The 576,716-nt window shown below is 36.8% G+C and overlaps 3 protein-coding genes and 1 long non-coding RNA gene across 19 annotated transcripts; 3 read left to right on the forward strand and 1 right to left on the reverse strand.

Annotated features, from left to right (window-relative positions):
• Nucleotides 1–265: 265 nt before the first annotated feature.
• Nucleotides 266–36,296, forward strand: ALKAL1 (ALK and LTK ligand 1). 2 transcript variants are annotated; one of them, XM_064653275.1, is made up of 6 exons: nucleotides 268–683; nucleotides 1,521–1,864; nucleotides 26,854–26,907; nucleotides 30,369–30,449; nucleotides 32,715–32,791; nucleotides 35,643–36,296. In XM_064653275.1, exons 2-5 carry the CDS (start codon nucleotides 1,531–1,533, stop codon nucleotides 32,777–32,779), a joined length of 534 nt encoding a protein of 177 aa, XP_064509345.1. In that variant the 5' UTR covers nucleotides 268–683; nucleotides 1,521–1,530; the 3' UTR covers nucleotides 32,780–32,791; nucleotides 35,643–36,296. The 2 variants fall into 2 exon arrangements, with proteins under 2 accessions (XP_064509352.1, XP_064509345.1); XM_064653282.1 differs by lacking the exon at nucleotides 32,715–32,791 and having other exon boundaries at nucleotides 266–683.
• A 28,017-nt stretch (nucleotides 36,297–64,313) lies between these two features.
• ST18 (ST18 C2H2C-type zinc finger transcription factor) lies at nucleotides 64,314–296,718 on the forward strand. 5 transcript variants are annotated; one of them, XM_064653296.1, is made up of 25 exons: nucleotides 64,314–64,682; nucleotides 114,789–114,879; nucleotides 115,854–115,976; nucleotides 127,911–128,037; nucleotides 222,621–222,727; nucleotides 229,202–229,256; nucleotides 231,103–231,133; nucleotides 246,094–246,284; nucleotides 250,549–251,346; nucleotides 254,102–254,236; nucleotides 255,911–256,001; nucleotides 257,517–257,621; nucleotides 258,757–258,962; nucleotides 262,086–262,297; nucleotides 270,598–270,843; nucleotides 276,534–276,649; nucleotides 279,936–279,998; nucleotides 280,802–280,870; nucleotides 285,815–285,877; nucleotides 285,964–286,044; nucleotides 287,079–287,300; nucleotides 289,337–289,425; nucleotides 290,881–290,984; nucleotides 293,233–293,376; nucleotides 294,168–296,718. In XM_064653296.1, exons 2-25 carry the CDS (start codon nucleotides 114,856–114,858, stop codon nucleotides 294,306–294,308), a joined length of 3,543 nt encoding a protein of 1,180 aa, XP_064509366.1. In that variant the 5' UTR covers nucleotides 64,314–64,682; nucleotides 114,789–114,855; the 3' UTR covers nucleotides 294,309–296,718. The 5 variants fall into 5 exon arrangements, with proteins under 5 accessions (XP_064509366.1, XP_064509375.1, XP_064509385.1 ...); XM_064653305.1 differs by having other exon boundaries at nucleotides 64,314–64,677; XM_064653315.1 differs by lacking the exons at nucleotides 64,314–64,682; nucleotides 114,789–114,879; nucleotides 115,854–115,976 and adding an exon at nucleotides 127,438–127,614.
• A 27,388-nt stretch (nucleotides 296,719–324,106) lies between these two features.
• Nucleotides 324,107–358,160, reverse strand: LOC135413531 (uncharacterized). Of its 7 annotated transcripts, XR_010430279.1 has the most exons (12): nucleotides 357,865–358,160; nucleotides 355,885–357,226; nucleotides 355,095–355,252; nucleotides 353,402–353,889; nucleotides 349,052–349,170; nucleotides 345,393–345,544; nucleotides 341,274–341,432; nucleotides 333,375–333,549; nucleotides 329,388–331,984; nucleotides 327,235–327,331; nucleotides 325,486–325,579; nucleotides 324,107–324,595 (listed from the first exon to the last, which is right to left on the reverse strand). It is a non-coding gene; the product is annotated as an uncharacterized LOC135413531 (long non-coding RNA). The 7 variants fall into 7 exon arrangements; XR_010430278.1 differs by lacking the exon at nucleotides 355,885–357,226 and having other exon boundaries at nucleotides 355,095–355,249; XR_010430271.1 differs by lacking the exon at nucleotides 355,885–357,226 and having other exon boundaries at nucleotides 327,235–327,326.
• A 192-nt stretch (nucleotides 358,161–358,352) lies between these two features.
• Nucleotides 358,353–400,361, forward strand: PCMTD1 (protein-L-isoaspartate (D-aspartate) O-methyltransferase domain containing 1). 5 transcript variants are annotated; one of them, XM_064653345.1, is made up of 6 exons: nucleotides 358,353–358,493; nucleotides 376,932–377,358; nucleotides 381,290–381,392; nucleotides 392,601–392,772; nucleotides 394,367–394,490; nucleotides 397,685–400,361. In XM_064653345.1, exons 2-6 carry the CDS (start codon nucleotides 377,052–377,054, stop codon nucleotides 398,053–398,055), a joined length of 1,077 nt encoding a protein of 358 aa, XP_064509415.1. In that variant the 5' UTR covers nucleotides 358,353–358,493; nucleotides 376,932–377,051; the 3' UTR covers nucleotides 398,056–400,361. The 5 variants fall into 5 exon arrangements, with proteins under 5 accessions (XP_064509415.1, XP_064509444.1, XP_064509425.1 ...); XM_064653374.1 differs by lacking the exon at nucleotides 358,353–358,493 and adding an exon at nucleotides 358,748–359,009; XM_064653355.1 differs by lacking the exon at nucleotides 358,353–358,493 and adding an exon at nucleotides 360,432–360,551.
• The last annotated feature ends 176,355 nt before the right edge of the window (nucleotides 400,362–576,716 follow it).

Genomic DNA, 576,716 nt, shown 5'->3' on the forward strand with positions numbered 1-576,716 from the left:
CAAAAACTAAAAAAGCTGTTTTAGAGACACAAGCTTTTACAAGGCCCCCAGTTTGTGAATTTACTCATCAAATTCTACCACTACCCATCAAAGTCTACCACTGGCAGACTTCACAAAGTCTACCACTTTCCTTGCCATCAAAACAGAAACAAATTTATACACACTTCAGACTCTGCTCATGGCTTCTTGGTTCAATAAGAAAACAGGGGAATAAAATAGTTCCCCTGTACTCCCAAGGGAATCCTGCTAAGTTAAAGCACATTTTAATCTCTTGAGCCGGCAGCTTTATTAGTAAGCGTTTCCCAATCTTCAGGGAAATCTAATTTCACAAATAGATCAGAGTCACTTCAAACGCAGCTTTCAGTTGCCATCCACCGGGGGCCAAACGGGGAGGAGGAAGTTTGTCAGAAAAGACCTTCTCTGAGCCCAAGAGTGATTACCAGAGGTTTCTCCATCGACCGCCACCCACCTAAAGTCGATACTACTCAAATGAGTACGCCGGTGCGCACTATATAAGAGAAGCGCATGGCCCTGGAGGGCGCATCCCCCATCTCCGGGCGCAGCACCGAGCGCCCCGCTCCGCGCTCGGCGGAGCCTCCGCGGGGACAGGGGCTCACCGACGGCGGCACGGCACCTCGCCGCTCAGCCCGCACGCACTCAGCCGGACTCGCCTCCGCCTGAAGGTAAGCAGCCGCCTATCGGCTCTCCGGAGGGCACTTCGGCGTGGCGAGTCGCTGCCTTTGCAGCGAAACCCTGGTCGTTCCCCGGATTACTCCCCGGGTTTGCCGTGCGCCCCGGCGGCGGCGAAGGGAGGGAGAGCCCGGAGCCGTCGGGGAGAGCCGTCTCCCTTGCGGCTCCGATTAACTTCTTCGCCCAAGAGGATTTGCACGGGAGGCCAAGTATAAAACAGTTTGTAAATAACAGAATTTCCCTCCCTCCCCCTTAATCCTACCCGTTTTCTATAATTAGAATAGCTTACTTAGGGGCATTAAGCGCCGCTCTCGAAGACCCTGCCTGTTGTAATTGTTTTTGCCCTTTACACCCTGATTTGCATTAGTTCCGATGTAACTCGCCCCTCACTGAACTCCGTCCAGTTGCCCGTCCGTGCGCTCTCCCTCGAACACCACCGTGTGGCACAACCCGGGGGCGGCGGGCGGGTGGGAAGGCTGACCCGCCGGCGGAGCAAGGAGGCATCCACAGGGGCTCTGGGGGCAAAGGGAGCCCAGCAAATGCCCTGCAAAACCCTGTCCCGCGAATATGTGCGGCGGGATTAATACCCTTCCCTTAATCCGTGTCTATAAACGCACCCTCTGGGGAGCCGGGCGAGCGTGGCGGGACTGCCGGGGGCTGCCGGGGCCGGGCGATGTCGGTCCGTCGGGTCCCCGCACCGGGAGGGCTGAGCCTGGCCCAGCGTGCGGGAGCGGCGGGCGGGGGTGCCCCCGGGCGCGGCATGGGGGGCGGGCGGGCAGGGTGCGGGCCGGGCCCGGCGCTGACCGCCTTCGCTCTCTGCCTCCTCCCAGCGCCGCAGAGATGCGAGGGGCGAAGAAGCGCCAGGCGCTGCCCGCCATCGTGCTCCTGCTGCTGGCCTCGGCCCCGCCGCCCCCGGGCGCCGAGGGCAGGACCGTGCCCGCCGCCGGAGCTGAGCGGGGGGCGCTCCTCGACATCCTCCTCCAAGCCCTGGGCGACGACGGCCGCCCGCTGCCGCCCCGCCCGCCGCGGAGGGACCGGGTGATCTCCCGGCGCTACAGCGGCGGCGGCGCCCCGCAGACAGAGCCCCGCGCCGCCGCCGCCGCCCCTCGGCCACCCCTCGCCAACGCCGCCGCCCCGCCGCCCCCGCGGCTCTTCGTCGCCGCCCGGCACGGAGGTAAGAGCCGCCGCGCTGCCCCGCGCAGGGAGCTCCGGGGTACAGCCCCCTGCAGATCCCGTCTCTGCCACCTCTTCCAGCGGCCCAGCCCGACGGCTCCTTCTGCGGCGCAGCCCGCTGCAGGAGGGGGCGGGCGAGTGGAAAGTAGGGTGTGGGGATGTGCGCTCCTATGGCCCCGGGACAGCCACGACGGGGTTCGAGCCCCGTTGAGGGCAGCGCAGCTCAGCTGGGTTCGAGCTTTTGCTGGGTTCGAGCCCCGTTGAGGGCAGCGCAGCTCAACCCCACTCCCCGGCTGGAGCTGTGCGGGGTATCCGAGACGTAAGGGAGGAGAAGGTAACTGGGGGTTCAGCATCTTCTGCCGGCAGGTCAGCTGCGGCCACCGTTGATCTACAAACCCTCAGAGCAAGCCTTCCAACTTCCCTACACTGCAACGCAGCACTGAGGGAGTCCCGTTTCTCCTCAAATTTAGTACCATTCCTCTGATTTGCACAAAAGAGGAAAACCGACTAATCTGAGAGATAGCTGTCTGGACTTACTCCTTTAAACTTCCTCTTCAACTTTACTCGTTCCCGTGTGATGCTTTTTTCTAGTTTTGCAGGGCAGGTGCTGAAGATCCAAGGGCATGGTGGCTTGTTTCACCTTTTGGAGGATGCTCAGACTGGGTCAGGGAGCCCCAGCACTGGCACAGGCCAGGCTGGGCTGTGACAGCAGGGAGAGTTCAGGGCCAAGCACAGCTGCCTAGTGATACTCAGATTGTCCTTGGCCAGGGGACTGCCACAGCTAGGTTGGATGCAGAGCCATGCAAAAGCCTTTCCTACTGGAATGGAGCTGCCTGAGGAGGTTGTGTAGGTTAGGATTGTGCAGTTCAGCAAAAAGGAGATTATAGTGACTGTCCTTGGCTGTAGCCAAATGTTTTATTCTTGTTGTCTGCCAGAGACTCTACTGGAGAGAAACCAAACTGAGGGAACCCGGGGAAGTTCATTTTTTTAGGGATTTGTGTCCCTGGAGAGCACCCCTCTGGCTGATGACTGGTAATGGGTGAAGTTGAGATGCAGCCCTCCACAAGTCTCGCTGGTAGACTTGCTCTTTTCTGTTCAGTAGTCTGTTTTAAAGGAAATCGAACCCCATTTTGGAAAAACTTGAAGTTGGATGACAAGTTCAGAAGTTAATAGGTGAATAGCTGATTGTTAGTGCAGGCATTAGTGCAGGGAGATTGCTGCTCATTGTATGGAAACTGGGCTAAAAAAAGATTTTATCAATCAAAAAGTAATCACTACTCTGGCCATGGAAGCTTCTCAGTGTGATCTGCCCCAGGTACACGGCGTACATCGGTAAGGGGTTGTAGTGTCCCAGTGAACTTCAAGATATTCTTGCTTTTTTCAGACTGTTAAGTCTCTGGTAGTTATGGAAAACCAACCCAAACCAGATTGCCACAGATTTGTGTGCTGATTGGAAAAGGTGCTGCTGGTTATCCGTGTGACTGGTCATAAGTGTTTACTTACTGGGCTTGAATTTTATATTTGCTGTGGACAAAACCTCAGTCCAGGAAAAAAAAAGTAAAATGGTCTTTACAAGGCAGAATATATGAAGGCTTACCTGTGTCTTCTTTTCAAGTGAGTGAAAGATAGAAAAGTATGAATTTGAGAATTGCTCTCATACCTATACTTTGCAATACTTATTGCAATAATTACTAGTATCAGGTGGCTTGAGGAAAAAGTTTGGTTTGGACAACAGTGTCTCCCATTTGAGATGTTTGCTTTTAACTAAATAAATTTTTTTAGCTATAGAAAGTGTAAATATTTCATAATATTTATATAACTTTGAAGGGGAATTTTCTTGAATCCATCAGTGCTATACATTGTAAGGTTTTGTTTTCTATTAATTGTTACTTTTAGTAACTATGTTACTTAATACTAATCCTCTTCCTAAACAAAAGGAACAGCTGAACATCCTTAGAGAAATTCTCCAGTTGTCCCTGGCATGGGTGTAGTGTCCTATGAGCACCCACAAAGGTACCTTTCTCTTCAGCTTAGAAAGGGCAGATCTACAGTTTAAATAATAGTCACATTTTCTTATTCATTCAATTTTTAACAAGCAGCAAGGATACCAATTAGTACCTATCATGACAATGTGTGCTTGTTTTTTTGGGGGATAGAGAACTGTGACAAGGCTTTTCTTACAGGTCATTAATTCTTTTCTTATAACTCTTGTCACCAACACATTAGTGGCAGCTTTTTACTCCAGCTGGTAGTACCTGATCATCAACTGAGAAGAATGGCTTATCTTCCTCTCAGTCAGGAAAGTTGTTGCATTCGGTTGAGTACTCAGCCAAGCATTGAAAACTGGAGTTATATATTTAGACTGTCTGTAGTTGCTGAAAATCAATCCCAAGCATCTGATTTAAAAGGCAGTTGAGCAGCTCAATTGTTTCTTCTCTTTGAAACAGAAAGCATCTGGAGCAGTGCTGTGCACAGAACACAGAATGCAAGGCTAATAACTTCTGTGTGTTTCCTCTTTTCTTTTCTGAGAGTGCTACTCTGTATTATCAATCAGTTGAATAGCAGGAGGACTGAAATATGCTTCCCCTCCTCTTCTCTCATTCCCTCATGCTAAAGACTCACTTGAGCATTAGTCTAGCCACATCATGAGCTAACTCAACCCACTGAGCCACATCTCCACACAAATCTTTCTTTCATTTCATTTGGGGGCTTGGCTAATTATTTGTATAGTGAGAGAGCTGGCCTAGAGTGCCACCGGATGAATTCTAGGAGCAGCACAAGGCAAGTGATTAGAGCACATGACCAGGGGTGAGGTTTGAGAGTGGGTGGGACCTCTTCCTTGAACTTAGCTCAGGCCATAATGGAAAAGCACAGCAATGTTTCCAATTAGGCAGGAAAAATAAGAGCAAAACACTAACTGTCAGACATCGTACATGTACCTCTCATTTATAGATACATAAATAGGATATGAAAGCAAGAGTGTTTGGTCTGTGATGCCCCATCTGGATGTGGCTTGCAGGTGGTTCAAGGGCAAGTCCTGGGCTAGAAGTATGTCATGGGAATAACAGTTATGCTCTTATTCATGTGGTTTTGTTGCAGGGTAAAGGGGCATAACTGAAATAGGATGGACACTCAAACCTGCCCTGCCATGTTGGGGCATTGAGCTGCTGTGACCTGCCTGGAAATGACTCTTTAGGTCTTTCTTCCCCCTTAATAATCAGGGATATATTCTGTGTTGTGTGCTTAACCATAAGAAAATTTGTGTCATAGTTCTTATAGGACCCAGGAGGACACCCATATATGCAATACAGATACCAGTTTCACCATCACTTTAGCTGTCTTAACTTCTTATCTCTTTTATCCCTACATGTTCAAAAGTCTTACCTCACACAGATCTGTCCCTGCTTTTCTTAGTGACCTGAATAATGAGAGTGAGGACTTATCTGAAGAGTACACTTAGAAGAAATTCCAACTAACCAAAAAGCAATCTTTATCTTTTGCTAGGATTTCTGGTAGGATGTCACTAAAAATACAAGTTGTTCCTTTGAATTATTGTATCTAGTGGGATTAAATTTTCTTTCATAACATCCTTTACTTGCCCAATTTCCATGAAGTTTCTACATTTGAGTGTGATTTTTTTTTTCACTAGGAAGTGCCTCAGAGTTTTTAAGCTTAGTGATGAAAGCTCCTCAATGTGCAATCTTTTTTTAACTATCTCTTGCTTCTGGTATATAACTGTGGTCAGGTTTTTATGAAGAAGATGCTATTTTCACAAGGAGAAGATTTGACATCAGGTTATTTTTGGATGTCACGCCAGGGAAACTAGAATAGTTTGTCATTCTTCTTCTCAGATTTTTCTTTGTTACCTTTGTCCAAACACTTTCCATAGAACCAGAATAGCTTCCATGTAATTTGACTTAAAGAAATCTCAAGAAATAAAAGTCTACATTAACTGTTTTTTCCATACATATTCCCCATCACAATGGAGAAAGGAGCTATCTAAGCTTACAAGGGTTAGGGGCCTGAAATTTCTCGTTATGCTAGGAGACCAGCACATTTTAAAACATTCATTTCACAACATTTTGAGTGGTTAATTTTCAAGCATGAAGGAATGAAGATAAATAGTGCTCTCAATTTACTAGTATGTTCAAATTAGCCTCCTGAGCATATCTACTTCAGATTCAGAATAACATGTCCTAGAAGAGAATTTGTCTCTCAAAGTATTTAAACTTTGAGGTTACACTTGAATTCAGTTTTATGTTAAAATTTCTTACACTTCATCAGCAGAAAACTGTAAGTTGTCCCATGACATGGTGCTAGTTTAACAATTATTCATAATGAACTAGATTTGAAAGATATGTTTGAGGTTTATTTTAGTTTACAGTTGAATCAAAGCAATGTATCTGTATGTAAGGCATGAGAAATGTTTTGTTCTTTTTGCTCACTTGAAAAATCTCCTGTAAGTGTAGTGATAGTTACAGCTGGAAGTCCCTAATTCTGGAAGACCTGTTGTGCCTAATACCAAACTACTTCTGTGAATATAATTACAGATCTGGAATAAAAAAAGGGTGGAACGTAAACCTCTTCTCTAGGAAATTAAAAAGTATGGCATAACGTAACACAGAGTTCTTTATAATACTTATGTCTTGTACAATTATTATTCCTATTAATAAAACAGCTTTTTGTTTATTTATTTATTTTAGTATATTTTGTTAATAGGAATTGCTGGAATTTCAGGCGACTTAAAAGTAGACGAGAGTTAATAAAAATTGCTTTCTCCAAAATCACCTTTTACCAATACAGACATTACTTCAGAAATTAGCAAAATAGTAGATGAAATTGATTTAAAAGAATAACTGTTGCATTAAAAAATCCAAGTCAATTCTGTTGAATTGTAGTAATCGCTACTGATTCTACAACTAGTTTTTGAATAAATTATTTTTACAGTGAAGTTAGTGGGTAGGCTTTTCTGAAACAGAACCAGGAAAACCTATTCTGCTTTTGGATGCTAAATATAATCCATATTCCAAATGTTTTTCTTTATTTTTATTGAGACACACAGGGCATGCAAATAAGTTCTGAATCTATATATTCAAGATCTAGTGATTAAAAGAAAATATATCCTCATAAATTAACAAATGGAATGAATTGTACTGGAAGCAGTGAAGATGCCATAGGGCAATATAGTTCCCAGGCCAGTGGTTACTGAGGAAGGATTAGAGGGGCTCTGAGTATCTCAACACATCACGAGGTAGAAATATAAACAGTCCCAATGAATTCAGTGGAAATAACCATTATCTCTGCTTGCACCAAGATTAGGTGTCAACCCTACCCAAAAAATACAAGTGGGCAGGATAGATTTTTGTTACATAGTGTTTCATTTGGGTGAGGGGAAAGAATCACTTTTCATTAAGTATCTTGGTAGTATTTTGATCTCAAGCCATCCTCAAATTTTCCTTGATAAATTCTCCTAAACAAGTTGATACTGTCCACTTTTATTGACCAATTACTTACTGCTTCCTGTAATAAATACATAGTTTCACACATCTGTAAGTTTACTTCTGACGTGCATATTTGCAATTGTATTTGTATTCATAAGAAAATTTTGTCTTTTGCATAATTTTTGTAGTTTTTAATAGAATGAGCCTTGATTTTGCTGTCTTTCATTCAGATCAGCTGTTCTTTTTCATCTGCATTTCCTTCCAGAAGGTGTTACCTTTGTACTAGTTCCTCGACCTGTAAGATGTCCATCATCTCAGTGCCTCTAGTTTGCATGCTGACTTTTTTAATTTCTAATTTATTTAAGTCTCAAAAGTTGCAGAGATTTTATATTCCTTTATATTCAATTCTACACAAGTGTTTGGATCTATCATCATGGTTCCTTCATGGTTATGATGCTTTTATGACCTGTCACACCGCTGCTATGTTTCTTTCCTTGACTGCTTGGGGTTTTAGGTGTATTGTGCATTATGCCTTTTAATAGCAATACTCCATGTCTGGCAAACATAGTTGCGAGATAGTAGAGCCAGGCCATTGAGAAAAGGCATCTGAAATCTAGGATAAGCCAGAAGTCTTCCATTTCATGGTGGAGAATATCAAGCCTATGGACCAACCCTGACAGCTGATGGGGGAGCGAACAAATATAAAACATTTGTTACATACATGGAGGCTTAAAATACATTGAAGTCCATCAGAGTAGTCCATCAAATGAAATGATGACACTGGCTCTGCAAGGGACTTTGCTCTCATTCCCACTAATTAAAGTGATGGGAGCTCGATATCTGAGAGTATTGACCTGACATTGTGCTGTCATGGTACAAGAAGGGAGAAGCCTCACGGAACTGCAATGTGCCGAGCAGCAAACATTTCAGATGGCAGTGTGCCATTCCAGGAGCAAGATAGTATGTCAACGTGTGGAAGGGCTGTTTAGCTGAGCTATTCCGTTAGTCAATATGAGGAGATCTTCTGGGTTTTGTTTTAATCCTATTTAATATTCTTATAAAAATTGTATTTAGCGTGACAAGAGACACAGTTACTAATGCATACAGCTCTGGCCTCAGAAAAGTGAATGTCAGAATTTTCACTGTATTACATCAGGACTGGGCCTGAAGTACCTGAAGTACACCCAAGGACTTCTCCAATATGCAGGGAAGTGAATAACAAAGAAGACAGAAGTTTTGTTTCAAAGTAGTTCTGAGTGCCTAACTGTCTGTAATTCAGGAACAGTATGCATTTTGATTTAGTCTAGTTCAGCCCTGAGCTTGTGAGCAAACTGAAGAGTTGATTGATATGTTTTGGGGGTGGGGAGTTTCTGTACTTTAGGCACAATTTGATTTTTCAATCAAGAAAGAATGGTGGATCTCTGTGTTTTACTGGTTTATGTTTTCAGGTGTTAGTCTGCCATGGAAAGCCTCTGAGAGATACAATAATGGTAGTGCACAGGTGTAAGGCTTTGTAATGCATTTATTGTTTCATAGATAGCCTTTAGCCTCAAAAATACACTATTTCTTGTCTGGAGATGTTGATTATTAAATATACATGTATACAGGGAGAGAGATTTAAAAAGATTAAAGGTTTAACTATACATACATCCATATAGGCACACACATTCCTCTTTTAATTAATAGGGTTTGAGGGCAATCTGAGCAATAATGAGGCAGTGTTTCAGACCACATGTGATTTGAAAGTTACAAAAGTGCCTTATAAAGGTAAATTATATTTTCCAAAGTGCTTAACACCACATAAAAATAATCGCATAGCAGTAGTCACTGTGCAAAGCTATAAGAAAAACCTCATAATCAATGAGAGACACGAGAAAGGTGCACCATCTACGAAAACAACTACTGGAAGGCTGCAGAGAGAAAGGGGAGAGTGGTTCCATGTCTGAAGTACATGTAGTGCCACTGTCCTCATTGAGATCATTTTATTCCTAAAGAAGATCTCTCCATGTGACCTGAAAATAGTTTGTAGGAGGGGGAAAATATCCCCCTTAATAACACTTACTTGTTTTCTAGAGAACTAAAATTTTCTGTGGTGCTTGTCTAGTACTTTTCACTAAAGTAAAAAAAAACACAAACCTTAAATGTGACCATATCTTGTGTTAATTATTTGTAAGACTTGTTTTAAAACGAATCAAATAAGTATGCTATAATAGCCGTGGTAAATATCTTCTTTTTCAGTACTCGCATTTGGCTGATATTGTACTGGCAAATAAATTTTGATAATTTGTTTCTTACATCTGGTTTTGGTGATGAGAGAGAATAATAGAGTAGATTGCTAAAAAGGAATATAGTGGTTTCTGAATGTATGCACACAAGAGCAGTGTTACATGGGACGAGATATATGCTTTTAGTTGGAAAAGCACGTGTTCTTGGGACATTTTTTTCTTTTGTTTTGACACCTAAGCAATTACATGTAGTCCTTGCCCATGAGGCCATGACTGAAACTTAACTCTGGTGATGAACGTGGGTCAAAATGAAACTTGCAAAATGACTGGAAATCTCGTGAAGATACATGATAGCATTTTGCTATAAAAAGTGCAGCTTGTCTCCTGTGACAGCCTCAGTTGATGGTTAGGTTTTCTATTCAATTTAAGGATGAATGCTTCATTTTGTCACTTGCGAATTAGGGGTTATTATTTCTGCGGAAATCCCACAGGCTATTTATTCCTGTTTTTAATGTCGGTCAATTGGAAAACAGTTGCTCCAGTGAGGGAATTGATTAACTATTGATTACATACTGAGGGCACAATTCCTTATCTCTAGGTTATAAACAAGATTTTACACATGAAGGATGTAAGCATTTGATTGATTAGTGGCCATTTTTATATTATCCTATATTTTATTGTGTCTGCTGTGCCAAAAATCATTGATGTGCAGTGGTCCACTGATTTTACTAAAACAGTGCAAAAAAACCCGTGTTTGTGTACTACAGGCTTTAACAGCAGTGGAAAATGCTATTCAGAGTTAAAAACTGGCTACTTTTTGATTCTAATACTTTGTTTTTAAACACTGAGTTAAAATGTAGGTAGTCAAGCAAAAACTACTCATGGTAAAGGCACAATTTTGCATACTAAGAATATTTAAACTTTCTTTATAAGTTTTTTTTTTTGTTTGTTTCTTTAAGTCTATTAGGTCATTCTTTGCCAACTTAAGTAAATTGCTTAGATTGCATTTTAGTACACATTATCTTACTACATGATTTGAAATCTGTCTTTTGTTTAAAGAAAACAATTTAATGCAAATTAAATTTGCATCAGCAAAGCAATTGTTATGTTCCTTGCATGTTTTAGGCAGCTTTCAGAGTGACATAGCACAAATCTAATTAATTACGTTCTTTTCACTTAAGCCTCTAAAATAAAGGTGAAAAGCAGATTAAAACTCTACTGGAAAACAGTCAGAAACCTTTTTTCCCTTAACCTTTACTGTTTATGATGTGTTTCAGCAGAAGGAACCTTTGAAATGAAGTGTTAGGAAATGCATCCTTGTCAGTATATGTGGTGGTACTGGATATGTGCACTGGATTAGTAAAACCCTTAAATCCCATTGGATTAAAATAACTAAGGAGATAGCTGTGGTGTTATTACTCTAATCATGATAGAGTAATTACTTCTTTGTCTCTTAATGACATAGCATGCCTAACACGTGAGAGACTTCTCTGCTATCATTGAAATTTCAGTTTAGGAAATGGAAGGAAAAAGATATTCGAACTTGTCTTTTACAAAGTAGAAAAAGACTTATGACCAAAACATACTAATATGAGGATTTCTTGTAGTCTCCAGAGTAATCTTCTGGGGCAGAAGACAATCTAGAGCAGGCTAATTGCTTGCATTTGATTCTGTGGGCCTAAAATTTGAATGGACCTATTGGTTGGTACTAATTTAGCAAGATACCCCAATTTCTGCTTCCCATTGTTACGTGATCAAATTCCAAGTTTGCATGTAAAGTTAATATCTACAGATTTGCCCCTTTATTCAGCAACAAATCACTTTTCAGGATATCTGGCAATTTTCTTACTTTTGGAAGTGGGATAACTACAAAATAAATAATTCACGTGGATAAGACCTGCAGAGTCTTATTTGCAGCAAATTTGCAACCGTATGTACTTCTCATGAACAGGGTGACTCTACATCACCTGCATGGTGGAGTCACTCCATGTGTATATATGTGATTCAGCTGCATGGGATCATGAAGGATCCCTTATCTAGGCTGCAGTCAGGGCTTTCAAAATCCTTGAAACAGATCCAAACTACATATTATGCTGAAGTCCACTGACCCAGAATTGAGCAGCACCTCCAGAAAAGCCCTGCTTCTCCTTCTTTACCTTTGGATGGGATAGCTTATTCCTTCCCTGTCAGAGTAAGGAGTGAAAAAAAGAGAAAATCTATATATTAAGTTGTGTATATTACAAGCAAGAGAAGTGTTATCTTAGAATAAATAGAAAACCTCTCGAATAGTAACACTTTCTCTGTAGTTACACTTCATCTCAGAATATTATAACAATGACAGTGGTATTAGAAAATCAGAGAAATGTTACACTTGCTCAGTCCCAGGATATGGAAAGGTTTCTGGTATTTTAATTTAAGATTTTTTATTAAGCTTATTCTGAATAGTGCCTTTTGGCCCACTGAAATATATGTTTGCATGTATTTCACACCTGCTTATGATCTTTAAAGATAAAACCTCCAATATTAGTATGCCTAAGTAGCTCTGTAATAAATGTATCCTCATGTAACTATGAAAGGGTAAAATGACCTTAGCCTGAGTATAAACCTGGCACATGATCACTGGGAACACCTTTAAAATAGTAGTTTAGCATGAAAGACTTATAAGAGGGAAACCATGGATTATTAATCTATTGTGATAGTTCTGTATCTAGTCTAATTTGGAAAGAAACAGAAACATTTCTAAAATAAGCACAGGAAATGTAAAGTACAGTTAAACATTACCATTTGCACAGCAATCAACCTGGAGCCTATTCATATTTCAAAAAAGAGCAGGGTCTAATTGAGCTCTGGCAAACTCAATTCTATTTTCTTTCACACCAACAGAGTTTGCCTATATTTGTCAGTGCTGAGTTTGGCTTGTGTGCAGTTAAGCATATGTCATCAGCTTTCATTCAATTGATTCCACTAGTTCATATATTGCTTTTGATGTATTGCAGCTGTTCGTGTGTTTAATTTATGCAAATATTCCAGAATCTACATTTATTAGCAACCATGATAGCTAAAACAGAGTACTTTGCATAGAGTCCTGTAGAATTGCAAGATATGAATTTCCTCTTCATATTTATCAATGTGTAGTGTCTGTATCTCATTCTAAGAGTGGTTCTGCCTTCAGTCAGGACCCTCCAATAACTTTCCAGGCATAATTTGGAGTATCTGGATTCATCTCAAATATCTCCCTTGATAATTTAGTGATTTCAAGTAGCTGAATAAATGGAAAGTGTTATCTGTTACAGAAAAAAAAAAAATCAATAGGAAAAGACAGCTTCAGTAAATAATGCCTTGAGTAGTTTTGCCAGTCTTACCTATATGTCTCATTATTTTCAGTGAATTATCCTTTCAGCGAATTAGTGTTGTAATACATCTTTCCTTTTGGAAACAGAGAAGTACATATTCACAGCTTAGCATTCAAAATAGCTAGGGTTTCATAATACCCTACATTTTCTCATTTGAGTTGATGGATATGCTATCATGTTTATTAGACTCTCTTTAAAAAATAAAGAGAGTTCTTCTGCATAAACTCATACCTCATATCTGTAATTTTTTTGAGATTTTTTCATTAACTTCTCAAAATAAATATATATTTCAGTGTTTTCCCTGTTCACATCTCTGATGGAGGAGAAAAGAAAAAAATGCTTTTAAATTATGCACATAGTGCTTATCTGTATGTATGTTCCAGACTCTCATAATGCAAAGCATAGTTGGTAAGTAATTTTTTACATTTCAAATGAAAGCTTGACAGAATATGATAATCTAGATCTTTATCCATTCTAACTCTAACTATTTTCTAGAGTGATCCCTAACAATATTAGCAGAAAAGTAATCATGTACACTATGTTTAGCTTATTTCTTGATCCTACAGAATTTTCTGATGGAAACAAGGATTTACAGAGAGGAAAAGAAAAGGAAATCCATGCTTCTTAATGTTCTTTTGCCAAACAAATATAAAGGTCTCCACAGGCAAGGATTAACTAATACAAATATGCTTTTTGAGCAGCTATTGAAGAATTACTAATAAATATAATTATAGCCGAGTTCAAGATATTCAACCTTGTAAATGTATCCTGTTATAATGTCATTACAGTTGGTTGAAGCCCTAGGAGAAGCCAATGTTTCAATCTCTTTGTTCACGTCTCAATGAATTATTGGAAAGTGGCTGATTAGAAAGCATTGAATCAGAAGGGGCTGCTGCATTCTGAATGTTGCTCTCTTTGATGTTGTTTACCTCCCAAGTTGATTCATTTCCTTGGCCAACAATCTTGGTATGTGAAGCCGTGGGCCTTCTTTGTTGGACCATTATATTCCAGCGCATGTCTGGAAGACAAAGTGGTGTGGTAGGTAACTATCTAGCGAATGTTGTGTTTGTTGGAACTCACACCTTAGAATGGAATTCTCCCCAGATATGAGGTACGACTATATTGTAGCTAAAGGGGATACAATGAAATAAATATGCTTGGATGCCCAAGCAGACTTTCAGTTTCTTTTTAGACTAACCACACTTTCCACACTTACTACTCTTTTTTTCTTTTAATTTGATGAATCTTCTTGCTACCTGCTTCCAGTTGCTTCTGAAATCAATGCCTCTTCAGCTGTCCAAGGCAGAGTCTATAATGCAAAAATACCTGTTTGTGACACTGAGACCACTGTGAGCCACTGGGTAAGAGTTGTGGCCTACACTATGTACCAGCACATACTTCTGGAGAGCTCCAGATTTTAGGTAATCAAAGAAGAACACAGGCATAAGGGATTACGATGTGAGTGCATCTCGAGGCTGGAGTCAAATCCTTGAGTAATTCCTTGACAATGTGAATGTATTCAAAGATGTGGATGAAGTTTGAGTAACATGCTGCCTTCACAATGGCTTAGTATTGTTACATTGCTTCCCACAGCAGTTGCTCACATTCGCCAGCAGATCAGTTCCACATTGTGTCATTACTTAAATTGAACTCTAAGAGCAGTGTTAAACTACATACTGATTTTCTTCATCTCCATTAAACTAATCTCACTTGAAGATCTTTTCACTGGATGCTTCACCTACAAAAATGTAGAAAGAGCAGCCATTAACCATAGGGTTCCCTACTCAGGCAATGGTTGACAAACTATTCAGATTGTGTGGCTTTTTTCAGTCAAACCTGTCTTCAGGCTACCCTTTCACACAACCTCTGCTCTCTTGGGGTGGAGATGAGGTTTAAAAAGTTGGTATGCTTGGATTGAGGGTCTTTCCTTTAAGAATGACCTTGCACTATGGTTAAATTATTAAGCATGGCCTGCCCAGAGAGGAGTGACCCAGATTTCAAGGGTTCAGAGCTTCTGAGATGTCTCATTGGTAACATACCTTGGACAGATCCTCATTTATATGTCACCTGAAATACCACAGAAGGAGCATCATAACATACTATGGTTTTACTTAAGTTACAATAGTCTAAGAATTATTTAAAATTAACCTGCTAGCTTTAATTTGAAGAGGCAAGTATGCAGGCTAAGAATATTCGGAGCATGGTAACGAGAGATGTAGCCAGGCCTCTTACTCTTTCACGTAAGAAGATGGTGAAGACTCAGAGTGTGCAATGGAGGAAGAAATAACATGAAACCTGGTTTTGCCAGACAGGTAAAGACTTATTCACGCTGGGAGAATCTCCAGCTGGGAAAATCCACAGTTGTTATAGCCTTTGTGCCACCAGAATAGAAAAAAGGGTTGGCTCAGAGAAGAGAATCTGGCTCAAAGAACTTAAAATAAATATCAGATGTCAGAGCTGTGACTTAATTGTTTAGCTAAGTAGATCATGTGAATTACACACAGATTGAGGACCTGGTTTTGCTCCCATTGAAATCAAGGAGAACAGAATCAGGGCATACTCTCCTTCTAGTGTTTTTCAGCCCTCAAAATGTGTTATTTGAGAGTACACCAGTTCCTAGAATAATTCCTTGTACCAGTTGGGAATCCAGAGACAGTGTTACCTGAAAACTTGAAAGGAATTTTTAGTTACAATCAAAATTAAGTGGAGCTGACTGGCAACCTTACACTCAGGAAGAAGGGGATGGTTTTGGGAGAAGGCTTCACATGTGTACATTTTGAAGTACATTTCCATTGCCTGGCTAAGATCTTTCACATAGTTCTGGTGACAAGGTGAAATATTGGTAGATAGGTGACAGAAAGAAAATTGTTTCTAATGCTAAAATATCTAAAGCCAATTTACAGACTGACATATATTTTTACAAATTCTGACTGGATGATGAATAACTTTATTCAGCATGTAACTGATGACATTATAAAGGAACAGAGCATAGAAAAATTATTTGGTATCATATTTCTGGACATACTCAGAAGATACTTTAGGAAATATTCTGATTTAGATAAGACAGTTTTTAGGTGCTGATTTCTGCATTTGTACCACGTCTAGGGCTCAGCTTTCCAAGCTCATGATGATAATAATACCATAACAGAAATTTTTTAACCAGCAGTGAGGTGTGATTTCTTTTTCTGAGAAATGAAAATACAGTGTCTAAGCACTTAGTGAGTAATTACGTTTCCTTCACAAAAATCAAAGTTTGAGGGGAAGAGGAGGAACATAATATTCCCAGTGTTGTAAAACATGAATAATTCACAGTAGACAAAACTATCCTCCCCATCCCCTGTCCACCTATCCTGACACTTCAGACATGATTAAATGTTTCTTCTGTAGCTCGAGTGAATTACCTCCCTCCAGCCTCAGGTTATGTCCTTCCCACAGTTCAGTGCCCAGGCTTGGAGGAGCCAACTCTAGGTATAATCTCTTGCCCTTAAGAGGAGGTTGATCGAGAGGCTGGCAACCCCTTTCAGGCCGTAAATAGTCATTGCTCTGCTGAGGTGGGAAGGCCTCCCTGGAATTACTGTTCATGCCGTTAGTTGTCTTCATAGCAACGATTGCTAACTATTCCTGTCACTCTCTGTTCCCTCTCGCAGCTCAGCAGAGACCAGACAAGGCGAGGAGGCCAAGCAGAGCACAAGGGAGGGGAGAAGGCAAGAGTAGGGCATGGGCAGGAAAGAGTGGGTCCTTCCCATGGATGTGAACAGATCTTTATCATCCTCCCCTGATTGCAAGTAAACCTTTTCTGCTGCTAAGACTACTGGAGGGACTGAGTTCAAAATTAGTTTTCCTCCATAGCTTCTGAAGACTTGACCTAAGTATGGGTAAGGATGGGAATGATAAATAGGTGTCCTTCTCCTCTGCCTTGTATCCTTTGTAGAGGCTCCAAGAAATACAAGAGGAACACCACAATGATCCTATGCTTGTTTCTCTTACTTTTGTTCTCTTACCTCTGGATGCATTTTCCAGCCTCCTCCCTTGTACTGTCACAGGTGCTTTCACTTTTGTAAAATATGGTAATGTGGATCACAGAGAGTGGGAAACTGAGACAAGTTGAGTTGTTGTGGTGTCTCAAAGATGGTCCTTTAAGTTCAAGTCAGAAAGCTGGGTTAAAAAGGAAAGAGATTCTGTTTCCTTCCCAGGTAGCAACATAATAAAATGAAAAAGAGCAAAGTCAAGTGAAATCATTATGTTTGTTTTGTTTGCTCTTACTGATTTGATTTTGTGAAAGTTTCTGTTTAAAAACTGAACTGAAGCATAAAAAAATCTGGAGACAAAAGTTTGTCTCAGAGGATTTTGTGTCACTTCATCTACCTCTTCTTGCATGAAAGAAGGCAGGTTTCCCGCGGGTTGTGCTTGAGATGGACTGTGTTGGCAAGAGTGTCATAATACTAGAGCATTAGCACAGGATCTTTGTCCAGGGCACTCTGCTCTCAATATGTCCTGTGAGGTCTAACAAAGATGCACAAGGATTACAGAACTAAAGGTCTTCTTTCTTAAAAAAAGAGGACAAACTTCACTTTCATTCATTTTGTATGACAGATGAATGGAGAGAAAACTGCAGCAGTGAGGAAAATTTAGAATACAAATGAGCACAAATTTAGAGTATAAATTTAGAATACAAGTGAGCACATAACGCCTTCTCAGACAGCAGCACAATTGTAGCTCTGGTGCTTCAGAAAGAAAAGCTTGAAAAAAATGGACTGCTTTAAAAGTTATCTGTCTCATGATGTACACCAAAGTTCAATTGATTTTCATAAAAACATTGGTGTTTTACAATCAAAAGAACCCAAAAAGGGGCTATATAATGGACATTTTTTTCATAAGAACTAGCTGAATCAGTAGGTTGTTACTTATGGATTTACCCCGTGCCAGAAATGTGACAAGGAGCTTGAGACATTTAATTTCTAATGCCATGTACTCCTTTGTAATGTAGTAGTAAGTAAATTGAATTAATTCAGAAACTGTCTTCATTTAATGTTTTGCAGTAAACAAGGAATGGGGAAGTTAGGAACAAAACACTATAGCAAATAGATATATTTCTTCTAAAGTTAAAAGAAGATGTTTTGTATGGGTCACCATAATGTGTTTACAAGCTTGGCTTGCTTTTAGATAAGATGTGTCATTTAATCAGAAGGACTCCATGTGAGCAGTAATAGTAGGGATTAAAGGAGAAATTCCTCCCTCATAGGCTATGACCCAATGGGGATGATAGCACGTAAAACGTAACTGAGATAGTGATTTGTTGAAACTGGTATTTCACAATTAGAATCATTTGGTTGAAACCTACTGGAATTATTAAATCCATCCATCTTCTATTTCAGGCAACACATCCAAGAATCTTGTTTATAACCTTTTTCAAAGAACTGGAATGTACCTAGTTAATGTAAGACTTGTCTTGTCTGTTTATCAGTTAGTAGAGATAAATAAATATCCCTCTATTCTTGAAGAAAAGTCCAAGTCACATTAGCTTTTTGTGTTACTATTTATATTTTATTATAGTATGTACAGCATCTTCCATACTATTTATAACAGAGTGTTGCTAAAGTTTACTGCCCCATCGCTCAAATAAAGTTATAAATCCAACTGAAATTAAGCGTTTCTAGTTTGTCATCTATTTCCTTAATACCCACCTGAAGGTCTCCATAATTACAATACAGCTGAAAAATATTTGGGTGCAAAATGCCTTCCATAATTCCCTTGCAATTACATTAATGGGGTGTTGATAAGTGAAGGGGACTATACAGCCATTGTGAGAGTGGAATTTGACCCTGGTCACTATAAAAACACAGCACTTCAAACTAAATTTTAAGATTATTTTTAGAAATCCTAAAGAAATAATGCATTTTCCATTCTAAGCAAAAGGTGAGTACTGAGAAATTTGAAATACTTCAAATCTATTCACATCTGTATTGTGCAGAATGTCAATCCATCAAACAAATGTTATGAGGACATATAAACCTACAGATAGAAACTAGGAATGATGAATTAGGAAAGCAGTATGGCTTTGCTCTTTATATGTTCTTAATGTGATAATTTTCTTATTTTACTACCATTTGTAGGAGGTGTCCTTATCTGTTTTTACTGTCAGTTTTAGAAATACCTTTGTACAAAACTTTGTGCATTTTTAACAATGTTCAGTATTTGCAATACTGCAATTTTGGTAGAACCAAACAGATTGCAGTTATGCCCCTGTGAATGCCCTGTGGATATTAATCCCTCTGGGTTTAAGGGAGCAAGTGATTTAGATAAGGCTTACAGAGGTGAGTAAGAGAGATAGGACATAGTTGAGTAGACTTTCTGGGATAAGAATGAGTGGTTGGCACTACAAGTGATGATTGTCAGAGCAAAGAGGACAAAAATAGAAATTGTGACTAAATACCAGACTGAGATTTTGGAAGATAGTATTTCCTTTTATGCCCATCTTTAGCACATTCAGGAGTAACACTGACTTCTTTACTGTAATGCTCTTGCCAGTGCTGACTGACATGGTAAACTTTATCAACCATTATGAAAGAAGACTCTGTTAAGCTTTCTCTTTGGGGTCATACCATGCACTTTTACACTGCCTGATGTCACAGCCCACTTCATTACTCAAGTTCCTGGTGAATGTTACAGAATAATAATTTAAATTTTATATATAAAACACCAGATATTGTATTCGTAACTAAAACTGTGAGAATTTGAAGATATATCAGTTTATCAGCATTTAAAAAGAGTATTATTTGCCATGCTCACATCTGAAAAATATTATTGGAATGAATACCAGGGAAAGTAAACGTTAAGTCATTAGTTTAAGTATCCTTAGAAGCACTGTTTCAAATCTGGACAAATAATTAAACAGGGAAGCATTTGTTTGACACGTGAGTAGAACTAGCATTTTAGGACTTGACTAATGAGGTACAATCATATATCACAATGTACATTCCAAATATTCTCTATAAATAAAGTTGTAATGCCAAACGAAAACTTTATGGACAGCAAATAAATCCAAAGAGACTTGAATACTGTTTATGTCTACTCTTTGAGAAGATAAATGGACCAAATCATTCATTATGAATTCTTAATTGCCCTCCATTTGTAACCCTTAAGCTCTAGAGTACACTTTGTATTGTGGGAACTGAAAGGGCTCCCATAAGAGAGAGTAAATGGCAAGCCTAGTAAACTCTCAGGTCTCAGAGCTGGAAGGTATGCATGAGTACATTCAACATATTCTACATTCAGTAGATGGCAGTGGTATGCAGCTGTAGATTAATTCAGGATTTTCTCTTGAGCAGACACTCTCAACTCTGTGAATCCAAGCAGTGTTGATTTGGGGGTTTATTTGAGGCCTTTTATTCCCCAGAAAACATTGAGATACCAGATAATTCTTCACCTGCCAGAGCAGACCGATAGAAAATGAAAAAAATTACTATATTGTAATCTTCACTACACAGCACTTGGAGAAATCTGGTAAGTTTTGAATTTCAAACAGTAATATTACACACAGAAAGGAATGTGTCTGTCTGGAGCACTGACTCATTTTCCATCTATGCTTATTATGTACACATCAAAGTCTCAAAACAAAAGTATTCAGTAAGTGGGAACTGTGTGTGTATTACTTAACAGGAGTAGTAACACAGTGACTTCTTGGAATACTTCACACAGAAATAGATATTTTCCCTTGCCTAAAGGAATGAATTGCAGATCTATTGGGGGAAGCATGGGGGCGGGGGGAGGGTGCATGTAAGCAAAAATAATTACTAGGAAAGAAATAATTATAAAGCTTTTAATTGTGAAAAAACTGGAAGAAAAAGAACAACAACAAAAAAGAAATACAGTTTATTTCTGTGGTAGAAATCACAGATGAGTAGTCTAAGAGTAGTCTAATTAATTACACCATTTAAGCAGATATTTTCTCATATGGCAGTTATTTCTAACACAAATAATAGAAAATGTTTAATGATTTATGACTGTTAATGATGGAAGGAGTTTCTCTTTGTTGCAGAAAACAATGTTTTTTCTTGCCTCCCTATGGGAGGCTGCAATAGGGAAGTCATTAAATACATTAATCTGTGAGCAGTTGTAATACAACCCGAACTTCATCATAAGGATTTTGAACACTTACAGACCCCAGAATCAATTGGTGGTCCCTTAGTAGGGAATGCAAGTGTCACACATTTTCAACAAAGAAGTGCATACTCTGTTTCTCTGCTGTTTCAGACACTCCAGGGGGATCCAGAGAAACATTTCAATCCATATTAATATGGCTGTTGTATGCAGAACAAAAAATAATACCATTCTGGTAGAAATGGAATAGCAGCATAGAAAAAATAGCATTTCCAGCCGAGCCAAAGCTGCTGGAAGTCCTCAGTTTTTCAGGTAATAAAACTTTATCCAGCCATGGGCCCAGAAGTAAGAGTTTTGTGCAATCTGGTCACAGCCAAAGTATAATAGTGAAAGTAGGAAATTAAGACCTTATTTGGTTGGGGTACTGAAGAAAGAAGTGTATGTTAATTGATTCAACTATATTTAGTGTCATCTGTTGCTGAGGGCTGTATTAGGAGCAGTTCTCCCAGGTGCTGTGTAACCACAGTGTAGAAAGTGTCCCAGACAGGGATTGAGATCAACTCCCTCAGACAGCTGCCCACATGTTTCTGTCTACCTCTGGCAGGAATACCCGTGTCAGATCTGTAATCACATGCTTGATTCTCTATTTATTCACAGGGTATTTTATCATCTGATTCCCACGTATACCACTGTAGTCAAACACCTGTGCTTTACTCCACCCTACACCAAACTCTTATCAAATGAACATTAACTTTTTTTTCTCCACTAGGATGCCTTATTTTACTGTTTGCTATTTTAATTTTTGATTTGGGGCAAAACTCTTTTTTTTTAACTGAGAAAGTACATCTCTTCCTAAAATTTGTAGGAATAATTACATATGTAGATGAAATCATACAGAGAAAGGAAGGTTTCTGAATATCTTTTTTATTGCTGTGTTTTTTTAAGCATTGATTTTGTAGGATTTCATGTGTATTTAGGACAATCATGCTGAGGATAATTTCATCCTGGCTTTGCAACGTCATTCCTTTCGTCCATCTTCCATATCATTTTACTTGGGTATTATTCTCATGTTCCGGTCGAGTTTCATCTCTGTTGCTTAAATTCTTTGGAGAGTTTATCAATTTCTTTATGAATTAATATTTGAAAGATTTTACTATCTTTTTTTTTATCAACAAGCATTTTATTTTTGTGCAAACTAAACCATCTTGACATTGCTGAAAGTGTGCCTCCTCTTACTAGTGTTTCACCTTGTGGTACAGTCACAGTAAACAAGGGTTGCCACCTTTAGGCATTGTGGAGAATTTGTTGTAAAGAGAAGCTCCATCTAAATCAATGTGACTTGTCTATGTAAGTATGCAAGACAGTTTTGATGGCAATGTTCCAATATTTGTGGAAGGTTGATATTTCAACCACTGCAAGATTTATTCATGTACTGTGAACAAATACAGCCTTTGTATAATTTGAAACTTTGGAGAGTCTTGTCCTTTAAAAGGTTACTTTTGTCTAAAACTCTAGTAATACATATTGTGTTTTAAGCAGTTTCATGCATGAAATGATCTAAAAAAAAATTGAAATTAAAAACCTCCACATGCTATTTTCATGCTAAAACATTTTGGAAACCTGCATCTGGATTTATAATAGAAGAATCAGCTGCATCTTACTGCTGAAAGTTTTCTTCTGCTATTTGACAGATAGAAAGAAGAAAATACTTAGCATTTATTTTCTAAATGCTGTAGTTATAAAAACAAAATTAAAGAAAACATGTGGGAATTAAGATTTTTGTAGGATTGTATGTGTGATCATTGTGCAAAATTTAGATAAATCTACTTAAGACTAGAAAAAATTTCTTATTAGTTTGGTAATGCAAGACCTGTTAAAATTTATTGCTTTGTATTAAAATTAATTTGACTTAAGAGGATATAAAGTAAGAGACAGTGTAAGTAGGCAAGAAGAGCAAAAAGTAAACAAAGAAGAGTAATTCTAAAACATTGTTCTTGCTGATGAATAGACAGTTACATTAATTCAAAATGGCTTTACTTGAGTGAATAAAAACCAAATCAGATCATATAATCATTTTAATAAATGATAAGATACATTATCATTACTATTGACTATCTCAGAGGAAGCATTATAAATAAATTTCTGCAAGATTAAATTCATTCAAACCACCTAACTGTTAAGTAACATCTTGAAGTGCAGAAAAACATAAAACCAAAAAAACATCTGTTATTCCATCCTGTGTCATGTCATTTCAAGGAATGTTGTACAACTTAACAGTGGATATTCTGAATCTACTATGAATATTCTGGAAAATAGATAATTATTAAAACTGGTAAAAAATGTTAAGTTTTGAATACTGTAGTTGAAGTGTGTTGTGGAGAGCACTTAGCACCTACATGCCAATCTGACAAATGTAATTCAGGAGGCAGACAAAGGTACAGTGATAACTGATGTAATTTCTGGGTTTATGTTCTGTTGGACACACATACACCTCTGAAACATTTACCTGCCATGGAGAAGTTTTCCATGAATACTTCATAAGCTGATTTTTTTTCTTCTTTTATTTTCTAGGGAATTAGCTTTACAACAGTGGTTTAAATCAACTTCAGAAAGTTTACAACAAACTGTGAGAATGGGGAGATGGAGCAGCCGTTGCTCACTGATTCTTAGCTCAGACCTTGCTAGCTCTTCCCATCATCCCATTTATTCCAGCATAGGGAAAAACTCAGGCAGATCCAATCGCCTCTTACCTGAAGCTGTGAGACCTTCTGTGAAGTGTCATCTTGATAAAATTAATAATATGGATGGTTTAGAATCAACTTTGCAGTATAAACTTAACCATTCTGTCTGTGAAGCAGAGCTGGAAAAACCTCAAAATTTGTCTTGTCCCTAGATTTATCCTTAAATATTCCTACTATTTTAGGGAGAAGATCCAGTAGGCAGATCTGTCCTTGCACAATTTAACAGTCATCCATTACTGTCTGTGGAAGGGGTGAGGCGTTGGCAACATTTTGCCCCAGATGAGTAATTATCTAGGGATACACAGAGGTGCTAATATCAATAAGAAATAAATCCTTGAACTAAGGTTATATTTATGGTTATAAACTGAGATTATGCCCAGAATTATGCAGAGGGTCAATAGCACAAGTGCCTTTTAACTTAGATATACTCTCTTTGGTGAGCAGAGCAGATTTTGTAAGCCTGGGCACAAGAATGCCACAGTCTAAATATTCACCCAGCTGATTAAGAACAATGTTCCTATATCCCATGGGGTATATACTGGCTGTATTTTACTAGTTTGTGTAATATGGTCTTGAGGAAAGAATGGATTGGGTAAACTCTCTCCACTCAATACTTCCTGTTCATGTGGATTTCACACTTAAAACATTTTATTCTTTCATTTCCCTGTTTCTTTTGTAGTTTTACCAATCTTTCTTATTATATTAATGTTTCTGCTTTTGTTTTGTAAAATTAATATGTTAAAGGAATTTTACTTGCATTGTGAGGATGTGAGCATTCATTGTGAGAATAGATATTAAGCTACCTGCCTTAGTAGATGATAGATAACACATGAAATATGACTGGAGTAAGTAAGAGCTTGTTATAAGCCAGGAAAAACTAGGTCGGGGGCTTTCTCATGATGCTTTATAAAAGCATCCTGTATGGACTTGATATCTTACTTCTGGCTGCAATGTGATCAGGAGTCAGTGATACATATTCTATTGAAAGAAGATGTTCATTAGTTTGATTGAGACCTCAGCCTCACAGTTGTGTACAGACAGACTTTGTCTACATTGCTGGAAGATGGAAGAAAATGACTGTGCTTGTGTTGGGTAATTCATAGTTCAGGGGCTTCAGTCCTCTGCCATTAGAGCCAGCAGACAGAAGTGTTCCAGTAACCTGCACTACCCGTGATTCTTGTACAAATGAGCTTAGGTTGTTTTTGTGCAGGGGTGGGGGCTTACTGGTTGTGTTTGATCAGCAAATGCACTGTATTATTAAGAAAATGAGCACTTGAAGAAAGCTGAAACATGGGCATACATTGAAAAGCTAATTGCTGCCCGGAGGGACAGCAGCCACAGCAGGGGAGCAGCAGGCACGCAAGCAGTATCACTCAGCTACTTTTCAACACAAAACTGACCTAGTTTTCCCCTTTGGGAAGGCAAAGCTGGGCTGGTGTGAACCTTGGGCCAGTGTGGGTTACTTGTGGAAAGGAGACTCTACAATGTTCCTTCTCAGGCTTACCAACACGGCTACAACTGCAATTTTATGCTCGCAATGCCAGAGCATCAAATCAATTCCCCCGTTTTACCTTCTAGGCATTAAAGGGTGGGGGTTTGACTGTATACAAATTTTTCCTAAAGAATCGTATGGGGCAAAAGGCAGCTACTGTTCTCATAGCGAATTCTATGGACTTTGAAAGGGCCTGTGTCTAAATGTTCTTTGTCAGAGCAAGAACGGCCAGTTCCTAGCCCGACCTTCACCAAGCTGCAGTTATTCGTCAGAACTTGTCTGCTTGAGGCATCTCATTCAAAGTTCACGCAGGTTGTTTCCCCATTTTGCCTATTCCGTGTCATTTTAAGCTACCTGACATTTTATGTCAGTAAAATTTTAAGTTTAATGGAGAAGGGATGGCATTTCTTCTGTAATAAGGAATCAAGTTAGTTAAAACTGATATTTTTGAAGAATCTGAAGAAAAGTAGGTCTCCTAACATTGCTGAGTTGCAATAAGGCTTGGGCATTTTAGCTTAAAATCCCAGCCTAAAAATACACTCATTTGACCTCTGAGAAACTGCCTAAAGCCAGTGGTAAGAATTTATCTTGGCAGATGACCAACATCTTCCTATACTATGAATGAAAACTTGCAGTCTTCTGATCTAAATGTTAATTCAGATGGTGAAATGAAAAGAAGTAGGAGAATAAAAAGATTTAAAATTAAATGTAAGGAAATATTTTTAGTGAATAAATATGTTTAACTGCAGATCCTAATGCTGTGAAGTTAATCACGTTCCCTGTAATATCGCTTAGAATGGTATTTCTTTTGAATTTGACATAAAATGCAGCTGTTATATACAGTAACTGTCTGCAGCAATAATTACAGTTACCCAAGAATTTTTAATAGTTTTTCAGTTGAGAATTTATGTGGCTGGAGGGATATGTGTTCTAAGAATGTTTACTTGCATTGAAATTTTCTGCTATAAGCCGGAGGCAGCATCCTATTGAAAAAAAAGAAAAAGTGACTTTAGTTTTTGTATTACCTCTAGTTTGTATTCTTCGTGGTTCCTTTGGCTGTTCTGAGGCTTTTACTGTCTTGCACTTTTAGGAAAAGATTGCCATAAATGGAAAGGGAGCAATGTTAAAATTCTCAGCAGTGTTCACAGGAGAAGAGCCATTTTTTGACTACTAGTGCAACAAAAATATGCATGGCCCATGTGATCTTTAGTAGACTTTTCTCTTCAGGTACTTGTTATTTCAAACCCCAGCAAATGGTATTTAATGTGTGTTTATATTTTTACATGATTTGATAAGGGATTTATGTATTTGTCATAATATGGTAATATATTTGTATTATTTGTGGTCTTTCAAAACTTATAGCCCCAATCAGAACTAAGATGAGCAGAAATTACTGTCAGAAAATCTGATAGTGCACTTTAGGATGACCATTTGGTATTTATCTGTGAATTACCTGAAATACTTCACAATGTTGTTTACACGTCCACCAACCCACCCACAACTATGAAAATTAATTTCATAGTCAGTTTGGGAAGCTATTTGGTCTCTTTACATCAGACATCTTGGCACAATATGCTTTCAGGGCTTTTATTGTAATTTCTATGCTACATAAATGCATCTTTTTTCTTCTCTTCTCAGAAATTTTTCCAAGAGATTCCAGTCTAAAAGACAAGTTCATAAAACACTTTACAGGTAAGGCAGATGACTGCTCATAATTTTCCTACATGTGCTTTTTCTAAGTAGCCACAAGAGTCACACCATTATTTTTTTTTTTGAGGCTCGGCACGAAGTCAAACATTTTTGAAGTTAAATATGCATATATTGGGACTAGAAATTTTTGAAAAACTCTAGTTGACTAATTAACTGAATTATCTAGCATCAAATAACTTTCAAAACATGCTAAGTTAAAACATTGTTTAAAAACTTTTGTTTAATTTTTATCATCCTATTGATGCTTTCCATTATTTTTTCACATTCAGTAATTTTAGAACTTCTCATTGGACTGCACATATTTTTTAGAAACAGAACTGTATGGCCAAGCAAGTTTTCACCACATCTGGGAAGCTATTTTGCATCTGTCTCATAATGTATACATGCAGGTGCTTATTTTAACAATGGAAACAAATAGAAAAAGGAAGGATTAAATCAGAGTAAATAGAAAAGAAAGATAACTTGTTGTTTCAAATACAAAAGTTTATGATGACTACATTTAAGGACTTGAAAACTAAGGTGGAGTTGTATAATGCACCTACCTTTGGGACTTTCTTTGTAGCTACTGGAAAAAATATTGTACCCTATGAATATATGCAATAAGAGTTGCCAATGGCAAGGTGCTTCCACTGATACTTTACTCTCCAGTTCCAACTGTTCTGTAATTCCGGAAAATGAAGGTCTCAAAATATGACACTGGATATCTGTTGGTGATTTTCAAGTTTATTAGTAAAAATAAAAGATAGAGAAATAGTTGGCAGCTGGAGCATGAAAAAGAGAATTGGAAATAATTATGCATTTCCTCTTTGCTGGAAATTTCAGGCAGTCTTGACAAGAAAGGAAGGAATTTGTAGTCTCTTTTGCATGGGGGAAGTGTACTTAAATCTTTGGGATAAGCAAAACTTTAAGGATTTTTTTGCCAATGACTAACTGTAACCTAAGAGCAATTACAGGAAATGTGCCAGAGCCAGTAAACAAGAGAATTATGAACCTGCCCGTTTTCAGTCCATATGAGAAAAAAATTTTCTTAGAGGTTCAAACTATGCTATGCTGTGTAGTGAATATTCCTCTCCTGGGGAGGACAGACAAGAAAGATTTGTTTATGTTAGTACATAATCCATTTCCTTTTAATTTTTAACTTTAGAAACTCCTCAGCTACCATAAAAAGCTCAGCATAAGAATCTGGGGAAGCTAAATAATGATTACGGAATGAGTTTCATTACTCAAAATCAGTGAAAAACAACCATGAGTTTTACCAAATATATTTTGAGAGTACTAAATCATAGAAAAGAGAAAAAAATAATTGAAGGCCTGTCTCTGTAGCCATTCATTAAATTAATAATCCTTTTCTGCATGAGTAGTTGCCATCAAAATTGCTGAAATTATTTGACTAACATTAGCTGGAATGAATAAGGAAAGCAGGATCATTCTAAAATACTGAAGGTTTATTTGGTGGCTCAGAATTTCTGCCTACACCTCCAATCATAATCCTTCTTCTAGCAACTTTCTTTAATTAAACTGTTCAATATAGTCCTTCCTAGGTCAACAGTTAGGACATCCTAGACTAATGAAGTTGTGAATAAAAGGACAGAAGCTGAAATCAACATTATCTTTACAGTCCATTATCTTTACAGTTTCAGAGTTAAGAAAATTATTGTATACCTCTTGTATGCCAAGAATAGTAGACACATTTTAAAGCCAAACAAGAAGCATATGTAAGAGTCCTTGACTTTAGGAAAAATCATAAATAATCTTGTGAGTCATAAAGCAATCTATCAATTTAGCTTGAAAAACCAGCTGACACAGAGTGCTCTGTAAGGCACAAATAAAATCAACAGCCTATTTTTGATGACAGGGAAGAAAGCTAGAAAACCATATGTTGTCTGAAGGGACATAGAATTTCTTTAGTGACAAAAGCCAGTGTTGTCTCAACATAGTCTGGGTAATTTCAAACTACATACTTTTTCTTGAGCCTAATTACTCAGACAAAAAATGGCAACAATATTACAGTTCGAAGTTGCAAAGGCTACTTTTTCAGTTTATTGAAAACCTTATTTGTGGTTGAAAAAATCTAATGAAGTCCATGTACTTCTGTAAAATATATGTAATCTTCAAGTGTGTTCACTGTCATAGAGAGGAATCTTCTCTTGAGCTCATGGCAGTTTGGCTTCACTATACAGAGAGAATTAGCTTGGTATATTTTACCAGGCTAATAAACCACCTTTCAAGCTATGAAATAAGTAAATTTTTGCCCAGAAATGCTTGCTATTTCCTCTGACAGGAAAGTTAGATGACACAGTGTGCTTCCTGTAGATCTTTTTGCAGCATTGCCTGAAACAGGCTATTCTTGTTCAGGGTTCCTATTTGTGCTGAATTTAGATTTAAATTTAGTCTTAGTTAATATCAATATGTCAGTGTTTTCTGTCCAGATCACAGGATGCTCATCCCCAGCTGTCAGTGATAGTCTTGCTAAGCAGGTTACAGGATGCAAGTATTACATTTTTGCTCTCTGCAACTTCAATGTCATCAGTAATGCTTTCCAGGGCCATCAGCAATTATGGAAGGGCTCTTTGGCAAGTTGATAACTTTGACATTCTATAATGTTTTTATAGAATCAGAGAACCATAGAATGGTTTGGGTTGTAAGGGATCTTAAAGGTCATCTAGTTTCAACCCCCTTGCCGTGAGCAGGGACACCTTTCTTATCAAATATTAGTGTAAGCAGATGACACTGTATACCCAGAGGAGGGAGCAGCACATTATATCCTGGGCACATAGGGATTTACCTAATCCAAAAAATGAAACACATCTTGCCCACTGCACATCTGCATCCTTTCTTACTAGGATTATTTTAACAGATCAGGTTCCTAGATGTTATTCAGCTGTCATGTTTTTTTCCTCAACACCCACACTGTATATTAAGAACTTCAAAAACCATCTATGTGCAAATTAGAAGCATTAGTACATGACAGTACTTCATTTTTCCAGGGATTAGAAACTCATATTTGCTTAAAACGTTGCTTTTATTTATTTTTAGAAGTAATATCTGCATTCCAGATGCATTGTTACTTTTTAAATAAGACTACTGACAGCTACTGAGTCAACTAAATTCTATTGTAGTTGCACCTTTCTATTTTTCACCATATAAGAAATTTTACTGCTACTTTTTAATTACTAGAATTTCAAGGCTAAGCCAGCCCATCATTTCCACGGGTCATTCTTCTGTTTCTTATATCGTGACCATAAATGCATTGCAATAATATTTCTTTCTGTTACTTCAGTAACATTATTATACCTGTTGCATCATAGTTGCTTAAGGTATAGTAAAAGACTAAATGCAATTTTAGTCAAGAGAAAAGAATTCTGTGTGTTGTTGTCATTCATTGAAACTGCAGAGCAATGACACCAAGAGCTTGTGGTTAATTCCTGATTACTTTCAAACAGGGCCAGTCACATTTTCATCAGAGTGTAGCAAGCACTTTCATCGACTGTATCACAACACAAGGGACTGCTCAACGCCAACCTGTAAGTAGCAAAGTACCTGCTAATGCTAGCTGTGATACTTGTTTAAAAGCAGCCAACTTTTTCTACTGTTTGGTGTCCTGGTCCTTTTGTAACAGTTGCTGTTTAGCACTATGCTACAAAACATGCCCAAGGTCCTCTAATATACAAAGATTTTCTGTTAATACACTTGCCTTCAGCTGAATATCATGGAATTCCTTCAAAGTGAGACTGAAATAAATGAAAGGAAAACTACACTCTGAAAAAAACATAGGGTATGCTTAGGCAGAGGGCAGATATGAAGCCATATTTCCTTCCTGCTTCCTTTAGCTTTACTTATTAACTTGTACAATAAGATAAAACTGAACCATTCTTTACCTCCTCTTAATGCTCGATAGTATGGTTATATTTTGGGGTTTTAGCATATTTTAACTTGTGAGGATAATTTTCTATTACATACCCATTTTTAAACAACATAAAATCAATTGATGTGTCATTTCTGTTATTGATACTTTCAGTTCTTACCAAACAACATTCTCCTATGAGATCTACAAGAAGCTTTGCTTTAACACAGCCTGAATGTAATTTTGTCAGAAGGACTGAAAAATAAGTTTTCCAAGATGTTATTGAATGGATAAAACAAACAAAACCAAACAAAAACCCCAAAACAAAATGTAAACCCCTTAAATAGAAATTGCTTACACATTCTCTAGTGCAATGGACAATTCAAAGAAAGTGAGCGAAAAATACACAATATTTAGAAATATTTAGAAAATGTGAGTCTCATTAGTGATTTGTAAGCACAAACTATGGACCAGGGTGCTTTAGAAGCTTTTCAGGATTTAACATGAAAGAACAATGACACTTTTTGACTGCATCACTTAGAAGCAGTGTTTGTGAGCAGCTACAATGCTCTCTCATCATAGCTCAGCACCTCAGAGGATCCAGCCTTTGAAAGGGGATGGAGCAGCCCTCATCTCCATCTACCTTTACACTTATCAGAAGCTGGAATGTCCATGGCTGATCCTCAAAAGTATACATATAACTTTCTAAGGAGGCATGAGTAGGCTAGGCATATATCTATTACATGATGCATAACAAAAATAACAAAAATATGATGCAAGTTGCATGTTGTATGCTTTGATACATGGATCCAGAGTATGTGGATATTATTTGGATTCCTGTGTATTGCCTGAGTGCTTCACTTTATTTGTAAAGAAACACAATCATATTATTTCTCTTCTAATTAAATAGCTTTTTTTTAAAAAAAAATAAATTTACAAACAAGACTATGATTAGACTAGTGTGAAGAACTTATGTTTAATTTATCAAAACAAAACAAAATGCAAAATAAAAAAACAAATCAGAGTGTTTTTCTCCCTTATATTCACAAAACCCAAGGCAGACACTGAGTTACATTCAACCTGAAATCTTCTGTAGTTCTAAAAGGGAGAGCTAAATCTTCAGAATTGTCTTCACCTTTTCCAGCACTCAGGTTTTAGAGTTGCTACCAAGGTTGATCATAGCCCAGGTCATTTTTTATCTCTTTAGGGAGGCTTGTTATTTTCTTTCAGAAACACCTCAAACACCATAGGTTGTTTGAGGGTGAGTTACTTCCTCTCCTCCTGACATGGTTACATGTAAAAATACATGTTACATGGTTACATGTTAAAATGTAAAAATATTCCTGAGGAACTGAAACTGGGTTAGCATTCAGTTTCTTGTTGTTTGGCATAGTTTATATTAAGTTTTATTAAAATATCTATCAAGTATGATAATAAAATAGTGCCTAAGTATTTCTTGTTACCACAATCAGAAAGGATGGAAGTGACTTAGGGTCCACTTGAACTAAGAGGTGGTTTGAACCAAGGGCGCAAGAGGGAGGGATTGGAAGATTGGAAGTGAGAGACTAGTATCTCCAGTCTGATGATTAAGAGATGTATGGATTTCCATTAGGGTTAATACTAAGTTAAACAGCCTGACTTCCTACTGTGTCATAGACTGCTAGTTAGAATAGCCTCCCAGTTAATGAGTTAAATTTCTTCACATAAAATTGGGAGTTGAACCTGATCTTCCACATCCTTGAAGGAAACCACCTGGTAGAAATTTACCTCCCACCATCACTCACATTCTCTAGAGCCTTGGCTGGGACGAGGTACAATCTAATATTGCATCTTGCACACATAATTTCACAAATTCCCATCAGATAACAGTTTCACTGTGTAGAGCATCTGAAATTCTGTCTGACAACAGAGATTCATTATTACTGTGGGTAATTTTGTTTTATAGATTACAAAAGGTGTGCAAGGTTGCTAACAAGATTAGCAATGAGCCCTTTGTGTACACAGTCCTAGGATGTTTGCTATGTAAGTATCATTTTCCCCACTCATTTTTTTATTTGTGGAATGGTCTAGTGGTTCACTTCACACTTGTAACATATGTGCATACAAAAATGTGGTATTAAGAGAGTGCTTTGGCATTGCAGGACTCACTGGTTCCTTGTGGGAATACATAGAAGCACAGATACTCTGAAAGGCCCCACTGTACTTTCCTATAAGTCACTTGTGACACCACAGTCCATAATTATGCATTGGGTGGCCTCTTCCTGTTCAAAATTTCAAGAAGGAATCTGGTTGGTGAAAGAAAAATGCTGAAGACTTCATCTGCACATTTATTTAAGGCCATTCTGCAGAGGGCTTTTTTGTTAAATCATAGAAGAAACAGAATGTCTTTGTCTCAGGTCTACCAGTGCAATTTTCATAGATAAGGGGTCACTTCATTAATCTTCAGGACCCCTTTTCATTCCCAAGTGGTCTCCTGAGAATTTCTGTAAAGTTAATGCCACTTCATGGTGAAGCAAAGAAATTGCACATAAAGATGTGACAAAGCTAAAGGCTTCACTTAACAGTCTGTGGAAGAACCCAGTCCATTCTTGATTATGAATAGCATGTTAAGTGTGTTATTTAAACAGCATTGTCACTGGCATAAGGAACATCTTCAAGTGAACTGTTTTCTCCTATTGTTTGAATATCAATAAGATCGTTACACTTTCAAAGGTTAATTTGAAAAACAACACTATTATTTTTCACCAATAAAATGTATAAAATCAATGTATTTCATTTATTTAAATTTCTTTAAAGATTGTTTCTTTTCACCACCTCCGCCTCACAAATACTGCAAGCTTGGAGTTTGGGGGAGTTGTGTATGTCATTTCTTCCTGCATTAAGACTTCAATTCATGTTAATCAAGAATAAGAAAGGAAGAGTAGGATATGAGTCACTGTTAGCTGAAATGATTTCCAAGTGGAGGTGGGATTCATTTTGGTGGCTGTGAGAAAATGCTTTAAAGAATAGGACAGTATTTCAGTGCTGAGAAATAAATGACATAATTTCTTTCTCTTCCTCTTTTCTTAACTATTTTCAATCTGTTTGGGCTCTTGCCTTCCATGTCTTGCAGATGCTTATGAATATATCAAGGGCACTGAAGTGGAGATTGACTAGGGATCTCATTACTTTGCCTGGATCTCCTTTTCATGACTAAAGGCAGGAATCCTTTTCCAAATTCCCTATTAAAAAAAAAAAAGCCTAAATTCATATTTGTTTATTAGTGTTCTCTTTCAAAACTCAGCTTTCTCCAACATCCTAGCACACTTTTCTTTTCTCCACTTTTACCTATTTAGTCTGCGTTTTTCCCTCATCTGTATCTGTTTACACCTCTGGATTCATGTATCAGGGCTTTCAGAAAGATTTCTGGGTGTTCTAATGCTTTTTTTCTTTTTCTTTCAAGAGGATGAGTCAAAGATCTACCTACATATCCGCACTACAGAAGCATCTATCTCATTCTATTTCCATCTTTAAAATACAAAAGGATCAAAAGTTGCTAGGATTTTCAAAGCCAGGTGTTTTAATTTGCCTGCCAAAAATACACTCAAAGACATGACAAATGGGGAGGGGAGGTTTTAAATGGTAAGCATTGCTAGCAGATCGTGTGGACTGTGTTCACTTAAACTTGTATCTAGGCTGGCTTTCTCTCTACTTTGTTAAAAATAGAGAAAAAATTAAAGGAGAAGTAGAGCTATGATCTGAGTGTTTCCCAGCTGTCTCTGTGCTCCCTCACCATGTTCCTCCACCAAGCAGAGTGGATAGTTTTCACTATAAATAAAACAGCCTCAGATCTTCATGTTTACTCATATCCAATACTTCTTGGAATGGAAAGATTTTCCTGAGAAGGATGAAGGGTAGCAGGAGTTGCTCTCTCTTCCCTCCAAACAGAGAGTGAAGCAAAGGAGTTACACATGCTCATCCCTCGATAACACAAAATTTCTAGCATGATTCTGTGATTGCTTCTACTCCATCTTTTGGCATGGGGAATCTGTTTTTCTTACCACCCTCACACTAGCTTAGAGAGGACAGGGTCATAGATCCTGTTACCTGTAGGGGAATTTGCCTTCACTTTAACATCTGAGAGAGACTTGGATATTCTTGGTTGCCTTGCAAAAGGTAGCTCTCTCTCGAAGAACTGACAGCTATTTTCAAGCATTTCTCCTGCCAGTACTAAAATAGACTGCCTTTTCCTCATAAAAATGAATTGCAGTGCTATTATGCAAATCTTTTCCTTCCTCGCTTTGAATGGCCAGGTACACAAAGGAGACATGGTCTTTTTCTCTTCCTAATGAAGTTTTACTTGGGGAAAGCCCATCATCTTCCCATGGGATCTGGTAGCGCAGGCTGCGGCGCGATGTTTCAGCACCATGGACAGGCCCGGCGGGGGGGCGCGGTTCCCGGCCCCGGGCATCCTCTGGGATGGCTCCCGGGCCGGGGTACCAGGCATATGCTGCGGCACCTTTCTGCCCTTATGGCTTTTGGAGGTTTGGGTAGATTTGATTATTTTTTTTTTCCTAATTCAGATCTTTGCAAATGGAAGTAAAGCCTTTGATAAAACCCAGAATATGGAAATGCACGTGACTATGTGCATGGGAAATATCCCTGCAAGATGGAGCAGCACAGACCATTATCTGTTAAACCTCTTGGCATGGACACTGAGGATTTGTCACGGCAAAACCCATTAGTGTTCAGGGAGGGCAAGACTCACTGGCATTCTGGAGTTAAGATTTATGCAATCTGCAGGAAACTGTGATTTATGAACAGAAATAAACTAAGCGTTCTGCCTCTCTGGTTTGAAATTAGATATAAAATGGCATGTCCTTTTCTCTTGCAGACTTTCTACCACGGAGAGAATTCTGATTTGCCAAGAAAGTGCCTTGAAATCTTCAAAAATGGAGAAGACGTCTTTTACCTTTTTGATTTACAACATTTTGTTACTAGATGCATTTTATTTTCATATATTTGTTGGACATTCCATATTTGTGTGAAACATTATTTTATTTTGTAAATTTGTTGCCTGTAGTTCAGACAAGCCAATTATTTAAATACATTGTATATAAGGAATACTAATGATATACTGATTAAATGTTATAACCATATGCAGGGAGCTGGTAAAATTTTGCTGTTTCTCTTGTTCCATTGTATTTACATTGTTCTGCTCAGGCTCTTACTCTCATTATTTGCACTAACTTGAAATGCAGAAGTCTATGTAACTGAAATCTGAATAAGCTGTAAGTGGGGAAGTTTTACTTGCCATGGAAGATATTTTATATTATGAAGCTTTGTTAATATATACATATATATTATTGCACATCGGAAAAAATTTGCTCAGAAATGCACCTTGCTTTCAGGAACATTTGTATGACTATTCTGGATTTTCATCGGTTACATTTGTACTGGCACTTATGGAAAGAGTTGCAAATAATGTAAATATAAAGACTGGAAAACTGCAATGCAGTTTTGGTGGAATAAAGAACATAAAAATAAACTATTTTACAAGAGGTTTTATTTATTTATTAAGAGGTCACTTATTTAATATATAATTTTAATCTGTCTGGTGAACTTCAAATAATTTTCCACCGAGAAATTCAAACTTGTGGGTTTAGTATTTTACAGCATTTAATTTTCAAGTAGTAAACTTTATTCAGCCATTTATTCTGCAGCTGAATGAGGTGCAAACAAAAATGCATCATGCTCCCACAGTGTGAACAATAGAAACCATCGGTGAGGATGAAAAGAGGGTAATAAAATAGTCCAATAGAAGAGAAAATGCTTTAAAGAATAATATCATAATGCCAAGGGGTATAATGGATGAATTTGGCAGGTGACACATCAATCTTAACTATTTGGGAAGAATCCAAACCACAACTGCTGCATATTTTTTATTTAAAATCGAATTGCGTTGGTAACATTTACTATCCATTTGTCTCATCTCTTTTATTGTAAGATTATATGATTGCTTTATAAAGAACTAAGTATGAAGTGAGGTTTTTATGGTCAGGCCCAGAGTAATTGACAACACACATTGATTACCGTGCTCAAATCACAGTTCTTGAGATTTATTGACCGTTCAAAATAATCCCTTCAGATTAGATGTTATCTCTATCCTTTCTCTCACTGTGGCCAACTTCTATGGCCAACACTTTTCTGTGTACAGAATAGTAGGAAAATTCTGCCCTGGGATTTCGAGTCAAATAACAAACAGCTGTCTTATTATCCAAAGGGATTTTCCTTCATGTTTCTATTTTACTCAGTGTGTTTCAACACCAAAGTTGTGCAGTGTCCTCTGACGCACTAGGCCGTCCAACCCACAACTCTTGCAGGTACTGTTATGTTCTGTTTGGGCAAGAATTTGTTACAGCACCTGTTTCTAACCAACTCCTTAGTTACAGCCATTGAAATAGTTACTCCCTTTGTAGTCCCAGCTAGAAGGTTGTCCTGTGCTATTTTTATTTGTGATTAATTGGGTTGGTTTTCAACCTTTCTGACATCATGTTCTTTTGGTAAGAGCAACGTTTTCAAGTCTCCTTCTAATCCATGTTGGAGGCATTATTCATGCTGAAGGTACAGTAGCATATGGGAAATCCTAGTGGTTAAATAGTGAGATGGATATTCCTGTTTGTGAGTAAAATACTACATAGAAGGATTATCAGCCAAAACACTTTAGCTAGAGAAAAAAGGATAAGGTTTAGAACAGACAATCAGAAATTCCAAGAAAGGCATTTGTCTTTACTCTTGCTTTTATGTTTCTCCTCTGGTGTACTTGCTTCCCAATTTTTAAAAAAGTTTCTTCATTCTCTCCTCAAGAGACTAAAAATAATGAAAGTTGAAGCAGAGAAACTGTTGGGGGTTTTTTGGTTGTTGTTTTTGTTTTTTGGGTTAGTTGGTTGTTGTCAGAATCACCTTCGACACAGGGACTGGTCACCTACTGAGAAGACTACTAAAAGTGATGGCAGAGTAACATGAATGTAAAACAACAACACGAAAAAGTGCTCAGATTTTATCTAAAACATTTTATAAATGGCTATATTGGTTTTCAGCTGTGGGAGAAAATGGGTGAAGTTGAAATTTGTTGACCAGACAGACAAATACAACGGGCACAGGAGATATAGGAATCCTGATTATTTCAACCTAGCCTAAGAAATAAGCACATCACAGACATTCCTTTAATCCCACCTGATCCTCCTTCTCCACCGTGGGATCTCTAATTCACCTGGGTCAGAAGCTTGCATTGGTCAGCAGAAACAGAGATGCTGCTCACAGACGTGTCACAACTACCCAGCACAAGGTCGTTTGGCACGAGAGACTCCGAGCTGTGACAACTAGTTGGTGCAGAAGACTAGGATCAGTGCCGGCCATGCTGGGAAAGAAAGTATCTGCCTAACATATGTCCCACTGCTCTCATCATCCCATAGTCAGGGGCTACCTGCTCTGGATCTGAGCTGGGAAAGATGTTTAGAAATAAAGGAGAGGTACAAATAAAGAGTGAGGGTAGGCAACACTTAATACTATGGAGCATGGGATTAAATTCCCTATGCTGATAATTGCTGCTAGCCTAATTTAATTTCTTTCCTCCTCCAACCATATAATAGCTGAACTTACCACCAAGTCTCTGATACAACCTCCTCACTGTCTCCATGATTATGAAAGCCTTATCATCTGCTCACAGAGAGGTATTAAAAAAAAATCAGATATAAACCATTTTTAAAAATGTACCAGAGAAAGAACAGAGTGTAACTTCACTGTAAGACAATAATTCTTAAATAATTTGACAGACAAGTTTATACCATTTGATAACATGCACTTTGCTTTTTGACCCAAGGATGTGTATTTTTTTCAACCATATCAGTGTCACTTTACCATTCATATAGAGTTTTATTAATGTAAGTACATTACATAATGTAATGAGTGTAACTAATTTAACTTTGGTGCTCATTTGTCCTTGTCACTCCCATAATTCTATGAAAGTGCGATAATTTTGCCCTTTGCTTTAGTAGCTGATTGAGTACTTGCAATATCAGAAAATTTTTGTGCCCTCTTATTAAAGACATTTCTTCTGAAAAAAATAGTCCTGTCATTAAAACTGCTGTCCAGTTTTACATTGAATATGGTAATTTTTGCATTTTATAGATGAAGCAATGAGTTCAAGGAATGATTACTAACTCATTTATTACAAATAAAACTGGTATCTTTATTTGAAATATTCTCTGATGGTAATACACTCTTACTTATGAAGCACATTTTGCTGTAGTCTTCTGTTCTCTGCAGTATGAACTCCATTTATCACATTTGACTCTGTTTGAACACATTTTCTAAATAGCACATAAAATAAATGTTTCCAATTTATGTAAATGATATTTCTTTTCTACTAACATTCACTTTAATTACGGCTGAACAATGAACTTATGTTTTCATGGAAATATCTCACTTTGAGATCTTAGAAAATGTTGGCTCAAAGCCCATCATTAAATCTGTGCACAAGATATGACTTTTTTCATATGTATTGCTTTATGATCATCCAGATTGAATTTATTATTTTCATCATTGCCCTGTCACTCATCTTAAGGTCTATTGGCAAACTTCTACAAGTCAACTTTTATCTTTGATACCCTGACTTATCATCAACAACAATATTTAAGATTGATAAATTTTTGATCTTGCTTCATAAGAGGGGACTGTATTTTGCATTTGGTCATAAGAGAGCGCTAAGAAAGTGAACAAACATTTCGAAGCCTGGTTCTCCCAGTAAATATACCTCTGCCTTACAATGTCCTCCCTGCTTCAACTAGAAGATATCAGAAGCTATATAACTCATGCATTTTCTGCACAGCACCTTGAATGCTTAGGTATAAATCTTGAACATATTCTCCATAGCAACTTTGCACATTATTCAGATGAAGGAATAGGAACATATGTATTTATTCCCTCCCAACATGTTTTTGGTTATATAAGACAAGCTGATGTTTTCCCCCACAAATTTCCTGAGCTCATGGGGCCAACACCCAAACTGCTGCTTTTGCTATTTGCCTTCATTCGGTTCCCGGATAGGACTGTATCAACATTTAAAAATTGGAGTGTGGAGATAAGCTGTGACAACTGCTTGCATCTGACTGCACAAGGAACTCAACAGGATATATACCAGTTCTGTCTACACTACCGATAGAGCTCCTTCATGCCACCTGCCTCAGTGCTACAACATTCCTTCTGTCAGGGAGCCTGGACCTTGCTATTTCTATGTGGTTAGCTTCCTGGGAATGTGGTAGAACTGGTACTCAGTGCTCTTTGGTAATTTTCCTGACACCTGGAGTGAGACAGTACAAGAAAAAAGCCATAGATCCTCTCCTTTAGGATGTATGGCAATCAGGAACTGGCAGGGTTTAACATGGCTGTTGGTTTGGAGAAAATAGCTTGCATGGGAAATTCCTGTGAGAAGATCAAAACTGCTGCTAAAAATGGCATGACGTTAATGTATAGTATGTGCAGGGGGGATACTATAGAGCACAGAATAAGAAACAAGGTGCTAAAAGAGACACAGGCACTGAGCATTTGGATTCCACACCCTACTGGCTTATGTATGGTGTATCTTATACTTTATTCTGCTGATCTATTGAAACCATAACCTGTACCTTTACCTTTTTAATACATATACTGATATAATTATTGCCTCTTATGTTGTAAGTTCATTTGAAGGTTTTATTAGCTATTGTTTTCCAACTAGCACCCAGTATAGCTATATCTTTAATGATCTTCTCGTCTTTCATTGGACACAATAAACTTATGTCAATTATGTGTTAAATCTTAGTGGGTGGTGCAAGTAAATGTGCTATGTGGAAATGCTACTGAAAGGTTTTGTATCTTTAAACTTCTGTGAACTTGAGCTATTTAGCACCTTCAATGGGAATAATTTGTCCTCACATGATCTCCATATCTTTACTGCCATTCCCATACAGTGCAAATCATTAACTCCTCGTCATTATTCACTGTCTGAAAAATCTATATGATAACGTATTCTACAGGAGTTGACTGGGGGACAAACTTCAGGATGATGTTTTGAAATGTTCTAAACCCCTAATTAAATTAACTGTCAAATTCTGAAACAGTTTTCTAATTGAAGTTTTTAACAATTTTATTATGGGACTCAATTATATTTATTAAATTTTGTTATTTAAAGGATTATAAGATGCCTTCCTATAATAGCTTAATTCTGCATATTACAAGGTCTCTCACATTCCTATACCACAAAGAAAGGCAGTAAATGACACTACTGACATCAGAGGCTGAAGTTTTCAATATGGGAGAGAAGGGTCTTAAATTTCGCCTGCTCTTAAAGAGTTCCTTCTTGTACCTCTCTTACATGAATTGTACAGCTGCCAGTGCAGATTAAACAGGCACATAGCGTATTTACAGGTGATAACCAAGCACAAAGTATAAAAACACTGGTTCTGAACACTAGAGGTTGAACATGCCCAGTCACATCCAAACCCAGGGTACACAGCAGACTGACACAGCACTTAAGTCACTGGTTTATATTTAGTTTTCACCTGAAAAGTAACAATGTGTTTTTAATTTTATATGGGACTGAATTGTTCCTACTGAGACTGGATTTTTTCAGTTTATGGAGTTATATTGCATTTTCCCCCAAAAAATAATTGTGTCCATGATACTGCTTGAATTTTTGCAGTTAAACCATATGCAGGCTCACGGCTGATGAGTGACACCAAGCTGAGTTCCCAGACTGAGGGAACTACCTTGTTCTCCACTGGGATAGCAGTTCCTCTGGCCCAACGCAAGTTTAACGGAGAGTATCAGAGTCCTTGTGACTGCTTTGCTCAAAGGTGGCTTTGGATTGAAAGGTTTTTCTAGTAATTTTTCATTAAGGCTTGAAAGCATCAGTGATAGTGACAAACTGAGAGAATATTCTTTTCAGTTTTAATAATCACTCACTTTGAATAATAATAAGAAGCACTGATTGAGTCACACTCAGTCTTTTCATTACAATACTGATTTTTGGAGAAGAATCAAGATGCTCGGAGATTTAGTGGCAAGATACAAAGCAGCTTATTTCAGACATGGCTTCTAGTTTATTAGAGTAGAACTGCACTAGAACATTGCTAGACTCAAAGAGATCCTGGAGACCTCACAGTACAGTGAAGACTAATGTGCTTTGAAAGAGAAGTAATCTTTGTTTTCACGTGTATAAATTATTATTGGAAAGAATAGAGATGAATTCCAGACTGGCTTAAGTTTGAAAGGAAGGAAAGATGGTTAGAGCTCCCAAAATTAATTTATATGCCTTTAAATTTGTAAACAGAAATGAAATGTAGATACCAATGGAAAAACTTCTCTGAATGAGTCAGGGAGGAGGAAAGAAACCGATGTTCTTGACAGAATGAGTGATCATGGAAATGCCAATAGTTCCTGGAGACGACTAAAATGTAAAATCCAAATAGAAGCCATTCTAGAACTCTGGAGGGAGAAATATAGGGCAAATTATGGAGTCCAAAATAGCACGAATGAGTGACACAATATATCATGAATACAAATAGAAAATTTAGAGTGTACTTCTCTTTTCATAATTTAAAACCCCAAAAACAAACAACACTGTAAAAGCTTTTCCAGATATGCAAGACAATGGCAAGTTCTCACATGGGAACTGTCAGAAAGCTGTTGTCTCAGGTGTAGGCTCAGTAACATGCATCCTCTATCCTCTTTTGGTAAATAAAACACAATTATTTAATTTGTTTTAATTTTTCCTTTTCCATCATAAAAAAAATGAACTATGTTATTATTTAATATTAGTAATATGTGTGGTGCAAGGACAGGGAAGAGCAGAGAAAAAGGTATATGATGTTTTCAGTAGACTCTCTAGTGGACTAGGGAGTGCATATTCCAAGGTTTCTTTCCAGTTGGTGCTCTGCCCAGAATAGAAAACCCTAAACCAGAACCACAGTATGTGAGGCTGCTTCAATAAATCTGGCTTACACAAGTGTTTAAGTTTATTAAGACTTCACTGCCTGAAAGCTGCTTGGAATTATTGCTACAGCTGGATTATAACATTCTCTCATTGGTCCAGTATTCTTTCCTCTATGGAAATCTCATAACTTATGTCTACTTCATCATGATGATTGCTAGCTTTAAGCTAGGGGAGGCACATGTATGATAATATTTTTGTCATGTGGAATTTTTATTTTTAAATTAACATGAAGTCTAATAATAACTTGCAACATGATATTTGCAAAATATCTCAAAGAAGATAAAATAAAAACTTCCACTAAAAGAAGCTGTCTGTACACTATATCTGTCGTTCCTAAATAATATTCCTGTCACTTGTTAACTAAAGGATATGCAATGGTAAGAAAATGACTGGGAGATGACCCTGACTCACTCTGAGATTTAGCACTTCTCCTCACTGATTAAAGTTAGATTAATTTGTTTTATGTTTTGACATCTAATTATACGGAAGAAGGGACCTTTGAAATGGGGAGAAAATGAAGAGACTTGCACAGGCATTTCAAAATAAGTAACAGCACAGGTTTTAACTAAGATATTCTGATCCCCCACATCTTGGAAAGTGAATTCTGGTTTTAGGTTTCATGGTGTTTCTGTGGCTGTAGACTTTGTTAAAAATTATATACTCTCTACCTTTTTACCAGAGCAAACTCGGGTATGTAAATAAGCAGAGAAGTTCAGTTTGTTTTAACAGGCTGAGAGTCTGGAAAAACATATTAGAAGTGGGAGTAGAGCAGGTCTATTCACTTCATTGCTTCACAGTCTATGAAATCCTAACTGACAATGACTGTATTAGGGGCCGAATGTGAAATAAAGACTCTGATTTGGTTTCCCCCTCCCACCTCCCCAAATTCTAGACATTCATCCATCTGAGTTTTATGTGCTACATTGGGTGAATTCAATCAGCTCTTTTTGAAGAAGGCGCTATGTGCTCTTTTCTCATTTTAATAAACTTTATTTTTTCCACAATCTCACATATTTTGCTTTCTATGTTCTGTATAATCTGCATTTTGTCTTTTTAGACAGATTGCAAATAGCTAACAGACTGATCTGAAAGGAACTGCCAACAACAACTCATTATTAATTGGGAGAGTTGTTGAAAAGGAGCTACACATCAACTAATGCTTTTAAAGCTTATTAAATATTTTTGATTTATTATTTGGAAGTATGAAGTTATTGCTGGTAACATCAAGTTAAGTAATCACAAAAATGTAATCATATGGATTATTTGATGTCCAGACTGATTTATAAAACAGGTCTGCTTTAATATTGCATTAATATGAGCAAAACTAAAGCTACACACAAAGAAATATGGAATACAGACCATATATACAGAATGAGGAATTACTTCCTGAAAACTCTGGGAAGAGTTCTATGTTCATATTAGGGGCACTAAGAAGTTTTTCACTGAGAGAAAAAAGTACTGCTACCTTTGTGATATGTTGCATCACAGTGTTTAACTTATCTTTATGCCTCCATACCTGTATCTCATCTGTATAGCTCCATGATATGTAGATTTGTTACATAAGTGGAGAGAGAGCAGAGAAGGAATACAAATGTCTGGAAGTTGGAAAGTGTATGTTAGAATGACAGAATTAAAGGGCTCGGTCTGCCTAGTTGATTTTTAAAGGCTACCAAGTAATGAATAGATTTCCATGTTTAATTACTTTCCCAAGGGTAAGGCACAAAACCACTTCATAAATTTGTATGGAAAGGTACAATAAAGACCAAAAGCTGGAAGCTGATGCTATGCAGATTCAAATTTGGAATGGCCCTAGATCACTAATGATCTGTGAAAAAAGTTAATCTATCGAGGTATGCTCGATTCTCTGGAAGTAAGTAGCTAAACAAAGACCCAACACATAAAAAGTTGGATAATCTAACGATCCTTTCTGGCTTTAAAGCCTATGCCTGTCACTCTGCCTGTTTCTCTCTAAATAAGACTTTCAGAGACTGGCAATGGCTATACTCTATAATTAGGTAGTCCTGTAAAACATTATAGGCTCAGTTGTTTACAGCGTAGTGCTAATAAAGCCAAGGTTGTGGGTTTGATCCCCAAATGGGCCATTCATTTTAAGAGTTGGACTCAGTGGTCCTTGTTGGCCCCTTTCAACTCAGAATATTCTGTGATTTGCACAGATAGGTAAGTATGTCTGTGATTTTGTACCCCTTTCTGTAAGAAAATGCAATTTTATTGATGCTGTACTTATAGCATACAAATAATCTTGTTATTCCAGGATAAAGAATAAAAGCTATTTTGAATTACTCTTTTCCTCCCCTATTGCCCAAACTATTACAATTAAGGTTGTTTCTTGACAGCTTTTTTCTAGGCACAGGACAGTCACAAACAAGCCAACATCCCTGCTATATGACTGAGTTAGTAGCTTATGACATACCACATAGTTTTGGCTTTCCCTCTTAGTGGCTGTGTATGTGACAGGAGATCTGATAGAGGAAACAACTGTTTTGTGTAACTTTACTTTTTCTGAAGTTGACAGAACACAATGGATTTCTTTTTTTATTTAAAAATATTTAAAACACTTCCATGTTTTCCCAACATTATTCTAATGTTACACTTGATATGTGTGTTTTGTGACTAACTGTGAACAGCTATGTGAGTCCTGTATAATTACTATGGAGAGAGAAATAGAAAAGACAAGGTCTCTCCAGTGTGATCTAAATTACAAATCACCCTGGAATGCTTGCTGTACCATGACATTAAATTATTTGAGGATTAAAATCAGGCTATGACTAAAGAGTCCAATTCAGTAATTCTGTAAAAAATAAAGTTTTCTGATATTTGTTTTTTCTAAGCATGCTTTTCCTTAATGTGATATATCTAAAAAACAAATGTACAACAATTTTTGGGCTAACTGGTCACTACAGGAGAGGATCACCAGCAGCATTAAAATATTGCCAATAAATAGGAATGAAGGTAGTATTTTGTGCACTGAATTTATATCTATCACCATCGCATTGACAAATGTTTCTGGTGTCTAGTACAAAAATAGAGAAATAAGGGAGTCATGCTAACACTATTTACTTTGGCTGACATGAAATAGGCTATGCATCTTCTTCCATGCTGAAAAACTTCTACATAAAGGTCTGCTAATGTCTAGAACAGTTCCCACAGTCTTGGCTTGTGATGAAAGTAACCTTCTCTCTGTGTCCTGCATGGCTTGCTTCCCATTTGGCCAAATTTGAGTCCCTGAATGCCAGAGATCTGCACCATATGTCCTTTGTATATCTGAATCATGACAAGGATCAGCTGATATAAAACATGAGGAAAGACATGAAGGCCATGTTTGCAAAAACCTGGTGACTGCAGGGGGCAGATTTGCACTAATTCACATCAGTGGTGTGTGTCTTCAAAGAATGTGAAGCTACAGTTATATACAGAAGAAGAGCCTTACATTAGTATTATGTTTATGCCAACTGGCACTCAGCAGCACTTGCCCACAATGTTCACTGTGCCAGACCTGTTCTGCAGTAGTAACACATGTACTGTGACACTTCGATCTTATGGATGATTGAATAGATCCTGATTTGAGAAAATGTGTTATTCTGTAGCACAGATGTGATTTGAAAACCAGTTACTCCAGTTACAGAAATCCAGTGGTCTGGAGCATCAGTGTTGACTTCAGTGTCTAATGAAGAATATTCTGACATGTTAGAACACTGCAAGAACAAGGAGACAGTCAAAAACAATAGCATAGGGTAGATCTTAGCTTACCATTAAGCAACCTTACATGTAGTATATGAGTTGTTCCATATGTGTCTTTTAGTAAGCTGTGTGGAACTTGTGCTTCTCTGTTGTACACGTCTGGTTGTGTGCCAGAGTAACCAGAATTGTCTGAGGACACCGCACAGTGACACTCTCATGTAAGAATCACAACTGGCTTTTTGCTATCCACAGTTCATGTGGTGTAAATTCTTTATTTCCTCAGAATACACCAATGAAATTCTAGTGAGCTGCTAGAAAGAATATATAGTACGTTAATTGAAGTCTTGTATTTCCTTAGCTATTTCCCATTATTTTCTTTTTAGTGTGGCTAGGCAATGCTAAATATTCTAGCTGCTATTTCCAAATAAAATTCTGTTGTCAGATACCACTTGTGTAATCTGGATATATCTGGGCAGTGCAGGGTACTTTTCTGTTATATATTAGCAGAGATGAAAATATTAGAATCTACTTTAAAGATGGCAAGGAATTTTAGGAAATTAACTTGTACAATAGACAGAACTTATCACCCTGAGTCTTTGTCGCCAGGTATCTTTAATCAAGTATAGGAAAGCCAAGTCCTATATCTATGTAGAAGAGTTACTGTTAAGTATCAAAATGGTACCTGAACATGGTCCAAAAATTTCTTTAATCTGACAGTGTATCTAGAAATTATTGCCAGTGTAGTGGGTGCTCAAAAGGAAGCCAGTTCTCTCGTAACTGATTTTCTGGAAAATCCTTTGTGTTCTTGTGAAAAAGAAGTAGTAGCATTTGGGTTTTGTATTTATAATAATCTGTTTCCCTTATTTTATCTGTTTGATAGTTCTCTAGCTATAGACAATCTTTGAAAACACAACTTATTTTTTCTGTGCTCCAGATTGCGGAAAGAAAGAATATTATGCAATTTGAGTGCTTTTTCTTGTCCTCTTTGTGTTACTTGTTTAACAATTCATTATGATTTGTAAGACAGTAAAATTACTATTTCCAAAGTCTCTAGATAGTTTAGCTTAAACTTTCAGTAGCGTCACCTAACTTGTACATTCTGACACCACTTAGTTACTTTTGTCACTGGCTGCTTTGCCCAAAATCAACTAGCAAGGCTGGAAAAATAATTTGAGAAGTGCTTCTTTTGTTTATATTTCTAACCCCAAAAGCAATGCTTCAAATTCTATACACCGAGATACTCGTAAACATATTCTAAGTAGCAGCTTCGCTGGAGTTGTTGAGTTTGCTCCTGGAATTTGGTCATGTATTTAGGGCTGAATGCACCTCAGCTTAATTAAGAATAAATTTGTCTGATTTCCCTTCACAGTAAAAAAAGGCATAAAGTTGGAGACATTCCATAAGTCTACATAAAACTAGAATCTACGTTATGACTCTAACTGGAAGAGCTTGTTCTTTCTGTTGATGTGTAGGGAGTTTATAAAGAAAACTGTATTCTGTCAAACTGATGAACTTGGATAGCTAAATCCTGATGTGCACATGTAAAAAGAGATATCAGTGGTATCACAAGGATGATTAAGAAGAAAGAAGGAGGGCATAGAGTTTTATGGATTGCCGTGAGAGTGTTTTCTCCTAAGTGAAAGAAGTAGGGAACAATATCAAATGTTGTAAAATATGGAGCAATGGAGAAAATATTTTACATTTCTAAGGAGAAGATTATGTTAATGCCACCATTTAATACACTGGATGTAGCATAGGGCACGTTCCATTTTGGTATTCATGGGATTTCTTTGGGGTTTGTTTGGTTTGGTTTTTTTCTGTTTATTTCCTAAGTAAAAGAGCAGCTTTAAGCAGGTGAGGAAAGAATGAATGTGTCAAAACATCCACTGCCAGTGGGGTGAGAACTGGAGCAAGCAAAAAGTCTTTGGGACAGGAGTGAGAGACACTAGGGTATAGTGCAAGGAGGAGGAAAGAGGAGTAGAGGACCATGGCCATGGAACTTCCTGAGCCCACCTAAGACAGAAGATAGTTTCATTATTTATGATAAAGAGGTACTCTCAATGTATACTTTTGGGTGAATAATTCAGAAAATTAATCACTAGCTGAACCCAGGCAAAATTCTTACCTGTTAAGTGAAAAATTCATGACTGACACATCATGGATATTGACAAAATACAACACTTTTTGCGAGAATAGAGTTTGTGTTACCATAATCAATGTGGTCTATGTCAGCTGGTAAAATGGAAATAAATGATAGTGGATATCTGCTTAGACTAAATGGGTAAGTAAAACATAAAGAACTACACAGAATTTTATTATTTCCAGCAGCCAAGCAAAGTTACATGGCACATTTTGATGTCATTTTGGCATGGAGTCTTAAAGACCAGGTGGTGTGTGCAAATGTGCTCAAGCCACAAGGTTAATTGTACCTTAAAATAAATACTGTTTGTAGTTTTTATTCCCATTTTTACCACCAGAAGATATAAATGTAATTGTTGTGGCTGTCTGAAATTGAGTATTTCTTTCTGTCATACTAATCATCAGTCTCCACCTTTTTTTGTTATAACTTAACAAATAAACAAAAACAAAAGCAAGCAAAGATAAGAAGGTTGATTTTGGCTTCCTCAACCAAACAATTGACTTTACTGTCTCCTGAGGGCAAGCACCTGGGTCTTCTAACTTTCAAGAGTTTGAAGGGAGCACACTGCAGACAGGAGTTGAAATTGTGACAGCCTGCTTTGACTAGTTTGTGTAAAAGTTTCTGGGATCTCTTCCAACTAGCAGAACATCCCTACATCCTCTTTCAGCCCCTCTAGGGCTGCAGGGCAGTGGCTACGTTGCTAGAAGAGAAGGCAATCGAACAGGACGTGAGAAACTACCGGCTGTGACAGAGAAGGTAAGAGGCTGGGAAAAGCTGCTGGAAATGCCATGAGGGAGGCCCAGTTTTCACAGGTCATGAGGGGAGTGATGTGAGAGCCATCTGACAGACATCGACAGACAAAGGAAGGGGAGTGCTGGGGACCTGCTGGCTACAGCAGTCCATCCTGTCCCACCGCCCCAGCCCATCTCAGCCTATGATGAGACTGCAGAAATGTCCCTCCATGGCACAGAGTGATGTTCCCCCTGGCCAGGCCATTTTCCACATGAGAGCTGCATGGAAAATAGCTGAAAAAACAGTCATGACATCTCACTGCAGCAACAGCCTTCCAGATTACCTTGGCCTACAGGTTTACTTTGTATCCTTAGCATCCCTCATATCCTACTCCATTCTCCTCTGCTTTTCTGCATACTTATTCTTCAGTAATCTTGCAGATATACATAGAAATGTATGTACATATATATACACGTCTCTATGGTCTTGATCTGACCTCTGTATTTCCAGACCTGATTTAATGTTGACAATAGCTCAGCTCTGAGAGACTGGTCTAGAACTTCAGAAGTTCCTTCCAGTTAATACCTCTGTGATTTTACATTGTCTTATGTACACCTCTATATTCAGTTTTCATCTTCCAGGTATTCCCTTGTACAGTATTTTTTGGTGGAAAATCCAGCTGCTCACAGAGAAATAGCGGTAAATTTTTTTCACGTGAACATTTTTCCTTAAGATGCTTATTCATTACAGTAATAAAGATTATTATTTGGTGAGAGGACCATTTTCTCTGAAATTACATGTGTACACCAGAATCTCAAATACCAGCTTTGGAATAGTCTCTGGGGAAGGAAGAAGTTTTATGCTGGGTTGACACTTTTCCAGAACTTGTGGAAAAAATCAGAGCTTTCCAAAAAGCCATGTGAAAGTTTGTTTTAGCCAGGTCAGGGAGGACCAGATCAGATAGACCTTAACTAGCTACTGAGGACATGAAAAATTGCAACTGAAAAGCTGTTTAAGTTTGTGAAACATCAGTTAAAATTTCAGTCCTGAAAGGATGTATAAAAGTTGGGGGTTTTTAACTTTGAGGATAAATGGTTTTGAATCAGGTTCCATAGCTTTCAAAGTGAAACTGAAGAATAAGAAAATAATATATGAATACACAAATTTAAATTTTGTACAGAGGAAAGCAACTTTGATTCAAAATAGAATGTATCTCTTAAGGTTGATTTGAACCACAAGTCACTGATTGTCTTCTCTTTGAATTCAGGCATGGAAACTAAGCTTTGAATTAATATTATTATAATTAGTGGCAAAGATATAAATCTAAAATCTGCCTAAGTGCTGTAGGCTTTACTTTTTTCTCAGGGGTTTAATTATACTACAATAAAAAATTGAGCTTTGAATAAATTAGTAAGATGAACATAGGAAAACAGCAATATTTCAAATATAATAAAACCAAGCTTTTCAATTACTTCAGGGGAAAAGGTACTCCTTTATGTCCTTTTAAAGCATTAAAAGGAGATAAAATATCTTTCAAAACAGATACAGTAAGCCTGAGCAAACCATCAAACATACAAGGCAATGGTCTATCTTTCATTTTCCATCTCTCCTATGGGTATTTATCCATTAGTGCTTTTCTTCATTTGTTGTCTTTAAAATACTAACTGTGAAGAACAGCAGAATACAGGCCAGCAGCTTTGGTAGTGTTCTTTGTAGAATAAGCTCTGTTTTCTACTAAAGGCAAACCTAGGGACTGGGGAAGACAGATGAAATTGGAATCTTAGCAGTTAAACGGAGTATTACTTGGAAAGACAGGAGAGAATTGCACTGACTTTGCTTTTCCTTTTCTGTTTTTATGTCTTTTTGCTTACACTATCATGGAGATGATAAATTGCCATATAAGGTGAAACACACACACTTGCTTCACTGTCAATAAGGAGGATGCAACATGTGTGTTTTTCCATAGGGAGTGAATATAAATATTTGGGTACATTCTGCTAAGGCCAGTCTTCCTTCTGGCCTTTATTTCAGTCTTTTTTCAGCTTCCCAGCTTCTCTGCTTGTTCTGTATCCTTTCTTTAGGATACCTTTGTTTCTCCTGTCTTATGCAAATGTGTATATCCCTACGAATGTATTGCACAGGAAATATTACCATGTCAGAAGCAGACTTTCTAGGAAGAGTCATGTGCTAAATCTGGCCCTAGAAGTATTGACAGGAAGGTATAAAGAGGCCATGAATATTTTCTCTGGCATTTTTCAGCCTCTTATTTTTCTTGCTTTGCTTCCTTCTGCAGAAGAGGAGTTTGAGCTACAGAAGATGGTGAAGTGTTTTAGAAACAAAATATTGTTAAAACCATTGAGTTATTCATCCACCTGCTAATATTTTTAGAATTTGTATGAGCATCTTTTGTTTCGAAAGGGGGTAATGAGGTAAAACATAAAACCTAAAGGAAACTCATGAGCCGAATATACTAATTTTCATTTTGTAGAGATTTCTGCAGAATAATCTCCCAGTGAATATAGTGGAAGTCTTACTGCTTGAATATTTAAGTGCTAATTCAAGAAATATTTAGAAAAAAATATATATTGTAAGGAACACTCCTGCTATCAAAAAATGGATACCATGACTTAAAAGCCAGTGCTTCTGAATTAGACTTTGTTCTCAGAAGAATCTACTCTCACCAACAAAATCTTGCAGATCTTATCTCTGTTTGCTGCACCTGGTTTGTGCAGTGGACTTGAGCTGGATATGAGCCTGTGATCTGAGAGTTATTCAAAATAGTGGGCTATCAATACAATATATTATGTACAAAAATGTCTGTATGTGAGTTTAGAAAGGGTCCAATGAGCTGTACTTTAATTTCATTTAAAAGACTTTATTTTCTGTATAATAATCCAACAACAGTAGCTGCTGAGTGGGTGGTGTGCAATGTCAAAAAATAATCAAAGATAACACAGAGATCAGCAAGTCTAGGTGATTAGAACCAGAAAGAATAAATCCTATTAGTGTATTTATGATTTAAAGACAGATGGTGCACAGCTGAGCCGAGTAAGATTAGAAAAACACTATTGGCAAGCAATGTCTCTCTATATTTTGGTTAATAAGACATTCAAGATTGCACATGCTATTATATAAGAAATTTAGAAGATAGATAAGGTTACAAGCAGTAATTGTACACACTGGGTGGAAATAAACTAGTTTTTGTTTTGTCTAAAAGTTTTACATCTTCTCTAAATTTTCATAATTATTATCCTAATTAGGCTGAGCAGAATACACTGGTTTATACACTGTATAAACAGAATATTTAGTCTAAATTCTATTCAAGGTTATAACACATTAATATGCCTTTAAGGTTTTTCAGCTGCTTCACAAGACTCTGGATGAGAGGTACAAAGATGCTCTTGTCCTAAGCACTTACCTGACACCCCAAACCTTTCCTTTGCCTGGGGAAGACTAAATTTCTCAAGGTGTTAGAGTTTACAGAAGAAAATTCCCAGGGGTGTGGGCCCATCTATTGCTTGGCATGTGCAGCACTCTTGAAATCTTGACAGAATTGGTGAACTCCATTAGCTTAAACAGCTGAGGGACTGCAAACAGAGGTGTCTCACACAGACAAGGGATCTCATCCTGCCCATACTGCAATGGGCCATGCTTGCCTGTTGCATTCCAGAAGCTATCTAGGCATTAACATAGCTCTGTTGAGGCAAGATGTTTTAGTTTGGGCACAAAGCCATGCTGAATTGGATCTATAGCTTCCAGGCCACAGCTGGCTTGTGTCTGTGAGCTCAGAGGGCTGGCAGAGGAACTCTGTGATGTCTTCAGCTAATGTGTCGGGTAGATTTATGTTTCTTGGGACCCCATGGGGAAGAGAGGCATTCTGTTAGATAAGCATATAATGCTATTCCCAAATAAAGCACAGCAGGAGAGAAAAATATAGCCTATTAGGTCAGTTCTGATCATTCTAAGGTCCAGTCTGAAATCCTTCTATTTCTTGGGACGATTCATACTCATTGCCAAATTCATACTTCTCATTGCCAAGTTAGAGGGCAAAGTTGTATGTGAACAGGGTTTCCCAGGTCTTTTGATCGAAACTGTTCGATTTAGATGTGGACTGACTGCACAGAGAAAATCCAAGCTTGTTCAGTGATGTAACATCCAGAGTTGCTGGTGTGGTGTGCTAGGTGTTTTACACCAAGTGGGAGAGCTTCACTTAGAGATTATGAATAAGCTCCAACCCGGAATACCTTGTAGTTTTTAATAGACTGCACATTACTTCATACAATATGGCAGACTTGCAAAACAAATTTAAAAGAAAAAGGTGCTAGAAACCCGCTTGTAATTTCCTCTGTTAACATACAGGATATCCAGCATTCTTTTCATTTTAATGAAATAAAGTACTGCCTTTGATATTCGGAAAAATATTAAGAAGAAGAGAAGCTCAGCAGTTATTTCCCTGCAACAGGTTTCTATAGCTGAGTGGTAAATCTGTTTCTTTCCACCATGCCAACTCTAGTTAATCACCCAGGGATAAATTCTACAACAGATGTTTTAACTTATATCAACTTAGCATATTGCCGCAAGGCTTTCATGCAAATTGTCAGTGTTTTGAGAACATTACAGTCCTTGACTAAAAGCTCAATGTGGTCTTTATTAAACAATTTAATAGCAAATACTGACAAGATTGTTTGCCTTAAAACAGTTCAATGCAAATAGCTCTGTAGCAACCAAAATGACAGGCCCGGTTCTTTGAAGTCTTTAAACCAGTAACCATGTGATTCCTATTGCCTTTCCTAACGTGAGGACAGCACCGTCAACTCCTTTGTGAAATTGTCCGTGAATATAAAGTACCTGACACTTCTGACATGCTCAGACTCTCCTATGGAGCTTAACACCCTGCAGCACCACTTAAATCTTGAGAGTTCTCATTCTTTGAAACGCTTTCCCACCATCAGGAAACTGTCCTTCACATGGTAGCATGGCTAATTCACAGGTTTCAAATGCAGCTTTGAAACACATAGCAGATTGGACCTAAATAGAACAGTGAACATTGAAGGTAGTTGGAGTAAAATAAATATAGCTTTTTATTTTAGTGTTGAAAAAGAAAAAAGAGAACCACAAGTTCACATGCAAAATGCTTTCATGTGCCATTTGATCACAGACTTAAGGTACTCTTGGAAAGTGATGTAGAAGTATCCCAGACAAAATGATTTATCTCCCTTTAGTTGCACACTTAACACCTAAAGGAAGGGGAACTGTTATTAAAACAAAAAATTATATAGCTTGATGTTATGTTGCTTGACTCAAAACTCTTTCACCGCTGGCATGAATCCATGCCGTCCTTTCCTCCCGTGACATGCATTTATAGCTTTTTAGACATGAGACAGTCATCTATGTATGCTAAGCAGACATGACTCTGCAAAACCACCTTGCAATGTTTATGCAATGTTTTGGGAATCAAGCATACATTAAAGCAGGATATCTGCAAGAAGAACTTGAAGAATCCTTGTCAGAAGAAAGGGAGTTTTTCTGTTCTTTCATAGTGTGTGATGGCTGTCTGTTTTTGAAGGATCACAGAGATTCAGCCAGCACATTGCAATAAACAGATTTTTGAAAAATGCATTAATTCCTGGAAGCCCAAAAAGCTACATTCTAAACTTCTTGTAAGGCAACAGCTGGAATGAAGTCTGTCTGGTAAGTTTAATAGATGACCAAAGAAAAATAAAAGTGGGTGGATCAAGCATGATGTCTGCAGCCCTCAGTAACACAACTGGCATTAAGGGGCAATCCAGTCACCTATAGAAACAAAGACCTCATATTTCTTTACATAGACTTGAGCTGTGTATTCTTGACATGGGGTATGAGTAAATACTGTGTTTCAGTGCTGCAGTTTATAATTGTCTTTCATAAAAGGCTAAGGGTGTGATTCAGGGGAAATGGATGTGCATACAGGTGAAATTGGCACAATATTCCCAGATAGTACAGTCACACTATGAATCGCTAAAGTAAAATTTTAGACAGGTGTTCAGATTTAGAAAGAATAAGCAGTTAACAAATGGATTATTAATGGCAGGAAAAAAATCCAGAATATGTACTATACAGTATAAAAATATTCTTTTAGTATTTACTCAAAGGGTGAAGCTGTATGTAATTTTGGACAATTTTTTTTATAAGCCTACAATTTGGCTGCACAATTGTTACATAGGAAAGATAAGATTACTATACTCTAGGAGGAAAAGAGCCCATGCTTCATACTGTGAAAAATTTTTGTCAAAGTGTCAAGTATAACTTGTTTGCAAATTCCATCTATAGAGGAAATGTGTAATTGCATTTTCCTAGGGTTAGAACAGTAAGCTGGTTTGATTCAGTTATAATCCACCTTTGATTTTCTGTTTCCTCAGGCAAACAAACTGGACAGGAGATGTAAGTGTCCATAGGGAAATTTAGGACAATCTGCATATCCATAAATGAAAAAAGCCAGCCCTTGTTGGGTTCAGTGTCATTCAAACAAGATGCTTGCCTGAGTTGTTATATTCAGAAATCTGTTTTCAGCTGCTTCTGTGTTACAGATGTAACACATGGACTTGTTAACTATGTCATTTTTCCATATTTTAAAGTTTAGTAAGATTACCATAAGCACAGTTTTTCAAGGTGCAAAATATATTGATGTTTTCAGGGTACCCGAAGTTAGAAGGTAACTTTGGGGTCATGTAGTCTAACTCATGGTTATTCTTTAACTAGTTATGGAGGCAGCAGACAATAAGGAACAAATAATCGAAGTTAAGCAAACAGAATAGGAAAATTAGGAAAGCTGGGGAGTGGAAGCAGAGTTTGAAGGCTTGAAAAGCTCGGCTGTCTGCCCCTCATATGGGTTGGATACTAGGGAAAAGAAAATCCACCTCTTAATACCAGGAAGAGGAAGTAGTCAGCTCTCAAACCTTTTTTGTGTCATAAGAGAAGCCAGAAGAGAGGAAAGGTTAAATGGTCGACCTCACTTTTAGCCAAAACGATGAGGCTCTTTAAATAGCCATGAATTGTTAAATATAGTCTGGAATTATGTTTCCTTATCTCGTGTTTTTCTTTTCTAATTGTTTCCATTACAGGAAACGCATTACAGTCCAAACTTCAGCAGAGGTGAACTCTCTTATCCTACACATCAATGAATATTAAAATCAACTTGGTAACCTTGGTAACCTGACAACATACAGTGCCATAGGTAGGGTGACAGTTAACTCAGGTCTAGGAGATCAGACAACCCAAGACCCCTTCTCCACAAAGTTGTTAAAATCTGTCTTTCAGCTCTTGAATTGATCATGCCAGTGCTGTGTAGCGAAAAATCTCCCTTAGTCAAAGGGACTGTTCAGTTAGAAGAAAGCAAAGTGATTTTTTGAAGGTAAGGGCAGTAGGAGATATTTTTTTCCTGTTCCTGTGAGAGCCACCTCCAAAACAATGATTTTATTGTCATATTTTCTTGAAACTGTGCAACCATTGCTGGTATTTGAAGTATTCCGATGCGGTGTGATATGAGAACATATGACATGCGTTTAGAATTTTTCTATATTTTAAGTATATTACCCATATGCCTGCCTTCTTTTGACTGTTTGTGTATGAACTTTCCTGTATTTATTTCTATGGCTTTGGTTTAGATAATTAGGCTCATCAGATCTACTTGGCAAATATTTTTGTTTCTCAGTCATATCTAACTCTGTAGCTAATACTCTTCATTCCATTGAAATTGTATTATCAGTTTGATATTATATTTCTTAAAGGTTTTAAAAGCTTTTGAATTTCATGTCTTGATGTATTTTCTAAATACATGCAATTTTTTTATTATTAAAAAACATGTATAGTTCACAAATGTGAGAGATTTCTTCTCTCTAAATAACCTAATTTATCCTTGAAGTCATATTTCATTTCTATATAAGCTATATATTTCTCAGATTTTAGAGTCACTGATTGTTCAAAACCAGAGCTACTTTCTGTCTACCTTTCTGAACTCCATTGAGTTGCATTCAGCATTTTCCAGACTTCAAATCTTCCTCAGTTATTCCTTCCTTCCTCTTGGTAGTATAACATCAAGTAATCTCCCAGAGTGAGCTGCTTAACATACATGACTAAAATGTATTGTGGTCGACTGCCTCCTGTGATTTCTTCAGAGAGGCAAAAACTACTCTTCTCAACAAGTCATTTTCCTCATCCACACACAAAACCAAGGAGACCTAATTTTGGGAGCTTTCTCTTCATTGCGTAACTGGTCTTTGCCAGCAGAGAGAGAAAAGCAGAAGTGGACCACAAAAATGGATACATGAAAAATTATTGCAGGATAATCTCCTTTTATTTCTTCTACATATAGGAAACTGTTATCAAAATAATTTGATTTTTCAAGGCAGAGGATGCAGAAATTAGGTTTAAAAATGGTGCTTGATATAGAAGAAGATGACATATTGAGACTACAAATGATGTCTGAAGAAACTTACTCATAAGGTTTTGCAATTGTATGAACTCTTGGTGGGAATACCACTCATAGCCCCTATTGGTCAACTCTTTAGAACAGTTTACAGATAGCAAAAATATAGTTGCTCAAAGAAGAAAAGGTTTCAACTTTAGACCAACTGCTGACATACAGTTTTCATTTGAAACAAATGAATACTAGAGGTTCTAATTTAAAAATTGGTGAGTAATTACATTTTGTTATCATCAGAAAATAAATTCTCTCAAAATTCTGGAAGATCCGGTAGGAAAGATGCTAATATTGGAAGGCAATAGTCTTTTTCAAATGATGAGGAATTATTTAGATTTCTGAGATAAAAATGTGTATCAGTCTGCAAATTAACATTTGACCGTATAACAAATCTTTAACTCATTTTCAATTAGTAGTTTAAAGGACATATAAAATAATCAATAAAATAATTTATACATAAATTTTAATCTTTAAGGTATTTATTTTTCTAATCTGTGTGCTAGGTGGAATATGTTGTGCTCCCATTTTAAGGAGTGATGCTGACAAAATCACCAAGGTCAGCTCAATTTGATGAGGAAAATGGCACTAATCTGGATGATGTTGCTTGAAGAGACTGCAAAGAGCTCACAAAGTCCCTTCCAGCAGTACATTGATGCAGCAGAGAAGGGTTGGGAGATGGGTGAAGAGCAGCAACAAACATCTGGGAATGTGCATTATCCCAACAATAGAACTGGACCTGGGAGAGGGAACAAGCGCACAGTGAGCTGGCTGGATCTGTGTGTGGCACATCCAGCAACAGCTGCAAAAGATGCAACTACTGCCAGCTGACACCACAGTCTGAGGAAATTGAATGTGTGGGCTAGGGGAATTACTGCAGAAGGGAAGCAAAACCGAGCAGCAGGAGAGTGGCTGTCTCTATACCCTGTTCCAGGAATAAATATTATTTTTAATGAGCTCATTCCTATATCCCTATTCCACGGAATTAAGTGCTAATCCACCAACTATTGACCCTTCAACTGCACAATACTTTTGTAGGACTTTTTTTGAGTATTTTGATACATCCTTGGAGGGAGTTAGAATCAAGACATGGTTGAGTGCCACTTGCTGCCTCTCCATGCTGACTGCTTGCTGACCAGATATGTTTTTGTTAGCTTGATTCTATAATGGATAGATTAGGCAGATAAAGACAGCCCGAATGGACCACCCCAAACCCTGATGGCCAGTGGCTGATTTATATGGGAGCATGTAAAAGACTAGTTAATTCGCTTCCATGGTTTTGCAGATGTTATAAGGGCTTCAGTTGAGTTCTGAATATCATTCCACGACTTTTCTATTTTTTAAAATAAAATCATGTTGTTCCTAATTTAGTTCATGAAGCAAGGACTGTACTTTGAGTCATTCAAGCTGCAAAATCCAATGACTGACAGAACATTATGTACTTGCCCATGAGAGATTGTCATATATGCAGTTTATGGTCTGACTGAAAAAGAAGCCATGTTTCACAAGGGGTACCATAAAGTTCACTTGGCAGGCCTGTTTTCAGCACATTCCCTTCATTAAATGCAATTTCCAATCACAACTGTTCTCTTCAGAAGAGAATTAGAACCTAACCACTACTGGAAAGTGAGGGAAATCAAAAGTCTGACTCTTTACATCCATGAGTAAAGACTAATAAGCACTGATTTTCCAGACAAAGTAATCACTGAAATGAGAAATCAATAATAAACAGCTATGAATGTTACTGTCTTATTCGTTGATGCCAATTCTGAGTCTTTTGAGATATTTGTATGAATAAGCCATGAAAATAGTATCACACTTGTCAATGCATTCTAACACCTGTAGGCCTTAGAAGGGACTCTGTTATATTGAGAAATTTTTTGGTAATTCTGGAAATGTTTTTGCACTTCCCAGTAAAATTTGATATGAAAAAAGTATTTGGTAGTTGCTGGCCTACAGCATAGAACCATCTGTTAGTAATTGAAAGGTAGAATCAGTAAAGCTCATAAAGATAGAAATAGCAAGGATAAATGGATTTGGGTTTTGTGTTAGAATTTATAACAATGAAAATTTTGGATCTGCTGCAGTGAACAGCAAGAATAAGAGTAACAAGAGAGTGACTAAAGGGGAATATCTTAGAAATAGGAATAAGCAGATTTTTTTCTCAGACTGTAAGTTTTCAGAACACTGCAAATTCGGCAGAATGTATCTCCGAAGAAACAGTTTCTTCAGCAGACATTACTGTCACCTTATGGCTTCAATTGTTCTCCATGTTTTAATTTATTCTGATAACACTGTGGTTGTTGTACAGGGTATTTTTCTATTTACTGTTTGACATGTAAGCCTTATAAACAAGAAGTCATAGATATTAAAATACCTTTAATTAATTTTCTGGATATTATTAATAATACAGATATGGATGATGGTTTGTCATGGACTGTGAACAGGAGAACAACATCTTGCACTTACATTCAAAAAGCAGCTTTAGAAGTCCTGTGGTTAGAAGATCACTGAAAAAACACCAGGATGGAGAGAGCACCTCTGAGTGGTGGGGTCCCACAACCATTGATAGCATCAAGTTATAGTTGCATTTGGAAAGGATTTTTTATCTTTGATGATACTAGAGTAGGAACCATAGTAGCCACATAGCAGAGCCAGGTAATGCTAACTCTAATTTTGTATTTTCAGTTTTAACTTGCTCATACAGTAGGCTGGAATAGAATGAGTAGAATTTTGGTGTGGGTTTTTTTGAGCTAAATATCTCTCTCAGGATAGCTAAGTCTTTGCATGTAGCTTAATAGGAATAAAAGACAGAGAGCAGTTCCTTTGCTGATTCTCTCACTTTCTCAAAAATAATTTCTTTTGTCTTGCAAACAGAAATGCTAAGCTAACATTAGCAGAGATGTAGAAAAATGCACTAGTGGTCAATTTTGGACTTAATGAACCAATGGAAAAAGTTAAGTTTTTAAAGTCAGTTAGTATCTTATTAATGAAGATCCCTGATATTATCATGACAGACATATAAATTCTTAAATAGAATAGGAATTCAAATCAATCTGGTTTGATTGTATCACAACACTTAATCAAGTAAGTACTGACATAAAGTAGACCAGCATCAGATAACATATATACTTCTGGAGCATCCCTGTACATTTCCCTGTGTTTTGAAGACAAAATATTAACAAAAAGAAAAGTTTCAAGAGTCAACTGAAAGATGACATCAGAGATTAGATTCTTAAACTGAATAGCTCATTATTTCTTCTGCATTTTTCACTTGATCAGTTTGCACAGGGTTAACAAGAGTGGTTTAGTACACTGGAGTTCTTTTGGGGGTAAATTTGCCTTATACTTTCAGACTGTACCCAAATGGTGACATATTCAAATGACAGTCCTTTGCTCTTTGATTTGCCCCTGTAAGTAGCAAACTGCTTTCCAGTATCACTAATTCTTAACTGCAGTGCTTTATCCTCCTGTCCTCTGCACCAGGCTCTATCACATATTCACAAAATCACTTTATCCCTTTCTTTTGTCGCTTCTTTGAAGCACATTGATATGGTCATCTCCAGCACCTTGAAACAGGAGTTCATAAATCAACTTATTTTAAGGAATATTTGCCTGTGCTCCTACAGACCATTGCAACATGGTAAATTCCATAGCTAATCAAAGGCACACCTCAGTGTGAAAATCAATGCACAAGTTCAATCCTTCCTCCACACGAGTCTCATCACAAAAGTGCGGTACACCAACACAGCTTTAGCCAAAGTTCTGAGCCCAGCTCAGAAGAGTTGCCAATGGCAACTCTTGTGGTAGAGTTGCCAATATTCATTCTTCCTGTAGTTCCACATATCCAGCACATTCTCCAAAACAGATGATTAGTATTAGCAAATTGTTACTGAAATTGATGAGATTGTAAGGCCAGCTTCCAAGCTAAGAATGCTACATGATATAGACTCTATGTAACAGTCCAGTTTAGCACCTCTAGTAAATTTGAGGATTATTACATTTCTGCTTGTCAGATGAGCCATACCAACTAACCGAGAGTGCAGGCCTCACCAAAATGACTAGGTACCATTTGTCAACTTCAGTCCAGGAGGACTATAGAAAACTTCCAAGTTGATGACTTTCTCTCTTCTTTTCCCATGGGCTATATGCGTATGCATCATTTACCATGTCTTGGACAATGCACAAGAAGATGCATCTTGGTCTTGAAGCTGCTGTTGTCAATTTCAGTATCTAGTGGGAGTGCAAAAGCTGAAATTTTGGGGTATTTTTTTGTTTTATTTGCAAAGCGAGTTTTCTAGTGCTGCTTCATAGCAAAATTCACGTCCCTGAAGTACTCAATGCTAGACTATGTTTGTCTAATCTCCTGATTTTTAGCCAGCCAAAATGAGGTATGTTTATAACTACTAATATTCAGGAGTATACCTCATAATACACTTCTTCCTTCAGGTATAACTACTTCAAACAAAAAGACCAGTCTTTTTGGGCATGTTGTTAAAATACGATCATTCCCCCAGAGGAATGCTTTGAAGTCAAGTGTTTATGCTTAGTTAGATTTACAAATGTCTAACACAAATATATCAGTTCCCAAGATGTATATTATGCTTCAACAAAATGATTAGTTATGAAATTGTGCATTAATAAAAACAGTTGGTTCTCTTTGTAGCTCAACTCCCTTTGCCCTGACTCTATATACAATAATGTCAAATAGCTCTCTGCAGTACTTTTGAATGACTATAGCTACACTATAACCATAATATGTGAATTTATATTATGCATGAAAGGTCATGACCTATGAGGAAGTCAGTTTCTTTTCACACATGTACTCCTTAAGAGCTGGAACTTATGGAAGGGAGGCAAAAAGAAAAAAAAAAAAAAACAACAAAAAAACAGGCACTGCAAGAAGTGTGATCTAAAACCTTGATCCTGTAAAAAAAGGCACATATATAACAGGATATTTGGTGAATAATGGAAAACATGCACAAAAGATTCCCAATAGATCAGGGAAAATATGCATTTCAGTATCAAATAGAGGCCTGGACCTTGTAACCCAAATGAAAAAGAAAATTATATCATACCTCTATGAGATTATCCATGTCAGACAGCAGAATTTATTAGTAACTAATTAATTACTGGTGTAAGAGATGAAAAGTTTTACATTTTCATCTCTTATTCAAAATACTGTAATATCAGAACACCATCAACTTGTAAGGAAATAGCAGATATAGACTGGACAGTAATTTAAAGATTCTGGTGTGATTCAAGCAGCATGATTTTAAGAGAAGTATTACTCCTCTTGATCTGGGATGTCAACTAAAAATTTTGTACCATGGATATTTCCAGTTTAGAAAAGGAGGTGATCATTGAATAAATGCGAAGTGATAGTGTTGTTTATTTATTAACAATAAATTAAAAACTATTCTTGACTTCATCAAGCAGTGAATGAATAAAAAAAAGGAGATAAAATTCCTATTCACAGATGGAGAAATTAAATTTAGTCAGTTTATCAGGGTCAGGTCCCCAAGGGTTGCTCTTATTGCCTGATGCTTCCTAACAGTATGCTTCCCTTTTTGTCATTCACAAGCCTTTGTGAAATAGCTGTGGGAAACCCTGGATCAAAATGGCACTTTCATTTACCTTTATTTCAGCAGTGACATGAGCCTGCACTTGGAACAGGGCCTAGTACTATTTTAAAAATAATTTGAATTCTTTTTTATAATTGTTTTATATTTACAGGGCAGCAGTCACATTCTAATGCGTAATTACCAGTAACCCTTTATCCTACTTACAACAGCTTCCTTCCCACTTTAAATAGCTACAAGTTTTACAGACCTTATTGAATTAAATGCATGCTTTCATGTCATCCAGTACTGTTGATGCCCCACCCCTGGAAACATTCAAGGTCAGGTTGGACAGGGCTCTGAGCGATCTGATCTAGTTGAAGGTGTCTCTACTCATTGTAGAGGGGCTGGATGAGATGATCTTTAGAGGACTAGTCCAACCCAAACCATTCTGTGATTCTTCACAAATCAGGAGGAAACTTTGCCAGAAGAAAACCGGAGATGAGAAGAGCCATGATAGACTTCACCAAGGACAGGGTTTAGGGGGAATTTAGTGTGGAGTAGTATCTCCTTTCCCCTGCCAATTTCTCTGCCCCTGTAGGGCTCAGGACTTTCATATTTTTCTTGCTCAAACCGTCTACAAGCCCTCTCATCTCCTCTAACTGTGGTCTTCTGTGGCAGGCACGGACCCACCAGACTGCATGCAAGCTGCAAATTGTTTATTAATGGTCAAGCACACGTTTTTATACTCCTCGATTACATAAGAGGTTACATAATTATTAGCACGTGTTATTTCCCAAACGATCATTCTCGAATCCTTCCAGTGGGCATGTGCAGACGAGCACTGTCTTCGGGGGGCCTGCTGAAGAGACTACATTTCCCATCTTTCCTTGGGATAATCTTCCTGTAAGGTGTTAACCCTTTCCCACAATCTGCCTTTTTCACTACTGCCCAGTTTTTACTGTTCTTGCTCAACAGGCCCCACAAACTCTTCCAGATTGCAGCTGCAGAGCTAGGGAGGCAAAAGACTTGCACTGGGCCTGTCCTTGCAGAGAAAGAAACACAATAAGGTTCGTATTATCTGACTAGTCAGATCCTGCTCTTCCTTTGTCTTCACGCTGCGTAGGCAGGAGTTAGACTGCAGAACCACCCCGAGTATCACTCTTGGTACCACCTGGAGAAGTAAATGCCCTGCCTACCCAGACAGCCACCTACTTCACCCATGCCTGCATCTGATCCTGTTGCTAATTGTTTTCATGAACTCTGCAGTGCTCTGCCCTACTATGACTATGAATTCACAATATCAAAGTAAGGTAAACTTTGTTCATTTGTTTTCTATGATATAAAGATTTTATTTTAGTTGATACTAGTGTCTTTTGTACAGTAATCTTACCAGCACAATGCATTTTATTCTCTAAAATACAAATATATTTTGTAAACTATCAGGGTAGGAATACATACACTTACAGCTAAGGAAGAGTTCTTTTCCAATTATATAAAAATACCTGCCTTCTTGACATTTGAATCTCTAGGTCACAGAGTTTTTGTTTCAAGCAATAACTTCTCTGGCACTTGCATTAATGTTTTAACCAAAACCAATAAAGTCAGGAAATAAATAAATGAAGGAAGGAAGCAATCATATTTTTACAGGCAAACATGCATAGGTGCCAACTCCACAAAAATTAACTAGCAGATTTTGGGTCTCCCTGTGACTGGAAATGTGCCAGATCGTTTGGCAGATAATGTGTAGTAGCAACACATCCTGCTAAGGAAGAGGTGAGTGATATTCATCAGCCAAAGAACAGAAAATTCAGATTGTAGGTAGTATAAAATCTTACAAGAAAAAACATTTTTACAATCATTTAGTTTTCAAAAGCTCACATTTAAATGCATACATGGATAATACATGAATGAATGAATAGCTATTCTACCATAGTTGAAAATTTCTTTCACTTTTTATCCTTAGATAAGCAAATATGGCAGTTTTAAAATTATGTTTCAGATAAACTTTGAATGTTCTTCCATTTGAAACTTTATGAAAAGTAGCACAGAGCAGTTACTGAATTAAAATGTTATCTATATAATACAGCTGCTGAATTCAACCGTAGTTATTCTTTTAGGAAAGGTGCGCATATATGTGGTATAACATTATTCATGATCACATTTTGTCAAAGATTCCCCAAAAAATTATCATTACAATAAATACTAGGAAGCAGTATAATAATTATTTTTAGTAATAAACAAACATGGGTAATGTATTCTTTTGGAAAAACCCTGCAGATACTCTAATTATTTACTATTACTCAACACTTTGCCATCTTGTTTCAATTTTATCCTTAGCTGTCATTCATCATTATTCCAGAAAACATTTTCTTTCCTCTAATGAAAATTCTTTAACCTAATTCTTTACTCTTTACTTTTTTGGTTACAGCAATTTCTCTTCTGAAACACAGAAGTAATGTTCATTTCTTAAATTTCTGGTTAAAATTCAAATTACGTTTTCGAATTTTTCATTATTTTTTACTATAATTGAACATCATGGAACTGAGAAATGACTTCCCAAGAGATTCACAGGAGACTGAAAACAGGTGAGTTCTGCAGTTCCACAGGTCTTCCTTCTTGTCCTTCTTCAGGACAGATGCAATGTCTGCATTTTTCAATCATACGCCAGAAATCTCTATTGCCCTTTCAGCAGAAAGTGTTTTTAATCATTCATGAGCACCAGGACATGTGACTGCGAGGTTTTCTCTGTCTGCTGAAAAAAGGCTTCATCTGGCTGGTCTTCTTGACCAGATACGTAGCAGACACCTGACATCCGCACTGGTCTGTCCTGTATTCCTTGCCCACAACCTCTCAACTTCTCTGCCACTTGACACAACAGAAAGCTCCATGCATTGAAGCCACCTCTCTACAAAGAGTGCAACCCTTCCTCCATGCCCACCCACCTATCTTTCTGAAAGAGCCCACATTCCTCCTTTAACTCCAATTATGAGTTAAACCCCCATGTCTGCATAATCTCAGCGAGGTAAAACTTCTGTAGCCATCCACAGACCCGTGATTCCTCCTGGTCATTCCCCAGGATATATGCATTGATATTCAGACATCTGAAACAACCCCTAAAGCCATTCTACTTTTACACTTGCTTTGCATGGCTTAGGCTTTTATCTTTGCAGATTTTCTACAAAAATGCTGTCAATCCCTTCACTTTCCCTGCACAGCCTGCTCATCTCTCCCTGCAGCTCCTCCGGCTGGTGACCAGAATGCAATTCCATTGGAAAGGCAAATCTGTGGAGAGGACTCAAGCCTTCCCTTCAGCACCAGAGCTAGGCAGCAATCATCCTAGCAGGACTCAGCCGTGCTGACTGATGTAATAGCAGCTACATCTCTCTCTACTGTTCCCCATAAGTCTGAATCTCCCATCAAGGGTTCAGAACCTGGATTTGAAGCTAATGGAAACCTCCACATGGAGCCAGAGCAGATCTCTGTAGATATTTTATTATTACTTTACATAAACCGTTACTGATCACCCTAATCTATGAAGAAGTTAGAAACTTTTTTAGGTTCAGTACAAAGTCTTCTGTCTGCCTTTTAAACATTACTTTTAATTTTATGTCTGGGGGAAATATAACCCTTGACCCATAAATCCGTTCTTATACTTTTTTGAACTCGGCCTAAAATTTCTTACAAAACCACTGTTAATGTCATTATCCATTAAAACCACAGCAAATAAACCCAAACTTATATGATTATTTTACAAGGTAACATTATAGTCATTAATCTTCAATAAGAATATGGTAGGACTTCAAACAACATAAGCGCTTAGTGCTGGTCAGTGCAGTGCGTGGACTGAGGTTTCCTTTTTTATCAATTAGAAAGGTAAGATTTATTAAAAATTCTAAGTTTTTCCTTTTGGCAAAGTTAAAATATCCCAATAAGTCAATGTTATGATGTTTGTTGCTGAGTCTGATGAGAAAAGAATGAGTTATCATGAAATAGTAACATCACTAATAAATGAATGAACTGTAAGAGAGTCAGTGAGGCCTAATCTTATCCTCTTTCAGTTTTCTATTCTTTCCAGAATCATCACAGACAATAACTTTGAGATACCCAAGAGTTACAGTGTAGTTAGTATGTATTCTTTTAAGTCTTACATGTATTTTCTTGATAAAGCTCCTGATATTAAAAAAATAAAGCAAAATTTTTTGCCCATGCAAATATTCATTCAGGATTCTGATATCATAACTCATATTTGAACCCTATCAAATAAGAATTAAGGTCTTCATAGCTTCTGCTTGCTTATTTGGTGTTCCTTCCTAGAAGTGAGCACTCAGTAAAATGATTTACTGCACTAGGAGGACTCATGTGCAATTAGTAGTGCCCTGTATTTTCAATCAAATCACCCAGGTTACAACCACAAGGGGCACAGCCTATGGCTATGGAAATATCCCTCATAAAACATTTGATCTAGTGTTGCCAAGTTATCCTGGCTATTCTGTCATTTCTTTGGGAAGTCTCATACATGGAAGGTAGGTCAGAATTCATGCTGCTTTCATTTAATTTCCTTGCAAGAGACTGTCTTGCAAAACTGAGGAGAACAGGACTTTGTTAAAGTTTTTAAACATGGCTCTTCTTTGTATTAACACACAAGCAAAGACAATTATTGACAAACAGGGTTATTTGCTGTTCATTCTTCTCTTAAGAGGTTCACCCCTCATTTTGGAAAGTGATGTATAATCAGCTAGTCACCATGAAGCTGAGAAGTGAAAAAAAGAGGTGATCTTCAAGCAGCTATAAATCATTAAGAGTAATTAAAAACTGTGCTTATTCACAAACCCCATAATATATCTGCAAGAAACTAAGCTACATTCCTGAAACATTGCATTTAAAACAAACAAACTAAAAATCTCACACATCTTCACGTGTAACTGCTTCTGTGGAACATAAAATTGAATAAAGCATATAGTAGGTTTCACACTTGTTCTTTAGTTCCTCTTCAACCTCAGCATGCTAGGTAGAACTGTGTATTGTTGTTTTCTTTGGATGCTTAGGAACAGTAGGTCAAACTAACTCCGTAAGCTATTCCAAGAGTTTATAGTACTCAACCAGAGAAAGCCAGAAGTGAGACCAAATCTTACATCCTCCTTTCAGAAAGCATTTGGCTGGCACCTCAGCTAGCTAAACAACTCTGAACTCCTACAGTTTAACATCTCTTTTGAGCCAGGTTCCAAATGACCTTCCCTTTCTCCAATCACCAGAGTGAAGATTAACAAAAAAAGTCCATTGAATCACAGCTCGTCCTTGTGAACACCTCCCTAAATTAATTCCAACAATGATTAGGCTTCCAAGACATAAAGGCTGGATGTGTAGAGCAAAGCTGTGCTTCCATCTTAAAGAGAACCATGAAATAAATATCTGTAACTCTATGAGTATGATAAAATCATGCAGCAAAACCAATTTCAGTGGACAGTATGCTCTAAATAAACCACTGGAGTGGTGAGATACAGCCTTTTAGATGATCTTGTAGTGAATTAATTTGGTAAAACTTTTTGTACTTTGGAAAATGATGACCAAAGACGTTCTTCAAAATGCATATAAGAATTAAAAGAATACATATCCAAGAGTTAAGTTTATTATAGGGACATCAGCTCTTTATACGATGAGCTAAGAAAGTAAAAAAAAAAGGCTACACAAAAAATGTAACATATATTATTTATTTTAAGTGAATGCTAATATTCTGTAGCACTTAAAAATAGTTTTAGACTCCTTTGAAGAATAACTATGGTGCATCAGTTTGTCTGCAATCTGATTAAGTATTGCTAGATGTGTATGAAACTTACTCTTTCAGTATATAAAGAATAGCACAGATGTTTAGGATTCCTGATTTTCTGAGGAAAGGAAGTTTGTGATCTGGAATGAACTGGGATATCTGCTGTTTTACTTTTGAACTATAATTTTTTCACTTTAATTCCAGTTCAGTCACTGCAGAATTTATCTTTAGTGCCTGACTCATTATCTTATGTCAGTTTTTCACTTCATCTTCTTGTATTCAGTTCATAATCTAAGACAGCCAAACAAAGGTCTCTTGTGCTTCCAATAAATTCTGCACATTGAAGATAAAGATTTCCTGTGAGGCAACAGCTGTAAATAGTGCAAAAGGTACTAGAAATTTAGAGATATCACCAGGAAAGAAAATAACCTTTATAGATATAGACTACTAAATTTTCCACTGATCAATAAAAATTATAAATTATAATACAGCAGCACTTTGGATTGTCTGCAATAATAAAGGTATCATCTGCTGCAAAGTTTTCATTCAAACAAGACTTACTGTTCAGTTAGTGACATTAAGGCGTTATCTCTTTTGACATCTCCATCTGTCACTGTGTTCTTGAGTAACCTCTTTTTGCTCTCTAGGTTTTTGAAACTATATAACAGCAACTTGGACCTATTTTAAACCTTAGTAGAGGCACAGAGTATAAAAATCTTCTTTGATTTTTATTCCTGGTTATCTTTTTTTTCCTTCATTATCTCCTATCACTGCTCAGTATTTTTTAATTTCCAAGCAGAGGACCAATCAAATCTGATGTGTCTTGTTTCCTTAATTTAATCTCTTTATTTTCAGATGAGAATTACTTCTCCTGCTTTCTGAAAGCACTTTTTGCTAAACTTCTTGTTACTCAGCACTTTCAATTCTAATTCTTTCAGTTATGAAATCTTTTCCCATCCTTTTATGGAGCTCCCGCCACCACTAGCTCATCACTATTCCTTTTTTCACTCTGAAAAAAGAGTTCCTTTTTTCACTCTGACCTCCTTTAATAGACCAGTCTTCATCAGTACTTAACAGTCATTTTCTCCTATAGTTAATCAACAAATCTGCTGCTCTTAACTCCCTCTTCATTATAAGTCATCTGGCCAAAGCCGTTACAAATTCACCTCTCATAACTACCTTCTGTCCTTGTTTCTCTTAACTTTGTGGAAAACTCAAATTAGGTGATCTTGCTTTGTCTATTCTTAAATGCACTGCCAAATTCCAAGCCTAAATCCCTATTTATCCTCAATATGCTTTGCTCTTTCATGAAGTAGAGGCAGGACACGAAGAAAATTTGAAAAATGTATGTGTTTTTCTCTTTGCAGAAGACCTAAGCATCTTTTAAGAGAAAACTGATAAAATGTTAAGTAATTTTCCTCTTCCCTATGTCTTGCCTTCCCTCTCCTCATCACTGATGCTAATCTGGTATCCTCCTAATCCAATCTCATGCCTCACTGATTTTAGCCTTCCACCTGATCTCTCTCATGACCATTATCTCTACTATCCCTTTCTCAGCCTTTCTCTCTCTTCTTTGCCCCAAAATAAAAGCATTTTTAACCTCTTGTTATATATATGTTATATATATATGTTTATATAATAACAAACTGTCCCAGTTCAGGTGCAGCTACCAGTTTCTCTTTCTTTTATAAGCTTATAAAAAAAATCTTATGTGGAATACAACTGGCATGCAAATGGTTCAGACCCTCTTCAGTCTCCTGACTCCACTGAATCTTAACCAGTGCCTTGATTCTGACTAACCACAGACTTCAGAGACCTTCGTTAGAACCACTTGAGTTTTTACCCTGTTGAACTCACCCTTGAAATATTGTCCTCCCTTTACTTCTCTTTTCTTTTCTTTTTTCGTTTAGTTCATCTATCCACTGTCTCAACCACCAAAAATAGATAAGTATAGTAATTAAGAAGGCAAGGAGACCTGATAAATCATTTTGATCTAGCAAATAACCATGCGAAAGGTGCCTTTATGTACATAAGATGACTAGTCCTAGGAATGAACAGGTAAAGTAAGTGGTTTTGACCTAGAATTTGGGATTATACCATTTCTTCTTCTGACATCACGATAAGGTGTGACTTAAACTTTACAGTAGTAGTAAAGTTTGGCTTGGCTCACCTACTGGTATTTCTGTCATAAGTGGTTGGAGTTCACGGCCCATCAGACTGAGGTGGTTGAAAAGGTGAAAAGTAAGTATGGTAAAAAAACATGAAGAAAATTTCCATTTGGTGTGCCAACATTCTCCATCTGTCTTTGACTCTGCAACATTAATGGGCAAGAAAAAGGAAATTACCTCTTCTTGAATGGTGAGGTGTATAAAATTATCTTTTTATTTTCTTTTCCCTTACAAGCTTTAAAAATGTGTTATAATGGGGCAACTGTTTCTACATGATCTAGAGATGATGCAAGTAGTTAAGGAGGCTTGTTAATATCTTGTAACTTCTTTATACTACATAGAATTATGGGATAAATGGTCTGATTTATTTTTTTTCTTTACAATGTTCACAGACTATCTAGTCAAGAATTCAAGTCAAAGAGGTTTGATTTTTTTGGAAAATGTGTCAGTGACACCCATATTTGATGGCTTGTGCATGGCACAGATACGAGTTGTTGGTGATGGGTTGTTGTTGAATTTTCTACTGTAGCATCTGCTTTTCACAGCTTGAATATCTTACTTGCCTGTTAGGCTGGGATGAGGATCTCATGCTCAAGCAGTCCTGTTTTGTGTATGAGCTCATTGCGTGGTATTAAACACCAACCTGGTACTGTTGATTGCAGTCATACAAATGGTACAAGTACAGTTATTTTTGTTCTTAGTTTTGCTTTTCTCACTCTCAACAGTTCCTAAAGTTTTCATTTTGTGAAGGGAATCTATACACAGTGATAGTCATAAATATATATATATCTAAAAATCTTATTCTCAATTAATATAATGTATTACTAAGCAGTTTTGTGTTTGTGATGCATGTTTTTCTGAGAAAACCTTGTGTTAATTAATATGTGTCATCATTGGGTGAGGTGCTCAAATGAGATACAGCATGGCTTCCTAAAAACATCTTAAATTCTGGAACCAACTAATTAAAACATTTACTTTCAAGTTGTGCAGCCATGTTTTTCATAATTGAACATTTTAGATAATGAGATTGACTTTCAAAGAAGTTTTCACTTCAAAACAATTCTACTTTGTGGTTTGTTTGGTGGGTTTGCTTTTTGATGCTGCAAGAAGCAGTCAGACCTTAGTTAACATTTTTTTGTTTCAAGAGGGACCACATTGCTAAAGCCTTGTTCATTACATATTTTAAGTATGCTAGAAACTTGAGAAACCAGTACTACGTATACTTAAATGCCTGTATTGGTGAGTGTTGTGTCTTTTGGTTGACACTGATCAACAGTTTTACAGGTCTGGTGGCCACGCAGTCTTCTAGCATCTGAGGACCACAGGGCTTCTTTCTTGAAGTCTTTTTGATACAGTTCAATCAAATATAAATATCTTAGCTTGAGTTTCATTACATATAGTTTCCACTTCATGTTATGTGTGAGATCCTATTCTCTTCAGTTCTTCTCTCTACTTGCTTTTCTAGTGATCTTGCTTTTATCCTTATTATGGCTTACTTTGTATTGTATTTAACAGTCCAGACACAAAATCATCAATTCTCCTATGTCAGAGGAACTTGTAGCAGAAGAACCAGAATCACAGAGTGGTTGAGGTGTGGGCAGAACTTCTGGAGACAAACCCATCTATTCAAAAGTCAGCTAGAGAAGGTATCCCAAGACTGAGTCCAGTTTGATTTTGAATGTCTCCAAAGATGGAGAATTTACAGGCTCCTTGGACAACCTGTTCCTGTGTTTGACCATTTTCACAATAAAAATTTTTTTCTTACCTTTAAATGACATTTGCTGCCTATAAATTTGTACCTGCTGTTTCTTGTCCTTTCACCACATACTGATAATAACCTTGTCAGTTGTACCTTCAGCTCCATCTTCTTTACCCTTCCCATCAGGTACAATTCCACCTTAGCCTTCCATTCTCCAGGATAAACAAGGATAATTCCAATTCTCTCAGTCTTTTCTTGTTATAACAGGTGCTGTAATCCCTTCATTATCCTAATTTTCCTTCACTGGCCGTGCTCCAGTATGTCCATTTCTTTCTTGTCCTGGGGAGTTCAGGACTGGACACAAAACTGCAGGTATATATCCATTTAAAGAGGACAGTAATAATTTCTGGTAATGCTCTGGAAGAGTTGACACCACTCTCCCTAATGCAGACCAAGATGTTATGGCCTTATATTATTCAAGAACACACTGTTGTCTCATGCTCAAGTTCTTGTCCACCAGAACATGTAGGTCGTTTTCTGAAAAGATGCTTTATTTCTGGTAGGCCCCAAGTCTAACTGGTGTATGGGGTGTAGTCCTCCCCATGTGCAGTTCCATTTGTTGAACTTCTAGATATACCTGTCAGCCCATTTCTCCAGCTGGTTGAGATCCCTCTGAATAACAGCACATCTAACTGGTTTATCAACCACTTCTCCCAGTTTTGTATCATCTGCAAACTTGCTGAGGATGAACTCTGTCCTATCACCCCTGTCATTAACGGAGATGTCAAATTGTGGTTTGGATCCCATTTCGACCCCTGTGGAACACTACTGTTGGTTTGTCTCCAGCTGAATTTTGGGCTGTTTATCACAACCCTTTGAGCCTGGAAGTTTTCAGTCCACCTCGCTGTCTGCTTATCTAGTCTGTACTTCCTTAATTTGTTTGTCTGTGAGGATGCCGTGAGAAATAGTGTTGAAAGGCTTACTAAAATTGAAATAAGCAACTAACTCTGCTTTCTCCTCACTTACAAAGCCAGTAATCTTATTTTAGAAAGCAGAAAGTGTTTTGGGACAACTGGCTGTGGGAGTGAAATAGCAGATTAAAAATTGTCAGTTATATGGTTTTTAGTGTTCTTTTCGAAAATATGTGTCAAGAAGACAAGATATTTGTGAATGGTAAGAATTATTGGCTGAATTCAACAAAAGAATGCAAATTATTCTATTTTTAAACTGGCTTTAAGTCTCCATACTGAGCTCTGGTTTTATATTCTTAGAAGCTCTTGCTGTTCGCTGTTGAAAAATTACCTACTGACTACTTTTAGTCTTTTCCACCAGAGCATGCTAGAATGTTTCTCTCCAAGCCTTTATAAATAGGGAAGGAGGAGAAAAATATAATCTTGGGTTATTTTCTTTTTTTCTCCTATGTGGCCTCTGATGCAGTAGCACAACATTTACAAAGAGATTCTACTGCTTACCCATACCTTTGGTTTCCTGTGCTTTAATTTACTCTCTGAGAAAAGCACTTTTAGAATGTTTTCCTCCTGTGCTTGTCCACAAAGAGATATTATAATGCTTCTAGAGAGCGTATGGTTCCAAGAGGCAGGAAATGTGAATTCCTTAATGCTCAAAGGGAAAAACTGGATTCCACTGAAGTCACTGGCTGAAAAAGGCATTTTTGAATGTTGTTTGCCAGCTAAAACTAGATCACTTAGAAAAACATTAAAAGGAGAGAGTGATTAAACAAATTGAAAACAACAAAATGTCATATCTGAGAAGATTTGCCCATCTACCATTTATCTATCAACATTAAATATGCACAAGTCAAATGGGAGAGCTAAAGATTTTTACTTATCAACCCTGACTAATGCTAGGAGCACTGCAAATACTTTCCTGCCCATTCCTTCCTACTCTCTTCTTTTTCAGACTAGAGTACAGGGTTGAATCTATCAGAGCATATCAGGTTTTTTGACAGGTGGCTAGCCAGTTTGCAGTTGCTGAGTGTCAGTGTTTTGGCAGCAGTAGTCTGGTCAGGAATGAATGAGACAAAAATATATGTTGATAAAAAGTTGCCCTGCAAGCCATATATGGTATAAGACTGTCTGTTTTCATTAAGAAATCAAACCCGGTTAAAAAACCTGATATCACTAGCTTTCTTCCTTTCTGAATCTGTTCAGAGTTGTGTACTCTCGAAGCATGATAAAAGACCTCATTTTTAGGTATGGTATTTTATTGAATGCCCTTGGAATTGGGTACATAAACTTCTACTTTCAGATCATTATTCTATCCCTTAAAAGCTGCAGGAGGATTCTCTGCATGTGGCAAGAAATCTGTAGGAGCACAGATTGCTTTATTGGTCTGTGATACATATGATACAGAAACAGGATCCAGATACAGTCTTATCTTCCTGTAAAGTTAAAGTTTCCTACTTTTTTAATTTAAAAATATTTTTATATATCTACTGATAGTTTATCAGAGTTCCTTGTTCTAGTGTAAAAGTGTTTAATGGAACCTTTATAGAGAAAAATATCTCAGAATTATATGTGACATATTCACCAGAAAATGCAAAACAACTAGATAAACATTAGGGAGATATATCTGCAAATATGTTTGCAGACTTAACAGTTATTTAAGATTAAGTGTGGGAGAAAAACTTCTTGGAACTTTGAACGGTAAACTTAAAGATATGCAGACCCTTTATTTCTGTCAGCAGAATCACATGTGTAAAATATGAGATTTGCTGTTGATATTGTGCTGCTCTTCTAGAGTGAAGATAATGAAGCTAGTGACCAACATTATGAAATAGTTGAGCAGTCCCACTTAAGTCTAGTCTTAGTAGAAAATGGCTTTCTATAAGTAAAACTTAGTTTTCTGTTTATAGTTGTAGCAAATGGAGAAGCAGGACGGGTCATACAGACATAGGACACATGGGAAGCAAGTAGCACAAGCTACTTTAATATTATTTATGCTACATTAGCATCTTGCAACACCATTTTCCAGCTTATACCTTAGAGTTATACTTGGTGTATATTCGCACTACAAATACTTTACTGAATCACTGGGTTCCCAAAGCAATCTAGGTGTAAGTATAAAACATAAGTCTATGCCTAGATAAGGACTGACGGAAAATTTGAGATGATAATATTTGTCAGTGTAATGGACAGTTGTTTTCACATTTAAATCAGCAGAAGTGAATATTGAGAACAGTAACTTTCAGGGAGATGGTCCCACCATTTGATTAAGTTATTGACATTTGCATATCGAAGAGTAAGAAAGAAGAAAATACAGTCTGTGCCCCCAGAAAATGATAAAGACATTTTTCCAATTTCAGATGCAAAATGTTGAAGTTTTGTAATGATTTGAGTCTGTAGTGAGATCTAGGGTGAAATAATGCAGATACTCTTATACATGTGAAAAAGAGAAGTGTTACTTGTGGCAGGAGCTATAGAACTGCAGAATTTAAGTTGTAAGTGTGATGGAAGGATGGCATTCATGTCTGTCCTAACACAACTACAGCTGTGGTGAAGATGAGTATGCCTGAGCACACACCCTCTACACTGAGGTTGTCAATTCCCAGGACCTCCTCTTCTAACCATCATGTAGGTGAGACAATAGACTGACTTGAGACAAAGTGATTGACTGAATTTATAACCACTTTTGCAAGAAATACTTGAGTAACTTTTACTGGAATGCTCCAAGTGGGAATTTTGTGCAGTCCTGAAGATTCACACAGGCTGCCCCTGATAGACCTTCCTTTATTCTTAAATGTGTTGAATTACACTCTGGCAGCCCCAGCAACACCCTCAGGTGATTCCTCCTCATCGAACTAGACTCGTAAATAGTCAGTAGAACTGTTCCTGCAGATGTAGAGATGGTCATGCAGGACAGTCTTCCATACATAGGTAAGGAAGTTAAAAGATTTCTCATACATAGATTAAGATAAGCAGTAGGGACAGATCATAAAGTCATGGAGGACCATGGGTCAGCTGGTTTTAATAATTGAGCAGAACAGCAGTTTGGAGAGTCTAATCCAGTCCAATCTAGTCAGCTGAGAAGACTCTTGCAACAGAAGTTTTTCCAAAAACAATCATTTACTATTTAGCCATCTCTGGTGGTGATTCTTAAAGAATCAACGTGATTATACAAAATAATATAATGATCATTAAAACATCCTGTGCTGTTGTGAAGTATCTTCCAAAAGAGTAATAATTTGGTAATCTAGTTTTTAATCAAATGAGCAAATCCTCCAGTATTTACAGGCAGATATGGGTCCCAAAATCATACAAAATGAATCAGTAAGTACCTACACATTACTGATTAGGCTGCTAAAGCACTTCTTTTTAGACAGTGTCTAAAGCTTCCTTAACATTTGCCACCTTTAAGGACCTTACAATTAGAGATATCTAATGGATAGCATAACTGAAGAGACACCTTCTCTCATCTGTAATTTAGTTACTTCCCTGAACCTTACTTCTAAAAAGAGCTGAACTTCCAGATAGTAGCTGCTATTCCAGTATCCTGCTGATGATATTAGAAGTTATCTTTATTGGCTTTCCTAAAGAACCATATTCCAGTCTTTGAGAAAGCACCACGAGTCGTTCAGGGTTCAAATTAGCAGTAATGTTCAGTGAAATACCTTTGTTTTTATTTATGTGACAGATTTATTCTACTTGCACATTATCTTTTTCATCATGTCTTCCTCCTCTTTAATATAAGTGGCTCTTCAACAACTTAACGATCTCCAATCCTTTGAACAAGTAAAAGATATGAAACAGTTTGCTCTCTGAGCAGTAAGAAATACTTGCAGATCTGTCACTTTTCTCAAGTTGGAAAACTGATCTTCTACTTAATTTGCTTCATAGTTACACTATCAAATGCCCTTTAGTCATAATACTATGTCCTCTTTGTAGACAATCCACTGTAGAATTAATTCTAGTATATATTTCTTAAACTCCTGATCTGTCAGCAATCTTCAGTAGTCAGCCTGACTAACTGCAAAAGAACTGAAACAGCTCCGTGTGTGCTGTGTGTATATCCTTGGAGACAAAACTATCTCTGGGAAATCTTGACGTGCAAACCGTATGTTCAAAACTTTTATATGTACCTTTCTACAGAAATAATAATTAAAAAGATAATTAGAGAAAGCTAACCAGTATTTGTGGAAATGTTTTAAAGATTCAGCTGCCACACAGACCCATCTAACCCTTCATACTGTCGCCCAAACTGTCCAGTTTTTGATTCACAAATGATTTGGGCTGGCTATAGAACTACATTCTTCTTGATTTTCAGGGATGAAGTATATTTCTTATTACATAGGTACAGCTGCTATTTGAAGTCTGTCAGTGAGGTTCCTGAAAAGAACATGGTGAGCTATATCTTTGCTCATCTGCTTTAGCTCAATCATATGTGAATCATTTTGCATCCACATTGCTAGTCATACACTAATTAAGAGATTCATGTTATACCTCTGTTTAAAGTTATATCCCTGTCTCATTGATCCAAGTCTCTGAATTTCTGCACTCCCTAAGGGCAGTCCATTGATGTGAATACATTGATAAGAATACATATTATATATTAATTTACAAAATAATTGAGAGTGTACCCTATACCAAGGCAGCCATCCAGCCTTGTCGGAATCAACTCTAGTCATGGCATTGATGATGTAGGTATTAAAATAAATTCTCTAAGCTGTCACACTACAATCTTTTGTGTCTTAGAAATAAAATAAAAATTATTTTATAAATATCAAATCTAGAAGTCCTTAGATGAACTGATTAGTGGAAGCATTCATTAGATGAATAATTGAGTTTTAATAAGCTACAGATCAAATGTGATGCATGAAGGAAACCTGTAGACTTTTGGAATGCGTTTACACCTCCAGCTTCCAAAACTGTATCTGATTTTTTACCTGGATGCAGATGTGCTGTGATAAATATGTCAGTACCAACCCAGAACAATCAGAACAAAGTAATTTTAAATTGCAATGAAAGTAGAAGTACAGATTTTGATGATAGCATTTAAATGTAATATTTAAAGGTAAAAAGATAAGCTTTTACTGAGGGGTTGTAACTGTCTTTGTGCAGCTTGTGTGCTATGATCTTTTAAAGGTCACAGTTCACATTATGTTGTGCTGAGGCTAAATGCAAATAAATTCATTTAACTACTCACATAATAGGTCCTTTAGTCAGTTTCCATATATGCTAAACTTCCAAGGAACCAACTTTTAATCTAGCCCTAACTCTGTCTATACATTTTATATACACATTTGACTCAGAAAACTTACTTTTATTCAGGTTTGTGATGCTAAATTTTATATAGTATACCTCTGTACGAATTTGCCCAACTAGGATTTTTCAAATCTGGAAAAACAACACTTACAACTACTTCAGCCTGACAATGAAGGCCACCCTCAGAGGAGGATTTAAACAGTTGGCCGGATCCGCAGTTGGAATTAACAGCAGTACTGCTCCTCTCAGAGGAAAAGAATTGTAGTCTTTGGAAAACAGGGATTCTATTTTCACCTGATATATGTTCAAACCAAACTCACTAGCTGTATCTGAACTTAAGTAAGTTACTCCACAGTCTTGATTCCTAATTTGGTAGGAACTCAAGTGCAGTATAGACTGAGATGTGCACCTTTGGATTTCATTCTGATGTGCACTCAAGATGCAATTCAATTGTCAGTCTAGGCTTTAGACTCTAACAAGTTCTCCTTAGTCCCTCGCTTAAACATTGCATAAACTTTTAGGGGAAATGCTTTGCAGTGCTTCCCAATCACCACTGGAGTACCTAAGCACCAGAACAAAAGATAAAGCTGTACACTGCACTGAAATTTCTGTCAAATGTAGTATTTGTGTTTCTCGTATATTAGGTTGATGTGCTTCCTGTTTCTTTTCCTGAAATGCTTGTCTGTAACAGAAACAGCATTATAGATATCAAAATGTTTAAACATGCATCGAACTTTTTATTTAGACAAAACATTACTGTTTCTAAAGATTCTTTCACCATTTCTGCCGCGGATTTTGAGTGTCTTGATGGTTTTGGGATGTTTTAGGATTTCCTACATATGAAACCATATGAGGTAATGAGAGCACAGGTTGCAAAGGCAGAAGTCACTTCCTCAGCAGACTCCAGTGTGCTTCTAACTCTGCAGTCTGCAGAGCTGCAAAGGTATGTGGGAAACTTCAGACTACATGCGTCCGGTGGCAGAGCAGTAGAACAGTCCCTCCTGTCCTGTATGTTTCCAAGCAAGTAAGAGGCATTCCCAGAGTAAGGAGAACAGAGGTAATCTCTCTCCACAGACTGTACATAGGGTAGAATACTTTGTAGCTGTACCTGAAAAGAGTTTTTAGTTTAAATGCTTGATGTCTGCTTTAGCTGCGCATGCCAACAGCATATCTCAAAGCAACCCCTGCTTCTCATAAGTAGATTTCCCATCTTTAACCTAGCTTGTGGAAGTTCAGCTGTATTTCAGACACGTTTATGGAGCAGATTTTCTCACGTATTGAATGTAGCCTTACTTGGGACAACTGGATGGGACGATGCTACTTACACTTCCAGTATTTACCACAAATGACTAATCCTAACTCTAGCTTCTGTAATTGTTATCAAAATGAATTCCAAACATGAAACTTATTCCTTCTGCAGACAATCAGCTGTAATGAGTACTAGTGTATAGGACTGTTTGGCATCTCCATATGCCATTAATTTCCATAACTTTTATCCTAACATCCGTGTTCCATATTTTAACATCTTTCAGGTGCTAGTCTCTTTCCAAGAATAATATCCGTATTAAGTAAAAGAAATTTGTTGTCAGCACTTAGGTTGGATGCTAAAATTTTTTTTCTGACCTGACAGGATGAAAATGTTTGAATTGATTAATAGTTCTGAATTGTACATTGCACATTTTTGTTCAAAATATGTATCTTTTAACTTTTAGATGATATTTTAATGTTAATAAAAGACATGTAATATTTATTTAGTGTCTATATAGGACTGTAGCGAATCTTTAGAATTCTATTAGATACCCTTTTTTCCCTTTCAACTGAAATTAATATAAATGTTTTCTGGTGAAAAGAGAGGAAATGGTCATGTAAGACACATCACCTAATGTTTTCATATGTGTTGCAAATGTGGATTTTTCTGTTGTATATGTATGCATTATCTATCCCAGCTACTTATAGAGGACAGAAGTCAGTTAAGTTTAATGTTCTCTTGAATAAACTGTAAAACTGACTTTTGTTTAAATAAACACTTCGTAGGCTATTTATGATTTATACACACAGGTTCTGACAGGGAGTGGATGGAATTAGACTTACAGCATCTTTTTTCTTTCTAAAGGAGGTCCCTTTATGTCTATAGTTGCTTTGTTTATAAGATAAGCTATATGGATATTTTCTGCAGTTTTATTATGTAGTATTGCAGAATAAAGGCTGTCCTTTAGCTTTAAAGAGCTCCACTTCTAAGTGTATACTAAAGAACTCTGCTGTGTCAGTAGCTATATACCATATATTTATGTGAATAAGACATAAAATATACTACAAATGGAGAAATCTCTTCATATTTAAGACTAGCAAGCATTAAAAAGACCTCTCCAGACTATACAGAGCCTCTCCAACTTTTCTGAGCAGTTAAAACTGTTTCTAATTTTTTAACCAAATTTTTAATGCAACTATGAGAATGTTCTCTCTAAAATAAATTGTATCATATTTAATCCTTCTTGACTGATTGTCGTTTGCCTTAATGTTATGAATTTTTGCAGTACTGTTTTTAGTATTCTGAATCAGTCCAAAACTTCAATTTACTCTTGAAAATACTTTTGAACCTTCTCCAAACCAGGAATCCTGTTATTTAGCTAGCTCTAGTTGGAGATCTGTCCTTAATATCAAACTATAATTCCTTTGTTGCAAATTTTGTAAATTATTGCTTGCACTGTCCTTGATGAACATAGACAACAGCTGATCATTGTCCTCTATAGAAAGGGCATTATACATATTTGAAGACTGTGATCATGTCCCAGTTCAGTCTTTACTCTTCTAGACTAAACAAGCTCCATTATTTCAACCTTTCCTCATAGGTCATTTTCTGCACCTCTTATAACTTTTATTACTCTGGACTCTATCCAGTTTGTTTACATCTTTTGTAATGACTCAGGCTGGGTCTGCGTCTGCTAACAGTAAGTACCACATTCTTCCTAAAGTATTTAATACTTGGTTTTAAAACAAACAATTAAGACTAAATGGTTTGATCATCAAGTGACTCAGGTGTAAAACATGTTTGTGTGAGACCTATCTCTTCCTTACGAGGCCTAAAATAAAGCTTTCACAATTTTGTTAATCAAGAAACAAAAAAAGGTATGGTTTGTAACATATGGGAGTGATTAAAACTAATTTGGGAAAAATCCTGAGTTTCCTTCTGTCATTTATGACTTCTTCTGTCAAACAGGAGATGTCTACATGATTTTACTTCTTTTCTCTTTTTTTTTTTCCATGAAAAATGATTATTATGGTACTACTGATCTACTTTAATGCTTAGACTCTGCATTTTAAAGGGAGACAGAAACAGTCATTGTCCAATTGCTATAGCAATTGCTTTCATTGTAGTTCTAGAATGTTATGTTTTTTTTAAAAAAAATAGAAATAAAATTCTATTATAAATATTTTAAAACAATTGTCAATTGGAAATTTAGAGCAAAACTGTAGACTTCACAGTCATGAAAAGTTAAACATTGCCTTTGCCCTGATAAGCAAATGAAATAATACAACATGATATGGCATTTGATATCTGTTCAGAAGAATGAAATAATGAATTAAGGAAAATTGTGTCTAGAAAACAAGTCTAATGAGGAATGTCTGAGGGAACTGGAGTTGTTTAACCTGGAGAAAAGGAGTCTGAAGGAACTTATTGCTCTCTAAACTATCTAATAGAAAGTTGAAATGAGGTGGGGAGTCAATCTCTTCTCCCAGGTAACAAGCGACAGGACAAGAGGAAATGGCCTCAAGTTGTACCAGGGAGATTTAGATTGGATATTAGGAAAAATCTATTTATGGAAAAGGTTGTCAGGCATTGGAACAGGTTGCCCAGGGAAGTGGTTGATTCACTGTCCCTGTCAGTATTTAAAAGGTATGCAGATGCAGCTCTTGGGGACATGGTTTAGTGGTAGAGTTGGCAGTGCTGGGTTAACAGTTAGACTTGATACTCAAGAATATACAATTTGGGTTTTTTCTCTGAAATCAGAAAGTGTCCTTCAACTTAAGTGCTATGTTGTGCAGATTAATTTTGTTCTTCTTTCGTGGAATTCAGTTTTAGATGGAGGGATGTTTTTCCCTTGGTGTTATCCTTTTAGTTTATGGTTTCTTACAGAAACTGTAAGATCATATTTTTTAATGCCTGGCACTTAAAGCTTTTCTACATTAAGCCTGTCTCCATCAGTAAACTAACTGTGCAGAACTCCAAAGAATTCCAAGATTTCAGCTTACCAGAAGTGAACATACTCTATACAGATATGTAGTAGATAACACCTGGGTACTGCAAAGTACAACTGCTTGTGAACAAGAAGCTACTTTGGTTTAGTTGTGCTGCTGCAATGTTGTGTGCTGTTCCATCCTGGTGATTGGAACAGCTAACTGTCAAAAATGTATTTGCCTGCTTTCCTTTCTGGTGACTGCTTAGTAAGAGCTCCGGGTAACAGCTGTTGACAGATAGCGAATTTTTATCTAGGAAATACACGTTGGATTGAGAAATAGTTATTAGTCAGTCATCTCTCTTTCCCTCCCCACATTCCCTACATCCTAACTTCTCCTCTTCTCTGTATTCATATCCCACTGTTGCTTTCCCAAATAATTCAGCTACAGACTGCATACTGCTCATCTACTAATATCCAATATACACCCCTTTCAAATTTCTTTTGAAATCTATTTCTGAAATGGCAATATAGGTTCAGATCCACATAGTGTACAGAAGACATATAGCAGACCACTAGGAATAACAACAGAATTACAACAGAAATTATGTGATGTTCTTTACAACTTGCAGCCAGCAGAGTGGCTTAATCAAGTTCAATGGTCAGTGCAAACTGCATCCAGGAGCTGGGGAGAGGGACAGAAGGGATAACTGACTAGCAAAAAAATAAGAATCATAGGAAAACAAGGAAGGGAAGAAAACTGGAGATTGAACTGCATTTTGTTATATTTTTTAAAATAATTCTGTTCACTACTTAGTTAATATTTTTGGCTTTTATCATGTAACTAATGCCTAAGTCATTACCATTGCTTTTTATATGGCAAGTGTTCAGCCTTCAGCTGCCTACTAGTAGTAAATACGTATAAGCAATGGGACATGATTTTTTTGACTTTCTTCCTTAAGCAATCACTTGAGAATTAGAATACATGGCAGGGGCAGGTGATCAAAGGGATTTTATAACATTCTAGTTTTGCAAATATTTGAGAAAGACTAGTTTTACCCCACTTCTTTGAAGTTCAGCTTTTGACCCTGTGAGGCTGGTAGATTCCACTGAAGGCTGGATTTAGTGTTTTACGTCATCATTTGTAGCTCTCTTTATGTTCATACTTGTTTGTGCCAGGCTTAATATGCAGTGTGGGTCAAATTCAACTGAGTACAATTACTTTGGTAGCATGTTCTTGAAAAGAAAACCTTTTTTGGTTTTTTTTCTTTAATAATTGTACCTAGCTTTGATAATGTACTTTATTAGTCTGGTGATTTTTTGGTTGTCTTTAGTCTACGTGTCTGCAAAAATGGTATAGCACAGACAGACACTTAACAAGTTACACAACATCCTTTTGTCTGTGTCCAGTATAGCGTGGGAATCAGCTCGAGACTGACAGCTGAATTTAGCTTTCTAAAGCCTGATATCTGCCTGGGCTTCTGGTATTGTAAAGATGGAGTCACTATCAATGAGGTCTTAATCTTGGGCTGAATAATATTAATCTAATATTATTCTGTTACTCCCTCAATATTATACTCTTTTTGAAAGATTTTCTATATGCTTCCTGAGACTTTAACTTGAAAGTAATTCTTAAGCTGATAAATCTTTTCTCTAGAAAAAAGAAAATTAAACTGATGAAGAGAGTGCTTTGTAATTTCCCTTCATTTACACTAGGGACACAGAGGTTATACACCCAGCCAAAACTTCCACCTCTCTCAAATCCATAAAATTAGAATAGGAAACTCCTTCTGAGTTCTAGAGAATTTTGGCATTTCCCTGCTCCATCAAAGCTCTAAAGGTAAGTTCAAGTATGAAGGAAAAGTCTAAAGACAGTATTTTTTTCATCCACCTTGATGAAGTATGGTATGTTTCACAATTTCAGTGGCATGTATCCATTAATGAAACTTGGTTTTTACAGCATCACCTAAATAATGATGGTGGTTGCTTTTTGTTGGTTCTGTACTTCTGTAAAGTACAGCTTCCTTTCCCTTTCCTTGTCCACATTCACACTTCACAATCACTTGCTGTTTGGAATGGTGTGTGGCATATTCTTACATATGAAGAGCTATAAGGTGGCCTGAAACAAAAGGAATAGATTTGAACATGCTGTGTGCAAAATGAAAAAGCAACAAAGGAATCTAAGAGCAAAAAAGCATTTTGCTTAAAACTGTTGGCCTCAGTTCCCATGGGGGAAAAAAAAAAGATTATATACATTTCATACAGTTCAAATTTTCTGTCAGCTCCTAACTCTGTGCTGTCTTGTTATTTGAAATAATGCACCAGGTTTTCCTTGAATATGTCAGTCAGGAAAGAATTAAAAGAAGTATATAAGGGGATGTATTCAAATGTAGTCAGGAGCTTAATGATCAGACAGATTTTTTCCATTACTGTTAATCAGGAGGTAGTGATGTGGGCCAGTGATATGACCAGGCAAGCTCACATGCCTTGTACGAAAGCTTTTAGTCACGCTCTAAATCTTAAAATAATCCCGAATGCTCTCCATTTTTAGAAATGAGGAGGAAAAAAACGCTCAACCTTTTCAATATTGTCTGTCCATTCCATTCTTCATTCCTTGGAGGTTTGGAAAAAGAGACCTACCACCTGCCTGCCAGGCAACATGTCAAGGGATCCTTATCCTTTTTTCTGCCTGCCAGAAACTGGGTTAAGAAAAAAAAGTAGGTTGAAGATGGGAATGAGCCAGTCTTGGAAGCCTGCCCCTTGCCAGGAAGGTGCTGAGCGACCAAAGGCATTCCCCTATCCTGAGCCCTGCACATTGCAATCACGGGGCTCAGTGCCTGTATATTAAATAGGTTTTGCCTGTGTACCTCCTTTCTCACAAGCTTATCGTCTGCAATGTTTCTCATCCATAAATAGATGACAGCTGTGTATATGACCCAGTCAGCTTCAAAAGAAATAGGCACTCCATGTACTAGTTTACTTGATGTGAGTAATATTTAAGTTAAGAACAGTGAGTCCTTTCGTAATACTACCAGCAGTCCACAAGATGTCATACTATGACAAAAATGGTAATTTCTGTGTACCTGGAAAGTACTGTAATACTAACCTTCCAGAAATGGCACAGTCCCTTCAGGCAGCCTCAGCTTAAGGTGTTCAGCCAAGCAGAAGGCCACCCTTGAGGAAGAATGTTCTGAGATCTATTGTAATCTCTTGATGAGCTCTGAGTTGCCAATTTGATTTCATCTCTAAATTATTAAAAGAACATGAGAACAAATGCACCCTCAAACTCTAACTCATAGCTCTATACAAGTTGAAGACTCAGTGGAAAGGAAAGGAATTGTACCAGGTTGTCCAAACAGAAGCTTTGTTCTGTTGTCTGTTTTGAGTATACTATACAGTTAGCAAGAATGGATCATAAATGTACAAAACCCAAGAAAGTTTATAGCTACTCCCAAACCTCTCACTTTATGCAATGAGTACTTCTTTGAATACATCTAGAAGTTGCTTACTTTTCTTTTTCTTACTTACTTTGCTGCTGCACAGTTTACTCCTCAGAGCAAAATTAATTACTTCAACTTTAAAAAGGTCATGATGTTTTCCCTTTAGTTTTGTTTGTGTCCTGTGTTGAGTTTTTCTGCCCTTCATACATTTATAAACTTTAAAGTAATTTCTAAGAGTTTTATTTGTCATTTGCAAGAAAACATCTCTAGACTCAAAATATAAATACTATGTGGAACCACCCTTTCTCTGGTGTTTGTGAAGAGATGAGGAAAATTTCAAAGTGGCATTGTGGACACTCAGGTCTGAGAAGTGCCAAAGAAAGCATTTTGTGCTCATTAAGTAGCAGGTCTAAATGGACCGTGAAAAGGAAAAAAAAACCCTCTGACATAGTCATCACAATAGCTGTGAGCAAACATTTGCATGTTTGTCCATGCAAACACTACTTTTCAGAAAAGCAGGTGTTTCAAACAGCAAGAACCACCACGCACCAGGGCCAGAGGCTTTAGGTGAGATTCCAGGTACACCCAGTAAATTGTAAGTGAGATTGTAAAGATAGGAAAGCAAATGAAGGCAGAACCAGTGGCATGAGATTATAAGAAAATTCCAGTATCTTAGAGTCCGTATATAACAGTTTGGGTGAAAACTTGAGTAAATGGTAGCTATAGGCTAGTATGAAATGAATGCACTAATGTGCATTTAGATACCTGGATGTAAAGTAACTATCTTTAGACCACTAGCAAACTTTGCAAAATTTGTAACATTCTGTAGATTCCTGGGGTTTCATTCAGCAATTTCTTAAAGTTTAGAATGAAGAACATGAAAAAATAAATGTGTAAGGAAATAAATTAAGTAACATCTGGATTCTGTGTTGGGATAACATGTTTTACAGGCTTATTAAGAATTTTTTTTAATAAAGAAATATTTAATGTAATTGTGTTTGAACAAAACTAGATACCAACAAAGAAAAGTAAATGTGAATTAACATAATTCATCCTTTCTATTGGAAAAAACATTTTCACTGAAAAATTCCTTCTTTGGATGAAGCTAGCAACTACATTTCCTTTGTCAACAGTGCAAGAATCACCAGTCATTTGGCAATAGTCTGGAACAGAGCTGTGGAAATATCAGCTGAGTTTTGGCATTCTCTAGAAAAAAAATCAGGCATAGTTTACTGCTGTTACTGTAATTTTGGATCCATTGCAGTAATCATTGTAACATTTGTTTGTAAAAAACTCACAACACTTGCAACATCAATATATATTATTAAAATTGTAATTACCTTCCACCAAATCCAGACTGAAAGACTCCTTACCTCCTCACTAAGCTTCAGTATTTGTTACCAAGTTATAGATGATTTTCAAGGTCACTATCATCTTTTTTTCCAAATTGTAAGCAGAAGCACTGCTGTTAAAGGGTGTTAATACATAGTGGGGCAAGGGTTTAGCCTATCTCTATTATGGTAACTTAGCCATGAACTGTAATGGACTTACCATGGATCTCAGCTTCATTGAAGATTTCAACTGTAGAGTTTTTTGAGCCATTGATGGTGTGATTGTTTGAGATTTATAAACATCTCTCTCAGGATTTATTTTCGAATTTAACTTATTTTAAAATTTTAACTTATGTTAAAATTTGTTAGATTTTACAAAGTAGTTGGAAATAGAAATGTACTTCTGAAATGTGAGCACCAGACAGTGAAGAAAAACAAGGAAACAAAATAATAAAATCATAGAATGGTTTGGTTTGGAAGAGTCATTAAAAATCATTTAGTTTCAACTTCTACTATGGACAGGGACTCTTTCCGCTAGACCATGTAGCTCAGACCCCCATCCAGTCTGACCTTGAACACTACCAGGGATGGGACATCTACAACTGCTTTAGGCAACCAATTTCAGTACCTACTGCCAATTCAGTAAAGAATTTCTCCCTAATACTTAATCTAAACCTACTCTCAGTTTGAAACCATTCCTGCTTGTCCCATCACTACATGCTCTTATAAATAGACCCCCTCTATCTTGTAAGCTCCCTTCAGGTGGAGGCTACAATTAGGTCACCTCAGACCCTTCTCTTCTCCAGGCTGAACAACCCCAGCTCTCGCAGCTTGTCTTTGTTGGAGATGTACTCTAGCCTGAAACTTGGTTAAGACCTGTTTAGATCTGTTTAGAATAGTGTTTCTGTATGCACATGACTGCAAATGAAAATAACATTTTCTCCTACAGACTGTCTCTCTTTAAAAACAAACAAAAAGAAACCAACCTATAGAGCAGGTAATTTGCTTCTTCCTTCAATCCTTAACCTACCCAGTAGTCAAAGGAATGTAGGAATTGATTATGAAGGAAAAAATGGGTTATGCAGTGCAAAGCACGATAAGTCTTTCTTCCTATCCTGATCTCTGTTTCCTTTCCCCCTCACTCTTTGACCAAAAGTAGCCTATCTTTGAAAGACCTATGATTTTCAAATACTGTTCATAGGTTTATTTCACACTGGAGAAATAATGTGCAGTGCAGGACAGAATGGACCTGATTAGAAAGGGATAATGAATAACAAGGCCTGTTGAAATAATTTATATTGCAACATTTATGTATTTCTAACCACATACTCATTAAGAGAAATTAGAGAAGTAACTGATACTTTGAAGTATAGTTCTCTCCTTCTAATGAAAACAATTAAGTTGAAAATTGAAAACCAAATTATTTGGTTCACCTTTACATTTTTATGTCAAGGGCAGTGTTTATTGTTTTTTCAATAAATGTTAACAATTTTACATACACAAATTATAGGAGTACAATAGTTTTACTAGTCTGATTTACACTAAGGAAGGTACTCTTTGTATGGAGAAGTGTAACATGTAATGTTCTAGTAAACACACTGTTTATTTGGTGAATTTTGGGACACCAAAAGCCTACCCCTTGAGTAATGAGAAAAGAAGATTCTTTGGTGTCTTCCTGCATGTTGCAATGTTTGTGTGTTTCCCCTTATGCCCATGCTCAGGTGACCTGACTGAGTAAGAAATATTAACTTTCCCTAAACCCTTCTCTCATTACATTTTTAAGCTGCTATTGCCAAAACTTCACTCTGTTATGAGAAATGACCAGTTAGGACAGGAATATTAGATTCTTGATAGTAACATGGTTTAGGAACCAGCTAATAAGGCGAGGAAAGCTGTCAGTACTGAAAGATAAGTGTTGATTGCAAGAAAAGGTATTATTAAAAAGAATCCTCATGGAGTTTAACTCTGCTATTTTCACTTACTAGGTGTGCCAGGGAATTTGCTGAGGATGCAGGTCTAGGAGGTGTGATCAATATAAAGGACATGTGAGATCTCAAAAATAACTAATATCTAGATGATGTTGAAGCCTCAAGGAATACAATCAGAATAAAAGTGATTAGTATAAAATGTAATATTTAAGCTGAAACGTTACTAAGAACAGATGTAAAGTAGGCGCATTTTGGCTTTCAACAGCTGGAGAGAAGGACATGAAGTAGTGACTCAGTTATCTTGTGATCATGAGTCACATTATAGTGCCACGAGATGGTAAATTTAATTCCTGTTTACCTCAGCAGAGGTAGGCACATCTAGCATCATTGTAGAAAGGACAGATATGAGTTCCCCTGAACTGATTTGCAAGATTATGGCCACCGACACTCAGGAAGGATGAACTCAGCTTGGAGTAAGTGTGAGAAAGGGTACAAGTGTGAAGCAGGGAAGAGATCTGAATGTTCTTCTTTGTCCATATCCTTATCAGATTTCATTTTTTCTCATCACTCTCTAAAAATGCATTAGTGCAAGAAGGTACAAAAGGCACAAGAGGTGTGTGAAAACTTATCAGAAGTTACTTCAGCCTGAAAACTAGACAACTCTCTAGTGCTATCACAACAGTGAGGGTCCCAAACAATCTAATAAGAATAATAAGGACAGAGATACAGTGTTTTGTAAAAATAGGACTTAGTGAGCAATATTGTTATAGGCAGTAAGCAGCAAGTCAGTCTGACAATCTCAGAGGGACCTTGCTTATTCAGCGGAGTGGTTTTACCAAAGGTGGACATAGTGTTCAACATTCTTTTGGATTATGCACACATGCTCAAGCTTCTCCAAATTAATATTTTAAGAACTTTAAATTTAGAGTTTTTCAGCATTGCAGATTCTATAAGGAGTGTCCTGTGCAGAACACTAAACACAACATTAATAGTAGCAAGCTTTCCTTCTATCCAGATAACCTGGAATAGTAGAATTTGGGAAGAGACTGACTTCAATGGAGAAATGGCATTCTTCCAAGTCACAAGGAAATAGAGTGTGTGATTCATAATTTGCAGTTTACTATACAATGACAAGGATTATGAGAACAATGGCTACAGTTCATTTCACTGGCATGTATAAATTCCCAAGATTTTATTTTTCTGCCTTTTAGACTTTCAGGTTCCATATATGTATCCAAGAACCTGTCAGCCAGCAAGAAATAAATTCTTTGGCATCCTGTGCACTTAGTCAGACAGAACACCTCTAAAATAGTAGAGATGTTAATTGGGTGACCTGGTCACTTTAAAAATATTTCAGAATTTACTGGCAAAGGTCTTAAGTTTCCTACCTGCTTGGCTGAATTTTTTTTTATCTTGCTTGATGTTTTTACTTATAAATATTAACATCCTTGTGTGAGGGTAGAAGATCATGATTGAGATCCCTGGCCTGAATAATGAAAGTGCTTGATTTAAACTCCAGTTTATTGTCTCTCAATTGAGAATCCAAAATCTGAAGAACCATTGAAGATCCTCCATTAATTTCTGCTGTTAGGGTTATTCCACAGTATACTCTTTGGAGTTTTATGCATAGTTTTATATATTTAAATATAAGTTTAATTATAAAAACCTGGAACAGAGTTAGTAGCAGCACCTGAAAGAACTCAGCTGTTCTGTCTGATGAACGGGGATTTCCTGTTGGATTAGTATGCATCATCTAACAGATGCAGAACTCTGAGCTCCTGTGTTCTGTGGTTGTCTTTATCAGAAAGATATAGGGTGAGATGTAAAGAGAATCCTACTCCCTAGACTAAACCATGAACATTTTGCCCTTTGTTTCTTATAAAAAATGTCCAAAAAAACCACCAAAAAATAAAATCACATAAAAACAACAAATACATGAACTTTCTAGAGCTTTAAATTAAGCTGAACTTGTTTATTCCATTAATTATTTTGACTCTGTAAATTTTGTCATAATATCTATTTGAAATAGTCTTAGAATATGTTAAAGAGACCTCTGAGGAAGCAATGAAGTTGCTTTACTGAATTGGCTTCCTCAGCCCAATGCATGATACAAATGCAACTAGATAATTTAGCAGGTCTTTTCTGCATTTGTTTTCAACACTGTTTTATCACTCCCATAAAAATGAAATTTCAAAGGGTGTTGATGTATATTTAAACACAAAACACAATATATATATTTAAACACATTAAAGAAGGGGATTCTATTTTTTTCATCTTGTGTAAAATTACATTATGAATCATTGGTTTGTTACCATATCTCACATGGTGTTAAAAAAACCCCCAACAACCAACTCTTCTACTGAAAGAAAGGTACTGTAGAGGAAAATTACTTAACGTTCTTTGATACTGAATCAGTAAGACAGTGTATTTTCCATTAGTCACCTTATTTTTTTAAAACACATTGTATATTAAGTCTACCTTTTATAATCTTTTTTACCAATGCAGAAACTTCGCAAACTGGTATTTATATACCAAACCTCATATCACTTTTGCGATGGAAAATGTCAGGCCAGGTTCCTTTTGCATCATGAAAATAAGAAGAAATCTTTAAATAATGTTTGTTTGGCTAGATTTTATGTTTGTGCTTTAAAGTTTTGCTTAGAAAAATTGACAATCAAATAATAAATGATTCTTCATTACTGAAAGCAATGCTGTTAGCAAAGAAGGTATTATTTTATATTTTTAGATGTTTTATGTCTCAATAACTGTGATAGCCTGACTGGTGGTGAAACTGCCCTGAGAGCTTTTCCCCCAATCTATTCAATAGTTATTAATTTTATTGCCAAAGTACAATGTAGTTACTATTTTTTATGGATCAGGAACAGATAGAAATAATTCCTTTAACCTGCCTGCAGGTGAAAAAAACCTCTGGAATATTTAATTCCAGTCTGTCATTCCTTCTTCCTAATTATTTTATTGTTTACTACCTGCCAGTTTCTGAATGATGATTAAATGGAAGAATTGCCCTCTCCCATTTTATTTTTTTTTTAAGAAAACAAATGAGCCAAAACTTCAGTATTATAGGGAAGTCCCAAACCATAAAGCTGTCAGAAGAAAGATTTTTGAAGCAAGCTCTCCGTCTTTAGAAGTGTGATGGTGAATATAAGAAAACAACAGACAGTTCAAAGGAAGCTTCCATTTTAAAAATAAAACAGATTTCACATTACTCATCATTTCTACAAAGAACTGGCAACAATAGGGGGATTGGCTGAAAAGCTGTTGAATTTGTTATGGAGACTGGAAATTTGAATAAAATTAAAATAAAAATTTTGGAGCAGAGAATATTCTTCCAAACTGCTGGTAAATGTCCCATAAAATAAATACTATGGAAGGGCATGCCATGGTGTATTTTGTATTATGAAGATTTTTCTTTTTATAAGAATTCCCAGAGTAAAGTCCTGTTCTTTATAATATTTATTCTTTTGTAATTCTGTATATTTTATTTTTGAGGCATTGGCTGAGGAGACCAATCTAGCTCGTATGTTTAAACAAAGGTTGCTGTGACTTTCTTTGGTTCTAAAATGACATCACATGGAATTAAAAAACTGTAGTTGAACATGGCAACATTTGTAAGTGATTTGTTCTTGCAAATCTTTAAATCACCATGGGATGAAATGGTAGTAGCATATGTGCAATGGTACACACACAGTACTTTCAGCACGAGGGAGCTCAGCCTATATAAAGTTTTACCTCCCGTGTGCTCACTGTCACGAAGCTCTGCAGTAAGCCATGACTGAAAACCTTTTGCTAGAACATGAGTAGGTCAGAAAAGTCTGTGCAGAAGTTCCTTTTGCCAGCAACTCTTGCCAGGCATGCATCAGTTTTTACTCTAATGTAATAACTCTTACATGACATGTACCAGGTAATGTTAACCACCTACTGAAAAATTTCTAAGAGCCACTTAGTTCCCTCTCCATGTCTTTTCCCACTCCCCAGTACTACTGCTCTGTAGACCCTTTGACTTTTGTAATAATCTTCTGAACTGTTTTAAATGTTCTGCTGCTGCTTATTCTATCTGTTCCTTGCTGACAGATGTCTGACCCCCTCTGTTCGCCGTATCGGCAATGGTGAAACTAATGTCAAAAATGGCAAAAACATGTTACCTTGTTCTCCTGCTGAGCTGTTTATCTTTCCCTTGTTTATCATTCTTTAAATTAGTTAGTGAAATCCTTGCTCCATATGCAGCCAAATCCATCACTGATCCTACTAATAATGGGGAAAAAAAAGTAATAAGGGTGATATTTCAGTAAACATGGATTGTGGTAGTGCTTTCCAAACCTATTTTGGAGTCCATTCAGCAAAAAGGGTTTAATTTTCCCAAGGGTTGATATCACAGTAGTACAGAAGTATAACACACAAATAACATAAATAAAACATGAAATTTCAAAGGCATATAAATACTATCAGCTCTTGCTTTTGTGAAGTAAGATCACAGAAGGCACAATCAAAATCCCCTGAAACAATAGTAATATGAGTAGAGAATTGTTCTGACTAGTCTTGGGTTTTCATAGGAAGGAGACACAAATACACCATTTTGCTTTGGATCAGCTTTAGATTAACATTTCTGCCAGTTTAAGACTAAATCATACAAGATTATGATTTGGCTTTGGCTGAGACAAAAATCTCCTGAGCTCTTTTCAGGAGATTTTGGCCATCTTGAGTAATCAAAATGAAAAAGAGAAAACCATTTACCTTCCAAAATTCTTAAATGTCATCATTCTTGGGAAATAAAGCATAAAAGAAAAAAACATTTTTATTATTTTATAGTGTATTTCAGCCTATATAAAGCAAGGAATTCCACAATAATTATGTCTGTAAATATAAAAATCAAAGAAGAAAATATAGTTAAACCCCATTCTTCTACCAGGAAAGCTTTTTAGAATATTATGCTAAAATATGATTCTTGATGTTAAAAATGGCTTACAGAGAATGAATGATGAGCTGACATACTCTGTTATTCTTAAAATAGTTTTTTGAAAGAACAAACTTGAAAAGCATGAAAAAATGTGCAAGTTAGGAAGCAAGTTTATGTGTTGTTTTTTTTTCTCAGAAGAGGTTCTAGACAACTCACAGGTTGAACAGAAACAGCAGAAATATATGTTGGCTTTTGGGGGCTTCAGCAGGAATTTGTCGTGGCATGGCTTATTTATTTGGTTTGGATTGAGTTTTTGTATGTGTCTTTCACCCACGATTGAGAACACTGTGGAGGTCAAAAAAGCTAAGTCGATCCAAGGTGGAGGCAAGAAACTAGAATCGTTTATTCATACAAAAACAGGTATTTTATGGGTCTGTGGTACTACATATTCATGGCGGGTTTCCATATTCATCAGGGGATCAGCCTATTACAACTGGGGGTTTTACAGAGATGAGGTAAAGGGGAAAACCCGGGTTTACAAATTTTGGGGTCTTAACACGTACACCATAGGGGAAAACCCACTTTATCTTAGTGGAATTACATGGGGGGAACAGGTAACACAAAAGGAGGGATAAAACGCAATAGGTCTTCTGCAGATGCTTGATAACATCAGGATATGGTCTCTCTGGCTTGGGCAGGACACTCCACACCAGTGATGTCCCATTTGCTTCTTAAACTGAGGTTTTTTCCCCAGCTCTCATAGCCCACGGACTTTTGCTGAAACCACTCAAATTCCTTTCTGCAGATATATGAATTTGGGATCCAACAGAACACTTTTAAGTGTGTAAGGCGAGTACATATAATTAGCAAGTAAATATAATTTTAACTCTAGGTATCAAAAAATCCACAACTTCTCATCACTCCTTCCTGAACTGTGGGACAGCTTCCTGGTACTCTTGGTGCTGTGAACTTCTCAGTGACCTTAAGAAGAGTCAGTGGGTGTTTAATCATTTTCTCTTCATTAGGAATTGTAATATTTTTTCCTCTGCTGCTGAATTTCCACCAATATAAAAAGTTTTTCCTTCATTCAATTGTTCCAATCCCAAATTCTTGCTTCCCATGACACTCAAGTTTCAACTGTTCCCTAAGATCAGTTGCTGATTGCTATGGTTTTCACTGTCAGGGTAGGACTATTCCCCTTTACCACCAGCTTTTGACCTGCAAAATAATAGGAAGAGGTCTTCTTCAGGCATATACCTGAAGGAAATGCTAAAGGGATTTGCCTGCCAGTGATCTTTTCCTCTGATCAGGCAGCAAACAGATTTTCAAAACAGAGATAAAAGCACTGGTGGGTATAGGAAAATAATAAATTAGAGAATAATTGCTTCATCTAATTAATAATCACTTATCTTGATGGGATCATGGTATTTTCAAAACAACCATGCTAGAAATAAGAGGAATGTTCAACTTAATGTCAGTTCCGAGGACAATGTGTGTTGGAAAAAATCATTGTTGGGCACCTAGGAAATAAAACTATGAACCTGTCACAAACTAGCTAAACTAAAGTAGCTTTCTTCCAAAACAAATAAGTCCTCTGCATAGAGGAGAAGCACTTACAACAAAATCTGACTGTGAGAAGTATTTTGACACAGTTGCTGAATAGACTGTCATAAGCACTGAATACCTGATAACTCCAATGCAAGTGCATAAATTGAGAGGGAAGCAAATGCTTTTAAAATTACCCACTGCATTTGACTCTCAAAGAGTCCCTTCTACTTCTATTGTTGGCCCATACTTTCCATTGACTTGGAGATGGAATTGGAAGTAATTACTTAATATGGAGTTATCACTGCAGTAGAAAATCAAACTCCTTTTAAGAATAAAGGAACATTTGGATGACCTTTCCTGTAGTGAACAGGTTTTTAAATGCTTTTTTTATTTAAGCTGCAAGTCTAATTAGGCAAATGTACAGAAGCACAGCCAGGTCACAATAATCAGTTGTGCATATAAAGGTTTCTGACTGAATTTGGAGATGTGCAGTTTCAGAAAGGTGCTGATCACCGAGAGAATGTGAGAAGCAATGAGAATAATTGCGGTGTGGAAACGGTCATGTGTAGAGACCAGTTGCAGGAACTAGAATTATTTACACAGGAGAACACTGAGGGGAGATCAGATGATACCCTTAAAAACTTTAAAAGTTACTAACCAAGAGAGAGAAACACAAAATCTTCTCCACAGAAACTGGAATAGAGAGGTATCTTGAGCTTAAATAGTTCTGAGGAATGTTTAGGTTAACAGGAAGAAAACACCTTTACATCTCAGAGGAATATTAAAATATTAAATAGGCTCCTTTGCTCACCAAACCAGTGATGTTGTATCCAGAAACTCCAGTCATCACTGCTGGGCTTCTTAGGAGCAGATCAATAGATACTTGCCAAGAATGCAATAAATGAACTGGTCTTGCTTGCAGTGGTTGGAAACTAAACTTAAAGTCCCTCCACTTTTATTTCAATCATTATCCTAAAAGTTTATATAGTCTAGTTTACAAGCATATCTGTAGAATTTTTAAATTGGGGTTGTCACTGTCTGGTACAGAAGGGGTTTGGATTTTTGCCCCCACCTACCTCATCCAGCCACTGGTACCATTGAGCAGCACGTAGTTTGATATTGCTGATAAATATGGTCGGCTCTCCCTCTAGTGGCATTGCTCAGTTGGGATTTATTTAGTGGAAAGAAGTTTTTCTCCTCTGGCCAGTGAAGCCTGATACCCACAGGCACGGGGAATCCAGGGGCAGATGTGCTGTAACCTCACAGGATGTTTAGCATTTCCCATCAGATTTCACATTATTCCTTTTACTGGTGCCATGATCCCACTTAGTCACCCATCTGTGACTCCTGGTTGAAGCAGGCGGTGTAAAGGGAGCATCTTTATGGGGAAGGTTTCCTAATTCCAAGTTCACATTAGCCCTGATTGCAAAAAGTACTATCTCACATTTTCTACCCAAGTCTTTTTAATTTTAAATAAGCAATGTATCTAAATCTTCAGTAGATTTCTAAGGAGTAGGTACAGATTTTAAAGTGGAGGTAGACTGGCTTTTCGAAAGTCAAGCAGCAAAATGGCAATGTTGATCAGAATAAGGGAGATTACAGATGATTTACAAAACTTAAAGTTAGTTTGCAAAGTAATACCAGGGACCAAAATGTTTTGACAAGCTACTCAACCCAGCTTTTCAGGCACACTTGCAGTGGCAATCTCAGATGCTTTGCCAGCTTCCTGTTCCTCTTGGCACCCAAACTCGGAGGGAGGCAGTGGATCTTGTTACTCTGAGGGACTCTAATGTTGTGTGTACTGATGGAGTTAGGCTCACCATACATACATACACACAGCTTTCAGCTTCTCAGTTTGTTCCTATTGAGAGAGAGGAGACATCTAGTTATCTCTGCAGAGGCTTTTATACCTTGTTTTTCATTGTTCTTTGTTCACTGGGTTGCAAGAGCAGGGAGTTTCACAGTTTTGCTCTTATTGTGGCATTATACTTTTAAATTTTGTGCAGTATTGTACACTAAAGGAATTGCCTCCAGTACATAGGCTTTGATCAGGATGTCTTAGACAAGGCACTTACCTGTGTCTGACTGGTGGTACTGATTCAACATTTGTCTTGCTGTAGTTTGCTTTGTACTTCTGACAATTTCATACAGATTTGGAGGAGGGAAAAAACCAAACTGAGCCAAACAATATAAGGAACTTAATCACATTTATGCAGTGTTTTCTCTTGTAACAAGTTATAGAGAAATTAATCCATGGAAACATTGTACCCTCATGGAGAACTGTGCAGTTCAAAAAGTCTACTACCAAGTTATTTTTTTATGTGGAAATGTAAATTTTTTCCTGAAAATTTATTTGCTATATTGCTCCACAGTTGTCTTTTCTCTCCTTACAGCAAAATTGCTCTATTTTAAAAAATTTTTTGTTTTTTTCTGTCTCTATTTGGCAATAGCAAGTAAACCTAAACTTGGAGTGAAAAGAAGTTCAAGATGGAAGATGGAGGGTTTATAAATTGGATGATTGTTTAGCTCAGAAACTACCAAATTATTACTGAACTTCTCAAGGAAGTTGAGGATTTCAACTTTTCTACTTTGCAAAGTTTTCAAGAAGAATATTACTCATCTTTAGTAAGGGTTTATGCTTTTACTGTTCATTATTATACTTTATAAGGAAGACAGATGATACTTTCACATATAAAGTCAAAGTTTGAAATATGTATATATTTATATATAACTTAAAAGCAAGGGTATTGTATCTTAATACAAATCTTTTAGATAAGGAATCACAACAAAACAATGTAAATGTTTTCATTATTTTGCATTCTATGAATTTCAAACTTGAATTTGAACTCTGTTAAGGCCATGACAACAACCAGAGTAGTGTTTTCTGGATGCTGAACCCAGTATTTTTTGGTTTGCATTTCTGTAAGCACAGATTTTCCTTTCAGAATTCAGCTTCTAGACTGGGATTCAACAGAGTTTGAGTATTATTATGTATCAAATTCTGTTTACATTGTATTTCCAAGTGATACAAAATGAAACTGTCACAGCCCACATGTTTTTTGATGGACCTTTTACATCATAAATAATAATTAAAAATCATAACTTAGAGAATAATGTTCAGAGGATGACACAAAAATACCTGTTTTGTAAACTCTGAAATTTTGTTTTCTATAGGAAGGTTATTTTTGATTAAAGTAGTTGATAATTATAAATAATATTGCAAATGAATGCTGAATGTGAGAAGATATAAAATGTTTACTTCTTGTGTTCAATTGTATTAGTCATGCAGACTATAAATTACTGATGATTAATGTGCACCTGTTCTGAATAAAATAGAACAGAATTTTATCAACACTTGCTACAATCTTCTATTAGAAATGTGGAAATATCCTTCTTCATTCTCCAAATATACTTTTAACATACTTCAAGTTCTTCAATTTTAAAACATTCTTAACAGCTCCACAATGATATAGTATCATTCAGTAATTACAGTGAAATATGCTTAATAAATGAGGATTTAATAACACTGTCTGCAGTATGTCAACACAATAAATCTGTATCTCAGAAGGTGGCAGTTTGATACATACTTTGTTTGCATTATAAATTGATGAGGATGTTGTACATGCAAGGCAAATTACAGATCTATTGAAAAAGGGCAAAATGTCATAACTGTGTGTAGGTTTTTAATTAGTGAATTTAGCAATGAAAAATGCCTTAATTCATAAGTAGAGGGAGAAGATATGGTGGAGTATTATGTCTATATTTTGCTACGTTTATTATCTATAATTTAACAATGTCTTTTAGTTCTGTATTTCTTATTTAAAAATGCATTTTCAGCAATAGCAAGAAGGACTCAGATATCGATATCTAGACTACATGATTGCAGGATTAAGTCTTAAAACATGACCTAAAGGTTCAAAAGATGAAGAACAAAAACACTGAAACTTTTTTCCTAGTTCCATAACTGTGGCTTTTATGAGATGGGAATTCTGCTAACCTCAGTTACCCTAACGTGTCTAACAGTAGTGTGTCTAGGCTATATATCATGTACTTATGGTCTGCAGTACTAGAGAAATATTTACCTCCAGAGAATTTAAATTTATATTATGATGGAATAAATAAAACATAAATCTAATTCAAGCTTATATTGGTAGCAAATTCTAATAACTGAATTTAAGTACACTAGGACACAGCTTGAAGAGTGCCTGAGACACTCTCCCTGTGACACTCAGGTCATTCTGATGAAGGTGAGGGAGCTTTCGGTGTCACTAAGAGCCACTAGAAGACACTTTTGCTTTCCTTGACCCTCGTGGATCCCGCCCATCACTTGGTCTTTGCCTGGCTTGCACAGGGAGTGCTGTTCGATGGAGTGGAGAGCACTCGTGCACAGGCCTGCATGAAAAATTATCCACAGCCTTGGGTGAAGGATATGCTTTGTTTTCTAATTTGAAAAATGGTGCTTTGTCCAAGCCAGGTTAAAGTCTAAATACCTATAGAAGTACTTATTTGCAATAGGTAAAAGGGACAACACATTTACAAATGTTTGTAACTTTGCAAGGTGAGGAAGGTGGATAGACAGAAGAAAATCCGTGTTTAATTTGTTTGTACCAAAAAAACCCAATTTTTTCCCCCTCATCCATTTCTTTGCCTTTCGGTCCAAAAACTCTCAGGATAACTGCATTCATCCCTTCTCTTGGAGGAAATCTTAGCTTTTACACCCAGTCTCCCTTTCAAGCCTTCTAGGCAGTGTTGCTGCTGATTCCTGTAGCTTGCATAGGAAGTAAGTATTTTTTTGCTGCAGTAAGAACCATAATATTTTCCTACTTAGCAAATATGATTTTGCTTCTCTTTTTTATTAGGTAAGTATTTGGTATTTCTCACAGAAGACAGCACTTTTTGCTGAACTTTTTATAATAATATCACTGTGTATGTTAAAAACATACATAACAAAACCAGTTATATAGTTTGGAATACCCTGTTCTTTTCTAATCAGATAAACTTTAAGAAAAAGTTAGGAAAAATTGTTATTTGCAGTTTGTTCGAAACATATTCTTTATTAGTGTGTTCTATGGTGGCTTACAACCTTGCTTTTCTCCATTTTTAGCATGCAAAATAGTAACAGCTAACAAAAGAGCCTTCACTAAACACTTTCCATGTCTTTTTCATGTACACTTTGACCTGCGTAAACATATACACAACTTGTAGGAAAATGTAGTATCTGCCTACACTCACCATCAAAGAATGACTCTCAAGAAAAATGGACCAACATTATAAAACAAACTATATATTTCCCATTAATAAGAATAGAGATGTCATGTTTAATAGCAGAACTGCACCCTCGTTGAGTTTGCAGATATTATGAAAATTATTCATGGCAGACAGTAGCCAGATGCTTGATGACTGTTGGTTTTGGCTCTTAAACAGCAGGTGGACATGCAAAAGCAGTGAAAGGATGAGCCCTCAGGTTTTGCATATAGGCAAAATCAAAACATTTTCATGAAGAGGAACCCTATGTGCCAGAGTTAAATGACCTGTGGAGCTACATGTTAAATACTCTTATTACGCTTTCAACTGTAAAACATTTGTAAATTTTGATTTACTCTTATGGCAAAAAGTGCATCTAAGAGAGCTTTCAGATAAATTTCATTTAGAAGAAAATTATAGCCATGTGCACTTGCAAGGCAAACCAACAAATTGGATTAAAAAAAAGCAGTTTCCTGGAAAAAAAAAATAATCCTGAGTTTATGTGAAAGTTATGATATGTGTTCTCCCCCCCCTTGTCTCCTCGTGAGAATCCTGATAGGTAACTTTGTGGCTGAGGTGTACTTTGAGTGACTCAAAGAAGCAAATAATCAGATAATGGAAATGCTGTTTTCAGTTATTCATTCACAGCAGATCAACACATGAAGATGAATTTTTACCATCAGTTCAAGTTTTGCACTAACTCTAGTATTTTCCTCATAGTACGATTTGCTGATCCACACCACATATCATATTGAAAATCAAAGAAAAGAACATTAGCAAAAAAAAATTTTTTGCAATTTTTCTTATTTTTTTGTTTCACTTTCATTTGAAAATTAGGAAGTGAAATCCTGCTTTCTCAAACATCTATTCCTTTAATATTAGTTATGAATTATGCTTATGTACAAAATAATCTGAAAATCTCATGGCAAATATTACAGAGTCACCATAATCTAATAAAAAGCCTCTTCACATGTGTTTGCAACTACAAATTAATACTGGATTTTCTCCTTAGAAATAATTAAAATTAAATTCAGTTCTTGTGACTTCCTTCCACTCAAATTGTTTCTGCCATCAATGGAAATACTTTTACGTTTATTTGAAAGGGATGAGCACACAAAGCACTCTGCTGAGAACAATTTACATCCATAAAGGTTATATGTTCTCTCCTAACTTGGATACTTTGTATGAAGAGATTTTAAGTGTTGTGACGCATAGTCTCCAATAATAGTACACCGCACTAATTTCCTAGACAGGGAAATATGAATTAGCAATCTGTTGAAGGCCTACCAGTAGTTCATGGAAATCACGACAGTTCTATTCAGACAAGGCTTCTTATGTTTAATGTCTTAGTTTCTCCTTTCTTATTACTTGTAGTCTCTGTATAAAGAATGTGTTCATTGTATCTTCAGTGGTGCTTGTATTCCCTGCAATATTTTGATTTATTACTGTGGGAACAGTTAGGTCACAAGCATGCAATTATGATTTCAAAAAGTAATAATTCACCTCATTAAAAAAATTGAAATTCATATCTGATGGTATGCATATAGAAAAAAGGCAATAGCAGAATAAAAGCAAATCTGCCTTTACTTTTAAATATCATATTTTGCAAAATATATCTATATATTATACAGATACAAGATTCTTCATCCTGACGTTCTGTTACAGTATGGAGACTACCCAATGTACCATTGGGTACTGCAATTAGCTTCTTAAGCAAAAGCTGGGACAAAGCAGGCAGTTATCCTCGGAAGGAGCTAACCCACTAAAGGATATAATTGTGGGCATTATCAGTCAGTTTTAGATTACTGGAACAGAAATGAAACACTGGGAATGAAAAACCTGCAGAGTTTTTATGATTAATTATAACTCACACTTATTTTTGATCATTTAAAAAGATACTTTTCCATAGGTCTCTGTGTTGTGACCAGGAGAATTCCTGTGTTATGAAATATTCTATGAAATATTCAATTTCTGTGCTGAAGCTCTTAATTTTTAGAAGATTTAACAAGATTAATGTCACTTACAAAAGAAGTATTTAATTGTTAAGAATGAAGATAAGTTTTAAATTTTATGGATAAAAACATAGAGTTCAGAACTTTTGTATATATGTTATTATTTTGTCTTTGAAACAGAGCTGGGTCATCAATGTGTTGACTTAGAAGACAATGTTGCAAATCTTCTCAACCTGAACAGGCAATCGAACCTTGGTCTAACCAAGAGCTTAACTTAATGACTTAACCAAATGTTAAGTCATTTTTACATGGTTCAGTATAAATGGGTAAGAAAGCGCTACTGCTTTATGTAGTCATTTTACTCAGGAGCATTACATTTTTACGTTCCATGATACTTCCACTGCTTCAAGAGAAACCATTACCTTCCCACCTGTATACTTCAAGTACTTCACCTTTTCATGAAGCCCATTAAAATGAATGATATAATTTTAGGAGATGTCAGAGTAAAAAAATAACCTTCACTTAGAAACTATTACTTTAAGCTTCTTCTACTTTCGATTTGAGAAAGTTTTTCTACAGTTGTACCATTTTTTGTCCCTTTGCACAAGGGGTCATATGGAGGTCATATTTGAGAATATTAACTCAAAGTGCATACATAAAAAGAAGGAGGTGTACAGACACTTTTCCCTTTTACATGTTTGAGTAAGTCTGACAACAGAGCAAGACTGCTGCAGCATTGTTGTCAGATAGGTAAGCAAAAGGATGAATCTCTCCGTCCTCCTTGTAAAGTAGTAATAATGACTGACTGTGAAGAAGGTTTTGTGTTAATTTTAGCCACAGGAAATAGAATCTTTTATCTCCTCTAGTAAATTTTATTTTTAATTTAATAATTTTAATGGACTAAATTGGATTTTTAATGTCTAATTAATTTATCTAATTAGTATTTTGGAAGGCTAGATAAATTAAATTGGAGATAAAGAAAATCTTGTCATTTATTTGACCTTTCCATTACTCTATTTCCATGAGTTATTGGCAGCTCCCCCCCAAAGAAAACAATGTGCCTGTAAGAAATGGTTAATGCTACCAAAGTGTTCTGTGGTGCTTCAGTTAGAAAATGTAATAATGCATGTTTAATTACAACTATGATTCTGGTTCTGTAATTCTGGGATACCATTTTGAAACCAAGACTCTGTGTTCAAATTCATTCAGTTATCAGTGGTTCTGTTTTCTGGGCTATATGGGGTATTTTCTCATCAGCAAGAAAGGGGATTTATACCAATGTATTTTCTCCTATTCTCTTCTCTCTTCAAGTTAATGACTTGACAGTTCCTGCTTCTGATCTCTGACACTTATATTCTTTTGCAGAATCTGAAAGACTTTTTTCTGAATAACTCTGATGATGTTGTACTTCTTGTCCTACAATCCTAGGGTATCTTTTTTTTTAAGCTAATGTAGCTTGCTACTTTTTTTTAAAAGACTTGAAAGAATGATCATATTTCATCCCTCACTTATCACAAATGACTTTTGGGACTTTTGACAGGGAGCTCTAGAGTAGCTGTAACAGGCTGGAGAATCTGTCCCGATTTTTTTATGACTGTGCAGAGGTAGTGAGGGTAAGAAGGCAATCTGCTTCCGAAAAAGAGCCACTTCCTCCTAGAATAGCATTTCACTTCCTTCTCTCTCCAATGCCCACAAAATGCTTAGACATCTCAGGAGCTGTCTTTACTGTAAAGTTACTTTTACAGAAATGCTTTAGTTCACCACAACAAAAAATCTACAAGAACATCAGAGAACAGAAAAAATTAAGCAGGCAGGCCTTTTTGTTTATCTCACGGCTTTAAAATATGAGCTCTTCCTAAACAAATTTATGGGTGATTTTAATGGAATTTGTATATGTGTGGTTTATTTTGATCAGCAAATTCACTTTTGAATCCAAAGCTTAATCTTTGCAGCTTGTATTCATCTTCATATTAACATGCACCTCAGTTGCACAGTATTACTAGTAATCATTTATTGTGCTTTACCTTAAAAAAGCATTATGAGAACAAGCTGCCTACTTTACAAAAAAACCCCAAATTCTCTTTAATTCCATTTCAAGAGATGTGTGCCATTTATAAACAAAGACCTGGGGTTTAAATTTTAATCTCCTGGCAGTTCTTGGTTTCTCCAATATCCTTTCTGAAAGAAAAATCCACAATTGATTCACATTTATTCTTGTTTCATCATTTTTATCTTTCACTACTGTATGAACATGTTTTTAATTCACTACAATACTTTCTCCTCTTCTTGTTTCTCACTCTTCCATTTTACTCATTTATGATTGCTTGGTGTTTTCTTTTCATCTATTTCTAAAGATGCTATAACTTATTTTGAAGTGTCCCTTAAGGAACTTTGACTTAATACAAAGTTCAAAGTTCTACCCTCTCTTTTCTGTGACTTCTAACACCCTAATTATGTGGTTATCAGTACACTGTGATCATTACACAATGAGACAGGTTACTCTTGTTCCTGTTTATCACTTCAGGACAGTCATTACTGCATGTGACATAGGGCAATCAGAGTGATCTATGCCAAAACTAATACCCACAGTATAAATCTAAAGAGAGCTGGGAATTTTGATGGGTGAAGGTTGGAAGACATATTATCTGACTAGTTCCCTTCTGCCAATAAAGTGGATATGTCTTATTCTGTCAGTCTTTCCCAGTAGCATTACTCAGAACATGGAGTTTCCACCCTCCCCCCCAAGTTATTTCCACTGAATGTTGTGTCAGTGATCGTTTGCTCATAGCCAGCAGTACACTGGGACTTTAATAATGATTTTTTAACAAGCTTTGGGGAAGCAAACACTGAACACTTAATCCCGATCAATGCAAAACTCTTCATGCAAATAGCCTAGAAAGCAAATGAATGTTTCACCTGTTATATAAAGGAGTATTTCCTCATTCCTGATTGTCATAAATTTCATTGTATATGTAATCTGTTTTCCAGATCTACCAAGTGAATGGATCTCAGTACGTTCATTATACACTGGCCCACTCTGGTCGTGATGTCCAGGCTTCCAAAATGTTCCTCTCTTTATCCTATAGGTTCATCTTCCATTCAAAGAGCCCCAGTGCTGAAAACTGGAAAGTTTGTTTGACCAGTATTCTCCTCCCAGTTGCATTCAAGACTATGCTTTTGACAGAAATTTGCTCCATTAATGAAGTGTGCTGTTTCTTGGGCCAGTTTTCTCCCCCCAGTTTTAATTATAGGCCCCTCCCTTCCCCCACTACTGTAGACATTAAATCCCTTTTAATACTTTCCTGCCTGTGACAAAATTAGAAAATTTCAGATTAAAAGTCTTTTCCAGCCTTTGATATTTCTCATTAGCTGAAACATTTGTCGCATTTCTCTGTTTATTGAGAGAATTATTGTGGTACCAGGGCACATATTTATGCTAAGTTTTGCTTGTGCTTATGGTTTTGTTGAGGATGCTGTGTAAAGCCTCTAATCTATCTCCTAACTTGTGACATCTTTTATTTATGCTTGAGGTAAGCAAACACATAGATGCTTGCCTGAGGTAACACCAAGCTCTAAATTGCTGGTAGCCTAGAGCTTTTACCAAAACAGGGGAAGCTATAATTTATTTTTCTTAATTGTGTTATTGCTTACTTTACATTTCATTAAAAATACACTCAGAATATCTGGTGGGGGTTATGCTTGGCCATGCAGGATCACCTAAATATTTGAGATTCTGCAATAATTTTAGAGATTAAAGATTACTTCCTATATTTTACCTGTAAGGAAACACTATAAATGAAAACATTTGAGAGTGGGAATGAGGGAGAGTGCAAAACATTTTAAATTTACTGTCTTTGTTTGAGATTTGTTCCAACATTCCACCCACTAAAATAATAATGACGTTTTGATGCTCTCTTTATGTGTAAAATATATGGATTGAGGAGAAGGTAATACAGAATTTAAGACATTACTCTTCCAGTTCTGCTCTTTCATAGATGTCACTCTCATGAAAGTAAATGTTATTTTAATTCTATGACAAATTTGCATTATTTTTATAAGGAGAGTGCCTAAGATTCACGAAGTCAAGGTGCTGAAACTTGTTCCTGCACACTTTCGACATAGAAGTGAAGCTCTCTTGTTAGGGAAAGTGAAAGTCATCCCACACTCAATCATCCAGACCACTTGAGACTTTAACCACCAGAGCTCTGTAGTCCCACCATGGTGGGTGGCTCCACTGAACTGACAGGTGCCCCGTGTTGACTTCAGACACATACACTAGTGCAGATGTTTTCCCTTCTGGCTTGACCCTGGGTTTCCCTGAGCAGTGCCTCAGGCAGAACTTAACTAATTAATTTGTGACAAAATGCATCTCCGAGCAGGATGCCTCCAGAGAGGGACTCAGAACAAAGAAATGTGGCATTTGTACGCTCACAGTCTAAGTTTCGTGCCCCTCACATGACAGTTCACCCCAATAATTATATTAGGCTCAGTAGTCTTCATGTTCTTTGTTGGATCTCTTCATTGCCTCTATGCAGGCTGTTTATTCTCTTATCTCTCAGGTGTCAGCTTCGACCTTCCTTGTTTCCTTATTTTCCGGTGTAAACCAGATTTGGAGCTGCCTTAAGTAGGTAAAAGTTCAGCATATCTGGGTGAAAGTTCACAGCTGGTGGCCCAAGGCTTCAGCAGGTCTAGCTACTGGTGCTGTATTATGCAAAGTGACTAATTTCCTTTATTTTTTTACATTTCTGAAAAGGGAAACTCTTCATATGGAGCCTTTTCCAGCATTATCAGTGGAGAAATTCCTATTTACATAGATTTGATGTTAAACTATAAGAGCTAAGTCACTTCTAAATCCTTCTGAGCATTTGTAGATATTAGAGAAATTATTTTTGGTCTTATTTGTTAAATTCAATTTTATATTAGACTAGTTTTAGTCATGGCTTAATTAAAAAAAAAATGATGAAGGCAATTCTAGTTAATGTTATATGAATTAGAATGTGTGAATGTATCTTTTTTCTCCATCTAGTTATGTTACTGTATACTCATATGATGTGCTGCACTGTTGTTTAAGTTCTGGTGTAGACCAGTTTGGACATAAACAAAGTTCCCCAAAACAGAATGTGTGAGACAGGAATTTTGTGCTAATTGACAAACAGACATGGACACTGAAACCAGGCAGCTGAAAGCAGACCATAGTTCTATGCCTTAAAAAAATGCATTCAATATATGCAAAATAGCATTTTAGATTCACAGTTCATTAACCCTTTCCTCTGAAGAGTATAAAATAATCAAGATGGGCTTGACAAAAAAAGACAGTGTGAGGAAGTTCTGAGGAACATAAACCAAGAGGGTTTTCTGAAAGATTTCTATCTTACGAAAATCAAGTATAAAATCAAGTATTAACTGAACTGTTAAGATGTTAATTTCTAAACCATATTTCATATTGAATTTAAAATAATATCAAGGAGACATTTACATTTAATATTCAGATTTCAAAGTCCAGTTTTAAAGCAGTTTACAAGGATATGATCCCAAGAAGATGTCATAAATTTTATTTTCTATTTTCCCTGGAATATTTTAATAAAATCATAAATTAAAAATCATTTAGCTTGGAAAAGACCCTTAAGATCATTGAGTTGAATAGAAAACCAATTTTTAATTAAGTAATATAAGTTTAGTAGTACTGTGTCTACTTTCTGAAGATGTTTTCTCCAAAAGGCAACAGTTATTTGGGAGAAAATTCTCAGTAAGGAGTGAACTGCATTGAGGTATATAAGTTTTTGCAGAACTGGAAGACTGGAAGTAAATAATAAAGATCACAAAGAGGAAGTAAATGCAAAGTAACCTGCAGGCAGTAAGTAAATCTGTGTACATTGGGGTGGAAGTTTTGAATATGAGTACATGAGAAAAGAAGAAGCTGCTGCTGAGGATAAAGTTGGTCACATGAGCTCAAAGTTTGTGGAAACTTGTGTGTCTGTGTAAGGGTCAGGTTTTAAGATCAGAGTTCTTCAAAAGTTTGTCACTATAAGCTTCCCCCTTGCATAGTATCACCGTGCCCTTGGAGCTGTTTTTCTAACTTCTAACAAGTAAGAGATTTTTTTCTTTTCTTTTTAAAGGAAAATAAATTTAGTGTGAAATGATGCTATTGTAGGTGTTTAAAAGAAGGTGGGAGCCAGGGGAAAATGCTAAAGACAGAAAGGGAAAAGTTAATATGAAACATAGCAACCTGGTGATTTTGTAATTATAAGACAGAAACTTTAACACTGTCTTTGAGTTTTGTAGGTAATTGTAACTAAAAGCTGTTATGTAGATCCAGACAGGAAATTTTATGTTTACAGAATGAATGAGATCTGGTTTTTATTAGATAATAAAACATGAGCACATGACCTATGGTGCTGGAGTGGAAACTTCCTCTTTGGCTATAAATGAAAGAAAGCTGTACTTGTTTTCATTTTTAAGTTTGGTGGGAGGTAGTGATTCAGACAGTGTGAACTGAAATACAAAAGGATTTTCAAAAATGAAATTAATGACTTTACTTTTGTCAATATGCTGCAGTCCCACATGAAAATTTGTGAATACCTGAGGTGGGCAAGTTGCCTCCTAGTCTCCATTTCTTTCAAATGGTTTGAGAAATTAAAAAGATTTTTCTCACACTCAAGGTACAACTTTCATTTGTGGATACCTTCAGAAAAATGTCCAGAATGTCTCCCAGAGAAAACTATACCATTGTCAAATCCTTTGTCATAAAGAGTATTTGTAGATTGTGCTCTCCTAATATTTTAATCAACCTTCAGTAGAGTTATCAAATTTTTTTTTAAATATATCATAGCAGGCAAATGATTGGAGCTATTGAGGAGCTCATTCTTATTATCACATGTCCAAAATATGAGGATGATGAATTTTCTTAGGAATTACTTATATGTGTCCAAAACACTTGTGAGTTCATGACTAGTTGAAGATGTCTGTTCTGGCAATTCTTAGGCTGCATGGCTACTGAGAATCATAAAGAAGCAGATGTGATTTATATTCAATTTTCTTCAATTTTGTGCAGAGGACAGTTCAGTTGCACAGGAGAGTCCAAAACTTCAAGTCCAAATAAAACTAGAACAGAGATATCTGGTGTGGAGTTGGCATGGCAGCAATGTTTTGCAAAACAAATTATGCCTTGGGTTTTTTTCTTATTCGTTGCTTTTTTCTTTCAGGGTTTGTTTTGTTTGGGTTTTTTTTTATTTGCTTTGGTTTTGTTTGTTTGTTTTTTTCTCCCCAATCAATTCTGAGTTATTGACTCTCCTCCTTGGACTATAACCATGGATAAAACTATGTTCATTACATTGGCAAAGTCTGCTTTACAGATTTTTACATCATTATAAAAAACCCCAACTGTAACACCGTTAGACACATGTTCAGTATTTTTCCTTTTCTGCTGTTCAAGCTGCTTTTACAGGAATAGTCTAGGTGTTAATTTGTGTGCCCAGAGAGATAGTATTTTGATTAAATAAAGTAAGAGGCTAAGGAGAAACTACTGGTCCTACAGAGATGGAAATTTGTCTGTCATTTTTATTTATTAACACTTTGCCTTGGAATATATTCCTCATCATATCATTCAGAATCTCAAAAAATTTTGATTTTACCTTCAGATTAAAAATTCTTCAGGAGCCTTGAAGGGGAACAGTGGGCACTGCTTTATGATTTAAAAATAGCAATACTAATTATTCTAATGTAAGCATGTCTCTACTCCCTCTCCAGACAGATCCATGAGATATTCTTTTTATTACTTTACTTTTGGTAGAGAATAAAATTAAAAGCTAAAATAAAAGCACCTTCTCTATCCATTCTACTAGTGTTCAAGAAGTGGGGGAATTACTGTCTTTGTAATTATATAGCCTTAGATAAATTTTTCAACTCTCTTATCATCTCTCTCATGACATGACCCCACTCATGTGGGGATCTTCTATCTGCTTCACATTCCATTATTGCTTTTTCTCTCTAAATGACCATGCCAACAGAATGTTAATGGACAGAATGTATGCTAAGTAATAATAAGCTACCTAATGTCAGAGTTTAAAATCAGCACCTCTAGAAAGTTTAGCTTCTCTAAATAACCCCATAAACCACGGAAATTTGCAAAAATAGCACGTGTACTATTCTATTTGCGGAGCTATTAATAAGGAGTTTCTTGTAGATGTTCTCTTTCTAAAGAGAACCCATTCTGCTGAGAGAACTATCTTCTACTGACTGTTAAGTGGAGTTGAGTCAGTTGGAATCACTGCCATCCTACAAGACTTCACCACCCTGTTCAGGGTTATACAGTTTTGAGACAGCAGCCTCCCATGTTATGGGTAGATCTGCCTCCTCCATCTGAGGCCAAATCCCAAAACCCCAAGTGTTGATTTAAAAATGCCATTTTTCTTAGCGGGTATTTGAAGGGAACATTCAGGAAATTCAGTTTTCTCTGACATCTGACAGCAGCAGGATGAGGTAGGTATTTGCATGTAAAACTCAGGAATGTCTAAAAACTGAACAAGTAAACTAGGTTGCCTGGGTTAAAATGGTTGTTCATCTCCCTGCAACGACTGGAAGGGAATATTTCGCTGTGCCCTTAAAAAAAGGTTGCTGCTTTCTTCGCCATTCTCTTCCTGAACATTTGAATTCCTTTATTTTCCTCTGCTAGTTCTGAGTAGGCTTAGCAGAGGCAAAGTAACAGTAAAGGATTTTCTTAAATAAAATAAAGCAAAACTCTATATTTCCATACCAGACTTTGCTTGTTATTCTTCCTTCATGACAACTTCTTCCTTCATGACAACTAAGAGAGATGATCAGAAGGACAGGAACAAGTAAAACAGAATCACATGAGATGTAAATCTCTCTAGCTTATCTTGGCAGAGCACAAATATCTATAGTCTTCTGAATATAACCAGGTTTTTTGTGTTCTGTATGCCATCAACTGAAATTTGGCAAAGTTCCTTTTTTTGGGGGGAGGCCCTTTCGTGACCTGCATCTTTTTCTTTAGAGACATCTCTTGTTCACTCAGTTTTAAGTTCTGTCTGAGAACGTAAAAGACATTGGTTTCTTTTCAGTGTTTTACTGTGAACGAAAGCAGTCTTAATGCATGTCCAGACAATATGTAGTATCACTAATCTTAGGCATGCAATAGGCCTTATCATTACTTCTTGCTCTCTAAATTCAGTGAGACTTAAACAGAAACTTTTTGTATTTCCTTAATATTTGGTTTTAATGTATATCACATATGTTTTATATAATACATCATTGTAACAAGACCAATCTATAACAGTAATTTTGAGATAGCTGTCTAAGGAATAGTAAATTTCTGAAAGCTTGTGTATGTGAAGGGAAATGCATCTACATATTTGTATGTGCTTTTGCTACTAGACTGAACTAAAGCCTCTCACTCACAAGAGTCAGTTTTTCAAGGTGATGTTCTTTGGGGTCTGAACATTACTTTTGAAGAAAATCTACTACCGCATGCCCTGAACATCCATGGTTCTGAACGATTTAGCTGTATGCTTTCAAAAATCATTTTTGCATACACTGGAGTTTTATCTTGATACAACGAACTCAGTACTGGCAGATCTGATATGCCAGTTGCTTTCAACAAGCCTGCTTAGCTGTAATAGAGAATATAAGATTTGAGATCTCGGGTGACAGGAAAAAAAATCACTGATATTCTGCTTTAAGCAATAGAACTTGACCTGAAAAGTAGTAACTAAACTGTTGTCACATAGAAATGCATATAAGGTTTCTGGCAAAGGCTAAGTCTTTTGAGTCTTTAAAGGATTGATTCTACCTGAGCAAGTAATCTAATTTTCACAAGAAAACCAAAGTCCAGAAATGCAGGAAAAAATAAGAAAACTATCCTGAGGTACTACAGTATCTGGGGACTTAGTGCTGTTAGTTACTTGTGTTGTGTGTGTGTCTGTGTATAAATATGCCAAAGAAAATATCCTGCATATTTATAAACTACTGGACATAATAGCGTATTAAACCAACACAGTGTGTTTTCTATATCTCTTTATGTATTCTCACTGGCAGAAGGGCTTTTACTACCTGTCCATATTAATGTAAAAGGTCTTTGTAGTGTCTCAACTTCAAAGAAGTCTATCATAAGAAAAGAAAGCAGTAACAACTGTCATGAAACCCAGAAATCATTGCTAAGTCCTTTGAGGGTGAAATTTGAAGTGGTTACATTTGGCACTTGATTTTGTTTTAAAGGATGTCATTTGTCTTGAGTTGCAATTGGGGGTAATGATAAAAAAGATGCTAATTCCCTCCCTCAGCTGTTATTCTTTACTTCAGCCCTAACCCCTTTCAAAGAATTTCATTACTCACTGACAGTAGTTTGTTTATTGGGAGTTATTACTAAGGCTCTAGTCACTGTCACAACCTGTCAGCTCAAAATTAAATTGACTCAGAGCTTCTGCATTAGCAGATACATATGGTAGATTCAACAGTCAATTTTGAAATTGTTATAACAGATTTATTAGTATCTATTAGTAGACTGGCTGACCATGATCAATAGTAAAGAGGTAAGACAGCTTTTCTCCCTCCACCCCCAAAGGGCACTAGAATCCTGCATTTTTATTTTGCTACTAAGACTGTAAGTCTGAGGGTTTTCACTTCTCTGTTGCGGAATGTGGGAGGTGTGTGGACATGAATTCAGTTGATTCTTTGGAGTACTTCTTCAGAAATAAAAGTAATACTAGTCACCACGCAAGAGGAAGGAGTATCCACATCAGTTATAGAGTCTGCTCTACCCTACAGCTTTTTTTCTAACTCAAATAGGTTTTCCATATATGGATTATGTATTCATTTTAGATTTTAAATTTGTATACACATACACTTACTGGCCCTGAATATCTGAGAGATGATTTTTAAAACACTTGTAGTGTCTGATGGCATTTATTAGTAGAAAATACCCTTTCATTTTTTTTCTCCCTCTCCCCCCACACTGTTCTATCATTGGGTTATGCTTTAGTTCTTGTTACCTGTTTTCTTTTTTTCAATATTTTTCAGGGCTATGAGGGCAAAGGGTTGAGAGTTTTGCTGTGTGTTTTGAAGATGGCAAATTTCTGCTGAGTGAATGTTCAGAACTGACAGTCTTCTGGTAAGAAATTAAAACAGAGCAAGAGATCTGTAGTCAAGGTCAAGATCAGGTTTTATACTTGACCTTGGCAAGGAATGCAACATCTTCTATCTTCACATCAAAAGACAAGATTGTCAAAGAGAACTGAGACAGAAGGTGGCCAAGGAGCCTGAAATTTCTGGGCAAGTCTGTTCAAGGTCTAAGATTTTGTGCTGACCACAGAAATATAGACAAATGCTGCAGCATTTCCATTTCTAGTCTTTTGACTCAGCCTGGCATCATCCGTCCCACAGTGTCAGGTCCCTTAACATTGTTGTCTTTTAACTAAATCAGTTTAGGTATGTGCATGGAGCAGCTGAATCACATGTGAATCATTTAATATGTGGATCTTGTCCAGAAATTCCATTCAGTTTCTTCTCTTCACATAGGAAGTTATTATATAAAATTATCAACTCATGTGGTTTAAATCAAATCAGGATTTAAACATTTTCTGATAAATTAATGACATACAATTAACTGGAAATCAATTGACTAATTCCAGCCTAATGCCAGCAGTACAGCAGACATGCCTCACTCCATACTTACAAAACGTTAATGAATACTTACAAAGTTCTAAATACCCTTTTTAAAAGTAATGCCAAAAAATTTTCATCTTGCACATATTTCTTTCTCCCCTGTGTGTAAGCCTTATATGAATCGTTACTGGCATGCTCACTATTTTTGGGTTCCCCTATTTGGCTGCCCTGGTGGAGATGAGTTTGCTCCAGCTTTCTGCAGCTCCCAACAATCTGGGGTCTGTGCACTGATGAGATAACAGCCCATGAGCTCATGAGTCCACGAGATAAAGACAGTGAGATCCCTTACCTATTACTGTCATGAGCAAAACAGACATAACTTAGGAAAACTTTTAATTAATGAGTCTGTGATGATTAATTAATCAGTCCGCACTGAAAGAAAGCATTATAAATGTTTCATTCTTCTTTGTGTTCTCTCAGATCCAGATTTTGAAGAGACACTTTTTGAGGAGGCCTCTGAAATTTTTTTTCAAGCTCAGTGGAAGAGGAAGGAAGCCAATGGCAGCTACAGCAGAAACCTGGAATCCACAGTCTAAAATACAGGTACAGTTGGGTAACAATTAAATTTACAAAAGCTATGATAAACCTGCTAGCTAACCCTTCAAAACTGTGCTTTTGTCATGCCTTTTTTTCAGTATTCAATGTGTTTCTATTTTTTCAGTCCGTTTCTTCTATTCAGATGAGCATATGTACTTGGTAGCTTCTTGGCAATAATGTTATATTTGGTTCCACTTGTGCTAATGATATGCTAAGGAAACCTTATGTATTATCAGCTCCTAATTGTAGATTGAAGGACTTCTACCTTAGTGCTTCTGCAGGTGAGGAAAGGCTCAGAGATTTTGTGTAGAATAAAGCTGATGTAGGTTGGAAGGAAGTTGGAAAGGAATATGAAGTGACTCTTTCTACTGAAATGAACCACCGACAAATTTAAGGGTGACCTATGGATTTGGAACTATATTATGGAAACAAAGCTAAACATACTGTGGAAAACATAGCCAAACCCAACATATTTAGGTTCTTCATAAAGAAATAAGAGGGATTTCTAGGATCAGTAGGGGATTAATGTTATACAAAAGGGCTAATATCTATTTCATGAAACTTCTCTTTCAAGAAAAATGCTGTGTTTTTATTTATTCACAGTTCTTTCCTTCATTCTGTCACATCTTAGAGAGGTTGTGTTTGACACTTGCAGTAAGTGTCAATACTCTATGGCAGTAAAACAGTAAGAAAAAATATTGAAATGAATGGAACAGTCATTAGGGATTATGGATATAATTTGTCTGTAATATCTATTTATTGACCTCAAAAACACATTTAAATTTACTGCTTTTCTCAGATTATAATGTTCTATTTTTTTTCCTTTTTAGAGGCAGTATACATTTGTGAAACTCACACTCAAATTTAAGTTATGCAGAACCTTAGGCTTTTGGTCATAACCCATCTTTCCTCTCTCTTTTAGTCTGAAATAAATTCTGCATTCTTTGTAATTACCCTTGTAACATCCACCTTGTAGTGTTTTCACTGCATTGCTTACACTACTTTAAACACTAGAAGTAATTTCTACACTACAAGTGTAGTGTTTAGAAAGTGAAATCTTTTTACAAAACTTTCAGAAATATCTTATTGTTTGTATTTCAGGGCTTCACCTTATTTGTCAGATTCTCTAACACAATAACATAGTAAGTATATGCCTGCAAAAGCATTGTAGAGCTAGTCTGAAACAATTTTTGTCATCACATCAGTATTTCAAGTTTATAATGTAAAAAAATCTTCATTACAAATAGAGATATTGAAAACTTATATATTAAATGAAGTAATTTTCCCTGTACTCTTTACCATTACTGACTTCAGTTTCAAAATGAAGTGTTTCAGTGGTTTCAAAACCAATCACTCCCATTAAACAAAAGCTGTTCCTGGTGGGGCTCCATTGTGTTGTTTTCTTTCTCCCCTTCCTCTTAATGGATTTCTGTCAAGACAAAACATTATCATATTCAGCCCTCTGAGTAACTTAAAATCAGCTTTGAACAATTATTGGTTGCTTCAAAATGCATTGCAAAAATACTACATATCCTGGTGTGTAAATATCTCAACATTCTGCAAGGATTTCTTTCAAGAGGCAAATTTATTTGTCTGTTAACAAATGTTTTTGCAAGGCAGAGAGACATATTATGTTAAAGGCCTCTGAGAACAAGTTGAACAACTCCAGAGTTTTTGTCCCCTCTTAAAGAAACACAGATCTATTCCATTTGACCTATAAAATTAAAAGGGGTTTCTGTATTGAAATAATATGCAAGACAAAGTGATTTTTGTTATGTCTTCAAATATAAAATTATTGACCATTTTCCAGTGTTATCTGTGTACTGATTTTTATAGAGAGCTTCATTGTCTTGAAGAATTGGAGAATATAAAATAATTTTTAGATTGTTAAGCTCAACGTGGTGACTACAGGGAAGTTTCTGAATAATTCAAATCCACAGTACTTGTTTTACTTTTTATCTTTTCTGCTTTCTGTCTTGCATTCTTCTTTCTTTCCTGTATTGTTCAGTTTAGGTTATTAGAAATTACACAGATATTAGTTTCAACAGCAGCCAGAGCAAGCACGATCTCTGGTTCACCCTTGTCAAGTGTCAATGCTGAATTAATTGTTCGAGTTCATGTGTTGCTGTCAACACAGCTGTCCAACACTCCAGTGTCTCCTTACCTTAGTTTATATATTATTGATACTGGTTTGCAAATGTTTGCAAAGATGTAGTGCATCTTTTAGTCCATTCTGTGAAGTATTTAACCAAACTGAGCTATACTGCAGTGCCGGAGAACAAATAATGCTAAAGTTTATTTGACTTTCGGCTCAGAGCAGCTGCAAAAGTGGTGGAGAAATGAATTTTGAGGCATTGCTCTGAGCCAACCCAAATTTAGAAATATCCACACATCAAGTGGATGTTCTTTATTCTTGAACATTGTAAGTTGTTCTGTTAACAGAAGTTTATGTACAAATGACTAATTATGAAATTTGATATCTGTACTAACACGAAACACTGTCATCCTTCTAGCTGATTTTCTTTCATTTTAAAGTTCTAGAAGCATTCTTTCTTATCGTGGCAGCTAAAAATACCTTCCCTTAAATAAAATGCTGGTCCCATAACTAACCTAATTTATACAACAGCAAGATTAATTTAGTGGGAACTAAATCATCTTTTCCACTTCTAATTTCCTAGGACAGACTCTTCTTCTCAGAGAAAAGCTTAGAAGTTCAGCATTTGTATTATCTCCTTGGAAGGTTACTTAGGATTTTCTTGCATATTTTCTTCCTTCTACATCAATGAAAGCCTAATATCCCTGAATTTTAACCCTTTTTTCTATAATGTGGTGTGGAGTAGAAACTCCTCTATGCCAGCCTGCTCATTTCCAGAACTAGTATTATATACATGAGAGAGCAAATGGGCTCTTCTTCCTGAGATAAGTAATTTACAGGATGTTAAGTCTTTTGCTTCATTTTAAATGAAGAAATTATGTGCCTGTGTCTCCCCCTTGTGGCATGAAGATACTTTGACCAGAAATTGTTAATCATAACAGAACCATTGGAAAAGAGCACAGCATTTCATGGTTTCAGATTTTTCCATTGCTATAAATTTTCTTATGTTCCATTTGTGTGCTCTTTTAATTGAACTGTTAAGAATTCTCCTTGAGGTGCAGTGAAAGTTTTAAGTTAAAATTTTGGCCAGATTTCTTAAGAAATCACTGCTACGTAGCTGACTATAAAGAGTGCCCAAAAGTAATAAAATGTTTGCAAGCGCAAAGTTAATTGAGCTGTCATGCAACAGAAATTATAGTTCAGAGACAAGCTAAGACACAGACTTGTCATTCAAGCATGAGGCTGGTAAGCATGAACAGAACTTATCAGCAGCAAACTCTTATAGCCTTATATTCTTATATTCTGTAACCTGACACAGGAAGGATGCTCCTGGGAACCTCTTCTGACTTTGAGGCATTGTGTTTTGGTTTTTTTTCAACTACATGAGATAAGCGGCAACCCCTGAAAAAGGAAAGATGGGCTTCAAAACACCTTATTACAACAGAAACAAGAGTTTGAAGTTTCTGTGTCCCAGGTGAATGCCTTAACCACACAGCTTTAAAGTAGACAAATGTCATCTTGTCATTATCATAAATAGGATAGCTTTTAACAGGAGAGGCTACTAATGAGCAAGTACAGGATTTCTAGTCTGGTAGTTGAGGGGATTTCAGAAATCTAAGCAACGCTTTCTCTAAGTCAGATTAAGTACAGGTTTGAAAACAAGAGTAAAGGCTTCAAGGAAAATGATCTTATTTGCAGTCATACATAAAGGATTTGCACACCTGTCAGACAAAGAGGGGAAAAAAATTTCCAAATTTCCAGAAACTTTCTGTAAAATCTGACATACCTGGTCAGAGAACTGGGATTACTGTGATTTGGCAGTGTAGGTGTGAGAGACAGAATAATATCTAAATTAGCATGAGGCCATGGAGTAGTTGTGACTTACGCTGTGAGCAGTTTAGGTGTTTTGGGATCAGAACTCTCCGCTTTTGAGAATACTATACCCATCTCAGTGCTTTTGCAAGCCTGAATACTCAACAGCTATTATAAGCATTCTTATGATAGCTTATAATCTTTTTTCTCATCTATAAAATATGTGAAAAAATATTTTTGTTATGAGAGGTCAGAATCTAAATCAAAGTAAGCATTTTTAATACTTTTTGTGAGAAAAAGTTTTCAATATTATTGGTTTTTTCCCCATTCACAGAGAGATTAGTTTATTTATTTTGTCTCTGATAAGTTCCACTTTCTGATTCTTGTATACAAGAAGGATGTTTGAAATACTATTTGAAATGCTTAAAAATAAAACCAGTCAGAAAGTGGGCTTATGCTAATTCTTGGAGCATAGCAAAATACCAGATTGGAGTTAATAGAGAAAAAAATTATATAGCACCTATATAAGTCAGTGTACCTGTTGAACTGTGACTAATTTTTGTTTCATATCATTCTAACATTTCTTTCATATCTGTCCTGACAAGGTCAGATTTAGATGTTTTAAAGGAATTTCCTCTGTTCTTGCTGTATATTTCTATAGTACATATTTTGCTAGTAAAATTACATTACAATGATCCCACCTGTGTAAAAGCCATATATTACGTCATAAATAGCAATAAGAATGCCAAATAAAATGTAGAATAAAAATTATATTATGGCTGAAAAATAATATAAAAAGTATTTTGCATAATTTCTTTAGGAAGTTTACTCAACAATCAATTTGTGCCCTACAGAAACTACTACTGCAGATATGCAAGGCAAAATTTCAGTCTGTCTCTAAGATTCTAGGCTGGCATTTAGAAAAGTCATGTTTGAACTTCTAGATGGAATATATTGATCCAGAATAACTGGTGGGCACTAAGAAATAACATCATTAAGGTGTTCCTTTTTCTACTATTGGAGAGCTAGAGAGCTGACTATCCTACTGTGACTGGGAAGCTAAATCAGTACAAAATTTGTACCTGTCTCCACTGGGTGGCAGCCCAAGCTCTTCTCAGACCCGAAAGGGAGGGATTTCTCTTTAGCTGAAAAAACCAGCATCAGTCAGCACTTGGTAAAATTCATGAGACTTTTCTGTACATCTAGTGGGTCAGGTATTGGGCCCTTCATCTTCAGGGAGTCTCCAATTACTTCATAGCAAGATGGTCTCTCTTCTGCTAATGGCACTTCTAAAGGCAGTTTCTATATTGTATTTAATTAGATTGTGATTAGTTCACACAAACTGTTTATTTAAAACGACGATTCTGAAATTAACATCTTCACCTTGAACACTCACAGAATTCACTGGAGATATCTAATGGATTTAAGTAGCCTGTCTGAAAATTATGGGGAAAACCATGCACTGTGTTCTCCACACAGCCTTATACTTTAAAGCATACTGAAGCACCACTGAACAAAGTGAATCTTTACAGTGTTGAGAGATAGCACCTTTGATCCTCTATTCTAAGAGGCTCATGGTCGTGATTGCAGTCATTACTGTTGTCTGTTCAGCTGTAGTCTTTCTAAGTCTCTCCAGTGGTGTTCCTCTCCTGCTCTGCCTCCTGTGACACTGGTGAGAGATGCATTGCTAGGATTCCTTCCTTCCAGCTGGCAAGAAACAAAGGTCACAACAGCTTCAGGTGACAAGGATCACATTGCCTTTTCAGGATGGTGAAAAGAAATTGCAGTGTCCTGGCCATGCTTTATAAAATGTAAATTTCCTTTAGGGACTGGAAGTTGTTATTTATTTTCTGCTGGATGCAGTTTCATTTTTCTCTCTTTTCACTAATTTTAATGGATTTTAAAAAGAGTTTCTTGGCCTCACACCATATATCACAATTTAGTCAGTCTTTCACAAAAAAACAGCATAGTATAAGAAAGAAAATTTTACATGACTCTGGTGTACAAACCATATTCTTTTAAATAGGTTAGTTTAACCTTGGATTATTTCAGACACTTTCAAAGATTCCTTTAGGAAAGATTACACTGTTTGCCTCCAGTGTACATATAAGGTAATGGATCCTTTTTTTTCTATGGACAATCCCAGTAAACTGTGTTTCACTGAAATAAGACACCAGCTTTGGAGTTTGTCCTGGTTTTATCTCAGAACTGAGATCTGTGCTAACAGCTTCAGAGCTGTGTCAAGCAAAAAGATGCATTGTACACCACTTTTCAAAGTCTTTTGCTTCTCCTGTATTGAAACACAGGACCTGAGAGATTTACAAAATCAAATCTAGGCAAAAATAACCTGTTAACAAAAAGAATAATCTCTGAAGAATTTATCTGCACCCTAATCTATAGGATTTACGTTACAAGTTAGTGCCTCGGTTTGAGAACCTAAGAGTTCTTGTAAATGTGTTCAGCAGAGTTTATTTGGAAATTCTTACTGAAATGAGTGTTTCATACCAGAAAACATATGAAGGACAATTAAAGCTATTTTTAGTTTCACAGGATGAAATTTCAGTTCTGAAACAGAGGTGTTTCTGATAAACCTGTCCTTGGGAGTTGGATTTGACTTTTTTTGTTGCTTCCAAGCTACAATGAAAACATCCTCTTGCATTAGTTTCTTTCTTGCTCTTAACAGATGGGAAGTTGTGATGCAGGCTGCCTTAGAGCCCAATGGCTCTGATAGTGCAACCTGATGCAGCTGATTGTAACCCACCAGAGAAGGTTAAGCTCTTCACCCTCGTTCCTTAACTGCACAGGAATTTCTCATAGCCAAAACAGAGATACATCATTCTTAATTTCCAGGAGTGGCTTCATGAGCTGTGGAAAAAATCCAGTCAGAACAAACTACAGACCATCCTCTAGCACCAGAGGTCACCATGGACATGCCACCAGTGGCAACTGTACTGAGCCCCTACTGTGAATGCAGAAGCTCATTTTGCAGCTTTTACTCAGATTTGCATGAGTTACCTGGGGGTTTTGTGATCACATCTGTGATCACATGCTGACAGCATTTTGAGAGAACAGGCTTTCAAACAATAGCAGTTTTTGGAGGAATGTTTTTAAGAGTGAGACCTGGACTGTAATATTTGCTTCTAAGAAAAAGGAGAGTGAACGAGGACCTCAGCTTTATCTCCAGATGTTTTGACTGCACTTGACATATCTTCCACCCAGACAAATTACTTAATGCCTACAATGAAATAATGCATCATACCAAGAGGCAGACTAACCTTTCTGTGCCTGTTGCTTTGCAACATGGTATGCTGCCAAAGAGTCTTCTGGTCTTCTGGAAACAACCTGGTCTCTGCCTGCATGTAAGTCAGTCTGTGTGTCTCACCTACCTCATGAAAGAGGGCTTTCACAGTTAATTTCTGTGAAGTGCTTCACAATTACTATCTGACAGATGCCTAAATACAGACCATGGTTAGTATGATAGAGTAACTAAAACGACCTTTACAAAACCATTTTTGCTTTAAAAACCTCTCCTCTCTCCCAGTGCTCTCTATTTTAATGTTACCTCATCTTCTTTCCATTTAATTCTCATCTCATACCTTTTGTTTCTTTTCACTGACCCTTCTGGACAACTGTTTTTGGGAAAGCCTTTTTATATATCTCTCTTTCCCTTCTCTCTCTAATAGATACCATCATCTTTTAAAGAGCAAGCACTCCCTCCCTCAGCTAAGTACTATCTTGGCAGGCAACTGTGGAGGAGGAGTCTTCTTTAAAAGGCTCTGAAATTGTGTTGTTAAAAAAATATATAAATAAAGCAACAAACCTTTTAATAGGGCTTTGAACAATCATCCCTTTCATTCCCTTATGGCCTATTGTGCTTCTGGCTTTTTTATTATTTAGTGTGCTTCAAAAAAAAAAAAATCTAAATGTTTTATGTTAAGCCATTAAGAGTTTATTTGGGTTGAAAATAAATAAATAAATGTGATGCTAGCAGTTGGGACCGTAAGCACATAAACAGTTGCCTGGCAAAGGCAACCTATAGGAGGCACATCAGAAGGCCAGAATAAGCTTTAGTAAAAGACCAGAACAAAAGCATCACCAGCATTTGTTTCTGGTAAAGTACTTTTGCATGAACCTGACTACTGGAGTGGCTTACCCAGCTTTTATCTTTTTCAAATTCACCTCACTTCCCCCACCCCTCTCTACAGCATCACTCCAAACTGTAACTCATGGTAATTATGTGGAAAAGAAGGAAACATGGGATTTTTTTGAATCTTCTTTTGTTTTATTTTTTTTAAACCACCTGATGGAAGCATGTGACTGGTTGGTATCCAACATTGCTCCTGGAGTTATTGTTCACCTAACTAAATGTTTTTTCCATGACCTGCCTGAATTTCTTTCTTTTGTGTATTTTAATTTATTTTTTAAAATGTTGGGTGTATGTTGCAAATAGCCAGAAAAAGTGTTTTGTTCCCTTCTTTCTTTATAACCCCTTCCATTTTTGTTTGCTTGTGATCCCCAGAGAATTCTTTATCAGACTGGTGACTGCAGCTAGGTCTCCTCTGTGTGCATAATTGGTATCTTGCTTCATCTCAGTTCCCTAGTGGAGCTGTTGGGGAGAGAGAGAAGAGTCTTTGCCATTAAATGCATTATTAGGTTCACATTTTAGCTCCCATGTGACCTACATTTGGCAAATCAACATCACAACTTAAACTTTCTAACCCTCTTTCTCCATGAGATTGAACTATATAGTAGTTTTTGAAAAGCACACATATAGACTGCAGCTGATTTCATTAAATTAGTAGATTGCAAGAGGTAGATAGAAGGAACTTCTGAGAATCTGAGCCTGATTTTGCTGTCTTATTTTTGAGACTCATAAATAAAACGATCTGATACTCCTTGTGAAGTTGAATGGAGTCACTAACAGTCCAGATCTTAAAAATTAAGAGCACAGGTGTCTGTCACTAGTCAGGCTCCAAAGGAAAGACAATGCCTTCAATTAGTGCCATTTTATGTGTGGGACATAGAATGTCAGGTTGCAAATGACAAAAAGAGTTTCTAGCACACATAACCTCAGGTGCATCAAAGAGCAGAAATCCACAGCACAGAACAAGAGAACATGAAACTGTCTTTATAATACAGTGACATTTTCATTTTTTCCTCTCTTGTAACAGTATTGCTGATTTTTATAGAATCATAGAATATTCTGAGTTGAAAAGGACCCACAAGGATCATCAAAGTAAAAAAAAAAAGTTCTCTTGTAATAATAGGAAATAAGGAGAGTGATCTGAACACGATTTTAATTGCTAAATTCCTTTGACTCACATAGTTTGGTAGATTTCCCTATAAAAGCAAGGTGTTCCTTTCAAAATTTTGTTACAGGATCAATAACAGAGAAGAAAAAGTCAGTCAGATATTTGGACTTGTGAGGCTTAGTGTTTTATAGACCTGGCTCTTGTGTACAGTCTTCTGTACACAAGACCTTGTGTACATTTGACCTATTCAAAAATAGGTACCAGGGCTCAGAAAATGCTTAAGAGGAAGACCTAACTCAGGTTTTCCCAGTACATAAACAGGGATTATAAACTTTCTGACCTCATAGTCATACTGTGAAAATAATCAACCTACTGTATACTGCAGTATTTCAGTAGGCAGAGTATGTGTTCCTGAGATACAGATAATTAAGTGGAAAAATGAGGTTATTGGGAAAAAGGAAGAATATGTATACTGTTCTATAATGTACTACTAATTTTAATGAGATGAGAAGAACTTGTAAGATAAACTTGGGCTAAAAATTTAAAAAATATATACAAAAATCAGTGGAAAACTTCCTATTGGTTTCAGTGTTATTTGAAGTCTACATTAAAAAGTAATAGCAACTGGTGTGGTATGTGATTGCTTTTGAAGAATGGTAATGCTTGACAAAGCACAACAGCAGCCTCTGACCAAAGACTGGTTGTTTGTTGGCTGTTGAGAAACAATCATATTTGTTTTAAAAATCCTGTGTTAGACGATTTTTCTTGCAAGTTCACTCACTATTCCCATTTTAAAGGCATTGTTTTCAACTATTGATAAAAGAAATGTAGCTAAGTGTTTTAAGGTTTTGTGTATTTTTAGAAAACTTTTACATTTTAAAAGTTGTACTTTTGCCATCCAGTTATTGATCATGAACCATTCAGCTGTTGAAGTATATCAGCAGTTGATTGTGCTTTATGTCATACCTGGAATGATCCCTATTCCTGCAATATAGGTTTGGAAGAATCTACATCACAAACCTGTGAAAGCTTATAAAGGTGCAGATCCAGACCACACAAAAGGAAATGCAGACTCATGTTTATTTTACAACATAATGGCACCATGTCTAGTATTTTCTTCTCACAAACATACACCACAGGTGTTTTATAACACCCATCTTTTAGAACTTTGAAAACATAAGAAAAACTATTTACTAGGGAATTGTTAAGGGAAAAAAAATCAAGCATGGGAGGGGCTGCCTTGTAGATAAGAAGTGGGGATGGTTTGGATTGTGTGACAGAAAGAGGATTCCGATGATGGTCTGACAGTTAAAGAATGAAATTACAAGGAGAATAACAAGAGCAATTCTTATCTTTGCAAACCTGGAAAGAGTTGTTTGTGATTTGTTGTGAGTATAAAGAAAAGCACTGGAGTGGCTTACTGTGAGTAGAGGCCAGTGATCAGTACTGGGAGTGCTGGGTCTGTACAGTGATTGTTTTCCCATAGGGACCTGAAAAAGACATCTACTTCTCTGACAAGGTGTGGCTTTGTAACTAGTGGGATAAGAGATTATAAGGAATAGACAAGTTTAAAATAATGAAAGTGGGTGTAGGGGGTTTATGATTTTGGGAACACTTGAAATTACCAAACTGAAATAGTGAAGTTCCTCTCATATTTAGAGCAATCCCAAATTGGTTTAAGAATTTGGTTGTTCAATGAAGCAAAGTAATAAAGTTGAGTCAGAATTCCCACTTTGAGTTATAGGAATACTGAACACTTGAATCTTGTGTATGGCTTTTATAACTGAGAATTATTTCTTTACAAATTAATGCAAAGGGTGTGACACGTGTTTTGAAATTTGTTGGACATGAAGTAGAGTAAGTCATGGATTTTCTCTCTGTTTCTTTGATGAGTCTGGAAGAGTCTGAACTAGCTTCTGCTGCTTAACCTTGCTGCAGGTTTCCAAATCTGGATCCTGCACAGATTCCATGTGTTCGTTTTAGATCCCTTCTAGAAGAATATAAATGTTATAGTGAGGGAAATCTTGTGCAAGGACTATAGAAAATACACCCAGTAGACTAAGCAAGACTGAAGTTCTGCTTCAACATGATAAAGCTAATAAAGCATAATGTTAAGACAGAGAAAAAGTAACACCCGCCGCCTCCTCCTCCTCCTCCTCTGCACACACACAACTTGTTTACAAAAGTGCCTTGTAGTGACTGCTGGTGGTGTCACTCTGTCCCATGCCCCAGAGCTATCACCGGGCCTCATGGGAGATGTGACTACAGCATCGGACATGAGACTGTTTGTTCACTCACTTTCTGTGAAGAGAGTTTTGAACTGTGTTTTGAATAGACAGCATTTTCTTTGTGTGGTTGGTAAATAACACTGAGCAAAGTTAGTCAGCAAGTTGCATAGCTTCTGCATTCTGATTCTTTGGAGCCCTTTTGTACCAAGCTTGACAGGATGTTTTTAACAGAATGTGACCTCACTGGGATACCAGAGGTAAGGAAAAAAGTTATTGGGGTTGTTGTGGAATATTTTGCACAGAGCTGACTGAAAGCACTGCTTTAAAATGTGTCTTGGAAAGAAGATGGTTTCATGATGATCCAGTCAACACCTTGTTCAGTGAAAGTGTCTTTCACTACTTTGTAAGTTATAGGAAGTCTTAGCAAGATTTTCTATTTCCCACTTACGGAAAAAGATGCTGATTTGCAGATCTCAGACATATATGTATTTGCTCATTGAGCAAAGGCCCAGTTCTAGCGACAGAACATCAAAATGTTTTCTTTCTAACACAGAACAAAATAAGCAGATCAGATCCAGTTGTTCATCCAAGTCCTAGAAGCAGCAGTGTGAGAGTCGGAGCAGTGGCAAGACCAGGCGACAGCAACCTTGTGGACACCCATCCTCAATCACTGGGTGAAGGTAAGAAGTAAAAAAGACAAAAAGCAGTATCATTGCGCTTTCTGGGTAGGAGCAGGTGTGGGTTTTCATCACAGACATTGAAGCTGAGGCTGCTGCTTGTCGTTGTGCTTGGAGGTAGAGCAGAGGGGGCTGCGGTGCCCTGGGGGATGCGGGGTGGTTCGGGCACCCCCTCTCCTCCCTCTGCTGGCCAGCGCCGGGGAGGAGCGGGGCGGGCGCGGGGGGACCGGCTCCTCTCTGCCGCGGCTGCCTGGGGGGAGCCCTGAGCGACAGGGGCTCTCCAGGGCTTCCCTGCTATGCACTGACAGACTTAGGATGGAGTGATGCGAGGTTCAGCTGCGGTAAAAGAAAGGAGAGATATATGAGTGTTCCACAAGTCAGAAAAGATGATTTAAAAAAAAAAATAAAATAAAATGTCAGATTCAGATATTTATTTATAAAGTATAAAATATTATAGATTCATGCTGAATATCTCAGTAATTTTTTTTATATTCAGGATCTAAAGAGGTTTTCATGAAAAAAAGAAAGAAAAATGCATTATTACACAAAATAGCTTAATGAATAATAGACATCTTGCTATTCTGAAGTTGAATTAACAATATGTGATCTCCTTTACTATCTATACCAACAGATTCATTGTTTTTGTGGTCAACAATCATTGTTTTTTTCCAGCCGGTACAGATGACTTTAAAAAAAAATTAAAAAATTTGTTGGAGTGCAGTGAGAGGAAATGAAATTCTCATGATATGTAAAACTGTTATTCATACTTAAAGACTTGCATAACAAAGAAATCTAAAAATATGCTTTTAAAATTGGAAAGTTTTGGGTATTGCTGACAACGAAAGTTCTTTGGTAAAGGAGGATGGAAAAGTTTGCTCATTTACTTCTGACTAACTAGAGTTGCTTTTTACTGTAAGGCACATAAAGAACTGGTTTTTATTGTGATCAACTAGAAAATGGATGGTTTGAACTGCATTTAGTGGTATAAAACATGTGATGAGTGCATCACTGATCTCAGCAAGACAGGGTAATGACTTTGGTTTGACAAAACATTTACAGTGATACTTTCATAATGTCAAACTTGCTACTGTATTTGATTCACTGGTGTGGGGTAAAAAGCTGCAAGCTCTGTCCTAATTAAAGCAAATATTTCTGAAGAACCTTCTAGAGAGAAGTGTGTTCTGTGAAGCAGAAGTCTGTCAAATGGGGATGATTGAATATGGTAAAATCATATTCACAGCTTTGGTATTTGTGTTGCACTAATACTTCTGCTCAGATGCTTGGTGTTGTACAATACATAACAAGATTTTATAAAGCACACATCTAATGTGACATGAAACATAAGACAGCAGTTGAATAAAAAAATGAGACACATTAGTCATAATAAGAAATGTGTTGAGAGTTTTCTGATTTTAATATCTTTCTACAGCTGTATATGTATTGTTAGGTGGGTTTTTTTAACAGATTATTTTTCATAGTGTCTAGTCCACTACAGATAAACTGCCACCAATAGCTAGAAGCTTGCCTGTTTTTTGGCCTCCAGTCAGACAGAAGTTAGCAGGGTTGTATACAGTTTACTTTATCCCTGAATTTGAAGATAAGAGTGCAAAAGTTTAATAAAAATGGGTTGTTTAATATTTATGAAAGTTACAATAGAGAAACCAGTAGAGGTCAGTGCAGAGTGCTGAAATGGAAGCAGAGTGCCAAAGCTTTGTGTATTTATGCTCTGTACTTTTGATCTTTAACTTTTCCTTTAAAATGGGGTAAAAGCTCACGGTGTCTTACAGCCAATATTCCTGTCTTCTTGAAAGATAGATTAAACATACTTGTGATAATATGATAATGTTACACTGCTTAAACAGAGCAATTGAAGCAACAACATACATTTCATTGCATGTTATGGCTTGCAGAGATATTGGAAACCTTATTTTGTGGAATCATTATTGAAACCCATATGTAATACTTATTACATATATTTCAGTGGTAAATACATCTACCTGATGGCTATTTAACAAAAAAAATCATAGAAGAAAGGATAATTTTTAGGAAACAGGTTTTCAGATACTTAAAGTAACAACCAATTTTTTGTCCTTTTTACTAACAACTTTGGCTAATTATCAGTATGTGTTGTTTTAAAAGTATTTTCTTTGTGTTATACACATACATGCAGGGTAGGGAGGCAAACAAACTCTGTATATAAAGTTGAATTATCTTTTGTTTCACTTTTTAAAGCCATTGTTTGCTCGTGGTTTCCTTTTGTGATTTAAAGCAAGGAAAAGAATCACCCTGTATAGTCTGCACATGAAAAGATCCTCCAACATATATTAGCTGCAAAAGCTCTCTGAAAAGCTTCTGTTCAAGCTACTTTCTATGGATCTAGAAAGAGCCTGTCCCCATTCTGTTTCTTTGCACTTTAACTAAGTACTTTGAAAAGTAGCTTGCTATTAAATTGTGATTGTCGAATATTAAGGAATTAAAAAAAAATATCACCAGATAGAAGGGATCATGTTCTATTTTGATTCTAGTACTAACTTACATCCGCTGTCTATGAGTTTAGGGAGAAGTTTCCCATACCTTTAGAGAGAATAGAGTTATACAGATAGTAAATATGATTGAAAGTCCTCTTCACTTGTTCTCCTTACCTTTCGTGTACTTCTTTAAATTGATTATAGAGGGATTGGAGAGAATTCATCACCTCTGGAAATCATACTTCCTTTCCATTTCCTTTATCATGCTCTTAAAAGTGACAAGAACTAGACAGAGACTCTGCAACCCTTTCTCCCAGGCACTTGTTCTGTGGAGTCACTAGAGTCAGATGGGTAAGTGTGAAGGAAGCTCCAAGGGCTTTAAAGGGAGGATTCCTGCAGGGGGGGAATTCCCCAATAACTGTAGCAACTAACAGCAGTATAAATTCAGGAGGGAAGGAGACAGAGATGTTATAAACTGCTGTTACATATCTGACCCATCGTGCATTTTTGCTTCGCTTCTGTCTCTGTGATACCACACATACATCTTCCAATGCAGTACAGCCAGATTTTCATGCAAATAGCTCCCCTTATACATGTAGCATAAAGCCCTGAATTTGGTGAAGCCAATGAAGTCCTGATGTTTGAATCAGTGGTGAGATGAGGAGCTCTACAAGCTTGTTTCAACATTTTTTTTCCCTAGGGCAAAAGAAACTTAGAAATAATCTCATTTGTTTCATAACACAAGATTCAATCTAATAATGTGGCATACAAGTGATGGCATGTTAAATGGCAATTTCCATTATGAGTCCAAATTTTTACCAAAAGCTTGGACTCAATTCCATTCAGTTTAGTTTGGTTCTTCATTTAAATTGGAGAAACAAGACTCAGTACTGATTTCACCACCAGCTTTGATTGTGTTTTGAAAAATAGGCTTGAATTCAAAACTAAAATCTGCTTTCTTTCCCCATGTAAACTTCTGTTGTCCATATTATTTTGTCATGCAATATTTTCCAATTCCCTTTTACATATTGTTCTCATTTTTTGTTGGTTAAAAAGGATGTGAGAAGTTGTGTTTAGCTGAGCCACAGTGGAAGTGCTCATTTACTGTAACTGATTTTCTTCATTAGCTGGTGTTGGGAGGGAGCCCTCCTCCTCAAATGCTTTTCCTGAAAAGTAGTGTAAAGTTAGAAGTTAAGGTGCTTTTATAATACTCAGTGCTCTGGTTTTAGCCAGTCAATATTGAAGTACACAAGTCAAAGCATTTCTCTTGCTTCAATTAAGTTTGCTTGCGTGTTAAACTCCACTAACATCTGGTCTGCTTTTTTTTTTCTTTTGCTTTTCCGTCCCCAGTAATGTGTGAAATACAAACCTCCAAAATTCAGAGACCAAAATAATATTGCTGGAAATGTGTAGTTTAGTCAAGTATAAAGCTACGCTAGAAGTTTGCTCTTCTTATCTGTATCCTGACCAAAGACACAAGATTGTAGCAGAGCTGTTCATGACTAAGAAGCAGAGGGCATATCTTATCACTGAAGTTCTCGATCTCTCATAGATTAATGTTTGATATTTCCTTGACTGTGGTATTACATTCATACACACCGGTATAGTAACATTATGTTCTCATTTTGTCCTTTGGATGTTTTTGATAACTTTTTTTTTTTTTGCTGGTTTATAAAAATTATTCCCTACAAAGTAGAGTTTGTTAAATTATCCTGCCACTATATAGCTATATTTTTTGTTTGTTTAATTCGGGGATAATTTTTTTCATTTTTAGTGTATATATGTGCAGGGGTGATTTCCAATATTTTTATGTTACCTGATATGAAGGTGTATGTCATTTGTCTATAAAGCTGTGTATTCTGTTTAAGCAGGGATCAAAAATTGTAAGCTTGTGTCCAGATGGGAACAGTACTGCTTCAGTCAGTGGTGATCAATGATCAGTGACTGAGATAGCAGCACTAGTGAAAATCTCTTCATATAAACAGTGAAACTGTGGCATTTTTATCAGCAATTAAACAAATTCAGACTCCTTGCCAGCTATCAATCTGTAGATAATTATGTTATCAATCTATAGATTGCAAAATAAACTTAAATAAATTAGAATCAATAAATTAGAATGATAAATGTAGACAAATAAGTTGTAATTTCAATCATTCAATAGATACAAAAAATACAGATTTCTTCACCCATTTTGGTAATTAAGGGGTCTAAGGAATTCGTATAATTCTGGAAATTTTGGACATACATCACAAGAAAACATCAATGTAACAGTTTCGGTTTTGGTGGTTCTATCATTTTACTGAAACATATCTACGGAGGCAATTTTACTTCTCATGTGCTTTAGGGATCAGAAATGGTGATTTTCCCTGACTGTATTAGATTGGACAATACAGATGGGTTTGGGTGTTTTTCACTTTTTTCTGGAGTTCTGTTGGGAGTTTGCTACCTGTCCTTTTCACTGTGTAGCTCAAGTCAACACAAGGCTCTTTTTCGTTTTCTTACTTGTTCATATGTCAAGAGTAAACTTTATACTCCAATTCCTTCTTGATAGTCTTTGCCTCCCACTGACATCAATAGGGTGCTGATACAAGTCTTGAGTGTCTTACATATCCTGGGAACAGAAAAAAATACAACCAATATGGCTAAAGCTGAGGAACTGTAGCCTTAATGATGTCAACATTAAATCTGAGGTATATGTGGTGTTAAGGCTTTCTAGAAACTCTGAAAATCACTCCTTTTTCCTAGAAAATGTCTCAGTTTTCTCCTCTGACACCTATGTTTTTCTAAGAGGTAAATATTCACATTAACAACTGTAAATGAAATAAATGTGTATTCAGTTTTTACAGTGCATATTCATCTCTATGTTTACAAGCAAAGTCACTTCAGAATATCTTTATGTTTTTAACAAGTCTCTTCTAAAATTAAATCTTACATTTGACTTTACTGTACAGAATAACTCTTCTATGAACACTTTGTAACACATCAAGATCTTCTGTAGTATACATTTATCATCAATCAACATAGTGCAAGGGGTTATTAGGAATAGACTTCACAGAATATAAAATATTGAACAAGTAAAAAGTTTTACTTTTTCCTTTTTTACTTTAAGGGCACATCTCAGTTTCAACTGTAAATTGTAAAAATAAAATGAATAGCAATGCTATTTGAATACATTATTTGACCATTCTTTGGGGCTTTTATGTTGGTCCAGAAAAAAAAAAAGTGCTTTTCTGAAATCTTTTTATCTATTTTTATACACATTGTATTTTTATTGACACCCTCATATTTTATATCTATATATGTATATGAATTTTACAGAACATTATGAAATTTCTGCATAAAAAATTATTAAGAGCTCATTAATAAATTTTATGATCTCAACAAGTTAATGTGGTCATTAATTTTTCCCAGGAATTAAGATGTTAAACTTCAGAAAATATTTAATTAAAATTAGATGAAATATAGATAAAAGTCTGAAAAAAATACTAACTGCAGCTTTAAATGGCACAAAACTGAAACACATTACCCATGAACCTGACTCACAGAAATATTTCATCTATTTTTCTCAGTAATAATTTTATTAACACTGCTTCTATAGAAGTGTTAATCATGTGATTGCATGTGTCAAAATATTCCATTTTGCTAGCAGATTTATGCTACTTCAGAGAAAATATATGAGTAAAGATTTTCTGGTAGCTTAATGTTTGTGGTAAAGATGACCACAGAGAATATGAATGCTTTTACCTGGTATGCTTATACGAAATTCTCTTACAAAAAAGTGATCTGGAGTAGCATGGATTTTAATTCTTTACCAACGTGGTAACATTCTACAATGAGATGACTGGGTTGACTGGATTCATACATGTTTAAAGGGAGCAGGGGATGTCATCTGCTTTGACTTAAGCAAGTTTTTCATCACAGTCTCCCACAACATCCTCATATTGATGCAGTGTACTTCTGGACTAGATGGATAGACTGGTACATGAGTAGAAAACTGGATGGATCATCAGACTTCAGGGGTAGTGGCTAGACGTTCATACTCTGCCTTGTCTGATTTCCTTAGTGGACTGTCCAGAAACCGGTCCTGTTCAATAACTTCCCGTGTGTCTTGGTGGACCATGGGTTAAACAGTGTATGCTGACAGTGACAAAGAGTAACAAAGCACTGGGCTGTGTCCACAGTGCACTAGTAGTAGATCAAAGAAAGCTGTGATTTTTTTTTTTACTTGGTACTAATTAGGCCACATCTAGAAAATTCCAGTTCTGGTTACCTCCACACAAGTAGATGTTGATCAACTGGAGCAAGTTCAGCAGAGAGCTCGGAGGCAGGAGCATATGCCCTGTGAAGAAATTCTGAGAAATCAGGCCTTGATTAATTTGGTGAAGAGATGCTTGCAGGTAAAAAATATTTTTTAGACAGAGCAATCCTGAGAAAATAATAGCATTGCAACTTCTAAAGTAACATTTTCCTTGTAAATGAATAGTGCCTCCTGCTTCCTAAGGAAGATCACCCATCCATATGCATCAGATGAGCTTAGGTTAAGGAGCTCTAATGAATCCCTAAATATTGCAAGAGATTTCTTTGAAGTTAGGCAGTAGATGTAGTGCTTTACTACTTTGTAAGGGCAAAGTATTGTTTTCATATGAGTAATAATGAAAATTATAAAGAGTTGGCATTCTAGATTTAATCTATGGGCTTACCCAGGTCTCTAAACCTCCTAGGTCTGCTGGAAGGATTCCTCCTGCAGAGTAGTTCTTGCTGTTGCTTCTGGAATGTTGGAAATTTACTGAGCACAGGTGTTTGGCCAGGGTGGTGAATGCTGTTGCTAGGGAAGCGATGGCCTATGGATTCTGAATGGTGCCTTGGTTTGATTTAATTCTGCTTATGTCCTGTTTTTGTTATTTCCCCCTGATATTTGATGAGAATATTTTTGCTTAAGAAGAAAGAACTGTGTCATGCCAAATGCATAAGAAATCTGATGCATTTTGCTTGAAAGTGAAAATAGTACAGCAAAGGGAGTGATTAACAGATATTTGTAAGTCTACCTTTTCCTAATACCAAATCAACATGACCAATAGTGAGGACTGGGAGCTAAAAGTAAAAGGAAAGGAACCACAAGCTCTCTTGGGTCATTGGTAGAAAACACTCTACATAGGACTGTAGAATACATTGTAATCAGTCTTTTACTGTATGGATATCTGTATGGATATCTGAAAGATATTAGGAAGCGCTTGGTAAGATACCAAAGTAATCAGTTCTGGAGTTGTGCCATTATGTTCGATCTGCCCCATCCAGATGTTCTCTTGTTAGACCAGGGAAAATACCTCTGCCCCACTTGGTTCCTCCTTATTGCAGAAGGAAGTTTGATATGTGCATTGCATGTTTACAAGTTTGCTTTGTAGTCCTGACTCACGCTGGGCTGATCAAATGCAGGACTACCCAGCAGGCAGCACTGCTCACAGGACTTGTATGAATTCTCATAATTTTTTCTATTTCTTATCTTTTTCCCCTTCTGTTTTTGGATGTTCCTTTTCACCTCTCTGGTTAACTGTTTCCGGCTTCAGTCTCCTCCCAAAAAAAAACCTGCCCCAACTTCTTTCTCCCCACTGATTCCAGGTTTGCTAGATCACTTTGCCAGTTCAGTATTTCTCAAACCATTGCTAATTCCACAGCCTTGCATGGAATTTCTTCTTCAGTTCCCTGGTCACTGTTGGCCTTGCATGACTGCACTCACCAGAAGGTCCCCAGTGGCCCCCTTCACCCCTCTGTGGAGTCTGGCCAATGATCACATAAATTCACTACTGCCTGTGAAATCCAGCCATTCTTCACTGCCCTATCTATACAGTTTATTAGCTCCTCACCTTGTTATCTCTCAATAGTTTCTTATTTTCTGTTCATGTTTACATGGATGGTTGCAGTATGTCCTGTTCAGTTAGTTTAACTCCAGGTGAGGCCCAGGCAGAAGCCTAATTGCTTTCCTGAGCCCTAACACCAAGAGAATGCTCTTGGTGTTGCCATTGGTGCACAGTAGCACAAAAGGAGATCAGGAAATAAGGGCATGGGCAATAATGGCTAGTGATGGATGGTCGAAACATCTTTAGGTTCATTCCATACATCTTGGCACAGGAACACATCTGTCAGGGCTACTTGGGAGTTACAGTGCGTGAATGGAAATAGGAGCAAACTCTGCCTAATTTCTGAGCTAATAGGAAATGAGTAATTTAATACTCTGTGTATCACCACAGTGACCATGATAAGTAAGCCTTGTTGGAAGGCTGGGTATGGTGTCACATTTATTTATTTCCATGGTGGCTGTACGAGACTTGGCTGGCTTGATATATGGCAGAGCAAGGTCTCATCTGCTCACAGTTGCACCAGCAGACCTTGTCAATGAGAGAGGAACTTTCTTCTTGTCATTGCTGGTCACTGAGGACAGGGGGAAGCAGAGCAGGTAGGAGCAGCTGTAGTCAAAGCTGTCAATGCAGCATTAGTGTGGGAATAAACACTTAGAAACTGGATGCTGTAAAAGTCTCTAGTTCTAATTCATGGCTAACCCAGACAACTTCAGACAGTCAGCTGTTAATCAAATGGGAATGTGCTCTGAGACTCTGGACCCCACCACAGCTGGAAGGCAAAACCCAGAACTGAAATAGTATAATCATCTGGTATTTGGTAAAGAAACAGATTTTAAAAGTCACTGTTTACACTTTTTGATCTTAAAAAACAAACAAACAAATAAACAAAAAAACCAACAAAAAATACCAAAACAAAAAAACCCCTTTTCTGAACTGTTTTAATTTGAGACTTTAGGAAAATGACCTTGATACTGTCCATTGTTATCTCTTGCAGATATCATAGCCAATACTTGTTTAGTGAGTATGTACCTCTTAAATCTGTACAACTCAGGATTTTTTTTTTAATGATTATTTGATATTTTGGAAATAACAATCAGTTGACTCATTTCTGTATTATTAGATCTTTACAGTACTTGGCTGCAAGTACAACAAAGAAACAGCGTACGTAATCATTTCTGTGATCATAGCGTCTGCTGCCCACTTACAAAAACTCTGTCCAGAAGAAAGAGAAAATGCAGCACAGCCTATTCACCTGCTTGTACAACTTTATAGCTAGTGCTATTGCAAAGGCATCAGGGTTTGTTTTCATTGATTCTGGAGGTCAGATTTCATGAGCAAAGTGAACGAGGCACAATGGACAATGCTGACTAGGATGGGAAGATAACACTTATTCTTGTGGCAAGGAAAAGTTCAGGAGATTTTAGTATCGACAAAAGTACTTGTGTTTTTGAAACAAATGAGTTGCCAAGAATTTCAATGGCATTAAACAGTTGGAATATGATAATATTCTTGGACGGGTATTGTTTCTTTATTAAACACTAACCAACAGCCCATCAAAGATACAAGCATTTGGTCATGGTTTTAGAACTCTTTTGTACGTGCTGCTGAAGAATTGGCATCCTTCCTTTAATCATCTAACAACTTGAGAAGTGCTTGTACAAGTTTTACAGCATCATGACTGGGCTTCGCAAACGAAGATTTGGGAAAGGCTCTAACCACATTTGTTACAAGCACACTGGTGGCTAATAAGGCCAATACAAGTTTTACAGCTGCATCAAAGAATGGCTGAAAAGAACAAACTTGAAATTATGACTTCCATAGGTTTGAGATACAGTTGATTTGATAGCTAAAGACAAATTCCTGAAGTGCCGGTGTTTAGTGCTTATTTCGCGTGGATAGGCTGTTCTTAGAACCCTTTTTTGTTGTTCTGTTCCCATTTAGCCCCAGATATTTGATTACTAGCCTGCGGTAATTGTGAAAGAAGAAAACGATGAAAAGTTAAACTCTACTATAAGGTGTGTTCTGTGGTGTGTAGCCACTATTATGCACATAATCTACAGAGTAGTGAATGTATTAAAAATACTTCAATATGGTTTTCAGAACTTCACAATATGTAACTTTCCTTTTGGTTTTTCTGGACTATGAGAGAGGGTAGCACACTGTCCTGCTTTTTGTTATGCTTTTTAGTATGGGAACATTCCTCAAACAGGATATACCTGAAGCCTAACATTCCATCTCCAAAGGGAAAACACATTCTATTCTCAACACACTAGAATGAAGAACTGAATCTTGCTTTAAACTATTTCCCTTTTTGCCAAAATAACTGGTAGATCTATTTAACTGAATAAAAAAATGAACCTGAATGCTCAAAGTATTTCTGTGAAATAAAATGTATGTACAACGACAGCGGGAAAGGAGGAAGCAGAGATTGCCAAGGACATTCTGAGAACATTTATTGATTGGAAAAAAAAATCATTGGATTTTTTTGTTTTGTTTTGTTTTGTTTTGCTGGATTGTTTTTTTCTTCTCCATATTATATGAAGTGGTCTCTGTCTGGGTGTAATTTTTACTTTTTAGTGCCATCTGCACCTGTGGCCTTTGGACTTAATGTTTATGACAGATGGACTGGACTGTGTTTGCACCATTTAGTGTATAATCCTTCTGTACGTATCTATGCCATGCTAGGCAGTGGCACTGGCCCAATGGGCATATTTATTAGTGCAGACTTCCTGTCTGCTTCCATTGTTCTGTTGCAGTGTCCTTTGAGCCTAATGGACCTTGCTTTGTGCTGGGCCCACCTACAAAATATTGTTTCTGATTCATGCCAGATTATCTGTTGCAGACTCTGATTTCTTTTTTTTTCCCTAACACATTTGCCAGATAGAATGCTTAAAATGGATCAATTCCATATTGTAAATGTTCTTCCTCTTCTTTCAGCCTGTAAGCTTCATTTTGGAACAAGCTTGCTAGCTTTGTTTGCTAGTATCAACATACTTGATAAAAAAGGAGAACCATTTCCACTGAAAAATATCACATCTCTCACTCCCTGAGCTCCTGTTCTTCCTTCTAGAAGTAGAAGTTGTTCCCAGTAAAGCAATGACCCCTGTAAAACAGGATGCAATAAACATAGCCTTAGCCACAGAAGGCTAATGGCTGGCCCATAGCCTGCAGCCTGGAGCTGGGTGGCACATCCCATTCCTGCTGACTTCATCGGCTTTGTGTGATGTCGGAAAAAGGACAGACTACTGTTGAAAAAGAAATTTTGCCTTCTGTATCAACAGGGCAGCAAAACAAATGCAACATTAGGGCACTTGCAATATTTTAAGTCCTCTGAACATTTGTGGACCTAACAATCCACAGATGTGATATCATGAAAACAAAGAACAATTCAGGATTCATCATTTATCTCATGAAATCATGAGATTGCCTCTCTCAAACTTGTGGGCCTGCTACAGAAAACCATGAAATGAACCTCACAGTTTAGTTGTAGTCACATCAAACAGACATTTGAGAATCAAACCCACCTTTTTCTGAAAATATATCTTTTTTCGACATATATAATCCTAACAGTTTAAAAGCATGTTTTTAAGTATTTTTGTAGAAAGTAATCATGCCCTTGTAAACCCTCTATGGAAAAATAGATCACCTATATTACTTATCACATAGCAAGAGTATGCAGTCTGTGTTCATATTATCATGATCATGAAAAAAGGAAACATATTCTGCATCAGACACCTGGGATAACAGGGATAGATAGTTTCCAGCATCGATATACTTGCCAATCAGATTTCTGTAAGATGAGAATGAAGGTCTGGGAGGGAGAATTTATCATTTCATAAATAAAAAAGAAATTATCAGCAACAGTTTCATGACTAGAAAAGGCTTCTTTATAATACTGAAGTAAATCTGTATAGTAAAAAAGAAAAGAAATTATGATGGTATATTCATGATTGAGAAGTAAGCAGAATTTTATTTTTTGATTCAGCCACTTTAAAGCTGGCATTTCTGGTTTGCTGTAAAAATGCAAACTATAAAATATACATATATTAGTTGTGAGTTTGGGTTTGAGAAGAAAGTATGTAGAAGTCTAATAACAAATACTGATGTGTGGTTTGTATATCCGCCTTTTTTTTTGTATATCACCTTTAATTCTGTTGAATACTTACCACTTTTGAAGATCAAGTACCCAAATTGCTATGGTGAAACTCCGTATAGGCATTTGAGAAGGAATGTATTTATTTTCAACTCTGAATTTAACACTAAAACACGATTGAAATTTGAAAATCTCATGGCAGCGTGTTTTGCAATCATCTTTCACACCCCAAGCAACTTATATTTCTTTCTTTTTGTGATATTGGGAAGAGTTTCATCAATTTAGCCTTGTAGTTGCATATCTTGAAAGAATATTTTCAAGAATGCAGTGTAAAAAATGTGCAAGCTAGTTGTGGGCAAATCCTGTTTAATACCCTTCAATTTGAATTAGCTGTGTGACAGTTCTGAATGTTTTCCCTCCATTTGCTGTAGCAGTATCACAATTTGTTGCTAATAGATTATTGCTCACCTACCCTATGAAAAAGCAGGTTTTTTAGCTGCTCTTCACTGCTGCCAGTCATTGTGATGATGAAGTATCTTCTCAAAACTACCATAAAAGCTTTAGTATCTCTTTATTTGTAAAAGACTCTTTATAAATTTTAAGGTGAGAACAGAAACTGGTGCAGAGGATAGTACAGAGGTATATCAAAGAGGAGATAGGATATTATTAAGTACTTATTTTTTATTTTTTTTTTGTTTTTTTTTCTTTTGCTTTATGGAGTTCATAGACAAAGTTCAAGACAATAATAGAGATATTATCCAAGTTTTCCAGAACAGAGAAGTAATCTTCTCCCACTAAAGTCTGTTCGTTACATGATAAGATTAGCTTTAAGGTTATCACAATATTTGAGTTTCTGATTGGAGCCCTCTGCAAATAATGACCTGAGGGGCTGTGTCATCATGTAGACAAGCTACATGACCATTCAGCTGTGATTATCCTAACTTCAGTGCCAGTAATGTACAGTGCCCCAGAACTGCGGAGCTAGGTATCATGTCCTGCAAATGGAATTATTCAGTTAATCACGGAAGAGCCTGGGGACTGAGCTGATGGAAGCACATAATAGCAAGGTTATGCCTATCAAGGATATGCAGCCTAAATCTCTCGACTGTGAGGCATGGTAGAGACAAGTGTTATGTGACGGCCCTCCCTTGTGGATCATCATCATATCCCTTCCCTAGACAGTACCTGATTACTAGCCAAGCCAATACACCAAACTGTCATCATCTACCCTGGCATCTGCAGGGTTGCATCTGAAATGTGCACAACCAAGGGGATTTTTCATTACCCTGAACATTACAGTCAGCCTTAGCTGGCCTTGACTGAATTCACAGTTCTGCTGGAGGTACTGCAAGCCTGAAAAGCTTTGCAGAACTTTCAAACTGGGCAATAACTACCTACATGTCTCTGGGGACATGAGGCAGGAGATTGTGATCATGTGCAGGAAGATAAACTGGTTTTCCTTATCCATGACTTTTCAGGATCTGACCAATGAAATTAGCCACTAACTTCCTGATGTCTCTAAGCATGTTTGACTTTGATCTTTAGGAAGACCAATCCCATGACCCCCTAACCCGCTGGGGGATTCCACCGATGTCATTCATTGTTAAGATCCCGCAGGAAAAAGACCCTTCAGATTACTGTGAGTCACACCTGGTGTCTCCTGGAGTGATCCTGAGCACTGAGTGATGGGTGAACTGCAGCTTTCTGCTTCTCCACCAGTTTTCTTTTCTAGTATATCTACACATATTATTTAATGCCATTACATTGTTCTGTCTTTGCAAGTTATTTTTATTGTTAATGCATTTCTGATGCTTTATACCTAGATGTTGAAATGACTTGGTCTCCTTTGTGTTGCAATTGAATCAGTCTTCATATCTGCTCCTTACAAAATCAAAGAATTTCTCCAATGTTGAACAGTAAAAAAAAGGATATGGTGATAAATTCATAAAATGAGGTAGGCACAATACAGCTGAAATGGATTTTTTACAAATATAAAGTAGTGCTGCAGTTGCTTTATTTCAAAAGTTAATCTGTTTGTGCACTCAGGAAGCATACTTAAATTCTGAAAAACAGTTCCTAGTTGAAATAGAAATTAAAAATTGTATTTCATTTATGAGTAAACAGTGTAAGACAAAGTCATTTGTGCCCCTTTTTACTTTTTTTGGAAAAATTATATTTTTGTTTTCTCTGTTTTATTCTTTTTCCTTATAGACTGGTTTACACAGATGACAATATATATAAAAAATATTCAAATTATAATGAAATCGTTTGAAAAATTAGAGAAGCAAATATCAAAAACCTGCAAATATTGGACTAAAAAATGTTAAGAGAGTAAAATTAATGTATTTATAGAAAGCTTTTGTTAGAGATTTGCTTAATGTTATTTTGTTTTTTTTAAAGGTCTTTCTATTTAAAGACCTCAAGTTTTCATTGGTTCTGTTTCTCATTTTGTTAAATATCATCAGGTTCTGCCTAAAAAGAAACCAACCCTCTGCACATACAAATCTCCCATGTTTACATTCTTTCCTTACAAACAGTGACGACCTCAAGCATTGAATAACGTGGAGGGGGAGCCTATGAACTAGTTGGAATCACTCGTTTCTCTTTACTGGGGTTTCGTAGGCAGAGTTTGATTAGTTTCTTTAGCCAAACCAACCCAGTAAGAAGTCCAACAACTTCTTTTAAAATCTGTTCTTGTGGTAGTCTTCAGTGCTAGGAAAAGCAGTTTTTCATGTATTTGACAGTCTCATGTGAACCTTACAGCACAGCTTTTGCATGTGACTCAGATCAGTATGGCCAGCAATGGACTCGGTGTGGGATTATTTCATTTGTCCCCCTCACTGCTCTGAATCTTTTCCTTCTGTCATTTGTATTCCCATTCCACCAGTTAATACTACAATCAGTGAGAATGAGAGAGTAATTCACCCTTTGTACAGGTCCTACGTCTTTCTCCCATCTACCTACATGTTTTCTCTAAACCCTGTGATTCCTCTGGAACTAGCAACAGAGACAGATGGAGGTTGTCACACCTACATGCAAATGATGAAGAGATGATGGCTGTTGGCCATTGACTTGCAGTGACAGACGCATCTTTAACTTGTACATCAAAGGAGCCCTTTCTAAGGATAATCTCACTATCACCAGTTGCTGAAAATGGAAAAACAGATCCTCAGCTGTCATCTACTCTTCCATCGATTCACTGTGTTACAACAGCAAGACATTTACACAACAAAACTATTGCTAAGCCGAGAAAAACGTGTGAGACTAGGGAGGTGCTTAGTACATATTGAAAGTGTCTTGTGACATCTAATACTAATATAGAAATCTGAAATAAAACATACATTTCAAGTGAGGTAAATTTTAAGGCATTCATTGCTATATATTTGTATTACTTAAAATCTGACTTTGGGAATAAATGACTGCCTAATGTTTCCTTAACTGAGGCTGATATGAAAGTCAAACTCTTTGTAACATTACTGACAAATTTTATGAGGATCTAGATAATTCAGTGAAGATGTCTTCACAAAATGATAGGCTAAACTTGTAGATAAAGATGTAGCTGTATTTGTGTAACATAAAAAACCACAGCTGATCTGGTCGCTGCAAGGACTAACAGACCAAAGCATTAATGAAAGGTCCAGAATTGACTGCTCGTATTTATGTTAAGTAGTATCTTCATAGATTAATAGTTACTTCCATTTAAAATGTTAGCTGTATTATGTTTTCACTTCATTAATGTAAAAAAAAAAGGTGTACTTGGGGGAAAGGGAGGGAAGGGACCATCTAAGACTTAGAATTTCCTTTAATTAATCAACTTCATTATAGAAAAATAATGGGTGAAATAGCATGCAAAATAAGATTTGTGTGTATGTGTGTGAAATAAATGCAAATGTATTAAAAGACTGATTAATGCTAAGTTCACAGTGGTTAATACTACTCTCTCTCTTTGGTACTATGATATTTGAGTTTATAGAACATACATTCTCTTCCTTCTGACTACTCTGTAGTAATTTCTGTTAATTATCATCTGAAAGACTATGTAGTCCACTTCTTAGTGACATAAAAATGCAGTAACTCTCAGAAATTGTCCCACTGATGCCTATGAAGCTATTTACAAAAGAAACTGCTGGCCAGAAAAAGCAAGGGCTCCATTAAGAGGTTCAAATGGAAGATAAATTTTTGTTTACTTGATATATTCTCATTCTCTAACATTCATTTTGTTTAAATCCTTATTTCTTCTTCTACTTATATTTCTAACTCCGAACTCTTTCTCTGTTTCTTCCTTTTTCTTTTTCCTCTTTCCTCCTCCTAATATTCCATTTTAACAAGATTTTGTGAGTCACACTGATTCCAGGCAAACAAGCTGCTGTACTGTAAAATAAATAGCCTTGAAATGCTACAAAGTAAATCACTTGCCTTCAAGATTAAGCTTAAATGTTTGCTTCAGCTTCATGTCAGAACATCCTTCCACTTAACCAGATGATAGCAGACTTTTTGCCAACAAAACATATCTTTACTAAACCAGGGCCATCTTTCAATAAGAGCAGAGCAGTATGATGCCCTCTGCCATCAAAACATGCCTCTAGCCCTATTTATTTATGAGGAGCTTTGTACTGGATACAAACTGATCATGAATGTTATCCAGCTTTATATAAGACATCACATGGTATTGGTAATCTGATACAGGGTTTTAAATGGATAGCTACACTGCCAGTTTTAAGTGCCAGCATTTTTTTCCCTTTTGCTATCAAATGCATGTACTGCTAAGAAATAGTCAAGCTTTCTCTAAGTTTATGTTTCCTGTAGGAAAATTGCTACATCTTTATTTTGCCTTTTATTCTTCTAAATGAAATAAACTATTAAGTATTCTCCATAGAGCATTATGGAAATATATTGTTTTAGAAAGAATAATCTATGTTTTACTCCTTGCACTCAGATGCATTTTTCACAAGCTTGTGTTTTAGCATCTGTTTGCTGTATGTTTATTAACATAGTTATATTTTACTGTTACAGATCTGAGAGTCTTAAGAAACAGATACGGTTTCAGACAAGAAATGTTGACTTTTCTTGGTGTTTATTCTCATAGAATTCTATTTGATCACATATACTTGTTATTGCAAATCTAGAGAATCAGCTTTATATGTGGATTAGGTATATAATTGACATTCGCTCCATGCAGGCATGGAAAAATCTAACCTGGTGTGAGAAACCTGAAGTGTGACTAACATCCTGAATTTTTGCTTTGCAACATAATCTAGAGAATGGATGAGCATTAACATGGAAAATCTAGGCTTTTCTTCCCAGAGGGCACCTTTGCATTATTGTAGCTGAAATGCTTTGTGTACTGTATCACTTTGATCTGAAAGCAAAAATCTGATAAACAGTTGTTTTAGTGTTTTAAGACTAAAGTTAGTAGCTTTGATCAGTCCCTTGAATCCCTAGTTTAAATAATTTTAAGACAATTTAAAGTAAGATTCTGGAGCTGGTCTGTGCATGCTTAAGGGAAGGAAAATTTGCTAATTTGCACTTGACTTACTAGAAAACAGGTATGGGAAAGAATATGGCAGAGGAAACATCTAAAAAGGTGAAGAGAACCTAATTGAAAATTATGTAAGCAATTAGATGGTAGTATAGATAAAGGTGTCTCAAGCTGGCATTTCAGTACCCAATTATTTAGCAAATATTCATTTGCAATTGAAATAGCTTAAGTAGAGATGTGACTGGGGGTGGGGGGTGGAACCTGTAAGGAGAATTGCATGCTTACTATTTGTACATATGCTTCTTCTACCATGAGAGAAAGACCTGTAGTTTTGTATGCTTCCCTAAGTTTGCGCATTAGAGAAACTGAAAAGCATGACTGAGTTTAAAAGGGGTGACATTAATGTGAAGTCTAAGGATTCTTTATGTGCATAAAACCATGATGGTTCGCTCCATTAACAGCTGCTAGCCAATAAGCCCTTTAAAAAGCCTTTTGGAGGCGACACTGAAAACCAAGAGCTCACACTCTCACTGCAGGATTTGTACACTGAATTTTCAAAAATAGGGCATCTCCAAATACATGTTAAAGGGTAATCTAAATGCCTCTTTGGGACCTAATAGGATATTAATTGTATATCCAACTGATGTAGTTTAACCCCAGCCAGCAACTTAGCCCCACATGACCACTTACTCTCTCCCCTCGACTGGCACTGGGGAGAGAATCAGAACAGTAAAATTGAGAAAACTCATTGGTTGAGTTGAAGACAATGTAACAGATAAAGTAAAAGCCACACATGCAAGCAAAGGAAAACAAAGAATTAATTCACCACTTCCTATTGGCAGGCAGATGTTGAGCCATTCCCAGGAAAGCTGGGCTCCATCATGTGTAACAGTGACCTGGGAACGCAAATGCCAACACTCAAGTATCCTCTCCTTTCCTCCTTCTTCTCCCAACTCTACAAGCTGAGCATGACACCATGTGGTATGGAATATCCATGTAGTCAATTGGGGTCGCCTGTCCCAGCTGTTTCCCCTCCCAACTGCCTGTGCAACCCCAGCCTACTCGCTGGTGGGGTGGGTTGAGAAGCCGAAAAGGCCTTGACACTGTGCAAGCCCTGTTCAGCAATAACAAAAACATCCCTGTGGTATCAACACTGTTTTCAGTGTAAATCCAAAACCTAGCCCCATACCAGATACTGTGAAGAAAATTAACACCCTCCCAGCCCAAACCAGCACACCAACATACCTTTGAAATTACATCTTTACTCAGTACCTAATAGAGAAGTTGTACAGTTTTAAATGTATTTAAACATAATTAAAGGTCTTTGAAACTTCTTTGAGTTGATCATTTAATCATCCAAATTTACATCTGAGTGAACCTATTAATTTTTTTATTCTAGACTTTGTGCAGGCTGCAGAACTATCACTATTTCAGCAAGCACAGAATGATGCATGTAATCGCTGAAGCCCACTAGCAAAGCTATGTTAAAGCTTCTACCAAAAATCTTCCACTGAGCTATTTATGTTGAGGTTATGCTGTAAGTGTTTTGGGGGAGACTCTTCATTTATACTCAACCTGCACAGTGGTTCTGATTAGTCATTAGAGCTATGCTATAAAAATTAAATAATAAAATTTATTGATTTGCTTGTACTTTGGGCAATTGCTGAAGATTCCCCAGTAGCACTTCTTTTCTCCACTGAGAGAAGCTTAGATATTAAAAATGTGGTCATGATAATCCAGAGGAAAACAGATACAGCCTATTTATAATGTGTATAACTCCAGAAATACAGAATAGAAAAATGAAAGTAAAATGTTAAAAAGCTTCCTCTTCTCTTTCTCTGTTGCAAAATTTTCTAGGAGCTAAAGGATGGGAGTGCTAGTTCCAAACCACCGCAAGTGTTGAATGGTGGTAGAACTGTCCATAGAAAGGCTCATTACATTTGAGGGTTTCTGACCTTGTACATTCAACACTGAAGATTAAGAAGAATATATATTAATTAAGAGTTTAATTATGGAGAGATGAGTGAAAGCTGGCAAAGCTGCTACAGCCACATGACCATTGTACAAATATAAACATAATCAACATTTATCTATATCTAAGCAATATATTTCAAAATGTGTTTCATTTTTTATTAAGTTAAATCTATTTAAATTGTAGGGGTTGTGGGACTGGTGTCCTACATGTCCTGAGCAATGTATGGGAAGAAAAATTATATTTCACTTTAATGAAATTATAAAACATTTCCTTGAGATCTGATCCTGTTGCTTAATAACATTGTCTCATTTCATGGACAACTTAGCTAATGGTGTAATCAGAGATGGCTGTTGTAGCATGAGTTGGAAATACATCATTAAGAATGCAACAGCTGCAACTTTTGTTTAAAGTTTAAAAAAGAATAGAAAAAAAGTTTGTTAAAAGTTTAAAAGAGAATAGAAACTTTAGCTAAGTGACTTTCACCACTGAAATAGAATTAATAATGGTGCATATACAACTTCGATTGAACTGACAGACTCTGTTATACAAACAGCTTTGTGCTGCACATTAGAAATTTGTCCCATTGAGTCTGATGACTACAGTTATCAAGGCAGGAGAGAAGATCTTTAATCACAGACTTAAAATATATTTTGTGTTTCCTTTTGCATACTTGATTTGGCTCTTGTATGCAAATATATTTGTTCCATATTTGAAAATGTGTCTTATTAATCTGCATCGATCTTATTTTCTTTAGCAGATTGTCTAACTTGCTTTGTGCAAGTTACACTGTAAGGACAGTTTTAATAGCTGAATTAGTGGGTCTGTTCACTTTTTACAGTACATTTTATTAGACTAAATGTACGATAGGCTTAAAACCAATACCTACAGGTATCTTTTCAGCAGAGTGCTCAGGAAATTAACCATGGAGCTCTCATTAGCATTAATGGGTGCTTAGTGGTTAATTTACTGTGCATCACTCTAAAAACATACCCCCTAGGGTGCTTACCAGGCTGTGTGGGAGATTTCTCCATGCTGATGGTACTGTAATTGTATTTTATTAGATCAAGTTGCAAATGAAAGATTTTGATTTCTATTACATCTATGGCTGACTCTGATTCAAAGGCAAAACACACACACACCTGTCTTCACTATGAGCCAGCTCTGACAACAAGATAATCCCTCAAGGAGTTCTTGAAGTAACATACAGTAGAAAAAAAAATGTACTATCAGTGCTACCAATTTCTTGTAAACAAGGAAAGTTACAGCTAATATCTTAATTTTATGACAGATATTAAACATTAGAAGTGTAAACTTTCTAAATAACTATTCGGAAATTTGGAGCGGCTCTTGAAATTTTAGCTTAGCCCTATTACAAAGGGAAAACTTAAAGAAATTAAGATAAATCAACTGAAATCAAGAGTTTAGGAACTTACGTCTCTAAGAAGTCAAATGGTGCAAAAACTCCCTGGATTTCACTCTCCAGTTCAAAACAAAAAACTGTTGGGGATGCTCCCAAATTCTATTCTGGATAATGAATTTTAAAAGAGCAGTAAGCTTAAGCAGAAAACTATAAGAAATGGGAGGAAGAGAAAACCAAAAAGAATCCTGTGCTTCAGTGGGATAAAGCAAGACTTGAAATCAACCTGTGTCTTTGCTCTAGAAAGAAGATTCTTCATTTCTTAACAGAACACAAAAAAGGCAGATGGTTGCCATGTGTTTGAAATTATCTTTTACCCAGAACAGATTCAAAATTATATATGTTTCACTTATTAATGGGACTAATCCTGAGTACAAAAGCAAAGGCAGGCCTCCTAAAACAGATCTCACTAATCTTAATGTATGTTGTATGCAGGAGAGGGGGAGAGAAAAAGATTACGTCCTTCCCAAAATATTGTTACATAAAATCTCAATCACACAAAAGGTGTTAAGAAATATGACTGGCAAAATAAAATTGTGGAGTAATATAAATGCTAACAATATTTAAGACAAGAAAGAAAATAGGTAACAGATTAATAAGGATTTTTAAGTGTGACTCAGTCAGGAGAAAAGTTAGAAAATATTGGCAATACAAAAGAAATGAAAGCAAACAGCATAAAACAAAGGGCTCATAGATCATGTCAGATCAATCTCAGGTAAGAAAATTAATTTTTTTGTTAAGAGAACTAAAAGTCAATCTAATTTATCTGGACTTCAGAGAAGTACTGGTTACATTGAGAAAACTGGGGATTTGCAAGGAACCCTAGAGTGAGTAAGGAATAGTCTAGAAAAGAGATTAATAGATTTTGCTTTAATAGTAATACATTGCTTTTTTATTGCTGCCTGTCTGAAAATATAGATTTATAAATGTTATTTATCTCACAGCTAATTGGCCACTGGTTTTTTTTTTAAGATCTTTTTTTTTACCATTGTCTATAGTGCTGAACTAAAGAGCACCTGCTACATTGTTTGCCCCTTAAACTTATGTCATGAGTGTCACAGATTCTCATGATTCATAATAGTAGTATCATTCTTGTACAATACAGGCTTTAGCATCACTAGTCTGTGATACCCAACTGTTATTACTTTTTTTACAGTAACCGTCTTGCTCATTATTGCACAGATACGTTACCAGTGTTAAGTGACCTGTTTATTCCCTGTGTCAGCCTTACATCAAAAAGGTACATAAAAAACATTCAGGACAGTGCTTTGCATTCTAATAGCTTCTAGGAAAGTTATGAGTAAAACTGAGCTTAGGTAGCCTTTTTAAGACAGGGAAAGTGGTTGCCTCCAGAAAAAAAGGTCTTTCATTTGTTTCACATATGTTTACAGAATATCTTTGTAAACTGTGAAATTATATTTAAAGTGGATATCTGCCCCAGGATAACTAATAGATATATTACATTCCCCAGTTGTGGGTGAACAGCAAAAAATGCAATGAAGTGAGTGGTGCAGGAAAAGCACAGGATAAAATATGATATATCACAGTTGGAAGGCTAATGTTTTTTCTTTTCATGAAAGAAAAAGTAGTTCACATGTTCATGCATGTAGTAGTTCACAGCAAGAAAGGTAAACATGGTTTCACTTGAAAAGGGTGATTCCAAACCATCTTTTCTGGGCTGGGAATAAATCAGTTCTAGTGATATAGAAAACTGAAGGTCTTGCCTACCTTTCCCTCCCCTAATGTAACATTTGTTGCTGTGGTGTAGGTGATCACAGTCATCTTTCAAAATTTTTCAAAAGAAAATGATACAGTGTAACTATCCACTGTATTTTATGCTTGCTCTAAAAATGCTGAGAAAGAAACTTCTACCTCTTATTTTCAGAAGTGTCTGTTATTTAAACGCTGCCAACCTATCAATGAATGTTGCTTTGCAGAACTGAGCCAAACTTTTGCACAGGGAAAAATTATGACAAAATATATTAACTATTTTAGAAGGTTTGTGCTTGTGCTACTCGGTCAAGAATTTAGTTTCCATCTCTGTATTCTTCAGTATTAGCAGTTTTTAAAATTTATTTCTTTTTATCTTGAGGGAAGATTGAAAAGCTTTGTGAGTGAGTGAGACCTTAAGCAAATAGCACCTTTAGGAAAGGTTAGCAGGAAACAGCCTGTTCTTAAACAGCACAGGAGGAAATAAAAAGTGCTACATTCACCACTATTATAAAAGACCTGAAAAGAATAGACTATCAAGAGAGGCTCCAAAAATTGCAAAATAGTTTCATTATATCCGAAAAGACATATGTATGGCAAGATGACTAAAACTGTTTTCCAGGAGGGAGGCAATTCTGGAGTAGACTCTGTACAAAGGGGCATCTATAGCTCCTGGAATATGTCCTTCCTTGTTCTCACTAGATGAACAGGTCCTGTCCTTTACCAGATGTAAAAATCAAGTTCTATGAAAGCCCATAGGAAGGCTTAGATGCTTCTGGAAAAAATAATAATTCCAAAAGTCCATAGGGAAAAAATCCCAATCCCACTGAAGGATATGGAAACCTAACCACTGGCAGCTGTAAAGTCTGCAAAAAATCAACTGAAAATACAGATAGGACTTGATTCACTTCTTGAGAAAGACCTAGTTGTTTTCAGCTTTTAAAGAAAGTGAAGACTGCCCTGTTTGCCATAAAAATCAATCCTTAACTATGCAAGGTGTTGGACATGAGATGATACAACTAATGATATACAGAAGGGTGTAGTATGAGTCAGCATAGTTTTTACATTCACTTTGATGATGAGGAATCCTAAGGATCAAAAAAACATTTAATGAACCTAGCATTGTTATACTTAATAATTATAAATACAACTCTGTGATATACTTTCATCTTTTACCGAGATACAATAGTTCTGATGAGTTTAGAATCTATTAGAAAAAAAATTCAAATATTTTTCCAGCAGAAGCTGCTCATTTAGTGAAATTGAGGCATATTGTGGGGATGGACAGATACATACCAACTAAGTTTCTCTAATTCAAGATATTGAATTGCACCTACACAGTATTTTTTTTCCAAATTGCTAGATAGTACTTCACAAAAAAAAACAACAAAACAAAATAGTTAATTGTAATGAAAAAGTCTATTTTCATATTTTTTACATTTTCCGGATATTATTGGTTTTGACTTTGCCTCCTCTTTCTCTTTTAGTTTCTTCTAATTAGATTTCTGTTGTTCCTGGCTGTGTTGACTTAAAAGGAAACTACCAGTTTTCTGATAACTCAGTTTCTGAGTCTTAAGAGTTCTCAGTGTCTCTCTTAGAAGACTGTATTGAACCTACTTTCTGTGAATGCAGGCATTCATCTTTGATTTAATTCGTGGACCTTCAGCTAGAACATAAGATTGAGTAAACTTTGTGGTTTTGACCTAGGGTGTGCCCTTGTTGTACCGCAACTGCTACAAATTGTTTTCCAGTTTCCTAACAATTGCATTTTTTTATCTTCAGTGATAACCTGAAGAAGAATTCTTTGCCTGATCTCATCAGTGCCTGATATATCTAGAATATAGAGGTTGTTGCTTGGGAGACATGCATGATAATGGGCCGGCTTCTGTACTGGAAACACCCATAAATGTTCAGTGGGCCCCTTAATCCTTTTTTAAAATGCCTTCATGACATGCTGCTATCCTACATGAAACTGCCAAAACTTTCTCATAATAGAATCTGGACTGAATATGAGCTGCCCTATACGTGTGTGACTGATGACTGCTGATAGCTGTGTTCATGTTTTTTCATGTACCTGCTGGTTACACCCTCATTTACAGTTTCCATATCTAACTCAGGCACATCGGTGAACTGTAAAATATGTGTAAGTTCATACTGCAGCAGGTTCCTGTACCAATTGCCAGCACACAGATGCCTACGTCTCAAATGCTTCTGCACCTTGGAGCACCTTGACTCAGGTGATAGTTTTCAGATGTCCCTGAAAAGTCTCTGTAACTTAAAGACTATTGCAGTCAGGCAACATAAACCTATACAAAGTTTCCTCTTTATTCTTGCTCCCCTTTAGCCCTCTCTGCACCACAAAATGGATAGTAGGTGCTATCTTACAGCAGTCAAAAGGAAAAGGCAGGCAATATCATGCCCGTATATCTTATGTGTAGTATATGGGCTATATAGTCTCTTAAAATTTTCTAGTCTAATTTTCTGCATAAAGCTGTGCATCTTTTACACATAACCATAGATTTGTGGTATTCTTTCCAATGAACATGTGAATAGTGTTTTTTCTACTTATATAATCTAAGTGATGCTGTAGCTGCATGGTATGACACAAATGTATCTCTTGCATATTTACAGGAATACAGTCTAGTTTAATTATGCAAAAATATTTATCTCTCCCTTATTACCATATCTGAAAAGTGTATTTCCCACTCCCACAGTTAAATGTATCCTCATATCAATTTCTCATATGTACTGCTTAGCACAGTGCTTTACATTTTCAAAGTGCTTTAGAAACATTAACTAATTAACTAATGCATGTCATTATAGGCCTGTGAATCTTGGATGTCAAAAGGCAAAAGACAAGGCAACCAGAGTGAATTAAATAAAACACAGATTAAATTGCCGGCATAGCATCCCCCAACATGGCAAATTTCTCTACCCTGTGCAAAACTCTCTGACCTGCACTGCTGTTTCTTGCTTCTTTCTTCTGGTGTGAGATAGCAGATAATCCTTCCCTTCAGTTTAGGTCCCATAATTCATGGGGTCAGTCTCAACCACATGGCACTTGTCTGTTCCTGCTTTAATACATATAAGCATAAAATTTTACTGTCCTTGAGATATGGTTAAGATAACGTTTTTTCCAAGACATGCTCGCTGCACAGTCTTAGAATAGAAGTTAATATAAATGCAGCAATCTTGTCTTCTAATTCATAAAAAAATCCCATTTATCAAATTCATAAAAAAATCCCATTTACGTAGAGTCACAGTCTGAAAGTAAGACCTAAATATGCAACAATGATAGGGGATATTTATGTCCTTTGATACAGCTCTGATATCTAAAATATTGTCTGTATGGAAATTCTGTTTCTTGGGAGAATGTCCCTCCTATTCTGAATACAGGCCACTAGAAAATAAAAAATTCATTTGTCTCACAGCTTATTAATCATCATTCTCTTTCCTTGGATCTCTTCAGATAGGGACAGAGAGTCAATTGTTGTCTAGATGAACCTTTATGTCTGTTTGCTTCTGGCCTCCTTTTTCCAAAGTTCTTTATGCCTTCCCCTACACATGAATATAGGGTATGTTCCTCATGTGACCCAGCTACATGCTCTTTATTCAAAGAAGAGTTCCTGATGTGTAGTGGTTCTGTGTTGTCATGACTGGAACCATGTTATTCCATATGCAACTAAATGCAACCTTCATTTGACCAAAACACAGACCCTTTTTACAGTGTCACTGGACATACTCTCTTTCAGTAATAACACTGAGTAACAACATTTTGTCCAAAGATTGATGAATTCATATTCATATGACAGGTGAAAAGCTTGAGCATTCAGTGCCTTCATAGGAGACAGTGGAGCCATTCTGCTTCAGGAGATAGGTGGATTGTTCAGCACGATTCCACAACATTGTGTTCCTCCTCTACAAGAAGCATAAAACATCAGGTCTTACATGGTAAACTGATTCCAGAAAATCAGTTTGTATATTGTTCATTAGATTTCACTTACCAGTATAAAAGACCCTAAGACATCCAGTAAAGGAGAGAGGTGCAAAGGGAGAAGGAAAAATAGCAGAACAGTGCAGAGAATAGGTGTAGCCACCAGGACAATCACAGGAGTCCTCTCTGTCTTTGGTAAGGACTAGACAGGCAGGTTTGCTGAACTGATGTGAGTTTGTAATACAAAAGGGTTGAGAATTACTTGCTGTAGTTATTCTTACATTTTCTGGAAAATTAGAATTTACTTCACTGGTTTTATCATCTTTCATTCAATATCCTCAAGCCTAACTTTTCAGTACTCTTAGGGGGCAAATAAAAGTTGTAGGTAAAAGGCATCTTAATAACTGCTGGATAATAACAAAATCTGACAATTTAAATTGATTTTGTACCTCAGTATTAATAACTGCACAGCCATTATACAGCTATTAATGATGATACAGCTATTATAATTACAACTATTGTAATAAATGAGGAAATGATTTCACTGGCTTAAGCAGAAACATTATAGTATAATCTATATGAAATGGCAGTTTTCCCCCTTCTGCAGATACTTCATTAGCACAATCATACTTCTCTAGTAGTAGCACCTAAGAGTCCCTTATTGGTATGAAAGAATTCCTGATGGCAGTGCCAAGTTGCCTTACAGTTAATGCGAAGAGGCCTGAACTATAAATATTTTCGTGACCTTTATGAATGCAACCAGATTGCTAATTTTAAATGATAAGTATTTAAGCAGTTTGGAAAAGCTGGACTGTACTGCTGAAAATTTGCTATTAACACTTTTTTTCCCCAGAAATGTATGTTCAAATGATTAATTACTTCATGTTACACTTGTCATGAATCTCCCTGGTGCACAGTGCTCCCCCATCTGTCTGTCTCATCGCCACAATATCTCTTGCTCTAGGTGTAAGTGTAGTTCCATCTTCCCCAGATATGCAGTTAGATAGTGCAGTGGGTTGACCCTGGCTGGATGCCAGGTACTCACTAAAGCCACTCTCTCACTCCCCTCTGGAACTGGACAGAGAGAGAGGATATAACGATGGATTAATGAGTTGAGATAAGGACCAGGAGAGACCACTTACTGATCACCATCCCAGGCAAAAAGACTCCAAGTGGGGATATTAATTAAATTTATTACTAACAGAATCAGAACGAGAAAATGAGAAGTAAAATAAATCTTAGAAACTTTAAAAACACCTTCCCTCCACCCCTCCCTTCTTCCAAGTTCTACCTCCTTGCCCCAAGTTGCGCAGGGAGGCCTGGAATGAGGATTAAGGTCAGTTCATCAAAGGTTGTTTCTGCCGCTGGTCAGAGAAAGGAGTCCTTCCCCTGCTGCAGCGTGGGGTCCTTCCCACGGGAGACAGCCCTCCATGAACTTCTCCAGTGTTAGTCCATCCCACAGGAAACAATTCCTCACAAACTGCTGTCCCATGGGTCACTTTTCCACAGGATGCAGTCCTTCAGGCACAGGCTGCTCCAGTGTGGGTCCCCCACGGGGCCACAAGTCCTACCAGGGAAACCTGCTCTAGTGTGGGCTCCCCTCCCCACAGGTCAGCAGGTCTCTGCCAGGACCCTACTCCATCATGGGCCTTCCACGGGGTCACAGCCTTCTTCAGGCCTCCACCTGCACCAGTGTAGGTCTCCTCCACCAGGCTGTGGGTGGATCTCTGCACTCCCATGGTCCTCCATGGGCTGCAGGGACACAGCTGCCTCACCATGGTCTGTACCACAGGCTGCTGTGGAACCTCAGCTCTGGTGCCTGGAGCACCTCTTTCCCCTCCTTCTCCACTGACCTTGATATCTTCAGAGTTGTTCACATGTTCTCACTCCGCTCTTCTCTGGCAGCAGTTTTCATCTATACAATAACTTTTTTATCATTCTTAAATATGTTATCATGGAGATATTACTATCATTCCTGATTGTCTTGGCCTTGGCCAGCAGCAGGTCCATCATGGAGCCGGCTGGCATTGGCTCTGCTGGACATGGGGGAAGCTTCCAGCAGCTTCTCACAGAAGCCACCCTTGTAGCCCCCCCACTATTTAACCTGACCACAGAAACCCAATACAGATAGGCATCCAGAAAGACTTCATAGAAAACAGAGAGAAAATCTTCATCAGAGTACAATGTGGTGTCGATGGGGTTGTTACACAACAAACTTTTAGTGACAGGGATTGTCTTCTAATGGTGTGCACAGTGCCTCATTAAATGAGCTTCGCTCAGACTCATCACCCACAGTGAGTTCTCTAATCTCTACCACAGTCGAAAAATAACTGTATTCAGTTGCTGGTTTTAATATGTCTAATAACAGTTGATAGATCAAATCTGCCCTTTACATTATGGTTAATAAATAGTGTCCTAGTGCAGAGGTACTAAATAAGTTATTTTGGCTGCTAAGGTGGAGACACTTTCTCTAGAGCTAATGAAACTTTTATTAAGCTGGATTGGTCCCTGTCTATCAGATCTTGGGGGAGAATTTTATAAAGTCTTAACTATATAAATGTCTGTGGTTGGTACATTCAAGGACATCTTTCGCAGCTTTGTGAATAAAAGATATTATCACCTCGTATAAAGTAGGAAAGAGAGATGATGTGCATGGACCTGAACTATCCATCTGGGGCTAGTTTAAGCCATGGTGCTCTGTAAAACATGATAGTAAAACTAGACTTCCCTAAAGCTTTATTTGGCAGTTTAAAAGAAAAAAGGTTGTTTCACTTCTTCATGTAATATATCCACATCTAGTATGTATCCCTAGGCCAATGCTAGATGGAGGGACTTAATTAAGTGGAAACAGTTTGAGATTCTTACAATAACTTTTATCTTAGAAGCACATGGGTAGATGTACTATTAAGCAGATACCTACTTATTAAAAAACAAGCACCATGTTGTACTCCTACTGCAAGCAACTAGTGCCTTCACAGTGCCTTAAGCTCTTAAATTCATAGCTAAGCAGTGATTTTGTCTTTTTGGTCTTGTACAGATCAGCAAAACTAGATTTTTCAACTAGTGCATGCTTGAGTATACAAACACTTCCTGCATACTGCTTGAAAATGAGGGCTCTTTCTCATGGTTCATGTCATAATTCTCTGGCAGCCACTATTTTTCTGTTCCTCTCCTAAAAAAAACACACACACACACAGAAAAAAAACAAACAAACAACGCACAAAACCAAGAAAAACCCAGAAAAAAAACAAAAAAAATCTGTGGTACAGTCTGAAGAGGGAAATCATTTGCAATAATGGCAACATACACACAAAGATCTATGTTTCCCGTGTTATATTTCTACTTTGTTCCATTTAAGTGAGCATGAAACATATATTTTTTTCCATTTTCTCCCTAGAAATAGTCATTCTTATTTAACTATACAGTACATATTGAAATGAAATACGCATAAATAAGTCTTAATGAAAGCTCTTCATAAAAAGATTAAAATGGGATACCAAATGTTTAGTAAATTGTTAGTCTCTTTCATTAGATTCAGCAGATCAATAGGTTGTTATTTTCCTGAATTAATATAATTCTGACAGTTTCCTGTTTGCTTATAGTGTATGTTGCTTGCATTTATATTGTAATTTGCAATATAATCTTAAGGAAACATCAAATGTTTCCGTGATATATAAGGTCCCCTACAGTTAGATTTTCAAAAGTCAAACTCAAATAAACCATTTGGATTTAAGCAAAGCAAGGAAATTAATAAAAGGAACTTTTTTAAGGAACTTCATAACTTTGAGAAGAAAATCTTTGAAGTCTGTGTTGAACACACCCACAGCTCAATATAACATCCCTCATAATTATGGTTTTGACAACTGACTATGTAGCATTTAAAACAAGGAATTCTGTCATTGACTATATTGGGGCAAGGTCAACAACTGACTCCACTGGGTCTTCACGTGAATCACGATCTCTCACCACAAAGTTCATTGAACATTAGCAGGACCATACCTTGACACCATCAGGACTTCTCAAGAATGCATTAACTGGCAGACAGGGGTTTGATGTTACCAAAATTTCTGCTGTGAGGAAAAATTATAAATACCTTTGTCAGAAATGGAAAGTGGCAATGCAGCAGATACTCCACCTGAAATACCTAACATCCCCCAAATTAACAAGTTCCTTATGAGTGTGTAGTACCAGGTTTAGGCTGCCCTTTTGACCAATTTTGACTGGGGACTGGAACATGGGTAGTTCTGTGTTTCAAACATGTTATTGACAGGGAATTATAGTATACCTATGTAAAAAGGTATAAAAGATGAGAGCTCCTCTGCTTGTTTGCTAATGTATGAGTGAAGATATAATCATTCTAGCTCTATAGAGAGCTATGATAGTACTGAAATTCCTAAGACAGACATTTGTCTGCATATATTGGTGTAGAAATGTCCTGTATGCCTGTGTCAGAAATATCTACTCTGCCACCCTCCCACCCATCACCACCAAGCTAGAGTTATAAATGTGATAAAAATAGTTAAATATCCAGTCACTCAGAGAGAAGCCTTCTAGGAAGTGTGCTTAATGCCTGACCTGTAAAAGACATAGTTTCAATTTGTTGGCCCAAATCAGATAGAAGTTTCAGGTTTCCCAAAATATCTTCCTGTTTTCTCTGTCTGTCTTCTTTCCAAATCTTTTTTTCTTCTTTGATTCTTTGTCTGGTTGAAAATAATAACATAATATCATTAGATACTAAAGATAATTTTGATTTTCCAGGTAGACAATACCAAATATAGTCTTCATACTACATTATGCAAGGCATAAGAACTGCTTCAAGTCACCTTCCAGTCTGACCACTCTTCAGTAGTTGCTTGGGGAAGGGCAACTCTATTTTGAAGTTCAGAGGTTAAATGTGAATACCTTCCTACCACAAAGTGTAAGAGATGAACAGTGAGCTGCTATAGGACAATAGGATGGCCTACAATGTAGGCTGAGCTAAAGCAGGAACACAAAATCAGAAGAAAGAAAGACAGCACTACATATGAAGCACCGTGATTTTAGAGAGGCTTGAACAAAATCCAGGTAGCATCCAAGAACACTGCAGGAAAAATAAAGAGCTGGAACTCCTGGGATATTTCCGTGTACATTTGCTGTTTGAGGAGCTTTTGCTTTTGGAATTTTACAAATTATTAAATGCATTATTTTTGCTTTATGTTTTCCATAGCAGGAGCATGTGTTGGATGTCTGCCTACTTGTAGCTCCTTTCAGACAGCCATTTCCCTCCTATTTACCGGCTTTTTATCATTTTAATTACATGACAAATGCTACAGATTACAGATTTTTTTCCTGATTAATGTTGCTACTGAGACATTCACTCTTGGAATACAGTTACAAGAAAAATATGTATTTATTCAATCCTTAGGATTGTTTAAATAATAAAAAAAACTTGTCACTTTGTAAATCTCCTCGAAAAACATTTTTTTTGCCAGATCTTATGTTTCATACAGACGGCATGCACCATGCTAACAGTCAAAATACAGTATTACTGTAATATCAATATTTTATACACAATCATTTCATAAGCAATAACCTTGCAACTTAAAACAATGATTCTCTGTCATAATAAAGATAATTAGGGATGAGCATCCCCATTCTGTTCATTTTTGATCTCCTCCTAATCTCTGTAAGTAAGAATATTAAACTCCAGTAATCCATAGATAATATGGTGGGAGTGACCCACCACAGTTGTGTACTGTGATCAAATTAGTTACCTCAGAGGCATTTCTTTTCCTACAAATGAGAAAGACAATCCAGAAAAGGAAAATAAAATATCTGCTTTGTTTCCCCTCCGGGCCCCCACAGTCTTTTTGAAAAACAGCTATTTGTAACAAAAAAAAAAGTGCAGTTCTGAATTTTATTTGGGCATTTAAATTAATTCCATCACAAAGGAGAAATCAATAGATTGTACAATTTTGATGAGTCAAAAGCAAAATCAAAAACTACTTGGGCACTTTTATTATCATCTATTGAGTACCTAAGTGGGATTTTTTTTGGTGGACCTCATACAATATATAGAGAAGGGTTTAGGAGATATGCCATGTAACCTCGTAGCTATGAACCTACACATCAAAGACCTGCACTGAAGCTCTGAGGGTATTTTCTCACATAATGCCTGTAAAACTCCATGAAACAACCTGCGTTCTCTGAAATTTCTCACTTGTCAAGATAAGCAAACTCAGTTTCTTCAGTCTTTATTTCTAAATCTTGTTTTCTAAACCTAATTCGTTGCTGTTCCTTTCCTCTGGACTGTTTCCAGTTGATTCACATCTTCCTGCCAAAAACTCCATGTGATACAGCCAGAACCAAGTAGAGTGGAAGGATGACTTCACGAATCTAACATGACACTCCTATTTGTACACTGTCTCTCCATTGTTGTATTTATATATCACGGTATGATGTTCGCTTTTTTCTTCACGCTATTGAGGTGCTTTTAAAAACCTGTTCATCTCTTACACTCCCAACACTTACTCACATGCTTAAATTGACTTGAGTTTAAGGGGGCAATTAAGGTGTTTAAAGCAATGCATATATTTAAGCATTTTAAGGGTCGAGGCCAGATATTCCTGTCAAGGAGTTATTATAAAACAAATTGAAGAGCTGACTTGAGTCAAACACACACACTAAGCCAATAGAAAAGTTCTTTAATGTAATTAAATCTTTTCTGATCTGCACTTATATGGAATCCCATTGTACCATGGTACGAAGAAGTAAAAACTGTAATAATAATATTCTGCATCCCAGATCTGCTGTTAATTCATGGAAAGGAGGAGGAATTATCTCATTTCTAATCCAGATGCAGTTTACTTTTTAAGTAACTGGAATATATTTTGATTCACTGGCTTGTAAGGTTTTATTAAGATAGTAGCCAGAGTGAAAACAGTCTACCAATTAAAAAATTTACAGAAATGCTTCTCATATTTTTTAATAGATTAAGCAACAATGGATTGTTCAAATAAAATATGTTTATTTCAAATATGTTTCAGAAAAAAAGTCAAAATAATATCTGGTGATCAGTTTACTTTGATTTTGTCACAATGCAATTCAGTAGGTAATTGAAACTTTAATACTAGTTGTTCATTTCATCATTCATGCTATCTCAGATGTTGCTTCTTTTTTCTTAATAAATATCGTGTTATCATTTTTATAAACACTGTCAAGAAGATTTTCTTTTCATCACTGATTTGCTGAATATTTAATTCAAAATGTCTTTTAAAACGATATTGATTTTGTTAAAAAATTATTTGTACATTTTTACCTATGTGATTATGTAAATAAACATTTAGTTAAAGATACCATTATTGAACTGCTTTTAAGGATGTTCGGTACACAACAGCTGACCCATCATGATGTGATTACTCATGTTGCCTTCATTTTCATTTCAACCAGAATGCAGGGTTTTCTTGGTCCTATTGTAAGAGCAGAAAAACAATTATTTTATGCATGACTGATGATAGTGATGGAGACTCTATATGGGACACAGCAGGAAGCTGAGAACTGCTTGATGCTTCAAAATACTGTGTACTTACAGCACGTTCAGATGTTGTGAACCATAAGTATTCAGCTTAATTTTATTTTTAACTTTAGAATTTCTAATCCTCTGTATATATATATATTTAATTCTAATGGCGTGCTGAAAAAATTTTACTTTTCAAAAAATGTATAATGCTTCAGTTTTAAAGCATAAATGAGTTCTGACTAAGTGGATGCTTTACCAGGCAAACTGGTGTTAGAAGTTAATTGGGTTTGACTAGCAAGTCCAGTTATTGGCACAATTTATAAGCTTTTGCAGAATTGTGACCATTCTGCTATCATACAGTAATATGCACAATGTGAGACCTGACAGTAAGTGCTTGCTGTCTGACAGTAAATAATGAATACAAGTAAAAAATATCCTTATAAAATAGACCTCCTTTTGAAATGAAATGTAGTACAACACTATTTTTCAGGATGCTTAAACATTTATTACATTGGCATATAATTAACTTTTCATTGTGTTTGTGTTCTGTGCCAAATCTGTTACAGGAATGGTCAGTTGTTGCTTCTTGGTGGAGCAAAAAGCTTCCTGGTGAAGAAAAGATTTTTTAGAAAATATTATTTTATAACTGTAATAATCATTCTGTAATTGGGGAGACTTCTTTGTTCTTTTTGAAACACAGTGCTCTAACTTTAAATCCTAAAGTAGCATTTCATAAATCCTACAGATCTCTTGCAATATAATATTTTTGCTGAAATTTTTGCAAATGTTTAGACATGAAACTGATTTAATCACTTCAGTAGTTCCTTTAGCATCTATCATAAATTTGAAATCACTGAAGAAAACCATTCATATGCAAAGTCCTGTGTGATACATTTTGGTTTTATTTAGTATTGAACTAATCTGAAGAAGAATTTAACCACTGTAGATGTAAACATGACCATGAAGTGCATAAAGTTGTGCAATTAAATGCAGTTTTGTCTAGGAGAAAAATCACTTAATTTGCCACTACCTATGTGATGACAACGTTTTTAATTTTGCCTGGGCATTGTGACTATTAGAGGTTGGTAATATATCTATCTCCCACTATTTTTCCTTCAATTATCTGAAGCCTGGAAAAACCTATCTCCCCTGAGAGCTTAACTGTTGTTAAAATCCCTGCTTTCCTGCAGGATAACCAACTCCTGGCAATTGCCCTGGAGCCCAGAGTTTGCCTTTGCAGGCTCATGCGTGCACATCACACCACCCGTCTCTTCCCCTGACTGCCAATTCCATCCCAATGAGCTGGCAGGGTGCTCAAATTCACATCAATTCTGTTCCATGATATTTTCATCAAATTGCCAAGCCTTAATTGCATAAGTGGGCTACATGGTTTTTTTTGTGCTTGCACACCATTGTAAATAGGGCTAGCTACATGGAGCCGTCAGTAGGATATTTTACATTTCCAGGTTCTCATTTTTTTTCTGCGGTATCACTTTCTGTTCACTCCTTCTTAGGATGCTTTTCTAGGTTTCTCCCTCATATTTCACCCAGGGTGTTTAGTTTGTGCTTGATATTACACCTCAGATAGCTATTTTGTTACTTTATCAGAGGGTTCAGACGATTCTCAGGAAATCTGCAGAAGTTCTATTACTTTACTGTGTTATTTCACTGGCACCAAATGCTCTTCTAGAATGGTCCTGATTCACTATTTGCAGGTGTACCTGGAATTGTGGTCTGACATCTCTTTTCCTGTATGTACTCAAGCCTGGAATCAGCTGCTAAGGTGATGCCAACAGCAGTTTTGGTACCACTTCAAGGCAAACCCAAAAGGTTTGAGAAGGAGGAGGGGGCTGGGACATGTCTGTGTGTGCTAACTGCTTAATGGGAGAGACTTAAGAACTAGGAATATATCTTTTTCTGTTTGGCCTCTTAGTTCCAACTCTGTTGTTATGAAGTTTGTACTGAGATTTTTCTTCGGCTCAACATTTCTAAAGCAGTAAGGCTAATAACCATGTTGCTGTTACAGTTTATGTGAAGACAAAATTAGACCTGCAAATTCTGATATTGATGTTGAAGGTGAATTCAAAGACAGAGTTTGCATTTATTTTAATGCTTATAATAAACATTTAATAGAACTTCAGTGTAAAGTTCTGAAGTAGAATTATGTGTAGCCGTCTTTAGAAAAGTACAGGCAGAGGTGACTCTTTCCATGTTACACACAACTGTAATAAAATGGTGGAGGATTTATTTGGATGCTGATCTAATAGCAAGAATTCAAGAGAGTAGCTTATATAAAGCTTAAACACAAGGCTTGTTTGTTCAAAAATTTTCTGATTCCATTATCCTGAAAATATATCACTACAGGCCTGTCAGACCTTGGCGCCAGGGAAGGTCATGGAGCAAATCATCTTGAGTGCCATCACACGGCCTGTGCAGGAAAACCAGGAGATCAGGCCCAGACAACATAAGTTTATGGGTCCTGCTTGACCAACCTGATCTTCTGCTATGACACGGTGACCTGACTAGCGAATGAGGGAAAAAGCTGTGGATGTTGTCTACCTGGCCTTAGTAAAACCTTTGACACCACTTCCCGCAGCATTCTCCTGGAGAAAATAGTTGTTCATGTCTTGGACAGGTACACTTCTCATGAGGTAAAAAAACTGACTGGCCCAGAAAGTGGTGGTGAAAGGAGTTAATCCAATTGGCAGACAGTCACTAGTGGTGTTCCCCAGGGCTCAGTACTGGGGCCAGTCCTGTTTAATATCTTTATTGACAATATGGATGAGGGGATCAAGTTCAACTTCAGTCAGTTCGCAAAGGGACCAAATTGGGTGGGAATGTTGAACTGCTGGAGGGCAGGAAGGCTCTGCAGAAGGATTTGGACAGGCTGAATCGATGGGCTGAGGCCAGTTGTATGGGGTTCAACAAGGTAAAGTGCCAGGTCCTGCACTCAGGTCACAATAATCCCATGCAGTGCTACAGGCTTCAGGATGAGTGGCTGGAAACCTGCCCAACAGAAAAGGACCTGGGGCTAGTGGTCAACAGTTGACTGAACATGAGCCATCAGCGTGCCCAGGTGGCCAGGAAGGCCAATGGCATCCTGGCCTGTGTCAGAAAGGGTGTGGCCAGCAGGACCAGGGCAGGGATCATCCCCCTGTACTCAGCATTAGTGAGGTTGCACATGGAATCCTGTGTTCGGGCCCCTCACTACAGGAAAAATAGCTGATGGAGTGTGTCCAGAGAAGGGCAACGAAACTGGGGAAGAGTCTGGAGCACAAGAGTTATGAGGAGCAGCTGAGGGAGATGGGGTTCTTTAGCCTGGAGAAAACGAGGCTCAGGGGGTATCTTAGCACTCTCTACAACTACCTGCACTGAGGTTGTAGCGAGGTGGAGATTGTTCTCTTCTCCCAAGTAACAAGTGCTAGGACAAGAGGAAATGGCCTCAAGTTGTACCACAAGAGGCTTAGATTAAATATCAGGAAAAATTTCTTCATAGAAAGGGTTGTGAAGTATTGGAACAGTCTGCCCAGGGAAGTGGTGGAGTCACTATCCTTGAAGGTATTTAAAGACGTGGATATGGTAGTTAGGGATATGCTTTAGTGGTGGATTTGGCACTGCTGGGTTAATGGTTGGACTCAATGATCTTAGAGGTTTTTTCCGATCTAAGCAATTCCATGATTCTATGATTCTGAATAGATAAAATCTAGCTATTATCCACTGCCTGCAGCTGTCTGCAGGCGAAGAAGCTACTGCTGCCCTGTTATCTCTGGTTGCCTATCACTAGCTTTGTAGGTGAATATTGTTACAGCACCTCAAATGAAATATTGACTTATTAGCAATAGGAAGTTAAATTGAATGAATTGTTGAGCTGAAACATATGCTCTTATGCTGTGTATTGATTTTTAGCTGCAAGAAATTGTTAGTCTGTTTCCACAGCAATATGCAATAGCAACTGATAACTTTTCAGTGTTTAGTAACTGTTTTCCTTTGTATTTCTACATTTCCCCGAAGATTTAACTGCTGTACACAGTTTCCAGTCCATTCATCACTGGGTAGTTTACAAGCCCTAAGACCAGGCAACTGGCTCGTTTAGACAGTAGTACTAAACACCTCATGAGAAGACCATCTCTCCCAAGATACTCCAGGACTGTAAAGAAACACTCAGTGACTTCAAGAAGTCTAAAAAATACCATTCATTTCACTTTCTGCTTTCATTCACTCCTTAACAAATACTTTATGAACCACATTCAAAGGCAACACTATCCTTAAAAAAAAATCCAAAATATTGATCTCACAAATATATAGCCAGTTTATTTTCTTCTTATAATTCCCATCTTTGCTCTTGGAGATGTATTTTGAAAACTTACTATATGGAAATTTTTAGCATTATATTCTGAGTCCTGCATAGACAACTCAGTGTCTCTGGAAATCTGAATGTGTTCAGAAAATCAAGTGTGTTAAAAGGACAAGACAAAGAAATTAGACTGAGGAACACAACTTGACAGGGTAATTCTTTTTTCCTTTGCAGTCACTGAGAAAACAAGGCGTTATGCAAACCAGGAAATGCTCTCTTTACTTGGTCATGTTTTAAAACAATTATTGACTTTTGTCATGCTGATGTTTAGGTGGGGACTATATTTTCTGTACTGTGTGGTACTGTGTTTCTATGGTGCAGAAGTCCTTTTCATGAAAAATCAACTGTTAACCTCTGCAGTGTTGTGAAGATAGAAGCCCATCCTAGCAGTGGCAACAGCTTTGAATAAATAGTTCATTCATTTGGATGGAATATCAAAATGTACAGTAACCTATACATCCACCTGCATCAGTCAAATACATTTCACATGCCCATCGGGTATATCATATAGCACTGAAATGATCAGAGAGACAACCACTGCCTTTATCACTTGTACTACCATCACATGAACATACTCAGATTATTCAATAATTTAGTTTGGGGGTTCAGATAGCATATAATAGTATATACTCATGCTATAGAAGGTGTGTACTAAAAGGTATTATTATACCCCTTTGAGGTAGTGTTGTTAGTGTAATGAACTACGGCTCTGAGTCAAGTAAAAATGTCAGCAGCAGCCACAGTTCAAACCTTAAGTAAACTCTATGTTGTCTTAGTGTTTTATCATGAATTTCATGGGTGGCAGTAGTACTAAATGTTTATGTGATTCTTGCGTAACTAGTCAGGGAGCAGCATTTAGGATTTTTTCAGGAGTGAAGTCCTGGCTGGCTGCCCAGCCTTCTCTCTCTTTTCCTGGGGGTTGGAACTGTCAGGGGATTCCCCAATAACAATCAATGACCTGCTGGCTCTTCTGGCAGCATGCCACCAAGTTGTGAAACTGCTGAGAATTACATGTCCTGATTCACCCTCACATATGCCAGGGAGCTTCCAGCCAGGAGATATTCTAACCTGTTAAACAAAGATAATGCACATATTCTACCTCTAGTTAACCATTTTTCCCCCTTTTTAACACAGAGAAAAATACATGTTTTGTCTGTTGGACTCTTGTGCAGGCATATCCTGAGGTCTCCTTTCATGTTAGTTTTTACTGATTCAATAGGGGTTTTATGTAATATCGTTCACACCATTTTTTTTCTTTAATTTTCATGTGAATACCAGGACAATCTAAATTCATGCTCCAGGTTTTTGTGTTTGTGTTAATGCTAAACAGTTCTTATCAGATTTTAATCAAAGGTGATCATAATAGTTGCATCTATTTTACCTCATCCTTCATTTCTCTCTTTACCTATTACCTTCAACTGTCAGGCTACAAATGCCAACTTGCTCACTCTGTATACAGCACTTCTTTGCACTTAATTTTTAGGCTATTTTTTCAGTGGAATATTGGGTCAAATTATGACCATCTTGTACTTATCTAGCCTTTTTTTGAAGAAATTTAATTCATGTAAGGGTTGTAGGATTATCATTTATGGAAATGAGAGTGTAATGAAATGTTTTCAGAAACATGGAAATTTAAGGAACAGGAGAACCCACCTGAAAAACATGTGGCCTAAAGGCTGGTGTCATTGGTGGAATTTCGGCTTTTCCTACTGGAAGATAGGAAGACTGCAGAGGGATCTGGACAGGCTGGATTGATGGGCTAAGACCAGTGGTATGAGCTTCAACAAGGCCGAGTCCTGCACTTGGGTCGCAACAACCACAGGTGATGCTACAGACTTGGAGATGAGTGGCTGGAAAGAAGCCCTGCAGAAAAGGACCTTGGAATGTTGTTTGTCAGCCAGCTGAACATGTCAGAAGTGTGACCGATTGGCAAAGAAGTCCAAGGGCATCCTGGCTTGTAGGAAGAATCATGTGACCAGCAGGACCAGGGAATGAGTGTCCCCCTGTACTCAGCACTGGTGAGGCCGCGCCTTGAATTCTGTGTTCAGTTCTGGACCTCTCACTTCAAAAAAGACATTGAGATGATGGAGCATGTCCAGAGAAGGGCAGCAAAGCTGGTGGAAGGTCTGGAGCACAGGTCTTATGAGAAGCAGGTGAGGGAGCTGGGGTTGTTAAGCCTGGAGTAAAGGAGGCTCAAAGTGGGGAGGACCTTTTCACTGTCTACCACTATGTAAAAGGAGGTCAGTCTCTTCTCTGAGGCAGCCAGGAGGGCCAACTGTGTCCTGGGGGGCATCAGGCAAAGCATTGCCAGCTGGTCGAGGGAGGCAATTGTCCTGCTCTGATCTGCACTGGTGCGGCCTCACCTTGAATATTGTGTGCAGTTGTGGGTGCCACAATCTAAAAAAAATATTAAGCTATTAGAGAGCACCCAAAGGAGGGCTACAAAGATGATGAAGGACCTTGAGGGGGAGCCATATGAGGAGCAGGCGAGGTCCCTTGGTTTGTTCAGCTGGAGCAGACTGAGAGGAAACCTCATTTCAGCATACCCCTTCTTCATGAGAGGAAGCAAAGGAGCAGACATGGATCTCTTCTCCCTAGTGATCGATTAAAGGACCTGAGGGAATGGTATGTAGCTGTGTCAGGGGAAGTTTAGATTAGAAAATTTATTACGAAATATTATTACGAATATTACAAAAATTTTTTCATACAGAGGGTGGTTGGGCACTGGAACGGGCTCCCCACAGAAGCGGTCACAGCACCAAACTTGACAGAGTTAAATAAGCATTTGAACAGTGCTCTCAGGCACATGGTGTGATTCTTAGGGCTGTCCTGTGCAGGTCAGGAGTTGGACTTCAATGATCCTGATGAGTCCCTTTCAACTCAGGATATTCTATGATTCTATGATTCTATGAATTAGCAACAGGACAAGAGGAAATGGCCTCATGCTGTGCCAAAGGAGGTTGCAGCTGGATATCAGGAAGAATTATTTCACTGAAAGGGTGTTCAAGCATTAGAATGTGCTGCCCAGGTAGGTGATGGAGTCACCATGAAATGACTGGACATGGCACTTTGTGTTGTGGTTTAGTTGGCAGGGTGGTATTGAGTCAAAGGTTGGACTCAATGATCTTGGAGGTCTTTTCTAACCTTAATGATTCTATGATTTTATGATTCTGTGGTTTTACTGGAACTAGGACTATGATTCCTCTAAAACCCGGTGTGAAACTCTATGTGGCATATGTTCTGTGAAAGAGGTCTAAGAGAATACTGAGTTGTTCTCAGAGATTTAATGACACTTTTTGCTGTGGAAGTTAATGTAGTAGCTTGGAGTTAATAGTTTCTTATCCTTTAGTTTCTTTAGCTTTAGGTACTTCATGAGGGTTCGAAAAGATTTTCCTCATTTTTTTTTCTTACATCTTCCAGAAGAAAAATTATAGAAATCTTTGAGCCCTTTTATGTGACCCTAGAGGTCACAAATAAAACAGGGTGTCATATATCGGTAGATCAATACTTTAGTCTCATACAATCAGTTACACATATCTTGTGCTATTTTTGGTTTTTTAGAACAAATGATTCTGCACAGAATTGCATTTAACCCTGCCAAATAATTCCTTGAAAAATCCCTTAGAATGAAAATTCTTCACATATTTTATTATGGTTTCATTTCTGGTATAATTTTGTGTTTTAATGTACAGGTTAAAATTTTTATGGCTTTTTAAATTAATGCCAACTGAAAAAAAACCTTCAAAAATCACATGTAAAGCAGTTACCACCTGCTTAAAAATCATTGTACCAGAATTTATAATGTACAATTTAAAACTCATCTAGCAGCAAGTAACAGGTGATCTTACACTTTTGGTGTATAAAAGATGATTCACTTTGAAATTAATTTGAGCCTCTCTGAAGGTGAAGCTACCTAAAGGTGGGTGAACAAGACATATGTGTAACCACGTTTCCTTCTAAACCAGCAGAACGATTAATTTCCCCTTTAAAAAGAGAGAAGATACTAAAGGAAGTATTTGTTCAAAGTAATTCAAAAGCTTTCAAGACACTTAAGTGATTTTACTAGTCTTTCAGGGTTGTTGTTTGATTTTTTTCTGTAAATATGTATTTTAAAAGTGTGTTTTGCCTTTTTATGAGTGAAGAAAACTGTAATTCATACTTTTAAGGAAATCAAGGTAGCTCTAATCAAAGTGACCACTTTTATTATTCTAACCTATCCACAAATCCTTATGAAAAATCTATAAAAAACACAGATTAAAATGTTGAAACCCCACAAGCTGTGTTTCTAAGTGGTGATAAAAAATATGGATGTGGACTCTGCAAGGAGTTTTCTTCAAAACCTTACAGTCTCATTATGCTAGATTTTGGCCAGTCATATAGTGAAAATATAGGTTTGTAAAATCCAAAGCTCTTCTAACTTCCTGATTCATGTTGCAGATATCAGACTGTGTCTTGAACACAGGAGGAAGAGCAAATAGTGTACTCTGCACCATATGTTTTCCCACTGGCCTACACTTTATTCCACCACGAGGTGTTTACCTGTGAGTACTGAGGTCTGTGACTGCATTCTTCTCCATATGGCAGAGTTGATCAGAATTATACAGCAACAGGCCTTTACAAGTTGCCAGCCTTTTTTGTCCCCATACATGCATGGCTGGGCAGGGAATTGTGACTCCTTTGAGTCATACCTCCTTTCTGGTGCTGTTCCTCACATCCAGATTTGCCTGAGATGATCTCATATTGGAAAATTCACTGGAGAAATGTTCTTAAAGATACCTCTTAGTTAAAGCAGGAAAGCAAGTGGCGTCTACTTTTTTTTTCTTTTATTATTATTCTGGCAAATATTCTCACACACAAATGAAATTCACATTTGAATTGAGATTTCATGTATCTGCTTTGGGAACAAAGCAAATGATTAAGATCACCTTGCAACACACTGAAAAGAGAAAACTTAATGAAAATCCTGAACTACTCTAATGTACTGTGACACACACTACATTGGAATAATTGGGTGTGTGAACAAACTGAATGCAACTGTATTGCTGTTTTACTGTCAGTAACAAAGATGGCATTAAATACCTTGGCAGCTTTACACATCTTATCTCTGTTACTAATACTAATGATATCTAGACGGCAGTCCAGAAGCATAATTACTTTACCATCACCACTCCCATTATACTATATGAAAGAAAAATGAGGCCCTAGCTTTTCTACTTTCCAGGCATCACAATACCATGAACATGAAGCATAACTGTAGAACTGAGAAAACATATTGAACGGAATACAAATCAAGAGCTCAATGACATAAACACATCTCCTTCATGTGCCGACGAGGATGTCCTTTGTGGTGACTTGCACACGATCTGAGAAAAACACACTTTTATTTTCCAACTCACTTTGCCCAGCAACACAGATGTGAATGGGACTGACTGTGATAATCTGCAGGTATGTGATATTTAGTGATGTATCATAGATATTGCCCATCTAGCTTGGAAAAAAATTTAACATTTTTGAAATATCTACCCTTGTACATTTACTAACTCTGTCATATTACTCTGAAAAAATATGCTATTACCTATTTCAAAAGCACATGCATGCCTAGTGACTAACATCCCAAATCACACAGCAAGGCTGCCTAGCAGTTATAATGCTAGGGCACACACTTTGTTGTTTACATTCAGATGCATAATTTCTCTTGACCTCGCTGGGCATTCTGTATGCATGACACTTGATGTAACTTTTTCTGCCATTGTAAAAGATCATATTTGCTGCTCAGTAATAATACCTTTGCACTTTGTATTTGTGTGTGTGAGTGTGAAACACAATCTGCCTCAAAAATTCAACTGAGAGTTTCTTTTTCTGCACAGGAGATAGTATAGGTGCAATACAACATAATACAGCATAGAGCATAGCATGCTGATCATAGTAGAATTAGATATCAGCCATTTTAGAAGTCAATGATAATTAAGCAAGTTGATCATATCTGCAGTTAACTACTGTAAATGCTCAAAAAAAACCCACCAAGAAAGCATTTTATTCCCCCCTCCACTTTTTTTTTTTTTTTTAAGTAAAGAATAAATGATATTTCTGGTCCAGATACCGCAGTGACAAGGACTGTCGAGCTGCATTTCTTCAGTTATCACGAGCCCAGGTGTTAAACATGGCACATGACACCGGTGGGCACCATGCAGTGAGGCAGGGGCACTGTATGCTGACAGAGAATCAATAATGAAGTGGAAAAGACAATGACACTCTATGGCATTGTCTCTCTTCCTGACAGATCTGTTCAGCCCCAAAAGTATTAATTCAATTGCTTCAGTAGCATCAGACTCTTTGATTTCATTCAGAAGTCAGCACTCATGGGGATATTGAGAGCAGCCTTTATCATGCATAAATATGTTTCATGGTTCTTTCTTTGTGAATACTTAGTTATCTAAATTGCTGTTACAACTTTTGAAGCTACAGTGTATTCCAGTCTTCTCAATTATAACCTTTTCTGCAGCAGAAATACAATTTTAAGTCAGAAATCCCCTTGGCTTGACTCCATACTTGGGTATTTTAGGGAGAATCTAGTGACAAATATAGTTAAAATTTAATGAATTCAGTTTAGACAAAAGAACTGTGTAACTAATAGCTATATAACAACAAAGTAAGTTGCATTTGTTCATTTTTCTCTTTATTCTCTCTATTGACTGTAATGACCACTGGGAATGTACAATGCTTTCTAATTTTTGTTTAACACTACAAATACAGTCACACTCAATATTAGTAGACTTCCATGTCCTTGTTTCTCACAAAATGACAGACAGCATCCATGTATGGAGAAGTCTCAATCATCAAACCCAAAGCAGGGAAGAGCTGAGTAATATGCTAGTAAAACACATCTGAAGCATACAGGCTGCAAAACTTAGGCAACTTCTTTAATCTACAGATAAACAGAGAACTTGATTGTACTATTTTTTGCCTGCACAACTTTCACAAATTGTTGTTAATTACTGAAGTTTTATGTCAAAGTACCTAAATTATATTTAATTTTCATTCATTGAATTTTAGTTATTTGTAATGGGCATTGAATGCTTTTAGCATTTTTTTTTCCAAATTAAGCTATTCACACAGATTACTTGATCTTTACTTGTGTGTCTGGCATTTAAGGGTTATTCTCTGAATATTTAGGCCTCTATTTTTGTGTAGGTATGGACAGAGAAATGAGAATGGTGAATTTAGACTACTTCTGTATCATCAGATCTGGTAGTGCTTGTGTAATCACAGTGGGCTTCAGATCTACCATGCATCTTCATGGTTCAGTTTTTATAGAAGGCCATACCAGAGTCAGATATTGTTGCTTCAACATTAGAAAGTAAAAAAAGTATTAGTATTAGGATTGTATCTTTGGATGCATACTCACACAGAAACTTCTAGAAATAATCTGGAATATAAATGCAATTTGTGAAGCGTACAGGGCATTCATATTCTTCGCTTGAGGTTTTGTTTTTCGTTTATCTAAATTCTGAAAGCCAAAGTTGATGAAAAGGTGTACAAAACCAGCATACCCATCATTACAAAATAAATCTGAAAAATGTACTTGAATCAACATCTGCTGAAGAGTTTAGGGAGGGAATATGAGTTTCAGCCAGTCATAGTAACCTTATTCAAAAGTTAAAAGGACACACTAGGGTTCTATAGGCAACTTAAGATCCTGTCTAATTGCTGCTTAAATTTTAGTTGAGTATACTTTTTACTGAAAATATATCCTAACGTGGAAAGAGAATGTCCACAGAGGGATCTGGTTGGAAATAGTATTTCCATTAAAGTTATTATTGGATGTTTCTCTGAGTGAAACTGTCTTAATGAAGCCTTATTATGTAAGAATTCAGAGCTCTTAAAACCTATAATTCTTTCTCTTGCTAAATCAGGAACTCTACAAGATGTGCTAAAGTAAGAAACCACTTTGAAACCTGACTGAGCATGAGAGGTGGATGTTTCTATAATTTTGTGAGCGTGACTCTATTTAATAGAGGAAACCCAGATCACTTTTCACATCAGTAACTCCTTTTTTAAAAATCATTTTGCCTTTATTCACTTTAAAAAGAATCTCAAAAAATGCCCGCAGCATGACCCACTGATAGGAAGAATTAAGATCACATTGGAAACTGGGAAAGAGAGAAAAGAAGCAGGGAAAAAGTGTGAGCTACTGTAATTTTCCTCTTGAATAGATAGTTCTTTTTTCAAACTGTATTCATATCTTTAACGCTTAAACTATTGAAAACTTGAAGTTACCTTAGGAGTATCCATGTGCAATCTTAATTCTTGTAATAGAGAAACAAATACTGCTTACAGCATCTGGAGGCTGGGTGTTGCTCTGACAAGGGTTTCATGTCAAACTGAGGAAATTGCATTGTCCCAAATTTTCTCCAACAAGACATCACAATAGATTATCTAGCTGCCACCACTCATCAGGCTGCAGCTGCTACCCTGCTCTGCTTTTCTGTACTGGCTCCCTGTATCTCTGCTGAAGTCAGACAGGGTGCAGACCACGCTCAGAAGCAGGCTGGATTAGCAATAATAAGTCAGACTGTGTCACCAATAAAGAGTCAAACATGAGTGGTGGTGCAAATCCACGGTCACTCAGCCTTTTGTTTGGTGCTTTAGTACAAGGATTTGTGGGTTTACCCATCACAGCCTTAAAAAAAAAAAAACAACAACATAAAAGGGAAAGTACTTTGATGGTCTTGACCTTAATATTATCCCTTTGGTTTAACTTTGTCCTCCTAATTTTGCACCCAAGGGGTGAGGTACTGCTAAAACATGCCAAGAATTGAGAATGTAGGGAGCACTAACAAGAATTTTGTGGCAATGTGTAGAAACAGTGTATTGCTGGAGACTCTCTCTCTTCAAAAGGTTTCATAATTCTGTAGCTGTATACAAATGATCCATTTTGTTAATCTGAATTCCTAGCGTCATTAAAATTTTTTCTCTCCTCTCTGAAGTAGTTTATTACTTTGAGAGAAAAAAATCAGTTTAAAGCCAGGTAAGGAGGAAAGCTGACAAAAACATAAATTAGAGGAAGAACTTAATTTAAAAAGTGTCAAAAAGGATAGATAGTCTTAGTTCAATAATAAAGCCTGGTTCAAGAGCCTTCTATCTTTAAATAAGGCATGTGAGCACTCTATTACCTGTATACAACCAATCTTTGATTTCCAATCTAAGCCTATTTTTGCTTCTTATGTGATTAGCATACAAATGCAACAAAAAAATATGTAGCTACCCTGATGACACCTAGGATGGGTTTTTGACTTTCATGCCAGTGTTAGTGAGAGATTCTGTTATTTTGAAGGTGAGTCTTTAATTAAAAACTCTTGTTTCTCTTGAATCAAAATATCATCACGACTGAGTGGGGTTATGTCTCTACTTCCTGGAATATTTCATGTTGTGCCTTGTGCTCCTTTAAGGAGACACCAAAAAATGTTTAGGAATTTGACCTTTTCTGGGCTACCATACTGTGGGTATTGTGAATGTGAATATCTATTTAAGTCACACATATGCAAAGAAGGCAACTGTACTTGGAGAATAGAAACACTATCCAGAATTACATAAACAACTATTGTTTTCCATAGGATTTAATGCTTCCTGGAGTTCTCACTCATAGAATATCTATCAGGATAGTACCGGTAAGCTACAGTCCATTATGGCACTCTTGTTTCGAGGTACTGTATTCAAGTATAATCAAAGCAACATGATGTAAACTTGAGGAGAGAGCTGTACTTTGCATTATTTTCTGATAAACTTTTGCTGCATCTGATATTAAAGACTAAGCCTGATTTTGGCTCCCAAGCCAAAGATTGGTTGTAGCCTGTAGAGCCAGTTATCATAACTACTGTGCCATCATAACTACAAATTTTGGGTAACTGTTGGAGTCTGTTGATTTTCTTTGAATATATATTGATTTGCAATGAGATCACTTGTTACTCGGTAAAATCTTCATATTCAAAATAAGGAAAGTAATCCTTTTTGTAATTCCACAACTTGATGTAGAGAGACTACTAACAGACAAACAAGTCAGTGCAAGCATTGAGAATTGTGAATTCTTTCTCCGTGATCCATGCCATCGGCTTGCTTTTCACATAGTGGGACCAACTGTAAGGAGAAGTGCATAATTACATCTCTGTGGTTTCTTTTGGCTTTTTGCAGAGATTGAGACAAAGATGCCTGTTACGATGGTGAGATTTGTGAAGTCTGTCATACTTCGCAACTGGGCTAAGACAGCAAATATATTTCACATAGATCATGCATTCAGATTATTTCTTTCTCAGTGATGAGAGCAGTGGGGTCTGAGGAGTTTGCAAATAACTCTAATCTTCAAATCTCTCAAGAAAAACCCTTAAAATTAAAGTTGTTGGTTATTTGGTTATTTAATTATCTTTATAGCAACAGCTGCATCATTTACAAACACTCAAATCTGATTAAAATTAAAGATACTGTATTTACTAGCCAAATCTTTCAGACTAAGGATCACTGAAATGGCAGTTAGCCAAAATATTTAACAATTTAATTTCTGGTAGCGCATGCTGTTTGAGCTCTCTGGGATCCACTGTCTCACTTATATTTCATTTATGGTGACTTTCTGAGTAGCTATGTTACAACACCATGAATCTGGTTCTGGTTACTCTACATTTTTTCTCATAAAGGAAAATGTCTCTTGGGGGTTGATAATTGACTACTTGAGTTGGTGTCTGAGGATGCTGAAGGTCTTAAAAGTTCTTTATAACTGTCTTTTGTGTCTCTGTAATTTTTGCTGTTCTAAGACAAGCTGAGTGTCCAAATGGACCTGTACCTGTGCTCCCAAGATGTTCAGATGCAGTGAGGTGACAGCCCTCTTGAGGGAATGCTGAAACCCACTCTTCAGAAACACAACTTTTGGTAGGGGTGTACTTGCTCACTTTGTCTCTAGACCATCTCATTAAGAAATGTAACTGAGAATGTGATTGTCTTCTACACATACATAGGTAAAAATAGTTTGCAAATGTTCTAAGTTTTTTTTAGGTGGCTGTATTATTGTTACTGTCTGCCTTTGTTGGGCTGCATCACTTTGTTTTCCACAGTTTTATTCTTTCTTTTGCTTTGACTATCTCTTAGTTCCTTAGATCAGGAAATTTGTGTGTTTTTCTGTATGTTGTAAACAGATTTACTGGCATTATAAGATGCTCTCATATAGAGATAAATAGATGTTATTAATATAAAAGTCCAAATTATGAATAATGACCTACTTACTTTCTCTCTTCAATCCTTTCATTACTTCACACATTATTTCATTTATCGCATAGTTGCATTTTCGGATATCATGTTTTTTAACATCGCTGGTTTTTTTGTTTGTACTATAGCACACCATGATAATTTTGTTTGAAGGAACTGGTGCTGGCAGATGCACAACCATAAGAAAATGTTCTGTATTTGCAATGGCAATATACCAAACACATCTGTGTTTTTATATAGGCAGAGTTGTGCTTGTACCTTGAAAGCGCCATGATGCTTGTACTGAAAGTAAGATCTTTGAGGACTATCAGATTCTGACATGATATTTATGCTGCAGGATGCTTATCTAGACTTTTCTTTACATGTCCAGTTCTGGTTTCATTGTTCTTATATTTTAAAAGTCTTATAAAATCTCCATGTGAGGAGAAAGGAAGAGAAATGGAAAGAAGAGTAAAGAGCACATATAAAGCCAGTAAGAGAAATAAATTTTTCAGTGTGTTTTTTTTTTTTCTCCAGTATAATTGGGTGGAGATACTACTTTTACTCTGCTCTGTTCTTACCCAGTTTATAGTGAGCATTATGCTTACTCTTGACAATTGCACTACTTGTCGTTTGGGGTTGAGAAGAAATGTTTCCCTCAGTGCTGAATTTGTAGATGTGAATGAGTCTCCTTTTCAGTAGGGCTTAGCTGTGTGAATGAGTCTCCTCTTCTCAGTAGGGCTTAGCTGTGTGAATGATGAAGTTAAGTTCAGAATAGTAGGTGACAATGATTAGCAGAGATGCTTGTTCCTTTCTCTATAATGCCATTAAAAAAAACCAACCAAAAACAAAAATCAAAACCATAAGTAAGCTTTCCCTGTAGCACCAGCTCACGAGGCATTACCTGATACAGCAGCTACATGGCTGTGCACTTCATGCCTTCCATCTAGTCATACCAACCTGTCTAACTCTGAAATTTCCCTCTCTCCAATATCTTATAAACCAAAGTCAAAAAAGTCCCAAAATCCGTTTGGACTCTGAGAGGACCAGTTAAGGAAATAATGTCTTGGAGGGTACCGATGACATCTGGATGGCCTTTCCAGATGCATTACTAAATGTATAGCTTCAATAAACCATATTCTTGGCATCTAAAGGTGCTGTATGGTCAGGTTTCCTGTTGCTAGTATCTTATAGGATCCTGTGTTGTTTGTGGAGGCACCATCACTTTTTACTACACAATAGCTTCACCTCTATATTAATTCAAAATGAAAAATAAACATGTCCGTGTTCTTGAGAGTGAAATGTTTTAAGCAGAATAAGATCTTACTTTAAGTCTGGACATCTAAGTTTTGTACTGAATGCATAGTTAATAATATTAATTTCTGCATTTGCAGTAAATAAGGAAGTTTGTAAATATAATAACCCACCGCATGAATACAATACTGCCATGAATAGAATGTAGAACAGAAAAGAGGGTTAATAAGGCAGACATTACAATAAGTGTATTTTTACGTATAAATCAAAAGATCTAAAATGTAAAATATTACCATGCACGAGAATTGGCAGTAGAAACAACAAAGCTTTAATCTAAAGTGCACTAATGCAGCTCAAGTATAATCAGGGTTGAATAAATATTCATCATCTGCACTATATTATACTGTACTCTGAAGAGGAAGATACAGAAAAAAGTACAGGTCCGTATTAGAATTCAGTTTTTGGCTTTGCAAGCTTGTTCAAGTCATTAATTAATATGCAGCTTTATAGCTAAGGGCTGACCAGTATTGCTGCTCAGAGAATGTGCAGTTCTGTCAAAGTCAAAATATTTCACTGAAGTGGCCAGTTTTGCATGAATTCTGTTTGAAAGGGAAAGGTGTAGGGCGAAATTTCATTTCTGTCAGAACAAAAAAGGTTAAAACATTAAGCTGATTTTTCTTGTTGACATTTGGTATTGTGCCTCAATACAAAATAACACGATTGCTACTGAATTCTGAATAATCAGAAATTAGCATTTGAGTTTTTGATTGTATTAGCCTTTGCTTTGGTTTGAAAAAGAGCTATAGTTGCAGTCTTAAACTTGTTTACATAGTTTTAGAGTCCTTTTGAGATTAAAATAAACAGATATCTGACCTTACAAAGATAAAATTAGACTCTTTCTCAAGGCCTGAGAAACAATTTTTCTACTTTTATTATTTTACAATATTACCCTTTTCTTAATTCTGGTTTCCTGCTGTGGTACCAGTATCCTGTTTCTGCTGAGTAAGAGCAGATGCCTTGGACCTTTTAAGTCTGCTTTCTGCTGAGGAGTAGAGAACACAGACAATAGAACTGAGGTTGGTGAAGTGAATCAGCCAAAGATTCTTTATAAAATCCAGTACTATGCCAGCTGTCTAATAATAATTAGAGATGAACCACAGAGAGAAGAGCTGAATGTTGCTCATCTGGGGTGAAGCTGCCCACTGCTTTCCAAGAGACTACAGATACTGTAATGAAAGCACTCTGCGTCTTCCAAAGACTGGTGTTTTGTCATAGATAAGGACATTGGGAACTTGACATTTTCGATAAACTGAGATTCCTGATGAAATGGATGTATTCATCACCTCAGCCCCTGCACTGGTTAAGTGAACTTGAATACTGCATAAATCACCAGTTGCAGGTGGTTTTTCACAGTTTTATGTTTGTGCTTCCAACTGCTTTGTTTTCATGTGTTTCAGGCAGATTATTTTTTTAAAGTGTCAAGTAACATCAGCAATGATAGTTATTCACACTTAATCATTGATTTCACTGACTGATGAAAGATCCCCTCACAGGAACCCTTTAGGAAGCTGAAGTGAGACACCTTGTAAGAATAATGTTTCTTTTGAGCATTCTATTCTTCTGAGCCTCAGTTAATTATACCCATGTTAGTACAGTTGCCCTAACTCAAAGGTAGTTAAAGCTACTTGGTTATTCACTGGACTGTGAATAAAGCTCATAGCTTTGCCTTAGGTGAAAGTAATTAGCTCAGAGACAAGTAATTTCCAGCTAGAGAGGTGAAAATCCTGTGAAAATAATTGATGATAAGACTAAGAGTAGAAAACAGGTCATCTAGTTCTTGGTCCCGTACCTAAAATATGAGATTATTCTTCCTTCTGTGCTTTGAAATGTCGTCCCATTCATCAAGTTAAATATACAGTTGATTAATGATACCAGTGTGTTCTAGCCAAATTATTTCCTTTTTGAGGTTCTATTATTGTAAATGACAATATTATTTCAGTAAGCTTTCACATTCTTTGTAACAATAAGAAAAATTTGGACAATATTACAGATATTCACCACATCCTTTTAATGTAGGTCTGATTTGCAAATTGTTTGTTTCCTTTCTTCTATACTAGATGAATGTGTTACTGGTGAATAAATGTTTCCATTATTCAATTAGTTGTATAAATAGTCAAATAATGTTTAATTATGTGACTTATTCACATTTTTACATCAATTGACAGTAAAATACTCATAAGTAATTATTTTCATTATTCAACCAACTTTTTAAATGATTAAATAATATTTTTAAGTTAAATTCAATTACTATCAGCAAATAATGCAACCAGTATTAGCGTATTGTTTCTCATTATTTGCTTCAATGCGTTTACCTATGCCATGAACCTGCTTTGAAATGTTTCCCATAAAAATAAAATGTTTTGTGTGTTCACATGTACCACTAATATAAACTCAGACTGAGGAGTGAACCAAATGTACTGGAGAAGTACTGTAGTACTCACTTCTCCATTGTTGGTATGGAGGTTGGTCATTTCCCCTGAACCGTGATTCTGTCTGTGGTTTAGCTTTTTTATTTCTCCCACATGAAGAACTATAGACAATCATTTCAATAAATACACTCTCAATATTTGTATTTTAGTGATGTTAATGTTGTTAGTTGGAATTCATTGTTCAGTCTGAAGACAGATTCATTTGAAAGTTACAGTCTTTTTTTCTTTCCAAACCAGTTTTGGATTTTTATAACACTATTTTTATTTGGAATATTTTGAATTCAGTCTGATGTGGTGTTCAAAAACCACTGCTATAAATATAAAAGAATATTAGTGTAAGCACAAGAACTGCAGTGCACTTGACAGATGGAAAAGGTTTACAGTGAATCTATCATTGCCCTATGGTGGAGAACAACTCTATTCATAGATTAATGTTCATTTTATTACCATCGTATCCTACCCTCAATCTGTGTGTAGAAGACTCTCTGAAGTCATTGTGATCTGTATGCATCAATCAAGGGTAGTATGACACTCAGGACCATATTTTCAAATGTCAGTACTTGGCATCTGGTAACCCTATATCTTGTATGTCAAAAATATTTATTTGTATGTGTAAATATTGATGGTTACAGGAAGTTTTTGTAAGATACTGAGCTGATGGGTTTGAAAAATTCACTGATTAACTATTTGAGTTAAATTGAGGCACAGGCTTAAACCAGGTGAGCTGATTTAAATCAGTTCCACTACTATTCAATTCACAACTACACTGATAGCAATTTCCACCTGTCTGTATCATTTTACTAATGCAGTACAATCCCCTAGCTGTTTAGCTCAGGATAATACCTATTAAATTAATTATTGAATATATTAAATTAACCCAGTTAGCAATACCACAGTTCTGAACAAAGTGTTTGGGCCCTGTGAAGGCTTATACTAACAATTATTTCCAGAGAATTATTTCCAAATTATTTCCAATTTTTTGTAAAATTTGAGAATCCAACAATTTACATTGTTCAGATGTAAGCAACTGCTGTTTATCACCACTGCTGATGTCATATGGTAGAATAAGCATATTATCACCATATGCTGATAATATTGGTAGAAAAGGGGTCCATGAAACAAGTCTGGGATAATTCATACTTTATAGCATACAGTCAAATGGAAAATCACTTTTGTCCACGCTTGCTCAGTATGACCTCTGCACTTTGTGAAATCTGCAATGACATAGATTGTATTCTTCTAAACTGATATTATTAGAAAAGTCCTCTAACTGTTGAGATTTGAGAGAAATAATTTACCGTCAATATAATTTCCCGTGTCTCCCTTTGTGATGCTGTAATGAAGTTATTATAGTTTGGCCCTTCAGCCTATGACAGATTGAATTTTCCATGACTTGATGATGTGACAAAGTCATTGCTCAAAGGCAAATATACTTTGTAACTGATAAACTAATGCAAATTAATTTATACTTCAAGTGAACTTTATAAAAAGACAGTTTATTTTTAAACTCAAATTAAAAACCAGGCACTATCATAATTTAGTGGTCTCAAGAAAGCAATAAGTACAATCTGTGATGTGAAAAGAAGTATTACTACAGGATTAGGGAAGTTTCAGAACTTAAATCTTTTATTTTCTATACTGTTGGACTATGATGATGACCAATGTCCTTTTAAAAAACTTAAGCTGTATTACAGGCTGATTTAGGACAGAAGGAAGAACTGGATGTAAAAGTAATTTCCACTTGTCATGTTCATACAAAGAATATGTGAATTATTGCTCTCAACAACAAAAGCTTTACCCAGATTGTCAATTCACTTATTTCATTGCCTTTAGGCCAGAACTCTGGACAAGGGTTTGGTGCTGTCACATATCCTTTTCCATCTCATTTAAGTGATCTGGCCTCTGTTTTGGGAATGCATTTTAATTGTACTGTTAAGCCCTGTATCCCACACATGAATATTTCATATATCTAAGTGCTTTCACTGAATATATTAGCCCCTGGTTTCCTCTATCTCTCTTTTTTTTTTTCCTTGTTTTTTTTGTCATGCCTGTTGCCACAAATAAAATGGTAAGTGTGGCCTAAATCTACATAAATAATCCTTTATGGAATAGGAATTTTCAGATGCCAATAATAGCTACTTTGTCAGGTTTTGGCTGGGCTATTGAAAATGTTTAAACAAAATCTGTCCGTCATATTACGTAAGCATTTTTCTATTTATATCTGCCTTTACCAGTCCACAACAAACATAATGAGCAATAAATGAAGCAGTGGCCAAAAGACACGTTTATGACTCATGCAGATGCCAAGGGACCATCCCAATATGGGCACTGCTTGGCATTTCAGAGTGTAACTCTTATTTGACAGTATTTTTTAAGTTTACAGTTAAAGCCCATAGACTTTTCTAACCTTAATGTAAAGTAATGTTTAAGTTACAACAGACTTATTCCACTTAATACAAGAGATAGCAAGAGGCAGGAACACTGGCATAGTAGAAACAAGAACAAAATTTGTCCTGTAGCGTGGTAAAAGGAAAACAAATAAGTGTGCCCATTTGCCACTATTCAGACACACCTAAACTGAATTAACATTGGAATTCAATCCCACTTATTTTCTAAGAAATAAGCTTGGTTTCAATAACGGCAAAGATTCATAACACCATTTCACCTATTCTTGTGATGGCTAGAATATTCCCCTACAGTGAATCTGTTGATAGTTTATGCAGATTGCATCTATAGAGCTGAAAATATACGTGCACCTCCCACAAGTGATTTTGAGATAAAGATGGAAATGGAGAAAAGAATGAGTTACTAAAAGGGCAAGAAGGATAACTTATATCATGTTAGAGATGGATGATCTATGTTTTGGGCCTATGTAGAAACTTCCTTCCCTGGTATTCTCACCAAAGGTTTAAAAAGAATATGCTAGGGGACTTTCAACTCTGTTTTTTCTCCCATTCCTCACTGTAATGATGAGCACCTGCTCCAAGAGACGTTGTTGGGACTATTTGGACCTGGAACACCTGACAGATGAATAGCTATACATACGCTTTCTATCCCATTAGACATTTCTTATTTCCTAAGCATAGTAACGTATCCTTTTACTGTATAAAGGGGGCAGTCTCCATCTTCAGAACATGCTGCAGGAACCACTTCACCCTTATTTAACATCATGGTAGTCTTCCCTGTAAAATGAAAGCTGTGTGTGCAGGGCTCAGAAGTAATACAATGATCTTACCCACGTGCAGCTCTGAAACAGCCTATTTCTTGGATACAGAGAAGAAAGCTATGCTGACATTCTGAGCTCTCTTCTATCGGTACAGGACAGCTTCAGGAGAAGTCAGTTATAATACTTCTGTTTGACAGATAAAATGCTTTATTTAAAGTCCACTTATGCTGATACAAACTGCTTGATTGATTCCCTGTACAATCAAGTAGACTAATCTCCTTTATTCCACAAGTAAACTCCTTCAGCAAGAAGTTTACATGAAGCTGTACCCTAGAATGTGATCTTTTGTTAGACAGGGAGTCAAAGAAGTAGAGATTTTTCCCAAAGAAGAAGGGCTCGCATATTTACCACCATGCATCTTTGGAATTTATTGACATCTGTGCTTCAGACTGGAGTCTTGCCACCAATTTATACCAAAATCTTGAAGCATTCTGAGTTCCACGGAAGCTTTTTTCATTAAAACCTTGGTGCTGTGTCTCAAGCTCTAAGGTGTCTATTTGTTGACTTTTCAGAAATAAACATGTTAAAAACCTGTTTAAAGGATGAGAAAAGGCTCCATATCACCAAATGAAGTTTTTGTCTATATGTTGTATTTTGTATTTATTTTTCAGTCATCTTCATCTTAACATCTGATTAGCAATTGCTTGTTTAAGAGAGCATATCAGGTTATCTGGCTGGAGATAACAAAGCATGTTTTCCATAGAGGCTTTCAGACTAGAGGCTACACAGATGTGCCTGAGTTAAAAGCATCTCACTGTCTACTTTGAGAAGTGTAGCTGGCTTCTGTGTTTAGAGAAAACTCATCTGAAGCATCATAAAATAAAATGTACGGAAAATATAATATTCCATAATTAAGATTTCTAATGAATTGCCTTGTTAATCCATACAGTGTATGCATGTTGCAAAATTTTCCTGGCTTAATTAGTGCACTTGCTGATTACGTTTATTTCCTGATGTACACACTGATTAAGCATTGTCCACACACTGAGGCTTGAAGCGGGATCAGTCTACAAAATAGTACCTAGTCATTTAACTGGAGACTCAGAATGCAAATAGATCAACTTATGTAAAATTAAATTAGTTCTAATAGAACCCATTTTGACTGAGCAGCTGGTGACACATTATAAACAGAATTCTCTTGTTATATGAGATAAAGGGCTTCTGCTAACAGATGCTTATATACTTTTAAGCCACAAAAATTGTCATATTATGTTTAAGGTCTTAAGGTTAATGAAAGAAGATAAATTCTGAGCTTGTTAGGTAATGGTTCTGCACTGGGTCTCAGCATTGCTATCTGAATAGTGTGTAAGGTCAGGTAACCCTTTGCAATGCTCCATGTAGGAACTTAAAAGTGAACAACCACTAAATCATATAGTCTCACAGCTAGCACACTAAACCTAGTCTCTTTAACAAACAGTGGCTATCAGCTGATTTTTGGGAAAAAAAAAAGCTATTAAGATTTGGTACTGTCTTAATTATTTTGTTCTTTTAATAGAAGTGACTACTTTGTGTTTATTATTCTTTGGGAACATAATTTCAGACTGTTTATAGCACTCAAACTACCCATTGAGAACTAGTGATGTGCCGTTCCTGCTCAATATCTGCCAATGAATTGCACTTTTTTCCCCAGGAATGCTGTCAGACACACTGGTATTTTTCAAGTCCCAGTGACAGGCCTTTTCTTAGTGATGGAAGGTCTGGTGGTTTGTATGACTGGGTTTGGTGTGTCTTAAACTCCTGGATGTACTGTTTATGTATGGAAAGTTTGAACCTCCAAGGCAAAGAACAGAATAACTTCAACAAAAGTACATAATTAAGCAAGCGAGTAATATATTAAAGGCCTAAGTTTCAATTTTCTGGCTTTAGTAGATTTAACTCTTATCATGGATTTATTTTAAGATGACTTTTTGTGAAGAAGACATTATACTGGTACCTACAGGCTCCTTGGTTCTTGTCCTGTGTTTGACAATGCTTACTCTACCAAAATTTCTGTCCTTAACTGACTTTCTAGATGCAGCAGTGTGCAAGTTAATGCATAATGCTTTAAAACATCATAAAATTAGTCATATCTTTGGCAAGTTAATTAGTAAAACAATCAAATGTGTTATTTTTACTACATTCCTGGTGCATTTGTGATTGCATTTTGGTTTTCAGTCAATGGCACCTACTAAGCAGAATTAAAAATATCAGTTGATCCATTCACAGTTCGGTGTTTTTTTCTGGCCTTACTCAGTTTTAATTTAATGCCAGTGCATTCTATGGAGTTAGAGGTCTACAGAGTTTATATCATAATATTTTAGTCAACTCTTGCAGAACCCAGATGAGTAGAGACAGATGCAAATCATAGCGATTTAAATATCTAATTCTTACTATCATTTGACTAAATGAGCAATAAAGATTAATTCAAAGAATTTATTTTTTACTTATTTTCTTAATGCAAGGTTGAACTATAAAGATGTGGATTTTCAACTAGCATGAGTCGTACCACATTTGCTACTTCTTTTTGACAACCTGGAAAATAAACTAGCTTCACATTTGAATAAAATCCTCTGAATGTACATTTCTTCAATTACCTATTTTGTGTATTTTGTTTGAAAAGGGAAAATTACATTTTTTATTTAAGGGACTTAAATTTTAACTCTTATAATTTGGGTCACTCTTTCTGTGTGGAAATGGGAATTTGATGTGGTATGTATACAATCAGAGATTGCTTTTACATTTGCTACATAAAAATTATGGTTTAGATACATTATAACAAGTGCTGAAACATTCTACATTTAGAACTGACTTGTAAAACATAAAAAGGTATTATGTGGTCCACACGTGCTTTGTTTTATGACCAGTAAATGGTCTTTCACATGTTTTTTCACACATAGACTTGAAGAGAAAAAAAAGTGTTACTGATCCTTCAAGACCTCATAATTAATTTTTTTTCCACTTTGAGTCCAGAAAGAAAATATTCTTCCTGGATACCCAAAAAAGCATGATTCCAGTTTTCTCTTCTAGTAATATAATAATACTCTTCTCAACTGTGAAATGTCACACTCTTGTTTTATAGATAATATTTTTGAAAAACAATATTACTGTTTTCATTAATATTTGGAAAAGATAATTTTAACATGAAAGACTACTCATGGATACACAGTAACTAAATACATGGAATATGCTTAGGCAGTAATATTAGGAGACATTTTGCAAGTGTGAAATGTAAATTCTGTCTTTAAATACAGTTCTTTATTCCATCATTTCAATTAATAAGTGAGTAAGAGAATTAAATTTTTAAACTAATTTCCTCCATAGTCACTGAAGATTTTAATACTAGAGAAAAGAATTAAGATGCATAAATCTTTTAGTGATGCTCATTGGTACCTTATAGTTCTGCTCCAAAGAGTTTTCAATCTTTGAGGAAAAAACCCTCTTTTGTAAAAGTGAAGTTTTTTGCTTACTGTCTCTAAAAATGTGAGAGCCTTTTTACCCAGGAGGAGTGCTAGGAAGTGTGGTAGACTCTTAAATTACACACCTTATGCCCTAATGCAAGGCTCCAATTTAGAAGATGCTCTGACCTATCACCATAATGAAAATATTTAAAAATGTTAGGTTCACTAATCATAGACATAACACAAACACTAGCTCAATGTTTTTTTGCAGATATTAGTAGCAATAGAGCAATAGATAGGAATGGAATTGAATCTGCATCAAAGTTTTGGAGACCAGGCCATATGTCTGGATTTAAATGCACCTAAATATTTCCTCCAAGGACATCCTCTTTTGCGGTCCCTTGAAGATATTGAAAAAAAACACACACCAATTTGACTTTTAATTCTTATAAAACAATCCAAACTTATGTTTGCATAAAATCATTCTTTTACTTGCTATTTGTTGGTTTTCAGCAACCTTTAACTGTGGTGAAGCATCCACACGACTGAAAAAATTAATTCTAGTCAAACCTTTGTGCAATAGAAACTGATGCTAATAATCTCATACCTGGGCACTGGTTACTATGATCACAGTTTACATTCCTGACACCGTCTCTGTGGTCTCCCCAATTTTATGCCCAGAAAAAATCAAAACTGCCAGCACACATTCCAGACTGAAATTTAAACAGCCAAAATCATTCTACCATTAAGCAAGACAATACAACACAAGGAAACTAAATCCAAATACGTTTAAATTGCTGCTTTAGCCTCCACAGCCTTTTCATATGATTCATACCAAAACAAAATAAAAAAAAAAAAGAAAAAAGAAAAAAAAGAAACTAAACCCCCAAACTAAACTGGGATCACAGCTCTGAAAAAGTGCAAAGCTTCATATTTTTCCCTATTTCTAAAATGTATCAACTGCAAAATGCCAGTGTGTTAGATCAAAATTAAAACCACATGAAGTGAAATATCAAACTTCATGCTCAAAAGAACTGAGAAAGTTCTCAAGACACAACCTCAATTTAAAGAAACAAAATTACAAGAAGTCATGCAGAGCAGTATTCTCCTCCCCTCACTGGAAATGTGCAGCTCTTTATTATGGAAAGGCAGTAGCCTCTCTGTAGTAAGGGTTGCAATCAACTTCCATTATAAAGCCCTATTTTAGCCCCCTGTAACTTTGGCTTGAAAAACTGGAATACAAATTGCCATATTTTCTCCAAAAGAGAAGAGTAGCTGAGGATTTTTTTGTTTATATGGTGAGATGGGGAGATTAGGATTTTTTGGGGGGTTGTTTGTTTGTTTGTTTGTTTGTTTTGTTTCAAGTGGTGTTTTTTCGGGAGGCAATTTGAGGAAAAATAGTGTGACTGTTACAAAGTTTAAGTCAGTGAGGAAAAAATATCCTGTTTAAATTTTTACTTAGTTTTTTGGTGGTGGTGGTGCCATATCTGCCCTTATTTGTTGAAATTATTTTCAACTAATTTAATAAACCCGACCCATTCCTTTCTCAATTAGGAGGGATGGAACTAATTTTTTCTGCATATGATAACAGTAAGAATATTTTGCTGATGACTTTAATAAATATAGGATTCGGCAATCTGATCAATATTTTCAAAAGCAAATCACATCTGGGAGTGTGGTGTGTATCTCAAAGTGAAGTATAAGGCACATGTTGATCTACCTGGAGTTTTTGACACGTGATAAGTTTCTGGAGCTCTTTGCATCATATTGGTTGGAATTTTCATCACAGAGGGAATGACTAAGTATTAAATTAAAAGACTGCTTTTAGAAATGCCAGAAGAAAACATATACTTAGTTACCGAGGGCTAGCGACTTCAATCTAGAGAGTGCCTAATGACACTGTGGTTTACACTAGCCACTCCCAGCATTCAGCCTTATTTATCAAGCCTGGCTCATTTCCTAGGATTAGGTCCAGAATAGCCCTTGGCCATATAGGCTCTTCAGCAAACTGTGTAAGAAAAGAAAGCAAGCCTAGTCCATGGAAACATAATTCCCTCTTTTTTCAGGTAGTTGTTATCCCTGTCTGTATCTAAGCATTTTAAATTCTTTATGATTAAAGACCTGGAATTCCTGTAGATTTCATCGATTCACTGAGGAGAAAAAAAAAAAATGACAAAACACCCCATATATGGCTCTCCTTTACTTTTGTGTAAACTCTTTAGAAAAGGTTTATAGTACTATTTCCATTCTATTAAAATTACCTCTTCTGTGTTAGAAAGGCGGCTTTTTTGCCATGAAGGCTTAATCATATTATGCATAAAAAGTTGCATATATATGTTTACATGTTTATATAAAATATGCATTTCCATAGAGATACTTGAAACCAGAGATTATTTTACATATTTACACCTATTTATACAGGTTTGGAGAGTCAAAGTTTGTCATGTACTTTGTTATAACAATAAGTATTGTAATTGTTTGTTGCATTAGTATGGTATTTTAAAGTCCTGACAAGATGCATCAGAATACAAAATGAGATGCTATTGTGATCATAAACACACAATATTGCATACACGGATGAATCCGACTTTGGATTATTTTCATGTAATGCTTAAGATACCCTTGTGTCTTATAGTATAACTTAACTCTTTGAACATACTACAGTAAAGTTATTCAAAGTTCAGCAATATTATTCTAATGTTATTAAAAAAAAACACTACAAATTTAGAGGTTTTAACAAAAAATGTCATCTGAAAGGTTTTAAAAATATAATAGAAACCTCTCTACTAGAAAGATGGTTCTACTGAACAAATCAGACTGGTTTTAGTAGGATATACCTGTAAAATAAATCCTAAAAATTTAGAAGAAGGAAAACTATTAATCCTGTGCCAAAATACTGGAAAGTAGGGAAAAGATGCCAATATTTTTTCTCTTTATAGCCATATAAGATAATTTTTTAAATTCTTCTTTTAGCTGGCTGTTTTCATTGTGATAATTAAAGTTGAGACCCATTTGAATTTTCTTTCACCATTCAGAATTCTTAAAACCCAGGAACACTAATATCACTGTTTATACAATGTCATTAGGGTTTTCTTTGGATAATAAGTATGTTCTTCACATAAGCAGCAAGGAGAAAAGAAAATTGTGTGCACAATTCCCCTGAAGGAAGCAGCTGTCAGGGATCAGGTAAGACATTGCTGGCAATAGCTGTTGGAGTTTTGTGTGTGTTGCTGAGAGAGCAGCAGAAAAGTTTGCCTAGGCACTTTCTCGAGACATGACTATCAACTAAAAAACTCTGAAGAGCCACAGCTGGAAGCCTAGGAAGATCTGAGGGCAAGCATTTAGGCTGAAAGACAGGTGTTCAGCAGATGAGCGTTTACCTGTTGATTTCTCTAATCTAGAAAACTGTGGAATGTTGGCTACAGAAACAAAATCAGACAAGTCCAAATCAAAGAAGGAATGTTTCCCAAACAGAAACTGTAATTCTCCTACTTGGATGGCCATAGGTAGGCTTCAGAAAAAAATATGTAAGGAAAAACATGAAGGCAATTGAAGGAAAGATGCAGTTGTCAGAGCTCAGGATATTTATACAACTTTGTTGAGTTTTATACTTCTCAAGACTATGTGGACTGTGAGATTAGGTGAACTTTGTGTGAATATTTTCAGGGTTAATTTGCTCTGTCTAAAATAATTAGTTTCCCAAACAAGATTTAGTCTGATGCTGCAAATGCTCATGATGAAATTTTCAGAGGCTAATGCTGAAGGTATTAGAAGTGTCACCCCTACTTCTTACAACATTTGTGATGGTCTGAGAAAGGTGGGAATGGCACACATAGAGACAAATGCTTAAAATAGTAAACAGATCAATAATTTAGAAGTCAAAAGTTCACTACAATTGATATAAACAGAATATTTTTGCTTTTTGGATCAAGACTTTAAAACTACTGATATGATCCAATATTGTGACTCAAAAGAATTTTTCCAGCTGATCAGTTATCTAAATTGCAAATGAAAATCTGGTAGTATCTATGATAGAAAGTTAAAGATTATTGGTTTTTTATTTATGCATTTAATAATACAATGATTGGGAGAAAAATGTGTTTGAGGCTTTTTTTAATTAGCAGCAAGAGCTGAGAATATTAGTTACTCAATATTTAGCCTTATTATGAGAGTTTTTGGAAGGCTTAATCCATATTTGACATCACCTACACCTAATTTTCTGTGCTTATTAAATAACTGCTTTCAGTTACTTATTAAGGCTATATATTAAAGTAAATAAGACTGCAAAGAGACAAATATCTTTTTTCCCCAGTTTTAGATCAGCCTCAGTTTCATAAAACTGTCACTCAAATTACAATATTCTACTCTCGCTTTCAGTGAGGTACAAGCCCAACCAAAAGCCCCATTAAAGATTACTTTTTTACATCCTTTGCATGGAGAGTTTTCCACAGTCCTTTGAGTATTTTCATAGAAAGACTAATAGAATTGGGTGCATGCCTGCACTCAGAGGCTTCGAGAAAACTCACCTGAAATACTGTTTCCAACTTTCTGTGACAGAATTTTTTGGCAGGAAAGGAGTATTTCAAAATTTGCTGGCTTTCTCTAGGATACTGTTGAGTAAACATTTAAGAAAGAAATTGGCTAGAAAGAAGATGAAATCTTTCTGTTATTTCAGTTAATGAAGTATTTCAGAGAGAACATGCTGAAAACCTTAATTTTCCCATGAGCCAATATATAATTTTAATAGGATAATTGTTCCCTTGTTAATATTAGTTCAGGTATCCCTTCTTCTTCCTCCTTTTTTATTCCTTTAAACTGACACTTTTGAAGTAACATGTTGCACAAATATTTCCTAAATGTCATTTCTAAGTTGAATGCATAATGATTTGTAGTTTTTCTGCTATGTATATATCTGGCAGCTTTCCTCAGCATAAGCCAGCTAACATAACTCACTCCAGGCTGATTTATTATTTTATTCAACCAGGTGCTTCCTGGGTTTGGCAACTTTGGCAATGTTATTGTCTATAATGACTTTACCCTTGGTGCTTGATGATGCCAATGTGTGCAATGAATTTACTGGCACCAGCAGAGAATATTTCATTCCCTTATCTCTTTGTGAAGAATCAAGCTTCGTCTTGCATATTGCTTGCTATTCAATACATCTCATGTAATCTCTCTGATTTCTTTGATACCTCATCATTTCCAGAATGTTTAGTTATGATTCTTCTGAGCTAATAGCTGTTCATAGAAGTAGAAATATATCTTATATATATCTTATGTTGAAGTTTCTTTATAATTATTGTCACTGTTTATTTTTTCTCTCACTATGTCTTTTGTTGGTCATCTCTGTTTTTTCTGGAGATTGTATCATAAACAAGTTTTGTCTTTTTAAAATAGATCTGGAATATCATTTGGTAAGATTCAGGAATACACAAAGTACCTCTATTTCTGCAGAGGAAGGAAAACTTTTTTTTTCTTATTTACTGTATCAGTGTCTCCTTTGTAATTTTGAAGATAAACTAAATTCAAGTGAAAAGACTGAAAATTCTATCACTATTTAATAGATGGTATTTAATTAAAGTGCAGTTTCTGAAGTTTTCCCTGAACTTGAATAGCAGTCAGGTAACTGCTGTACAGTCTACAAGAAAGCTTTCTTTGTCAGTCTGGTTTATCAGATATGGTGCCACCACTAATTTACAATTTGGTCTATGGTGTTTAAAGGGTATTTTATTTATCAGTTGATGACTATTAAGTCTTGTACCTGAGCATTCATATTAGACCTGCACAATTTCTTACTATGACAAGTCTGAATAGTAGTTGCTGCGTATTGGAATGTATATTTGTTTCATTTTTGTTTCTGCAAAAAGACATCGTTCTCCTATTAGATTTCATGTTTCCCTGAGTAGTAGTTTAAGAGACAGTTTAACTTTTTTTACCTTTTTCTTATTATTCTTGTAAACTTTGAACCTCCTGTTGCTTAGAGGATTAAAATAGGATGACTATTGCAACCTGAAGTTTTGCTAACTTTTAAGCACTTATATCCTAAGTACATATTTGTGTTTTTTAAAGGGATTCTCATTACAATCCAATCTTTGCCAATTTTTCATTACTTACTGGGTTGCAAACCATGCAAAATGCAAAGTTGTGTTAAATCTGAATTTAGGATTGATTTAATGGCAAAGATTTTTTCTTTCTTACTTATGTGTCTCAGCGGAAGACAAACCCTTTTTTAAGTAAAGAGTTTTCAATATACATGGCACTACAACTACAACTATATAGACAGTAATCATACAGTAAACAATAATCTGTATCTACAAATTTTACTTATCCTCTCATCCCATGTTCTTCCCATGATTGAGAGGATCGGAATAGCTTTGATAAACAAGCTGCCCCTTTAAGATAAATGAGATGGTTCAAAACCCAGGACTATACTTAACACTGGAAAAAATAAAGAGAGTGACCTAAATAACAATCTCACTCTATGGTCAATTAAGGCCATACACAGCAGATCATAAAAAAAAGAAAAAAAAAAAAAAGACTTGTAAAAAAGCTCCATCTGGTTCAGAAGACAGTGGCCAGTCCCATAAATAACACAAGCTGTCATGAAAACATCATTCCTATAGTACTCTGTGTATTGGCTTTTTGTCCAACTACAGATCCACTAAAAGGAGCTTCAGAGCTTTGCATAGGATTGGACCAAACTTATTTCTTCATCTCACCACAAGTGACACATTCATGAGTTGTTACCAAATTAACAAGGTGGAGAATAAAATGTACAGAAGTAAAGAATATTGACATATAAAATTCTAGAATCCTATTGCACATGCACACATAAACAGACTCACACACACACAAAAAAAACTCACACAAAAAAAGAAAAATTCTGGGTTTTCATTTCAACTGAGCTTTTCTGAAACCAGAAAACAAAACTCTTCAGCAACATTATATTTGGGAAATGTAGTTGCAAACTCTATGCCACAGTGTGAGGTAAAAGAGAAACAACTAGTTTTACTTTACAATTGTATTTTAAATAATTCTGTTGGGAGCTAATAAGTAGTTGGCAATACTAAAGACAGAAAGGAAATGCTTCCTGCTTTTACTGGGTTAAAAAAACCATTCATTTTTTCACATTCAGAAGATGTTTTTCATATTGGAAAAGGAGAGGTCATTCAGTACTGAACATTTGGTAGCATCTGTTACAAGGTCAGAAGGTGAGAGTGCTGGGTGCTGAACAGTCGTATGATAAATAAATAAATAAATGTTCTGGAAGTTTATGAAATTGGTGCTCAACAGAATGTGCCTGTGAATTTTCTAGATGGAAGTAAAATTTCTTAAAATTGATGATTGGAAATGCTAATACAGAACAATCAACAATGGTGAGGTGATGTTGAGCCCTGACAAAACAGGAGAAGGATCCACAGGCCCAGAACTGCCTCTGGAGTTTCCTATCACTTGCTTCAAGAAAGCATTTTGCATTCCACTTCTCCTCCAGGTAATGCCACTTGGTGTTTTCTCTTTGGTTTTGAATTTGAGGCTCATGATTTGTGGTCTCCTAGGAGAGGGTTGAAAATTACTTTCAACGATCTTACCAATTTTGAGAAATTCACTCCTGTGAGGGGTAGCAAGCTTCCTTGGTCCAACCCTGCACTAAATCTCTAACACATGATGGAGCCACCACTTTGCCAGAGTGTTTCATCAGGTTTACTTAAACATCCTCCCCTCTACCACAGAGGGAGACAAAGGATTCTCTAAGGAAAAGAACAAAAGACATACAGTTTGTATATTTTCTTAGTTATATAGTTCAGAGCTGAACTTTGTTTCTGAGAAATCAAATGGTTACTCCAACACTCAAAATATTAAAGCATGTGAAAGTTATGACATCAATGGAGTAAAGATATTTTGTGGATATTTTGCTTGCTCAGAGGTAAAATGGTGATCCATTATTTCTTCACTATGCTTTGCATTCAGAAGAAAACACATAGAAAATTCACTTTGAAACATTTCCTTAAAGGTGCAAGATCAATCCCTAGAGAAATTCACAGCCTGGAGAGAGCCTTGTGCTTGAGTTTGATAGTGACAGATAGCAATGGAGTGCAGTACTTAGTGCTCAGAACTGAGAGACCATTATGTGTACAACTCATAGTGAGATCATGGCAGAATAAAGCTTTCCCCAGCCCCACCCAGAAGTGTGGCTGGCTTTGTAATTTTAATTGGTCTATGTTTGTGGAGTGGGGCCTCTATTTACTTATGGCTTGGGGCTTGTGTTTACCAAGCCTGGTGGAGGCCAAGTGTCATATCACTGAAGCTTAGTTCCTGCAAGCTCTCCTGCTATATCTTGAGGCACTTTTCTTTTCAGTATCTGTGCCTGTCTAATTCACGAGCTTCTGTGAAACAAGCACAGGAGGGTACAAGGCCTACAGGGAGGAATTACACCTAATTACTCAAATAATTGCTAGGCTGTTGCCTTCTTAGTCACTGAAAATAATTTCCAGGTCCCTGGCTTTTATAGATAGTCTTCTAGAGGCAGGAGGACACAGCCCCCTTTTTAACTCAGCCCATTCACTCACAAAATCAGAACACTCGAGCCTGCAAAATTAATAAGCACCACTTCCATTACATATATTTTAGGTTGTTGTTGCCGTGGCGATAAAGTCAGGGACATTGAATCTCCTCTGTTGAGCCATTGTTATCATCCCTGGCCATCTGCTGCAGAGGAGTGATATTCCATCTCATTTGCATGATGACTGATATATGGGAGGTTTGGAAGGACATATGCCACAGCAATCATGTGATGAAAATTAAAGTGAAAGTTTTGGGCCCAGAGCCGAAAAAAATCTGTGTATGCGCATGAGGCTGTTGATGTGCAAATGTGAATCATATTGAGAAGGTTTGAATAGGGAGGTGTGACGTAAAGAGGGGACACAAACGCAGGTGCTTATCTCTAGGCAGTCAAAGGCGCTGGATGTCATATCATGGGAACTACCTTTCAAAGACACAGCTTTAGTGCACAGTTCAGCACACAAGGGAGGAGAAACATATAAGTTTTGGAAACAAAAATAAAGTAAGTTTAACAACTTTTTCACACTACTCTGAACCCATTGATGTTTAAGCGACTTGTACTGTTAGTAACTTTCTGTCTTTTTTCTTTTTTGTGCTTTTAGTTTGCAAAAAGCAAAAAATCCTGTCCATATATTGATGTTGAAAGCTTGAGAGATTTGTATTAGGAAGTTTGAGGGGGTTTAATCCGTGTTTAAAATGCTCTCTGCAAACTTTTCTTTTTCGTTTAAATGACACTAATGCTGTTTCTTCTACAATGTATGCTTGGTCATTATCTTAAATGCTATTTTGGGCCTCAATTAAAAAATAGCTACTTGTAACTGCTTTCAGAAAGCTTTCTGAATAAAATGTCATGGTGTAATTGCATTTATACTGCCTCAGTAAAGCCTTTGTTCATATACATTTTACAATTGTGCAAATTTGCAGCTCTAGCTATTTGATTTGAGGAAATGATCACAAGGATACTTTTCCTCTCATTTTGAAAAGTTACTGAACTTAAATACTAGTTTTTAAAAAAAGAGAGAGAAAATAATGAGGCGGGAGAGGGAGAGAGTGGGACCAGTGTATTTGTAGGAACTGTTCGATAGAAGCAGGTTCACTTGCAGTTATGTATTACAGACCAAAGAGCTTTCTCATGATTTTTTGAATGCTTTAAAATCATGCATAAGGTTTTTGAAATTAAGATTATTGATCAAGATATTTATTAGCTTTACTCTACAGGAAATAAGAGTCTTTCAAAGCATGGAATTTCAGTCCTTTAAATTATTTGGGATTCAGAGAGTGAATTGAGAGCTTCTGATTAAAAAAGCGAATACTGTACTTCAGAATGCAGAATGAATATATGTCTCAGGAAAATCTTTAGAAAGTTAAATCACAGCAATATCAGGAAAGGTTGAAGAATGAAATGAACCTTCTGGGACAACATTTTTCAGGAGGATAATTTTTATGAAATAGCATTTGATGCTAGAGAAAGTCTGTTTAACACTCTGATCAGCAATCTCTCTCTCTCTCTCTCTCTGACTTTCTTTTGTCTTTAACAAAGCACTTAGTTCAGATGTTTGTCTTCCTTCATATGTAAATAACAAGACAATCTTGTGCAAGGTGCTGTGAATTTTTCATTTAAGAGATTAAAAGCACAAATCCCAGATTTTGTCCTTAAACTGTAAAACTGTATGGGATGAACTTTGTCAGCTAAGAATCTTTGTAGGATTCAAAATGACCATTTATTACCTCTTTTCTCAATTAAATTAGTTAAGTTAATTGTGTAGATGTGTCTTCTTTGGTTTGGCTGTGCCATGGTTTTGTAATTCTTGGGGAAAATTACAGCACTTGTGATGAAAGCTTTCTCTGAGACAATAATATATTTCTGCGACAAGGTGACTAGCAAATAATACAGATTTGGAATCAGGAATTTCTAAATATAGGCTTTGCCTTTTAACTTCCCACTTTGGAGCATTTTATTTTGACTTGTAAATATCATCTGTGTATTACAGTACTTTCATGCCTGCAGGCTAAGATTACCAGTCTTCCTTTTTTCCTCCTCCTTCTAAATATTCAATTACTCAATGGTAATTATTATTATGTGGCCTTCTTGGCTTACTGCATTATTAGATTAATATAGATTTCTTGTGCCAAATTAGCGGAAATCACTGTTATACACAACAACGAATCACTTTTTTTCTTTTAAGTTTTATTTACTTTGTTGAATAACAGGAAGACTTTGACATTATGAGATTTTATTCTTAAGACTTTTAATATATCTTTGAAAGCTGAGCGGGAGAGTGTGCCTTTTTGTTTTGCTTTTTCTTTTGAAGATTTCTAATAAGTAGAAACTTTGGTTAAATTACAGATCAATTCATTCAGATGTCTATGAATAGGGACCTTTGTGAACGAAATTGCAGTTCAACCCCCTGATCTCTGGGTATCGTGACAGAGGTGTGTAGCAGAGGTGAGAAAACCGAAAATGAAAGACGGGGAGCTGTCCAGGGTACTGCAGCTGACCAATATTTCCTATTATTGCACCGAAAAAAATCTTTGCTGAAGTGTTCACAAAACTGCCACCATTTGTTACGTCTTGTTTTCCTCTCAAAAATAGAAAAAAAACCCCAACCTTATAATGAAGTTAACTATAAAAGACATGTGTATGAAAAACTTGACTCAGGAGCATGTCATCTTTCTGTTAATCGCAAATACACCCTCATATCACAGTAGCTTTCAAAAATTGTTTATTAAGATTACATTTTTAGTCAAAGTTTTTTGTCAAAGTTACAGACAATAAAACTTTTCTGGTCTAAATTAATCCATGTGCATAACACAAACGGTTTCTATGGTAGTGCTGTAATGTAAACAAAACAAACAACAACAAAAAAACCCCAGATCCCAATCTTACATTACTTGATTGCTTTTGAAATGAATTCTTGTCCTTATGTGACCTGAAATGTGTGGTTATAAAGCTATAGAAATCCAAACGCTCATATTTGTTTGATATGAAATGAAAAAAAATAGTTAAATTGAAAGTTTAACATCATGAAATTCAAAATCCCAAGCGGTATATAAACATTAAAAGAAACTTTGGACTGCTAATCCTAGGAAATGAGTTTTATGGATTGAATTCAACAAGGCTTCAGAAATGGTTCCATCTGCTGCCTAGCAGCTGGTGAAAGGATAAATTTAATTCATTAATTCATTTGGAAAAAAGGATCCAAGTAGTAAAGACTGCACTGCTCATAATGCACATAGGTGAAAATCAGAACTGAAATTAGGTCCAGTTGATCATCTTTGATAATGAGGGACATTTTCTTTGTAATTGTTATTATTATCTTGATCAGGCAGTTGACAGTATATTGATATATGCTGTTTGCCAGTATTTGTATGTCTCAAAAAGTTGAGAACAGTTTGAAAGAAGAATTCCTCTTCTGGGAGGAATATCCCTACTTTGTGAATTACACATTGTGTAGTTTAAGTACTCAGGTTGTTTCACTGAAACAATATTTCTGTCTATGAATATTTGTAACTTCTTTCCTATTAACTCAGTTTAAGAATACAAAATACACTACCATTGAAATTATAAAACAGACTTATGCACAGTTAAGTCACCATAATAATCCAATTCCAGAACGTTAAATGTAAAGAGTTTAATACTTCACTTTTATGTTAAGGTTACAAGTTTCATCTTTTCTTTCCTGTTTTCACCCATTTTATTTTCATGGTAAACACTAAAAACTTGGAGTTTGAGTGAAAAATATAAGTTAACAACTGAGAAACAGTGATTTTTAAAGATCCAAAGTTTTAAATGCAAAATTAATTGGACAAATTCTTCAGTAATAAATTGACATTTAAATTCTAGCTATAAAGTTATCCAGATTATCACTACCTCCAGATAATTTTTTTGAAAGTTTTTTAAAGGTTGCCTCTACTTACTTTAATCTAAATCACAAGCAGTGAGTGCAGAGTTAGTTAAAGCTTTTGAACAGTGAGGTGGTCAAGCGGTAAAGGCTCTTGTTCATCTTATATCAGGCACACAGGTAAACCTGTGCCTCATTACTTGCTGATGAATACATAGGACTGATGAACCTGTTATCCTGAAACCAGCTAAATGTCTGCCAATGCCTATTTTCAATGTTTCTGCTTGAGATGGTGATTTCATGAATGATATTTGGCTTTTCCCATTTCCTCTGTAGCCCATAGCTCACTGTGGTGGGTTTGTTGGATTTACTATAAAGGTTCTGTTCGCACCCTGTGGGTTGGGTTAAGAATTAGGATTTATGCATTTACTTCTACTGTTGCTTTGTTTATACAGCTTTGGTTTAGTTTTGATCCCTTTTTTTTTGCCTTTGAGGCTCTTCCACAGTGTCAGCTGCTGACTGATAGTAGGAGAACGGCCTCGTGGTGTGAATGAAAGGGACCTAGCGGTTGGTAAACAGAGATAAGGAATAAATAGAGCACAGGCAAAAGGAGATAGTTCTGTGGGAGCCCAGATTGCCGCCAGTCTGTTCAAGTGAGATGCAGTGCCTGTCCTTTTCCCAGATTAAATTAGTGTGCGAAATCTCCAGTGACCTCCTCCCCTTCTCCCCATACTCTTTAGCCAAGCTGAACAGCCTCTGCTGTAAAGTATTCATTTTATCCAGGGACAAGTTGGACAATAGAACTCTCCCTGTTACTTATGGACAGCTGTCGTGATTCATAGGGCTTTTCAGCATTTCATTTTTCATAAGAGTTAAAAAGGTTTTACCTTGTAACTGACGAGAGGTTAGAAATGCAAAGATGCCAGCCCTGAGGTTGCCTGTAGTAAAGAAGTTAATAAATAAATATCACACACACACACACACAGAGATGCACAAACACATCCCCTCTCCGGTGTGCGAAAGGCTGTGTTTTTTGTTAGTGCTGCTCTTCTTATTTACAGGGGTTTAATTGTGATAACATGATTACACTGAAGCATGAACTGCATGGAGAAATTAACAAGCAGAGACACAGTGATATGCAGGGCCCCCAAGGTTCCCTAAATTAAAGGTGACCAGTGTAAACTCAGTGAGTGCCCTTTTCTATTCTTTGCCCTTGCTTTTGCCTACAACTCCTATCACTTTATTACCTGCAAATAACTCCCAGGAAAGAGTAAACACTCATGAGATACCTCTGTGGTCTCGTATTTTTTTTTAGTGATTTACTGCAAATATATTCAGCATTTTGACTGATTAAATAGACCTTCGGCAACCTTGAGGGTCACTGTGTAGAGTATGTACATAGAAAATGCATCAGCCCATTGTACCCTGGCAGCTAATGAGATTGGTCGTTAAGTAAATGACACAAAGCCTACAAAAAAAGCTTAGCAGCTCACTAGAGTATCACAGAGTGTCCCTGCACACCACACAACGACACAAACAGTGGACTAACCTAGCCCACCCCTGCTTTATTCTACATCACTGCTTCCCTGATGTCAGCGTGAGAGGCAGAACAAAGGCTAAAAGGCACACGGTAAGTCAGTCTGACAATTATGCCCTAGGGAGAAAGTAGAGCAAATCTTAGCCTAACCATGGGGTTGAAAGTCCTTTTCTAGACAAGTAGGTCATAATGAAGGGATTTTTTTCCCCCTCCCGTCACTTCATGAAGGGGAGAAAAATGTCTCTGGAATCAAGGTTGGGTTTGTTTCTTGTTTGTTTGTTTCCTTTTCTCTCAGTCTGATTTGCCAGCTTTCAAAAGTTTCTGGAATTCCGAAAGTAAGGTGAAACAGTATGTTTTGTGAACTGGATATTTCGGTTATAATCTAGTGAAATAAATATTCTTTGTAGGAACTGCCACACAGTGAGCATTGACTCAGATGTACATTATGTCTGATGAACTTTACAGACAGAAAGTTTCTTTTTGCTTCTCTGTAAAAATGTGCTGAAAATGTGTTATATATATGAATACACATTTCAAGCCACTAGCCAGCTACTCTGCACCCCTAAATGCTTGGTACAATTTTTATAATGAAGTTGCTACTATAATTTTGGGATGTTTTTTAAAACAGATTTTTACATGGTGTCTTTCTCAGTGTTGTCTTTTACATGAGTTGAAATTAAAAGAGTTGAAGACTGCTGTTAAACAGTTGCACAGTCATTACTTATTTTATTTGCACAGTAGCAAATTATTCAGCTGATATCATAGAATAGCAGGTGCCTGCCTATGTAACCAATGATAAAATCTTTTCTAGCAGTGTTTCAGTTTAGTACCTCAGGACCCTTTATTTTGCTGAAAAATGGCAACAGGAAGTTGCCGGAAAGTCTTGTTTGCATTGCTAAAATGTTTCTGTCTGCTTTGCACTTTGGAGGCTCAGGGGATGTTAGGCTCAAAACAACATGATATTATTGCAAGATGCCTGTGTGAATTAAGTAATGCTTCTCCTGTGCTCCCCACAAAACCACTGAAAACCATATGTTTTAGGAATGTTTTCTCAAATACAGATGGTTAAAGAAGTAGGGTTTAGATATCAGTGTGCATTACAGTTGCTCTCTTATTGGGTCTTTCGGTTGTTTTTCTTTCTGTTTGTTTGTTTGTTTTGCTTTGGGACAGTTATTTAATTTAGAAAAAACCCTTGTTAATATCTGTGTATTTAGACATATCAGGATAACCTGTTAACTTAATTAAAACTCTTTCACAGGTTACAGAAGTCAGTTCATTACAATATGTCACTTACCCAGGGACATCCTTTTTTGCTGCATGGGCAATAGAATTACCACTTCAGCTTACAGAAGGAGAAAATGTGACTTTTGAACATATACATTTGATGATTCCTTGCAAAGGGATATGTGCACATACATGTATACAAATCCGTGTGTGCATATTTATATAAAAGGTGTACATATGCAAAAAACTGTGTTCACCTATATAGCATCCCAGTTTGCTGAAACTCAGTATATATTAGGTATATCTGCAGTTATATCTGCTTCTGCGTTTCACAATAATTCCAACTTAGAGAATATAATAGGGAAGTAAACAAACTCAAGTAAAATTTAGTATTTTATTTTATTTTTTTCATATTTTTAAAGTTATGTGCGTCTCAGCAATGTTTTCCCTATGCTACCTCAGCAAATATGAGATATGCAGGCATCAGAAAGCAAGCTTTCTTTCTGAGTTAAGTCCTGTAATTCAAACCTAAATGCTAGATCAGCAGAGATTTAGTAAGCTACAGCATTACAACACAATTTTGCTTTGAAATTTGGTAATTGATATAACGTTTTCAGTTTATTTTAACAGAAAAGATTCAAAGATATTTGATGTTCAGGGGCATCTCTGCAGCTTTTAAAAATTAGCATATCCCTATCACAGACTCACCATGCTTTTTACATACCTACCTGAACAAGACTAAAGGGTATTTGAAATTTCAGCATTCAAACAGTAAGTTCTGCTGTTTATACTATTGAAAGTAGAGTGATTTCACAAGGGTAATGCACATGCAGCAGTTACAAAAATCATACTGCTACTGTGATCTGACAGGTTGAGTCTTAGTAAGTTTTAGTAGTTTTTCACAGCTTCTTTTTTTTTCTCTTCTCTGTAATTTCCTTGATGCACCTAAGAGAAAAGACAAAGAAAACTTGATTTCTGACAATTAATGTCATTTATCTGATCTCCCGGATAAGCTGTAACACACCAGATTTCCAGAAACTACTTTTCTGACTTTTTGGACCTTATAATCCAATGAGGACTTTGTCCTTATCTTCATGCACAGTTCCAGTGGACAACAATATGATCTGAAAAACTTTATGGCATTACACAGCTAATTTGAATAATTCTAATTCAGGTTTTTTTGCGTGTTTATAGATTTTCAGGCCAGTAATCCCAAGATATCTGATACTCCTGTCAAGCAAGTATCTCCAAAGTCACTGACAATCCTCACAAAAGCCTGGTTCTGTGGCTCCAAAATAAAATGTAGCAGACAATATGTAGAGTAAACTTTATATTCTATTATATCCGTATGAATATAGAGCATCTAGATAAAAATCTCTTACTGACCTGATTAATTTTGGAAGTATATATGTATACCTGGGACTGAGTCACTTCCTTTTAGTTATTGTACGCATAGTTGTGGATGTTTGAAAACCAAATAAGCAGGATCAGTGCTTCTGGATTTTAATTATCCTGAACGATTTCAGACTAAAGACACTGTTTAATTAGAAATAAAAAAGGTTATCTTCTTCTTAACTTTTTTTAGTACTTACATAAAATATCTTTGTAGGAGAATTGCTCTCTTTTATGTTCTGGAAGACTTTTAATGATGTAACAATTTTTGCCTTTCTAAATAACGGGTTTCTGGTTCTAAAAAAAGGTGATAACCTAACAGCAAAAGTTACTTTACAGTAAAAAACAGAGTTTACCTTCTTGGATAGATGAACACTGACAAAAACATTTGTACACTTGAGTGATTCCACTGATGTGAGGTTGATGGCTCTCTTTAATAGAGTAAAGCAGGTGGGTAAGTGTTTTGAAGATGAGGGATTGTTGATTTGCTTAGGAGATTCAAGTAACATCTAACACATTTTTCAGGTTTGGTTTCATATGTGAACTTTTCCCTCCGCTAAGGAATTTTGGTTAAAAAGAGCTAGATTTTCATTTAAACACATGTATTTAAATTCTGCTCCGTGAGGCATTAGATTATAAAAAATGCTTTAGGACTTTTCCAAAACACAATTTCAAGTGAGGACCAGAGATCCCAATTCTTCTTAATGGTATTTTTCCAAGTGGTAGAGTCACTAGGTCAGTTCCCTAAATCTCACAAGAAAATGTGACACTTTCAGTGCCTTTCCTACCCCCAAGTTAGAGTACATGTGCAGCATCTGGATTGGCACAACAAAGTAGTAATGGCTCCAAAGGCACCGTTATGGACTATCAGGTCAATAATCCTTATGCTAAGAAGGATTTACATGATACAGAGTAATGGCTCTGTTGTTTCTGAAGTAAAAATCCACCTTTTAATGAGCATCAAAATATTGGTTTTCACTCTTCACGTTGGCAATACTAAGGTAGCTAATAACACTAACACATGCAACTTCCTCAAATAAAGGTTTTCATTTAAATGCTTGCATAAAATAAATGTAGGTAGGTAACTACAGTATGCCAAACCGAGACTTTTTTGAAAATGTACTTATTATTGTTCTCAACTTTTTTTTCCTTGCCATATTAGAAGAGTTATAGGGTATGTACATACTATTTTCTAGAATTTTTGTGATGTAGCCTAGAAATAGATTAGGTTTAGGGGCCCTTTTGTTTGTTTTGTTTAATTTTTCTACTGTGTGACTTTCTCCTACTTCAGGCAGAAGTTTGACACATTCTAACACACATGATCTTGTTACAAAAGCAAGTTTGAAAGTAAAATCGGCCGTCATAGAAATCCACAGTTGTGATTTTTTTATTTCCTATGATTTAATTTCTTGTGATAAAAAACTCCCCAACAAAACCTTTCTTAAATTTAACACATTTGGTGAAAAAGTATTTTCTTCCCTAAGAATGTGGTTAACTCAGGCTCTATACAAGGTACGGAAAGCCACCAAATCCTAAAGAGAAGGAACGAGCACTGTGACAAAAATGAAGAGACTAAGTCAACATGACATTCAACATTTAGTGAACAGAGTGCAACTGAACACATAAATCACACTAAACAGCACTAACACTTGGTCAAAAGAAACATTTATTTATGGTTCAAGTGTATGCTCAAGCTACTCTATGGAGAACCTTCCCATTATTTTTGTGAGAAACAGTACTGTCTACAAAAAGGGTTAAAGAAAATGCATTCTGTTGCATCTGCTTACTAAATCCCTTACTTTAGTAGAAATTCAAATTTTGTAAAGATTATTCGTTTTATTGATGCATATAATTATAATCACAAGCCATCTGCTGATTTGGCAGGCATGGTTAAAATTCTCTAACTCTCATAACCTTTCAAGTACAGTGCCCTTGGGACTCTATTTCACTTTTATATTTTGGAAAACATGTAGGGACAAACAAGAGAGGTCATCTGCCGAAAGTCAGACCTGTAAAACATTAAAAGAATAAAGATCATGATGACTGCCCTTGTTTTAATAGAAAAAAAAAAGTATTTTCTGTTTTATTTCTCACTTCAGGAAGGATTATACAGGTTTTCATCGTACACTTTGGGAATTTGAATTTTTTTCTATGGATTAAAGCTCTCTCCTAGCACCTCTGGGATCTGGGTTCCAAGTCTAAACTAAAAGAACAAATATTGTTCAGTTTGCTTGCCACAGGTGAATTAAACATATTTAACCTTGGTCTTAATTTTTCTTTTTACACAATTCTCATTGCATTTCTATTTGAAATGTTTTAACAAACACTATTCTCAGGGGTTTTTTTAAATTATGTACTGAGTTCCACTGAGAGACACCTATCACATATTTAGCTTTTTCCTGTGGAGCTCAAAAGAGCATTTTCATGACTAACATTCTTCACTATAGTCCTTTAGAAACAAATGCCTTTATCTATATTAGCATACCATTGACTGGTGGTTAGACACAGTTGCAAACGTTGGGGTTTTGGTTCGGGAGCAGTTTACTTCTCAATTTTCACCATGTGTAGCCAAACTACTTTATACTTGAGAGTTCTTTCTTTTTTAAAAAATCTTTGTTGTTGTTGGCATTGTGTTTCATGTGGTGTTACTCTGCTGCTTCTAGCAGAAAACAACCACAAGGGAAAAAAACCCAAAAACCCTCTAATGTTCTCTCTGTCAATAATACAAAAATTATCCCATTTCAATGAGTTTTATGATATTGTCAGTGCTCTGATTTAGGACAAAGGGTGTTTTTGAGAAAAAATGCATGAAGGTAGAAAAACTTGGTGTGGAATGGGATAGTCCAGTGACTTCCTGATATTAGCAGAAGGCAAAGGCAGTTACCCTTCAACAGAGTTGTCTTGGCTAATGCTATATTGATGTGTATCTCTCAGGAATAAAAGATGCAGCTCTCACTTCTGTTTAATTAGTGTATCTTAAGGCCTGTATGCACCATGCATGCTGCTTTACTCCTTTCGGAGGTTTGATTCTCACCCCACACCCTCATTATGACAAGCAGGAGGGAAATGCACATGTTTGAAAGTGTCTTCACAGCTGAAACTAGGGAAACAGGCCGAGAGTAGCTCTGGTTTATTTCACAACCAATTAAGTATGACATCTGTTGAAACTCGGGAAATAAGTCTCCCTTCCCCCTGTTCATATACTTACTTAAGCTGCCAGTCTTTTGTTTGGATATGATTAATTTTACTAACAAGACTTTTTTTCTTTGGAGTAAATACACAAAATAAAAATAATAAAAAAAGACATTAAACTTTTCGTTGGTTTTTTGTTTGTTTTTAAACTGCATTTCATTTAGTGCACTGGACACAGCTCTGTCTGACATTCCTAAATCAAGCAAAGAATTGTGATAATAATTATTTGCCTAAAGATTCACCTTTACATTCTGAAAAAAGTGTATGTTTGTGGCAAGCAATGTAGGCACGATAACATTTTCATTTCTGAAAATTTGGCTCTTATAGCTCCCAAGGGTCAGCAAAAGTTGCTAGAAGGAATTTGGGTTTTAATTTATTTACTTTTATGGTTGAAAACTTGGCACAGAAGAGAAGACACAAAATAAAACAGGGCATGTGGAATTATGTATGGTTCAAACAAACCAATAAAAAAGAATTAAATGGAGATCCACTGTCACTGGTGACATCAGGTTTCTCAAGTATGCAACAGTTCATAGTAAACCAAGCAAGAAACACAGATAAGCTTTAACAGCAAACTTTATTCATATCAGACAACAATAGCTGAAGCTGAGACACACTTCCTATTTATCAGACACTAATCCAGTGTTGCATTTACTTATCAGGACAACATTTATTCCTTCATAAAATATTGTCCAATGCAAATACTGAAATGATATTCCAGTCCATAGCAACTCTTAGAGTTCAGTTTCCCTCTGTTGTGCTTAGAACTTGATTGTCTTCTTTCTGCTATATCTAGATAAGAAATATTTGCCCTATCATGCTGACCTTTTTTCTTTGCCTCTTGGCACTGGATTCTCCTGTGGCTCTGAGGCCACACTGCTGATGTCAAAGCTGTGGCTAACTCCACATTTCTGTAAGTTACACCATCCACTAGTGCTCCCTTTTATTTGTTCATCGGTTTCGTTTTGCTTGCCAGTTCTTTCCTCCGAGGACTGGCACTGCCTTCATTCCTGGAGGATGGTTTCCTACTCTGTTTCTCTTGCCTTCTCAACCTTATTTTACAATACAGCTCAGAGCCACATATCATGCATGTTATTTAATCTATAAGATGCTGCTCAGCGATTGCCATAGGTTCCATGGTTAGAAATCCTTTGGTGAAATGTCAGTGTGCACAGTGGAAGTGTCCAGACCTGAGCCAGTCATACAGATTCGCTTTGGAGTCAGTGGAAAGAGGCGTCTCTTGGATGTCATTCCTCTCATCCTGAAGTAGAGTATGAAAAGTATTGCACGTGTACGTAGCATCAGAAATGCCTGCAGGTTGCCCACAGAGACTGTGGGAATCCAGCATTTATTGACTCAGAAGTATGGATTTGCATTTCAGGCATGTAAAGTTATGAGGATGAATCTTGTCATTTCCATCCAGCCTACAAACTGGACTTTATTTCATCTTATATCTTCTCTACAGAAAAACATACTAGTCCTCATTTTTTCATACAAGACAGTGATATGAATAATATGATATATCTTAGACCAAAAGTCTCCTCTTGCATATATGTGACACTGATGAAAATCTGTGTCTGTTCAGATATTAATGGAGAGCCGAATAACAAAACTGAATATTGCTGTGCAACTCAGAGAACCAAATTTTGCCCCTGAAATGTGATGTTTACAAAAGGGAAGGTGTCAGCTACCTACTTTCTTCTTAGAAGGCATTGTGTTTCCTTTAAGGAAAGTCTTTTTCTTCTCAAAACTAATTCTTAAAACACAAATTAAAAAGAAAGCTGTAAAGTTTTAACAATATCCATTCATTTCAAAATACAGTGAATATTTCTACCTTAAATCAGTTGGCTTTTTTTTAAACATTGCTGATAGAAGTATTTCCAGACATTTTCCTGTTGGTCACTACTCAGAGTCCATAGGCACTTTTAGGGGTGATTTTTCTCTTTCCTCAGGCTTTCAAGACTGTTTCTCAAGCTTCAAGGTAATAGAAGGATAGATTTGATTATGGTTTTGTACTCTTTCAGTGGATGATTATAGTGATTGAATATTCCCCATGCTATCATAAAAACTATAAGCAAGCTTTCAGATAAAAATTTCATTTGCTGTGCATACTATTTTCTTTCATTTTTTAAGAGATTTGATGACAAGAATTTTGAATTTTACAGAATTATTTTTCATCCCCATGATTTTAGCACATAGATGTGTGGTAAACAAATCTTCATCTTTTGAATCTCTAGGGAGAGGTTCTCAAAATTTCTTCAGACCAAGGCAAAGTTCTTAAATTCTGTTTCTAGGTGGTGAACTCTAAATTCCTTTAGGGTTCAGAACGGCATGGAACTCCACAAATCTGTGCTAACCCTTATGTAGTGAATGGTCCCTATGGAACAGCACGTGGAACAGCGCTGATCTAACCCATACCGTGGAAGGCGCAGGTTGTCCTTGGAAGCAAGGAGCCATAGTCAGGTCTCTGACAGTGCTTTACCTTTTCAGACTCTTTCCTTGAGGGCAGGATAGCCACAGTAGTAAATTCTGCTGTAAGATAATGCTCAGCTTGATCTAATTTTGAAACAATGAATTTTGCAAAAGGGTTAGTAACTAAGTAACTATGTGTTGTCTTCAGTAGCACTTTCACAGGGGAAACTCAAAATCAGTAAAAATAATGCCCAAAATTGTGGTAATGCAAAGTTCATTATGGTATAAATTGACACCAGTTCAATAAACATAACCCTTGATAATGTTGTAACATTTATCCTGAAAAGCTTAACCAGCTCACATATAATCTCTGAGTTTTCTTCCCCAAAATCAACCCTTCAGTGGCTGTCATTAAAAAGTGTCTCCTTATATATCTCTAACTAATTCTAAATAGTGTGAGAGACTTAATAATTCTAAATAGCGTGAGAGCTTTAGCCCTAAATGTTTTGGGCTTAGTATTATTTATAGCAACAATGTTAGCATTACCACTTATTGTTATTAATGTGAATAATGTGTTACTATTTTGTGATCATTGAAGAAGTGCTACCTTCAAACAGAAAGCTCAGCATGCAGACACCCTCCAGGTCACACAGGTTACTTCCCTATTTATTCTGGGGTGATTGGAATCTATTTATCAGTTGCAATTTAGATAAAACTTTAGGAATAAAGAAGTTAAGTTTATAAGTGGGCACAATGTGGAAGACATAATGATTTTTGGCACTACATTTTTATCCTCCTTCCTCCTGAATCTCCAGTAGAGATTCCTCCCAGTAGTAGGACTATCATCAGCCCAATAAGCTCTTTAGAAAAGCTGCCTTCTAGTACTGCAGTTGCTTCTGTGTAAAGCGTGAACTCTACTTCTAGTAGAGAGCTAGTAAGTCTGGCTACTGACAGAGTTCAAGTTAAGCAGACCAAATCTCAGGAAAGGATGAAACTCATCCCAAGTCATTGGGGTTTTCTATTCACTAAGGGAAGAGGACTTTTTCCCTATTTCTTGCCTGTGGATAAAGAAGGAATAATGTTCTTGAGAACTCAGGAAACCCAAGACAAGCTAGTAACATGTGAAGACTTTGACTGGGTGAAGAATGGCCATGCTATCCCTGAGAATTTATTTTTTAACATCAGCAGTGAGTGATATACAGTGTGTTGGAAGAAGGAATAGTCTTCTGGTCAGGGGAAGAATCTGAGACGAAGTGGACATTACATAAAACAGTTTTCCCTGGCCTGACTTGAGTGATCCAAGGTTTCTTTGAATCCTTAAGCTCAATTAATGCACCTTCAGGAAATTCACTTTCACTTAAAATTACAAAACCAAGCAGGAGAATTGCTTCTAATAGAGCAATAAATAAATATCTGCCTATTAAAAGAGCGTAATCACACAGCTCACATTTTCTCTCTGCTTGGAGTGTTCAAGCTGTCAATACAGCTTGCACAACCTCAAGTGCCTGACAGACAGAGGTGGATCATTACAGTAATGTTTAAAGGAAAGTACACTACTAATTTTCCAGATGACCATTCAAGTGATCCCTTGGAATGCTATGGTGCTTTTGCTTTGGTATTTTCAAAAGGAAATTTATTGTATTTTTGAGCTGCCAGTCCTGCAAGTTTAACCTGGAGCAGGAAGCTTAAGTTTCTTCTTCCATCATCATATTAACATGACTGTATTCCTGTCTTAAATTTGTCAATTATCATTATCTCATGTGACAGCTAGCAAGGAATTCAGACTCAAATAATATCTTCATGAACAGGCCTGTTGCAGATAAAACTGCAGGTAGCTGAGCTCATTCTCACATGATGTGTACTGCGTGTTGTCCCTTTGGTGTCTGGTGAAAATTTACTTTCTCTGCTAACATCTGCAGATCTTACAACAAGGAAATCTGATCAGATCAGGGCAACCTCTGTACAGATATTTTCAGCATAAAATCATGCTTCGAAGACAGTGCTAACTTGGAGTTCTACACTTGGTTATATGAAACCCAAACATTTTCTGAATGTTTACCCAAACAGGACTTGAGTTTTGGAAGAGCGCTCACAATACCCATCTTTAACCATAGTCTTTGTAGCCTCCCACGAGAAAGCTGAAATAACCACTAGTGATTAACTGTAGGTTCTCACTAGCTGTGCCCTTACTTTATTGAAAAAAAATGGAATTTAGGTGTGAATCGCTTCCCTGTTACCCCCAAAGTTTTATATAGTCCATAAAGAGGACATATGAAAATGATGTCTGAGGATCATTCTTGATCTTATATGGCTATAAAGAATACATCCTGTTTACCCCAGCCAGAAGATGATGTGTTCTATTTGCTTGCTATTGAATTACCTGCTAGAATTACGTAGAAACATTAGCAGGTTACCGAAAGTCTTAAATCATTGCCTCATTAGAGTTTGCCATAAAAAATAGTACAAACTCTTTCCTTAAGTGTATTATTTTTTCTGCTATTATCCTTTATACTGCTTAAACCCATATTTTATTAAGAAGTTTTCTATGTCCTAGACTAGCAAGCTATAAATAAACATCCTCACTCAACAATCAGGTAAGACAAGCAAGATGGCTACGGGAACCTAACCTTCCTTATATAAACTATTATGCAATATTGCAAAAAACCCCGTTTTCATTAGCTTTCGTGTCCTTAGATTTCTACCCCTGTTGGCTAATTTAGTAACCTAGAGAACATGGTGATGGTCTTAAAAATACTACTGTTTCCATGAAAAGAGACATGGGAATGGAAGGAGTTTTAAGTATTTTTTTTAAATTGCTTTGCAAATTCTTTGCACAACAAACCTCGCCAATATGTAAACAGGGCTCTAGCTACTGTGTTTGTCCACAGCTAGAGCTACAGATGAACACAGTGTAGTTGTGTGATGACAGGAACAGCTGACTCATTAGTAGAGAGCAGTGAAAGGTAATTAACCCTGGGAAAAGTACAGCTGCCATACGAGCTGTTCCTTTCTGTAGGATCTGATTAGAAATTAGTGTTAAACCACTGATTCTTTTAAAAAAATGTCATTGATAATTCACTTTCTCTCTCAGGTGTAGCCCCTGAAGGGGGCCTAGGATAGAACTAGTGTACAAAAGGTCTTCTATCTAAAAAGATCTTTTTTCAGAGAAGTGCCCACCTGTTTGGCTGCTTCTGGACTTTTCTTAACCATGGATATTGTCCCAGCTTTCAGTGTTTTGAGGACACCCTCCAAGTCTATGGGTAGTGCAAAGAATGCACTGTCAAAATGATTTAAGGTATAACATTGTTGGTTGCCATAATGGAGTCTTTAGTGAGGATGATTATTTAAAAGTTACAGCTATTACTTGTTGTATCAGGACACAGTTCTGATGCAAAATGATGCAGACCTCTTCAAAATAAAACAAAAATCTGTCTCCTGGGTAGGTGAGCACAGCCTATGAAAAAAAAAAAAGGATTACAGCCTGAGCACAAAAGCCACTCATCACCCCACCCCTTTTCCTGAACACATTTTGGTGTTTGAGGTTCCAACATAAGAGACAGAACCCATGATTTAATGTGACATCCAAACAACAAGCCAGACTATTACATAGATATTCAGACACCTGATAGAGTCCTGTTTATCAAGAATGACATAACTATCACCTAAAATAATAAAATTTCATTAATGTGCAGTTGGAATTTTTAAACTGCTGTTTATTATTTACAGTTGTTACATGCAAAATTGTTTTGGATCGCCTTACTTTGTAAGATCTTCTGACCAGGACTGTATTTTTGAATACCTGTGTGACTTAACACCAAATGTATGTAAGTGCTTTCACATACAAATAACATGTATTATTGAGGTCCACGAGAGTGTTCTGGTTGTTTTCCATGCAGCCAGGCTTACAATAGGGAGTCTGAAGGGTAACTCTATATAAACTGACAAAGTTTGTAAGACATCTCTCCATAGGATGATTTTTTCATCTTGCTGTAGTCATATTTGCTGCAATAGTATTATTATTATTATTATTATATAAATACAAAGTAATATTACAAATATATGTTTCTGTAGTGTTATTTTCAACTCAGTAGTGTTTAGTGGTATCTTGGGTCATTTTCTTGCCACACGTCTAAGATGTTCACATTGAAAGAAACCTTCCTCTTTCACTTCCTTTTAAAATAAACACAGTGCTTGCTGTGTGCAATATTTGAAATTAATGTTACCACAAACATATGTATGTATATTTACACACACATAAATATATGTATATAAGCATAAATATATACATATACAATACATATACATACATACATACATACATACATATATATATATATATACACATATACATACATACATATATATATATACACCTTACTGACATTTTCAACACCGGGAGCAAAAACGATTAAAAGGAAAACAGTTAAAGATATTTTCTTAGAGAATGTTTCTCTGTATAGGAAAACAAGTGAAACAGATTTTTAAGATAAACATCAGACATGTCAAGAGTATGGTTGCCTCCAGATTGCCTACTACATTAGGACAAAAGAGAATGGAAATGTGTTTTCAATTATTTTGTCATTCACCATATATTAGTTCGTACCTATCCTCCTCAGTATTGTCCTTTTTTGTTTGTTCAAATTTAGTTTTAGTAAAAAAGCTTGCAGAGAAAGAGGAAAGGTTTTTTTCTTGGAAATCTCAAGTCATACCCTTGAAGTATCAGACTGAGTTTCAGAAGCAGTGAATGCATGACCAAGCTACTAAACTGACAAATGCATGATGATAAAAATAATATTCACTACCTTAAAGTATGGTTAGAAATGCACAAAAGCACTCTATGTAGTTATTCTCATTTAGCTGAAAGGTGAACAAACTTGATGAAGGGTACAGAATAGATTAGCGGTAGAGGCAGGAAGAGAGTTCCACAATCTCTTTTTTTCCAGATACTTGCTCAATCATGGTGACTTCTATTTATGTCTGTGACAGAAGACAGGTGTCATTTTAGGAAATAATCTTTCCCCCACTTTAGAATCATAAAAAGCTCTGAGAAGAGTATTTAAACCACCATTTCTGGTGCTGCTGACCTCTCAACGTAACTTTGAACAAACTAAACACACTTTTCCTTGCTCCACTTACCTGACCCAAACATATGATGAGTGAAACCTTTCAAAAAAGAAGTCTGTCCTGGGGAACACTGGGTTGGTATCTGACAGTTATTAGTCAATTTTTTGGATAGTCTTCACTACTTTGATTTTCGAGGTGGTATTTTTTGTACTTGGGTTGTTTTTTTCCTGTGCTCTTCAGCATGTTACTAAGATCTTCAGGGCAGTGCAGTACTGCAAGCAAGCCCCATTATCTCTAGCAGTTAGGGTCATTACAAGTCTTTTAAATGGTGGCAGACTGTACTTCACATGGCACTCTTGAAGTTAATGAACGTATGTGATTTGCATGTTGAGGGAAGGCACACTTCTTCCCTTTGTGTGACTTTCCCTTTCTTGGGACATGTTTGTCATGCTTAATGAAGAGAGCCTTGTTGTTCAGAAAGGGCAAGATGAATGCATAGGATAACAGAATGGCAGTTATATTTCTTTTCACAAAAAAAGTTTGTAATTTTAGGTTTATTGTTTCTTTTGACTCCATGTCACAAAATTCAATGAGCTAATTAGCCATGGGTTTTGTCTAGCACAAGTATTGTGATGTCCTAATTTTAACTATTAATTCATTAAAAAAAAAATATGTCTGGAACAGTCAGAAATCACAGAGAAGGAATACAGTAACCTAGATAAGGCTGTAAGTATTTGAGAAGTGACCACTTTTCGAACCTAATCAGCTTCAGTACATCAATAGAAATTCAGTGCAACCATAACAGCACCCCCACAAAATTGCCCTTCAAACCCATCAATTCCTAACTAGCTTGCTGAAAGTAAATCACAGTACAAAGACTAATAATGGTGGCTAAACAGCAGGTATGTAGCAACATCAGAGCCAGACCAGGATTTTCCTTATACTGAAGGAAGCTGTAACAGAGTAATTAAAGCAACACAATTTCTCTGTTCTTAGTTTTACTGATCTGTGTGCTCAGGCATCTCCCGCTGGCCTCAATCCTGCAACTACTGAGCATCCCTTCGATGAGCAGAGCATGGTCATCGCTTGTTGAGGTCAGCAGTGATCCCCCCCCAATAGTACCTCACAACAGAGATGACTCCACACAGTAAAAGTGATCCTGGCTTTCAGAGTAAACATGTTTTAAAAGGAAACGAACCCTGTGTTCCAGAGTCAATGACGCATGCTCTTTGAACTTTCTTTTAAAATTGCTCTGAAATCATAAGGTTGTTATAGTGTGGTTTTACTCAAAATAATGCATATCATTGTAACACAAGCCTTGAAGTTAAGTGGCTACTTTAATGAAACATAGTTACCATAGTTACCAGAAGGAGAACAGAGAATAACTTTTAGTTCTTTTGAAGCTATGAATTACTTTAAAAAAGAGGAAAAGGAATAAACAAGCATGCAAAAGTTTATTATGCAGTGTTTCATGCCTGATCAACTCTAAAAAAGGCAAACTCTCCCTAGACCAGGGCATTAACATTTTCCAGCTGAAATCTCTAATTGCCCATCAACAAACACAGAAATTACTTTTCAACTCCCTACTATGTCTGTTTTCATGTTTCCCCCCCATTTTTTCTCCTGAAGAAGCAGATTTTTCAAAAGTTCTGCTTTCAGCAGTTTGTTAATAACTGTCATTTTACATCACCTATGCTGCTCTACAGTACTGTTCTAAAGGCAATAATATATTGCTTAGCACTACTCATGAAATCTGTGGTCTAGCTCTATTATTCATTATAAACACTATCTTAAAACTGATGAGAGGGAAACGAGAATTTATCATAGTGAAGATGTCTTCTAGGACGAGCTTCATTGTTTTTCAGTTTAGCATTGAGATGTGCTCTATCCCTGAAGTGTTAATGGAGGTCACTGCTGTTGCTCTACTTTGCTATGTCAAAGCAAAAGAGTTCCTGCACAGTTGACTACTGAGAAACAAAATGTTCTTTCCAGTATATCACCTTCAGCTTGTGAGCCTCTAGAGCAGCAGTGATTAACAGGACTTTTGCAAAGTTTCTGTGTAGTTACAAGGACAGCTTCAATCTTCTGTCATTTTTTTGCATTAGCTATGATTATGCTTTTACCACCAAAATGCATTTATTTTAAAGGTAACAATACAGACTCAGAGAATAGCTTATGTTTCATCTATATTTATCAGCACTCACTGTACATTTGTGTCTTCATTACCAGGAAATATTAAGGGACATTGTGCCATCTATTCCTGTTTACAGTTTATTATGCAGAGATAGGAAACACTTAGCATGTAAAATGAATGTAGAAATTATTCCTGGATAGAAACACGGACATTTCCCACTCGTTGGCTCTTTCTCCTCCATCACCGGATCAGAGTGTAATTGTCAGTAATCAGGCCTGCTTGCTGCTGATAAAACCACTCTGAATGCTAGCAGCCTTCTTTGTGTGATGACTCAATTATTCCAGAAGTGCCTCATCAAATCTGCCCCATCAGCTGGGCTAATAAATAAGGAGAAGAAACTGGCCCCCCAAAGCAAATTATAAATCCATTTGCATTAACCATTTCGCTGGTCCATGATCTAGGCAGAAATAAGCATGGCAGATTGCGTTAAGCTTATTTGAATATGTTTATAATGTTTACAGCTTGCAACCTTTTTTCTTTTTTTTCACAAGGTGTTGGAATTATCGGTCATGAGTAGCATCTAAATGCAGTTATGTTAATTACAGCAAAGCCTCCGGCTTCTTTGAGGGATAGTTTGTTGCTTAAATCAGGTGAAAGTTAAACTCTTCTGCTAGGTGAAATATGATCTTGCACATGTCACTGGAATTACTGCTCTGTTTAAAAAAAAGGATGAGTGGAAGTGAAGTTCTTTTTACGGGTTCTAGAAGGACAACTGCTTGTATTACCAGCCTGTCTCACACTGCTAATGTGACCTCTATTTATTGCAGGGAAGAAGTAAATAAAATGAAGTTTAGCCTTATAGCTGGGAAAGAAGATGCAATAGTTGAAACAGTAATAATTCTGTTTCCAGTATACTCTGCACTGAATAAAACAAGTGCAAAGAAAAGTACCCTGCCCCAAGGAAACTCCTTTCCGAAGCTCAAATTACAAAAAATATGTTTCCAAGCAGAGTCCTTCAGATTTCCAAGGCTGTCCATGCAGTGAGGCTGTAGGACAAATGAAATTCGTTTACTCATGTGTTGAATGTTATATATGCACTCCAAGATCTCACTGAGGTTTATGCAGAACTTCAGGGGATAAAGATCTGACTGCAGTAAGGAGCTAAATATATTTTTATATACTGTAATGGTATTTTTTGCTTTCACATTTTTTTTCTCGTTTACTAAATATGTTGCATTACTTTGTCTCGAGAAAGAGAAATCACTGTCACTGTAGAAACACAAGAAATGTTTAGGGATCATAATGGTGAGCTCATTGAACTTTGTTTCCTTTGCTATTACTTGTATTCTGAGTTAACAAATCACAAACTGCTGTAATTTTTAATTTCCATATTTGCAATATATCAACTAGTGATGTGGTAAATGAGAGAAAATCAAATCAATCTGTTGGAAAATGAATGTATTATGCTCAAAAAAGCTTTTGGGGTCTCTTACAGATGTAGTACAACTTTGAGTATTGAAATTCTGACAGAGAAAACAATTTCAGACTTCAGTTGAAATAATTTGTGGCTGTACAATATGTCTTTTCTCATAATTAAATTGTCAGGAACTCTAGTAATCTGACCTGAATGAGTGGACTTTTACCCATAGACAATGGGTCAACAAAAAAGGTTGTTTGAAGGGATTTGTCACACACATCTGATGTTGAGGATCAGGACCTAAACTGTGATTCACATCAGTATCCTAGTATGACTCATGGATCTCAGTAGGATGGCACTTCAGAGTCAGTACAAAATCATGTTGCACTGGAAATGGCTATAAACCAAAGAATGAATTGCAAAGGTTCCAGGTGACTTAACTGAACAATTACATTGACAAATAAAGCAACTCATACATTCTATCCTTGTGGTTTTATAAAATTTGTAATTTTAGTTGAATTGAGATGTTGGTTGAAAAGGGTGAAAGTTTTCTTTGCAGACAGGCAAGCTTCACCTTCTAGAATAAAAAATATGGTTCAGACAGATAGGAAGTTGAAATATAAGAATAATTTGCTGTCTTTAATTCCATTTGAATTCTTTACTAAAAAAGACAAATTAGTTAATACAATTTATGAATAGATTGGGCCAAATGAAGATACATGTGGACTCATGTGGACCCCACCAAAGAACCTCGACTAACAAATAAGTAAGTTAGCTCTACCTGATTTCCATCAACAATGATCTTATCATCTAAGTCACCAGTAACCTAGTTAGATGTTCTTTGTGGGCTCTTGAGGCTGAGATATTATTTTTTTCCGGTTGGCATTGCACACTTTTATGTGCACTTGCAATAGCTCAAAATTTGGCCCATGGTCAATATTATAATTCATAAAACTTAATAAAATAAAGAGTTTCTCAATAACTTTAGTGTTAGACCTTGATCATTCTTTGAAATCAGCACTAACCTTGTTTGCTACCTGAGCTATCGGATCCCAACACTTATATTTGAAATGTAACTTTCCTTTTGTAGTGTGGACAGGTGTGACACATAGTTTATATTCTATTAGGGGTTTGTCACATCCCATGACACAGAATAATCCTACACACACTGTTTATAGCATGACAGATACATGACATTGTATTAGACTTTTTATGAAACACCATACCTTCAAATGTGGGTACTCAGCCATGAATCAGCTGCATGACAGCCAGCACCCTGTTATGTGAAAGAAATAAAAAATAGCACATTTAAACTTACAAACCAGTAACTTCTGTTGTGATTAAACACAGCAGAGGGGTCCAGGTTTTGCACTTTATATTAAGTCTTGCTTTTGTCCTACTATAACACTTTCTGCCTCACAAAGTTATCTGATGGTGTCGCATGCAAGGCAGATGGGAGTAAAATAGAAAATGGCACTGTTGCATGTAGTTTTTCAGTAAAATTTTAAAACCTGCTCTCCAGACTTGACCCAGCCCTAACTCCTTTTCAGTGTACTGGTTTATTTTGTAAAGTTAAACGTGAAAAGTTTTGTATATTTTTTTCTTGTCCTTTGTGCACTTTTCCAAGTGGATCTCAGCTGTGCTGTCTTAACTCTCGGTCCCTTAGGATGAGAGAGACAGCAGATGGGGTTGGGGCAGAGGGCTGATACTTCTGACAGCAAACGGCCTGGTTGCTGAGTGGAAGCTGTGAGCGTCAGGAAGCTTCTTTTCCCCAGAGAACCAACTAACCACTGAAGAAAGTTGAAAATGAGCCCTTTGAGAAACGCTATTAAAAGTAGTAAAAAATTGCAATTGTGCAGATGATGTGCTGCTGTGTGGTTATTCGGATGCTAATGAGTTTGACATTAGGGAACTCAAAGGGTTTACAGCTACTCCCTTATGTGATTTAGTTCTTTATTGGCAATCTTAAAGAAAATAAATGAAAAATATATTGTTAATAAATACTTAAAATGATAGAATTTTAGACAAAAATCTGGTAAGTTTTAGGCTTTAGAAAGAGCTTTGCTCACCATTGTAGTTTTCTCAGAGATCTTTTGTTTTAGGTTAGTGTCTTTTGAACAAAGAGGAAGAGGCAGGTAGAAGGCTTTGAGACTCCTCTTGTTTTTTTCATGAATGTTGAAATAGAATAACAGAAAAAGAGGCCTTTGAGGATAAACAGCACCTCTTTCCAGCAACATATTGGCTAGAAAAGTGCTTAAAAAATCTTAACGGTATTGGGATGTTTTGTTCTAGGTTTTCTCCCTTCTTTGTCATCTTAAATCTGTTGTCTATTTCACTATTTGATAAAAGCTTATTTATTTTAAGTAAAAATTATCAATGGGATGTAACTAATATCTACTGGGACATGAGCAAAAATTAGTCATTCAATAAACTCTAGCTTCCCTGAGAATCTGTTTAGAATGAGCCTTTCCAATTTCAGAAATGTAACATTACGAAATATCATCAGATATCATTAAATGAACAGTTAAAGTTCCAAAAATTTATCTGCAAACTTTGTCATGTTTGGAATAAGTTCAATGAATAGATCTATTTTACAAAATACAGTGGATAATATGTGAAACAGAGCTCTGAAATTGCAAGTGATAGCAAAATTTTTATGTTTTGATCACTAGTGCCAGCAGTTATGCCAAAATGAAACTTGTTTTTAATAACTTCTCATCATCAGATGCTCCCAGGTTGCAAGTGCCTGCAACTTTAAATGTTAGAAAGGTTTGGGTATTCAGTATTTCTGAATACAAGGATCTCAGTATTGTGCACTCAGATGTAAACTTCTGCAGCTCTACTTCCTTCACTGGTACTGTTGATTTAGCATAAGGCCCCTCACAGAAAAGAATAAAAATTGAGCATGGAGAAACGTCAAGAATTTCCTTCGGTTGGCGTATGCTGAGAACACTATCAGCCTGCCAAACTTTTAACTCCAATATTCAAAATCAGAAAAAATAAAACTGAGGGATTTTCTTCCGTTTTTAAAATATTTCAGAATGCTTCTCATTTGTTTTACATCATGTACTGAACCATACTACTTCATCAAAGAGGTTCCGATGCAATTAAAACATTTGACTAAGGATTGCTACATATAGAAACTGTGGATTTTTACCCACTGAAGAAGAAAAACTTTCCTTAGAGAAGATCTATTTCATAAGTTATTGAAATGGGCATTAACAATATAAAGAAAATATCATAAGGAAAGAAAAAATGTTATTCTTTATGCCTTTCAGAATCATAACTTATGCCTCTATAGCCTATCTTTGTGAAACCTCAGAAGAAAATATTGCACCTGGATTATTTACCCATTTGATTTAAAGAGTGTCTTGTTTCATCTATATTTTATTTAGTATAGCTGGGTTTTGGTTTTCTTTAGTTGTTTTGTCTGTTGTTGGTTTTCTTTTTTCCAGAGAATGAATTTGAAGGTTTTCTGTTAAACCAGTCAAGGCATCTTGGGCTGAGTGACGAATTTGGTCCTTTGGAATCTGCACATATTTTCACCTGGAAACACACAAAGGTGGGATAATTTATTCAGAAAAATGAATTCGAATAGAATACTATGTGGTTTCGTGTGTAATGTCTTATGCACTAAGACTACTTTTCTCACATAACATCTGCTGTTTCAAGAACAGTGGTCTTCAACAGTCAAGTACAGTAATATTGAAAAGATGAAAATGTTTGTAAATATGTAGAAATTCTAATTTTTAAGTTTGCAAATTACACTCTGTTAGCCTTACATACTGTCAGGAACACAACTATCTTTGAATCTATATGACTTCTGGAGGGAGAATATACTTGATAATGCACTGCTTAAATTTAATCTTTGATGGAAAGCTTATTTGTGATTTTTTTTTTTTTAAATATGTAATGTTTATTTTTTTTTAAACCATATATCAGTTGGGTGGGCAAACACTTAAGCGTATTTAAAAAGATCCCAAGGCATCAAAGTATTTTTTTCTGAATATTGACACTTTCTTCCTTTTAAAAAATTATATTTAATATATAGTAACCCGGGAAATAGTGAAAAGACATTGAACTACATCAAAAATAATAATCTGGGGGAAAAAAAGCCTCCAGAAACAAGCCTGTATTGAGATGCATTTCAGCGTAGTTTGCTATATAATTTTTCTCTGAATTTAAAAAAGCTAGCTGTTGCCCCTTGATTTCATAAAGCTATGACTCTGCCCTCTAAAGCCTTGGTAAAGAAGACTAATAGAAATACTTGGCACACGTTGATTACCTAAGGGAATAATAGAACTATTTGCTGTAGTCGTTTGGCAAAAGGACATAAACATATGGCTTTGGTTTATATTCAGCACTGCCAGTTGTGCAAAGTTGCATGGATGAAGTATACAACAGCAGTGACAACTCAGAAATCAGAAGCGAGAATCAAAATAAATCATCCTCCTTACAAAGCTATTCAAGCTTGCCTCTGATTTAAGGCTTATTTTATCACTGCGTGTTTTCAAGTAGTGGCTTCAACATAAAAAAATCTACTTCTCAAAAATGTCTTCACCATTAAATCACACTATAAAATGCCAAACTGTTGATGATTTATGTGTGTTATAAACATGCTTTAAAGTCTTCATTCAATAGATGTACTTATTTTAATTCCTGAGAAATTAATACAGCTGAACCAATTATTTCCATGACATTCAACTTTTTCCTGGAGGAATCAGGCATACCACTGGGCAAACTAAAGCAAAATATTCAATTCAAATTTTCTTTCTGGCCATGAATATGTTATTAAAAAAAAGAAAAAAGAAGAGCAAGAAACTTTAACCACACTGAAAGCAATGTTACTAAAAATTTTGTCTTTGGATTTTGGGTTATTTTTACTGCCAGTAATCAAAATTTCCAAGCTTTGTCTAGAAGTTACTATATGTGTTCTTTGCATTTCTTTCTCTTACCATACTTCTCACTGTCAATCTGTAATTAATACTTCATATTAAACAAATTAACGTAGACTAAGAGAAAGATGCAGTCAGCACACATATACACCAATAGCCAAACAGTGATCTATACTTCTGGGCAGTCTATAGGAAATCTTGCTTTCAGATTTATTAATATTTTTCTTTATGAAATTATTCTCTTTTCATGCACTAGAATCTTAAATGAGGTATTGAAAAGAAACATTAAAGTATGAGTACCAAAACCACTGAAAAGCTTGCTCTGAGTATATTATTTATTGTAGGGAGAAGAACACAGAATGTCATGTCTCTGTGGAGCACAGTACAGCACAGTCCTGTTTGTAGTGTTTAGCAGTGTCTGACTTCAAATTTGAAGTTTGTGGCTTGTATATGAGACTTGAGAATGGATTTATGTGCTTTAAAAATCATCAGGGTTTGGTTGTTTTCTGGCTGAGTTCACTAGGCTAGTGACAGTGGGCTAGAGACTTTTGTCTCTATACAAACTCCAGTAGTTCGCAATTTAAGGTAGTAGAGAAAAACTATTCTTTTTCCAAACTTCTCAAAATCAGATAAAGTTTGTCATAGAGAAATTGTTTGCCAAATTTTGTTTTGAAAATCAGACGTAACTTCTAGTTGGAAAATCACAATGCAATGTTAAAGCTTATACTCTAGATAGTGATTTCTTTTCCTCTAGCTGGTTATGCAAAAGGAAAGAGATTGACACTTCAGTAGTGTGAAACCCACCCCAGGAAAGTCAGGTTTATGTGAAGATTACAATGGAAATTACAAAGTGCATAGTTCTTACATTAGCTCTTTCCAGGAGATGCATTTCACTTTTACCTACATCAGCAACACTGGCTTCCCTGTGTCATAGTTTATTTCACTGTAGTGTGCTGTAAACTATCTTACCAAGATAGTAGTATCAAATTAGTTTCTGAAATCCAAATTTAAAAATGTGCAAATAAACTGAAATAGTTGCTACTGTTATTATTATTGTTATTATTATTGTCATTATTGTAATTTATTGCCCATGCCCTTTTTCAGCTGTTAGTCATTTTCTTGTATCCTATTATAACATCAGTACATGCACATGTGCGGAGACAGACTCTAGGCAGACAAAAAACCAAACTCAGAGCCAAATCCTGATTCTCTCACTCAGGGAAGTATTTCCAGGTGGTGCTCTCGAGTCCGTTATCTACAGTGGGATGGTACAAATAGAAGAAGCAACATTTAGTTTTTGCAGCCAGCAACTCTGAATTAGTTTCCTCACAAAGTACGATTGCTGCTATTCCACCAGTAAGTTGATGGAGAGGAACGCAAATACCCTGTAGGAGTCAAATAACAAATTACTACAGTTTCAGCCAGCAGAATTTGTGGTACTGTGACTCCAATCAGTTTTCTGTGATCTAGTTATTGACTTCCTCTGAAGTCTCAACCAATATTGAAGGAAAAGTAGAGGGAGGATCAGACTGAAATTCACAAAGCCAGACAGAGAGCATTCATAAACCTAGGGAGATTTGTTGCAACATGGTTTCAGAAAATAATTCAACAACCACATCCTCAGTAAATTCTGAGATCACAGAAATAGAGTGTAACTGAAGCAGCATTTATTTCTTAGCCTACTTCCTTAACTATTTGGAATGGCATGGCTGCTACCTCTATATCATTGTGTTTCTCATTGTCTATCTCCCACTAATTCCTTTAGAGTCCATTAGCTAGCTTCAAGTAATTTTGAAAGGAAAATGTTTAGATGAGCTTTAAATCCATCAAATCAGAGAATCTAGGTATAAGACACAAAGATTAAGTGGACTTAAATCCACTATTCACTTGCCATTATTTTTGTGGAGCTTGCCCTTAAAAAAATATGGGACTATAACTCCCAGTAAAATTTTCCTGGCAAATACTTTATTATTCCTATGGTCTTGATGGCTAAAAAAATTAGTAGTGAAACACTGTGTGAGGATTTTGTGCAGACATGACCATTTTATTTACCTCTTATGGATTCTTCTCTCAAGACAACAAACATATCCAGTGGGAGGGAGAGCTGAGATCCCCCAGCTTTGACAGCAAGAAGCACCTTCCAGTATCCATCCAACCTTTACAGCAAATAACAGTAACAATATATGTCTCAACACCTTCATAACAATTACTTCTAAAAATTGGATAGAATTTCTCAGAATTTCATTCTTGTGTTGTTACATGGGTGATTTGAAAGTTTGAATGCTTCTTGCTGACCATCCTTGGCTGTAATTTGAAGTAAAATTATTACTATGTAGATAAAAAATGGAAATTAAATACTTCATTCACTTTTTATCAGTATCAGGCAATCTCTGAAAGAGTTACCAAACCCCAAAGATGTTGTATTTAAATTTTGAGCAAGAGAGTTCAGTTACTTTTGTGTATTTTTCAAGTTAATGTATGGAACTTTTTTGTAAGTTAAAGTGGTTTTTATGCAACACAGACATGATGATTATTTTGATATATGTATGCATCAGAATAAAGTGTCCTATAAATTTTAGGTTTGAGTTGATAAAAACATCTCTCATAGTTTGAAACTTTTACAAGGAAAGAAAATGAATTGAAAAATCACCTGCATTGATTTTATCATTGTTTTTCACTCTTTGTATGTCTTTTAAATATTCATCACAATGCAACCTGCTGTTTAGACCAAAGTAACTGCTGTTCAGTAGAAGCAGTGGACACTTTTTGTTTCATAATTAAAAGAGCAGCAGTGTGATTGGTGTGGTATTTATTATGAAATGATGACAAAGGAGTACCAGTGGTTTTAATAGTTTTAGCTTACCGGAGCTGTTGTTAATTTTGTCTGTAGAGTTGCAGGTGAAATAATGCACAGTGGATAAATAGTCTATATTGGTTTAACTGAACATAATATATAGTGTGTTCTGGAGTTGTTTGTCTCAATAGACTATAGTAATCAAAAGTAATGAACCTATTATGTGCAGGACCTTGGAGAGCATAGAATGGCAGTAAAAGTGTGGCACATAAAAGGTTTATTAAAGGAAATTAAAGTCCATCATTGCCACACCTGCTCCCCTATTATAAGTCTATGGCAGGTCAGTGCCTTCAATCACAACTCAGCATCAGAGAACAGAGCCATGTTTCCCATTACCATTGCAGTCACATTGTGAAAACTCGTTCTCCATGTTTTGAGGATAGTAACAAGTAAAGACTGCCATCAGCCCTACTACATAAACACAAGACCCTCATGTTCCTTCCCTGCTAATGATCAATATCAGATGTAAATTTAAACAGAGAAAAGATATCACTGTCTGGCTTTGATGATTTCCATCAATTTATACTTTCATTTCAGATATCATTAACGTGTGTTCTAGAATTAGACTTCTTTGAGTCCATGAATACCCTTTTGAAATGGTTGTGTTCTCTCCTGCTAATAGGTATTTTGATTCCAATAGCTGTTTATAATGTTCAAACCTATATAAAAACAAACAAAAAAAAGACTTCAGGAAATTAGAAAAAATACTTTTTATTCCCTAGAAAGGCTGACTTTACTCTTTTTGTTTCTCAGGTCAATTTTGTCATATTCTGTAATGTTCTTTCTAATAAGACCTTCAAAACATCTCAGTTATTTGAGTCATATAAAGCTAAAAATAAAGCATACTCAAATCTCCAAACTCTATAAATGGAAAAAGGCACAAACAGATCTTCTTGCATCTTCCCTCAGTTCAGTTCACCTGATCCTCAGAAAGCAAGAGTGAAATAACAGACAGGATCTTCTGTTGACATTGGTATTTATCTTGGAGCCTTTTGCAGGGATGCCAGAAAACTTCTGGTATCCACATCTACCTGTCACCCAACACAGATTTATAAATCATATGCTGGTGTCTGCAAATGGATCTGCAGAGGTTCATGGGAGTTGCTTTGTCTAGAGTATACTTGATCACTGCCGTTATACAAACAGGGAAACTGAGATTCAAAGCGAAGACAGGTAGTAAGATTCCCTCAGAGACTGAATAAAAAGAATTCCAGAGTTCCTAATATTTTGCCTAGACAAACATTCCTGATTTGAGAGTCTTCCTTACATAAAAATTAAGTGTTACTTATAGAAAGAAGAGTTTGCCTCCCTGGACATGATCAAAATTGCACTGTTGTACAATCTGCTATATGTCACTGCAGTTCTCCACACCATAACATGAAATCTTAATCCCTTTGAATTTCAGGGGTTTGCAATAAAATCCATGGATTGAAAGCCTGCCCCTACAATTATGTGTCTGGGACACATCCAAGACCAGAAGGTGCATATTTCCAGTGCTGGTTTAGATGTAGCCAAAAGTGTCGTGAGAACAGCTGATCTTGAAAGGACTCTCTTATTTCAGTTAGAAATCTTATGACAACAGCTGAGTTTGGGGGGGGGGAGGGGGGGCATCTGAGCTTTTAAATTTTGGGGGGGTTTGGGTTTTGGTTTTTCTTTGGTTTTTCTTTTTTTAATGTGAAATACAAGCCTGGGCACTACATACTCACAAAAACTCATATAAATCCGTACCTCACTGTCTCTAAGCAAAACTTAAAGAAGTAGTTGATTAAGTGGTGAGGTATTTCAAAGCTGCAAGTGTGTAATTATGCACTGTCTAGCAAGAAGCTTTCACATTTTAAGGATGAAGTTGTCAGAAATGCAGGTTCCAACACAGCTATATAGCTGTGCCTCAGTTACAACAAAAATGTAGAGTTCCTGTAGGCACTGCTGCTTTCTGGGACCTTTTCTTTCAGGAGGTGGATGCTGAAAGCAGCACTCATGAAGCATTACTCTTTTTAACCTTATGCCTTCAGCTAGCACCTGTAGACCTTGTCATTAAACCTTACAGAGTCACTCATAGCCATCACTTTATTAAACAAATCTGTATCATTAAAGGTCTCTCCTAGGTATTTACTAGATATTCACAGATGGCTTTTTGTCTCTTTGACAAGATTAATAAGGCATGATTATTCTTTTTTTCTATTACTGTCTAGCCTTTGGAAATGTAAAAAAAAAATAATAAAAATGGAGTATCTTTTTTTCTCAATGGCAAAAGGTATGAATTAAAGACCTTGTGTTAATATTACAGATGGATGCAGATGGGGAAAATAAAAAGCTGCGCACACGCTCAAAAGGAACCAAGGGTGAGTTAGCAAGCATGCTCCATGACCCTGTGCCCAGAACACCATGAAATATGATAGTTCCTGTGCACAGTCCCTAATGTGCAGTAAGAGAGTGTGTAGCTTCCTTAAGGCTGCTTTTTTAATCAAGGCAGGACACAGACTAGTGGTATTAAGAGGCATGATGTTATTAGCTATGGTTTAAAGAAAAGCCAAAAAAACCTACCGTATGCTATTTTCTTTGAGTTATTTTTCAAAGAAAATAAAGGTTATGCTTTTTATTATGCAAAATAAAGATTCTCCATAGGGAGTAGAACTAGACCATATTGAATGGATGATTCCAAAATAATGTACCAAAACTTTGTCTCAGCCACCTGAATGTTTTTATGTCTATTACCATTAATTATCTGTAAATCAGCTACATAAATGGTCCAGAAGCATATTTACTTTAATCAAAAGGTGCAGGTGTATGTTGCAGCGGAGAATTTTGTGCTTTTCTTTTAAGCACTGGTGCTCATGTTTCATTTGCAAAGTTATGGCATAGTGTTGTTTCCCAGAAATTCCTCTCTTTTTGTAAGGAACAGATGGAAATGCAGTACTGAGAGATAAACAGGCCCTTAATGATCTCTACATCTGGAAAACATGATTGACTAGCAATACAATCCTTCCAGTAAAATAACTTTTTTTTTTTAATTCATACCGCTTTTTGTGACTCTTGATAACAAGTGAAAAATGGATATACTTAAAAATAAAGGTCTAAGTTTTGCCTGCCCTGTGAAAATTTTTGCTTATGACTATTTTCAGAGGTGGAAAGTACTCATCCTTCATTCTGATTTTAATGAGAATTCTATGCTCTCAGCATTGTGCAAAACAGACTACTTCAATTCATTGTCACAACTCAGTAGTTCTGGATTTTTAATATTGTGCCTTTAAGTTATAGTCAGAATGAAAAATTAAAGTCTAGTTTGCTTCTCTATTTTCAAATGATCAAAAACATTAAAAGTGCTAGACTTCACTTAGGAAGAGACAGAGAAAGAAGGCTGAATACCACAGACTGACTTCAGACAAGAGGATAAATAGAGAAAAAGCATTCTAAAAAACATAATCACTGTCATAGCAAAACTTCTGTAATATTCTCTGAAATTAATATAAAATTCATGTATATTTCAAAAGCACTAAACCCAAGGGAATAACTCACTGAATAGGGAAGTTATTCACACCTCAGCTTTAGTGTATGTCTTCTCAGTTGGTCAGGCTTGTGAGTTAAAATAGTTTGGCTGGCTTAACAAACATTGATTGTATTTACCCTTTCACTCAAAAAGCTAATAACACAATTTTAAAACTCATGGATTTTCTCTCTATATATTTTACACTCATGTAGGGTATAGCAATTAATATATAAGAATATTTTTCCAGAAATAGAAACAAGAGAAGTTGCCTCTGCAATATGAGTAGTTCTTAGAGACACCTGTTGGCCTTGTCAATAGGCTGTATATCACTTTGTGGATAGGTATTGTAAGCACCAGCCTTCGGCATTCCAAAATTGAATTTATATTCTGAAAAAGCAGAGATTTGTCTTTCTATGTTCAGTAAAAGGGTCTCTTCTTTTACTTTTATTTTTTTATTATTATTTTCCTTATTGTTCCACTGAACACCATACTCCAGGTTTTATGCATTCTAAAATAACTGTGAGAATTATATGTTCAGTTAACATTTGTCACTAGTAGCTACAATCCTGTGGTTAGCATGAAATAACCACCTGTGTTTTGATAGCCACTCCTCTGTCATTACAGATAGGCAGGTGCAAGGTTGCAGAAAGCACAAGCCTGGAAGTGTGAACTAATTAATTCTTTCCTGCTTTTATTAACAGTTCAAGTGGACTCTATAGCTCAAGAGCTCAGGTAAGAACTCATGTTTATTTTTTCAGTTTTATGTTCTGATTATATTGATAAATTCATACCACTGGTATTGCTATAAAATGAAGAATCCAGCAAATGATGTATTAAGTAAAGATTTAGCACAGAACTGAAAAAGGGTACTTGATGCAGATACACTTTTTAGATATACCAAAAATTAAAGCAAAATGTTAGAGATAACTATACAAGCATAATCAAAAGTAACTGCAAGTGGGCAGAATTCAGGTATGGTGTCTTTACCTTCAGCCTGTATCAAGGATACAACAAAAGAGTTTCTGGTCAATCTTCAGATCTTTAGTCTTCTTTTTCCTGTAACATGTATTATAGTATCTCAATATCTGAATATTCTAAGAGATGCTAACACATTTTGCCAAATGGCTTTTAAAAAAATGAGCTGTAAACTACTGTAAATTCTACATGCATTAATGGCTCATTCTTCCTTAAGTTTTTTTGTTGATGTTTCGTAGTGTTTGGAAGTAGCAGATTTGCAAATTTGCATAATGTATTGTAGTACCTTCCAAACCGTAAACTACACAAGGATATTCCAGATCACAAATATTCTAATAAAATTTCAACATTACTACCTTAATCTACCAATGTGTGCCTCAAATCCTAACAACTGATCCTAGAATTTAGAACAAACTCGGGAAAGACTGACAGATTATTCAGTAACAAATCTCCAAGAAAACAAGTATTTACAGGTAGCTGCAAATTCCTAGAGTTATTAATCAAAATTACAATTCACTACAGCTACAATATAAATACTGAAAACATTTTTGCAGAAAGTTCTTCAGAGTTTTTTTTTTAAATTAACTTATTTTCCCTACACTCACTTTTCACCCACCACATGCTACTGAGCTGCTTGTTTGATCACAGCACGTATCCAAAATATGTGCTTGTGGGTTCATCCATCTAGGGAACAGAAACATCATCATGTGATTTATTTGATCAACCAAAATGCCACTACCTTTTAAGATAGGACATGAAATATTTACAGGAAGTTATTTTGCAGTCAAGACACACAATATTTTAAGGTTTTGTTTTATAATAAAACTGAGGAAATTATAAGCTTCTTATAGATATTCCATGAACAGAAGTGTAGGCTAACTTTTTGGATAAATTATTCATGGTGAGTCACTCATTCAGCTCTACTCTGAATCTCATTTTTCTGTATGGCTTCAGTTTCCTGAGATTTAGTGCTTCTCCTTTTTCCTCTCTGCATCCCTAATTTATACACCAGAAGGATGTATTAATCCGAAGAGGCAGTCGTCCAAAAATGAGGATGGTCCATGTGTTCCTAAGAGAAAAATGTTTGAAAAATAGAGGATGTACAAGTTTCTGCAACATCAGGGAAGCTGTAATTTATGTATTATCAATTGCTACAGCTTTTCCCAAGCAACTTTGTTTTTCCCTGTGAAACACATGCTGTCTTAGCAATTACTGTGTAAGAGATCACTCTGTCAGAGATGTGGACTACCTCCATAAGGAAACATACATTGGTTTAAAATAGTGAACTAAACAGCATATAAAGGCGTTGTCCAGTCCTTAACTTGGTATTTCTAATTTCTACAGTACCAAATTCCTCATGGGGTATCTCTGCAGTCAAGAGATTTTACTGGCATACCAGTCAGGTGATCAACTTCTATGAATCTATTTGTCTACAAAAAAGTAGAGGGAGAGAGGCGGGGGCTGCCTTTTGGAAACATAGCTGATGGACTGCATTCCTATTAGTCATATCCATACTAGTGTGGAAAAACCATTAAACATTCCTCAAGAATTAAAGAGTGAAATAGTCTGTTATGTTCCCTGGATACAGATATTGAAACCACTCTGTTTTCTGACCAAGGTTCTAAATGCTGTGTTGGCTGAGAAATTTAAATCCATGCTTAATTAATTTCCCCTTTTCCCCTGGCTTATCCTATCTGACAAAGCACTTTTGCACTCCTTATTGAGTTTCTGTTACGAAGTGCCTTGGGATACTTCTACATAAAAGGCACTACATAAGCTTACATGCTCATATTGTATTATTATTAATTTCATAACATTGATTGGTTCTAGAGCATTTGTTAGCCTTTTCTTATTTTGTAACTTATGTTTCACAAAAGTAGAGAATGAAATAAAAAGCAAAACAAAGAGTTTCAATCACTGATTAAATTCAATAATGCATGAAAATTTCTCTCTTCTAAATTTCAGGCATTGAAATCTTGCTTAATAGAATTAAATGCCAAAAAAGTCTCTTGGTTTCAAGAAAGCCAAGATTTCACCAAGAAAACTGGCTAATTTTGTTGTTATCATCCATCTTCTCCTGAGAAATAGGACCACCTTTCTGCATAAAAAGTATATTTTTAGAAAAACATTACCTTAAGGGGCAATCTGGGTTTTGGGGTTTGGGTTTGTTTGTTCTTTGTTTGTTTGTTTTTTTCTGCTTAATAAAATAACTAAAAATTTTCTTACACTGCAGTGCAAGGAGGAGGACAGTACTTTTCTTCAAGATACTGACCACTTATACACAACTATTTATGTGTCATAGTTGCACTGATTTCATCTAATTATATGTCTTAAGGAATCCCAGCTTTCAATATTATAAAAATAATTTTTTTATACATGAATACTGCTAACACTGCTGTGTTATTTGTTCACATTTATTAGGGTTATTTTACTGTATCTACTGCATACCCTGTAATGTTGAAGCATAATATGCTAAATGTCCTTCAAAACAGAACTCTTTCTTCTTGAAGTCTTATTTATTTAGTTATTAAGAACATGGTTCTATTTTTTATTTAGGAAAGTAGTGCTGTGGTGATTTCATTGGTAGTTAAACTACATTAAGCAAAGATGAGCCTTTTTATCACAAGCTAAACATAGCAAACAACAATATGTGGTAGAAGCGAGTGCTGGAGCCAGGAGATCTCTGTCCCATACATTCAAGTTTGAAGCTGACACCTTTTGGGCATAGAAGCTCCATTGTATCCATCTTCTGCAAGAAGCAGAATGAAGAGGTCTTCTCTTAGATGATTTAGTCATGGACCACTGAAAGGACCAGGACCTTCAGCTGTGTTCAGGATTAGAATGGAAACTAAAGGAAAGTGAAGAATATTGGAGTGATGTATTCTCATTACTGTGTTTTATTTAACAGATGGGATACAGTACAATGAACCATCTGTAGGTTATGAAGTGGCATCTGGGTCAGACCAAGGAAGAGCAAACTGGATTGATCCAAGCACAGCATTGCAAAAGCATAGATTGGTTTGGCTAAGTCCATATCTGAATAGAAAGGGTATAGTTTCTGAGTTAGATACAGGTGAAAACAAGTGTTTCTGGCTTCTGTCACTAATGATTAATGAAGACTTCACAAGATACTGGTGTTTCAAGTTGTGGAGAGTAGCCCTGCTCTTTAGTGGGAATAGTTGCACATCCCCTTACTCTCTGAAGCGTTTCATCACTTCTTCAAAAGTAAGGACAGTCACTTTTTTTATCTTGAACTATTGTTCCAGGTGGTGTGAGAGATTTTAGGTATTCAGAGAAGAACTGTTCGGTGTGAGTGTATAGAGTTATGAGTATCTACTTTAGCAGAGAGGGAAGTAATAGAGCAGAGCTGTCTGGATGTCTCCTTGTTAGAAGGAGTAACTGAATACTTCACCCTTTCCTTGCTGTCTATTGATTAGGAAGGTGAGAAGCTAGCAAAGCTACCCTGCAAGCAAAGGTACTGAAGCATTTCAGAAGGTCTGTGTTACTAAAATGTATTCCTTAACTTTATCCGTAATGTTTTAAGAGATATGTCAATATAAGTGACAGTATACAAGTATGACGGCCTACTAAAAAGCATTTTTCTAAGGGAAGTGGTTATTCCTTACTCTACAGTGTTGAATATTTTGCTGTTTTTCTTTAAGAACTAGTAAATTATATGGTTGCAATTATATCTGAACTCTGTTTCAGACAGTAGTGGAAGGGAGGTAGAGAGTTTGGTAGATAGAAGATAATTTGGCCACTCAGGAAAAGTTCGTGGCATGAAAGAATGTGCATGCCTAGCTGCATTTAGAAAGGAATGATTCATTGTTAACTCTTTTTCTGAGCTTCATAAAGCAAGCAGATTTTTAAGTACTTGTATGAAAAGGAAGCAGTAGCATGGCAGATTACTGGAGAAGGAGGTGAAAGTGATACTTAGATGATAGAAGTGGGCACATGAAACAAAATCACATGAAAAGACTCAAAGATATTTCTCAGTAAGAGCTGAGATTATGGTTGATTTGTGTAGCTATCACCTTCATAGTATTCTTCATAGAACTACCTAGAAGAGAGACAGAGACTGAAAGAGCTGTTCCTAGCCCATACCTGGAAAAACTGTCAGGTTTGTCCTTTGGTCTTGGCTTCTGTTTCCACGGGAGTTGGTCATAGACTGATTTTCTGAAAACTGCTGTGGTAAAGCACATTTGTCATAATCCTGAATAAGCACATTTGGAATAGAAACTGAGGTGGACTCTTGCACTTCCTGTTGTCTCATCTGTCTCCCACTGGCAGAGAATGTGGGACCCTCACAGTTCTTAATGTGCTTTGCTGAAACAAGTTGTGTCTCTGAACTCAAATAGACTTAGTAGTAAATGTTAAATGAAGATGGTCAATATTTACAGCTACTGCCAGACATGTCTGAGCTTCACAAAAAAATAATTTATTTTTTTTTTGCAATTGAAGATTTAGTGTTGATGGCATACACTCCCATCTCTCCTCCTCGGTGTTCCTCATGATGGTAACTGGCTGGGGCAGACTTGTGCCACTTTGGCATTTAAATACTTTTCCATGACATGTTAGATTAGGCATTTCACCTGAGTCAAAGATCTGTATCATGCTGTTTCCACTGAAAATTGATCTTCAGTTAAACAATGGGCATTAATCTTAAGAGTACCTATTCTCAAGGTCTCTTAAAAGAATGAGTTAAGAGTATCTACTGCTTGCTCTTTAGCTTGGAAAAGGAACTTCCTTCCCTAGCCATTGTGGAAATAGAAATGGTTATGGGGCTTTGAAAATATTAACCCATGCCTCTTACTCCATGGTTTCTGGTATAAGCAAGTCTGTCATATTGTCATGAATCACACTTTCTTAAATTCCCATTAAATCTTGTTCATTTACTATTATTTTCTGACAATGCTGTTAAGTTTTTGAGAAACTTTTTCTGGTGTGCTAGTCATTATTACTTTCCTCAAAGAATCTGCTAAAATCTATGTTTTTTGCTAAGGAAAAGTGATTTTGTAGTTGATGTTCAGTAAAAAACATTGAACATTCAAGCATAAGCAAACACCGAACAATCACTATGCCTTTCTTTGAATGTAAGGTAACAAGAACCTCCACACTGTTTCAAGAAATGATAACATATATTTTGGATGACCACAAATAACGGCTTTTAACATTTTGCAGGTTACCCTGAGGTTGACAAGGTATTTTCCTATGTTTTAAAGTAGAACAAGCCACAGTATTATTTGACACAAGTATTTAGTGAACTGTTCTGAATAACCACTAAGATGTTTGAAATAAGAACTGTATCTCATAATCCTTCTGAGACAACTGAGGTTGAAGTTGTTAATTATGATGCATAATTTGCTTGTTTCCTGTACACGTTCAGACCTTTTGATCTATGTACTATGACCTCTGCCTTTTCTGGATTTATTTATTGCCTGGATTTATTTAGAACATTTAAAGGTTGTGTTTTGTGTACAGATTTCCATTTTAGTTTAGCTTTAGAGGATACTTTATGTGCATTTGCTTAATAGGTGACTTTTATACCTCTTTTCAACAAGTGCATTAGATACATTTCTAGCATATCGTAGGCCTCTTTTGATGTTCATTTCTAGCAACCACCAGCGGTCTCAGTGTCTCTTTTCTCTTTGCTATTACATTTGATTGTGGTTTTACATTTTTTCTACTTAAAGACTCCATTTAATATTTAAAAAAATTATTATTATTTCCTTTCAATATATGTTTTTCTGTAAGAATTTTATACTATATGTCAAATCCACATCACTCTGTTGTGGCTGCCAGACTGACAGATATTTATTTTCAGTTTCTTTCTACCCGAGAGCTTGTTGCGACCTAGAGTATTCCTTACCTTGAACTAAAATTTTTATGTTATTTAATATATTACAGGAGCCTAGTCTTCCCCATCACAACTTCTGTGTTTATCAGCACTCAGTAAATATTATCCTCCCAACCCTACACAGAAATTTAGAGTTGCATATGCCCTCATGCCTTCTGCTGCATGACAGAATGCATCAGAACATTATAGCCCCAAATGGTTGCTTCCTCTTATGGCAGACCTTTTCTCTGTAGATGACCGCAAGCCATATAGAGATGGAAACGCCAACCAGTAACTTCTGCCTCATATATATCAATCATGAGTTAAATATTATGGCTGGCTGAATTGCTGCATCTGACTGATGTTAAGGGTGGATTCAGCCAAGCAAAAGCAAGCTGAAACAGACTGTGTACAGCCTGGAGATAGCAAAGAAAGGAAAAGAATGTAGCCATGGGACCCCCTGCTACATTAAAGGGAGGTACTGCTTCCTGACAATGGACTGTTTACAGTCCTATTGTCTGTTGTCAAAAAAGCCCCACAAAGCTTATCTTCTTTATGTCTTCTTTAACCAGACTGTAGTTACCAATATGCTTTTTATTTAAGCAGTTACTGGCGTTAGCAGGCTGACCACTCATGTGCAAGGCTTTCTGGATGCAAAGGTTGTGTGGATGATCTGTAGATTTGCCTAGAAACTTAATCCATTCTAAGCCAAATTCTTGGCTTGGGTCCCACTGGAATTTATTGACCTACTGAACCTGGACAGATTGAGTGAGTAAATGAAAAAGAGGCTAGGGAGGCTGGATTTGGCCCAGATCTTAAGCATTCATTCATATTAGTGAGTTTAAGAACTTGAGCTTCACACAATAAAAGGTAAGCTTCCTATAAACTGACTCTTGTTAAAAATAACTTACCTGATAGAAAAGGGTCCAACTATGCAACTTTAACCATGTAGAGTTCTTAATTTATGAGCTATATAATGACACTGGGAAGAAGTCATCCTCTTCATTAACATAGTATTTCAATTTGAGCGTTTATATGCATTATTTTTTATGTGATCTGGATATCCTTATGATCCTACAAGTTTGTAAACTGAAAACAAGAAAATCAGAGAAGTTGAATCTCTGCTGTCCTCCTCTCAGTTGTCTTTCCTTTAGGGAGAATCCTGTTAAAAATAGTAACCTAGAGTTTTTTAAAAAAAAATAATAAAATATGCTTAAAAAAAAAAAAAAAAAGCCATTTCATGACCTATTGCAGCCTGAAATTTTTGTCCTGGACCCTCAGGCATCACAGACATGAGCTTGAGGCATGGTATATTTCACCATAACTGCATGCCTTTTCCTATATTATTGCTGACTTACCATTGCTCCACTCTTTTTACGTGCTCCACTCTTCAATCATTTCACAGTCCAGTTGTTCTTTTTGGTCAGGTGGCCTATAACATTTAGTTTAGTGTCTGAAACACCTCCAAGCTCAGTACATAATGATTCAACACCATTACCCCTTTCTCTCCAGTCTCTTCTTACGGGGTCTAATAAATCCTCTTTCACAAACAAGGCTATGACAGATCCTTTCTTATATGTCTTTTTCAAAGAAAATATATCTTTTAATATCTTGCTTCAGCCAGTTTTCAGGTATGTTATACTTTCTCCACATTATTATCTGTCCAATTCTGTTCCTTTTTTCCTAGATAAACCTTTCAATTTTGAATATAGAAGACAATTTAATACCCTCATGTTACTAATCTTATTTTGCTCTATATTAGTGTTCATAAATATGAATTTCCCTTTTATATTTTTCCCATCTATACCTCATATGCATTCCTTTCTTCTTGGTCCAGCAGTGGACTGAACTTCTCATAACTCTGGCATTTTAGAAAACAGAGCATTGCCTGTGTATGGCAGTAAACTTCTCTAGTTGGAGAAGGTCCTTTAACCGTAGAATGATTGCTTCAGTGTACAGGAAAAGCCTCTGTCCCTTTCACAGATACAACTTGGAAGCCAAGTGTATGAGTTTGTTGTAAAGGGACATGAATTTTTTGTGTTGTGTGTGATGTCTAAAAATGAGAATCAATCAGATTTTCTTTCATTATCTTTGAAGTAAGTCCTGATAGTTCCAAGCTTACAGTCAATTACAGTCAATTCTCTGTGTCTAAATGAAGAGCAATTTTTTTTCAACACATTTATATTGCTTTAAGTTCTTACCATTTTAATCCTTCAAAATGGAAGGAAACTATTTTTACCTAATGAATTCTTTCACAAATGTATTTTTCAGGAATTCCCAGCTGGAGTTCTTTTCCAGACTGTTTTTCACCTCCTAGTCTGAATCAGTGAAATAAAACACACTCAGTCATGGAGTCCAAATGTTATAAATTATCTAAAAGTACTGTGGCTTAGTTTACTTTAAAACATAGAAAAGATCATTAATGTCAATAACTCTGGCCCCAGATTAGCAATCAGGACAAATACATTTTTAACTTCTTGTAAGGAAAAAGAAGACAGTGGTCCTTTCCAGGACTAGCCTCCAAAATTTAATTTGTAAAAACTCGTACCAGAGTTCTGTTAACAAGTGTCCTTCTTTAATATTTTCACATAAAGCCATATGTTTTCATTTGCATAATTTTGAATGTATTTTAATAATTATAATTACTTAAAATAATTATGAAGAAAACTCTTTTTCTGATTTAACTCAGACTGACAACGAATTGTAGCTCAACCCTTGATTACAATTTTCTCAGTTGCAGTCTTACTCCTTGAAGTTCTTCAGCTAGCATGTGTTGCCACCTATAACTTGCAAAGCAAGATGTTGCTTCTGGACGTGCAATTTTCCCACACCTGACAAATCATGCATCTTACTTTTACTTTTCCTAAGTAGGTAAAATGGTGATTTTTTTTTTATCCCAGCATATTCTACTATTCAGGGATAAATTCATGGACTTGTAAAACATCTGTAAGCATAGTTTCATATCCCACTGAGTAGAAGAATGTTTGGAAATGGTGAGTGCATTGCAGGATGGAACATCAGAATACAGTGCTGTCGAAATCCTAATGTATTAATTAACATATTAATCCATACTGCAGACAAGATAGAAAGTTTGTAAAGGATCCTTCTGAGATTAAGGGTAGCAGGGTACAGAATTGGGTTGAAGTCATTACAGCCTTTTCTTGAACTGCCATTCTCACTGATGAAAAGTATCTCATTGAGTATCTTTCTTAAAAAAAAAAAAAAGGATTGATCAAAAAAGTCCTTCTTTAGTACACAAGTAATTTTCTTTATGTGCTTTGTGAGAACTTGTTTAGTTCTGCATCCAGACCCTATATGGATTTTAGAATGGAATAGAGTAAACAGAAATACTGTTTAGCTGTCATTTTTTTCAAGGACATAAACCTTGTAAATTTTATATTCTATTATCCATGATCCTAAGTGATGCCATTTACTTTCTTCCTTGTAGAAAACATTCTTTTCTCTCTACATATATATATACATATACAATCTATGGCTAATTCATGTGTCTTAAAGTCACTTCTATCTAGTTTTCTGAATGTAAGATTTGGGTTTGTATACAGTTGGATTTTGTGAATTCTTTCATATTCAGTAAATAATTTCATGACATTGGAAAAATCATCTTAGTCCCTGGCAGCTGAAATGTTCTTGCAGACCTGACTAATGTTGTGAATTTTCAGTCTTTCTTTGGAGAGTTCAACTTCTAGCTATGATGAGACTGTTAATACCAACTTTCTGTCTCTTATCCCTTTTAGAGCAACTTGAGTGAGAACACGATCAGTCTCACTTTCACTGAGCTACAAAATTTACATACACTCTTCACAAATAATGAGAGTTCATTAAGAAAAGGGAACATAAATCTGACTGTTTTAACCTGAAGACAAGTCACAGTCATAGTTACATTCCACCTTCCTCCCCAACCTCTGTTGTCCACCCGAAGTTACTGTAATTATCAACATCCATTTGAGTTTCAAGTGCAGTGATGAGACTACCAACACTCTTTCTTTAGATTCTGACATTCCAGCTCATTTTTTTGAACCTCTGGCATTCATGGTTGGTGTAATAGTATCATCAATGTAACTTGAACTGACAAGCGATCCATTTTAGGAGCAGATCATCCCCTTTCTGTATCCAGTGTTAGTAAATTCCCCTGATCATCAGTTTATGAGGAACTCAAGATTTTTCTGTGATGTTTGGTGATCAGACATTTTCACAGCTATAGTCTAAACCTTTGGAAACCATTGTGTTAGAGAGTTAGCCATAAAAGAGTACTAAGATGGGGCGATGTTCAGAATTTCTGTTCCTCTTAGGTACCTCTGATTCAGTATCATATTTCATATGATAAAATTCAGTATCATATAATCATATTTTAAAATTCTTAGAATAAAGCCCAAGCATGACAGACAATTTTAAGTTACTAGTTCATCTTAGAGTGGCAAGTGTCCCTGAATTTTCAAATACCAACTCTTCCCTCCTGTAAGGAAAATGCAGTATTTGACTTCTACAGTGTCCTAGGGCATCTGAAAGTTTCTGAAAAAAACCTGATCAAGGTGAAAAGTGTCTGGTAATATCTTTAATCACAATATGATTAAGGAGTGGGAAAACTAACCTTCTCCTTGTAACTACTATAAAGTTAAATGCTTCTGCACATTAGATGATGATGTCTCCTTTAATTGCAATTCAATTGTTAGGCAAACAGTCAAAATACAATTCAGGTTAAGAATTTAAAATTATTTTCTCCACAACTAAAATGTATCACGAATTATTCTCGCATGAAATCACATGAGGAGTGAGATTCTCAAATAGCATTAGACAATAAATGTAAGTGCCTTGATATTCAAAGGCATTCATTTTCTCTCTTGAATCTAAGGAGTGTACATGAGCTGTGGTGTGTTCAGGTTTTATTATTTTACATGGCATCCATTGCAAGCATTAGTAAACACCAGTTTTCAGGCTGAATGTACCCCTGGTTTTACCCACTCTGGCAATTCTTTGCTCTGTTATCATGCTTTACCAACCTGCAGGCTGCTGTGAATAAGGAAAAAATCCCCAGAGATCTGGAGGTCTTGCCAGCAGATTGACTGTGACAAATCCTTGCTGGATTTTAACCACCACAACGTGGTTAAAGGTCGGGTTGAAGGCTTGACAGGCGTATCACTTAAATGAACCAATTACAAAAAAAAAAAAAAAAAAAAAAAAGAATGACAATTTTTAAGAAGATCTCTGTGTAGTTGGGACTGCTTAAAACCTCTCTCTTATTTCTGAGACATTGCTTTGTTGCAAAGAGCCAATGCACAGTACTTCCTGCATACAACCAGTGTCTACAAGATATGATCTGAGAAGAAATAAAGGAAAGAGAAAGACCCAGTAAATTCCCCCCCAAAGAAGGATTTAGGTATGAAATATATACAAAAGTTTCATCATGGGTGGTTTTTTCTGCTAATGTATCTGGTCCTAAGTGTCTTAGATTTTAACTTATTGACTCACACTATGATAACTGACACAAGACTGGTTTTGGTAACTGAATCATTGACTGAAAGAAATAATTATAAAAAATTTTCTCATTGTAGATAGTATAAAAAATGATTTGTTATTCATGAAATTTAAGTACAGTTAGATTGGGAAAAAAACCACAAAACATGTATTGGCTTTGGGCTCATAACAAAAAGAGCTTCTCCTGTTTTATGAGCCTCAGATTACCAAATAACCTTGACAGCTGAATCAGTGTTCCATGACAACAAGCAGGCCATTGATAAATAGCAACAAAACTATTAGACATTGAATTTAAGAGATGAGTAGTAGAAGCTAAATTATAGGTTTACCATTTGACAAACTACAGCTTGACAAATCTGTGATACCCTACATGTGTCTATGTATGAATGCACATAAGAAAAAGAGAAATAGAAACTTTTAAAGGCAAAGGTGAAATTGGCATGACATGAATGTAACAGAGGCATAAATATATTCTTTTCATAGTACTTAAATTCCCATTGTCCATTATCAAATCTTTAACAAATCATGTGTAAGTACTTGAAAAAGCTACCACTTGAGAAGTTTTTTTTTCTGTTTTTACTTTCATTTTTAATTTTAAGCACTGTAAGAAGGTAGAAAAGGAGAGGAATTGCTGATATATTACTGGTCTTTAAACTGGCTTTTGCAAACTAATAGATTCCAGTTAAAGCTCAAAACCAGCAGTTAAAAAGCCACAAGCAAAAAACAAGAGCTGAAAAATCTCTTCCTGGAGTAAGGAGAGCAATTTGAACTTCCTAGGAAACAAGTGACAACTGTATTTTGTCATCTCCCTGTAACTGGAGTGGAAGGTGTCAGGAATGATTTTTACTAGAATTTGAATCTCATGTATTCACTTCTTTTAAAATGATGGAAACTATAGAGGAGATCTGGATGAGAGGCCACGCATGTACAGAAAACAATACAATAAGGACAAGTTAATGCAGCTCTTGATTTACTGCTGTAAACTGTGGTGGTTACAACCTGGTGGGATTCTTGTGCTCACATTTCCCAGAACAGATCTGCAGGTGGCAGGTGGCAGCAGTGCTCCCACACTGGTCTCGAGCGTGGTCTGCTGACATCTGAGTTTGACTATCTTTTCCAGTTGTGGTGAAAAAACCACATGTTTAATAACTGTCATGCCAGTCCACAGGGTGGGGCTTGTAACAGTATGTTACTAGAAAAAGATTGTACTCAGCGAGAAAGAATATTACAATGAGTTTACCAGATTACCATGTTTTCTCTTAACTTGACTGGGTTAGTCAAGTCTTGACAATTGGCAGACAAATTACAGGATAAAGGCTGAAGAACTCCAGGAAGTTCTGTGACCTGGATTTCACAGGATGGCATTCTACATGATCTAATTGGATCTTCTTTTCCAAAAATCTATTGATTATGCTCATGTAAGAAACAGCTGTAGATTTGTCAAAGCGGAATTAAACACTGGAAACTCATCATGTCCTAAAAAAGCTCACAGTATCTACTGGAGGGAAACTTGGAGCTTGGCAAACAAATAAGAAAGATCAAAAGCAAACCTAGGGAAGGTTTTGGTTGATAAAAACAATTGTGCATGAAAGGTTTTCAAACTTTTACCATTTATTTAATTTTCCTGGAACAACATGGCTGGTTTAGAAAAAAAAAATGCGTATTTTTCCACACTACATCCATCTCTGATATCTCTTATATGGGCATTATTTCCAGTGAGATATTGATACCACTGTAATTCTGATTTTTAATATGATATTCATGTTAATGTCTATTCATAAACAGAGAAATAACATAGAAACTATATTATATTCAACTACAGCATGTGTTTAGCATCCAGTATTCCTGATACCCATAGCATTTTAACTTTCAGAAGATCAAGCATATCCAGTGTTTGAGATGTGTATGGTGGAATTTTAACAGTCCCCCTAAAATGCAGATTTTTGTATTTCCATATCCTTTATGTTTGCAATGATGGATGCCAAAAAGATGCTTAGCCAAATTTTTTTTTTTAACAAAAAGCTGAAGTTACCCATACGCTTTCATCCAAAACAATCAGAACCTGAGCCACTTTAGTGCATATAAGATACCTTGTAAGGATTAATTTATGCTGTTGAGCTTGTAATATGTGTAACCAATAGGAGTTCTCTTCATACATGGTGCTTTTTTTTTTTTTTTTTGCAAATCTTGCAGCTAAGTCAGTGAGCCAAATGCAAAATCCAACACCTAAGGGCATTGTGTAGATTTGTAATGCACCCTGGGGGTACATAAGGTCGAGAAACCATTGAGTGGATTACACAGATCCCTATGTGTAGTTTTTTCATCTCTGACAGATATAATATGAGCACTATTATTCATACTACATAAATTTCCTAGTATACTGTGTGTGAGAGAAAAATTAAATCATGCCAAATCACTTCCATGAAAAATTGTTAAGAAAAGAGGGTTGAAGGTTCAGGCCTCTTTAGTGATGCGTTATATGTTGTAACATCTATATGCCATAGAGATCAACTGCATGATGACAAAGGCTTGGCTAAATATCTGTAGAAACAAATTAACATGCAGATCAAGATGTGAGTCTATTAGGAGATTAAAGAAGTATCCTATACCTGCTAAAAGTCTTCCTCTTTAAAATCCTGCCATTTCTTCTTATGTCAGTGATCTGAAAGTTAGGCACCTGGACTGAGTAAGACCTTTCCCAGGGAATGGCTCCCCCTCTTTATCATATTGATCTAATTTTAAGTGAGGTGAGTATCATTTTGTAGGAACCTTTTCCAAGAGCCTATACAGAGTAGAGCTGAGTAGAGCTTAAACCAGGCGTTTATGACTGGAATTAATGAAATGAAACCAATGCTTGGGACTAGAATTGAGAGAGGGACCTGTATTGCAAAACGTTATCAAGGTACAGTGTGTTTCACACAGGTTTTATGCTGTTGAACTCTAAGTGTCTGATTGGATATCCATGTTGATATAAACGAAATGAACCCAAAGGCTCAAGATGTTGTAGTATTACCACAACCGGTGGTATAATTTTCCCCTTAGCTGTTTTTCAGGACTATCAACCCAGACTGCAATTTTGTTCATCCTTGCTCTAAGGCTGTTGGGTTATGGTTTCCTTTGGTTTTGTCTTCTGCCTCATTCCCCTACCTCCAAACAGACTTTAGCAGCAGTGAAAAGAAATGGGACTTGACTGTGCCCTGAATTTTCAGTACATGAGCTAAAATTAAATATTCACTAGTAAAACTTGCTGAAACTGCAAGTGAACTAATATTTTCTCAGTCCTCACTTTTTTACTTAGAACTAAACTAAAGGATGGTGTTACTTTTTAAACAATTTACCCCTCACTTCTCCCATTTTTTTCTCTGTCGTTGGCAATTGGTAATTGCAGTGCCTACAAATGCTCCATGGCTAAGAAGAGAAAAGCCGAAGACCAGATATCAGGCGTTCCTGTCAACAAAAGGAAGTCCCTGCTGATGAAACCCCGCCACTACAGCCCCAGCTTGGATTGCAAAGAAGAAAATGAAGACAGGACAGAGTTACAGGAAGAGATCAGTGTCGTTAAAAGCAGCTCAACTCAAGGTAGTTGCTTGAACTCCACTTAAACTTGAATTCCACAGGAAGGGATACGAAACAGTATTTTCAGACAGGATGCAGGACGTGTTTGACTTCTAAGAGAGTTGGATTTGTGCCTTTCTGTCCAGTTTTAACCATCATACTTCCATTTATTTTGTACAATAACTCCTCCTGGGGTCTAGTAAATGCTTTGTAGGTCACACAGAGAGACAACTACTGCAGCAGGTCAGATATGGAGCAGCACCTGCCTCTCCACTACCTCTGTCAAAGAACAAGCTTAAGCCCACGATTGAGAAAAACACATTTATGAAGAGCAGATTTTCACTGGAATATATAGAACTCTGAGGAAGAAAAAAAAATAAAAAATGCTTAGCAAAATATTGTTGACTTTAACATTTAGCAAAGCAATTTCATCTGTGTGACTACTGTGTGTGTTCTGTTTAACACGATTATTAGACTCAGCACTTTTATACTTGTTATTCCAACTCTGCTAAGCCAAACAAATCCAACAATTTATAGAAACTTCTACAATGTGCATGCTAGAAAATATAGATGAGGAAGGGGAGACAGAAAGATATAGCTACAGTATGCTTTTATTACTCTTCCTTCCTAATATATTTTTCATATATTTGAGTTGAACAAAAAATAAAAATAAAAATATATAAAAAAAATAAAAATTGGTTTCACATATTTGTTTAAGAATATTCTGCCAAATAGTTAATTAGAAAAGTGAGAAGATATCAGTGGAAGATATCAGAATAGGACCTTAGGAGTTGTCTGTAGACAGCAAATGTCAAGATAAAAGCAATGTGATCTGGCACTGGGAAATAAGTAATCATAGATAACATGTAAACATATGAAGAATAAACTTAAATGCCACTCAGTTGTTGATTGCTAGGGGAGTTTAAAGGTATTTTATTTTCCCCTCAGATTCTTCTTACCAAATATTTCTGAAGGACAAGGTGGTAGATAATCTCATCTAGGGTCTCTTCCCCACAAAAGTTTAGACCAAATAGTCTTTCAAGGTCCCTTCCAATCTGGGCTGTTCTATGATTCTAAGATAAACTGAGATTAGTAGTTTATGTATTTATCCATTCTAAATTGAATTTCCTTAAAACAAAACAACTCTCCCCAAATTTTCTGTATATGAATACTATAAAACAAATAAAAGAGGAAGAATGTCTTTCATATTAAAGAATCAAATCCTAATTCTACCAAAATCACTGGAAGTCTTTGTGGCACTTCTATACAGCAAAGTTTTCAGTCAGCTGTCACTTGTAAATCTTCTAGGAGTTTCTTCCAAAAATCACTGTGAAGGCCCACACTGTAAAGCCCATCTTCAAAGAGAACATTAATTAGCAAGGTGATACACAATGTCTCCCTCTGTTGGGTGACATTGCAAAGGAAAATTCATCAAGAAAAAAGTTTCAAGGCTCTCAGTGCCTCTTCAGCCTTTAAGGAGTATTTCTATCTCTTGACACCAGAAGGGAATCTGTTGGAGTAAGACTTGGTGCGTTTGGAGGGGAGGATTGTTGTTTGTTTGGAATTTTCTTTTTAAGATATATGAATTTTAGTAAATTTTAATTGTATTGATTCAGCCTAGTTCCTGACTATCCCTCAGAGTTGCCCTCAGTAATATGTTTTTCTTTCCCTTTGTCTGTCCTCTGCACAACTTGAAGAACTCAATGAAGGGAAAGTACTATGATGGGTGTAAAGGTAGACTCTGTGCCATATACAGATGAACCTAAGTTACTTAACTGAATTTTTTCAAAAAAAGGGCAAGTGTTAGGCCAGATCCATTGATATAAATGTAGAGGAACTCTATTTGCACCATGCCCTTCAGACAAAACAAAAAAATCCATTTTATTTCAAAAAGATTTATTTTATACCAATATGATATCTCCCAACTGTTTGTGTAAATGATAATACAACCTACTCCCTTTTGCATTAATTTTGCCAGCTACAAAACAAATTTCAGCTAAAGCATACAGTTGGTCTGGCCATGTAGGCTAATTTGTAATCTCTTAGTTTAACAATATTGTTCATTTTATTGTGAACTCATGATTCTTGTCTGTTGATTAGTTAATGCTTCAGTTCATGGATTGATGCAACTGTAAACTAAACTGAGTTTTGATTATTTTTAAAGTAAATTTACAGCCTGTAGATGTAAAAAGCAAAGCTGAGACAGCTGAACCATTAAGACTGATTCAACAACAGATTTTTAAACACAGCATTTTAAGAATTGCTGATTATTTAAGGAACAAAAATCTGTTATTATTATTTTTTATCTTTCACACAGAAAAGTAACTGAAAAGACCTGTTACCATTAAAATGTTTTCTTTGTTTTGTTTTGAAGGGTGGGATATTTCTATTAAACTGAATCTTGTTACTTTTTGAAATGACCCATTGATGGGATTCTGTTCTTTTCCAAATAGCAGAAGAGCAAATAATAAAAATCCATTTGACTAAAGTTGGTTATAGAGCCATATCACCATCCTTACTTGTTGAGATGTGAAAAGACAGCAGACTTTACCCAGAATACTGCAATGTGTGTGGTACTAGACCAGCTGCTAAAAAGTTACAATAAGGTTTACAGACATTTTTTTAAATACAACTTTATGCACACAGTGCACAAGGCCACCTCTCCCTGCATGAGTCCAATTTTCTGAAGAAGAATAAGAATTAATCAATATTTTCTTTTAACATATAACAAACAGTTGAACCAAACAATTATGTAAACTGGAAATGACCCAAAATGCTAACAGTTTGGCAGCAGTAAAGTGAAATGCATTGTGGTGCACATGTGCATTTTTGTCCCCCTTTTCCCCTCCACAATAATCTGCACTTAATAGGAATATTTTAAACTATGTAGCTAAGCAACAGAGGTAATTGTTGCTTTCTAGAGCTTTTGTTAGGCACTCTAACACAGCCCAAATATGCATAATTAGGTATAATGTCTATAAATCATTATTGTACACATGTGGGTAGTTAAGTGGATTGAGAGAATAGTTCAATGAATTGGACATATTCACTGAAAATGCTTTTTATTTGTTTTCTGTAGTTCATAATACTTTAAAATTATCATAACCCTTTACACTTTCTCTTAATAGCTCACTGTGTTATTGAGAGAAACTTCATTTGCATTTTAGACTATGCTTAATTTATTATTTAAACCTGGAGTTCTTCTGATTCAGGAAAGGACAGACACATCTTATAAAATACTCTGTGCTTGTTTATTCATCCTCCTTTCTAGGAAGTAAAATGTTAAATTTTTCAGTTTATGTTGAATAGATCCCAACAAAAGAATGTACCCTATAATCAGCATTATTGAAGGGGCTAGTGTTGTGACTAAATTCTTCCCTTCATCCAAAAATGCTTTTAGTTACTATGGCAATATTTACTTGATCCTGGCAAAACCAGTGTTGATTTTAGAGAGATAATTACCAGAAAGGAAGATGATGGAGATGTATTTTTGAGTGTCCTTGTCAGAGGAAATGTTTATAAAAAATTAAATGAGATACAAAAGGCATACTGTCTTCCACACCGACGACCTCTCCTGCATGCAGCCTTTATTACCTGCTGGTTGCTGGTTTTCTTCGGAAGAAAGATGTTTATAAAGACAGGATGCACTTCAGTGGTGTCTTTAACAAGTCCTTCATGAGTCTGTACATAACAACCATTTCTGTTTGCCTGTGCATGACCTGATCTATCATTTAACATGACAATTTCAATGGTGACCAGGAGCTTGCCCTTTGTGAAGTATTGAGAATTTTTCCATCAAGGTTTTTCATGGGATCTGGAGTGACTAGGAAAGTAATTAGGGTCCATTTTGAGAAAATATTTGGGAATCTTAGATGAAGGAGAAGTAAAAACAGATTAGAGGAATTTTAAAATGTGTGTGCCTGTATATATATATATATGCATATATTATATAGATTATGTGTATATATGTAGTATCTACCTATATGAATGTATATGAGAGTGTGCTTGTGTGTTCTAAGATAATATAGGTCTTCACCATCAGTGAGAAATGGTGATATTTATTTCCCTTATAGTGTTGGAGCTACAATATAAAGTAGATATAATCTTAAAAGGGCTTTTCCTGAAGCTACGCAGTCATTCCAAACACAGCCTTGGTGTGAGTTCAATCATTTCAGAGCACCTTTGAGTAAAGAAATGGCAATTGGTATGTAAATATCTTCATATCACTTCTACAAGATACAACAAGCAGCTATTCTTAATATATTTCTCTTGCTTTTTTCTCATGCAGAAGAGAGTACTCCAAAATCATCTGAAGAAACCCCTCATTTGGGTGGGCAAGAAAATTCCAGTCAAAGGCAAGACAACTACTCCAGCTATCAAGATGCCATGGCCAAATCTTTGATGAACATGGGAAAATTAGCAAAAGATGCACCCAGTCAAACAGTGGCAGAAAATCTAAACGATAGTGGCATTCAATCCTTAAAAACAGAAAGTGATGACACTGACGAATGTTACCTGATTAACTCAGCTGAAGGAAAGGAAAAGACTGTTATTTCTGACCCAAAATACTGTTCATCTGAGGAAAATGAAAGTAACTCTGAAATTATGGACAATGAGTGGGATAGCTCCTCAAATTTCTCGGAAGAAACTAGTGTAAAGCCCCATGTAACTCAGAAGTTTTTTGTAGAGTGTAATCAACCCAGCATCCTGGAAGTCCCAGAAATCAAGAAGGAAGAAGTCGAATATGGTCCTTGTGAAACACTTTGTGATTCAGAAACAGAGCTGAAAGCACCCCAGGAGTCTCACCCAGATCCTTTTGAGAAGAGAATTCAGAATCCCTTCCCTGAAAGCGAAGAAGATGACAACGAGTGCCTGTCAGAAACCACAGATGTGTCGGTTGAGCTGGACAAAACAAAAGGGAACTTGAGTTTGCTAGAGCAAGCAATCGCTCTGCAGGCAGAGCAAGGGCATGTGTTTCACAGCACTTACAAGGAACTGGATAGGTTTCTTCTGGAGCATCTAGCAGGGGAAAGGAGGCAAACCAAAGTGATTGACATTGGTGGGAGACAGATATTTAACAACAAACGTAAGGAAGTATTTTTGGCTGTTCTTACTGGCTTAAGCATTTATCCTGTGACTGATAGAGTATTCTGAGCTGGGTTTTATAGCAACAGTAAAGAATCTGGAATTTAGCTGGTAATTTTGTTAATTATGTACCTTCACACTAGTGCCTTACGTCTAACCAGGTTAAACGCTAGGTACTTGGCTTTGTGCCAAACTGCTATGTGAAATGATCAGTAATGGGTACTAAAAGGGCTGTGTAGCTGGCACTGACAGTCCTTCTCCTCCTTTTCCTCCTCCTCTGCTTCCTCCTCCATAGGGCACTAATACATACCTCCAAAATTTCAGCAGCCAAAAGAGAAGGCATTAAAATGGTGCACAAGGGCAAGGTTAGGGTGAAAAATTGGCCTCTTCCAAAGATGCCACCTAATCCCTAAGCCATGAATTTTCTGAGTTCTCTCTGCTTCATGTATCAGCATTACATTTTGCTACAGCCAGTACTTCTGAGCCAGGAAAGCACAAGCCATGCTCTTCTGCCCCATTCACCATCAGCAGAAATACCATTAAGTTCCAAAATCCTTATTGTTTCTGAGAGTTTGAGGCATTCTACAAACCTGTAGGAACATCACTCCATTTTCAGCACTTAAAGTGGAGATTTAAAAGATTTAGGTTTGATTTGTAAACTGGGCTGTCTTGTATGCAACTCCTCAATTAAGAATAATTACAGAACATCAAGAGATGTCATTTTATAAGCACACTCCCTGCTGTACTAAGTAACAATACATTCGTCTGCCCTTTGGCTTTTCCTTTTGGCTTTCCGAACACACTGAGTTCACCCCAGAATTGATGCAATTTCTGATTTTGATAAATGATTTACTTTGATATTTCTAATGTTACTTTAGAGTAGTCCCTGTGAATATTGCAAATATTAAAGTAATTTAGTTATCAAAAGCATTTAGAATGAAAGATAACTGACAGGTTTTTTTTTTAGGGGTTGCAACTGTAAAATATTTCCAGTTGTATTTGGGAGGAAAATGCATGCATCTCAGTTTTGTGTCTCAAGCAGTCTTTTCATTAGCATGTCTTAAGTTGTGCATGCATGGTATTAGTCTACCTTCTTGCTAAACTACATGAACATTTATTTACTCAGATGACAATGCCATATGCAGGAACTTTACAGATATCCTTTCTTATCCTGAGAGCATCTGTGTTCACCAAGTTCACATTGGTGTCAGTGTGACTTTCTCACAGTACACACAGGAAAGAGCAATGATGTAAGAATGGCAGAATCTGTCCCTTCCTGATTTGTCTCATATTATAATAATCTGTAGTTTCCAGATGAGTTCAGAGGTAACACTCATGGAGAAACACTCTAGGCTTCGTTCAGATTGCATAAACACCATATGACTGTAGTCAATGTTGTATCATGCGCGCAATTTTTTCACTTTATATAATTAACTGCTTTTATTTCTAAGCAATCCACCATCAAATCCATCAGCTCTTAATTTTAATTCTTGGATACTAGATTAGAAAAAAATGGCTTAAGTTTATACTTATCCATCTATTTAATGATAAACCTTTTCAATTACCGAGGGGAATGCTAAATCATATTTCAGGATCCCTCTTTATTTCCTCTTCACTATTGCAGCACTTTTTATTTGCAGTGATTGTAAAAAGCTTGTGGTATCCTGATGATGTTCAGTCGATTTTCTTTCCTCCCTATTTATTTATTTTATTTTTTAACCTAAACACTTGCCAGGAAGTTTAACCCTCAACTGTTTCTGGTGATTCTATCCCTAAGCACGTCCTACCTCACAGTCCAAAAAAATGAGCTTGAAGGAGACTGTGCTGGCTGCAGCTGTTTTCTCCCTCAGCACGAAATGCTGTTGGCAGCCAATCACAGATGCAGCTAAAACCGTCCTCAGCAATTTATGCTGCCACTTCCTCCAGATTTCTCACAAGAGAATTTCTGGACCAGAAATCATTTCTTTCCTACCCAGACTTTTGATTCTGCATTGGAAATCAAATAAAGGCTTTCTGACCAGTGCTTCTTGCACAATTTTAGGTGCTTGAAACAAAAAAAGGGGAATGCACTGTGGCCATTACAGAGTGGTAGCTGTGGGTCTGGGCTGAGACCTCACTTTTGAAAGGGTATCGGCTGCTCCATGTTTTCTCTGTCTTTGTGGGCTGCTCCACAAAGCAGCATTGCCATGTGTACCAGAGGGAGCTGCTTGCCTTGCCTCTCAAATGTAAAGTGGCATGTATTCAGTTTCCTAACAAAGAACCTACAGCCTAGAGATCTGTGATATTTAAGGAATGGCTTCTGGTTGAAATGCTTTTTTTGTTTGTTTGTTTGTTTCACACCTCAGCTTTTATTTGGTTGTCCCAGCTTCCTGGAGTCTGACATTAACAGAGCAAAAATTGTTTCTGCTTTTTTTATTTATTCCTTTATAGATCTTGCTGTTGGCCGACACTGCCAGTTTTCCGGCTTATTGGATTGTGGCTTCTGTCCTCTTTTAGGATCTGAATGGAATAAATGACACTGCAATCCTAAAGCTATATGGTTTAGCACATAAGTGGCGTATTGGGAGGGGGGAGTAATTGTTTAAAGGACACAGTGTGAAAACCTAAAGTGATGTTTAAGTTCCATGTCTCTGTTAAAACTTTGCATCGGAATTAAATCTGAGGTACAAAATAGAGAATATCACACTGCTAGGATCACTCAGCTGAGTGCGGACAGGGGCTAAAACCAAACAAAACCTTGTCTGATTTCTCTGCAGATTCACCCAGGCCTGAAAAGAGAGAAACCAAATGCCCTATCCCAGGATGTGATGGCACAGGGCACGTGACTGGGCTGTACCCTCACCACCGCAGTCTCTCAGGCTGTCCACACAAAGTTAGAGTGCCACTAGAAAGTGAGTATCAACACCCTGCAGTTCAGAATAACAGCTGGATCTGGCTCAGTATTGTGGATAGTGTTTACTTATGCTGGAAAAGAACCCCTTTTTTTCTGGGTAAGATTGAAGAATGAGACTGAGAGAGAAGCCATCACACCTTCTTTGCCCTCCAGCTCATAGCTGTAGTTCTACTTTCCACACTTGTGCAGCTCAAGCACTCAGCAGTAGCATTACAAACAGCAGTAGGCTCCTCAGGAGGCCTGGGAAGAAAAAGATCAGAGCCCAGCTATTCCCACCCTTCCAGCAGACCTGCACACTGTAATCTCATGAATCTTAAAGATCTTTCTTGCTCATGCCTTTGCTAAGGCATGCATCACACGACAGCACATGCTTGTTTCAGAGCTGTGGCCTCATTTGCCACAATCACACACCGAGGCTGCTGGTTTTCATTGCCAACAGCTGAGAGGCCTGGGCACGCTTGTGCAGAGATGTTTCCAGTGTCCCCCTTACCACTGAGCTCAAAAAGGTTACTTCCATCAGTACATCCCAGAGCTGGTCCATGGCAGGTCCCTCTCTTATGACAGTATCACACTAATCCTTTTACGTCCAGTCTAGCCTGAAATTCCCTGCTTATTTCTAACTCTGATTACATCGGTTTGTGTGTTTGTGTAATCCTGCAATATGATGCCATGAAATGTTTAATAATAAGCCAAAATTTAATGTGAAACTATCCACTTAAACAACCTAGTTAGTCAGATTGTTCATTGTGGTGGTATGCATAACAACAAATTAAAAGCATATTTGCACTTTACCAACATCCTCTTCCTAACTGTACCTCTACATTTTTAAAAATCTAGTGCTAAACTATATTTATGGAAACATCTGCTGAGTTAAGCAGGGTGCTGCATTTGGAAGGCCTTCACAACATCACCTTTCTAAAAAGTTAAAATTAGCAAGTCCTTGTTAATTATCACACTTCCAATCACATGTGTTCTGTCCTGCTAGGGGAAAAAAAAAGTTATAATTTTGTTCCTGACAGAAGAAACCAGCTGACTGAACAGTCAGCTTCACGGACATATGTCAGTCTTAGTAAAGATGATCCATGTCAAAGGCATAAGAATGTACATGCCATTGCAGTCACCACTAGGAGTGTAAGCTGCTGCTTGGAAGCACGACCAATTGGTCACAGGTAGTTTCAGCACAGCTCAGAGGATCAGAAGGTGTAAGGGTTCAAAGGGGACATACTCAGATCCTCTGATAAAATGCATAAACAGCCTTCCTGTGCTTGAGGGTTTGGCCTCCCTGAGACAGAGAGGGACTGCAGCTATATGTAGCATGACCATGTGACCTAGGGCTCCTCTATCACTGCCTTTTCTAGTCGATTGTGTTAGTGGTGTATGAATCAAAGGAAAAAGGGTGTCATGATGTAATATCTTTGCTAACTTCCATCTGCGTTCTTTAAAGTTTGTAGAAACAATGATGTGCATGTGAGAAGTTACAGTAATATAAACTGGTATATGCTAGAGGCACCACACTCACTGTGTTGTAGGTCTTTTTCTTGTCTTCTTCTGTGGTTAGAATGTGACAGAATTGAGAATCTGGGTCCAAAGAGGAAACGTTAATTTTTTTTAATTATATGTATTTTTATTTGATGTGTGTTAGTATCAATCTTTTTTTTTTATTCCTGTTTAGTTCTTGCCATGCATGAAAATGTTTTAAAGTGCCCCACCCCAGGATGTACTGGAAGAGGACATGTCAACAGCAATCGCAACACGCATCGAAGGTAGATCAGAAAGTTGCTGTCCACTTAAAATCTAACGTGTACTCAGGAGTAAATTGAATTCCAAAATCATCTTGGAATTAGATGAGATGTACTACTCTGCAGACTGTCTATGAACTGCAAGGGTAGCCTGTGTTATTTACAACAAAAAAATTGTGTTTAATTCCATTATCTAAAAAATGGCTGCAGCACTGAGAATGGCAAATTCCACTAGTATTTTTCAGATATGTGATTTAAAGCTATATATTCTTCACAATCTTCACAGTGAAAAGTCATCACGTACAAGAGGTAGGAATGAACAAATATATTATTATTGCTGCAACTGGGAAACCCAGTGGAAACCAAAAGCCGTTTGTTTTGCATCACATACGTGGCAGTCCTCGGCAGGAACTTCTGATCAAGGCACATTACCTTTTAGCAAAACAGAAAATTTTAAGTGGAATGTTTTAGAATCCATTTAAAAGCTCCATTTATTACCCTCAGAAATGCCATCTTCCTGCTTGGAACATTCCTGTCCGTTTAACCTGCTGCCTGCAGGGAGAAAGTAAAATTGAGAAAAGCCTTCCAGACAGGCAGCTGGGGAATCACAGCTGGACAGCAGGTGAGGCAGAGAGTCAACGCACTCTGTGTCCAGCAAGCCACTGCTGTCAGCACAACTCTTGTCAGTAATGCTTTCTGCTGGAAGCCAGTAAGCCAAAATATTCCATATACTGCTTCTGGAAAAATACAACATCAGTCTTACAAACAAACTTGGGACATAAAAATTTCAAAACCAACTTTCTTTGTTGAACTGAATTTTTGGAGGATTTGGTTTTGGTTTTGCTGCTTGATTGATTGGTTATTGTATGAGGGCACAGAAACTGAGGATTATCATACTATATTACTAATCTTTAGTATAAGAAGTCAGTTTTTTCCAGAGATATGACAAGCTTGTCTACAAGAATATATAAGGAACACCAAATATTTAGTCTTTGTGTTTCTTGTTTTAAATCCCCAGTCATCTTTGAAGCACATCAGCTGTATCATAAGCAACCCATAAATAGGATAAGAAAACATGTTCTAATCTAATAAAGCAAACAGAAAAAATGAGCTAGCACAACTTGAAATGACAAAATGTGTTCTTTGGTAGCAGTCACTCACATATCCCTCTTTTTTTCCCAAATTCACTTTCATTTTAATCAGTAGGAGGCTTATATGCATGGTTTAACTGATAAAGTAAATGTCATTTGTCAAAAAATTTACTAGTGACTTGCCAGACGCAAAACATCAAAGCTGAACTGTGGAAAACTCCTACATGATTCAGTTTACAGATATATCACCTAAAATACAAAGATTTCACAGTTTTGCGTTAAGGATTGAAAACTAGATGAGTCTGGTCTATAGCAGCAGCAATTCCCATAGATGCGCAGAACATCAGAGAAGTTCAAAGTCACTGGATTCCAGAGCACACATTTCTTTTACTTAAGAATTAATTTTAACTTTTTTTTTTTTCTTTTCTTCACCTTTGCTTTTCAACAGCCTCTCTGGTTGTCCAATTGCTGCAGCTGAAAAGTTGGCAATGTCCCAGGAAAAGAACCATCTCGAGTCTCCAAAAGCTGGGCAGTGCCATGATCAGACTCATAGGTAGGAGTGCTTGCAAACCAGTCTCTCCAAAGTATTTATGCACAAACTCTATTGATTGGTCCTCAGGTCTTTCCCCTATTTCAGATTTCAGTTGCAGTGGTAGCTTGGTTTTCCAAGATGAACCTCTGCAAAGCTAAATAACTTGACTGTATCTCAAAATAAACAGCCGTCTTTCTGCTAGTTCTTTTGCATGTGGCTGACATTAAGTACAATAGACCTATCTTTTGACAAGCAATCAAATATATTCTACTAAATCTTACTTTCACACAAGTAACCTGATCAGAACAATTCATAGTTTCTTAATTTTAAGTTTATTGGTTTAATTAGTTGAATTGTATAATGACATCAAAAAAGAGAAACACTTTTTATTGCAATTGTATTTTGTTTGAGTTATATGGACCCTACAGACATGCATAATTTGCACATCATTGGCACCACGACCATTACAACCTATTATATTCAGGTCTATTTGGGGACACTTTAATTTGTGGATTATTGACATGATCAGCTCTAATGGTTCCTTCAGAGCCATTACAGAATATTATGTCCATGTGTCTGCCAACTGCACGTGCCTTAACTCTACATATGAAAAGTCCTTAGGAAATTGCTAAAGACAAGTACTTACTGAACATTAACTAAACAGAATAACATACCATAAATCATTCATTTCTCCCAAATAGCACAAGCAATTATTTCAGATCATCTTATATTATATTTATACCACACTCATTCACAGTAAAGTGGGAACAATAGTGATTAAAAAAACCTGAAAGTCCTTTAACTAGAAAAAATCAAGACAATTTTTATAAATAAAGGAAGCCCCATCCTACAGAGGTAACCTAGCAGTAACTTGGTAGCTGTCTTGTAAATATCCAAAACCATTAGAAAATAATACTAAATTTTTTTATGTCCTCATCTTTGCATTTTGAAGTAGTCAAAGTACTCTGACTAGTAGGTCAGCCACCGTATTTATGTTGTTTATATCTTGTATACACCTACCAGTAAGTTTTACATGTGACAATAGCACATTTTTTTAATTGACATGGAACCATATCCTTTACCATGTATTTTTTGTCAAAAGGTTTTTTAAAGATATTCCTGTCTTTCTCCTTCATTCTTTTTCTTCTTTCTGTAGGACAAATTTAGCAAAGCAGCCTGAGGTGTCTCAGTACAGTTACAGAACTTCACAGCCGGTCACCTCTTCCAGAGGCACCTTGGCAAAGGAACAGGAGAAGTTTGGGAAAGTACCATTTGATTATGCCAGTTTTGATGCACAAGTCTTTGGGAAACGCACAACAGCACCTGTGACACAAGGACGAAAAACACCTCAGTTTCTTGAATGTAAGCTTGAAATTCAGTTATCTCTTGCAAAAGGGGCAGAATGTCAGACTTTTTTTTTTTTTTTTTTTGCTTGTTCTACTTTCAAACTTCTAGAATTCTAAAAAGCTCTGTAGGAAGCATTTTTAATCACTTGTGGCCAGAATGGTAAATAGAATTACTAGTTGGCTACATACAGAATGCTAGAACACCAAATATCATCACTACAAGGTTTACTATTTTGATGCTTCTTTTAAAAGCAATTATCAGTGGAAAAGTGGAGTAAAAAGGAATACTTTATGTTTTATCTGTTGCATTCCTCTTTGGCTAAATTGTGATATATTTATATAGGATGTTGTCATGAGAAGTCCCATGGAATGTGTCTTTATAGGACATAATGAACTGTAGTACAAAGAAATCCAAGTTAGGTTTCAAAGGCACTTTGAGTACCTTTTAGATGCATCCATACAGATATTATTCCTCCTAGATGAGCATATGCCTCAGCTGCTTTAATTCCAGGCCTGGACTGAATTTATTTTGCTATCTTATATTACTGTACAACATCATATTTTAGTGCAGACATATCCAATGCATCAAACTGTTATCAAGATTCCCCTGCTTGCATCACTTACAGATCTGCTGAGGTACTACTCTGTAAAAATGAGATACTGCAGTGTGGACACTGATTATTTACTGCTGATTCTCTTCACAGTCTGCATGGGAAACTTCAGCAAGATTCTGTCATTGTGTTGACCATTATAAAATATTTTTTAGTTCAAAGAAACAAATAATTCTGTTGCCATGAGGGAAATGGAAAAGAAAGGTTTCATTGCACCATAATTGGGTTCATAAGAAAATAGATCCAGAACAATGTGACAAAAGACTCTTTAGTTGGCTTTTGTTTTGTTAAAGGCAAACAAAATAATAAAGTAAAATAAAATAGGAAAAAACTATCCCAAATATCCTAACAAAGGAAAACATTCATAGTAAGGTGAACAGAAAAGCAAAAATTTTCTATATTCATAAATACATATATAAGATAATTAAATATAGCTCTAATACTATAAAATATTATATGTTTTATATATTTATAAAATTTGTATTAATTTATGTTTATTTGTGTATGTGTCCAAGTACACACAAACACACATATATATGTTTGTAGGTATCTGTGTTTTGTATGTGTATATATATATATATAAATACTCTGTTTAAAATTGCAAATGAAAAGTAGATATTTATCTGGCCTGGAAAATAGGCTTGTTCAAATGAAAGCAAATATGTGCATTGCCAGCTTCTTGGGTGGCAGATTTTCCAATTTTGTTTGTAAAATTGAATATTCCCTATTAGCCATCTCTTTGCACAGATGTATGTCTATTTCACAGGTTCATTTCAGAGAAAAAATGATTGAAATGTTTTTATACAAATGCAAATACATACATATGCAATTTATTTATGAAGTATATCAGGGCTGAAGTTTACAGCCTGTTGTTCTTGCAAAGATTGCAGTGTGCAGCTATTATTTTAATGGAAAGGTGAAAGTAAAAGAGCTGGTGAGTGCTTTAACTATGCAGGTATACAGAAGTTGGCAATAAGAAGCTGATGATGTAGTGACTGATTCAGAGTCCTATGTAAATACATAGCTAGCTGAAAGCCCATCATTAGCCCTTTGTGGATTCTGCACTTGTAAACTTGTTTTGTTAACAAAACATGCACCCTTTACAGCCTGAGGGTTTGGTTGGTTGGTTGATTTTTTTATCTTTTAAGGTGGGTAATGGAAAATGTACTTTTATGCTCTTTAAATACAATTTGAATTTCATTGTAGTAAGTGCTAAAAAATGTAGACTCTCTTGCTTGCACTATAGTATTAAAACAGGGCAGATAAATCCTTTTTAATTTGCACTGGAGAAAGGGAGTACTGAATCATGAGGCTTTCATGTATTGCTCTACTGCGATGCCTCCAGTGCTTAGAAAAATGAAGTATGGCGTTCAGCTACAGTCAAAGCACTTAAACAAGCATTTCTTTTAGAGCATCCCAAGTTTGAGGAAAGATGAGTCCTTCAATGCCTTGTGTAGCTCCTAGCATTAAAATGCACTCAGCCAAAGCTCTACATCCAAAGGGATCCAGAGCCTTGGGGCTCAGATCTTCAGGGAGCGAGCAGATGGCCATATGCAGAAATGTTCTTGGTGTATCTGGGTGTAGGCTGAGAAATCGGATTTTGCTTAGTTTATCTTTGTAGGGCGCTGTGAGAGCTACAGACAAAAGAAGTGATTATTGCTTCCTTAGAGCTGAAATCATGGTGTTGTGTTTTCCCTGTAACAGTTTATGACATCTCAAGCTCCAAAATCCAGAACAGAGAGCAGAGTTCTCTCTACCTGTTTTAGAGTAAGTGCTGCTGATGGAGAAGAAAACAAAGAATGACACATACCATTTTTGCCTGTGAAAGTGCTTTTCTGTTCACCTGTTAGTATTTCATTCCAAATATAGCCAACAAAAGACTAAGTCAAGATCATTGGAATCTTCATTGCCATTATTTTTTAATTGATTAAAGGATAGACTTAAATTTCTAAAAATTTCCACAAAATTAGTACTGAATGTTCCTTACAGGTATTGTTTTTATCTGATTACTCTGATTCATTCAAGAGCCAGGTCTTGTTCTCCTAAGCAAAGCTATTTAAATAACAGACTTATTAATCTAAGTAGGGTAAGCAGTGTTGTTTTAGCTAAGACTGGACAAGTCACTGTTGTTTTTTTTACACAATAGAGCTCTAAGAGGAAGCCTCTATAAGAATACACTTACAATTGCATTTACCCACTCATGTGGTCAAATCATGATGGATAACATGCTAATGCTTGTTCAGTCTTTCCTTGGACGTCATTATTTTTAATGCCTGAGTTAGGGATAAGTAAAATATGAGTAAAAAACTCAGTTGATTGTTAAAAAATGTGTATTTCTTCAAGTAAAAATTAAATTATCGTGTTTTTTAAGCCATTTTTACTGCAAACCCTTACTGGCAATAGGAAAAGGATTGTTTTAAATGTAATCTTTGAATATTTTTATGTATGAAATTGTAGTCTGAGAAACAAAACTATTTAATGGGAAAAATTTCATACATGCAATTGCTAATCAAATCTCTCTTCAACAGCAAAGCATTTTTCAAATCCAGTGAAATTTTCTAATCGACTGCCTAGTGCTAGCGCCCACACACAGAGCCCTTGCCATGCCAACTCTTATAGCTACGGTCAATGTAGTGAAGACACCCACATAGCAGCAGCTGCTGCTATCCTGAACCTTTCCACCCGCTGCAGGGAAGCAGCAGAGATCCTCTCCAACAAACCACAGAGTCTGTCTGCCAAGGTAGGGTAGTCCAAGAACCTGGAGGGTGTGCTAGCTACTGAACTGTGTGAATAAACTGTCTTTCATGTTAGTGACTGCATTAAATCCCCCAAAAGGAGGCTTCTGTTTGCATGCTCTTTTGAAGAGAGACAGAGAATAAATCAGTAATGCAGTGACCAGTTCTGATAAAACTAAACAAATAGCAGGAATTATGTTGTTAATTCTTTTCATAATTGAGCCCTAATTACAAGGGGGGAGTTTTCTGGGAGGAAAAAAGAAAAAGGTTATTTGAAATCCAGCAACAATCTGTGGTGGATAATGCGTTAGATACGTTTTAAGATGAAATTTTTCTCCCTCTGAAACCTGCCATTAGTGATCATTTTGGAGACTGATTTAAAAAAAATATAAAAATCATATGATTAATCAGAGTGATATTTTGCTAGCAATGGAACAGCACTACACCTATGGAGTCTGTTGTGTTTGGAGCTCCTAACAGTTTGGCAAGGCAGAGAGGGGGGAATAACAACTGACTTTGGTAAAATTCCCCTTTCTGCTGGCAAGAGTGGAGAATCAGGCCCACTGCGCTTGGAGATAGATAATTTGGGCAAGTCTGTCATAATGGAAAGCTGCCTAATTTTGTAGATGTTTGTGTGGCTTTCGTGTTTTGATTTCTGCTCTGCGTTTCCTCACAGATCTTTATGATATACAAGTGGTACTGTGTGAACTATGAGCCTTATTTTCTGTGCCATTACCTAATATTATAATGCTGATGAAAATAGACAAGATTTTCTTCTGATGACAGTGGTGTGGGAGCACTGTTGTTTATTATTTGTATTAAAGTCACACATGTTCCATTGCGAAGAAACTTTTGAAAGCTCTATGTAGATGAGAGGGTGTCATCACAAGATCTTGAGGAGAAATCATTTGGAAGTAAAAAGAGGTACATTTGTCAAAATACAGCATAGCAGATTCGCTTCTGCTGTGGGCTCTCAGTACTGATGTGTGCTCTGAAAGAGAGATGGCTTGTTTCTCTATGAGTCAGTGTCACTCTACCTTATTTGTTTTAGCACCAGGTTCAGTCTGGCTAGAGGTGTCTTCCAGAGCTGTTGATCTACAATTAGGTTGAGTGTTCATTCACCATTGCTAAGAGGTTAGTTGTTATTTTTTGAGTGGAACCATTCATTTTACCACCTGCATAACACCTTGTTAGGTATTCTGAGTCTTGTGCCTTTGCAGGGTGGTATCCCCTACTTTGCTGCTTTTGATTTCTACTCGTGAAGTTTTGGACCTTGAAATCAACGTTGAGAGATGCCACAGGGTAGACTCTTTGGAATATGTCCACATGCATTTCCTGTAACTCAGACATTATCTGCCCCAAAGATTGCTCACAGAACATTTCACTATGACAGATCCATCCCTGATATCTGCTGTAAAACACTCCTTCCACCAGTCTTCAATAGAGACTTCTTCTAGTGGGGAAATGGAAACTGATGCCAATGGTTGGATTAAATTGCTGCAGCAGCCTTTGGCTGACCTCAGCAATAGACCTTTGTTGCCAGAGACGAGCAGTAAAGGGACCAGGCATAACCCAAAGATTTTCTCCTATGTACCTGCTTTACAGTTGCCAAATCACGGGGAAGGATTGAATGGAAGTGAACATAACAGTAACGATATGGAGGGACACTTGGGGCACATAGCTTACTCATTTTTCACAGCCAGGAATCCAGCCTAAAAGAAAATCACCTGCATACCTTGCTATCTGCCTGCCTCCACTTTTGCCAGACTTTCTGGAGGGCATATTGCTACAAAACATCTGACGGAAGAATCAGAATTAGCTTCTGGCCAAAACACAGACAAGTAAGCCCCAAACAGATTTAGTGTCCAAAACCACACAAAACCTATTTTTATTTGGTTTTGGATATTTATTACGTTGATCATATAGGATTCAAACAAAAAAAATTGTGGGGTTAGGTTGCCAGGCTCTCTTCAGCGAAGATACTTCCTAATTTTAAAATATGAAGCAATAAAATAAGGCTACTTGTAAAGAGACTACTAACTATTTATCAGTGTTTCTGAATTGGCCAAAAATGTAAATGTTTATTTGCTAGAATACCTTACAAATTTTTATATTTAAAAAAAATTCTCTTTAAAGACTTTATTTGTGTTTGAACACAAGTAATGCAGCACATTGCTACAGAGTTAATTATTTCTTTCTTCTACTCCACAGCACACACATTTACCAGGTTTGAAAATACCTATGTGGAGTGGCTGTGTTCAGAGCCCCACAGTATTAGACCTCTCAGCCCTGCCCCTTGCCACATTCTTTTGTTCCTTTGTCTAAGAAAACCTAATTAGCATCGTCCATACTTTAGCAGATCAAAGCTCCTGACTTGTAAAGGTATTTGTTGTTCTTTGAGCGTCAGTCAGCCTCCCAGCAATCCAAGCCATAATACTTCGCAGATGGGAGGCTGAGTGGTGTTAGACCAAGGACATGTGAGACTGCAGAGGACTTCTTAGGCTTGCTGGAAATCCTTTGCAAGTTGCACAATTGTCAGAGATGTAAAAATATTGTGCTTCCATTTTTTAAAAGCAGAACTTAAACTTCAAACGCTTCAAGCAAGTGGCATTTTCTTGTATTTGCTCAAGGTGTGCGTATGTTGTCATGCTTAAACAAGTGGGGAAAACACCAAAACACTTTTTATCACAAGTGTGTTTCCAAAGTAATTTTTTTTTCTTTCTGTCTCTTAAATTTTATTTCTTGACCTCCAGAGTGTTGTCTCTCTCTTAGAAAGAGTTGGATGGTTTATGCTGAATGTTCACCACTGTCCTGTATAAATAGCTAACACTGAAATGATAAATAAATGTTTTTTACAACACACTTCCAAATTTCAATAATTTAATGGATTTTCAAATATGTATCTCTCCTTCTCTACGTATCAGTTCCAAAAGGAAACTCTAAGACAACAAAAGCAAAAGCAAAGGGTAGCAAGGATAGAGAAGTCAGATTATATATTAACAGTATCACCGGTAAGCAAAACTTCCAAAGAGACCTAATGTACAAGGGGATCTGACAAATATCCCAAGCTTAAAAATTATGGTTTAAAATTGAAGCAATTTAAAGCATAAATTTATTCTGAAATGAGCAGCAAAATGAATCCTAAAGCTTCATTAATTATCTATCAGTTGCAGAAAAAATCCTAAGACCACCAGATACCTTGATGATATTTTTTTCAAAAATAATGAATACCACATTAATTGTACCTTGTCTGAGCCATTCAACCTCCACCTGGGGATGCAGCAAACTGTTCCCCTGACTATAATCCCGATCAGTCAATTCTCATGCAGTCAGTACCCTAAGCCAGTCTCCTGGTTGCATTTGATTTGTAGTTTATGTAGGTTCCTTCAGGTCCCTTTGAAGTCAACAGAAGGGCTCCCCTAGAAGGCTTAGCCTGCAGCTTCTAGCATGTGCAAGAGTCTACATCATCATAACTCCCAGGGATCTCCCGTTTACAACCCTTACCACACACGTCTCACAGAGGTAGCTGCAAGCAGTACAGCTTATCTGTATCCTCATCACTACTGCTTGCCAAATATTTTGTTGACTGTTTTGGTGTTTTTCCCACCTGTTTAGACAAAATGGCATATGCACACTATGCCTTGAAAGAAAACAAAAAAATGACACTTGCTGAAAACGTTTAAAGTTCAAAGTCTGTTTCTGAACAAAATTATGTCATCTCTCAACTCTTGGATATTGATGATGGTGATAATTCCATCAATTATTTAAAAAATGTAGTTAGTACTCAGCATGTTTGTCAGGCAGTACTTTACTCCAAATACCTTAAAGCCTAAATACAGGATGAAAAATCATTCAAGGTACCACCCTGTAATAGTGCTGTGCATATTGCTCTCTGAGTACCTTCTTGGCTAGCTTTTTTTAATTTGTGAACTGCTTTGGGCTGAAATTGAGACTCCATTCCTGTCTCAAATGTTGCTGGGCTGTTACAAGTTTTCTTGTTTTGACTCAAATTAGTGTTTTAATTTGCTGCAGAAGGACTAAATTGCTTAAATTAAAGTGTGAAGAGCTGAGGACCAGGGGGACATGTTTTTGTTGGTTGGGAATAGAAAAGATTGTACTCTTTTGGATGGACTTGCATTAAGAATAGTATTCACTATTCACTATTCACTATATTCACAGTATACACATGGCAAGATACAAGTCTCAAAGTTATTCCCAATACCAGAACTTAAGAACTGTTTTGAGCTTTCCAAACCAGACTGAACTGCTGGGGGGAATGCAAAATCATTGATCGTGTTGTTTCTTTGGACTTACTTAGTATTAAGTTGTATGGCTGATGCCAACCAAAGAATACATACAATCCCTTAAATTCATGATACAAATCTCCCTAATGTCACAGGTTTGAAATAAGATCCATGCAGACACAATAATTTACTCTTTCTGATCCAGCTATGAGATAAAGCTTAACTTGTAATCATTACTAGAGACACACTGGAGAATATTAAATGTTGTGAGTGATCAGATGGACCAAAAGCATATGGAAAAATTTGGGAGAAATTTAGCACAAAAACCCACAATCTTTTATTGTCCTAGCTGTTGTAGTACATTTCTAAGGACAAGACTTAATGAAGTACTAGAAAATATTCTGTAATATTTATTTCATGAAATAAAGGAGACTGAGATAGATTGACTTTAAAGTACAAAGCACTTGTAGTGGATAGAGACCGTGTATCGTCTTACACTCACTGATTTTTCTTCATTGCTTCAGTGGATATTTTCCTGGCTTACGCCAGTGTAAATGTAAATGTAAATAAGAACAAAATTAGGGTCCAAAGACTTACACAGTTGCAAACTAATATTAGTTAGGAAATAATAAGACACACTTGCATCTTTGTTTTGTTTATATTTTTAAGGAAGAGTCAGAACAGTTTACATTGTTTTGGTAGCTATATTTTAAATATGTCATGATAAATGGATAAATATAGGCCTGTTCACACATGCACAAGAGTCAACAGTAATAAGATCTTGCCTCCACTGAGAACACAGCCTTTATAAGCCTGAGCTAAGCATAGCAAGTGCCATTTTCTGTCAGTATGTTATAGCACTGCTCTAGCATTTTCTCCATTTGTCATTTTTGTCTTTTTAGTTCCATTTTAAAATTAATATAAAAATAAATGTGGTAAAACAAGCAAAGGAGACATACTGAGAGGAGGGTAGGATGAGAGTAGGAATACAAACTGGAGCAGTAACTCTGACTTCCTTCTTTTTGCTCTGCCATTTGGAGTTTGTTATGAAGGCAGCAAAGCAATAGCTCTTTTATATCATTCTGAATAAAAAGCCATGCTGTAAACGTGTGATCCATCCTGCAATGGGCAAAGGGGGATATTTTTCCCATGACTTTATTTAATTGTTGTGTGCATCTGTGAGCTCACTTAAACCCCATCTGCACACTACTTCACAAACACACAACCCAGCTTTCTCTGATTAGAATTAGGTACGTGTTGGACAACCCAACTTCTACATGAATTTCAGGCAAGTGTTGAGAAAGCTTGAAATATCCATGTTAGGAAATGTTCTGCTTATCAGCCAGAGCTCCTTGTGGAGGCTAATGGTATCTTTTTCTCAGAGACAATGATTTTCTGATATTGTTCTGTGATAAGTTGCATTGAGGAAGGGACCTTGATTGGGTTTTGTCCTTTTTTGTTGTTGCTGTTGCCTTCCAAGTAGTTGATATTTTGTCAGTGACAGAGAATCTGCACTATTTATTGGTTTTGCACTATAAAACTACCACAGCCCAGTCACATGGCTTCCTTTCCTAAGCCATCTGTCACAGAGGTCTGGAATTTTATGTGAATGTTGGTTGTGCAGACTTAACCCAAGTTTTTTTATTATGAAAAATGTCAGCAACTACAATATTTAGCATTTTACTTTACATTGGTCATTAAACTTGATTACTGTAGCTCTGTTTCATTGCTATAGTTACATGTCAGCTATGAAGCCAAAAAACACTAGGGTGATCATGGCAGAGCTATATTGTCAGATCCTGGAGTGTGCGCTTGGCACTGATATAGTTAATATCTTGGATTTTTGTAACTAAGGTTTATTAATGCTGGTATAAAAATGTATTTGATATTATACAGATGGCATAAGATGTTGTGGTTAGTAAGTTATTATCCAGGATAAGCTGCACTGTCAAATTCAGGGCTTAAAACTATCACAGGAGATTAAACTATTTACTAAAAAGGGGTAGAAAGATATAACCAAAGCGTCTTAGTATGAACATATTAGAAGTGTATTTACTTCCCATAAATATAATAAAACATCTCTCTTTTTAAGCTGTGTGATTGAAAATGGGAACTTTGTTATGCAGGAGAAGCAAACATAAGAGGTGTCTGAGTTTCTGAACCAGGGGCAAGCAGATGGCTTGGTAGCGCTTCGGTCTAGGTGGGCATCTGTGTTGGGCTCCTGGATACAAAATGGAGTCAGGCTGTCTGAGTGAGGAGAAGTTGTTGGGCCCTAAACTGTTATCTTCTACCAGAATTTTCCTTCTGATTAAAAAGATTTATCTTTAAATGAGTCCTCACTGGTAGTGATAAAAGATAGGGCTGCATGAAGAAAGCTTACACCCGTAGTCCAACTACAGTGGCCATGTCACACTTTCAGCACAAGGGGAGAATTCCCTGTTTCACCGCAACTGTTTTTAAGATCCTTGAGCAAGGATAAGTTTCACTGTCCTATCTTTAACCACTAAATGGTTAACTAATCATTAAACCCCAGCAATATTTATTGGGAAGAAAGAGAAAGAGACTCTTTCTGCCAGTGTCTTCCTGAGGAAGAGGTCTAAGAAAGATGGAAAAACTTACCCCCTGGACATACCTGTCTCTTTTCTGTTTACAACACAACTTCTAGGTGATTCACTTACACTATTAGTTTACTTTTAAATTTCTTAAGGTAGGAAATCTTGTTTATATAACTGTCTCCTACAGTTATACAGCACCTACCATATCTAGCCCCAAATTCCCAAGTGTTATCTGAGATTTGTGGTGATACAAATGAAAAATAGTAGTGAAGGCAATTACAGGAAGGCAAAGAGCAGTGTTAATTAAAGCATTCTATGTGTAGATGTAGGACACTGCTATTTATCTCCATGGTCTTTAAATGTTTTCCACCTTATTCAGGGCAACACACTGAACTAGACTACCGAGTATTCCTCTAGAAGCCACCTTTTATCTCTTACCCTACTTAACTTCAGTAATTGTTGGCAACAGCAAGGACTAGTCTTGTATTCATCCCTATATAAAAAAAAATCTGTCAATATACAGCATAACATATTGAGCATGAAGGGAAATTTTTTGTTGCTTCCATTAGTAAGCCACACTTTCAGCAGCTTTTTATCATTTCAAGAGGAGATTGTCATCTTTTTCTAGGATCAGGCAGGGTGAGGCAGGATAGTGAGGTTTCCTTTTCTTGTTCTTATACAGCCAAGCATCACTTGCCCCTTGTTGTGAGCAGAAGCTGCTCTAAAAGCTGATATAAGAGCTTCTGACAGACTGGAAAGAGAAGTTGTGTCTCCCCCCAAACTGCACACACCTCTGCAATTAGAGGCTGCTCTTTGCTGTACTTTCCAGGTAGCAAAGGCTTTGTTAACTCATGCAGATAGTCTCCGTCAGGGAGAACCTCCTCAAGATCCTCCTGTACCTGTCACTCAAGTGGTCTCAGTACATACCTGTGCCTTAGTGGCCTAGTCAAATTATGATTAAGGCAATGTTATCTAAAGTGATGTAGAAAACCCTAGTGAAAATTTCTCCTATTGTGTTACTTTTAGACATATTTCTTCCCCCCTCCTTTTCCCCCCATGATGCAGATGTTGTAATGTTTCCAGGGTGTGGGGGAAGGGAGGATATATAATAGTAATGCTGTTGATGACCTAAACAATGCATTAATGCTTTTAACTGTGAATTGGGGTCATAGTTCTCTGTAAGAGTGAAAAGATCAAGAAGATTTAAAGCTAAACTTTTTTTAAATAAAACTAGATTTAGGGTGTATAGGTTATGGTTTAAGGCATCTTATTTAAATTCTACTTACTGTGTTTAAGCTGAGATGCAGGACACCATTACTGAAGCTACCCTTAAGTCTGCCTAAGAGTTGGACATTAACTGACATAAATCGAAAAGCTGGGTTTAGATTCAGATAAATTTAAATAAAAGCGTGCATTTATATTTATCCTTTAAAAGCACCACATGGTTATTTTACAGCCTTACCATGTCCATATCTAAACATGTCTCTATTTCCTGTTGCATGTCAGGGAGCTGAGATAGAAGTGGATGAAAATGGCACTCTGGATTTGAGCATGAAAAAGAATCGCAGCCAAGACAAAGTTATGCCTCTCACTTCTTCCAGCACAGCACTTCCCACTCCTTCCTCTTCTCCTTTCAAAGCAAGCAGCATCCTGGTAAATGCAGCCTTCTACCAGGCTCTTTGTGAACAGGAAGGCTGGGATACACCAATCAACTACAGCAAGACCCATGGCAGGAAAGAAGAAGAAAAAGAGGTATTTTTTTAGTTTCTGAATGACTTTTTCCCTTGAATGAGGGACCATATGATGGTCTTAGGGACCATCTAGTGCATTTAAAGGGAATCAATTTCCACAGGTAGAGGCTTGTGAACACTGAGCTGGTTTAGTTGTCTCTTGGATATGGCACAAAAAATCATTACTCACTTTGAAAAATCTTTCTCTCAGAGCCTGCTTGTTAATGTCTGTAAGTCTCTAAGATAAATGAATCAAAAGTATCCATCATTAGAGATTGCTTTTTAAATTTTGTTTCCAATGGCTCAGTCCTGTAGCACATACACCCAAATGGACTAGGGATCACTGGGTAAAAAAGAAAAACAAACCAAAAATAACCCCAACAAACAAAATCAAACCAAGGCAGTTCTTTCATGCTGAAACAAAAAGCAGTTTTTCCACACCAAGTCTTCATAATTCTAGATAACTCATAATCTAAGCATTTAAAACACGTGCTTAGAACCTTGCCTGCAATATTCTTTCAGTGGAAAACTTTTTATTTACATTTAACATACTTCAAGAAATCTCTTCTAGTAAACTTTAGATCTCCAACTTGAAACTTCTATGACTAATCTTCTAGAGTGCCACTTCCAATTCGATAACTGTCTTGATTTTGGTTTTGTTTCTATTTTGCTCTTACATATCTGTTTACCCTTTGTTGACAACAAAGCAGCATAATCTACTTCAGTCTTTCCTTTGTATTCCTCTATCCTGCTAGCAAGTTTGGATTTATTAATTTCTCTTGAGCTTGACTGTCAGAATATGGACTGCTTGCATTTTTGTTAAATCAGGAAGGGACCACCAGATCTTTAAAAACCTAATAAGATAAAATCCTGGTAATTAACATGGACAAGCCTACGTTATAGCTTTCTGAAACAGACTAAAAGATGTCCAGTTAGGAGGTTTTATACAGCCTCAAATACTTTACTCCCCATTTGGTTTTATATACAAAAGAATAGCATTTGAACATTATATTTATTATGAAATTACCTTTTGTTGAAATATCAAAACTGACACTAGCTTTTAGTATTTAGGGCTGAGATTAGGGGATCCAGGCCTTAATTCCAAAACCACCCGAAATTAGAAGATAATTCAGTTGTGTAAAGAAAAAAGTCAATCAGCACTGGGTAGTCTGTTACAATGTGACTGCTGAAAAAACTTACACTTCTTGAAGGCTAGGTTGTCTTGAAGAGCCCTTTGCAGTCTCTTCTTTGGGGCTAATGATGGTTCTTAGCTCACCAATGAGAGCACAATCCCTATATCAGGGTTTTGGAATGGGTTTGACATGAGGTAGGAGGCTGGGGACTCAGGCTCTTCCCCATTCATGCTGGTAAAGGAGCAAGCTTTGAAAGGACTGACTGCCTTGCTGCAGGGGATCAATAGGTGTCAGACTTGGCAGGGGGCCTGTCATGACACTCTTTCTCCCTGCTGCCACCACAGCTCAGCAGAAGAGCCAAGGCAGGAGCACCTCCACATGCCCCCCACCCATGCCTGGCTTTTGGAAGGTTGTGATGGGTGTCTGGCTGTTTTCCTGCCCAGCACAAGGAGCTGGAGGCAACTAAACAACATGATAGGACATAATGGCCTGATGCACTCAGGCTCTGCTGCCCCTTGCACTCAGTGCTTTGACACTGTATAGTTTGTCCCTAATTGAAGATCTGGCCCCAGATCTCTGCTGTGAGCTTTTGCCATCCCAGGGAGCCTTGATATGTCCAGTGATGTCAGGGCCAGAGGCTCTGTTTTCAAAATCAAGACTGGCAGTTATCCTCATGCAAAGAAAATGACTGATGATATCTATTTCTAATTCATTGTTATCTGGTTCATATGCACAACAGTTGCTTAATTTTGGTGGTAATTTCCAGAAAATATTGTCTCTCTCCTTCTCAGCAAAATAGCCTGTCCAGATGCCCCCTTAAAAAAAAAAAAATCTGAATTTGGAAAAAGCTCAAAATCTCTCCAAAAGGAAAGCGCCGAGAAATAACTAGAGCTGTCAGTTAGTTCAACTGTCAGTTCTCCAAAGATTTCAGGGCTTAAAAATGTTAAAAGTGCCAGATGCTATTATCTGTTATTCATGTTACCATTATGTTCTGGTCTTTGCTGAAATCAATATAAACTTCCATCTGTACATTAATGGAGTATCATTGCTTGCTTTCTTTGGTGTGCATGCACGGATATACACATGTTCTTTGCAGGAAATAGTGGTGTTTGGACTAATGGGTCTGGTTCTGATTTTTCTTTAGTCTAGAATTTGTTAGATTTTTGATAGCATTTAACTATAAATCCATTCAAATGGCAAAAGAAAAAATTATATGTACAGTTGGACTTGATTAGCTGTGACAACCATCACCTAATACACCAGAAAGTGGAAGATGCTAAAGGTGTTTTCCCAAAGGATTATCTAAGCTAAGTAGCTGGAGAAGCACATAAGCCAAGACATGATACTCTACTCTCAGTCTTAAGTGCAGAGGATCAAGAAATATTTGATCTTTTTTTCTGATCTTCTGTGTTTCAGAAATGCAACCCCTTTTGGGCCACATTTAATGATGTAAGGTCCTAGAAAGGCAGAATTTTGGCATTTTTTGCCTACATTTCCTTTGCACTGTGCTACTTTTGCAGCTTCTACACATCTGAAGATTTCATGCTGTTGAGTGATATCAAGTGGTCCCCAAGATGCTAAGACTGTGCTGAAGAAGTCACCTGTTTAAATGTCTATATACCTCCTTCATTCTGGGAAATATACTAAGGGTTGTTAACTGGAAAAAAACTGTATTCACACTTTGTTCCTTATTAGATTTTTTGTTTTTCAAAAGAGGAGTTACCATAAAACTATTGATGCTTATGTATGTATGTATCTATGTGCGTATAGCTATCCATTTAAAAAAATTACAAATCTTAATAACTCAATTCAGGAAATTTACTATTAAGATTTGAAAAAGAAATCAGTATAGAAAATGAAAATACTTCAATTCTAAACCCTCTAGTGTCACTTATACTGGTGGCTGTAGTACTCATGTTAGTTTTCATTGTGAAATCTTATTTTTGTTAAATGACTCAGTGAAACATCATTAAATGAAGCTGTGAACTGCAATACTGTAGCGTTTTGTCAAGCCTTGATATACATAATTCTCCACTGGTCTAGTCTGTGCAACGGGTATCAAACAGTGACATGATGAAAAACTCAAACAAACACAAGTTCCTGGTCCATCACCAGCAAAAGATCAAGAGATATCTTTCGTGTGAGATAAAGAACACAAGTTACATATATGAAAATATTAATATATCCTGCAGCCCAAACAGTTGTGGCTACTCTGGTGTGCTGCAGGTGCCTTCTGAGGTCCATCACACAGCTCAGGATCGCAGTGGAGTGTCAGAGGGGTCTTTTCATCACAACCTACTCCAGACTTCTCTCAGTTCTACATCTGAGTAGCGGAAGAGGCTGTTGTGGGCCCCAGTTTTGATACACAGTTAGGATCCAGCCAAGGCATGCATTGAATTTTTAGAAACACAGCATTGGTCCTCAGTTCAGTGATGCAGATATAGCCTGTCAGTTAGTTGTTAGACAGGAAACCGATAAGGTGGCATTCTTCAACCTCCATTAAATTAAGAGGAAACCATTTTACCTGTGTTTTTTGGAGTTATTTTGACATCTGATCCCTTCCAGCTGGCAACAGAGGGTTACCATTTTGTTTTTTCTTTGGGGAGCTTTTGATTTTACAGTAACTTATACTGGTGATGATCTCTGCTTGCAATTATGTGTTTGTGAGAAAGGTAGGTCAGAACTTGGGGACAGCAGTAGTCAGGAGTTCAAATCCACATTCTGTGGCTTGCAGGGGCAAAACCACCATCATACGTCACTGGAACCAAGATTTAACTCAACTTTGGAAAAGCATCTTTGACGTTTCTTGAATCTTGAACAAAGCTGACATCCATTTTTCCAGTTTTGTATTTTAACATTTTAGTTTCCATGTTTAGAGGACTTTCAATCATTTATTATTTCTGTACTAACATTTTGTCAAGACCTTTCATAGTTTTTTTCTCTAATGCTCCTTATATGAAGTTTTCCTTTAGAAATAAAATTCTAAAAGCCTGAGACATATGAAGGGTTTTCTATTTATCTAAAATAATTACTAGATAATTAGTGTGAAAGAGTGTTTAGAAAAGCTGAACATATCTATTTTTACTTTCTATATTTGTAGCAGATTAGATTATTCCCAAACAAACTAACCCCACAAATGTGGTTGCAAAAATCAGTAGTAGTCGATGTAGCAATAATATGGTATTGTTTCTATATGTATGGATAGTGTGAGTTTCAGTAGACTGTAGGTAGCCAATAGCAGAAAGCAGAAGGAAGTCATATTGAGGATCCAGCCTCCAAACAGACAAAGATGAGCTGCCAGAATTGAGGACCATATGGAAGCTTTATCAGAAGAAACACCCCTGCAGAGCTTACAAGTCCCATTAGGCAGTATCTCCATTTTCAGTCCAGATTCTATTCAGCCCTCCACTCTGTGTTAACAGCTCTGCAGACATCCCTGTCCCTCTGTCCTGGCACATTTGTCAGCTGCACAATCCCAGAGCATCATCCCCATGAGTTTAGCAGGAGCTGGGACCTTCTCCTTTCAACCACAGGCAGCAGTTTCTGCTCCCACAGATGGTAATCTCTGGGCAATACCTATCTGGGTATTGGAATGGAATCACAAAACCAGCATGAAGTCCCAGAAGGGATTAATAGAGGTTTGATAATTGATGCTATAGGATTTAGAGAACTCTTGAATGATAAAATAGCCACACAGCATCCCTCCAGAAAGGAAATACTTATCTTTCATAAGAATAATGATAATTGAAGGCGTTAAGTCTCAAAACAGTATAAACCAAGCTATTTTGAAGTGATCAAAGAGATTTTTCAGAAAATAAAAATGTAATTTCCTTTCAGGACTCCAAATTCCCAAAATGCCTTCCCAAGGGAGTGAACGCTCATGGTTTATAACATTCACCAAACAGCCCAGCAGCAGTGATAATTTTGATATACAACTAGTAGAAATCAAGAACTACCCTTAGCAGCCTCCTACTAAGAAAACTTCAAAGTGGTTTTGTTCTCATGATTTTTATTTTAACAAGAATCTGCTCTCTGAATAAGATAACAAGCCATTCCGTTCTATGGATCTAAAAAGCTTTGCATTTACATATGCTTACGTAAAACAGTAATTTCTTTAAAATTTATGGTTGCAGTTTTATAATTCACAGTACAACGGTCCTCATATCAACTGTATACAAAACTCAGTGATGTTCTTACACAGAAAAAAACAAGAACATACTTGCCAAAGTCTTGTTTGCCTCTATATATTCAACAACCGGTTTTATTTTCTCTATGTACTTCTCTTTAGCCTTTATCACCATTTTATAAATTGAAACTCAATTTTCCCTATGTACAGCTTAAACCAGCATTTGCCTTCAGAAATCCTTTCACAACATTTTTAGAAGTCAGCCTATTAGAACCTGAAACTATGATGTGCTAAGCTTTCTTAACTTGTCTCCATCATTTCTTTTTAATTTCTCTTTAATTTTTTTTTAAGTTTTACAAGAGGTTTTCTTCTTGCCATGGCAAATTATTTCTTGAACGCATGGGACGACTTGAAGAGAGAAACCTTTTGTCACATTCTCATCTAATATTTCAGAAAGATCCAGTGAACTCTCCAGAAAATATGGAGGAAAAGAAGTATCCAGGAGATGTCTCCATACCAAGTCCTAAACCCAAGCTCCATTCAAGAGATCTCAAAAAGGAACTCATAACGTGAGTCACCAAAAGTGCCACATTTTCCTTTGCCTTGGTAAAGACTGACTACATGGTTGTTCTGACTTCTGGTTTGGAGTAGATTTGTAGGAGCTGAGCAGGGAGACTTGCACAGTTCCCTGCAGGTACTTAGTTCCACATTTCGGGTGTGCAACTGGATAGACGTGAGATTTGGAGCTGAGGCAAGCCAGGGTACGCCTGGATGTCTGGACAGATTCATGACTGACATTATACTGAGTGCCACTAATTCTTCAGATAGATAGGTAACAAGTGGGCTCCTTCTACAAAATACACAGTTTCATAGCATGTTACAGATTGGCTCTGTTTATGCTGACATAATTCAATAAACTTTAATTGAACAATTATCACTACAGATCCGTTGGTGAGAGCTTGCATCGAAGTGGTCAGGGTTCCTCAGACAGGAAACATGTAGAGTTCATAAAAAGACAAAATACAAGATAGAAACTGTCCCAGGTTTTTTTCTAACATGTAGGAAATCTATGTTTATGTCCTTCATCTGTTACCTTCAGAGAAGAGTTAGTTATTCTGTCCTGCCAAAAATCCAGTGGATGACCAAATTCACACTCCAGGTGAATAGGTTAATACTCTCTTTTCCCAAGTACTGAGATGCATTTGTTCTGTCTTAATTACCAAAATTTTCCTATCTAAAACTGAAAATAAATTCTATCAAATCTTTCTGCATGCAACATCTTGTTTCAGTTTAAATTGCTCACTAAAATTGTTCCAAGCTAAATTGTTCATAAAATTGACCCTAACACTGGCCACTTTTTAAAATCTCATCTAGGCTCTTCAGAAAATCCCTTTGGGTTCATGTCAACATCATTTTGATATCAACGCAGAGTTTTCACTGTACTAGTCAACTAGGACTCAACAACCATTTTTAGTACGTTTTGTCCCAAACTAGAATAGGTCTCTTCAGAAAAGTGAGGTCTGCATCACTTAGTAATGACAGTCTATAACATATCACTGCAGGCTCACCCGCAAATAAACAAGTCACATTCCAGCAACTTGTGTCCTGCTCTCCAGACTCAGTGGCACTGAAACAGTTAGATCTGACCATGTCTCTAGAATTTACATTTCCCTGGGGCAAGCTGCTGTGAAGAGTGATTCTTTCACCTCATGTCATGCAGTCTGCATGTTGTCTACTCACCACATTATATCTGCAGTTGTAGTTCATGACCTAAATTGCTACAGGTCAAGTTTGTTTTGCCTCTTCTTCTAAAACAAATGCATACAAAAATCACTGAGAGTTTATTTGCTGGAGACTAATGGCTTTTCTTTTGGAATATTTATTTCTTTGTGATATTGACCTGTTTTGAGATGTCTGTAAAATACTTTTCTACTCTCCTCAATAATAACATACTAGGGCATTGATCAGCTTACAGTGGTTTTACTATATTATTTTCAAACAGTGACTAGAAATAGGTATTGAAAATGTAGTTGCGCAGAAAATTAAACAAGAAGTAATTTTAATTTATCAGAAGAATCCATAGGTAATATAGGGATCAGACTGTGTTTCTATGACCCCATTGAGCTCAGAATTTGTACAGAACAATTCAGTACAGCTGGCTCCATCATGAGGAAGTTTTTAAAATGACATAAGCACTTGCAGAGAAAAATTTTCTAACGTGGTTAGCTCAGTTGCAGTGAACTGTTGTTCGATACCTCCTTCTAGCATTGCTTTCTATTTTTACATGTTAATTCTGTTGCCCATAACTGCATTGCTCAGGTTGAAATGGGCTGTGAAAATGAGGATGATGTCTTCCTAAGGCTTTTTTACAGATTTGAAAAACCTCCTAACATTCTGCTACTCAGAGAAAATAGCCAGGTGAGCTTCTCAGACATCCCTTGTTCATTAGCATGGAGAACCAGCTAACATTTTTTGTACAGCACCCGCTTGCCCTTTTTATCCATATGCCCAGTGAAATAAAACCATTCTTTATAAGCATTAGTGTTAGGATGTTTTAAAGTACTGTGCAAAGGTATATTTATTTCACCTCACCCTCCATGTACAAGTTGCATTTCTTGATATCTTTGCCCTTTTGCAGAGAACTGTATTCCAATTTGATAAATGAATTCAGTGTTATGACTGAAGAAGGGCTGAGGAAAAACAGAAGCTCTAACATCTTCTCCAGGTCAAGCATACTTCCAACTCTTGGCATCTGTTCTGCTAAATGTACATCACTGTCCTGGTTCCGGCCAGGACAGGGTTAATTTTGGCAGTAGCCAGGAGAAGGCAAGTTTAGGATCTGGAGATTATTCTATACCACCTCACATCATTGCCAGGGGCAGGGGAAAGGAAGACACTCCTGAGGAGAAAGGATTCCTTCTGGTAGAGTGTGGTGCAGGGAACGGGGGAATAATGCCAGTTCTGAACAACCATGTGTGACTTGTTGGCCTATCTTGTACATGTTGTTATTAGTATTGTTGCTGTTACTGTTAATTTTCTTATCTCATTGCTGTTTTCAGTAAATTGTTCTTATCTCAACCTGTGCACGTTTTGTGCCTCCAGTTCTCCTCTCCAGCTCACTGTAAGGGGAGGGGAAAGGGGTGGGGTTGGTGTATCAAGTGAGCAGCACATGGTTTGGAGAGTCTCAATGGGAGCACTGAATTGGGGAGTACCATTCCTAAACCACAACAACCACCTTTGTATCACTTCTCAGTTCAACTGTGAAACATCTTGAAAAACTTATGTGCTCATTCTGAGCTTCACCTGTGTCAGCTTGAGGTGCTTTCCATTCTGCAAGCAACCGTAACACCAAATTTCTCACTTGTATCAGCAAATAAATATTGGATGTGTTTCTAAAGAGGGTCCCTTATTTTAGTCAGAAGTCAAGGAATTATTTTGAATATTACTGTCCTCTGGCCTGTGTTATACAGGAGGTCAGATCAGAAACTTCAGCACTAACGTTATGAATTGCTGTCAAAATTTCTTAACAATAATGAACTTGTCTTTTTAATAACCCACATTGTAACCAAAATATCTATCCAAAGCAGGATGGTTTAACACTGCATTGATAAAAAATAAGGTTTTGACTTGTTTGCATTGTGGAAATAGGAAAAATTCTTTTAATCTGTGCTTCAAATAATATTTAAAAAATAGAAGTGAAGTTTTGCTAGTTTTTTGCAGTGTCATGATAGTGTTGAAATGTGTAATGACGAATGTGATTGCCCTAAGGATCATTACATAATTCACTGCTGTGTATGGTGATATATGTGGTGTACTATACATACTCTAATTTCTCATTGCTTCTTCTTTGAATAGCTGCCCAACTCCAGGATGTGATGGTAGCGGTCATGTAACAGGAAACTACGCCTCACACCGCAGGTAAGAAACAACAGGAAGCCTAGAACAGGAAATAGAGCTGCTTTTGGCTAATGTATCTTTGAACGTTTTTATACTAACCATAGATAAGTATTCAAAAGTAATTTGCAGAAAATAATCCATACAGAAATGTGGCTGTTTTTCCTGATTTTGTTATATTTGTGAACATTTGGACTCGAACCACTGATGCAGAGTTAAGCAGCATATGCTTATTAGTGTAGCTCCATTTCTTAGCTGAGACTTGCAGATAAGTCCTTTAGTAAAGTTTGCATTTCCCTAAGTGTACAAGCAGTCTCTACACAGATGCTGTTGCATGTGATTATAAATGAGGTTTATGCATCTCTCTCTATGAATGGCTTTGAAATTCATAGATCTGCTATTATAACCTGAGGATGTTAAATATTTTCCTCAGAATAAATAGCCTACTGTCAACCTAGGGGTTGCAACAATAATTTCCTTCTTTTCCTTTGGGAGCAGCATGGAAGCATTTTCTGTTTTTACCAACCACGTGGACCAGATCCTCTACCTGTCCTTCATGTACGAAACATAAAAGATGGACTCTGTGTACTATTGCCTCCTCATGCTAAGTTTTACGGGGGCTAAAAACCTTTGTCCCTAACTAGATAATTTTTTCCAGTTATTTAAGAACCACAGTCTTATATTGGGTGCTCCTCTTTTGCCAGGAGCATATATTAGAGAGTATCTTTTTACACATTATAAGTCATAGATTGTCTGGAGGTTGATGTTTTAGGAAAAAATAAATGTTTTGGTTTAGTAAAATATTACACATAGAATTTTCTTTTCAGTGTTTCTGGGTGCCCGTTAGCTGACAAGACATTAAAATCCCTTATGGCTGCTAATTCTCAGGAGCTCAAGTAAGTATTGAAAATTGCACAAATGTTATTGTTTTTTACCTTCAATCAATGTGTTCCCTATGTTATTTGAAATGCTCTGAGAGCAATGTCAAATATTTGTCTGAAATGTGAAGTGAATTGGTTTGAAAGCTTTTGAGTGAAATAAAGTTTACTTTTCTCCATTTGTTGTTCTTCATTCTTGTACCCCTTCATTTTCATGAATTAACCAGGACCTGGGGGAAAAAATTGTAACACTAGGAGAGATGCAGCTCTCCCAGTACTTCTGAATCAGAGAGAAATAGAAGATATCTAACATGTAAGAGTGATCTGGCAAACAGCTCAGCCTGATCCAGATAGAATAAATTGGAATTATTTAGTTAGAAATAAATCTATTTAGAATAAATCTAAAAATGAGACTAGAATTACTGCAAATAATTTTTTTATTATTCACTACCCTATACTATGAGTTTAATGTCACTGAAGCAGACATCAAGTCATATGATTTTGTGCTGGCATAATTCTCACCATGAAATGTCACTTACAAAAGGACTGTGCAGGCTCTGCTATATAGACAGATGTATAGGGACATATGAATATTTCAAAAATCTGTAGTCAAGAGAGGCACTGGCAACCAGTCATCTAGTTATGAATTGGCTTCGTCAATAAGGATGTGGGGAAAAGGAAAGGGTAATTAGAGTTCTTTCATAGCTTTCCCTCTGCAACTTGTAAATTGGACCCCATAATAGATGGCTTGGAAAAACTCATGAATGCATGAAAAAAAGGGAGAATCCCATGACTGTCCTTTCTGTCCTTTAGGTTCATCCCTTGTCCAGATATAACATAAATCTGATCATGGCACTATTATGCTTTTTAATGGTGTTAATAGCAGGAGTAACTACATTTAGATTTGACTCAGTGTTTATCTTCCCCAGATCAAATGTTAGTGGTCTTATTCCTAAGTCTGACAACTTGAATTATAAATGAAATGCTGAACTGATGGTATCTATGGAATTGGATGTACAGGAGATGCAGCAAACTGGCAAAGAAAGGCCATTTATACAGAAAACTGTCCAAAGCAGTTCCCAAAGCCAGTAGGTAAACTGGCAGATTGACACAATGCTTCATTTTTTGACACGACTGATTCAAAAGGTATAAAATTGAGGTTCAATTTGTTTCCTAAGAGCAGAACAAGAAGCAAGGAACTGACTTGTGAAAATGCTGACAAATTTGAAGTAATTTGCTGAGTCATGTATATTTGTCCCTGCTTTTGTTGGCTTTCTGCCATACAGAGACACTCACACAAATATTTTGAATAGTTGCTCCTCATGCACCACCACCCCCCCTCCATTCATGTGTGAATAAGTAAATTTGCATACCAATATGGTTATTTTTCCACTAAAGCTTCTAGAGTTTTGGTCATGCCATAAGGAAAGAGGAGCAACAGCATATGACTTAAATGACAAACTGCACACTGTACGCCATGTATAATAAGTGAGTTGTGAAAGACAAAGTCAAAGTTCATGGACATTTCACAGACAGAAATATGTTGCATAACGCACTTAGCATTTAATTTCAATTAACTAGAAAAAGAGCAAAAATCAAAATCTGTTCACAGACAATTCGCAAAAGGAAAAAGTGCTAAATAAAATTATTTTCCACAAATGTACCACCTTATTTTAGCTTCTTGGAAACATAGTTCAGGTGAAATTTTGAACAAAACTCTGCTTTTGGCTAAAAGAAATCTTATGCCAAAACCTGCAGTCATGCTTGCACTGTATAGAATACTATGGTGATATCAATAGTTAATTTCAGTATTGCTATGTGAGCAGAGGGCATAAATGCTCATAGAATCAGGCCAGGAAAGTACCCTCATGTAGTTAAGCATGAATATGAAAAAGCTGTGTATTTTTTTCCAAATGTTATTCATGTTTAATTTGCCAGTATCAAGATATGATTTTGGCTTTAATTATGAATCTCTATGCCAGCAAAGATACAAGGCTTGCATGTGATCCACAGTTTGGAAATAAGGAAGATCTGCTCAGAAACTGGGCCTTTGAGTCAGATTCAAGAAAATTTTATCTGAGGATTCTTGCTGCTTAGAGCAATCTGAGGTGGTCAATTTAAAACATACTGACCTTGATGATGACTTTTAGATTTTAAAGCTATAAGGGATAATCGTGGCTGACATCCTATTTCACCAAAGGCTAATCAAGCCTTAAAGAATCTTAAATGTGTACTTTAGAGAGATATTTACAAAGTTCAGAAACTTTGAGAAATAGGTGGTTAGTCCTATCCTTAGACAAGTTTTTACAGTGGTTAAATGTCAATTTTTAGGAGGCATTCTAGCAGTTCTTCTAGAAAGGTTTCACAGAAAACATTGATATTGATACATATTCCATAGGCAGCATGATGTATTTCAGTTAATGGTTTTCTCAGCTGATCTCAATAGGTTTGCCTTAACTACAGTTCATACCCTGTGAGCTTTTGAGGGATTGAAAGAACCAGACATGCTCCTAGATCTGCAGCACAGTATTTAAATTTTACATGTAGTTGTAGTTCATCTTCCTAAAGATAAAACAGACCTCTGGGAGAAGGGGACAAAATAGCAGGCACTCAATGCCTATTTGCAATATGAATATGAAATCACTGAGAGATTTATTTCTGAAGAACAAATTTGGAAGAATTGTAAAAGAATTTGTAACCTACGCCCACTTGAGAGTTGACATCTTTTATTTTGACCTCCTGAGGCCTCTGGCCCTTCAACATGAATCTGATTTTCTTGGCTTTGCACAGGAATCCATAACAGAGTACAACTCCCTAGGCTGGGGCACCAGTTCAAACTCATCAGCCAGTTAAAAGCTGATGAAGATCAAGAGTATTACTGACTGTAAGGCAATACACTGTTGATGTATCTTGTGCTGTGGAATTTCACAATCGATACAAAGATATAACCAATATTTGGAAAACCCAACCCAGTGGTCAAGCTTAAGAGTCTTGCTAATGAAGCTTTTTACTGATTTGTCTGTAGTCCACCTGAAATATCACCTTATAATTCCATCAGTATTTGTAATAACTCAGACTCGAATCTTTAATGACCTCAAGAATAGCTTGTATTCCAATCTGGTTGTGAAATCTGTCTGCTGCCAGAAGTGGTAAATACAGATGAGTGATTTAAAATTTAGTTCAGTGTCTTTTTTTAAGTCCACAACTCTCAGACTCTCAGATCTGAATGTCTCACACAAAGAGATTTTACTGAATTAAAGTCCACCTCCAGTGTATGCAAACAGCTCTTCTATCTGTGATCATCTGATAAAACAAGTAGCCAAAATTAATTTCCATGGTATTTGGCAGGTGTTCTGGATTTACTTGTGAGCATTCACACTCTCCAGACATCTGCCCTTGCTGCCTGCTCCACTGACATTGTGCCCAGTCCTTGTCCCACACTCAGATAGGTCAACATTCAGTGCTATACAGTCGAGCAAATTTGGCACTCTGCAACCCACACCCTTACCTTTGCTGTCAGTGCGAGGCATGTCATTCTGCCAAAATATTTTGTTCACAAAATGTCATCATGAAATGTTTTGACATTATCTTTTAAAAAAAAGTCACCCCTTTCTTCATTTGAAATTATTTGCTGGATTCTGCTTGAATCAATGCATAAATTTGTTCATGTCCAAAAGAAATCAGATTTTTGACAAATTAATTGTTCGCAGAAAACTAGTTTTAAATAATCTGTGAAGAGATGCACCTGCATACTCAGATGTGCTATTACAATTCTGTTTGTAGGTGTTTTCCATGGCAGCCTACCAATGACTAGATGAAATCACTCATCACTTTAAGTCAGGAAAGATTCAGTAACAACTGAGGCCCTTAAGAGCATATTGAAAAATGAAAGTTTCCTTAATGGTTCAGTACAATATTATTTGGCACAACTCTTTCTGTAACTCTGATACTCTGTAAAAATCAGAGCATTTCAAAGTCCCTTAGGGGTGCTTAGTATAAGAACTTTGTGCTGTATAATACAGAAGCATAGAAAAGGCTGACATATCTTATAAAGCTAAATATTTTTGGTGCTGCTTTGTATGCTGAGGTGTGTTTCTCTTCTCTGAAAAAATACCCAAATCAAACCACCTCACAAACATACAATAGCCTAAATGAAAAAAAAAAACGAAAAAAATCTCTGAACTTCTGAGATAGAAAGTGTTACCAGTGAGGTCCTGCTCCAGAAGTTAGTGTTAAGACCTACTGACTTCAGTTGGCTTTTGGAGCACGTTCTTCATGTATGAACAGCAAGCAAGAAGCCCACCCTGCCAGACCACTGGTAAAACCACAGTAACAGGCAGGTTTTGCTTCTTTTTATTGTGTGGATGTTTCAGTATTAAACATTCATACTCGGAAAGACTTGTTTGTTGCACACACACACAGAAACCCCTGAACTATGAGACATAAGCATAATCCAATTGCCCAGCTGAAAACTCAATTGAATCATGTGCTAGATAGAGATGGTCCTGTGGTATGCTTACAGTGCTAGAACATACAAATTATTAAATTCAAATTCTGGCTATCATCTCCTGATGCTCAAAAGTAAAACTGCTTCTCTGCTTCCATTTTCCTTTCTGTAAATAGTGGCAAAGTGTTTATTTATATCTGTACCTGAAAACATCTTAAAAATAGCAAACAAACAAACACATAGCAGTAAATTTATAAATCTATCAATATCAAGCTGCATTTTTTTCTTTTTGTAACTTTGATTCTGTACAAGGAAAAATGTTTGATGCAAACAGTGTTATAAACTATTTAAATTTACACATTATATGCAATATATTTCACATTCCTTACTAAAGCTGTTATTAAAAAAAAAAAAAGGCAAAAAAAAGGAAAGCCCCCCCAAAAAAGAATCTGCTCATTTAAAAAAAAAAAAATCTTTGAGGCCATATTTTGTAAGCTTCCTGTATTGTTCCATAGGTGCCCAACACCTGGCTGTGATGGTTCTGGCCACGTAACAGGGAACTATGCATCCCACAGAAGGTAAAACCCGTCCCATCACATGGGGATGCAGTGCTCAGGGTTCTCAGCTAGCAGCAGGTGGCTTTTATTCTGTGTGCTTCTTTCAGCTTATCTGGTTGTCCTCGTGCCAGGAAAGGAGGTATCAAAGTGACTCCTACCAAGGAAGAAAAAGAAGATCCTGAACTTAAGTGAGTACGGAAACAATGATCCACCACCAGTGGAGGGGGGTAAATAGCCCGTAAAAGTTCAGGACGAGGGATGATAGGGAGATAACCCAGTTAATCTGAACCACGTGAGAATAGTGCCTAGAGCTGTAACGAAACCAAGTCTTTCTGCTTCTAGTGAAGCAGGTGGAGTCCATCACTGAGGAGACTGAACAGTGAGGAAGGATTGCTATATCTGTTTGCATTGGTCCAATTATTTTAAAGAATATTTTAAATATGAAAGTACCACCCAGTTGAAAAAAAATGGCAAAATGAAGGAAAATTATTACTGCCTGAGGTGAATCATGTCAGCTAATTAAATCAGAGTGATACTTTCAAAATATATCCCAGACGACTTAAATATACGTAAGTCTCATGTCTTTATGTATAAATTAGAATTTCACTTAAAGTGGAAATTCAACAGAGATTCACTACATCCCCAGCTTGAATGCACATTCCATTAAAATCTGTAAATGATAACTACCAGAATATAAATGTGAAGACTAAGTTGCTTGCAATGTTGTCCTTAATACTTGCTTAATATGAGAAACTGCATAATGCTGACAGAGCAGCACAAAAAAATCCATATCCTTTCTTTGCAAATATTTGCATGGGTTTGCATACAAGTTTTCCAGGTACAGAACCCACCCTCTGCTTCATACCAGAAACCTAGATAGAGAGGAGAGAATGTTGACCTTCCATACAGTTGAAGAAGTGTTATTTATTGCCTGTAATAGAATTTTGATTTTTTTTCTAGTAAAAAACTATCTAAATGAATGTTTTTTCTTAGTCTCTACAACTGTATTTTAAATTACCCTATCTTAAGATCAACTGAACCTCCATAACTCATTTTGTCAGGAATTGGATGCTTGGGTACAGTGTGCCACCAGGGACCAAGTCTTAAATCCATTAATGCAAAGTAGCAGAGGCAGCTGGAATTAATTTCTCAGACTTTCTTGAGACTGTCCTCGTCTGCTCTCTCCAGCAAAAACAGGGATTCTTTTGCTGTGTTTCTGTAGATGTCCAGTGATAGGCTGTGATGGCCAAGGTCACATATCAGGTAAATACACTTCTCATCGCACTGCTTCTGGTTGTCCTTTGGCTGCCAAGAGACAGAAGGAGAGTCCCGTCAATGGGTCTTCACTATCCTGGAAACTGAACAAACAAGAGCTGCCACACTGTCCTTTGCCAGGCTGCAACGGGCTGGGTCATGTTAATAATGTTTTTGTCACCCACAGAAGGTATAACTTTGTGTTTTCTCTTCTCATTTTTCCTTAACAATCCACTGTTGAATTGGCAACGTGTGAGGTTAGAGCCAGAATAAACTGTGTTGAAGTCTTTTAAATGGCAACATGGTTTACATTGCAGCTAGAGTGATACAAAACAGAATTACTTTGAGAGACTTAAACTTTTATGTCTTTTTCTATGTTCCCATTGCAGCATGACTTTCCTAGGTCTTCAGATTAGCACAGTGCCTACACAGTTTAAAATTAAATAGAGTTCTTTCCTAGAGAAATATAGATTTGTATCTGCACATCTTTAAAAGAAAATGGAAATATCATTTAAATGTCACCAGAAAAGTTTTAGCCTAACGGCATTAATTTCATGTTGTTTTCATAAACTTTGTATTTAAACGGCTAGAGACACACATAAAAACATTAAGCATGCAGAACTCATATGGATTTAAAAAGTTTGAAGTTATGGCAATCTTACAAAGAAAATTAACCTTACAAAGAAGGAGTCACACATATAACCAATAACAATAAACACCAGCTATCACTGTGACAACACTACTATAACCTGACTGTATTCAATCAATATTACTCAAAGAATCTGGCTATAATATCTGAATTAATATCTGCCAAGTTTAGTTTTCTATCTTTAACAGGAATTAAGTCTACATTCTCTATCTCCTTTGCTATATTCGTAACACTCTGAACCAACTTTTGCAATACAAGAATGTCTAAGGTGACTTGAATAAATTCAGTCAGAGTCCAATGCTATCCTAATTTTATGATCTACATCCCCTGTTAAAGTCTTTACATCAGGACACTAGTGTAAATTTTAGCTAATTAAGCAAGTAGCATAAATAGTATTTTAGTTGGCTGCAACTCAGAGTACAGATGACTTCTGTCCTACATAAGGCTGAATAACACTCAAGATGTTACAAGCAAATATAGCTTTGTGATATGATATCCTTTCCTAGGACATTTGAAACCTAACAAGTAACTCATGGCTTTGAGACAATCTTCCAGTTAGCTATCTGCTCTGGGCAGAGATAATAAGCAGTAATTTAGAGCTGAAGAACTAGCATCTTTCCCTGTATAGTTTTTAGCTAAGCCAACAAAAGCTTGCTTGCTTTTGAATTATTTTTTTTCTGTGTGGAAATGCCATGTCTGTTAGGATTTTTGTTTTCAATTTTTACACACACACACACACACACACACACACACACACACACACACACACACACACACACACACACAAATCAACCATTTTCTTGTGGAACAAAATTTTCCTTCACTCCTTACTTGGCTACATCTGAATACAAATCCTTCTGCCAGTTCTTCAGCATATGGGTATTTCTTCCTTGTTATTTATATAGATAGTATTAAGGCAGTGCAATTCATCTTAGCCCTTTAGTGGGCTATAAAAATTGCCTCAGATAATTACCAGCTGATGAAATTGTAAGCTTTGAAATAGCAAAATGTAATTTAACGTGAACAGTGGTTAAAAAGCAAACTGACTATATAATAGAACCATTCTAAAAAGCTATTACAGCCTACAGGGTATATCCAGAGTTATTATTGTATTGATCATTATTATGTATCAACAAAATGATCCAATAATTATGCACCATGGCAATCATCCTATTAATTAAATTTTTTTGGGATAGTAAACTTGCCATTTCATAGGACCATACTGTCCCTCTCCTCTGGAGCACAATCCCTCAATAAAAACAATTCATAAGTGTTGGAACTTCAAGAATTCTGTAAATGCATCTTCACATAACTGTAGCTGCCATTGCTATTTTGATTACTTTGAAATATGCTTGAGTTGTTTACTTATAGGTTGAGATTTCTGTACCAATTTTCAAGCTACAATATACAGTTAAATGGCTCTTTATGAGTTATGTCATTCCCTGAAGCTATACTATAATGGAGATACTGATGTGACCTTAGGTACAGAGGTCTGTCCAAGTGCATGATAATATCGCCTGAAAGGATTGTTGCCATTTTCAAGTGGGTGCTAATGTTTTTTTTCCTATCCGTTTCAGCCTGTCTGGTTGTCCTCTGAATGCACAAACCATAAAAAAGGGCAAAATTTCAGAAGAATTAATGACTATCAAGCTTAAAGCAAGTGGCGGTAAGGAGATTTGTAAAAGATGATGACATTTATTTAGATAGAAGGGCCCTGACTCCCATTTATGCTTATGCCCCTTTATGCCATTCTGGCATTAATTCTCACTACTTTCAGTTGTCTCTAGTAATAAAAAATCTTAAATAACAAAAATCTTTGCATGAGAGATTAAAAAATTATTCTCATTTACATCACGATAAACCAACATTGAGGGTATTCTCTTGTCTGAGAGCATTATTTTTTTTTTTGGATATGCTTTCAATACTGTTGCTATTAATAAATTATTAGTTACAGATTAGGAGGACTTGGCTAGCTAATGACTAAGGTGAGAAGGGAGAAATATTGTGGTCAGAAATTGACTCATCTCCCTAACTTGAATACTACCTGGTTTAGTATCTACGCAGTGCTTAGGTAATTTTGCTAACCCAAGTGCAAAGCAACAATTACCAAATAGTTACAGGGGGAAATGTGCAGGAGTCTCCTTTCTTATACAGTGTGCTTTAGAAAGTTGAGCATTGAGCCAGGATTCAGGAAACTTAGTCTTTAGCCTCTTACTGCTGAGCAAAACGGCTGTGTTATTGCTTACACATTTCCCAAGCTGGCTCCCCAGCAGACTCAGTTCAGGGCTCTAGGTTTTAACAACTGTGGCACAAATCTCCAGGCAGAGTTCGTCTCAGAGTGATCCTAAGCAGAAAGAGCGACATGTATTGCCAGCAGCTGTAACTGCTCTGTATTTTTCAGGACAAGACTTCTATTAAAGAGCTGAATTTTTTATTTTTTTTTTCTATCTAACTTGGTGGAATGTAAAAATCTACCTTCCTTTTTTTTTTTCTATAATGCTTGTTAGCTTTCTGATAATTTTGTTTTTGCTGTTACTTAAACTTCACTATTTATCAGGTATAACTAAGGCTCTGGTTATTGAAGTTATTCTGCACAGAGGTTTGGCCCCACAGAAGTTCTTGCAAGATCAGAAGCAAGTACAGATGAGCTTATTAAAGTCAGCAATTATACCAGTGAAGATGTTATCCTGGAGTGTTTTCTGAAAGAGAAGGGTTGCTGTTATGTTTTTTTAAAACAAACAAAAAACCCAACCCAAGGCCCATACCCAAACACTGCAAAAATGGCCTTATATTTTATGATAAACTTTCCTCTTTCTGGGCAATTTTTCCTTTCTGTACCCTTCAGCTTGTAATTGCATGTTGCAATGGGAAAATAAAAGGAATTGTGAAACTCAAGGATTAGGAATAGCCTCTTCTGTGTTTCAGGTCCTATAGATCTTTTACAGGTAGGACATAATTTTGACAGTAAAAGCAAAGTAAAAGACAATTTAAGGATCAAACATTTGGTGAAATACTTGTTATCTTCTCCTTGTTCAGTAACAGGTAATGTAGTTTGTTAGTCATACATCCATTTACATATGGACACTTTAAATCTGACATTGTTATTTTCAACTATTTACAGGTATTGAGAGTGATGAAGAAATAAGACACTTGGATGAGGAAATAAAAGAACTGAATGAATCCAACCTTAAAATTGAAGCTGACATGATGAAACTTCAGACTCAGGTATGACATTAATGTGAAAGTTTTACCTTTTCTTATGCTATGTTTAAGCATGATAAATAAATTAGATACTGTGTAAATGCTATGTTTAAGCACATCTAGTCTCCCTTGCACGAGTTTTTCCATCGTTCTGTGGCACTTATAAGTACCAAAAATCCTACATGCTTTTTTGTCAAGCTCTTGCTTGCTTGTTTTCTGTAAATCAGCAGCAGGTTCCTGGGTATTGTCTTAAAGATCTGGTGAATGACAAATTCAGGGCAGCTGGGAGCTAGTCTTGGCAAGCAGAAAAAAAATATACTTACAAAACAAAACATTCATTTTCCTTTGTTGACCAAACGTTTGTTGACCAAACCATGCAGATCTTATGACTTGAGTTTTTAGGGAGGATATTACCTCTTACTAGCACACTCCAACTCTTAATGCAAGTTGACTTTGTTCTTAGGTGTACCTAGGAAAATCTGCCTAGTTCACTGTCAGTTATCCAAATAGTTTGAATTTTGCCTACAGGCAACACCTGGTAAAGAATGTATGCCTTTTGCTAATTTGTGTAGCAGAGGAGTTTGATGGGAGTTAGAGGAGTTATTCTCTTTCATTATTTTGTATACTGGAGAGGTTAAATTACCTTTAAGATGCTGATAGCGGTTCTATGGAGTGAGCTGTGTAGGTTCATCCCTACAGAGTCTCCTACATGCACCTGGAAGCTAACCTGGGTGGACTATGTAAAAGCAAGAGCAGAAACTTGCTCAATATTTTTTGAATAAGAGTTTAAGTGAGATCTGGGAACTGAATAAAAGTCTAAACTGATCTAAACCAAACTGAGTGTAACCACACCCCACTGTATTTGTACCACATTGGAATGCATAGTGTTGATTCGTGCTGGTTTTGTAAAAACCACTACGTGTATGGTCTAAATAAAGGAGAAGTCTATGCCACTTTTGCTGGATCTAAACTGAAACGGCTATGGGGATATCCATCTCAAATTGCACTGCAGGGGGGCTGTGCTCTGTGCCTCAGGACACTTAGTTCTCTCTGGTGATCACTGTGCTGTTTGTACGGAGATTGCCCAATTTATGCAGTCAGATTTCTTCTCCCCAGACTTGCTCCCTGGTGAAGGCAGTCTGACCAGCAAAGCCTGAACTGAACTACAACAGAAGCAATAACTCCCCTACCTCCTTTTAATCCATCCCAGCCAGGTGTTGGGCTGCTACAAACATCCTCCACAGGAGAGGTCGTGGTGGATGGCAGGCAGGCAAAAAGGGGTTTCTCACACTGGGGAGTTTTGCTCTGTGTGAGGAAAGAAAGTAAAGTGGCCACAGCAGGAGGCAATTAAGTAGTGCAAAGAGGTGCATACTAATAAGGATAGGGTGGGCATAACAATCATGGATGTTACTGCACCCTTATGTGCCTTGCAGAGCTGTGGCCGGGCACAGGGATGCCAGCCCTTGGTTTGGCCCTGTCCCACTGCCTGTTCCCAGGGAAAGGAGAAGGGCAGGAGGAAACCAGGCCCTGCAGTTGCTGTTTATGTTTTTTCAGCACTGCTTTGACATATAAGCCTTCAGAGCTGAATATATTCCAGAGCTCTCACTTTAAAAAGATACCATTTTTCTACCTTGGCTGCTTTTTCTTGCTCTTTCCGAAACCCTCCTTTCAGTTCTGTTGATCAGAGATCATCTTTGTGATGATCGCTGTGCACTCAACCTCTCATATCAGTTTCCTTTCCACTCTATTTTTCTCTTATTGTTTCCAGTGCCAGCCCTGTTGCTAATCCCAGCCAGCCCACAGCTCACCCAGGAGCAGGGCGGGAAAGCAGCACAACAGCTAATACCCGTGCCCTTCCTATTGTGGTCGATCAGCAGGGATGCTGTAAGAGCAGGACAGCAATGTAAACATCAACCCCCTTTCTCCTTCCCTCTGCCGGCCCTGCGGCCGCACTCTCCATCCCAGCTCCACAATGACCTTCCCCCCGAGCTCAGTTCCCTCCTCCTGCTGTGGGCCACCCTCCAGTGCCTTCCTGCCACAAGGTTTCTCCATGAACAAGCAGTGAAGTCCATCGATTCAGAGCAAATACAACCTCTTCTTTGCTTTGAATATTTGGGGGAGTAGTTATGTCTCTCCTAAAAAAACATAGCTGAGTTTCAGATCAGTTGTAGCCCCTCTTGTAATCACATAACTTACATTTTGAGTTCAAACTGGAGTTACAATGCTGCCAAGGGTCTGCTTGTCTGTGTGTTTGTGCGTGCCTGTCTTTTAGATTACATCTATGGAGAGCAATTTGAAAACAATAGAAGAAGAGAACAAACTCATAGAGCAGAACAACGAGAGCCTGTTGAAGGAGTTAGCTGGCTTAAGCCAAGCCCTTATCTCCAGTCTCGCTGACATTCAGCTTCCACAGATGGTAAGACCACAGCCAGCAGCTTTGCACCTTCTTTGAGACTGTCTTGCCAGCACTTGAAGCAGATGAGCAAGCTCAGGGACCAGCAGGAGCACTGAAGCTACAGTAGCAGAGAGCTCTTTTAGCCTGATTTACTTTGCAGAGATGCTGGATCATGAAATCTGTGTGATGGCAGGCACAGTTGCTTCCAGGACTGAGCCAGCGCTGGTATCTTTACCCTGTACCACACTGTGCAAAGCAGGCTTTTTCCCCGTCTCTCCCTATCTGAACATCCACCCTGCACAAAGAGTGAAAATTTCACACTGAGAATCCTTATTTACTCTGCTCCCAAATCAAAACTTTAAACTGTTTAATACAGGTGATTTTTCTGAAGCCAAAAAAGCTCTACCTTCTCAAAAATTTCACACCTTGCTTGCAAACACAGGCCAAATCCACAGAGGTACTTGGGTTTCCAGTCCCCTTTCCAAATGTCAAGAGTGCCACTGAAAGATTAAGTAAGGACGGTTAGGGGGAATGTCAGCCACAATCTCAGAGCCAAATAAGCAACAACAAAAAAAAGCTACAGTAATCATAATATCTCCAACTCCTTTGCTTGCTTGGAGAGTGCGTAGATCCCCCCAGCACTGCAACTCCTGTCATTTCCACAACCCCTCCATTAATACGGATGGCTGCCCTGTTTATGACTTCTCCCCAGTTGCCATATCGCTACTTTTCCATGCTTTGGGGTTGGGTATTTGGGCTTTTTTGGCCTAATTTTATCTCTTACAATTATAATCTGTTTTGTCTTCATTTAGGGGCCAATCAGTGAGCAGAATTTCGAAGCATATGTAAATACACTCACAGACATGTACAGCAATCTGGAACGGGACTATTCCCCCGAATGCAAAGCTCTGCTGGAAAGTATCAAACAGGCAGTGAAGGGCATCCATGTGTAGGATGTGAAAGCTGCTGGGCAACAGAAATTACTTAACAGCAGTAAACTCCAGATGGATCTGTTAGGAGTTCATGTACTGCTAAGGGGTGTAGGTTGCCATGCTGCATTTACAATTGCAACATTGCACTAATTTTTTCCCAGCTGACATAAAAAAAAAAGAATAAAACCACAACAGACTATTTGTATTAACAGCAATGCACTCTGTTAGTATATTGTATTTATTTCAGTACAATTTCTTTTTTTTTCTTCTTTTGCACTCAGTTTTTGTAAAGTGAATGTAAAAAGTGTGTGCAACTATTTTTTATATTTTTTATTTATTTCTAATCAAAGAGTTGGTTTTTTTATCTTTTAACAGCATTTTTGCAGCCTGCCATATTTTTACAAATGTGTTTATTAATTTATTTTCCAACAAGATTTTAAATAGACTGAAAGTTATACTGTAAATTAAATAACTTGCTGGGTTTGTACAGGAAGATAAAAAAAACCTATGAAAGTAACAAATGACTGAACCGTGGTTCTAGTTTTATTTTCCTCACATCCTGCTTTTTTATAATGGCTTTGTATCAGAAATGGGTTTGCAGTAACATGAGATGTGAAGATGCACGGAATGAGAAGACAAATGGTGCCCACTAGTGGGGAACTTGGGCTCTTAAAAGCACAGTATGCTGGAAAACAGTGTGTTAAAGAATACGTTAGCAATAATGAAATATAGCAATCAGCAAAGCACTTGACTTGGCTGTGTGATTTAGCCTATGAGAATGATTATTTAAAATGTTTCAAGAGAACTTCAGATTTATTTTGCCACTGCAGTTTTTGTTCAGAGTTAGCTCATGAAGGGAAATGACAATTATCTCTAAACAAGAAGGGTAATTAGGCAGGTACTGGTACTTTTTTAGTATGAGACGTTGAGGTTTTACCCAAGTGACCAGTATTGCTATGGAATTGGATTTGGATTTGAAAAACGCAAGCACATCCCAAGCTAAAGGCTTTTTGCATAACGAGTCGAACACATCTCCCCTGAAATGGCATTTAATACTGGTTTGAACTTAACGGCAGCTGAGAAGGCAGTGGTCTGGAGGGGAATAGTACTCCTCTGGCCTGACGGTGGTTGCTTGTCTCTTGGAATGACTGGTAGCAACGCCGTGACTGGTTTCTCCTATCTTTCTTCACTAAGACTAGGCTGATACTGAGTTTGTTACCAGTCTCTTGGTAGGATACCAAGTGCTACAGAGTGTAAAGACAGGTGGAGGTGTGGACAGACGAGCACTTGCACAGAGGTGCCAGCGTGCTCCTCGGTATCTGGTTAGCCTGGGTATGGAATTTCTGAGTCCGTCAGAAACTAGCGGTTGCTATAACAGAGGCAATGTCTATTTCAGGGATTGTAAGTAATTAAGCATTGTTTCAAAAGTTTTTTTTATATTTATTTTTTTTAAGAAAAAGGTATAAACAACCAGCTAAACTGCCTTTTTTGTATGCACACACACCTCATGTGCATATGTGCCTCAGTGTAAATGTATACATGGATCTAGCGTGTGTTTAATTTTTCCGTGCTATAATGAAAGTGTTTATTTTTATTAGCCGCATTTATATTTAGATTGAATATGATGGCATTCACAGGCTTGACATATACAATTATATTATTACTGTTTCTGCACAAAAGTACTATTCAGAAGTGATTCAACTCTCATGCACTGTGGTCACTGTTCTGCATTAGGTGGGGCTTGCTTTTTGTTGGGAGGTTGATTCAACTCTCCGATCTTAGTTTAGACAGGGGAAAATGTATGTTCTTAGGAGCTGTGTTTATTTTTAAATTGATTTTTCAAAAGCTACCATACATGCTGTCTAATATAAATAGGAGAACACCAAACAAAAATTTGCTATTAAAGTTATTGTTCTTGCTAAAAACACAAAAAGCAAACATTTGTTATACTTGTTAAATGCATACAAAATGAGTTCACTCATTACAAAGACTAAAATTTAATTTACTAAATATTTTAACAAATTTGTTATATATTTTATTTAAGTAAAAAAAAATCTCTTACTGACCTATGTATTTATTATTATGATTTACTATGGCTTCAGGTTAATTTATCTGTGTTTGGTTGTTTGCTCAGGATGTTCTGTGAAGTATGTTTGTATTTATTTGCCTCCCTTGTACTTGATGTGTTTTGTAATGTGCACTGTTTTTTTTTTCTTTCAGTTTTCCTTTTATTTGTGTTTAAATGCATTGATGAGCTATACTGTAAATTAGACCTTTTGTAAAGAGCAATGATGTATGCATTTTTTTAATTTGGAGTAGTTTGTATACTGTTTCTTCATACAATTAATATTTCTTACATCAAAACAACAAAATTGTGTTCTGTGCTGTACATTTGGTGTATGGTAGAAAATAAAATTGATAATGAAATATTGCAGCAAGTTTTTTGGGTTTTTTATCCTCTAGATGTTGACTTATATTATACTTTCTTAACTGCACCTGGCACTATACAATGTGTCAGATGTTTCACTTGCTTTGTGTACAAAATGTGTCATCTCTGTAAGTAAATGTCTGATATAAATAATTTAATTAGTGTTTTACTTTGTCAATTTGAAATAAGAATGAGAAAAGTAGAACCGTTTAAGAGGTCCTTTTCACTTCCGAAGGGAAAAAAATCAAGATGATAATCACTGCATTATTTAATGCATTCTTTTCTTGGCAGTTGTAGACTTCATTTATACTGATAAAGTACAGGATTTGTGCTGACCTTTAACAGCTGCTAAATGATGTTTAAACATAAAAGCCATTGTAAAGTTTCCAGCAATTCGGAACCGCCCACTGTTCCAGTGCAATTTTCTGCGGAGAATTGCAGTGCATAGATGTTGCACAAATAAAAATCTGCTGGTTTTAGAAAGACAATATTTCCACCTAATGGACTTTCTTTTTTCACTGCTCGTTGTAGCGAAAACAGGCCAGTTTTATTTAGGATGCATGCTAATGGCTTCAGGAGCATTTCTTGTCTCAGATTCCAACTTTCCACGGATAGAGAATAATTTTCACTTAGAAAATAAGGCAAATTTAAATCCCATAAAGTAACTGGTAATTGTTTATTTGAATAGACATATTTAGATAAACCAAAATGGACCCTGACACTAAAAAAACTATGTCCTGAATTTAAATAGAATAGAATTTCAAAATTTGCATCACATGAATCCTGGATGTTCACAAATCTTGATGAGTTTGGACTCTAGAGTTCGCAAAAGGCTGGGATGGAGACAGACCTGTCCTGGGAAGCTCTGCTCCGCTGGGGTTCAGAGTTTTCTTTGTTCTAGGACACTTACCCAAAGACAGCATGAACTTGTTCTTAGTTAATTATTAGTTACTTACATAATATGTTTTAATGAATATAAATAATATTTTTAAGAGTTCTTAAAATTACTTTCACTTGGACCTTCAGATAAGCAGACACTAAAGGGGCAGTGTCTTCTCCCACATCACAGATGAAGCAGAAACAGGTTTCCTTTATCAATGTGCCCTAATGCTAAACAGATAAAGACTGCAGCCAAGATTTTCATTTTGTCTGACTGCCTAAATTCAAATCACAAATTTAGAAGGCCTTATTGTCAGATAGGCAGCTCTTCACATCTCATTTTTCAAAGATCTATACTAAATCTGATCATCTGCTATTTATAAGATTGGGGAAAGACAGTGGTATGAGGCTGTTAGGCTCTATGTACATGTTAAGAAAACTATGCTGTATTCTCAAATATTCCAGCAATCTGAGAGGGAATGTGAGCAGAAAAATACTTTTCCTAGTGGTTTTGGATGGGAAATATGATATTCACAGTTAATTGATTACATTATTATTATTATCTAAAGACTATCTTATCTACATTCATCTTTAAACAACTTGCTCTGATAATATTTCAGTATTGAAATTACGGCCTTTCTCCAATAAAAAAGAATAGTGTAAATACTTAAGCCATATTCATTATTTAACTTATATAAGCTGCGGAGTCAGCAGTATCCCAAAAAGAACAAAACATGTTGTGCTTGAAACAACCTTTAAAACCATTTTTGTCTTCTGAAGTTTCCATTTTTTAACAATAGTTCTGAATCTATCCCTATAGAAAGGGGAAAAGTACTTGACTCGGAAAAAATACATAAATTCCAATTATTGAATTAACTTGAATGGAATTAAAGTTTTAAGTATTAAGGAGATGGAAGGGGAGCAAGAACAGTTAACATTTGTTGTCCTGACAGATCAGGAAGCCTATCCTGCTTCTTAAATAATCACAACAAAGATTTTTGAGTCCATGTTGTAGAAAACAAATTCTGTAGAAAACAAATTCTATTTTATTCTATTAGAACCAGAATTTTATATAGAATTCTATATTTTATATAGAATTTTGTTTCTATTTACTAATTAAGCATCTCTTGTGTCCTTCTGACTTAGTATATCTATCTAACTATGTCATGGCTTTTCTACTCGATGCCCCTTCATTCTACTTACATTGTACTTTTAATAAGTCACGGGATTTCCTAATGGGAATTTGCTATCATGCAATCATACAGAGTTGTGACAGAAGTCATCTCCTTGGTTTCTCCCTGTGTTCCACCAGTGCAATACATTCTACCTGTTTTACCATTTCTGCTACGCTTAAAGTTTTTTTATGACTTGTGCAGCTGTATAACTTGGACACTGCCAGGAGATCTGTACGAGATGAAGTCCTTTGTTCAACTTGCTCAGGATACTGTGAGATGACAGAACTCCATTTAGCTTTTGTGTAATGTAGGACAGTGACCTAGTTTCAGTACCTTTCAATATCTCATTCTGGCTTCGTTTTCTTCTGTCTCTTTTGGTCTAGTAAGTCTTAGACAGCCAAGCTTACACATAATTGCATCAAGGATTAGTCTGATTTCCTGTCTGACTTCATGGTACAAATTGCTTCAACTGCATTTCATTCTTAACGAATGTTCCCAGGGACATTGTCTAAGTAAATCTCAGGACTTTTCAGTTATGTGATAACAATTACTATTTAGGTGGCTGCTGCCTGCTCCTGAAACTGTTACTGCATGGGATTTTTTCAAACCAGCTTTTGGTGCCCAGCACCAGATTTTGGTGCCCAGCTTCACATCATTTGAAGTGGCCTCATTTTTAGACGCTAAATGCACAGCTGTTTTTGCCAAGCAGGGCCTTTTCAAAATTCTCTTCTCTGGCCAATCCAAATTACTAGCTAATAAGTTTTCATATTATTATTTCATAGCATTGTTTTATATATATATGCACCATCAAATTCCATACTTGTACCCATCCCAGGTATTGAAGAAAACATAATTTATGTTACATCAAGCTTAACTCTGACTCACACCAAACTCCTCTTTTACTGTTTGTGCACACCTTTTTTATCTTATTTTCTGACAGAAAATAAAATAAGAAGAAAGAACAAAGGACTGAATGTCATTTTTTATCTAACTGAAGATATCATCTGTTCAACCAGTTCCCTGAAGCTTGGGCTAGGGTTTAATGTATGTGGCCTGAAATATTCCTCAAATACATGTACCATCTCATGTACACCCTCTGCATACTTCTAAAATAAACAAAATCTGGATTAGGAATCAGGTTCTATACTGATTTCAAAATTACTGGGATGAAATTGATTTGATCCTTTAGAAGCATGATGAGCTTAGTTCCCTTGGGAGGGAAGTGCCTAGAATTGTGAGACAGTTTATTTAATCCTGATGTATGGTCAAAAAGACCTTAGGAAAGGAATGAAGGTTTATAAAACTCATCTTACCAGAAAAACATGTGTAAATTGATTTCCTTCAGAGAAAGTACAGTGCAATTTCCATAGACTGAAGAACTGAGCTCTTTGCACTGACACATGGCAGAGACATCACATGTAGAGCATCAGTGCTGAAGACTGTGAGGGGATGCCTTGTGTTTCCCAGTTGGCAAGAGACAAAATGGAACCCCAGAAAGCCCAGCTTTAGGCCTTACTCAGGCTTATGGATAACCCTGAGCAAGACACTTGATTCCAGCTCTCTTTTAACATCTGGGAAACAAAAACGACTTTGAAGTGCATTAGGAATGAGCAACATCAGTCTTACAACAGGGCATGTGGTACATGTGTGTGTATACAATAAGGAAGGAAGAGCCTTAGCACATGTGTAAGGGCATATAGCAGCTATTACTATGTGACAGGCAGTACACTATCAGTTTCACAACAGCAATTGCTGTGCTTGATGAGAGATACCTGAAACACAGCACTATATATTACATGCCTTGAGGGCAGTCATAACTCTGATGCAACCACTTTGTTCCCTGCATTTTAGGGTCACTGCATGGTCTCAGCTAAGGCATTCAGATCTGCTGCCTCTGGTTTGGTTCCTACACCTGTTAGAACCATCTCCACCCTATATACCCCAAGTTCACTAGAAATCTCTACTCTTCCTTTTTCAAACACTATCAGCTCTCACACAAAGCCCATCACGTAGGTTTAGCTCTTCTTTTTTTCCTTCTAAGGCATCATTATAGTCTTCATTTTATTGCTGTGTTTCTTACATTGTTCCCCTTGAAAATATTTTCTAGTTAGTGCTGCTGGTCAGTCTCAAACTAAATTTTCAAAATGCAGAAGCTAAATTTCAAAACAACAGAAGAAAAGGCTATAAAAGCAGAAGCATTTTTACTGAGATAATGGAGCTCCTAGAGATTTTGTGAAAAATCAGCTGATTGCTATGAAAGCAAAATTATGATTCATGGGAAGAGAGAAGAGGAGGGAGGTTCAGCTGTTACAGATTCTGTTTGGCAAGGACTGGCTCCAGATCAGCGTGATGTACAACTCAGACTAGCAGCAAGAGTTAGTGCAAGGTTGGCCAAAGAACTGTACCCTTGTGCTTGGTGCAGTGTCAAAGGATGTTCACAATACAAATATTATGTGTTAAGTATAAATATTTGAGCAAGAAAGCAGATAAACAAGCAGTGACTATAGCCCCCGTGTTAATAGTGACACTGACAGGGTCAGGGGCACAGGGCAGAAAACCACAGAACTCCATTGGATGCCCTACTACATCAGCTCCACCCAGTGCAGAACAGGTCTGTTTTCCAAATGCGGGTCTTTACCAATTTTGTCACACTAAATACCCCCTCACCCTGCTATAGTATCATCATGAAGAGTGTTACTACCTTTCCTTCTTGGGGAAGCACACACTACCTCTGAGCTCTAGCTCACCCCACGGTGAGTTTATGTCTGGAAGAATGAAGGCATTTCCCAGCATCAGCTGAGCAGGCAAAGCCTTGCTGGGGAAAAAATCAGCAGTGCAAAACTCCAGCAGCCAGCATGTCTGCTTTCTCAGGCTGAGGTTTGGTGGGGGTGGCTGGTGGCAGGGAGGAACCAAGGTGCTGGCTGTGTGCCTTTTCTCCTCTGCATGTTGGCAGCTTCCCAGGTACTGCCATTTCCAAGCAGGTAGTGGCTGGAGGCCGCTGGCTGGCTGGAGGCCGCTGGAGGCCTCCAGACTGGAGGCAACCCTTTTTTTTTTTTTTTTCTGCAAGAGGCTTAAATCTCCTTTCACCATCTTGGGAGCATAGCGTGACTGCAGCCATCGCTGGCTGGCCCGGCTGCCACTGTTCATGATGCCCTTTTTATTACCAGATTAGAGGACATTGTCGTGACGCGTATGAGGCCTTTCAGATAAGGCGCTGTACAAGTTCCAGCAGGTTCCAAATACAACAGCACGGCTTTCGTATCCAGCCTACAGGATCAGAGTTTATTTCCCCAATGCAGACAGCTTTGCACTGCCTTCCTGTTAATTAAAGTAGTGATTACAATACTGCACTGTTTACATGCAAGATTTTGCATGGTCTTGGCCATTCACGTGCAAATGAACTTGTAAGCCTTTCTGTGCCCTAAAATCTGCTGATGTCAGTCTTCCAATTCTAAGTCCACGTTGTAGGACATGTGGCTTTCTGTAGCTTAGCTTTGATGCCCCCAAGTCATATTATCTTGTTTCTGAGCTTCATTATGATAAATCTTTCACTGGTTTTAAATAAAAAACTTTAATTGTACCGTTCTTATTCAGCTTAGGTTTTGGCTCCTGAAGGCAGCAGTTTTAATTGCATCATTTGTATAGTGGCCCAATATGTTTTGGTGTGAAAAGTGCATTATCACGTTTAATTTTGCATTATTTTCCCCATATGTTTTAGTTACACTAAAACTTCATATGGGAAGTGATGAGGCTTTCCCACTGCTCCCTCATTCTCTCCTCAGTGATTTTTAATGAGCTAAGACCACACTATTTTCTTTTGTTCTCATCATTTGAGGTTTTAGGGAGATGTTTATTTGTAGGGTAATTCTTGTATTTATGTAGAGCAAGGCATTAGACATTTTTATCCTCTACTTATTAACAAGCCAGATGGTACCGGCTGCTACCCACACAATTCCAATTATCAGATGGCAAACTGAAATATACGTGGGGCAAATGAGAAGATGTATATTAAAGAAGCATCATGAAGAATTGGCTTCTCAGAGATGTTGATTCACAAAGGGGTACTAGCAATTAGGTATGACAGCCTGCTGCTGAACGTACAGTTTTGGCCTGGGGGTGCAAGCATTCAGCCTCCAAAATTTTAATACTATCTCTCTCTTTCCCCTATAGTATGAATACATATCTTGGAGATATAATTCATGTCTTTCATCCTTTAGATTTCTTGTCCACTTCAGAGTGATATGTAATATCAAAGCCAATCAGCAAGTTAAGATACCCCAGAAAGAAGCAGAAGAGCTGAAAATTAGCATGAAGTTTGTGAATCACATTTCCTAATACACTCTCATGCACTTCTTAGTATATACCTCTCCAACATCAAAATGAGGATCTAACAAAGTATTGCTATTCCAGGTCTCAAACTGACCTAGAAATTACAATTTATGCGTGGATTTTTACTTAAGGGCAACTCTCAACTTCGGGCTTAAATATAAGGAGGTCTGGTCATGCTTATTATGGTTAGCTTCACGGTCTTTTAAAACAACTTTTGTAAATTCAGAACCTAGACCCAGTCCTTACTTAGGGATTCACTCTACATCATTGACACATCAGTATTAAAGAATGAGTGTTTTAATGGCAGGTTTTATATTGCTTTGCTGTGGTTTTTTTTTTTCTGGCCAGAAGACACACCATCTATAGGAAAAGTTTTGGGGTAAAAACTGTGCATTTGTGCCTTCTTTATTTTGACACAAAAGTAAAACACACACAAGTTGGCTGTGAAGATGGTGAATTATTTGGGAAGCTTTTGTGTAACATTTCTATTCCTTTTCCCCACCAGCTGAAGCTAAAAGTGCTAACCCAAATCAAACTGTGAAGAAATTGATGTCCTCAGGTCAGATCAGCTAGAGGAAAAAGTTATTTATGCTAAAGTAATGGTTTTTTAAAGTCCTTCGGTCATTCATATAGGCTACTAGGAGGTTAATCATCTATATGAGCGGATTTTGCAAAAGTTGTATTGTGAAGCGTTTCAGGCTGTTTCTAGTTTCTGTTTATAGTACCCAATGAAGTGAACACCTTCTCTTTTAACAGCTGCTCTCACAATGCCAGGGAAAAGGTACTCTCCTCGCAGCTGTTCCTGGCTCTAACACATAGAACTTACAGATCTTGGGGATGTCTTAACAGGATCTTTGAAAAACAAGTCTGCATAGTTTAAACACCATCTACACTTCAAACAGTTGACTATGAGCAAATGGCACATTTGAAAATTCTCACTCCTGTTCATGGAGAAGTGAAAGATGTATGCAGGCATTTGTCTGCCGTTTGGGTACACAAGTAAATGCTACTTCTTTGTTCTCACCTTCCATCTGTGAAATGGGGTGACTAATAACATTCTTTTCCTCTAGATGTTAGCAGTAAACTTGAGCAAGATCTGCAGTGGTCTCTAGGATTCTCTAAGTGAGATCCTAATTGTAAAGTGGTGGTACACCCGGTCACACAGTTTTGGGGAGTTCAGACAGAGCTTTTGTACCTGGCTTAACAGGTACAAAAAACCCAAAACAAACCCAAAACATTGTCCAGTGCTTGTTCATTCCAGTGAAAGCAGCCAATTGCCTAGTTTATGTTAGAGATAAAGGTTAGGCAAAGTAGAGAGATTCAAAATAAGCATCTCCTTGTACATCCAAGGTGCAACTGCCAGTCTTTCTGAGTTTACACAATTATCATAGAGGTTCACTTTTTTGCTTTAATGCCCTAAAATCCACCAGGCCAAAGTTTAATTTGATTTCTCAAAATAACGAAGCCAACACTGGATCAGATGCTTGGAGATCACTGACATCCTATTTATTGTCAGGTCTGGATTGCAAAGAAGTGATTCAATAGCTGAACATCTGTGTACTTGCTCACATAGAGTTGCTGTTTCACCCACAAGCAGCTGTGGAGTAGACAGGCAAAATTCTCTACATGGTGATAATTACAGTGTGCATTACAAAGGAGGCATAGACATAAGAGCATGCAATCAGATTGGTTTTTTTTAACTTTGGAACAGAGAAACACTGCTAAATCCAAGGCTAATATACATAAAATAGGTTTCTCAGCCAAAGGAGAGGAACGTTTAGTCAGATCTGAACAAGATTAGGAATTTCACTTACTAAGCAGGAAACTTTCTCCAGTCTTGGTTTTGCTTCTATAGAAGCAGTGGTTAAGAGCAACGTCAGGCACACAAAGTCTTCCAGAGACTAAAATACAATTGATTGTCTGTGGATCTGCATTTTGCTTTAATATGCTTTTTTTGCTTGCTACACATGCCTGCCTGCTCTGTCCTAAGCAGTGGCATTAGCTATTATATTATCATTACTGACCACTGCGGTAGTGGTGACAGCTGGGTATCTTTATCAAAGATCACGATCTTTTCATCTCTCATCTTACGCTCTTTCAGCCTTTTGGTCACATCTTTACGTGAATGTTATTGCAGGCCCAGAAAAAAAAAAAGTGAATGAAATCTTTCTCACACCCAAGGCAAGCAGTTATGCACTGCAGAAACACTATAAAATAGAGTTTAAATGAAATAAAATGGGATTTCATTAATGCATGATCTTTGTGTACAGGACAGCCTTTTCCCTGCATTCTGGATCTATAAGCTCAACTTGCTTTTTCATTGCTAGGAGCTGAAAGGGATTCAAGAAACAGTGCCTTCCTTGGGTTAATTCTGACACTGAATTCACTGTTTAAAGGTTCACATGAGAGTATGAGTGTGCTAGTGTGACCTTTTGGGAATCACTGCCCACACAGCAAGAGAGAACAGTCTCACTCCAGGTAAACAGAGCAGCCTGGACTGTGGCAGGAGTGTATATATCATAAAATAAAAGAATTATGCCAAAACAAGAAGATGAAATGATGTCAGGAGTCCAAGACAGTATCTTATTTTAAAATGGCCACATTTTATTATCATAGGGGTTTCTGGTACAGTAATGACTACGCAGCAAATTCCTTTTCTAAGCAGTAGTTTGGTCCATATGTTTACATTAAATTTACGGTGAAGAAAAATAAAAACCAAGTTGTGTTTTTTACCAACAGGAAGTCTTGGTTTTGCACCTGAAACATTCGGGAACTGTATTTCTTCCATTGTCTAAACTGGTTCCATAATTTCACAGTTTTTTCTCTGAGGGAAGATACTAGTCACAGCAAGATTTCTGATGGGGGAAAAAAAAAAGATAGGTCATTCTATAAAAGCAAACCAGCTGTCAAGGTTTTGGTTGTTCCTTTAATAGGTAGCTGTGGAAAAGCATTGTTTGGAGAGAATAATTGCAAATCTGGGATTGTGGCATTCCATAGTGTGCACAGGAGGAAAATAAGGAAACGGAAGATTTAATTTGAAGTAAAAAATTTAATTTAAGGGAAAACTCATTGGAGAGGAAGAGATATGAAAAGTGGTAATGGGAGTGCCACTGCTGCCTGCAGTCAGGGCTGGGCACTGACTGAGTAGAATGTGTCTTTGCTGAGACCTGTTATAATTTTCTAACATACCTGGAACAAAGGTGTGTGGTCAATGGGTGCCTATCAATGACTTTAGATGCCTAAAGTGCAGAGTATCTGGTATTGATGATGTTATGGGTCTCCCACCAGGAAAACCCTATGGGGTGGCTGCAGGCAGCCCCTGGCTCTGGTGAAACCCCTGTCTGGGTTTGCTGGCACAGGAACAGATCTGCCCAGGTGCCCAGATTCGGCCCAATGGTGTAAACCCCATTGCTTAAAGCCTGCAGAGAAGCGTTCGTCCATCGTTTGCCTGTGTCCCCAAGCAGTATTTGACACTCTTACATCAGCAGTGCCCAGGGGGCTTGTAACAACTCATACTAGCTAGGGCTCATCCTCCTGTATTTTATATCCCACAGAGGAGAACAAAAATTCAGCAACATGCTTAAATGTGTTAGTGTGAGTTGAACACAGTTGTTCTGCTGACCTTAATGGTGCTATTCATATGCTTAAAGCAAGGCCTGCACTCAAGTACACTGCTGAATCAGCTCTTATGTGTGTACTGAAATATAACAGTGATTTCTGCAATCAAGGCCAGTGCCAAGCTCTGGTACATCCCTGCCTAGAGTCAAGATATTAGACCATTGCTGGTGTGTGTAGTAGCTGGCATTGCAGCTCCTCTTCCCCAGGCCTGCTGAAGATGAGCAGGAAGCATCCACACAAATTGGCTCATGCTGCTTCTTTAATAATTCATGTATTTTTGCTCTCTTCTATATAATGAACCTCCCCCACTCTCACCCTCGTTCTCTCTCCCTCTCCCATTCAGTCAGTTTGTTGTGGTTTCGTGTATCTAATCCATCTGTCACTCGATTATAGCTATCGAGCACCTGTTATGGATTTCTAGAGTTTCATTCAAGCTGTTGACAAGTTATTCACAAATTGGCCCTTGTCACACTGTCATCGTGTGGAGTGCACTTTAGTGAATTCTTTTGGGTACACAAAATAATGAACAGAAGACAGCAAGGCTTGTGAATTAAGCAGTTTCCTATTCCCAATATTTAAAGAATGGTTAGCTAATTGGAAGTTTCTTCTTGGTGATATATTTTTTTAAGCCCTTTTCTTAAAATATTTTGTCTTCTCCATGCAGACCCTTTTGCATGAATATGCACAACACAACTTGATTGAGCTGTCAGGGCAAGCTATGTTGACAATGATGCTTTATTTTATACAGTCTATGTTGCAGCTGCGACAAGTTGATCATTGCTTCCTCTGTACAGTGCTACTTGCCTACGCTGCTTTGATACTAGCGGGGAAAGCAGAGGGCTGGCTGACTGACTAAGCTTCAGAACCTGCAAACTCTTCTCCTCAGGTGGTTATTTGTTTTATTTTTCTCTGAAGGACACCAGGCAGAAATGAGGTATCAGAGGAGACAAGAGTGTAGCATCTCCTGAACAAAGCCTTAAAAAAGTTAAGGTTAAAAGTAGGTTCAGCTATGTCTTGAAAAATCCTCACTTTCATAACAAAATTTCAAATATCTCAGTACTAAAAAATCTAGAAATAAATTTTTTCACTCAGCTTTTATTTTTCTCCTTCTAAGTTGTTACTTAGACTTTTGCCCCACACTGCTCGCATAACTCCTAACTTCTGACTGTGCTCTGCTGTCACTCCCCAAATACTCTTGATATTATAACCAGCTTTTAGTGTTGTAGTAAGGACATTGAAAGTAATGTGGTATGAGGATAACATAAGCTAAAAGAGGATTCCAATATATTCTCCCAGTGCAGTTTGTTAGCGATGTAGAAGAAGGCATTTGCAAATACAGGCAGTGATTGATCTGTTTGCAGCTATGAAATAAGTTATTTATGCACAACTTGGCTCAAAACAAGTAAATGTAGTGCATGCGTATCTGTATATTTAAAATCTATTTTGCATCAATGAACATATGTACATTTTCCTAGTGTAGTCTGTGAATCCTTTGAACAAGATTCCAGGGCTTCAGTGTTTTGATCTTTGAAGAGGATTTTTTTTTCTAAATTCAAAAGGACAGAAACTAAACTTTAGCAATTGCCTTTTCCATATGGGGTGCAAACACAGCACTAGAAAATTATCTGGCAATTGCAAAGGGGTTAAATTACTTCTGCTCACTTGTTAGATTTCTTAATGCTTAGCGGTTTGATGTTGTAAGATCCGTTTTACTCTGTGGTTTCACAGGGAGAAATCCAGCCGGCCTGATCATTGCTCTGACAAACCAATAGGTGGCAGGACTTCAAAGCAAACTGTGAAATAATAAAGCCATTATAAAGAACTTTAAAATAGAAAGTGCAGCTGTCTCAATAGTTAATAGCTTAACAGTTAACTCAGAAGATGTTATTTTTAGAGTTTTTTGAATATGTTTATAATCATTTAATGCTCAAATCTGTAAACTGCAGTTCAGATACTCAAAACAACTTCCTTTCAGTCAAACAAAACAGAGTTTCAGGCTGTTTGTAAGGATTTTTAGGTATTAGAGGATGCTGATAAGCATCTGTGATTTTTAAGGCACATAATATTCATATTCACACAAATATTTAGATATCTAAATATTTAGTTACTTATGCTGTGTGATACTGTGAAACTGATCTTTCAGTTCAGGAAAACTTTAGGGATTCCAGTATAAAGAAGTTATGATAATAAATTCCATTTTCAAAAACAATTTCCCTTGAGCCAGATCATACACTCAAGCTGAAGAGGCTTCACCAAGAGTTTTAAAACTAGATCACAGTGAATCCATCAGTGCAAATCAGTAATGGCAACTTCTCACCTGCTGCTACCCAACACACTCAAATGAGCCTAATCTCAACTTCAGCACCACGGTATTGAGCTGCTCTGCCTCAAACAGATTCCAGAAGCCCTGACACCAGGGTTTTAGCCTGGATACCTATCCCATCCTTTTATTAGTACCCTTCCAGCAGTGTTCTCAGCATGCCTGAGGCATGCTGTTTCCCAGCACCACGGCAGAAAAATAAATACAGGCCACCTCTAGATGGAAGGAAAGCCAACTCCAGACTATATGACAGCTGAGGGATAATGAGAATAATAGAATAAGTGCAGCAGAGATGGCCTTCAAGACAGGCAGAAGTTTTGACAACTAGGGCACAGGCTGCTTAAGTAGTTGACTTGGCTGTGGTGCCCATGTCCAGCAGAGAGCTTGCAGCCAAGGATCCTGAGTGAGGGGAGCCACCTCTAAACTGGCATCACATCAGTTGCTTAGATGCATAAGCCCCATTCTTCAGCTTTGCACTATTGGCTAATTTAGGCAGCTTCCCTGCTCAGCTGTTTGCCTTAAAAAGCTGAAAATCCCTTTCTTACAAGCTTAGCAATTCCCATATAGGGATCCCAAGCTGCAAACAGACACTCAAGTTGATGCTGAAATTACAAGCTGTGAGCAGTCGAGGAGTTGTGTTGTGCATCTCTGCCAAACAATGCTGAAAACCATCTATATAAATCCCTTCAAATCCTAAATCTTGCTGGCTGTGACGAAACTAGGCTAGGGGGGCTTAAATCACTTTTGAAAATTAATGTAGGATCCTAAGTCACTTATGTGCCTTTGAAAAATTTATCCTTAAAAGTTGGATGCTCAAAAGTGATTTTGCTTCACAAGAACTACTGCTAAGTTTCAGAAATTATTCCTGAAGTGTGCATGAATAAAAAATTATTCATAGAAATAAGGGTATCACCATCTGTCTAAATAAAAGGAAAGCATAAAACAGGCACAAAAACATATTGGTGTTTGAGCTTTTTCGGTTCATCACTTTGAAACGAGTTGGTTTTCATTGGCTTTAAAAAAAAACTACAATGTGTTCCTTCTAATTTTTTTTTAACACATAAACCCAAATGTTTTCCAAGTATCTCTGATGGGTGGTGTGGGCATTTAATTACAGGATCCTGGTAATGAGGATATCTTGGCCCTTTGAATTGTTTTCTTGGGTGAAGCCAAAAAGAAGTCTCAGGTGTTTTATAACTGCTGAAGCATTGTACTGTAAGGAACTCACAATACCACATAAGACCACAAGTTTTATTTTTGCATAAGAAAAATAAGGTCTGTAAAAATTACATGTTTTACCTTCATTTCAGTTTTGTTAGTCTTCTGTCTTTAGTGTAATTTAGAGGTATTCCTTCCTACTCTGAAATGGTTCAAGGAGTGAATAGCTTTGAAGAAAAGAAGTAAGTATGGACAGAAGTAGCTGTTGAAGATCATTGACAGAACTGTATAAATTTGGGCTAGATTCAGGTGTTGGTTACACCAATGAAAAATCAGCACAAATCTCACTTCTATATATGCTTCTGATGTTGCTGCATTTCCATAATATGCACCTGTAGTGAGACATGAGCCTGAGCAGAACACCTTGTCTTAGTATTTCTGTTGCCTGCTCTCTTGAGCAAAAGCAGCCTTTGTATATCTACTCATTTCCTTTAAATGCTTCTCTTCTCAGCAGCTCTCAAACATTTTAAAAATGGGCTTCTTTTCTTTGATAATTTGGGCACCCCTTATAGTCACGCATGGGAAGATTCTACATGTATTTCCATCTCTAGCATGCCTCAAACTTTACATCCCAACCTCCTTCTCACTTCCCATTTTCATGGTGTCTGCTCCCCGTAAAATATTTTTTTTCAATACTTTAGTAAAGGCATCAAGGTGTTCTGTTCTTTCCTGCAGCCCACGTGGCTCTCAGCAACCCAACCGAGTGCTCTTCTGGAGAAGGGAAATCTGTAAGTACATTGTTAGTACAGAACATGCAGGTGAAGTGAGCTAAGAAAAAGAAACCCCAAACAAACAAACAAATAAACCCCCCCCAAAACCAAGGAAAACTTCTGTTGGATCTTATCCTGCTCCGAAGATTTATCGAGTCTTTCCTGTACATCACCATTTCAAGCACTACTGGTTTGAGCTGTTGTCTCCTTGAGCCATACAGGCAGTCGTGGGGTTGAGGTGGCTTTGTGGCAGATAGTTGTGCAATTTCTTCTACTTGATAAGTATAATCTCCTGCCATGTCTTTTTCCATTTGCTTCTCTTGTTACTGAAGAAATGCTCAGTTTCATAAAAGCTGACATGCCCTGAGAAATTCTATGTACCCTTTCTTTTACAGAGCCTGTGCATGTAGATCTCTGAAGGCATACAGGAGATGTTTGACTTTGCGGAGAACAAAGGCTCCCAAATTCATTGTTAGGGAATGCCTGGGGGGGGGAAGAAAAACACCAACAAAACCCATCCTACTTGCCTTTTGACATGTACTATAAAAAGACTGAGTTGGTGAGAAATAGCTTATGTGCACAAAATAAAAATGTACTGTATCCACCTTTTTCTTTGGGGATTAGCAGAAAGAAAATTGATTTATTTTTGGTGGCGTTTCCTCCCCTGGGCCTAGAGAAAATCAGAACTCTAGATTATGATCAGGTAAGGTTTTTAAAAAATGTATAATTGTGTAAATTTTTTCCCCTAGTTAATATTGCTAAATTTAAACCTTGCATTAACTAATTGCTAAGACTTAAATGTGGACTACTTGCTCATAAATGTTGATTAAAATATTAAAAATCTTATTATCATAAATAAACATTGAAAGAAATGTTTGCTATAGTGCTTATTTTACCTTCTTTCATTCATCTGTCAACCACAGTCTTAGATGGAGAGGTTAATAATAATTCAAAAATGTAGCAGCTGAGGACTAGAACTATTTCTATGCAGATGGCAGGGTGAATGGCTGCTTAAAAATACATGTATATAAGTATGTATATATCAGTTGAGCAACTATCATATATATATATATTAGTTATGGTAGTTTCATAGCTTTATATATGAATATAAATATATATATATTGATTTTGATGAGAATTACTTTGATTACCACTCTATCTTAGACAGTTGTCAATAGTTGCACAGAAAGGACTAGATCAGAGTGGTTAATTCTTGCCTGTTCTGCATAAAGGTGTATAAACAATATCAAAACCCACATAGGAGTGATGAATCAGGCTTGTCACAGGAATTTTTACTCATTAGTGGACCAGGTATACAGGAGGATGAGTGCATGGTTTTAACAAAAAAATTGGTGCCATTTAAAAGCCACTATTTAAAGTATTTATTCTAACTCAGTTGCATAAAAGCACAATATTAAAATCAGTCAGGTAACAGTAAGATTTTCTTTCAATGACTTCTCACAGCAAAAGGCTTTCACTGTTTCTACGCGTCGACCTTTCAGCAAACATAGGGTGAGTTGCCATTAAAGGTTTTTTAGGACATTATTGGTGTGATTTTTTTTTTACTTTAATTTTCATGCTACTTTGCTTTTGACTATGCACCAGGGATATTTTTAGATTATTGATGACTGCACCATCTGGTTGTATTCTATTAATACCAGTGTAACTGAGTTTTGCAAACTCTCTCCTTCAGTTCAAACCCTTCAGCAACACATCTTTCCACAGCTACAGCAGGTAGTCTAGAGTGAATGACCTTGGTTGCATTAAGCAATAGAAAGTATTTCCTCATGTTTTAAGCAGTATTTCTACCTGTATTTTCTGGCAGTTGTAAATGTGGGACTTCAAAGTCAGAGGATGGAAACAGATTTCAAGCTTAATTATCTCATATCCTCAATTCTGAATCCATCTGGATTTTGCTGAATGCAGAAACTTGATGGCTGGGGGTGTTGTCAGCGGTGTCATGGTCTAAAGAAACACTGAAGGACTTTGCCTGGTATGAATTCCTGCAAGAGGGCCCTCACCAAGGGAGTGGAAGTTCAGCGTCATATTTGTCAGTCCAGTGGTAGCGCTGGACCTGGAGAAATTCTAATATTTTTGACCCTGGAAAAATTCTGCTAGGTCTTCAATAGGTTGATCTGAAAGCAGTGCAGAGAATCTGGACTGAGTTTTTTGTAAGCTCTTTTCCTCATGGTTTCCAACCACCACCTTAAGAGAAAAAATCAAATATTTCAGCGTTCATGGCTTTGCTTTTAACAACAGTTTTGTTTGGCCTGCAGGATTAATTTTTAAGTTCTGGCTATACTACATGATATTTTCAGTGCTTCCGTATTTTTTTTTTAAAAAAGCATAGTAATTCACAGAATTCACTAGAATAATGGATTAAGCACTTCACAGCCTAGTTATACCAAACGCTGTACTTGGTTTTCACTCATAATAATGCAAATGTTTAACCATATTTTTATAATCCTTAGAATCTTGACTTTTCCTGACTTTTTATTCTGAGATTTGAAAAGCAAACATTTGTTGACAAAAGGGGTTTTGATACTACACTGCTGAATATCCATGAAGCTAAAAACAAATGTTAGTCACAGAGACAAAATTAATTGCAAATAGGGAATGTCCTGCTTCTGTTGCTCCCCATATTCTATGGATTATTTTTAAAACATTATTATGAAAAAAACCCACATAATCTTTAGTGTGAAATTTTTTAAGAGAGAAAAATTTTTATTACTGATAATTTTTTTTTAAAGTGTCAAGCTCAACTCAGAATAAAACCCAGCCTGGTAGTGGTATTGTCACCTGGATATATGCCTGTGTATTAAGATACCTAGATAGACAGAGAGCAATCCTTTTTAGGATGGTGACAACAGGACTTGAAACAAGGATATTTCTGCTCTGTGAGCTGCAGAACAAAGTCTTTTATCTGAGAGAAGGGCTTTACCAACTTCTATTCAGCCACACTGGAGAAACAGTTGGCTGAAAACATAGTATACAATCTTTGTGTTGGTTATAAGCCCCTGACGATAATTCTTATGGAAATTATTTTTATCTTCTCCAAAGGGAAAATGTTTTGGAAACTCCCTGTGGGTTTCTCAGGCTGTTGGTTCATGACATGGATTACTCCTGCAGTGTTTTAGGCTTCCACACTCTGGACTGAGTTGTGATTCTATATCTATCTGCATTTCTTTCTTTTGCTGCCTTTTTCTTTCTCCAACCCACATTTTTTCCCACTGGGAAATAAATTGTTTCATATTTTTCATTTGAAGCTAAGGCTCCTTGAATGACTTCCATTGAGTTTTTCCAAATCAGGTTCCATTAGCAGAACAAAAATGAAAACAATTCCTGCTGTGGTGAGCCTTAAGAAATGGGTCGTGTAATGAACCAAGACAATGGGTGATTGACAGTCAAGAATTTATTTAGCTTTAGCCCGTTTAATGAAGCCAGGATAGATTCAAAAAAACCCTCACTAATGAATAGACTCCCACATCTTTCCTAATGTCAGCAAACAGTCAACCTTATATACCAAGGTAAATAAATACTCAGGTTTAAAGATTTTGATAGTATATGTCCCCAACAATGAAAAAACATGGTTAATACTCTTTCTTGGGGTTAAAGAAGCAATATTAACTTAAGAGCTACCATTGCCAGCTCTGTGATTGTGGACTAAGACGTAAGGAGTAATAGGATGGGGGTAGAGCTAATATGGATATTGCTAAAAGCACAAGGAACCATAGACTGCTAATATAGAATTATAATAGCAGAACAGCAGAATACCAGGAAGAGTAGAACCCCCAAGAATTTCTGGGAAAGAAAATGGCACGGTGCCAGCTGGGATCTTTAGTGCTGGCTCACTGCCAGCATTTCAGGACACCAGAGCCACTTTGGTGTGTGGTTCCCGTAGCAGCCAACACTTTATCTTCCAGGGTAGACTGACAGGTGTTATTGAAGCACAGCACCAGCACAAGGAGGAATTTCAAATCACGTGCTGTCCTGAACAATATAATCCCCCCAATAATATGTCTCATGATGGACTGTAGTGTTAAGAAAAACCAAAGGCACTTCAGGAAGTGGGCTTAATCCAGTAGAAATTATGTAGTTTGATAAAACTCATCCTACTAGCTCTGGCAAGTGGCCAGTGACAGCACACAGGGTGACTCCACAGAGAATGGCTCTAATGTGCCACACAGGGCTCCCTACAGCATTAGCATCTCGTTCTGCATGTCTTTCTTGGATGTTCATGCACCCAGATCTGGAACAGTGTAAAATGTGAGGAGAAACAATAATTCTGTGAGTTATCAGCAGGAGTCTACTGCAGCCAGAAAGTAAACATTACTAGACCATGTGTTCAAATGATGCCATGTGAAATAGTGAGTACACCTCATCACTGTGGTGATTATTGGAGGAATCTCATTGAAAATGTTCTTGGGTAACCCATTTTAAGTAAAGTAATCCATTTTAAACATATTTGACTTCATAGGATGGTAGAATGGCCTGAGTTGGAAGGGACCTTAAAGATTATAGTTATAAAAACCCTGCCAGGGGCAGGGACACCTTCCACTAGACCAGGTTGCTCAGAACTCCATCCAACCTGGCCTTGAACACCTCCAGGGATGAGGCATCCACAGCTCCTCTGGGCAACCTGTGTCAGTGCCTCACCACCCTCACAGTAAAGAATTTCTCCCTAATCTTTAAACTAAACCAACCCTCTCTCAGTTTGAATCCATTCCTCCTGTCCTGTTACTACATGTTCTTGTAAGTAGATTCTCTCCATCTTTATTTTAGGCTCCCTTCAGGTACTGGAAGGCTGCAATTATGACACCCCAAAGCCTTCTCTTCTCCAGGCTGAACAATCTCAATTCTCTCAGCCTTTCAGTCTTCTTAGATAAAAGGTTGCCATTTTCTGAAAGTCTGTCTTTGACATGCTTCAAATGGTCACTTAAAACCTGAGGTGGTAATGTCTACTAGATGACTCTGAAAAATGTTGAACAGAGTTTAGGAATATACATTGCAAGTGGAAATTAGCATTTGAATAAGAAAGAAATGATATTTAGAAGGAGTGCATAGACTTTTCGGTCCAGAGGGTTCACACTTGGTATAAAATCAATTATCCTATCCCACAAAATGTTCTCATGGAAATCTCAGAGTATGATATCATAGGCCCATTTATCTTTTGTAGGCAGTGAACACTTGCAACTGTCACAGACTTCAGGGAAGAAGAAAGTCTGCAGCATTTCACGTAACAAGTCCTTTCATTTGCATTTTTCCACTCTGAAGTGTATAAACCATCATCTGCTGTGTTTTGGTTTCTGGTCACTGGACTCCTTAGGATTCCATCTCAAAATCTGGAGACACTCAGATCTTAGCACTCAAAGTCCACTTTTAATTACAGGCAAGGAGGAGAGGAAAAGTCTGATCTGCACTGAAAACTACTTGTTTTCTGCTTTGCAGTATTTTTTTATTTTAGATTAATAAGTGACTTTTTTTAAGCCTCTTCCAGCATGGTTTTTTGACTAAGGTAAGATGAAAACATTCTGACCTGGGAAAGACCCATGAAGTTGCTGTGCCATGAGCTGATGTGGAGGGAAACTGTGTTTTCTGGTTAGTCCTGTGCCACATTTTGTGTTGACAGGACTTCTGGATAGCTCTGTTTTGGACAGATACAACACAATGTCTCTATCTGGAAAAAACAAGTGTTTTCCTCCCTTGCCTTTCTCCTTCAAAGTAGAAAATAGGTTGGGTTGATAATCTTTAATAAAATAGAAGTATTGCTACGTGCTATGGATACCAGCATTTGTTCTTAGTCTGGAGGTTGTCACCTCAAAGAAAGCTGCAGCACTTACTTCTTAGCCATCTATGGTAATTTGATAGAAACCAAGACCGGCAATCATAAGTAGAATTGCAAAAGCAAAACATTTGGGGACCACCAACCTAGATAATTGAAACATTTCTTTTTTCCCTGTTAAATATTTTTACATAAATTTTATAATCAGCCTCAGAATCTTCTGTTTTGGTAGCTGCCTTCTTTAAGAAAGACTAATGAGTAGTTCATGTGCATAAAGTTTTGGATTAATGCTACAAGAGAAGTCATAAACCAACCATGTTTCCACTCCCCACTTGAGGTGTGTCTAGGAAGGCATTAGTTTTTTTGAGTCCTAATAGTTCACACTTATTTCATTGTCAGGGTAACTAATGCTGCAGAATATGCCCTTGTCCACCACAACTGCGTTTTATTCAGATCACTGGACTACTACAGCTTTTCACAGGGAACTACTCCACAATCCAGTAGTGCTATTAGAAAACATTTGATAAGCAGTCCTTCTCTTTCCTTGCTCCATTTTATTTCATTATGTTTTATATGTAATTCTTTTGTCCGTATTTGCCCTTTAAAAGTTTACAACCATATAGATATTTGGAAGAAGTCAGGCAACTGCGATAGGTAGGGAATCTTGAGCATAAATGATGGAAAAATTGGGCTGTGACTGAAAGGAAAGCCTAACCAGCAGAGAGGAAATTCTTGTCCTTATGAACACAATGTATCTGGACCACTTCAACCACTTTGATCCACACCTCTTACCTGTGGCCGGACTGGAGGAAAAAGTTTTTATCCTTGTAATACCATGGGAGGGGATGGTTCTCTGCAAAGAGGGTGTGCGCCTACAGAGATGCTCTGACCTCTAAGCCTTGGCACAGCTTTCACCACAACCTCCCCTTTGCTACATAAAGTGATTACAGCTGGCTTTGTAGGTACATCCCACATGTGAGACTTTGTGAGAAACCCAGTCAGGCTGGCAAAAACAGGGTGCAGTGGAGTCAAACTTAATTTATTTCTATGGACTACAAGCAGAGCTCTAGTTGCCTTGAAAACTTTCATGTGAAACAAGGTTGAGCTGTCAAATATAAATATCTCCGTGATTAGAGAGGACTATTTTAAGTCTCAGTTTGGGATTTGGGAATTCTTCATTCTAGCCAAGTCTTTCTGGAGGATATCCTAAACTTCATAGCAGGTAATTATTTCAACTAATTACAGACAATCTGTTCTGGAGAAAATGAGTATTAGTACAGGATTGAAATGTAATAGAAGTCACGTATGAGTGTCTATGCAACATTCCCACTTCCAAAAAGCATCAGAAATTTTTGTTAATTTTTTAAAAAGGAATCTCAAGTCACCTGCCAATATAAGTAGCCCTTCCCCCAAACCTCAAAAGCCACAAAAACCCTAGGCTTCTGGCCCTCAGCAAGTTGTTCCTTTCAACAATTTTCTATAATTCTTTTTCTGCTGATAAATATCAGCTCACAGAATGAAAACAAGGCAGCCATGAGAGTGCTCCTATTTCAAGTGGAAAGAGCAATCATGTGCATCCTGAAAATTTCAGGTTGTAGTGTAGGATCTATAAAAAGCCCATCCAATGGATATGAAGGAGCTGGCCTAATTAAACACATCATGACTTGTGCTTCTGTGCAGGTGTGCCTGGATACAAACTGCTAATATTTTTTATGTCTACACTCCACAAAGTTAGAAAAAAATGATTGTGACGAAAATAAGAAGACTAAAATACTACTTGCTCTTGAAAAAAATCTACTGAAAATTCATTTTAATGAATTAAATCGAATAATTTTGACTAAGTTAAACACAAACTAAGCATTGTTGAGACCCCACCTTGAGTGCTGCATCCAGCTCTGGGGTCCTCAGCACAGGAAGGACATCAACCTGTTGGAGCGAGTCCACAGGAGGGCCACCAAGATGATCAGAGGGATGGAGCACTTCTCCCAAGAGGAAAGGCTGAGAGGATTGGGATTTTTCAGGTTGGAGAAGAGCTTTGAGGTGACCTAATTGCAGCCTTCCAGTACCTGAAGGGAGCCTACAGGAAAGATGGGGAGAGACTTTTTACAAGAGCATGTAGTGGACAAGAGGGAATGGATTCAAACTAAGAGTAGGTTTAGACTAGATATTAGGGAGAAATTCTTTACTGTGAGAGTGGTAAGGCACTGGAACAGGTTGCCCAGAGAAGTTGTGGATGCCCCATCCCTGGAAGTGTTCAAGGTCAGGCTGGATGGAGCTCTGAGCAACCTGGTCTAGTGGAAGATGTTCTTGCCCATGGCAGGGGGATTGGAACTAGCTCATCTTTAAGGTCCCTTCTATCACTATTCTATGAGTGCAAGGAAAGAGATCCAAAATGAAGTCAGAGACTAGTGTGTGACTAGATTAATAGTGTTTTATTAATCTTGCAGTTGTAGCATATTTCATGAAATGTCAAAAAAATTATTAAAGGTAACAGTTAAATACAGCATCCTAATAAAACTTCAGGACTAAATTTTAAGGAATCTTTACAAATCTCATCAGAGCACATACTGTAGTGCATTACATAAAATCCTTTTCAGACTAGGCAATTTAAAAGCACAAATAATTACTTTGAAGGAAGCGAAGCAATGAAGTTTAAATCACCAGATCTAGGAACACTATTGTTTCCTCAGGCAGGCTGGTACTAAAGGCTCTTAATCATCCTTACGATAACAATGTACCACAGACTGCCACAAGTAGTGACAATATAAAGATTACATCTGACATAAAATTCTGAAATGTAAAGCACAATCTCCATTTTGCCTTCCATCTTTCATTCCGAACTTGTTCTCTTTAGTATACTAAATAGAATTATTCTGCTTTAGGGAGATCCGAATTTTTTGTTTATAAAAAGAAATAGTGAAATATCTATATGCTGTAATGCTAGGCCAGGGTGTACTTCATTTACTTTGTGCAGTGAAGGTATATCCATGCCAAAAGCACAATGCTAATAATCTAAGAACATTCATACTAAAGCAGTCAAGGATGGATAAAGATGCATTTTACTACTAGACAGGAGGATTTCCTCAACATTCCTTGGCTGATTTGCAAAGTCCTTCATTGCAAGTTGCACAGAAGTTGTCATTTTACCTTTAATACAGATTCAGTCATTAAGTCTCTTTCTCTGTGTTTGTCTCTCTCTCTCTCTCCCTCTCATAAATATCCTGAAAATAACCTTCAGCTTCTTTAAAACATAAAGCTTTGGTGTTTTGGAGAAACTGTAATGAGCCAATAAACCCAATTTGGAGGCTGGTTAGTACCACATAAATTAATTTCCCTGCTAAATGATCAGAGTCACATCCACCTTTTTCACTACCATCTGCCTCACAACAAAGTTGGCACTGTACTCCTTTGAGAGGTGGATTGCAAAAGTGTCATTTAGGAAAGGCTTATTAACAAAATCCCTTCTAAGTTCCAATTTTCCTGTTCCAGGGTAATGATCACAGGCAGCATACATATACCGTTAGCAGGAAACCCTCAAATGTCCATATGGCATGCACTTAAAAAAAAAAAATAAATAAAAAAAAGTAAATGGAATATGTGTATGGATCTACACAAATATTCACCTTCATTTTTAGGGATTTTCCTATGTATATGATTATGACAATTCTGCTAGTTGTTTGTACTGCCTGTGAAGGAACAGTCCCTGCCAGCTGGGGTATTTCAACAAGCACTTTGTCACACCTTTAAAAGGGCAATGGAACAAACCACTTTTCCCGAGCTTTCTCTTGATTCTGCCAGTCCTCGAGCCTCCCTCCCCCTAGGTGTGTGACAGACACTTGAAGTCACTCACTCGACCTCATTTAATTCCTCAGTTGCTGAGTACCCTGGCTTGGGCTGGAGCTGCTCCTAACCTCTTGGGACTCTGGAGCAACAGCTGCAGATAGCAGGGATAGGGCAGGCTGTGATCGCTCTCAGAGGAAGATAATACACAGAAGGGTCCCTGAAACCTATTTAGATGTCTAGTGCTCCTACTACTCCTGTTTGAGTTTGTTATTTCCTGCCTATTTTCTTCCTCTTGACACACAAATGCTTTTCCTTCCTCTCTATGTGATGTGGAGAAGCAAGCTGGCTTTGTAGTTTGCAAAAGCCACACAATTTCTCTGAATTTACTTAGCCCTCATGTTTACCAACTGTTGTAAAGCAGGTTACCATCCAAATGTTGTTCTTAAATTCTAATTAAAAATATTTTTTTTTGAATTTTCTACTTGTTGTGGGTAAATGTACATGGAGGCTAAGATTTTCTTTATATTGAGAAGCCTGCAGTGAAGACAAGGAAGTTCTAAATTTAGACAGGGTCTTTGATTTTGTTTTTCCACTTAGGGAAAAAATGCGGTGACAAGATTGATCCATTGAACAGTGGGGTAATATGTTTTTCCATGTGAAGGAAGAGAGGAAGAAGTTGAATACTCAAGTTAAAATATATACATATATGTTTTGCTTTTATGTAGCAGAGTCAAAATTAAACAGTCCCACCAAATGGAATTTTATTAGTGTCATTTATTTTGCAATGAATTTTACTGGCCCTTCCTGGGCCGAGGTGTCACTGGGCCATGAGATTTCAGACAGGGGACCAGTACCAATGTGACATACAAGCAATTGTGTTACGTTGTTCTCTTTCACTACAACATGCTATTGTTCACTACAGCATGCTGTTGTTCTACAATATACACCACAGAGAGTAGCTTTGGCTTATTTTCAGAAATAAAATGTATTTTTTTTCTCCAAATTCTTAAAATCTCCATTTTCCCCCTCTTAAAACTAGCCCTAAATACTGAAGTAGTAATAGGAATTACTTGTGTTTCAATGTTCTCTTCTTTCTAAATAACTGGAAAAGACATCATTGGGACAGTTTCTATAATTTTTTATCTTATTATGTATAATTAGATTCTTTAGTATTATTTTTCTCTTAATACTTATTTAATCTGTTTTGGTTTTGTAGGTGTTGTAGGGAGGACTAGGTTTTAAGAAATTATTTTCAATAAATCTACTTAGGAAATTCTTCAGACAGTTTGAGCAATAAAACCAGTAGCAGTAACCACATGAGTCAAATTTCACTTCAAAGAAGCTTTTGAAACCGTACTGTGGATTTCTGATCTGTTTTCTGTCCTCAAAATTGAATCCAAATGACTTGAATGTAAATTAAAAATAGCAAACAATGTGACTGTAGAGTTCAAAACCTACACCACAGAATTACTAACAGTCTTTCTTTCAGATCTATTGTCTTCTTAAATTTAGAAAGAATTGAAAGCTTCCTTCTTCTCCACTAAAAATTAGCACTACACTAGAACATCTAGAAAACTTACTATATGAAATCCTTAATTCACTTTTCTCAAGGTCATTATCATCTCAAAATGATACTAGAAACTCCAGAGTACATGCATGTTGCATGACAACACCAATACTAGGTAATAACAAAAACAACCTATCTTCATGTCTCAGGTACAGCAGACTGAAGAGGCAGAAGCTTCTGTTTGCTCCTGTCAGTAGCTCAGGAGGTTCTTCTCTATTTCATCGTTCTGGAGGTCAGTGCAGGTTTTCCTTTCAGTATGGGAGAACATTCTTATTCTTTCCCTGTTGTTTGACTGCAGCCTGCCTCTCAGATCCTGAAAACATGCATATGCCTATTTTGAGCAAGAGTGGTTGCTCAAAAATCATCACTGGCACTATCAGCTAAACTGTGCTCTGGGACTGGGGGGAGCACCTTAAAGTCTCTTCAGTTTGGATAAGTCTGAGAACTGGTAAATTAATTCCAAATAATTTCTATGTGAATGAGGTTTAACTGAAATCTCTGGACTCCCCACAGCTAGTTTCTCTTTCTCCACCTGAATTACAGAGTCTTCCAACTCCAAAAAAAAAGGAAATTTCTGGGGAAGAAAATTCTGGGTAGATTTCTGCCCAAATACATGAAAAATGTGAAAAGTGCTTTCAAGTAACAAAAGGTAGCTTCCTTACAGCAGGAAGCATAGCTGGCCTATCCCTTCATTGCAGCCTCTTTGTTAGCTGCTGGGTGGTTCAGAGAGCTCCTCGCTAGCTGGCAGCAGTCTAGCTGCGTTGCACAAAGCTGCTGAGCCAGATTCCTTCCCCTAGGAAACAGGGCACATTGCATTTCTTAAGAAAGTTTAAACATACGTTTTCCTGGGGTTTGTGGTTGAGTTTGAGTACAGGAAGCATTCTAGCAATGCTTCAAAATTACTGATTGCCTTTCTCTTATTTCCATCCTCAACATCCTACAAATACAGCCTATGTTTCATTTCTGTTTTGCAGGTTCAGAGCCATTTCACTGCCAGCTAAAAGCACAGGATTTGTTTACACTGGTCCTTAAAACACCAATCGGTGTACCTGAAATCTCAGTTTGTCATGAGAACATTAATCTGGTCAATTTTCCACCATGTATACGATCATGAAAAGCAGAATTCTACTAGTCCTTCATGCAAATAAGATTATGTGCACAAGGCACAGTGTTAGTATTATCACTGGAGGCATACTGTGCATTCATATACGGCTATTTGAATGTGTTTCTGGTGTATCAAACGTTTTTATAGACATGGTTGTTGATTTTAAAACAAAGCCATTTTTGTTAGCTTGCTAAAAAATAAACCTAAAGCTCGGAAATATAGCTACCATTTCTGTGTACATATTTTTGGCACAAATACAATTTTTTTTAGGGTACATTACTTGCTATTCTACAGATGAAAATGAGCCTGGTCACTGTGTTTTTTCAGCTGACTGGATGCAAATCTTTGAAGATACAGAAGCTACATAACAATATCTAAGATGACATTGTGCTTGAGGTAGCAAGTCCTGCTCAAGCACAACAACATACTATTTGGAAAGCTTGCAAGATTTATTAACCTGACCATAGCACCATGTAAAATGTGGCTCTGACATTTCTTATTTTGTTCTGAGCATATCCAGACATAAGACTCCCTGGATAGCTACATTTTGAAATCCAACTGTGAATACACAATGCTCAGCTAGGAGGAAGGTGTAAGCAAGCCAACTACAGGTCAAATTGTTGCCTGATCAGTTTCTACAGTCAACTGACTTCAGCAAAAGGAGCAGCAGGACGAAGCTGCAGAACCTGAACCCATGCCCTCCTTCTGGAGCACAGTGAAATGCTGCAGTGACCGCTACCAAGAAGTACATTCCAAAGATGTACTTTGGAACTCTTTAGATGCTCATCTTGAATAAGCCAAAATATAAGGTAGATGTGTATAAATCTCATTTTTGGAAGTAATCGCTCCCAGAATAATAAAAAGTTGGGGGTTTTATATATAGAATTTGTTCTCCTTTTTACAAATTTTACAATTAGAAACCAGTTTATTTCAGAACAGATACTAGAAGAGCATACTTCTAAATCTGAGAAAACTCAAAATGAAAAGGGAAGACAGAAGAGAATTTGAGGGTCTTCCAGTCCCAAGTATCATAGCAGAGCCAGCCTTCACATTCAATCTTGCTTTCCAACTAACAACTCAGTGACTTCCCAAGTGGCCGCACTGCCATCTCTCAAACCTTAGGGGAGGGTGATTTTTTTCCTTCTCTCCTGTTTTGGCTGTGATTTTGGTGGTGGTCTCCTCAGGAGTCACCCACCCATGTTTGCTGTGCTGTTTCCTTGCTGGATCTTCCATTTCCCTTCTGTCTGCTCTGTCCTTCAGTTGTGAATCTTCCCTCCTCGGATCATGTCCAGGAGCTTCCGGGGAAGACGGTATCTCCAGGAGGCAGAGGAGGACCCAGGATGCTGTAGTGAGGATGAGGCAAGAAGACTTCCTTTCCACTGACCTGCCTCACACTTTTGAAAGAAATTAACCAATAAACTTCATACTCCCCTTATATCCTAAAAATCCCCCAAAATCTTATCATAATGCACCTTTAAAACTAAAACTAACTAAATAAAAGAAGACATCTAAGACACAGAATTACACCAAAGCCTAATGTAGCTGAGCAAATCTGCCATGACAGTACGTACGGGTACATCGGAGAGATTCCTTCTCAGCTGGAGCACAGAATAAAGGGAATGAATAGGCAAACAGAAAAAGCAAAAGATAACTCCTTCCCAAGCATCTTTATAGTCCTCTTTCCCCCACACATGTGCACTCTAAAGCAGTGTTTCCTGGGCTGTGCTCATGTCAGGCTCTGCAGGTCTTGAAGCTCGCATATCTGTGGGTCTCATGCCCAAGATACCAAGTCCCTGGTGCACAGAGCGTTTCATATGTACCACATTCAGAATTTCAGTGGTGCCTACTCAGCATTTTGACATGTTAGTACCCTGCTGAGTGCTCTGTTCGTGCAGTCTGGAGCAAGTACTGGGTCCTACCATCAGGGCAAGTCATCTCCCCTGAGCCCTACTGCTCTTGGCCTCAGCCCAAGGCAAAAAAAAAAAAACAACTGCTAAAACCTTCAAACCTATTGGAAACCAGGAAACCAGCTCAGCTTTACCAGGTGTAAGGACACGGTCTTAAGAGCTAACAATAATATTCCATGAATAGAAGAGAGCTTACTTGTTAAACAGCTGTGTTTGAGAAAACTTCTTGGTTAACTGTGTGACTGGGGACCACGTCTGAGAAGAGACTGAGGTCCTGCTTTGCACATCCAGGTGCATTTTCTCCATCTGTACTCTGACCAAACCAAATCCATCCAGTACTGAAAATCACAAACCTGCAGGTATCCACACACACATACCTGCCTGGCTTCAGGTCCAAGTCTGCTGCGGGTTCAGCTGCCTTCTGGCACCAACTGAGCACAAACACCACTGACTGCTCCCTGTCAGTCACACCTGAAAAGAATTTGGCTTGTTTAATATAGACTAACAAAGGCCAAGAGAACATTTATCTTCTAAATATATAAACTACGTAAACCCTAGGGACAAACATCTGTTCAAGTTTAAAATTAACTTTTGATTGGAGACAGGCATAGACTGGGCTTAGATAAACTTGAGTATGAACAGGTGAACTGTGAGGGTCTGAACCAGCCTTTTGATGGGAATTGCAGGCAGTTGTGGAGGGGAAGGCAGGAGAGCAGAAGAGGAGGACAAAGCTGTATTAAAGCTGTTTATGGACCGTAGTTAAGGGTGAATCAAGAACTGTTAAAGAAAAAAAACCTGAACAACCCAAACCAACCATAAAACCAAGAAAAGAGTAAAAAGATGGTAATAGCAAAGCCAATAGAACACCAGACTATAAGCCATTTACATTCTGCCTGCTGTAATCAATAGATATGTTTTGCTGGGATTGGAAGGCTGAAGTCAGAGTGACAAAAAAAAGGTGAATGTAAAAACATCCGTCTGTGTAAGAGTGTGAAGTACCAATAACTGTTCAGGGAACAAGTTACTCAGATGCTGCTGCCACTCAGATGCTGCTGCCACTCAGGAAAAAATAAAGCTTATTTGCCTAAGATGTAAAGATGGTGTTTTCTGTGTACACACAATGGTACCAACTATTTCACTATTCCAAAATACTTCTTTTCTTTGGTTACTCAGGGCTTCATTGCCTTGAAAAGTTACCGTAGTTAGTTTGCAAATACTCAGTTTGTGGGGTTTTTTTGTTTGGTTTCGATTGGGTTGAGTGGAGGTTTTTTTGGTGGTTTGTTTTTGGTTTTGTTTTTAGGTGAAAGCTTGAATATTATTGTGTGAGGGAAAGAAAATCAGAGCGAAGGCAACAGCACAGCTACTCTGACAGTCTTGTTCTCCTTTTTAGTTTTGGGGAGCAGTCAAGATGATCATCATCTCTCCCCCAAAGACATAGGACACACACAGAGAAAGAAATTCAGTGGGGATAAAGGTGGGGAAGGGATTTAGGGTTAGGGGTTTACTTGTTTTGGACTTATTTTTGCTGGGAGTGAGTTCTGGGATTTGCTGTTTGAGTTTTTCTTCATTTGTTTGTCTTCTTGATGCAACTCCTACTAGGGAGTGGCAGCCTTTCCCGTTGCTCACTGGAACCCAGCTGCTCTTTCTGCAACCTGTCATTGTGCTGCTGCTTTACAGAGAAACACTGTCTAAACTGACAAGACGACTAGACCATCACAATTGTTTTGAAGAGCCTGTGGAAGCTTGTAAGTGGGTGGAGGCACTTGGTATGGGCACATGGATCATTTTATGTCAGATACCACACTTTTTGAAGGAGCCTTAAGATACATAATGACATCACTGGACTAGCACAGTGACAAAACTGTCAAGAATTTGGGAAAAGTATGTGAGATGCTTCTCAGTTTAGACTGAGAAATGTGACTTTTGAGAGTGCAGGTGGGATCTGTCTGAAACAACAAAGAGGGAGAGCTGGAAATAGGGTGAAAAAATGACAATAAACATAAAGAAATTTTTTTGTCTTTCGCCAAATTGTTTGACAGTTTGTAATATGTCTATGAATGATGAAGTGCTTGGAAAGATGTTGCTGACCTCTTTCAAGTCCCTCAAAAAAGGAGTGAAGGAGTTACCTCTGTAGGTGCTGAAGGCCTTCAGAGCATTGAAATAATCCACCTTTAGCAGGGATAGAGATCCTCAGTGAAGTACACTCTATTTGGCCCTTCTGTGCTGGAAAGAGGAACACTCAGTCAGTCCTGCTGACTTCTGCAGTTAAGCTGGTGCTTATAGATGGTAGTGTTATCTTTTTCCTGAAATATATTGCTATTATGTATGCCTGTGATAAAACATATTATCCTTGACTGGTTAAGTGGTTCTCTCTGATTCTCCATATAGATCTATTCTGACATTAAGCAACCATGTACTGAAGGTGTGGTGCTTAGATATTAGAGTGGTAGGGAACTTAAACATCTAGAAAGATCCACGATAAATGATACACTCTGCAGATAAACCTCTGCCAAATTCTATTCAAACAGCAAAGGGATAATGTGAATATGACTCTAATGAAGGAAGGCTAGAGTTGCCATAATGCATGCAGGTGCAATTGCTCCAAATCACTCTTAAAATCTATTTTCCTGCCAGTGCTCATTCTTCCTTTAAACAGAAGTTAATACTCTGCTGACATTACTGAACTCCATCATGCTCATTATCTCAGGCTAGCATTTAGATCAGGTTTTTGGAGGTGAAAGACCAATTCATTAACTCTATTGTGTCACTCAATGACTTCCTGTGGAGAGATCATAAGTCAGATGGGGGGTGTCACTGCTGGAAGATAAAAGACAGCTATAAATTAGGAAGACAACTGGTATAATTCGCAAAAATGAGGAAAAAATTACTCTATAGGCTTTAATTTCTATTCATAGTTCAGGTTTTAAGTATGTTATTTAGACAACAGTGCATTTGAGGGATTTTTTTTTATGAATTTCAGACAGGGAATGGAAGAGGTTATTGGTTGGTTATTGTTGATCTAAAGGGGAAAATTAGTATAGGTAACAAATAACACAGTCATTCCTGCAAAAAATGAATAAAAATTGGGTGCTCCAAAGCCAGATGTGTTAAAATGCCCACATATACTAATTTGTCTTGGCTTAAAGAGGAAAAATAAGAATGCTTGGAAAATTTTTACTTTGTCAAAAAGAGAATTTTATGAAGCTGCTTGAATTGTTAAAGAAAAAAACATCTGCCAGGAATCAAAATCCACCTATTTGATTAAAACAAAATTCCCCATTGTTTCCAGGAGGTAGAGAAAACGTTTATTCTTAGAGTACTCTTCAAAGTATTCTAAATGAATTCTTTTCCCTGAAAGGAAGAAAAATTCTCTCTGAAAGAATTTTTTAGGACTTTGGTTTCTTCTCTCAGGCACTCAGCAGTAGGACAAGGGGGCACGGGCTTAAGCTCCGCCAGGGGAAATTTAAGTTGGATATCAGGAGAAAATTCTTTACAGAGAGAGTGATCAGGCATTGGAATGGGCTGCCCAGAGAGGTGGTGGATTCACCATCCCTGGAGATTTTCAAACGCAGATTGGACGTGGCACTGAGTGCCATGATCTAGTAAATAGACTGGATTTGGACCAAGGGTTGGACTCGATGATCTCGGAGATCTTTTCCAACCCAATCGATTCTATGATTCTATGATTCTATGATTCTATGATTCTATGATTCTATGATAAATAGAATCCTACTGTTCCTACAGTTCCTACTGTTACTGGTTATGACTGAACATGAAGTTTCTCAGTTTGTACATAGGAAATAAACAAGCAAAAAATATTTTTTTCGCCTGTAATTGAGTTTTTCTAAGAAATTTTTCAAATATGGGTCTTTGCAAGTGTAATGGACAATTTCTTAAGAAGCAGTGTCAAATAAGGAATGCCTCTGCCAGAGAGCTTGGTAGCTTCCCTCTACCTGTTGCTCAATGAAACTATGGGACACCACGGAATCATAGAATGGTTTGGATTCGATTGGACCCTAAAGATTATCTAGATACAACCCCCTTGGCAGGGGCAGGGATACCTCCCATTAGACCAGGTTGCTCAAAGCCCTGTCCAGCCTGGCCTTGAACACCTCCAGGGATGGGGTATCCACAACTTCTATGGGCAACTTGTTCCAGTGCCTCACCACCCTCACAGTAAAGAATCTATCTATAGATATCCATCTATATATATCTATCTATATATATCCATATTCCTATTCAGTTTAAAGCCATTATCCCTTGTCCTGTCACTTCATACCCTTGTAAAAGTCCTTCTCCAGCTCTCTTGTAGCCCTCTTTAGGTATTGGAAGTCTCCCTGGAGCCTTCTCCAAGCTGAACAACCCCAGCTCTCTCAGCCTTTCCTCATGGGAGATCGGTTGCGCGACTCTATCCTCCCCAAACTGCAAAAAAGCATCGCGAGGCGAGCGGACGGAGGACTCGGGGTGGGCGGGACGGGACGCGACTTTCCCCAGTAAGAAATAGGAGCGGGGCAGAGCGGCAGGGCCGGCGCCTGCAGTAGCCACCTTTGGCCAGCAGAGGGAGTGCCGCGCCGGCCAGGGCGGCTGCTCAGCGGGTTGTGGCTGGGCGGAGCTGGCTGAATGTCCCGCTTACCGAAGAGTAGGAAAAGAGTCCTTGGAGAACAATGCCGATATGAAAACATCTAAACATATTATAGCATGTTTTTTTGTACTTTGGTACCTTTAGGTAAACACCCTTCTTCAGTTGATGGCACGGGGATTTTTCCAGCAGGTAACACTGCCCAAGGGTGGGGAGTAGGCAGGAAACCAGCAGCTGTTTATCAGTCACAGCACAAAAAGCAACAGCACCACTCTTAAAACTTTCGAGGTCTTGAGCTATCAAAAAAAACCCCCTACGACTTGGAAAGCCTGACATCTTCTTCAGTTTCAGATCTATTCACAGAATCACAGCATCACAGACCTGGTCAGGCTGGAAGAGACCACAAGGGTCATCTGGTCCAACCTCCCTGCTTAAGCAGGGTCATCATGGCACAGGATTGCATCCACACGGTTCTTGAATATCTCCAGTGCCGGAATCTCCACAACCTCTCTGGACAATCTGTTCCAGTGCTCAGTCACCCACACAGTAATGAAGTTCTTCCTCATATTCAGGTGGAACTTCCTGTGCATCAGTTTCTGCCCATTACCTCTTGTCTTTATTGACTGGCACCACCAAGAAGAGTGTGACTCCATCCTCTTGTCACCCCCCATTCAGATACAGTGATGAGGGTTAACCTTCTTCACAGACTTCACAGAATACTCTGATTATTCTATATTCTGAAGGGACTCACAAGGATCATCGAATCCAACTAGCACCATGCTCTAACCAACTGAGCTAATCTCTTATCCCAATAAATCTTGGGTTTTTCCCCCTCTTTGTTCCTTCATATTCATTAATGATAAAAATTAGTGCATTTTTCAAGCTACAGATGAAAGAAGTAAGTTTTCCTTTCTCCTAGCTGGTTTGGAAACAGCTACCTTCCCTTCCTCACTCTGCCCCTACTTCAGCTGACTCTCTTTAATGCTAAACTATTCCTACCTTAGGTGAGAATCCCCTTCTCAGCTCCTTTCAAGATGAAAAGCACAATTGGAAGGAAACACAGAAAAATGCTGAAGTGGTATCAATATCAATCTTCCTATTATTAGTACAGTTATTTATTGATAAATTTAGTTCATCCTACTGTGTTATATGGGAGCATCTTTTGTTCTATTTTTCATCTGGATTGAGGCACTCTTCACAAAAACCCTCAATACTTCTCATCCATGTTATTTCTTCTGTCCCCACTCCCCACATCCTGCAATTGCACTCACTTGCAATATTTTCTGCTATTAACAGACTGGTTGAATTTTTTTGCATCAGGTAGCAGCTATGTAGTTGGAGACCTAAGAATCACTTGATATAAAAATCACTGAGATCATAAACCATTTTCTTCATGACCTTTTCTACCAAAACATTAGCTTCTGAGTCAGCCTGCTTTGAAGCACAGAAGCACTACATATTGTCTTGTTGGTTTCTGACTTCAAGCAATTCTTTTCTTCCATTTCCTCCTATTTTTAGCATCTGAAGGCTGAAATTTTACAATATGCTATTGCTCTTTTATTTTTTTTCCCCAGGAACAAATGTCAGCACATCAAAAGCTCGCTGCTTTTACTGTGTGTCACTTGAGATCACTGGGGAAAAAAATACTTCATAAATCTCCTTATTGAATCATTAACCGTGGGCACTACTATGAATAGGTTTCACAAAAGTTCTGGTATCAGTCATTTGAGCATCACTTCACTGCTAAGTAAAATCCATAAAAGCTCTCAGCACTGAACAGGGTGACTAAAAATAAACATTATCACAAAGGTGAATGGGTATGCAATCAAAATATTTCTCTTGTATGTAGCTTTTGTATGTGTTTTGATATATACCTTATATATCTTTTTATCGTTTGTAATGAAAATAACTGTACACACTCACATACACATATACTTGCATTGCTTATCTTCTCTCTCCCTGTTTAGATGCCAGCCTTAAATCTTCCAGACCTGAAACACATTCTGCAGCAATCCAATCCTCTCAGACAACCATACAGTAGTTGTTTGTTAGGAAAACAACTTTCGATTTCTAGGAAAATGGTTCATACCATCTTTGTGATATTGGGTTAGCAAGAAGAGGAGGATGTGGGGTCACTGCTGACATATTTGGCAGATACAAAGGCCACAGTAGCTCCCCTGCTGCACTGGGTGCTGTCACAGAAATTCACCTTCAATGTATGCAGCTATGTCATGCACATGTGGCTGTGGACAGGGTCAGTCTCCTCATAGCATATACAGCTACAACTCCTATACAGCCTGCAACACAAAGGATATATTAAAGAGTTAGAAGGACTCTTACTTTCTCATGATAATCAACCTTTCCTGCAACCTGGCCAGAGGTGTTCGCTGAGGTGTCCTATTTAATGCACCTCTGGGAAGGGTGTGATAAACAGACAGACCTCAACAGATTTGGCAGGAACAGCCAGTACATGTTTTCCAGAACTTTGTTCAGTTTGCCATTCAAGTTTGTGTCTAATGCAATAGGGAAATCAAATATATTAAACATTTAAAACAGGGCTGCTAAATTGCCACCTAGTGGTCTTGTAATGAAGCTAATGTCTCCAGCATACTTATCTGGGAGAAAAAATATCAGTGTGAGTTATGTATTTTTGTCAAGGTGTTTACTGATGCCATGCACATAGCATGGTTGGAGTGGAAGGGTGGCAGGGCACAACTTCTGAGCCAATAAAAGACAGGACCATTGGGGCTGCTGGGGTACCCGGGGGTGCTTGTGCAGGACTTAGACACTAAAAGAGAATTTCTGAGCCAGTCAGCCAGCCTGTGCATGGGGTGAAAAATGCTGCCAAGTAGAAGCCTTAGTCTGTTATCTATACTACTTCTTAATCTTTCCTTTTTAACAAAAAAACCCCAAACAAACAAACAAACAGAAGGTAAATAATTCAATATAAAAGGAAATAAAAAGTTTTCTGTTTGTTGGTAAATGATTTTTATCTTTCTGAGGCTCAACCAGAGAGCTGGTTGTGGCCTTTCAGTAACTGAAGGGGGACTACAAGAAAACTGGAGAGGGACTTTTTACAAGGGCATGGAGTGACAGAACAAGAGGCACTGGCTTTAAACTGAAAGATGGCAGGTTCAGATTGGATATTAGGAAGAAATTCTTTACTGTGAGGGTGGTGAGACACTGGAACACGTTGCCCAGAGAAGTTGTGGATGTCCCATCCTTGCAAGTTGGTTGGATGGGGCTCTGAGCTACCTGGTCCAGTGGCAGGTGTCCCTTCCCATGGCAGGGCGATTGGAAATAGACGATCTTAAGTCCCTTCCAACCCAGGCCATTCTATGATTCTATGATGATTCCAGTGTAGGAAGCACTTTGCTCTGCTAGGATATTCTCCCACCTTCTAGTCTCCCTCTGGCTGAGCCATATGTTCAGCAGCAAGTGCTGTGTACACAGAGCCAAGCAGATGAGAAACAATGAAGAAGCACATGTGGAACAGTAAGTTTTGCAGTTGTGTTTTTGTGATTAGTCATGTGGGTCTGCCCAGAAGCTAGTACAAGAGACTAAAAATAACTTTCCATATGATGAATTGCAATAGCAAAGTCTCTGGGGATTAATGCATCCTCTATCATTTTACCAGTAATCAGCTTGGGATGCACTGGATGGTGTGTTGACAAAGCTGATGCTCACAGAGGTGGAGGCGGTAGAGGCTTCCTGTTAGGAAGCAGTCCTGGAGTGGGGGCTGCAGGCTACATCTCTGGGAGGACACATCAGTTGTTTCAGAGATAAGTCAGAGATAATTCAGTCCATGGCAGCAGAATCCAAATGATTCATCTTCCTCCTCCATCCTGTCACCTGCTGGGACCTAGTGCAGTTAGTGAAGAAGAAACATCAGTCCTGGAAGACAGACTGAGAACCTTTATTGCATGTTTATTGAGGTCCTAGGTAGTGTAAGGTGTCACATGAGTATAGCATTGGTCCCAGGATGCTGCATAAACTGAAAGCTTAACCCTGCCCAAAAAAGACATCCCCTTGCAGACTGCTGTATCCTTGATTAAGGTATTGGCACTTCTTGTGCCTCTTCTCCCCTTGAGATGAACTGAAAGCCCTGTAAGCAAAGGTCATTGCTTCTCACAGAATATGAGATGAGACAGGTCAGGAAAGATGAAGAGAAAAAAACCCCCAGGACTAGGGGAAGGGATATCACTTGGGTAGCAATAAAATTCAATTGTTGATATGAATATTGTCTTCCTACACTTCAGATTTTGTGACTAAAGTACAACTCACCATATAGAGCACCACATATAGTTCTGTTTATCCTTTCATATCACTTTTGGCCTGGTTGACTTTAATCTGTTTTAAGATACAATCTGACTTTTATTTGTGGGCATTTTCCCATCTTTTTTTTTTCTGTTTTGCATTTACCTGTTATTCTCTTAATTTGTTTCACCTTGTACTTTGTTCTTGTTCAAGACTGATTCATTGAAATTTGTACCTTGATTCTCTGTGTTTCAGACTTGAATTGCACAACGTTTTGTTTTAAACAAGTATCTATTGTTTCACTAGTGTCTGACCTCACTCCATTAACTTAATCATATTTTATTCAATGAAGTTCTCTGTAGAGTGAATAGCTATCTAAACTGATTAACTTTTTTTTTCTTTTTTTGTAAGACCACCGCTTCCCTTCTTTTAGTTGTTGTGGGAGCACAATAATAGAGGAAGCTGTTAACACATTCCACAAACTGATGTGCCACTACTCCAAAGTACCTACTATAATAAAAAGGCATTCAACTGAAAGTCAGATTACTCCTTAATGTACTCTAGGTGATTTGATCTTTAAGGAGTATACAATAAAGTGGGAAAGGTAATCAATACAATACTGTCTGAGAAATTGCAGGTTTAACTGCGTACCTATTGTCAATAAAATTATCCAAGGACAGAATGCCCTATAAATGCAACCAGCTTTTTCAAAAAATAAATGTCCTGTTCCAAACCTGAGAACTGGTAAGCCACAACAAAGATTTTAGATGGCAATTACTCATTTGAACTTTAATGTGTGCCATGAGCTTCCGTTTCCCCAGCCTCTCCCGAGTTAGTCTCCTCAGGGTTTATTAGGATTGGCTTTGACTAAGGGATTTACCATAAAGTCAATCTGTCACTATTCTGCTATCCCAGTAGCCCCCTGAGTTCTCAGATTCTGTTCAAATTGCCATGCCAAATGGCATCAACATAGTTCTGGAAGACATCTCATTTCTGGGGCCTCATGCCTGCCATAGGTAATACTGAATGCCTTCAAATACATCTCTTGACAACTTTTGCTGCTCTTTCCAGGTAAGAAGTTCTAGATCCTTCTGTCTTCATCCACACAAATAGCCACAGTAAATGGCTTCGAGCATGTTAGATGGGTCATTCAGTACATTTTTACTTGATGTTTTTATATACATTTACAAAACCACCAAATGCTTCCAGTAGGAAGAAAGCGTTGCCCAGTGTTACTGTGCCAGCATCAAGTAAGTAAAATAACTATTCAGCTGCCACACATAGAGAACATGTAGCAGGGAGAACTTACTTGCATTGGCTTCGAAATAGTCTACTATTTCAGTCTTGTCTTTGTCTTATAGGGCTATGCAGTTTTTACTCAGTTCAGAGCAGTCAGACTGAACTTATGGCCCTCCTAAAAAACCAAACTGGTTGTCATACCTGAAGATGTGCTGTGAGGCAAAGTATCTACACTAACTGTTATGGCAGAAAGCTACCTTAAGACTTTTAAAAATTGAAGTACAGTCAGGCACTTAAAAATGGACCATAGCTTTCTTGGCCAGTTGGAATATCACAGGTTAACTGCCAAAACAGGGCTTTCACAGGAATTTCTTTGAGAAATCTTAAAGACATGAGCGGGGTACTCACAGTAAAAGAACAGTTGTGATCCAAAATAAGATTGTTCTCTGAATATATAGGATGGTTCTCAGTCAAAGGGATGGAAAAGTTGAAGTAACCAGAATACTGTACGTTTTTAAAATAATTTTCAATAAAAATTTGTGTGGGCGAAACTGGATTGACCTTTTATAAGCAAGAGTTATTTTTATTTATTCATTGTTTATTTTCACTATGCGTGTGTGTGTCTCTCACCTCCAGGAATAAAAACACTGAAGTCAATTCCCTTCTGCCTTTCTTTATATGGAGCTGGTATTTATAATGAGCCTCCAGTCAGCTCTGTCATGTTAAAAAGAACTTTCTGAATTATTGTTTGCCTGATTTCACAATCAGCCCTTTGCAACCCACAACACTGTCACTAACAATCTAACCAGAGGCAAAAATTTCTTTAATGTCTAGATCAGTTTATGTTGAATAATCTCAACACCTTTCAGCAGCAATAGTATTTAAATACAGCTGGAGTGCAACAAAACAGAACGTCTGAATTTTCAAAAAGTCTCATGCATCCACTCTTCTTTCTCCTCTGCTGGAATCCTGTAAGTTATAAATGATGTGGGCTCTTTTTTTTTTTCTTTTTATGTCTTGCTAATATTTGGTATCTTGCCTTGAGTGTAAAGGTTAAAAACTTTTAAGATTGATGGTCTTTGACATAGGAAAGTGACTTCTCTGTTTGAAAGACATATTTAACAATTCTATATTTAACAATTTAGGTAAAAAAAAAATCCATTTATCTAGCATCTATCTGCTGTCCTTTTGATAGATAGAGCATAAAACTATTGTTACATTACATGAATAAAATGGCCAGAGATGGTGCTTTTACTTGCAGCTTGAAGTCCATTTCCAGTTACCACTTCACATATATTTTACTTTAGTTTTTTTAATTAATAATTCTACTTAGAGTTTTTCAAAGAAAGACAGTATCAGGCAGATAGGACTGGGAGAGGGAGGGAGAGCAGGGTAGGGGAAGAGATTGCCTATGTCAATTCTCTGTTCATCATCTTTTCAATCACCTTTTCATCCCCTGTTCTAAAAAAATTACAATCTTCACAAAACACTATCTGGTCCTCTTTGTGCAATGATACACAGGACTAAATCATGAAAAAGACATGTATTTTATTTCTAGTCCTATGACAGAGCAATTCAGAGTACAATCTGACTTAAGCTCTGCTTCAGCACTGGCAGGATTTTTTTCCTATTCCAAGGGAGTACAGCTCGCTCACGACAGGGCTGCAAGAGCTTTATGCTCTTTGAAGCCGCCCTGAGTAAAGCCTCAACGGCTTGCCAAAAGAATTATCAAAACTGTAGATCGCAAGAAAAGCTCTGTGACTGAGCTATCTGAGGGAAAGAAAGGAAGAACACCCAACCGTTAATTCCCATTTTTCCAGTACTTTAACTTGCCATAAAGCTCGTGAACCACCAGAGGGCATTACATGCCTCAAAAAATGCAGATTGGTAAACAATTTGAAAGCAAGGGGAAATTCTTCTTCTAGCCTTCTTAGGATATTGGACATTTCATATTACTAATCAAAAGCTTAATACAAACAGAACTATTGCAAGCACAGTGTCTATCGGGTATTTCTCAACTGCTCTTTCATTCCAGTAGCTCCTTTACTGGGAAAATAGTTCTCACTTGTAAACAAAGACTGAAAATAAATTATGAAGACATATTTTCCCTTCTCGACAGCTGAATCTGAGGAAAAACTAAGAGCGTGTTGATTTTTCACCTATTAACTGCATAGTTTTAGGTTTCGTTTGTCCTATTCCTTAGCTAACACACTGCAGACTTTTTCTACTTAGTGAGCCATGTGTTTATGGGGATTTTGCTTTCCTAGCATTAAGTAATACTGAAGTCCATCAGCTGAGGGGCCAGTCTTTTGCATATCATTACTTACAGAAATATGGCACAGCTGAGAGTACACTTGTCCTTTAAAAATTATATTAGAAAAATATGCTTTCATTTTTGCAAGTCTGCAATCTTGTCTAAGGATTCTGAACACTTCTTTTCATGCCAAAGAGCTTAACATATAGACAGCCTCTAAATTTATACCTATGAATTGTAATTTTCTATAAATCAAGAAAAATTAACCGTGTCACTTCATCATCACGGCCAGGCTTCGCAAACGAAGATTTGGGAATGCTCTATCCACATTTGTTACAAGCACGCTGGTGGCTTATGAGGCCAATACGAGATAGACATATCCGATTGCAAAAGGCACAGCAGAAAGACTCCTTAGGTGGTGTATTCTGTGTCACTTAAACTGAAAGAAAATAACCAGGGAAAAGACGAAGAAAACAGCATTTCTCATAATTCTGTGCACTTGTGTGCAGCTTTGCATTGCATTGAATTAATGTTGGGGTTTTTCTTCCCAAAGTCTGAGAGTTTTAGCAGCACTCGGAATGAGCCCTTAGCTTCACATATATAAAAAACTTTATTGCCCACCTCGATATTCAAAACTAAGTTATGTAACAATATTTTTTTACCAAGTAATGTATTTTATTGTACTTCTGTTCTTCTGATAGAAATAGGGTCTTCAGGCAAAGAAATACAAAAGGTGAGTTCACGTCCTAATGCATCAATGCATAATTATATGTTACCAGATAATCTAATATACACTTATTCAGTGTAGCGTACTAGCAATTTTCTAGAATGTTCTTAAATAAATAAATAAATACATAAATGTGTGTAAACAATTTTTTTTTATTGAACCTAGCAGACAAAGTTTGGAATCATCTATATTTGTAAAATGCATTAAAACTAAAGATTACTGAATAAACTATGTAAAATAATACATTTCTTTTTACAAAAATACTGAATTGAAGTTGTTGATTAAACTTTGTTATGTAAGAAAAGAAAAAATCTAAAATATGGTTAAGTCATCAAATAGGAAGAATGGAAAGTAATTTCTTCAGTGGAACTTACTTTTACACAAGGATGTAAAGAATATAGCAGCTAAATCTTTTTATTATACAAAGCATCCAGCTTTCCAAGTTTGTAGATGACTGCTTAACTTTGTAATGACTGCTTAACTTAGAATGTAAACATAGAATAATAGTTATTTGTTTCTTTACAAGGCAGGGGTGTGCAGTGACCTACATCTATTGCTTAGAGAGCAGAAGCCCATGTGGTCATTTTCAAGGTGTTTTCAGCATATCATTACCGGGTAGGATGTATTCACTTGCTTGTTCATCCATTGTGGGTTTGCTTCCTTATTTGAATACTGGCATATTTTATTAATATGTATATCATAAATCTAAGATTTAAAAGTACAATGTTTGCATTTAAGTCCAGTCCTAAAATTAAAATACTATTTCCTTCTGCTTCAGTGGATTAGAGGAAAAATGCCTCTCAGAAAAGGAAAAATGCCCAGAGGCATGTCCACAAATGACTCACTGACACTTTGTGTACATTTTCCTTCTGCTTGTTTCAGAACTCAGCAAAACACTTTGTTGGTCATGGATGAGAGAAAGCCTTGTCCAGCTAATCCTAAAATGATCTCAGCTTTCAGCATCATCTAGGCTGCTCTATGAACAGGACTGACTGTGCTAGGAAGCAAAGGCTAATTGGTCTTGAGAACAGCTGTCCTGATAGGTAGAAGATATATCAGTCAGAAACTATGGGGCAATATTAATTCAAACTCTAAGGCTAATAAGGACAGTATTTGAGTTGTGAGTCTCTAATGCAAACAAAAACTGCTTTGAGTTTAAGCAGACTGTGACTTCTACCCACAAAGCCTGTAAGTCACTGAACTAGAACTTGGCTCAAAACCCACGTCTGGATATGGGCACTGCAGTCCCGTGCTATGCTGCTAAAAAAACTTATGCAGGTGCTCTGAAATTTGAGCTATCAAAGTCAAGGAGACTGCTCTCAGGAATAAGGAAAAACATCTTCTTTTTCATATTGGAAGGAAGAGATGGAAGGAAGCCTTCAAAATATCTTTTATTTCTTACTGCTTTTGCTGACACTTGACCCTTTTTTCTGTTAATGTCAACTGTATATCAGAAACCCAGGTGGCATAAAAATAAGTTAATTTGCCTCATGTGAGCCAAAGTTTCTTATGTAAAAACTTCTGCAGAAATTATGAAGAAAGATTAAGTATGCATGTGGTAAATTTTCATTCATATCTAAATCAGTAATTAACTTATTGAAAAGTTATGCTCTCCAACCAAAAGGATGGCTTTCAACAAGTGTTTTGAATTGTTAATGTTACTACATGCTTATCAGGTCTATGACTTATGAATGTGTTTTGGGTGGTTATTTTTTGTTTGTTTTGCTTATGACACAATTAGGTTTTTTTCTTTAGATAAACAGTAGATAGAAGGGAGTGAATAACAGTCATCCCAGATTATAGCAATAGAAATTTAGCCTAAGTCACATGGGGTAAAATATGCACTCACTAATATTGGTGCAAAGAATAAGAAGTACTGGTCATAGGCAGCAACTGGAGGGAGTAAAAAAAAAAGAGGTGAGAGGATAGGAGTCACTCTCATGGTCAAGGAAGAGATGCCCCTGCATCAACTTGTAAACAAGCACTTTAATCATGTTTGCTACTTCATTAGAATTTGAACAATTCATATTGAAATATGAAAGATGGTTTTATCTCCCTTCTCTTTTATGCAGGTCCTGGATGGCTTTAAGCAAAACACTTCTCATCTGAATTATGAGGATAACAATAATAACATTTCCCCGTCTCAAAGGGCTGATTATGAGAATAAATTAGATACTCAGATGTTATGGTAATGCATCCCAGTAAATTAAAAAATTTTCAAAACAAAATAACCACATTTACATTCTTTTTTAGATACCTACATTTCAAAAATCTCTTTTGGCAATCATAAGCTGTTTGTATGTAAACAAGGAATTTCTGGATGGTTAACCCCAGAAATGTGAAGAACACTTATTGGGAAATACTTCAGCTAGTTGACAGCAGAATTATATAAAGAGGAGACTATTAAATTATTAAATGACCTACACTACAGCTTCTTGTATGCAGTTTTGCAGCTGGAGGAGAAGTGACTATTAGGATGCTTAGTTTGGTCTCTTCAAAATGTCTACAGTGAGGATCTGGACTGAAAAGTGATTATGTAAAAATAGCACTTCCTACTCAGCAGATCTGTTCTTGTGCACTTTAGTGGGGAGAGAGAAAAAAGAAAAAGAAAAAATATCACTGCATATCTTCCCTGCTGAGCCACCATATCCCTGGGGGAAAGAAACTGCATTATACTCCAGTTTATGCAACTTCATCAAAATCACCAGTTTAAAGCTATAATGTACCTAAGCAAAACCCATCATTTCAAAATTGTGCCCTTTGAAATCAGACCTGCATAACCTCATTACCTTCAGCTGAATGGAAATGAATGAAATGAAAGGAAATAAACCCTTCACACTGAAAAATCATGATTGGATTTCCTCCAGCTTCCTATCATCACCCAAACTAATCAAGCTATTTTCTCCCCAGGTGGAAAATGAATAGAAAGAGAGAGGTGATGATGATTCTTTTTTTAAATATTTGGCAGGTAGTCTCAGAGCATGGAGCCCATATAAGTTTCAAGAGGTTACATGAGGACTACAGAAGGCTAATACTATGATAACAGCTGCTAGCACAGGGATGTAAGCAATGCAAAAATCAGGTTCACACCGTTTGGGCAGCCTGTTACCAGGATTGTCAGACTCCTAGGTGATGGAGTGGGCTTCGCCACTATCAGCTGCTTCCAAAGGATCAATATATCACAGCAAATGTTCCTCTTCCAGCTTTTCAAAAGAAGTCTTTGTCAGCATGATTTTTTTTTCCCCAGGGAGAGCAGATGATGAAGCTCCTTTAAAAAGCAAAAAAAAAAAAAAAAAACAATTTTTAACATGGGAAGATGCATACTTAGTATCTGTCTAGAGATTTGAAAGGATACTTTGATCATTCTTGCCAATTACACACCTGTTAGAGGCGAGTATATTTACATATTTAATATTCAGCTAATCTCAAAACACTTCTTTGATCAAACAGACACGCCATTTATCCTCAAACGCTGTGCCAAAATCTCATCTCTAGATAGCCTTATGTGTGAAGTGATGAATTTGTTTTTAAGTCTTTTACAGAATGTCTTCCATTTTTCACTTCATATAAAACACCTACCCTTTTAACAAGTGTATTGCCTCTCTTGAACACTATCTTTAAATATAAAAGAAATCAGACCAGAACGGTTCCCTCAGGGTTTTGCCTTTTGACATTTCTTTACTTAGAAAACTTCTGAGAAGGAAAATTAATGGCATTATGCTTGCAGACACAATCCTTTTCTAAATGAACAGAAATGTCTAGATATTTCTCCTTCCCATCTGTGACACATCCTAGTTTGCCTTGTAGACAAAGATGCTGAATGACCTTCACTAAGTCCCTGGAGCAGTGGACTTAGAAGCTTGACTAGCCCCAGGACTGCAAGTTCTGAGTAAGGGCTTGTGCACAAATTGAAAATGGAAAGATTACTGCATAAGTTTGCAGGAAAAACCCATATAGATTCTGACAGAAGCCAGTCCAGCAATAGAGGTTTTGCAACAGACTCTGGAGTCAGGTCTGTTACATTAGAGTTTGATATGACAAATCCCCCCCAAAAAAGCCTTTTTTTTTTTTATTAAATTGTGTTCTTATAGAATAAATGCTTTCCAAGCAATGAGTAAGCTTGTAATGCCTTTTCTTCTTTGTACCAAGCTTTCTCTTAAATCTCCTAAAAAAACTCTTTCCCAAAATAAGAATCCACGCAAGAGAGCTTTATTCCACAGAGATGCACACGCAGCATCACAATTCCTCTAGGTATTAAGAATGCAGCATTGCTTTGAACTTCAGACTAGATCTTCAAAACCTTTCAAGCATGGTCTATGTGTTTTCTAAAGTACCAGGCATTCCTCTCCTTACAGTACCAGGCATTCTAACAGCAGAGTGTTAAGACCTCAAGGCATGCAGTCTGCTAAAAGAACTGTAATATATCTGGAGCCACTGGCAGAAAAGCACTACTTGCTTTTTTTTAAGGTCCTAAAATTGAACTACCAATTGAGGCTGAGGTCCACTCGTCACCAGTACACCTCATTAGTGGCATTCGGTGTTTGAAGGAATAACTGATTTTGACCAATTGTTTTCAGGGTGCAAGGTGCAACTGTATGGACTTACTTAAGCATGGACTACAGAGCTTGATAATCTATAAGATGCAAAATATGCAGTGAAAATATTGGAGAGAAACAGAAGAAATTCTCTTTCAGAGAGTGTAGCAATCTTTTCATCCTCATCTATCACAGAAATATTCTGGAGGTCATAAATCATGTTTTCTTACCAACTATAAGGTCAGTAAACAGTAGAACTTACTAAAGGATACAAATAATAATCTTAAAAATTTACAAAGATAAAATTAAATACCCTTCAGCAAGAAGACTATTTTTCCTTCCACATCACTAGATTTTTTACTTTTTTCCTTTAGTCATAAGACTAATTTTCTTTGCAAATGTTTTTTCTACCTGGGACAAATTTGTAGAAACTGATTTACTGAGAAGAATTCTGACACTTTCCTGGCAAGTTGCAGTGATGGCTGGTGAAAGCAGCTAAATTTTGCTGTAGAAGATATTTGCAAAAACTCATGAAAACAGCTTTTGAACTCACCCAAATGTCATACCCCTAAAGACAAATCTAAGCAGAAATTGTTAATTTTTACTCACTTGAGGAACCTCATTTGGTATATTGTCTATACAGCTTAATATTAAAGCTGGGGTTTTTTGTTTTGTTTTGTTTTCCCCAAATTAAAAAACCACTGAATTTAAGCCTTATTTTTCTTGTAAAGTTGCCTAAACTGTATATCTATCATATAATTTTGCCATGAGACTGTTTTGCTTCTAGCGATTTCACCCTGAAGTCTACAAAATCTGGTGAGATCCATCAAGAATTAAAAACCAAAAATGCTGGGTATCCCTGTTTTGCCCAACTCCCCATAGTCAGACACAAACAAGTAGAAGAGGTTCCAAAGAAAAGCCAAGAGCTCTGTCCCTGCATGTCATGAATTACAGATCACTCTTCTTCACCTTGTAAAAAATACAGGGCTTGTAGTACAAAAGCTACCAGAGGACGCTACCAGTATTTCAGGTTCCCTACAGCAGCAGGATATTTGTTCTGCTCAGAGGAACCCAGCAGTACCACAACTCAGCTATTTCTCCTATATCATGGCATTTTGGGTTTTGTTTTTTGTAAGTGTTTCAGTCATGAAAAGAAAGTCCACAAGAAATTTGCATCCAACAAAGCAGTATGTCAAGGACTTTAAACTGTGTATATCTCACAAAACTCATCCTCAGTGCAATGCTTTTTCTATCGTCTGGCTTGAGAGTTAATTTCCTAAATAAACTTTAGAAGCCTTTCATTTAAATTCTTCACGGGTATAACTTGCTAAAGGTGATTCAGATGACAACTTAATAAAGGCTGATCTTGTGAAAACAGAATAGAACAAGATGACAAGAAATTAGAGTACTATTCTATAATAGAGTATTTTTTTCTAATTCTGAGAAATTTATTTAACCTTGCTGTACTTCATTGTACTCTAAGGATAATGATACATGCCTATTCTACAGAGATCTGTGAATATAATTATCTTTACATTTCAAAGCTATGGGAATGAAAAGTATCATTACTTCACTGTTATTTAATTGTATTAAAAATTATCCTTCAGCTTCCATTAAAGTCTTCGGTATTTAATAGAACAAAAGTGAGCCAAAATGATGAAGGCCATACACCTTTATTTTCTCTATGGGTAAAGGTGTTTACTTACATGAATTGATTGGCAGAGCAAAGTCTTTTCAGAGAAACAGAGCCTATCTTCTTTTTGAAGGAGGAAGAACTCCTTTTGAAGGAACTCCTTTTGAAGGAGGAAGAACCCACAAACCCACCAGTTTGTGGGTTCTTCCCAGCCTTTTTGTAGTGTTTCAGGTCTGGGAGCTTTTGGGTTCTGTGAGCACTATAATGCTGCTGTATTACACTTCAAAGAAAAATAATCTAAAAATAATCTAAAGAAATCAAGCTCTCTGGTCTTAACATCCCACATGGGAGAACAACAGTTGGATGCTGACTAAACACAAATCTCTCTGCAGCATTTTAATAAAATTTCCTCAATACTTTGCTGACATAAATAAGGTATTTCATAGAATTTGTTATTAAATATAAATATTCTGACAGATCTAAGAGCTCATTGAAAATTAATAACAATTATGAGTAGTGCAACATAACTCCCCCCTTCCTTTGCTCTAATCAATGAACTGTGTTTCTGAAAGTAATTTTTTACCAAAATCAGAAGAGCTGTCAGCAGAAGGATGACTACATCACTAAGGTCAGAAACTATATAGGATGCAGTAATAAACCCATGTAATGACATCAGCCTTCTCTAAAGAATTTACATTCTGTGACTAGGCAGATGAAAAAGTGAAGATATTTTGGATGTTATTGTACTTTGCACAAACACCATCTTTGGGTGTTACTGATCGGTGTGACTATCGTAAAAAAAAGTGTGCTAGAATAACCCTAAGAATATTTAGAGTGTGTTTATATAATAGCCCTCAAGAAATAAATTTATCAGAGTTAATTTTTTCTCTCTCTGTATATATATTTAAAGTTGTTATGGCTTCAGATAAAATGTATGTATTAAGCTGGTTTGAAATTTTGGAAACTGGTTATAGCAGATCAGATTTACACCCTAGCATGCTTAAAAGTTTACATCATGACTCACTAAGATGGCAACATTATTCGAATGCTGGGTCCTTACCTTTATGTTTCCACGTCTTTTCTTTTTCTGTGAAATGAAGAGTGAAGAGTATATTTCATCCTCTAACTCTAAGTCTTCAGACATTACAGTCCCCTGCAGCTCTGAGTCACAAATCAAGTACTTATTACAGTCTGGACTCTCGGTATCTACCCCTGCAGGGTAGAAAGTCAGAATAAAGAAAGGTAGTACACTGACTTTATTAATGTCAATGATAGTAAAGATAGCACCAAATAAAAGACCATGAAAAAAGCCTCAGGGTCACCTGACTAGATGAACTTGCAACAGCAGCATACCCACATTACACAAGGAATTGAAGCTACTCTGACAGTCAAGGTCTAAAGGGCCCAAAAGTTGCAAGCAAAAAGTTTCACAGAAATTTTTAAGGATCTGATATAAAGTTGGATTAAGCAATGTCTAAAGCTGCTTCTGTGTCATAACAGAAAAGAAAAAATCCTAAACTAGAATCCAAGAAAGTATGACATTTGTAAAATTATTCAGAACAACTCTTAGATATCTATGATGCATCTTCCATTGTGGCTTTCTAAAATCTGTTCCTTGTGAATTATTCCAGAAAATAAGATGCTTCTACTCTCTCCTCTTCACAGCTGAGGTTCAGGAAACTACTGTTATTTCTTTTTCTTTTATATACCTAAAAATTAATCTAAAGATTCTGGCAACTTTTGGAAGGCAGAATACTATCATAAAAGATACAAAGAGCAATGCAGTAGCCTACATCTAATTTTTGTAATGTTAAAAGATGTGTATGAACAAAGTGGAGCGAGATTAAATAGTCTGAGTTGTGTGGGGTGTTTTTGTTTTGCCACTGCATGTACTGTATACCTATTTCTTACATATATATCTATGGAATTTTACCCTTAATACAGATGTATTTGAAGAAACACCATGAACTCAGTTGTATACCAAATAATTTAATTTGTCATGCAAGTTTTAGCTACCTGCTTATTTAGGTGCTTATTTACATGCTAGGTAGTGCCTAATGGCTTCTGTGGCTCCAGAGATTTGAAACCATTTGGATGCTATTCTATTTATAGGTCTTAATCACTAAGTTTGTGTTCATTATGGGTTCAGTTTGCTATTATATGCCAAAAATTCAAGTTTATTCAGGTGAAAAAAAGTACATCAAGAAAAAGTATCAGTTACTTTCACAGAATGGGTCAGGTTGGGAGGGACCACTGGAGGTCATCTAGTCCAACCTTTCTGCTCAAACAGGGTTCTCTCTAGCACATTATGCAGAATTGTGTGCAGACAGCTTTTGAACATCTCCAGAGGAGGATACTCCACAGCCTCTCTGGGCAACCTGTTCCTTTCTATGCTTTCTCACAGAAAGGAAAGTCCTTGAGCTTCATTTTCTATTCTGCAGCATTCTTTCTAGAGAACAGCAGTGTTCAATCAGCAGAGCTCTGCAATTACCAACTACATGGAAGCCAAAGTGAGATTTAAGTGTAAACTTTGTTCACTGATCTAAGTTGATACTGGCACAATCTAAATATGCACATTTACCTGACACAGCTAGATTTAACTGTGATCTAGAATAAGCTTTGAGTTCTATTTTTTCAAATGGTTCTGTGAAGCTCCGAAACACCTAAAAATTACCTACAGGCTTTTAAAAAAAAAAGGCAAATAGAAATAAATAGAGGGCATTATCTAATATTAACATGTCATTTCCTATACACTGCATACATTTTTATGAGTGCAGATTCCAATTTATTATATCCCAGAATATGCAAAAAAGCATATCAATTCAGTTAAACACAGTTCATACCTTGGGGGAAGAAAACAAAGTTTATATTATCATTGCATTTTTGCCTGCTTCAGTAGCAGGCTATTAAGTCATACAGAGACAAATTTAGCATATAAAAGAATTGTGTTCTCTTTCTTTAATATAATGAGATAATAATAATGAGATTTTAATTGTTCCAGAATCAGATTCTGCCACTGTTATAATGTATAGCATACTGTGAGCAGAAAACATTTACACTTTTCCAACTCAGAGTCCACTGAACACTTTCTTGCCACTGAAGGGTCAAAATGCACACAAGAAGAAATACTATGTATGACCTGTGTGTCAACCCATTGATTTTAGGCTATTATCTTACTTGAGAAGTTGTAGACTTAGCAGAGTAATTTTCACACTCTCATACTGTTTTTTCAATGTACTTTTTTTTTCATGTAATTGTACGAAAAATTAGATATTGGGTAAAACAGTTAAAGGCAATAACCCCTATGAAACTTTACAGTTTTTTGTTGCCAAATATTTGATTAGCTTTTTTATTTCTTTAGGTTGGTAGAAAATTGAGAACTGCCAGGAATCAAGATGACACATAGAACCATGTAATGGTCTGGGTTGGAGGGGAACTTATAGATCATCTAATCCAACTTCCCTGCCATGGGCAGGGACACCTTCCACTAGACCAGATTGCCCAGAGCCCCATCCAAACTGGCCTTGAACACCTCCAGGGATGGGACATCCACAGCTTCTTTGGGCTGTTTCTTCCAGTATCTCACCATAATACAATTTTTCACATGATTTAAAGGGTGGAGATTTAGGCACTTACTCAGATATTTTGGAGTGCAAAATGCTCAATCCTGTAGCTGCATGCAAGAACAAGCTGGCTTTAACAAGATCTTCCACTATTACCAATATGCAGTAAGGAGAAAACACTGGTTTTTGGCATTTACTCAAAGCTTAACACAAGCACCAGTCTGCTTACTTGTCCTTGTCTTGCACATTAAGATATATGCATTAGGCCAAATAAATGAGAAAGATCACAAACCCATTTCTTATCACAACAGTTAGACAAAGAATTTTTATTAGAGACCAAATGCCTACCTAAGGTCTTCTGAAACTATTAGACGTTTTTTAACTTGGCATACCTTAAACATGACTAATCAGTACAATCTTAATCTGATTATTACACTCTGTACTCATGTATTCACTGCAAAGTTTGGTCTGCCAAGTTATGTCATTTAAGAGCTCCATTTGGGCTTGATCATTTGAAAAGCTTGGTATCATGGCTGAATGCACCAAGAGGCTGTAGTAGTCCTGGTAAGACTCCACATGAGCCCATGACCTCAGAAGACTCATTTAGCCTCAGGCTGCTCTATCCTATAGGTGTTACCTACAATCTTCATCCCCACATTGCTGCTCTGGCTTGTTGCCTTACTTTTGCCATATGGTCTCTTCATAAGATCTATTGCTATTACCACCCTGCTCTGCTTATTCAGCTCAGGTGCAATTGGACTGTGGCCTGGCAATGAGGGCACTGTTCATCCTGTGCTGTGGCTGCTCTCAGCTCCTGGCTCACTTTTAACCTTGCAGTCCTGCTTTTGCTGCTCCCTAGCACTCAGTAGCCATCATTCCTGTCAAAAGTGAATCTCTTTTACAAGTGAGGCACCTGAAAGCATTCAGCATATCATGGAAACAGCTGTGCATGGAGCAGCTCAAGTATACCACTCGCTATTAGCATACTCGGTTACAAGACTTGCCTTCAATATCTTGCTCTTTTTTTCCCACTTCAGCTGCTCTGCTTTTCAGAACTTTTCAAAATGTGCTAGTAATCTTCCAAGATGCACACGCAAGGGTGCTCTGCCTAGAATGCGGTAAACCAACTCAAACAATGCCCTATTTGCAAAGCTACCAGTAGTAAATGAAGAAGGGGTTGTCATGCTGCTTTTGGTGTTGGATACTGCTGAAACCAATCTGGCTCATCAATCCCAAAGTTAGTCATCTTGATAGTGACATGAAGATGTGGTAGACCTGGTGAAGTATACAGATAAAGGAATAAACAAGCAATACTACTAAAAACTTATCTAAAGCTGCTAAGCTGACACAGCTGGCCTGGAGATATATGACTAACAGTACACTACTATAAAAGCCCAGTCCCAAATTTTAACGGTAGTGTTGTCCTGGAGTGTGTTGTACAGAGATTCCTCCCCTGAGTGGGGATGCCCTCAAGGTTACTCCCTGAGGCTGAGCAAAAGAGATTTGCCCACGGTCATTAGCATGGGTGAGTAACATCAATCTCTACTTATTAATTGTTTTTCTAGTTTTAATATGATAGTTTTAACTTAATTGCTTCAACATTTTTTCATAGTGTGCTATATTATAATAGTGCTATATTGTGTAGTACATAATTCTGATTAAGATCTTTTTGTCTAATCATTACCATAATAACGAATATATATGTTTATATATATATATATGGTTTGCCATCCTTAATCCTGCAGGATAAAGTTGTATAAAGGTTCAATTACACCTATGTAATCCTTTAGACATAAACTGTTGACAAAGTCTGGGGCTAAGATGGGATCCAGATGCACCCAGGCTCCTCTGAGCAAGGGAGTCCTTTCTGCACCCTGTGACTGAGCAGTGGGAGGGCTTCTTTAATAAACTTTGTCTGAAGCTCCCACTCTGCCCACTACAAAGGGTCTAGCTGTGATTTGTATGAGAATAGCAGATGGCAGAAAACATCTTGCCATTAGTGGTAGTAGAAACAGCTAGAGCAATGGCCAAAGAGAGACTTGTGCGGTCAAAAAGAAAAATGCACATTGTTCCCCATAGCCATAGTCAATTAACTGATTTCCATGACATGAGTATCTTACCTAGGAAACATCTCAAAATTTTTATCTTTCTCACCACTACTCCAAGAGCCAGAGGAATAGAACAGGGGTGAATATTCAAGCCATTTAATTTTTTCTACTATATACTTAAACCTGTGGAGTGCAACCACAGATGAGGGACTCTAGGAAAGCACTCATTGGTTGAGAACAGATCTGTTCCAGAGATGCTTTACATCTCTCCTAACAATCTATTTTCATATAACTTACTAAATAATGTGCACCTCAGACACAGTTATGAAGTTTCACTTTTACTGCCCCAGCCATCTGCACATATATCAAAGACTTAATAATAGCCAATTACATCATCCAAAAAGCAAAAACAAGCAAAAAAAAAAAAAAAAAAAAAGCTGCTAAACCTCTGCCAAATTTGGAGAAAAATATCAATTGTTTTTTTTGGAAAGCATCAGGAGTTTGGAGGAGGCTAAAAGAAAAGATTACGTTCTGTTAGAAGACCTTTAAAGAGCAATCTGCATGCTGCATCTTAAGGACAAATCCTGGTAAACCTTTGGATATAATGTATTATTTGTTCATTTCTCATAAAAATTACTTAAAATGTAGAATATTATATGAACTTAAAAAAATACATCAATTTCAAACATTTCTGTAAAAGAAATTGTTTCCTTGTCTTTCTGATAGTCTGTTGATAAAGGATGATTTTATACAGTCCAAAAGAAGACCAGGTTAATGTCTCCAACAACTCGATTCTATTAAGAGATTTAAATTCTCTTAGGAAAAAAAATATAGTTAACCTTCTCAATTTGCCACAATATTAAGTTTCTTAGAAATGAAACTACAAGCATTTTTTGACTCATTTACAGCATGCAGATAGCTTGCCTCATCTTTCCTACTTAAAGATAAAAGCCACGTGTAAGAAAGAGCATTTAGAAACTATCAGGTATCTAAGTAATAGTTGATCTTAAAAGCCTCTGAAATTATGACATGTAGGCCAGCTGACTATCAGTAACAGGACTAGTAATAGTGTATTATCAGCCCAAATAGAGAACAGAAGCTCTACAAGTTAAATTTTAATACATTATAAATTAAATTACATGTTCTTTCATGTTTGACTAACATAATCAGGCAAAATTGAAGTAAAAACATTTATTATTTTCAGAATAATTTTTTTGCTACTATTTAAAATACAAAATAGAGCAACTTCCTTTCAACATGACTCATTCAAGGGAAGCTCATAGACTGTCTTCAAACTAGTAATCATGGTTGCATAAAATTTTTCTTGGTTCGAAGGACTATGTTCCTTATAAAAAAAGAACATTATAAATTTAGAAAAACACCCTACTGATTTAAGAAAAGGTTGACATAAAGAGTCTGTTGTTGACTCACTGTCAGCTACATCTAAAGACAAATCAACATATTTCCATGGAGAATGTCTCGTGCTTGCAGTTTACAATCGATGAGGAGGACAGAAGTGATAAGTAAAACACTTTCTACTTACATATTAATTTTGTACCCTAATATACATCAGAGAGAATTTACAAATGGTCAAAAGCAAAAATACTGAAGGAAGACATTTCTTTTCCCATCACAGACCATGGAAAAAAAAAGAATATACATGAAACCTAAATGTCAGACACTTGTCTCAGTACCAAATTCTAAACAATTTAATATTTGATTGTGTGACTAGATTTTATAGTATGTCAACCATTATACAGATGTGCTCAGTTTGTTATATGTACAAACAACATTTGGTTATAAACTTAGCAGTGACTACAGGCCACTAGAATCTTTCTGTTGCTACAACCTCTGGCTTGTTATTAACAGAAGAAAAAAACACGAAGGTGCACGCAGGAATTTGGAAAAGTAATCAGAAGAAGGCCAAACAGCTGATCATGAGAGACACATCCTTAGGATCAATGTCTATGGCCACAGATGCCATTTAATTTCATTGTTCATTTCATTCACTTATTTGCACTTTTAAGTTAAAATCTGGGTTTCTTTGGTTTTGTTTTTTTCTTAGTATGTGCTTTCAGTGTTTTAAAAACTGAACTGAGGACAGCTTATGTTCTGACAACTAAAATACTAGCTTTGTACCATGCTTTGTCCACAGCCAGGAGCACTCCCAACAACTGCTCCAGGGGTGCTGAGAGTTCTAACACCACCCTAGCAGAGGATTTTATGGCAAGAGGAAAAAGCCTCATGCACTCTCCTAACCAGATGCATGCAGGCATATCGGCTTTGGTGATTACAACTTCTATTCCTGCTTACTCGAGGCATCAAAAGATGTTTTTGCTACTGTTGTATCACATTTCTTTCAATAAAATTGATAAAAGTTGTGACCACTTAAATGGGGCATGAGAGGTGGGATGCACAGATAGATTACAGGAATCCAAATAAATGTATGTAATTCAAACCCCAACACATTTTATTTGGAGCTGATATGATGTGCTTCAGAGGAGCACACTGTGATTGCGATGCACACCTTGTGTAACACTATTCAATTACTTAATGCAATTCATGTTTGCGAAGACTGTGTTTCAAAATCTACAGCAATGAAAATCTCTAGTCCTAAAAACTCCAAATGCCTTAGTGAGGTTACAATAAACAACTGCCTCTCTGAAGGGGGCTACAGTGGGCTGATCTAAAAGAAAAAGTGGCAAGTAAGTCTTAAAGACCAGCAAGAATACTCTATGAAGTAATCTGGCATATACACAAAGCCTGTAGTAAATGATGATTTACTCCTTTTAAAGATGCTTTTTTCAGTCAACTAGCTCTGGAGCTTTTGGAAACATTATTTGGATTCAAAGCTTGAGTAATGTACAGCTACTTTTATCTAAGACATCTATGCTGGGTTTGTTTATCCAAATTGCAGATTAACAAGATTGAAGATGCAGAAACACTACACCTTGCATATGTAGATCTTACCAGTCTTCGAGGTGAAATCTTTCAAGTCTCACCTGTCAAAGCCAACTTTGCACCATGCAAATGTGGGTAAACTACTTCTACAGCCAGGCCCCACGAGAAAGAAGTGCAGCTGCAGAGCTGCGTAGCCAGTTTCAGAGGTCCACATCAACAGCCTACAGAGCCAGGCTGATGTTTCACTACCCACTGGGACTGGAGGTTACAATCCAACATGTGACTGTGCAGTCAGACTAGTTAGTCCTTTACAGCTTAACTACAAGTGGATTCATTCTGTATGTGCAACTGAAAGGACTCAGCTTGGGTTTGGAACTCTGTGAGGCATAATCCAGTTCCCTTCTTAACATAAAGCTTTGGAAATGGCATGATGACTGCTGGATACAGATGAGAGCCACAGAAGGTACACTCAAATATCTGGGAGTAAAGAATGTAAAAATAAAACATTTTAAAAATGACAGATATGCCAACCATTAAGGATAAACCAGAAATTTTACCTTAGCTTTATGGATCTGGTTATCTATTTTATATTTCCATGGCTTTTTGATTATAACATATTCCACATTTGTTCATCTCTCTTTCACTGCTGTATTGGAGGATTTTTTTACATGGGCTTTCTGGACTACATGCAGACACAACATTACATCCTGCTTTTATTTTTTTTTATTTGATTTCCTGGCCTTCAGAAAGCATCAGTTTAAAAACTCAGGCAGAAGTAACTTCCAGCAAAGAAGGTTCTGATTCTTTAGATCTCAGGGCCACCATCTTCTTATTTTTTCTCAAGCTGACTGCATCTCTATATAAATAGATACTAGTATGACAAATGTGGTTGAAGAAGTCAAGTGACATTCAAAACACGTCTTCAGCTGTTTGTCAGCAGGGAAAATGAATGGCAGGTAACCCACAGAACAATAAATATCCATAATTAAAACAGCTACATTAGAATTTGTTTCTGTGCCTTTGCACACAGCGTCTTTTCGTTCACCTAAAAAATAAAAGTCAAAGCAAAAAGGGAAAGACAGAATGAAAAACTGCCAGAAAAATCTGGTTTCATTTACTACAGAAAAAAAGCAGAATCAGAAAATGGTCACTGCTTCAAAATGACAGTGAGTTATGAGATTTAAGCTTTCTTAAATTAAGAAAATGGCATATATCTCTAAAAATAAATGTTAAAGAAAAATACTTGTTTCGTACATTTTCTGTAGCATTTGAAAATATTTGAAAACGGTTACTCAATACTATAGAAAGTAAAGTTGAAACTGACTCAAATGAAAGCACCCTAAATGCAATTATATGTAAATGGTTTTCATTAACTAAGGAGATGTGCAAAAAATATAAGCAGTGCAAATGACACATTAGTTGTTAGCTTTATACTAACAGGATTGCATTCAAGGAATGTAACTTGCACCACTCTGCTCTTAAGCTACTGCCATTATTAGGAAGGCCAATATGCTGTTTTAGTCTAAAGAACAATTTTTTGTACATAAATAAGAAATTAAATATACGTAACTACTCAATATATATGACATGATCTTTATTTGAAATAGTTATTATAAATTGTTATGCATATCTAATTTTCTGCTCATTAGGGTAACAGGTAAGTCCAAATACTTAACCTTAATGACCTCAATAGCAAATTTCAAATTTATCTAAAAAATGGCAGTCTTGAGTGCTTTTCTTACTAGACATCTGAATGTTACAACCTTCCCTAGGAGCAGAGAGTGAAGACATGCTGGAGTCAGTTCAGACCTTCCTTATTTGAATTATGATGAAAAAATAATAAAGTATCGGGACAAAATACTGAAAAAGTAAATTATGCTTGAATTTGCAGAGACAATAGAACAACCCAAACTTGCAGAGAGTGATTAAGATTTGGGGGCACTTTAGCCTACACAGCCCATTGTTTTATGAGGATGAAGGAATGTTCCCTGTGCTTCAGTTAAGAGACAGGTTCCATTATTTCATTTCATTCAGTTAAGAAGTGGGAAACACGGGGTTTGAACTTAGTTAGTTTATACAGAGCTTAGATGGGCCTGTCACATAATACTTAAACTTTTTTTGAGAACATTAACTTACATTTAAATGAAAACAAAGGTTTCCCAAATGATGCACATCTCGAATTTAAAATAATGTGACAATATTTTTCACATGAAGATGCAGAAGTTACATACTGCATCAGAAAATACATACCTTACTCTTGTTTTGACAATGGATGACAGGAGTTGGAGCAGATTTGGAGAACTGTACATGCTTGAATAGAGTTTTCTGCTAGACCTGGATGATGAAGCTTCTTCTCAGCTCTGAAGAGAGATGGCAGAATGATCTTCCTAACTGGATATCCACATCTACTGCAAATAGAAAAAAAAAAAGGTATCAGTTCAAGCATAACATGGTAATTTACAGAGAGAAAAAAAGCTATCTGAAAAATTCTCTTAAAATTGAATGAGGAAAATATGGCCATATATGTCTGTCCTGAGTAAATATTGATTAAGCACAAATCTTGTCTGACAGATAATGAGTATGTGTTGGTCAGGCACAAGAATATTTAGGATGTGATGGAAAGAGAAGGAATGAAAACCAGGAAACCCTCATACATACAATACACAGGGAATTATACACACTTATTATATCTAACTAAGAATTCTTAATAGAAAAAATTCAATACTCAAGCCAGTAAAAGTTATTCAAGTTTACTATCTGAGGGCAAGGCATATTTCAATGTAAAAATGGAATTTGTTTATTCTTCCCCTACTCCTCTCATTCAAGGGGCCATCAGTAAGAGTGGCAATTTGAAGAACTACTTGAATTCCTTAGTCCAACTAACAAAAGACAATGCTTTCTCAGTCATAGCCTGACAGAAACTCCCCCTTATGTTGCCAATTATCTCCATCTCAGTTGTTGCCATCTACAAGCATTGTGTTCTGCAGGTATTAACTATTTCCCTCCCCAAACAGAATAATACTCACTCCTGGCCTCTTACCAGCTATGCTTTCGTGTCCTTCATTTCTCAGGACTTTTATTTAGAAATCCTGTTCCACCAGTACTTAAACTTTGGCTAAAGCTCAAAACTTTATGCCTCTCAACTGTATTTCACAAGACACTCAGTGTTTACACCATTCCAGAGTAAATTATTATTATAAATGTCACCAAGTTATCTAAATTACTGTATTAGTTTAACATCCACTCTAGATCTTCAGGTTTTCACATCCAGTAGCCTGAAATCCTTAAACACTACACCTTTTGCCTGATCATTCAGTGAATACAAACTTACTGCTCCACAAGTGTGAATATCATCCCTTCTTTGATAGTGACCGCAGGCGTTTCTCATTCCTTTCCTCAATGAAAACAGATTAGCCAAGCTGCTACAAGTCCTGACACCTGCACAATTTCTAATTCTTCCAAACATCAGCAGAGCCTACTTTCCACACTGACTCCCCAAATCTCTAATCATTCCTCCAGGCCAAAATCATGAGATGATGCCTGAGAAACCTCAGCTCAGATCAGGGCTCAGGATGACCCAACACTCTTCATCACCTTGGGCTTCTCTAGCCTGTACTTGGGCCCCACGCTGCCTCGACTTCCACTTATTCCCTGTCTATTCCATTCCAAAGTATTTCTTCCTTTCCCAAATTCATAGAATATCCCAAGTCAGAAGGGACCCACAAAGATCATCAAAGTCCCACCTCCTAGGCCTTCACAGGACCACCTCAAGAATCACACTTTGGGCTTGAGAGCATTATCCAAACACTTCTTGAACTCTGTCAGGCTTGGTGTCGTAATCACTCCCCTGTGGAGCCTCTTCCAGTTCCCAACAAACCTCTAAGTGAATAACCTCTCTCAAATATCCAACTTAAGCCTTCCGGTGACACAGCTTCATGACATTCCCTTGGGTCCTTCAGTCATTGTCAAATACCTCCAAAATCGTCGGGAATAAAAGAATCCCCTAACATCATCTTTTCAGTGTTAGAAAACAAGGCGTTGCTTTATTTGCACCACTGGGTGTGCACGTGGCCACGACAAATCCTGTGTCCATACAGATACCAACACATTACTCTTTCACCTATTTATACATTCTTAACAAAGAAAGAAATTACTGTTGTTTCCAAATTACATTAATTAGTATTCTATCCACTACTGGTTATCAATCTCGTGTTGCTTATGCTATTTAGTTAATACTTTTAGTCTTTTTAGTATCTTTTTCCTCCAATAGGAATCTTCTGCCGCAAATACTGAGCCTTTGTTAGTCTTGTTATCTGCTGCTTTCTGCGAATGGTCCTTGTTTCCAGATCTCCATCTTCAACAATACATCTTTCTCTCATGGGCTTTGCTCATTGAAGCAGATCAAGGTTAACATTAAGAAAATGTACAATTTTAGTACTTTTCCCAAGCTACGTCTCACAAAAGTTGCTTATGACAGTCTTTTGATATAGGCTGGCTAAAAGTAATTTAAGACCTAACATGCAACCTATGATTAATTAAAACAACTAATTAAAATGTTTAATTGAAAGTATTACAAAATATTAGAAAAGTTGTATCATTTCCAACAGAGAGATCAGTGCCTGCCCCTCCACTTCCCATGGGAAGTTTGCAGACTGCTGTGAGGCGTCCCCTCGGTCTCCACTTCTCCCGGCTGAACAAACCAAGTGACCTCAGCTAGTCATGTGGCTTCCCGTCTAGACCCTTCACCACCTTCGTAACCCTCCTCTGGACATTTTCTAACATTTCTAGCAATTCCTCTGAGCTTTTCCTGTGATCTCTTCTGCCTTCATGTAGTTTTTTCAAACTATCTTTCAGAGTATCGGCAACAACAAAGCCCAAGGCCCTCCCTCTCGGTACGGGGAAGGGAACTTTCCACCGGCTCCCTGCGAGCGGCCCTACAAACTGGACCCTGCAGAGACACCGCATCAGGTCACCCGAGAAAGGCGAGAGCGGAGCTGTTTCGGGCGGGCACTAGGGGCACCTTGCGCATGTTGTTCAATCCGGGCCTCCGGCGCAGCCGCACGTCCCCTGCCGCCGCTCCGCCCCCCGCGGCTCGGCCCTCCCGCGCGACAGCACGGTGTTTTCCATCCTCAGCCGCCCACGGGAGACAAGTGGGCGGCGGCGACACAGGATTCGGCAGGGATTTCCAGGGACTTCCAGGGCTGCCCAGCCCGGCGGGGGGGGTCGGGAGGCAGCGGCCGTGCCAGGCCCCGCCGCGCGCGCACGAGGCTCCCCCGTGCCCTCGGGGCGGCCGGTGACGAGCTCCCCGAGCCCTGGCCTGCCATTGGCTGTGGCCGTGGCGCGAACCGGCCAATCAGGGCCCGGGACGGAGCGGCGCAGCTCGCTCTCCCTCGCCTCGCGCGGCGGCCGCGAGCGCGGGGGGCGGCGTCACGTGACGCTCTGTTTACATCCTCTCAGCTGTCGGGCCCCGCCCCCTGTCCCGTCCATCGCACCGACACCGCGACGGGACCGCACAGCCCCCGCGCCCCCGGCCCGCGCCCTCCGCTGTCCGCCCCCGAGCCGCCGCCGCGCTCTGCCGCCTGCAATCCCCTCCCCAGGCGGGTCCGGCGCTGCCGCCCCGCGCAGGGCCCGCGGCCCCCTGCGGAACGGGTGAGTGTCCCGCAGCGGGGGTGGGCAGAGCTGCGCTCTCGCCGCACTCTGCGGCGCCCAGGCCCCCCGGGACGGCCGGGACGGTGGGTTGCGGCGAAGGGGTGGGACCGCGGCCCGCCGGCCCCTCCGCTCAGCTGGGGTCGGCTCCCCGGGTGCCCCGGGTCCCATTGTCCGCGGGCCCCGCACGCAGGCGCGGGGGAAGGCGGGGGGGTGGGGGTGTTTGTTTTCGCGCAGCCGGGACGGGGCGAGGGCTCGCCCTGGGGAGGCACGGGACGGGGGCTGTGCGCGTCCGCCCTCAGCAGCCCGCTTCTTCTCGTCCTCCTCCTTTGCCCGACCCCCGCCACCCCCCGCTCCATCCCGCCGCCTGCGTAATAAATAATCCCTGGCCCAAAAAGGGCTGGGAGGAGGGGAGGTGGTTGATGTAGCTGTCGCGGGCCCAGGGCAGCGGTGAGGGGAGGACGACAAGAGAGAAGGTTCCAGTCCTGAGATCCAGGCGGAGTGGGGGGTGGAGGCAAGGTAAGGACATTGCTCGTCCCCCACTGCGGCTCAGCGCCCTGCCTCTTCCCCCATGATGGCAGTGGGTTTGCCTTTTGCCTTTGAGGAAATGCAGTGAGAACAGGAGCTTGCGTTTTGGAGGTTTGTTTGTTGTTTGTCTGGGGTTTTTTGTTGGTTTGTTTTCGTTGTGTTTTTTTTTTTTTTTTACCTCTGCCGAGCTTTTATAACCTCAGGGGCTTGTGGGGGCTGGCTTCGTCTTCCAGGCCGAGGCATCTTTGAGGGGTGCGTGAGACAACGCTTTGTTTCCCGCGGACTTTAGGGAAGGATATTTCTCCTTTCGGGAGGGGAGTTGGTGCAGCGGCAGTGAAGGGGAAAATACTTTATTTACATAAATAAAGTGTGTGAAATGCGCGATAAGTTCGCTTTTCGCCCCTAAGCCGGAGTGAGTCGGTCGGTGAGCCTTCCTGGCAGCCGCCAGGGGAAAGCGAGAGGGCTGCTCTGCCCCCCGCTTTGCCATAAGCGCACATTTTGCCTCTGTTTACATTGTGGTCTCTGTTTTGGCTGGGAGCAGCGTAAGGGGAGGAGCAGGAACTGGCTCCGGGGCAGCCACCTCCGCCCCTCTGTTTTCTTTGTTGTTATCTGTTCGGGGAGGCGTCCTGGGGTCACGTCTGCCGGTAGCTGAGCCGCGGTCTGCGGTTAATGGGATTCCTCTTGGGCCCGAAACCTGGGCCGCCTTCTGCCGTGCGTGTGCCGGTCTTGTCTGTCCCCCGCCGTCGCCCTCCTCCCCCTGCCTCCGCAGTTGTCAGCGGCTCGCAGTGGAGTTGGAGGAAGGGGAAGGGAGGGCAGAGGGGGAAGGAATCTTGGCATTTATTTGATACTCAGTCAGCAGCCTGGGCCAGCTTTGTACAGCTCTGTCATGAAAAAATACCGAAACAAAAAGCACCTCAAAAACCACCTATGGCCGAAGGGTGAGGGGTTCGTTCAAAAACATCTTCAAAGTCTGCAGGAAAGAAGAGATGGAAGTACTGAACTGCTGCAGTGTGTAGAGAATGCATGTGTGTCCTTGCAGTACTTGCCAGGGCCCACATAGTTACTGTTCTAGCAGGTATTTTTTCACTCCAGTCAAGTAAAAGTCAAATACAGTTGAACTACACACTTTAGTGAGGAAGTAGGGTTTCTTCTGATAATGAGGAACAAATTTTGATACACACATAAAAAAAAAGACACAGGTAAGGCTAGTCAGCAGTTGAGTGAATTAATGAAGATACTCAATTCCTCTTCACCATGTGACCTTTCTGTTACAGAGAAGGCTTGTTAAGGTGCAAGATGCAAAAAATCTAATGCCTAAAATTAATATGTTACAAGCATGTATTGTCTTTGTAACCTTAATCCTTTATGCTTGCAAATGAATCATAATGTGTGATACATTTTTTTCCCCAACAGGACCATTATCTTACTCTGGGCAGACCATCTCTGGGAAGAGTCAGGCTTGGATAAGTGGAGCTGTCTTCTGCAGAACTCCTGCCTGATTTGTTGGGAAAGTTTGAAAAATACTTTGGATGTGTAGGTGGAAAAACGTGTGAAAGATCTATTGGTATTTTAACTGACTTTGGGTGAATAAATATAATGATAGGAATGTAAGAAGTATATGAGTGAGGTCAGAGAGCCACAATGAGGGCTTTGGAGATGGACACTTAGCCAGATGTTCTTTACAACAGTCAGTGTCCCTCAGAAAAGCTAGCAAAAACAATTGGATGTTGTTGGGAGGTCCGCAGTGAGGAGAACGTGATGAAATCACAGAAACAGAAAAAAGTATGTAATACTGGACAGTCCTGAGTGGCCAAATCTTATCACTGTGTGTTGTGCAGGATTAGGTTCCTTCCCTACGTAATCTCTGATCTTCCTTCCAGAATTCTTGTAAAAATATTCCTGCCTCTCTAGTTGGCCTTCTCTCTGGATTTTCTTCATCTAATCTGACTGCATCATGAGTTGCTTTAGATGTTTGACTAGCCAGTTTCAATTTTGCAGTGTTTATAAATTTATGAAGTCTTGCCATTTTTATAATCACAATCTTGGCAGATTGGTGATTTTTATTGCTTAGTCTTCTGTTTGCCTGTCAGTGACTGCCCCAAGCTGCAGCATCTCCTTTTGAAGAGGATTCTGCCTAATAGGAGAATAAGAATAGGATCTGAATGCCAGACATGTATTGTAGTTTTCCATGCCCGTGCTGGACCACACCAGAGCAGTCACTTGTCTGTGTTTCTGTAATCTTGAAGTGCTTTTGAGATAGTGTGTATTCTGAAGCTAAAGGTAGGCTTAGGCATGGTACTACTGCAGGTTGAAGTCTTAAAAGAGCATGTTGCCTGTGATATTTTTTTTTCTTTAAGCAAATTTAAAAGACATTAGCACAAAGGTAAAATTTGAAATTCCTACAGCAAGATACAGTTAGTAGTGTAGGGTTTTTTTTCCCCCCAAAGATACTCCCAAAACTAGGCAAGATAATTTTTCCATGAAGTGTTCCAGAAAGATTTATGTGAGGAGTTTTAAAGCTTCCCCAGAACAAATACTTAAAAAGCAATTCTGAAATAGTTAGGCATATGGGAATGCTCATCCCAATCTCAGGTGCATGGTGAGAAACACCTGAGAATACAGTCATTGTTTCTCAGTGAGAAATGTCTTTACATGTGTCCTTTTCATTTCCTGCTTTGTTCCCATTTTCAGCAGGAATGTCACAGAGAATTGCTATTCTACCCTGCTGAACTGAAAGTGGTGTTCTGTAGCTGATGATTAATTAGCTCTCTGTATAGGAAAAGTGCCTTGAAGTCTACAGCATTTGGCACTCTTGAATGCAAACGTTATTTAATATTATCTTGTTTATTTTACCTACTTAGAATGTAAATTCCTCAAAGCAGAAGGGGGTAGAATATATGTGCAATCATGTTTTGCAAATGAATAATCAGGTATATGACTGCCCTAAGGCACTCCATGAGTCTTCAGTAGGGTCAGAAGTTGATCTACATGCTTCATCTTCTCCAACCAACAAGCGTGAATTTTTTAGATGGAGAATTCTTTTAAAGTATCTGGTTTGCAGAAGTGTGATCACACTGTTCCACTTCATTATTTGTGGAGTTCTAGGGACTAAAGTGTAGTAGTTATGATGAAATATTATGGTTATAATTGTATGAAAGCATCAGGAAAGAACTGTGCTTCAGTTCCTTTGGGACTTATTTGTGTGCACTGGATGTTAATGAGAGCCTTCAGGCCTGCTTCATGCAAGCTCTTAAAGCAGTTGCTGCTGCTGTCTTATTTAAGAAATTTGGACTGGACTTCTGGTCCTTGAAGAAAGGCTAGAATGTGTAGCAGCTTATTGCAGAACTAAAAGATAGTTGGCTGACATTCAGAACAGTGGTCTTGGTTCTCTTGTCTATTTTGTCCTGGTACATCATGCCAACTTGATGTTTCAGAGTTAGTGTTGCAACTCCAAAGTTGACAGTGATGTTAACTAATCTCGAGGAGCTTGGAATCCTGATGGAATGTATGTGTGTGAATTATTGCTAAATCTATGTCTGATGAGAAGCTTATTGAAAATGTTGAAAGGAAGAAGTAAAAGTAAACTGAAAACAAAGATGCATTTAAAAATGGCAGTTAGTCCAAAGAAACTTATTCCTGGAAGGAAAAAAGGACTGGAAACGGTATCTGGAAACAACTTGTAGGGTCTTTATCACTTGTACGTTGTGACTACAATTGGTATGTGACTTATTTCTCAGTGAATTTTATCAGTGCTTTAAATTGAAGCACAAAAATATAAATTGCCCTTTATTGTGAGGAGAAAACACTGGTTTAGAGGTCATCACAGAGCACAGAACAAACAAACAAAAAAAGACAAACCCTCAAACTCCACAGCCCTAAAGTACTTTAGACGTGACATCAGGAGTCTCTCTGGTTACTCACAGGCTACAGATTCTGGTGTATTCTCATGTGGTGAAGTTCTAGAGTGGGGAAGTTACTGTGGAGCAGGATTAAACTGTCTTGTGGCAGAAAAATACTTGGAACCTGCAGCTTGGAAAATGCATTTAATGAAGGCTAATTTTGGACTTCTGGCTTTGTTTTGTATAATATTTAGCAAAGAAAGGATATAAAGATCTTGTTTGTTAGAAGTGCAGAATATTGCGTTCTACGAGTTGCACACAAGTAGAGATTTAAGTTTTTGTGTGTATGGTTAAGTTGATATAAAAGGTGTTATTTGGAATGTCTCTCAAGTAGCGCATTTCACTCGTAGTATTTGCTCAGCGTACAGTTGGAAAACAAATGGTGAATTTGGACTTGCCGTGTTCCTAGTGTGTAAAAGACGACAAGTCGAATTAATATTTCAAAACTTGTTTGAGGAAACAATGCAGAATTTGCCAACAAAACTTTAAAATTAGGTTTAAAAGCTAGTAGGCTTAGAGCAAGCGGTTTGATAGCGACATGGGACGTTTTGAATCCTGAATGAAAGACATTTATATGGAGATGCTGTCGGGTGTCTGAGTTGTCAGCATGGAGCTGTTGGATATGAGATGGGATTTACTGAAAACCTACATTCTTTGAAGTTAAGATTTATCCTGTCTGCCTTTTTTTTAAGTAGAGGTAGCTTAGCAGTTTAGGGAAGGGAGAGCCTTTGTCTTGGTTGCTGACATACATGCTTTACTGGAGATGCTGTGTGTTTGTAGACACAGATGCACAAGGAACACATGGACAACCAACCAGTTCTGTGGCAGTGTACAGACTGAACAGGCCAATGATGCCTTTTATCTAGTTGGTTTTGCAGTGCCAACTGAGTAGTCTTAAATCACACAACAAGAGCAGCTTTTCTTCCTTGTTTGCAGAGAAGCAAAGACAGGATGTGGGCAGAAGAGTTTTTTGTTCTGTTACTTAGTGCAGTTGCCATTTCATAGGCCGAGTAGCCTGTAGTCGGTATGAGCACTTAATATAGCACTGGAGGTCTGGGTTTGAGCACCTGAGTCACATCACAAGTATCAGAAGCTTGCTGTTATTACAAAAACTTTTCTTTGCATGATTTCTAAATAGATACAGCTTATTAAGGCTGTCAGTAATCATAATTATTTCTTCATTTTTTAACAGTTGGCTTATTGAAGCCTTAAGTGAGGGGTGTGTATTTCTAATGGCAAATTAAGCAGTCTTGAAAACTATTTTCAGGAAGAGTAGCAAAAACTTTGTTGTACTGGATAGTGTTCCACCGGGAGGCATCTGTCAATGGGAAGAATTTTTTTTTTTTTTTTCCCCAGCTAATGTCCACAAATGTTCTTATAGATGTAGCAGTAGTCAAATCAGAGTTTTTCTAGTATAGTAGTTTAAGATGTAATGAAAGGCAGTATGCAGTAGTATAGTGGGCACAAAATACATGCACTCTTGAATGTAACCATTGAAAGTATTTGTATTGATATTATCCTTCAAGCAAAACAAATAGAATTTGCTGTGAGTTGTATTCTGGAGTGAAAGGGAACGAAATTTCAAAGAGAAGATCTCAGAGATGATACATCTTAATTATTTGTTCATATTTAAAAAGAAAAAAAAGCTGCTTATCCAGAAAGAGATTCCTGCATCAATGCATGGTTTCCATAAGTGAAGTGATAGTGATTGGAATTGGTTATAGTAATAGTCAGCTAGTTAATCATATCCAGCAATTGATATGTCTGTGGCATCCCTGTCCCAAATAAAAGGCTTGGTTCCTATAAATGGTTGTTTTAACATTGAAAGAGGAATTAGGACCATGTGGTTGGGAGAAAATGAGAAGTGTTTACTATTTTGAGAATTTATTATTTCTATAGCAAATGTTTTTAGCAGATATTCAGGAATTACTACGTGGTTTTCTTGAAACATATGAAAAAAAAAACATACGAAAGAAAGAGCCAAGTAATACTTCTCATCCCAGTCAGGATGACTATGCTATGTACTGGTCTATATATCAAAGTTAAGAGACAGATGATTGTAGGGGCCTCTGTACTCTAATCACTTTCAGCACAATTTTTTTTGCTTGATAGGTATGGCTGAACTCTATGCAAGTTTTGCTGAAAGAATGAACTGCAAAGTTCTCCAAAGGAGATGCTTAATTTTGACAAATGTTTAATATTTCTACAGTACTCATAACTTCAAGTAGTCAGGAATGCTGTGAATATTTCTACTGGGACATCAGTGTGCCATCAACGGATTTTATTTTGATTTGAAAGTCTTTGCATGAGACTCATAAAGTTCTTATTTACTCTTTTAGTTCATGTTGGATTCTGGTAGATTGAGTTTTGCTGGCTCTTCTTCTGCTGGGGCATGTGACCCTGCTGTCTATTGCAAAACTGTCCCCTTTACCCTTTTCAGAATGAACTATGGCTTTCTTTCCATTCAGTGTAGTCCAGTTTGTTAAGCTTTGCTGTGTTCTTCTGTCAAGAAACTAAATTTGGCATTATTGAGGTCAGAAGGTCAGTGAAACTGGAAGGACACAGAAAAGTTGAGTTGCTGAGTTTCTTTGAGTTCTGCTGAGCTGACAGTTGCAATGTTATAAAATCCCATAGGCCTTAGTCTCTGCTTATTTGCTTCAGTTAATTATGCATTCATTATGACTAAGACTCATTGCTGCCAAGTTTCCTGAGATTCTGTGATGTTTTCTGAAGTAATTCAGTTGTCAGAAAACGTCAGTGTACAATTTGACTTCTCCATTCTGGCATGCTCTGGATAAACTGGAGATGTCTGTGATATAACTACATCAGGTTATGTGATTGTAGCAGCCTCTTGTGTTATATCTGTAAACTACACTTTTGTCAGGTGAAAACCATGCGCTTTGTGTGACTACAAAAAACCGATTTTGAGGCTGACGATTAAGTGAAGCTGTTCAGGTGCACTGCTGCTATATAAACAGTGATATAAGTTTTTCAACCTCTGTGTCTTGCTGAAATATTTTTATGAATGTCTTGAAATGGTCAATGAAGCTTTCACAAATGCTCCAGATCTCCTCCAGGCAACATCTACTGCTGTTTGTACTGTAAGGAAATCATAACTTTGGAGCCAGATTTACAGTAGTACTTGATTCATACCTGGAGACAAAGAAAAACAATAATTCGGAAACATTTTCAAGGTAAGAATGTGCTTATGTATGATGGTTTTGGCTTTTAAGGAAGGCCTATAAGGGGTTTTGTTCAAGTATTTCTAGTTTTTAGTTTAGGTGTACATGGCCCCAGGTCCAGTGAGTAGTGAGGCTAAGCACGTATTCTCAGTAGCACACAAACACATGTGTTCAGCATGTACATACATAAATATATAGCAGGCCACCACACCAACACAGAAGGCAGCAGTAATACAAACACAAACAGCACCAATGGCCTTATCCTGTTGCCCTTTCTGGGTGGCCAAGCTGAATGTCTGCAAACACACGTGCGTATATATTACGACTCTTTCTGGTTACTGGGTTGAGGCTCTAGTTCTACCCTGGATTTGGCCATTTGGTCCATTTGTGCCCCATTGCCTCTTAGAGACATACACGGACTCAGCTGCCAATCCCAAACCCCACAATTCTCCAGCAGCTCACTTGGACTCCTCCTTGTTCCTTTATCAGCCAACCCCTTCAGTTGCCTCGCTCAATCAGTCTGTCCTGTCCCAGGTTCCAAGGCCACTGTGCCAGTTTTCTGGCTAGCCTAGCTTGGTACTCCTGTGATGACACTCTGACCCACAGAAGTTCACCCTCGCCTTTCCTGGCACCAGAGACCCACTAGCACCCCTGTGACCTATGATCTGACTCCACGTCCTGCACCTGGGGCACTGAACAGAGATCCAAGAAAAAGAGTTACAAAAAGAAATTAATGGTCAGACAGGACAGGCAGAGCACAGCTGGACACACGTACAGACCTGCAGACTGCTCACAGGTGACCCGTCCCTCTTGTTACCATAGTCCTGGCTTTCCATGCTTGTTTCTCCTCTAGACACTGGGGTCCCTCCCTTTTCCCACCCTTGGTTCCTCCTCTAAGCATCCTCTCACAGGACTTCTGCAATCCCCAAGTCCCTTTCCCCTGTACCCCATGGTAACTCTTCTAGTCTTGTAGGAATCACACCTTTCAATCTGACAAGTGCCTTGGAGAGGCCCAGTGGTGGTGGGAGTGTGGGGAGAGCTGATGGATCTTCTGTGATAGCCTGAGTCAGGGTATTCATGTGGGTTTCCCTCAACCATAGGCATACCTCTCCGCTCCTTTGTGTGCAGAACAGTTTTCTGTCGCATAACCCAACAGGGTTAACTTTGGTATGTGCAGGCAAATAATCTGTTTAATCATTTGCAAGCCCTGTGAAAAATTTAAGGTAGAAGTTGCTGGCTGGTGACAGGTGTAAATTAAAGTGATAGTGTTGTGAAAGCAGTAGTTTGAAACATTATCTCAAGTAGGGAGAATTACAGAATGTTTGCATGAAGCTTAGTGGAAAAGGCTTTGATAACAGTATTAATGCTGTATCCTTTTTACATTGTAAACTAAAATGTTGATTTCCTCCCTCCCCCGCCCCGATGACTAGAGAGGTTTCAAAGATTTTTAAAGTAGACTTAGTTAATACTTGATTTGTACGTTTTGAGTCTTGATAAGGCATCACTCTCTTTCGGTAAGAACCATGAAGGGATAGTTGATCTCTGTTTTATGTTAATTAAGCATTGGACATCTTAATAGATAGAGATTTATGGACAAAGTCATTTTAGGTTGTGCTGTTCATGGGTTTATGGAAAATAAGACAGATTATGATATGGATCCTTAACGTGTAAAGCTTTTGGAGATATGCAGGATTTGGGGATTAAAAAGAAGAAAGGTTCAATTAGATATCCATTGCTTTCTGAGACAAGGTAAAAGTAAACTCTTGGTGTGCATGTGTTAGTAAACAAGTTACATTTGAAAAAAACGATGAGTCCAGTGTGATGCTTCTGGAAGATTGCATCAGTGAAAGAATTTAGTGTCATGGTTCTGAGGAAGAGAAGCAGGAAACAGGAGTGGGCCATGCTTGTTTTTCCCTCTTGAGAATTACAGGCCTAAGTAATAAAGTAACTTCTCAAAACATATTATTGTATTACACTGGACTATTTTAAAATTCAAGCAAAAAAGGATTAGGACTTATTTTTCCTTAAATTGTATTTATTTTGCATCTTGTAAGAAGAGGGTATATAATAAATAAAAGTTGAGATTCTTAGGCTGTGAAAGTAAACAACAAAATACAGTATTTAGAATTGTTTGTGCTGTGATTATTGCATGCTATTTAGATGCTTTTAGATGTATTTCTAAAGATTAGAAACCCAAAAGTTTTCATGTACTTGGAGCTTGGTAAAGTTGATTGATATTTGTGTTTTTTTAATTGGGCCTGTGTTTTTTTTGTAGAGACTGAATTAAATGCATAACTCTATGATGAGGTTTCAAGTGTCAGGAATGCAGCTATCTTCTATTTTTACACTTGACCTCATTTCTATTTTCTTTTGCTAAAGGCAACAGGCGTATGTTGTTCTGTTGCTGCTGGAAGTGAGTTATTTAAATAACTTGAAATGTTTATGTGCAATAAGTTTTTGAACTTTAGCAGTAGCTGAAATAGTGAATATTTTGTCATGGGCCACATTTCACCTACTCAAAGTTATATGAAGTGTGACTTGATCTGCTTAAGAACTATAACTTTTATGGTAAAAGCTTAGGAAAATACGTTTCAGTTCTTGTACAAAACCTGCTTTGTATCTTATTATAAAAGAGGATTCTCCTTCCCCAGTCCCCTGTTGTTACTGGTTACTCTCATCAGATGATATTGAAAGTAAAGGAGCATCATTTTCCTGTGGTTTGTTACGTTCTGGTCACCACAAACTAAATTATTAAGCATTTTCTTTCATGAAGAAAAATGAGTTTCATTTTAAAATTGAGTATTTGGCTTGTTCTTTTTATATATATATATCTCAAGATGTCTTAGTTGGCAAGTGTTCACAATAATATTAAAATTTGCAGAAAAGTTTGTGTCACTTTTATGCCTTTTTTCCATTATCAGACTAAACAAGATTAGATATACCAGAACTAGTTCTTTTCACACCTTACTCTACAGCTCTTCTAGTTCCTAATGTTTGACAGATAGGGCTTATATGAACCTGCTTGAAATGAATATTCTGTTAAATACCCTTCTACAAAGCTGTGTATAGTGGCAATGAGTTTTGCAGGCTAGTCACTCTGTAGCTCACTAATTCCTCTGAAATATGTGCATGGACAGCAGTTTCTCATGTGAAAAACAGGTGCATGATACAGACTTGGTGAATATCAGACACCTGCATGTATTAATCATCATAGATTCATATCTGTCATATGAAGTCCTGACATTTTAGTCTTGCCAGTGAGCAAACTGCTATTACCTGGTACCTCCTCTTTTTGTGGGTCTGTTAGACCCTCTTGAGAAGCTTCTCATCTTTCTGCTTTCTCCCAGCCAGTCCGTGATAAAGCAGTACTCTTCAGCTGGACAGACTAAAAATAGCAGTATCCGGGGAATAGGCAGAGCTGTAGGCACACCTCTCAGGACCTGAGACCTTTACAACGTGTACTATAAGAGGACTGCCAGGTTGTGTCATGGACACTGGTGTCAGAGGAAGGATATGGGATCTTTTACGTGTTAGACATTGGGTTAAACTGATATCCTTTGCTTATGAGATCTTCTGGTGGAGCTTTGACAAGTCAATAAGTCATCTTAGGCTCCCCGAGGATGAGGGCATTTTATCCAGAATCCTACAAACAAGCAATAGGAAATATTTTGGACTGGTGTGGGTAGAGAAGCAATATTAATTGTTTTGAAATCTGCAATTGATGGGATACTACAGGGTACACAGAATCTGGGCAGAGCTAGTGTTCATTCAATCATAAAGGTATACATACAGCCTGTTGAGATGTAATCACCATTTTGCCTGTAGCTGAACTTTAATGGCAAGCAACAGACTGGCAATTATTACTTTGTTGATATTTTCCCACTGCATACTGTGAAAAAAAAACATGTCATGCTGTTCTGATCAGGTACTACTACCGGGAACTGCGTAGTTTTACTGCTCAGACCACATCACACACTCCAATGACTTTGGCTCTTGTCATTGTCAATCAGGTATTCAGACTTCCGTTAGATGTTATGATTGCTCTCTGAAACTACTGCAATAATTTAGAATTTTTTTTTAATCTAGTAGACTGTATCACTGAACTGACACACAGCAAATTTTACATCTTTGGTGTGTTTTTTTTCTGATGGTGCTAGCCAGCAGCATCTTGCTGCTTTGAAAAATGTTTTTCTGGAGCACTTAAGAGACTATTTTCTTAACAGCAGTTCTGGTCATGTGCTTCAGATTATGAGGAGGAGCTGGCTCTGGGACTGAACAGCAACTGGTTATTAATGCTATCTATCAGTAATGGACAAAGTCTTTATGCCAGGCAGACTCATGTCTTCTGCACAGGTGGTAGTGTCACGTACTTGAAGTCTCATGAAACTTTTGCAAAGACAGGTTAATTGGGAAATTTCAGAGCTGTTAGTCATCAGCCTCTCATGCATGGAGGCTTTTTCATTTTAAAAATAATGTTTCTTAACAAAGTATTTATGGCAGATGCTGGCTAAACTAAAATTTACTGTGAAATTAGATACTAGCAAATCCTTCTAAAAGAAGGAAATGTTTCTGTGCTTGGTCCCAATTTAAAACTTTTTGTAACGTGAGTGACTACATTTGAAATGTTTGTAGGTATTCACACTCTCATGTGCATAGGAGGTGTGTGGGGGAAATAATTTTGTACAGATGACCAGTAGATACTCTTTACTAGCAATTAATGAATCTGTGTTTGAAGAAGAAACTGCTTCTGAAGCCTCAGAGGCTCAGCTTTACAAAAATGTTTTGGTTGCCCAGATTTTAAATAGTAAGGAGAACTAAAGATGTGGGTTTAAGCTAAGCATTAGAAGTTCCATCCGGGAAATATATAGGATTGTTTCCTTTGCTTTGTAATAAAAGATAATGAATTTTAAAGTCTTTATCAGCATACCTGAAAAAGGGTGTGGCATATAGAAATGATGTTTAGAATATGTTCCTTTTGGCATTCAGTCCTTGCTATTATTTGAAGAGGGTAGGTAGAATTTCAGATGAGAAAAAAAAAATTCAGTGCAGGAGAACGCATAGACCAAGAAAGAAATATAACCTAGTCCAAAGAAGGAGAAAAAAAAACACCAACAAAATTCTATGTTGTTTTATTATATTTTACTTCAAGTTCCTGTGAACTGTATCAAATTAAAAAGTTCAGTAGATACTCAGCAAAGTTGGTCTAAAATTATGCCCTTGTGTAACTTCCAAGGTTAAAGTCATTTGATCATGCACTGATATGCTTGTCCCTGCTCATACATTTGTGGAGTTCCAAAAGCTTCAGTGCCTCTTTTGAGAGAAATGCAGTACCATGTGTGCTGTTTGGTGTGTTCAGGTGACTGGAAGTGGAGGAAGAATGAGAGCAGGCACATACCTGGAATCTTGTATAAACAGCTGTTGAAAGCCTAAACAGGAAGATCAGGGCTTAAGCTTACATCAGACTTGACAAACATTTTCTGCTGAAGTAGGTCAATGCAATTCAGGTTTAGTCAGTAGCTGTAGCTGTTGTTTACATTCATTTGACTTAACCTAATCCTGAGGTCTGTTCTTTGTTCCGTTGCTATATTGCAAAGAACTTCAAAGTATGCTTTATGAAGTGCATTGCATTGGAGAGCTGACTGCAGTTGTTTTTGTACTTGCTTCTCTTTAACTGGAAGTGCTTCTTGAAGCCATCTACTGAACAGTAGGTTAGGAGTGAATGTTAAGTAAGATGAGTCTAGAGTATGGACTTCAAAAATGTGCAGTGTTTTCAAAAGTGTTTTCTTTAATGCACCAATAGTATGTTAGTATAGCCTGAAAACAATTTTTCTTCTTTCATAACTGTTTGGCGTGACAGAACAAATAGCTCTGGAAGAGAAGGCAGTTCAAGTAGTAGCTGATTTTCCAAAGTGCTTAGACTATTTGTTGCCTTTAGTATTGGTTTAGCAGCAAGGTGTGGGTATAAAAATAATTAAAATAAACTGTTTGTAAAGACTTCACTCTTAAATACCTGTGTGTCCCACATTTAGTTCTTATTTTTGTAGTCACCTACTATAGTTACTTCCAGCATGCACTTCATATTTTAGTTTTCTCCAGTCTTTGCCTGGTGAAGGTAATATTAGAATTTTTCTCTTTTTCCTTTCAGATCATAATCAATCATTCTGGGTTTTTTGATAGCTCCTACTGAAGTCTTAAACTCAGCTCTGCAGTTTGGAGTTGATTTTTTTTTGTGTGAGGCACTGTTACAATACAGGGGAGACATAGTGAAGCTAAGCTAAAAATGGAGCCCTGTGGTTGTAGGAGTTGCTGGATGAGACAAGGACGGGCAAAACATGATCTTGAGATCATAACAGCTGCAGGAGTGTCATGAATGTCACGAATTGAGTCGGAACCAAAATAAGTAGGTCTAACAGTGGATTAGTGGCCTGGAGAACTTTAAATCACTGCTGATCAGAGAAATGTTGCTGATTTTTGCCATGAGTAAACTTAAACTGTGAAGTGGACTGAAGTGTTTCAGGCACTTATGTGCATTCATGGTTAATTCCCTTCCATTGCCGGTCACAGAACATTCCTTTCTGGGGAAACTGAAGCTGAATTGTGATAGTACTGTGCAGCTCAGTGGTTTATAGTTGTCTTTTCCCCCCTCACAGGAAAGAGGGAAAATTGACCAAGCAATGTTGTATTCCATTATGAGTTGAAAGTAGTGTCACTTTTCATGATTGTGTGGTGTTGCTCCAAGCTGATATCTTAGTGAAGATAGTTCTGAAGAGGAGACTTGAAATATAGCTTATTCCATTTATTATATTTATCTTGTATTTTTTATCTTTTGAAACAAAATAAGAATCAAGTAAATAGACTCAACATGTATTTCTAAGGAGTCGTCTATTTGGAGTCAGGATATGTCAGTATTACAAGATACTAAATTTGTAAGATACTTGACAGCATATGGATTTAGCAATGTCAGTGAGATTTTTTCTGTCAAATTAACTGGATACCTTGCTAGCATGGTATTTAAACTGTATTTAGGAGTGTGTGCAAGTCCTTAGTGACCTAAGGAATTAACTTGAAGTGCAAATGTATTTGTAAAAATTCTGAAACGTGCAAAACTTGTGTCCCTTCGGAAGTTGGCAAAAAACCCCTTAGTAAACCTTGCTGCACCTGGTTACTGACTCAGCAGATAAGAGATCTGCGTAGCTTATAAGATGCTGAAGAATTAAAATGCTCTCAAATTGCCAGAATTTCTTAGCCACATAGCCAAAAAATACCTGTTCAATTCATGTGAAAATATTAAGAAAAATCAACAGAAGAACCCTCAGAAATTACTTATGATAAGGAATTTCAATGAAATTTGTTACAGATTAGGTCAGAAACAGATCAGAGGTGCAGTTGTGTGGATTGTTATGTAATAGGAAAGTGTGTTGTCATTTCATTTTTATTGTGAATATAAGAATCTTCAAGATAGTGTTCTGACTTCTGAAAATGAATTCATGAATTGTGTGGAATGAGAAGTGGAGATTGTTTTAGCTGTAGTTGGTTTCAAAAAGTGAATGAACTTTTTAATCAAGACTATATTGAAATTTTAACTCCTAAGCTACGATTTCTGTGGGCTTCTGTATTCCACAGATTCCTAAGCCTAAAGGCAACAGCTGCATTTTGTTAACTTTATGCACCTTCCTATTTCTTGTGAAATTGCTACACCTCTTGGTGTAATAGGCATCAGAATGTTGCATATGCTTTTTGTGAACTGCATGTGTTTCACTTTTAGTATCAGTGAGATTACAGATTGAAGTGTTTTATTTTGTGTGTTTAAAATGTCATCTCTGTTAGAAGTAATTTTACTTTCATAAGGCAAAAGCTTTCAAATAAAAAAGCATTAGAGGAAAGTGGGAAAAAAGTACAAGAGGTCACTTTTCATGAAAATATCTGTTTCCTTCCTAGGGCATTTTTTTTGTTTTTGAACAAAAATACTTTCTACTACCTATAGCTGTAGAGTCCAGAGTAGAGCGCCATAGTTGATTAATGAAAGCAAACCAAAAGCAAGATATCTAAAAAGCAAACAATATCGCTGTCATCTGCCTAATGTCACCTCCTTCAGACAGGAGCAATGTATCCAGAATAAGATGTAACCTCCAACTGCACTACCAAACAGCCACTGTTCAGCTGCGCAGGCATCCCGTTTGTGAGAGGAGGCTTTCTATTTCTTTTCTCCCCTACTTCCCACAATGTCATGCTGTCTACCACACCTTTTCTGTTCTTGCCTTTGAGATTCTGTGTGATAACCAGAAGTTGAAATGCTGTGTGAAACTGGTGAAGACGCTTGTTGATGGAAATACTAAAGCTTTGCTCTGGAAGAGCAGCATTTTCCCGTCCGCGGGCTCCGTGTTTGCCGCTGCAGTGCTGATGGCGAGCGAAGTTCTCCATCTGCTGGTGCGAAGTGGTGGATGCACCCCGCAGGAAGAGCTGGAAGCGACATCGCTGTTTCTCCAGCAGTCTTCAGTAAACTCAGTTCTTACCTTTGCGGTTTTAGTTAAAATTATTTCCAAACATATCTCAAGATAATCATGAACTTTGTATTATTATTATGAAAGGATAGCAAAAACTATTACTTTAGTCACTGTAGGTTATTTAACTGAAGAATCCTTTGATTCATTGAACTTTCAGGTGTGATGCAAGTGCAGACAAGCAAGTAGGGCTGGAATATTTTTACAAACTGTACTTAGAAAAAGCCTCCCTCAGGTTTCATATCTTCTGTCTAAATCGCCCCCTAGTTTTTTCACTAGTAGAAAGGAATGTTCCTGCGCAAGTGAACACGCACATGCCTGCTTATTCTGGTGTGGAACACTAGGGTGTTGAGAAATGTGGCTTTTCTACTTTAATCAGAGGTTTTCCTGCTGGTTGATAATTGCACCTGGTGACTTTTTAATCTCTTCCCAGTCGAGAATGGCACTGAAAATTGCTTCAGAGGGGAGCACACAAGTGAGCGGTGAACAGTCATGATTTTACCAGGGCTTTAGCAGCCCTGAGCATTCTACCCTCTCCCCAGTAATCTGCCCCTGGTTTGTATACTGGGCATGACACCCAATGGTATGCAATATCTCTTTGACCAGTTCAGGTCAACTGTCCTGGCCACGCTCCCTTCGAGCTTCTTGTGCACCTGCTCAGTGGCGGAGTGTGGTAGATGGAAAAGTCCTTGGCTTAGGGTAAACACTACTGAGCAACGACTAAACTGAAGTGTGTTATCAACATTATTCTCATACTAAATTCAAAACACTAGCTGTGTACCAGCTTTTAGGAACAAAATGAACTTGATCCTAGCCAAAACCAGGACAGGTTCAAACTCCAAGTGTCTTTTTTTGATGTTGCAGTGGCAGGAAAAACCCACCAAATCTAACTATGCTTGTTAGTTCCTGTTCCTAAATGCTTCCATTGAGTATTATGGAAAGGTTTGTTAGTTGTGTTTTGATAGACACCTTTTAAACATGTTCTAAGGAGGTTCTTCATTTAAAGTATTTAACCATAAAACCTGTGTTGCAGTTATCCTTATCCCCACAACATAAATTTAAGAACCAGCTTCATTCTGTTAAGCGACCATTGACATCTGGGTTGTATTTGTGAATTCCTGACATGAATATGCACAGATAGGCACAAGCAAAATAGTGATTTGATGAATTAGGTTGGAGTATTCTCAGATAAAAGATTATATTCGTGTTTTCAAAAAAGAAATATGCTTGTTTGAAGCAGAAGGTGGAATCTTTTAAAACATGATACTCAGCAATGCAGTTGAAGAGTCAAGGGCGAATGTGTCATTGGTTTGGGATTTGTTTGGGGTTTTTTATTTGTTAACTAAGTTACGTGGAATGTGTAGCAAGATTCACAATTGCTTTTCTCTTCTCTTAGCTGTCTGAGCTGACATTCAGTTGCTGTTAACAACTAGCTCACTGTGTACTGTATTCATCTGGAAGTGGTGGATTAAACTTTTTTGTTTTCTCTTAGTCATCTGTTGCTATTTTACTGGTAACTCATGCAACATTAAAAATATTAACATCTGGAATTGATGAGTTTAGTAATTAATAATTTAGTAAGTGCAGATAAAATAGAGATCTGAAGGATTTTGAAGTTAATATGCTGTGTAGAATTACACTTAGGAGCTGACAAGTTGTTGAAAACTTCTATGTACTTAAGGAATTTGTATTCCTCTAGTGAATATGGCAGGCATTAGGAGGAGCTCAAATACTTGGAGTGGTTTCCTGTTTTGAATCCAGAACAGCAATGTGCCAATTTATCTGCTGTAGTGTTCTGGTTCAGCTCAAAAGTGAACATCTGAAAAGCATCTCCTGGACGTGACCACTTACTGGGCTTAGTCTCCCACCATGGAGTGATGTTAGAGCATGTGAACCCAGTTCCTTTCAAAATTAACTAAGTTGGTACATGCTCCAGCTGCTGTTGGACATTTAGTTCCAAGGATGGGACTAGAGCTAGCCCAAAGCCAGTTGCTATCCCATCCGTTCCCCCTTCAAATATATAACATGGGTGATAGGTTCTTAGCACAGTAGTGTTTTCAGTGTTTAGCAAGCAATGCAGCGTTAGAGTTTATTTAATGTAGACAGCCCATGTTGACACATTAAGGCTAAGATATGTTTCTGGCTAAGGTCAGACACACTGGCTTGAGTTAGAATCTGAAGGGCAGAATTTTGATTAAATAGTAGCTGTCCTGACTCTTAATAGTTCTGCTTCACGAAGTTATCCAGTATTAACTATTTCATCACCCACTAATAGTTGTTGATTTGTTTCTCTTTTGAAACTCAAGTAATCTAAACATATCTATTTTTCAGGATTCGTTTGTGATGTGCTTCTGAAAGAAGAACTGAGACTCCATTGCATACATATACTTTTGGGAAAACTCTCCTCCTAATGTATTTTGCAAACTAATTGAATTACCATAGAAATTCAGCATGGGAGGAGCTGTGAGTGCTGGAGAAGACAATGATGACTTAATTGATAACTTGAAAGAAGCTCAGTACATTCGCACTGAGAGTGTGGAGCAAGCCTTCAGAGCAATTGATCGTGGTGATTATTATCTGGAAGGATACAGGGACAATGCTTATAAAGACTTGGCATGGAAGCATGGAAACATACACTTGTCAGCACCTTGCATTTATTCTGAAGTCATGGAAGCACTGAAGCTTCAACCTGGATTGTCTTTTCTAAATCTGGGTAGTGGAACCGGATACTTGAGTACAATGGTGGGATTAATATTAGGTAACCTGAATGTTTTTGTTTTAATATAGTGTGTTTGCATATTTTTAGAAGGTTATGCAAGCCCTGCAAAACTTATTTAAAAATGACAATACTATACTTTAAGGCTGGCTCTTTGAGATGTGTTGTTAAAATATTTGTTATCTGTACTGGCACCTGTAGTTCAGTGGTGTTTCATGGGATTTTTTTGGAAGCATCAATTCTTCCTGCGTTCTGTAGTCTAAAATTCTCATTTGAAAGGAAACAGTCCTTTTATTGCTTAAAAGGGAAAGGTGCAGTGGAAAAATTTTTGAAGACTAGAATTTCAGTCTGCATTTGCACCGTGTTTATGCCCTCACTCTAGGTAACTGGTTTCATCTTCAGTTTATGGAAAGAAAAATCTAAATTGTAAAGGCTTCTCTTGAAGAAACTTAATTGAAAAATAAATCTGTATCAGTGTGCAAACATTCCTTTTAAAATATATTTATTGAATAGTTTTATTAGTGAGAAAATTTAGGGATGTAGACTGATAAGATATTTAATCACTGTAGGTCTGTAGGTTTTCAAAACTGCTTTAACCAATTAACACTGTGGTTTTTCTTCTGTTTTCAAATAAAGTTCCTGTATGAAAAAAGATGTAATTAAATATTGTTTTCTAAATTTAAATTTAAAAACCTACATACAAAAGTGCTTTAAATCTTCTTCTGCCCCCAGTGTTTAGACTACAGAGCATATGCACCAACAAGTAATTTTTTTACCAATTAATTTCATTACATAAAACAACTGCAGTTATTTTAATACATAGCTTTCATAGATATAATTTTTGACCATATTGCATGCAGTTTTTCTTTGGTTGCAGAAACCTTGCTGACAAGTAGTATACAGATTTTGTTTATTTATATATAGAACAAGAGTTGGTATATACAGTGAAGAGTTGGTTTGTTAAGTTTTCAGTTAGTTGCTTTCTGTCATCAGTTCTTATTTATTAAAGAGCAGAAATTATACCTAATAGCACATAACAAATGTCATTTGTTGGTATCTCTGGCAGTATCTTTTGTTCCAGTTAATAGTAATAAATTTAACAGGTTTCACTGTTTTGTGAAAATAGGAGTTACGTTCATTCACAGGTAAAAATAAAATGTAATAAAGATGTCTACTCTCTCAGAGTGTTGCTTTGCTTTGTTTGGAAGTGTTTCTGTTTAAGAGTAGCTATTTTAAATTAGACTAATATTTTAAGCTCAGTATTAAACCAATTAGGAAATATTGCTGCATTTTTTTCTCTAAAATGTTTCTTCAACTTAGTGAGTTAATGGTATTAATTTATTTATCTTGTGGGAAGCTTTGTTATTTCATTATTCTTAACTGCTGGAAAAAAAAATAATGTATATTGCTCTTGCTTATATATATTGCACTTGTATCTGTGTATTTATCTAACCAATTTTGAGTGGCTGTTGGTTGGCTTTTGAATCCTCCTGAGTTTGACCTCTCCTTATCAAGCAGAATTCCTACCTTCAGAATAGTACGTGCAGTGCTGAAGAAATTAGGCAGGAATAGACTTGTCTCTTGCAGAGGGTGAGATTGGCTGACAGCCCCTGAAGAGCAGTTACCCTGCAGATGTTCCCACAAAGGCAGCTCAGGTGCTATATTCCCTAGCAGGGCTGAGCAGCCTGAAGCAGCAACTGCTCAGCTACTTACAGAAGGAGACTTTCTATGTTTCTGTAGTGCTGTATCCTGTCACTGAAATCTGCTTAGTGTTACAATGTATTTTGAGTTCTAGGCTGAGGCATAGAAAGTATAAATGCAATTTATGTGCCTTTATTTTTTTACTCAGCTCCTGACAGAATTAGTTACATGTAATCATTTTACTTCAGTGTGTGTTTTAGGCCAGGGAACAGCTGTTTTAACAAAGAAAAATAAACAGATGTAGTTTCCTGACAAATAAACCATATATATTTTTAATAGCTCACCTTTTTTCAAACCAATTTCAGTGTACATTGCAGTGAGCAGCAGAGAACCATGTGGGTTTTGACAGTAGTTGGGTGTCTTTCCATTGGACAATGTAGTGAGTAGTATTTCTGCCACACTGGTGGTGTCAAAATGACTAGGTTAAATTATGAAATAATTTGAAACTGGTAATCACTTCTGTGTATAGCAACATAATAATAAGACATCCACCCTGCTCAATCTATACAGATTAAATTAACTGCTGCTGATACTGTTAAAATGTAAACGAAGTTCAGACTAGGTAGTGGAATTGCCAGCTCATTATACTGGAAGAGGCCAGTTGATTTCAGAGCATAACAGAGAAGTTACTTTCATGATTTTAGAATAGCTGACTCTGCTTAGAAGCTGTGACTTTCCCTGTGAAAGAAGAGAGCATGTTTCTCATCTTTCTGTTCAAATTATGGATACTGTGATGTTTGATGATGGGCTAGCGTTCGGCATTCACAGATTTAATTTTAAGCTTTTGGAGCAACTGATGTTTGCAGGATTTTTTAGTTCTTTGTTTTCAAAATTAAGTAATGGAAAGTATGTACATGTGAATTTTTGGACAGGTGATGTTGATGCATCTTTTAAATGATGAGATTGAAGGAATGGCAATTTTTAAGTAAAGAAAACATAAATTGAGTGCTACTGCATGCTGTAGAGCTGTTAGAAACATCATTGTCTGTTACAGTACAAGAAAACAATAAACAGGTAGGAAGGGATTTCCTATGCCAGTACTTTTTTAATGTGAGCAATGATAAACTAAATTTACAGGGAATGTCATCAGGAGGTACATGTTTTCACAAGTTCTGAGAACATCCCTTGAATGACACCTACCTCTTGCCTGCAGTCAGAGAGATCTTACAAACACTGCCTGTGCTAACCTAGTGGATTGCTGTTATTTCACCCAGTAGAAAATGTTCTAAACTATCTTAAGAATTGCAGTTCTTGATCACCTTAATGGCATATGCAGTATTTTTCTTGCAGTAAAATGAAACCTCTCTTACTAGCCCTAGGTCTGTTTTGTTAATCCGTGTCCTAGAAAAGACAAATTGAATTGTTTCATTGGAGTAACATCATTGAGCTAAATATTTAGGAAATATTTAGAATGCAGTAGGGGATATAAATATAAGTTTTGTCTAATCTTATTGATGTTTACTTTCCCTTCTTACCCTTTCCTCTCCCTTTTCCAATTCTGTGCTCCAATGACTAAAGTCCCTGGGCTATGAGTGCATGTTAAATTTAGAATCCTCACAGCAAATGTGACTGACTGATTCAAATTCCTTCCTGATGTGGATAATCCTCATAGTACTGTCTCATGATTTCTTCTCATTCCCGAAAAATAGCATTAACTTTTGGCACACAAATTTACTTGGAATTATATTTGGATTTGATCACAGGAAAGCAGTGTTGTGATTGTGATGAGTGACCACAATGTTCTAGGTGGAAATTAATTATTATATGTAAGTAAATCAGAGGCAAACTTCTGATTTTGCAACCTGCGAAGTAGAAGAGCAGATGTGGCTAAGGGATATAATATCTGATCTCTGAATTGTCGAAAATGAAAATTTTGCAATAAGAAAGCTTAAAAATTTAAATAGCAAAATACAGAAAATTTTTAATTGTTGTATTCCAAGTAAGCAACATGTTGAAAAAGAATTTGCACAGACTGACTTAAGTGTAGTCAATGTTTTTTCATTTTCTGCATGCTTATGAAGAAAATTCATTCCGTAAAATTGTTTTGCCACAGTTCTGTCCCTGTTCTTTCAGTGAACCTTTGGCTTTTTACCTTCCTCTTAAGCACTGGTAGTGCAGATGCAAAAAATAACTTTGTCTAGCAGTGTTGGTAGACTTATATTTTATGTGTTTTTAGTGTTTTCACAGATGAAAAGTATAGTGCTGTTCCATGCAGTTTTGTTATGCTTAAGGAACAAAAACACAAAACCCACTATGCTGTTTTTATTTACAGGGCCTTTTGGGATAAATCATGGAATAGAGCTTCATTCAGATGTGGTAGAATATGCCAAGGAAAAATTGGAGAGCTTCATAAAATATAGTGATAGCTTCGATAAGTAAGTATCTAATTTGACTAGCTCACTTTGCAACAACATTTTTGTTTTTAAACTCAGTGCATCATTGCTTATGAGTTTAGGGAGGGGAGAAGAATGGCACCACATGACCAAAATGAAACTTCCAGTTTGTGACTCTGTGAGGTAAGTTGAGGCTTAAGAAAGCATTCTTCAGAAGTATGGTAGTATTTCTGTTGTACAGTACTTAGCAAAGTGGATTTCTGTGTTTTGGCGATGTGTATACGTACACAGGCACACGTATGTACGTGCACATATATGCATACGTTCTTAGGAGAGTGGCGTGATGTCCAGATGTCTTTGCATGTATAGAGTAATTTTTATCCATGAAGTGAGTATTTATTGTATAATTATGCATCATCTCTTTGTGCATTATTAACTTTTTTCTCATCTACCACTGTTGCTCTGGACATGAATGAGTAAATTTTTCTGTCGTCATGTTTACTCCCTGAAGAGATGGACTTAAGAGGATTCGTCTATGCTCATAACACTACTCATTTTTATTTCTGGTTATAATTCTGGGTTACAGGGCTTTGAACCTTATTGCTTCTGCTTACTTAACAATTTTTTGTTGTTTTAAGTTGGCCCATAAGAATCTGGATCTTGGGCACTTCTGCCTCTGTAGAAGGGAGAGCAAGGTTCTGATTAGGGCTGTTCTTTGTAAAGACTTCTTTCCTTGTGGGCAATAAATTCTCCAACAGTGATTACAAGGTAGCTGCTGGAAATGCAGAAAAGCTTTTGAATTGTAGGAGTAGCCTAAGAATTGCACGTCCTCCACTTCTTCTTGCTATCCTTTTTCCTGTGTGATGAGCTTTTTAATTGCCATGCTCTTGGTTGTGTTGGCTGGACCTCAGTCTCCTTTTTTCCCTACTGCAAACTTCAGGAGCTTGAGTCTGACCACTTTATGGTCCTAAGTAACAGAAAAGTATCCATCCAAGTGTTACCTGGTTCTGAAGTCAGTTCTGTAATTCTGATATTGGCTAGATTATTTTAATACTATGTCACCCCAACAGAATAAATAAAAAAATTATGTAGGAGAAAATACACATGTTTCATTACTATTGTCTTAATACAAGCATTTCTGTTGGCTGAGCGTAATGTATAACGGCAGCCAGAATTTACATATCTTAAAAAAATGTGTGTGAAATATGGTCACTTGTGATCATTATGAATACTGCATTAATGGCTGTATTAATGTACCTGCTAGCTAGTCAATTCCTGCACATATATACCTGTATTTTTGCATTTCTGTAGGTGTCTGTACTGAGACGTACAAAAACTGGTTTTGATTGGAATGTCTTTCCAATCAGGTGATATGTTTATGTAAAGAAATAAAGGGAAATTGAGTGAAGGGGTAGCAATGAAGGTTTATTATTGTAAATTTGATTAGGATCTTTTTGTAAATGAATAGCAGAACCCTGGTGGGGGTTACACTTTAAAAAATGCAAGAACTGCAGAAAACCAAAATTGCTAAAATTGATACAGGTGAACATCAATGTTGTATATGTATAGTGTTTCAAAGAAATAAGACTCCTCACCAACCTAACAAAAATTATACTTTTGTGAAAGGACTTTGTGATACACATGTACTTGGTAATAGCTGCGCTGCAGCTGACATGATAATGGTTGACTGGTTGGATTTTGTGTTTTGGGGGGGGTTAAGTTCTCTGCATAGCTGATTCTGGCTAACTGCTTTCTTTTGTAAATACTCTATATTTTAATGTAGTTAATGAAGATGGTGTGCATTTTTTCTGTTACAGGATTCTTCTGTGTTCTTTTTTACTATAAACATTAAGATCATGTCTTGAATTTTAAGCTGACTCTCAAAGTAATGTGTTCTGACTCAGTAAGTCTGGTTTTGGTTCTTGTTTCAGTATTTTCCAGTATCTTCATTTACAAATGAAAGATACTTACCCAAAGTTGTGGGCTGTGGCATCTGAACTTAACTACTGCTTTGATCAGCTTAGTATTTGGACAAAATACCAAAAGGAAGATATGTGCAATATCTGTCTGCTGTTGAATGCTGGTATATCTCTAGGGGGCGCCCTTACTGTTTGAAAACAGATTATGTGACACACTGCTATGAATGAAGGTAATTGAGTGAATGTGTGTGTGTGTGTGTGAGTGAAAAATACCTTGCACTTGGACAGCAGCCTCTAACAAGGCACCTAGGAGACATAATGAGCACGGAGACCATGATCTGTTTTCCTGGCGGTAATGGAGATATGTGGGTGAGGAATTCAGTAAAGCTTTGCCTTGCTACTTCTTTGCATTCTCTCTTTAGCCTGTAATGTTCTACAGCCTGGTCTGAATGTTTTAAGCATTCTGCTTTGAAACGTAAACCAGGAATTTAACCTTATGGGTAGGTACTTGGAGAGCTTCATCTTGGATCCTGAGTAAACACTTGGGAACTCTCTGGTGTTCCTTTGCGTGGACCAACAGGCCATTGGGTTTGCATCTATGACTTTTTCGTGGAACTGGGTCATGATGATTTAGGTGGGTTTTCGCCTGATAAAGCAAGATGAAATACTGCGTTTATGCCATTTTTGTGGGGGAATGATCCGGTGTTGTGTGGTATAATATAACTTTTTCTCTTGATTCCTTATAAGAATGTTGTTGAACTGTATTAAAAAAATTACTTTTCTATGATTTGAGTAAAGTGCTTGACTAGAGACTTGAAATGATGTGAACTTAGCATATCCAGAAGGATTTGAGACACTCTCTTGACCTAAAGTGAGGGTTGTCTACCTCTGGTAGTTGATTATATCTCAGTTTTGGCCTCTTGAACTGTTCATGAGAAGAAAAGCTTTTCAGATATCTGTTTCAGAAAGGCAAATAATTCCAGAAATCGTTTGTATCTGTATCCATATCCCACCAATCTATAAAAATAATTTTCCTGTAAGTGGAGGTGGAGTTGTGTATTCTGAGAGATGAAATGCTGCCTTGATTTACTTGTTGATGTATGTTTGCCAGTAGAATCAAAGGAAAAGTTCCTTCTTGAAAGCATCTGAAAGGGTCATGATGGTTGAGGTATCAGGACTTGAGGTACAGACTGAAGAAAATGCTTTGAGTCTGAAGTACACCTAAGGCCCTCTTTCATTCTTGAAACCTTCAGAGAGTGCATGCCAATTAAGGGGAAAAAAGCATTTCTTAAAGAAGGCTCTGTATGAAACACGTATGTTCAGGCCCCGCTTCACCTGTTTATTGAAGGGGAATGTGTTGTCTTTTCTGCTCCCATTCAACTTCTAGACCTAGAATATCCAGCTTGGAGAGAGAGCCACAGGGCAAGGCTAGGTTGCCCATCTTCTAGCACCCTATCAAAAACCCAGCCTGGGTAAGCTGGTGAAGTCCCTGCTGTGAGAGAAAATCAGCAACCCTTCTCAGGATCAAAAGAATCCACTTCAATGGTAAGTGACAAGAACCCTAGTACTAATTATGGGAGATAACTGTTATGGGTGAAACTTCTTTCTGAAGTCCTGTGGTAGACTGTCTTGGCATTAAAGGAATAGTAAGCTTAATCTTCCATCAGAATATTTGTCTTCATTGAAATTTAAGGCTCATGGTAGGACTCTGAAGGCTCACCTTTTTAATTAGATTTGAAAGGCAAAGTTCCTAGTATAAACACAGAAAAGTAAAGCTTCTTCCTACCGCTCAGCTGGCTACTGATTGCAGTAAAATCTAAGCAGGAAAAGCAAACTGCCTCCAAAATTCACAGCTTTCTTGGTTCAAATCATACTGATAACTTAGTTTCAAATAGTGTAAATAATGCTTTAATGTAGATTCTTGTTGAGGCTTAATCTAACCAGGGCAACACGGACTACAAGAATTGCAGTGGGATTCTTTGGTGCCAGAGGCTATGTTAAACAAAAAGGAAAGGAAAATAAGGGTTTGGAACATATCCATTTTGTATTTAGAGATATTAGAGAAGTGCTGTTTCTAATCCTATACCTTTTAGACCAGAAGCCTCTAAAAATCCCGGTTGCATCTGCTCTTACCTAAGGAGGTTGTTGCCCTCTCAGAACCACACATAAAATATATTCTCAAAATAAATTCCATGATGGACACTGCCTTTCGTTGGAAGTCTCTCATTGCTACAGGTTTTGATAGTATTTAGAATTTTTGGTACTTTAAAACAAGTTATGACAACACTTCATGCATGGTTCCTATAAAAGCTGTTGCTTCACAAAACCCCACAGTGTAAAATATGAGTATTTCAACCTGTAAAACCATTTTTCTGCTTCAGTAAAAAAAAAAAAAAAAAAGGAAATATTTTCTGGTTTTTGTAAGCAGACAAATCATTTTCCAGGTTTTTATCCATGGATGTATTAGGGCCTTGACAATAAACTGAAGTGACAGAAATTTCTTCTTGCTTCCTTGTTCCTGTTAACTTTTCTTAAAATTCTCTGTGGAATTGATTAAAAAGTGTTCCTTCAATATAATTTTTAATTTTACCACCAAGGTTTAGATATGGTATCTAATGACATTTAAATTTTGTAAACCAGTGTTGAAGGGAGAGTGACATTAATCAAGCATTTTTTGGAACCAGTATTTGACTTTTTCTTCAGAAATAATTGAATAATGAGTTTTGGTCTACTCATTGAAACTGATGAGAATATCAGAAATTTTAAACAAGATGACTGAGAAGAACCAAGACAATTTTATTTAGAGATGGAAATGACAAATAAAAGAGATACCAATTTCTCACTGTCCCTACAGCATTGCCTGGAAGCTAAAAAAAAATGTTTAAGGAAAAAATTATTGAATAAATATTTTAACATTACTTTTGACTATTACTGTAATGATTAAAATTACTATTGCAATTGGATGCAAGGGGCTTAAAGTCTATAATGATAGCTTTTCAATTAATACTTTGTTTTAATTTTTGTAGTGTACATGCAAAAGGTATCAACAATAGTAGGTGAAATGTGCGTAGCTTTCCAACAAAACATGCTAGAAATAGATAAAAGTGTTTATACATGAACCAAAGACTAATTTAAAGAACTTGAAAAAAATATTTAACTGAGATGAACAATGAAGAAAGAAGAATAGAGAAAATGTAGAAAGAGCTTGCCATCCTGCCCTGCTGTTGCCTCTCTTCATAGGAAAAGAATTAACACTCTTTAAAAATTTTTTTCTATTAGCTGGTGCAGGTTTTAAGTTTCGTAGCTCATGATTTAATCTTAAATAGACATCACTGAGAGAATATATCATGGAAAGTACTTATGGGGAAACAAATGGAAAAACCTTTTCCTGCAATATGTAAGAAGCACCTTTAAATCCGATTCATTTTAGCTCTAAAGCACTCTTGCAGTCAAGTAAAATAAGAGACGCTAACGAGCCATCGGAATCTGAAAGTATTTTATGCTGTTGCACGTTCTTGTGGCATGTTATATCACACAAAGCCATGTGAATATTGCCCTTCATCTGTTGTTTTCAAAGACGTTGTTTTAAAACCTGAAAAATTGACTAAATTATCTGAAAACTTCTTCAAAGCTTCTTTCAGTTGAATGCGTTAGTGTTTAAATAGGTTCTAGGAATACCTGGAGTAAGATTACTGTTTTATGAAATTATTGTTTGTTATAAGAGAAGCTCTGAGAATGTCTTTTTAATGCAAGTGGACAAAGAAGCCAGACCTTTCTAGATTAAATGGTACAGCTTTACAGTCTGTGTCTTCGAATAACCACAGGAACTTACTTTGCAACTGCTGTAGCTCTACAGACCAGATTTTGGTTTTGTTTCTTATTCTTTTCACCGGCAAATCTGCCAGAACTGGTGTTTTTTATTTCCTTCTTTACTCCCATCTTCCACCATCCTGAAGAGTCCGTTTTTGGAAAGTACAGACAGCAGTATATTAGAATTAGGACAACAGTGTATTAGTATAGGACAAAAGTAAATGTTACTTCCTCATCATAGAAACAAAAATTGTTTCATGTTTTATCACATATTTTCAGACTCTACATATTGTGCACATTCATTGCAATGTCTGGTTATTAATGTATTTGATGGTTTAAGGGGAGTTTGATATAAAGTTAATACCATGAGTTCTTATGCTGGATTTACTATTCTGGTTTGGAATATGTATTAAAATACATTATGGTTTTTTTTTTTCCACAAAGAGTTATGTGTGAAATTCTTCGTTCTAATGTAGTGTCACTGTAGTTCAAATGACAAATGTTAACAACTTGCCAGCCTTTTCTCATACATCATTAAAGCTGAACAGTAGTCCTTTGTGCCCTAAATTTAAATAAATTTAAATAAATTTCCTATTAGAAGGGAATTACTTGAAGCAGCTTGATGGTACTGAATGAGATGTCAGGATTTTTAGAGGGTTTGAGTTGACCAGCTAAAGGAAATGAGTGTGGATGGGAAAAGAGCATACTAAATTCATACTGAAATGGATTTTCTTTCTATAAGGGCTGTGAGCAGCAAGCTGAGAGATATGAGTGTGTTAGTTAATGTAGGGATAGGCAGAAGTGTACCGTCAAATGATGGCCTGATATGAGTGTAGTAGTTGAGAGGTGTAAAATGTACCAGGAATGGTGCTGGTTTTAAGAAGTAATTTAGTTCTTCTCTTAGCAAAGGACAGGTATAAGTAGTTTTAATGGTTCCACAGTATTGCTTTTTTAAGCATCTTGTAACATGTTTTATTGTTTCCTTCAGATACAAATCTATGGATGCTGACAGTTTGGGGGTTTTTCCTGTTCGAATTACTTAATATTTTTCTCCCCAACTTTATTGAACTTGTTCCTTTTTAAAGAATCAAGTATGTTTACCACTTAAAAGCAAAAAAGGAGACAATTTGTGTGTACTTGCACCTAGTTTCATCTTCAAGAGACATCAGGATAACATCCTGTATTCATGAAGGTTGTATAAGTAGAAGAGCTTAGCCCAAGAAGCGTCCTGTCCATATTCAGAGCTGGAAGTAATTAAGGTAGGCTTTGTGGGTGGGTGTCATAGTAGGACCAACCAGTTAATCCCCTTGTAAGGAAATTCCTGCTATTAGGGTAGGTTATTGTACTATACTCCTGTTTTTTTTAATTAATATTTTACTATGACACAAATACTAGATTGGTGGATATGGATACAAGAGCAACAAACTTAATTCTTTGCTGTGTTTTAAAGGTTATTAATTTTATTACAGTAATAGTACTTTATTGTGTTGATAGCTGTAGGGAATCTAAATTAAATCATGGGCAGTTACAATCTATTACTTGATCATTTTCTTAAGTTTCTGCAGCAAAGGCACAAATTCACTTTAAATTCTACAGATTTATTTTTACATTTATCCGGAAGAAAAGTACTTTGGCTGTGTTGACTGTGAACTCGAAATGCCTATCTAGTGGAAAAGATGGAAAGGTGGAAGCAGATGGTCAACAGATGTTTTAAATGCTTGAAACTGCTTGGTTATCTTGGGCCATTGCTACGTATGATCTGTGTGCTTAATTTTTTTCTATGGCAAGTGCTCATTTGAACAGATTTTCTATTGCTGTATTATCTCTAATGGGAACTTAATTTCTGTTCTGTTGGCTGTTGGTTCTCTTGTAATCAAGATACCATATTCAACTGAAGAACCTGACGTCACTAGAACTTCTCCAGGTTGTTCCAGCACTTTTTTCCCCTTCCTTTTGGTATCTGATGCATGAAATTAGAGGAGTTTTTTTGTGTTATCAATATAATGTTTGTGTAGAGCCACCCTTTGGTAGAGGTGAACAAATGGTAGAGACCACTTGGCATTTCTTAGTTTCAATTCAGCTTGGAAACAAACAAAAGATTTAAGTGAAATATTACCTCATCTTGATAGGTATCTTATGTGTTTATCAATACTGCATGTTAAACCATTAAGAATTTTGTTTTCGTCAATACCATTAATACAATATAACTCTGTGTAACACAGAATGTAATGTAATAATATCTGTAATAGTTTTAGATAATTTCCTGATCGATTAATGGGGTCTTTTATACTTGAGTAGAACCAAACTAAACTTTACTTTTTAAAAAAAATTATTTGGGCAAGTTAGTAGAAACAATTTTGAAAATTATACTTCAGTCTGTGTTTGAAGTTCATCACAAATTACTGGATTAGAGAAATATGAGAAGGTGGTACATGCCTTTAGCAGGTCTTTATGATTCAGAGGTGCATGTATATTTGTCAAATCAGAATTGTCTTAAGATTCAGGGCACTGGGCAAGAGTCTTGCTGCATCACTAGATTTACGTTACATGGAAGTAGTAATATTCACTGTTGTATGACATGAGTAGGTTTGACAAATCAAATCCATGATACTCTAGTAAGTAGGAACTCAGTATGCTTTTATTTCTGGTATTTTGTTGCTGCTCATGCCATAACACATGGAGCAGTTGGTTCTGTGAGAAGCATAAACGAAGAGGGGTTGGTTTTCGAACAATTACTTTGCTATTGCCAGAGACAGTTTATAACCTTTTCCTCTCATTTTTTCTACCTACTTTTAGCTTTTTGGGTAACCTGAACTGCCTATAGTATGCAGGCTAGCTGGGTGTGAGCATTGCATGGCCAGGGTTGCTGAGTAGACCTCTTTATTTTTCATCTGACATGGTTTGAAGAGGTGTCTTCAGGAATTACATGTAACTTAGTCCACACAGTGTTTAGGTTTGCTGTGGGAAATGAATCTGTCAGGAACCACCAGCTGTGACAAACGAGGTTGAAACTAGCTGAAAAACTTACATAGAGGAAGAAGGTCTTTTTTGAAGTAAATGAACTAATAAATAAATGGCTGTTTTGATCATGAGCTTTTCGTCTCCACAAAGTTGTGCTAAGAACATGGAGGGAACACAGTCCAGCCACTTCAAAGTGCCTGTAAATAGTCAATCTGTAGTACTTAACCCACTTCATTCCTATAAGTGTGTATTAGGAAGTTGCTTCTGTGTCTTTACTTGTACTTTGTGCCCTTCTGGTTGTAAGGCATGGAGCTAAATGAGAAATTCTCCTCGGCTTTTATTATATTTGTAAAGACAACCTCACTTACAGAATATTTTGTGTCTGGGGAACATTTTGGGGAGGTTTGTTTTGTCTTGTATTATGATTCCTTGGAGAGTTTGTGTTCTTCCTTGTTTTAAGAGGGTCTAACCACTGGCTTCATGAGGTTTTAGGGTGGTTTCTAGTAGAGAAAACAGTTTGTGATTATCTGTTAATAAACTTGGTGGTTTTTAGGGGAGCATTCTGAGAAGATCAGAAGTTGTGAAAGCTGCGGGGTTAGGCAGGCAGACTGTCTTCATTTTTCTAAAACTAAGCAGACACTGTCTCGAGATTTAAAACTACATTTTATAAAAGTACCATATTCATTTTCTTCCTGCCCCCTCACCCCTTTCCTGTTTTACTTTTGAAGCCTACAAAGGTAATTTGCTCAAACCTTCACATTAATCGATGTGGTGATGCTTGATTTAAACTGTAGGCAACCTGAAATGAAAGCTATATCAGGAACTGCCTAATTGACCTGTAGGTAGAATGTAGAAAATATAGGAAAACACATGATAGTCCCAAGTGCTTAAAAAATGACATTGCTTCTTCAGCAAAGTAATCAATGCCTTGGATTTCTTTTTCTTCCCAGCATTTAAGCTTGCCTAATGTATTTCTGCATCTTTGTGTTAATCTGAAATCAACCACAGTTGAGGCTGGGCTAGCATTCCAGTTGTGTGCATTAAGGCAGTTTATCTCCACTCCCTTCCCTCTCCCTTTTTTCTTTTTAATCTACCCGTGTTGTCTGTTTTTTCTCTGGATTTGGAAGAGTAAACAACGTTATGGACAGTTGACTGTAAGCAGTACATGGAAGAGAGAGCTATGCAATAATTGGTAAAGGATTCTGGGATCTATCTGTGGCTAGTCAAAGAAGGAAGCATTGCATGAGTTTCGAGGTCAAGCATCCCATCTTGGGGGGAAAAACATACTAGCAGCAAAAACTTCAACTTCCTGATTTGTTAATGGTAGTGTTCTAGATCAGAAAGTCAGCCAAGCCTCATAGGCTTCATCCTTAAGCAGTGAAAGCTGCCATCTTTCACTGTAACTGAAGAAATATTGATTTGAATGTTGTCAGGTGTTGTACTGGGATTTGCTAATGCTAGCCAAGCCAAAGAAAACTATTTTCCATTGACAATCAGCTATAAAGTTCATAAAATGGCTATATGTATTGCATGTTTTCAGAAAAATTTGTTCCTTCAGGATGATGTTTGAGATGCATTGGACTTTAGTGCTGCCAGATGAAGTTTATGAGCCTTTTCGTGTAACAACAAGAGTATTAGGTTTTATGTAATTTTTTTTTTTCCAAAGAAAACCATAAATCCTTTCTATGAGCTACTTTGTAACCTCTCAAATGTGCTTGGGGAAGACATAAAGTTATTAATTGAAGGAATTTTTTTACAAAATAGTAAGTTTTATTATGGTGTTAACAGCTGAAGCAGTAACATGCTGCAGAGATTTAAAAAATGTCAGAAAATAAGTGTTGTGGAGAGTATATGCAGCTTTAGCTATGAAGTACTGTCCTGTACAGTTTTCCTTTGGTATTTTATGCAGTCACAAAAGAGTTAGGTGTACTAAAAAGGAGTTATACAGCTTTCATTTGCTAATGAAAATGAGAACAGATGCTTCTGAGATAATGAATCTCTTTCTGCTTTGTGTGTCGTCAAAAAACGTCAGATTTTTCCATTAAATTCCTTTTCAGGGTAAAGTGGATTGGGATTAAGGTGAAAAATTTGGAGGTAGAGGAAAATGAGTTTTTAAAAAACCTAACTTATAAAAAATGGAGGTGAGATATTAGGAAATGAAACTTTTCAATGTTTATTCAACAGCCTGGATATCTCACATTGTTGATAATCTACTATTTTAATGTCACTTTTACCATATGACTTAAGATTTCCATGGGCAAATCTATTTCCTTGTAGTTAGGAAGTTGATGCTTTGAGGCCTTTCCTGTGTTGCATAATACATAATTTTAACTGCTTAAGAGCTTTTTTTTAGTGGTCTCTGATGTGGCAGGAAAAAAACAGATTATTTTCAAATTAGTGTTGTCTTAATACAGAATTTTCAAGTATGTGTTTTAATCTTTCTTTATGGTACAAGGGAAGATATGAAAAATATTTTCTGTCTTTATCTGGAGTGGCTTTTCTTAAAAATCCTGATTTGAAATGTGTCCCCTCTTTGTTTTTTTTTTCTTCTTCCCCTTAGATTTGAGTTCTGTGAACCTGCCTTTGTGGTTGGTAATTGTTTGGAAATAGCCTCAGACAGTCATCAGTATGACCGGATTTACTGTGGAGCTGGAGTCCAGAAAGACCATGAAAACTACATGAAAATTTTATTGAAAGTTGGAGGCATTTTAGTAATGCCTATAGAAGATCAGGTGACTTAGTGACAATTTACCCTTTTAATCTTCTAGTATGAGAACTATATATTTAAGGAATATATAATTTAAGGAATGCTTTTAAATGTATATTTGACTAAGTTAATGTTCAGCTAATAATACCTTGATTCAGTGTATTGTTGCAGTTAAGCAGATATTAATCTTTTTAATGAAGTCTTGAAGTTTTCTGTTAAACGTGTAGAAAAGCATCAGTATCCTGCTTCTAACAAAGTCTGTTTTGTACTATTTCCTGTATATTACATCAGTCTCAGAACTGCTTTGAAATCTCTCTGCCACACAGACATTTTTAGTCAGTACTTGAAAACAAAGAAACTACCTTCTAAACCAGGAGAATTCATTTCAGAGAAATACAAAATAACTACAATTAGTGGGAGATTGTAAGGGGAGAAAAAGAAAAGGAAGAAAAAATATTACTTTATTTCCATCAGTTTTCAATGTTGCTTTTCCATGTTAGATTTAACGATTTTCAGACAGGTGTATTATTTAATAATGCTTGGCACTTTTATCACTTTTCATCCTTAGACCTCAAAAGGCTTTACAAAGGTAAGTATTATTCTCCCTGTTTTACTACTAGGGAAATTGAGAAAGACAGATCATGTGACTTGATAGCCTCCTAAATGCAGATAATTACTAAAATGCTTGTTGATAAGCATGCTAGTTACTTTACTTTCCAGAAAGAATTAACACATTATCTATCTGCTTACTTAAAATACCAAAGGGATTTAAGCATAGCCTGCATGATTCAGTTCCATAAATACTTTATTTCATTATTCACTTGACTATGATACTGTCAGGTGAAATTGATGGAATCCAACTTAAAAGTAGTCACAATTTATTTAAAAAAAAATTAAGTGTGTGACTACTTCTGCCTTACATACAAATGGATAGGGACTTAGAGCATATAAAGTGTGAGGAGCAGTTGAAAGACCTGGGTTAACCTAGCCTGCAGAGACACAGCTAAGTGAATTTTTAATTCCTGATTTGGCTTCCTAAAGGGGTGGAGAATTTGCCTGGTAGGCAGGAGTCCAGTTCTCCTCACAGGTGCAGAGCATACTGGAAGGCTGTTACAAATGGCAGCAAAGGAGCTTTCTGTCTGCAGGAAAGGAAAATGGCTTTTCATAACAAGAGTGTTGAACACTACAGCAGGTTGCCTAGACAGGTTAGGGAATCTCAGTACTAGAAGTACTAGATCTTTTTTAACTTAATTGGAAAAGCTGCTGATTTAACTGTAAAATTGGCCTTGTTCAAGGAGTAGGTAGGACTCCAGAGACTGCTTACAATCTAAAGTATTAAAGTATTCTTTCATCTTCTGGAAAAATGAGAGAAAGCAAAACTTACCTTGGGCCTTAGTTTTCCAGCTGCATCTCTTCCCATTATCAAAGAACCTTATTCATTGCTCTAGTGACCAAGTAATATTTCAAGGAGTATCGGAGTGCTTTCTGTTGATAAAACAGCCCTAATAATTTAATTTTGAAGCAAAACAAAACAGCAGTGTGTTTAAACAACAATCTGAATAGTATTGAGTACGACAAAACTGTGACCACTGATTTATTTTGGTTTTGTTTTTATGCAGCTAACACAAATCTTAAGAACAGGACAGAACACCTGGGAAAGTAAAAATATCCTTGCTGTTTCATTTGCTCCACTAGTGCAACCAAACAGAAATGACAACGGCAAACATGACACTGTGGGACTGCGTAAGTGTCTTTTGTGCTCACTCCCTTTGGGTTGAATGGTTGTTACAGTGCCTGGTGGTGGAAGTCTGGAAGTTGAGATAATATGCTGTAGACATACAGTTTAGGAAACCAGTAGCTCACTGATATGTTTTTGTGCTCCCAGTGCATGTTGCGTGTTGCTAAATGACTAATATCCTGAATTAAAATGATACAATGGCCCCAGTTTGTTTCTCTGGCCTTCTTTTCCTTTCAGGTTCAGCTTCTCTATTATAGCAAGGTATAGATAAAATAGTAAGCTAATATTTGGCCTGTCATAGTCCTAACTTTCTCAAGGTCTACTAGAAAAAAAAACATTTTCTCTTCCCCCTGAAATGGAAGGAAGAGGTCTAAACTGCAGCTGGGTATGATAGAATATTAATAACCTGAGTGTGCTTGTGTCTATCTGCAACAGATATAGTCGTACTTGTATCTGTATGTCATTACTCATGAGAGTTGGCTTTCTAGCTGCAATGCTTTGAGTAGAGGTATTAAAGATATTTAGAAAGTCTCTGAAAGTATACGAGTTGCCAAGGTGGTAAGATGGGATGATAAGGGGAAGGGAAAAACATGGTAGAGAAAGGTGTAAAGTTGAAATTTTCTGTCTGAGTAGTCAGGGCTAGGAGTAGAATAATAATGCTGAGCTTCAGTAGCATGTGGGGACTTAAATAAACCCAACAAAGAGCCTAAGAGATGACATCTTTACTCTCCTGTTTTGTCCTGTTAACAAATAACCAAAGGGAACTGTCCCCTTTGCATGTTTCTTGCCTTCCTATGCATATGTTTTAACTGTTATAAGCCCTTCAGGAGTCCAGGTTGTCCTATCAGGTTGCATTGCCTGTAACTGCTGATCTGGCTATTAATTTTGAGAGTGTGGGTGAGCTTGCCAAGGATAGTTCCTTATTAGAGTTACCTTTACTTTTTTTTGCACAAAGTATAGAAGATCTCCTTTATGTAATCTGTTCCTTTGCAGGAATAATTAATTTTGGTTGTTTTAACACTTGTTTTTTTGAGACCTCAAAAGTAATTTCCTGACATAACCTTGTTAATACAAGATTATTTTTTTCCTCTGTTCCATCCATAGTAGATAGGCTGTATCATGTCTTAGAGCGAAATACAGAGATGGGTAGTCAAACACTGGTCTTACTATGATTTTATACATATAATATATGTAATAATATATATATATAATTCCCTAGAACAGAAGAGAGTTTTTATCACCATTCCTAAATTTTCAGAATGAAAGTAGTGAAGACCATGAGCATTCAGAGCTGAACAGTAGTACAATAGTATGTTATAATTTCAAACAAAAGTGAGTTGTATTTCTTGATCAGTTTGGCTTAAATGCATGAATATCTGTGGAACTTAATTCTGTTATTTGAGTCTTCCCTAGGTACTCTCCTGAGTACTTCTGTATTCAGATTTTCTATTACCCTGAATAGGAAAATTTTATGACTGCCTCACTGAAGGACTTCTTAACTGTCCTTCCTACCCCTTGAGCCTTTTTTTTTTTTTTAATACAGCAAGTCTTAAGCTTTCTAGAAGTTAATTTTTTTTTATGCTACCTCTGTGTGTCTCTGGGACTTTTGAACAGAAGGGCAGGAGCTTTAGACCTTGACTTAATTTATGAAATATGAATTGCTGGTAGTTACTGATTATAGGTTATGATCTTGAATGTGACTGTGAGGAGCTTAGTTTGTCTTTAAACCTTTTTAGATGCTGTTGTCTTCAGAATAAGATAGAATATAGTCACGCATAACTAGCTCTAAAAATAATCTGGTTGTTTTATGTTACTTTACAGGATAAGAAAGCTGAGTGCATACTGCTTTTACACCTTTTTCAGAATGCAGTGCTTCAAAATTTTATTGCATCCTCTTTTGAAGGAAATATTTTTTTTTTCCTTCTGATTTTATGAAGTCTCTCTTAACACAATTCTGTATTTCGGCTGAATACCTTCTGGTCCATTTCTTCAACTTTACATACCTTCTGCTTGCATTTATTATAATTGGCTTACAGTCTGCAACCCCTGAACTTACAAATGTGATCTGAATGGTTAGTTAGATAGAGTTTTGTTCTTGACTTTTGAGATTCTTGAATTTCTTTCATATGGAAGAGATGGGGCTTGTTTGGTAGTTTGGTTTTTTTGTTTGTTTGGGATCTTTTGTTTGGTGCGTTTTTTGGTTTGTTTGTTTTCTTTTGGCTTTTCCTGACATCAGTATTGCCAGTCCTAAACGTTCTTTCTGTCTCAGATAAAACGATTAGCCTGCAACTGAAGTCAGTGTATGAAACAATAGGTTTTGTTTGAACTACATCAGGACTTTTTTTTTAAGCTGAATGGAATATTTGGAAGTGTAATTTTCAAAATGATTTCTTCACTAACTTCTAGTCTCCATTAATTTTATGCTAATTTGTACAGGAAGAAATGTGACAAGCAAGAAAGTTGAACAGGCTGCAGCTTTGGTTGATGCGCTTTTTGGGGTTTACTTTCCTTGGAATTAGCCATCCGTAGCTCATCTAGAGCAGGCATCCACTAGCCCAGCAATACTTTGTCATCACCTGCCTGTCTGTCATTGGAAAACACTAGGCTTTTGGCTTTTTTCTTACTTGTTTCTTTTTTTGTTGTTTTGTTTTTTTCCTTCAGGAATTCAGTAATTCTGATTCCTTTTCTGCTGCAAATATACGGGTGACTTATGTGGTTGGTCAGCTGTGGAGTACTCCTGTCCCCCCCTCATCAGTTAGATTTGGGAGGCAGGGGGAAAAACATAGTGAGTGGAAGGAGGAGACAGAAGAAAGGCACTTGCCTAAACAAGTGTGACACAGGGGTTGAAATTGTTTTCCTACTGCAAGATCTTAACAGTAGGAAAGTAGGTGCCAAGACTTGCCAGGTGCTAAAAGGTGACAGTATTTGTTGTATGATGTCTTAAATTTATTTTAATAATCTGTTCGTGCTTTCTACTTCTCTTGCACATCTGTCAAAAGACTTCTTTGTTTCTTGGGCTGTGACACAGGGTTTGTTAAGGTGACTCTATCCACCCTTGTTTTATTTGCATATTGTATCACGTACTAAAATTTCAGTTGTTTTTGAGCGTTACGTCTTACTGCCTTGCAGCTAATGTTTTGGGGTTTTTTTTGCTAGAGGGAGATTTCACTTAGTATAACTTACTTTTCTTTCATTTTAGCTCCGTGTGCTGTTAGAAACCTCCAGGACCTAGCTCGAATATATATCAGACGCACTCTTAGAAACTTCATAAACGAGGAGATGAAAGCCAAGGGTATTGCTCAGAAGGCTCCTCCAAAACGCAAACGCAGGAGATGTCGTAGACGCAGGATTAACACCTATGTGTTTGTTGGTAACCAGCTAATTCCTCAGCCTCCAGACAGTGAAGAAGATGAAAGAATGGAAGATGATAGCAAAGAGGAGGAGGATAAAGATCACAGTGAGGCCTTGAAGCCAGAAGAGCCTCCTCGAAATCTATTGAGAGAAAAAATTATGAGTCTACCATTACCTGAATCTTTAAAAGCATACTTGACCTATTACAGAGAAAAATAACTTGTTTTAAGTAGAAATAATGCCTACTGATAGTTCCTTTATTCTTGAAAATGTAGCATTTATTAAGAAGTAGGTGGACAAATTATTATTAGTTTTTCATCAAGACTGAAGTACAGCGATAAGTGGTAACTTGTCTCTATCTTGTCTTTGCTACAAGGAAGACTTGCATTCAACAGTAGAATCCCTTTTTAAAAATCTATTTTCTTTAAATTTTGAAAATGCTGTTTTAACTCTGATAGAAATATATATTCCATTATGCAGCACTAATCAATATTTTGCATGGTAAGTCTTTTTTGATCCCTAACAGATTTGTATTGATACAAGGATGAGTGAAATTTTATATATGCTAAATAATTGGTTAAAAATGTGCATCTGACTTGATGAACAATTTGTCTGTATTTATTATTATTAGGGAAACATTTTAAACATGCAGACACTTACCCTCTAATGTCCAAATCAGACCCTCTTAAAGTTTATTTTACTATGGCTTTGTTGCAATCATTATTACTATGTTGGTCTAGATGTATTCCAACAACACAAGTGCAATAAATGTATACAGACACTGAATGAGCTGGCTTTAGTGAAATATGAAAATACAAGTTCTGCCGTGTCAGATGACCCTGCTACTTCTGCATTAATCTTTTGCCAAAAGATCTTGAGACAATTAACAGCTTCTCTCAGAGCCTTAAAGAAACACCGTATTGAATAAGAAGCAAAGCAATGCTTACTTCAGCTCTGCTTACACTTCACTCCATTCTACACTGTCAGTATTTCTAACTAGAGGCAATTCCTCATTTGTGGGAAGTTTAGGACAGTAAAGTTTGTTTATTTCTACAGCTCACAGTATTGAGTCAAAAAGTTTGGTAATACAAGATTGTAATTTAGATTTCAGTCATCTATATTTACTGCTTTTAAATAGAGATAGAATTTCAACAAAGTTTAGTTTGTATTGCTTATTGGGATAGCTATAATAGTAGAAGTTAGAATTTGTTCAGCAAATGCACTTTAGTAAGTGAATTTTATACTTAACATGCATCTCCAAGAAGGTAGACTTGTGCTAGCCTATATTTTGTTTCTGAGCATGGCTCTTAGCACAAAAATATTTATAAAATCATATGCATCTTTTGGAAACCTAAGAGTAGCAGTGCAACTGTGGGGACCCACAATAGTGCTGATTTAAATCTTTCTATGATCTTTCCTCTTCTAGTTGTGAAGTTACTTGCAGTTTTCATTTTTAACTTTGCTTTTACCATTTTAATTTCTTCATTCTGTTGTAATATAACCACGAGGGTAAACAGTTTATTAAGAACTTGGCATGATATGCATTAAAAGCCACAATCATTGGAAACGTATGCCTGAAAAACATTCCTATTGAAATATCCCATATGATACATTTTATAATACTGGTGACTTTTTTTTTTGTGTGTGTAAAAAAATGAACAGAATAATCACATCTTTCTAAAGCAGTAAATATTCTTAATCCAAGTATTTATAACCAACCAGTATTCATATGGTCTAGCAGTCCAATATTGACTTCCAAGTACATAAGCATTTTCTTGGATCTGAGAAGGAAGATAAGACACAATCCCATGACACTGACTCTTTATGGTGCATTTCATGCTGTAGTCCCTGTTTTTTAAGGTACATCATAGTAATGTTTAAATGGAATTTCATTGGAGGCCTGTTGTACCAGCATGTGGAGTTAACTTTCCGCAATATATTTACTGTATAAGTAAACAGAGGTATTTGAAATAAATATTCTGACTTTATTTTAAAAGCAGGAAAACCTTATAAGAAATAGTTTTCAAAAAATAATGATACTAATAAAGTAATTGTGATGCTTCAGCTGTAAGAATTGAACATAATATTGTTTTAAATGGGTTATTTTAGATGGAGGTTAAATAATCTAAAGTTTGAGATGTTTGTCTCTCCTTTTCTTGGAATCTACATCCATAAGCTCAAGAGTATGAGATTACTAAATATTACTTAAGTACTTTAAGGACTTTATACAGGATGCTTTTTGAAAATAAATTTCTGCATTCTTTCACGCCTGTATACTTGGAAAAATGGACAGTGGATGACTTGTCATGATTCTTCAGTATGTAAGGTTTTTTTTTTGGAGTCACTGAAAGAGAATGTTTCTTCTGTGTTTTATATGTGGATTTATTTTACACTCTTGAATTTATATTTACATAAATAAAAAGGTAGAAACGCAAAATTAATTAAAACTTAATTTTTGCCATCTCACTTGATGATGGGGACATTGTTGCAATAAAATGTTTTTTTGTGGTTTCTGCTTGCTTGAATTTCTGTGTTTCTGTGGAAATATTTTGAGTTATTTGGAAATTCAGGTAACAGTTTGTTCATAATTAGGTCAATTACCTTTTAATAAAGGCTATTCTTGAATTTCAGAAATACACCTTCTTGCTAAATTTTGAATTTTTGCAAAGGTTGAAAGATGAGATGTTACTCATGACACAGAAAAGCTATTTTGGGCCCATCACTACTTTTGAAGTACTTATAATGGAGAGTTTCTGCTGGAGAGCCCGGAAGCAAAAATTGAGCTATATACTAAAGAACAGTTTCGTGGCTTGTTTTTTTTTTTTCCAAACATTGGTATTTTTTTTTCATCCTCAGCTGAGCAGCTCTCTGGGTCAAAATAAATAAGGAAAACTTGGAGGTAAGAGCCACAAGGGTGGTGAGTAACTACCAAGTCTCACTTCCTTCTGAAACTCCCTCTTGTTGCAGTCCTATTTTATGACGAGTTAGAGGAAAGATACCAGGTGGGTAGGCTGGGCTGATGAGCAGTTCTGTAATTGTGGTCACTGTAAGGAAGTATGGGATGAATTGGAACTTCCAGGGGATTTTATCTTCTTTGGTCTGGAGGAGCACCCAAGATCAGTGCAGTCTTTTCAGACAACCTGAATTTTTGATCCCATGTCATTCAGGAAAATCTCAGCAGCTGCCTCCCAGAAAGCTGGAAAGCAGTTTTCATTGAAATGAACCTGAACAGCTCTGTTCAACTGAGCACTGTCTGTTGCTTGTTCAGGTGCCGGCAACTTAGTCTGTTTGTTTGGGGTTTTTTTATCCTCTAATTTTTTTTCTCCGAACTACTTTTTTAACCTGTCAGCTTGAAAACAAATAGAGAATGTTATCAAATATGCTATGTTCTGATTAAAGCTGTTTTAACTCATTAAATATTAATCTGTATCTCCTCAAGAGCTTCTCCTTCCATCATTCATGTAATTGAGTAAAACTGAAGGCTTTGTGTGATTTACTAATCAATTATAAAAGATAAAGGACCTGTGTGCTGTGTTCTTCTTAGAGGTGTGTACTGAATTTCACTTTAATGAGATGCTACTTACTTTGACAACACTTGAATCATGTATGAGATGTTTTCCATAAACTTGTTCTGAGAAGGTCACTGGAGTGTAACTGGAACAGTGAGGCTTTACAGATGTGTGTTTCTTGAGATCTTTCAGTAAAATTAACTTCAGTAAAATCTGGATGGCTGGCTTGACAAATGTCTACCTCTGTGCTTCTGTAGCTTCACAGTGTTCAACTTGTTGAGCTACTCTGTTCAAGTAAAGCTGGCTTGTTTAGCCCCAGGCTTGCACTGTGTTTATGGTCAGTATGAAAGCAAGAATCTAATGCTGATTTATCAGTGCTTTTCAGTGTGATGGTAACATTTTCTTTCTTCTGATTGTCATCATTTGTATTCTGTGATGCTTTAAAGAGAATTTTCAGAGGACCTAAGGGGAGTTACATGTCCCTATTAAAGCTGTATTCTCTGCTGTGAGCTAGGAATCTGTGTAATACTTTGCCAGAATACTTTGCAAAATACTTCCATGCTGGAGAGAAGCAGAAGCACTGCAGAAAGCACTGCATTGTTTTCTCTCACTTTTTCTCCATGCATTGGAGACCAGCCATAATGATCATAGGATGAAGAGAGAACAGAGAGCAAAGCTGTATGTCTCAGTACATGCTAAATGCTGGCTTTGTTTCTTTCTGAGCATTTCCTTGCCATTTTGGTAGCCTTTTAGTCCTGGCTGAGAAATAATTTATTGGCGTTTCCTACTGTGCTGTCATGGGTGATCTCCTTGCAGAGAAATGTTCCTTGCAGCCAGATAGACATATGGAGTTAAATTACAGTTCTTTATTACAGTAATACAGTTAAAATTGTAGCAGATACACTTAATTTCTAATCCTTCTCTTGGAGTTATGCTCAACCTCCCTTTGTTTCCCGTGAGTGTTAAAACCACAGCTTGCAACTGCTGGGTAACACGGAGTTCTGTGCCTCTGCTGTCTGTGGGCGGAATATTTTGTTGATGTTGCTGGTTCCTTTTCACCCTCCTGGGATCACTTTGGGAATCATTTCTATGTTGGATAATGTGCTCTTTGCATCTTCATTATTCTGCAGCTCCAGTTTGTATTCAGGTTATCTCTATATGATAATCTGCATATGTTAGATACTGTATTTTGTCATCCCTAAGACCAGTTCCATCAATCTTCAGGTCTGCATTTTTGGTATTTCTGGCTGTTCTGGATCTGTGCACAGCTGTGGGATCTCCAGTACAAAGCATGACCCACATCTTCTTACCTGTCCTGTCTCCTGTGCCCTGCTTCTCAGGGCCTTTGCTCTCAGACCAGGGCAACATTTTCTGCACTGCAGCATTTTCTACACTACAGCATTATGTGAAAATGATAAATACCTTGTTCTGCCGACAGTAATGACATATTACTGTTACCTATATAAAACTAGGCTTGTACCACACAAAGGTAAACGTGAGTGAAAGGTTACCTGTCAGGTCAGCTACGGAGACAGTGAAGTGTTTGTCCTGCCATGGGCAGTGCTAGTACCATATGTGACAGGGCTACACAAGGATGAAAACAAGCTTTCATATCTCTCTTTCTGTCTCGGTGATCAAAAAGCATTTTTTTCAGGGTTGAGACAGGAGCAGGGATAAGGAGAGATGAATAATTTTTACAGGAGAAGTGACTGGTAACTAACCAGTAGTGGCAGGTTGGTTTATATAACAAAAAAAAATTAGCCACAAAATCTTTCTTTTCTGCCTCTTCCCGGATCTGTACAGTTCATAGTCTTTGTAAATGTTAGCTTGAAGGGAGATGGTGCTCTTTGTTTTAACCACTTTAAATACTTGATTTTAATATTTTTAACTGTATTGTCTTGGCCTTCGTTTTTTCTTTACTAACTGGCACAGTGCAGTAGTCAGTAAAGGAAACCCTATAGTGCACTGGTTTTGTACTGTTTGCTCCATATCTAACACATTCTCTAACGTTGGCTTTCAGTAATCTGTTAACAGTAGCAGCCTTTTTAGATCAGCAGCATACAAAATTAAGTCTGTTATTTGTGTCACTTTGTATGTTTTAGCTTGTGTTTCTCAAAACTTAACATGTCTATTTTCTACAAAATAAAAAGTAGTAGATCCTTAAAAGATGCTTTTTTACCTTGCTGAAGAATTTTATCTAAACTGGTGTGTGTACTGGACACCAAAAGAGGGCAGCATTGCCATTTGGGAGACTTACAAGCTGGGTGCAGGCAACTGTTAAGTAAAGGAATAAAACATCTACATTGCTGCTTTCATGGTGAAATATTTGTCTGAGTAACTTGCTTAGATACATATATATATTTGGAAAATGTCAGAAGAGTCTTTATGATTATTCAAAATAATTTTCTGAATTTTCTGTTTTAGGTGTATAGTATAATAGGGGTTTTTTTCTGGGGTGTGCTTTCATGTAATCCAAGACCATTCCAGAACTGATGATGAGGATAAAGCCCTTCATTCATAAACAGTAAAGGTACCACGCTGTAAAAGGGTCTGTAAGGGTTTGACTAGCTGTGTAATTGGGCATTAGATGCCTTCAGCTGCCAGAATTGTTTTGGACTTCCTTCTAATACTTGCTTGAGACCATATGTTGAGAACTGGACATTTGGGCATGTGAGGAAAGAACGGTTGTGCAGTGAACTGCCATGTGTGACAGGCTCCACACCTGTGCATCACCTACAGCCCTATGTAATGCAGTAGTCAGCTGCTGCTGTTTCTGCAGTACAGTGCTGCTGCTAATCTCCTGCTTTGAGCAGAGGCATGGGCTGGAAGTTGTGATACAAATATGCATTAAATGTTCTGAAGCAGGTGGCATTAAAGCCTGGCCCCAGCAGGATCACATTTCCCAGAGAAAGAGGGGTAACCTGAGGGAAAGCACTTCAGAGCAGTGCTTGCTGCTCTGCTGCTCAGGGCCCCAGTGAGAGTTTTGTCCATTCCAGATGCTCTGGCTATACCACAAACAGATCCCAGTCCTACCTACAGCGTTTGCAGCCTCAACCAGTCTGGCTGTCCAGCAAACGGGCAGTTTTTCAGTCCTGAGAGTATAAATTCTCTGGATGTTGCTGATTTACTTTCTGAAAATTGGGCAAAATATGAAATGGTGGCTAAAAAAGCAAGTGTCATATTTAAGGTACAAGACAGATCTATCATACTGTTTCCACAGCTTGATCTCAGGTTTGCTAATGATGCCAGTGCTGAGATAAGCATTGGCAACAATCTTGCTTGGATGCAGTTTCAACTTTTCTCAGAAAAAAAAACCAACAGCACATTTCTGAACTATTGTAATAGAGAGAGGACACAAATACTGAATGTTCAAAGGCTGGAGTGAGGATTTGCATGAATGCAAAGGTTGGCAGGCTTATTAGCCCAAATAGCACCAAGTGACACTAAGCAACATGCTGAGATGTGGGAAATGGGTAATGAACTATCTCCTTATGAAAACCACTAGCGCTTCACTCCAAAGCTCCTTTTTTCTACTCTTAGGCATTCCACAAAGTAGAGATTGTGTGAATATGTTGTAGAAAGCTGTTATAGGATCATCATTTTAAGTACCTGCAGTAAGTGACTTCTCCATATGCAGAAACCAGGATTTTAGGTTTTGTTTAATCCCTTCTTAATCTTAAATCTTTTTTAAAAAATGACGTGCAACTCCATGACCTTATCTCACTTCAGGAAATTTGGTTTAAAAATTAAGCAGGCTATTTATTTTTCCTTTGAGCACAGAAATATATCTCAATTTTTTTTGTATATCTAGAGAATGTGTGTGATAATGGTTTGATAGTAACTTCAGATTTAATAATAAATTCTAACATGGCTATTTCTCTGTAAACACACCATCCTTTTACCGCTATTAAAATCATCACAACAATGTCCTTTTCTCTGCAGTGGTGGTAGCAACTGTGCTGAGATAGATCTAGTTCTGTCACAGTAACCTTGCTGATTTTACTCATTACTGATCTTTCACTGTGTATCTAATCCATGGGCTTCAGCGGTCACTAATTATAAACTACTGCCTGTATAAAATGCAGATAAAACATTGAATTCCAGTGCATAATGAAATTATGAGATCTTCTTCAGGCAAATAAAAATTAAAAACAACCAACAAAGGTCTTGCAAATCATAAGGTCCACCATGGAGTTCAAGTGTCCAGCTGCCTCTTGAGGCACCTCAACTAAAAGTTTGTATATCCGTACGTTCTTAACTGGTAATACTCCTGCTGAGTTAGTTGGAGTCACCTGTGTAGGGATAGGTGCAATTGCACAAGAATTTGTAACAGAAAGCTAGAACATGTTTCTCTCAGGAAAACTGCAAAATGCCTTCTCAGACGGGTTAGATTTTTTTTTCTTCTTTCTGCATTTCAGAGAAAGTTGCAGGGAGAAACTCTGTGCAAGCTCGCTCTCTCCCTGGTATGCACAGAGATAACATGTTTGCAGACATGTACAAGGCCTCCTCGGGCCAGAAGGGGTAGGGGAGGAGAGAGAGAAGGTAGAAAAAGCCTTGGAGAAAGCAGGGTATTGCCTTTTTACCCTGGGACTTGGTGTGCACAGCATCATTAAGAAGTGGTTCTTGCATGTGAAATAAACTTTTTTTTAATCCTTCCACTGCCTTGGCATTCTTGGGAGGAATACCTGCATATGTTTTACCTTACACCTTGGAGAAGGTGAATGAAGCTATCACAAGCAGCACGAGATACTGGTGCAAGTGCTCTCACAAAACCAAGAAGACAAAGGTTTTCAATTAAAGTTCCTCTGTGACAGGTGAGAAATCTAAATTCCACATTGGGAGAATTTATGGAAGTGAACAACAACTCTCTTAGGCTTCAATATGTGGGGCTGGTTTTATTAGTTCCCAAGTCATCATGCTGAGTGTTGTGAGTCCCATGCTGTTCCCCACAAGTTATCACAGATGTGTGGTGGACAGGTAGCAGGACACCAGGTCTCACTTCGTCTATGTAACACTTCTGGGAAAAACAAGCCCCACTATGGTCTTAGCACCACAGAGCAAAATGTATATTTGCTTGCATGTGTTTTATGTTAGGTTCTAATCTTTTTTTTTTTTCTTTAGAGATGATAGCTTTTGTAAGTCAATTGGCTTCAATGATGCAGCCTTGCTTTGCTGTTAAGCTGCTTGAGATTTCAGGATCAGTATTAAAAAAGAGAGCTTGAAAAGGCTATTGAAAGTGTTTGGTCATAAACGAGAATGACAAAAACACCAACTATGCTGCTTTGACAATTTTTAAAGCTCTGTATCAAAACAGTTTCCTAATTAGAGCTTAGGTGTATATGGCTAAGAACAGATGATAAAATCTTTAATGAAAATAGCTGAGCAGTAAGGTTCTCACTCTACTTTTCTTTGACATCCTAAAAATAAGTACTTTAGAAATTTTCCCTCTTAGAATAGAAGTTTCTGACTTGGATTTTACTATAACATCAGTGTGCTAGCATTTGCAAATGTGACTAATGTATTTTGACAAAAAGCAGCAGTCTATTCAGGAGTAACTGAAAAAGATGAAATCCTGGTTAGATTCAAGTCAATAGGGACTCTTCTATTGCCTCCTGACTGCAAACAGATAAAAGGTAGCAGATATATAGAGACTGGGGAAGATGAGGAAGGGCTGTGGAGGCCCCCAAAAAGGGATTGGGACGAACTCACTGACAGTTGCTTAGTGCTGATTTGGGTGCCAGTTCCTGCTTCCTGCAGTCTGGCCAGCCCTTCCACAGCCAGGGCTCACCCCATCTCCCACTAGTGCAGCATATTTCCTTCAGGGAGCAGAGAAAATATTAGAAAACTTTTCCTGTAGTAATTCAACTACTGAGGAAAGAAAGTGCTGACATTTGCACGTTTTTTATGAGAAAGGAACAGTACAAGCCTCTATCAGGTGAGTGCTCAGCCCTTTCACTCTCAATGAAGATAAATGATGGAACAAAATGAAATACCCTGTTCCTAAAACTTTAAGATTTCAGACTTGCCTTCCAGTCCCAACTTTTCTTCAGCACTTACTTTAGCTCAGTACTCTCCTTAGCCCTTGCAGTTCCCCCATCCTGTGGCCCCAGCCTGGACTTTGGGGTCTCACAGACACAGAGGGAAGGAAAAGCTTAATGCATATGCCATGCATAACCTTAAATTTGCAGTTAAGGGGCTCACTGGAGGCAGGGAAATGGCAGCTGTGGGATAGCTCTTTGGTATGGGGCACAATAGGAATATAGGTGCTCTACACTGTGATCCAAGGAAACAATATTAATTTCCTTAAAGGTGCCAGTCTATTTCCAGGAAAATGCAAAATTGAAAACAAAGAGCTTGTCTCTAGAGTTTTCTTCAAACTTTTAAATGTTGCCTTCAATAAAAGCATTTTCATTTGTAGGCAACATGTCTAAAAGTTAGGGAATACTATGCAATGCTAATGCTAAAACTGAGATCTAAGCTGTTTAGTAAATTTTGAATTCTGCCAGTAGGTTTGAGAAAACAGCCTATCTTAGCAAGAGGGATGCAGGAAATCTGTGGGAATTTGAAGATTCCTTCCCTGGTCTGTTGGTGACCATACAGGTCATTAGCCCATGTCTCAGTTTCCCCATTGGGAAAAAATACTTTGTGTCACTGAATCCCTTTGGCAAATGCTTTTACAAAGAGGACTTCTTCACTCTAAGAGGCATTTTATTATTTAAATGAGACCTTATGCAGCTGGCCCTAGATCCTGGTGCAGGACACTTGTGTACTGGCACAAGTCAGCAAGCTGCTTTCCTCCTGGTTTCTTCTTACTCGGAAGGAACAGGGAAAGGCAGCAGTGGAACACAGAATAAGCAAGAGCAAGAGAGAGGGAGTGACCTGCCCAGGCTGCGGAGAATGTGATGTGCTTTTACACTCTGAATCTAGATAGTTTCTTCCTGGTCACAGCATGAGATTGATACTATCTTTGAGGAATTTTGAAAGCAGATGGTGTTTGGCAGCTCTCCTCTTTCAATACAGTTTGGCATCAGTAACATTTCCCCCTTTCCCTGTAGGCATGTGCACAGCTGACTTGTCCAGCCTGGATTTCATTGCTTTCCAGGTGAAGAGAAGCTCTTCCTCTGCCTTCTCTTTCCCTTTGAGAAGTCTCTGTGCCTGCTGGCATGCAGACACCTTCCTCAGACATTACCACAGGCCACAGGTCAAGGTCCTTGCTCTGCTGGGTTTCGGAAGAGCTCTGGGGAAGGGTCAGACCACAGGTGATTGCCTGGGTTAGAAGAGTTTGAGTGACAAGAAGAGATGGGGTTGGGGGCAGTGAGAAGGGGGAAATTCTCCCCATGCATGAGCAGAACAATGAAATACTTGAATTTCTGGAAATATCAAAGGTGAAAGTGCAGCAGGTCCAAAGAGCCTAGTGCTGGCAGGACCTCTGAGCAGAATAAAAAGCAGCAGCAGCAGGGCAGAAAATTCTTTGCGTAAAAGAGAGGTGTTTGTTTCCTGCAGCATGAGGCTGCATCACCCAATGTTCAGGTGCCCTGTCTGAATAAAAAAGCTACTGAATACTGTAGTAATATACATAGTAGGAAATGTCTTCATGCACAAGGAAGCTGAAGCATATTGGATGGAAAGCTTTAGGCCACACCATACAGTTGCTGGTGCAGGAGGCTGATGTGCATTTGAAGGTTTGGGATTTGCTGGCTCTCCTTGCCAGGATAACTTTTTCTCTGCTCACAAGATAAGCCTCCCACACTGTAGTTTTTAAAGCAAACTTCACTGCACAGCCAGTAATGGCAGATGGTTTTCAGCTTGATTACTTCTACTGTCATTTAGTTAAGGTTTCCACATGTAATTTTTGCTGTCCTTATGTTTGTACATCAGAAAGGGATGCTTGGGAATGCTTGTTTTGCCAGAGTGTAATATGAACAAGGAACAGTGGATAATTACTACGACAACATGGGATTAATTAATTACTGTTATTTCAGAATATGTAAGAATATGTAAGTAATTAGACTTTTGAACCTGTCACCTCCTTGTGAACTGTTCAAAATCAGAATTGATTTGATTGTAACTGATTAAAACTATTGTTGCCAAACATACTCTGTTTGGCTGTCCAGCTCCGTGTGTGTGGATTGGATTATCCAAGTCAGGAGTTGTGCTATTTTGCCTTCCAGAAAGTGTTACAGCATCTCTGAGAACTTTTTAATCATTGTTTTTGTCTTCATAGCCTTGATAGAGATCTGCCTGATGCTTTTTTGGAGCCTGGCTAGCAAGCAGTAGGTTTTTAAAAGGTGGACAATGGAAGGCAGCAAATTACAGAGGAATGAAAGGAGTTTGGTTTGGATTTGATCACAATTGAATTAATCTTCTCAAATACAGTATACTACCTGAAGCTGTTAAGCAGTAAGTTATAACTAGTATAAGCAGTTATAACTACAACCCTGTGTGATGTTCATTCAAATTCTTTTTCCTAAAGCTCAGATCAATGAAAATTTTACCCTATCACACCCACTTATTTCTCATAAAAAAAAAAAAGAGCAATTTACAGTCACAGCACCTACATACAGCTGAGTGCTGGAGGCCTTAGTTAAGAAGTTAAATCCTCTGAGGATTATATTGGCATTAACTGATGAATTACAATAAGATTATCAAACACATTGCTATGGTTGTACTGTTTGAGTCACTAATCATTCATGAAGGACCCACATGTCAAGCTCATTGCACAGACTGTGCACCAGTTTACAGTTTCAAGTCAGACCTTGCCTATCACTCATCCTCGAAGGAGCCTCTTCTGTGGAAGGTTGTGAGGTCCTGTGGAAATTCTGCCTGTGTCCTGAGCAGCATGACTTGCCCAGTCAGAGCCTGGTGAGATGTTACCTGCAGCTGAAAGAAGTGTAGAAGTGTGTAGTAGAGGGGGTGGGGTAGCCTTGTGAAATTACATATGCAGTATGGAAGAGAATGGACAAAAAGTTTTAGTGAAAGTCACTGAAACATCACTTTTCCTTAATGGATGCCTTTGAGGGTTTTTTAGTCAAAAGTTTTGTCATTTGGGAGGGCACTAGCCCCCTCCAGGCTGCTGCACATGAGGAATCTACCACCTACTGTAATAATCATCACTGTTACATACCTTCCACAAGGAGTGTGGTTTTATCTTCATAGTTTTCTTTATAATTGGTGCTGTACAATTAATCTGTTTTTTACACAGCATTAATACAGGATCTTAAAACATAATTAAGACTGTGTGCCCCATAAAAGGTGGAATATACTTAGAAAACAGAAACCTCTGGGAGCAGAGAGATTTATTTTAAAGTATTTAAAATAATATAATGGTAACAAAGGTTTGCAATGTATTATAAGAAATGCCTTGAACTCCCACAGTGTACCATTTTTCAGACATGTGACCTGAAAAAAAAAGATACAAGTGATAAAAGCTCTGCTCTGGAACAGATCTGCTTGCCATAAGAAAAAAATCACCCAGCCTTGCAAACACCCACAAGCACACTAGGGAAGGGTTTGTATGCATTTAATTGGCCCTGTTTACTTTCTTTATTAATTTAAGCTGTAACCTTATTCTGTCAGAGTGTACAAAACTAGGGCTGTTCAAGCATAAGCAAAATAAGCTAAATGCAAAACTACATCTGCTTGAAATTTTATCCTCTATCTTCAGTACTAACTTGATTGTACATGCGCATTACATACCAGTAGAGTCCCTCAAAGAGCATGAACGCTCTTATTAACCTAAAAGATGTCTAAATCTTATACTTTTCACAAAGTATCAGAACTCTGGAAGATTTAAAAAAAATCCTCATAATAAACATAGTTTTTTTAGGTGCAAACTAGCTCCTCATTAACAGAGTCTAACATTGTCTCAGCTCTTTCAGCTGAGTGCTCTGCATCATTGCAATATGTCATGCAAATCTCTGGTGAATTGTATGGGTACATATATAGAAGATAAACAACAACTAAAGAAAAAGTCAAATAAATAAGTGCAATACTTGGTTGTCATTTGAATATAGGCAGTGTTTTCTCAGACATAAATTTTAAATACCCATTTGAAAGCTGGGAATTTTTTCTGGTTTAGGATTCCTTTCATGTGTTATAGGATGCATTTCTCTCACTTGGATTGTGTCAAATCCATATTTGATATTTTTAAGTCATGTTTTACTTGCTGTAGGAATTAAGAGTTTACCTATTCCAGTGAAACAATGAAACAAATTGTAAAAAGAATAAGGATGGTCAAAAAGATACTTTTCTACAAATTGTAAAAAGAATAAGGATGGTCAAAAAGATACTTTTCTATTTTGCTTCTCCAAAGAAAAAATAGAATTTTGGTTGAGATTTGACAGTTTTCATTCCACCTATTAATCTATGTGTTTTATTGAATCAAAAAAAGTCAATTTTCCCTTTAGTGGGAATGGCATCAAATGCAGCTTTGTTTTTCATCTCTTGGATGCTATACCTAAAGTTGTGATCAAGTGTGTTTGGGGTTTCTCTCTTTTATTGTTGTTACTCTTTGAGCTGGAAACCCTTTCAGTACGGACAAAAATATATATATATTTTTTGTGAGATGAAAGCACTCAGAGAAATGTCATTGGCGTTGGACCCAATTTGATCTCTGGTTTCTTGCATAGAGTCTGCATTCTTCACCCATCCCTCTTCACCTGATGTCTTGTCAAACCTCCCACTCTCCAATAGCCATTCAAGAATGTTTTGGGATTTTTTAGTGTATTATATAAAGATCTAATTACAAGTCTCACAGTAGCTGAGCAATCTCTTGTCACAAGCTTATCTGAACTGAATTTAGAAAACAAAGGAAAGGTAGACTGAAGTTTTTTGCTTTGCAGTTTGTAGTTTGTTATTAACATACGTGGTGTCTTGCCTCTCTAAAATTGAAAGAAAGAAGCAAAGAAGACAAGAACCTTATAGTAGGGGTGCCAGAGGCTCAGGTTTGAGGTCTATCAGCAAGATCAAGTGATGTTTGTATTCCAGTAATTTTTTCAATGGAGCATGCTAACAAAAGTGTCGTGCTCTTGTTCTTTAAATGTGAATTTTGTTTTATAGTATCATGTGGCTGCACAAATTTGCTTTGGTACTATGAGTGTCCTGGATTGTGGGAGAGCCTGTCAGACTTATCTCTGCTTTGGCGAATGCAGGCAGAAACCAGTCATGTTTATGCTTAAAAGTTCTGCATATACCTGTTCCTATCTCATTCTGTAGTTCTTAGCAGTATGATTTGGCAGAGGGGAAGTTTTCTCTCCTTATAACACCCTATGTGAATTCTAAGACTTTCTGAAAATATTCATGACTTCAGGTTTAAACTTGACAATTTTGTTTTAGAGAACTGATAGAATTCTGTAAAACACTCCCCTGTACCTTTTAAAAAAATTAATTTTCCAGTTTTAAGGGTTTATTTGGTTTTGTTTGGTTGTTGTTTTGTAAGGAATATCCTAATCTTTAGTGTAAGGAGAGCTAATCTTCAGAATGGTTCTATGTAAGCAAGACTTAAGAGACTCCTTCTCTCATCTTTCCCCATCTATACCTGCAAAATATTGGGGTGCATAAAAGACTTTAATCTACAGGTTCAATTTCCATTCATGAAAATCTGGTCATACAGCAAACCATTAGAGGAAGTTGACCTACTAGTAGTAGCAAGCCCACTGCATACAAGTCAAATTCAAAGTGCATAATATGAATACGTGTGAGGAAACTTGAAGTATACTTCCTGCAAGCAAAGCATCTGTGTGTACCATTTACAGGTATTGTGTGCTTCTGAGCCCATGTTAGATTTCCCTGAAAACCTCCACAAATTATAGACCAAAGCATCAAGGAAAAATTGAGATTTGTTTCAGAGCAATTTCCAGCAAACAATTTCCCACTCTTCATTTTGCCCGGTTTAGAAAATTTTCTTGTAAACATCTCAATGTTTCTTAGAAATTAATTTTTCACTCTTCTTTTCCTGGGCTGACAACTTGTTTTCATTAAAAAAAAAAAAAAATAGCTGAAGGAGTCATCTTTTCCTTCATCAGTGAAAGCTGGCTCCTTATTGCTGCCTTTGAAGAGCCCTGTAGAACCATCATCTGGTTTGCTGCAGTTGTAGCACTGATGAACCTCGCACAGCTGACGCCTGGGATGTGCAGCCTGTCAATCATGAAGAGCACAGAAAATACTTCTGACACACTCAGCAATGTCACTTTGAAAAGCATTTAATGACACATTTCCCTTTTCAATATATAGCCAGAAAAGTTTCATGAAAATATGCAGGGAGAGATCGATAGCAGAGGAATCTCAGAACTTTGCAAGAGAGTTCTTTCAGTGGGAAAAGAAAAATATTTTAGCAAAACTTTTCAATTTAACTATGCTTGTAGGACAATATACTTCATTTTTACACTCTGTTTCCTTTATGTATATTTGTGTTCCACAAAATTAAACTGAGAACAGATTTTATTGTATAGAATAGGGAGAAGCGTAGTTTATTTTACTTTTTATACAGTTCACTGGAAATTATTTAAAGAATGTTATTTCAGAGCATCATTCAAAAACTGTCAGTTACAGTGATAGCTGGTAGTGATCTATAAAATTATAAACTTCTCAGTTTTTGGGTACCAATCTCAGGTTGTTATGAGTTCAGTATTTACTAAATTCCTTTATACTTACATTGTTCTTGGGTAGAAGTGAAGAAAGGTTCATGGAGTATATAAATGAAAGAAATGTTCTTGGAATGATTTCAGGCTGGCTGCTCTTTGGTATAAGAAGAGTGGAAAAACTTTTTGTCAGGCTGCTATCCAGTTTCTGAAAATTGATAGATGGGTTATCACATCTGTCTTTTATTAGATTTTATTTTTCCTTTTTTATAATATTGCTCCAGTTGTAGAAAAATCCTATACTGATTGCACTGTCAGTCTGATCCTATGGGTCTTCCCATTTTGTGACTCTAAGCTACCTTCTAGCCTTAACTGATGGCTGGGCAGTCATCACACACTACAGCTGATGGTGAATGACTGTATGTGCACAAAAGGGTGGAGTTGGATAGTAGTTGTGAATGGGTATTATTCTTAAAAGTTTTTTAATATAATACAGGTTTTTTGCATTTAAAGGTAAGATTTCTGAGCATATGAAACACATATTGGTAGAGTTTTCGTAACAGATTACAAGGACAAGTGTTAATAACTTCACTGTCAATTAGTAAAAAAAAAAGGACTATAAAACTATTAGAAGGGTGCACTTTCAAATTTCTAATTGATTCACTACCTTGTAAAATATTTCCAATATTTTTTGTTCTATTGAATAATAATGAAAAAAAATCACATACAAATTTTCTTTATGTTCTCATCTTTCACTTAATGGGAGATGATCAAAACAGATTTAGTGTAAGTACTGAGCTCATTAATATGCACTGCTGTAATGATGTTAATGCCTGATAATTCATTTTAGCTTTGAGTAACAGTGCAGCTTACAGCCTGAGGTAATAACTAGCATACTTACAGATCACAGTCAAGTTTGTGTAGGGTTTGTGGCATTTGCCTCCAAATTAATTTTTTTTTTGTAGAAAATGTGATAGTTTTTAAGGCAGTTTCTCCTGATAGGATGGAATTTCTAATGATTGTCATACTTACTGTTTTGTATTTGTTCAGACCTACAAACTTCTGTATTTGTCCAGCCTTACTTAACCCATATGGGTAAATAAGTCTGGAAGGAAATTCTTGATTCTGAATGGAGTTCATTTGGTGAAAAGTGGGACTGGAACAAAGAAAAAGCAAAGGAAGGACACATAGAGGACACTGCTGGTTCTCTTTCATTTGATTTCTGAAAAGGCTTAAGCCCCAAGGCCTACAATGTTGGGGCTGATCTGTGCAAAGTTGCCTTGTATTTCAGAGCTTTTTTATTTAAAATACATGACCTTATTTCATTGGAAGTGGGAAATCTCTCCTTACGGACTATGCTTCTATTGGTTTTCAACAGGGCCAAATGCAACATGCCTTTGTTGTTCTTTTTTATTTACTCCCAGGGACCTTCTTAATGATCTTTTTAGAGTACAATTCAGATTTTGGGAGAGTAAATATGATGTCAGACTCCTAAAATCTGCATGCCAAAGAGCAAATGACTGCTTTGCATACACACGCAGCACGAAGGGCCACATCTATCCATCTGCAACTGAATTTAACTTTATCAGTCTTCAAAGGTTCATGTTCTTAAAACAAATTCCACCAACAGTTTTGTAGGAGAGGAGTGTAGAAACAAAATAAGATAGACGCTGAAATTTACTGTGGAGAACCTTACTTGAAGATCTCTTGGACTGAAGTCTGTATTTTCAGTAGCCCTGAGTGTATATTGTAATTTGTGTGCTTGGACTAACAATGGGAAATATCTAATGATAGCACATAAAAAGAAAAAGATAATTTTCTTGAATGCCCCTTTATAGGAAAATGATGTGTTAATAAGCAATACTAAAAGAATTTATTTCACTAAGTTTTGGAAAGAAAATATTTAGATATATATAAAAAAAGTAAAAGAGAAGAAAATTTTTCAGTCATTTAGGTTGAAGAGAAAAAAGTCTAAGGCTGTGGGTCTGCATGAAAGTAGCGCTGCCACAATATTTGCCTTCATCGTTAATAGCATGATGGAGAAGGTGAATTACTGGACTGAATGGATGAATATGTACAGAGAATTAAAAAGTAGATTTGCAAGGCATCAGCATGGACTGTTTTCTTGAATTGTTTAGCAAGACCTTGCACATAACACAACCCTAACAACAAATATCTCCCTTTATACTTTTGGCAAGAGAGATATTTCAGAGCTGTGACAGAAAATTTGGCTTCTATGATACAATAAATTATTCCTTTTCACATCTATTTTTTAACAAAAAGTTCTAATTTAGTGTAGGGCAAAGAACTGCTTTACCTTTCAACTTTATTTTTTCTTTTAAAAAATTGTTAAAACTCTGATTTAGCATCTACTTTGGTTAATCAGTTTTGTTACATAAGTCTATGCAAGAGTTACAGTCTCCTAAGGTGTTTAAAAATTATTCCCTTTTATTATTATCCCAAAAGGAAAAAAGTAAAAGGGAAAAAAAACAAACCACTAATGAGACATAGGTTTGTTCTGTTGTGCCAAATGGAAACTATCAGTGACTAGCAGAAGTCATACTGGATCCCAAATAGAAATAAAATATATAGGATAACTTTTACCTCTTCTACATAAAATAAAGCCGCTTGAGTAACAATTATGTTAAAAATAAAACATTTGCAATCCCTGAGGAACCCTTACGTCTTTATTTACTCCGTTGACAGCAGCCATGATTAACATGTCACATTCTACTAAAATGTACGGTCCAGAAGAGAAAAGTGCTGTGTGTGCCACAGCAGCAAACACTGTCTCCAGAGGTTTGGCCAGCAAAGGTCCAGGTCCCTCACAAATAACACCTGATCAGTTGAGCTATGGCAGCTTGAACTGAACGAAGTGGACATCTCTACGCCCCAGGCTGACCTGCTGATGGGCCAGCAAAACCCCTTTTTCACTGTTCGCCCTAAATGCCGGTCTAGGAATTGGGGTAGCTGAGGTGTAGCTGGTCACCTCTGGCACAAGCCACCCAGGTATCTGAAGAAGATAAAATCTCAAATCACCAGAGTAAGAGTTATCAGAGGAACTGCCAGAGCCTGAGTACTCTCAGCAAAAGCTTTATGTCAACAAGGAACACCATCCAGGAATGAAATGTTTCACTTACTGGTTCCTACATGGTATTTGAATGCTAGCTGCTGGTGCCAGCATAATTCCTATGGAACCACATCTGTCCAACTTTTCTGGTAATTACTTGGAGGCAGCATGATATCAAAGTAAATAGCAAGAATAATTGGATTATTTCAGCAAAATTTGCTCTACATGTAGTCAGTGATATGGAAACAGACTCCATTATTATTTTCAATTTTAAATTATCTCACTGATTAGAAACTGCATTGCAGTTTAAACTGCAAGAGAGCAAGGTATGCTACATTTATCCAATTTAAATACAATTTTTGCTTCTCTCCAGACATACTTTAATATACTTCGTGGTATGCACTTTGTGCAATTTCAGTTGCTTTTCCTTTCTTAGGAGTATTTCTGCTATTTTTACAAAGGCTGCTAATGGTAATTATTGTTCTTGTTATTCAAGAAATTCTACACCACAAAGAAAAGCACAGCTTATCTCCTGACTTACTTAAATTGTCTCATTAAGTTTGTGGTCTCAAGTAGGATTAGGAGCATTAGTCTATGTATTAGTTCTTTGCAAATACATTTTATGCAGATTACCTGATTGGGAAGAATTTGATTTTTCAAATTCTTTTTCTTTTTGTTCACTAGGGTACTAAATGGGAAATTTAGCTCAGTATCCATACAGAACCCATTTTCATAGAGCAATTAAACAGTTGCTAAGCTTGTTTTTTTCCTGACTCTATTTAGCTGTTACTGTCAGTGTGAGAAATCTAGTATTTTTTTTGCATCACTCAAAATGCTTACACTTATATAACCTTAATCAATCTAAAGTTAGACAAAAGAAATAGATGTAATAGTCTATAAACAATACCTAAATACAATAAATAAATCTTCTATCAGGGTATTACCATGTAAGAATATGACACCATAGTCTTTATTCATATATTTTGAAGGTCTTAATGAAGTGACTGTATTGGTTTATAGTCACTGTTAAAAGAAGCTTCCCAGTATAGGCTAAAAAAAGGGGCATTAACTAGCTTTTAAAATTCTGGGTTACTGATCACATTGCACATGTTTTTCTGTAGGAAAGGCAAAGGAAGAAGAATTTGGAGCTTTTCTTTCATTGTTGCAGATTCTTACTGGATAGATCTGAAGTGGTGGGTGAGCCAGTATGCATTGTGCTGCTGGGTGCCAGAAAGTAACAAAAGGAAGAAACAACTTGAATGAAACAATAAGATATTCAACAAAACTAAAAAGGTTTCCGGGTTTATTTGGTTATTTTCTTGTTACTTAACTGGGCAAGAGAGATTTTAATAAACTAAATAAAAAATCAGAACAACAACAAAAAACCCCAATCATTTACATTCCCCTCACCATAATCCCCAAACCCCAAAGCACAGAAAAAATAAGATTTAGTAAGAGTTTTGGAAGGAGGTAGAAAGCAGAAGATTTTGAGTGAGCTGAAGTTGTTGAGATGTAATCTTCTGGTACTGGAATCGAACAATATAGATAGGCGTGCAGCAAATCTGCTGTGGTAGATTCCTGTAACATCCAGAGTTAAGGTTTCATAAAGAAGATAACTGAATTTTTGTAAGGAAACCAGGCTAGGCTGGTCCTGGAGACATGACAGTAAATTGGAACTACTGTAGAAGCAGAAAGACATGAGGCCATCATAATTGGAGGCCACAAAAATAATGTTTGTGGTTGCACATGGCGAACTTATTTCAGAAATCACAGAATCACAGATTGGGTAAGGTTGGAAGGGACCACAGTGGATCACTTGGTCCAACCTTCTTGATCAGGCAGGGTCATCATAGAGCACATTGCACAGAATTGCAACCAGATGATTTTTGCATATTTTTAGTGAGGGAGACTCCACAACTTCTCTGGGCAGTCTGCTCTGGTGCTCAGTCACCTGCACAGTAAAAAAGTTCTTCATATTCAGGTGGAACTTCCTGTGCATCAGTTTCTGCCTGTTGTCTCTTGTCGTATTGCTTGGCATCACTGAGAGGAGCCTGGTTCCATGCTTTGGTCACCCTCCCTTCAGATACTTTTAGATATTTATGAGGTCCCCCCCTTAGTCATCTCTTCTTAAGGTTGAATAGGTCCAACTGTTTCAGCCTATCCTCATAAGACATAAGCTCCAGAAATTACTAGAGTAAAAGATAAAAATACAATCTGAAGAGTTTTGTCTGCATTTGACTTGGTTCATGCTCATATAATTGTGTTTGCTGTGATTGATGCCACTGGAGCAACAGCACTCATCTATATCCCAAGTTACTGTTCTTTGTTGTATCCTTTTAAAAACAACTTTTTTAGAGATACCGAAAAGATGGTTTTATGTGTTCAGTGATTGTTTAGAATTTTTGGAAATGAAACAAATAGATACATATATGAGAAAAAATTTTATTCCCCTACTATGCTTTCAAAGTTTTAAGCAGTTGTAATTGTCCAAAAGAGAGCATTTTAAATATTATGGGCATCACCAACTATTTGTTTAGGTATGACTGAATCCAGAAACCTTTCCAATCTACTTCATTTGTAATTCTATCCCTTACTTTCTTTCCTATCACAAGTTTCAAATCATGTTCTTTGTTTGAAAGTGACAAGACTGTTGCCATGGTTTAATTCCATGGAGCATCATTGTAATTAGTGGAAAGAGGCACTATTAGAAATACTTTAGCCCCTTTGCCTACATTCTACTGGTGTTAGTAATTCAAACATCTCTTGTTTGCACTTTCATAAGTTTTAGACTTGATTCTATTATTTGTCCTGGTATTTTCTGGGCACTTCTGATATTTCAAGTGCAGCCTCCAACTTTATAACTGTCTGCTATGATTTAATACAAATAATGATTTTTTTTTTCTGTTTACATATGTTTCTGGTTCCTATTTTCTTACTTGTTGATGGAAAAACATCAGTGCCTAACTCCTGTTTCCATTCATCCCTACTCTCTGTTGAGATGCCACGAAACAAATGCATCCTTAATGTGTCACTGTAAGAGTGGCAAGGACTTTTTTCTCTGTATGAAGGGAGTTTTCTGGTTTTAGAATAACGTCTGTCAGTCTGTGTGTGTTTGTTCCTTAATCTCCTTTTCATGTCAATATGGGGAATAGAGTTGATGAAGACATGAATGCAGTAGAGTGAGTAGCTCTGCTGTGCTCATAGTGGTTTACAAGATTAAGACGGGATTATTTGAGCCCCTTCACCAAATGTGCCAGTACAAGGTGTGTTGTGGGTTACTTTAGAGACATATTATAATTTCTGCTGAGAGAGGAGAGGACTTGCATTTTTTCATGATTTCAGGTTTATTTGGGAGACCAGAGAGGCAGACCTCCTCTCCCAGACAGCAGCTCCTGGCACTGGTGGTCACGTAGCCTGGCAGAAGAGTCTTCTCACTGGGAGGTACTGGGGGGAAGAAACAAAGACCTTGACCGTGGTGGGAGAAGACACAGAACAGTGTGTGAGCTGGCCTAGGGAACTGGAGAACAGCTTTCTTGATCCTGTTCCTGGCAGCAATGCATTCGGCATGGTTGGTAGAGTATATACTTAAAATACCATTTATTTCTTTCCAGACTGAAAGAGCTAGAATGATAGAAATGAAATATGTTAACTGTCTGATGGACCTGACAGTGAGGTTTCACAAACAGCATTCCTTCAAGGTATGTGCCAGTGGCCATTTGCACTCTGTCTTAATAACGAAGGTTGAAACAAGATCTTTCTTTGGGAAATCTAATCACTGTAATACCAAGGCTCTGGGCAGTGAGACCAGCTTGACATTTATTTATTACGTCCTCTGATACGAAACAACATGTGCTATTCCAGGTCACTGCCAAATTTCTGGCTTGAATTCTATGCTGTCTATTTTCCCTTAAAAAAACCCAAGTGTCTAAATCTGTGTAGTTCTGTTTAAAAATGTGCAATCACCTGCTATTCTCCTACCTACAATTAGCATGGTAATTTTTGACTATAGTGTGGAATTGAATTGATTGAAGTTGCAAAGACTTGTGATTTTTAAAAAGGGAAGAAATACTGTCTAAAATAGCTTCAATTCAAAGCAGAAATTGTTTTAATACTTCTTGAAATACATTAATCCCTTGTGTGTGTTTTTTATTTGAAACATCAGATGTAGGATGGAATATTGAGGGAACTTAGGAATAATTAATTATCATCTCTGACTTTTTAATGTAGACATTTAATTAAGTCTTGTCTAAGCTTCAATTTTCCTGGCTTCTTTTTTTTTCCTGTGTTAGATACTCTGTATTAGATAATATGGTTTTATTTTTATACGTTTAAGTGCTTTTAAGTTTCTTTGTTTATAAAAGTGCTTCTCAGGGGCAGAGCCTTTCCTTGTTTCATATAACTAAGACCCCTCCCCTCCACCTGCTCATTTAGAGCAACATAAATGCGTGCTGCTGCACTGAGGCACGGGAGAGCTCCCATCAGCAGTAATTGTTGACCTACCACAGTTACAGTCAGTGATCAATAGATACTACTTTGCTGCACAGCAACAGCGCAGAGAAATTGTGGAACCCACTGAGAATTTGTTTTCAACATGCAAACCCAGCTGATGGCCTTCAACTGTAACAGATGTCAGAGAGTGACAGGCACACCAGGGCACCATGAAAGTACTGCTGGAACCTGACTGGGGAAAAAAGAACACTATCAAATTACTAAGTGCGTTCCAACAAATCACATCAAAGTGGCAAAAAAAGCCTGAGCAAAAGAAAATTACTACTTTCATTTTCTTTCTCATCTTCCATTCCAACACACTGTGTGTGCTGCCACGTGAGATGCTATCAACCACTGTACTAATGAGCAGTTCAGCTGCATGAAGCAACGAAGCTTTCACAGCGCTGGCCAAGGGCCTGTGTCACAGGAGAAACTGGAGAGTTTAGGAAGAACGTGTACTCCTAGGAGCACATTAGCTAACTTTTTAACTTCAGCATGTGTAGATTCAGAAGTAAATATTTACTAACTTTCTATCCTTAGATGACTATGTGAATTCAATTCTATGCAGAAGAAAAACCTAAAATATGGCATTTTTTCATCCTCTTTGTTTGTTGATTACATGTACAGTATTTAGCCCAGTTGTTTTGTTTATTTGCAATGCCTTTATTCTGGGAGATGTTAATTCATAGGTGGGACTTGGCTGAATTGTATATTTTTAATTTGTTGATAGCTTTGGCCACTTCTGGTCGTGGTCTGTAAAACTGAGCAGGCATGTAGCTACAAAATTAAACATGTGCAGGGTCCATTTAGTCCCCAAAAATACTTCAAGTTCAGTGAGGCAAAAATATATTAAAACTTAGAGAAACTCAGTCTCCAAAAGGAAAATAAAAAGCAGTGGTCTCTTTGTATTCTTTTTCTGGGTCTTAAAATGGATTATTACCATTCCATTGAGTGTAAAGATGAAATATTATCAAAATGTCAATATCTTCATGCTATCTTATCTTTCAGACACCCTATTGTTGTGCACAATCTATGCACACTTCTCACACATGAATGGTGTCATTATAGACAATGGAAATACTGTAGTACTGCAAAGGAATACTATACTCCTGACAGCAAAATAAAAAATATATCTAGGAAGACAGTGCAATCCTCCACATTTGCTACTCTAATGTAACCTGGGGACCATGGAAGAGACCATTTCCCAAAAGCAGCTTTCCCAATGAAGGTTTAAAATAGAGTTACATGCTACCCAACTGATCTTGTAGCTAGGTATAGGACACGCAGACCTCACCATTGTCCTGGGCTTGGGGTGATCTTTTCTCTGAGCAAAACAAAGAACATCTCCTGTGCAGCATAAACTTTGTGTGTGCGGTTGGCCTGAGGAGAATGTGTATTCACTGAGCTCCCACAGCAGGCAGGGCTGGCACCTGTTTTCTCTGCATGGAACATTACAAAGTTCTTCAGAAACAGAAGGAAAACATGAAGCTGGACTGAATTCTGGGGAGGGGTAAAGTTCCTATGTTCTTAGAAGAATAAGAACAGATAATGTGATGTAAAAATATTTTAGACCATAGTCCCATACAAGTTTACATAGCATTAAACCTAAATTTTCATTATGATTTGAAAAGCAGGCTGCTTGTTTTTGAAAATAATCATGTTGTCAGAGGAAATGGAATCCTGTCTTGCTCTTCAGAAAAGCATTTCCTGAATGATTTCGGCTAATACTTTTGTTATAATTTTTCCAATATTTCTAAGTATGAAGTTACAAGAGACACACAGTGCCATCCATCCTTGAGTAGCTGCTACAAGCCCTCTCCTAGATGGCCCTTGCACTGTGTGTTCCTGGATCCCTTTGTAGGAGGGATCAGAAGGGCAAGACATACCTTTTGGATGGTCAGGCAAGATATCCAACAGTGCAACAATAATAGAGATGTAATGTTGCTAAGATTTGGCTAATTTGAACTATCACGAGTTGTGTTGTGAAGCAAACAATCAATAAGGAATTCAGTCAGTGTTCTAATACACTGTGTAGTGTTATGCTAAGAACCTTGTTTATGGGGAAGGGGAACATGCCTTATATAACTAAATATTAAAAAAATCTGCCATACATATATTTATATCTATCTATCTGTAAAGCAAAGAAATTAGTGTAGATAAAGTGGGAATATTTGTAGTCTAATTCAAGCACTATCATGAGCCTGTATCTAATTGTACAGAAGAACAAAGTCTAGCGTAATCAGAATACTGACACAGAAAAATGTCACAACATTAGTAATGATACTACTAAATTTGCAACATACACTTCTACTCTTTTTCCTGGGGTTAAGCTCACCCTTCCCCTACTCCATTGGATCCAAAAGTCAGTGGCTTTACTCTGGGGTTCGGTATGTGAAGAGGTGTTAGGACACATCACCAGTATCTGGAGTCCTTTCCCAGGAGGAATATGGTGTTCATATGGTGTTACTGATTTCCACTCGCATAATCCACTTGGGATCCACTATTTGCATGTTTGCTAGCACTTCTATATTGTTCTTTTTCTTCAGTGCTCCTCAGATTCAGGTTATATTCAGATTTACCATATAAGTACTCCTTGCATGTATTAGATGCTATTTCTTTGTTCTCTTTGTTACCTCAAAGACCAGTTCTGCCCACTTTCAGGTCTTCTTTATTTGTTTGTATGTTTTGGGGGTTTTAACTGAAAATTATAGAGATCTGTGCACAGCTGTGGGATCTCCCATACCACATGCTGGACCCATCTCTTGCCATGCCATGTCAGTATGCCACTTCCTGCACCCCCATCTCTCAGGGCCTCTGCTCTCATACCAAGGCAGCATTTTCTGCACTACTGCATTGTGTGAGAACCATAAATACTTCATTCTGCCAACAATAACTGCTTGTTACTGCTACCTCTATATAGGTTTTTACCATATAACAAACATGAGTAAAACAGCTTAGCTGTAGACATCAAGTCATCTGGAGTGACTTCTGTCACTGTAAAACTGAGTTAAAGAAAGCTACAGGCAAGTGAAGGAAAGCTCAGCTGTGGCAGTCCAGAGGCCTTGCAAACTTACTACAAGGTGATCTGATACTAGTAGTGGGACTACTCTATTAACAGGGCTACACAGTTACTAAAATAAAAGATGCTTTTGAATACATGTGGACATTTTTAATACAGTGCTTATACTTCTCAAAAATTCTCCTTGTCATAAAATAACACAGATGCAAAAAACCCCTGCTTTTTCCCAACAAAGGACTTCAATTTACAATACATAGCAAGAACACTGCAACCCTATTTAGATATCCTAGCTTGAGAAAAGCTGTTCTGTTTGTAACACCCTCCACCCCCCCCCCACTCTGATAAACTTTAGCTTTTAAGACTCTCCAGCTGTGCCTCCCGCAGTAATTGGGGTCATTAGTCTTTGCCTTCCCAGGCTAATTACCAGCACAAACCAAATGTCATCAGCTAAAGAAGTGGAGCTTGAACAGGTTAAATGCTGCAGCTACATGCAGGTAGAAATACAGGGGAAGATAAAAGATAAGACTGTTTTCTATGTCTGTATTTTGTCCTTTATCTTAAACACCAAACTGTATTTGCTTCTACAGGCACTGTTTACTTTAACAGGCTCCTAAATCTTCATTGTCCGTGAAACAAGCACAAAAGAGATGTTTGTGTCTTGACTGTGTCCAATACTTAAATTGTGTTCCTCTTAAATATAGCTCTTAATTAGAAATGAAATCCTTTAATTTTACTCTGAAGAACATTGCATTCAAGCTCCAGTATCTAGTAACTTTAGTTCTGGTATGATGAAAAACTAACAGATGTTTTCCAAGTTTGACCAACATTAAAATTTTAAACATGGTCTGGAAAACCCACAAGAATGGCTAATGCACTGTAGTATGAGCTCTTCTTTTTACAGTCAAATTTTGAAGTAAATTTATGAGGTCTTGTATGCAAAAATACAAATTTAGAGAGAGAAGTGTAAGATCTATCTTACAACTCTGTATCTTACAGAAAAAATTCTAATTTGACACCAACAGTGAAATTACATAGTTAAATCCTTGAATTTATATTAACATATAGAAAGCATCTGTTTAAAAGTATACTCTTTGTGACCTGGGGAGAAGTGTGCACTGAAGTGCATTCTTCTTATGAGTGGAGGAAAAATAAGCTTTTACCTCAGATCCATAATTTTTCTCTAAATTGATGGCGGTGGATTGCATAGTAGGTACTTAGTAACAGGGTAAATCAAGGGTTCTTCCAGTCTCTGAAAGCAATTTTGAGGAAGAGTTCACCATAACAACTCATGTTTCAGATAACTTACAGTCATGCTGATAAGTCAAAATGATTCTATGAGGAAAAAATGCAAATTAGCGGGTCTCTAGGGCAAGATTGCAGCTATATTTGCATTCCTTTAATAAGAGCATGAGATAGGAATGTTCTGCATGCAATATGTTTTCCCTAGATAAGTATACTGTATAGCTGTTACTGGGTGCTGAACTTCAGGACAAAATTTTGGTCACTGAAGAGTGGACTCAGCGAAGCTGCTTTAGGACCGTTGACTAATTGCTGCATTTGATCATTTAGAGCAGCAGCTTTTGGACTATGGGTAGGTTTTGAATTGCTCTGTAAGGGAAGGAAAATGGAAACTGGTTCTGGCTTTTATGTAGAGTATCTGAGGTTTTCCTTATGTGCTGTGCAAGCAATGAGAAGAGATCTGAGACTTAGCTTCAGGCCTGCTGCTTAGGCTTGCAAGAAAATGGTACGCCAGAATGAGTACTCAGGAAATGAAGAAGGAGTTCTGCTCACCTAACCACTTCTCCATTTGTGTTTACAGCTCTCTTTCAAATTTTGGATATCTTCAATTCACACAGTTTTGAACATCTTTCAGTCTGTCTCTGGAGGAAAAGAGCAAAATTTTTGGATAGAATAGCTACACAGTTATATAGGAGATGTTACAAATTCCCTGTCTACTGAGTGCCAGAGCTGGAAATGTATGCAGATTAGGAATAATTCGTAGCTAGTGTAGCATATTCACAACTTGACTGAGTCCCTTATTACAGATTTATGATTACAGCTGAAGCAAACTGATCTCCTTTGTGATAAAGCATTACATAATAACAGAAAGTGTAGACTGTATGGACAGCAAGGCCTATTTAGGTCCCATTGCTGCTTTAGGTGGCTGAATGGTAAGGTTTTCTTTGCTGTATATTTCATTAGAAAATGACTTCTCAATAGTGAAAAGGCTTCATTTATGACTTGACCTACTGTTGAAGATGAACAAAAATGCGGGCAGGGAACAATCACCAAGGGGCAAGAAAGGGGCAGGAGGTCTGCAGGCAGAAGATGAGTGAAATATATGGCTTGTTGTGAGCGAGGGCCTCCTGTATTCCCATTGCTGCAGGTTGTGGGTCTGGAATGAAAGTTAAAGGAGCAATTTCAGAGTCCAAGGAATTTCTGAAAAACCAAGAATGATTTGCAAAGATGATGATTACAGTTCATGTGCCTGTTCCTTGTGTGTTGGGTGGAAAGATGGCAGTGGGATGAGGGGACCCTATGAACCTTCATGGCAATTAGTAGAGAATGTTTTTCCACATATGTTTTCAGATGAAAAGTGAAACTGATTAAAATTTTTTCTACTGGAATTCTATGCAGTAATGCATATTTCCGCAAAGTGAAACTTTGTTTGAAAATAGTGACTTCATTTCCCCCCCCCAAGAGAATTGAAAATTACATTTTCTAGAATTGTACTGTAGCTGCACTGCAGAGGGAGCAGGATACCTGACTCTTTGTCTCTTCCTATGTCTCTTCCCTTGACTGGGGAAATAAGCAGGAAGTATGTGGGGCAAAAGAGTTTTCAGTCTCACTTCTCAGAAAACAAAATGGAAATGACAAAGGTTTTTCAAGGTTGGTCACCTAGTGAGTTTTGAGTTGTGTGATGCTTCTGCAACACACATGTTTCTGATAAATCCTGTCTGCAGTATGTTCTGCAGTTTTTATTTTTGCTGCCCATGAGTCTTTTTGCAAAAAACACTGGGCTTCATTTTAGAAAAAGTTGAGATCCAAACTTGCCATGTTGTTTCATGACAAATTATATTTTGTTAGTGTTTTAATATCTGACATAACTTATTGCATTTTTTCATAGGTCAGTTCATCTGTTCACCTCAAAAGCTGTCAGAAAACCTATTTATTTGGTAATGTGCTGTATATGCTTAGGAGTATTTCACTTTTCTTGGTAACAAATTACAAAAGTGCATTTTGAAAGCTAGCTGAAATCATCTGGACATTCCTTTTGTTTTCTATGAGAGTGAAGTTTTTCTGTATGAGTGTTTGGTTTTGTTTTCTTTCCCTTTTCAGTTTTATTAAATTTAAGTTTGACAGTTGTTTTTCTGGACAAAGTCTTTTCCATAATTGCAAACTTGCTGCTGCTGTCCTACCAATTCAGGTAATAGTTTCCTATTCAGGCATCTCTTGTGTGCCGAGAATATGCCACAAATGATTCATTACATAGAGAAAATCCAATAGTTTTTAACAAAAATAATTTTATTTACGGGCAAACTGAGAGATTGTTCAACAAAAATAATAAAAGTATTTTATTTAACTCACTTGAATAGACTGCAACTCGCTACCAGGCTGGAGTTCTGAAGGAAGCCACAAATAGAATGTAGATTATGAGCATAAACACCATTATCCATTTTTCCAGTTCATTTCTCTTCTGTGGTAACTCTGCCTGTTACCCTTTCTGATTTATTATAAGTTCTATCAAGAGGAAAAATAAATTAGAGATCAACAAATGTACAAGGCCTGTGTATGTGTGTGTGCCTGCATATGAGATTAGATTTTTGTGAAATACTGGACCAGATCACTGAGTTCTTAAAAAGATATTGATATCTAAATTCTTTGTTGCATCCTTATATGGCTTCACTCTACCAAAACAACAGACTTTTTAAGAAGAAATGTTTTTCTGTTACTTTCATTTTACAGCATATAAAATTACATTTTCAAGAATAAAATATTCTATTATGGCTTTGCCAATGGAGCTACTACTATACCCACCTCACTGACTGCTCCAGGATTCCCCTTTGGTGGAGGACAAAAAGGTAGAAGATTTCTAAATTGATACTGTATTGCCCCTTGTATCTCACTGTAGAAGAATGATGTGTGAGCAGTTTGTTCTCAAGTTCTGGCAAATGTTCCTTGACAGAAATCATCTTTGAGGTTACTTTTGACTTAAAAAAGGGCCTGGATGCTGTTTTGGTGATAGAGTAATGCCACTGTTTTACGTCTCTTCCTCTCTGCTGGATATACAGGACTTGTATCTACGTACTTACATACAGTCTGTGCATGGGGACTTCAATGACTACTCCTCCTATTACTCAATCCTAAATTAATGAATGGTGGTGGTCAAGGTTTGATGCATGGACTAAAATTTCCATGTTGTACCAACACTTTAGACAGCAGTACAAAAATTCAGAGGGTTAGTGTTGGCTAGTAGCCAAGCACCTGCCCAGCCACTCACAGAAGTGGAGGAAATAGGAAGAAAAGGAATAAGAAATCTTCTGGGTTGAGGTAAAGTCAGGGGGCTTTTTTGTCAATTACTGTCACAGGCAAAACAAGTACAACAATGAAAAATTAATTAATTCTCATTTAAAATAAAAATGTAGTTACTAAATCAGGTATGGTAAATAAAAGAACAAATATGCAAACAAGACCTTCTCCCCCTTATCACAGACAATGTCTCTTCTTCACTCCAGACTCCTTTTACCCATCCACACCTCAAGTGGTGGAAAAAAAGGGGTAGGGAATGGAGGTTTGGACTCAGTCCATAACAGCTCCTCTCTGCTGCTCTTTACTCCCCACACTTTCCCCCTGCTCCAGAATGGACTCTCCATGGGCTGCAGCCATTTGAGAATGTCCATTGACTCCAGTGTAGGTTCTCCAGGGGCTGCAGGGGAATCTGGAGCACCCCCCCCCCTCCTTCTCTAGCCTTGGTGTCTGCAGGTCTTTTTCTCATATTTTTCTCACTCCTCTCTCACAGACGCTGTCCAGCATTTTTTACCATCTCAAATATGCTACCACAGAGGAGCCAGCAGCATTGTTGATGAGCTCAAATGTGCCCTGCAGGAGGTTTCCCTGGAGATGACAGCCCTGGCCTCTCCTAACTCCCTGCCACCAGCACCTGGGCACCTGCACCCAGCACAGACCACATCTGGGAGGTGTGGGAAATTTCTCCAGATGGTTGGTGGCTCCTCTGTCCAGGTCGTCAGGAATATGTCAGGATCTCCCCTACTGAGGGACCATGAGCTTCTCCTTGAGATAAAATTCAGCTGTTTTCATCTCAGTAAAAAAAAGGTGATAATGGCCTTTTAAATGCAGCTCATAGGTTCAGGACATGGTATTGCTTTTTCCTGGAAGCCCATAGGTCCCTAAGAACTCTTGAGCATGTGAAGAGGTTTGCTGGTAAAAGGATAAATTGAACATTTAACAAGGATAATAAAAATCAGATCCATTCCCTTTCTCTGTTCTATTCTAAAATGAATTAAAAAAAATACTTTTTTTCATCCTTTTAATACCATAAAAACAACAAGGAGATCTCTACTTCTGCTCTGTAACTACAATGCTGTTTTCTTTCTTCCATTAGGCCTAGGTGAAAAAGCCACAAAAACATATGATATCTTTCGTCTTCAGTTCATTTTAAGGTCCTCTTTAAGGTTTATTAATGGCAACAGTTTAAATGTAATTTTACTCATGTCTTTCATTTCAGAAATAATTGTTTCTAAACAATTTTCTAATCCCACTAATAAGAGAGTATATCTGGTGAACATGATTGCTCATTTAATAGGTCTTCCCAAAATGCCTCTTCTGAAAATATGTTAATGATCACCGAAGTTAAATTAGGAAAATTTATCAGGGCTTCTGGAAAATTTATCAAGACTTTGTTTAAGGCACAAATGCATTCTTAAATCCCAGTGGTCATGGGCAAAGTATGTGTTGGGTTTTTTAAAGCTATCAGCATGTAACTTGCTTTTAATTGCTTTTGACAGAGCTTTATTCTTGTGTAGATACCTACTTCTTAGTTATGAAATTTTTTAACAAATCTTTGAATCCTTGGTGTTGCTCTTGAGGGCAAGCTGGGCTTTTCCTTGCAGAGGGGTGAAAGAACCTTCTTATTGCAGGTATGTGTATGCAGGTATAGGCCCTGGTGTATGCAGGTATAAGAGGAGTCATAGATTAATTTTCTTAAGGAACTGGGAAAAAGATGTGTTTAACAAAAAGAAAATCATATTGAAATGACAGATATTCTTTTCTTCTCCCATAGTTTGTATAGCCTGACTTTAGGAATCACCACATTGTTGTGGAAACAGGAACAGCTACTACTTCAGAAGGAAGAAAAAGACCAACAAGGGCTTTAACTTTCTCTGTTCTTTACCTAGCTATACATGACAAACTCAAGCTCAAAAAAATTTTAGTACAATTAATTTGCATGACAAATGTTCATCTCATAGGATGCAAAAAGTATAATTTGCATTTAATATTCTTTCTAAACGTTATATTTTGGCAAACTGTTGGTTTAGACTATGCTAAAAGACTTTCTAAACGCACACAAGAGAAATGGGAAAAAGCCTACAAAAAGCAATGATACAAAATTGATACACGGTGGCACACTGCATAGACCTTTTTAGGTAAACTTCTCATGCTAGCCTCCTGCTGCAGTTGGCAGAAGTAAAACCCCTTCTAGTCTGCAGCTCTGACCTATTTCTAGCTGTCTGCTTTAGGATGAGATGAATCACATGCTAGAAGGAATGTATTCCCAACATGAACTTGAAAGGAAGCCTGGGGTGACTAGTTCAGATTTAAATGTCTGCACAATTAAGTTAGGGAAGAGAAATCCCATTCCTCTTACCTTATTTCTTCTTGGTGCGAGATGGGGAAATTTGACAGGTAGTTGATTCTGTGTGTAGCCATTGAAAATACCACATTTGGAGGCATAAATGCCTTGATTCTATTCTCAGTAATATTTAACAAACTGCAAATAGAGATTGGTAGCTTACAGAGAATGCATATGTTCCTGACAAGTCACCTTCAGGGGAATGAGCTTACTTACAGCCTTAGAGAGAAGAATAGTTTAATGATATACTTCTGCTTGACTAGTTTAATATCCTTGCTTTAAAAGAATGAGTATCATTCTCATCTTCTTGAGGCTGTTGTTCAGATTCGGTTTTACATTCTTACATGGTGCTTGTAAGTATCACATATTTATCTGAACAAAATCCCTGGAAGAAATGAAAAAGCTACTTTTCACCTTCTATAAATGGGAATCTTAAGCGCAGGCAGACTCTGCCATTGGCCAAGTCCCACAGAAAATCTGTCTCAGATGAGGAGGCTTGAATGTATCTCTCCCAGATCCATATCTTTAATTAGACCAATCCTTAGCATTGATCCAATACTTTGCTCATGAAGTTGTGTTTCTTCTTGAATGAGACTCAGTTTATCACTGTGTAACACTGTGCCATGCCTATAGAAATGTACTTTGCTTCAGAAGCCACTCACACATCCCTAACATAACACTGAACTGTGAACTGAGTCCTAAAAGTAACAGCAGGTTAATCCTTAATATTTTTTTTTTCACAAAGAATCTGTATTTATAGAAGGGCTTGGTTACCTCTGGTTGAGAAGAGACCTTTTAACTATAATAAGTTAAACCATAGAAAATATTAAAAGATGGGCAAAACTACTAGAAAAACCCTGACTGTACTAAATTTTACCTTCCTGTATGGGTGGATAACTCAAGAAAACCCCAAAACTATGTTGCTGCTCTGTATGTGTGCATTGATGTATATATACACATACACAGGACAGAACAATACTGGGGCTTTCCTATTTTTAATCTAGCTTGGGCACTGGTATTACACTAGCTGCAAGACCTGGATCAGCTCAGTCTACAAGACTTGCTGGAGCAGCAGAGGAAGATTTTGGATTTCTGGTGTGCTCTTAGTTCTGTGTTTGAACCTGCAAATGTGTTTGAATAAATTAGGCTACATCTAGTTTGGCAATGTTGTGCTACGTCTTAGACTGAGCATGCTTTGGGCTGATGCATAAAAATTGAGGGCAGACAAAGTTTTCTGACAGCACATGGTAATATATAATTAAGCTGAATTTTTCTCTGATTCACAATTACAGTTACTGTTTTATGGCATCTCTCTGTGTTGATTATGAATGAAGCTGTTTTATTGCTGGCAAATGGGAAGTCAAGTCCCAAGCAGCTTAGCGGTAAACAGAAAAGAACAAAGGTCTGTTTATGTGATTACGATCAAATACTAAATGTCACCAACCTTCCAAGCAAGGAGACAAAGAAATTCACAATGTTGGGCTTATCAATGAAAAGGTCTCACCACCGAAGAACTTGCTGCTGAAGGGTGGTGATCTGGCACTAGGTGCCTGCCAACAGGCATGGAAAAGCATATTGTTAGTGCTCATTCAATAGAATGACCAGAGCAGGGTTAACATGGAGGAAATGAGGTATTTTACTCTTCACTATAGCTTAAAATTTTGTTTTGGAGCAAGCAGAACTCCTCGTCATGGCAAGTGTAATTCTGTAATCTTACCCCTCCTGAAGTGTCATGTAACTGTAGTTTTCCCAGGGCAGAAGTGTTAGCCTCGTGAGAAGACCTCTGCTGGACTGTGCACTTTGTGAGTGCAATACAAAAGTGGTCTTCTGAGCCCAAGCTTCTGTGTGCAAAGCTGTGCGGAAAATCCCATTCCAAATCTGTGAAAAAAAAGCGTATACCAGCCAAAACACTCCTCCTCTAAGAAAATGTGCTCTAAAAAAATATATATTAGTGTGGGAGATGTGAGACTGTGACTGAGCCTTTGTTAGAAATTTTTTCTACTCACCAGACAAGGTCTTTAATTTCTAGAATAGAAATGAGACCAGAGTGGAAGTTGCCCATGTCAGGCCTTCCTCCTTATCCAATGTGTGCAGAGGTATGCATTACCTGGGTTCCTCAGTGTGGGAGCCTGGCATCTCAGACATGCATCCTGACTGCTCCATTTCCTTTTCTCTAGCCCTGGGAACAACTGAGTGTTTTATAAAAGAAAGAATACTTTAGTAGAGACCCTGAGGGGGGCATGCCTCAGACAAGTACTGCTGCGTGTGTGTTTCTGAGCACAGTCAAGTTCCTAACTCCTATTCTTTCTCTCTTCCAGCTTGGCCAGTAAAACTAATAATAATGTACTGAAAGTTCAATGTAAAAACATATATTTAATCAAAAGTTGCAGTATCCATGTAAAAATTATTTCCAGGGGAGAAGAAAGAAAGAAAAAACTAAATTCCCAGCCAGCTCTGATTCTTATGCACACAAGCATTTCCATTAGTTTCATAGGGATGACTTGTGAGTAGGATCCACTCCCACAATTAACAGTGTTGCAGAACTGAATTTCAAATCAATGCTTTTTCTTTTCCAAAAGCCAGACACCCCGAGGAGTGAGTAAACAGAGCCTGAGGAAAAATTGATAGGATAGATTTCTACACTAGAAACAGATACTTTAATTTGTGTTTATAGAAAAAATGTGCTGTCTAATGGAAAATGGCCTTGTTCATTAATGCTATATTCTATTGCTAACATTCTCCACCAAACAGCCCATATTTCCCCTTAATTTCAAAATACATCCAGGCTAAAGTTGTCTTTTTTCTTATTTTTTTCCCTAATAACTGTTAATACTAGAATTTTTTTGCTAAAATTAAAGCAAAGTAAATTCTATAAATCAGGAGTTTATGCACTGTTATGTTATACTTTTATGCTTTTAAATTTCTGGTACTACTATATGAAAAACGGACTGTACTGCAGTATGTTTTGGGATGTAAATTTTTTTAACACTTTTTTTCTGCATTTTTTTTGTGTGCTTATTCTTTTTTTCCCCTTCAAGCTTTATGGATAATATTGCATTTTTCCTGTTCTCTTTGATTTTATTTTTTTTAATAGAAAGGATTGTTGAGACTGTACTGGATTTGAGTAGATAATCACACAGGAGTCAGTGTTCTGAGGTAAAAAATACTGTGTCTTTTGAATTCTTGTTGTATTCTTGTATTGCAACCAGGCTGAGGAGTTGGAAAACTCTGGTAGACAGCCAATGAAATTAAAATTGAGGAAGAAAGCTGAAAATCACTGGGAAACTATGGAAATCCTAAATGTGTGGATTGGATGACTTGAACAGATCCTGCAGGACAGCATCTCACCGATAATTGCTTGCAGTTTTGTACTTGGGACCACAACCAGCTACACTGAAATTGGAGCCCTGAAATCCTGGATCACTGGAGGGTACTCAGGTAGCTGCTACTGGAAGGATTGCTCTTCTTCTGTTCAATGTATGAGCAGCTGCTAGGAAGGTGTGGTCAGTATTCGACTCTGGTGTTTCAGAAATGGAGTGATTAGCATAAATTATAACTTTTGTTTTTCTTTTCTTTTTCTCTCCCTCTGAAGCTAACATTAGTAAAAGTCTGGGTCTAAATACTATCAGGACACCTCACTTGAATCTGAACCTTAACAGGTAAGTAGGGTCTTGAGGCCATGATCTAACAGCACTCTGATGAACAGAGCGCCTGGATCACCTGCCTGGCATGAAATGTTCCTTAAACACTTACAGATGTCTTGGTCAAAGAGGTAGCCTTGCTGCCTAAAGAAATAGAGAAAAGTTATCATTCCCTCCTAGCTCATGCTGTAAAACACTAATCAGACAAATGTTGCAGCTCAGCAGGCACAGATACCTGAATTAGCTTCAAATAAGTTTGGGAACAGCTGAGCTTATTAACTTATGCACATCACCTTAAAAACATAAGCATACTGTTTTTTGGAATGTGTGCCTGGCTACCTTCATGAGCCTGAATGCATAGTCTGCATGTATTATCATTCAGCATAAACTCAGGGATTTCTATACTTTGTCTCTTTATGTGGAATAAAATCCCTGGAGAAATCATTTACTTTCAGTTATTCTGTCCCACTGTCCTGCTGAGTCACCAAAACAATTTTAAACAAAAATTTGGCATGAGGACAGTTGTGCATGGAAATTGGAGTAGGCAGTAGGAAGATAAATGATATTTTTCTCCCTTATCCCCAGAGGAGAGCCATTTCTTTTGTCTCATGGCAGAGTATGCAGGGACATGAAAAATAAATGTATCTAGGCTGGCTGCTATGCTAGAGTCACTTTTAAAAAAAATCACTTGTTTCAGTTGTGGAATAAACCTGCTAGTCCTGGTTACCAATCCCAGATTCCCAAAGGAAATTTGAATTGGGAATTTTGACTAGCAAGTAGTAAGGACAACCTGGTGAATGCCGGGGGGTAGCTTGCCCCCGGTGTGAGCACCGAGGACTGCTAAGATTTTTCAGGAAATGGGGTTCTTGCTGAAGGGGAAAAATGTAAGTTTATAGGTAAAAATTTAAATGGTTAGTCTCATCTAGTGAAATTTAGGTTACTGTGTGTATTAGGAACCTATTTTCCAAGCAGCTGTTTTTTCAGCATTGTTTTGCTCAGGTGCAAAACTGATGGGGGCAATTTTAGGAGACATAAGACTGCCTTGGCAAGGGTGAAGGATTCCATCCTGAAAGGCACTCGTGCAGCTGTGTGGTGCAGGCAGCTGCACACTGTCAGGTCCAGCTGCTCACTGCTGGACCCCTCCCTGAGGTCACCGGGTGCATGATTAGGATTTCTAAAGAAGCTGTACTTCACATGCACCAGAGAATGTTTTATAAAGTTCTCTTTCAATTTTAATATAGCTTATTGCTCCTGTAAGAAGCATCTCATCCTTGTGACTGAACATGTTCATGAAAATAGTGTGTTCACAGTGTTTGTTCACTCTTATACTTTTATTTATGTACTCAGTTTTGCCCCCAGGTTGAAAATGTGCAGCTATACTCCACAGAATCACTCAAAGACCACTGAGGAAATAATCAAGGAGATGAAACATTCTTGTTCTGTCCACCCAGTCTGCACAGCCGCTCAGTGGCAATTGAAATGCCGCTTGAAATACAGATTTAAATTTTGTATGGGAACTACTAAAGCTGCTCTCATTCCTAGCAATTTGAGAAGTTGTTCAACACAGCAGGTTCAAACTTTTCATACTGCTTCAAAATGTTATGTCTTCTCCCTTTACTGTTAGGCTTCAGAAGAGACACCAATAAGGACTATAGAGAATTGAATATTGTAAAACCTGTAGAGTCTCATTAGAATTTGTTGACTTTTTGCCCTGTTGTGGATGATTCCATATTATTCAGCTCATCTAAGTACAATGAAGGAAGGAGCTGAGCTATTCCTTTTTTATTTCATTTCCTCTCTCTGACTTTCTTCATCTATGTTAAATGAATAGAGACAGGAAAAATGTCAGTGGTGACATGATCAGTTTCCTTATGAACCTTCCTGTAAACAGTCCTGAATCCCATGCAGTCTCCCTTTATAGTCATCATTCACAGAGTACCTTGCTCACAAGGTACCTTGCTCTCCAAAGAAGACTTGTGCAAATAAAAATGAAAAAATCAATTTTCCTGAGGTGCCTCTTGTTTGCAGTGATTTAAAGGTGTATACTGTTGAGGTGGGATCCTGCACAGTAAGGACAACCATACAGATATCATGTTTCTTTGTTGGAACTGTAAACAGGCAAGGATAGATTTGAAGCCCTCTGACCTTGTACATGACATTTTTGAGCTGGTATGAGTCCTTAAATTCAAAGATGGATCCTGATGACCTGTGGTTCAGAGGGCTATCTGCAGCCGCCACCTATCTCTCTGGCAAGGTCAGCCCTTGTTTGTCTCACTTAATGAACTTTCTCTCTTTAGTTTGTGCTCCTTTTCATTTGCATAAGGGAAGTAGTGGCCACTTTTGAGGTTAAGCAAAAGTAATTAAGGTTTATGTTGCAGTCACTTTAATTGCCTTTGGAGTTTTGGTTTTGCTGCCCTTTTTTCTTTTGTTTTTAGTACAATATAAACCCAAGAAGTTTCTAGATCTGTTTCCAGTTGATAAATTCCTAGTTATATTAAAGAAACTCACAACCTTGAGAGTTCTAAGCTTCTGTTGCTAACAAAGTGTTTTATCCATTGCAGCTTTATCATGTCTGTGAATAAAAGTGTCTGATTTCCTAATCTTAACTTCCCCCCCCCCAAAAAAAAAGAAAAAAAAAGAAAAAAAAAGAAAAAACCAACAAAATCAAACCCTCAAACCCCAGACTGGCTATTTAATTAGTCGCAGGTGCTTAGTTAGAGACTGAGATTTGCTCTAAATCTTTCTTTTCAAGTATGTGGCAATGCCAGCTTCTGATAATGTGTATAGTGGCAATACAAGTTTAAGTTCTATATATTTATGTCTTTCCTGCACATTTCAGAATCACAAAAACATCTTCGTGAGGCTTTTCTTATCCAAGCTATCTCTCTTCTCAGCATATTATATAAATGTTGCAGTCTCTGCTCATGGCAGAAAATAATGAATTTACAGATCCTAATACCAGATCTCAGGAAGGTGTGAGCTCTGTAAAAGTGACGCTGTTCAACCTGAGACCTGTATTGCCAGCTCCCCTTGTCACAGTATTTGGGAGTTATACTATACAAGGTGAGCAAGAACTGCTGGAGATGCCTTCAGCCAGGCCAGAGCTGCGTGGTTCAAACGACAGCAAATGTAGCTGAGAAACTGACTGGGACTGTACTGATCAGAGGTTTAAATTTCTTGTCTTTTCACGTGGTGATAGTGTGGGGAGGCATGGAAGCACCCATAGCCACATTTTTCTTGCCCTTGTGTGTACTGACCACACAACGAACAAAATGTACCTTTGAAACAATAGGACATATTACATAGACAACTGGAGTTGTATAAGGACAAAATTGGGATTACAAAACAGTTCCTGTTTGCAGTTTGAGTTCTGACGATGAGAAAATCTGCCTAAACAGTGTTGTCTGATCCCTACTGCTTCAGGGTTCAAGAGTGAGCAGTCTTCTCCCTAGGAAACTTTTGGCTACCCTTCTACTGCTCCCTGCAGAGCAAGGTTTGTTTTCTGCTTTTCCATTAGCAGAGAAACAGTTTCTTTCCCTGCTGACAATCATGTCATTTTTCTGAGTCATAGGATTGAAAATTTTCCTTTTTTCTTTGACAGTGTCAAAAATGTTGGGAAAGCCAGAGGGTTTTTCTCTCTAGGTTGCTGTCAAAAGGCATGTGTTCCTGTGTGGGGTGATTTTGAGCTCAAGACTTCAAAACTGCTTGAAATTATTCAGCAGAGATGTTTCTGTGAGTGTCCCCTTTCAAGTGGGACTGGCAGAAATGAACAAGAAGATGACAAGGTAGCAAAGCACTTTTTACATCATTTTCTGTCTTTCAGGTATACCCTGTACTTGTGTCTATCAGTGCTCATTCTGGTTTAGCCAGGATTCTCAGTTTTGAATACAGTACTTCTGTTCTATTCCATCTTCCTATGCTGCAATCCCAGAGGCACAAAAAATGCCTTTCAGGCTTTCTGGCAGGAGATGCCTATGAATGAAGCAGTTGGCATAAAGTGCTTATGTGTTGAACAAATGTCATTTTCCCCTTTTCAGAGCCAAGTGTGTCACCTGTGATGTGTCTAATTGCTCTGAAGTCCAGGCTTTGCACCCTTTGGCAGAGCATCTACAATGAAACTCATGTTTTCATGATCTAAGGCAACTGTGTGATATAGTGCTATATGTGCCAGTTGGTAGAGGATCAACAATTTCCTCAGAATTAAAGAGGTAAAAAATATTGCTCCAAATGCAAGGAAGTATGGCTGGAAGAGTCAGTTTAGATAACCTATTTCCATTTCGGAGGATTTCTTTTTCTTTCTATCCTCTGTATGTGTCAGTTCATGGCTTATCTGCTATAAAAAGTTAAAAGTAGCAATGATTTCTTGTGATCCATTTAAAAATTGCTGTAGTTGAATCTGGTTTCCAACTCTACCTTACTAGTGGACAAATGAATGATGAGCTACTATGAGCCTTAGGGCAGGTAAACTCCAAGGTAAGACTTCTAATGTATACTGCTTATTTAAATAGTCAGTGCAACTGTATCTCTTGTGTGTCTGGTCCATAGCAGGCATAACAGTTGCAAAAATGTTTCCTATTAAATCAAAAGTAATATTCACACTTTGCCAAAACCCTGGCCAAGTTTCTTTCTTTTTATCTTTTCTTGAAAATATTCACAATGTAAAGTAAGAGCCTACAGTAAAGTATACAAGCCCCATGAAAAAGTACCTTAAATTTTATTAATTCTATTAATTGTACATTTCTCACTGTTTTCTTTGCTGATATGTCCTTCAAATTCTGCTTGCCACTATCGTTTTTTTTGCTTTTTACTTCAGGATCTGTTGATCTAGGAAAAGAATTCTTAATAGAAAACTGAAACTTTGCATATATGTTTGATGCCTAAAATGGTGCTAAGGAAAAAAAAAACTCTGGAGCAGTTAATTGAGAGTGAGATAAGGAAAAGGTTTAATTTGTGCCTAGGCATAGATGTTACAAGACGCGCATGCAGGCCGTGCCTGAGATGTTACATTTTATAATACTGCCTGACCAATCCAAGTTTTGTCCATCCCGTTGCTTTTGCCCTGGTCCACCCCCTGGGAATTGGGTCTGGGGGCTTTTGGGACCACTTCTTCATCACCTTCACCATCTTCAGAGCACAAAGGGTACACGGTCATCCAGTTCTTGACTATGTTCTGTTGTTCGGGCCAAGATATGAGTGTTCTCTAAACAGCATAGACCTGCCTTGACAAAAGACTAAACATTTTCTACTGAATTCAGGGGTAGAGATGATATGGGGAACATGGAATGGGGTAAGAGGGTTGAGGAATGTGTAAACTAAAGGGTGCTAAAGGGTGAGGAATAAGGGCTGCTACTTCTAAAATCTACTTCTACTTCATATAAAACTTATAAAGCTAACAAAATTAGAAAAATAAGAAACTAAAAGGTTCTTAAGGCATCGTGTTCTTAAGTGGATCAAAACTAGGTGTCAAAAGAGGTAACCCGAACTAACAGATTCAGTAGATTAAAATGAACAGTGTTTTTCAATGTAGTTTGGTCAATAAATTGTAATATGAATGAAAAGCTGAAGTAAAGGTATAGATTTTTCTTTTGTCTGTTTTTATGGTTATTTTTCTTTGGTTGGTTGGTTGAATTGTTTACATTGTTCAGTGACCACCAAACGTTCACCATCTCTGCAGTATCCCTCTTGATTTACTTGGATTTCAAGTCTCCTTAGTCTTTTTTAAAAAAAACAAATTATGAGGCCAAGACATGAAAAATCTACTGACACTGTAATTTTTTTTCTACTGTCTGCGAGTTGTATTTCTTCAAAAACTGCTTTCTCCTACTTGTTTCAGGTAATGAATCGAGATATTAAATTAGGTGCTACTGGAAAGATTAAGATATTACTGAAACTTGGAATAAATTTAGACAGTCACCATGGTGAGAATACTTGGCAAATTTAGAGCTGATCTTATATTCCTGTTATCTTCAAGGAGATTTCTCAAATTCATCTATTCAAGCAGAGAAAACAGGAGCCTATTCTCTAAAGATACATTTATATATGCGTGAATGAATGCTTCCAGGAGCCCAGAAATACTTGCTTGTCAGCCTTCTGCATTGACACAGAAGTGTGGAAACGGTAGGAAATAACAGTGTGTTTTATCAGGACAGCACAGGTGGATGGTCTTTGCTAACGACTAACAGTGGGATGTTAGGTGATGTGTTTTTTCCCTAAGACCTCAGAAATATGTTGTTCTTTCAGGTTTTGAAACCAAGCTAATGGCATGTGCCCTGAGCTTTGGCCAGGCTAATGTACTCTATATAGTACCTAGTGTATAGCTAGAGCTGTTAGAGCCAAACTGTTTCCTTTACATCTATCAGGTATTTGTTTTCTTTCCTTGCTTAACCTGTCTTCTCAGAACACTGCTTACCCTGATTTTTACCTTGCTACTACTTGCTTTATTCCTCAACTGTTTTCTTTCCTTCATTTCTGTTTGTCTCCTAAGGAAATGACAAACCAGAAACAGTTGAGTGGTCAAGTGTATCTGAAATAAAGCAAGCTGATGCAAATGGCATGGTTCAGTGGATGGAGCATTTCATTCTGCAACTGAAAAAAAGTCCTCTTGCTGTACCAGGAGGAGAACTGAGTCTGTTCATATGTGGCTGGCATAAAATGAAAAGAACAGCTAACAAGGTAGTCTGTTTTTCTGGAAGACTACTTCCCTATGGAATATGTTCTTGACTTTGATCCACAATAGCTCAAGTTTGTCATCTTTTTTAGATCATCTCCCAAAGAACATCTTAAAATACACAATAACTGAGAATGGAGATCCTGAAGAGTGCAGAACCTTGTATCTGCTGCAGAAGTGGTACGTTAGTCATGCCCTGTTTCCTGCTTTCACGGGGGCAATCCCATGAGGCAAATGTTTTCTACAGAACAGTGCCAGCACTGGTACCATCCCTGATGCCTGTCCTGCTGGAGCTGCAGGCTTCTCACCAACTTTAGGGAATACATCATTTTACAGGCACTGAGCAGAGTGATGCAGCCACATCCAAGTGACCTTACATAGAGCCAATGCAGTTCTGTATGGGCTTATTCAGCCTGATCTAGCCCAGCACCTGTTGGGCCTGATCTGAGCTAGTTTGTGCAGAGCAACTTGCGATCTGGTACTTCCTGGCCCAGCAGTTGCGCAAAGAAAAATGCAGTATAGCTCTGAAGTAACCTGCAGGCTGACAGTCCAGTAGGGCTTGATGATTGCAGTCATTTGGGGATTGTCCCCCTGTACTTGGGACTCATGGGGTTGCACCTCAAATGCTGTGCCCAGTTCTGGACCCCTGACTTTAAGAAAGGCATTAAGGTGCTGAGGCATCACCAGAGAAGGGTAGTGAAGCTGGGGAAAGGTCTAGAGAGGTCCTGTGAGGAGCAGCTGAGGGAGCTGAAGTTGTTTAGCCTGGAGAACAAGAGGCTTAGGGGTGACCTTATTGCTCTCTACAACTACCTGAGAGGAGGTTGTAGCCAGGTGGGGGTCAGTCTCTTCTCCCAGGCAATCAGTGACAGGACAAGAGGAAATTACTTCAAGTTGTGTCGGAGAGGTTGGACATCAGGAAGAATTTCTTCACCGAAAGCATTTAAATGGACTGCCCAGGGAAGTGGTAGAATCACTATCCTTGGAAGTGTTCAAGAAACGACTGCACATGGCACTTAGTGCCATGGTCTAGTTGACACAGTGGTCCAGGGTTGGACTCAATGATCTTGGAGGTCTTTTCCAGTCTTTTTGATTCTATGATTCAGTAACTGCACTGACACAGTGCTCCACCTGATCTGATGAATTCAGCAGGACTGGAGCACCTGAGCCTGCTTTGGTTTGCAATGAATTTGCTATATAAGAGACTGTCATCTTCAGGTCCTATAAGCTGTCACCACAGTACATGTGACATTGAGGATACCAACACAGCCGAACTTTGGGGTTTTCTTAGCTTATTTTTTATTGACCATATGCTTGGCTTATGAAAAAAAACCAAGCAACAGATAAGCTTTGGGGCAGGAGCCGTTCCCTTTCCCTTTCCTTAACCAAAAAAACTCCCAAACCCCCAAATCAAACCATGCCTCTCCAGAAATCCAAGATAAAATCTACTAAGGCAAAACATATTATGCCAATAAAGTAGAGTCCTTGAAAGAAAAGTACATTCATTATCTTTAGAACAGATGAAGATCAGCAAGAAAGTTTTAATGGACTACAAAACCTGTAAAGTTTTTTGAGTTCATGATTATACTGTCTTGTAGAACTCATAATTGCCTCAAAGAGTAATGAGTGGGCCTCAAATACATTCACACTGGTAGAAACGTGCACTGAATTTAATAGACCCTGAGTCAGAATTAACTTGGATATGTTGAATTTTAATTTTAAATTATGCTTCTTGTAAAACACTTCAAAAGCAGAAAGTTAAAGTCTGAAGAGACAAAGACATAGAAGCAAAGCAAGTTTCTGGTAGTTATAAATTTGTGAGATAGCACTCAAAAAATACTTCCCTGTAGGCTCACCATGAAAATTAAGTGAAAAAAATGGACTCGAAGTTGCAGGACTGCAATGTAATGTGCACTATGATTCATATGTGTTGTTATGAAGGTACTGGAAAAAAAATAAAGGATTTATATCTCTTGTTGGAATTCCCTTGACAGATCAACACGCAAATGGTTGTCTGACTAAAAATGGTGTCAGAAAAGAAATGCAATAAAGCATCAGATAATTTTCAACTAAGCCTTTTATCTTGCAGATAGTTACCAAAAAAAAGTGAGGTCATACATTAGAAATGTGGTTTTTATTCTCCCTTTGTTCTGAAGGAAATATTGGCAGATATAAAATCCAGGAGAGCTTTCAATTCTTTTTGTTCTGTCTCTAGGTGGCTATGAGGAAGCATTTATCTTACGAAGGACTTTTTCTTTGCTATGTGATACTACCTAGCTTGGGCTTCAGTGCTCTGGCAACATTTGCAAATTTCCATGAACAAGGGATGTAAGACTTAACTAGGAATTCCTTCTCTTGTGTGAACAAAGGCAGTGACTTGTCTGGTGATAGCTGTGCTCAGAGCAGCTGAGGAAGGATGTAGACTTAAATCTGCTCAGTGGTGCAGAGTGAGATGTCTCACCTGCACACCAGTAGGTGATGAGTGAACTTTCCTCTTGGGAAACTGGACCATTAGCTTTTCTTATTCTTCTGTTTTGTGTTGGACTCTGCTAGGGCTCTTGAGCACTGTTTCTGTGGTTGTGTCTGAAGTTGTTGCTCCTGGCCATGCTTGAGCTCAGGAAAGTGAAAGCACATCCTGGCCTTCTCTCTATTCCCTGCTTTGTTGGCCCTTAATCAAGGCATCATCAAAAACATTCTGCTATGTCTATACAAGTGAGTATCTAAAAAATGAAGGGGAGTTGTCCATGGAGAGGATGATAACTAACTAGCCTTAGAATAATCATACCTACCTGAACAACTCCACATGTAATTTTTGACTTTCTGATTTTTTTTGGAGATGAAAATATACTAAACTGCTCAAAAGAAATTCTATGAATTTGGTGATATTGATATGTGACCATTTCCCTGGGGAACCTGTTCCAGTGCCCAACCACCTTCTGGGTGAAGAACCTCTTCCTAATATCTTACTGAAACCTCCCCTAACACAACTTCATGCCAATGTATGAATTAATATAATAACATGTAATTAATGTATTTATGCAGAGCAGCTTATTCAGAGGCTTTGGTTTAACAATTCACTTTCCTAGTATGTCATAGAATCATAGAATCATTTAGGCTGTGAAAAAGACCTTTAAGATCATTGAGTCCAACCATTAACCAAGCACCACTGTGTTCACCACTAAATCGTATCAGCAGGTGCCACATCCACATCCAGTAGTGTCACAACTACCAAAGCTTACAAAGCTAATATTTTTTTTGATAATTCTATGCATCTTGGTTTACAGAGAAGCACAAAACTGCTCTTTTGTAAAGGGAAAAATGTGGAGGAAGCAGAATCAGAGTGGGAACGGTTCCAGGCATGGAGGAAGATATACAACAATTGAAAAAGGACTTTATTATATGAATTTCACATTTTTTACATGGTTTCAAACATGTTTATTGTATATTACCCATATGGTTGTATTGGCTGGGCATGTCCAGGTTTGCCCTGAGTTGTTTATCCCTTGTCTTCCCTGCTTCTCCCTCTGATTGGCTGAAAAACTCTGCAGTGTGGAGAGAGCTCCCATTAGCCCTTGACTTTCCCAACTCCTCCCCAGTTCCTCCCTCTTCTCCCAGATTCTTATCCTCATTTGTCCCCCTGATTGTCTGTCCCATGCTCCACCCAGTTTTCTAGCTCTTTCCACCTGAACCCTATATAAACCCTAGCACACCCCTAATAAAGAGCCATTGCACCCGACCTTCTACCTCGAGTCAAACCCTTTGTGCAGTGTCGCGGTCCCATTCCTTCCCTGATGGACCGTGGCAGAAAAATAGTGAATAATCTCATTTAGAATATCTGTAAAATGATTTTCAAATTTCTTAGAAAAAAAATAACTGCAAGTCCACAGGATACTGTGTACATGGACAGAAAAAAACCAGATCCTCGAAAACCTACTAATACTCAGAAAGAGTAGAACAGTGCTGCAAAGATGATCAATAGGAGGAGGAATTCTGTAAGGCTACTAAAGCAAAAATAAATGCCTCTTCTAGAAAGAAAATCCGTTGGCCATAATTATTAATATAACGATAGCTGGCAAATTCTGTTACAAGGGAAAGTGATTTAGAAATGAGGGACAGGGACCAGGAAACATTTGAGAGGTTCATCTCATCAGAAATTCTTAATGTTTTACACTGGGCATTACACCAAAAAGCCTTTTAACGGGTGTAGAATGAGGTTAACATCACAGTTACTCTGAGTAAGTAAAAATTTCTGCCTTTTGAAAAACAAAATTCTGCAGCTGCTGAGTGTCCCTGGCCTCCACCAGTGTTTCCTTTCCATTGCTTTTGTCATTACCAGCAAGGATGACAACTTTTCTGGAAGGCTTACAGCTTAGACTGCCCTATGTTAGATCCTACTTTAGCCCTTCTAGAAGTTTAGAAGATCAAGCTAGGAACTTAGTATTTGATATTCATTATATATAAAAGCAAAACCATTAATGTTGACTGCTTTCTATGTGTGTTGTCATATGTATGTAATTCAAATAGCAGCATCAGGGTTTTATTCCCCTGGAAGAGTGAAGAGCTGCTGAACAGGATGTAGCAAGAACAGAGCTTTGTGGAGCTCGCTGGGGACCCTCTGTGGCATGTGTATGCCACAAGATGCATGTGAGGAGCAGTGACCCAAAACCATGTTTCTTCCCTCTTGCCTTTGGGGAAAAAATAAAAACAAACACCTTGTCATGCCTGTTAGGTCAATTTTATTTTCTGCAGGGATTCAGCCTGCAGCGTGTGAGCTAAAGCATGAGCTAAAGCATTTGTAAACACACAGTTCAATAAATTTTGAATGGTCTTTTGAAATCAAAATTTACTAAGTGGATTAGATGTAAAAGAAATGACACAAAATACAGCCCATCGAAGAGAAAAGGATCCTCTCTTTTCCACAAACTCCATCATGATAACTTCAAGAATATATTAATATAAGCCAGCAGTAGTGCTGCTAGAATCCCAAGATGCAGCTGTCATGTAACATCTGCCAAAAAGGGACTTGCTTCATTACCTTCAAACCTCTTCATTGCTCATTAGGTCTCGCCATATGGGGATTCAGTATTTTGAAGTCAGTCACCCTGTATGAAGTAGTTTGTTCATGACACTGATGAACAATTATCTACCCACACAGTTGGGACTTCTATGCTGTTTATTTCAACTGAGTGTCAGCACAGGGCACAACTTAAGCATTTGATGGTAAAAAAAATTGAAATGCAGAAGGTCAGTTGGGCTGAATTGAGTATATGTAAAAATAATCTGTCGTTTATTTCCCTGTAAAGGAATCCATTGTAATAACCCCTCATAAGGTTTTACTACATTTTTTATTTATTTTTATTTTTCAAGTACTGAAAATACTAATTATAAATTCAAAAATATTGTTACAACCCATCCAGTGGAAGATAAAGTGCTGTACATAATAACTGTTGTATTTCTGTTGGTTGATAAATGTTTAATGGTTTGTTAGGAAACTAATTGTCAGTTTAATCAGGAGAGTGACAATAATAACTCACTTAAATATTTGCATTGTCACCTGCAAAGGCAGCTATAAACATGATTCATTCTAAATCCTGCATATAGTCGATGGTACAAATATATGGCAATCCCTTTGAAACAAACTCCCAATCTCTCTTGTAATATTTCTTTTGTATTTTCTGTTCTTCACAATCTTTGTTATAAACAGAATAAACCAAAACATTGTACCCTGCGACATGTGAATCACTCACCTGTGAGGTTTTGTATTGATGACTCTATGCAGCATCAGAATTTAAAAGTGATTAAAACTCTTGAATGATAATTTAAGCTGTCTTTATTTTCCCACACCTTTCAGTTAAATCAAACCACATAGGCAATTATGGGAAAGATATGTGTCTGTACATACATAAATGTACATACACACATGTATCTATATTTCTATACGTAGACAAGAAACAGTGGAAATTATTTTTAAAAAGCAAAACAAACCCCAGTTAAAATAATTTCCTCTGAAATTAAAAATATTAATATTTCAAGACCAGATGCTGTGTTGCATTCTTTGCTGAATTCTTAGTGAACCATATTTTCTTTGATTTCAACAGGAAAATGCCTCTAAGGAGACTTTAGAAGATAACCCTCAGGTATCTGAGTCACCACAGACAGCAGGAGGCAAGCAAGTTTTTCATTGAAACTGTAGTTGTAACATAATTGTAAACATCATTTTGGAAAATATACTGATGTATTTAGTTAACTGCAGCAGTACAGTGAAATTTTTAAGGTCCTTTCTTGTCCACAGTGAAGAAAGTAGAGGAGGAGGCTATGCCAAAAGCCTTCTTATTCTTTCATGGTATGACTAGTCAGTGGTTTCTTTCAGCAGCAGAGGGATTTGCATAATCATTTATGCACCTTTTCAGGAACTTTTCAGTTGACTGCATGGGGAAAAGTGGGGTAAGGCTTCCTTTCTCTACAAGTATGATGAGAATTGAGGCCAATTTCTGAAAAATGAAGCTGTCATCTTCCTCCCTTGTTTTCCAAGTTGCTTGGAGAACCTACAGCAAAGATCTTGCTTTGAAGTTCTACTCTGAGCACATGCTCGGTAGAAATTTCTTTTTTAATTTCTTCCCCCCCCCCCCATGTCCTTATTTAACCAATTCAGATGCTTCTGCTATTGAAGAACAGATCTTGTGGTCCAAGGAGAAAAATAAAAATCTCTATTTTAGCTTCTGGAATTAAATAGCTCCTTAAAAATCATGGTAATGTAAATAAATGTTATTTTCCTTAAGGAGCTCTAAGGTGAATCCAGGTTGTCAGTTTAAATCACTCAGGAAACATTTGGGGACCGTCTTTCAAGCAAAATTTTACTCTTACAGACACAGTATTTCTTCATGGTCAGTTAGTGTGCTTATATTAGTGCAAACATATAGGAACCTTAAAAGTAATGTTACAGCGAAGTCTAAATAACTTGACCCTGAACTTTTCTCTTCAGACCCAAGATGGAAATTCTTCTCTAGTTTAGGTTTTAAGTTGGCAAGGATTTCCCATACATTTCCTAAATTTCAAGGTCAATATCATTCTTAGTATATAAAGTAAAAATAAAAGGATGGTTTGTCATATACATTGACTGAGAGGGATTTACTTCCTTTGCAACTGAGATAAAAAGCAGTATCAGCAGAAAAAAAATGTGTAAATCAGTAGCACAGAAAAAACAGGCTGAAGTGGAATGGAAAGAAGATAGTGCAGGCTGACAGATGACAAATTTTGCCTTAGTTTAGAGTGGAGAAGGCATTCATGTTTGACAACCCCTAGAGGAACTAGGAGCAAGAACTGTGTGTAATTGCCCCTTACAGTTGGCATGTGGACTAAAGGATGAGCGTTTATACATTGTTAACATTGTTATACATTGTTAACAAAGTGCAAGGAATGCATCTTTCAATCTTTGTGTATTATTCTCAGCTCCTTAGAGTATTATTCTTGGCAGGTTATAGCCTTGTAATGTTTCCAAAGTGGTAGAATGACAACTCTTCTGCCCTAATGATGAGGTCTAGTAACTTGAAGCTCTGCAGATTACTCATACTGCATTGAGAGGATAGAAGGACTTAATTTCATTACTAATAGTAACATTTTATAGCTATGCCATTTTAAGTTGGCAGTACAAGCCATAAGCTGACTTCCACAAGCATTAAGAGGCAGGATGAGTTTTTCCAGGCAAGAAGAGAAGGTTAGTGTATTGGTAACATCTGTCATTTTAGGGTTTTTTGCACAATTATACTTCATTTTCCATATACTGAGGGATGGGATATTGCTGGACTGGTCTGCAAGACCAAGGTCAAATATAAATCTAAATTCAACATTTCTTTGGATCAGTGAAAGGGGATGGATTTCAGTGCATTCTGGAGGTTTCTGCTGCAAAATTCACAAGTGTGCATTTCACCATCTTTTCTTAGAAAGTTTGTTCCTGTGATGCTAGTAGAAAATTTTTGAGTACGTGTGCTCCCTCTATTCAGAAATAATTTAAAATATATACAGTGTATTTGTGCACATTTGAAAACTAACCATCTTGAATAACAGAGATATCTTATGCATGTTTGCATAGAAGTGGAATATCAATATTTCTGCACTTAATTTACTTGTGTTGACAAACCTTATCTAAAACACAGTACTCATTTGGTAGCTCTCAGCTGCTGTTTCCCTCAAGTTAGATAGCAGGTTGCTGAGCACTGTTAGCTTAAAACACGGTCTTCTCTGGCAAAGTTGAAGAAAAAGCTGTTCTTATTTCCCATCTGCATGCCAAAAGTCAGTTTAAATTTTTTTTAAAACATTTAGTTAAATGTCTTCACTCTATTTTTATTATGAAATAAAGTATGCTTTGATTAAAATGCAGGCTGTGAGCTCTGGCAGTTTTACTAGCGTTTTGTGACACTTGCCTGTTTTTCCTCCCTGGCTAGACTGTTTAATGTAAAATTTACTGTGACAAAATACTGGCCCTACTTATTGTCTATAAATACCAGACCATTAGAAACATGTCTGAGGTGTAGCTTTTTAATGACTGCATAATGTTCTCGGACTTGCAGTTAATGGAATAGCAAACAACTTTTTGGTTGCAAAAGCAGTGAAGCAGAAGCATTCCTCCATAAAATCTTTTTGTTGTAGATGTATGGACATTACATGATAAGCACAATGATTTGAATCTACTTACAGACAAATATGAATTCTTTTCATCTCATTCATATGAATATTTTTGAAGCTGTCAGGCTCATCTTATAATGAAAATGGTTTGTCTGTGTACACTTACTGCATGAAGAAGAGTAAAGGTTGTCACTGTAGTGAACCTCTTCATGAAACTGTAAGTAGTGTCTGAAGATGTGAATTAGACAGATTTTGATAAATACAGATGATTTCCTTCCCATACACAGAGTATGGGAAAAAACACCTACAGTGTATGAGTGAGTAGATAAATATGCAGCACTTGAGAAAAATCCATAGTTTATAAAAAGAATCCAGTGTCTTTTACTGGCTTTTTGCCATGTCTTAATTACAGAGCGGTAAAGTTAAGAAGAACTGTAAGATGAGCACAGTGAAAAGTCAGGTGTGCTAAAGAGATCATTTCATCTGAGGTAAAAGTTACAAGGGAGAAAACATGGGCTTACTTGCCTTTTAAAAAATATTATAACCAAACCAAAAGAAAATCAAATCCAAACTTCTTTCATATCTCTCAAGCAGAAATTCCATCAGAAGAATGTTCACAAAATCTCTGTATTTCTCTGTGCTTTCAAAAACACTTTGTCTGGTCTAGATCATAGAATTATAAGGGTTGGAGGAGACCTTAAAAATGTAGTTCCAATCCCCACTGCCACCTCCTACTAGACCAGGTTGCTCAAGGCCTGATCCAACCTGGCCTTGAACACTGCGAGGCTTGGGGCATCCGGTTGGCACATCCACAAACTCCCTTGGCAGCCTGTTCTAGTGCCTCACCACCCTCACAGCAAAGAATTTCTTGCTAATATCCTGCTTAAATTTGCCCTTTTCAATTTGTGCCTTTTACTCGTCCCAGCACTACAGTTCCTGACAAAGAGTCCCTCTCCAGCTTCCCTACAGGCCCCCTTAAGATACTGGAAGGTTGTTATGAGGTCTCCATGCAACCTTCTTTTCTCTGGACTGAACAGCCCCAACTTTCTCAGCCTGCCTTCATAGGGGAGGTACTCTGATCCTCTGATCAATTTTTTGGCTCTTCTCTGGACATGCTCAAGCAGTTCCGTGTCCTTATTATGTTGGGGGCACCGGAACTATACTCAGTACTCTAGGTGGGGTTTCAGAAGAGCAGAGTCAACCTGCTGGCCACACTCCTTTTGATGCAGCTCATGATTTGGTAGGTTTTCTGAGCTGTGAGTGCACTCTGCTGGCTCATGTTAAATTTTTCATCAATCACCACCCGTAAGTCCTTCTCCACAGGGCTGCTCTCAATCACTTCTCTACCCAACCTGTAGGTGTGTCTGAGATTGCCACAACCCGGGTGCAGGACCTTTCACTTTACTTTGTTGAAATTCATGAGGTTTGCATGGGCCCACCTCTCCAACCTGTCAAGGTCCCTCTGGATGGCATCCCTTCCCTCCAGCATACCAACTATACCATGCAGATTGGTTTCATCAGCAAACATGCTGAGGGTGCACCAGACCCCACTGTTCCTGTCGCCAACAAAGATGTTGAGCGGTACTGGCCGCAGTACATCTCAAATAGATGTTCATCTCATCCTTTGTTTTCATGGAATCACAGAGTGACTGAGGTTGGAAGGGACCTCTGGTCTGAGTGGCATGCTCAGTTGGGGCCACCCAGAGTCACTTGGTCAGGACTGTGTCCAGACAAACTTATGAATATCTCCAAGGATGGAGACTCCACAACCTCACCAAGCAACCTGTGCCAGTGCTTGGTCCTTCTCAACAATAAGACAGTGTGTCCTGATGTTCAGAGGGAACCTCCTGTGTTCTGGTTTTTACTCATTGTCTCTGGTTTTGTCATGGAGCACCACTGAAAAGAACCCAGCTCTGAATTCTTTGCAGCTAAATATCTTCAGGAACATTAATAAGATTCTCCCTGAGTCTTCTTTTTTCTGGTAGTCCCACTTGTCTCAGCCTTTCTTCGTAGGAGAGACACTCCAGTCCCCAAATCATCTTCGTGTCCCTTTGCTGGACTCTCTCCAGTAAATCCCCATATCTCGTGTACTGGAGGGTCCAGAACTGCTTCAGATGTGGCCTCACCAGGAGAAGGGAAGAATCTGTGGTTCTTTTTTCCTCTTGACTTTTGCCCTTGGACCACAGCTATAGTTGTTGCAGAGTTAACAGTTAACTTCTATATCTTTTATTAAACATTCCAGTTTAGATACCTTAGTGTGACATTTATTTGGCTAGTTAGTTATAACAATAATATGATGCCTTGATTCATTTCTGCTTTGAGATCTTTATAACTCTCTGGTTTTGTAATAAAAGCAGCAGCTGTTTGGGTTTTATTTTGTACTTAAACTGTTGAATAGTCCTAAAAAATGTAGAATTCTACCCTCCAGTTGCAGGTCTAAAATTGAAATTTCTTTGCAAGATCACTAAATCATGCAATACATCTCTCACTAAAACCAGCATTGGAAATTCTTTTGTTATCCACTTCATGTTAATGATACTTAGTCTCATGCTTGCCATATCAAGCTTTGGTATCCATCAACCCTACATTAGAGATAGATAGAAATTCACAAAGGGGATAACTACCTTCTGAGCTGGTGAAACTACATAGCTACTGCATCAGCCTTTAGAAGGGCTGCTATTTACAAGCCTCCTCCTCTTGGGCCATCTGTGAGTCTTTGAAAAAATCCTCCCTTTGCTATTCAGTTGAATTTAACGAGCTTGTGATACATAAATATGTCTAATGTTGCAGTGAAATAGATTAGTGGGCTGAATAAAGCAGAAGCCAAGCAAGAAAAGGATCAAATTATCCAGTAAAGGAGGTTATATATAGACTGCCAAGTTCTAGTAATCTCACCATCTCCTTCTAAGTCTTCAAGAAGCATTTGAAAATATATCTCTGTTGGGAAATTTCACAAAATAGTTGCTACGAGTGCAATCAAACTCCTTAACTGACAGTATCACTTTCAGTGCTCAAAGTCTTTAGTGCAGTTAATAAAAATGAACTGCAAGAGTCACTTCTGAACTGAACTCATCAGTTCTCCTGTTCACTATCTAGTGGTTGAAGAAGAAATTATTTTGAGGGGGAAATAAATCTATATGATAAATCATACTTTATATAGAGAGAAGTTTCAAAAACATGTTGTTGTTACAGCTCTGAAGCTATATGCTGATGTACAAAAGTATTAGTTGGGCTGGATTTGAGGATAATCAATCCTGCTGGATCTCTGTATTAGAGACAATCACAGAACTTATATTCTTGTTCAGAGAAGATTATATTTTTATAAGTGTTCTGAGCTCTAAAACAATGTAAGACTTGCTTTGGACATAGGAATTGTTTTAAAAACAAAAAGTACTTACTGAATTTTCTCATTTTTATTTATTGTGTGTTAGGAGTGTACCTGCCTTAAATATCAGTGAAAAAATTGAGATAATCAAATTTATTTTGATAGTATTGAATTTTCAAAGGAATTTGGGACTTTTTATATTCAATTGGTAATATGCAAAGAAGTACTTATGAGGAGAAAGGAGACTAGAAGGAGAATGAAATAAGATTGCACAGAAATTCATGGACATGAATTACATCTGCAGCAATTGAAAAAGGACAAATAACTGAACTATGAAATTGGCAGATTCATCAAGTAATATTCCTTTCAAGCTATTTTATCACATTTGTTTTAGTCTCATGAAATGTAAAATTTTCTTTTGTTGGCAATAAAACCCCTTGGTGCATGGAAATACAGTTAAGTGCAAAGAATGCACACTAAGGTGAATTTAATTTATGGTGTGTTTACTTTATTGGTGCTGCAATAGCATCGGAGTGAAAAAAAAGAATTTTCTTGGCAGTCTAAAAGGTTTAACGGAGTAGAATCAAGAGAACAAAACTCTTTATATGTTTTTTTCCCTTTGTTTTCCCCTCATTCCTCTTCTTTCATCTGTTGTGAAGTATGTTTGACTCAAGTAAGACTTGCATGCAGACCAGGTACATGGTAGGCACATGAATTGAAACATTATCTGGCTGTGAAAGAAGTGCTGTTATTGAAAGCCATTTGAGTAATTATCTGTTGAAAAGAAAAATTCTATGAAGCAGATTTTTTTCTTCGAAAAAGCATGATATATAGCGTCAAAACATCAGCTAAAATTAATTAATAAAATAGATTACTATAAAAAAACTGTTGCATTGCACTGACTGAAATATTTCCGGACACATTGCTTGATTTTTTATACTAATTTTTCTGAAGATATATGTCAGTTAAAAAAGATATGAGGAATGCAAGTTGCACTTACATTACCTTACATTCTAGTTTAGTACATCTGTTGCTTTGTTCTGTAGCTTTTGAATCATGGTGGTTACAGCATTTCAGAGAATATCATGTTCTGATGAAGTTAATTGAACTAAAAGTTACCTCTTTTAGTGGTACCACCATTTTACTTTGCCACTATTAACAATTTTATGTTAATAGGCAGATTTAGCATTTTGTCATAGTTTCAAAACTCTGCAAATAATTTATAATTCCACCTGTATAACTCCTGTTGATGCCAAGGACAGTATGGTATTCAGAGTATATGCTTTAATTTCTAGTAGCTCTTTTAGTTTTCATTGTGACATTAGACATATTTCAACTGATCCTAATGCATTTTAAAAGACCATATAGCAACTTCTGTTTTCTGCTGGATCACAAAGCAAATCTTGGAGTTTACTCTTCAGACAGAAACATTAATCTGTGTGAGTTGTCTGAACTGATTCACCATGACTGGCAGCTTTCCAAATCACCAACTTTTCTACAATTTCAGCTGAGGTAACTTTTCATTTATCGTGTGTTTATTGCTTATTGAGATGTTTCAGGAGAAAATAATCCCTGAGCATGAAAATGAAAATGGTGTAAACAAAACGGCTATAAAATACATTTAAATTCTAAATAGAGCAGCTATAAATCACTTGTCATAAAAAGTTGCTGCATAGGATTGTAAGCATATATATATATATATCGAGAGAGAGTTATAAGATTGCTGCATATATACATATATGTAACCCTATATATATATATATATTCTACATATATGTAGGGTTACTGCTTAGAGTTACTGCATAGGTACATTTTACCTCAGTCTTGCTTTAATATATAGATATTTGTTAACCACATCTTGAATGAAATTCCTTTCTATTTTTACTTTGTTTGGGAAGTATTTAAGTAATACGTAAGTTTGTAATTATTTCAAAAAATGTTAATGGTTGGTTGTTAATTGATCACCTGAAAAACTGTACCATTTGATGAAGTTACTAGAGCTATGTAAGGAAGAGGCCTTTCTATTTCCTGGAAGCAGGGCTGATGAAAGCCCAGCCCTTGCTATCAGTCTTCAGGCACGTCTTTTTTGGACCCTTTTCTTCAAGCTAGAATTAATTTGCCCAGAGAAGTTGTCTATGCCCCATATCTGAAAGTGTTCAAGGCCAGGCTGGATGGGGCTTTGAGCAACCTGATCCGGTGGATGGTGTCCCTTCCCACAGCAGATGTGCTGGAATAGATGATTTTTAGCCCTTTAGATGATCTTTAACCCTCCTAACCCAAGTCATTCTATGATTCTATGAGTTTGAGTGGCAATGTACTCTGGCAAGGTGGGTCCTCATATGCTAACTACCTGACTGCCATAAAATCAGGATAATTAATTCCTGTTGTAGTGAATTGATTTATGTTGTGTAGGTCTTCCATAAGTAGAGATGCATCAGTTTCTAATGAGACATACAAAAATCTGTTCTTACCTGCTTGAAATATTTTCTAACAGGTTTTGAATAAATTTTTACATACAACCTCTGTATGGTTTAAAACCTCTATAATTTATATTCAGTATGCAGAAAGTGGGATACAGCTAGTTGTTACATTATGTTAAAAAATCTCTATTGTTCTCTATAAAGCAAAAATTAGATCAAACATTTACATTTTGTTTTATTGCTGGAGCTTTTTTTTTAAAATATGTATTTTTCTTGCTTGCTTTTTTTTTAAAGTAACATTAAAATTACATAGATATTTCATACTGGTATCTGAAACCAGACATATCTTAGGGTAAGCACTGCCTTTTGAATTGAACGTCCTGTTGAAGTTGGTTAACCTTGGTTAAAGTAACCTTGGCATGATATACCTTAGTGCAATTTTTGGAGTGTGATGTATAGCTTTCTTGTATGCCATAAACAGTGACTTGCTTAGCATGAAAATGAAGTTTGGGGTTTTAAGGAAATACATTTAGAAAAAACAGCAGAAGGTCAACCAAAATTCGCAAAAAAAAAGTTAGGGATGGTGGGCTGAGGAATATAGATCAACTTGATGGGTATTTTTAACACTTTCAGATTTGCACCCAGAATAGCAAAACACATTCAGACATATTTATTGCTCACTAGTGATATGAGTCTCTTTTTATAGTATTAAGAAGGTTACTAGTCTTTAGTAGAAATGAGTTCTGTTGCCAAGTGGCTAATTAATGTTTAATTTCTATTTATTTATTCATAGAATGGTTGTTTTTTTTTAGGAAAAAACCTCTATCATTGTGGTTTCTGGCTAGAGAACAAAGCTGGTTTAACTGTCTGTTACAATGTACTAATTGGATTAAATAAAAAAATAAAAAATTCAAATTTGTTATAATTGTCTTCATTAATTATTTCTACTCATGGAGTTTTGTGTGCTGCTTTACTTGCAGTGCTCTGCTGGAATAGCTGAGACCTGCCCTTTACAGTTCATTGCCTAAGACCTGTTACAGTGTTCAGCAGTTTGTAGCCATTACAAATGTAAAGCTTTCAGGTCTTGCAACTGGAGAAATTACTGGGAAGCAGGAGAAGTGATTCATGGGCCATGAACATACCCAAGAGTGCCTCCCTTGACCACCTAACCCTGATTGAGAAGGATTCAGGTCTTCACTAAGTCTTTGGTCTGTTATTCCTGAGAGAATGCCTGGGATGCTCATACTGGAACTTGGTGCCTATGGTTAGGCATGAGACTCACACTTTATCTGTGTGGGGAAGGGCATACCTTCAGTGGGTGTATGTGACAAGTTTTATAACAGAAAAGGGGCAATATTAGGACCCACCACAATGAGGATCCTCCCAAATGGTTCCCTGGCAGAGTTTAGTACCTAAGCGCTCAGGTTTTTCCCTCTGTTGGGGAGAAGCAGTTCTATGAGTTGGAGAACAGATAACTGTAAAAGTTATCTCATTATACAAATAAGTGATATAACTATAAATAAAGAGGTAAAAGACATCTAAATAGCAGAAAGTGTTCCATTACAAATTTTCACTCAAATACTTTTGCTTTTTAACTTGCCAGGGAAAACTCAAAAGTTTTTGATGAAAGTAAGCTCTTTTCAGCTATGACATGCCCACTTCCCCCCCACCCCCCCCGTTTTTTTTTTCTCCAGTGAAAGACAGAATGGAGAGGAGAAAAAGAATCCATTTTTGTGATATGATCACCAAATGTATTTTAATGTTTCTCTACGCTCTGCTCACATATATTTTTTTTTAACTTTTTAAACTATATTTATCTTTCACTTGCTTATCAACTACAGATAGTAAATTGTGTATTTTTTTCCTGTATAGGAATGCATTGTTCCAATATAGCAGTAATTTCTCTATCTTATTTTAATGCTTTATAGATCTCTGCCTTCATCATACTTTACCTGCTCTAACTTTATTGCTACTCCTGAGATCCTAAATGTGTCAGTCTGAAGTCCAAAGATTCATTTTCCTTATAAGTTATGACCCTGTCCAGAATTTAGTTGTAATTTCTATTTGTCTTTACATTATTTAAAAATACATCAATGAAAAGCAGATGATACTTTAAAAAACTGTGAAAAGTTTCACGTGGCTCAGTGTTGTTTACAAGAAACTAAAACAAAAAAAATTGAAAAAATATCTAATCCAAGCACAAATGACATCTCCAATGCATATTGCAACTGGCAAACAGAAAAATAGTAAATTAAATGAGTTAAAATTGCCAAATATACCTTCAAATTTAACTTAATTGAAGTGTGTGTTTGAGTTTAATGAAGTACAACAAATGTAGAAAAAAATGTACAACGGTAGAGAAGAAGTCTGGGACTGAAATCCTGTCTCTGCTGAAATCACTAAGAATCTCACCTTTGATTTTAATCAGGCCAAGACTTAATTTCATTTCGTTTTTCTGGTTGTCCTTTAATGCTTCCATGATTCCACCAGCAAGTATCCCATGACCCAGAAAATCAAGGTTCAATATTACCTATTGGCACGAGTTTGGTAGAAAGTGTATTATGGCTCTTTCCCTTGCAATCTCAAAGACTCATTTTAATGGAAGGGCCTTTCTTCTGACCAAAATAATGCTCTTGCACAGAGAATAAATGTACCTTTTAAAACACTTTTTGCCTATCCTGCACTAACTTTCAGAATTATGTTATGATCGTCATACAGACTGGTAGAGAGGATTAATTTTGTCTTTGTCTTTCCCAGGATGCTAATAGCTTGTGTGCATGTGTCTAGGTTAAATGAGGGTTTAGTGTAATTTTACGTTAGCAGAAGCAGAATACTTTCCTTCTTTCTTAATTAGAATAGCTGAAAAAGAGTGGAGAGAGATTAAATTTGACCCAAAACTACATGAACTGTCTCTTGGTGACTCTTCCAGCAAGGGTATGAGCACATGTATCCCGTGGCTGGATGGGAATTCTGACCATTGGATGCCCTGGACTATAAATCAGGTGTCTTCCCAAAATTCAAAGCCTTGTATTGTCCTACTTCCTGTGGTAATATAAAAAAACGACAAGAAAGAATAAAACTTTCCTAAAACCAACGTATACTACAGCTACTTTATCAGAAATCACACTGTGCCTTCCTGACCTGCCTTACCATTCTAGATTAGTATTGCTGAATGGTAAAGCAGTGCTCAGTAACATGGGAGTGATCCTGCAACCTAGGCCCAGCAACTGGAAGACTGAGGTAGCAGCTTGTGTCTGTCCTTTAGCAACTGAGTGATACCTGTCCAGATACGTACTGGAAGGTTTTTTTCCTATCTTGAGTCTCTGTGACAGCACTTGGTGCACTGCAAGAAGTAGAACACCTTTTGGGATGAGAATTTACATGAGGTTTATTTGTGTTACATATCCCTCAGGCATTTTCTTAAAACCTTGTGTCACTGCTTCAATATTTACAACCTCAATTCACCTGTCTCAAAAGTAATTATTTTGCTTGTTGCTCATGATGAATACTTCTAGCACTGTGTTAAAACTATACATAAAACAGTAATGTAGCTGCCCTATGTTCAAGAGCTAAATTACTGAAAAATCAATGCTATCATTAATTACACAAATATTTGCCATTAACGTTGTTTATTACCCCACTTTGCTGTGAATTGCATTCTTAATTAGGCATGTAGCCTCAGTGTTCTAACAGCACTAAACATGATCACTTCTTCAAACTAAAAACATATTGTGTTATAAAATTCTATGGCAATGGTAATTGGTGCTACAGAGTTACAAAGCTTCACAAAAATTTGACATCTAAATCTACTTTTATATATAAATTTCTATATTGAATGATATACTCCATAAATATGTTTTTGATGGACCTATTCTTCTTTCTCATAGGAATCGCACTGTAGATGCTTGTCTTTGAAACTGCCAAAAAATCACAGAATCATAGTGTGACTGAGGTTGGAAAGGACATCTGCAGGACATCTGGTCCAACCTCACTGCTCAGGCAGGGTCATCTAGAGACAGTTGCCCAAGACCATATTTAGGTGGCTTTTGAATATCTCCAAGAATGGAGACTCCACAGCCTCTCTGGGCAACCTGTGCCAGTGTTTCATCACCCTCACAGTAGAGAGTGTTTCCTGATGGTTCAGAGAGAACCCCCTGTGTTTTAGTCTGTGCCTGTTACCTCTTGTCCTGTCAGTGGGCACTATTGAGAAGAGCCTGGCTCTATTTTCTTTGCAGCTAAATATCTGGAAGTATTTATATACATTGATGAGATGCTTCCCCGAGCTTCCTCTTTTCTGGGATAAAGAGTCCCAGTATTACAAGTTCTTAAATGTAATTGAATTTGAATGGCTGTCTGTTGCATAGGGGCTACACACAATTGCATAGTGTATGAATGTGTTTTTATTTTATCTACATTTGTATATATGTATAATAGCATATATGTACATATACAAATACATTATAATATATCTATATATAATATTTTTATAAAGCTATACAGACATGCAGTTGCTCTTTTATATGAAACTCTAAAGTAAAGTATATGTAGAGTTGAGCTTAGAAAATATCTATTTTCCAGAATTCTTGATAAACCAATATTCGATTCAGAGGCACTTCACATGATTCTGATTTTACATTTCTTTAAGGTTTTACAGATTTGTTGTTCTCATTGAATCTTTGGGCTGTTATCCTATATTGTTTTAAATTTTTCCTAATGGAATGGCACATCATTCTTTTTGTTCTTTTCTGTACTTGTATGTTTAGCATGTAACTTTTGACAATATTGTCAGTCAATGTATTATTATTCGTAAGAATTTATATTATTTTATGGTCCAAATACAGAATGTGGCGTCACTTGTTTATTTTCAACTGTACTGTATTTTGCTGTTTCTGACTCCTAAATAAAAGCATCACTTTTGAAAAATGATTAATTATTTTTGGGTAAGACATCCATAATGACTGTAGTCACTGAGTAGTCTACATCAAGTTATGGAGATATTTGTTTCTAAATGCCCAAGGTAGTTTTGATAGTGGAATTGTCTTTCTAAATTACTCTAGAAAATTATTTGTTCTCATATGGGATGAGGAACATACTCCAAAATATAGAAAAATCTTAAACCAAAACGGGTTATGTAGAACCATAGAGTTGTTTAGTTTGGGAAAGACCTTTAGACCATCGAGTCCAATCATTAACCCAGCACTGCCAAGCCCACCACTAAACCATGTCCCCAGGTGCCACATCCACACATTTTTTAAATACCTCCAGGGAGGGTGACTTCACCACTTCCCTGGGCAACTTGTTCCAGTGCTTGGAAATCCTTTTGGTAAAGAAATTTCCTAACATCCAAGAAAATGGAGATAATTTCATTATGACAATTTGCAGTATGATACCAACACTTTACCATACTCTTGTTTTTCTCAAGACAAAACCTAATCTAAGAGGGAAACTTTGTGAGAGCTATTTTTATTTTGTTTTCTTTTGCTGTTTGATTATGACTGCCCTCACTATGATGTACTGTAGTGTTCCTGAGAAACAAAAGAGAAAATATAGTGGTTATGTGACTTTTATTTCTTAAAATATGTTTATAAAATTGCTGTCTATTAGGTAATATTTTCAATGTAACAGTAAACTTTTAGTGACAAATAAAACCTTTTAAAATTAAATTATTGCTTATCATTTCTTTAACTATTAAAAAGGGGGTCGAAAGATAGGTTCTGTGACATTATTTTCATTTTCTTTTTTTCATTCTGATGTCCTGCAAATTGAATAAAACTGTGAAATAAACACAGTCCACAAAAACACAGACACATTAGTGACTTGACTCCAGTAATGGTGAGATCTGTCCTGGCTGTCAAGATGCTAAAACATCAGTATCAGAATAACCACACTAAATACCACGGAAAAAGATTGCTTACAAAATAAGTACTGAAAAGTGAAGCTATGGAATCTTCTTTTCTGATAAATATTTTAGGTGAAGGCTATTTAGATCACATTAGTTTGGACCAACTGCATGTCTCATTTAATGTAAGTACTTTGTTTTCACCATATAGTGGTGTCACGTCTATTGCTTTGAAAAATTGATGCTCGTTTCTACATAATTCATAGATAGTGTCATGTCTGCTGAGATGAGTGAAAAATGCTTAATATATTCATGGTATTACTTCTGTAACATTTTCAAGGTCAGACATCTAATTAATGCTTAATTCTAATTCTGTCAATGTCAGGGAAATGACAAAGAGAATGTTTTTTAAAATAACTTTTCATGTCTAAAGTGTATACAGAAAAAATTGTGGAGGCCTTACACCTGATTTATGTTGACTCTTCTACATGATATGAACTGTTGATCAAATAATCTGCATTTTATTTTTGGGTTGTGGCATAACTATTGAGAATTTTCAAGGCTGTGGCCAAGAGATCGAAAATCTTCCCAAAACCAATTTTGTATATTCATTTGTTTTTATGTTTGCTGATGTTTGTCTTTGGAGGGGATTTTGTTTGGCTGCACTCTAAAGCATTACAGTCTTTGGAAGTTGGTTTATGAAGTTTCTGACCTCCTGGGAGGAGTAAAACTGTTGCATCAAGGATATTCAGGGTAACAGAGTCTGGTCACGCAAACTGGTCCCTTGGTTTTTCAAGCATATAATTCACTGATTATGCTCAGTTGTCCTCAGCTTCCCTACAACCCCTTGGTATTCTTGGACAGAAAATCCTTACCTCAGCCCACAGGTTGTGAAGCTGCTGGACAGCAGGAGCTGAGATATATTCACCTTCAACCGGGTGCACTTCATTGATCTCCTGTCTTTTGCATTGGTGTAACAATGATAGAGCTGGGAAATGTTGGGTACTCATGGTCTCCTAGGGATTCCTCTAACTTTCAAACACAGAAAAGGGTGGGATGTAAGGGCAGTCAATTAAACCCGTGTGCAAACAGGAGTGGAATTCTTCAGTTTTAACCAACTACCCCAAAGATACCCTAATACAGCACTGAAGGTACAAATCTTAAGAAAGTCACTTTGCAGATGTGCTCTGTGGATAAAAATAACGTAAATAAATCTGCAAAATGAACAAGGTCAAGAAAGCTTAGCTGGGAAATATCTCAGTGATGCTCTAAAAGTTGCAAAAGAATTGAGTAGCGTGTAGAAGAAACACAACTGTCCCAATTGAGCAAGGGTGTGCATTTTGCATAGTGAATGTGGAGAAGATTGATCTAAAAACAGAGAAAGGAGTCTTTTGACATTTTTGCTCTATTATACACTCAGCAAAACTCCAAAAGTGCTTAGAAAGTTACCTGATGGTATTGTTCTTGTTAGTTTAATTCTTGTGTCAACATACACTTGGTCCCCCTAAGACCTGGGAGGGAAAAAACTGCAGTAACTCATTCTGTGTATTCAACTTTGTTGAAATAGGATGATATGTACGGGTGATTTGTGCTACCAGTGCTGGACAGATGGTTTGTCTCCTAGGAGGTCTGTGTCCCTAAACTATAAAGGAGAATTTAAAAACTTAATTGAAGTTAATTCTTAAAAAAAAAAAAAAAAAGAGAGAGAGAGAGAGAAAAGAAAAAAGTTGCATTTTGTTCTGTTTTGTTTTGTTTTAATTTGCAGTTACAATAACTGTATCTTTTCTACTGTTATCTCTAAGAATCTTGGAAAAGCAAGTGCAAAGTAGATCATAAAAAAATAGCAATAGAGTAGAGTTGAAGAAGATAGTCTAGTCCATTACCCTACCTACAGATAACACGGACTCTCCCTAAATAATTCCTAATGAATATATGCCTAATCTTTTATTTACAAACCTCCAGTGATAGATTTTCATCCGTCAATAAATTTGCTGTCTCAGCAAGTGTTTAGTACTCTTTTTTTTATACTTCTTTTGCTCTGTAAGGGTCAGCCTAAGTATATTTTATGTCAGAAATTATACCTACTTCTTACTGGCCTATCCATGGCAGAAATGTAACATAATTTTGCTTGTGTTAGTCTTGAAATCTACAGTGATGTCTGGTTTTTAGGTTTTTCTAGTCTAGACACTTTAGATGTCTGTTTGTGGACTGTGTTCTTCAAATCTGACTGTTCTCATTGCCCGGCCAGACCTTGTTCTTCTGCTTTACCACCTCAAGAGCAAAACTCAAAAGGGAAGTGGTGCTCTAGATGGACTAACCCTAGGAACTGTGCATAGAAGGTCCTTTTTCAGTGTGATGATTTGCCCTGGGAAAACAGTGACTGGGATAATTTCAGAGTCAGAGTCACAAAATATTCTGAGTTGGAAGTGACCCACATGGATGACCAAGTCCAACTCTCAAGAGAATGGCCTGTACAGGGATCAAACCTGTGACCTTATTAGCACCATGTTCTGACCAACTGAGCTAAACTAAGCATATTCCTGACTGTATTTCTAAACTTTAAACAATTTTTCTCACAAATAATTCTTCAGTGTAAGGTTCAGCAATGAAAATGTTCTAAGAACAATTCCTAGTGGAAATGGAGTGGGCATTAAGCCATTCATTTTTGGATGCTAAGCATAGATTCAAGCTGCTCTAGGTCATTTGGCCTAAGTGTCTGGGAATGTTTCCAAAATCCCTTAATTTGGTAATATGAGTGTTATGACTGCCATTGAAGATTTGATCTTTATAGTAGAACCATGTAATCTGTTTTCATTGAAGATTTCTAGTTTCTTATCAGATTGTTTTGTGATGAATAAACATTTGACAGATGAATTCCTGAAAAAAAAAAGTATGGTTTTACTCTTTTTTAAAGTTACTGGCATCCCCAGGACAAGTGTTCTATTTTATAGAACTTTTTAGGAATTAATGATTTTTTTATTTGTTTACTCTTTTAAACTTGTGGTTAAAAAAATGGTTTCTCTAGCATAGAGTCCTCGTGAGAGGTGATGAAGAGACGGGGGACACATTTCAGGTGCTAGAATGGACAAGTAAGGGGATGAATTGGAGCACAGACCTCTGTTTCTGGGGTCAATATCCAGATTGTGCTGTGGGGTATCTAGGCAATATCTACCTCTTAAAATTTAATGATCAAAATAATTTGAGTTAGTTTATCCACAATATCCTTCAAATACTTTTAAGAAGAAGATATCTTAATATCCTCTTTTTGAAAAATATGCAAAAGTTTAGAGGGAAAATTAGCGTAAATTTAGAGTCTTGTCTCCTCATTCTCATATTTGAGTGTTTGTCTGCTACTGTGTGGAGGAAAAGGCTAAATGATTTACACTAAAAACATCAAAGATATTTGTTCCACAGGTTAATAATACAACTTCAACTCAGAGTGGCTCACTTTTACTCTGGACATTGTTTTTTACAATGGGTTGTGTCTCCTGAGTTACTGATATGCATTTATACTCTATCACTTGTTGGACTCCAATTTTGAAATTTCTTGCTTAATTGAGATTGGATGAAACCTACACATTACTAGAATCCTTTGGGTGAGGAAAGAAACAAGAAGCAATTACTACCATGTCTTGTTATTTAAAAGGGACAATTATGGACTTTAATAAAATTCCCAGTCCCCAGATTCTTCTTTCTGAGTTTTTAAAACAAAACCCTTGTGTCTGTATGTAAAACCTAAGATATTTGAACTTGAAAGGCATGACAGATCATAAGAGGAATTTAGAATTAATTTATTTTCAAAATAATTGTTTTTAAAGTGGCTTTAACAGTATGGGGATTTGTCTAATCATTTTTGAATGACTGAGATGAGAAATATGAAAAATAAAGACTGTGATGCATAACATAAGTACAAGTAACATAATAAAAACTGTTCTGTAAAATTGAAAAGCATACAACGACTAGATCATTGTACTTTGTCAGTAAGCTATGACAGGACATTTATTGCATTATTATTCTTCACTGTAAGCTTTGTCCGGATGTAAGCTGAAGGTTGAAAGCATTCAGCCATCAAAATTGATAATGAAATCCAGTCCTCAGGGAACTCCCATTCAGGAAACTGAAGCAGAAACGATCTTATTAGAGTGCATGTGAAAGCAAATGAGAAATGATGCAAATTGTACAGCAGTGCACGACAGTGAGATTTTCTGGTATCCATGAGTCACTGGATGTGGAGTTTCTGGTATCCATGAGTCACTCTAATCAGACACAGACATTGATTTGCCATCCTGTAATTCATCTTCACTGCTTTAAATTATCAGAAACCAAAACATTTGAAAATGAGGACTTCCCTTTTTTTGTATGATATGAAACACTACAGGGCTTGATGTACCTGCCCTGCCTCATCTAGTCCAGGGACTGGAGGCTGGACTGGTTCCAATGGTTTGGTGTCTGTAAGCAAGTTGATACTGCTCAGTCTTGGAAGGTGCTACAGGGATGAGAACTGCTTTTTTCTTGAAGCTAATATTTTCAGTGTTTTTTAAGGGTTCTCTGTTCCATAGTCTCTTCTATAAATGTGTGAATAAACACCCTTGTTGCTAATATGTGGTATGTTCCCAAGTGGGTATTCCTCAGTCACTGTAGTTATCACAGTTCTTTTTGTATAAATAACTACCAAAAATAAGGTGAATGTGGTTGATACTCCCAGGTGTCCCAGGGAGAACAAGTGACTGTTCTATTCGGTGTCTATCTTTCTAGTTATAAGGATTTATCCTTATGCAAAATATGAAATGGTGCACATGCTAATATAGGGGAAAGAAAAAAACCAAACCAAACAAAAAGCACCCCAAACCAAACTTATAAGAAACAACATCAAAGCCCAAACCCCCAGGTATTAATAATCTGTGGTATGGTTTTACTAATCAATTACCTCTTTTTGAGGAAAACATGTACAGAATTTGCCTGGTTGTCTTTATTTTTGACAATTAATTTCTCTTGGTTTTGTGCTGCTACTGCTTCTGATCACAGTTGTCAGAATAACTGAGAGCAGATGTAAAGATAACTAGCATTTTCTCATGTTCTTCATTAACAGACACCACAAAGGTATTTTCTTTCTCTGCACTATTTAAAATACTGACACTGTAGTGTTGCCAACACTGCTTAAATACAGTGCTACTTTGCTGTTACTCCTCGGAGAAAGATTTATCTCAGCAGATGCAATCCCTGCCTGCCCTCGTGGCCTTTGCGCAGAGGAGTTTGCTCTGCCTGAGTTGTACAGAAAGTCCAATATATAGATACACTAAGAGGAAGGGGGGAAAATCTCATGTCCTTCATTTCTAGTCCTTCCTGAATATATATTTGCTTCTGGCTATCATAGAATAAGTTGACCTTGAGGTCTTCAAAGAGCAAGAATCCAGAGCAAATATTTACTCATTGCACATCAAGTATTTTCACTTCATACTTTTTCTGCTGATGAACAGGTTGTCTGGAATTTTTTGACTAAATTCAAACTCTATTTTCTGAATTGTGTATTGTTAGTTTTTGAGAATGTTTTGGAGTTGTATTGTTTCTCAGTCCTGATTAGCAAGAAATTTCCACAGATAAGACTTCACTCTTTGCTTCTTTATCTAGGCTTGGAGATAATTTGAAGGAACTTTTGGGATTGACTGTAATTTTGCTAATTGCTGTCAGCTGCAGAAAGATTGGCTTACATTGTGTGTTGTATCGTTTTGTGAAAACAAACAAGATAGAGCAAATGTTGAGTCACCACCTGTCAGCTCTGTGAGGTAAATGTCTATTTGTCTCTTCTTCTCCTTATGTGTGGCATAGGACAGTTGTCTCTCAGTGAGAGATAACCATCCCTGAACTGCCCAATTTTTACTGTAGGTTGACCTGCAGAAGAACATGTTTCTGTAGAATAAACCTGGAGCACAATGTGCAATAGCTTTTAGTTTAATGAGTCCTGAGTCTACATTCCCTGCATGAATAGATGCCTTCCAAACACTAGAATTTTGTTGCTGCTCATCAGAAGGGTGAATTAGTTTAGTGTAAACACCGAACCTGTGGAAGATCGAGTGTAGATTGAGTTAAGAGTTGGATTTAACCTCTGATTTTGCTGAGCAGAATAAGTGTAATTTATTTTAAACTGCTCCTACATGATAGTATTGCTTAATTCACTGGCTCTCTTGGCTAATATTATTATTATTATTATTAAAATGTCAATAGATAATCTCCTTATGCCATAAAGTGGCTGTATAATGTGGAGAAGTAATGGTGAAGGTCATACAAATTTTAAGGAGAAACTCCACATATGTAACTCCAATGGTCTTACTGCAGTTATTCACAGTTGTGTCTGTTCTGCACAGATTCCTCTCCTGGGTGTCTTGGGATATGTCCTGAAGGCCAAGGTGCTGGCTGCCTTGCTGAAATCTCACCAGGGTTTCTACTGCCCAGTCCCTGGGAGGCTGTAGCACAGAGGTTTTGTTCCAGCCTCTGCCACAGGGAAGGGAAGGATGGTGGTTGGAGACAGGAAATGCATCCCTGATCTCAATCAGGTGAGAAAACACAAGTCACTGACAGAGGACTCTGTGTTTCCCCCATACGTCAGGATCAGGCACTGGGGACTGTGCTGTTGTCTCCTGAACAGGGCAGAAAAGAAGCTATTTACTGAAATAGATCTTTACAGTATTTTCCCCTTGATACTTTACAAATAGCTGGCTTAGATGAAGTTGCTTTTTCTTGACATTTATGTAATAGAAATCTGACAAGAATAGGGCACTTCAGTTCCATTCCTTCTTTCTTGATTGTGGCACTGCCTTTATTATTTTTCACCACTTGTTTCCATCAGGCAGTGTGAAGGGAGTGCAACTCCCACTGCTGCAGATCTTCACATTCATCTCCAGAATTCGTGCAGAGCTCAGTGCACCATTGACAAATGACATAAAGATAAGTGCAATTTCTTAACAGTTTCTTATATACCATATGGAATTTTTCTAATGGCTATGAGGTGAAGAGTTGCGAGAAGCATATCCAAATCCTAATCTGGTCTTTAATAGAGGTAAAACTGTTTGATGTATTTGCATTTTTTTTTCTGTATTTGGCATTGGAAGCTAAGAGGATGTAAGAGGAAGCTAAGAGGATGTAATTGCATCAAATTTTTGTGGAAGGGTGGTACAGTAGTGAAAGTGTGCAAGAACCTGAAATGGCTACTGAAAGAACTATGGTCAATTGGATATAAGTACACCTTGTGCAAGCTTCAGAAGTGCAACGAAGCTGGTGAACTCTTATACTCCTGATATTTTCTAAATTTCTTTACTTTATAGCTGGGCAAAAAAACCCCAAACACAAAAAACCCCAGTTACGGTAACTGCTGTACTTTTATTCTTTTAACTGAATAATGGGATTATTTCAACTTTTGTATATTAAAAAAAAGCATTAAATGAATTGCATTAAAGAAAAGAGACATTAATAACTCAGAAACAGCAATTCCATTTCCTAGTGCCTACTTTGGGTCCTCATAGTTCACATCTTAATTCAAAGTAGTTTCTTCAGGATTGAAGTATGGAGCTTGAGTGTGACTTCAGCATTAAAGGTTGCTTCTGACTTTGATAATTCCTTACAGGTGCTAGGACAGTTCTCTCTGCATCTGTCTCTTCTTTTTCTTTAAAAGCTTTGTGGCTGAACTGATTGCATTCACTGATTTTGTGGGTGGTGCCATGAAAATAAATTCTTTCTTAGAACCTTACTTTTACTGGAAAACGTTTCTATTTCTCAGATCCACATGCAGACTAATGGATGAGAATAATTTCCTTATCAGGTAATGATCTAACAGTATTAATTTACAACAAAATAATGTTAAACTGTCCATGTCATAGTGAAAGAAGTTAACAATTTATTAGTCAAAGTCTTGCTGGAGTATTCCTCTTATGCAAAATAAGTGTGACTCACATGTATTTTCTCGTGTTGGAAAAGTGAAAAAAAAGGGTAGTTTTTGTTATTTGTAGATGAACATATAATGGGTTAAAATATATATACTGGCCATCAGCTTTTCCTCATAAATATTGATGTATATTTTAAGACTAGTATGAGACTACAGACCACAGAAAATCTCATTCCAAGTTAATGATGTGGATTTCCATTATTAATTTTAAAGTCAGAAATCTTCATCCATTTGCTGTATTGATTAGCTAATGAGAACACTTCTATGTTGTTTTGTGTATATTTCTTGTTTTGTACACTGGCAGAGCTCAGGACCAAGAGTGATCTGGAGGTGATAACTACTCTCAACAGGATTGTTTCTAATTTATTATGCCTGAAATTCCATGTCTGAATTAGTGTGGAAAATTCTTTTTTACCGAGTAATACTATTTTCTCAACTTTCTAATAAGGAAAACCAGAAGTTGAAAGAAAATATGGAATCCCTTGCAGATCATTGGTTGTTCAATTAGGAAAATAGAGCTTCTGTGATTAGCTGCATTTGTCAACGCGACAACTGACATCAAATTAAAGTCCACTTAGCAGAAATAATTTTAAGATTTCTGCCTTTCATGCCTGGTAATGTCTATAAAACTACAAGATTTTATTTTGTATAAAGATAGAAGCTCTTGTCTCTTCATCCCTTCTCTTTAACAAAAGCACTCTGTGATACTTTTTGATACCCTTTATTATTAAGATGATGCTGAAATGCCTGCATAAGAAGAGAGGTCTTCGAGGCAGTGATTATGTACAATAAACCTTGTGGTAGAAAGGGTTGATGCAAACCTCTGCTTGCATGAGTCGGGGTGATGCTTCTGCATGTTTTCTGAAGGAAATATATGTTTTAAACCAAATCCATTTGCAAACTTTTATTTCCTTTTGACTATATTTGACTTTTTTTTCTTAAAATAATTACTGAGTTAATATTCATGAAAAAGTGAAGATTATCAACAGTAAATTTTTCTGTGATTTCTCTGATGTCTGATTGTCATTGCTTACTGCCTGAGCAAGAAACAAAGACACTGCATTGCATCATGTTCCCATTTCCAGATTTTTTAAGTGGAAAGAAAGAAACGCATTTGAAGCTTTTTCACAATCTTCTCAAAGAAGACCAGGTAAATTCACTGTGACCACACTCACGCACCCCTACATAAAAATTTGAAACAAAGTTTCAGGTTAAGATTAAACCTTGAGTCAAAGTTCAGTCTTCGTCTTTGAACTGTACCAACCAGGTCTTCGGCATATCCCTGAGAGCTGCAATGCCTGTTCTTGAGCAGCACCCCTGTGGTCACAGACCGCTCTGCCCAGGCATTCTACCTAGGCATTCTCTCCTTCCTGCAGCTGAAGAAAACTCTGGGGGCAAGTACACGGCTCACAAGCCATGAGGTACACACTAGACCCTTAATACAGAATACACCCTGCCGTGCTCTTGATACCATTGAAATCTCACCTTCCCCTTAGTCTGTTCTGCCAAGAGAAAGAAAGATAATCTCCCACGTTATTGAATATAGGACTGGAACTAAGATAAAAACTCATAAAAATGTAAAGAAACAACATTCTTTAAAAGAGCACCTGTCAAAATCTTAGATGTCCAGTGTTTTTCTTCTTCATAACTTTCATATTTTCAGTGCATTTGGCTACTGCCAGCCATCTCCTTCTTTATCTCTGCCTGAGAGTATATTCCCTGTGCATTCCACTCCTTTTTCCAGGTGAGGGCCACCATAAAAAGAACAATTGATCAAAGTTCCTGAAAAATAAATCTTGCTCAGATTTACTTCTCCCCTTTTGAGGACATCCCTCAAATTGTATGGGAATCAGTCCCTATTGCATGTAAAGACATTTTTGCTCTACCTGAATGTACTTTTTCTGCAGCTCTCTCTCATCTGAGACTTCTCTGCAGTAAAAAGTTTAAGAAGCTGACACAGCAGAACTGAAAAGTATTTCTGTAGAGAATTTAGTGTCCATTTATCATGGCTGACCTTACCAGGACAGCAGTTCTTGCTGTTGCTTTTGCATTCCTTCAGATCCAATGCATTTTAATAGCCCTGTAGTCACCAGACTTCTAAAATATCAAAGTATACAAATATATTTCTAAAAAAAAAAAAAAAGTAAAATTTTGGATAGGGTGGTAATAAAAGGGGGGTAAGGGAAGTATGGAAATAGAGATGTCTCAGAACAGCATTGTAAAATTATGAAAGGAGAAGAGATTTTTTCACCACCTCTGAATGCTGGGGGAAAATGCATTGGAATTTTAGCAAGATGGCGGCTCTATCCCTGCTTTAAAATTTATTCAAAATATGCATTTTAATTGTGAATTCTTATTGAAGCTTAAGACATTTGAAATTCCACAGTATTTTACCTGCTCTTGCCTATGCCATAATTTTTGCTGAGTAATGAACCATCTCTCTCATCTGCCACAAACAGAGTATATGGGCAATTAGGCAAGGTTGAAGTGGCCCTAGTAACTTCAAAAAGGGGTCACTTTTCTTTAATGTTGACAGTCAATGTTTTAGATACATTGTTGCCTTATGAGCTTTTTTTCACTGTTTTATTACCCTGCATGCACACTTTTTCTTTTCTCTTATTTTTATCCATGGAGTTCTGCATCTTTGTGGATAGCTATTTCAACAAGTTGTGGATTCTAGATAATGGGTTTCAGCATCCTAATGTTTTTCTCCTTCTAAATATATTCAAAATATAAGGCATGTAAATGACTAAGATCACTCCCTTGAGATTCTATGTGTTGTTTTCTCAATGTGCCACTTGATGGAATTTCCACTGTCTGTGATGCTTCTATGTCTTCTGTATCAGCAGAAGGTGGTGATTTATTTATAAGTTCTTTCTCTACCATAACATGGGCAGTTTTAGTTTCTCATACTGCTGGACAAAAGAAGGTATTGTTATCTGAAATAGAACTGATATTTGCCCATTGCTGAAATGCTGGTGGCACGGTCATATTACATATATTGAACTTTCCTTTCCTGTGCTAGTGAGAAGCAGGCAATGCTGTCCAGTTACCTTTTTTTTTTTTGATCAAACAAGTAGGTATTTTTCTCATAGTTGAATCTAAAGGGAAAGAAAAATATTTGTTGAAGCAGTTTAAGCAGTTTACATTAAACCACATGACGCTAGAAGGATTTTTTTTTTGCTCTTACTTATGAAAGTAAGTCCAAAATAAATAATAACATTGAAACAAGAGAGATAAACACTTTTTATAGAGTTGCCTGGAGAGTTATTTTACTCTATTTTTTAAAGATTTTTGCATTTTTCTATTGATAATAAACTTCACGGGAAGAAAAACACCTCAGGGATGCAGCAGCTCTGTTACTTGACTGACTACTAGGGTGAAGAAGTCCCCTCCAAACATACTGCTAGCTTTTTCTCAGCAATTACTTTCTCTATAGGGAAAAAGTTTTCATCTGCCACCCAAACTTGCATCTTTCATGAGACAAATTACTGTACCCATGCAAAATTATTTTTTTTAACTAGCTGATAGCTTGCTGCTGTAAAAACCAGTTAGGCCCCTGTGATTTATAGATCAAAATTTCATCAATAATAGGAGAGCTGTGACTTAAGAATTGTTACTTTCTGCTTTGCATTTTGCACCTTTCAAGAACTTCCATCCAAATTAATGATATTGTCCTGTAATTTGATTTTACACCACTTTAATCCAGTTGTATTGCCATTAACAGGAGAAAGACAAACTAAATGACAACCTAATGAATCATGAAATCATTCATATGGAGTTATACTGTGTTTGGAATGACATACGTACAAGCATATGGATAAATGTATGAACATGTTGATTAGGTCATTAAACCATGCCAGGTCAGTTTTATTATGGCAGGTAAATTATTTGCAGAATGGGTAAAATTTTAATTTATGCTTTCTCTAAAACGAATTTTCATTTTTTAAATAAAAGAATTTTGAAACACACCTTTATATGGCTTTACTGGTTTTTCCCCCCCTGTATCATCTTACTTGATTTTTCAGCAGCAAAACATAGAAAGGGAACAAGGAATTAGGGAGTAATAAAGGAATTAGTAAATTCCAAATAATTTTCCTTGTAGAAAAAAACAGGTCAGCTTTGGTTGTGTTTTTTGGTGTTTTTGTTGTTGTTGCTTTTGTGTTTTTGTGGTTTTGGTTTTTTTTTTGTTTGTTTGGTTTGGGGTTTTTTTTGTTGGTTTTTTTTTTTATTATTTAAAATAGTTTTTTTAGAACATACACAAAATGTAAAATTTTCGTAGAAAACTTTCATTTTCCTACCAGAAGAGTTGAACAGTTTGTTCAGGTTTTAAAATGGCCAAACCAGAAACAAATTTGACGATCATTTCGGTTGTACAAAATGCTTCCTTGGACATTGGCCATACATCTGCTCTTCTGTCCCGGGGTGTTTGGACTAGATGACATTTAAAGGACCCTTCTGACACAAGCCATTTTATGATTCTATGTAATGATTCAAAACATACCTGTGTGAATTGTCTCAGATGACAGTCACAGCAGTTCATGGGTTAATCTGTGGCAGATGTTTGTGATCCAGCTGTACAGGGAGATGTGATAACCAGAATGTGTCACAGGAATGCAGTTTTCTCTTTTTCGTGATGTCCAGGTCAAGTATGAATAGTTGTTCTTTTATTTTTTTTCACATTGGACTGTTCTCACATCTACCAGTTTTCACAAAGGGGCTATGTGCTGTGTTTGCCTTCAGGCTGTTTGTGACCCCTGTGGTAGGTGTGGCATTTCATATATGGCTGACATCAAACACTGACAGAGGTGGTGTTGTTAGCAGTCCTGTGACCCTAAAATGTCTGTTAGTTGTGGCTTGATTTTCTTACATGGTCTCACCTTTACAAATGCTTTTAAAAGTGGTAAGTCATGTCAGATTGCAGCTTCTCTGACACATCACAATTCCTTATGCTGCAGTATAATTTTTTTTATGATCCTGTATAATTTTGGCATAAAATCTAGCAATGTTGTCAGAGGAAGCACACAAGTTTTTAGCAGGTTTTCCCCCAAAATATTTATTTTGCTTTGAAATAGGAGGAAAAAGTGTGTTTTGTGAATATTTCTGAACAGAAGAATATAATATATATATATATATAAAATCAAATATACTGTCAATTTTATCATGAGTTCTTTTTTTCTCTCACCAGACTTAAAGCCAGCACAATTTCTCCATCAGGCAGTTCCCTTATATATATGACGTAAAATACATATCTCTTCTGATCTCTGTTGCAAATCTGATTGTTATCTAAAATGGATGGACCTGACCCAGACATTGCAAGTAAGTTGTCTTAGTCTAGATCGAAGATAGGCAGACTTATGGCTGGTGTTCACACAAAGAATCCCTCACATGCTCTGCCAGGTGTTAGGTGATTATTCTCATAGTATCTGTGGTCCTGCTGCCTTGTCAATGCGGAGAGTTTTGGATTGTTTAAATAAGAACTGCTAGTGATTTTGACTTCTCAGTATGTCCTAATGAAATAAAATTAAATGCTTCCAGGAAAAGCCTTTCCTTCTACTCCTATTCCTGTCAAGGCTCAAATATACTGGAAGTTTGAAATCTAAGGAACTCTTGCTTTTGTGTCCATAACTATGTTACCGCAGTGCTCCTCAGCTGACTGCTTAATGATGTGGTGTTAGTATCCTTCTAATTCCAGTCACTAAGTAAATTTCACAGTTGAAAGAGTTAGTTTGATTTGCTAGCAGGGATAATATATATAGATTGTTCAACATTGGTTATAAGTGCATATCACAGGTGTTCTATACCATACCATATGATCATTATATTCTTCAGGTTTGAGTATCTTTTTCACTGCAGCTCTATTGTCATGCAGATATATGGAAAGAATAAATAATATGTACATGCTTAGGCAACAAAAGCTGAGCAAAGCAGAAATGTCCTCTAAGATGCTGACATTTCAAGCCTGTTCCCTAACAGCTGAATAATTGAAGTGCAAGTAGTTTAATGAGTACTCTAGGCAAAGGCAGTTTTAAAGCATCAGGGAACTTGTTGCGTGGTACTTGTAGATAGTTTGCAAGTACACAGATGCCCTAAAACATATACACTACTTACCCAGAAATGCACAGTAGACACAGAATAGTTAATTTTTTTTCTAGAAAGAGAGACAGGACTGAGTTTAGAAGACTGCTTAAAGCAGCTGTAACATTTTTTATAACTATAGAATTAAATATTTATATCAAAATTATTATAGATATGATACACATTTTATATTTTATATGTAAACTATAGGTATATTTTTTTTATGTAAAAGAAGTGCCTTTGTAATTCTGCTACTATTAGTTGCTTTCTTTTCTTTATTTTAATAACTAATTAAAAAAAACCCATAAATCAAAAAACCCACAAACTGAAACAACCATCAATATGTTAGGAAGGACAAGGAAGCTGTCAGTTCAGTTGATAGCATCTGGACACTCTGACCTTGCAGCTCTGTTCATAGTAGTTATCATTTATGACTAGATCAGGTGTTTGAAAATTAGAGTTGTCAAAAGCAATTATGAGTTACCTCTCTATTTGTTCCTTGCATTCATTACTCTAAATGCTGTGGAAGGGCAAGCTCTGACTACTTAAAAATTAATGTAGAATTGACTGTCTGACTTATGAAATATAGATGTGACAAAAGCCTTCATGAAGTTTTTTTTTCTGTTGACATCATCATTTCTGTACAACCACACTTCATGATTCAGGTATCTCAGTTTTCCTTTGTTGCTCTAGTTAGAGATGATATAAGGTAAGGTTAACACTTTCCAACCTGACAGGTCTTTTGAATTGTTTCAAATCTTGCACTTTCACTTCTACAGAAGAGGACCCAACTGTGTTTTGACAAATACCAAGTTTCTTATTGAAGACAAAATTTATCAGGAGTGCTATGCACAGGAAATGCTGTCAGGAATGATTTAGAGTACAGCCTGAGTTATATGTCTGGTAACTTCATTTCTTCAAGGGAAAAAAACTAAAGCAACAAAATGTGAAAACTTTTGGTCTGCAAACACCAGCTACTTCCTTATTGCTAGCAAATATTCATTGATTGCTTTTGAGTAAGTTGAGAAGGCTTCTTTATATATTTTGTTTAGTCTATGTTTGTTTCTTTGGTTTTTTGGTTTTTTTTTTCGGTTTTTTGGGGGGGGGTTTTTGTGTGGTTTTTTTTTTTGTGTGTGTTTTTTTTGTGTGTGTGTGTTGTTTTTTTTTTAATTGGTTTGCTGTTTTTTAATTAAAATTTCAACACAGCTTTGCTATTCCTTCCTACAAAAATTCCACTGAGCAGTGACTTCCTTCTGAACCAAATAGCAACCTAGTTCCCATCAAACCCCTCTGTATTTCTTATTGTCTTGAGGGAGTTTTATATTTCATACTCTTCTGTTGTTAGACCCTTCTTTTCACACTCTTGTGTGCTGTGAACCTGTACTATCTCATGCCTTTAAGTTAGAAACATACGTTCTTTTGAAACTAAGAGTCATTGACCTCCTAGTTGAAGAAAATTCCAGATAGACTGCTCTTGGCTCTTGCTGTTTGAATGGTAATGAAAGTGAACGAATGGTTTCTCACAGATGAAGACAACTTCAGTTTTCTTGAATTGGTTTAATAAAAACCTGTTTGTCCTGCAACAAATACCAGGCATTGCAATGCCTGACATATTGATGGAAAGTGATATCTAGTGAATGAAAATAACCTATAATTTACAAATCGTATTTCAATTACCCCACTTTCCCCCCAAAAAAAATCTGACCCTGCCTGAATATCTTATCAAGTTAATTTTTTTTTTGGCATTGGGTGATCAAAATGTTTAATATTAGGATGCTTTATTTTGCATGATTCAGAGTAAGCTCTTCATTTATATAAATAACTACTTCCTTATATTGCAAGCTGACTTACTTCTAACAAAGGAATGACTTAATTTGAAGTTAATGTGGAAAATTTTTATTAAATTATATCTGATGTCCTGGCTTGTATGCTAGCTTACCAGTCATAATAATAAATATCTCCTTTGGAGTTCAGCTAACAAAGATGACAGAAGGCAAAGGGATGCAGGCGGAAGGCTGAATCAGGTGTCTCATAGTAGCAAGGATGGTGTGACTTTCTGAGAAATAACACATACTATTGCTTTGAAAATTACATATGTTCTGCAGTGCCATCTGTTGGGAGTAACCACCTATTTTAAGCAAGAGGGAGGAATCAGTACTTGAGTACTTTGGAGACAGCACCGTCTTCTATGTAAAATTTTCTTTTTCTTTGCTAAAATTATGCTTTTAATAAAAAAAGCATAATTTGTGCCAATGAAGGTTTTCAGTTACACATTTCTAGCTAATGAGTAATTAAAAGAATAAGGATATGTAGGTGATTTGTGCATCAGGAATCTATAGAATTCATGAATTCTGATAGCTAATATGCTCCCAGTCCCCATTTGCTGAAAAAGCTGCTTCATACTGTTTCTCCTCCTCTACTACTCTCTCCTCTCTCCTGAGACCCTACTTGGAGTATTGTGTTCAGCTCTGGGGCCTCCAACGTAAGAAGGACCTGGACTTACTGGAGCGGGGCCAGAGGAGGACCATGAATATGGTCAGAGGGCTGGAGCACCTCCCCTATGAGGACAGGCTGAGAGAGTTGGGGTTGTTCAGCCTGGAGAAGGGAAGGCTCTGGGGAGACCTTATAGCAGCCTTTCTAAAGGGGCCTTCAAGAGAACTGGAGAGGGACTTCAGACAAGGGCATGTAGTGGTAAAACAAGAGGGAATGTCTTTACATTTAAAGAAAGTAGGTTTCCATTAGATATTAGGAAGAAATTCTTTACTGTGAAGGTAGTGAGGCACTGGAACAGGCTGGCTGGAGAACTTATGGATACCCCATCCCTGAAGGTTTTCGAGGCCAGGTTGGATGGATATTCTCTGATCAACCTAGTATAGTGGGAGGTGTCCCTGGCCATGGTAGAGGGTTTGAAATTAGGTGACCTTTAACATCCCTGCCAACTCCAATGGTTCTATGATTCTATGATTTACAGTGATATTAATTCTTTGAACTGAATTCAGAGCCATTAGATCTGACAAATATTATGACTTAAACAAGAAACAAATGCAAAAAATCCCTTAGCCTTCACTTTTTCAAGTTGTGATAAAATACCTCAAAGCTTCTTTCAACATAGCATTAAAGGAGGTCAAAGACACATATGGTTGCAAATAAAATATCAAATGTTCACCTGGAATAATTGAATAACATTAATTAATAGTTAGTATTCTCTGAGAGATACCATAGAAAACATAAATGTAGACAATGCAAAGAGATATGTTTTAGAATGCATAGGCTTCTAGGATAATCAGAGACAGACTTTAAATGCAAAGAGAGTTCGTTACACAAGTTAACCAAAGGTTCAGTATTGAATTTTTAAGTAATGCATTAGAAGTGTGACTTTCTTTAATCACTTTAATGTCAAAAGACAGTGCCTGCTCAAGTCAATAAAAATTTTTATGTTCTTGTTTTATAGCATATATTTGAGTAATTTTTTTAATTTGGGGAATAAATGCTGTTCTTTTATTTTTTTTATTTTAATCTCAAAATGTCTATTAAGAAAGTAGTAGCCATAGCAATGCTTTTATGACTGGTAATGGATGTTTGGGGAATAGTTTGGGGAAATTTGAACTCTTTTAAATTTGTACAATTTCCTGTAATTGGCAGGATACCTAGTTTCATGGGAGGATCTGAGTAAGTCCAAAGCAAAAAGTTAGTTTTCTATTTTCTCTTTTTCCCTAAAAAATGAATTTTCATGATTGAGAACTGTGCTGTGTGTATGGGTTATCAGAGTTCACTCTGCTGGTGCTTGAGAAGCACCTTTTGAGACTTGCTCTTCCAGTAGCAGTCAAGTAAGAATGGAAAAATGTAGAAAGCCAATGAGGAAGGGAAAGATACATCCCCTTAATGAGATGGGGCACTTTTTCATTAATGATTAATCTGAATTCTTTCTCTAGTTCTGTTATCTGCTCATATACTTCAAAAGTTTTTCACCATATTGGTGTTCAGGTGTGGAGGATGAATTTGAATTTCATACCTTTTGATTAACTCCAGCTTTTCAGAAGCAAAGTAAAGGACATTCTAAAATTGAAGTAGGATCCTGTTATAGATTTTAGGGTTTTTTTTTTAGAGTTTAGATAAAAGAAATAATAAAGTTGTTATTTTCTTTGACTTAGCACTAAATGTTCTCCTTCAAACCAAAGATTAGCTGAAATAGTGGAAAAGAGGCCTTTATTGAGGCTGTGACCATGAACTATCAGATAACCAAGTTTAATAATAACTGGTTTAATCTAAAATGGTTAACATAAAACTGACAACCTTTTTTTCTAAATAGTATTTAGGGGATAATGTAATGAATAGCACTCCTTAAAGGCAATCTGAGCATATGAACAACCCATAAGCCCTAAATAAATTTTTACATATCTAGCTCTTTATTTCATTGTTGTCATTAGTTTTCATTCCAACTGCCATTACAAGCAGATTATAAAGTATTCTAGTCTCTCAGTTTGCTGCTCTAATTTGTATGCAGCTAAGTCCAGATGTGAGGATGAATTAATTTGTTGTAATGAGCCGCAGGTGCTCTGTATGGGTGCCCCTACTTGAAAGATGCATCATGAGACTGTATATCATGTTCTCAATATTTTCCTGATAAGAATTTTCCTGTTTTATCTCTGATATTTCTGAAAAATAATATTTTAAAGGCACTTGTGGCCTCTGGTGGTCTAGTGGTTAGAGTGCAGGACTCGCACCGCTGCGACCCGGGTTCAATTCCTGGCCCCCCGGGCAGCTGGAGCTCGTCAGCCTTGTATGGCAATCCAGCTACGTCCTGGGGACCTCACTGCCACTGTCCAAGCTTTGCTCGGCCCCGGCAGATGAACCTCAGGATTAAAGGGTGGGCTCAGTTCAGCGCACGCTGTGTCTCACCTAAAAAAATCCACTGCGCAGGCTCGAAGGGTTTATGACCTTTCCCAAATCTTCGCTTGCGAAGACTGGCCATTATTTTTACAAATGGTGCCACAGTAGCTGTATATGTATAGCTGCCTTTTAGCACCTGTAAAAGGCAGAGATTTTATGAAATGAAGAAGAGAAATTTCTGGCAGACAGCACAATTTAATTACCAAAATGTGTAATTTCTGTCAGGTGCAGCTGTTTTTTTTTCTGCAATGCTTATTATCAGCACATGGTTCTCCATTTTAAGACACATGAAGTACAAACCCATTGCGTACTAAAAAACCCCACAACTGCTTCCCTCTTTTTCCCAGCACTTCCTTGTGATAGGAAGATGAGCTCAACAACTTCTCATTCTTGTCAACGAATGTAATGTTTAACAGGATATGAGAAATCCCATCAGCCGTCTTAAAGAAGCTAGAGGATTTGAACACTGTAAGCCTTTAATTTACCATTGATATCTATGGTTTGTTCTGTAATCAGCATTTTAATTCACAAAGATTACATATGAAAAATAAACCAATTATTCTCTCTTCCCTCTTCAAGCACATCCATCATATTTATTTAGAACTCTTGTATCTATTTTTCCTTCTTTCCAATATATATATAAATATAAACAAAAATAAGCCTAAATTTGTATTCATAAATTGGTAAGTCTTCAGGTTTTAGAAAATAATTTTTCTCTTTATAAGACTTGCTTTAATTTTTAGTTTTGCTTGATTTATTACTTTGACCTAATAAATCTGAATACACTGCTATTTCTGTCCTCATACTGTCCTGAATAAGCAATGACTAAGGATGAAACACAGTCCTCAATTTATGGTCAGCTAGGAATTGCACCACAATGCATGTCCTCAGGGTGTGTTAGCTATGGTATGTCCCTTAACACCCTCATTCCTTTAGCATCCTCATGTGCCTTAGCATTCTCAGCATGTGCCTCTTATCATGGTGGTGCTTAGGCAAGGTTGGTTGGAGGTGAATGAGCTGGAGGCCAACAAACAGCCGGACTGGGAAACCTGTCTTGGGCAATAGAATCACAGAATATCCTAACTTGAAAGGGACCCACATAGCTCATTGAAGTCCAGTTCCTGGCCCTTCACAGGACAGCCTCAAGGGTCTTCCTTTTATGGGGCTTCTTCTAGTCATGTGGGACTTAGATGAATATCGCTGATGCCTAGACAACCAGGATGAGCTCCAGGAAAACATTCCATAACCCATGAGTTCCCCCCACCCCATATTTTAGTTTCCAGTGTAAGAGGATGGACAAAGTTGTGTAAAGATTTGGAATAGTCCCGTAGTTAGAAGACTTTCTATAACACTGTGCAAAAAAATGTGTACGAAAGTTTCTGGTATACATTTTCAAGTGAACATTCATATTAAAATAAAAAAATTCTTAAACTTGTACATTTTTGAAAACACTCACCATTTAAGGCAAATGCCCTACTCCAAGAATTTGCTTCTGACAGGACTACTTTTATCCCTACAACTAGAAAATTGTCCTTCTGAATAATGAGTCATGCATGTGATGTTATTTACCATGAAAGAGATACTTGAGTTTATGTATGAGGTTCTTCTGAAAAGTGAGAAGAGCTAGAGATGATTGTTCTCAGCAGAGAAAACATCACTTGTTGTTTCCAAAGTACAACATGAATCCTATTAAAAACAATCCAAAATGGTGATACGTTAATACTGTAACATGGAATGACTACTGTCAGAGAAGCATAAAACAGAGGTCATGAAAGTATGTAGTAGCATGGAATGGTGGAGATGAGAGGGGAAAGTAGGCTGGAGTTGGTGTTTGGTTCACATTTTTTTTCATTTGCCCATGGATGATAAGGGAGGAAGAACAGAAATTTTAATAGTAGAGGCAGGAACGTATCTACTGGAGTTTTGCTGGAGTTTTTTTTTACTGGAGTCTAATTGAAAAGCAGAAAAACAATGCATTTGGATACAAAAAAAGAGAAGGAGAACATAATTGGGGAAAATAATCTGAGTGACAGGGTTTCGGTCAGATGGAATTACTTGAAAATATCTGGGGTTTTAGAAATTGGCATCAAAATGTTTATAAGTATAAAATGCAGTAAGACAAAGGAAAAGTGGAAGCATGTTTCAGGGAAGAAAGGAAATAGGGTGACTGATTTTAAATATCAGAGAAATAATACATCACCAGACAAATGATAGTGTCAGTCTGCACTGCTTTGATGAAAACATGCCTGAGGTATTTTGTGATCTCTTCATTCTGGAAAATGACAAATAATAAATGTTGTTACTAAAAATGATTAAGCATCCATGAGAAATGTGTTCGTGGGGAAAAAAAAAGATTAAAGACCTTACACATATATAGAGGGAGAAATCTCAATTGTATGGCTGAAAACTCACAGTCATTTCTTATTCTTGATTTCCAGGACTTGATCCATACACAGGCTGCAGCAGTTTCAGAGATTAGCTACCCATGTTGCCCAGCACTCTTCCTTGCTACAGACCTCCTCCTCTTCCTCCTCATTTTCTGCCCAGTACTGCTGTTCCTGGCTATCTCTAGGGCAGTGCTGTGTCCTGTGTGGGGTGAGCCAGGATCTGCAGTTCTTGATAGATACCTGTCCTGAGACAAAGAACTTTGAAGTGCAATGTTGGATAACACCTGCTCTTCAAAATGTTTGTGTTGTCTCATAACTGGAAAGTTTCTCACTGCTCAAGTTTATTCAAAACACATTAAACAAGAAATAGAGATAAAGATGGGAAATATTATTATGCCACTGGGTAAAGCCCTGGTGTCTTTCTAAGCTGACCAGAGAGTGCAATTCAGGTTCCTCCTGTCTAAAAAAGCTGTGGTAAAACTGGAGAAGGTAGCACAAATGGGCAGCAGCGACACCTCAGTGTGGAATGACAACAATCAGAGAAATGAACAGAGAATATGAGAGAATGTGAGTTTTTCACTTGTAGAAAAGAGACAGGTGATGAGAGTTATAAGAGATGTTAAGGAAACTTCCCAGTCTGACCATTCACGAGACTCTCTGGCAGTTGCACTCCCAATGCCAGAGACTTTCACTGATGGGACCAAAGCCCCTTCAGAGCTGGCGGCTCCAGTGAGCCCATGGAAAACCCCCTTGACTCCCTGCACACCCCGCTCACATACTGTCAGACCAGGTTTCCTGTCCGATTCGACCCCAGGTTTCCCATGGCAGAGTGTCCAATATCTCATTCCATAAGGACATGGTGCAGTAACACAGAAACAGTTTGAGCTGAGTGCCTCTGAGAAGAACCCTAAACAAAAAACCCAAGGTTTTTATACCCTCACAGTCCAAGCATGCATGTCTCGCTCTTCCTCCTGAGTCCTCTCTTCCTGCTGTGTCCCAGTGTCCATCCACCTGGCTGGCACCACTGGTCTTCATGGCCTTTTTTGTCCAGAAGGCTGGCAGTTCACGGCTCCTGCTGTGTCTCTCAGTACCCATTCACCTGGCTGGCACCACCCATCTTCTTGCTTGCTCTCTGTTAACCAAAGGTTTGGCAGTTCTTGGGCTCCCAACCTGAATTCAATCTGCATCTTAATCTTCAGCTTGCAAACCGAACTACCCACACCAGATGTATTCCTCAACACAGAGACCTCTAAAAATATTGTGAAGAAAGTCATTAAGGAATCAGTTCATTGTTTCTCTTGATAAAAGAGCAAAGGGACACAAAATAAAAGAGGTAATAGCTATCACTTGGTTTGGGGTTCATGCTAAGTGGACTTAGTTTTCACTCTGTGAAAATTAAACTTGGAGCATCTTTTCTCAGTGAGTCGGATCTAATACTAGTAGAAAAATGCATATGGGTATGAAGAGGAACTAGGCGAGTCTGTAAGGGAAAACACTGTGGAGGGTTTCTAAATAAAACATCATTTTAGCTCAGGAAATCCCTGACCCCACCTCAGGCTGAGCAAGACCTAGGGAAAAACAACATTATGTGATTCTCTGTTCTCAAACTCTTTTCTAGCCTCTTACTGGTCTCAGAAACAAAGTGCAGCATCTAAAGAGCTCCTGGTCTTCCCAATAAGGTCATTCTTACAGCCTTAATGCCAAAGTCTGGTAGTTTTTCCTAGACTGTGGAGCATCCTCAGCTTTCATTAAGTAGAAAACAGAGATAGTTGCAGCCACATTAAATTTTGTGTTTAGTTTCTAAGTTTTTAAGATGATACAATAACTCTTTCTTTCTTGTCTCAAACTGATATTACCTAGTCACATAGTGCACTCCATCCTGGAGATGGCCATGTGCAACATGGGGTGAGTATATATTCCACTGCATTAAATTTGTAAAAGGTTTTGGAATTCTTTGAGATGAAATGAACTATATAAATGCAAGCTGGTATTATGTTTGCAAAATCTGTGTGACTGAGAAGATCAATCTTCCAGAAAAAATGTCAGAAGATACAACCAGTTCATTATTTCTGGAGGCTGAGAATAAGAAAGTGATAGAAAATAAACTCAGCAGACTGGATAAAAGTTATTTGTTTTGGTTTCTTTTCCTTCCTGAAAGAAAACAATGGATTCTAGCAAATATCAAATAACACTTTAGACTTGACCTTTCATAGTTCACGTAGCCTATTGTCCTTATGCATCACAGCCTGTCTTTCCTACATGAAAAATTATGGCAGCCAAGAATGCACATACATATGAGATATCATCCAATAAGTCTGTGATTAAATAATTAAAAGCATTACTTTTAAGTTACTTTTATAGATATCTGTCCTGGTGCTAATGTGTTAGAGATGGGTTTTATGCATAGAATACTTCCTTCCTGCATATTTCACAAAGTCACATTTTAGACATTCAGCATGACATACATTTATCACAGTCTTGTATACGGGAATTCAAAACGCAGATCTAAGTAATAAAGCCAAACTCAAGATTACAAATACTAAAACAGCAGTAAGAGACAATGGTCCTGACTTATAACCTCTGAGTTGCCAAGTTTGTAATTTCTTTTAGCCCTGGTAGGACACCTACCCAGTTTCTTTCTTGCACTTGTGCAGCTGGCAGTCTGGCAGGTTCAATAGCTGTCAATCTGCAACAGATCTTTATGTTTTTCTGTCACTGCCATCCTGGCACTTTAAAGACAAAAACTGGTTGTACCTCATTTGTCTCTGAGGGAATGTGATCTGTAAAAAGCCACGTTTATACTGTCTGGTGAAAGTCTGAAGAAAATGAGGCAGATATAAGCTGAGAAAAGAGCACAAGTAGATAGCTGTCATATTCAAAGGTGCTCTGTATCAGTCTTCTCTACTTCAGAAGGACCAGAAATAAGGGTCTGGTGTCTTCTATATCACATGTTGGACTCAGCAGACTGTATGGAGTGAGTGATATATGTGGGCCAACAACTTAGTGAGCAGTGGATCAGCTGTAACTTAGTCAATATTTTATTCTTCTCTTTTTAACTGCAAAGTTGCAAGAACATGTATACTTCCACTTTAACAGTCATCAGTAAAACAGACACTGAAATATATTTGCAAATAAAACTGTGAAACTGGCTCACCGTTATTCTTCAGATAATTTATTATCCCTAGCTATTTAGGCAACTGCCAGCTATTTGCAAAATGTCCTTATTTTGGAAAGAGTTTAAAATGTAAGTTCAAATATTGTTTTTGCTCCATAGAATTCACAGCACTTCTTTTTAACTATTGTCCATTTGACAACAATTATTCTTCAGGACAAAATACTTTCATCTAGCCGAGTCACAGTGAAAATAGGTTCTTACTTTTTAAATTCCTCCACACTAAATTGCATGGAAATGCTAATTGTTTATTAAGAAACCTTAGTCTGAAAACTAATTTCTCAGAGTAGCTGGTGGAAAGAAACAAATACCACAAAAACAACTTCTGTGTAAATTAGGATAATCTGAAAGCAACTAGAAAACAGAATAAAGCACCACATAGTATTCTCTAGAAAGTCATGCAAGGTTTAATTACCTAAAATGGAATGTAGCAGAACTCTTTATTGATTTCAGATGAAGCTTTTGGTGCTTGACACTCTGCAGATCAACTACTTGGTAGAAATTTTCCATTAAAATCTAACTGCACACGAATTACAATTTTTGCAAGTCTTCAATTACATGGAATTTTTTTAAAAGCTCATAAAGGAAAAAAGCCCTTGGATGTTACATTTCTCAAATGATCTACTTTCGACTTGCTGCCAGAATTTCTTTTCAAATAGGCTCAATGAAGAAAAAATGTATTGTTTTGTTTCACTCAGCGTCAGCCTCTTAATAGTAATTGCATTCACAAGCCAGAAAGGATGTTCACTGCAAAGGATTTGGCAAGGAGAGCTTAAGATCCTGGCTCCAAAACATAAAAGCCTCAAAGGTACCTGACAGGGGAGGCCATCAATGCTCACCTTGGGAACCTCTTACCACGCATTAGTTTACTTTTTAGACTATCTGGTGCACCTCAGCTGATCCAAAACCCAGCAGATACAAATGCCTCTCCATGCTTTCCATTTCACTTTCAAAGCCACTGGAGCTGCCAAACTAGTCCACTGTTGGTAAGGGAAGAAAACAAGAAGACGACCCTGAAAACAGATTGGCTCAGGTGTGATAGAAATCCTAAAGACCTCAAAATATCAATTGGATGTTTGAGTTACTTGCCTTTTGCCTTAAGTATTTATCCACAGTTTCATCTATACATTAATTTTGGTTTATTATCTATGAACTTGCATGTTTGTACTGGAGTAAGAGAAATTGAACCTCATCCATAATTCAAAATACATCTTTTTCTAGCTAGTGTTAACCAGGCATTGTTGTACTTCAGCAAACAGCAGTCCTTGTGCACTTGCCATTTGTTGCTTTCCTGAGAATGCTCTTTCATTTGTAGCACTAAGCTGATGTAAACAGTTTGCTGCCACAAAGAAGTGTGGTCCTTTTGCCTATTACTCTGTCCTTGTCTGCACTTTCCCATTCCTTCTTTTCGGTAAGACTGGCACTCATTTTGTTTTCCTGCCACCAACTCCCTCTGCCTCATAGAGATGAGCTGATTCTGGGATTTACCCTGTAGAAACCTCTTTCCCTTTGGTGGGGGTTAGTCTTGTGCTGCACAAAAAGCATACACATATGCCTGAAAAGTGCCTGAGGACTCTGTTTTCTGTAGTAACTCATTTACGCTTTGTAAGAACCTCCATGACTAATTCCTGTCACAGCTGTGGTTCCCTCCAACACTGGAAGGAAAGGGCCAGTGGGAATACACACAGGGAACATCAAATTCCTGCCTACACTCTCTGGATACTATGGGCAAATGACGTGGTGCTTACCACTAAGAAGCATTAAGTGTTCTCTAAACTGTATTATCTCAGCAAAAGGTCTTTGAAAGCAATAGTTTCAACCAGCATAAGATAACTTTGTATAAGCCTGCTGCTTTGAATGAAGTGTGATTAACTTTCAATAAGAAATATAAACATTAAAAAAAAGAAATAATATTGTCAAAATATCAGGGACTCGAGGAGCCCAGTTTATCTCAGCTTTGAGCACTATTAATTCTGATAGAATTGAATACATTTTAATGAAGCACAATGTTTGGGCTTTTTTAGAGTTACGAAAGGTAAGACTTCTGTAGCACAACTGGCTCTACACCTCAAGGTGTCATTATAGAATAGAAGTAAACAAAATCTCATTTTACAAGTTGACTGTATTTTTTAAAATAAATGGGATGTTGTGGTCATGATAATCTAAGGATATAACAGAACTTATTCAGGTAGGTAATATCTTTTATTTACCTACTGATGCAGCTTTCATTTATGTGATGCCTTTATGAGGTCACAAATAAGTGAGAGGAGGAAGTTCCATGTTACAAATATAAATTCTTGAGATTGAAGTAGAATATAAAGAGCAGTAGACTGGCAAATTTCATATTTCAAGTCCAGACTACTCTGTAAAGGCCTTATAAAATAATATGTATTGTAGTGGCTCAAGGATGCAGCTGTTTACTCATATGAGTGAAAGCTTACTGCATTTTGTGCATAAAATTCCTACATAGATAATGGAGGTAAAGGCATATAATTTAATAATGTTTAAGCATTTCAAACAAGTTATTCAGCAATTCTGATTGCAAGTGTTTTTCAGACAAGCTTGGAAGAATAGTCAGATTGTTTTACAGAAAGCATAAGTTGAAAATATTGACGTTATTTGTCAGATATATATTTGATTTACTGTATTAAAAATATCTATACTGAAATTCAGTTCTCAGGAATTTGTTGATAATTAAGACTCAAAAAAAATTAATATTAAATTTAAAGTTTCTCCATTTCACATGGTACCCTTCACGCTGTGATTTTAGGAAAAGAGCATCCCACACAAACCTGTGTCAAATGGTACTTTCAAGATAGTGATAGCTTTTAAGGAAAGAAATCAGTCTTCTTTGATCACAAATGTGATCCAGTGTAGGTACTCTTTCTCCATTCTAGTAGGCAGTGTCTAAAAAAAATGAAAATCCTTGTAAAGAGAGTCAGATGTCATGTTTTCAAAGTCTGATGGCAGAAAATCTGTGCTGGCAGGCAGTAGTACTGTGTGGGGTGGGAAATAAACCAGAGCATATGATGCTACAGGTAAACATTGATAAGTCTAAATGGTAAATAGCTTTTTGTTTATTTGTCTTTGGGGATTTCTTGCTCTGTGTATTAAAAAGATAAAAATTTCTATCAAAGGAAAATAACTGCTATCTGTTTGCTGCAGGAGTATTTCTACTCCCAGGCTCTTGCACAAATGTGTAGAATTCCACTGTCTTGTCAGGAAGATCCCATCTCTTAAAGCAGCAAACTAAAAATGTGTGCATCAGGGATTTCAGGGTCTATTTTTTGCCTGCTTTTCTGATTTTACTGCCAGTAAGCCTTGTTTTTCCACTCTTGTGCTGCAAAGACTAGTTATCAAATGAAATCAGCTTCATATCCTGAAGCTGTCCCTGGAAGTACAAGGTCACACTTCAGGTGATATCTACAAAGTACTTTGATTTATTGTTCTTGCACTTTTGTGTGATAATACTGAAAGCATGTGGAAATTATCTCTGATGCATATGCTTATTTGAGAAAATTGTTTTTAAACCCTGAAAAATGATAGCTTATGACTGTTAATGCCACACATGCAAATCTGTATAGTCTTCATATTTGATAAAAGGTCCAATCTGGACAGTTATTGTGCAGAAAAGTACACAAAATGAAGTCAAGTCCACCCATGCAGATTTAGTACAATCCACCACGTAATGTTTTTCTTGATATAAATCACAAGCTAAAAAAAAAAAAAAAAAGCCTATCGAGTTGACAAAAATAGAAATCAGCCCTTTTAGCTCCTGTACTGACTCCTTTCATAAGCAGATGTATTTTTCCTTCCACTTCCTCCACTTTTATCCACCACATCTCTGACTTCCACATTAAATAAGGATAAGCTTTGTGCAGCAGACAGTATGTGACACGCAGTGTTAAAGAGGCCCCAACAATGTGACTTTTTTAATATATAATATTATTAAGTTTGAAGAAATAATATGATTGAAATTAAGAATTTAAAAAAAAATGTGGAGGGATTCCCTCACTCTACCCTCCATCAAAAATAAGACTTTTTCAGTCTGTTTCTCAGTACCTAGCAATTAGGAGGAAAATAATTGCTACTTCTACTACCTCTTATCTTTCAGGAGGAAGAAGACTATTCAGGAAAATACAGGTGTTTCACACTTCATTATTACTTGTTTTAATCAGACAGAGAGAACGTGCATATGCAAAACAAATACATATAAATACAGATATATATATATATGTATTAATGTCTTTTAATTCTTCTGGCCTCATATTTTCAGCTGTGTCCATTAGTAAAACTGGTTATTCCCGTATTGAAAAGATAGTATTGCAAGTATTCCTTTGAATTATGGAGAACTTTTAGATTCAGCCATTTCACACAAACCTTTATGACAGAAGTAGGTACCTATGGACAAAAAGAGACTGCTCATACCAAAATAAATCTTTCTTTGAGTCAGAAGTCATGTTCTGTCCAGGTCAGACCCCACATATAATGAAAAGTCAAAAAGACAAAATTGCATTAGGAGAAAATAAATGATTTGGCTCATTCAATGAAAACTTAGAATAATAAATTGCCAGAAACTGGAATCAATTTTCACGTGATCTACAAACAGTAGGATTGCTCTGACCTTCAGATAAGATTAATTTGCAACTAATAATTCACTGTGTTCTAAGTCTCATTGCATTTACTGCTTTCATGAATCTTCTGTACTTCTTTTTTCACTCTTCTCTGCTCAGTTGCTGCTATTTAAGTGCCCTGAGGAGAAAGAGTCTTGGGATGATGCCAAGTGGTCTGGGCTGATTCCAAGACAGAGGAGAGACTCTTCAACTATCCCTCTTCCTCACTCATTATGGCTTAAATAGGAAAGGAAGTATTAACAATAGAGGTGCTGGGGATTTGGTTTTTTTTGTTTGGTTTTGGGTTTTTTTGTTTTGGTTTGGGTTTTTTTTGTTTTGTTTTGTTTGGTATGGGGTTTTTTGTTTGATTGTTTTGGGGGTTTTTTTGTGGGTTGTGGTTTGTTTTGTTTTTAAGGATTCTGAAAGATTTTTAAAGAGGTGTAAAAAAAACAAAAATAAATTTCTTGTTTCATCCCAGTCCATGCAAAACTGGCAACCTACCAGTTCAGGTGCAACTAAGACATCCAGAACAAGGGGTCTTTGGAACAGTTACGTGCATTAGTGTTGATACATCTATTATAGAGATTTGAGAATTACAGATGGTGGTGGCTTGCAGAACAATATTATACATGCTGAGGTAGTAAACTCTTTAATCTTCACTTTACAGGGTTTCTGCTAATGAAGGGACACTCTTCCCAAAGTGCTGCATTATAAGCGACTTCAGTTGGAGGCTGTTCCCAATGTGTAGTTCATTCCATCTCTTTTTAGAGAACTGGTGCATTTTGGGGTTCAGCTTTTATATTGGATATCAGTGATTTTCTTCCTGTATGAAAAACCAGCCTATGACTTAAAAAAATAACATGAAACAAATCGGGAAGAAAAATGTAAAAATTAAGAGCTTTGGTTCATTTCATAGGAGTTTTTGAAGAAACTGATTGCCTGTATAAATCTTAAAATGTATATAGGACCTCCTGAACAAGGATCCTGTAAGAAAGAATCATGGATCTTTACCAATAATAATAATAATAATGAATTTTAGGTGCTATGAATTCTTCTGTGAATTCAATATTATTTCAACACAGAAACTGACTGTGTAAACACCTGTAAACACCTGTGGTAACTTCTGCAAGCATCTCTGATAGTATTCTGACATGTTAATAGAAAACCAGGCATATGAATTATCTCTGCTTAAAATGACACACAGTAGGATGGGGTCCCATAGTCTTCAGTCTTCCACCTCTGCTATCTGTGCATTCATAAATGGTGATGGAAAGGGAGGCTCTTATGGACCTAGAGAGCAAACGATTTCCAGAACAGGGCATCTCTTCTCTGGATGGCAAGGTTCTCACAATGAAGAAGATGTTAGCCAGATCAACATATCGGTATCAAATGCATGCAATTTTACTCCCTAATCATCAGATGCAATACAATAGCATTCCAGTATGTATATTTCAATAATTAACTATAAGAAATTATTATTTAATAAATAGTTTTTAAATTATTTATACTCCTGTGGTAACTATCATTTATTGATGCCCTGAAGTGGCTGTGTCATCACTTGTTCCTTCTGGACAAGTGTGAGACTGACAGCTGGTGGTTTTGCTTGTCTCTCTCTTCCATCAGTAGGCTGGAACTAAGCTGTCTCACAGACCATGTTAAAACGTTGGTGTCAATTCCTGATTCCTAGCAGTTCTCCCTACTGTGCTTTGTTGCATTGCATAGCCTGCCTGCCTGGCCAACCCATCCTGCTCCATGTCCCATCACTGCTTTGAGTAATGCAGTTCACAACTTTTTTACCAATATTTGATGTATTTGTTATGCTTTTTGGCATAAGATTTGCTATTGTGTCACTGGTAGTTCTGTGCTCATCTTCAGGAGCATTGCATGCCTTTTGGCACCTTGACATTTACACACTTTTATGTTAGCTTTTTACTCAGAACTATTTAGTAAAGGTTCATTTCAAGTGTCTATATCCTGCCAGAAGTTCATCCTTTTTTTTTTTTTCCTTTTAACTTGAAGTTTATAAAAACAGAATATATTTGGGGCTTTTTTTCCTTTCTTTCTATACCTATTGTCAAGTGTTGTATCATCTTAACCCAATCTGCTCACTGGTTCTGCTTATCTTCTTCTGTAATGTGTTTCTTTGTAGTTCATCTTATCATCTTATTTTCATTGTAAGGAATAACACATGAGAAGACAGTATTTGTAGCTGGTAAGATGCAGGCTGTTTTGTAAAATTTATTATTTCCAATATTCTATATTTCTATATTTTATAGTCTAGTTTTGAGGATAGGATCTTGTTCCTTTGTCTACCAATTCAGTGAAACTTTTTCACTATTTCAAATGAGCTTTGGACCTTCAGCACTATGGAACAGAGACCTCCTTTGTTCTAAAAACAAAAATGCTTATGGCCAGTCAGTATTTTTAGTCCAGCATTTGCATTTATTTTAAATATTTATTTCAAGAAGAGACTTTATGAATTTAAGGAGAGATTCATAGGTAAAGATATGAAAATGAGATATTTTTGACATGATAAGGATCTAAGCATTCCTGACAACAACCTCATTATAGAGGTAGTTTAAGAACACAAAATGTACTTGGCACTGGTGAGGTTACACCTTCTATCTTGTGTTTAGCTTTAGGCCCCTCACTACAAGAAAGATATTGAGGTACTGGAGCATGTCTAGAGAAGAGCAACAAAACTCATGAAGTCTGGACCACAAGTCCTGTGAGGAGTAGCTGAGGGAACATAGGGTTTTTAGCTTGCAGCAAAGAAGGTTCAGACATTATTGGTCGCTATAACTACCTGACAGGAGGTTGTAGCGAGGTGGGGGTCAGTCTCTTCTCCCAGGTAACAACAGATGGGACCAAAGGAAATGGCCTCAAGGTGCGCCAGGGGAGGATTAGGATGTATATTATGGAAAAATTCTTCATGGAAAGGGTGGTCAATGTTGGAATGAGCTGTCCAGGGTAGTGGTGAAATCACCATCCCTGGAAGTGTTCAAAAAACATGTAGATGTGGCACTTGGGCACTTAAGTGATGAATATGTCAGTGCTGGTTTAATGGTTGGACTTGGTCTTTTCTAACCTTAATGATTCTATGATTCTGTCTGGACCTTGCTTGGAACTTGTCCAATACTCTGTTTTTTCAGTACTTTTATGAAAAGCTGAAAGTTGATCGAAATTAATTTCTAAATGAACTGCCAAATACACTAGAAGAAATTATAAAATGCACAAATGAAAAACATTATTATAATTGAATTTTATTGCCTGAGGAATAGGGAGTGAAGAAAAACTGGAATGACCTTTTAGTCAATGGTGATTTTTTGACTTTGACTTTTTTTTTTGCTTATTTTTTTGCTCCAGAAAATTAGTGTATTATTCTATAATCTCACCAATGTGATCGCACTTGTTTTCTTTACAGAAGTGTTGCTATTGGCACTGAATAAGATAACCTGTAGTTTACTGTAAATCTTTTCCATATGTCTGAATGGAAGCGAAAATGAGGATATGCAAACACAGGGATTTAGCATATGTAATTATTTTTCAAAGTAGCAATAGAAAACAGATCATGTCTGTGTCTGAGGGAATAGAAAATTTCCTGTCTGCCAATTTTAAAAAAAATTTATGAATGTAGAGAGCAAGAAAAGTCATTTCCCCATTGCCATACATCTACTGTTCAGCAAATCCACAAAAAAGGTGCAGTTACTGGTTGATGTGTTTTACACATTCTTGCTGTTGTACTGTAAAACAGTAGTGGTTGCATAAGCAAATGAAGAGCTATTTCTCTCTCCTAACTAGTTTGTCTCTAAAAGAGAAAAGGACTGTGCAGAACAAAAGGGTACCTGCACTCTGAGAGATGATGATGGGAGTTGATTGCGATCATTCATCGTAGAGCAGTAATTTTAAATTTTACCCAAGTAGTGGCAGAGGTTTTAGAGGAATCTGAATTCCATTTGGGCACAAAATGAAACCAGCTGGGTCATTTTCAGAGTCACAATCTTATGTTGGGTTACTATGTCTCTAGATGGTTTGTTTTCTCCCTGTGTTTTGAAAGCACTACCACTTCATATATATCCTTTGAACTAAAGTTTTCACCCAATGCTTGGCATTCTTACTTTTGCAATCTGCAGCTGTTAACCTACAAATGGTACAAGGGCAGGACCTTAAGAATGCAATTTAAATAACCTACCCATTCTTTCTTTCTTTCTCATTGCATAAAAAATGCTGTTTACCTAGGTGGTTATGGTCCCTGTAATCTCACTTAGAATAAATTCAGATAACTTAGTCCAACAGCCTATCCAAAGTAGTTGTAGTAAACTGAATCTAAGTCTGGTGTTATGCAGAAATTCTTAATTTACCCTTTAAAACAACATAATAAAAATATGTCTTAAAAATCAACACTGAGCAGAAAATACTTTTGCATTGAAGCCACAATAAGATTAATCACTTGTTCTACTGATTTTTTTTCATGTAAAAGAGATTAAAAAATTCTATTTCTTATGTAACCTGTGAATTTTCAATTGGTGTCACTTATATACAATTATTGAAAGAATTTCATCAACTTGTGGTCTTCTCTTTGTTCCGGATTTCCTTTGCTGTGTACAACCAACTGTCCAGGTGGCAGAACAAGCACGTCTTTAATCTTTTTTCCTTTATAAGGATTCTTGTGTTATTCTGTGAGCCTAAGCCATTTTTCCTTTACTGAATAGCCTTTGAATTTTTGCTTTGGTTTGGAAATACCTTTCTTTTTAAGTCTCTTTACCTGCAGCTGGGGAAAGTCTAGTTTGTATCAGATTTGATTCAATACTTGCTTGTACTACAGTTATTACGGTTAACTGTTGTCTGTCCCTCATTTGGTCTCTGTGCTGAAATTCTTTTTACAGCATGATTATTACATATATCAAAGCAGTTCTTATTACACACAGTTTTCAGGGATCAAACATTAGGCACAAAACTTCCAAAACTCCTTGATGAATTATTCCTACATTTAATAACTCTGTAAGTAGTTGTATTCATATTGAGCAAAACCATCTCAGTTTTATTATAAATTCTGCCTATAGGGCTGAAATTTGACTGCCTTGTTTACAGAACAATGAGGCTGGGGACATGTCAGGACATTCCTCTCCTTCTAAGAGCTCTCTTTTGTACTTTTTAATCACTTTCCTTTCAATTACTAGAGCTCTGATTGAAGAAGCAAGCCAAATACTCACTTGTTTTGTTAGCAGTGGAAGGAAAATTGAAGCATCTCTCCTTAACAGCACATTAGATTGAGAAACAAAACTGGAGGCAAAAGATACATTTATTTTCTGAGTCTTTAAAAACAGAACAAAACACAGAACAGATACTGTCTTAGCCAGGGGCAGAGTAAAGTGAGAAGTTCATAGGCACAAAATGTTTTTACTAGAGAAGCAACCCAGACTTCTCTGAATCTTAGGCTGCCTTTGCTGCCAGCCGATGGACTTTGGGAAACACTTAGGAATCGCTGACTATATGTGGGTGGACATAAAGGCTACAGAGCTCGTTACACCTTAATTTGGTCTGGTACCCATCTGTCTTGTTGCAGAAAAAGGGAAATTAGTCACAAATTCTCTTCCTACAGTCTGACTTGATTGGCAAGGGAAGAGGGCTCAACAGCTCCCCAGAAGTGAGCTGCACAAACTCTCCCATCACAGTATGAAAAGCAAGACATTTCTCCACGGAAATGCTCAGGCCCAGGGCAGTCTAAGCTGATGTTTAATCACCTGGTTTAACTCCAAATCTTTAAACTGTAATCAACAGTGGAAGTTCCCAGCTTCTCTTCCTTAATTTGAGGAGACCGGTGCAATTTTGGGTATTCTTGTTTTTGTGTTAGCCTGTTCACTGATCCTAGGAATGAAATATTATTGCCGTCTTTTAGTTTTTTTGTCATCTCTGCAGAACTTCATTTGAGTGTTAAAGCAGTGTCATGTGGTATTTGAGTTCCCACTGTGTACTTTAAAGAAGGTGATTGGATATTTTTGGAAAGAAAATTAATGGACTAATGGAGCCTCTGATAAATTTTAGGAGCAATGTCATCAGCTTCCCAGAAGTAAATAAACAACCACGTTCCCGAAAAACAGACCCCTAAATTGTGAGTAAATGAGGGTGGAACTGTTATTAAAGTGTTTTATTTTGAGATGGCAGATATATTTCCATAACCTGTCAACATGTGCTTGTTCTTAATTCTTATGTTAGTTTACTGTGAGACAGAAACACAAAACTGAAGCTGATTTCAGGTGGGCATATTTAACAGAGTTTCAATAGTCAGTAAATTTAGGTATAAAGCTGACATTTTATATTTTAACAGCCATCAATCCAAACACATGCATAGCGTAAGAATTGCATATAGAATGCAGACAAACATCAATGTGTTACATAGCTTGTTTACACATGCTCATTTCAGCTAATGTTGACCCCTGTGGTTTTATTTGGGAAATCTGCGTATTAATCCCTGATGCCACTGTTGAATGTTTCATGTCTGTTGTCGTAGTTCGAGACCCCTAAAATCCAATTCCTGAGTCCAAGCCCCCCTCCCACATCTCACCCCAGTGTGCGATGGGTTTTCCAGACACAACAGAAGGCTCAGTATGGGGGAAAGGGAATTATATTACAATCACTATACAAATAAATATTATAATACATTATATACACAATCTTAACTATCTCTCCTATGATAAATCAGTATTTACAATGGATCAGACTCTTCTCCCGCCAATAAAAGTCCAGAAGGGAAAAGGAAAGATCCTTTCCACTCTCAGGGCAGCAGCCTCTCTTCTTCCATGCAGCAGCTGTAACTGGATTGTTGTAGCTGGATCTCTTTCCAATACCCACAAGGTGGGTCTCCTCTCCCCCTCTCAGCCCTTCGGCTCCAATCAAAGGTCTCTCTCTCTTCCATGGACTGCAGTAAGTGGGACAAAGGTTCACCTCACCACGTCATATCACAAAGTGCAGGGGGTCTTCGTGACGGTCCCTTTCCTCAGGGGATTCAAGCTCCTTTGAGTCAGAACATTAGGGCAGCTTTCAGTTGAAAGTCTTTGCCTCAACTGTTCTATCAGAGCTCCTTTGCTCTGTCTCAAAACTGCCAGCTTGGCAGCAGCAGTGGGGGGGCCAAGGTCACCCCCTCTGCATTCCATCTGGCCATCCCAGTCCAGCTCCAGGACATCTTTCAGCTTCTTAGCTTCTCTCTCCGGTGCTGCAGCACTCCAAGACTTCTCTCAAGTAGGAGTCCATCTCCTCCTCCAAGGAGGGGTCTCAAAGGGGGTTTTTGGGGGGGGTTGGTTCAGTTCTTACCCCAAAACTCTGTCTCTGTAGAGCTTAGTTCTCTTCCTCTCTCTCTCTCCATCAGACATCTCTGTGTCTCTCAGCTGAGCTGCATGCTGCCGTTGCTGCTTGTTCCTTATCTTCTTGGCTTTCAGCCATAGCCTCTGCTCAGCGCTGTCTGTGCCGCTGCTTTCAGTATCTCCGGCTACCCACTCACAGCAAGGAAATTTCCCCCAGCTTTCAGCTGCAGGACCTGGCCCAGTTTAGCACTGTTCCAAGTTCTTGTAGCCCCCAGCCAGGGGCTGGGGGGGCCTAGCCCCCAGTGGGGCTCCTGGCCCTTCTCCCCTCGTGGTCTCAGAACATGGCCACTTCTCTCCAACAACAACTACATCATCCTTCTTTTCCAATCTGGTTGTGATATGTTTAAATTTTGCATGAGTGCTGATTGGATCAACCCCAAGGGACACCACCCCCTTGGGTTACCATTTTTTTAACTCCAGGGGGAAAAAAACCATTTTTTCCCCCACCACATCTGTGCTTGTGTTTTTCATACTATAACAAACACACGTATGATATATAAAAGAATGAATACATATGATATATAAAAGTCAACATCTGTATCGGTCACTTTGTTTTTTTAAAAAAAGAAGTTTAAAAAATAATTACTGAATTAATTAGAGCTGGTGCTAAAATGCAGCAACCTGTTTTGTCACAAGTATTTCTAATACTTTGTTGCTGCTGGATTAAAATATAAGAGCTCCTGGGTTTTTTTACAGTGCCCCCAGAAGGTTTTGGTGTAAGTGTGGACTTCATAGTGTGCTATAAATTGTAATTTTTTCAGTTGTTCACTATTAATATTTTACGTTTCTACATGTCTGTATACTCCTGTACGTACAATTACTTTGCTGATGTTTGAAGGGGTAGAATAAACATGACTGTAGAAGAAAATGAGGACTTACTGTTTAGGATATTTGCAAAACAACTTTATTCCACATTCATTCTGCTTGAATCAGTAAAAATTTGTAATCAAAAGAAAGACATTAATGTGACGTTTTTTCAATATATCCCTGATTTGCATTGACTGAGGAATATGCTTTTAATGTTGTACATTTTCTTTTTTCCCCACTAAGTCTTCTATTGCTATTGATAAGGACTGTACCTGTAATTTTCTCTTTGCAATGTTTGCTGAAGCATAGCCCAGATAACATAAAAATTATCAGTTGGAGTTGAATATTCTAACATAATATAAAGTTCTATTTTAAGTGTTCTTGATGAGAAATCAGCTTAGTCTTGTGCATTATAGTTACAAAGCCAGGATACAAAATACTATTTTTGTCTTTTTCACAGATTTCCTAATCCTTCTCATTGTTAGTTTTTCTGAACAACACTGAAGATGGAGTTGGAAACAGATTTCTTTCAGCTAGCTTCCGAAAAAAAGCAAAATTCACATTGCTCTGTTCTCATTTGAGGATATTCAGACACAGTGCACATGGTTGCTGTTCTGCTGCAACACTACTTTAATTTGGCCTGCAGTCATCTTGAAGTTAAGGCAAATCAGATCACAAGATTCAAGAGCATGGTAGAGTAGACTGTTAGTCTTTGTAGATGCGCTATATGTCTATATGTATTGAATTTATTTACATATATATATATGGCTATAATAGTTGTGAAAGTCTTCTTTGCTGCTAAAATGCTGTCTTTGCTGCCCATCAAATGAAGCACAGTGGCATCAGTTGTTTTGAGGAATAATCCCAGTGGTTTCTCTTGGAGGAAAACACAGAGACCGAATGCATAGCAAGGGTGCACTGACCTCCTAGTAGACTTTACTGCCAAATTTAGAGTAGGCCCACTGTGCTTCTACAGTACTGCAAAGCTGCAAAGCTGTGAGCAGCGGTTTCACTCAGAGTCATTCTGTGGTTTAAAGGTTGACCTCCTCCTGCTTGATTTCTTGTGGGGCAGGTAGCTGGAAGGGACCTGGGCTGCACTGTCCCTCTCTCACAACAGTCAAAAGTATTAAAGGAGACAATTGAAGTTTTGTGATGGCTGTTAGATGGGAAAATACAAAGCACAGCTCAGTGAAATAAAGGGCAAAAGAGGAAGTGAGGAGGGTGGGAGAGAGCCATGTACAATGGAATAAATGACTTCCTTCAGTGTGAAATGAAAAGAGGATATGAATGCTCTGAAATGATCAGCACACAAAGCACTGCTGAAGGAAAGTGGATTGCCTTGAAAAACTATTTTTCTATAGAGATACCGCTAGATGCCTCAAATTGATGTGGAAGATACAATCAAACAACTGTGAAAAAAAGAACTACCCAGGACTGCAGTTTTTTTCTTAACAGTTATTTTGTAGGGAGAAGGAACAACAACAAAGTTGTCAGAGTTAATTCTTGACTATGTTTCTTTCTTATTTTTGTAGTGTGTTAGTACCATTCCTTTTGTCCCTGAAGGATATACTTTACATGAACAGATCATGTACAATTACTCATTCCTATTGTTTATCTCTTTGATCACACAGTCTGCAGAAATGGCTGAGCCATGGTAAACAGAGATGCCCTTCACATGTCTCCTTATGCCTTCAAATACCTTTGAATGTAACTGAAATCCTTGTTTAACAGAAATTATAATTCTTATTACAAGTACTATTGCTTTTATATTTTTATTTTCAAGCAATTCTGTTCATTAGGTCAAGCGGCTGCCTTCAGTAATACAAGCTAAGTTATTAAGGTACTAGGAGGTAAATGCTATTACTTTTTGTGACCTGAGCTAAAACTTTTAATCTAAACAGATCCAGGCCTATGTGGGTCAAAAATACCAGCTGCCTGAGATGGACCCACAGGCATTGACAAGTTGCCAGCAGATAGATGTTAATGGCTGTCAATATTGGTACCTATAAATGCTAATAGGTGTTGATGCCTTCCAATATCTTCAACATACTGCCTATTGATGCCAATAGGTAGTGATTATGTCTTAATCCCAAACCACGTAGTTAACATTGAATGAGAAATCAAGATGTTTATTTTACCAACACATCCAATGTTTGGAGGGTTTATCTCCTAGAAATTAATAATGAATCAATAATTTGGCACATGCTACTTTAGGTTAAGATCCTGTAAAAGTGAAATGGGTGCAGAAAGAGAGCTCATTAGGGACTAGATGAATGCACCTTGCAGAAACATGTGGGATGCATCCTGCCTAGATAACAAGTGGAAACAGCTAGACTCTCTTAAAGATGTGCTTGTCTTGGTCTGTTGATCATAGCCTGCTGTTATAGAATCACAGGGGTAATGATCTGAATTCTGTTTCCCATTGTTGAGTGCAAACATCAGCATTGCAAACATACAAAGGTAGGCGAGCTGAATCCTACCCTTACTATCTTCCCAGCATATAAAGCAGGATCCACCCACAAGCCTTTTGGTTTGTCTCAGTGCCTTGCTAGGTGTTTGCTGGCTTTTGTACAGCTGCTTAGTATGAGCAGCTAGAGGATGCAGAGGACTCAGCACATAGTCTGGGTTTATCAGGCAGCATAGTGGTTCATGCAGCCAAATAAATGCTGTCAGACCTAGAGCATGAGGCCATGTGTATGTTGTCAGGGTATATTTCATATGGGTTCAGCATCAGGAAAGCTGTGCTGAGGCACCTGAACTGCATCCCCAGGATATAAATTTGGGGTTATGATGACATAACTCAGTGGTGAGTGCAAGACACTCATGATTATAGAAGTGTCTTAAAAAGGAGAGAACATTTTATGAAAAAAAAGAGATCAATATATGTTTTTTGTGAAGTTATAGCACATGTCATGATAAGAAATGTCTTCTGACTGTAACATGTTCCAGAAGTGCTCAAATACTGGAACCCATCTAGTGCAACTTTCTTTAACTGAAAAGGTACATGGAATAAGGTGGTCAAAACCAGTTTGGTTGGGTAGCTACACCAGCCCTATATCTGGTTTTACAGGAAAGAAAGCTATTCAATTTGTTATTTTCCCAAATAAAGTGATAATTATTTCCCTTGGCTATTTTGCATTCCCATGGATTTCTCAATTTGTGACCAAGTAGGGAATCTAAATTGAAAATACCCATTTCTATTTGATAACTCAAGAATGAAGAATGATGAGGACAATCTGCAGGAGATTGTTATGTGTATGCAATTACCTTGCTTGAATATCTGATTCAAGTATTGTCCTCAGTTTCAATGGTATCAGTTCTGGAGAGCATTTTAACCTTAGAAAAAAAGTAATATGCCCCCACTACAAAATATTATTACTTTCGTTTGCTACACAGGAAGTGCACAATGTTTTCAGTAGCAGGTCAATAATTTTAAAATGAAATGTTTATCACTCAAATCCAACTTATTCCTCCCCAAATTAATTTTAGCAGCTGACATGAATCACGTTGTTATTATTGCAGCCTGTAAAACAAAACAAAACAATATTTAATTTAAAATAAAACTACAAAATTAACAATACAAAATTAATAATATAGTCTATTAATACAGAATAGAGTCCTGGAGCAATAATAATAATAATTTTAATAAGAAGTTTATCTGTCTTGCCAATTAACATAATTTATGCTTTTAAAACCACTGGAAATTTTAGAAAGAGGCATTAACTAAGTGGGGTTTTTTTATTTATTTCCTCCTAATCAAACCATTACACTGCAATAATAACAACATGTTTCTCTTTGGAGAAAAAAAAAAAAGGGTACTTTCAGAGCTATGTAATAATTGGGCTAGTCTCAACATTACAGAAAGCATATTTCCTGAAGCAAGCATTTTAATAATTGATCTATCAGCACCTAGGGGACAAGAACAGATTTTTCAACTACTGATAGAGTTCAGCTAACATCTTGCTTGTGACATTATTATCAGTCCTTCCATTTGAGGCAAAAGTATTGGATGATGCCTTAACTTCACACACTATCTTTCACACACTTCCGTTGGAGGTTCTTACAAGCAGTCAGTAGAAATAAAATCTAAATGAAGGAACTGATTAATGGCTAATCACAACGTTGGAAAACTTAATGTGTCTGGTAGCTCTCAGTGATCAGCTGTTAAGCTGGAAGGACAGTATAAGTGAAGTTTGTTTTCAGTTCAGCCCTTAGTCAAAGTCCAAGTGTGAGTCAGAAACCAGTAGTAAAAATTGTTTTCAACCTAAGGTATTTATAGATGAAATTGCTGTGGGAAAATAAAAAGTGGATTATGAATGTAGTTTACTGGAATACTCATTTAACTGCTTTACCATCACAAGTAAAAGATTTACCAACCATATCCAGACACTATTCAACAATGCAGACTCATTTTATTTCACTTCAGCTTCACTGTGGTTTGAATTTGTTCTGGTTACATCAGCACTGTTTGAGCCTGATAATGTACAAAACATGCCTGTTTAATGCAGATCAAATTTTGTCTTTTTCAGCTCAGTACAGCAGAGAACATGCAAATCTTCTGTTATATAATGTTTGAAAAATGAACTAATCCAGGCAGAGGTAGAGTGTAGCATAAAGACGCACGGCTGTATCTGTAACTCATAAAGCTATTTCAATTTCTGCATATCTGCAGTACACCTTGGACAGCAGAATGGTAACCTGTTTTCTGTTATATATTTTCCTGTCATAGCATTGTCTAGACAGAAAGCTTATGGTTAATTTGTTTATTCTCAAGGCTCTGAGGAAAACATAAAGCAAACCTGCACACCAACCAACCACAACAGATAGTGCTATCAATTAAAAAAAAAAAACGACATTAATGCTGTCACCTTCTCCCTGTGTAATCTTGTTGACTTGATGCATTTCATCTTTACCAGAAAGGTTAGAAATTGACTTTATTCATCCAAGTGTTTATCATTGCACTGAAGTTTTGTGTTTAGACTTAGCTATTTTTTATTAGATTTTTTCTTCTTACAGCTGTCACTATATTTTTTACAACTTCCAACAAATAACTTGAAACCATGTGCTTTATTTTTTTAATGCTTTAATATCTGCCTTTGTGTTTGTTATAGTATTCATCTAAACAGTTAGAACCTTCAAGATCCATGACAATTAAGCTGTTTTCTGGCTGTTAAGGGTTTGGATGGATCAATATTTAATCCAGATTTGTCTCCAAGCTATATGGTAATCATCTATTTTATACTCAGTATGTATCATAAAGATGGTTGTCTTAATAAAATCTGTACTTGTTCTCATAAATACAAATTTTACAGAATGAAGACATTACTTAAACTCCTATTAAAATTAAAAGAATATTAAATGAGGTGGGCTGACTAGTGACTTTTTATAGATTTTGATAACACCTATAAACACATGGCAAAGATCTCAGTTAAAAGTCCATAAAGATTTTCGTAAGATACTAGCTCTTATATTTTCTTTCTTTTTTTATTTTTTTTTCTAATTTGGTCTTTTTCTCCATATTTACCTTCCTTACCTACTTGGAAAGGTTTAAGTTATACAATATTACTGGGTTGTCATCCCTGTTTTTATATCAGTCTGTTTTTATATGCTTCCTTCTTCGTAATGTTGTTCAAATTCAATTGTTTGGGCTGGCTGAGAGGTGTTTATGCTTTTCAAGCGTCCACAGTCTTAAAACTGGTCTCAGTTCCTATTATAAGCAGCCTTTCTAATTTCTCCTTGTGAATTGAGGAGTGCCAGAAACAATCATTGCTTTTTTTCCTGATGCTATATGAGGAAAAAAAAATTAGAGATCTTCTATAGTTTCAGAGCACACAGAAAGCCCCAGGTGCTCATGCATATATTTCCACATACTCATAAAGAGGGCCTACATGATAGCACGACAATATTGATGTGCATGAGAGGAAACTGGCTTATTTACTAGGGGAACAACAGAGCAGATTTTGCAAGGTGCTCAGGTGTAAAGGTGAGTCAGGCCACAGCACATTCAATTAAAAGCAGGACTGCTTGGCATATTGTTCAGGAAATCACTCTTCCCTTACAGGAGCTGGGACAGTTACTTAAAGCTTGTAGGAATATGGACTGGAACTTTTTATCCTACTGGAGCTGTTCCTGAGGCAGATCTGCTCAATGGTTGACTGAACAGGTCAGTAGTTGACTGAACAGTACTTTAGAACTGGATGTACCCTCTTGGGTGTGCTAGGGTGTTGCTTTATCATTCTGTGGCTGAAGCTCATCGCAGCTGCTCTGTGGGAGCTCAGCAGCAGTTAAAACACAGGTTTTCAGTCATGTTTTTTTCAGGTCAGGATACAGATAGTCAGGTCAGAATATGTCAGTGTTATAATGGAGAGTGTAGAACCACCCATTTCTACAGGTGGACACCAGAGCGCGTACTTAAAACTGGTGTGTGGAAAACATGAGAATCCAAACTGTCATTAGAAGGCAAGCTGCCAGCGTAAGAAATAGTACCTCTAATGGGTACAAAGGCTGCAGCTGGATTAGAATGCCTCCAACGGTGGCATGGTATAGAGAATTGCTCCCACATGATGTCCTATGCACATGTGCATGTCAGATGAGTCTGACACAGTCCTCTTCCAGGGATTTCTAATAAGAAGATGCACGCGGTGTGCATGATGAACTGGGCATCATTCAAGTACTAAAGGATTGCTTAGGATGGAGGAGAGTCATGTAGGATACCTTATGAGTCTAATTCATGGTTTCAAAGTTTAATTCTGAGAAGAATAAGGGCTAGCAAAATCAACACACAGAAAGCCAGGGCAGTGTGAAAACAACCATTCATATCAAAACAGTAGTTCACCGAAATCTGTCTTATTTTTTTTTAAAAAAGTTCTAGGTATGGGAGTTCCTGATCCCTGGATTATCTAATTAAGTGCTTTTAAGACTAATTTTCTGTTCCAGTTGCAGAAATTAGGTATAACAATTTATTTTTTCTTTTTGGTGATATTTTACATTTTGAAGGCTAGTAAAATATATTTTTATTTGTTTATTTTGTCTTCTTTTTTCTCCAGGATCATAAACCCCATATTTTCTAAAAGAATGCATTTTCTAGGCCTGCAGTCCTTTTTCCTAACCTTCCTTAGACTTTTTAATATTTATTTATGTAGTACTCTAATTAGACCTCTGTCATGCTGAGTAATGAAGAAGGATTTCTTCATGTTTCGTATATAGTATTCCCACTTAAATTACTTCTCAGCACTTTATGTATACACTTTACTGCTACGTAGCTGTCCCTATCAAATTGCATCCTTTTATTTCAGTACGTTTCTGGAACTAGTCAAGAATATTTTGAACTCTAGACTTATATTGACTCCCAGTTTTCAAATTAAAAAGCATAGTCACATCAGCGCTGGACAAGGAACACTTCCTGTACAATCCCTCTCAGTGCATCCTCCTCTCGATGACCACAGACCACTTACAAATCAGTTTTGCATCCCTCTTACAGTATGCTTTTCGAGACTACAGGTCACCCTCACTGTTTCCCTGGAGGAAAGGAACACTTGGGAGGTAAACAAAACTGAAGGATATATTTCTGGATTGGTATTTGTCTCCAAGCTGCTTTTGCACCTTTACATGCAGGCAGGAGTGTCACTGAAGGTATGGCTCCTCCTTGAAGCCTCTGTGCAGGTCAAGGGGAGAGGAAGAGAAGAAGAGCTGTTGCTGCTCCTCTGATTGGAGTCTTGTGTGCAGTATTTCCCAGGAAACTTGTAGAATTTTCTCTCTTGGATACTTGCAAAGTACTTTGGTGACATTATGTATGGATGAAAGAGGGTATATGTACAAAATTGAACTTTTTATCTCCTTCCTCTGCCTTTGCATAAACCCTCTAGAAGTTGTGGAGCTACTTTGGTTACTGACACCTTGAGAAGGGGAAATTATATAGGTTTTGGAGGTGAAATAGAACCTGAGGATAATCTACCTTTGACCTAGCATGGAAGTAAACTGACAGTAAACTAAATTTAGGAACCCCTGGCTGTATTTCCTAAGACTGTATTTCCTAAGACAGTTTCCAACAATGTTATCTCAAAAGTTGCATTAAAAGCTGTAACTTAGATGTAACACTCAGTCCTTTTGTTTTTTCCCTGTCCACAAAGTCTGTTACTTTGATCATTAGACAAGATTTACTCTTGATAAGTTCATGTCAGCCATCATGTGTGCATAGTTGAGTGAGTCTCTTCTCAACTTGGACTTTGATTAATCTTCAATTTGGCTAAAAAGGTGTAAAAGGGTTACATTTTTCTTTTAAATAGATTTTTTTGTAATATTATAAAGCCACTTGGGAAAAACATAAAAGCTTTATTCATTAGCAAGATAAATCATATGAAATCTTGGGGATATTGTTGATTGAGATGATACAGATAAAGAACTGCTTATATACAGAGGGGATTGGACAAGTCTAGGCCCTGATTATTACTGGAGAATCACTGTAAAAAGCTTCTATTTGAAAAAGTCTTTACATCATTGAAATGAAATTCCCAGCTCTGATCACCAAATTAATCTTCCTATTGGTGAAAGACAACTATGCCTGTGTTTTTTATGCATTTTCTGCTTGTTTGACTATTACTCTGCTTGTGGTAAGAAAGAGTTAATATTTACTCAAAGTACTTAAAAAGTAGCGGAAAAAAAGTACAAATATTTCTCATAGGAATCTGTTTACCAACACTTAACAGATGTTGTTCCCTTTGGAGTTCACTTTTCAGCATACTGAATTTTTCACTCCTACAAAAAGCACAAAAAAGGAGAGGACCCAGGTGAGAAAGTAGAGCAAAGCTCTTTGAGGTAGACAAAAATACAACCACTGAAGCATAAAGGCAGAAAGTAGCAGAATACAGATTGACTCATTCCTCTCACTTACCCTTCCTCCCCCCTAAAAAGTAAATTCCTGAGATGTCCCAATACATTAAATAAGAGGAAAGAACCCAGTGGCAGGTTAGTGATGCAGTTCTCATGATATCTGACATAAAGCTAACCCTGCAAGAATAGCTTTTGGGCTGCAAAAATGAGAGATTCGAGGAGACTGCCAGATTTCAGGAATATAACGGTTTCTATTAATGCTCAGAAATCACAGTTAGTTGGCCACTGTATAAAATGTCATGTTATGTGATGGTAGAGATTTATGAGTTATTTTATGTTAGTATTTTATTTTTCTGTAAAGTGAGATTATGAGAGTTCTTTCATAATTGTAACTGGAATTCTGCCCCAAGAAATGGGAGGTCAGGTTTTCCCAGATGATTTTGAATTGAGATTTTTCTTTAAGTAGTACATACAGTTCAGATGCTGTCAGGATGGAACTAGCATGTTGTCAGGAAACCATCTGGCTACATTAATTAGGCAAATTTTGTTGCATTTAACTCCTGCTGGCAACACACTTTCTACAAGTGATTTAGGAACATGTCTCTCTGTTGCAAATTAAAAATGAAAGAGCTACAGAAAGGCATCTCCTACAGGTGCTGAGTTTTCATCTCCCGTGTAGAGCAACAGCCAATATCTGAGCTGATGGTGCTAGGAACACTCTACAGGCAATGAAAAAAACATTCTTTAGAGAGGGTATAAAGGAAACTTCCCTGTCTGACCATCCAGGAGCCACTCTGGCAGTCTGCTGGGACAGAAGCCCCTTCACAGTTACACATCCCACACTCACACAGACCAGGTTTCATTATCGGCTTGACTTCAGCTTTCCCATAGCAAGTCTCACAACCCAGATCCTTAAAATAACATAATCATGGTGCAACAACAAAGTAACAACTCGAGCTGTTGTCTATGAGGAGGGACTTTGAACAAAGGCTTTTATACCCTCTCAGCCTAAGCCCTCGAAAGTTTGGAGTCATTGTCTCCTTCTGTGTCTCTTATTGCCCGGTGCCCTGGCAGGGCCAGAGATCCCCTGGCCCTTCCTTGTGCAAATGGTTGGTACCAGTTCACAGCCTCTGGCCTGGGGCTCCCACCACCCAGAGCTCAACCTGCAGCTGCACACCGAGCTACCTGCGCCAAATATATCCTTTAACAAAGGGTAATTTAAAGCAGGGTGAAGTCGCCCACCAAAGTTGCCTGTTTCTCTCCTGCTTATTATTTAGGAAATTGAGTTTATTTGCTCAGATGTCTGGTTTGCTGATATGAGTTTGGTTAATGAGGCCCTTTCTTCTCCTCGCCTTTGGTGGAATGAGGAAATGAGAAGGTTGGTGTGGACACCCTTCCTCACTTTGTGCCTTCCAAAAATTAACTGACAAGTTATTCAGTAAATATAGTTCACAAGAGCGAGTAAAACAGCAACCTAAACTTTGTATTATTGCCATAAAATTCCTATCACAATTTAATTACAGCTTTGCATCCTCTTGTTTTTCTGCAAGTTGCAGCAACCAAGTTTTTGGTTTTTTTTTACTCTCCAACATGTTACTCTGCAGTCTATTTGAAAATTTGAATTTTATATTGGTGGGTCATTTTCTGCATTTTCCACCCTGTGAGTCTGTGTATCTCAAGCTTGATTTGTTTTTTTTTTTTGGGTTTTTTTTTTTTTGTTTTGTTTTGTTTGTTTTTTTTTGTTTGTTTTTTTTTTGTTTGTTTTTTTTTGTTTTGTTTTGTTTTTTTTGGTTTTTTTTGGTTTTTTTTTCAGAATTTTGATTTAGGACATACATCAAAGTAAAATAAATGTATTTTTTTTTGTTGTTTCAAAAATGAAAGAGGATTTTTATTTAAGTAATAAATTTACGAGTAAAGGGAGAAATGGAAAGGGTATTATGATTTTTTCCCTTGTAGTTGTTAAATGCTTTTTTCTTGAACAACTGCTGGTTTTTATTAAGTGATGTCTTTGCAAATGGACATTGAACGTGGTAAAGACACTAAAAATGAAATTGTGAGCAAGTGTTGTTGTTTTCACTTCCCAGAAACTATTTTGAATAATGTGTTATATTACACAACCACTTTGTTTTGAAAATTTTACAAAAGTTTGAGTGAATAAAGTAAGGTGTTAATTCCATGCCATCTACATTTCATCACTGGGAAGAAACTAATTTTTCCTTAAATACAAATTTATTTGATGGCAGGAAAGATAACCATTTGTATAAAAGATAATTGTGTCTGACATGACTAGCTTTTTTTTTTTTTGGTTGCAATTTATCTTCGCACTTATCACTAAAAGAATAAAATTCTCACAGTAGATCAACAGGCATTTAAAGGACTTGCATCACCAGAATATCTGTAGCAGATTAAAAACTATATACTAAAATCTCTGCAATAAAGTTTCTAGAAACATCATCATCATCATCATCATTATTATTATTATTATTATTATTATTATTATTATTATTATTATTATTATTATTATTATTATTTACCTTGAAATATGGGCATTTGTCTTCTAGGACTGGGTAAATACATTCTGTAAATATAGCCACAGTTACCATAATTAAAATTTGCCACTTTTATCCTGTCTAAGGCTAATAGTCTAACTAGGATTTCTACAGAAGGAAGCTGTTGCCCAATCTTCCTTATCAATGTAGAAACATGAAGAATCATAGCAGTTAATACTGCGATATAATATGTGTTGCAATGCTTCTTGGAAAACATTCCGGACATCCATTCACATGAAGAGAGTTTTGGGCTATTTGATTCTTGATTTAGGTACGTGGCGCCCAAATGAATCAACAAGTCGCCTTCCTGTGTGTGTTGCCCTCCCTCCCAAAAAAACGTAACACCTGTGTGACAGTCAGAATACAGACAAGTAGGTGAATTACAGAACTGAATAATAAAAAGAAAGGAAACGCAATGATATACGAAAACAAAGAAATTGCATGTTCTGTAGAACAAATGTCACTGAAATATTATTTGAGATGTTATTCTGTATCTGTAGTAGTTAATAATTGAATATTTACCTTGAAAACCTTTGAAAAGCATTTTGAAAATTAATGATGTCTTAGGGGTAGCAGTCAAATAAAGTTTTCATTTTCTGTTGTAATAGTAGAATAAACTTAAATATGACTTAACCATTACAAACAAATGTTCATGTTAGCAAATGAAGTTAACTGCTGAGAATAATATTTTAAGGTCAGATAATTATCAAAAGGATAGTTAATTTTTTTGAATGTTTCTCTGTTGTTACTTAATAATTCTACCATAAAAGTCCTTGTAACAAGCTGTCCTATAGGGCAAATACCGTGTTTTTAATGCATCGTTATTAGAACTCTTTTCATCTTCACCTTCTAGTAGTTGCAACACAAATAATCTTTTTTGCTCAGCTATGCACATCTGAGCATGCATCTGAAACACAGATGCATACATGTAAATGACAGTGAAAATACGGAAATAATGCTTAAAAATACTGATTTAAAACTCCTTCTAACGTGTTTCACTTTCATGTGTCAATCATAATACACTGAGCCCTGACATAACCAGCCAAGAGAGTCTGTGGAATCTCCATTCCTGGACATACTCAAAATCCACCTAGATGTGGTCCTGAAAAACTGACTTGAAGTGGCCCTGACGGAGAAGGGGAAGGTTGCACCAGATGTCTTGCAGAGATCCCTTCCAACCTCAATTATCCTGTGATTCTGTAAAAATCACTTATTCTCTGTTGGAAAAAAAGTTCAGTAAAATTTTTTTTAATAGCTCTAATAGGGGCAAATGATGGACACTTAACCATAGCTTCATATCAGGTCACCCCTTCCTCAGTCTGGCACTATTCCTGCCGGATATCATCATGCTTTGGGGAAAGAAAAGGTGTTGGTACCTTGGATGTAACAAACTAAGTTTTTATTTGTAGATAGAGGTGTTTTTTATTAGATGACTGGTAATGTTAGAAAAACTGACAAGATTTTGTGCAGGGAAATATTTGTTTTGAGTTTAAAGAGAAGCTTTATCTTTCCAAGTGAAGTACACATGAGAATAGTATCTTAAAATTGAATTAAGTACATAGCAAGCCATCTCTGAGAGAAAAATTGGACCAGAAAATGATTTTAAATGAGGAAATGGAAGAAGAAAGAATTGCATCATGATTTTCTGAACAGCATGTACTAAAACAGCATGTAACATGGAAATACGACTTTAATAAACCCTAAAATCATTATCATATGGTAGTCATTTAGTCTTTCATACTTAACAGAGTAAGGAATTATTTTTCTTGGATTTGTTTCACTGTTGGTTTTAGGTTTTTTTATGTCTCTTCCGTACTCTTTTACCACGATTTCTGATATTCATAAATACTTGAAAAGTGTCATTGCCATGATGCAAGATATTTTAACCTGAAAAGAATGTTTCTGTACTATGAAAATGCATGCCTTACCAATCTTTTTGGCAAAGATATTTTGTTTCTCTTGTAAAGTCAAATCAAACGTAAATATTGAAATTAACATTGGTATTATTTCTGTGTTACTTAAAAGGTAGAGGCAGGTAAAGTAGATTCTTTTATACAGTGAAATTATTGGTCATCTTTTGTATAGTGAAATTATCTCTACAATTTCCAAAATTATTGGCCAGTTATTCATCAGATTTTTTGTTCCATTGGTAATAAACAGAAAATACGGCACGTACTCCTTATTCTTGTTTAGCTATTGGAGTCACAATCAGTCTACACCTTTCCTATTCTTTTATTTCAGCTGTTACATTCAGCTTTATTTAGACTATGCCTTTGATGCAATGATTTTTCTTTTTTTCTTTCTCCAACAAGAACTATAGCATTTTAGCTTTTTCTTTAATCTGATTTTAAGTCAATGTAGTTTAAGGCTTTCTCTTTTCTCACTTGATGCACCCTTTATCCTAGAAAATGCTTCTTTTGAAATTTTGAATCTTGAAACTCTTACTGCAAGTCTTTCATTTTTGGGTTTTGGGGTTTTTTCCTACTGTTCCAGTCACATAGTAAGTGATGAACAAAATTTTTAATGGTATATGAATTTTTCAGAAGCCTAAGAGACTCTAGAGCTTAGGAGAAAACATTTCCTTAGTATAGCCAAACCTTTGTGGGCAGAGAGCAAGGGTGTTTTACAATTCACCTGTTCCCATATGTGGAAGAAGCAGAAGTATTTAGAGGTGTCTGGCTCAATGAACTTAAGCACTACTGTGAAAGTTGTATGCCTCTTCCCTGTAAGCAGTTGGCTAAATCTGAAAGTTACAATCCTTAGCTTTCAGGCTGCCTCATTAACTCAGTCATCCCCTAATGACATTGCCTCATCCTTGTGTACACAGAGCAGCTATTCATAAATCACTCTTTTCCAAATGTCAGCAGAAAGTGCTGCTTCTGCTTCTGAATCTTTCTGTGTAAGTTTGCATTTGCTTTGCATTTCTTCTGGGATGTAGAGTGCATTTGTAAATGTATCCTTCAGGGCTGCACTCTTCTTGAAGACCCAGATTTATTTCAATATTCCTGTAAACTCCATGCAAGTGCTATGAATGGATAACTCGTATCACTGTTTTACTGCCTGCTGTACTTTTAAAACACTCAAGAACATTAAAAATATGCTTTGAATTGTAGAAATAGTAAATAGAATAAGTTATCATATCCTTAGGTTATTATTCCTTGATTCTTTCTCCATCATGTATGTTTTCTGTGTTGTTTCAGTATACTCTCTCTCTTGACTGAATCCTTGGGGTGTATTTCCCTGTGTGTTTATGCATCAAGGGCCAAAGTTGAGAATAGTGGCTACTACTCAGAACACTGTCTTTTCCCACCATTATTTTGTTTCAGTGAGAAAGAGTGGGACTGGATAAGTCCCATGTGTGTTTCTACAGTAATCAATCTGTAAGAGAAGTTGAAAAAACCTTGGCTAAATAGATTTGATTTAAATGTATAACTGTTTTTTGAAAAGGAAGTTGTGACCAATCCTTATTTCAGAGGTGATAGGATATCCACATGCATTTTGGAAAACTCCTCAAAGGAGTTTTGCCACCTTAAATGCTAACTCTATTTCAGAAAGAAAAGCATAATTAATTTATGTGTTTCAAGCTCTTGCTGCTTTGTGAACTAACTAGGCTTCCCTTTTCAGTACCATAAATTTTTTTCTGCTTGTTCATATTTTTTATCAGGACTTCACTGAAATTTTGGGTCAAGCTGTTTCATCTTTTTATGTATCATTCTCAGAAGAGGATGTTACTTCATTGCAGCACACGAAAATGAGTCTCATTAACTTTTTTTTGTAACAGTTGACATCCAGAAGCAGCATTAACTTTAAATTTTGAAACTCTGCCAAAATATTGTCTTGGATGTATAAAGTTTGGTTTCTCAGTCTGTAGTTGAAATTTCCAGATCAAAGCAACATCATTTGTAGTGATCAGAGTCTTTAGATAACAAGGTAAAAATATTCTGGTCTTGCCCTTATAGTTAGTAGGTCATTGGTATGTTCTGATAAACTCAGAACAGTAACAGTTTTGAATTATTTATGAGGAAACTTCTTATTCATAATTTTTAAAATGTCAAAAAACTATGCTAGTGTAAAAATTTATATGAAATATTCAACTCACCATTGATAAATTTCTCTTGAAGTTTTGATGTTGGTAATCAATAGTAGCCATGGGAGGATAGTTTATATACTTACACATTGCATTACGTTCTTATGCATGGCATTTCTCTTATTCACAGCTATCTGAATCCTTCTAATATCACAAATAGTCTGATAACAGATGACTTTTCTCTACAGCCTCCCAAACTGTAATTTTTAATATCTGAAACCAATCCTTGAAAAATGTTTTCTGCTCTCCCACAAGACGGTATCCCAGAAAATCTCTGCTGGACTGTGACTTTTGCTTACCTTGTTCTAGTCCTTGTCACTTGCAGAGGTTTTTCCTTAGGCAGAACGTACATTTAATGCACAATTCAAAACCAGAGTAAAAATTGGAGCTGATTTTTTTGTCTACCTTTATGAGAGCAAAATGGCACACTACTAGGACATTCACACTGCTTCAATGTCATCCTAAGCATGCTGCTGCCAATTCCAGGTCCAGGACCTGCCTAGTCCAGGTCTCACTGTGTCCACAGGAGCACCTGACTGAGGATGGGAAGTGAATTTGTACAGTGGACATCAAAGTTGCTGGGAAACAATGAAGAGATAATAAAAACAGCTGAAATGGGTTTAATGTCACTAGAAAAGCTATGTCATTTTTCTCTTTTTTATCTCTGACAGCGGGAAGTAGGTTGTGGGCATGAATGCCTCATTTCTAATAAGAGCATAAAAAGTAATCCAGTATTTTAAAGAATTATTATGAAGTAAGGCTTCAAATGATATCTGGAGGGAAAAGCGACTGTAATGCAAATGTTTCGTTTTAGTGAGTGAGAGATTTAGAGGAACGTATGTCATGTTACTCTAGAAAGCAAATGTCTTTATTCTAGAAAGTAATATACATTAAACTGAAGTTCCCACCAGTGGTTTAGTTGGAAATAAGCTGCATTGTCAAAAGCTTGTGCCAGCTTTTCTCCTCCAGTGGATTCCACCTCTAGGTTCCTATTCTCACTGCCACAAGCAATTGTTTGTGCATATTCTGTCATTCTCTTGCTTAATGCAACTAAAGAAAAAAGGCCACTATGTATTTTACCAGGCTATCAAAATTTGGTGCTTAGCCAAGATTATTACAGCCACTTACAAAACTTATACGGAAATGTTGTTATGTTTTCTAAAGTTATTTTATCCTCCAGAACAACTTGAAATGTTACGTATTTAATACATATTTTTGGAAAAATATAAACAAACCAAAAAATTGTCCCTATTTCTTTCCCACATGAAGCTCTTATAAAACAGAAATAATTTTTCTTGCACAGGTAGCTACCTACAGGTACCTACCCTTGATCAATACTTATCTTTTTATATGAATAAGTACCTCAAAAATATCTTGTACAGGTGTATGCAAGTGCTTTAGGAGAGAAAATTATATCAGGATTGCTTTTTTCACTGGTCTGAATCAGTGTTGTTAACAATAATCATTGGATAAACAAGTTCAGAAAGCTTTTGACAAGTGCATTTTTTTTGTTTTGCTAGAAAGTGTCTTCATTTGCAATTCTAACACTACAGAACATTAATAGCAGCCTGTGAATATATTTATATTCTGTTGCAGCAATAGCTTTACAGTGAAAAAATGCTTAAATGTAAATGTTTCAGGGTAAATATTGTTTTCATAGTATCGTCTGGAGTAAAAAGAGCCTTCACATATAATCCCTTTACTTTGAGGGGAAATTTTGATTCCCCCACATTTCAAATTTCCTTTTTTTTTAAACAACTTTTAGTGAGAAAAGTATTCTGTAAAAATCTTTTTCCTAGAGTATTTCTATAACCATAGGTTGTAAAAAAACCCACAAACCAAACCAAAACAAAAGACAAAAACAAAATCGATTTACTGTTCATTCTGAGATTATTCTTCTCATACTAAGTACCAAAATTTTGGATATATTTTGTCTTTTTTATTTTATTTTATTTTTTATGCATGTTTCACAGCTTGCCAGTGCTGGTCATGACACTAAAATGGAAGGAGAAGCTCTCCTTCTCTAGAGTTGAGAACTCTAGAGAACAAGAATGAAACCAGGTGGGAATATTACATTTAGTGTATTTACCACCCTTGGAGATATTCAAAATCCATTTGGATGTGGTCCCAAGCAACCAACTCTAGTGGTCCTGCTTGAGCAGGAGCACTGGACCAGGTGACCTCCAGAGGTCACCTCCAGCCATCCTGTGATACCAAATTCCTCTGGGAGTCAATTTAAATTCTAAAAACCAAAGAATGACCATTGTTACTATCATAGCTATTGCATGAAAACTTCATTTTTTCCTAGTATAATTTTTTATTCCTCTGAATATAATTAAAAAGAGCATATATATGATTTATCTGTGTTCCAGGCTCTGCTCTGTAGGTGCTGAGCTAACATCAGAAGCTCTGTTCTGAAAAGCTGGCAGTGAAAGGCAGGTAAGAGTGTGAAGACAGGTGCAGTCAGATATTGCAGAAGTGCATATATACGTGCAATTATAAAAGTTATTTGCTTTTAAAGAAATATTTTTTTTCTTTCAAGAGCAGTATTTTAGGAAAAAAAAATTGCTTTCCTAAAACTAGAACATCAAAATAAGAAGGGGAGCAAGATTACTACCATTCCAGTGATCAGAACAGGAGACTGGAAAATAGATACCATGCATTTTAGGGCATAGTACCATGTGCAATCATGACACACAAGTGTTAGAAGATACTATCCTGAAATTCCCCCAAACTCAGTTTTCTACCTATGAAATTGTTATGACCTACCATCCAAGAGATTTTTACTTTGGGTGAGGCACTAAATGATTTCATTATTCTCCTTTTGATATTCAGCATAATAAGATTCATGTAGGTAACATATAATAACTATGATTTCCCCCTCCCCCCCAAATAGAATGTAGTGGTATTCATAACAGAAACCCACAGGGACACATTTTAGTAGCTCTCAGCAGTTCTTTGATCAAAAATAACTGCTTCTCATTATGCAGAGATAAATTAAGAAAGCAAGCAGAGTCACCAGAAACAATTCAGAGCCAGCATAATCAAAAGCAATCTTAAGTTTCCTGTGAATTTTATCCAGCTGTGCTCAGCTTCAAGGCAGAGAAAAAGGAGTGAAATAATAATATGGTATCAGCAAACCAACTCACAACATTGTCTGTTCTTATTTTCAACACAAATGAGAGAAATACTCATTTAAACTCTAACTGGCAAATTTTAGATACTTTTGTTTTCAATAGAGGTGAAAAAAATGCTCATTCAGAGTTTGACTAGCAAGCTTTGGGCCTACACAGTCTGGAATTAGAGAATAGATATATCAGTTGGAAGGAACCTACAATGACTATCTAGTCCGATTGCCAGACCACTTCAAGGCTAATCAAAAGTTAAAGTATATCATTGAGGGCGTTGTCTGAATGCCCCTTTAACACTAAGAGGCTTGGGCTACTGACCACCTCTCTAGGAAGCCTGTTCCAGTGTTTGAACATCCTCTCAGTGAAGAAATGTTTCCTGATGTCCAGTCTAAATCTTCCCTTGCACAATTTTCAATCATTCTAATGCATCCTATCACTGAATACCAGGGAGAAGAGATCAACAACTCTCTTTTCACCTCCCCTCCTTGGGAAGCTGTAGAGAGCAAGGAGGTTACCCCTTAGCCTCCTTTTCTCCAAACTAGACAAACACAGAGTCCTCAGCCACTTCTCACAGGACATTTCTTCCATGCTTTGCACTGGCTTTATTGCCTTCCTCTCGATGTAATTGAGTACCTTCACATCCTTGTTAAACTGTGGGGTCCAGAACTGCACACAGCACTCCAGGCGAGGCTGCACCAACACTGAATACAGCAGAATAATCACCTCCTTGAGCTTCTGGTGATGCTGTGTTTGATGCACCCCAGAATGGGGTTTGTCTCTGGGCTTCCAGGACACACGGTGCTGACTCACAATGAGCCTGATGCTCACCAGCAACCTCAGATCCCTTTCTGCACTCTTCTCCGTGTAATCTATTACTCCATTCCAAGTGCAGAATCCAGCCTATGCAAGTTGTATCTAATTTTAAAATGCTAATTTAGAGAGGTCACTATTGACAGGAAATCATGAAGGCAAACAAATAAAAATGCAACTAACTGTCTTCTCCATAATGTGAATTATTTATTCCTGGGTTCATGAAGAGGGACAAAAATTGACCAAAACAAATGCATGGCAGGTACCACCTGCCAGCACAGTGCCTCAGTTTCCTTCTTCAAGCCTCTTACAACAGCACTGTGCATATGCAGCATGCTCCAGGACCAATACTCTTTTCAGGATTAATGCCTTTTTTCCCATTTTGCAGGGACTGTTTTCACTTAATCCATATATTCAGATTACTGAAGGAGAAATTGAAAAGTTGAATCTTTTTCATCAGTTTTACAAAGCTAGCACCGGAGAGAGAGCAAAATCTTACTAAAATAACTTCAGAAATCTTTCTACAAATTTTGCTTTATTTTCTCTCTGCTACTTTTCTCCACTCTTTCCCAGCTTCTTTCCTTATTATGTCTGAGCTATCAAGTCGTCTCTTTCCACTTGTATTTCGAAGTGCTTTATAGGTATAAATGTATCCCCACTGGAAACACACAAATTACAAAAAGGGAGGAAGCAAAGAAAACCAACTACTACTTGTGTATCCTTTGCAATAATTAAAGATTTTTCTCAATTGCCTGTTTCATCTATTTCTATTATCAGTTTTTGGGGCCTACTATTATCTTCTAAATATTGCCTACTTCACTGAGATCTGGTTTATTTTGCTAGTTGCTGTTGTAATAAAGAAAATGCATAATATTAGCTGTGGGTGAGTGCTCTTCTGATGGGGAGAAAATTCCCTGGATAGTTATAGAATTGTGCTGGGTTATAAAGATGCAAAACAAGGCTGACATCTAATTTAGGATTTCTGAAGGAAGAGAAAATATCTGTCTCACTCACACATAACAATTTTCACATTTCTGTAAGCTTTGCTATTCTTAGTTCTATAAAGTCACTTTTCTAACATTGATTATTCCTGTCTTTATGTCTAAGCACTGGTATCCCTCTCTCCTGTTTTCTTCCCATGTTAAAAATGATGTCTTTGGACACTGCTGATTTTAAACAGGGAAATGTTTACTGAGTGAGAGAAGACAGTGATTCTCCCTCAGTTCCTGTGAGCCAACCTAGTAGCTGCTGACAGGCTTTATTGAATCAGCATGGGGCTTAAATTCAGAAATGAATTATAATATAAGATTAGAGTTATGGTCTCAGACTAAAAACAATGTTAGTGCACTGACAGCTGTGATCAAAGCTGTTTCTAGTTCTCTCAGAGGTAAAAATCCCTAGGTGGCAATCAAAGGTTTCATGGTTAGGAATTACAGACAGAATTCATAATAGGCTCCAGTTAAGGTATAAAAAGTCAAAAGCTACTATAAACAGAACACTCTCTTGGCCAAGAACCAAGGCTCTACAAGCTAATTTAAACATCTCCTACTCCAAACAACTTGGACTAACCTCAAAAATCTAGAAAAATATTATATTGAAAGATAAAATCTACATAAACATGGTATATTTAATATTTTCAATTCAGGATATATATATATATAAAAATATATATGTATATATATATATATGTATATATAGTAATGTACTCATTTCTTCCATTGCCAGAGTTTGTAATTGGTGAGATCAAGCATACTAATTTTTATTTGTTTAATGGCCAAAGCTAAAGTAACAGAGGGTTGGTGTTCTTTTATAGAGGGGTAATTCTGTAGGTTAGACAAAAATGTTGAATAAAATTTCTGGAAAAAATAAATAATTCTTTCTGATGTATAGAAGAAAAATGATTTAGTGCCTAACATTTGTAGCAGTGTGTACACTGCTACACATCTACCACAAAGTAAAATGACCCAATCTGGCAGCTGTGACTATATTCATGCGCAAGAACAACTCCCTGATATGCTGCAAAACAATGCTAAGATTAAGAGTCTTGGTTTATTTACATGTAAATTTAGGTAGGCTTATTACAAGGACCTGACAAGAGTACAGGATGATACACTGTACTCAAGTTTCCTTGACCTGACAGAGAGTGTTTATTCCTGTGAAGGAGCACAAGCAGTTCCTGCTGGGATCTGCCTAGGGATATGATGATGTTACTTTGCAGGTCAAAACACTCGGACTTCTGGGGGAGAGTGTTCTTGGACAGTTGTAAAATACTTGACATGCTGGCAGCTATCTTTGATCTGCTGTGACTAGGCTGGAAGGGATACAGCAGATGGAGTAAGTTGATGGATGATATTCTTCCCGTTTTTGTCTCTCCCCACAGCGATGTTCCTTCTCTGGGGTATAATGCTTGGGCTGAGCCAAAATGCTGTGTGCACAGGTTCAGGGCAGATGAAGCTGCATGGGTTTAAAAAAGGAAGAGGACTTTCAGCTGCTTCATGGCCACTCTATAGAAATCCTGCATTGATAAGTCTGATCCGACACTCAACAACATTCTCTGTTGGAGAATGAGAGGGCAGAAGACAGACACCTCATTCCTATTCATTGCTCATTAAAAGTTGCCTTGAGGAGAGGTTTAGAAATTACGTAATGTTTGCTGCTGCTGTGCTACTTTTTTTTGGTATGCATATATCTTATATGCCTCTAATGGTTTTTGCTAATCACTGTTGCAACTGGAAAATTGAGAAGATGAAAGAAAGGTCAGGCTGCTTCCTAATCATGTTATTTTGTCCTTGTATTGCCAACTAATCATTCAGTCACCAAGAGGTTCATCTGCCTCGTGATAATTTTGAGCTACAAGCTCATCATGAAAATGTCTACCATCAGAAATGATTTTATGCTATTCTGAAGGCATATTGTTCTAGATGTTATAAGTTAAAAAAAATCTGGAAAAAGTTATACTAAAATTAATTTTAGAAACTAATGATTTGAGTTATATGGGTGGACTATGGTCACTTATATAGTGACATTGAATAGTCACATGACATGTCACATTAAAGTGTTTTACACCATACATATGCATACATATATGGTTTAAAAGAAGATAGTGGAATAAAACAAGAAAAAAAATCAAGTTTCAAAAATTTCATGGTAAAATTGTACTTTTAGTATTATTTATGTCTTTGACATTCTTATTGTACTGCGTTTTGGTGGAAGAAACATGTAAACATTCAGTTTTGTCAATCTACTGGTGGCTGTCATAGTGGTAATGAGACTAAGAAGTCTTAAAGCCTTCAGATTCTCCTCTCTCAAGGTTCCATGCAGACTGTGACCCCTTCTCCTGAATTCAGGCAAGTAGCCATAGTGTCTTTTTCATCTGTATAATTTTAACCTACAAAGAAGGAAGTGGGAAAGATGCAGCAATGTGTCTGGCAGCACAGCATAAAGAAAGAAGCCCTAGGAGGGAGTGGACTGAATGCCAGCAGTGTGGAGAGTGCATGACTCTCACTCACTGTCTTATGCTGTCCAGTTACAAATGATTTAGAACACAGACATTCCTTCCAGCCCTCTTTCTAGCTTTGTTGCCCTCCTCTGGAAGCATTCAAGGACCTTCATATCCTTCTTAAACTATGGGTCCCTGAACTACATGCAGCACTCCAGGTGAGGCTGCACCAATGTACACCTGAGCACAGAAGATTAATGAGTACAGAAGATTAATCACGTTTTGACTGGGTGGTGATGCTGTGTTTGATGCAACCCAGGATAGGATTTGCCCCCTGGGCTGCCAGGGCACACACTGCTGACTCACACTGAGCCCGCTGCCCATCAGCATCCCCACATCCCTTTCTGCAGGTCAGCCCTTCAGCTACTGCTCTCCCAGTTTTTACTTGTGCCTGGCATTACCCCATCCCAGGTGCAGAATCCAATAAAGAGTAGAATTAGTTCTTGGAGATGAAAGACCGAAATGTCACATCTCACTTTGTGTTAAGTTTCTGTGTTTAAGGAACCTGAACTTTCCTGTCCACTTCTATCATTGTTTAACCATGTCAATATTTTTTCAAGGAAAAAAAAAAGTACACTGTGTGTCATAGAGATGTTTTTCTATTGAAAAATATTATTATTTACAAAAGTCAAGAAGTAATTTTCAGGTTTTATATTTTCCTTTCTTCGCATTTGGAAATGATTGATAGCTTAAGTTTCTCACACTTGTTCCTTTGGCTCCATAGATATCAAATGCTGTGGGAATTTCTGTCCAGACAGTTCCCAAATTTAACCAGAATTTTAGCACTTATTTCCAAAGAGCTAGGATTGAACTCACTATTATCAAGAAATCTTCATCACAAGAAGGATTTTCTCGATGTAACAAAGCACCCAAGTGTTTCTGTTACTTCTGGAAAACTTAAGGAAACCTAATCACATATATAAAAATCTGTACACTTTTAACCAATTTGCAAGTGACCAAAAATAGAAAATATATCTGTATTACAAAATTAGTTTTATTAAACATTTTAAGATTTTTAAAGCTTACTGCAGTTTAAATAAATGCCTACACACTCAGCTTGATCCTTACAAAGTGCTAGGTTCAGCATTGAACTCTGGAGAAAACAGAGCACCACACGGTCTATCAGAAAATGCTGGGTGAGTAGAGCTCCTGTCCTGGCAAAAGAAACATTAAAGATTGATACAGCTTGGGATTACTGACATCTTCTGAGGGTTCTGTTGTCCTGTCAATACGTACATGTAATTCCTGTTAATGCTAATGGAAACTAGTCTCACTGCTGTGAGACTAGGTTTTGGAAAAACATTTTAATTTTAAATTCATTTCAAACCTAAATTATTCAAAGAATGACAACCTTAAATTTCTGCTATTTTAGATTTTCTTATGTATTTGTTTCACTCTAATGTTCCAAAATTCATAACTGAGTCACTATAGGAGAAGGAAGCATTATTCTTCCAATACGTAGCAAAGAAAACTATGAGGTTCCAAAAGATGCCATGTTGTGGGAAAGTTCTTTAGAACATTTACCTAGATTTAACATTTTAATGAAAATAATTAATATAAAAGGAATTCTAAAAGATTATGTTCCTTTTTCAGTGGGAATAGATTTACTGAAGTATTTGCAAAACTTATTTAAACATGATAACATTCCTTAAAGACAAATGCTTAATAAACAAGACACTATTGGGATTGAGGAGGCTGCCAGAACAATGCTGTTCTGCTACATATTCATTTCTCAAGACAAGTCAAGACTCATATGGAAATATGATTTATTTATCATAATTTAATCATAAACTTTATCATAGCCAGATAGCATTTGTCAACTGATATGTAATAACTGAAAATGCAAAATTCTGCAATACACCATCTTTTTTTATTACATGTCAAATTACATTGACATAATCTAAGAGAAGAAAAATAAGCAGCTAGCATGGTACAACTAATCCAAGGAAACGTGATCCAGAAATGAAGTGTTCATGCATCTTTACCCACACTGCCTTAATTTTCTGTCTGTAAAAGGGGTAATAACACTCAAATTCTCAGAATAACTGTGTTTAAGCCATGAATGTCTAAAATAATGTACTTGGAACTCCAAACCATCTGATAATGGTAGCAATCAGATTTACCTCGACAAATTTCTTTCAGATGGACAATCCAGAATATCAGGCTTTGATAAATATCACAACCTTCCCCGCCACCCCCCCCCCACCACCATCGCAGGTAAGCATTTAAAAAGGTGGATTTTTGACTTTAGAGATCTCTAAGTTTTTTGATCATGATTTCTTTTTTTTTTTCAGTAGGTACCATTTCAATTTTAATAATTTCTACTGGATATCTTTAGCTACTTCAGTTTTATTCCCTGTGTTAGCTAATAATTCCTAGTGCCTTTTTGTTACTTATGTTTAAGAGTATATATAGAGATGCTCTGTCTGGTTATTGCTGGAAATTGTTCTTAATGTCTTCGTGTTAACATTGCACATTCAGTAAGTCCTACATCCTGCAGAGGCAATCATGCCCCTACTTGCATGCAGAGTGAATAACATCATTAATGATACTGGGTCTGTTCTGGTTGTGGAGATTTATGATTCTGAAAGTCTTTTCAGTTGTTTGTTTTCTGGTTCTTTTCTGAAAGTAGTTTTCAGGAGCTGCTTAGTTGAGATTGTGCTACAAAAACTGTGCTAATAACAGAACTGCAGGAAGATACATGCTATATTGTTCTTTTCAATAAAAGAATATCAATGCCAAGACTTCCACATTGTTTTATTTTTTGCTTTACCTTCACTTCATATACACAGATATATGAATACAGATAAATAACTGATCTATATATATATGGGCCAAAGGCTAGATTATATAAACAACACTTTAATTTTCTCTCTGGTATGTATGTATTTCAGAAGCAGCTTTGGTCTTTGACAGTAAATGAGCCTGAGTGTTTCATAGCTGCTAAGTATCTTAATTTTGTCTTAGCCTCAGTTTTTCCTTTATTATGGTAGTATCTCCAAACTGATTGCTGTGGAAAGTAAAATTGATCTGCACAAAATCATGAACATGAACATGAAACAAGCACTTGCCTTTTAGTAATTTCTGATTAAAATATGTGAAAATACTCAGATATTAAAAAATTATTTGACTTAGTGTGGGTGAAGGGAATATATTCTTTTTTAGCTAAATACATAATGTTTGCAACCCAACATCAGTATAACTCAGTGTATGTTTCCATGGCATTTTCCATCCAAAAATAGCCACTTTTTTCATTCTCTACCATTCTTCTACCAGATGATAGGTAACTGTAGTTAACAGCATGCCTTATTGCATTTTTAAGAGGTAGAGAAAGAAAGAAGGAAAATAAGAGTCAATGTTCAGAAAATGTCAGCTACCAGCTGAGCGAGATTAGGAAATTGCTTTGCTTCTGAATAATTTTTTTCACTCTGCTTGTTACAGAGTTTCTCATTTCCAAGGTCTGGCACCAGCTGTTGTCTTGAACAATACACAGGAGGGATGAATTATTGTCATGATCACGTGAGGAGACTTCAAGGCAGGATCTGATCAGCCTCCTTTTGTCATTGAGTTGACTCATCAAGGACATTATCTTGTGCAGAGTAAGAAGAACTTTACCCTGTAGCTTCCAAATTTTGCAGATTTTCTGGATTTAGATTTAACATGCCCCATCAAAACTAAGAGTCTGTGAAAACATTTGCTGATGTTATGGTATTGGCAGTCTGTCTGAAAGTGTGATTGTTACAATTTTAATTAGAGATTAAAATATCTTGGTGTTTATTTTCCATAGCAAAAAGTACAGAAAAACATAATTTATTTTGAAAATTATGGTACCTCCCAAATTATGCAAACCTTCTAAATTTTAATTGAAAAAAAGTAGGTTTCTAAAGCCTTTAATAATAAATTCAATTATGTTCAAGCTAATTTATCTTAAGGTGAAATATTATTACCAGTGATACTTAATTTAATGTCACCCTATTTTTGTGAACTTTTATGAAAGATTAAGATGACAAGACTTTACATTTTTATCAAAAAATTTTTAAAGTACTTACTCCTTAGATAGTTTATTAGGATATAAAAATGTTAATTAAAAGTTCTTCTTTGAAAGCTTCTTCCTCAAGCAACTCTCTCTATTCCTTCTTTTCATTTCAGTTGAAACAGGATCCAAAATAGGTACAGCAATTTTTCTGCCATTTCAAATATCATAGACCAAGAAAAGCATAAATATGACAATATATATCAGAAATGAACCTTTTAAAAATTAAACTATATATTCAATAATTAATAATACAATACAACATCACTCTATGGCTCTGAGCAATTTTGTGTTTTTCTAGCCCATGAACAACCACTAGAACACAGTAAAATTTCTTTTGAAGTAATTGGTGTTTTCTACAGCCTGTCAAAGGCAGGATGTAATCCACATTGGTGAGCTGCTAAAAATTACAAGAATGAAGATCACTGAAGTTAACAACAAATCGTGTTTTTTTTAAAATTATATACTAGTGCAGATGTGGGAAAGGTTTAAAAGGGTTTCCATTTCTATGGGAATGGAATTTTTTATTTAATATTATTCAAAATGCCATCAATGTTGTTATTAAAACCAGCTACAAAATATAGGATTTTTTTAAATGGAACTGTTAGAAACATGACTTCAAAGGAAAAAAATTCAGTACTTTGACATGAAGAAATTTTAGTGATCGGAACAAGCGAACAGAGATGCCTTATGTGTCAAAAAGTTGACTCACTTTCCTTTTCTGCTTTGATATCCAAAAACTTATATTTAAAAAACATAGAAACCATACATACTTTACTATAACACTGAAAAATGAACACTAAATGTAATCAGTATTGTAGGTAGCAAAGGTGAATTCACATCAATGTAACTTCTTGAACAGCTTTCTTTGTTCTTCAGAGCATGTATAATATACTGATGCACTGGTGCCTGTCATAAAATATGTAAGCAAGAAAATCCATAACTCATGAAAATAGGAAGTGTATTTTTTAGACTTGAACACTGAATAATACACAGAAGCATGATTCTAGAATTGTTGAGAAGGTACAAACATGCTCTTACCATTTTCATGCATACAAGTTACAGGTTATGTTATCCATATTCACCAGTTCTTACATTGCAATTTATATGGTTTATCTGGAAAAATAAGACACACCTCATATGCAAAAATCAATAAAGTTTTGTTAGTCTAACTGATATCGTAACAGCTAAATCAAAGGCTTATTATTAATCCAGTTAAAATTACACTTAGGTAATTCAAATTATCCACTTAGAATTTGACTCCATAATGAATCAGTTTTAGGATTAAATTTAAGATTAAGTCACCTGATTTTTCCTTAATAAACTCTTTGGGTATGTTTTAAGGTCACAATAATAAAACGCCACCAATATACCTACTTTGAGAAATGTTTTAGTAGCTGGTCTGTTCTTACCTCTCCCCCCTTTCTCCAAAGAACTTTGTATCACCTCAGAACCACAAGATCTGTATGTAACCCCAGAGAATACTGTTTATTTCACCTACACAGCAAAAGGAAATTCTTTGTCTGAGGTATATATACTTGTATATGTATCAAGTAAAGGATAACAAAGTGGTTCATATGAATGCTGTTTATTTCAAAAAGGCCAGTAATTTTAAAAATAATGCAAATTGAAGAATTGATGACAGTCATCTGTAAATCTCTAAACCCTTCATCTTGGTTTGTGTATTTTGGCCTCTGATAATGGTTGTTCATTACTACATGTTTAGGCTCAATAACATAACTTTTCTTTAACAGAATATAGTATTTTCATATATGGATATTATTAGTGAAAGAAGAATTTGGTGTATCAGAGTTAATGCTTCAATTAATGTCTTAACTCTGAGTTAGACTTTTTTTTAATCTATTAATTGTTTTCCTTTTTTTTTTTCATCCGAGATTTTAAAAAATACAACAAACATATAAGCAGCTGTCACTAAGTGTTATATGACTTTTATTCTGGAACCTTTATGCAAACTCTCAAAGTTTGCATAATATCTAGCTGATGTCAATAAATTCAATACGAAACAATCTTCATGATGTTTTGGTTTAGTGATTTAGAGATAGTTTGTTCTAGTGACTGCATTCTTGGAAATATGGGGTTTTTACATGAATATTATAACAACAATTTGTTCTGTCTTTGGCAAACTTTTTAAAACCTTACTTCTTCAATGTTATCTGAGAAAATAAACTGTTAGCAATTTCCCTATAACAGCAGGGCATTGCAAAGAGATAAAAAGCTTTTGCTTCATTCTTCAATTTGCATTATTTTTAAAATTACTGAAGTTGAAGACCCTGAAGAAAATATTTTTTTTAATAGCATTTATTCCTAGGTATCTTCACAGCTAATTTCCTTTAGAGTTACTTAAACTGAAAAAAATCAACAACCTGCATACATCAATTGTCCTTTCCAAGCATATGGACATGGGAAATATAGTGGCCATTGAGTTATCAAAGATAAACTCCTTTTTGAAATAAACAGCATTCATATGAACCACTTTGTTATCCTTTACTTGATACGTATACAAGTATATGTACATCAAACAAAGAATTTCTTTATTGCTCAGTATTCAAGATGCATTAGATGGCACCCAGAATTTCTCTGTTTATTCCACATCCCAGTAGCAAAGGACTGTCTCGGGGCAGCCATTCCTATCCAGCTCTCCTGTTCCCCTACAGATCCTGAGAGCAAAGTGTTTTGCCCTTTAGCTTCAAATTCTTTCTGATATCTGAACACAGAGGAGATAACAGCTATTTTTGCCTATTGCTTCCATTACATAGGAAGCCCACGATCTGTTACTTGGGTGAGAGTTTTCCCTACATACCCTATGCAGAGATATGTGATGCAGAAGGTATTTTTACTCTCTTTCTTTACTTTTGAGGTGCCTACACAATCAGACAAACTAGAGTGATACAAATATTACAGTATTGATATAATTGTGAGTTCATAAGTTTTCATGGTTTTAACCGATCAGCTAATACTAATGGAAACACATTGTGAACCTGTACTTGTGTCACTGAGGAGCAAAATCCCATCCCCTGGAGCCATGCAGTGCACATACACTACTAAAATCAGCAGAAGGAGTTGATTGATAATACCTGCACTGTAAAAACAACATAAATTTTTCAGTTTCTTTGGAAAGTACCAAATTTCTTGCCCTGAAAAAGAGAAAAAAAGAGACTACGTTCTCCCTTCAGGTACATCCAATATTCTTCTCAAGAATGTTTCTTACTAACTTATCCAAAGCTATTTGATTAGCTGACGTTTCCCAATTAAGAATGTCTTTTCAAACAGATGGATATTCTAAACAAGGTTGTGTAAAGCAACTAACATAAAGTAAATAATAGCTTTTTATGATTAAATATTCATCTTTCACATTCAAGGAAAAGATAAATATATCTATAATGCAAAATATGTAAGATAAGTCTTGTGCTTTTGGGATTTAAATTCCCGTAAAGTATGTTTTTGGATGCGAAGTTTTAGAAGTGCTCTTGTTCCAGATGTATGGCTGTTACTTCATATTTTTGAAGCATAGCTAGGAAGTTGGGTTTTTTATAAATACATATCTACAGAAAAAAAAATAATAATGCAGCCTGTTCCATGTGGCTCACACAGAGAATTTACACTGCTGTACCACAGCTAGGTCATATTTCCTAATAGGGATGTAATTTCAGAAAAACAAATGAACGAAAAACTACTCTCTAATGGTAGATATACTGTATCGCTCTTCTTTGAACTGCTAGAGCAAGTACAAAGAGAATTGTTAAAAGCTCATTGTAACCTCATTGTACTGCAAAAATATTTTAATTTAGCTTCACAGATAATGTTGCTTACTAGGAATGTTTATAGGTTTTTTTAGTTTTTAGTAGCTATCTTAGTCAATAAAGAAACAAAGCTATTTTGCTCTGAGCTAAATAAACAAAGCTCTTAACAAGTAAACAAATATTCCTCTTGATTATAATCTCAAACCAAGTGTAATGAGCATAAAATAATACAAGGGGTGATAACATTAACAAGTCACAGTTATATGCTTGACATGGATTTTTAGCCACAGTTGTGAGTGCGTGGTATCATATAGGTGTAGTTGTGAGTGCATGGTATCATACAGGTGTACCACAAAATGACACCTCAGTGACTTTTTCTTTTTTGTTAGGGAATTCTGGTACTCTCCAGTTATCCTTCTAGTTGATACCAGTAGGGGCAACATTCTGGTGCAGTATCTTTGCCACTTTAAAGGAGAGGAACAAGTGAATCAAGACCAACGCAGACACTCTGTAAAGGTGGAGGTCTTATTTATCCTCTTGCTGTTAGAACAGAGGAGAGCTGACCCCTGTATTAACCATCAAATGAACATTATAAGCATTTAAGTAAAACAGGAAAATAAATTGGTCCTTTCTTGATGTCACTGAAAGAGGCTAGGAATGTTAGGCTATCTATAATCACTTGATTCAACCATCCATCCATCCCTGAGTCCTCTCCTTGACAGTGACTGGTAAGAGAAGCCTAGGGACCAGGTTGGGTACAGAAGACAGGGTGTGAATTACTTCAGATGACTATGTCCAGTCGCTTTCTGAGTGGAGTTCCTTCTTCCTGAGTGGATTGCTCCTAGAATTAATGTCACTGTTGACAGTAAGCTATCAATTTAGACAGTTCTGTTTTGCCACTTTTTAAAAGGCAAAAGCAAAATATATTGCAGCATCTCTAGATACAAATGAGTTGCATAACTTTTTCACATCGTCTGACTACAACAAAAAATAATTATTTAAACTCAAACAAGAATAATGAATGTCCCTTTGTTATAACCTGTGGAAAACAACAAATATAGAGGCAGATATTTGGGAATAAGATTGCTGGAAATGTGAGACTTCAGAATAAGGCTCAACAGGTTTTCTTGGTGGATGTCAGTAGGCTCTTCTGTTGTAGAATAACATAATACTTTTAAGTAACTTTAAAGAGGAAGGAGAATTACTTTTTGAAAAATCATAGAATTGTTGAGGATGGAAGGGACCACGGGAGATTTTTCTAGTCCAAACCTCTGCTTGCAGATGAACAAAAGTTGGAATTTGAATATTTCCACAGATGGAGACTCCACAACTTCTCTTCTCTAGGTAACATGTTTCATCTCATGGTTAAAGATCAATTCATCTCATGGTTAAAAAACTTTCTTCTTTTGTTCTGTTGGAGTTTTCTAGTAATTTCCTTTCATCCTGTCATAGGGTATCACAGAAGACAACCTGGCTCCATCTTCTCTACTCCATCCCATTAGTATTTATACACATTGGTAAATCTCCCTGGGCCTTCTCTTCTCCAGGCTGAGCTGTCCCAGATCTCTCAGCTGCTCCTCACATCAGAGGTGTTCCAGTGCATTAATCATCTCTGTGTGCCTTTGCTGGACTTAGCTCAGTACGTCCATGTCTGTCTTGTACAGGGGAGCCCAGAACTGTACACTCAGCACTCCATATGTGGGCTCCGTGCTAAAGAGTGGGGAAGGATCATTTCCTCTGACTGTCTGGCAGCAGTCCAGAACTAGCCTGAACTGATTTATGGGGTTATTTCTCCCTAGGTGCAGGATTCCATACTTGCCTTCATTGAACTTCATAAGGTTTTTTCTTCATAAGGCTCATTTCTGCAGGAAGCTGAGGTCTCTCTGGATGGTGGCATGGCCATCCGGTCTGTCAACCACTCCTCCCAGTTTTGTATCAGCTGCAAACTTACTGAGGGTGCACTCAATCCTATCATCCAGGTGATAAATGAAGAGGTTAAATTGTATTGAAGACAGTTTTTATTTCTGGGAGGCATAATATTTCCATTACCCATGTTAAATACACCAAATCAACTTCTCTTTGGTATGTTTAGGAACACTTTACAGGATTATTTGCTTTATCACCTTTCCAAGGGTAAAGATGAGGCTGGCTGGCCTGTAGTCTGCTGGGTCCTCCTTCTTGCCCTTCTTGAAGATAGAAGTGACACTGTTTTCTTTCCAGTCCTCAGGAAACATTTCTGATCATCGTGAGCTTCCAAAGATAATTATGTGGCCTCACAGAGTCATTGGCACTTGTGGATACATCCCATGGACCTGTATGTGTTTGTTGTGTTTAAATGTTCCCTAGTGTGATAATCTTCCATTTCATTGATCTGGACTGTCTCATTGGTGTCTCCAACTTGGGATTTCTTAAAGAACCAACTCTTTTGGATCCTTCTTCTCTAAAAAAGAATACCAGCTTAGATCTAACCATCTCTGACCCCCATCCAATATTATATCATTTTTATTTTCTTTTTTTGACAGAAAGTTAAATTGTAATTTTTGACACAAAAAAATTCAACTCAAATTTTTTAACTTAGTATTTCCACCATATTAATCTGTACCTTAATTTTGAGTTCCTTTGCCTGCATTTAAGGTAATTATAGTATACATATCACTGGCATCAGTAGAATCTAAAGCGTAGTTTCTTAGTTTTAAAACAGTATGGTAGAAGTCACCATCTGCTTGTCCTTCAATTTATTTTATGGATTCCTTGTTATTTGTTAAGTATTGTGGGTTTTAATGTTTTTGAGCTGTACCATTAATCAACCAACTGGTGTGAAAAAAGCAGCTTTTATTTCCTTCTAAAGCAGATTGCATCTTTTAAAATATTATGAGTTTGATGTTTTTTGGCAGTTTAACAGATTCTTCATCTCTGTGTTTATGGTACCACTCTATTTTGCTTCAGTAACTGAAACAAAAAGCTAAAACATCCACACAGTAGATTGGCTGAGAAGTGGTGAATAAAAAGGAAGAGATTTAGCATTGAAAAGTTCATATCAGTGTGTGAGTCAGAGACACCATTTTTTAATGACATAGAATAATTTATATTGTAAATCAGAATTTATTCCCACTATGCATTCTTAAAAAGAATGGCAAGGAGGATATTGCTATGCTTGATTTTAATCAGACCATAAATCTTTATTTATGTGATGAATATAAAAGTTATGTTAATTCTTAACAAGAATTACCAGTAGAAAGGTTTTTTTCAAGTGATGCTATAAATCTTGTCAGAGACGTACTCGTGGGATTTTAAACTGATAAAGGTATGAAAAAGGCAAGTTATCACCATTCTATAAATGCCAAACTCTCTCTAATTTAAAGGTCATTTCCATTTCAAGTATTTTCCTAGTTAACACATGGTTATGTGTTAACAAGAATACTAACTGGCTAGTAATAAGAGAGAGATGCCTATGATAAATCCATTTGCATTTTAAAATCTTCTTTTCCCTTTCAATAGACAGTGTCAGTTTTTTGCATGTTTTATATAGTTCAAATTAATACTCTAGAACATCTACTGCCACCATATTCGCTGAAAGGATTACTGCTTAGGGCATTAGAGAAAAGTCTCATCACACTTGATATATTACCAATAAGGGACTACTCTGGCACAAAACTAGTGTCTTTTGTTTGTGATACTGTAATTAACAGTAATTCATTTTATAGGTTAGCTCTTGTAGGGGAAGAATTATAAATACTTATTATTCTCCAATGAGTTAAGTCTTTACAGGCTATCTGAATGTTTCTGTATTGAGTGTTTTCTTTTTGTTCACAGACATATGAAACAGGTTCTATTAAAGTATATTAATCCAACTTTGTAGCCATTAACTTTGTAAAGATTTTACTACAGATTCTGAAGGCAATTAAATGTGATTACTAGATGGTGTCCATTGCCCATTGGCAGATACAAAACCCCAAAAAACCCATGAAAATAATTGTGAATTGATACCCCGGTTTTAAAAGGCTGCATAAGATTTCTCTACTCTTCTTTAAACTAAATACCAGGAATTTCACATTAAAATGACTCAACACTTAAAAGTATTTCACTGTTGCTGAGACATGAAAATTTGCATTTTAGGAACAACTATTAGCCCGAACATCAAAGATCATCATAAGGAAAAAACAACAGAAATCTAAAATATCTAAAAATAAAAAAATCTTATTAAAGTATTCCAGCATTATATCTAGTAAAGTACTTTATTTGTGAAGGCATATTTAGCAGATAGGTACTGACTTATGATGGTTACCTGCATGTGCAGTCAGTAAACATAACTTTGATTTGTTAGAATGACTCTTTCAAAATGCATTGAAGACAGCAACAATTTGGACGGACTGTATATTTACAGAAAAGCGATTTGTTGAAATACTTAAAAGAAATCTCTTTGAAAATAAATTACGCCCAGGTGGCAAAGTCATATACTACCCATATTTTCTGAAAATAATTTTGCTAATATGAACATATTAAAAGCTGTCAGATGAAAAGAATACTCTTTTTTTTACATTCTTAGACAAAATGTCGAGGTATTTTTAAATGTACATCTAGGCCCAAATAAGCATCCAATGCATAGAGATAAAATAGGAAAAGAAAAAAACCCAAACCAGTAGTTAATCTAAATGTAGGTGTTAAGACATCTATAATACTCATGACAGGGACGATTAACAGCACAGATTCTGTTCCAGTCATTCTGTCTCTTAGAATTATCGGCAAGATTTTAGTTTTTCAGCACTATGAATCATGGTGGGTCACTTTGTCCAACACCACTAGGACTTGGAGAAGTAGGTTTAGAGTTCTTTTGCTTTTAATCCATGACTATGGATGTTGACGTGCACTTATTTCTGTTCATATTTACTTCTTAATATTAGCATATAGATGAGAATGAATGTTCTATTCAACAAGGTAATTTATAATTCATTTTTTGGCAGGGGGGAATGGAGCTTGTAGCTACAAGGACAGAGCATGTAGGAAGGGAGAGCAATGGTCTTCTTCCATCTGTTCTGTCTACTGTTTTCCACCATGATTATTTATTCCTTCCTCAATCTGCTTGTTCACCTTACACTTCTCTAAAAAGCTTCTTATTGCAAAATGAGCTTTTTTTTTTATAACATAGCAAACTTGGTCTATTATAAGAGAGAAAACATTTTTCAAAGCTTCCAATCTGCAAACTGTTAAGCCCAGCTGTAGCCAGACATATTATTTTTATCCTTCTACTTCTCCATTTATTTTCTGAGATTTTCTCTTTAGACAAGCAGGATTAACCATTGACTCTGAGATGAACTGAGAGTCTTTACTACATTTAACAAGGACTGGCTTCCACTCTTTCGGTCCTTCATATTTGTTCCCCTTAACATCATGCATCAAAGTCTTGGCTTCAGAATGTTTCCTTGGTTGATTTTTGGACAAGCTAATGCAGGGAGTAGATTGCATCTTTAGAGTTTAGGATAAGGAACACTTTTGTGTTCATGGCTGATTTTTTTACCATATTATTAAGGTTTATCCAAATGTTTTTCTTACGCAAACCAGCTTTAATACTTTGATTACAACAGTATTACTTATTATGAAATAAGTAATACCATTCTTAGAATGACTACATCTAAAGAAGTGTTTATAAAATTAGATTAAATCAGCCTCATAATGTTTGACACTGTTTTCCATTGTTGAACAAAAGTGTATATATAACCTGTTTGTAGTTATGTAGTGAATTGCACAGGGAACTACAATCTGCCATTGAAAGCTCTGGCAATTGCAGCTCTTGAGTACTTCAGAACTTGGCCTAGCTAAATAATAATTACATGTTATGGTAAATTACTTAAAAATTTTAGTTTAAATTAGAAAATAACTCCTGGAGTGGGGTGTTGCTTTCCAGTAGAACATGTAAGTAACAATTTAATACATTGAACATTAGTTTTTTGAATCTTTGACTTTCCAAGTATATGTAGTAAAACTAATCACAGAAGGAGTATATAACTAGAATTATTTGTTTAATAATTTATTTTGTAGTTAATTTTTCATATATTTTTAGAAGTTAACAAACTTTATTCCATTCTGGCTGGTAAGATTACTTGAAATCTCCATGCAATTCTGAAAAAAGAGCTGGATTTATAATAAGATCTGATTACACTTTTATAATGCAGACTCTAATTGCTTCCATTAATAACTGAATTTGTTATCATGTTTTCAGGATGACTGAAGAACAGTTTAACAAAGAGACCACTGGGACTCAGGAAATGTGGATACATTATACAGACTCTACCTCTCTGACTGTGCTATTGATCAATGTCTTGTGCACTTCTTTCTTCTGCCTTGTTAGTGAAGGTTCCTTCTTTGTCAGTGACATGCTAAGTGGATGGAGAAGCCTAAGTAAAAGCAAATATTTTGATTATGTAATTCTACATCTAGAATCTCTTACTATTCTCCTTCACCGTAGGTGGTGATCTCTCCAAGATGTAACGCAGCGATAAAACCCATAAGCATTATAAGTGGCAGCTCACTTTATCACAAACACTGAAGCACACTGTGCGTAGTGCTTAAAAACCCATCACTTGCTATGCAGTAATGTCTATGAAATTGAGCTGTTTAATTTTTTCTAGGGGTGGAAGGCTGATTTAAAAATTCGCTGAATTGAATAGCCTTTCAATTTCTTTTTACTTGAACTGGATCTTTTTAATCAGTAAGAGCTAATTATGAATGCAAGCCACTTTGAACCTTGCATTAACAAGATTAATCAAAAAATCCATAAGGTCTATGCTGTTTTTCCTTCATAATGTTGCTAAGCTGACTTTTATTTCTCAAAATGCTGTGGAAGCGGTGAAAGCAAAATTTACCATAAAATAAATAGACGACGTTGAGAATGAGACCGTTCATATACAGCCTCCCAAATCATTAAATACAGAATGATCTACAAGTATAGTTTACCATGTATTTTTCTCCGTCCTTTAGTATGTTGTAGAAAGTTGACTTCCATAAGATTGATGCTGTGTGGTGTTGCCTACTGAAATCTTACACATTGCTCATGGGGCCAGCAGGATCAAGAAAGGTATGAATTGTCCCATTCGTCTCTTGAGGAAGGTGAGAACAATCTCACAGCTGAATGTGCAACCCAAAGCTAACTAACAACCTTCTTATTTTTTAGGTAGATTTTAAAATTATTATTCTTTTGCTTTATTGTGATTTTTTTTAGTAACCTGAATTTCTATTGTTGAGAACTTTATTGCAAAGGAGAGGAGAGAGATATACTTTGCCTGGAACAAATATAGGGAAGGTACCCCAAATCCTCAGGCACATGAAAATACATGGGCTGGACTTCCTACAAACCTGTGTCTTTTTCTAAAATCTCTTTTCATCTATTGCAGAGATTAAACTACTGTTCTCTCTTGCTTACTGATTTTTCCTCCTATGTCCCATGCCCAAGTATCATGAAACACAATGTGTACTGTTTGACTAAGGACCACATATTTTAAGTGACGCTGAAGAACTGGGGGCAGCTTGGTCATTGACTTCCTCAGCTTGATAAGTATGGGTGGGTCACCTAATACAATTTTCTTGGAAAATCATTCTTTCTTTGTGTAGAAACCAACAATACTTTGGACTAGAAGGAATGTCTGTATGTCATCTAGTCCATTCCAAAGCCCTGGGCTAACAAGGTCATAGGCTGATTTGGCTTTGGATTCTTCCAGCTTATAATAGTTACTGCTACAGCATATTGGGTTTTCATGTCTTTTACTGGTGAGTAAATTTATCGTGACCTTTGATCTAAGTTATACTTTTAAACTTGTAAATGCATCAGAAATGCATCAGAAATATTTGAGGTATCTCAATATTAATACATACACATTTCTCACATTTTCTCTTGTCATATTTCCATGAAACCATGTTTACCGTGATAGCACATGAGCATTTTTACAAATAGCAGTGGGAACAATCCCACTGACACACCATAGTCCATACAGGAGATTTCAAGCTGCAATGAAAATCTACAATGGTACTGTTTTAAAGGATATATGTTTAGAAGAACTGACGACTTTCTTATTCAGAACTATGGTAGTTTTCATACTTAAACCAAGTGGGATACATTTTACTAAAGGACTAAAGTTTTTAATCCATTTAATGCACCAATAGAAATTTTATATCCTTAATTCTTCTGAGATGATAAAGGACACACAAATCTCTGAACTAGAATGAGTATCATGGGATATGAAGAGTTTAAACTATGGCCACATGGAGAAAGGAATGATTGCTTTTTCAACAGTGATAGAGCAAAAAATTAGAGGTTATATGTCTAAAGAACAAATTTGACTTGAAAACTGAAATAAAATTTCTTTAGGCTGATGAAACAATCAACCATCCATCTTGATAGATATAACAATTGCAGTAGGAGCATCCAAATCAAATTTACAGAAGGCAATCTGAAAACTTCTTCTCTTCAGGAGTTGCAGAGATTTCCTGTCTTGTGTAATTTACATCATGCTATTTTACAAGAGTTTAATTTTTGTTTTGTCAGCTTCAAGAGTCTCAAACAGCTGAATATCACTGTCAGCTCTCAATTATTCCCTCAGACTTATCATGGACTGTTTTTTGATTTTGAGGAGGCAGGGCTTAGATGGCAATAAATACCATAGATATTATGAGGGTAATTTGATGGAAAACATGCCCCCATTAAATGTGTTATTTCTCTCTTTTTTCTCTATCTTATTTCAGTTTGGCTTGGTCATTTGGTCACTCAAACTTCACTAAGCTTTTGTAAATCTTTCTGTCATAGCTTTTGAAATAAATATTGCTGTTACAGCTTACATTAGCTCATGAGCTGTGCTGGATTATTCTGTTGGCTCCATAATAAAGATAGTCAGTATACAAATAAAGGTGCCTGGAAGTTAAGAGATGATATTCACATAAAAAATGTTTACTTTTTGTTTTCTACAATTCTGAATCCCTAATTGTATAGATTGTTCACAACAAACACCAGTGACAAAATTATTCACTTGTTCAGAAGTTGGGAAGAACATAAATATTCCTTGGAAAGGTCACAGACTATCACCTCTCAAAAGTAAGCAATCAGGATTGCAATTACGATGTGCACATAAAGCATAGGGGTGCAGATTTTGACATCATTGAGAATTGCAATGATTGATACAGATACTACATCGATAAAGTCTGTTGATAAAGTCAGCCTAGCCTTTCTGTCTCACCACAGCCCTTAACAAAATCTGAGAACCCTTGCAAGTGATGTTTTGTTCAACATAGGATTTGTACTGGTTTAATATGAATTTTATTCTGAAACATCTTTAATGGAAGAATAGAAAGATTTTGGTAAAATGTGATTAATATTTTTTTAATTTTATTTGTGGACTGTCATTCCAGTTATGAAAAGAAGAAAGTTCCTTTGTAACTTCTGAGGGTAACCTTACTACCACAAATGGGAAGAGATGAGAATGTGTCTAGTATGTTGCAAACCCATATCTTATGTGCTCCTCTACTGTTAATATATAACATAATATTATGTACCGGAGAAAGTGTGACTTAATTCAGGAAAAATAATAGTCCTTGAAAAAGCTATGTGAGTAGGGTAGTGTACTCCAATGAAACAAATTTTGAACTTAGTAACACTGATACTGAAATCGCAATGTCTGCAAAAGTAGGTACTGGCATAGTCTTTTTTAGCTTGATTCATCTTCCACAAACATGAGGTATCTTTCCAAGTGTTAATTTTAAACAGAATTAGGATTGCTAAAAATTTGTTTCCTTAGGAAGACCAGTACTGCAATATGAATTTTCATTAGGCTTTACTTACTCTGCTTCTGGCATCAATATGGAAAATGTAAAAGGACCAGAAGAATTAAAAAGTGAATCAACTGATTTAGTTGTTATAAAATTATTTGTTAGTTGTCAGAAAATTAAATCTCCATTAAATTGTATTAAAATAGCTATTTTTGTCTGTGGGAACAATACTTTTGATGGCTAAAGTCATATAAAGAGAGTTTGCAGCTGTCCTCAGATCCTTATATTATTATATCAGATAGCCAAGCATGTATGCTTTGCAGTTAAACATCTTCTGAAATAAATGTCAAATTATTAACATAGTCATCTAGTAGAACTCGTGTAGGCATAAAATCAAGTTATGATATGTTTCTAACATAGTTGAAAATAGGCATGGTTCTGTTGAAAAATCTGGAGATGTCAATACATAAAATTTGCCTGATAACTCTGACCTGCAATTTTCAGGCGATGTGTACCAGGAAAATCTTCTTTCAAAAACTGAATTTAACATTAAAGGCAGGATGAAAAAGTGTTTTACACTTAAAGTTGATTAGTAAGCAAATGCATGCCATTCACTTCTTAAAACTCACTCTTAAAACTTAAAGTGATAAAGACACAGGTACAATGCAGACAAATGGGTATTATATGACAAAAAAAAATTTCAGTGAATTACCACAGAGCAAAAGGGGATATTGCTGGCATTTGTACTACAGTTATATCAGTTCTTCTCTGAGTCAATAAAAAGGCCTTAACAGGCTGTATATAAAACTGTATATAATGTGTCTTCTGTCTCTTCTGAAGTGAAAGAATTTTGTATTTTAAAAGAAAGACTTCTGGGAAAGTTTATCTTTAACTGCATCTTCATACTTTAGATACTAGCAAACAGATTAGTTTTTGCTTCATTCAAAGATGAGTGCTATGATAAGATTTCAAACATGAGAAAGTTTTGTAATGGACTGTAATAGGCTGGATTGTAATGGACATTTTTCTGAATGATCACCATGTCTGCTGATCTTTTTATTCAACTAGTCCTGCAAATTAGTTCTTAACAATAACTTAATGGCTAAAGGAATCAAAGGCAAATTGTCATATGCTGCTGCTGGTTTTGATTCTCATAGCACTATGCTCTTATTTGATATGATTTACTCTTGGACTTCCTCAGAGCTACATTTCATGTGGTTTAATAATGAGTCTCCATGGTATACAGATATGTGTGAGGAAAGTATTTTCTAGTTTGTAAGATGGATGCATAATTCAGTGTAGGCTGCCTGGATTTCCAAACTGCATAAAAACATGGTTTTCCCTTCAAAGTTTCTCAGGGAAACCAGCAGTTAAAAAGGAAAACTTTCATATGGATCAAAAAAAAAAATAAAAAAGAAATAAAACTGAAAGGAAAGCAGAGAATAATTTTTCTGCATTCACAGTAGAAAAAAGTCAACATTACATTGTCTGACATTTGTGCTTTTTAACATATATGTAAATGATCTGTAAAAGGGTGAGGAATAAGGTGACAAATTTAAGTTATAAGTCATTAGGATATTAAATTTTTCAAGAGAATGAAGATAACTGTGAAGAATTTCAGAGATCTGAACGCTTTCTGAAAGACAATTGAATTTGGAGTCACTCCTGTGTAAGTAATATCTAAATTGGCTGGCCTGAAATTACACTGTAGGACTTGCAACAGGATGAATGGGTGCTCAACATTTTCCAGGTATCACAGAATGTTTCGATCTGTTCATGGTAGAGAAACCAAATCAGGCTGTAGAATATAAATTTCTGTGTCAGGAAGTCTCTGAGCTACAAATTATAGGAACTTGGGATTTTATTCTGGAGTAGTAACTCTTTACATTTCCTTTTTTTTCCAGACAAGATCTATTACTGGTCATTAGAAACAAAGCACTATGTGTGATGAATCTTTGTTTTGACTAATCCAGAGACTCTTGTATTTTTTTGAACGTCAGAGAGATAGGGATATCTCTCAGATTTTTAAATACTTTTGTTTTCTTATACCTTTATTTTTTATAATGCTTCGTACCTGCATTTTTCATAATGCTTGATATATTTGATATATAATAATAATAATTGATATATTCTGTATATCAGAATATAAATAATGCCCTTATAAATAACCCCCAAAAAACCAAAAAAAAAAACCCTAAAGGCTTCTTTTTTTGCATTTCAGTTTTACATTGTAATGCAGAGCTATAGTCCTTGTATATTGACAGATAGCTAAAAGAAACAGGGAGACAGAATATGTGTTTTGACAGATTTCAAGTGTTTATTATTTGTTTTATTTTTTAAGGTGTTGAGCTTCTCCTAAGGATTATGAAAGTATTTAAGAATGGCTTAATTTCTGTAAGGCAAGATGTCTCATTTTCAGAAATAATTTTCCCTGTCCCTCGAACACAGTCTCAGCAAAGCAGAAACATGTTACGTTCAAAACCTTATCAGTTTATGTCTGCTCAGTAATAATTACACTGCTTTCTGGAGTTTTTGTGGGGGTTGTGGGGCTTTTTGTGCAGAAAGCTTGAACTGATTTCCTTAGCTGATATCAAAATTGCCATTTATTACATTGTACTGAGGTTTTAGTGCTACATGCAACATAGAAATAAGTTCTCAAGAAAGATGGGGAATGTACTTCAGGAAAATAAGGAAAGAGCAATAAAATATTATAACTAAATATGCTGATAACTGCCTATCATCAATAACCGAATCTGAATTAGTGAAATAGAGTTATAAAGATTCTTTAACATCCCCATGAGGATTCTTCTGGGATTTTCATACCAAAGGTTCAGTACCTATTGCTAGGAGATTTTGAAGTTTCTTTACTCTTCTCAGACCTGCTGCTTTTTAAGAATGTAGGAGTGTTGTTTATGTAACAAAAATTGAAACCTTTTAAAGTAAGAAATTGTTCAAACTGTGAAATTGTTTTGCAGTAGCACAAGACAGACAAGCAAGTCATAACTATTTTGAGTCATCCATTCTTTATGTCATGCAGCAGGTTTGACAGTGCAATTGACTCCATAAGAAGAAATTTGTTTCCGCAGTAAGAATTTATCTTTGCTCACAGAAATTGCTTAGTTTTATTCTGCTTACTTCCCATATCTTTGCTGAACTTGAAGAGCGATACTTTAATATGATTGTCAAACCACTATTTTTTCTCAGCAGTCATTAGTGAGCTGCAACCATTTACAGATGGTAGGTTTGGGGGGTTTTTTGGGTGAAGGAATTATGTATTATTTTAATTGTTGCTAGGGCTTTTTTTTGGCTTGGAGGGAGGGTTTCTTTGTGTGTTGTTTGTTTGCTTTCTTTTCAATTGCAATATCTGATACTAAAAAAACACAGTAGGAACAATTTTAGTACTTATGGATTTCCCATGTTTCTTCTTTGTTTGATCTCATGATGAAGATCTACAGGCTAAAGAGGTCTCGTACTGTTGTTGCATGTTTGTTTGGAGGCACTGAAAATTAGTTTGTTTTCTAATCATATGACAGTCTTCAGCCATTCATAAACTCAAGGAAGCAAATGTATATAATATTATTTCTGAGTGTTTGGCAAAAGAAACCAGGTTCATCAAAAAAACCCAAGGTCTGCAGCAATACAGCAACATTTTCTAAATAAAACCTTATAAATGACATTTTGTAAACTGACTTGTGGTGATAAAAAGGATGAAAATAGCAACCATGTTAATCAATGAAAGGTGTTTATAAGCATTCCTTTTTTTTCCAAACTAATTCTACTCCACTGAATTAAATCATCTGAGAATAATTAAAATATCAAAAAGATTTGTTTTGCATATGTTGCAGAAAGATTTCCAATTTTAAGATCTAAAAGCATGTTTACATTTTACTCAAAAAAAATTCAGCTTCAGCTGAGATACCCAGCCTTATAGTTCTAGCAGTGCTGAGCTTGATGTTTGAGGACTTTTTTTAACTTTTTGAGAGTTTAAATCTGTAAGCAGGATCTAAGGTGACTTCAGTGTTTCTTTGATTGCTTCTCAGCTTTCTTGACAGCAAAATTTATGCTGAACCTTCTGTGCAAACTACTGTTCAGAGATCTGTGGCTGAAGGGTAGCTGTAATTTCATTTCCAGAGGTGACCATCTGTGATGGTTAATGAAATTGTTTTAATAAACTTTTCAATCTCTCTCTGTCTGTAAATACTGATACTGCTGTGTTTCTCTGTTTCTACATGTAGTAATTCCTCATTCTGTGTTAATCTTTGATTAATATCTACTTTGACTTCTGCCTACTTTGGTTTATCCTTTTTACTATGAATATAAGCAGCCGTGCATCTCAAATTTTGTTTGAAGAATGAGCAAGAAAAGAGTTTTTTACATTATTTATTTTCTAATGCACCTGGATAACGTAGCATGTCTTTTTACACATTTTTTGTAAAAATTGACAATAAGAATTACTAAAGATTTGCTGTTACTGAAAGATCTTATTCTGTGTTATTCATTTTGACTTTATTGTTCTTCAGTTGGAATTCAAAGAACATTTACCTTCCATGTTTAAAAGCTCCAGGTTAAGTTTTGTCAAAATTAAATATTAAATGCACTCTTTGAAAAAGATTCATATTTTCCTTGAATTTATTCCAGCATTATTCTTCAATGTATTTTAAAAGAATCAAAGGGGCAAGAATAATTTATTTGTGAGTTGAAATAATGACCTATTAGTTAGAGTATTCTGGATATTTACAGGCAAGGCAGATACTAGAGTAACAGTAATAAGTGGGTGTAAGGTTTTTTTGTGGGTAGATTACTAGTAATGTCTTCATAGCACTTTGGCCATTTCTGGATCAACAGTAAAGCTTTCAAAATACGAAAACACCTTTGTCTAGTCATTCATTCAGAGCTGTACCTTTTTTTGCCAGTGTGTTGTAAGGAGTTACTCAAGATTCTCATTCAATGTATTTACTGCAGAGTCGAACCAATGGCATTGATTCTGGGCTATTTGACCAAGTTCTTAATATTGTTTCTGTAGGCTGCCAGTCTATGGGCTATATATAGGATTGACTAAAATTAGAGATGGGCTTACAGCTAAACTTCCTAAAACATTCGGCAAAGGAAGTTATTCACCTTGTTTTCCCATTTTCATGCCAAATGAAAGCGTTGTTGCATTAGGTTGCTTTCTTACAGCAGATCACAGGAAAGGAGCAGTTGAGACTAACCATTTTTTATAGGCTGTGGTTTCACAAACATGAACATAAGGGAAATGCTGAAAATGAACTCCTGCTGGGATTGGAGACGTTGATAAGGAAGGTCAGAAAGACCGTTTGTGCTGAGATGCAACTTATCACATTCAGTCACTGACTACCCAAGACCTTTATTGAGTGTTGCATGAAACTGATGGGCAATTACAAAGGTTAGAACCCCTACCTAAATGATGGGAATTATTCATACATTTTCAACAGTTGCTTTTAGATTTAGTCAAATGTTGATCAACCCCATTCTCCATACGGTTAAACAAGACTTCGATTTTGCAAAATTGTACTGATGAAAACTTCCTCTGAGTCATAAAAAATTCTTCATTCTTTCCACTAATTTCCTTAGATTTTTCTTTGGTAAAGCAAGAGAAACAAATTCTAGGTAAACACTTTCTTTTCCCTCTTTTTTCAACCACCTAACCTCTTTTTATTCTTTTTTCTATCTGACATTTATGCATTTTATTTGCTTTCTTTCTTTAAATATTCTGCTCACATATTTTTTCTTACTCTTTCATTTCTGTGACCCTTTATGTTTCCTATTTAATTTGCTGTTCTCTTCTGGTTTAGCTTATTTAAAATACTTGCCTAACTATCTTTAGCCCTACAATATTTTGAGAAATAAATAAATAAATTACAAAAAATAAGTTTGTTTATTTAATTAAGGGAAAACAGCATACATTTCAGATGCACATTAATATTATTATTTTATATATTGGTATTGGATTTGTTTCTCCAACTGCCTTTTCATTATCCACTTTCCTTTTTCTATTCTCGATATTAATTTTAATATTAGCTTTCAAATTTATCTTTTTAGCAATGAAAAAAAGTGTTTTGACTGTATAAGAAAATAATTACTGAAATACAATTCAAATTTATCACTGAGATTTACTGTACTAAAAATGGAAGACCTCTGTCTCAGAATAAAAGCAGCTGAAAATAGCTTGCTGCAGCAGAGAAAAAAAAAAAAGATATAAAATCAAGTTTAAAACCAACTTGTTACAAAAATGATGATTGTTTCCTTAGTTCAGAAAGCTTGTCAAGGTGAAGGAGAATATAATTACATGAAGTTCCACGTAATTCTGAAACAATTGATTAACAGCTATGTCATGCAAGTTGTTCCTAGGGATATGATTTTGTTCCCAGAAATATACTTGTGAGAAGTGCTTTGCTGGGATATTTGTACAAAAAAATATTGTAGTGGATTAGCAAATTTACTACAGCTTTATTCAAAGTTGTTTGCAGCCTTTCATGTGAGATAGATCAGTCTATTAAGCTGCTCATTCACCTTAGTATGTGTTGTAGGGACTGATTATAATATTTTTGGAAAACTGACACTTTTGTAAGTGCACAAGCCAAGATGAACTTACTGCTCCTGTAAAAACAATCAAGGAAATCTGTCATCCATCCTCTAGACGCCTTCAAACACCTGAAATTGAAATTGGTTTTAGAAGTTAAACCAGTCCACCAACAAGGAGGAAAAGACTTCCAACTAAGTTGAAATCTTAAATATTGTCTTGTCATCACAGAAGCAGCAGATCAGCCTGAGATACATTAATATACAGCTTTCCTCCATGCAAAATTGCATCACCATTTAGCATTTATTATTTTGGACACTTTGGATGTGGTATAATTTTCAAAAACATCTTCCCATCTGTGTGTACATATAAAATGTGTTGACAGGAAAAAAACCCAAAACAAACCAAACTAAAAAAAAAATCAAAACAACTCAAAAAAAAGCTGTTTATAAAATTCTTGGCTTTTCAAGCAGAAACAGAGAAAAACACTAAAAGAAGTAGATAAAATGGAATTTACCTATGTATTGGAGACTTTTGAATCCTGAACTTCATTCAACTACTGCTTCCAATTTTCTTTAGTTCATATAACTTTTTTCTGATTGAGTAGATCTTAATCTTGCAAAAGGTTATGCCATTAAAAATGCTTGGCTAGTTTCTTTGATGCATAATCATGTATAAGTGAAAACATTTAACTTCAAAGTGTGATATCCTAAGTTTTTCCAGTCTTAATACAGGTTCCTTTGATTCAGGAGCCAGGCTAATGCTTCTGCATGTAACTGTGGAAGACCTTGAAATAGCAAATTATATTGCTCATCAAAGTATTATGCTCTCAACAAGACCGTGGGGCTTTAGTAAGGACTATTTCCTGCTTAGAAGGTCACAATACCTGTGAAAGACCAGTTTCATAATGACAATAATACTGAAGTTTTGAGAACTTTCCACTGAGCTGAAGGACTTAAGGGAGCATACAGAACAGCATCTTTGGGACAACAGGCTTAAGCTGAAATGTTTTGAAAAGGTTGTTTGAAGTGAATCATAGTTTCTGAATGTAAGTTTATCCAATCGTACCTTAATATTTTCTTTGGTTAAAAAATATTTCTTCATAATGTGATGTTCCAGATCAACTAAAGGATTTGAAGGGCAGAGATGATAATAACAGGCAAAAGCAAATATCAATTTAGTATGCTTTTAAAGACTATATTAAAATTTGGGGGTGGAAATTACAGAGTGGGTTAGCTCTTTTCTCTCCTCTCTCTCCCTTTTTTTTTCTGCTTGTGTTTGGTGACAACCGATTACTCCTGGGAAAGTGATATTGCTAATACTATGAAGTGGAAAGTTTCCTTGCCAAGACTATCTGTTTTTAAAGTATATATTAAACTAATTATTGTATCACCTGTTTAAGGAGGAACCCAGTGTTGGAGATCAAATATATCTATTTGATCTCTAATATGTTTCCTATATCCTATGTAGATCTCCTATATTTCAGCCACTGCTTATTGAGGATATTAGTGTTATTTGTAATACTATTGTGAGACTACCAAGAAGATTCTGAAGGTCATAAGACATGAGAAATATATTTGTTCATGATGCAGTGCTGTAGTTTTATATTTGCAGAGTGTTATTAACCATTAAATTGTTCCCATTAAAATGTTTTGAATTTAAGAAAATTAAAAAATAGCTTTGAAAAATGTCAGTCATATTCTGAGTTTCTAACATACTTAATGTGCATTTTTGTAGACTATGTAACGCATCTCAGAGTATCACCTTGTAGCTTGTGCTTATGATGGAAGCTATCACTGCTTACACAGGAGTGGGAATAGTCCTAATGGGCCTTTCTGTAATTCAGTTACAGCATCTGAAGAATGCAGACTGGTATTTAACTTCATGATGTTGTAGTTTTGTTTAAGAAACACTAATTTTATTGTATTTCATAATTCTAATAACATTTATGATTCCATTATGATTGTGGTTAAGAAACTTTACAGCTAGATTGAGTGATAAACTGGGGAGAATTACAATTTTAAGCAATTTAAACTTCCATAATACTTCTTATACTCAATTGTTACTGTCTGTGTTGTCAGAATTAGCTAAATGTGGATCAAAATGTTGGGTTTTATGGTTTACTGATGTATCAATCAAGCGAGTAGGCAGTGCAGCACTGAGAACCAATCTTAACACAAGACTAAAATTTGACTCTAACTGATGGCATTCATTGATATTTTTCATCCCATGACTTCAAAAGGAAAGCATTTAGCAACTCTGTACTGAACGATTAAATGACTTCTTGCCACAAATCTTTAAATAAAACAGTCTTTAGTTAATCTCCGGGTCTTGAATTGAATTTGAATTTGAATTTCTGTGTCTGTTTTTCTACATGGGAAAGTTTTTCAGAATTCTTTAGTTAGTCCATGCTATGGACATTAAGAGTATTCAGAGTTTTATAATTTTCTTTCTTTAAAACATCTGTCACCTCACATCAGCAGTGGTCATCAGAAGCAGCTGTGATCCTCTGCATGCTTCCATACTGCTGCCTAATGTTAAATTTCTGGTTATGCTTCTTCAAACCCAGAAATACTTCATGGTAAATGTTACATGCCTAAAATACCTGTAAGGAAATATCAACTTCTTTTCAAGTATCCTGTTAGACTGACTATGATTATATGATGGATTCATTCCTTCTTCCTGAACTGCTCATTAAGCTGAACTGTGAACAATTCTAGAGATGAGAATAAGTGTTCTGGCTTCAGAGAGGGAGTAATATAGCCGAATATAAGTGATTATTTTAATGTCTCATTTTTTGGCCTAAGGACTGGCCATTTTCCTGCTGATCTAATCAGAATCTGTCTTAAAAATTTCTGAAGTAGGGATAAACAGGGTGTGAAAATAATACCTTATGCAAAAGATAGTAAGATTCAGCAGCAAATTTCTGTTTAAATTATTAGGGTATCCTTTAATCTTCCCATGCTCTCTAATTATGCCATAAGCTGTGACATAGAGGAAAGGCAAAAAAAAGACTTAAAACCCGATAATTTTAACCTAAAATTAAGGAGAGTTTAGTCGATCCTGAGACAGGAGAGAGAAGGCACGTCACCTTTCCTACTTTGATATTATTTATTTATTTTGAGCTAACCTTATTAGTGTGAAAAGAGTGATTTTAATGAGAATATACTGTCACTATCATGAAAAATTTTGAATCTAAAATGTCTTGAATGATGCTATGTGTTGCTACCACACTGCTATGACCAAGAATTTGATAAAAAATAATTTTAAAAGCTTTTTATAGGTAGCAACACATGATAATTGAAATAGTTTGGACTTTTCCTTCTTCAAGTGAAGTCTTAGTTTTGAAAGTATAAAGCAAAATGCTGATATAGAAAGTACAGAACATGGTTATGTAGGTAATGAAGGTAGATGTTTTCATTCTAGAATTTTTGCTTGCTGATATTTTTAGTTACTAAAAATCAAAACTATGAAAATAATGACAAAATTTAATTATAAATAAGATGTTATAACTGGAGTTTGAAAATGTGTTTCAATATAAGGTGAGGCAAAATCATATCCAAAATAATTGTCTAAGGTAATAAAATCTGAGAATTAAATTTAGCGAGCAAGGGGGAAAATAATTAACATGAAACAAATAATACCTTTTCCCATATTTGAATCCTCTGCCTGTTTTTATCTTTGACTCATTATCAGTGTTCAATAAGATGTTTAATACTCAGGCAGCATCTACCTCAGGCAGCATCTACAAAGAATTAATTTAAAAAAAATATTTACATATCACCTGATGACTAGATTTTTGTATGCAAAAATCCTGGACTATTCGTGATCTCAAAATTTGCAGTCTTTGATTCCTGTGTCCTGTGACAATGGTGACAACATCCAGTAAGTCCAACTCTTAAAAAGTAAACTGTCCTCAAGAACATGCAATATACAGCAGCCTTCCCAGGATGGATCTAAAAATTTGGCAAAGCTGATGCAAAGATCTGCGATATTCTGGAACAGAAACAGCAGATGGAATCTTCAATTTCAAAATAAAAATTTTTTGAAATGCTAGAATTGTTATTTGACATATCCCATACTAATATTACATATTGTGACAGAGTATATAGCAAAGAGAGGGTGAACTAAGTTTTGAATAAGTGATTTTAATTTCAAAATTCATCAGTTTCTTGGTCATGTGCCCTGCTAAAAAGGTTTGTTTTGAGCATCTACGTTACTTTCATCAATATTGTAAAAACAAAAAAAGTCTCTAGAGGAAAAAAATAATATATATTTTCTAACAGAGGAAGTGTCTAACATTTCTCCACTAAAGTAAATATCCTTATTTAAACTCACTTTCAGTGTTTATTTCCTTTTAGGAATTTCAAACATCCACTGGTCAGATTATGTGACCAATACAGTCACAAGTATTGAGGCCATGTTGTTGAGAACACAGCTGCGTTGGGCAGGGCACATCTCCAGGATGAAGGACCACCGCCTCCCTAAGATCTTGCTTTATGGTGAACTTGCCACCGGTTGCCACATGAGAGGAGCCCCGAAGAGAAGATACAAGGACTCCCTGTAACAACATCTCAACCTTGGCCACATTGATCAACATAACTGGTCTACTCTGGCCTCCAATTGGGAGGTCTGGAGTCACACCATCTATACCGCTGCTGCTTCCTTTGAGAACACACGCAGGATCACTCTCGAGGAGAAAAGACAGTGCAGAAAGAATCGTGTCTTGCAGAATATACCACCTAAGGAGTCTTTCTGCTGTGCCTTTTGCAACCGGACGTGCCTGTCTCTTATTGGCCTTTTTAGCCATCAGCGTGCCTGTAACAAATGTGGGTAGAGCCCTCCCCAAATCTTCATTCGCGAAGCCTAGCCATGATAATACAATATTGCTTTCTAGCAAGTTGTTCTGAAACACTAAAAGACAAGTTTGAAAGACTTCCTTACGGCATAAAGTTAAATATAACAAACAAACTCAAATGCAAGAATCAAAGCACTCTTATGACTTGTCTCATTAAAGTTTGCTATGAGCTGTGAAATTCTGACTTTCTGCAACTGTCTTTGAAGATACTATTTTCATTAATCATGCAGCAGCTTTTAATAGAATGAATTTATTAAGGGAATATTTGGCAAAGTAATAGATTTCATATTATGTAAAAATTCAGTTTTCCTTAGTCAGCAAGAACTGTAAGTGCTGAGAGCACTCCATCTACACCATAGATACTTGAATAAAGGAAAACACAAATCTTTCAAATACCTTAAAATCTCAGTGTAAGAACTTTATTTGAAACTTCCATCTGGAAATTACAGGGCCAGATGGTTGTATAAATCCCAGCAGAAAATATACATCTGTCACCTTTTTTCTGGTATAACTGGTTCTATTTGAAGAAGGATTTATTTAATCGGCTTGGCACATCATTTAGTATCTCAATCATATCAGCCTGTAGTCCTCAACTCTCTTTGTACCAAGTCCTCTTTTGTTTGTAGAATGCAGTGAAGTTATTAATTTCTCTAACCAGATGCAGGATGACTGTTCATTCAAATTGTTTTATGCAGAATCGTGATGAAGAAGAGCAGATGAAATTAATCGAGAAAAGTTATTTAGTAAAGATTCTTGCTATCAAGTCTACCTGGCTTATAAATCTAAGTGTCATACTTCTTCTCTCCACCATGTAAAGACACTATCTAGAGAAAGCTTTAGCAGGGTAATGGAAATAAGCAAATTTACTCAATAGGGGTATGCTGAGAGTTCTATGCTACTTCATTAATTCAAAGACGCAAAAATTACTTATGAATCCAAAGTCTATCAAAATTTGAACTCATGCAAATATTTGATTGGACTGTCTTCCTAAAAATCTTGTAAGCCAATACTTCAGAACAGGATGTCAACATCCTTGTATATCTTCAAATGATTCTATGTTGATGATTGTTACATATATAAGTTCTTTCTGTGAAGAAAGATGTCACTATGTAACAAAACCGGGTCTCAACACACAAATTGTTCTTGGTTTTAAGTTTAATATATTTTTTCAGCCTTTATTAGTAGGCAATAATGATCAACATAGGATTATTTGAAGATATACAAAGATTAATTTAATATTATTAGAAAACTGAAACCTGTGCATGGACTGAATACTCAACATTTTTAATCAATGGTGACTGTGCTGTCTTTTGACCCATAACCCTTAAGACATCAATATTACTCAAGAATATTGAAATTTGAGTTTTAATTTCCCCCCCTCTGCCCAGATAATTTTTGAGTGCAGTAAGAAAAGAAAAAAAATTAACTGTCTCTCAGGATCAGTATCTGCCATATATTTAATTGCATTAGGTGGCTAAAACTTCCCAAGGAATACTGGCAGAGCTGCCCAGTGGCTTCATTTTTAGAAGAGGCTGCTCACTAGGAACTAACAGTACACAGTGCACTATATATAAAGGAAGCAAATTATGTAATATGTATGTGAAAAGTCAAGTTTATTTTCACAAATAGATTTAAATTGTAAAAGTGATTATTATTGCAAATATTTTAATGAGACTCTCCTGTACTCCTCTTTCAGGAGACTGAAATAGTCAACTTTAAATTATCCAGTACAATTACAGCTCTTCCATTGAATGGCATACAGAGTAGCCCTTTTAATGATAGAAGTCTTAACCTGCAAACAGAGCCAAAGCTTTCAAATTATCTCTGTACTTATTTCATTTGTTCTAATGTGATGAAAGTGAAAAAAAATCAGTTCCAAATATATTGTACTAATCTGAGTAAACAGAATGAGCAACTAGTTAGAAAATTAAGCTAAAATCTATTATTTTCAGGAAATTATTTGAAATAGAACATGAAAGTAAAAAAAGAATTCATTTGAGGATGTTATTAATAAATTAAAGAGTTCAAATGAACAAATTTGATTCAGTGGGTACTGAAAGAATACCCTTTTCTGGCTTGATTGATGTTCATTGTTGTTTTTTAATTAAAAATTTGAGATGTCCTTGCTAGCCAAAGGCTTCACACTTTGTTCAGCCAGAATGATGAACCAACCTGCCTTGGCCTGCAGCCTTACCAAGGGGAGCACATTGATGGGGAGCAATAGTTCATTTTTGGTCTTTCTGAGGGAGTCAGCATCATCTGATTTCCTTGAAAGTATTTATTTTCTTCTTCCACTTTCACTCTGTTTTTATAGTTACTGTGTCTTGGTTTTCATCTTCAGTTTAAAGAGAAGCAGATAATATTTTGAAAAAAAATAGTATGACTGGACTAATTACTTTATCATTCATAATAATAATCCCTTTAAAATATTTAACTTAAAAGAACACTATTAAATGTAGTTAGCTGAAGAGATTGATAGGTTCTGGAAAGATTCTGGATGGTTCCATTTCTCCAGAGCTGTACACACACATTTAAGTACTTATAAGTTCTCTGCTTCTCACCCACAGAAAGAAAGTCAAGCCGTTTGTACTTCAATTCTTATGACACGTGGCTCGGATGTGGTTTATCAGACAGAACCTGCTAAGGACAGTCAAACAGGATATCCCAGTTAGTGCTAAAATTTTCAGACAAGTCATCTTTTTATCTCACAGAGCCTAACGTTTTAAAGGTTTATTTTATGTCAAAAAGGCTGTCTTCTAACAGGGGGAAAGATTACGTGACTAGATGTTCTAGACAGCCTAATGGACCTTAATGGAATGTTATTTGTTTATTTTAAGTATTGTATTTTATCTAGTTATCTTAAAATTGAACATGTAGACAAATATATGTATCCAGATGATTTGCTAGTCAAAGCAAACTGATGTTGCTTCAGACAAATTGTCATACCTTCTGGAGTATGCTTTCAAGTATGTGGGAAAATTGCTCCTGAAGACATTTATATCTCTTATTTTGTAAGTTGATTTCTGGGAATAAGTGTGGATTCTTCATGATAGAAGATGAAAATATTGAATAGATGAAAAGTTAAAAAATTATTTTTGTCCCTTTCTTAAGAACATTGGTTGCTTATAATAAAGATTTTGCCTTGATTTAGGAAAGCAAATTTCCCAACATTTGAGAGTTTTTGGCATGTCAATGTAAGGGAAGAAAAGGTTCATGAAGATTTTTATATCATCCACTTGTGATGATTATTAGCTTAGAATTAAGTAATTTAAATGTCACAGGAGCATTAGGTACAGATGTTTAATGCAACTACAACCAGGAAGCAATTCCAGCAGCTTGTATCAGTGAAGCATGACATATCATCGTTGTTGTTCAAGCACACTCTTTTTCAGTAACAGTCAAATGTAAGTCAGGGCAAAAACCTGCAAGGCTTCCAACAAATGAAAGAGGATGCTAATGCATTTCCAACAAATGAAAGAGGATGCTAATGCAACTGTTCTCTGAGCTGACCTGAAGTCAGAACTGAATCTCAGTCCCTAATTACCATCTCCTTTTCTACATAGGTAACCAGTGAGGTTTCTTTTCAGATAAATTACTGACTGTGACTTTAATTTGGCCTTCATAATCCTGATCTTCAGATCCAGCGGCAGGGTTATCTGGTGGCAGCCAGCATTCAGAGAATATGTTGCAGTAAAAAGGTATTCTGTGTTTCACATTTGCTTCTGTCATATCAGGTCTCTAATTTATGTGGTCTATACTGAGTTATTCCTCACTAAATGATAGTCAGAAGTAGGTGGCAAGGCAAGAAGAAAAGTACTCCTGACACCTATGTGAAGAGGTCTCTGCAGCTCCACTATTTAAAATGCTCAGAATTTTTTTTGTGCTTCGGGAAGATTATTTCTGCTAGCCATACAGAAACATGTGTAAAATCAAGAAACAGAACTCAGGTAACTGTTTTGCTAGATTCCAAAATATGCAATGCATGTGGCCTGCAGTAATGAATTCATCCTTAACATGCTGTGCTCATCGTTAAGATGCTCTTGGGTTGCAGATACATTTTCAATTTAGGCATTTTGTCTTCAGACAAATTATCTGTAACCTACATATATAACTTTGTAATAGCTTTAATTCTGTGTAGAACCTAGGATTCAAGTATCTGTTCAAGTACTCTGTAGCAACAGTGTCAGCTGATAGTTCAACAGTGGTGGCCCATAGGAACTTAAAGACTGATCATCTTTTTATGAGCAATCCTTTGGGCTGTTTTTAGTGTGAAGTAGTTTTTGAAAAGCACATATTTTTTTGACACAGCTGTTAGACTGTTTTCAAAAGACAGAAGAAAGTGAATTAGTTGGAATTTAAATGTAATTGCTACCATTCAGATAATTAAAAGAAAAATTTGTATCTGCAAAATTTAAGGATTTATTTTGGATTTATTTCAAGTCTGATAATATTTGTTCATCAAAGTTATTATGAATTCATTCCTGAAGCTTATAGTGGAATCCATTGTTTAAATGTTATGTGAAATTAGAACTGTTTTTCCCCATGTGTGTAGCTTTATTTACTTATCATTTCATCTCCCAAGTCAGTAAATCTCATATTTTTTTCCTGTTTTCATAATAAGCATTTACTTTTATAACTGTTCACTCACTTTTTATTAATTTCTTAGTTTTTTTAGGAAGTTATTGAACAATAGAAGCCTTAACAGAGTAAATAGCAAAGACCCTCATCTGGCTCAAAAAAAGACAATTTTCCTACTGTCTCTGACTTACCTCCTAATTACATATTTATCCTAGGATCTTTCCTTCTCAATAATTTCACTAGGAGCCTCTGAAGGATTTGAAACACCTTGGAAAAATAAGTTGGAGCTCCAAGTAGACAAGATTTATCTGATAAGTTCTTCCTTAACATAAGACACCCAAACAACTGAAAAAAAAAGTTTATTTTAAATGGAATAAGTCTTTGTATTAGGAAATTTATACATTGACTATGACGTTGCAAATGTTTGCATATTTTTTGATTATTTTTGCCAATAAATCAGATTATATTGTAACAATTCTATAACCATGTAAGCGTTGATTAAAAGGGATGATATTTTGAAAGCTTCAATTTGACAAAGGTGTTTAATGAAAAGTCATTAGAATTTACATATGATATATACTGAAGAAAAGCTTAGAAAATGCTTAAAGATTAAGGTGAGGGGAGAGGGAAGGAAGGTTAATATAAGGAACACTTACTTTTAAAGCTGTATATGGCAACTATATTCAGACCCTGGTATTTTTTCAATCAGTGTCAAGTGAGGTGTGGTAAATAGCTGCCTTGAGTTTAGCAAGAACGAAAATTAATATTACCTCTTGATTTCTCTGGAAAAGTTAATTGGGCTATCAGCCTGCTTTAGCTTTGCTGGTTTGGTTTTGTTTTAATTTCTTTGCTTTATGTTGCATTATTCAGTACATTTTGTTTCTTGTGCTTGCCTTGCTTTAGTCATGAGGCACTTTTTGTTTCCTTTTCATCTAAGGACAGTACTATTATTTTCTTGAAAAATAGAAACTCTCTTAGCTTTATGTTGCATAAAATGTGACATTTGTTTTGTCATGGCAAAGTGTCTCGGCATGCAAAAAGGCAGAAAAAACTTGCTAGGAAAGGATCCTGCTTCTAGAATCTCAACAATATATTAATGATAACTCTAACGTAATGGAATTGCATGACATTCCTTTGAAGTTCCAAATGGTTTTCATCTCATGCAAAAAAACCCTAAACAGGTGAATGCTGTTTTGAATTTTCTCCATTTTTAGCTTAGTTTTATCCATAAAATGTTTAATTTTCTTGTGAAACTTGTCATTTAGATGCAATTTTCCTTTTTCCAGTATTTATTTCTATTTCAGATTAAAAAAAATCAGCATGAAAAAGTGTGTGTCTAACTGGTGGTAAGCTTAGTGGTGTCTAAGACTTTTCAGTTTGCTGCTGAAGTGATGATCTTCACAGCTGTGAAGGAATAGGTTTGTCTTTTCACCATAAAACAGACTTTCAAATGGATCCATCACCCTTCGAAAAATTATGATTTCTAATTACACCATCATAATTTTCTTCTAGAAGTGATTATGAGTACCCTTAGAGTACTCTAAAGACTAACTTTGAGTACATGTTGAAAACAAGTAAATTAGATCTGATTCTTTCAATATTTTATTTGAATTGCCCATTTGTATTTGCTGCTGCTGCTACAACCAACAGAAAGGCCAGTCTAAGCAGTTACTTTTTGTACAATTGCATTTTTGAAAAAGATATTTATGAAGCATGTGGAAAACATAATTTTTCCTTACTTTTACTTATAATAAGAGTAATCTCATTCCTATAAATTTAATGAAATACACTTTTAGAGCAAGTGATACCTAGTCTGCTGAAATTAAGAAAAAATTCAGTTATGTTCTGGTCCTTATGTGGCACTACGCAAGTTATCTTTTGCAAGAATTAGCTGTGAGAGTACTTACCTGAAATTGTGCAATAATATATAGTTTGTGTTTAATTAGACATAAACAAACAATGTCATATGACACTCTTCCTCCTTGGCTCATTGAAGATTTTGCATTTTTAAAGCTCTCTCTGTAGACAATAATTGTTTATGCTTTGTAATTCTCTGGGGATTCCTGTTATAATGTTTTTAAATATCTTTCCTGTGTTTTAATTAATTTTCATGGCAAGGGAGCACAGATGGTCCTTTAGAAAGTGCTTGGTTCAAAGCATTGTAAAAGAAGATGTGATTATTACTGTACTTTTTTCCTGTTGCTATCCTGATGATATTGTCATTTCATCCTGAACTAGTTCACATATATGCATAACTTAATTTTTTGTTTATTTGTTTGCTTGAGAAGGTTGGTAAAAACGTTGTATTTCCAAATTCTGCCAAGATTGAAATTAATTTGGGTGCATTATTTTGTGTAATCTCAAAGTAGGGCTGACTAAGCAAACTTTAATCTTCATTAAAAGAACACCAGAATCAGAAATTGTGTTGAATCTGTGAGAAGTGAGATAGGCTCCTCATGCACATCCATGAAGATCAATTTGGGGGAGTGAATAAAGGAGGTAAATGGCTTTAAGATCTTCAATCTTCCAGCCAACCTTTGTCTAACAGACACTTCTAGGTTCCATGCAGGTTACTGAGGTAAATAGAGACCACTCCTGAAATGACAATATTGTGTATACACAGGTCAACAACACATAACAAAATGATTTGAATTCTGCAAGGTCGAAATTTTTTGGTTGTTATGGACAGAGGGATAAAACCATCCTCTGCTACCAGTTATTGGCGGAGGGGATTAGACAGATTGGTCACAAACCAATTTGATTGGCAAAGTGTCTGGTTTACTAGAAGAGGGACACACTTTATATACTGCTTATACACCCAGACACATGATTCTTCTTCACACAGCATTGGATACATAAGAGAAACATACTTTGTTGTCTGGAGCATAGCAGGTGTCCATAAGAGATGAGAAAACTTATTTACCTGCCAAAAACTCCTCCCTGACCTTGACAGGGAGCCGCCTTTGTTCTAACTTCAGAGCCTGTAGCCATATTAGCTACACAGCTTTTTACTGTCCACACCCAATTATGCCAAGGCAAGGCCCTCAAAATACAGGACAAATTGCTCACTCAATTTTGTTCTGCCTACAGGTTATATATGAAGAAAATATATTGGGGTAATTCCAAGCACAATACAAGCTGGGAGGAGAATGGATTGAGACTAGCCCCGGAGAGAAAGACTTGGGGCTGTTTGTAGATGAAAAGATCAATATGACTTGGCAATGCATGCTTGCAGCCCAGAAAGCCGACTGAACCCTGGGCTGCGTGAAAAGAAGGGTGACCAACAGGTCGAGGGGTGTGATTCTCCCCCAACACTCTGCCCCTGTGAGACCCTACCTGGAGTACTGTGTCCAGGTCTGGGGCCTCCAACACACAAAAGACGTGGACCTGTTGGAACAAGTCCAAAGGAGAGGAACTAAGCCGATCACAGGACAGGAGCACCTCTCTATGAAGACAGGCTGAGAGCTGGAGTTGTTCAGCCTGGAGAAGGCTCCAGGGAGACACAGCAGCCTTCCAATACCTAAAGAGGACCCACAAGAAGACTGTAAAGGGACTTTTTCACAAGGGCATGTACTGATACAACAATGGCTTTAAGATGAAGAAAGGTAGGTTTAGATTAGATGTTAGGAAGAAATTCTTTACTGTGTGGATGCTCCGTTCCTGAGGGTGTTTAAGGCCAGGCTGGGTGGAGCTCTAAGTAACCTTGTCTAGTGGAAGATTCCCTGCCCATGGCAGGGGGCTTGGAATTAGATGATCTTTAAGACCCCTTCTAACCCAAACCATTCTATGATTCTATGATCTATTGCAACAGCAGTTAGGATCACAGCAACTACACGTCTTCTGAGTTATGAGTCAAAAAGAGTTTCCACAGAACAGGTTTTCATATAGAATTTTTCTATTATTGCAACTGAAACTCATATTATGTTGAATGTATATAGGGAAATTACCTGTGAGTGAAATATGAAACAATATTCCTAATGAAATCTCTAATTTTTTTATGCCTGAATACGAACATTGGAGCAGTAATGTGGGTGAATATTTTTAATTTTCTTTTTTTTAACTTACCAGTTGATAAGCAGTTGGCAGAGAATAGGCTAGTGCTGTACTCTGCATGCATCGTACCATAAATCTTGTCTAAACACTATAAAGTGCTTAATGCACTCTTTTTGTAGTTAAAACACACATTAGGAAATGGTTTTTAGGGAGCTGATAATGCAATGGTTAGGAACTATATAGGTGAGCAGAACTGAATGGCAAATTTCTTGAATGACAAACATACATTCTTGCATCAAAAGCCAGGTTTTTCCTCACGGCTTCCACAGTGCCGTTGGTCCCAGTGGATATCTAAATGGAATAATTTTTCTGTTTTCTACAGTATTCAGTGAATATCAAATCTGGCCGTTATTGTGAGAATTATTTCTGGTATCTTCTTAATAAATATTTTATTGGAGGAAGGGATGTGCCAAAAGAATTAACCTTCAATAGTGGGAAGACAGGTGTATAGACAATGTACCAGTCACTTTACTTTGGACACAGACAGCATAATTTAGAGAGAGTTTGTAAATTATTCATCCATTTAGGCTACATTCCCTATCATCATCATCATCATAATTTTACCATTATCTTTGAATGATTAAGAACAATGTCTTTTTTCAGCTAATATTTTCCCCTTCTCATTTTTGAAAAAGTCAGTGTCTATACTAGATCTAATCGGTCAGTCTTTGAGAGACACTCCTACTTTGATATGAAAGATCACCTGTCAGACAAAATAAATGGGAAACTACTATTTGGTGGCTGTTGCCTGCATTTTGAAAGTGTCATATGATGCCTGGATGGATAGATAGACAGACGCAGACTAACAAGGGACATTTCACACACTTCAGCTTTTGAAAGAACATCTTATATCACTGCACTACTGGCCACATATATAAGAGAAATTTTAAAAGGGATATGTTATGTGAGCTAGTGACAATAAAATTTATATATGTCTTTATATGTGTCTGACCTTTTCTAACATCATGTTGCTGTCAGATAATAGCTTACTGGAATACCTAGAATTTCAAAGAATAATGAAGTAAACAATGAGTAGAGAAAATCAACTATTCCTTATTAATAGTCTGAGGAATTCTTCCTTCCCTAGATTTTCTTTGACATATTTGTACTTTTTTTTTTTAGTTCTTTGTAAACAGAGAAGGATTCAGTAGTAGAAATTTTCCACATTTGTTCAAACAGTTGTTTGCAATAATATATTTAAATTTATGAGGTTTTGATTTAGTATTTGTAAGAGTTCTTTAGAGCATAAGCTTTTAGGCTTTTATACTCTACTGTTCTCTTGATTTCATGCTTTGTTTAAATTTCTTACACTGTTGTACTTATTACTTAACACAAAGCAAAAGATTATAGTATCAAAACCTCTTTTGTTTTCCTGAATTTTGTCATAATGTTATGGATGTTGCAACATTGTTTCTTCAATAAATAAATTGGAAATAATAGGTTTAATAAGGGGAAATAGACTCTAACAGCATCAATAAAAGTAATAATATTTGCTTTCACATTTCTGGTACCACTCTCTAGCACTTGACCTACAAGGATTAACCAGTATCCTCTGAAAGAAGTAGCTTTTCCTGGGAAAAATTAGACTGAGAGTGAGTAGGTTTAAATTAGACATTAAAAATAAATTCTCTACTCTGATGTTGGTGAGACTCTGGAACAGGTTACCCAGAGTTATGAATGCCCCATCCCTGAAATTATTCAAGGCTGGGCTGGATGAGGCTTTGAGAAACCTGATCTAGCGTCAGGTGTGCCTGCCGATGGCAAGAGATTGGAAGTACCTGATTTTTAAAGCCTCTTCCAATCCAAACCATTCTACAATTCTATGAAATAACTAGCGGTTTTCTGAATGGATGAAAGACAACAGGAGAAAAATGGAGTCAAGAATTATGAAGTTTGTTCACTACTAGTGAATTTAGATTAAGTTACTACAAGACAGTTATTGCAGAATAGATAGGCGCAAACTTGTAGAATGCATTTTCGGAATAGCTGTGGCTGAGTATGCATGAGCTCGTATCTCACACCTGCTAATGAAAGGCTGTGTTCTGGTCTGTGCTTTGCTTTCAAAAAACCAGTGCTTCTCAGTTAACCTCCTAAACAGCAGAAGCATCATGTTCCACTGTCTTTTACATCCCATCTGCTTTGCCTCCCAGGACTCTCTGTAAATAATCCTGAAAGACTACAATCACTTGTATAAATGAAGTTTGCAGAAGGCTATTATGAGAGGTCCTCTTAGGGACCAAAAAGGCCAATCCTCTCATCAAGTAACCAGGAAAATACCTCTTGCTCTTTAGACCAATTGGTCACTCATGTCCATGAGTTACCTGTCGCCTTTTACCAGGAAGTTGAGGGTAGCTCCTGAGTAATTTCAAGAGTAGAGTTTAATCTCTGCTCTATAATAATAGAGAAAATATTTCTCCTTCACTATTGCTTCTGGGGGAGTACTCTAAGAGGAATGCAGTGAATTGTCAGTACAAAGTGAGATGTCCTTATGGAGCAGATTTCTGCATTCAAAGTTGCTCAAATGGAAACTTGTCTGAGGGAATCTCTCCAGCCCACTGCCATTTGCTTACGCTTACTTCTGAAATTCTTCAGACATTATCTAGTTTAAATCAAAGGGGTGAATAAACAATCAGAAGAGAAAGTTTCCGAGGAAAAAAGTGGAGGCACTTGTCCCAGTTCTACATGTGCCTATGCACAAGAAGTCTTAATAGGGAACTACATGCTTAAATTTAAGTTTTCTCAAAACTCAAACTGTCTCCACTGAGCTGGAGACAGTGTATCCTCTCATATCTAGGAAAAAGTCTGGAATTCCTTTCATTTTTTAATAAATCAAGACCCATGCGAGGCATCTCTCTTATTCCACTGTGGATATGGAACTTCTTTTCCTGACAAACATCTACTGAAGAACTATATGAACTGCTGCAGTTCATGGCTTTCACAGACTTTAAAACAGCTGAAAGCTAAGGAACTGAGTTAACTACAAATATACCCAGTTCCTCTCTAGGGCTTACAGTTATTTGAAGTCATGGCTAGGCTTCGTGAACAAAGATTTGGGAGTTATTTGAAGTAAGAACCAAATGAATTCACACATTTCCTTCTGCCATTTGTTTCCAAATTAAAAAAAAAAAATTTATTAGTCAAATTTCTATTGAAGGAAAGGGAGGACTAAATAGTACATCAACACTGAAAACACACTGATATGCAATTTAATGAGATATTTCCAGAGTCTGAAACAGATGAGGGAATATTAATTTCATTTGACTGAAGGCACTAAAAGAGAATTTTTTCCCCCTCTTATTTTCTGTCTTATTTTTTTCCTAATACTCTTGCTCTACAACAAACTCTTCAGAAGTATATCAACACAGAGAATTTGAAATTGCAAGTTTGGGTAAGTTATATAATACAGGATTATGAAAAGAACAAAGCACTAAGACAGGTGACATGCAATTTACAGCTCTTAAATGAGAGTGTAGGTTGAAGTTTAGGAAACAGCCCACCAGGGGAAAGTCCTCAGATGAATATCATATGAAGAGGAAGAAATTATTTAACCATAAAAAGGAGAAAGGTGTTTCATTGCTCTGATTGCTGATATATTCACACAATAGTTGCTCTTTGTGTACAGTCTCATGCATCCATTCAAATATTTATCACTGTTAAAATACATTTGTCATTAGACGCGTACTGGTAGACTTGTAGAACCATGTCTGGAAACATATAGTGCAGCCTCTTTATGATTATCAACAGCAGAAGCATAGATCTTGTTAGAAAAAAAAAGAGATTATATTGAGATACAGCTCAGAGACACAAGCCCCTGTGAAGTTGAATGGAATAAAGCTAGTGGAATCCTTTCCTCTCTACAATGTTTCAGTAAAATTTCAACAAGAATAAAACATTAGGAGAATTTAGGTTACACACCAATCTTTGTGGTAACAAAAATGGAGATAAAAATATGAGAAAACCAGAAATGTTTCAGGGAATGTAGAAAAAAAATTTAAATTTTCACATTTGGAGTGAAGTTTGTTTCAGAATCTATGTCTTTTGAAATATTATGCATGTAAAGGGCTAAACTACACATACTTAGAAAACATTAAATTATAGAACCCATGTGGTGCAGTAACAAGCATTCCCAAAAGTAAGCATTATGTGTTCCTCTCAATATTGACATATTGTGAAATGCTTTGCTTGATTTACTGAAAGGGAGAAGAGAAATATGTCCCTCCTTTGTTTTATTTGTCGGATATATTAATCTTGATACTTTGTGGTGAGTAAAAATAAAAGACTGGCACATGAAGAAGTAATTTCTAAATGCATTCAGTAATAGAAAAAAAGTAAATTCATTATAAATAAAATATACACTTGCAAGCATAACAAAAACCTTCACCAATCGCAAACAATGTACTGAGTCGCTATGATTTTTATTTTTTGTCCATTAATGTACTCACACTTTTTCAGCTTTCTCTTCATTCAGTATGCAATTGGCAGGCAGTGTTGTAACAGTTGAATATTTGAATGATTGCAATGGTGCAGAAATACATTTTAAATGAACCAAAACAACGTTCAATGAGTTTTTTCTCATTTAAGACATGAAAAGACTTTATTATATATAAAGTTAGATCTGCAGTTAGCATACAAACCGTATACTACTTCTACTTCTAAGTAGTACTGTGGTGGAAGATTTTGAAGCATAAACCAGCTTGATTTTGCTGTTAAGAACAGTAAAGTCTGCAAGATAATCCTGTATACCATGTAGCATGGGTATTACTGTTGGGTGGACTCACTTGTCACTATTTATATTCAGGTATATTGTCATACACCCACCAAGGGAAAATCATTATAAGAATTTCTGTGAGCCTTAGAGCTATGAACAGTCTTCACTAACATGCATTCTTTCAGTAATATGTATTTTATAATCTGTGAAAGAGAGTGGGAATTCTCATTTCAGGCTTTCATTTAAGGAAAAAAAAGGTTTATGTCTCTGAGCCACAGTGCTCTTGTCAAATTAAAACTTCCATCTGAAAACTGTCATTAGTGCAAATCTACCTTTGAAGTATGAACAGCATAGTATGTGAGCAGAGCCCCCACCTGCACTGACTTGTATTGCACTGCTCTTTGTATTAAAAAGATTTCCTGAAGGTCATCTGTGTCAAGACAAAATCATTTTGCTGACTTGCAACTTTGGACCCTAAACATGCCTGCTTACAACAGAAATGAGTGGAGTTACAAGTCTCTTATGATCACATTTATTTTTTATGCCTTTTCTTTTGCATTAGCTTTTCAGTTTCAGAGATATTTCTCTAAAATTTCCTGAAAGGGATGAGATCATACCATGCTCCTTATCATCTATAATGAAGTGGTCACAGAGTGAAAACTTTCTACTTTTTCTGATGAAGTGATTATCTTGGAATAGCTGCTGTTTTATATTTCACCTAGTATGATCAGAAGTCCCAGTGAGGAAAGGTTGGAATTTTTGGGACATGTGCCTGCATCGTTAGTCCTCACATCAGAGATGTCTGGTTTTGCTTTGCAAATAATCCCTGGATACCAGGGATTGTATATTAGCTCTGAGAACAACATACTAAATGTTTCAAAAGTCATCTTCTATTCATAGTACATTTGGGACCATGATCTATTTTAACTTGAATGAGCCAACCTGCTTTCTCTCTCATGCACTGCCTTGATACTGTACAGAAATATGGGATGAAGTGTATGTGTCAAACAGACTCCAGTATGGCCTTCTAGAAAGATCAGCAGGATGTTTCAAGACAAGTCAGCCTTCAGATATCCCTGTGGACCTCCATGGGCAGCAGGGGGACAACCTACCTCATCATGGTCTTTACTACTTGCTGCAGCGGAATCTCTGCTCCAGTGACTGGAACACATTCTCCCCATCCTTCTGCAACTCCTTCTGACTTGGAAGACTGCAGAGTTGTTCCTCTCACATATTCTCACTCATGTCTGCTGCTGGAATTGCAGAGGGATTACAGGGTTTTTCTCTCCCCTTCCTAGCTTATCCCATGTGTGCTACCACCATAAATGATGGGATTGGACTTAGCCCAGTGGCAGGTCTAACTTGGAGCTTCTGGCATTGGCTCTGTCGGACACAGGGGAAGCTTCTGGCAACTTCTTGCGGAAGCCACCCCTGTGGCCCTGCCCCCTACCAAAACCTGGCCATGAAACCCAATATGGGCTCACAGTCTTGGTTTTGTGGTTTAAAACTATTTTAAGGTTTTAACTTTGTTTTCCTGTCTTACTAAGAACAGTGATTTACAAAGTTGTGATGTTCCTCATCTCAGTTTTTATGTTTTTCCTACTCTACTTCCATCCACTTTCTGATATAAATAAGCTGGAGGCTCACCTTAGGCATGGTAATGGGATTCTATGGGAAGAAAATGAACACTGGAGGAAAGAACACTACATTAGCATGTAACTAAGGTAAGCATGTAAGGTACGTACTGCTGAAAGTTTCTCTCTAGTTTCTTTTTCTCTTTGCTCTGTTATAATGCAAATTACTTGCAATGAGGGATCGAGGAAGTTTTCTTGCAACATTCTATGGTAGAAGGGCAGTAGGGAATATGAATCTATTGGAAAAAGTCTGTGAAGATTTACCATACTCATGAATAAACAAATAGAAAAGAAGTAAAGCTTGAATTTATTCTGCCCTTCACTTTTACTATAATTCCCATTTTGATGCTGTTGTGCCTACTTTTGATGATTCTCCTTGTTTTTTACTGCAAAAGTTATCTTATTCTAATATCGTCAGGCTCCTGCCATTTTCAGTCTTCTCCATGGGGTTATAATCTTGAAAAATAAAAGACTGCTACTAATTGATGCTCTTTTTGATATGGTCCAGTAGCTGCACATGTTTTATTCCCCACACATATATGCTCTCTATTGTGTCTTCTTTTGAGTCAGTTTTGGCATCAGAGATCTCAAAGAGTTACTGACTGCATCCTTGTCCCTGAGTATTTAGCTTGTCTTAAGAATAAAAAGAAAAGTTCTATTCTAAGGTACAAAGCCTTAACATGTTGTATTTGACATGAAATTCACACAGTATAAAAAAACCCCAAAATCAACGTCTGTATACCTCCTAAGTTTTATTTATTTTCAATAAATTATGCATAAGGCACTATAAAACACTTCTATGTGTCCTATATGCAAGCTTTAGGAATTAAACGGGTTTTGAATTCTCCATGTATCTTTATACACCCAAAACCATCAGCTCCTGTGGATTACTTGTATGAAATGTCTTAAAGATCACAGGTTTCAGTTGTTCCTGTTTTCTTCATGTATGTATCTCCTCAGAATTGCCTCCATTCAATTTGCTGAGAAGGGACTATTTAGGATTCAGAGTTATTTCTACTTAAGAGAGTTAATTGTCTGTCTTGTTTGACTGCATTTAAAAATTATCTAAATAATTACTGTGTTTCTTGTTGGATCATTGGCTACAATTCCTGTTTATTTAAATTTTACTACAAGACATAGACACATCATTTTTTGTCTTGTTACCCAGAGGTTTGCCCTTCTCTATCATGTGACCTTCTTGGCATATTAGAAAAGTGTCTTTTTTAAACAATTGGCTGTCAAAATCAAATATATATAAAAAAACCCAAACAAGTAAGTAACCCAAGAATACAAAACTAAAACAACTCCAACAAACTCCCTAATATTATGTCTGTTCGATTGGCAGTTAATGTGAAAAGAAAAATCCCCAGACATGTAGGCAACAGAATCTACTTGTGGCAAGAACTTTTTCATTGAGTTGTGTTTCACTTTGGAAACATCTGCTCTGTTCTGCCTGGAAGCTCCATTGATGTAGCACAGTGCATACAGTAAACTGAACCTCTGCCTATTTCATCACCAAAAAAGGCAGATTAGAAAACACTGGTATGAATTTGAACATCTGAAAAACTATGTCTGCTGGACTTTGAGTTAACCTCAGAAAACTTCAAATTTATTTGACATCTCTTAAAATGATTGCTTATTTGTTTAAAAGAAATTTTTTTTCTGCTTTAAGAAGGCTTTAAGTCACATATCTGCTTTGTGGTTTTGACTTGTATTTCTGTGATTTGAAGGTCTGAAAAGCTGCAGTTAAAAAATACCAGTCACCTGCATTTGGGTGTTTTCCTTCTCTTTTCTTTTTTAAGTGAAAAAATGCTAATGTTCTAATGTTTCCTTCCAGAATGGCCAAATCATCTGTAGTGTAGAAAACTAGAAAATCACATAGTTTCCACAAATCTGGAATGTGAATTCTATCCAATCTGCAAAGATGAAAGTGCAGAAACACCAGCTAAGTTGAAGATTACACTTCTCGAAATTAGCAATATCTGCAGCTATCTAGTGGAGGATATAGTTTCCAATTTATGTATCTGCTAAGCACATAAAAGTACTGCTTGCTGATTGTGAAATAAGCACTAAAATATTTGATTTAAATATGTATACTGTCTAAATGTTTTCACGATGATGGGGATCTGCTACATAATTTTCTTTTGATTCAGCTAAGAATTATGGATAGGTGAGAAACATAATAAAAGAAAGTGCCTAAAATCCCTTTACAATTCAATATATCTTCCTATCTGATATTAGAACACCTTATATATTGGTTTAGTAAGTTAAGTTGTGAATTTTCTTTCAACTATCCTATGCTGGTCAAGAAACCAAGAAGAAAAGACAGAGACGTGGTACAGGTTTGAACTTCAGTGTCCCAGCAGCAATTTAAAGTTATTTTTGAAATTCAAACATGTTTTTAGTAGAGTTTTCTTTCAGTTGCACTGTTCTAAACAAGAGCTTTAGAAAAGAAGTATGTATGTGACTGCACTTTTTTATTTTCTTTTTTGTTTGTACTTTGTTATTACGAAAAGTAGCTTGATTTAATACTGCAAAACACTGATTTTTTATTTCTTTCAGAATCAAAATAGCAGAGAAGCAAAGTTCCTTGAGAAGTAATAGTGAGACATAGGAAGTTCATCTCAGAGATCTCCTTTCTGCATGTGTATTCAAAAGAGGATAGAGAGTGCATAGGTAGGGCATATCTTGCATGAAAATTATACATTGACATAAGCAGGTTTTTTCCTTTCATATATATGTGCACATATATCATATATATGTGCACATGTTCACACACAGCAAAAAATTTGTCTGTCCATTTCATATTCACAGCATTGAAGCAGAGCCCTTAACAAATGTCTTCTATGGTATTGTGACTGTCTATATACCAGATTCTGAAATAGCCTTCCAACAGAGGTACTAATGAACTTTCTACAAGATGGGATTTTTTACCTTTATGAAGTTTATATACGGTGGTCAAGGTTAGCTAAGACAATCTAACAGCACTGTGTCCTTTATTTCTATAAAGGACATGATGGTATGTTGTGAAAGGTATGTAATTTTAAAGGTTGTGATGTGCGTTTAAAAATCTGCAAAAGCTACAACTTTGAAATTCAATATATCACATTCCCTAAAGTACTAACCCCTATTAACCCACTGACTGTAGCTAAAATTGAAGCAGTTATTCTCAGCCTTGAAGGTCTAGTATTGAAGACTGTTTATTTGACTTAAAGGAAGGGTCTCTGCACCCAAGTTCTTTCCTGTTTTCCCACAATATCTGTTGGTCTAACAGAAGATATATTACTTCTGTGACAGCAGTGGTTTTATTATAACCATAGTACACAACTCCTATAATATGTGAAATTTATTGTAAATTAGCTTTATTTTGCAAGTCAGAATGTGTCAGCAGAATTTACACATTCATATCTGTATGCCCAAGTACACTTTTTACAGAGCTTCGCTGGTCCAAAACCTCTTAAAAGAATGTGAAAAACTATCGAGTTAGACTTGATGCACTTGAAGTGATAAAACCTACAGTGCTTTCCTCCTTAATTTGCCTTCTAAACTTTTGCCACCATTCAATTTCTAGAGTAGACTACTTTGTAATGGTACAATTAAAGTATATAACCTAATAAACATAAATATTCATGCACATGCACAAATGCCAGATCATTAAACCACATCACAAAATATTCGCAGAAGGTATACTCATTCACAAAAAATCCACTCATTATTCAGGACTAGGAGATAATCAGAAATATGGTACATAAAAATCTGTACTTACACACAATTAACATAGCAATGTAAATAGTCGGTGGGAGTTTCATAGGAATGACACCTTAAACGTATTACAGTATATATTTAGTAATTTCAAATCCCGCCTACTATGGAATAGGAGAAATGCAGTATATATCTATCAATTCTTTTTGTAAGAAGTATAATGAATCATGTAGATGTTTTGAGCATTTTTTGAGGGTTTTGGAATGTCTGTTAGTTGTATTTTTTAGTTGAGCCAAAAGAAGTATCAACTTTGTTTATGGACGGCCCCTTTTGTAATTATAAGAATTTTTAATTGAAGGTAGAATTCTTCCAAATAAAGCCTACTGTGAGTGGAACATAAATTATATGCATACCTTTGACTGGTTTTGTGTATATGTTATTTTTTTAAAAAAGGAAAATAAATCATTTCTGTAAAGGAAGTTGGACCAAATTCTGTCATTTTTCTATGCTGTGATGAGAGTTCAAAAGAACCATTACTAGTGAAATTGAAGTAAATAATTGTTTGCAGATCCACAATTGATAGAAAATGAAGTTAGTCTTATAAAAGCGCTCAGTTGCTATGTAGTAAAGTAACAATAACCTGAACAAATTGATAGATATCATGAAAATATTTCAAATTAATATGCAACATGACTCATTAATGTGTGTCAAATATTCACTAATGATAACATGTAATTTATATATTGAATTAAACTGATATATTAACACCTGCAACAAACTTCAGAATTCAATATTCAATATGATTTCAGTAGAGTGTTCAAATAATATTCCAAACACTTTAACATGATGTATTTTTAGGGACAAGCAAGAATAAAATAGTCACAAAAAAGCATTTTACCCTACCGATGCTCCTACTGTGATTATGAAATAAAACATTTTGTCATGTAGTTTCAAATAAACTTTTGTTCATGACTCAGTTTCTGTCACTGCCACCCATGTATAGTTCTTTATTGATCTAAGTGTGCAAATTCAGCTCTTAAATGCAAGATCTCCAAAGAACCATAGTAAAAATCAGGTAGGAGGCACGGCTTATGAATAAACAAAACTGGGATGATTATGTAGAGATAAGTGGTTCAAAAGTTATACCTGAAATATTATGCCATAGTCTGCATTATATATCTATAAAATTATTTTTCCCAAAACATTTTCTACTTTTACTTTAAGCATTTAATTTTAAATTAGAAGCATTAAAAAGCTTATGATTATTCTGTTGTAACTTTAAAAAAATCTAATACTGAGACTGAAGAACATTAAAAGGTTTCATTTGTGTGTTTCTACATTTAACTTCTGTTTCATAATATAGTGTTTCATCAAGGTGTCTATTGATTTAGATTTCACACATGGCTAAATCAGAACTAACTTAAATTAAATAGTGGAAAATTATTACCACAATTTGAAAAGTAGTTGAATAAAAGTAATAAAGAAACTTAAAAAAAAAAAAAAAAACAACTCAAGAAAAAAAATGTGGGGAATCAGCACCTAAGTATAATTTTCTCATTAGCAGTGCCACTGTGGACAGCTGTACATATTTGTGCATCGAGATCAAATCTAGACGTTGCCTTGAGACAACTACTTGGTTGTCCTGATAGCAGAATAACAACTGTGTTTGAAACTGCCAATCTCTTAAAAAACATTGGAAGAATTGTTGTCAGAAAGGATGGCAAACAGAAAGACCATTTATGTAAATTTGGAAATCTAAAGTAATCCGAGCATGACTATCACCGCAAAGCATAGTAGCATAATTGTTATAGCTTTATACTTAAATGATATTTGACAAAATTTGATAAAACCTTCCTTCAGTGCTGTGTCCATCAAAATGCTTATTACAAGTGTACTTCTACACAACAAATTTATTTACAAATTTTTTTTGTTCCAAAGTATAAATCCTGTATTTCCCTTGTATAATGAAATTATAAAAGAAAAAAACAGAGCTCTTCAGAGTTACATCTTACAGTATTGCTAGTTTTTTAAAAAAATTACTTACTTTATATTTTGCATCAGTTTCCTCATCAAGGCTCAGTATTCAAGGATAATTTGAATTAAAAGAAGCATCTTCAAATATAGCATTTTTATTGACAAATATGGCTTTTGAAATCACAGAATCAGAATGATTCGGACTGGAATGGACCTTTAGTTCAATGTCACAAGGGAATATTGAAGAGGGGGATTACAAAGAAGTGCCCAACAAAATACTACTGGATTTATACTAGGAAAATTATTAATTGCTTACGAAGAAAATTCTCCCTGGGGCTACATTTCTGTTTTTATTAGGTGGGAAGACCAGACAAAAGACAGAAAATGTCGCAGTGACAATCATTAGCAGTCCACTGTAGATGAAACACATGCATCCTGCAGCTGGCTGCAGCATGTTTTTTATGAACAGGCAATCTCTTGGGGTGTGTCTACATATAGATGTTTGGGATAGTTAAGGGGAATTAACTAAAGCTATAAAATTGAAGCTCAGAAAACATAAAAAAACCAGGTGTTTGTATATGGCTATGGGAAATCAGAGGTATAATTTAGTTTTTTATAGTTTGACTAGTCACAAGGAAACTAAGGATAGTGGAGGACAGGATGAAAATTCAGTATTAAGTATGAATGTACATGCCTTCACAAACTAAAACTCATTATCGTTAAATTGTGTAGGAGGAAAAATCATACTTTCCTGAACCTCACTGGATTTAAGTAAGTACACACATTTAACCACACAGAAAAGTACTTCACTAAATATGGTTGTTGTCAGAATTATTTTGGAATGAAAGATCATGCACATAAGACAAAAAACCTACTTGATTCTGTCCTTTTCTTTGCAAAAAAATACTTTTAAAAGGTCCTCAGAACTACTCACATTGAAATATAAGGATTAGAGGCACAGCCTGTGTATGTTTTTCTAACTGGCAGCACATATCGAGAACAGAATGTAACACCTAGTAAGCATTATTTTTGTTGTATTTATAATGGGATGATTGGATCTATCCTTCTCCTATAGTAACTTGTCCTTTCACACTGGTTCAGAAGCCTGAGTTTACTTCCTTAAGAATAGAATAATTTCCCAAAGGACTGCATTTACATCTCCAGGGAAGAAGCAGAAAAGACCTTAGAGATAGTACAGTCCAAGATGAGATAAGAGGAAGAAAGCTACCTTCAGCATAGGTAGCTGGGAGCTTCCACTTCTTTGCTACTTTTCCAGTGAAATTCAGGTGACTTGTGAACTTAAGAAATCATTTTGACATGAAGGTTCAAAATTTGGGAAATGAATTCTGTTTTTCTCCAGAAATCAAATGTTAAGTGTAAAATTCAAAACTTCCTTCACAGATGCAGCTAGCTGGCAGGGATTCAGTATCCAAGGCATTGATAAGAAATGGTGATATGCATTGAGAGCTATTCTTATTCGTAAAAACAGGATTTTCCCAAAGATTAGTTAGTTGAGTAAATTTTTCTAATATCTGTGTAATACTCTTTCAATGGAGAAAGAAAACTTGAATCCCAAGTATCATAATGCCCTTTTTAGTTATTACTCCTAAAAACAATAACAAATTCAAGTGAGTTTTTACTGTTCAGTTTATTTTTTCAATACATATACATATAAATAATATAAGGAATATTTTGAGGAAGTTAATCTATATTACTATAGGCCACCTACCACTATATTTCATAATTTATAGTGAGAAAATAATCATAGAATCATAGAATCATAGAATCGATTGGGTTGGAAAAGACCTCCGAGACCATCGAGTCCAACCCTTGGTCCAAATCCAGTCCATTTACTAGATCATGGCACTCAGTGCCACGTCCAATCTGCGTTTAAAAATCTCCAGGGATGGTGAATCCACCACCTCTCTGGGCAGCCCATTCCAATGCCTGATCACTCTCTCTGTAAAGAATTTTCTCCTGATATCCAACTTAAATTTCCCCTGGCGGAGCTTAAGCCTGTGCCCCCTTGTCCTATTAACATGTTGAGTTCCTGTATCAGTACATGTATCACCTATTCTGAATTATGTAAATAATGTTCATAGGTTGGATAGAGATAATATTTCTCATAAAAGTACTTTTATTCATATGACTGATTCACTGTGTCCTGGAAAGAAAATAGCAACAGTGTCTACCTATGGACAGTCAAAGTTCAAGCTATTTTAAGCCATATGTGTGGAAAAGAATAACCCTAGGTATATTAGATGATGACTTTTTTTGTCATTTATGAAGGATTTTTGTTAACAGAGCAAATCTGTAACAGGACATGTTTAGATTTTTTGTATAAGAATGCAAATATTTTCACTTGCAACCATTATAATACTGAAAGAAGTATTCAAAGAATTACAGGGAAATGAAGAATCAGAGAGATTAATGAGTTCCTAACTTTATATATGAGTTCCTATTCTTACATTCCTAAAATTTTCAGGATAAAGGCACTCCTCTACAGTCTGAGATCCTAAACAGATTTTAATAACTATTTAAGAAGGATAAAATTTGCAAGAATATATTTTCAGTGCTTGGTGGTCTTTATGCAAGAGATGATTTGTGTAAAAAAAATCCAATTTAATTCCTGACAATACAAACACCGTAGGAAAGCCAAAGTAGATTTAGTGTAAACACTAAAGCAGTGTCAGCCGGAGCCAAGGTGACAATACTGATGCAAAAATCCATGTATCTGCAACGCAACCAGTTGGAGTTCACTAAATAGACCTATAAGTTTGAACACAGTTTCTAGAGTTTCTAGTCTAAACACTGCAACCACTTAAGTAGTTTTCAACTGATTTCTTGAATCTTGGATACTGGAATTGTCAGGGCACTGAAAAGTGCCCTTAAAATGAAGGTTTCTATGAACCATTGCACAAGTGAAAAAGACAGTTATTTATCTGGTTAACTGCTCTTTGCAATAAATTGTGTCTTCTGAAACCTACCACTGAAATTTGTGATTTCACAGATGAGAGGAATCTGGGTATTATATCCTCTTTCTTATGAAAAAGATGCGGAATGTTAAGGGAAATACATGTTAACTAGGTACTACTAACCAAAAACAGATTTAATCATGGCCATTTAACTGTGGAACTTGTACATTGACAATGTATTGCAAAGAATATGAACAAGATTAAAAGTCATCAATTCTAGGGCTCTGCTGAATTCTAGTTGAATGTATTATAGCCATCAGTTCACTTAAAGCATTGCAATTAATAGATTTGAGTAACAATTTTGCTTTGGGAGACAGCTTTTCTTAAGTATAGTAGGAATTCACTGCCACTGCACAACACAGCAATCACAATAAGCAAAACAAGGTTTTCTTTTAAAATCTTTTAAAATTAGATAACTGTCTAGTATTTGAAATTAAAAAAAATTACCAATTAATTGTCCAATACTCACAATAAATGTATAGTAGTTTAATACAGAAGATCAGTTGCATGTCATCAAAAAAGCATCTTAATCAGTGTTAAAGTTTAGACTGTGTGCCAAATACAATTCACTGGCTTGTACTGAAGTGCATTACTCTAATTAAGCCGGGGTTTTTTTATATATGATTTATATTGGAAGTTATTTATGCTCCCTGATTCTAAAATAATGGCTCGGTGAGATCTATTGAAAATAACTACCAAACACAAACACATTATTTATAATAGAGTTACAGCTGTTTTGACAGTTTGGTATAACAAAGGTTTAATCTACAAATGAAATTATGTATCTGTTTTCTGAAAGCTTAACATACATTGGGAAAATTCAATTATGATTTTATACGCAGATATTTCACTGTCTTGTTTTCTCAAGTTAACATGCTTATGCCAATAGTTTCTTGGAACCTTATTGGAAGACCTGAGAAACTTTTAAAATATTATTTGGCTTTCTCAGCTTCTTATATAAGGAGAAAACACAGAAAGGAGTATTATTAGTATACAAATACTTGTTAAGAACATCACAGCAAAGCAATATGGTAGATATGAGGGTTAATACACAAAATTATGATGATTTCTGACACTTCAGACCATTATTGAGAAATGTCCCTTTCAGTGTCTCTGTGCAGAACTGATAATCACTTTCCTTGGGCAAATTACTTCCCTTGCCACAGAAGTGGGGTACACAAATCTGCATAAACACCCTGTCAGTGCACCTAAGATGCAAAAAAGTTTAAATTAAACACTAACGTGCTTGTATATTCACAACCACAGTAACACCCTATAGATTAGTTTGTATTTATTTTTCAATAGGCTAGATTTCTGCAAGGTTTAATATTTACTTTTTTCAATACTGTCATTACATCTAACTTCTTACCATTCTGGGTATATTTTTCTACTTCAGCAGGACTACTAACTGCAAACATCATTTGATGTAAACCTGGAATGTTCTGGAGAGAATAGCCAGTTCAAGTGTTAAACCAGGCGATCTCAAGTCTTTCACCTGACTTGAGATTAATGTTTTCCCTCTTAGCTGTACTTTCAAATGCTACTGTCTTTGGACGATTACTGCAGCCATCTGAACAATTCAGTGCAACATTCCTCTTAAGTACCTTACAGGCAAAAAAGCAATACACAGAAAATGTAATAGTGTTTTGTCTATCAAGTCCAAGGATAGGCTTCAGACTGCAGGCTGAAAAGGAGTCAGCATGGAGATTGTCAGCTGGCTGGCTTATCTTGTCTGTTTTTGGTAGAAGGTTGACTTGCTGTCAAATTCTGTAGAATCATTATATGAAATCGAAATGAGAAATTTATTCTCCTAAGTAATATGTTCAGATATATACTTTTATGACTGTTTTTATACTGACAAAATAAGGATCTTCTTGCAGTGGAAATGTAATATTAAGTGTTTTTAAACATCATCCTTTCATTTCACTAAGTACTACAGCATTGGAGATTTTCATCGCAGAAGTAATCAGAGGCACTCTCTGATGAAGAGCAAGTAAACGTCCTCATTTGTTGCATGGGTGATGAGGCATATGATATTCTTAGAGATTTTCTGATTAGGACTACTGGAAAGATAAACCACGTAACGGTAAGAAAGAAGTTTAATGAAGTCTTGATAGG

The sequence above is a fragment of the Pseudopipra pipra genome, chromosome 1, assembly GCF_036250125.1.
Source record: "Pseudopipra pipra isolate bDixPip1 chromosome 1, bDixPip1.hap1, whole genome shotgun sequence".
Lineage (NCBI taxonomy): Eukaryota > Metazoa > Chordata > Aves > Passeriformes > Pipridae > Pseudopipra > Pseudopipra pipra.

Excerpts from the sequence above, each read along its gene's own strand:
- ALKAL1 (XM_064653275.1), top strand. The coding sequence starts at position 1,531 with ATGCGAGGGGCGAAGAAGCGCCAGGCGCTGCCCGCCATCGTGCTCCTG. Across the intron at positions 26,908-30,368 it reads GTTCATAAAACACTTTACAG|GGCCAGTCACATTTTCATCA; the intron begins GTAAGGCAGATG and ends ACTTTCAAACAG. Across the intron at positions 30,450-32,714 it reads GGACTGCTCAACGCCAACCT|ATTACAAAAGGTGTGCAAGG; the intron begins GTAAGTAGCAAA and ends TTTGTTTTATAG.
- ST18 (XM_064653296.1), top strand. The coding sequence starts at position 114,856 with ATGTTCAGAACTGACAGTCTTCTG. Across the intron at positions 128,038-222,620 it reads TCCTCAATCACTGGGTGAAG|AGAATGAATTTGAAGGTTTT; the intron begins GTAAGAAGTAAA and ends TCTTTTTTCCAG. Across the intron at positions 231,134-246,093 it reads TCTATAGCTCAAGAGCTCAG|TGCCTACAAATGCTCCATGG; the intron begins GTAAGAACTCAT and ends TGGTAATTGCAG.
- PCMTD1 (XM_064653345.1), top strand. The coding sequence starts at position 377,052 with ATGGGAGGAGCTGTGAGTGCTGGAGAAGACAATGATGACTTAATTGAT. Across the intron at positions 377,359-381,289 it reads AATGGTGGGATTAATATTAG|GGCCTTTTGGGATAAATCAT; the intron begins GTAACCTGAATG and ends TTTTATTTACAG. Across the intron at positions 381,393-392,600 it reads TATAGTGATAGCTTCGATAA|ATTTGAGTTCTGTGAACCTG; the intron begins GTAAGTATCTAA and ends TCTTCCCCTTAG.